The sequence below is a fragment of the Canis lupus genome, chromosome 17 (assembly GCF_048164855.1).
Source record: "Canis lupus baileyi chromosome 17, mCanLup2.hap1, whole genome shotgun sequence".
In the NCBI taxonomy this organism is placed as follows: domain Eukaryota; kingdom Metazoa; phylum Chordata; class Mammalia; order Carnivora; family Canidae; genus Canis; species Canis lupus.
Genome location: NC_132854.1, coordinates 58155904 through 58724689, shown reverse-complemented (window position 1 = coordinate 58724689; position 568786 = coordinate 58155904). Strand labels below are relative to the sequence as shown.

General features: G+C 41.6%; 6 protein-coding genes and 5 long non-coding RNA genes across 62 annotated transcripts; 6 read left to right on the top strand and 5 right to left on the bottom strand.

The window, feature by feature from the left end:
- Window positions 1–70697: 70697 nt before the first annotated feature.
- Window positions 70698–87009, top strand: LOC140608198 (uncharacterized). 25 transcript variants are annotated; one of them, XR_012010208.1, is made up of 7 exons: window positions 70700–71799; window positions 72452–72646; window positions 82152–82245; window positions 82939–83074; window positions 83185–83276; window positions 83766–83970; window positions 86633–87009. XR_012010208.1 is itself a non-coding variant. In XM_072783144.1 (6 exons), exons 1-6 carry the CDS (start codon window positions 71694–71696, stop codon window positions 83818–83820), a joined length of 678 nt encoding a protein of 225 aa, XP_072639245.1. In that variant the 5' UTR covers window positions 70700–71693; the 3' UTR covers window positions 83821–84054. The 25 variants fall into 25 exon arrangements, 8 of the variants coding, with proteins under 8 accessions (XP_072639251.1, XP_072639252.1, XP_072639245.1 ...); XM_072783144.1 differs by lacking the exon at window positions 86633–87009 and having other exon boundaries at window positions 83766–84054; XR_012010223.1 differs by lacking the exons at window positions 70700–71799; window positions 82939–83074; window positions 86633–87009 and adding exons at window positions 74450–74535; window positions 81372–81533 and having other exon boundaries at window positions 71841–72646; window positions 83226–83276; window positions 83766–84054.
- Window positions 87010–92085: 5076 nt separating this feature from the next.
- On the bottom strand, window positions 92086–98078 carry LOC140608437 (uncharacterized). Its single transcript, XR_012010474.1, has 2 exons — window positions 97867–98078; window positions 92086–93074 (listed from the first exon to the last, which is right to left on the bottom strand). It is a non-coding gene; the product is annotated as an uncharacterized lncRNA (long non-coding RNA).
- A 10636-nt stretch (window positions 98079–108714) lies between these two features.
- Window positions 108715–119447, top strand: LOC140608197 (uncharacterized). Its single transcript, XR_012010207.1, has 2 exons — window positions 108715–110170; window positions 119123–119447. It is a non-coding gene; the product is annotated as an uncharacterized lncRNA (long non-coding RNA).
- Window positions 119448–149625: 30178 nt separating this feature from the next.
- LOC140608196 (uncharacterized) lies at window positions 149626–162026 on the bottom strand. The gene is made up of 3 exons (XR_012010206.1): window positions 161831–162026; window positions 154409–154485; window positions 149626–151474 (listed from the first exon to the last, which is right to left on the bottom strand). It is a non-coding gene; the product is annotated as an uncharacterized lncRNA (long non-coding RNA).
- A 24876-nt stretch (window positions 162027–186902) lies between these two features.
- CYSLTR2 (cysteinyl leukotriene receptor 2) lies at window positions 186903–234541 on the bottom strand. Of its 7 annotated transcripts, XM_072783138.1 has the most exons (6): window positions 234080–234541; window positions 220063–220201; window positions 216913–216994; window positions 199893–200193; window positions 193536–193607; window positions 186903–190514 (listed from the first exon to the last, which is right to left on the bottom strand). In XM_072783138.1, exon 6 carries the CDS (start codon window positions 190472–190474, stop codon window positions 189476–189478), a length of 999 nt encoding a protein of 332 aa, XP_072639239.1. In that variant the 5' UTR covers window positions 190475–190514; window positions 193536–193607; window positions 199893–200193; window positions 216913–216994; window positions 220063–220201; window positions 234080–234541; the 3' UTR covers window positions 186903–189475. The 7 variants fall into 7 exon arrangements, with proteins under 7 accessions (XP_072639239.1, XP_072639237.1, XP_072639240.1 ...); XM_072783136.1 differs by lacking the exons at window positions 220063–220201; window positions 234080–234541 and adding an exon at window positions 217406–217703; XM_072783139.1 differs by lacking the exons at window positions 220063–220201; window positions 234080–234541 and adding an exon at window positions 199314–199358 and having other exon boundaries at window positions 216913–217170.
- Window positions 234542–290089: 55548 nt separating this feature from the next.
- On the top strand, window positions 290090–335770 carry RCBTB2 (RCC1 and BTB domain containing protein 2). 20 transcript variants are annotated; one of them, XM_072783115.1, is made up of 17 exons: window positions 290093–290224; window positions 301584–301682; window positions 305274–305338; window positions 311038–311193; window positions 311419–311569; window positions 313912–314078; window positions 314634–314792; window positions 314932–315039; window positions 316318–316460; window positions 322285–322475; window positions 323006–323132; window positions 323827–323966; window positions 326750–326880; window positions 329700–330525; window positions 332061–332193; window positions 332648–333156; window positions 333558–335770. In XM_072783115.1, the coding sequence occupies exons 3-14, from the start codon at window positions 305297–305299 to the stop codon at window positions 329838–329840; spliced, it is 1656 nt and encodes a 551-aa protein (XP_072639216.1). In that variant the 5' UTR covers window positions 290093–290224; window positions 301584–301682; window positions 305274–305296; the 3' UTR covers window positions 329841–330525; window positions 332061–332193; window positions 332648–333156; window positions 333558–335770. The 20 variants fall into 20 exon arrangements, with proteins under 20 accessions (XP_072639230.1, XP_072639216.1, XP_072639215.1 ...); XM_072783114.1 differs by having other exon boundaries at window positions 333552–335770; XM_072783121.1 differs by adding an exon at window positions 304831–304928 and having other exon boundaries at window positions 332648–335770.
- On the bottom strand, window positions 335041–480264 carry RB1 (RB transcriptional corepressor 1). Of its 3 annotated transcripts, XM_072783109.1 has the most exons (27): window positions 480143–480264; window positions 477570–477696; window positions 450439–450554; window positions 446805–446924; window positions 437417–437455; window positions 436383–436450; window positions 431960–432070; window positions 429401–429543; window positions 427168–427245; window positions 424635–424744; window positions 423640–423717; window positions 420483–420570; window positions 416159–416275; window positions 414820–414876; window positions 414701–414732; window positions 414542–414618; window positions 413235–413431; window positions 360182–360300; window positions 355990–356135; window positions 353467–353612; window positions 347836–347940; window positions 347249–347362; window positions 346986–347149; window positions 342623–342653; window positions 340189–340331; window positions 338909–338958; window positions 335041–336946 (listed from the first exon to the last, which is right to left on the bottom strand). In XM_072783109.1, the coding sequence occupies exons 1-27, from the start codon at window positions 480262–480264 to the stop codon at window positions 336873–336875; spliced, it is 2772 nt and encodes a 923-aa protein (XP_072639210.1). In that variant the 3' UTR covers window positions 335041–336872. The 3 variants fall into 3 exon arrangements, with proteins under 3 accessions (XP_072639210.1, XP_072639211.1, XP_072639212.1); XM_072783110.1 differs by lacking the exons at window positions 446805–446924; window positions 450439–450554; window positions 477570–477696; window positions 480143–480264 and adding an exon at window positions 442881–443077; XM_072783111.1 differs by lacking the exons at window positions 429401–429543; window positions 436383–436450; window positions 437417–437455; ... (2 more) ...; window positions 477570–477696; window positions 480143–480264.
- On the top strand, window positions 384125–386081 carry LPAR6 (lysophosphatidic acid receptor 6). The gene is made up of 2 exons (XM_072783134.1): window positions 384125–384323; window positions 384479–386081. Exon 2 carries the CDS (start codon window positions 384776–384778, stop codon window positions 385811–385813), a length of 1038 nt encoding a protein of 345 aa, XP_072639235.1. The 5' UTR covers window positions 384125–384323; window positions 384479–384775; the 3' UTR covers window positions 385814–386081.
- LOC140608194 (uncharacterized) lies at window positions 407065–528983 on the top strand. The gene is made up of 7 exons (XR_012010205.1): window positions 407065–407237; window positions 409705–409877; window positions 427153–427214; window positions 429464–429528; window positions 477882–477967; window positions 478417–478463; window positions 526585–528983. It is a non-coding gene; the product is annotated as an uncharacterized lncRNA (long non-coding RNA).
- LOC140608189 (uncharacterized) lies at window positions 480928–485109 on the top strand. The gene is made up of 3 exons (XR_012010204.1): window positions 480928–481158; window positions 481329–481431; window positions 481542–485109. It is a non-coding gene; the product is annotated as an uncharacterized lncRNA (long non-coding RNA).
- ITM2B (integral membrane protein 2B) lies at window positions 528247–556222 on the bottom strand. Its single transcript, XM_072783135.1, has 6 exons — window positions 555923–556222; window positions 534422–534550; window positions 532531–532737; window positions 530729–530839; window positions 530138–530288; window positions 528247–528993 (listed from the first exon to the last, which is right to left on the bottom strand). The coding sequence occupies exons 1-6, from the start codon at window positions 556037–556039 to the stop codon at window positions 528908–528910; spliced, it is 801 nt and encodes a 266-aa protein (XP_072639236.1). The 5' UTR covers window positions 556040–556222; the 3' UTR covers window positions 528247–528907.
- Between the last annotated feature and the right edge of the window lie 12564 nt (window positions 556223–568786).

Below are 568786 nucleotides of genomic sequence, written 5' to 3'. Positions count from 1 at the left end.
GAGAACAGCCACATTGAGAGTTATTGAACGTGGTGTGTTATTCTAGACGATCATTAAGAATCAGATACAAGAGTCAAGAGTGCTTGCTTTTTGTTATAAAAACAACATTGGGCTATATAGGTTTACAATTGTATTTGTTGGAATAAACCACATTTTATAGGCAACAGGTGTAGCTGACTTATATCCTAAATTGTGTGAGGCTATGCTGTCAGGCTGGCTCTAAAAGGATTTGGAAAGATTTATGAGATTGAATGACAGCCAAGGTGATTCTTGAAATTGACTTTTTAAGGTGTCATTTTGGGGAATGACAGGTTATAGGTACTAAAAAAAAATCCCCATAATAATAAGGAGTTTCTCTTTAAATGGCAGTGAGGCTATTTAGAGGGGGGAAAGCTTATTATTTAACTATAGACTGCTAAATTTTGGACACTCAGCGAATCTAATAGGCTCTGAGCATGTTGGAGGCCTGATACCTCCAACCATTCAGAATCACTTCTTTCCCCAACCAAAGGCCACAGATTCCTTTCAAACAGAGTTCTAATCTACTCACACTGAAACAGCGTTTGCTCTTAATCAGTGTTTTTTTATAACTATTGCAATTAATTTTAGGATAAAGATATCAGCTATGCTTCCAGGAAAGAGAGCGAGGAGGAAAACTATTCCATACTCTTGTCAGATGAGTTGTCCCTTCTTTCGTTGTTTCTTTGCCAGCCGTCCTGCCCAGGGGCCCCCATGCTAGCTCCTCTCACCGAGATAAATCATTTAATCTCTACCCTCCTCTCATGTTTCAGACCAGTCAGTGAGACTCGTAAAGGCTGTCAGCATCTGAATTTAGCATTTTCAGGTTGAATAAGAAGCATTTTTTCTTTCATTTTTATTTTCTGCTATGTACAATATTATAATAACGTTAAAGAAAAATTTGAGGAAAAAAGGCTTTGGCACCATTGTTTCTTTTGTGTATACTTTGACTATGTTGTTAGTTTACTTGTTTATTGGACAAATCCTTATGGAGAGGCTCCTGTGGCCCAAGTTCCATTCTAGATACTTGGGCCATAGCAAGAAACAAACAACCCTGCCCTCATGGGGTTTTCATCAGAAGGTGGCGAGAGGAAAAAAAAGAAATATTATGTCAGATGGTGTTAAGTCCTAAGGAGACAAATACAACAGGGTATGGGTTGGAAATGGGGGTTGGTGGGGGAGCTATTATTTTCTAACTTTTTCCAGCTGCCCATGTGTTCTTACTCTGTGCTCTGTAAGAACATGTATTCTTCTCCTTGAAAAATGCCAATTCACCATCAAAAAAACAAAACAAAACAAAACAAAACAAAACAAAAAAACCCATAAATAAATCTTTAATGATATGGTCTGAACTTTTTCACAGCATTCATACAACTCAGACTAACAGAAGGCTTCAGGCTAACTCTTAAATGGAAAAAAATCAGAGGAAATACGGAGATAAGAAATATCAAGTGAGAGAGGAAACTGGCAGGAGACAGAGGAGAAAAAATTCTAGTCATTAAAAGTTTGTACTCATGTATCAAACTGAGAATTTTTGGGGAGACCGGATTAGGGTAGAGAAATCCTGAGATGAAATTAGAAAGAAATCGGGTAAGATTAAAAGCATTTTCTTGTTTCAGATTGGACCGTCTTAGCCAACTTGTGTACCATTGACTGTTTCTGCTTTGCAAAATGCTCCTGCCTTCTCTCTTTCACTCTGTTGTCCTGGGAAACACTTAAAGATTCAAAAATGGAAAGTCTTGCCTACCCGGAGGTGTCAAGACTATTAGCAATAGGAGACTACAGAAACACCTTAATGGAAAAGTCTAAACCAGAAGGAATCAGGTTCTAATATGAGTTCTACTAGAAGTCTATTCCGAGTTGAAAATGAGTGGTCCACTTCTCCTTGCCCCCTTTAAAAGCAAGTACACTGTGAATAGCTAATTTTTAATGAAGATAACGGTTAGAATCATTATGTAGAAGATTCAAGAGCCCCATTTACTATGAGATCCCATTGGGCCAACAGAATGAGCTCAGCATTGCAATAGGCAGATTTGGATTTGAATTCTGGCTTTACCAGGTGCTCATTGACCTTAGGCAACTTGATTAATCTTCTTGGGTCTGTTTGCTAGCTGGTGGGGACATTTTTTTTTAAAGATTTTATTTATTTATTCATGAGAGAAAGAGAGAGAGAGAGAGAGAGAGAGGCAGAGACACAGGCAGATGGAGAAGCAGGCCCCATGCAGGGAGCCCAGCATGGGACTCAATCCCAGGTCTCCAGGATCACGCCCTGGGCTGAAGGCAGCGCTAAGCCCAGAGCCACTGGGGCTGCTCTGGTGGGGACATTTCTGTGCTGCAAATGATAAACATTCAGGGCCTTAGTTTTGAGTTAGTTTCATTCATGTGAAATCGCCATTTTGTATCTGAAGCCAAATGTCAGCAATTTTATGTGGTACAGATTGGTATATAGTGCATGTATCAGAATTTAATTCCTTTTCATGACTGCATAACGTTCCATCATGTAGGTACACCACATTTAGTTTAACTATTCGTCAGCTGATGCACATTTGGATTGTTTCCACTTTTTGGCTATCATGAGTAATGCTGCTATGAACATTTGTGTATAAGTTTTTGTGTAGAAATATATTTTTGATTCTCTTAGGAAGGAAATTGCTGTCATATGATAACCATATGTCTAACACTTGAAGCAACTGGCAAACTGTCTTCTTTATTTGAAATGGCTAAAAATCGGGCAATTCCAGCAGAGAAAACACAAGATGAACTTGGAGCATGTGTACTGTGAGAGAGCAGTGAAGTGCTAAAAATATAAAAGATGGGAGCCAATACAGGAGCTAACCCTAAAATAGCTACCAAGGACCAAACCTGGAACAATCTGAATAACAAAGAAAATGACATCATATTGGATTACAACCCAAATATAAAATAAATATGCATTAGTCCACACTGATATAAATGAATGATTGAATAAATGAATGAGGGTGGGGGAGAAGAGACAAATCTTCCTTATGGAAGATTTCCAAATAATGAAGCAGATACTGCCCCTCAAGTAGGTGGAGCTTATTTCCCTTGAGTGTGGACTGGATTGTGACTCACTGCCAAAAAGCAAGAGTATAGAGGAGGAAAGTAATAGCTTTACAGAGAAATCTGACAATGCTGGCTTAGCCAAATAATCAGGTGACATCACTAGCAGTAATTCACGTTTAGACTGTGTGCCCCGTGGTAGGAGGTGATGAGAAGGGCGGTTCACCTCTGTGGTAGTCTCCCTAAGATCCATAACCCTAATTTAATCATGGCAAAAAAATCATATAAATGCAACTGAAGGACATTCTCCAGAACGGCTGATCGATACTCTTCAAAACTGTCAAGGTTATGAAAGATAAGGTAAGTCCAGAAACTGTCACAGAACAGAGGTGACTGAATGCAGTGTGATGTCCCACTTGGGATTCTGGCCCAGAAAAAGGACATTAGTAGGAAAACTGGTGACATCCAAGTTAAGCCTAGGAGTGTAGTTCTTAGTCATGTACCAAAGCTGGTGTCCTAGTTTTGACAAAGGCACTGCTATTGTGTAAAACGTTAACACGAGGTCGCTGGGCGAAAGGTATATGGGAATTCTGTGCTATCTTTGTAACTTTTCTGGATGCTCAAGTTATTTAAAAAGTTTACTTAAAAAATAAATCCGGGGGCCCCTGGGGGGCTCAGCGGTGGTGCGTCTGCCTCTGGCCCCGGCTGTGACCCCAGGGGCCTGGGATTAAGTCCCGCCTCGGGCTCCCCACAGGGAGCCTGCTTCTGCCTCTGCCTGTGTCTCCACCTCTCTCTGTGTCTCTCATGAATAAGTAAATAAAATCTTTATGTGAAAACATAAACAATACATTTAATTGAAATATAACTGTATCTGCAAAAACAATGACAAATACTTAATGAAAAAAATGTAATGTGTGTAGCAGAAATGACTATTCATGAAATTCAGATAAAAGAATTGGCTACTGGTCAAGTGCGTTGAGATTGACCCAAACTGGTGGCTGCCTTGGACTGCGTTTGCAAGGAGGCGCTTAACCTTCGGTGGACGGTCTGGAGCTTCAGGGGTGGTGGCTGGAACAGCAGCGGCTCCTCAGCAGCTAAGGTCTCAGCCTTCGATTCCGGGCCCTGAGCACGAACGGCCCCGTTCTGAGGTCTCCTTCTGGGGATGAACTTCCCTGCCTTCTTAAGTAGTGTCAGCATTTAGCAAATGAGTGAGTTAGTGTCACACTGCAGAGGCTATTAGTTTCCCTTGGCCTCCCTTGCCCGGAGCTGCTGGAGTACACTTTACACATGGCTGCGGGTGTGGACATTGCTTGCTTGGGATTCAGCTCTCCTGGAAACAGTGCCAACTCCCACGTCTTCACCCCATGCTTCCCTCTTGAGTCAAAAGTCAAAAGTCAAAAAGTCAAACTCTTTCTCTGGGCAGAAACTCGCTGTCCTGCTGGTACACAATTGAAAAGATCCTAATGTCACACGCATTCTCCTGCCACCTTTTACGGCTCTTCCTCCACCTCGGGTCCCTTCCTGAAGGATCCTCAATCACTCAGGGCAAAAAGAAACCTGAGCATCTTCTGAGTGCCAAGGGGATCCTCGTGCAGACACTGGTCGCTTAACCTCATCCTTGGTTTTTAAGTCGTGGCCCAAACTCTCTGCTCGCTCACTGATTTCTGACCGTGATCCTGCACACCAGCAGGCTTTGCTCTTTGCTCCTTCCTCATACAATAACTAGAATTGGAGTCGCCAGTGTGGAAGTGACTGGTAAGCCCCTGCTTCTGTGGGGTGAGAGGGCAATCAGTTTGAGAAGAGTTTAATTTTATGCCATATACCTAAAAAAATCCTTTCCTCCTGTCATCCTTGAGAACATGACTTGTGCCCGGCATATTGTAGATTACAAGAACACACACTCACAGAATCTACTTCTAAATGTTTTTACGCTTTTGACGATGGAAATACACCATTCGTCCTCAATGTGTAAAGACTAAAGTAATCTCACATGATTAATGCTTTTGAATATAAATCTTTTTTTACATACATTTTTAGAAATGATTATTTTTATTTTATTTATTTATTTATTAAATATTTTATTTATTTATTCATGAGAGAGACAAAGAGAGAGAGAGAGAGGCAGAGACACAGGCAGAGGGAGAAGCAGGCTCCATGCAGGGAGCCCGACGTGGGACTTGATCCCAGGTCTTCAGGATCATGGACTGAAGGCTGGCGCTAAACCGCTGAGCCATCCGGGCTGCCCTAGAAATGATTTTTAAAAGAAAGAGCTGTTAGCATTCACTGAAAACCTTATCTTATACATTTTATTCATCATTCCTATGACCACATTTTTCAGTTAAAAAAGTACTAAGGAAGGAAATCTTGTTTTTTATCCTCCTTCTATTTCCATGCCCTATACTTCTGGGACATAGACTTGAAAGATTAACTACCTCAGAAACATCCTGGGGCTCAAATCACAGTAATGACTAAGAAAAGCCCATGACCCTGATACTTTTTATTCTAGGAATTCGGCTAGAGAGTTCTTGGAAAACATGAGGAGTGGATTCGTGTTACAGTCCAAGGTTTACGTGAGAGTTAAAACCAGAGACACTGAAAGAGGCCCGTGACCACTCATTTTGCCTTTTGATCAGTGGGAGTGAAGCCTGGCACTGACCATTTCACCTCATTAGTGGGGCTCTCTGACCACACCTCTCCTCTTAATTCTTTCCTGAGTGAATTTGTAATTTGCGTTTTTGGTTTCTGCTTTTAAAACAACAGATTGTGAAGGATCAAAGAGAAACTGGATAATGACAAGGAGGAAGTGGCAAGTTAGTGACATTGTTGTAGGAGTGGTACCTCTACACAGTGTGATTATTCAGAAGTAGTCTTCTGAGAAGTGACTACAGAATAAATTCCAGTACAACAAAGTCCAAGACTGGCCAAGTATTATTTATTCTTTAATTCTTGTTTGGCTGTTAACCGTTTATTGAGCATCTATTAAATGTAAGACTCACTAGAAAGAGAAATATAGAATAATGGATGAGATATGGAGCACTTAAATAGAACTGTATTTGAATCCCTGGTTTTACCATTTACTAACTGTAGTGGGTTGAATTGTGGCCCCCCAAAAGATATGTCCACTGGAAACCATAGAATGTGACTTATTTGAAATAAGTCTTTACAGATATAATTAAGGGAAGGCTCTTGAGATGAGATTATCCTCATTAGGGTGAACTCTAAATCTAATGACTAGTGTTCTTACAAGAGAAGACACAGAGCTGTACAAGAAGGGTGTGTGAAGGTAGAGGCAGAGATTGACGTTATGTAGCCCAAGTCAAAAAACATCCAAGATTGCAGGCAGCCACGAGCAGTTAGAAGAGAGGCATGGAATGGATTCTCCTTCAGAGCCTCCAGAAGGAACCAACTGTACAACAACTTGATGTTGGACTGCTAGCCCCTAGAGCTGTAGAAGACTAAATTTGTGTCTTAGGCCACCAACTTTGTGATAATTTGTTAACGATAGCCCTATGAAACTAATATACTAGCTGTGTGACATTGAGTTAACTGGTCTTCTCTATCTAAGTTTCTGTCTCTGCAAAATGAAGAGGGTAACATTACCTACTGAGAGAGTTATTGTGAAGATTCAATAAGATAATATATGTCAAGGGCTTAGCCAAAATCTGGGACACAGTAAGAGCTCAGTAAGTATTAACAAGTATTATCAAGGTATTTCTGGTTCAGATTGAGTTTCTAATTTTTCTCTTTTGTGATTACTTGCATAATAACATCCCTTGCCTTTTTTGCTTGAGAGGTCTTTCTACCTTTAAAAGGGGAAGAAGAAGGAAAGAGAAGGAATATCATGCAGATAAATTGCCCCTCCTCCTACTGGTGGTTGCAGAAACCATATGGAGCCCAGAACCTCTGCTCCTAGGACAAGAGTGTGGTATGCATTCCTCGAGGGGCTGCTGAAGATTTGGTGGTAAGACCAGTAGGACTTGTAAATATTGTTTATGGACGCTAATGCCCTTTTATCGAATTGGGTCATTATGTCTCTCCAAGTTTATGGGAATCCCAACAATCCTCCAGGGCAAAGATGTACAGGAGAAAAAAAAGACAAATAACCTTCACCATATCTAGTCTCAAAATTATGCTTGGGAAACTACTTCTTCCTTTGCTCAAGTCTTTTTTAATCATCCTAACAGCATGTTAAACATTTCACCATAAAGTTCTTACAGATTTACATTAGATTTATTCCCAAGTCTCTTATTCTTTGTTATTATAGTTCATGCCTATTTTTAGACTATGTTTTCTAGTTTGCTAAGTTTTTCTTAAATGAATGAATAATGAATTTTATGAAATTCTTTTACTGTGTCTATTAAAGTGACTATACGTGTGTTCTTCTGTAATCAGTTAATGTGGTGAAATACATTTAGCTTTGTTAAACAGCTCTTGTGTTCCTGGGGTACACCTATTTTGGTCTTTCATTCATTTAAAAAATAATACCGATGCCCATTCTAGGTTCTAGGTGGTGTTCAAGGTGTTGGGATATGGTAATGGGGAAAAAAGCAATCAGAGATTACTACCTGCATAGAGCTTATGTACTAGTGTTTTACACACAGCTGGATTGAGTTTGCTGAATGTCACTTATAATTTCTGCATCTATGCTTTTGAATAAAACTGGCCTATAATTTCACTTCCTTGTATTTCTCTTGTCTATGTGGTTGAAAGCTACAGTATGTGCCAGTTCATAAAGCCCAATTGGGAGGGTAGCCGGCTCGTCAGCCTGGACTGGGTTTAGAGCTTTTCTTGCCAGGGTCTGCACTCAAAATTGACAGTCTGATGAGTATTTTGTAAACAAATTGATGTTTTTCTTCTCAGAAGGGAGAGATATCTTGGCATGTTCTACATTATTGGAATCTAGAAACTTTGATGAGATGTTGGGTCCCTGAAATTTCAGGGGGTTTATCTCCTACCACCTCATTTGCATCCTCACATATTTTCTCTGGGTCTCTATCAATATGATTAGCAACCTTTGCATTTCTTTTGTTTTATAAGCCATCTTCCTCCCAAATCAGACTATGTACATTCCCTCTTTGAACAAGATGAGAGCAGATCTTCATTATGAACCTAGTAGTAATAAGGAACATTCAAGCTAAGTCTGCAGGAGAATGAGTGTCTCCTTGTAAGGCAACTGCCTCAGATGAGGTTATTACAGGATATTCAAGTGAGGAACACACAGTTTCCTTAAACATCCAGAGTGGCCTTTTTCCATTGGTGAGAGAATCTGAGTGATTTCGTGGTGGTGGTGGTAGTTGGCGGTTGGGGCTATTAAGATTCTTAATGTCTTCTGAACCCAAGTGGATGTCCCTATTCCAAGTTTCAAGTCTCATTCCTACCGAATCAATGCCTTATCTTTTATATGAGAGACTGAGGGAGGCTATGAAAACAATTTATATTGTGATTATGCAAACTGTTTCATTACATTTTGTGTTTGGTTTTCAATAATTTTTGCCCTGTGAATGCAAGAATAAAGAGATTATTTTTGAGATGCAATAGAAATTATCTGGTAATCTGTGACTTGAGTGTGTAAAGATCCCAGTTTGTGCTTTTCTTTCTGTAAGTGGTCCAGTGTGCTCACAAGAGTCCATTCAATGTCACAATCCTTGTAGTCAACATTACTTCATTAGCAGTAAAGTGAAGCAATCATTTGTTTAAGGACTTCTCCACAGTCCTTAATTCATTAAGAACTTCTTCATCATTATCAGCCGTAGGTATAATTTGATTAATTGTCATGCCAATACATGGATAATTGGTATCCCATATGCCATTGTTAAGGAGTTCTGCATCACATTTAAGCCCAAGGACACAACCAAACCAGTCCACCAAATCATATTTTTGAACATTTCCCCCCCTAAAATTATTCCTGGTATTAATTCATGTATAGTTTGTGTCCACTCAGGAGATAGAAATCATACCAGTTATTTTTATAGAGATAATTTAACATGAGGAATTATTAATGGAGTATTAAATTGCTAATTAGGTAACTGAAGAGGCAGAAAGAGAACATTAATACATCATGAAGATAACAACCGTGGAAACCGCTATCATCCTTATGGCTGGGAGATCCAAGAGTAGAAATTAGTTGGAATTATCAAAACTTAAAAGTTTGGAAAAGAGACCCCCAGAGCTGGAACTCAGATTTCTGCAAACGAGACACAGCTTGACTGTCTCTGTCATCTCTGAACTTGAAGGGGAAGCCTTGTGGGGCTGGGACTCAGGTCTCCACTGTGGGGACATAACCAATCGGTGCTGGGTCTCTGAGGAAGTATAATTATGTTCATCCTATAAGGGCTGGAAAAATTGCAAACCAGCTCCATGTGCTGCTACAAAGAAGAACTGCAGTTGTCAAGGTGTAGGGTGATACTTGCAGGAACAGAAGCGGACATGATGCAGAGGAAGCAAACAAGAGGTGAAAGCCTTTTTTAACCTCCAGCCTTGTAGTCTGCCTCTCCGCTGTCTTATCGCAAAGCCTGACATGGAGTCAGCTAAAAAAGCAGAAATGTGGTTGGCAGGGTCCTGGCATTAACATTGCAAAGCAGAGAATGGAAGGGTAAGTATGGATTTATGGGACAGTCCCACAGACTCCTGTGTAACTCTCTTTCCTCCACTTCTCTTAATACTCTATGAGAACACAAAGCAATGAAAGAATTAAAGAAACATTTATTTACAAACCATTAGAAACAATTTTGCTTGGGTGAGGGTAGTTATTTGCTCAGAAATCCAACATAAAAAAAAAAAGCCTTTAAAAGATTGGGTCTATTGTGTATAAGACTGGGATTCATATCCCAGTGATGGAAACACTGAAAACCAGAAAAGGGTAGGATTGAATGACTTAACTAGAAGGGAAAATAATCAAGAAAGATGCAGCTTGGAACTTAGTTTAAACATAAAATTTATGTGTGTCCTTATTCTACTTGGCATTCTATTGATTCCTTATAAGATCTTGACTCTTGTGAGGACACTGGTTTAAAAGGCAAAATTCAAATCTAATTGATACCTCACTAGTTAAAAGAAGCTCTCTCTTTTTAACTTCACATACATTTGTTCCGATTCAGTGATTCATAATAGATGCATGGCTGATGAAGTTGGCCTTAAAAATAAGGAACAAAATATGGAAACATTTTAGTTGGGATAAGTTTCCTACAGGGTCTAATTGCAAGGATTCTCTGTAATTAAACTGTTCTAAACATTGGCTTAAGTTTTAATAGGCTGATGTCTAACTTTCCCATGATTGTCCTCATTCAAAACAAACCAGACCTAAGAAAAATAATTTTTTTTCCTGAAACTGCAATGCATTTTGAAGGCAGACATGCTGAAAATGCATTCAAATAATCAAACGCAGTAGCGAATTTAGGCCTTAATGTGTTGAGTGTTTCCAAAGTAGACTAACAGCCTTTTTCTTTAGCATTGTCATAAATCATAACACAGATGGTGTTTCTTGGTATCTTTGAGTCAGATTTCAGTCCTGTGCCACAGAAGCATCTTCTATCAATATGGCTTTTGGGTACTTCAAAATGACTTCATTTTGTTGTTGACAAGGCTGATATAAACAAGTTGTGTAATTTACTCTACTACCAAATAAATCACATGTGAACATTTAAGTTTAGCTGTACTGGCCTGATGGTCTGGCAAGTATTTTCATCTGCATGGAGAATATTTGACATTTAAGCTCAACCCAGGAAAACAAAAACAAAGCCTGAGTTTATTCTCCTGTGTCTGAAGGTTTCTTGGGAACACAATGTGGTTTAGCTATGTCAAATAATGAGGAGGTTAAAAGAGGCATCCTTTCTAAGGGTCTTTCTGGACAAGCTGTTTTCAAAGAAATCCTGATAAAGTAAATGACATTACAGGTTGATTTTGATGTAAGCCAGACCCTATGACCAAAGCCTGAAAATGGTTGGTTTCATATTGGCAAAATTTATAAATTCCGAACTTCTCCTATTAGGAGAAGTTCAGCACCTTCTGGGTATAGGAAAGACACAGGGCAGGTATGCCCAGAGTCCCCTACATTGTTGGAGAGGAGATGCTCTAATTCCTTCATTTCTTTCAATTCCAAGGTGATGGTTGGGGGGATAAGTGGGTTGAAAAGATGCACACGAAGAGGTACTCAGTGTCTTTGGTCATTAGGTAAATGCAAACTCTAAACTATAACGAGATAATACTCCACACCAAGCCATGAAAAGGAAGGAAAATAACAAGTGTTGGTAAAAATGTAGAGAAATTGGAACCCTCATATATTGCTGGTAGGAGTGCAAAATGGTACAGACACTTTGGAACACTTTAGCAGTTCTTCAAAAAGTTAGGCGTATTTACCACATGACCCTAGGTGAACACCCAAGGGAAAGGGAACTGGAAACAAAGATCCATATGAAAACCCGTACATGAATGTTCATAGTAGCAAAAAGTGAATGTTCATAATAGGCAAAAAGTAGAAACAATGCAAATGTCCATTATCCATGAATGGAGAAACAAGAGGTACAGCCATACAATGGAACATTAATTAGCAATAAAGGGGAATGAAGTATTGATACATGCCACAACATGGATGAACCTTGAAAACATGCTAAGTGAAAGAAGCCAGACATCATGTCTGATTCCATTTACATAAAATGCCCGATTGGGCAAGTCCATAGAGACAGAAAACAGACTAGTGGTTGTCAGGGATGTGGGGATGGGTAGGCAGAAGGGAGTGACTGCTAACGAGAATGGGGTTTTCTTTTGGGTCAATAAAAATGCTCTGCAGTTAGTGGTGATGGAGGCACAACTCTGTGACTATACTAAAAATCAGAGCTCACACTTTTAAAGGATGAACTTTATAGTATGCAAATTGTATCTTATTTACTTATTTATTCATGAAAGACAGAGAGAGAGATAGAGGCAGAGACACAGGCAGAGGGAAAACCAGGCTCCCTGCAGGGAGCCCGATGTGGGATTCGATCCCAGGACCCTGGGATTGTGACCTGAGCCAAAGACAGATGCTCAACCACTGACCCACTCAGGTGCCCCCTCCAAATAATATCTTAAGAAAGATATTATTTACAAGAAAAATTTAAGGAGGCCTTCATTCTCAGGTGTGAACCCTGCACTTGCACAAACCTAAGGGTAAGGGTCTCATTAAAATTTGACTCCTGGTTCCTTGCTTGCCTCACTCTAGTTCAGACCTTATTAATGCATTGTGGTGGTTGCCCCTGGTTGGGTTTTATACTTCATTTGGGTCTCATACCTCATTTACTTACACGGCTTCATTTTTGTAATCCCAGTTCCCCGTATTGCTGTCTATTGATTGGCCCTACCCAAAAACTTGCATCCACCCATCCCTTTGCCAATTCTCATTGAAAGAGGAAGATGAGGTCTCGGTCTGTCTTGTTCTAAGGCAGCCATAGAATGCCTGGTATATAGTAGCTGCTCCAATATCTGTTGAATAGTTCTATTTTTATTTTCTCTTTTTTATTTTTAAAATATTTTATTTATTTATTCATAAGAGACTGAGAGAGAGAGGCAGAGACGCAGGCAGAGGGAGAAGCAGGCTCCCTGCGGGGAGCCCGATGTGGGACTTGATCCCAGGACCCCAGGATCACAGCCTGAGCCGAAGGCAGACTCTCAACTACTGGGCCACCCAGGCGTCCCTGACTTCCTTCTTGATAGATAATTTCACTGGGTCTTCAATTCCAGGATGGTAGTTATGTTCAATGAATTAGGGATAGTGGGAATTGGAGAGCTACAAATGCACATGAGTAGATATTCCTCAAGCTCAGCTGTCACCTTAAGTCAACAGACAAGGTGCCCTCTAGGTGGATTAAAGATATAAAAGATAAATCTACTAACTTAATAAAAGAACATGTAAGAAAATATGTTTGTGATATAAACATATGTAAGGCAAAAATCCAATAGATTTGACTATGCAAAAACTAAAGATTTTTATTTAACACAGGACCATGTTGATAGACTTAATAGACTGATGCCCAACCAAAAGAAGGCAATTTCAGTATCAAAAACCATCAATGAATTATTATTTGCTGATCAAAAAGAAAGACAATTGGAAAATGGACAAAGGATATGAACAGAAGCAGAAATGCAACTGGATGACAAGTATACAAAGAGGGGCTCAATCTCACTAATAATCACAAAAATACAAATTGAAACAACAATGAAATACCTTGTTTCATTTAATGTTTTAGCAAAACTTAAAAACAGGAGTAATGGCAAGTGTTAACAATGATATGGAGAAATGGGAACCAGTAAGCGGTCTTGGTGGTTGAACTGCGACAGCTCTTCTGGAGACCAACTTGACAGTTTTTAGTGAAATTGAGTATGCATAGATCTTATGACACTTCGGTTCCCTTCTCAGTATATAATCCAGAGAAATCTGTGTAGAAGTCTCTGAGGGATGGGTCGGGGACTATTTACGTCAGTTGAGGTAGTGAGGAGTCGGAGGGAAACTGTGTCCTACAAGGAATGATCCATGAGTGGCTGAATATCATGCAGCAATTAGAAGCGATGACCTAGGCGTAGTTTACAGCATTGCTGATAGGTCTTTAAAAGACATCGTTGAGTGAAAAAGTGCAAAGCAGGATAGAGCAAGTGCATAATGCTATTTGTGTAAATTACAAACATGTACACACACAAAATTACACTCCCAATTTTACAAGGATGCATATGTATTTAAGAGTAAATATCAAATCCCTCAAAGTGAATACTCATGAGGGAGAAGAATATAAGTGTAATTAATGCGGATAAGGGGGTAAAGCCAAACAAGAAAAGAGTTACAATTATTGTCTTACTGTTTTTCTTCCCTAACTAGGTGGTGAGAATTTTGAAGGTGGGAACTGGGTCTCACCCTTGTATTCTTAGCAACTAGCTCAATGCTTGGCGCATTAAATATTTGTTGAGTGAACAAGAATGAACTCATGAAGCAAGGGAGTCATGATAGAGAAAACTAGTTGAAATCAAGGAAAATAGACAAGGTCAGTAGCTAGAAAATGGGGGGAAAGAAGGTTACATGTTGGGGTTGCTGGGGGCAGATGGGAAGAAACTGGTTGGACTTGGTTGGGTGAAGAAAGAGGATCAAAGTATTTCCATCAGAGAGTCCTATCTATTCCTAGAGTGGGGAGAGAAGAGCCCAGCTTGAACTCCTATCAAGGCCAACCTATTAGCTGCAGAAAGCCCTCATCCCCTCAATCCTACTCTAGGATATTGCTCCAGAAATCTCCCCCTTCCCTCCCACATCATCAATTTTCCCCTTTCCACTAGATCATTCTCATCAACAAGCAAAGGAATTCGTGTCCTTCAACAAAATAATCCTCCTGCAACCTTCACACCCCCTCCACCTATCACTGCATTTCTCTGCTGCCATTTTCAGCAATTATTATTTGGCAGACTTGTCTCCACACACTATCTCCACTGCCCTCTCTTCCATTCTTTTTTGAATCCATTTCCGTTAAGCTTTTCTCTTCAAAGAAGCAAACAACATTGCAAAGACTGTTGAGGTCCTTCTGGATGCACTATCTAGGGAATCCTAGATCCTATCTAAGGAATCCCTGGTGCAAGCTTTTCCAGCCATGACCAGGGATTTGGAATCCAGCAAAAAGAATTAAGAGTATCAGGCCAAAAAGTAGTAGGCTGACTGAGTGGTAGTAAAATAAGTTAAAACTAAACCAGCCCAGTGGAAATCTGATGAACCTCACTCCAGCCTGTCTGTCCTGTGCAGTGTTGGGTGTGGCTTCTGAGAGTCCTTCCTGCAGAACCAGTGTTGCCCCTACCATGACCTAGGGGCTTTTTTGGTGTGTGTTTTTGTGGACTTGGGAGTACAGTGCAGGGGAAATGGAGTTGAGCTGGTCCCAAGCACAGTATTCCATATTCCTATGGTGATGAGATAAAAGACCAGCAAGGAGAGAGAGAGAAGGATAGTTCCTCCTTATCAAATAAATATGTTGAGCCATCTGTCTCTGTTTTTAAACATTTCAGTACCATATCTGGGTGCCTTTTAGGATGATGAAATGTTGTTATTTGATAGTTTAGGGCAATTAATATTTATTGAGTAGGGTAATTAGACTTCAACTGGATATTATGCAAGGAAGGATCCAATCAATCAAAATCAATAAATATCCTCTTGAACAAAGCAATATGATGAGTGTCTTTAAAGACTAAAACAGGACCTGGGTCATGGATTCATATGGTTATTGAGTGTCCACTGTGAGGCCACATCTCTGTTAGGCTGACTGTTGACTTTCTGTGTTCCTGGTACATACAGCCTTGAATATGATAGAAGCTCCACAACTATTTGCAAAATTTTTTTAGTGGGGTACTATGACCTAGACGTAGTTTACAGCATTGCTGTTAAGAAGGCTGTTAGATGTTGACGCGTATCTCTGTAGTGGAGAGTGGTTCTCTCTCTGGGGTTTTGTAATCTTGAGTAGATAAATCGTTACTCAAAAATTTCCTTGTTTCTTTCTAATTCTGTTAGGAATCTATCGACTTATCTTTTTGACCTATCTGTAACCATTTAATGTATTTTTCAGAGACATCAATAGGATTTCCAGAAATTTCACCAAGGTTTTTCTTTACTGAGGCTGTTAATAAATAATCAAAGTAACAACACAAACAAACCACATCTCTAGCTCATCCCATTCCCAGAGAGAGCTTTAAGGAACTATGGGATAGACGCAAATCTCATCTGGTGAGGCAAACAAAAAAAATGAGTATCCAAGCAGGGCAGTAGCTAGCTATCACCTGACTTCAAAACACATACGCCTCCTGGGTGAGCCAATTAGAAGAAAGGTACCCTTCCTCCAAGACTGACAGAGTTATCCCCAGAGCGCACAGCTGAGTGTGTGGAACCAGACCTGGATTTTGTACCCTTTTTTACCCATTCTGGGCTCTGTTGAGATTTTCTTGGCTGGGTGCCATCACGTGGTGCTGCAAAGTTTGAGTAGAGCTAGAGAAATCTCTGGATGGTAAGCAGATAATAAGTTGTAAGTTGAAGCTCCTTTGCCATTCTTCTCTCCTAGAGAACACTGGATCCAAAGTAGGGAAGCTTCACAAGTTTTAGGACCTCAGTGTGTCCAACACGTGGTACAGTGAATGAGGGAATAAAATGAGTGCTCTGTTCTCAACACTTGCCTTAAATTTTTATTTATTTATTTATGATAGTCACACATTGAGGGAGAGAGAGAGGCGGAGACACAGGCAGAGGGAGAAGCAGGCTCCATGCACCGGGAGCCCGACGTGGGATTCGATCCCGGGTCTCCAGGATCGCGCCCCGGGCCAAAGGCAGGCGCCAAACCACTGCGCCACGCAGGGATCCCTGCCTTTAATTTTTTTAAACTTAAATTCAATTAGCTGACATATAGTACATCATTAGTTTCAGTTGTAGAGGTCAGTACTTCATCAGTTGCATATACTACCCAGTGCTCATCACATCATGCCCTTCACCCGGTTACCCTATCCGCCCCCCCACCTCCCCTCCAGTAACCCTCAGTTTCTTTCCCATCATTAAGAGTCTCTCATGGTTTTTCTCAGTCTCTGATTTCTTTCTATTCCATTTTCCCCCATTTGCATCTAAATAAGGGTGTCAGCTACTCTCTCTTAATCTTTCTTACCATGTCTCTTTCTTTTCTTTTCGAGAGAGTGAGCAGGAGTGGGATGGAGGGACGGAGGAGAGGGAGAGAGAGAATCGGAAGCAGGCTCTGCTCTGAGTGAGCCACAGGTGGCACTCAATCTCATGACCTGAGCCAAAATCAAGAGTCAGACGCTTAGCCAACTGAGCCACCCAGGTGCCCCTCTTACTGTATCTTTCCATTAAACTCTCTTTCAAAGCCCCAACACATTGGTTAAATGTTATAGCTCCTGATTTTTATCCCCTCGGTTTCGTTATAGCTCTGAATAAGTGGATTTCAATTCATGAACGCATGGTTTACTGATGACTATATATGGGATGAGTGATAAGGATCCTCCCAACCCCATTCATAGGAACAGGCACCCCCAGTGTCTTAGAATATCACTATGTGTTTGACCTAACAGCTAGGGATCTTGATTTGAATTCAAGTCTCAGGTTTGCCCCTTACAGCGTGACCTTACAAAGTTGCTAAGTTAGGCATTTAGAGCCTCACTTTCTTCATCGTGAGGATTAAATAAGAGTGCAAGCAAAGTGCTTGTGCCCAAGGCCTACGGCACAGCAAGCCTTCAAACCTCAGAAGCTCTTGGTGGCGTCATCATTATTCTTAAAACTACCTTTTGCACAGCAGATCTTGCCAATCCTGGTATGCCTTGATGTGATTTATAATGAGAAATATGTATTTGGTCTTCCTCCCCATTTCTGGCACAGGACTCCTAAAATCCTTGGAATTTCCTATGTGATAAGACCAACAAACATGTCATTTGTTATGTTAATGAGGTGACTTTTGGACCCCACCTAAGGATGGGAGCTGGTGACCAGGAGAAGGAGCCATGTGATTAGAGGGTTGGAATTTTCAGTCCCATTCTCTGACCGCCAACCTTCTGGGAGGGGAAAGGAGCTGGAGACTGAGTTCAAACATCAAAGGCCAAGGATTGCCTCAACCAAGTCTATGCAGTGAAGTCTCCATAAACCCCCAAAAAGACAGGGTTTGAAGAGCTTCCAGGTTGGTGAACATATAAATGGAAGTGCTGGGACAGCAATTCATCCAGAGTGTGAAAGCTCCTCCCTTTTTTCCCAAGCCTTCCCTGTGCATCTGCTCCTTTGGGCTTTTCTGAGTTGTATCCTTTTATAATAAATTGGCTATCTAGTAAGTAAAATGTTTCTTGAGTTCTATGAGCTGCTCTGGTAAATTAATGGAACCTGAAGAGGGGGTCTTGGGAACCTCTAATCTGTAGTTGGCTGGTCAGAAGCACTGGTAGCAACCTGGCCTTGCAATTGGCATCTGAAGTACATGGGGGCAGGGCAGTTTTGTAGGACTGAGCCCTTAACCTGTGGAATCTAATGCCATCCCTGGGTAGACAGTATCAGGATTTGGTTGAATTGTATGTGTCTGGAGCATGGCTTGTTGGAGGTGTGGGGACCCCCTCCCCCACATCAAGTGGCAATGGGTCCAGAACTCAATTTATATACATTGCAGTGTAGCCTCAGAATACTTTCCAAAAGTGGGTTTTGAGCAGTCACCACTAGGTGGTTGGCTATGTCACATGACAGTGCCCATTGTCACCCCTTGCTTGAAAAGTTATCTGAACTTGTGCAGATTACAAGACATCTGATTGTGGGGACAGTGGGGTAGGGTGGGTCAAGCCAGGAGGGGTAGGGGCTAGAATCTCACTTAGGGACAAAGAGGTTTGTCGGAATGAGAGGAAGGAGATGAAATTGGTACAATCAATCAAGAGTATAAAGCCATGACTGGGGCCAAACCAGAGGAAACAAATCAAACAGTAATCTGAGAAGTTTAGAACTTTCAATGGCCAAGGGGATCCCGAGTGTTCAGAGTTGAATCCAGACCCAGGGGAAAAGGAGGGAAATGCCCATCTAGACAGAAGTCCAAGAATCTGCAGCTGTTGACTCAAAAGTGAAACCTTCTAACAGTACCTCAAATTATGACTTGACTTGAAGACTTGACTTGAAAATTATTAGCCCTCTGACCTGGTTTTTGAGCACCCTTTTTAGGACCAGATTAGTCTACAACAAAAGACAAGGCTATTCACATGATGATACTTATTTTTTAACCCGTTTCCTCATATATAAATGAAGATAGTGTTTGTTTAAGGTGAATCTTTCCTTATCTACCTGGATCTTCAGTTCCAAAAGTAATCTGTACACGGATGAAGCGATTCCATTGCAAGTTTTGTAGGAGATAGAGATGTGTTTTGGTGTGTTGAGCTGGATCGCAATGCATTTTCCTATAATCATTTGTTCTACTTAGAATTTGGGAGCAAATGTAATATTGGAACAAGGATCTTAAATTTAAAATTTTCAAGAACTGTATGATTTCAATATTTTGTCCCCTTGTCCTTGAGAATTCTTATATTTTGAATATTCTCGATTATTTTAAATCCTGAAGAGATGCAAAATTCCTCCGAAAGACCTCATGCTTTGGAAAATACAGTTATTGTAATTGATAGTTTTAAAGGGCTCTTGCATATTTATTTGGCAAATAAACCATTATATAATATGAAACCACGGGCAGCTGACTTTCAAAGAAGCACGATAAAGACAATCTGTACATTTAGAGAAGACAAACTGTTCATAGAAGTCCTCTCGTAGGCTGTAGAATTCCATTTGAGGCCAATTTATTGGAAAATGATGTTATGTCACAGGAGAAACTTCCAGTCTGTGTCCTTGTCTGTCTTCAGGAGAGTCTCTTCCCTTGCAAGCTATTTAGGGGGCTCATAGGGGCCGACCAGGACACATGGCTTGAGTGTGTCCTTGCCTGGCTTGTCTTTTTCTTCTCTGTCCTGCTCTGTATCACAGAGGCTGACCCCTGAAGGCCGCATCTCCCAGGCTTTCTTGTCCACTGGTTTATGACTGGATTTGGCTAATGGGAGGCAGTGGTGGGGGAGAAGAGCAAGAGGATGGAGAGCCCGGGATATATCTCCCTTCTCTATCTTGAAAATGTCTCCACAATGGTTGCATCTCTCCAGGCTCCACAGGACAGGCCTGGAGTGGTGGCAGTTCCCACTAGCTCCAGTTTCTGGGAACACTGTCCCTTCCCTTTGTCCCTCCAGGCTAGTGGTGGTGGCAGCTTCCCGTTGCTGCTAATTACTGGTTGCTTCACTGTTCCCTGGTTGAATGCCCAGCCTCCTTCATCACTTGTTAACCAATTTAATCCATTAAATGCCCTCTGTTTTAAATTCTGTTTCCTGGCTAGACTCTGACCGACATAGTGTTTTCTTCTTTCTTCTTCTTCTTCTTCTTCTTCTTCTTCTTCTTCTTCCTCTTCCTCTTCCTCTTCTTCTTCTTCTCTCTTTTTTGTTTTACCAATATAGATTAAGTGCTCAGGTGGTGCTGCCCAGGTGAGTCAAGAGTGTCATTTAAAGGCGTATGTCAAAATGTGAGAGGAGATTGTTGCAAATAAAAACAAAGGCAAAGCTGCCAAGTCAGCAGTTACTTTTGTTGTCCCCTGTCCCCCATCCTTTTCTTATATCTTTCTTCATTATATTCCTTCCCAGTTTCTCTGACCACCTGGACTTGTCTCTGTTCATTCACATCTCTCACTGCTGTCCTCACTCTTCCCTGACTCTGGCCTGTCTCATTTTTCAAAGTTACCCCCAGAACCTGGAACGTAAGGGAAAGGGACAAGGCTGTACTGTGGACTGACAGATTAGTCCAGAAGAGCCCCACCCTTTGACCTCTTTTCTTTGGTTTCCTGATCTTTCTTCAGATGTTTCACTGTGTGCCTTACTGTTTCATCTGAAGTTTTTCCATCATCTTAAGGGTAGCATTTTTTAAAAATATTTTTTAGTTTTTTTTAAGTTTTATTTATTTATATAAATAAGACAGAGAGAACAGGGGAAGAGGGAGAAGCAGACACCCCATGGAGCAAAGAGCCTTAAGGGGGGCTCGATCCCAGGACCCCAGAATCATGACCTGAGCTGAAGGCAGATGCTTAGCTGGCTAAGCCACCCAGGTGCCCCAAAGGTTAGCATTTTTAAAAAGAACCTTGCCTGCAGAACTGAACTTGGTGAATGGGTATTGGGCACCTACCACCACAAGGCAGTGTACAGTGTTTGAGGGGAGGTCGTAAAAGGAGGACTGGGTCAGACTAAGGAGAATACGCTGGAGGTGGGAGGGACCACTCCTCCCGCTTCCCACCACACTGTGCTTCTGTTCAACCAATTTTGTCATCATGAAAGTGCGCCATTTAAAATGGATTCTCAGTAAAACCTTCCGTTTGCAGACCATTTTCAGTTTAAAAGTTACTCATATTTTGAAATCTTGTCCTCCCCTCAAATCCTCTTTAGAAAAAAAACCAGAAGCATAAATACATATTCACCAGAGACCCCTATGGACCTGCTGCCTCTTGGAGTCCTGGAATGAAGTCAAGATGACAGTTTGTTAAGCTCACAGATCTGTAGGGGTGCATATTGGCCTCGTGGTTCCGATGCCATTATGGGAGCAACACTGTAATCAGCCCAGATCAAACAAGTGAAAATTTCCTTCTTCTAGGGCAATATTTTCATATTTTCCTCTTAGTTTCTTTTTCCTCCCCCGCCCTCTTCATTACCATAACAAATGTCAAAGGAAAATTCTGAGACAAAGCCATTTAAGGAGGAAATAAATTCACTTACAAAGGAACTCTCAAAGAGGGTTTTAAAAAAAAAAATCTGACCATTTAAAGGAAAGAAGCTACTTTATTATTACGATTATATATTTTACAGCGGGTCTGTTTCGAGTCGACAATGGGAAGATTTCTCTGGTGATTATCATAGCCACAAAGGTGGTGCTGTATCCTGGTGGTTGTGGAGGTATGCCGCTGAGATCTACCTGCAAGAGAGACCCAATTACGGAAAAAAACTAATTAGTGGAGGGCCTCTTGCGTGGCCACATCTTTGGGACCTGCTGCAGCATTCCTACCACCAAGGCTAGTGTCTCCCCGGCTTGCTCCCAGCCAATGACTAAGCACAGTTGGGGAACTAGAATCTGGTCATCGTACTTAAGAGAAGTCTTTTCTCTGGAGCTACCAGTTGGCCTGGCTGAGACTTTCCCAGAGCCTCACTGAAGCTAATGCTTTGGCCACACAACACACCCTCCTTCCTCCTCCCCTTTTTTACTACCTCCCAGCCTCCCCTTTGCTCCCTTGCCCGCTAAGCCTTCACAAGCATCTCCTCCAATAAATACTGGCATCTCTAATTCTGTCTTAACATCTGCTTCCCTAAAAACCCAAACTAAAACTGATGTCTTCAGATGTCAGCAAAATGTCAGAAATGAGATTTTTGCTGAGAAAAACAAAACGTTAACATCACCATTCTTTTTTTTTAAGAGAAAGGCTTAAGTTTTCATTTATTTGGTGGTTAGACCTAGATAATGTGATCCACTCTTTTATTCTGGGTTTATCTCAGGTCCCAGAGTGTTTTGTTTACTTTTCCTCTGACTATTGCTGTGTAGAGCACACTTGTGCATAAAGGCATGACGGACGGCACAGCGCAGGCTCAGTGCTGCTTTCACTAAGATTGCAAGGGGAGTTATGAGCAAATATTAGTGGAGAAAACCTGCTGGGTCAGTGCTATTTGTCCAGAAAGTCTTTGTGGTAGGCAGAAAAAAATAGCCCCTCAAAGATGTCCTGTCCTAATCCCCGAAACCTGTGAATCTTACCTTACGTGGTAAATGAGGCTTTATAGATAGATGTGAATAAGTCAAGGATCCTGGGCTGGGGAGATTATCTTGGATTATCCAGGTGGGTCAATGTAATTACCAAGATTTTATTAGAGAGAGGCAGGAAGATAAGTCAGAGAGAGAGAGAGAGAGAGAGATTTGAAGGTGCTATGCTGATGATTTGGGGGATGGATGTAAGGGCCACAGCCAAGGGATGCAGGGAGCCTCTAGAAGTAGAAAAAAGACAAGGAAATAGATTTTCCTCTAGATCCTTTAGGATGAATGCAGCCCTGCCAACACCTTGATTCCAGTATAATGGCAGTGATTCTTGACCTCTGACCTCCAGAAGCTTAAGATAATAAATTCGTGTTGTTTTAGCCACTAAGTTTGTGGCAATGTGTTACAGAGGCAACAGGAAACCAACACGGTCTCGTTCAGAATTGTAATTTTTCTTCTTTGACACATTCTGACATTCACTTCTACCCATGGACCCTGAAAATTTTCATACCAAAGATATTGGTTGGGTTCATCTCTGTCATCATTTCATTCATTGACTCAAAAATATCAGTGTACTGTAGCAAATAAGAACGAGACTCAAGAGCCAGGTTTGAACCTTGATGCTGCCATTTATCAGCTCTGTGATCTTGGGCAAGTTACTTAACCTCTGTGGGTTTCCATTTCCCATCTTCAAATTATGAAATGGGTCAGCAATCTATGGCATTTGGGCCAAATCCATCCTGCTGCCTGTTTTTAGAAGTCAAGTTTCATTGGAACACAGTCACGCCATTTGTTCACATATTATCTACACCATGACGGTCAGTACACTACAACAATACAGCAGCGTAATTACAGCCGGGACAAAGCCTAAAATATTTACTGTCTTATCCTAATAGGAAAAGTTTGCAAACCCCTGAGCCAGGATAATAAAATCTACTTCATGGATTTTTATAAGGATAAACAAAGTACTTAAAAGAGTTCTTGACTATAACAAATGCTAGCTAGTGCTATTATCATTAAGTAATTTATTATTATCGTTATTATTATTAATCCCTTGAGTACCAACTATATACTCAGTATGATGAGCCCCCACTATCTCGGCTGTCAGGAGACCCCTACCCTTTCTTGAGCCTGAACGATGGGGCTTCTAGAGCTCTCTTTGTCCATGTCAATGTCCGCATCCAGGTTTGGGGCTGTCCTGAATCCAGGCCAGAGGAGACGGGAAAGAGAATTTTCTTTTTCTTTCTTTCTTTCTTTTTTTTTTTTAAAGGAAGGAGAAATATCATCCATTTTCTGATGATGGATGATATTTTCAAATCTGTCTTCTTCACTTATCTGCCTTCTGCTATTTACTTTACAGAATCCTCAACTTGTGGCCCCATGCATGCCATAGCTGTATTTAGTGGGAAATGCAAGTAGGGTATGTTTATTCCATCTTCCCTGGAACTGGAACCTCTCGATACAGTTTAGTATTATAAATTTCCAGGCAGGATGCTTGGGAATTATAGGGATTATACCAGGGGATTATAAAAAAATATAATGTGACTTGGTCCCTGCTTTAAACAAGCCTGGTTGAATGTGGGCCAAAAGTAATCCCCCCCCCCCCCACCTCCAAGTTTGGTCTTTCTCTTCTATGTATACTTGGGGAAGGGCAAAGAGTAGACTGAGATCTCAGTCAAATGTATCTGGTGGGGAACAGGTTGAAGCAGGGACAAGAAAGTTTGGGGAACAGAAATGTCAAGGAGGTGGCCTTTAAAAGGGGGAGCACCGGAATTGTCCAGGTATGTCGAGGAAGGTTTAGGGGATCTAGTTCCAGGTCTGAAGGTGATGTCCTGAAATTATGGGTATGTCCTGGCACGGGAGAAATTCATGAAATGGTGGACTGCTTGGGAGACAAGCGGTCTACGTGCTGTGATTCAGGAAGATCTGCTTATAGGCCGCAGCATGTCAGACAGGGGCTAGGATCCAGTCCCCCAAGAGATCTGTGTTTTAATGCCATGCCTTCAACCTAGAATCAGGTAAAGTATAAGGCAGGGTGAGAAGGGGTACTAAAAAGGAGAAGGGTTTGGTTAGGAAATCTAGTCTTTTAGGCAAATTTACACTGGTGGTAGGGAGTACCACATGTTGGGAAGCTGCATAAAGAACAGGGACTATCCCAGACTGGTGAGCAAGAAGGAAGACGGGCTGGGGAGACCAGTACTGACTGGACCACCTGTTCTCAAGAAGTTGATTTAAATGTAAGCCCTACCAACAGAACTGTGATTCTCAAGGTTAATGCACATAACAGTCATTTGGGCATCTGTTTTTTAAAAATGTAGACTCCTGGGGGTGCCTGGGTGGCTCAGTTGGTGAAGCATCAGGCCCTGATTTCAGCTCAGGTCATGATCTCAGGGTCTTGGCATGGAGCCCCACATTGGACTCCCTGTTCAGCATGGAGTCTGCTTGAGATTCTCTCTCTGCCTCTCTCCTCACTTTCTCTCTCTCTTTCTCACTCACAAATAAATAGATAAATAAAATCTTTTTAAAAAGTGCAGACTCCTGGAATCTTCTATCCTGATTAGTCCTTTTGGGGTGAGGCCCAGAAATCTGCACTATTAGCAGATAATTCCCACTTGGTTGGGCCACAGACCATGCAGAGTTTTCCTTCTCCATTAGGACTGGCTAATGTATCTGCACTGTCAGTGAGGCCTGTCAGGGTGGTGATCTGTGATGAGCGAGTGACTGGAGGGCTGAGAAATGGGGCAGCACAGGGTGGTTATGTGTCTGTTCAAGGATATTGGGATTTGGAGCTTGCTTTTACCCACTCATCACACTTCTTCCCCAAGAGCCTGCATTGTCCGGGCAGTTGCCCAAAGAAAGACAAAGTACTACTTGCTAACAGAGGAATAAGCATCAAATACTCTCTAGAAAAGGGGTTTCCAGTAAAAAGCTGTATTTTGATTGTGCCTTAGGCTGGAAGCTCCAACAAAGCTTTTGACTCATGTCTCCTTGACAATAGAAAGGCAGGGTCTGTGGTTATCCAGAGTAGAACAGAACGGACCTGAAAGGTCCTGGAGAGGCTGCTCCAGAGGCCAGCCTCGCAGACTAGCTTGTGCCTCAGGAGCAGCAAGGGGAGAAACATGGTGCGGCTGTGTCTTTCCTGAGGCACAGCTAGCTTGCCCAGTAGTAAACCCCAGCCCAGTCAGTACGCAGTCTCCAATCAGATTGGAGGTGCTCCTTCCCTTTGGGGGGGAGCCTATAATGATTGCTTGGAGAGAAAAACAAGAAGTGTTATTGGACACTCCTTAGTCTATGGGGGAATGTGACCTCCCAAAGGGATGAAAGTGATTTTGTAGATGAGAATGGAGAAACTCCAAAGGATATGAACCCACGTTAATATTTCTTGGATCTATGGCAGTAAACACATAAGTGAATGTCCTTCAGGCAGCTTTGAACAGAGTCCAAAGCTTCATCTTTAATACGGTGCTTACTACAGGACATTTTTACAATGAATAAGAGAATGACAAAACACATCCTCTGATCAGTTTTCTCAAAAGCCCTTGGCTGGGGAGGGGGGGGTTAGATTTCCTCTGTAAGTCTCCGTAGAGACTTGTGAAACACTGGAGCCCTTCCGGAGTTCCCTGTGGTCAGATCTGAGACACTTGAAACAACAAAATAAATAATGACACCAACAGCCAAATGATAAATAATTAACCCGTAGCATAAAATAAATATCCGAGGGTCTATATGAATGCAAATAGACAACCGAAGAATAAATAACCAGCGCGAGAGAAAGGATTGTACTTCTTTACAACGGAATGCCAGTTTAAAAGTGCAGAATGAATGATGGAAATTGAAAACCCATTCTCTCTCTCTCTCTCTCTCTCTCGACTCCACTAGAACAGTTATTACAGGTGCCACCAAGAAATGCCAATATTAGTAGTTGAAGCTGTCATGAGAAACGGGCGTTTGCGTAGCTTGAAAATATATCTCCCTAAGACCGTCTTAATTATAAATGGAAAATAGTGACTTCATAGAGTAGAAACCTGGTAGACATTCCTGTGACCATGGGATCAAAATGTGCCTCATCCATGATAAAACGGATTGTCGTGTACCCCCTGCTGTGAGGCACTGAGCCGGGTGCACTTCTGCGGGGTTCTTGCCCCAAAATGCATAACTTCAGCTAATCATGAGAAAAAAAAATTAGGCCAATTCTAACTGAGAGCGTATCCTGCAAGGTAACCGGCCTCTACTGTTCAGGAAAGACTGAGTAGCTATTCCGAACTGAAGGGACAAAGAGGCGGGACAACCAGCTGATGCGGGATCCTGGACCAGAAAAGCAACAATAGTAGAACAACTGCTGAGATTAAAGTAAGATCTGCAGGGTCCTCAGTTTTATCACGTTAATGTTACTTTTCTGGTTTTAACAGTTTTGCTGTGGTTACATCACATCACAAGATCGGGAGAAACCGAGTGACCAGGATACAGGACCCCATGGGGTATTTTTGAGGCTTTTTGGTAAGTCTAAAATTATTTCAAAATAAAATGTAGAAAAGACAGAGCCCCTCTGCATTCCATGAAGGTACTCTTCCCCTTGTAGATTTATGCAATGAAATAAGGCAGGAATTATGCAGAAGGTAAAATTTGGTACATGGCATTAAATATTTTGTAGCATATACTAGGCATAGAATTCCTAAGTACAGTTTTTAGGTCTGTTTCATTTACTATTTACTTATTCTTTTAAAAGATTTTATTTATTTATTTTAGAGAGAGAGAGAGAGCATGAGCAGGGGAGGAGGAAGAAGGAGAGAGAAAGGGAGAAGCAGACTCCCTGTTGAGCAGGGAGCTAGATGCAGGGCTCGATCCCAGGACCCTGAGATCATGACCTGAGCTGAAGGCAGGCACCTAACAGACTGAGCCACACTAGGTGTTTTAATAAGTTAGACATTGAATGTTTGATTGGGAATTTATTTTTTTATTTTTTATTTTTTTAAAGATTTATTTATTTATTTATGATAGACATAGAGAGAGAGAGGCAGAGACACAGGAGGAGGGAGAAGCAGGCTCCATGCCCGGAGCCTGACGTGGGCCTCAATCCCGGGACTCCAGGATCGTGCCCCGGGCCAAAGGCAGGCGCTAAACCTCTGAGCCACCCAGGGATCCCCTGATTAGGAATTTAATACCCTAGTATGACTTTAAATCTGCGGAAAAATGATTTTCAGCTTATGTAATTTTGACTCATGGCACCTTTTCTAGAAAAGCCATCCTCCACAAAAGTGAATGAATGGTCCACAGACTAATCACATTTATCAAAGATGAAACAGATTGATAGGTTCTGACTTTCAGGGAGGTGTTCTTGCCATCTTGATATTTTTTTTCTTCTGATCACAAATTATCATTGATTGAAACAGATAAACTTATTTATTTATTTTGAAACGGATAAATTGACTGCGGCTAACATGTAGTCCTCATCCTGAAGCATTGTTTTCAGCATATGTCATTATTCAAGAAGGCAGTGAATAAAAATAATAGAAAAGAAAGAGAAAGGTCCAATTCAATTCTGGATTCTGAAAATAACTTTCAATCCCAAAGTCTCAGAATCAGGAGGGACATTCTTTGGGAAAACACATTATCTGAGAGGACATAGTCATTCATTCGGGAGCCTGTATTGCGGAGCCAAGGAAGATGTATGGGAACCCGCCTGAGTCTCCTAAAGGAAATGAAGTTGGGTGCAGAGGCGATTCCCGTCCAATCTGGGGGATGGATATGTTCCCACCTCCCAAGGCCAGTCTACCGATTTAGAGAGCTCGGCGATCACGGTGGTGGGAAACGGGAAGGGAAAGTGCTGTGATCCTCAGTGCGACGGTCAGCAGGTGTGGACGTGTGAGTCACCTGCCGGAACCGGGTAAATGTGCGGATCTTGCAAAAATACCGCGTACTCTTCTTTGGCAGCCCTGAGGATGGGTCGAAGCTGACATTTCTGTGGTGCTGGCTGTGTGCTGGGCTCTGCGCCACACCTCCCACGGCCACTCGTGTGATCCTCCCGGCGGCCCTGTGAGGTAGGTGCGGAGGGGAGTTCCCACCTGGCGGCTGGAGAGGCTGGAGAGGCTGCAGCACAGTGGCCAGTGCGGGTCAGGCCCGGGCCGTGCCTCTCACCACCCACCACAGCCCCGGCGGCTGCTTCCTTGCCTGTCCTGTGCCCCTTCCCCTCTGGCCCCGTGCTGGCCAGCCCCTATGGGTCTGGGTGTAAAGTAATCACAGGCCACATCGTATAAGCACTTTGTGTGCATTGAATCACTTCATCCCCGTAACAAAGGTGCAGATTTTAATATCTCCCTTTGCCCGCTGAGGTTCCAGCACAGTCCTCCAGCGGCCAGCGGAGTGGCCAGCACGTCGGGAGCACTGTCAGGAAGCCGCCGAGGCAGGGTCCCCAGCGGAGCTGGGCTGGGAGCAGGCCTCTGCGTGGACTTCGCTTCCAGACGCCCGTATAGCCACATGCGGGCCTGGAGGTGCAGGGTGACCAAGGACCCGGGAGCGGAGCGGACGCCTGCCGCCTCCATCCAACACTGCTTCCCAAGGGCTCCCCTTCTTCCCGAGGGGCAGAGCAGAGCCGCGAGGCCGGTGCACATGGGCCAGGCTGTGCTACCAAATTTTGTCTGATCCGGGACGAGTCGCTGGCTTTGACCAGCTCCTCCCTCCCGCCCCGCCTCCAGTCTCCCGATGGCAGGACCACTTCCATCCTGATTTTCCAAGTGTCACCCGTTGATCCAGGATCTGAGCATCTAGAGAACAGGCGTTGCCTAGAGATATGCTAGGTCCAATTGTTTGCCAACTGAAATAATGGTACTCGTTCAGCTGTTATTTTCCAACGATCTGTGTGACTTTTCTCCTGCATCGGTTAGAAACTATGTCATAGGCGGAGTGCTTCTTAATGATGCAACAGGAAGATGTTCTTGATAGTTTTAAGTGGAAAAAGTATCCTACAAAACCGGTTGTAAAGTGTGATCCCGGTTTTATTATAGCTTATCTCATTATGTTGAGTCATTATAGACTTTTATTTCCTCTTTTTTTTTTTTTTTTTTTTTTTTTTTACTTACCTGTATTTAGCACATGTTTCTTTAATGGGTTTGTATTATTTTTGTTTTTTTTAAAGATTTTTATTTATTCATGAGAGACACAGAGAGAGGCAGAGACACAGGCAGAGGGAGACTCAGGGTCCCTGGAGGGAGCCCGATGTAGGACTCAATCTCAGGACCCTGGGGTCACACCCTGAGCTGAAGGCAGATGCTCAACCGCTGAGCCACCCAGGCATCCCTGTATTATTTTTATTAAGAAATTGAAAAGTTGAAATAAAAGTGGAACATATATCATGTGTACACACGCATATACATGATACCTACACATACACATCAATAAAGGCTTCTCTAACAAAGAAAACTCCAGAATATAAGAAGAGAACTAAATGTGCAGCAGTTGCTCATGTAACAGCCCAGAGCGCAGATTCCAGGTTGGCGGGTAGGGGCTCTACTCCACGCAGCCATTCAGGGACTCACGCTTACAGAGGCTCCGCCATACTGAACAAGTGGCTTCCAAGTGGCTTGCAAGTCACCTTCCTCTCCATAGGTAGAAATGAAAGAAAGACACAGGGGAATGCGCACAGCAGGCTTTTTAGGGCCAGGCCTGGAAGGGGCGCACATTCTCCTTGTGTTCCATTCTAGAACTCTGTCTGGCCAATACCCACCTGCACACCATCATCATTAATTAACCTAGCAGGTAATGTCATCACTCCCGGCTATTCATGCAGGTTAAACAAATGATTGAGTATGAATTTTTATTGCACATACCTAGACTATTATTTTTTGGCTCAATCTTAGTGCTACCAAAAGAGGATTTATCAATTTTCCTGTCGAAGATTTCCTTTTCCCCACAAAGAGCAGGCAATGAGAATCTTCCTCTCCCCAAAGATTCACGACTTAGCCTGTTATTTTTATTTTTTTAGCTTTGTAACAATCGTATTGATTCACTTTGTTATTATGCTCTAACAAAGTTTCATTTCCAAGCGTGTGGCACCTATTATTTATAGGTCAGGAAAATAGTTGACATTCAGTTTTGTCTCTGGGGTGAAGCTAATGAATGGTAAGATTGGCTCATGGTGAATAAATTAGTTTTGAAACCATGGAATTCATAAGTTTGATATTTTCTTTCTTTAAATCCCAGATTGCTATCTGTGACTCCCTGCTGTTTGCTTTTTGATTTTATAGATCACACGAAATAAGCTCTTTGCAACTTCATCCCCACCCTATTCCTTTCTATCCTCTTCTCAAGCTAAGGCGTAAGTGGTTTTTTTTTTTTTTTTTTAAGGTTCTTAGATGTTATTTGCTTGGTTTTTTGTTTTGTTTTGTTTTGTTTTGTTTTTTAATAGAGTGCGTGAGTGTAGGGGGAGTGGCAGAAGGAGAAGGAAAGGGAATCTTAAGCAGGCTTCACAACCAACGCAGAGCCCAACATGAGGCTCCATCTCACCATCCAGAAATCATGACCTGGGTGGAAATCAAGTCTGATGCTTAGCAGACTAAGCCACCCAGGCACCCCAAAGGGGTAACCTGTTAAATACTGAGTACAGCCCAAAGAATTATGCAAGACTTATTTTCTTTGGTGAGGGTAACAACAAATTTCTTCTGATCAAGGATAAGCCACAAGTCCTTAAACAATTTCACCTTCTCACCCCATTCAAAACATTCTAAATACAGAAATGTTTCCTGCGGTCTGATCATATTATTCTGGTGATAAAGAGCGAGTGGGTTAAGGGACTTAGAACTCTGAGTCAGGAGAGTAGGAGTGAGGGATAAATAGCCTTGAAGCTTGAAGAGGTAAGGTTAGGAAAAATTAAAGATTATGAACAATGTTTTGAAAGTTAATTAACATCTCAAAGGACCGGCAAAAAAGGAACTAGACTCCCAAATGTAAGGTTTAAACAAATGGAAGTCACTAAGTGGGAAATCCAGTGTTCTGGAACCTATCGAATCAGGTACTTCTCAACATATTCCTCCCCATTATTAATGTGTTCTCTTTATTTCTTCTCTCTTCTCTGGCTTTCTTGCCCATTTCCCTTTCACGCCTATTTTTTTCCTGTTACTCTTCTGAGCTATTTACACATCTTCGTCACACCTTAAAATGGCTACGAAATGGAATAATCTAAAATACATACATTTATTCACAAACATTTTAAGCACTGAATCTCAGTGCTTGAAATAGATATTGAATGTCCAAAAAGACGAATAGTATATGCTTCCTGATTTCAAATAGCTCACAGTCTATTTGGTCAAATACTTCCACTCTTTGGTAATCTCAAAGGTAGAAAAGTTAATTTTGCCAAGGAGAATAAAAAAAAAAAAAAGACTTTTTTTTGGAGATATCCCCCCCCAAAAGGTGACTCTTGGGCTTGGGTCTTAAAAGATAGGTGGAATTTTGTCAGGTAGAAAAAAAAGAACTTTTCAGGCAGAGGGAGCAGCATGTACACTTTTTTTTTTCTTAAAAAAGATTTCCGTGTACTACCATGAACATCGTCAAGAGTTATCAAAGAAAGAATTTCCTTTCTCATTTATCATGAGATATGTTAACCTGGCTAATGATGTCAAAGTAAGCGCTTCCCACACAGATTCCGGTTAGCTTGGATTCCAGTCATCTGGACACCAAGAAGCAGTGAACAAAGGCCTCTGAGTAGCCAAAAATTGTGTTGCAAAGTTTCTCTGTTATTTTGAAGAGTCCCTCAGGCAGAGCTCCTTTCTGGGTATGATGGACATCCTTCTGACAAAGCAATAAGGGGCCGTCATATGGGATGGGAGTGGGGAGAGGCTCTGAAGTTCAGGGCTATTTCGGGCGGAGTTACTGGGGGTAGGAAGAGAGGGCTAGTACTCTGGAAGTATGGAAGGTGTCAGAAAAACCAGCAGTGAGCTCAGCAGCTGCAACCACAGCTGTCCAAGAGCCGTGAGTGAACATGCAGAGAGGTCGGCGAGCCTCGGTCAGCACTGCACAGTCCACTGCGCTGATGTTTGCAGTGATGATAACGGGTTATTTACAGAGGAGATTAAATTCAGTTCCTTGTGCTCCGTCTTAGAAAGCTGTTTATAATTAATTTTAGAAAGACTGCTACTTAAAGTCGTTGCACTTTTTTTTTTTTTTGCAAGGTGCTGCTGTAACCTCAAGTAGTCTGCTCTCCAGCTCCCTAATTCCTTGCAAAGTTTTATGGGTTTATTGAATATTACCGAAAATCATTACTACTTACATCCTGCCTTTTTAAAAAACAAGTTTTTAAAAAACTCTTTTAGCTGTCTTTACTTCTTACCCCGAGCAGTTAGCCCGCAGGACCCCGAGAGGTACAGGCCCCGGGCCTCGTTCCCGCCCACCTGAGCCATCTCCAAGCTTGGGGCTGTGGTGAGCTCATGGCCGAGCTGGGCTCTGCTGCTGGGAAGTGGGGTGACATTCGAGAGGAAGGATAGCATTAAGCCAGACAGTTCTATGTTTAGCTTCAACTGAAAATTTAAAGCATTTTCAAAGCCGTGTTTATATTCAACTACCATTTGTTTATATAAGAGAATCATTGTTAATGGGAAAGATACTGGCAAGTAACATCTTAATTAGAATGAATAATTGAAGCCTTGGCATGGCCACTTCTGAACATGTTGCTGAAAGCCAGAGCCTCCTTTACCACCTCTTTCTGGATTGTTCCGCAGTGCTCAGGCTCTCGCCTTCACTAACTTAATAGGCCACGCAACAGATACTGAGGACTCTACAAGAGAAGCGTGCAAGGAAATCAGGGGGAGGCAGAGATGAAGAATGCATTTCCTTGCTCCTCAAAGAGTTTGGTGGAGAGAGAAGGATGTTTGCAGAGAATTCAGGTCAAGGTTTAAGGTGAAGAGCGTGATGAATGCTACTGGAATAGTTGGAGTGAGGTTCTTTTCAGCCAGGCAGTCCAGGGCTTAGAGGCCCAGGGAAACTTTCATAAAGAGAGAGTATTGAAACTGGATTTTGAGTGTAGGTGTGATTTCAATGGGGCAAGATGGTGAGGACGGCTGTTTGGGGCAGAGAGGACAGCGAGCCTGAAAGCACAAGGTTAAGCAGACGCAGGACAGGTGTCAAGAGGCCGGTTTGGAGGTGTGCAAGGATATGGAGGGGTGCCATCGAGAGGAAGCAGGACAGATGGGCTGGGACCAGGTCACTGTGGCTCTTGGGTGCTATGTTTGGGGTTTCACGGGTGGGCAGTGGGGTGAGGGGGTGGAGCAACTTATTTTTCCTGAATCATACCCAGTGTTGCAGCGCAGAGCTGAAAAGCCTTTGCTCCACGCAGAGGACTGAAGGAAGGGGGAGCCGGGAGCTAGGGGCTCTGCAGCAAAGAAACTCTCTCCAGCCTTCCTCTCACCCGGGGGGCTGGGGGTCAGGGGTTAGGGTGACAAATGCTTGTGGCTGAAGCCCCAGTGGTCTGGGTGACCCAGCACGGCCTGTGTTCAGCTGGCATGGAAGCTTCTCCACTGTATCATCCCCTCCTTCACACAGAGTCACCTTCATTCTTGAGCCCCAGGGGCACCTCGACCATTCTGTGGAATGTTTCCCTAATGGACAAGTGGCTTCCAGCCCCTTCAGCCAGACTATAAATCCTGGGAGGCCTGAGCTAATTACTCAGGCTTCACAGTGACAGTTGCATAGTAGGCTTGCGAAACAGAAGGCCCTATAAATCATAGCGGCCCACGTTTTTCCTCACGAAATGGCTGAATGAAGAGCATTAAAACACAAGCTACCCCAGCAGATGAAATCGCCAAGCCTTTTGAAGATGCCCAAGAAGAAAGCTGTGAGTAGTCGAATAACAGAGATGTTTTCTTTAAATTAGCAAAATTGAAAAAAAAAAAAATAAATAAATTAGCATAATTGGTTACACGAGTGTTTTTAGCTGCTAGCGAGGTACAGAAATCTCCAAAATGCCCGTGGCTGCTTATACCCGCTTCTTGGCCAATATTTTACCAGGCCCTGAGTCATAGCTCTGAAATCAATCCTGCCCTTTGCTGCAAAATCGTTACAGGGCCAGGAAAGACGATCCTTGCTGTTTAGCCAGTGGGGGATCCTGGGCTGTGGGATCAGGGTCTGAATGAAGTCCACCCACCCCAAAGGTGAGGCTGCGGCCGAGCTCAATCCCACGCCCGGCCGGAGCCTGCTCGGGAGAAAGGAGGTACCCACTCGCTCTCGGTCGTTCACAGAAGTGCAGAATTTTTGCCCAATTTCTCACGGAGTCTCTCGAACCTTTCTTTCCGGATCAAAAGAGCATTCCAAAGCCAAAAGGTCTGTGACCTCAGAAGCTGAATCTAGATATAAAGTGTCAATATATCGCCAAATTTTTTGGTGTTATTCTCCCACTTTATTTTATTTATTTATTTAAAGATTTTATTTATATATTTATTCATGATAGACACAGAGAGAGAGGCAGAGACACAGACACTGGGAGAAGCAGGCTCCACGCAGGGACCCCGACGTGGGACTCGATCCCGGGTCTCCAGGATCATGCCCTGGGCTGAAGGTGGTGCTAAACCGCTGAGCCACCCAGGCTGCCCTATTCTCCCACTTAAAAAAAAAAAAAAAAAAAAAAAAAAAAAAAAAAACTGAGTTTCAGAAAATGATGGAGGAGAAGAAAGAGAGAATCTTTACCAGCAGGCAGCAAACGTGCGGGACGGAAGAGATTCTGGTAGGAAGACGTGGCTACTCGTCCCGCCAAGTAGGTGAAGCTGCGGCTCCCAGACAGAAGGCGATGCGAGAGCTGGGGGGGCGGAGGGGGGCCCTCTCTGCACCTGCTCCTGGAGATCCTCCAAAGTGGCATCTCTACTAGAGGCCATGGCCAGTGGGGTCGCTTCCTTGTCGTCCTCGTCAGGACTTGGTCACCAACTCTCAGATCTGGGGCCAGGGTGGAAGGGCCCCGTGATACCCGGTCCGGCAGTTCAAGAGAGGACCTGCCCTGGGGCTCTTTGTTAGGGCACAGTTTGGGGGCTGGTAGAAGCAGAACTTCTGGGCCCCTGGTAAGGCCGGGCTCCGTCGGGCCCCTGGGCTTTCTGTGCTGTCTTCATTGTGAACTACTGAGACCTACGCGTCCTTTACCACTGCTTTCTAGATTGTTCTCCATCGTTCAGCCCACTCCCTTGACTAATTTAGGGCCCCATGACCCATACTCATGGACTCCACGGGACACCCACGCTGAGGACATGGAGCTTGTCCATGAGGTGCACGAGGGAGAGACACGCAGGAGGGTGGCCAGGCGGCTGCTTTCCTTCCCCTCCTGGACTGTCACGTCCTAGTCTCGCTGCTCGTTATTGACCAGCTCTGCGGGCGGCGACCCACGATGGGTCTCAGTATAGCGGTTGCTAATAACAGTAACAACAACAACACCGACAGCCGTTAAATGAAAATTCACCGAGGGCCCAGAGTCTGCCTGCGTTAGCGTCAGTACCGTGCTACGCAGCTCTTTAAGGGACATACGAGTGTCTTCATCATTTTCCAGGTGAGTCTCCAGGAAGTCAGGCACCCAGTGGGGTCCCCGAAGGGCATGTCCTCATCGTCACCGACAAACCAAGGGCAGGCTTCAGATCATAAAAAAGCTTTTAGAAGATGTTCCTTCGTCCATGCACTCGTTTGGCGAAGCTTCGTGGAGCACCGACACCCGCGAAGGAGTCGAGCAGGTGTCATTCCCTCACCCTGACATGAGCCGGTCTCCGGGCCTAATGGGGAGGCCTCGAACCCAGCACCTGAATGCATTTGGGAGGCTAATCACGGGACTGTCGACAAAAGCATCTGGAAATGCTTTCGGACCGAAGGACACTGTAAGGCTCTACTGTGACAAGAGACGTTTGGGCTGTGGAATCCCCTAGGGTGACAGCCCCCCAGTTGCCGTGGGGTTCTTCAGAGTTTCTGGTTTAGAGAGAGCATTGGATGGAAACCCAGCAGCTGTCGCAACGCCTCCTAGTCACATTTTCCTCCTGTCCTCCGTCCAGCTACCTTCTCTTGGCGCCTTCACTCCCCGCAGATGCTTCGCAGCCAGCTCTGAGAGACGGCTTCCTTTTTAATTCGGATCCTGGCACCTCAAAAATAGAGCTCGGTCCAGGAAAGCGCTGGGTGCCTGCCCCCACCTCCAGCTGCCTCGGCGGCCCACGCACCGTGCTCCGCGCCGATCTTGGGCCCAAGAGTCCCCAAAGTGCTCCCACACCTCATTTTATTAACCCTCTTAATGACTCGGTGCAACAGGCCGGGAAGTATTCTTATGGCCGTTGGTACCAGTGTCACCCAGGCAGAGCGACACACGTGAAGGACAGCAAAAATCTCCAAGTGTCACCGACAGTTACAAAATTAGAAGCATGTCGAGTCGGCTGGTACATCCCCTGCCACCGCCACGGGCTCCCGGGGGTCTCTGGTGGCCAAGTCGTCTCTCACACCAGCCGCTTCAAGGCCTGCGATTCTGGGCTGTCGTGGATATGCCCCTCCCCCATCCTTATTGGAGACGGATGGGACGTCTGGGGGCCAGGTGTCTCCCTCCGGAACCACAACTGGGCCCGTGCCATTTCTAGGTCCTGACTCTTGGGAGCAGGGGTGAACGCCTGTCCCGGGACTGTCACATGGTGGAGTGGAAACTACGGCTCTGGTCCTCGGCCACCTGCTCACTGCTCTCTCCACCCCGCCTCCCTGTGCCACCCGCGTCTCCTTCCTACCCACCTCCATCCCAGTCCCACCCCACGTCCCTGTCCCACCCCACGTCTCCGTCCCACCCATGTCCCTGTCCTACCCTGCGTCCCCATCCCACTCCCTGTCCCTGTCCCACCCTGCATCTCCGTCCCACTCCCCGTCCCACCCCGCGTCTCCGTCCCAACCCGCGTCCCCATCCCACTCCCCGTCCCGTCCCACCCCGCGTCCCTGTCCCATTCCCCGTCCCATCCCACCCCTCGTTTCTGTCCCACCCCGCGTCCCTGTCCTACTCCCTGTCCCGTCCCACCTCGTGTCCCCATCCCATCCATGTCCCCGTCCCACCTCCTGGATGCCCTCAGTTGGTGTCAGTGGCATGGGATGCAGATGCGGCAGAGCCGGCGGTTGACAAGCCCCTTTGGGAGCACGTGCCTCAGTGGAGCCCGGTGTCAGGCCGGGGCGCCTGTACCCTCCCCAGCCCCCCACCCCCCAGCTCAGGACCAGCTCTCCTTCTCAGCTTTGGTTCTCACAGTCACGTCAGAGGTAAAATGATGTTGGAACGTCTGTGTTTTAAAATCTAGCGTCAGTCATTTTCGGGATGAGCTTTAGAATCAATTAGGTGACTGGGGGGAAGGAAGCACCTCTACACATTGCCTTACGGCCTGTGAACATCGCACTTACCCATGTTTCTAGTTTGACTACAATTTCTGAAACCGAGGGTGTGTGGATGCGGAAAAGACACATAAATTACTTTTGTCCACGGTGGAGCCAAAGCATGTGCCTCCCTTAACCTCCTTCACATCTACCCGTGTTTTCCCTCTTGTTGCCAGTTTTTGTACCATTATTTTTTTAAAAGTTGGAACATGGGGGCGCCTGGGGGGCTCAGCGGTTGACCATCTGCCTTCGGCTCAGGCCATGGTCCCGGGGTCCCGGGATCGAGTCCCACTTCGGGCTCCCTGCATGGAGCCTGCTTCTCCCTCTGCCTGTGTCTCTGCCTCTCTCTCTCTGTGTCTCATGAATAAATAAATAAAATCTTAGAGAAAAATAAAATAAAAGCTGGAACATGGAATTACAGCCTTTAGACCACACAGGACCTGTTTAACAAAGTGGCTTTAAATTTCTCACCTTCATTTTCAGAAGGCCGCAGTCAACATGAAAGAGGAAGAGGCCTGAAGTAGATTAGATTCCCTTCTAATCAGGAAATCTGAGGGCAGAGAAGAGCAGCTCCCTGGGTCCATGTACAATGGTCGCGGAGGGCCTGCTCCCACGTCCAAGCCCTCTTGGGAGAGAAGTGGAGAGAAAACGGTGTGTACGTAGGGCCGGAGGCCGGCATGAACCAAGCAGCAGAGCCATGCAGGGGTTAGGGAGCTCGGGAAGCTCCACGGAGGGAAAGTCCACGCCAAGTACCCCTGGTAACGGGGAAGGCTTTTTTTTTACGTTTATTCTCTGACAGCCCAAGGTAGCTGGCCGAGGAGGACACGCATGACACCTTACACCCGTTTGGTGGCTTGTGGGAGCGAGGAGGGGGGTTTTCAGAGGACGTGATTCCATTCTCGCACCTTCACAGAGATTCCTTGTAAATGTATCCACAGGATAAGCACGAGTACCTGGTTGCTTGTCAGTAGGCAGTTCGGGGGCTGCCCACGCTGAACGTCATGGCCACGCACACGAGATGTGTCTGTCTGTCCCCGTGTATTCTGGAAACGGACGCTAAAGAGTGTGGTTCTGCGCAAACCTTCCGTCCACGGTCCGCATCGAGCACGCACCTGCAGCTGTGAGTCTCCCCGTGAAGGAAGGGCACGATGGGCCCTGGGGAGGCAGGGCTGGACACCTGTGCTCCGCACCTTCGGGTAGGCCCTGGGCGTGCGGCTTCGCTTCTCTGGGTCTCAGATTCCTCACAGAGGAGAAGGAAGTAATATGCTGATGCCCATGATGCCCCGTCAGCCCCACTCTCTCTCCTGAGGTCCTACCTTTATGTTCAGCTGCTCTTGGACACTATAGAGGTGTTTTTTGTTTTGTTTTGTTTTGTTTTTGGACAACTCAACTTCATTTTGTCCAAAACCAAACTCATCTCCATGCCTACTGCCAATGAAACAAAACCCCAGTCTTCCCACCCTTCTCCTAGACTGGTCAACAGGTGCCCCTTTCAGCCACGCATGCCTGGAAGCTGGGGCTGCACCTTGACTTCACCACGTCCTGTGAATGCTGTCCTCTGTCTCCATCCTCACGGTCACCCTGCCACTGGCATCGTTCTGTCCGGGCCTCTCAGCTCCCGCCACTCGCCCTCTCATCTCTTATACCAAACCTCACCGAGCTGCTTTTAGGGCCTGAGAGGCCCCATGGACGAGCTTCCTGCTCGGCCTTTGCAGGGCAGGCCCCATACCCCATCCTTTACTGCTTCTTGCTTAAGTGTCCTTCCCCCTGGGAACCTCCCCTCCTTCCCACCCTCCTCTGAACTAGGCTCAGCAGCTCCCTGATTCCGCATCCTTGCCCACGGACGGCAGTCCTCCTGGGCCCTCCACGGGGAGACGACAGGAGTCAAGACCTCCCAGTGGACGCCTGACACGGCAGATAGTAGTGGACCCTAGATATGCTGGGGGGTTCCCTAGACAGACACACCTGTGCTAAAATTTAATTTATAAATTAGGCATAGTGAGAAATTAACGGCAACGACTAATAACAAAATAGAACGACTCTAACAGTACATTACAATGGGCACTGGTGACTATGGTCCCTTTTCCTCAAAATACCTTATTGTGCTGTACTCGCCCTTCTTCTCGTGGTGATGTGAGATGATCAAGTGCCTGCGAGCCGGCGGGAAGTGAGGTCATGACGTCAGCCCTGTGATAGTGTTAGGCTCCAACTGACCTGACGGGTTGTCAGGAGCATCTTGTGCTTCCTGCCGGAGCTCGACTGCCATAAACTGTGGGGACCTGAAACCACAGAGAGCAAGAGGCACTACTGGATAGCACTTATTTTGGAGACTTGTCTGATTGCTTATTTTCCTCCTATGCTCTCAGCTCCTTAAAACAGGGACTGTACCCATCTCGCTTATTCATATATCCCTGGCACCCAACAGAAATCCGTGGAGAGGAGAAAGGAAGATAGAAAAGAAATGAGCAAAGCAGGGATGGACTACAGATAGTCTAAGGAGGGTGTTTGGTAAAAGGGATCCATCATTATTGCTGTTTCAGGCACAAGAGGTTTCAGAAGGAGATTCTTGTAAATTAAGGCATCTTACCTGCCCTGGGAAGGGGGTCTGGGGGCAGAGCATTCCCTGAATTCAGGATGGAGCGGAGCGCTCCATGCTCACCCTATATGAGGACGAGTCTGTGTGGGAAGGAAGGGATTGCCCCCCATACCCCTGCCACCTCCATTGGCATGTGAAGGAGCTGCAAAAAGCCATTGACTATGCATTTTGGGGAAGTTGCTTAATTTCTTTGAGGCTGGTTTTGGTTTTGTATAATCTGAGGGGATTAGACAGGACCATGCCTAGGCTCTCTTCCAAGTTTGATTTTATCTTGTAATCTACTCCTTTTCTCCTTAAGACTTATGCATCCCATTTATTTCTTTCTTCCTCTCGTCTCCTCCAATCCCAACATTCTGAGTGTATCAGCTGGTGGTGAAAAAACAGGGTTTCATGAAAGGTTTGGGGCAAAGAAGAGTATACAGGTTATCTTTTCTATAATAACTTGGTCATCATTTTACTGTTTCTATTTCCATAGCTTTTATTGGATCTTCCAGATAGTCTAGAATATTTTTAGAATGGCCCCAATTAAGGCCTAGTTTTCAACTTGGAGGCATCAGTTCCAGCTACCCTATCTATTGGCAATTCCATTGATGTGGGTTTTTTTTTTTTGCCAGAAAGATTGGCTCTGGTCAACAACTTTAGCTAAATGTCCTCATGCAGATGAAACATCAATGGCACACAGGTCTCCAAACGAAATGTCAAAGACTTTAATGAATAGTGAATGACTTTAATGAATTCCATTGGAATGAGGCTGCCTGACGGTTCTGTCTTCCCAAGGTGCCATGACAGCTCATTTCTATAAAGGAATTCCTCTCTCAGTTCCTGAGACGGCTGATTCCTTCTCGTTGCTCATGCTCAGCTCAAATATCATCTCCTTGTAGAAGATAGTCAAGATGGTCAAGATGACTCTTGACCACCTCACTTTACCACAGTGCTGTGTTTCATTATTGTCGTAGCACTTATTGGTGTCTGAAATTGTGGTGCTCGTGGATTTGTTTATTCCATGTTTCTCCTTCTCAAAAAGAGAAGGTGGGACTCTATCTTGCTCACTGCTTATACCCAGCAGTTAGGACAGTGCATGCCCCAAACATATGCTTGAATAAATGCAACGGTAAGTGGATGAACCCCCAGAATGTGAAGGAGTTGACTCAATCGATTCTTCTGGGAGCCTCAGATCAGCACTCCCACGTGATGGCTGTGGAAAATGAGTGGCTTAACAATCCTAAGGTATTTCAAGGCCTTATGGGCATTTCAATCTGCTTTACTCTGCGTTCCAGTCACATTATATCCCTATTAGCTAGGGAATGCTATCTATATGGAAATTTTCTCTCTCTTTCTCTCTCTCCCTAAGTCTCTCTCTCGATATATAGACATATACATATTTATATACATGTGCCTCCTGTATATGCATATATACATATATGTGTGTATATTCATACATATATACATATTTATCTATCCTAAAATTCCTAATATCTGAAATAGCTGGGGAATCCTTTCTTCAAGTGAAAATCTTATGAGGAAGCCTAATATATATGAGAGAAAATGAAAATGAAATTCACCGGAAAAAGTAAGAATTAGGGGGAGGACGGAGGGAGTTAATAGCTCTGCCTACTGCCCAGAATAATGTTTTCTTTCTTAGGACTGCTCCTGGAATAGTTGAACCACTACTGGCTTATAATCATACTAAGTAATGTTTTTGAATACTGACATTGTACCAAGTATTTTAAATATATGTTTTTTAATTTAAAATTTTTAAAAATTTATTTTCTTAATTCAAGTCTAACTGTCATACAGTGTTATATTAGTTTTAGGTGCACAATACAGTGGTTCAGCAGGTCTATACGCTCACTACTCAGTGCTCATACCAAGTACTGTGCATGCATCGTCTCATCTAATTCTTACACAACCTTTTGAGAGGAGTGTCTTGTCTGTGGTAGGCAAATCAGAGACTAAGGCTTAAAAAGCATAAAAAACCTTGTCAGGGTTCTCTGCAGTAGTTCTTTTCCAAGATAACTGCCAGCAATCCTTACCTCCTGTTTGTGCCCTTGTGCAGTTCCTTCTCTCGTTGAGCCAGGGTTGACCAGTGTGACCGATGGAATGCAGCAGAGGAGATGGTATGTAACTTCCAAGGCAAGGTCATAAAGGCCTTGCAGCCTCTGCTTTGCTCTCTTGGATCACTTATTCTGGAGTAAGCCAGTTGTGATGTCATCAGGACATTCAAGGAGCTTGTAGAGTCCACATGGAAGGAAACCGAATATTCCTGCCAATAGGCTGCACCAACTCGCCATGTGAGTGAACTGCCTTGGAGGTAGATTCCTGAGCCCCAGTCTAGTCTGTTGCCAACTGCAACCTCATCGGAGAATTAGCCAAGCGCCTCCCAAATTTCTGACCTACAGAAACTGTGGAAGATAAAAGATGATTGTTGCTGTCACAATCCAGAAAGTTTTGGGGTGACTGGTTACACAGTGTTGGATAACTAGTATAATTTGTGGACAGTTCAATGGTGGAATTGGGATTTTGATTCCAGGTCTGACTCTAGAGCCTATGGTCTTTGCCACAAATGCTCTATTTTCTTACATACTAGTTTTTCTTTTAAATATGGAATGCTTCATGAATTTACAAGAAGCCAGCTAATCTTATTTCAATTTTAGTATATGTGCTGCCAAAGTGAGCACTCATACATTCATTTATTTTTTTTAAAAAAATGTTACCTATTTGAGAGAAAGGGAGAGAGAGCACGAGTAGGGGGAGAGAGAAGAAAACTCCCCACTGGGCAGGGAGCTGGATATAGGACTTGATCCCAGGATCCCAGGATCATGATCTGAGCTGAAGGCAGATGCTTAATCAACTGAGCCACTCAAGTGCCGTATTATTTAATTTTTAAAAATTGCTTTAAAATTTTTATATACTTTTTAAAAAAAATTTTTATTTATTTATGATAGTCACACACACAGAGAGAGAGAGAGAGAGGCAGAGACACAGGCAGAGGGAGAAGCAGGCTCCATGCACTGGGAGCCTGATGTGGGACTCGATCCCGGGTCTCCAGGATCACGCCCTGGGCCAAAGGCAGGCGCCAAACCACTGCGCCACCCAGGGATCCCCAAATTTTTATATACTTTTATATACTTACCTTATATACTCATTTCTAGCACAAAGTTAAAATAAAAGTTATGCAATTACCTTATGAACTCCATGTCAGAGATGAGAACTGAGGCCTAGAGAGGTTAAAAATTAATCAATGAATCCAGGATTTGAAGTCAAGTGGTCTAACTCCAAGACCTGTGGTCTTTGTCATCATGCTAAGCTGTTGTCATAATCCAAAAAATAAAACTTTTAGGAAAGTCAATCTGGAGTTGGAATGCCAGATGGAATGGAAAGGAAAGAGCTGAAGAGAATAGTTGTTTGAGGGAAATCAAGCCCTCTGCCACAGAGAGTAACTACTAAACTATTTCTCAAAATATCTTTGATACTACTATCAGCTACTGAAGGTTTGGATGGGCACCTCATTGGTCTATAACCATAAGGCATTTCTCATATTGCAATAATGTCTAGTCATCGGTCAATGTTCAGGAAGGAAATTAACCATGGCCATTTCCCAACGTGGCCTCGCGACTGGTGGGAGTTAGGCCGGTTGAAGTTTGCCTTCGGTATTCATTATGAAGTTTAGTCTCTGTTTTCCCGAAGCACTCACTTCTATATTTATTTTTATATGTACCACTGTTTTTTAAAAAGGGAAGGAGAGTGAACCAAGACTTTCTGCCTTTGAAGTAAGCTAACAAATGAGTGATAATTGAGACAAGAAATCCTAGTGTAGGAAGAGAGAACTGATTGTGCTCTGTCCTTGGTAGATTTTTGAGTCATTCATGCAGTATAGTGTCTGGAGAGTTCTAGTGAGTCATGCATTGCTAACTATGGAAGAAAAATGTATTTTCTAAAGCTGTCTGCTATTACTCATGTCTTTCACTCAGCATCAGCAGATGCTGGTACCCTATTGACTGGTGATCTAATAGAAAGTTTCTCAGAGGCAGACAGATCCAACACAATTTCCCCCTAACTCTGATAAATTTGGCACGAGTTCTTTTATTTGGCTTGCAAGATGTTTGCATTAACATTGTGACTTATTTTTGGCTTGGTGTTAAAAGGATTGTTTAGTAACAAAATGGAGCATTTGGATTTTGTGGCAGCCGGGAGGAATGCTCTTATTTTATAATGAAACAACTGAACAAATGTTCTTTACAGTGATTCATTCCTCACGTGGGAAACATTTCTTCTTATATATATTCTCTCTCTATTGGGTACATGAAGCCATTTTGCCTTCAATATTTAGGCAGAATTTCCAGCGAGCACTTTGGGAACAATATCCGTAAATTATAAAGATAGGTTCTGTTGCACAAGGAACAGGATCGAAACTATAGGATTGAATGTTAGGAACCACTTGGGTTCTATTCCTAACTGGGCCAGAGTTTGTGTATAACCTTGAGCTATTCACGTAATCTTTTTTTAAACTTAGATCCTCTGTCTGAAATAGAAAGAAAATTGCTTACCTATTTAGCTAAGGCAGAAACAATTTCCTGATAGGAAGGTGACTCAGCAGCCTGGGGAGGCTGGATAGCCTCTCGTCCTGGAAGTCTTCAGGGAGACAGAGGCGGCCAGCTGCCTGGATGGATTAAAGCGTGGTGCTTGAAGACTGGAGACCAGACCACACAAATGAGGGCCGACATTTAGAAACAGTAAAGAGATGGAGTCACGCAGGGCCTGTTATTTGCCAGGCACTGTGCTAGGCCCTGGGAGATAATGGTGAACCAGACACGCCCCAAGGTTTCCGCCCTTATGACATATACACTGTCGAGTCCACTTTGTGCACATTTGCGATAACTCAGAGACAGGTTCTATGATTTTACTATTTGGATACGAGTTTTTTTTTTTTTTTTTTAAGTCCGGGATCATGCAGGATCACTGCTCAGAAAGTATAATCATGAGAGTCTAATGAAAGAGGAGTCTGATATAGCACGGGGTATGGTTCAGACAGGCCTTGTTAGGACAGAGCTTGACTCACCAAGTTAGATGAAAGCAATAGATTCAGACCGGCATTGTCTACTCCTTGAGATGAAAATGTGGGGAAAGTTTCAAGATGTCTCGCATGGACTTTTGGGTGCAAATCACAGGCCCTCCTGTCCGCTGCTCCCAGAGGGGCGCCTCACCAATCCGATGGTGTCCAACTTGGATGATGATTGACGGGTCTGGACTCCGAACATGTGAGCTGCTCCTGATCTTCTGCAGACAGCAGCATGTCCGATGGGAGTGCTTAGGCAGTGAAAGGACATCCTTGGCCTTGCACCAACGTTTTGTTTTCAGCTCACATCCTTACAAAGCAATGGTTGCTCCTACCACGAAAAATTTGAACTGTCCCTCGTCTTGCCATTGCGAATATTGCTCTTGCAGGGGGAATGCACCTGCTGGTGCCAAGATGAGGGGCGGAGAGGGCGCTGCAGGATCACCTGGGGTGTCCTTTGAGCAGATGTCAACCCTCTGTGATTCCTCAAGTCCTTCAGTGTTATTAGTTCATCTGTTCCACTATAATTTTTAAATGAAAATGATTCAAGCTCCTATCTTATTTATGGGGCGGGGGTGTCCCAAGGAGCCTGGAAATATCTCTCATGATTCTTGTGGGTTTACATTTCTTCAAGTCATTTCTGAATCAAAGTTTCTCATTCAACTGAATTCTTCATTATTATTATTTCTTGAATTGAAGAATAAGTGATATACAAAATTGTATTCATTTCAGGTATACAACACCCTGATCTGATATTTATATACGGTACAAAATCTGTACAAAGTTGTATAATATTATTGGCAATACTCCCTATGCTGTACATTTAATCCCCATGTATCATTTATTTTATAACTGGAAGATTTTACATTTAATCTCCTTTACCTATTTCATCTATCTCCCTACCTCCTTTCTTCTGGTAACTATCAGTTCATTCTCTGTATCTGTGAGTCTGTGTCTGTTTTGTTTGTTTTTTAGATTCCACATGTAAGTGAAATTATATAGTATTTGTCTTTCTCTGTTTGACTTATTCCACTTAGCACAACACCCTCCATGTCCATCCATGTTGTCACAAATGGCAAGATTTCACTTTTTAACAGCTGAGTAAAATACCGTGGTATGTATGTCATGTCTTCTTTACCAATTCATCTATTGATAGAGGTTTAGGTCACTTCCATATCTTTGTTATTGTAAATAATGCTTCAATGAACATAAGGGTGCATATGCTTTTTTGAATGAGTGTTTCATTTTCTTTAGGTAAAATACTACCTAGAAGTGGATTTGCTGAATTGTAGAGTACTCCTATTTTTAATTCTTTGGAGTAACCTCCACAGTTTTCCTGCACCAATTTACATTCCCACCAATAGTTCACGAGGTTCCCTTTTGTTCTCGCTCTCATCAATATTTGTTATGTCTTGTCTTTTTGGTACTGCCCTTCTATCACAGGTGGGAGGTGATATCTAATTGTGGCTTTGATTTGCATTTCTCTAATATTTAGTGACACTGAGCATCTTTTCACATGCCTGTTGGCCATCTGCGTGTTATCAGAAAAATATCTGTTTAGATCCTCTGCCCATTTTTAATCAGATTACTTTTTTGATATTAAGTTGTATGAGTTCTTAGCAGATTTTGGATGTTAACCTCTTATTGGACATATTGTTTGTAACTATCTTCTCCCCTTCAGTAGGCTGCTGCTTTGTTTTGTCGATGATTTCCTTCTCTGTGCAAAGGTTTTTTAGTTTAATGTAGCTCCATTTGTTTATTTTTGCTTTTTTGGTCCTTGCCTAAGGAGCCAGATCTAAAAAATATTGCTAAGATCGATGTCAACGAGTTTACTAACCATATTTTCTTCCAGGAATTTTGGTTTCAGGTCTTACCTATAAGTCTTCAATCCATTTTGAATTTATTTTTGTGTGTGGTGTAGGAAAGTGGTCCGGTTTCATTCTTTGGCACATAGCTGTCCCATTTTCCCAAAACCATTTATTGCAGAGACTATGCTTTCCCCAGTGTATATTCTCGCCTCCTTTGCTGAAGAGTAACTGGCCGAATATGTGCAGGTTCACTTCTGGGCTCTATTCTGTTCTGTTGATCTGTGTGTCTATTTTATCATCACTCTTATTACTCTCTACACGTGTTACCTGCCTCCTCAGTGTTAGGCCATATTAGGAAAAGCTGGAGTCCTTCACACCCTGAAGAACCACTGATCCAAGGTGGGGAGGGACACTACCTCATAGCAAACAACTTAAAACTGGTATTACTCAAACCCGAACTTCAAGGTCCTTGAGTCGGTCCTGCTCAAGTACATTTCTTGGTGGTTCTGTCCTCCACAGGCTTCAAGTCTTCCCCACCTTGCTGAATTTTTTGTCCCTAAAGCTCAGCTTCCCTCTCACATTATTCTCCTAAGTAACTTGGTTCTTTCTGGCCCCCATCCCAACACTCAGTTCGGGGCCTCCTATCAGAGAGCTGGTAGAGAGCCAGTAGGCCACTCAGCCACACTCACCGGTGCCGGGACTCCCAACACTATGGCCGACTTCTCTTGAGGGAGATCAAGGGCTTCGGGGTGGCTTCCTTTCTCATGGGTCTCTGTCCAGGGGAGGAAGTAGGAAGGTGGGAACTGATCCTGCCTCTGGGATGATTATGCAACCTCAGTGCCTCTGGGAAAGCAGAGCGGGTTTTCATTTTCACTACCCCAGGACAAAGGCAGGCAGCCTTTTGTAAAGCACATTGACAGGAAACTAAGGAGTCCCCAGAAATCCACTGGCAAAGATTCAGACCTTAAAAAAAAGGGGTCATGGCCAATTTCACAAGCAAGGACAACAAATTCAGCATCATGATCTCTGAAAGAAAAAGCGGGCATCCTGGCAAGCAATGCAGGGCTCGGGACAAGATGGCGGGAGTGAGACTCACGCAGGAGATCCCTGGGGACCAGGGCAAGAGGGATCCAAATTGGACTAAAATCATTCCTTTGGCCATGCCCTGGGGAAGCTTGAGGTCAATATCAGGATCTTCTCACTAGTCTTTGTTATCCACAGACATCCACGTATAGGTATTTAGGGTGAACTCTACCTCATTGTCACTGTGCCTTCACTGTCAACAGGTACTCTGCTAGTCTTCAGAAAATTCCTTGTCTGCGGATAGGTCTCACCTGTCAAGAGGAGCAACGTCCTTTGCAGCAGGGTGGTATCATCCTTCCCAGAATGCTGTCTTAACTAGGCTTATTTATAAAGACATAACCCCATAAGAAGGTCTGAATGTTCTCTGCATTTAAAAACCAAACAAACATGTTTTCAGACTAGCCCTATACTCAGTGTTCCCTTTCCAGTGGTGTAGGAAGGCCTACACCTTTTCTGGTGTCATATAGAGTGGACACCTTTTCTGGTGTCATATAGAGTGGAAGTCCCGTGGAAGAATGCACGTGGATGAGAAATGAAGAGGTACGTCTGTTAGTGGTGGGGTATTCCACGGCCTCTCCGTGGGCCGCGGGCCCCGTGGCCGTTTGCTTTCAGGCCGGCAGAAGAGGATCTGTCCGCTACTTCACCTTCTGTTAGAAGGCTTGCAAGGATATTTTCTCTTTTAATTAGCTCGGTGCCAGCCGATTAGGAACGTAATCACGGTAGTGCTAACCCAACATGGTCACTGCTCCGCCCATGAGTGAGGGGAGGGGAATGCTTCAGATCTCTATGCCAGGGGGTAGGCATTTGAGGGACCATCTCGGAATCCTGCCTGCCACCAATGGTGACTTTCTTTTTTCAGAATGTGAAGATATGGCAACAGGAAAGAATAAAAGCTCATGTCAGGGATCAAATATCAAACTTGAACTAAGTCTTTATTCTGTCTTCCTGTTTGTTTTCCTGGCTTTGGTTCCCAGACAACAGAGCACTCTTCACTTGAATTTGGCTTTCCAGATACCACACAGAACATTTTCTGACCACTGGGGGTGGGAATTCTGGCGTTCTTGATGATTGTATTTCTCGGTGAGAAATAATACATATTCTAGTTTATGTATTATTATTTTGTAAATTTGATGGTTGTTAAAAAGCATCCTAGAGTCACCCTGTCTCTACACATACCAATGGAACCGACCCTCTAGCCATAAAGTTGAGGACTACGTTCTAAAGGTGATGACCAGGGACGCCTGGGTGGCTCAGGGATTGAGTGTCTGCCTTCGGCCCAGGGCGTGACCCCAGGGTCCCGGGATTGAGTCCCACATTGGGCTCCCTGCATGGAGCCTGCTTCTCCCTCTGCCTGTGTCTCTGCCTCTCTCTCTCTCTGTGTCTCTCATGAATAAATAAACTAAATCTTTAAAAAAAAATAAAGGTGATGACCAAGGGCATTGTCCTCCCCTGAGACCCCAAATGGCTCCCAGCCTGGACAACAGCTGTCCCAGCTTTCTCTTACTGCACCACGTTGGACTGATAACATGCTTTGAGAGAGCAGTGTGAGTGACCTTACTGCTCTGAGCCAGTATCGTCTGGTGGCACAGGCTGACACTAGGAATATGTTTTTCAGCTGAAATGAGCGAGCGGCTGCAGCAGTCACCACAGCAACGGTGTGGCTGGAACCCTTGGGAGCTTTCAGCCGAGGAGTAAGGGCAGCTGTGAGGACGGCTTCATTTGGAATTAATAGTGACTAACTTTTAGGATTAGCCTGCTGGGAATCCTTTATGTTTTTCCTAGTAAACAGGCACTGTGATTGTTCTTCAACATGAAACACTTCTCTTGACTCCTATGCCGTACTTCTACTCTTTTTCCTTTCCTGGGCTTTACAAAAACCGAGTAAATCTTCATAATAGCCCCCAAATATAACGAGTGGGTGGGGCTCATGGCTGGCTCAGTTAGTGGAGCCTGCGACTCCTGGGTGGGGCTGTGAGTTCGAGCCTCACGTTAGGTGTAGAGATTACCTTAAAAAATTGAAAAAAAATCTTAAAAAAATAAAGAATGGGAGAAAGAGGAAAGAGTGAAGAAGTTGTTTTAGGTTCGAGAAAAACAGGTTTTATCTAATGTTCCTTTCTGCATTCCAGAATTTTTCCCTTATTATCTATCTATCTATCTATCTATCTATCTATCTATCTATCTATCTATCTATCATCTATCTACCAGGCTGTACTTCTCTCCAGATTGAAAGAAAGGCAAAGTAAGATGCTAAGGGAAAAATAATAGTGAACTTTGAGTTGTTTTAATTGATTATAAAGTCAGTCCTTTTTATCCCCATTATTATTTCTTGCACTATGAATATACTAATGCAAAAGTCAAGATGATAAGTTCATGTTAGGAACCAAAGACTGTGAAAAAACAACCCTGTGGAGAATGTTTATCACACAATTTAGCCATAATGAGCCATAATGGCCCATTATTGAAAAAAAGGAGGATAAACAAGATAGGATTGTGAATTGGGAGTGGTGAATGCAGAATTACATAAAAATAAGTGACATACAAAACACTTTAATATGTATGAAGTAAATCAAAATCTAAATATTATTGGACGCAATAGAAAATAACTTTTTCCCCCCCGGTAGCTTTGTTGAGGTAAAATTAGCCAACGAAAACTGTATATATTTCAGCTGGATGGCGCACTGTTTTAATATCCATTGTGCAGTGATTGGCACAATCAAGCTGATCAACCTCCTCACCACTTCACACAGGCACCATTTTTTTGTGTGTTTGGGTTGGAACCCTCAAGATCTACTGTAGTCACCATGATATACATTAGAACTCTAGGAATGAAGTTGGAATCTTAACTGCTTGCTCATTGATTGCATTTAGAAGTCAGTCACAACGTTACCTCCTTGGTTGTGTGTGTGGGGGGGTTGATATTAGTTTTACTCTAGTAGACGTGAATCCAATATGCTTGGCTTCTCTAGGAGTTATTCAAATTTTCAAGACGATTTTTTTTTATTTTTTTTTATTTTTTATTTTTTATTTATGATAGGCACACAGTGAGAGAGAGAGAGAGGCAGAGACACAGGCAGAGGGAGAAGCAGGCTCCATGCACCGGAAGCCCGATGTGGGATTCGATCCCGGGTCTCCAGGATCGTGCCCTGGGCCAAAGGCAGGCGCCAAACCGCTGCGCCACCCAGGGATCCCCAAGACGATTTAAAGGAAGATGAGTTTGAAGTGAAAGGCAAGGTCTGTTGATGGTGTTTATCACGTGCAGATACAAGGCTGCAGCGAGGTGCCATCTTGGTGAAATGAACTACGGCCAAGAAAGTAGAGTCAAATGTGGTGCATGTCTTAAGGTACTTGGGATTTAAAGCAAATACTAGGATTTTCCTTGGGGTAATCAATCCAGTAAGCAGCTGTATTTTTTTTTTTTTTACAAATATGTACAAGTAATACTTCATTAAAGTTACACAGATTTCTTTGCATCAAACCTTCTCAGAGTCTTTACTACGTGTTGCAGAATGTGCCCCTCCCCCCCAATTCAGGTGCTGAAGCCCTAATTCCCAATATGATGGTATTTGTAGGTGAGACCTTTGGGAGGTTATTAGATTTAAATGAGATCATAGGCATAGGGACCCAGGAAGGGATCAGGGTCCCTATAAGAGAAGAGATCCTAGAGCTCCTTCTTTCTGCCGTGTGTGGACGCAGTGAGAAGGCGGCTCTCTGCCGGTCTGGTGGGCCAGGAAGAGAGCCCTTACGAGGGAACTGAATCAGCTGTATTTCTTGGACTTCTCAGCTTCTAGAACTCTGAGAAATAACTTACTGTTGTTCTAAGCCACCCGATCTCTTACGGCAACCTGACCTAAGACACTAATGTTTACTATGATCCTAATGTTTACTACACATTTCTAAGAGGAGTATGCAATATTTAGAGTTTTTCACTTATTAGAATATGGATTATTTTTTTCCCCCAGAGTATCTGGCAGAGGTGTGTGAAGAACTGTCCTTAGATGAGGCAAGAAAGGCCCCTTGACCTGCATCTATGCTTGAGAGGCCCCAGTATAGCCCTCCTCTGGCTGGGCCCCTTCCTGGAGGGATATGGGGATATTTGCACCTAGACTCACATGTCATCCCTATGCATCATGCTCTGGGCCTGTGTGCCTTTCCATTCTGGCTTGTCCTCCTGGTGGACTCCCCTTACACCCAAGCTGGGGGATGGCCAAGGAGCAGCTGTTTGCAGGGGCTTGTGGGCGAAGTTGTGACGTGTGGGCTACTGTATCCACACGTGATGCCTTTCTTGGTGTGACCTGGAGCCAAGGATGGAAAGAGAGGGGAGATGATGGGACCAATTTCACCCCTTGTGATTAAGTCCCAATGCAGGATGCTGTGGAGTCTAAGAATCTTAAGTTTGAACCTGACCTTCCAAATTGTTGCGAACATATATTTGCAAAGGTAGGAGGATACTTTATTTAATAGTTTGCTAGTTTGATCTGTAACTTAAAAATATTTAGATATATGGTAAGTGGGCCTCTAGGTGTATGTAGCTTCAAGCCTTGCAAAAGTTAGGAGACCCCAGGTTGGTGTGCCCTACGACACGAGTTTGAGAAGTTTGTTCTAAGCTTCACTCTGCTCTACTTCTCACCTGCTCTTCTATCTCCCTGTGGCAGCCAGAGTTACCCACACCAAGTACCACGCCAGAAAGGCTTTATAGCTTAAGGTGGGGGGAGGATTCTGAGGAGTAGACTGAGTGGCTGAGCACATTTAACACCATGTTTGGCATGCAGAAAGCTCACAACAAATGTACAGATATTTTCACTAGGTATTTTCGATTTCTTATGATCATTATTGATATGATCACCTTGCTTCAAAGTAGGACATTGCTGGCCATTAGGTAACAGTGGCTATTGTTTAAAAAGGCTTGTCTTCTTTGGCAGATGAGAAGCAGGTGAGCTGGAAACAGCAGCACCCCCTACCCCCTGGCTCCATCAGGCTGTCGCCACCTGAGGTCCAGGTGATTTACCTCTGAGACTCTGGGGAAACATCAGCCTACAGCTCTACCCTCCCAAGCAAAGGGGCCTGGAGTCTGTATAAGCGCAGGCCTCGCGTGGTGCTTGAGGTTCCAACAGACAGGAACGATGGGCTCGCTAGTCTCACTTCAAAGAGACAAAGGTGAATCTCCAACACCAGGGCCGGCAGAAATTCTCACCTACGTGTTGAAAGTTTGGACTTTAAAACACTATTAACTGAGAGAGAGCACCAACTTTTTTCTTTTCTTTTTTTTTTTTTTTAAAGATTTTATTTATCTATTCGTGAGAGACAGAGAGAGAGAGAGAGAGAGAGAGAGAGAGAGAGAGAGGCAGAGACACAGGCAAAGGGAGAAGCAGGCTCCATGCAGGGAGCCCAACGTGGGACTTGATCCTGGGACGCGGGGTCACGCCTGGGCCGAAGGTGGTGCTAAGCTGCTGAGCCACTCAGGATGCCCCAATTTTTCAACTATTTTTGTCCTCAACTAATATAAGCATTCATTTGTTTGTCTTAGCAGGGAGGAGAGTCCAGATGGAACTGGAGGAAGAAGGTTACGTTTCAAAGAAGGGAAGAGAAGGGGTATATTCCAGCAGGTATTCGCAGATGGCAGCATGCAACAGCATCACCTGGAGGCCTTCGGAGAACACAGGTTACTGGGTCCCCCACCCCCCAGCTCCCCACCCCAAGGTCCTGACTCAGTAGGCCTGGGATGAAGCCTGAGAACTTTCATTTCTAGCAAGTTCCCGGATGATGTTGATGCTGCTGCTTTGGTGACAACACTTTGAGAACCACTGATCTAGAGCGTTGGGTACTGTTTTTGAAAGGCCATACTTTTGTGAGTAAAGAGATAGTTTTGGGGCAGGAGAAAGGTGCTGTGCCTCAGGACCAGCGCTAACGCCGAAGGTGGCCCACTTCCGAGCTTAGCCTGGCAAAGTGGCTTTCAAGTCTCTTGTCTCCTTTACTGTTTGATTATTGCTGCTCTGGAGCAAAACCTCTCTTAGCTGCCAGCGCTTGATACATAGTGGGGGCTCAATCAACATTTGTTGGATCAAGTGTTGCTCAAACGGATTCCCAGAGATCAAGGCATTTGCGCAAATACAAAATGAACAGGCATATCTACCGAGGAGTGAATTCGTCTGGCATCTCCAGATAATGAGATGAGTGTCTCATTATAACTAAATAACTCAAGTCAGGGCCTTTTTAAAGGGTGAAAAGCCTTGGGCACCCAGTCACTGTGGGCTCCTAAAATGATCAGTCGTGCTTGAAAGAGGTCACCATCAACATCTTTCCAAGACCCTTGGGTTAACTTTATCCAGGAAGGAAATTTTAAAGTTGAATTTTAACAGTGTTCCAAAATAGGTGTGAAATGCAGCACCACCACGGACCCCAGGACAGCTGCGTCCCTTGTCCTACCTGAGGGAGGGATCTAACTGGAATTTACCCTTGGAAAGCTCCTTAAAATTTATGATTCTTGTCCCCGATCCATTGGATGTAATCTCGAAAATGTAGTGCAATGTCTCCTAGGGCTTGTTCCCAGTTAACCTGACTCTGAGGTTTTCTTAAAAATAAGCAGGACAAAAGTTCTGTGGTCAGAAAGTTTAGAAAACCACAGCGTGCTTTAGCACCCTAAGGGATGTGAAAAATTGCAAAGAAACTATTTTAATTTATTTTTTTAAGATTCTATGTATTTACTCAGGAGAGACACAGAGAGAGAGGCAGAGACACAGGCAGAGGGAGAAGCAGGCTCCCTTCGGGGAGCAGATGCGGGACTCGATCCCGGGACCCCGGGGTCACGACCTGAGCTGAAGGCAGACGCTCAACCCCTGAGGCACCCAGGTGCCCCTCCATTTCTTTTTCTTCCCGTAATCTCTTATAAAAATTCTCCATTTATTTTTACAAAAGTTCCAACATATCAAGCTTGCCTGAATATATTAAAAACAAACTTCTATTAATGGACAGCTTATTGCACATAGACAATAGGATTATACGCATTTAATATGATAAATATGATGACGGCAACGATATTACAATATATACTCATATGAAAATAACAGGATGGGGGGGAGGAGCAAGATGGCGGAAGAGTAGGGTCCCCAAATCACCTGTCTCCACCAAACTACCTAGAAAACCTTCAAATTATCCTGAAAATCTATGAATTCGGCCTGAGATTTAAAGAGAGACCAGCTGGAATGCTACAGTGAGGAGAGTTCGCGCTTCTATCAAGGTAGGAAGACGGGGAAAAAGAAATAAAGAAACAAAGGCCTCCAAGGGGGAGGGGCCCCGCGAGGAGCCGGGCTGAGGCCGGGGCGAGTGTCCCCAGGACAGGAGAGCCCCGTCCCGGAGACGCAGGAGCTGCACCGACCTTCCCAGGCGGAAAGGGGCTCGCGGGGAGGTGGAGCAGGACCCAGGAGGGCGGGGATGCCCTCGGGCTCCCGGGGACAGTAACAGCAACTGCGCGCCCAGGAGAGTGCGCCGAGCTCCCTAAGGGCTGCAGCGCGCACGGCGGGACCCGGCGGGACCCGGAGCAGCTCGGGGGGCTCGGGCGGCGGCTCCGCGGAGGGGGCTGCGCGGAGGGGGCTGCGCGGCCCCGGGAGCAGCTCGGCCGGGCTCGGGCAGAGGAAGAGGCTCCGTGCAGAGGGGCCTGCGCGGTTCCAGGAGCAGCTCGGAGGGGCTCGGGCGGCGGCTCCGCGGAGGGGGCTGCGGGGCGGGAGCAGCTCGGCCGGGCTCGGGCAGAGGAAGAGGCTCCGTGCGGAGGGGCCTGCGCGGTTCCAGGAGCAGCTCGGAGGGGCTCGGGCGGCGGCTCCGCGGAGGGGGTTGCGCGGCCCGGGAGCGCGAATCCACCAGCGCAGGCTCCGGAGCACAGGGCGCCGGGACACAGCCCAGGATCCCGCCTCCCCCGGGACAGGCAGAGGCCGGGAGGGCCCAGGACAGCAAGGATGCTCCTGCCCCAGCTGAGCAGATCAGCGGCCCCGCCCCGGAGCCTCCAGGCCCTGCAGACGGAGTTCCTGCCGGAGCTGAATCCAGGTTTCCAGAGCTGCCCCGCCACTGGGGCTGTTCCTCCTGCGGCCTCACGGGGTAAACAACCCCCACCGAGCCCTGCACCAGGCAGGGGCACAGCAGCTCCCCCAACTGCTAACACCTGAAAATCAGCACAACAGGCCCCTCCCCCAGAACACCCGCTGGACGGACTGACAACTTCCAGGGGAAGCCAAGGGACTTAAAGTACATAAAATCAGAATATACCCCCCCGTGGTTCTTTTTTTTTTCTTTTTTTTTTGTTTTGCTTTTTTATTTGTTTCCTTCCCCCGCCCCCCCTTTTTTCTCCTTTCTTTTTCTTTCTCTTTTTCTTCTTTTTTTTCCATTTTTTTTCTTCCTTTTTTTCTCTTTCTCTTTTCTTTCCTTCTTTCTCTCCTCTCTTTTTCTCCTTTTCCCAATACAACTTGCTTTTGGCCACTCTGCACTGAGCAAAATGACTAGAAGGAAAACCTCACCTCAAAAGAAAGAATCAGAAACAGTCCTTTCTCCCACAGAGTTACAAAATCTGGATTACAATTCAATGTCAGAAAGCCAATTCAGAAGCACTATTATACAGCTACTGGTGGCTCTAGAAAAAAGTATAAAGGACTCAAGAGACTTCATGACTGCAGAATTTAGAGCTAATCAGGCAGAAATTAAAAATCAATTGAATGAGATGCAATCCAAACTAGAAGTCCTAACGACGAGGGTTAACGAGGTGGAAGAACGAGTGAGTGACCTAGAAGACAAGTTGATAGCAAAGAGGGAAACTGAGGAAAAAAGAGACAAACAATTAAAAGACCATGAAGATAGATTAAGGGAAATAAACGACAGCCTGAGGAAGAAAAACCTACGTTTAATTGGGGTTCCCGAGGGCGCCGAAAGGGACAGAGGGCCAGAATATGTATTTGAACAAATTCTAGCTGAAAACTTTCCTAATCTGGGAAGGGAAACAGGCATTCAGATCCAGGAAATAGAGAGATCCCCCCCTAAAATCAATAAAAACCGTTCAACACCTCGACATTTAATTGTGAAGCTTGCAAATTCCAAAGATAAGGAGAAGATCCTTAAAGCAGCAAGAGACAAGAAATCCCTGACCTTTATGGGGAGGAGTATTAGGGTAACAGCAGACCTCTCCACAGAGACCTGGCAGGCCAGAAAGGGCTGGCAGGATATATTCAGGGTCCTAAATGAGAAGAACATGCAACCAAGAATACTTTATCCAGCAAGGCTCTCATTCAAAATGGAAGGAGAGATAAAGAGCTTCCAAGACAGGCAGCAACTGAAAGAGTATGTGACCTCCAAACCAGCTCTGCAAGAAATTTTAAGGGGGACTCTTAAAATTCCCCTTTAAGAAGAAGTTCAGTGGAACAGTCCACAAAAACAAAGACTGAATAGATATCATGATGACACTAAACTCATATCTCTCAATAGTAACTCTGAATGTAAACGGGCTTAATGACCCCATCAAAAGGCGCAGGGTTTCAGACTGGATAAAAAAGCAGGACCCATCTATTTGCTGTCTACAAGAGACTCATTTTAGACAGAAGGACACCTACAGCCTGAAAATAAAAGGTTGGAGAACCATTTACCATTCGAATGGTCCTCAAAAGAAAGCAGGGGTAGCCATCCTTATATCAGATAAACTAAAATTTACCCCAAAGACTGTAGTGAGAGATGAAGAGGGACACTATATCATACTTAAAGGATCTATTCAACAAGAGGACTTAACAATCCTCAATATATATGCTCCGAATGTGGGAGCTGCCAAATATATAAATCAATTATTAACCAAAGTGAAGAAATACTTAGATAATAATACACTTATACTTGGTGACTTCAATCTAGCTCTTTCTATACTCGATAGGTCTTCTAAGCAAAACATCTCCAAAGAAACGAGAGCTTTAAATGATACACTGGACCAGATGGATTTCACAGATATCTACAGAACTTTACATCCAAACTCAACCGAATACACATTCTTCTCAAGCGCACATGGAACTTTCTCCAGAATAGACCACATATTGGGTCACAAATCGGGTCTGAACCGATACCAAAAGATTGGGATTGTCCCCTGCATATTCTCGGACCATAATGCCTTGAAATTAGAACTAAATCACAACAAGAAGTTTGGAAGGACCTCAAACACATGGAGGTTAAGGACCATCCTGCTAAAAGATAAAAGGGTCAACCAGGAAATTAAGGAAGAATTAAAAAGATTCATGGAAACTAATGAGAATGAAGATACAACCGTTCAAAATCTTTGGGATGCAGCAAAAGCAGTCCTAAGGGGGAAATACATCGCAATACAAGCATCCATTCAAAAACTGGAAAGAACTCAAATACAAAAGCTAACCTTACACATAAAGGAGCTAGAGAAAAAACAGCAAATAGATCCTACACCCAAGAGAAGAAGGGAGTTAATAAAGATTCGAGCAGAACTCAACGAAATCGAGACCAGAAGAACTGTGGAACAGATCAACAGAACCAGGAGTTGGTTCTTTGAAAGAATTAATAAGATAGACAAACCATTAGCCAGCCTTATTAAAAAGAAGAGAGAGAAGACTCAAATTAATAAAATCATGAATGAGAAAGGAGAGATCACTACCAACACCAAGGAAATACAAACGATTTTAAAAACATATTATGAACAGCTATACGCCAATAAATTAGGCAATCTAGAAGAAATGGACGCATTCCTGGAAAGCCGCAAACTACCAAAACTGGAACAGGAAGAAATAGAAAACCTGAACAGGCCAATAACCAGGGAGGAAATTGAAGCAGTCATCAAAAACCTCCCAAGACACAAGAGTCCAGGGCCAGATGGCTTCCCAGGAGAATTTTATCAAACGTTTAAAGAAGAAATCATACCTATTCTCCTAAAGCTGTTTGGAAAGATAGAAAGAGATGGAGTACTTCCAAATTCGTTCTATGAAGCCAGCATCACCTTAATTCCAAAGCCAGACAAAGACCCCACCAAAAAGGAGAATTACAGACCAATATCCCTGATGAACATGGATGCAAAAATTCTCAACAAGATACTGGCCAATAGGATCCAACAGTACATTAAGAAAATTATTCACCATGACCAAGTAGGATTTATCCCTGGGACACAAGGCTGGTTCAACACCCGTAAAACAATCAATGTGATTCATCATATCAGCAAGAGAAAAACCAAGAACCATATGATCCTCTCATTGGATGCAGAGAAAGCATTTGACAAAATACAGCATCCATTCCTGATTAAAACTCTTCAGAGTGTAGGGATAGAGGGAACATTCCTCGACATCTTAAAAGCCATCTATGAAAAGCCCACAGCAAATATCATTCTCAATGGGGAAGCACTGGGAGCCTTTCCCCTAAGATCAGGAGCAAGACAGGGATGTCCACTCTCACCACTGCTATTCAACATAGTACTGGAAGTCCTAGCCTCAGCAATCAGACAACAAAAAGACATTAAAGGCATTCAAATTGGCAAAGAAGAAGTCAAACTCTCTCTCTTCGCCGATGACATGATACTCTACATAGAAAACCCAAAAGTCTCCACCCCAAAATTGCTAGAACTCATACAGCAATTCGGTAGCGTGGCAGGATACAAAATCAATGCCCAGAAGTCAGTGGCATTTCTATACACTAACAATGAGACTGAAGAAAGAGAAATTAAGGAGTCAATCCCATTTACAATTGCACCCAAAAGCATAAGATACCTAGGAATAAACCTCACCAAAGATGTAAAGGATCTATACCCTCAAAACTATAGAACACTTCTGAAAGAAATTGAGGAAGACACAAAGAGATGGAAAAATATTCCATGCTCATGGATTGGCAGAATTAATATTGTGAAAATGTCAATGTTACCCAGGGCAATATACACGTTTAATGCAATCCCTATCAAAATACCATGGACTTTCTTCAGAGAGTTAGAACAAATTATTTTAAGATTTGTGTGGAATCAGAAAAGACCCCGAATAGCCAGGGGAATTTTAAAAAAGAAAACCATATCTGGGGGCATCACAATGCCAGATTTCAGGTTGTACTACAAAGCTGTGGTCATCAAGACAGTGTGGTACTGGCACAAAAACAGACACATAGATCAATGGAACAGAATAGAGAACCCAGAAGTGGACCCTGAACTTTATGGGCAACTAATATTCGATAAAGGAGGAAAGACTATCCATTGGAAGAAAGACAGTCTCTTCAATAAATGGTGCTGGGAAAATTGGACATCCACATGCAGAAGAATGAAACTAGACCACTCTCTTTCACCATACACAAAGATAAACTCAAAATGGATGAAAGATCTAAATGTGAGACAAGATTCCATCAAAATCCTAGAGAAGAACACAGGCAACACCCTTTTTGAACTCGGCCATAGTAACTTCTTGCAAGATACATCCACAAAGGCAAAAGAAACAAAAGCAAAAATGAACTATTGGGACTTCATCAAGATAAGAAGCTTTTGCACAGCAAAGGATACAGTCAACAAAACTCAAAGACAACCTACAGAATGGGAGAAGATATTTGCAAATGACATATCAGATAAAGGGCTAGTTTCCAAGATCTATAAAGAACTTATTAAACTCAACACCAAAGAAACAAACAATCCAATCATGAAATGGGCAAAAGACATGAACAGAAATCTCACAGAGGAAGACATAGACATGGCCAACATGCATATGAGAAAATGCTCTGCATCACTTGCCATCAGGGAAATACAAATGAAAACTACAATGAGATACCACCTCACACCAGTGAGAATGGGGAAAATTAACAAGGCAGGAAACCACAAATGTTGGAGAGGATGCGGAGAAAAGGGAACCCTCTTACACTGTTGGTGGGAATGTGAACTGGTGCAGCCACTCTGGAAAACTGTGTGGAGGTTCCTCAAACAGTTAAAAATATACCTGCCCTACGACCCAGCAATTGCACTGTTGGGGATTTACCCCAAAGATACAAATGCAATGAAACGCCGGGACACCTGCACCCCGATGTTTCTAGCAGCAATGGCCACTATAGCCAAACTGTGGAAGGAGCCTCGGTGTCCAACGAAAGATGAATGGATAAAGAAGATGTGGTTTATGTATACAATGGAATATTACTCAGCTATTAGAAATGACAAATACCCACCATTTGCTTCAACGTGGATGGAACTGGAGGGTATTATGCTGAGTGAAGTAAGTCAGTCGGAGAAGGACAAACATTATATGTTCTCATTCATTTGGGGAATATAAATAATAGTGAAAGGGAAAATAAGGGAAGGGAGAAGAAATGTGTGGGAAATATCAGAAAGGGAGACAGAACGTAAAGACTGCTAACTCTGGGAAACGAACTAGGGGTGGTAGAAGGGGAGGAGGGCGGGGGGTGGGAGTGAATGGGTGACGGGCACTGGGTATTATTCTGTATGTTAGTAAATTGAACACCAATAAAAAAAAAAAAAAAGAAAATAACAGGATGTACCCGTTAAATTTGCACCATGTTAATGTCAGATTTATCCAGTTTCAAAAGCAAACTTCTAAGAGAGCCTCGCAATCACTGGGGACGTATTTCTTTTGTGTACATTAACGGGCTTAAGTCAATATAACTCGTAAACAACTATTTTCATTGTTCTTTTTTTTTCATTGTTCTGATGTTTCCTCCTTTGACTTCCCATTTCTTGCCTCTGTCTTACGAAGAAGCGTCCTGAGAAGCTGAAGCGAGTAATACTGTCCTCACCTGGTCAATAGATCCAGTTTCAACCCAGTAACACAGCGGTACTCAAGACACAAGTCGACCAACCTCACCCCCAACAGGTCTTGCCGTGGATTCTTCTGTAATTCCAATTTCCAAACAGGGAACACCTACAGCTGCTAGTTGCATTTTAACGACGGTGACTCTTTTTTATTCATTTCAGATTACTTAAAAGAACAGCTCTTGAAAATACACAGTCACTCGTTTCTGTTCTTCTGCATCTCTCCCAGCCGTGAGGCATGAAAATGAAATGTTTTGTGGGTGATGACTTGTACTTGTGTGCTTCCCTGGTATCTGGCCCAAGTTTTCTATCCATCACAGGGTCGATAAGCCAGCTTGGGGAAAAGAAGAAGTGAGCTGTGTTTGTTTTTGGTATTTAACAGTTCTTTGTTGGTTTGCATGATGAAGGATGTCTAACAACTGTTATATACTCATTAAAAAAAAAAATCTCTTAAGAGTTGGAGAAACCATCTGATCCCGGGGTGCAGAAGCCTGCTGGTACTCGCTGCTTGTGAGGAGGAACACATGCGTTCGCTCCCTACACGTTGCACTGCCTATGATTTAGGGGTCTCAGATGACAGGAAGAGAAAGAAAAACTTCTGTTCTTTTCTATCAGGTATTCTTAGAAATGCCGGTTCATTTTTCTGAAGTATATATAGCACAAGTTAACGAGAAAATGAGTCACTTCCAGCTCTGCGTGGGAACTGTGACACTGTAGTAACACAGCTTACTTACTGTATCTTGAAAGCAACATCCTCTGAGTTTTTTAGGTTATAATTGGATCACCGGCCTGAGAGAGCAAGCCTGTGAAGAGGGCCTGTACCTCCGCCGGCTTTAGGGTTGTCGTCAAGAGCTCATCAGACACCTGTTTAATGACAATATAGGATTGTAATTGTGCTGAGTGGTAATTAGGTATAAAAGGTGGTCGGTCCCCTATAGGAGTCTGTCTTGTCCTAGTCAAATCAAGCATTTCTGGAATTCTGGTGGGTATCAGATCCTTTAATCCCTGTCAAAGGGAGCTGGATACTCATTAAGCAGTGAAGATACATTTTTATTTGAAACAAACAAACAAACCCCAAACTATTGCAATAGGGGAAAAGAGACTCCAGTCCAGAACTCGCCTCCATGCTGAGGACAGCATGGGCAAGTGGGTGGGGACCTACAGCCAAGGAACAGGGTGGGGTCGGGGGTCGGGGCGGAGAATCACTAGGAAGAAGCCTCATTCTGGTCAGACCCACTCGGCCAGGTTCTCGTGCAAGGCCAGGGTGATTAGATACTGACGTCGAGGGGTGAGGAATTTGACCAGATATAGCTAAACGGACCCAGCAGGATTTTTGCTGAAACCGGAGTGATGCACAGATAGACACAGAAGTCCAACGGTTGGGGCCTAGCTGGGATGAAGGGCTGGGGAGCCTGACCAAGTTTGGTTCAGCAGACGGTCGTTGTTGCCACTCGCCACATCCCGGCATCACTCCCCGTCACAGTTGTCCTCTCCCCGAGCCCCTTAGCCCACACCTGCTGACAGTCCGCAGTCTCTACACCGCCCCGGCGCCAGGCAGGAGGAAGACTCAGGGGTGGCTACTGACTGCAGAGATGCGGGCCCACAGCTGGGTCTGGGCCTGGTACACGGCGCGCCATGGGACGCGAAAGAGCCCGCGGCCAGCTTGCCCTCCTCGGCCGGGATGTGATTCATGAAGCCTAAGGTTTGTATCATTCATGAAAACAGATGCCCGTGCCCACAGATGCCGGGGCTCCGGAAGGGGCCTGTGCAAGGGGGCGTCCTGGGTTCAGCTTCCTGGTGACTCTCCCACGGATCAAGTCACACACGTTCTCACTCGGAGCCAACACTCCAGATCTCAAGGGCCCATCGTTCTTGCAAAACGTTGTTAAAAATTTTATTTTATTTCTTAAAAACTTTGTATTTATTTTTAAATTCCAGTCCGATTAACCTGCAGTGTTGTATTAGTTTCAGGGGTTGAATATACTGACTCAACCACTCTCTGCATCGCTCGGTGCTCATCATGATGACTGGACTCCTCATCGCCTTCACCTATTTCATCCATTCCCCTCCCCACCTCTCCTCTCGCAATCTTCGGTTTCTTCTCTGAGTTTAAGAGCATGTTTGTCTCTTTTTTTCCTTGTTTGTTCCCTTTTCTTAAATTCCACGTATGAGTGAAATCATGGTATTCGCGACTACTCCAACTTTTCAATATTTTCCCCTTTATGGCTAGTGCTTCTTGTGCCCCACCTAGGAAACTTTTGCCCATCAAGACGAGATCTTTCTATATTTCTTGTAAAAGCTAAACTGTTTGACATTTAGATCTATAACTCACCTGGAATTGATTTTTTTTTTTGTATCGTGTGATACCACATAGTAGAGAGCAGCCAAGATTCTTTTTTTCTTTCTCAATATGGATATCCAATTATCCCAGTACTTTTTTTTTTTTTTAAATGAAATGCCCCTTTTGCACTGCAGTACAGAATCATCTTCATTTTATTAGGTAACCTATGTTTCTGGATTCTAATCTTCTTCTTCCATTGGTCTATTTGCCTATCCTTGGACCAACATGTCATGGTTTCACTTACTAGAATTTTAAAAATAAGTCTTGATATTTGTTAGCCTAAGTCCTCCCGCTTTTGTTCTTCTTTTTCAAGATTATCTTGGTGTTCTCATTTTTTTTTTTTTTTTTTTTTTTTTACATTTCTGTATCAGTTTCAGAATTGGCTTGTCAACTTATGGGTACGTGAGCGCACACACACACACACACAAACACACCACAGAGCACCTATGGGAATTGAGATTGGGATTATTTTAAATATACAGACCAGTTTGAGGGAAAGTTGGCCTAGTAATTTCAATTCGTAATTAAATTGAATTCAGTTCCATTTAATATCTCATATTTCCATAAGAGATCCTACCATTTTGACATAGGCCTTTTAAAATTTCTCTCAATAATGTTTTTTAGTTTCAGTCATACATATCATATACATCTTTGGATGAATTCCAAGTGTTTGATAAATATTTGATGCTACTGCAAAAAGTTTTAGGTTTTAATAATATTTTTCCTTTTTTTGGTTATACATAGAAATACAATTGGTTTTTACATACTAACTTTAAATATGTAACTGTTGAATTAACAGATTATTTCTAATATTTTGTGGATTCTTTGGGATTTTATAGTGCACATTCATGTCATCTAATAGTAATGCTGTATTTCTCTCTTTACAAAACTTTTGCCTTTTATTTATTTCGTAAAGATTTTATTTATTTATTTGAAGGAGAGAGAGGACGAGAGGGCAGTGTTGGGCAGAAAGAGAGGGAGAAGCAGACTCCCTGTTGAATGGGGACCCCAGTCTAGGGCTCGATCCCAGGACCCTGAAATCATGACCTGAGCTGAAGACAGATGCTGAACTGACTAACCCACCCAGGTACCCCTTATTTATTTATTTTTTTGTATTTTACTGGCTATGACCTCAAGAAAAGCATTGAATCATCTTTTTGTTCATTCCCAACTAAAGGAGGAAAATTTTCAATAATTTATTGTTTAATTTTATGTTTGATGTAGGATTTTTGTAGATATCCTCTATCAGAGAATAGAGAATAAAGTTTATTTTAAAAAAACTTAAATAACAACTTAAACTTAAATAACTTAATACTTAAATAAACTTAATAAAGTTTATTTTATTCCTCATTGGCTAACACTTTCATCTCAAACAGGCATTGATTGTATCAAATGTCTTTTCCACATCTATCAAGACGATTGTAATGTGTTTATTATAATCTGTAAATATTATGAACTACATTGATTAATTTAAAAATGTTAAGCAACCCCGGCATTCTAGGCATAAACTCTACCTGTTTGTGATATAGTTCCTTTTGTATCACTGGATTCTCTTAGCTAATTTTTTGTTTAGGATTTTTGGTCTATATTCATGGGAGTAAGTGATTTTTCAGTTCTATCAGGTTTCATTTTGTTTTTTTTAACGGTTTTTAAAGGTTTTATTTATTTGAAACAATGAGAGAGAGAGAGAGAGAGAGAGAGCATGAATGGTGGTGAGGAGCAGAGGGAGAGGGGGAAGCAGACTCCCCCTTGAGCAGGAATCCTGATGCAGGGCTCGATCCCCGGACCCGGATATCATGACCTGATAGAGGCTTAACTGACTGAGCCTCCCAAGACCCCAGTCTTGTCAGGCGTGAGAATCAAGTTATGCTGGCCTCATTAAAATGTCCTTTTCTATTTTCTAGAAAAGCTGGTGCAGAATTGGTGTTATTTCTTCCTAAAATGCTTAGAAGAATTAATAGGCAAAGCCATCTGGGCCTAGGGTTCTTTTTTTTTTTTTTTTAATTTTTAAATTGTTTTTAGGAAGGTATTTAAAAATTGAGTTAAGATTTTCTGCTTCTGTCAGTTTTGGTAACTTATGTCTTTAAAGGATTTTCTGCATGTCCCCAAATTGTCAAGTTAATTGGCAGTAAGTGTTTCATAATATATATAATGTATTTTTAATGCCTTGTGACATCTATCAAATCTATAATGATGTCCCTTTTTTCATTCTTGATTTTAGTAATTTGCATTTTTACTTTTTTTCCCTTCAGTTTGCTAGAAGTTCATTTACTTCATTAATCTTTTCAAAGAACTAATTTTGCGTGCTGCTTTTCTCTATTGCTCATTTGTTTCTATATCACTGATTTCTGTTATCGTTATTACTTTACCTCCTGCCTTCTCATTTGTTTGCATTTGATTAACGTGTTTTCCTGGCTCTTTGAGATAGAAGCAGAGAACATTGACTTTTATTCTTCTTTTCTAACACATGTGTGAAATGTATGTTAAACATGGCAATATATTTCCCTCTACCACTGCTTTACTTATATCACACAAGTTTTCATATGTTCAGAATGTCGCACAAGTTGTCATTCAGTTAAAATATTTTCCAACTTTTGGAATTCTAATTGGGATTTTTTGCTTGCTCTTATTTGTCTTACTTCCCAAGCAGTTGAGATTGTCTACTTCATTTTGTTATTAATTTTTATCTTCATTTGGCGTTAGTCACAGACTATGTGCGTCATGATTCTAATCCTTTGAAATTTGTTGAGGTTTCTTTGTGATCAATTTTTGACAAGATCTATGTGCACTTGGAATGAGTATGTATTCTATCATCACTGGATGAGGTCTTCTCTTTTTAAAAAAATTTTTAAAAGATTTTATTTATTTATTTATTCATGAGAGAGAGAGAGAGAGAGAGGCAGAGACACCGGCAGAGGGAGAAGCAGGCTCCATGCAGGGAGCCCGACGTGGGACTCGATGTAGGGAGCCCAATGTGGGACTTGATCCCGGGACCCCAGGATCACGCCCTGGGCTGAAGGCAGGTACTCAACCTCTGAGCCACCCGGGGATCCCCCTGAGGTGTTCTCTATATGGCAATTAGGTCAACACTTTTAATTGTGTTGTTTAGATCTCCTATATCCTTATTAATTGTTGTCTTAAAAAATTATCTAGCCATCGAGACAGGTATTTTAAAGTTTCTCTTTTAGTTTGGTTGATTTCTACTTTCTGTATTTTGCAGCTACATCATTGGGTGCATACAGTTGTGACATTGTGTTGTCTTTCTGGTGGACCGATCCTTTGATCAAGATAAAATATCCCTCTATAACTCTAGAATTGCTTCTTGTCATCATGTCTAAGTTTTCTGAAAAGTTCTCATGTGCCTAATGTACAGGGAACAAAAAGGACTGAATGATTAAAAAATACGTTAAACCTGGGTTATTCTGGGGGTCCTAGCTGTAGATGATTATTTCCTTCTATGACCATATTTTTAGTTTTCCCATTTCCTACAGTGAGCAAGGGTAACTTTTATCATTGCAAACAACATGGAAGGTACTTCAGAAAGCACAACAGCAGACAGTAGCTTCAAATTTCTACTGTACATAAGCGATCACGGGGCTGTTTGGGCAAGAGCACATACAGCAGGGATTCCTTGGTTTAAATCACAGCAACTCCAGTTCTGCTCCCCCAGGGAAAACTCTCCCTGTGTTTATTTCCTCTAGATGCTCCTATATGAAACGCTGACAGATATGAAGGGTGGGTGCGGGCACACACATACACCTCTTCCTGAAAATTTTAGCTTTTAGGCTTTTGGAGATGTTTAGGAAAGCCGACAATAAGATTTAAAATGTCATTAATTCTTTAACAACAGAATTCTGGCATCATTTGTATCATCTTTGGGAACCAATCCAAACAAAAATTCTCAAACACAACTCTCAATTATCCCATGCTTGAGAGAATATGGAATGAAAACTGATCATTGAAATATGCAAAATAATCTCATAATTTATATGATAGTTGCAACATGTTTCCCCTACTTAGCATTTATCAGGATTGTCATTTTCCAAAGGGGAAAAATCTTAATAACAATTAATACTTATTGAATACTTAAATTCCATGCCAGCCACAGTTATAAGCTCCTAGTTAATCTTCACAAAACCCTATGTTATCGGTAATATTTTTGCCCCCATTTTACAGATGGAGCAATTGAGGTATCCAGAATAAATAACTTGCCTGTGGTTAAATACCGTGTCAGTCACAGAGCCAGAATCCGAACTCAGGGAGTCTGTTGCAATCCTCTTTAATACCATGTGTTATACCACAGTGGACTAACAGGAAGAAGAAAATTAGAGTTTGAGAGTTGTAAATTCAGATCTCAGATTGCGCGTTCTGGGGAAGGAGACATGGCCTGAGACCCGAGTGAGGACTTCAGTCTGTGGCAAGAATCTGTAAGGGGTTATCGCTGAGTCAGAGAAGGGCTACTGTGTCCCAGAGGAGCTCAGGAAGTGTCTTGGTCTGTTCTGTGGGATAGTCAGGGCGACTGGGCAGCTTGGTAACGTTATTACTGCTCAGTGAGGAGACAACGACTTGTCTTGGGAACCACTACACGTTAGGGACCCAGCTTCGCTGCCTTCTAAAGAACACTGAGGCTCCACCCTCTTCTCCCAACCTGTGGCTCCCCAGCTCACCACAGATCCTTGACTTCTAGCTGGAATCTGCTAGACATGAATTGGGTAAAAATTCTGTTAATCCTCCATCACCTTTCTTCCTTTCCAATCTCCCTCCTCCTCTCCAACCCGAGTATCTCATCATCAACATCACCACCACCACCACCACCACCACCACCACCATCATCAACCTAATATATATTAAGCTCTTGCTATGCACCTGGAGAGGTATTAAGAACTTCTAATGCATTATCTCATTTAGCTCTCACCACCACCTTGAATGGCAGGTACCACTGCTATCATTTGCACTGGACTGTGGAAGCTACTGAGGCTTAGAACGATCAACAATTTGTTCAAGGTCATCTTGCTCAAGAGCTAGTCGGTGGCAAAGCCACATCATAAAGCCAGGCCTGTCTGACCCAAAGCCCAAGTTTCTCCATCTCCCATGTATTGTCAAAAGAATTAGTCTAGAGTTTTGGAGTTTAAAGCAGAGCTGAAAGGTGGAAGTGCTAAGTCTGAAGTCGTTTCTCAACCACTACGTTAGTGGCTGCTTCCTCATGAGACCACTTGACCACACTGGGAATTTAGAGAACTTTCCTACCTTGAATCTCAGGTATGGCTTACATCATTTTGTATTATAACTTCAGTTTGTGTCTGTCCTTTGTGATATATCTCAAGATCCTTGAAGGAAAGACCTACTTATTTCCCCCATCGGTATTATCTGGTAGAAAATAGGGCACCCCGTCAATAAAATTTTGTTGTAAGAAGGCTGTGTGGGAGTTTGCAAGTGTTGCAATCAGAACATCTGGCTTTGATATTTCATCTTGCTGCCCACAGGCTTTGTGATACTGGGCAAGGCCTTTAACCTTTCGGAGGGTCTATATCCCATTTCTGAAATACAGATGATGATTTCTTTATAGTGTTAGGCGATCTAAATGATCACAGGCATGTGGAGACCCTTTGAAATGTATAAAACTCACGGCCTCTGCGAAGTACATTGTGAGTTATCTCTACCGTCTCTGCTGTGAGCTCTGACTCAGCCTTGCAGCCTCCCGGGCCAGTTGACAGTTGCCTAAGCTCATTTGTCTCCTCGGCACCCAGGGGTGTTCCTGCAGGGTAGGAGGTGCTACTAATCAGTATTGCCCATGTCAAAAAGATAATCTGCTTCATTTAGAGTTGACTGTAACAAAATTGATGGATTTGAGGTTTATACTCTTTCATGTCTTCTGCCCACGTTTGCTCCAGATCCTAAGGAAAAGTTAAATGAGCATAAATCTGGGTAACTATTAGGAAGAGGAAGGAAAGTAAGGGTCTACACAGCTGAGGTTGCAGGTAATTGGCTCCCTAGCTCTTGAAGGTTAAGTATGGTGACTCATCAAAGCACAGTGTTCTTCCTAAGGATCTTTATCATCCGCATTTAACCTGGTTTGCTCAGTGCAGCAGAGAACATAAGAACCTCACGAAGCTGACATCTTAAAGAGCTTTTAGAAAGTAATGAATCAAAGATTCAAGAATCTCTTAAAGTTTAGCATTCACTTCAAATTCAACATTTTCTTGCTTTTATTTTTTTTCTTATTATCAAATTCCTCATTTTAGAGCAAGGTCACTCTTTTTTTTTTATTCCTATATACTTGATCTTCAGCCATAACAAATTCTCTCAAGATTTTCGGAAGCCAAAAAAAAAAAAAAAAAAAAAAAAAGATTTTCGGAAGCCTTTAAACACTTACCAGCCTACAAAGGTAGATATGATTTCCAGCTGTTTTCTTCTTCTTTTTCAAAGATTTATTCATTCAAGTCAAGGTGACAATTTTACCAAAAGTGTTTTAGCCATACAAAGCTATACAAAGCTAATAAAGACATATTTCATATAAATTCAACGTTTTCTTTCAGCCAACTATATAAAGAACTACTTAGAGTCATTCAATAGTATATAGGAAAAAAGGTTTTTTTTTTTCCCAAAGGTTATTTATTTATTTATTAATGAGAGATGCACACAGAGAGAGAGAGAGAGAGAGAGAGGCACAGACATAGGCAGAGGGAGAAGCAGGCTCCATGCAGGGAGCCCGACGTGGGACTCGATCCCGGGTCCCTGGGATCACACCCTGGGCTGAAGGTGGCACCAAACCGCTGAGCCACCCAGGCTACCCAGGAAAAAATGTTTTAAGATCTTTGAAAAGTTCTCTTGATCCAGTAATTCCTTTTCCAGTAAACAACCTGGGGTAAGTAATGGGAGAGATGGCGCTTCTTATTATAGTGAAAAACTGGGAAAAACTCAAAGTTCCAACTTTGGGGAGATGGTTAGATAAATTATTACTTGTTGAATAATTTGCAGCCGTTAAAGATGGTAATTTCAAAAAAATATATGGAAAAGTGCTGGCTAACATAATATTCATATACATATTTTGATGTCACAGCCATCCCACTTAGAAAATACATTCATATTTCTACAAAAGAGAAACCCACCAATGTATTAGCCAGGTTACCTTTGAGTGATGGAAATGCATGTAAGATTCATTTTTATTTTAGTCCTTTTATATTTTCCAAAAGTTCTGCAATGGAAACATTTAAATTTTATAATCAGAAAAAGTATTACTTTATGCCTAACACAACATTTACAGTTACTACTCTGCCAAATTTTTACATTCTAATAAAACATTGAAAGCATTATATTTCTAACGACTTCAAAGAATAAAAATAAAGGATTTGGGCAGCAGAGTTTAATGGTCTTTAACCCTCTACACATGTTTATTTCCTTGATTTTTGTAGGTCCATTTGACTGGCAGACAACAGAACTTTCTGGAACAGTTTCTGAAACCCTTCAGACCAGTAAAGCATTTTTGATGTTCTCCTTCCTCGGGTCCTGCTTAGTCACAAATACAACAGGCTGGGGTTGTGGGTGGGGAGGGCAGGAAGGACTAGTGACCCCGTTTAGTGCAAAGTTTAGTGCGATTATGGTTATGGGTAGGTCATGGGTTTTGAGCCCAGCCAGGTTTATCAGTAACTGCCACCTCCCTTCCATGGATTAACTGACTTTACTGAGGTTCGCCTGATGCCTGGCCCCACAGTTAGCACTCAGTAAAAGTTAGCTCTCACCGAACTTCAAAAGAAGGAGATCACTTTCATCAACTCTGCAGGCATAAGTTCGAACAATCTCAGCAGGTGCAGTCAACTGGCCGCCTCCTTGGTAGGAAGGAAGCAATTAACAGGCCGAGTCTTGTGTTTTGTTGCTGTTGGGGGTGGGGAGGAGGGGAGGATTCACAAGAGCCCCAAAAAGGGCTGTGTCAGGGAAACACAGAGTTGAAGGCAGATCAAGTCTGCTAGAGAGGGTTTCGTTTTGGAGGGGTCGGCTGGGGACACGAGTGGGGCGACCTGAGGTGTGTGAGAGCTGCTGGGGCTCCTGGACCTCCCAGACACCGCAGCCCGGGGGACCAGGAGAGGAGGCCACCACAGCTCCTGTCACCTGTTGCCTCCCCTCCAGCACAGTGCTCCATGCCTCCTTCCCTGAGCTTGCAACCCAGGGAGGGTGAGGAACAGATGGCTCTGGCCACCTCGAGGAACCGCCTGACGATCAGTACGACCAACAGTCAGTGCCCACCGTCTCCACCGGTCACCAGGGTGGAGTGTCAGGGGCCACCGGGGGAAGCGAGACCTCCTGCTCTCCTGACTCGTCCAGGTTTGGCTGCCAAGGGTGGTGGTGGAAACTATCGTATTGGTTCACGCAGGTGCTTGCACATGCTCGAGGGAAATGAAGCAGGGACACGTGCCCAGGGTGACAGAAAAATCAAGAATTTGACATCTGGGGCTTCCAGTGGCTTGGAAAGAAGTTAGTTCTGTGTGTGGTTTGTAAGAGAGGATTCCTGTAACACGTAACCTCCTGTCAGAGGAGGAAATTTGAATTAAAAAGAAGAGCAAGGTGCTTTGGTATCACAAGACTGGGGAGTGATTCCTAGAGAGAGCCAGACAGCATTTCCCTCTCAGAGAGGGGTCACCCCCCTGGTTCTTGTGGCCGAAACAGGCTGCCATCAGTTCCAATCCTCAGGCGCAGACTGGCAGCCCAGCCCGCGAGGAAAACGTTGGTCAGCTCAAAGCCACCCATGGCTTGGCCCTGTGGGGTGGGGGCCGCCTGGCCTCGCTTTAAATAGCCTCCCGTCCAGCTGCCAGGCCCTGATTCCTGCTGTCCCATCTGCGTTTAAGTGTAGTGTCTTTCTACTGGGAAATATGGATTGGTGTTTGTTTTCAGTAAGAGTCCAACACCCTGGACCAGGATTAGCACCCAGGCCTCTGTTGGAAATGACGGATAAATGGTAGAGGAGGATGCTTTACGTAGAGAAAACATCTCATTTCTCTGGCCTGTAAATTTTGAAACAGTCGTGGTCTCCCCACTCCTGCCCCCTGGCTCTCCTACTGGCCTTTCCTTTCATCTAGAACTCTCTCTCCAGATTATAATAGAATAGAAATTTGTGCGTTTGAAAAAAAAAAAATATCCTACTGGAGACTTCTTTGGGCTGTAAAGGTTTCTTCTTTCTTTCTTTCTTTCTTTCTTTCTTTCTTTCTTTCTTTCTTTCTTCTTTTTCTTTCTTTCTTTCTTTCTTTCTTTCTTTCTTTTAGGTTTTTGTTTTGTTTTGTTGTTTTTGTTTTTTGTTTTTAGTTTTAAGGTCCTCTATTAAAATGCAAACATTCAGGGAAGGAGTAAAATCTGCAGCGTTTTTCAGCATATACCTTACCACCATCCCTGTAGCAAGCATTTACTGAGCCCTTACAACTTATTTGCTTGCTTATTCATTTGTTCATTTGTCTATTTGAAGTTGGGTTGACTGAGGTACACTTTGCATATGGTCAAACTGATGCTCTTCAGGGTACAGTTCCGTGCCCTTGGGAAAAGCATGGCAGCCATGTAACCAACGTTACAATCAAGCTATAGGACATTTGTATCACACCCAAAAATGTGATATCACATTCATCACATACACAGAGTCCTTTACCCTCCAACCCTAGGCCTTGGCGACATTGGACTTCTTTTCTATCCCCATAGTTTTGCCTTTTCCAGACCATATTGTTGATAAATAAAACCCCCTTTCCTCAAAAAATGACCCCAAAGTGTACTCAGTCCTGTTTACTATCTAGTGTATTAACCATTTCCCTTGGAGAAGGCCTGTATAACCTTCAGACTCATTTCCAGTCTCGGCAGTCAGGCAAGCGCTCCATAACTGGGAAGCCAGCGAGCGAGCTGGGAAAAGAGGAAAGAGAATGGGCAGGATGGCCATTAGGGGGGTGTGTGTGGTGGGGAGCTTTGCCTCAAGAAGCCCTCACCTGGTTGCAAGCCCTGAACGTGGGCAGGTCCGAGAACACCTTTCGCCAGGGCTCCTGTTCGCCCGCTTTTCCAAAAATTAAATCCAGGTTAGAGGCAAACTGTAAACTCTGTGAGGATTGTTTCACAATTTTTTTTTTATCTCTACCTTCTCCTTTCCTCACTCAGTGTCATCTGCTTGGGGTGGCTGGTTGTGAAGAGTAAAGGACAGAGGAGACTGGAATTACTCCCACATTTCTGGCTTCAGCCACTGGGTAGGTGATGGTGCCAGTAACAAGGGAGAAAAATGAGAGGAAATGATATTTCTTGCACTTCTGTTATGTGCCAAGCAGACATGGTCTCATTTAGTCCCCTCAGTAGTCAGAGGAGCGTCTAAAGGAGAGACCCTGTGACAACTCCAGAGTCCTGTTCCTCAACCCCTGATACCCGGCATCCAATGACGATCTGAGTTTTTACCCTTTCACACCTCCCTAAGTCCCCCTCCCTTCCCTTCGCACTGCTTTGCCCTAAGCCAACGCCAGCATCTCTGGCCTGCATGTCTGCAACCGTCTATTAGGATTCTCTCCATTCCAATCTGGTTCTCATTTATCCCCCGTATGTCTACCAAAGTTATTTTTCTCAAATGCAAATTGGGTCATACTTGTCCCCTGCTTAAATTCCCTCTGTGACTTTCCATCATCCTCAGCACAGAAGGGCAACTGTAGCTCCTGATAAAAGAGGATCCCTGATCCAATGTAGGCTCCTCTCCCATCCTCCTCTGTTGGGCCCAGAAATCTGCTGGTGGCCCCAGGGGCCATGCTGGTTCATGCTGACCCTCTCTCGCCTACCCTCTCCTAGCCATGCCCTGGATGAGCAGCATCTCCTGTTTTGGACACAGCTCCAGTGTTACCCTCTCTGAGAAGTCTCTCCTGTTCCATCACCAAAGACAACCTTGACCTCTCCTTTCCTTGTTCTTCACTGTTTCCTGACATCGTTCTATCGCAGCCCCTTCCAGAGTTTACTGCACTCATGTGCTTATACCTCTGGCTGGTGAGCACTTTCCTTTGCCTCCCCATAGTGCGATTCTTAGTAAATGACAAAGTCCTATTTTTAATTCTTATTTTCTACAACATGACTAACTCAAAGAGCTGAAATTTGGACCTAGAAAATTGGCTGATACCCAAACCCATGCTATTTCTGCTGCACGTTTGGGAAGAAAGATTATTTTATTTTGGGATGTGTTATATTTGAGATTCCTGTGGTCGCTGAGGTGACTGTGTGCCATAGGCCGTTAGAGAGGAGGGTATGGAGCTCCAGAAGAAATTTTGGGTTGGATTTTCAGTAAATAATTCGGGTTGGTAGTCTCTGAGCACTCTTACTTTTAGAGGCTACTCTTCACATCATATAAAAATATATCAAAATATTTTGTGTGCAATATATTACTACATAGGTGATCATATGAGTTAAACTGCAGATGAGTATTTGAGTTGATCAAACATTTCATTTTCAGTTTTCCTATTTTTTATTCTTCTTCTTTCTCCTTTCCTTTCTTTCCCAAATGTTTCTTTGACCTTTGAAAAGATAGTGAGCTTTTAGCATCCCTTTAGTACTTGTTGGATAGTATAGGCCTCATGTCAGTGGCATTTGAAACCCTGATCCCAGAAGAGCAAAGGATGGCTAGAGGTGGGGAGATTAAGCCCTGCTAGAATCTACATCTGCACCCGACAAGCCATCCTGAATGGAGGCTGCAAATAAAAATAGCTAGCCTACTCTGTAAACTCAGCTTCAAGACCAATCTCCTAGCTCTCCCTGGGTAGATATTCTGAGTTTGGCTAAGTGATATTCCTTTCTCAAGTGAGAAGATGGCTGAGAAAACCCAATAGAACACTAACACTTGAGGTGTCCAGCAGAGGAACAGGAGCCCAGGGAGAGGGCCCAGATGGTAGGCTAAGGGGGGTAAGGGCTTTTAAAGGGTAGGCAGTCAATGGCTGGACTAAAACAGAAGATAGTCCATTGAAATAAGCAGTTCAGGGGCCATTGGTGGTGGAGTCAGCCTGTCTCAGGTTAAGTGAGAGGGAGCTAAGGAAAGAGAGCCAGTGTAGACAATGTCTTAAAGATACTAGATTGCTAAGGGAAGGAAGGAGAGACAGAGGGCACAGCCACATGCAATTGGGGTTTTTTAGTTTTATAATAGGGGAGCTGATCATGCTAAAGGAGTCGGAGGGGAAGGAGCCAGTGGGAAATGTGGGCCGTTGTCCATACTCCTGGTCAAAGTTAATTCCTTTACTTTCATCCAATCCTACCACTCTGTCTCCTCAAGGACATTGCTCCAGTAATTTTCTCTTTCTCTCTAACCTGATGAGTTTTTCCTTTTTACTAAGTCTTTTCTGTCAGCACACTGATTCACTAAAATGTCTCTGATCTTGAAATCAAAATACTAACGAAACAAAATCTTTGGAACTCATTTTCCCCATTCAAGCCATCGCCTGGTTTTCCCCTTCCATTCTCCACAAAACACCTTGAAAGAGATTTCTGTATTAGTTGCCTCTGATTTCTCATCTCTCATTTTCTCCTAGATTAATTCCTGCGAGGCATGGTGGAATGGAGGGCTATGCTCACTGTTCTGTTGAAAGTTCCTTGTCAAAGTCCTTAAAGACCTTAGATGGATAAAATCAATGGTCATTGAACAGTCTGCATTTTCTGTGACCCAAATGCAGCATTTTACACATGGGATCACTCCCATCTCTTGAAATAGTCTCCTCGCTTGCCCTTCAGTCATCAGTCCTCTTGTCTATCTATGGCTTGCACCCTAGCTCATGACTTGGACCTCTCCCCAGATCTACAGACTCTATATCCAACATCTCCACTTGGATGTCTACTTACCATTCAAAACCAAGCTCCTAATGTTCCACTCCAGTAACCAATCCTTCCCAAGTCTTCCTCATCCCAAAGAATAACAACGCCATGCTTATAGTTGCCGAGGCCCAGGGCTTCAGAATTATCTTTGACTCTTCTCTTGTTCTCTTATCCTACATCTGATTTCTTAGCAAGAACTGTTGGCTCCACTAATTTTTTAAAAAATATTTATTTAGTTATTAATGAAGGACACAGAGAGAGAGAGGCAGAGACACGGGCAGAGGGAGAAGCAGACTCCATGCAGGGAGCCCGATGTAAGGCTTGAGCCAAAGGCAGACGCTCAACCGCTGAGCCACTCAGGCGTCCCTCCACTTTCAAAATATATCCAGAATCTTCCTACCACCTCTACTGCTAACGCCCTAAAGACTAGGACCTTTCCGGACTGCCATCATCTTTTACCTGGATTTGCCACTTTAGCCTCCTAACTGGACTCTCTGCTTCTACCCCTGTGCCCTTTAATCTGATCTCAGAACAGCAGCCCAGATGCTGGATGTAAACCAGATTACATCCCTCCTCTGGTCACAATTCCCCAATGGCTTCCCAGCTCACCCAGAATAAAAGCCAGTTGCCATGACCTATAAGACCTCACTGATCTCCTTTTGTTGGCTCCTTGATATACTTTGAGGACACACATGCTGTTCCAAGCATGTCACACCTCAGGGCCTTTGCACTTGCTTTTTCTGCCTGGAATGCTCATCCCCTTGTCTCTTTCAAGGTTTTGTTTAAATGTCACTTTCTAAGGGTGACACCAACCATTCTGTTTAAAATTGCAGCATTTTCTGCTTGATGCATCACTTCTGATTTTGTGCCTTATCTCTTCTTGAGGCAAGGACTTTTATCTGCTTTTTTTTTTTGTATTTTTTTTTATTGGAGTTCAATTTGCCAACATATAGTATGACACTCAGTGCTCATCCCATCAAGTGCCCCTCTCAGTGCCCGTCACTCAGTCACCCCGTCCCCCCACCCACCTCCCCTTCCACTACCCCTTGTTTGTTTCCCAGAGTTAGGAGTCTTTCATATTTGTCTTCCTCTCTGATATTTCCCACTCAGGTTCCCTCCTTTCCCCTATAATCCTTTTCACTGTTTCTTATATTCCCCATATGAGTGAAACCATGTGATGATTATCCTTCTCCGACTGACTCACTTCACTCAGCGTCATACCCTCCAGTTCCATCCACGTCGAAGCACATGGTGGGTATTTATCATTTCTAATGGCTGAGGAATAATCCTTTTGTCTGTTTTACCTACTGTGATATCCCCAGTGTGTAGGACAGTGCTTGGCACTTAGGATATTGAATAAATAAGGTTGACGATACCGGAGAGCAGAGGGGTTATTGATGGATCAAGGTTTAGAAGGGAGCATGTGGAAAGTCAGATGCAAAAAATACTAAATTCTTATTTTTGGAAGCAGGGCAGAGGAGGGAACCAAGAGAGATCCTGATACCATCATTTGTATGTTGACCGAAGCAAATCAATACCAGTGTGTCACCTTTCCTACACATTTACATTTTCACAGCTTTTTATCTCTAATCATGGTAGGGGAAAATAAACTTTGTCCCCGTGTTAAAGGAATTGCCTGTGCTATTAAGAACATTGGTGAATATTTACTCAGAAAACACAGAAGCCTTTCTTGACCTTGAAATTGTCTTACACTTGAGATAATTATGCTTCACTGTTGAAGACATATGATTTCTTTATTTTTTTATTTTTTCATGAGAGACACACAGAGAGAGGCAGAGACACAGGCAGAGGGAGAAGCAGGCTCCATGCAGGGAGTCTGATGTGGGACTCGATCCTGGGTCTCCAAGATCACACCCTGGGCCGAGGGCAGGCGCTAAACTGCTGAGCCACCCGGGCTGCCCAAGACATACGATTTCTGAAGCACCAAATGAAATTATTATTAGTAGTAATTTTATGGTTAGCTGTAATAGTAGTAGTAGTAGTAGTATTAGCTTGCTTGGTTGTGATGCTTGACTCTGGTGCTTCTAAAGACTGGTCCCATTGCATCTTCTTCCATCCCTTGGACCCAACCTTCATCATCCCAAGTATCCAAAGCCAGTGTTGCTGAACTCTCTTCCGTGAAGGGGGGGAAGGATCCCTTTCTTCCACTTCAACATGAAAGTTGTTGATCCCACTGATCATCCCAGCAAATAATCCATCCCAGGCCCCAAATCACACATTTTCCTCAGCCTTACATCCTAAACACCTACCCTGGGGGCAAGTGGGCAATTACATGAACTGCTCAAGGACAAGTGTAGGGGTGGGGCGTGGCAAAGATGGAAGAAGAAAAGACCAGGGAGGAGACTGGCTACCTAGGGGAGTAGAAAGGAACATAGCTTGGCTATGCTGGGGGCAGGGGTGCTGGTCATAATGCTAGTTGTCAGATTAATTTTGTTCTGAGTTTTATCTAAGGGTAACATGAACCCTCTATAGGGACCACGTGTGCATGAGCCACATATGATACCTGGTTTCATTATTTTGGACCTCCTTCTTCATATTCTTGAATCTGCATGATTTTTGCAAGTAGAAAATGAAGAGGGAACATTTGCAGGCAAGCAAAGACAAGCATGGTTTTCCAGGGTTGCGAATTCATGAAGTTTGAGGGATCCGTGAAGTTCAAGACGGCCTCCTTAATTCATCAGTAGATTATTAGTTAGCAGGTTTCTGAGGTGAATGGCTTGTGTTGTGATTTAGGGCAGATTGTTCTGACTCCTTTATGTCTCGGTTTGTTCGAACACAGGACTAACAAATAAGGATGAAATGAATGTGACAAGGAGTGGCGGTGAAATAAAACGAGAGGTGCTTACAGGTGCCCAGGTTTAGATTGGAATCAGATAATGCAACATCAAAGTTCTACAACTTTCATTATGTTTAATTTATGCACCATAGGGATCTATATTAAGGGACTTTTCATAGACCTGATGTGGGGCCCGCTCTAGTAGTTTTTGAGGCCAGATAGATTGTGACCTTTGTTTTCAGCAAAGAAAATTCTTAGCAGAGGGAATGCCTTCGTCAGAAGAGGTTGCCTTCATAAGGGTCTTTAGATAAGACAATGCTGGTTACACAGAACTACTTGAGACCCAGTAATATCATCAGAGCACCCTACTATTTGCTACTTGCTTCTCTAAAATCTGCCTGGCGGACCTAAGAAGATTTTTCTACTGACAGTGGAATGTGGCTGTCTTAATTAAATCCATTAAAAATGTAGCAGGTCAGGATTTTTATGCCACCTATGATTTTATTACTGCCTCTCATGGAAAATGAGAAGTTTATTTTAAAAACTTCTCAGTATAAAGGATTTTACAACTTTTATATTTCAGTTTTAAAATTACTTAGATTTTAATCTGTAAGGATAGAAGCCAGAACAATGGTCTCACATCTGTAATTGTAGGACATGGAGACGTATTGAAGACTAATGTCTTCATGTCATTTGCCTGACAAATTGTGGTCCGTGTTTTATTTCTGACATTCTTTCGTATTTATGTGTGCTTGAAATATTAGAATTCGTTCGACAGCATGTAGGTGTAAGTCCCACGCATTCTACCTCCATGTAGCTGTTCTTGGTCCCTTCATACTTAGGTATAAGCTGTATTATTAATGCAAGGAGGGCATGGGGTCAAACACACATTTAATGTTGGACTTGGATCTTAGAGCCTTCATAGGATCTGAAATATGAAATTCAATCTTTTAGTATTCTATAAAGAAAAAAATACTGTTTTCAGTAAAAATACAGCCTGAATAAAATTTGAAACCTCAGCTTCCTACCATAAAGTTTCTTCCCTCCATTAAAACATAGTTTCTTATCAAAAGAAATAAACTTTGAGAAGTCTATTGGCTCTAGAGGAAACCTGCGGTTTCTTTATGTATGGTATATATGTTGAAGAAGGGCGCTTGTTGAAAGGTATTAGATCCAAAATAACCGAAGAGGAACAGAAGAGAATTTATTATTTCTGGTATTCTCTTTACTTTTTGCAGGAGTGGGAGGCAAGGGCAGTATCAAATCAGTGAGTTAGTTGGACATACTTGCTTTTTTCTTTTTTTTTTTTTTTTGAAGATTTCATTTATTTATGAGAGAGAGAGAGAGGGGAGAGGAGCATGAGCAGAGGGAGAAGTACAGGGAAAAGGAGACAGAATCTGAAGCAGACTCTGCAGTGAGGGCGGAGCCTGACCTAGGGCCCCATCTCTTGACCCCTAGGTCACGACCTGAGCTGAAACTAAGAGCCAGATCCTTCACCAACTGAGCCACCCAGGCGCCCACTTGCTCCTTTTAAAGTAGCCCAAAGTCTGCATTTTCCTGGAGAAATGTCCAAGTGATGATGTATCCCACGAATATGCTAGAATTCTTGAGACTTTTCAGGTAAAATAACCAGCAGATCGCCGTCTCATGGCTTCCGTCACATGAAACTTAGAAACAAGAATGAGCTGCTTCCTCTTGTCGCATTTTCCCAGTGGCTACATGAAGCCTTAAGAATCACTCTCTCCTTTTTATTACTGACGTATAGTCACCACACAACGTTATATTAGTTTCAGGTCCCAACATAGTGATTCCACAACTCCGTACCTTGCTCGATGCCCATCACCCTAACTCCTTGTCTGTCACCGTACAACATTATTACAATAATACTGATAAAGAAGAGGTGGTATAGATACACAATGGACTATTACTCAGCCATAAAAAAGGAATGAGATCTTGCCATTCACAACAACATGGAAGGACCTAGAGGGGATTTCGCGAAGTGGAATAAGTCAGACAGAGAAAACCAAATACTGTATGGTTTCACTTATGTGTGGAATCTAAGAACAAAACAAAACAAACAAACAAAAACCAAACAGACCCTTAAATACAGAGAACGAACTGGTGGTCACCAGAAGGGACATTGGATGGGGAGGATGGGTGGACTAAGATAAAGGGGACGAAAAGGTACAAATTTCTAGTTATAAAATAAGTGACGGTGGAAATCATCTCTATTCCCAGCTCATGCGCAGCTCCAGCATCGTTACTGCCACTCCCCTGAGCCTGGCCTCTCACTCCTAGGCTTGGTGCCTGACCCCAGAGGAGCCCTTGAGATGTGAGTAGTTATTGTAAAAGCAACGGACTTTCTAGTGAAAAGGAAACTTACCCTTACAAATGAATTTGGATTTTCCTTTTCTCTCCCCATCACTGACCGTTTAGAAATACGTTTAGTTTATTTGCAGAAACTTCACAGTTGCACTCCACTCATAACAACTTCCCCTTAGACTTGAGAAACGCTTCTGGGTCCCAAATTTTAGAGAAAAACTAGGATCTACCCTACGTCAACTTGGGCAGAAGGAGTCAGTGCTTTTCAGGGTTCTCAGACTCAAGGCCTCCCTTTACGTAACACATATTTGGAGGTGCTTCTTTTCCATTCTAGAATGAAATTTGCAGACAGCGTAACCTAACTATACATGTAGTAAAAAAAACAACGAATGTGAGATACAAACTGTAATAGAAAAGAGAAATAGAAGTAATATAACACGATACGCATTTCGATATGTAAATGGCTAAAGTGCAAGATAAACTGTACGAATTTCCAGAACATTTCACAGGGAAGGGAACTAACCCGGGGAGAAGTTCTCTCAGTGCCCTGCCCTGTCTGGCATTGTGGGGTGTAAAGGTGAGTTTGGGGTCAGCTCTCTGTGACTTAGAGCAAGTTCCCGATTTGGGCTGAGCCCGGGGCACCCTCGGTTAAGGAGGACACTGCTCCACGGGACTGCTCTTTGCTTTCATAACATATGACAAGCGAGGGACACCTGGAACCGTGTACAGCTCACAACAGGACCACGACGAAGGTCCACTCCTGTCCCTGCTTTCCCAGAGGAGGCAAGGGGACCGCAAGCCCAGGGCTTCTTCTTTGCCTGCCTGCAAGGTTTAGCCAGGTGGGCTTAGTGTCTTTTTTTCTGGGGGAAATGACAAATGGGGGCGGTTCAAAGATTGAGCTGTTAGAGAAACACTGACGTTTCCTGCTTTCTCCGCCTTGTTCAAGTAGATGGAAGGGGTCCCGGGCAAATTTCTTGTTCTTCTCAGCAGAGTCTCGCAGGCTAGTGGCTTTAGGCACATTCCAACTACCTGTCATCGCAGGTAAGGGCACTTTGCAAGCTGTTGCGAGGTGTGTGGAGGACCGGACTGGGACTTGGAAAGCAATCTGCACTCTGTTTTTCCAGGACAAGGGTTTATGAGGGGTAGCCTTTGACAGAGGGGGTGCGACTGGTGGTAAAGGGTCCCCGGCATCCTATGCTGTTTAGACTGTCAGCATTCTGGGCCAACCATGAAGCAGAGGCCAAAGGGATTCTCTTTGTAATCTCTAAAAATAATTTGCCGGTTTCTTTTCTGAGCCGGTGGCCTCCAGATAAAGTTCCCTGAGATATTTTGGAGAGAGAAAAATGCAACTCTTTTAAGAAAATGACTCAATCTAGACTGTCACTTGGCAGCGTGGGAAAGGATTTGGGGAGGGGGCGCATTGGGGGGAAACTTAAAAGATTCATTTGTCCGCCCCCCCCCCCCCCCGTCCATCTAGAAATCCTTGTGAGCAATGATGTTTTAACTCTCACGTTTTCATGCTTTTGACAGCATAGCACAAGGCAGACCTTCCGCCGCAGAGCAAAATAAGATCCTTCGAGAATGATCTGGAGCAGCAGAACGCCGTCCCCTGTTTTATACCCTCATAAACAAGCTCAATTGGGTGAAAAGCGCTTGTGGCAGCGCAGGCCTCTCTGGCAACCGCTCGTCTAGGTTTCCCTTCTCTGCTTGATTCTTCTTTTTGATAAGAGATCAGGTAACCATGACAACATGGCACAGTGGAAGTCCTTTCATTTCTGTGCTTTACATAATCCTGAAAATAAATCTGCTATCTGTTTGACATTTGCTTCCTTTTCTTACAAACCTTTCCCCACCCCCCCTCTAATCTTAGCACAGTATCTCCTAAAAGAAACTTGCCGCTTCAGAGGATTTGCTGCCACTGATGTGACTTCCTATTAGTAGCAGGGTTGACTCTGCAGCCTCTGAGGCTCGGATTCCCGCCGTGGATTCTCCCCACACACACTTCAAACTAAATTATAGCCCTATTATCCTGTTATTGAAGACTGGCGAGACTGAGGGTTCACTGGAGTCTTTTCTGACTTGAGGCTCCCCGGCCAAGTTCGTGTCATTCAAAATGGCAGCCATTGCCCTTGGGTGGGCCCCTGAGACAAGGCCTCACGGAGCTGACTTGATGCAGATAATTCTGGCGGGAAACTCTCTAACGCCCACGGTCGGTCTGGAGCACCAATTTTTATACTCAGCCAAATTTTCATGGCACGATAACCTTGATTTAATATTTCTTGAAAATTCAAGATCCTAGTCTAATCTAAGCTAATGAATCTTGACAATCTGTCTTCGAAATGAAAATGTGTATTGGACCTGCCTGGAAATGTTAGAATTCTGAGCCATACCAGATGACTAAGTTGTTGTTGTTGTTGTTGTTGTTGTTGTTGTTGTTGTTGTTGTTCTTCTTCTTCCTTTCATTGAAACAAAAAGTTTGATTCCCTGTTGTAATTTTTAGAGACTCAGTACCAAGGATTTCCCCTGCCACAGAGGTAATGACTCAGTTTTTTACGTTAGTGGCTACGTGGAGATGCAGACCAGCTGAATGCACCATAGTCTGTGGTTAGATGGAAGGAGAGGCATCATCAGGCCATTGTTTTGGAAGGAGACCTAGTTCTTATCTTTACCCCCTGGCTTGAATTGTGTTGAGACAAACTGTTATTGATTTGATTTATTTCCCTAATGCTTGTGTTCTGCACCCGCTCAGGAGCCCGGGTACGCAAGCCATGTGGCGCTTTCCCCCTGCGTGTCTGCCTATTAAGTGCGATTGGGTTTAATGGGTCTTTTCCAAAGCACCCAACTCCCCAGTCTTCATTCAGACCATCTCCTGGGAGTTAGAGCTCAGAAAGGGCTGCAGAGAGAAGCCTACTTATCCGTTGAATAACCTTGTATGTCCTTCTAAGGAAATGCTTGTCCTCCCTGGAAGATAGGAGAGTCCATGTGTAATCACATGAGTGTCATCATGTCACTGTCATTCAAAATGACCGGACATTCAAATGACCATCCTTCCGAATGACTGGGGCGAGCTCAGGGCTTCCGTGTAGACCGTGGAGGTTGTGCCCTGATGAGGGAGGTCCAGCAGAGCAAAAGTAAATTCAGGCAGTCCGTGTCAGCTCAGAGGAGGCTGCTCTGGCCAGTGGCGGCCTTGGGTAAGTTGTTGTCCATGTGTCACTAGCCACAGCGGCCCAGCTGGACGAACAGCCCCTCAGCATCAGGGTGCTCCCTGTTGGGCAGAAGAATAAGAAGATAGGAGGTGGAGGCAAAGGGGAAAATAAATGCACAGACATCTCAGGATCTTAACTGTTGTCCACTTGGCTTTGGATTCCAGGCTTAGTGTGACCTAGAGGGCAGGTGACTTATCTCTGTTTTGTCTCCTCATCTTAAAACCGTACCATCCTACCTCATAGAGCCGTCCTGTAGCTTCACCGAGATAATCTGCAGCGCCCAGCAAAATAGCAAGCGCTCAGTAAATATTAGCTCTGATCATTATGATCGTCACAGCCTCTTCTGATCAATCCCGGACTGTGACCCTTAGGGTTTACTTTCCCTGCCACCTTGTAGGAGCTGAAAATGAGGTCTGTGCCACGGAGAGGGAACGGGGGGGAGAGGGAGAAGGGAACCTGGGGTGCGAAGCATGGACAGTCCACATTGGGATGGGACTCAGAGCATCCAAGGCTACACGGACGTTTCATCAGCAGCACACATTGAACCAAGGACATTCTTTTAAAAATCAAACTAGACCGACTTAGGTTTTTATTTCACTTATTTCTGCATATCACATCTAGTGATTCTAAATAAAGATTAGTCTGAAGATGGTTGGGCAATGGCTTCCTGTAATTACTACTTTTGAACTCAAAAAGTAGAGGGCAGGTCATATTTTCTTCTCTGTCTCTGACTCACATCAAAGGAAAGCAAGTCTTTTGTCTCTTGTGTCCAGTGTGGTCATCTGATCCTCGCAGCCCCATGGGCACCCACCTTTAAATACTCCAGGGGGCAGGGTCTAGGCCCTCCGCATTGAAATGGGGCATATGCATTTTTCTCTTTTAAGAACTTTTAACTGGAAACCAGCCGGCTTTTCGAATAGACATTTAGCCTTAATGGTTTGCCATGAAGACTCTCTATGCTGTACTTATAATCTATTTAAGCTCTTTAGTGACAGGGAGAAATTCAAGGCTCAGAAAATATGCTTACTCGCTTTAAACAAAATGCCACAATGCCATCTTCAAAGCCTCTGAGATCCATTTGAAGCAAATGTGTCTAATTTGGTCATTCTTTGAACTTGCTGGATTGAAATACTGTATAGAAATCCCCAGTTTTAAGCCAACTTTTTCTTTTTTTTTTCCCTCTCCTGACAGCTGCGAGAATGATAGTAAGCACACCATGCCGGCCTGGGAGTTGTGGCCCTGGGCTGTGGAACGAGGGGAGCTGCTCTAACTGTGACCTTGGGCCCATCACACAACCTCTTCCGGCCTCAGTTTTGTCATACGTAAAATGGAGAGGTCGGACAGTTATTTTTCAGTTGGCTGGCTTCAGAATTTGTGAGGCCCAGTGTCAAATGAAAACGGGAACCCCCTAGTCCAAAGTGCAAGAAAAGAGCACTGCAAGGCGCTAGGACATAACAGGTGTTGCTCTCTTGCACCGTGCTTCAGCCTGTCGTGGGGTTTTTTAAAGTTTGCTGCTTGATTTAGTGCCATTCTAAGTAAAGAAGCATTAAAGTGTGAAATGATTGGCATGGATTTTACCTCTCATCTTTGTGTTTTGCAATGTCAGCTCTAAGGGCAAATGTAAGAGCGTTTACCTTGTGTGGAATCACTGAGGCACTGCTAGAATGTTCTGGCTCTCAGGTGTGTGTATTTCATTAGAATAGTGGGAACACCGTACACAACCCATCCCACCATTTTCATCTCACTTGCGGATACGCAGACAATCTGTGAACCCTCTTTCCCTTCCGTCTATTGATTGGTAAGAGAGGACTGCAAGGAAGAGGGACCAGGGGTTGCTCTGTCTTTCCCCTTCTCCAGCAGCAGTGTGCGTGGCCAGCACAGGGAAGAAACTAATGCAAGTCAGAAACGGTTCGACAGGGTTTCTGGGTTGTTCCCACTTCTTAGATGCTATTGCCTTCTTTCTGCTTTGGAAAGCAGGTTCTGTCTCAAACAGGCCTCGTGGGGGCTGCCGTTTCCCTTCCCTCCACCTACCAGCTGTAGGATAACATGCCTGCCTCCTTCTCCCCCGCAGCCTTGCTGACTGCCAGGCCTTGCAGTGGACTCTCACTCTGGCATTTTGCACTCACCGGCCGCCAGCAGTGCTTTGTGCTATATGCCAATGGAGGGGACGCGGGGGACAAGGAACTGCGGACACATGTTGCATGATGCACCTTCTCTGCTCACACACATGCCGCATTATCCCCTCCACTTACAGAACACAAGTTCAAAGATGAAATCATTGAGAGTTTCGAGATGCATGGCAACGCACAGCATTAACCCGAGGGCAGTGTCCATCTGAGGTCAGGGCCCTGTGGGACAGCGCTGGTCTTCCAGGCCTGCAAAGCCCACCCTGATCTTTAAATTTCCAAATCCCATGTCATGATCTAATTGTAGCAAGACACTATTCATTCTTGGGCTTTTTTTAAAAAAAGATTTTATTTACTTATTCATGAGAGACCCAGGGAGAGAGGCAGAGACACAGGCAGAGGGAGAAGCAGGCTCCCTGCAGGGAGCCCGATGTGGGACTCGATCCTGGGACCCTGAGGTCATGACCTGAGCCAAAGACAGATGCTCAACCACTGAGCCACCCAGGCTTCCTATTCTTAGCCTTCTTAAAAAAATCTTTATGGAGTGGCTTTTTAGAGTGACTCCAGCTTAAGAAATTTCCAATCAGATCACGACATTAAAAAAAAAAAATCAGCATTATTGAAGTACAATTTACACACATAAAGTTCACTCCCCACAAATGAACAGTTACTATTTTTACTAAATGTGTGATTGTGCACCCATCACCACAATCCAATTTTAGAACACTCCATCGCCCCTTAAAGTCACCTGGTACCCACCTGCAGTCTATTCACCTTCCCACTCCAGCCCAGGCCACCGTACTCGTCATGACATTTATGCAGCACCTCGTGCAGACAAAATGCACCGTGGCAGTTCCAGGTCTGTTAGACACAAGGGAGGAGTTCCAGGAACTCTGACTCTTTGGAGAAGGATTCCCAAAGCATGGGAACTAGCTGGAGAAGGATTGGCCCACGAAAGTGCCAATTTGTGTGGATTCTAAAAAGTGTGCCTCCTTCAGACAGAGCCTGCATTGCATTTCCATCTTCACTTTCTGTCACCACCCCCACCCCCAGCTTGGGGCTCCTTTGCAGACACAACCTGTAGAAATTTCCGAAGCACAGAAGTCTTAAGGAAGGGACTAGCAGGGATTGGGAAGGATGGCTTAGATCCACCCCTCGAGATGAGTTTGGACATATTACTAATTTCTCTGAGCCTCTGTTTCCACAACTACACAGTAGAGAATAGCAAGACTGACCTTGCAGAGTGGGCATGGGGTCGAAGTGTGGCATGAGGAATGGGACACTTAAAGCCTCTAGTGCACAGTGCTCCAAGATGTGGGCAGTTGTTGGCTGAGAAGTGTCGTTACTGCCATTCTTTTCAGCACCGTAGAGTAGCAGCAACACTCCCTCTTTAAATGCTTAAATGCTCACATATATTTAACTGAATCCATTGACAGACTACTCCCTCAACTCTATTTCCAATTTTAGAACAAAAATCAACAGGTACATAGAATTGCATTTAAAAATTTCACGCTACAGATGCTTTGCTGACACACAGCTATTCTGTGAGTCCTATCTTCCTTCTGTATTTTCACTCAACCAAAAAGCTCTTTATATGCGGGTAGGTATCTGCCCATAGCCACTTTTTTTCATTCTGGCTAATTTATGTGACTTCACTGGGTATCAATGTCATCATTTATTAAATGGAGAAGTTAGGTTACAGAGATCCTAAGGGTTCTTTCAGTTCTAAAGTGCAGCGATCAGAGGTTACCTCTGGGGAAAGAAGAAATACTCATTCAAAGAAGAGCCATTGTCTATTTAGAGAGAATTTCTTCTCGGTACTTCTTTCAATTCCTTTTTTAAAAATTTCCTTCTGAGTATTTGTAATAAAATTGGTAGGTATTATAACACACCCGATCCCAGCTGTGATGTCATAGCAGAGGGAAGCATCAAAAGTTGGGCCTTCCCCTCTCCTAGTCTTTGAAAATTGATGAGTAGCAACCTCCTGGCTCTATTTGGCTCCTGGGTGTTATCATGGAGTAGGACAGGTTTGCTGTGAAGCCAAGAGAAGAGGTGAGCAAGGAAAGGGCGAGTTCTGCACTGGGCGGATGATGCCCCCACATGCGTCCAGCCAGGTGGAAGTGCTGTAACCATTCTGTGTCCTTGACTCTGAATTATAATGGGATTCAACTGAATTTAGTCTTTTCTGGCTAAAAAATAGTTAATGAAAGCTTTGCCCTTTTAATGAATGGCACCCGTGCCTTTATTTTTGTCATGAGAAATGAGTGAAAAAGATGACTTGGTTTTACAGAAGTGAAAGGGACTTTGAAAAGGATAGGAGTCCAATTCTTCCTCTTTGAAACTTGTTACAGAGTACACAAAAGCAAGGAGAACACCATGATAAGGTCCCGTGGACGTACCCATCCCCCATATTCAGCGATGGTCACTCTGGCCCATCTGGTTTCCTCCGCAGTATCATCACTACTCACCACCACCCCACAGACTATTTTGTAATAAATTGCAGATATCCTACCCTTGCATTTGTAATGTTTTACGACGTATCTCTGAAATGTAAATACCTTTTAATAAAAACACAACCAGACTACAATGATCACACCTCAGAAAAAGAGAACAGTAATTCCCTAATATCAGCAGATAGCCAGCAGTCAATTTTTTAAAAGATTTTATTTATTCGTGAGAGACAGAGAGAGAGGCAGTGACACAGGCAGAGGGAGAAGCAGGTTCCCTGCGGAGAGCCTGTTGTGGGACTCGATCCTAGGACCCTGGGGTCATGACCTGAGCTGAAGGCAGACGCTCAACCACGGAGCCACCCAAGCGCCCCAGCAGGCAAATATTTTTGATTATCTAATTTTTTTTCACAGTTGGTTTAGGATTCAAATAAAGTCCATATATTGCAATTTGTAAATTTGTCTTGTCTCTAATCTAGTGATTCTCAAAGTATGGTCCGCAGACCAGCAGCATCACAATCAGCTGGAATCTTCTAAAAAATGCAATTTCTCGGGCATTAGCCAAGGCTCCTTGAATCAGAAAGCCTGGGGGTGGGACTTCACAAAGTGCCTTCGAGGCAATTCTGATATGTACTGTCTTTGAGAACCTGTGCTTCAATCTTTAGGATCTCTCTCTCTCTCTCTCTCTCTCTCCTTCTTAATATATTTATCTAAGAAATGGATCACATGTCCTGTATAGTTCCCCACAGATGGGATCTTGCTGATTAAATTCCTATAGTAATTTAACAATTCTTTTTAAAACAAAATGAGTGTACATATGCTTACTTCGTAGGAATCAATTTATTCAGATATTGGAAAATCAGTATTATGAGCTACTATCAATTGATGATATTGGTTGCCATTTGTCCTGTCAGTTTGAAAGTGTGACCTGTGTATATTTTAGAACTATTCTTTATTTTTGTTATTAAAATCAGAAATGTTGCATATTTGGACTTGATATCATCCCTGTTAAACCAAATTGCAGCCTTCTTAACACATTGTTAAAAAGCTAACATATCCAGTGGTATGATGGCAAGCCAGCAATGTGGGAGGACCCTCCTCATTATAGTATCTCTGTTACTAACAGAGAATTAGCATTCCCCATGGTTGACTTCAGGCGACCAATGTGATGTTGTCACCAAACTCTGACTTGGGAAGATGACAAGGGCATAATCAATAATCAAGAGCCAGTAGGCTTTTGACTATAGGGAACCAACGGAAGGTTGCTGGAGGGAAGGTGGGTAAAGAGGTAGGGTAACTGGGTGATGGGCACTAAGGAGGGCATGTGATGTAATGGGCCCTGGGTATTATTTGCAACTGGTGAGTCACTAAATTCTACCTCTGAAACGAATAATACAGTATATTAATTAAATTGAATTTAAATAAATTTTTTTTAAAAAAAGGAGCCAGTAGGAGGTGCCTCCAGCATACCAGTAGTATAGCTCATTTAGAATCTGTTCTTTACACCTGCAATAACTTAGGTAGTTTAGGCAAAACCCACTGTTTTCTTCTAGATCTGTGAAACTGAACTAAGGTACATGCAATGGTTAATTTTATGTGTCCACTTGTTTGGGCCACAGTGACCAGATGTTTGGTTCAACTTTATTCTAGGTGTTTTCAGTGAGAATATTTTTGGGTGAGATTAACATTTAAGTTGCTGGACTTTGAGTAAAGCAGACTGCCCTCCCCTTTGGGTAGGCCTCATCAAATCAGCTGAAGATTTTAACAGAATAAAGGAGGACTTTCTACCAGGAGAAGGAAATTCTGCTGGCGGTCTGCTTTTGGACTCAAACCACAGTATCAACTTTTCCCTGGATCTTCAGCCTGCCCACCATCCTGAAAATTTTGGACTTACCAAGCTTCCACAATCATGTGAGACAATTCCTTAAAATAAATCTATCTCTCCCCACACCTCTGTGTGTGTGTGTGCAGGTGTGTGCACGCATGCGCGCGCGCACACACACACCCTGTTGGTTCTATTTTCCATAAAGTGAAGTTACAAAAATAAATAAATAAATAAATACAATGAAGGTACAGTAAAAATTTAAAATTTTTTATTTAAAAAACTGTTGATCATAACCCTGATTTTATAACCCCCTAATACGTCGGGCTCTATAGTTGGACAAACACTACTATGAGGTCCCTTGCTGGCTTTTCTACAGCACTTGAAATTCCCATGTCACTCACATTAGGTAAGTCCTTGATGGCTCCTTTTAAAATACAGAGCAAAGCAACAATCAGGCCAGTGTCAGCTGTTAGCATCTCGGTGGGCTACATATGCCGATTTTCTGTCCAGTCAGCACAGAGAAATCTGTGCAGACAAGTTCTGGATATGTTCTCGGACCCCCTGGGCAGTTAAGGATCCTCATGAAGCTCTAAGTCGCAGGTGGGCCTCCATTGACTAATTTATGTGCTTAAATATATCCCTTCTAGCTCTGGAAGGATTTAGGATGGCTTACAAACAAATATATAGTACAGCAATGTCAAAGGGGTAAAAAAAAAAAAAAAAAAAAAAAAAGTGGCCAAAAGAAACTCATAGTAAGAGAATAGCCAGAGTCAGGAACAAGGTGAACGTGCAAATTACATTTCTTGAAATTCTGTGTGCTTATAGAGGTGAGCCATGTATTTGAATTAAAAACTTCTAGCGGCATGTTTGAAGTGGAATAAAATAGCCAAATAATATAGAAGATTAGCCAAGTCAATCCAATGCTCAGACAAGTCCAAGTACTTCTGTCATTGAGACCAGAGAGAGGTTTCTTCAGTAGGTCTTCCAAAAGAGATCATTGAATAATGTAAACAATAATGTCTTTGCAACATCTTTGAACTAAATGAGGTGAAAAGCTTCAAAGGAACCCTTTTAATAATGCTCTTTATTTAGCCAAGGGCATCATATTAAAGCACAATTCAGTAGAGGCACTTTTGCAGATACCCATAATGATGCATCCCAGGTGTGAAGCCACTGATGATCTGGTTTCATCGAGGGATAAGTTGTAAATTATCCATTTGTTCTCAGGTACCAGTCTGGCAGTCGGTGATGAAATTTCCATGGGTTCATGATGAAAATTAAAAACAGTGCAGTGATTAGTAAAGGTTTCATAGCACTAAATTACTATGAAACTTCAATTTAGAAGACCATCCTTTTGTTACATCCTTGCTTGGTAAAGGAAGTTAGCAACCTATGTCAGTCACCATCCTCGTATTTTTTAAAAGTGGTCTGTGAAATATAAAAATCTGGGAAACCATTGACCTAAGAGTACAGAAAGACACACAATCCGCTATGACTATTATTTTTCTCAGCAGGGCTTTTGATATCTTTATAACTACAGCAGTATGCTAGAAATTATATCCTCTGACAAATATCTGGAATGTAGTTCTCCAGTGTTAACAAGTCTAAGACAAAACCATATGTTTTAAGACTCGGTCAATCCGGGGGAAGAATTGATATACTATTATAAAAATTTAGGAACCAGACAAGAACTATGCCTAAATGGAAGCCACCCCACTGTCCCTCTGAGTTGAGCCAAGGGAGAGAAGGGCCAAGAGTATCCTCAGGAAGTTATTTTTGGATAACTCACTAACTGACAGATAATTGATGACAGAGATTGCCAAGTTTTATGCCATCAAGCATTGCCGCAATAATTCCAATGCAGTAGCACTGGAAAGTTGACATACCCAAGTGTTCATCTGGACCACTAAACAATAACCAAAAACTCTAAACAAAAACTACATAGTGATAATACCATACCTACAGAATGCTTAGCTTTGAGTAATTAGCCCTTTCAGATTTTTTGAAAATTTAACAACTACATATTGGGAATGGATGACATCATCTGGAGAAAGGAAATTTTTTTAAATTTTTATTTATTTATGATAGTCACACAGAGAGAAAGAGAGAGAGGCAGAGACACAGGCAGAGGGAGAAGCAGGCTCCATGCACCAGGAGCCCGACGTGGGATTCGATCCCGGGTTGGAGAAAGGAATTAGCAGCCCTATATAAATAGTTAATATTTTTTGAGCACTGTTCTAAGCGTTTTACATTCAATCCTACAACAACCTTATGAGATAATAATAATAATAACTACTGATAATAATTATATCCCCATTTTATGGGTGAATAAGCTGAGGCCCGGCGCTGTTACATAAATGCCATCCAACTACTCAGAGGTAGAACCAAGCTTCAGACTCTGGCAGAGAAACCTCAGAGACCACCCTTAGAATAAGATGCTTCACTGACTCCTTTCCTAGCTATAAGCCTGGAAGAACTTAGGAGATGGTTGCCAGGGACGGTGCCCTAATCTTAGACTAGTTACTTCGTGACCATTCCTTCTGCAAGTAACCAGATCACAAGGACAATTTTCTTGGAAGGCCACTTGTAGGCTGTAATAATGAAATAATATCATCTTCTTGTTAGATAAGAGGGTGCTTCTTGTTCTGTTCTCGAGGCCTTGGCCTCCAGCTCATCCGGGAGTGGCACCAAATTGTTTCAATTTGAGTGAAAAGCAAGGGGGATGGGGAGTGGGGTGTGATTCTGGTGCTCAGAACATATCCTTATTCTATACACAGAATTGTATTGGGTTGGCCCTGAATCCCCGGGTCATGGAAGGTACTAGGGAGTGATCTCTGCATGAACATAAATGTCTATGGTGTCTCTATTGATTTCTGGTGACTTGGCCCCCATCAAATTCTATTCCACTTAGTTGAAGACCTAAGGAAGATAAAAATAAACTGCAAACTACCTTTTTTTAGGCCTGCTGGCTTCCTTCTAAGAAAAGAGCCTAAGAATGGTCAATAGTAGATTAGCTATGCCTGAAGCTGGCCTTCTGACAGGGAGGTAGAACCAGCAGTCAGCTCATCATTAGCCTGTTCCCCAGAGCTTGGGGTCTCTCTGTTGTGCTTTCAGCCTAGAAACCCTCCAATCTCTCACATTGACCTCCAGCTCCACTTTGTGTCACTTTTCACAGTGAGCTGTCACCATGACAACACTCCATGCTTTTTGGGCCTCTGGCCTGCAGTAATATGGGCTCTCTAGCAGGTGAGTCAATAGAAGTTCAAAGTATTTACAAGTTAGGAAATCACAGGTGGCCAGAGCTGATAAGGGTCCAGTTTTTGAGACTATTCCCACCAGTTTCCCTGAGCCCAAATATTACACTTCTATCTCCAGCCTTCAGGGTAGAGCTTAATCTCTTGGTCAGAGGCCACTCAGGAAATCTATTCACCTTCTACTTCAGATACTTCTTTTTCAACTCAAACTCTTCTATACTTTTCTAGTCTTTCCTTCTTTCTAGCCTGTAGTCTGGAGTCTTTGTTCTTTTTGTTCTGCAAATCTTTTGAAGTCTCTGAGTTTCTTCTGGGGAAAACAACCTTGTTTATCAGTTATCTGTCTTGTCATTGACATATCTACGTGCAATAGACTATCTGCAAGAGGCCAGTACAGATAGTGGAGACATCTCACCACAGTGGGGGCAGAGATAGGGCTGCCGGGGCACATAGGACGAATTTGGCAGCATAATTTCCCCACTCTAAAAATTGCTACTTTTGATTTGACAGGAGAACATTAAATATTTATGCATAGACTCATTCAACAACTGTTTATTGATAAAGCACTGTGCTAAAGCCATTCATAGTTATGTGGGTCCTGCCTTTTAATGTTTTTTTTTTTTAAGCTGGTAGGAAAGCTGTGGCATGCGTGTCTTATATGATATAAAATATTACATTCTGGGCAAGGAATGTTACATCTATAAGAAAGGTATAAAGAAAGTGTTGCGGGAGTTCAGATAACTTGGTTATTGAAAAAACAGAAATGAATCAAAATAAAAGAAAGTAGGAACAAGAATTCACAGGAGGAGTAAATTAAAAGGTCAACTAGTCCATTTGATTTACTTTATAGATGAACCAAACAAATCTAAATGCATTCTTAAAAGTAAGTAAGAAGATATATAGCTTAATTGTGATAAAATTGGGTCTAGAACACAACTATCTGGATTTCTAACCTGGAGCTATTTTATCTCTACCAAATAGCCCTCCCCAATAACCCAAGAAAATGTGGACCACAAGTTGAATCTCAATTAGCAATAGCCAACAAAATTGTTTTTTGTTTTTGTTTTTGTTTTTTTAAATTAGGACAGTCATGTAACTTGTAGACTGTCTTCGAAAAGACAGGAAAGAACTCTTTGGTTATATTTGGCATTGATTCATGTCTTGTTACAAGAAACTACATCCAAAGGAGAGCTATGAAAATAAGGGAATAGGAAATGAGCCCATAGAAAGGTTATGGAGAGCAGAGTTATTTAGTCTGAAAAAAAAAAAAAAAAAAGAATGTTAATGGGGAATTCTTTGGCCTTCAGGGAATAGGAGGTCTCTAACCAGCTGTTCTCCATTTCTCCAGAAGGCAGAAAACCAGAAAAAATAGACTTGAATATCAAGCAGAAAAGATGAAGTTCAATGGAAGGAAAAGGCCCCTGAGCTGAAGATCTGATGCATACAGGCAAAGGATGCTGCAGTAGGCTGTGGATTGCCTTTCCCTTTCAGTTTTTATACCTGGAAACCAACACATCTCCTAGAAGTTCCGTAGATCTACCGGGAATGGAGTGAAAGACCTTTTCAGGATTCCTCCCACATTTGGAAGATTATTCAAACCTTAATACCCATGCTCTATTGATCTCATGAATTAGGAGAAAACAAAGAGATAAAAATAAAATGTGACATGATATTTCCTAGCAATTAGAGAATGGGATCAAGACATTTCCATAAGATGTGAGAACTTCAGAACTGAGAAAGCTAATAAAGTATATTGTTTGACAAATGGCCATTTTTCAGTTAAGGTTTAAAAAAAAGACATTAAGAAGGAAGCACCCATGTTCATGAGACTTTCTGTGGAATTTCCAGAGCCTTCCCATTCCTACTCTTTCCTTTTCCCTCTCCCAAGTTTTCGTCCCTTAAAACAGTTCTCAGGTGTTGATGAATCTCTAACTTATTAACTGAGAATGGCATAAGTTCCTGGTTCCAAAAACTGAATATAGAATAATCTGGAAAGTTGAAAACAAAATGGAAAAGCCCAGGTCCTATTTTAGAGATTCTGAGATAGTAGGGTAAAAGCAGGACCTAAGTAAAATGCCTAGATTTGAGGACAACTTGCTTGTGATATTTTTCTCTCCCACAGATATTTTCACTTTAACAGGAATCTTTTTAAGACCTCTGAATTTTTCAAATCACCAGAGAACCTGAGGTGGTAAAATTTCTTTAAAAAAAAAAAAAGATTTATTTATTCTGGTGGCAGGGAGGTAGGCAGCAGGAGAGGGAGAGAGAGAAACTCACGCAGACTCTCTGCTGAGTACACAGCCCACCTCGGGGCTCAATCCCACGACCCTGAGATCATGACCTGAGCTGAAAAGAAGAGTCTGTCACTTAACCCACTGGAGCCACCCAGACGGCCCAAGAGATGGTGAAATTTCTGATCCAGGTGGTCAGAGAAGGAATTTTGGGCATTTTGTCCTCTGAATTGTTCCGTATGGAATTCACCTACTCTGCAGACTTGATAGTGATCTTGGTTTTGCAAAAGGAGTTGTCACTACTGCCTGGGAGTAACCCTAAGGAAAGAAATAGAACCCCAAATACCTAGCATGCGTGGCTGCACCCTGAGGGAGAGACGGAGTGAAACAGGTAGACCAGCAGATCCATTTTCAGGGCTCTCTGGTTGGCTCTAAAACCTGCTCTTGACTGGGTGCCTTGCATCCTTTTATGAGATGGTCAGTCAGGTGCAGCCACAAGAAGCAGAGGAGAAGCTCAGGAAAAAAATAAAGTTTACTATACTCACAATGTCCACGAGGGTACAGCATGCCATGCAGCATGTCATTTCCATACATGGGAAAGTCACCAGGGTGGTTAGACAGCAAAAGGCAGAAATGGGGAAGACTTAGACCAGACCTTTTCTTGGGGTTTCCTTAGGAAGGACAAGGCAGGGCAGGATAAACAGTCTGGATTGGCTACTTTGAGTAGTTTCTGCAGGCTGTAGGGGTGGTCCTAGTTGCTTGGCCCCTGGCCTTGGGATGACTAAGGCAGAAGAATATTGCTCTCTGGGGTATTTGGCCAGATAGAGGAAGTAAGGCTCTGGATGTGTGAGTTTGCATATCAAGGGTATGTGTCTGGTTGGGTCCTTTTTTTTTTTTTTTTTTTTTAAGATAGTATTTATTTGAGAGCGAGGGAGCATGACCAGGTGACAGAGGTAGAGTGAGAGGGAGAAGCAGACTCTCTGCTGAGCAGGGAGCCCAATGTGAGTCTTGATCCCAAGATCCTGAGATCATGATCTGAGCTGAAGGCAGATGCTTAACTGACTGAACCACCCAGGTGCCCCAGGGGTCCTTTTTAGTATCTCCATGAATTGGCTATCCCAGAGAGGGACAGTCTTTCCCCAGCCAGAAACGTATGTTGTTGTTTCTTTTTAAAATGTCAAAACAGCATAAATACAGAAAATTTAAAATATTTACAATACAACTGGTTTCCTATCTGACGGGCATAATAATAATAATCATTAAAATTATTATTATAATTATTTACTCTCTCCTATGGGCTTGTCCCTCAGTGTTACACATTGCTGAGGCTGTGTAAAGTCTAGAAAATCTAGGAGATTTGCCAGGTTTTCTCCCTTCTTGAGCCATTTAAAAAAAAACAGCTAAGGAACCGAGGACAATAAAGAATGGGCCTGCAAGGAAATTGATGATGAATAGTTTACTGACCCTTAAAGCTCCTTCAGACTTGTTGCACTGATGCTCCAGCCCTTACAGATAATCAGAACTCTTCTGAGAAACTCCTTGCTTCATAAATTGGAGTACTTGAGTATCACATTGACAGGAACTCAATATTTTTCTTGGAAGGATTCGGTCAGTCTGAACTGGCTGTTCATTAGTAAATGGCAGTAATGCCTAAGCAGTGATTACCAATTAGTGTTTATCTCAACTATAATATAGCAGAGTCTTAGCTGTCCTCCCCAAATCTCTTCTTCCCTTCTTCTTAGGCACCTAACTGCCCACTTAGAGACGGGATTTCCAGTCTCACTTTGCAGTGAGGCATGGCCATGTGATTAGATTGTTCCCAGGGACATGTGGGCAAATTGATGTAGGTAACTTCAGCCTAAAGTAATTGGAAGGGAATTGCTTGACCAGAATCTCTTTTCTTGTGAAGTGGAAAGTACATGGACAAGGGAGCTAGCTGAAGCCACGTGAAAGAGGCTAATACCTCAGGGGAGCAGAGCAACGAGGTGGAAGGAAATTGGGACGAGGCATCTTGTGGAGTCAAGCCAACTTGGAATACTCACCTTGGGACTTTTTAAAAAAATGATTTATTTATTTATTTCAGTGAGAGAGAGAGAGAGAAAGAGAGAGAGCGAGCGAGCACAATGGGGTGAGGCAAAGGGAGAGGGAGAGAGAAACTCAAGCAGACTCCACATTAAATGCAGAGCTTGGCTCAGGGTTCGATCTCACAACCCTGAGATCAGACTTGAGCTGAAACCAAGAGTTGGACACTTAACTGACTGCGCCACCCAGGCACCCCTCACCTTGGGACTTGTACAAAAGAAATAAACCTCTACTCTATTTAAAGCATTGTATTGTGGATCTCTTTGTCATGGCTTCTGAGACTTTACCTCATTAAGATACACAATTACAGATGTGACTTTTTGTTGGTTTTTCTAAAAGAGATTGTGATTTTCATGGAAACAAAACACCTTAGAATGTAGAAAAAGTTAAAGGCCATCTTGTTCAACTTCCCTTCTATGCAGGAATCCCCTCTACAATGTCCCTTCAGAAGGTCACCCAGGCTCTGTACCAACACTTTTGTGCCGCTCACTAGGATGGCCAGACCATGGGCTCCTTTGTTTACACTTTTATACCGTCCCTCCTGTGGCCAACAATGTAGTATGCTACCACAAAACTAATCGGCCTATAAGGCATCTAACTCATCATCCCCAAAATATGGTCTACATAATACCCATTCTAGAAGATATTCTTCAGATAAAGCATTCTGGAACCACATAAACTTTGAAAACACTTATACTATACCTCCCCTCGAAGATTACATATACCATATATGTTAATATTTTAAGGTCTAGGAAAGTCTGAAATAAACTTGTTTAACTTGGCTTAATCCAGACTTTATTAATGGCTGTGAAAATTCCTAGATGCTCACTTTTTTTTCCTGAATAATATCTGTCAACGTCATGTAGAACTGGTATGTTCTATAAAACACATTTAGGAAATGTAGATTTAACCCATGACCTGGACTCAATTGGCACCATTTCCTAGACCACTGAGCCAGTCAACCATAGATACACAGGATGCAATTCCACATAGGATAGAAAAATGTTGGAATTTGTTTATATAGCTTGATTATTGGATGTTAGCCCAGTCTGTAATAAACAGGAAATGTTTTTATTTGAGAATATACCAAGAACTCCAGAGACAAAGGAAATACACACCCAAAATAAAATCTTTGCCCAACAAACCATAAACATGTAACTAAATTCTTCCTTCCCAGTACCATTTACAGGGCTTACTAACAGAGAAACTAGTTTTTACTGATAAGAAAACCTGATTTCTCTCTTATTTAGTCTCAGCCTATTTTAATAGAAAGATATAGGACTGGAGTTGAACAGATCTAGACTTGAATCCCACTTACTACCTGTATGATTTTTGGAAAGTTATTTGTTCTGAGTTTCAATTTCCTTTTTGATAAGATGGAGATAAAAATCAGCCATTATGTTTGCAGGGATTAAGTGAGATAATGCCAGCAAAGCTTCTAGCACATAGTAGGAGTTCAACAAATGGTAGAGTTATCTTAACGTCTCCACTCTCCCCTTTTTAAATGTTTACATCTATTTCAGACCTTACCATATATTTCATTACTATAGGATGCGTCCCATATTCCTCAGGCAGATCCAAGAAATTTACTTAACATCCATTTAAAAGAAAGGATATAATTTATTTATCTTGCTGCCCAGATAATGTCTTTCTCTTGTCAATCGTTGGTATAGAATATGAATTGCGAAGACTTCCTTCTCTTTTGCCCAACAAAAGTTTTGACTTCCATCACTCAGTGTGGTAGAGCGCCCCTTACAATAATGATAATATTGGAAAAACATCACAGCCGTGTTAACATTGTCCAACTGCATTGGTTTTTTTCCTTCTTGATGAAGACAAAATATTATGACTATAATTAAATTCCATTTATTTTCCTACAACTCTGTTTTAACAGAGGAGGGCACTAAATGACACTGTAAGGCTAAACTACGCTTTGGGGAACCAAAAACTTTTTTCAGGAACTGAAACAGGTCAAAAGGTTAACTAAAGGTTAGAAATTTGTTTGAAGTTTTGTTGGTTTATCCAATTTGTAAAAAGCAAAACTTTTGTTTGTGGCTATCCATGAGTGGCTTGTATCAGACGAACCCTCCCCTGAGAACAATTATAAAAGCTGAATAGTATTTTTTTTTTAAAAAGCATGCAGCTATTTGAAGATCTCAAATAACAACCAAGGGAGTCAAAATTTTAGGGACCAAGATTCCAGAGATAGCCTTTGATATAATAACCTGATAAGAATAAAACAAGAAAGGAATATTACAGACTAGTCACTCTTCTTAGCATAGTTGCAAAAACTATATATGAAATATTTACAGAATTCAGTATCATACATAAAATGAATAAGCCATTATGACCAAATTGAGTTTATTCCAGCAATGCATGGCTATTTAACATTAGAAACTCCAATCAATGTAATTTTCTACCTAACAGAATGAAGGGGGAAAATTATATGATCATCTCAATAGATGCAGGATAATTATTTGATAATGTTCGGTACCTTATGGAACTTGTGGAAAACTAGAAATAGAAGGAGGCTTCTTTAATCTAAAATTAAAAATGTTTTCAGAAAAAAGTTACAGCATACATTGGACTTAATAGGAAATATTAAAAGCTTTTCTCCTGAGAGCAGTATCAAGACATTGTATTGCAGGTACCAGACAATAAAATAGGCAATAAAATAAGGCAAAAAAAAAAAAAACCCACCCCCACAAAGAGATGTCATAAAAATTGGAAAGGAAAACATAAAACCATCATAATTTGTAGACCATATGATTGAGTACATGGAAACCCTATGAACTGTTAAAATTAAAAGGTGAATATAACAGGGTCTCTGGATACAAAGTCGATACACAAAATTCAGCTGTATATTTATATACTAGAAACAATCAACTAGAAATAAAATTTTATAATGATACTATTTATATTAGCATTGGCATTAAACAGTTATCTATTAAAATATGTGTAAGACCTCTACATTGAAAACAACAAAACATTATGGAGGGAAATTAAAGAAATTTAAAATAATGGAATAATATGCCTTTCTTATGGATAGGAAGACTCAGTATTGGAAACTTGCCAACCCCCCACCAATTGATTCATAAATTGAATGTGTTTCCAATTAAAATTCCCACAGAGTTTGTGTGTGTCTGTGTGTCTGTGTCTGTGTACATGCACATGTATAAATTGACAGGCTGCTTCTAAATTTTATATGGAACAACTATGGGCCAAGAATAATCAAGACAGGGATCCCTGGGTGGCTCAGCGGTTTAGCGCCTGCCTTCCGCCCAGGGCGTGATCCCAGGTCCCAGGATTGAGTCCCACATCAGGCTCCCTGCATGGAGCCTGCTTCTCCCTCTGCCTGTGTCTCTGCCTCTCTCTGTGTCTCTCATGAATAAATAAATAAAATCTTTAAAAATAAAAGAAAAAGAAAAAAAAAAAAGAAGAATCAAGACAATCTTGAAGAACAAACTTGGAGACTCACTCAGCTAGATATCAGGACTTGTATAATGCTAAGGTAATTAAGACAGTGTGATACTGTGCAGAGAGAGACAAATAGATCAATGAAGAAAAATAGAATCCAGAAATAGACCAACACATGTGATGTCATTTGATTCATGACAAAGATTACTCCTGCAAAGCAGTGGAAAAGCATAGTCTTTTTGATAAGTGACTTTGTCAGCTGGATATCCACACAGAAAAAAATATATTGACATCTACTTTGTGCCATTTGTTAAAATCAATTTCAAGTTAGTTGTGGACTTAAATGGGAAGATAACACAGAAATGTAACATTGGAATATGCAAAGATATCTTTCATGGGATACCACCAACATTAAACATAAAGAAAATATATCCAGGTATCAGATATATATGTATACATGGTAACTCCTATAAATCAGGCAAGAAGAAATAGGTATTACTCACCCTTCCCTCCCAAAAAATGGGCAAAAATTTTGAGCAGGCATTTCACCAAAGAGGATATAGAAATGGTCAATAGACGTATGAAGTCATGCTCAACCTTAGTAGTTACAAGATAAATGCAAAGTAAAATCATGGAAAGACAGCTCTATATACTAATTAAAGGGCTAAAATTTTAACAACTGATAATACCAAGTACTGATAAGGATGCAGAGCAATGGATTCACATACACTTCCCGTAAAAATATAATGTGATATGCCCCGTTAGAAAAGTCTTAAGCAGCATCTACCAAAATTAAACATATGTATACTCTTAACTTCAGCACGGGAATTAGCAATCCCACTACTGGCTATCTATCTAACAGAAATGCCTACATACAACCTTTAAGATGTTGGATATTGGTACAAAAATGTTCATTCAGAGATATTTACAGTAGACCCAAGCTGGAAACAGCCCCGGTGCTCTCAATAACGCAATGGACCAAAAATTTTGATATATTCATGAAACAAATACTACACAGCCATGAAAATAACAATTTCCTGCCACAGACAACATGGATAAATCTCAATAAAAACATAATGTCAAGCCACAAAAGCCAGAAATAAAAGGGTTAGGAGGAATTATGGATAACTGATGATATTTCTTTAAAATGGCAGATTTATTCAGGCTTCATATGTCTTCTATAAATTTTGATAATTTATGTTTCTTTAAAAATTATTTATATTTTCAACTTTATTGCGATAAGATTAATTATAGTAACCTCTTAAGGTTTTTTAAAGTTGCTATTACAGCTGAAATTTCCATCTGATTTTTCTCTTCCGTATAGAGAAAATTCCTGTGAGATTTTTTGAGCATCCAGATACTGTTTGTCAAGCAAATGCTTTCACAGGGCATGCTTGTTATTTCATTCAAACTCATATTGATGTGAAAGTAGTAAGCCCACATGTCAGCCATGTTTTCACTGTAAATGAAATTGAAGAAAAAAAAAGGGATTTATGGACCAAGTCCTAAAGCAAGCAACTAGCCAGTGGCAGGTACAGAAAAAGATGGAGATGAGTCAGTGTGACAAATGCAAAGAAGCCTAGGGCCTTCTCAGCAATCCTATAACCTCTGCATGAAAGTCAGAGAGCATTCTTTCACAGATACAGAGCCCTACCCATCTCAACAGCAGCACTGGATCATATTAACATGCACAAATGCCTTCAACATGCTGTAGAAAGAAATAATTTTCTATCTAGGGTTCTATACCCAGAAAAGCTATCAATCACCCTTAAGAGGACAATAAAAATATTTTAGACAGGCAAGGTCTCAAAAAATTTACTTCCCATGTACCTTTCCTTGGGTATTTACTAGAGCAAATGCTCTGCTAAAACCAGAAAGTAAACCCTGAAAGAGAAAGACATAGAATCCAGAAAACTGAAGATCTCACACAAGAGGGAGGTGAAGGGTGTTTGTGGCAAGATGGCCAATGGAGAGCACAAGTAGAGAGTGCTGTGTAGGAGGCCTGGAGAGCGACCGGTCCAGACTGAAGTAGATCAGAAAGTTCAGGGACATATGTCTTCAAGAACTTGAAGTTTGTACAATATCTAAGTGAGTTTTAAAATATAAGCTCGATGTAACTATGAGGGAGTTTGGGTTGAATTTGCGATTACTCGCAGAGAATTAAGCAAAATTAAAACATGATCATTATAAAATTCAGGGAAAAGAAAACAGAAAGGAAAGGTAATTATAACATGCATCATAGCTCAACTGAGAATAATGTTTATGTCATCAAATTAATACTGATCACTGATCTGAACAAAATTATGGTGTAACTACACAGGGAAAAGAGACGGATGAGAAATTTATATCTTGTGATCGAAGCAATACCTAAAGCTGCAACATATAATATTTAGAGATATTGAAGTAAATAACCAAAGCATTAGTTAAAAACATTTTTAAAGTAGCTGCCTTTGGGGAGTTGGGAAAAAAGGGTGTTAGGATGACTATTTTTTATAAGATTTTATTTATTTATTCATGAGAGACACAGAGAGAGAGGCAGAGACACAGGCAGAGGGAGAAGTAGGCTCCTAGGGGGGAGCCCAATATGGGACTCGATCTCAGGACCCCAGGGTCACGTCCTGAGCCGAAGGCAGACGCTCCACCGCTGAGCCACCCAGGCATCCCAGGATGACTATTTTTATGACAAGTCTTGTGGAACCACTTGACTGTACCAATAAGCATGTTAAATTATGATAAACATAGAAACTAAAAAGTCAACTATGAAAAAAATTTGAATTTTATGTGATCTTGGACAAAATAACTTAAACTTTTTGGACAAAATATGTAAAATAAAGGGATAGAATAGGTAATCTTTGGACAATCTTGGTCCCCAAAATCTAGGTGTGAAACTCTAGTTTGTTTTTTTTTTTTGAAACTCTAGTTTTATTTTATTTTATTTTATTTGAAACTCTAGTTTTAATTTCAAGGCTCAATCAGATCCCAGGAGATGGAGTCCAAATTTTAGAATTAGGAAGGGATAATAACTGAGTCTCTCAGTTTCCAAAGAGGAAATCCAGAGAAGCCAAGCGATGTGCTAACAGGGATCAGCTCATTAGGGGCTGAGAGCACCTTGGGATACGGGTGTCCAGCTCTTGATCCAAATATTCTTTTTATTTTCCCACAGTGCCAGCAAGAGAGGGCTTTGTGAAAGAGAGAGACAAAACCATCTAAATCTACATAAAACCAGTTCTGAGATATTATTTCTTGTGGTTAAGCCAAAAAAAAAAGTGGTTTGATTGAACTTCTCCCGCCCACCCCCACCCCACCCCTCCCACCTCTTTCTTGATGGGGTTGTGCACCTAACTGTAATTACAGCAAAGGTGACAGGCAAGGAAAGTACATCTCTGATGCAGAGGTGAGTCCCCTTCCCCATACAGAGATCGTGCCGGTGCCTATTTCACCGTGTGTCACCAAACCTTCCTTGTGGGCATCAGTAATTTTCCAGACTTACATCCACCCCGAGTGTGAGGTTGAATCCATGCTGGGGGGATTACAGAGCCGCGAAGTCCGCACGCAGTATCACAGGTGACACAGCCTGTGCCCTGAGCCTCCTTGCTCCCTCCCATCTGCCCGCTGGCCTGCAAGCAAATGCAAGGGGGAAATCTAAGACCAGTTACTAAGGAAACAAAACAGGTGCTCGCGTGAGTCATCCTCTCTTTGGAGGGAATCTGGGTAAATTTTCTAGGGTGGAAGCCTCGGTGGTGATTAATTCACTTTTGACATCCATTTCAATGCACAAGGGCTGAAGAATTAACTTCAGGTTAAACCTCCCTTTTCCCACGATACGGCGGGTGGGAGCAGAAAGTGACTGCCTGCAGCTGGGTGTGGGGTTGCAGGGGAACCCCTGCAGTCAGTCCTCGTGGGGAAGAGAGGAGAGAGGCCCGAGCTTCTGAATGAAGAGCCGGCTGCCTGTGGGCTGAGGAAAAGCGTGGGTGACACATCAATCGTTTGGCCCAGTAAGGGCTGGAAAAGGGGCCGGATGTTCAAGTGATACTGTCGTGTGCTAAACCCTATAGAAAACAGCGAGTCCCACCCAGGCAGTGAACCTTGATGAGATAAGGAGGAGACGAGAGGAAGGCAACTGAGCTTTGACCTGCACTGGGGAGGCAGCAGCATAATGGAAACAGCAGGGGGTGGCCCATCGCATGGGTGTTGATTGCAACCCCACCAACACCACCCAATCGCTCTGGGCCCTTCACCTTTGCAAACATCAATAATCCGCGAACAATGCCTCCCTCCCAAGGTTGTGGTGGGGACACACATGTAGCAAGCACTTAAGAGACGTTGGGATTTTCTGTTCCCTTATCCTATACCCTATAAACACAAGTTTAGGGAGAAGCAGGACCGGAAAGGAACTCGGGGTGTGCGAAGAAATCCCAGCCCCTCTAAAAGGAGTGCAAAGGTCTTCTTCCAGCTTGTGCTTGAACACCTCCAGTGACAGGGAATTTCCACCTCTAGGAGGGACTCCTCTTATCTTCTGATAAATATTTCAGTAAGTCCTTTACTGATGTTTCTTAGTTTGAGCCCCTTGAGCCCCACAGATGAACCAGGCTAATCGTGCCCACAGGAAACCCAGCACTCGTTTCCTTGTGATGTGTTGGGTTCCGAACACCGTACGCCACTTTCCTTCACCGTCCCGATGGCTGTTCCTCTAGGGGTTCATCGCAGAGACCATGAGCCGCCGCCCCAAGCCCATTCCGGGTGTCCTTGGCCACTACCAAGTGGCAGTTGAGCGAACGGGGTGTCTGGTGGGTGGCCTCTCCCAGCCTTTCATGCGGTTGGGTGGGGACAGGCCGGCTGAGAGCCGAAGTGACAGGAATGGGTGGCCCGTGCTTGGCCCACACCTGAGGACAGTGGACGTGTCTCTCGCGTGCCCCTTGTCTGTCCCCCCAACTGCAACCTGGTCAGAGTGGTGACCCTTTCCACCCTGTGGGAGATGATGACGCCCTGATGGAAGATGAGGGCCCCTGGTTCTGTGTACGACCACGTGGAACAATCCAGCTGGGACTGTGACGTGGGGGAGAAGCAAGCTGCTTTGTGGTTTTTAAGCCACACTCATTGCATCACAAGGCTGGGCTTACATGAACCAATACACGTGCTCTTTTTTTTTTTAACATTTTATTTGTTTATTCCTGAAAGACACAGAGAGAAAGGCAGAGACGTAGGCAGAGGGAGCAGCAGGCTCCAGGCAGGGAGCCCGATGCGGCACTAGATCCCAGGATCCCAGGATCACGCTCTGAGCCAGGGGCAGGTGCTCAACCGCTGAGCCTCCCAGGTGTCCCAACACAGGTGCTTCCTGAGAAACGGGTCCAGGGCTCAGGTTGTGTCGTGGTTTCACTAGCGCAGGACGCTTGCCCCTCTTGTATCAGATGTCACTGTAGGTTGTAAACGGAGCCTGACACTCATTAATTCTCATGTGGTCACATCATATCGATTACAATAAGCTAAGACCCTAAAACTTTCCCCCTGTGTTGCTGCCGACCCACCTGGCCTCCAACCCGTTCCTGCAGACTCCGTTTCTGGGTACAGGGGAGATTCTTGATACGTGTCCTTACTCACCATCAGCTTGGTGGATATAATCTATCATTCCAGGTGGCCAGGGTCCTTGCGCCTCCTGGTTTGTCATCCATCCTCTTGCTTCCATCTGTCAACGTCCACTGATCTGTATTTTTGAGCACCACCCCAGCTATAGCTTTAATGTGATACAATTTCTTATTTTGATACTGGCATTAGGGAAAAAAACCATCATATATATTTACATAAATTAATACATATACATTATATAATAACATGATATAAATATTCATATTTATGTAAATATAAACACCATATATATATATATATTTTTTTTTTTTTTTTCCTGAGGGCATGGTTGGCTGCCCCGAGTGCAGGACACACCTGCAGCTGCCCTCCGGCCAGGCGTTGCTGGAGTGCGAGACCTAGCACCACCACGCCAGGTGTCAAACCCTGTCCACCCACAGGCTCGTAGCGCTGGTCTCTAAACGGAAAAGGGGCCCCGCCGTTTGGCTTCTCAGAGCATGAGTTCCCCTGTTCCCTCTCAGGTGTGGACAGCCACCTGCACACAGGAACACGCAAACAGATGTGTCACCGTTTTGATTATCCGTCACCTGTAAGGGGATATGCAGACGTGCCGGACGGATGAAGGCTGAATGGGGCAACGTCATTCTGGAACGAAAAGCCCGGTTGTCGCTCCTGGTCACTGTTCAGGATCAGAACACACGGACTGGATACGAATAGTTGGACGCTGATTGGTTTTCGCGGGAGTGAGGGGGCTGGGGACACCTGCAGGATCAGAGCTGGCACCAGCTCTGCAGGATCAGAGCTGGCACCAGCTCTTGCTTTTCTGGATGTTTCTACTGCCAGAGGCAGGGGCAGGGCTGACGAACGCCTGGGCCTTGGACCGGGACCTGCTCAGCGGCCCGTCCTGGGCTCTGTGCGTCCGCGGCCTTCCTGGCTTCTGCTCCCCTTGGCTCCAGCATCACCTCGTGGACTCCGGGCTTATTAGGAAAGTTCCAGCTGGCTGTGCCCAGGGGTCCAGTGCCCCGTGGACCTCGGCCGGCGGCCTCGGGAAGGAGATCAAAAGCTTGCCGGGCCACCCACGACACCGTGGCCTGTGTCTTGAATCCCGTTTGCAGTGGATTCTGCATCACCAAAGTTGGGCATGACCGCCGGGGGTGCTGGAGGGACCTGGCAAGTTCCTGCGGAGCCAGGACGGAGTCAGCCGTGCCCGGAGGAGGGCCGGGGTCCCACAGGGCCTTGCCTCCAACGCCTGCTTTCCTGCTACAACCTCTCCTAGCTTCTTGGCCTTGCTTGGCCTCCGAGAAGGAACTTCTTAATTGACCAAGGGTGAACACTGGAAAGTTCTTTCCATCTTAGCACCTCTCCCGTGTTGACCTGCCGAGCTTCCGGATGCACGTTGTTCTGCAGCCTTACTAGCATCGGATGGAAAATAGCATCTCCCTGTGCCTTCCGTCGGAGCCGTGTCCTTGCTCATGGGCCCAGCTTCTCTGCCAGCCTGCTTCGCCACACGGTCCCCATCCGGTCCCCACCCGGTCCCCACATGCTTTCTCACGGGGCAGGACCACCACGGGCCCCGCAAACAGGGAGCAGAACGTGTCCTTTTGCAAAGTCTTCCTTCCTGATGATGTACATATTCAATCTGGTCCCCTTTTCGCCTTCCCTGTCTCAGGCCGAGGCACTCGCAGGGGCTTTTGCAGCTCACGGATGACTTCTCCAGCCACGGCCAGTCCCCTGAGAAGCCCGTCGGAGGCGCGCCCCCTTTCCGTGACGGTAGTTCTCTCTCTCTCTAGCGTTCCTTTTTGGTTCTTTGCACGAACATCAAGGTACCAAATGTCCATAGCTCTTCTGGGCTGTGCCTGTCTTTGCAAAGCTCTCCTAAATTCAGGTTTATTGTGCCGCTCACATACTGCATAAGTTGGTATTTGCAGCAGTGAGTTCCATCCCTTTTCTCCTGGTAGATTACCTTTAGATCCCTAGGGGGAAAAATCATTAGCATCTTCAAGCAACATATTTTAGCAACATCAAAACTATTTCTAGATATTCCTGGAAAGGTAAGAATGACAGGTTTATGAAAACACGATGGACAGAGTAGAAGAAACTGCTGTAAATAGGTCTTTAGGAAGGTGGTCGCGAGGCCCGGGCCAGGGCAAGCATTCTAGAGCCTGTGGTTAGGTCTCAGTCCCTCCGTGAGCCTATGCCTCTGGACCATGAGCTTTCCCAGCATTTCTCAGGGTTTCTTTTCTTTCTTTCTTTCTTTTTTTTTTCCTCCCTTCTTACGTGGGACAGGATGGCCAGAGTGACCTGGAGTCAGTTGTTTGCTTTCCTCCAGTCACTTGGGCTCTGCTAATAGACCCCAGCAGGGCAGGGGCTCCAGGTAACCGGTTCCCCAGGAAGGCAGGCCTACTCAAGAGGAGCCGTCATTCAAAATGGTTCCTTCTCCCCTCCTGCTGCCCAAAATACGAAGGGATTTTTTTTTTCTCTCCCTCTAACACTTGGGAACCTGGTTGAGCTCTTGGTGGTAAATCTCACACTCTTTGCAGGCCCGTGGTGATTGATGTAGGGAGGAGATTGCTCAGGACTGGGCCCCCCTGGCATTTTTAACTCTCAGAATTGTCACTGATGGGGGTCCAGCTTTTCCTACCCTGGCATCCTACCCTGCTCATGAATCTGTATTCTGTTTTCTGTTTCTTCGATCTTAAGGGTCGCAGTTTGCCCCATGTCTTCCCCTTTCTCTAGGGATCCAAGGAGAGCTGCTGATTTCTCCGTCTGTTCAGCTTAGTACTTGTTGTTAGCACTGAGGGATGACTCCCAAGCTCTTACATGCAGAACCAGAAACACAAAGTCCTCCTATTATGAGTTTTTAATGAGTTTGGGAGCCCAGCTAGTTGTGTGACTCATAAACCTAGAATCTCATCCCTGCATCAACTACTGGGCCTTGTTGACATTTATCTCCTAAGTATCCTGTGACCCTGTTCACTTTATCTCCCCTTATCTCCAGGCTGGCCCAAGCCTCCATCACCTCCCACCTCCTCCACTGTCCCCGACTGAGGGCCCCCTGTGACTGTTCCACACCCTGAATGAAATTTCAGAACAAAAATCTCCATATTACTAATCCTCTTTCGAAACCCTGTGGTCAACAAGAACCAGGCCTTTGCCACTGGAAAGCCCCTAAACAGACATAAACAGAAATTTCCCAGGTTCTGAAAAAAAAAAAAAAAAAAAGACACAGAAAATTCTTAAACACAGTCCAGCAAGAATTGCATCACTCCAAACTGGGATTTTAGGCCTGTGAGATGAGGGTGGCTGAGTGCGAAGAATCATTGCCTTACCATGGGTGGGCAAATAACTACTGGAAACCCCATGCTTCAGGCCTTTCACATTTAAAGGACTGGCCACTCTCACAAGCTGCCGGCCACAATTGACACCTTGAGACCCATGATGACCTGGGAGGTAGCTTTTGTCCATGCTGGGTTTTTTTCCCTTTTTTAAAAAATATTTTATTTATTTATTCATGAGAGACACAGAGAGAGAGGCAGAGACACAGGCAGAGGGAGAAGCAGGCTCCCTGTGGGGAGCCTGATGTGGGACTCGATCCCAGAACCCCGGGGTCACACCTTGAGCCGAAGACAGACACTCCACTGCTGAGCCACCCAGGTGTCCCTGTCCATGCTGTTCTTATACTCATTTTGATGCTTCAAAAAGCTTGTGAGCAGCACTGATTGGCGCCCACAGGTTTCATTTTCCCCGTCCTCAAGTCTGGGGTTGCTCTTCTGGTTCCAGGGTTTACCTTAACAGCGACTTCCCATAGTTCTTATAAGAAGACAGACTCCTTAGTGTGGCTCCTGTCCCGCTCTGTCTGGTTCTTTGGATTTGCCCCCAATACTCCCTCCTGCCTCAAAGCCGTTCCCTTAGCCTGGGATGCTCTTCCCAGCTTAGTCCCTTCCACTCATCTTTCAGACCTCAGCTCAAGCACTGTTTCTTCAGAGAAGACCTTCCTGACCCGTCTAGTGGATCATTCCCGTCCATACAGCATTTTGCATTTCTTCCCGACCCTGGCCATCATTGTAGTTTGGATTATCTGTGCAACTCTTTGATTACTATCTGTGGTCCACGAGAGCCGGGGCGATGTCTGGCTTTGCTTACGACTGCTCCCCCTGTACCTCGCCTGGTGCTCGGTTGTAGTAGGGACCTGGTAAATGTAATGAATGAACGAACGAAAGCTCTCATGTTTGATTATAAAGAGGAATCTTCATGCAACTGACATTTCTTCTCTTTCTGGATGGGCTTCGGCAGTTTGTCAACAAGTACTTGTCGAACTTGTGTGAGGCGGAGAGTACGGTTGTCTGTTTTTATATATTTTAATGGTCCCGTGGTATTAGGTATGTGAATGCTGTGTTGTGATCTCAAGGAAGAACACTAAGGCACAGCAGAGAGGGGCTGATCTTATTCATCTTCTTTATGAAACATGTTGAAGATAAGTAACCAGAGACCAACACCAAAGGGATGAAATCACCTCCGAAAATAACACAGAAGACAAGTAAGTGATGTAGCTCAGAATTCTGGAAGGAAAGTTATCAACCGCTTCCTCTTCCTTCGGTGACTTTTACATTTTTAAGGCTTTCTCTGTTCTAGACAAGCGCAGTCTGACCTGGTGACTCAGCACAGGTAGTTCCGAGTCAGCATCACGTAATAGATCGCAGGCAGCCAGCGGGAGCGGGGCGGGGGTAAGTGTCTGTCTCCGGGAGGAGGGGAGAGGAGCCCCGGGGAGGGCCAGCCTCTGCAGGCCTGTAGCATAAGGCAAACGAAGCAAGGGTCCCCCTCCTATTCTGCAGGCTGATGCTGCTCTAGACAGATGCCCCTGATTTCACCACTCATCTGTGTGGACTGCGTTTCATTTACTGAATGGTTGTGCAACAGGAAAAGTGATTCAAGGGGAATTAGGCAGCAGGCTTGTTTACCGAATGTTAACTTTGGTCCAAACACCGAATCACTGATGGGTGCCATGTGCAACAATGGGATCTCGGCTGGCACAGCAGGCATGGTGCGGATGGACCTCGAGGAGGGCTCCTGGGAAGGAGGTTTGGCCGGGACAGAAGAGCCAGGGGCCTTTCCTGATGGTCGCTGGAGCCATAGTGAATAAGAACTCGCTTTATAAGTATCTGACGGTTGTTGTATGGTATGTGCGTCTCACTGGAGAAATGTCATGCATCTTAAGAACATTTTTGTGGAGAACACACTGTTGTTTTGCCGACTGCTAAACCAGAAGGTTAAGAAGAAAAAAACACTGTTATTTATCCCAGATGTCCATGGGAAACCCAATGTACTAAACTGGGGAGCCTATTCAGTGCCTGGACAAGCAATGTCTCACTTGGACTTGCTCTACAGGGGATGGTAATAGGATGGGTCTTTACACTTCCCATTCATTAAATGTTTTGCCGATTGTGAAATTAATTTTAAAAATAGTGGGAAAAGAAAAACCAAACTCAAATCTGTCATCCATTCAAACCCTCGTGGGGGGCATGGAACCTGCTTAAAAACATTAAAAAAAAAAAACCCAAGTCATCAATGATTCAGCCTAAGATTAATGCCCTTTCAAAAGATGTGGATTAAAAGGTAGGCCAAGGAGAGTGGGGGGTTTGTGAGATACCATAGAAATGTGGGGTTGTGAGAATTTTAATATCAAAAGGATCCGTTGTAGATTCTGAAACACACAATAACAGGTAGAAAATGGTCCGTTGTTGCTTTTGGCCATCCACCATCGAGCCCTTTTGTAGCATTCCGGTTTCATAGGAGGAACTTGTCCTTCCCCGACGTGTGTCGTCCTGATGGCACAGGGAGCGTGTGCTTTTCTCTAAGGAAACTGAAAGGAATCCATCCTTGCCCCTGCGGGGTGGCACATGATTGGGGCTTAACCAATCGGACTCACTGCGTCAGGAGCTGGAATACTGGCAAGAGCTTAAAGAACTGGAGCACTGGGCCATTATTGTTGGTTGACCAGTAGTGCGGCTGTGGTTCTTACTGTATCCCATCTTCTGGGTTCCCTTGGTTCCTGTGGGTTTTAATGGTTTCATGCCTCCAGCCTCCTGTGGATCCTCTGAGCCCTCATGTCCTCCCAACAAATAAATGCCTTTGGCTTAAGGGAGCCAGAGCTGGTGACCACTACACAAAAGGTAAATTAATGTGGTGTGAAATGAGAAAGTACTCAAGGGCACAGCCTCGGGAAAAGGCAGGGCTTGGGAAATCCTGGGCCAGAGTCAGAGGATGTTTCTGGGGGCAGGATTCCAGGAGGCTGAGAGAAATGAGAGATGTGGGACTTTCCAGGTTCTGAGGTAGACTCGAGAATCAGAATCATTCCCTCCCCCTACTGCAGTGATGAAGGACATGGAGGAAAGCAGTACCACCATGGCAGCAATTCAGAAATGACTTCAGGTTTCTCATAGTGGAATTTTAATATGAAAGATCAGACACATGGTGTTGAGAAGAAAAAAGCGAGCAAGGGGAGTCGAGGCACCACGGAGACAGGCCAACACAGAAAGCACTACCTCACCCCTGGCTGGAGGGACGAAAGGAGGAGGTGGTACTTGGGGAGGGGGTTTCTGGCCCGCAGAGGGTAGGACCGGCGGGAGTAGGAATTGCAGAGGAGACCCAGTGACTCCTAGAGGTACAGAATCCGTGGCACAGAGAGGCTAAGACATACACTGGCTTCTCCATCCCTCCTGCCCTCCAGGCTCCTACTCCGCCCACAGGCTGGACCTCACTGGGGACTGGGTGATGGGAGTCTGGAAAAGGCAGGAGGAATACATATAAGAGCAAATGGGCAGTGACTCCACTGAGCCCACATGAGGCAACAGAGCCGGGAAAGACAGTATGATGGTCAAGGGCAAGATCTGAGGGGGAATCAGATGGCATGACCGTACCCACAGCTATCTGGACCAGATCTGTCCTATCAGGCACCTAATTTGTTGCTGTAACAAATGATCACATGTGTATTGGCTGAAAACAGCACAAATCTATTCTCTTCCAGTTCTGGGGGTCGGAGGTCTACAATCAGCTTCACTGGGCTAAAGGCAGGATGCCATGAAGGCTGGCTTGCTTTGGAGGCTTTGAGGGAGAACCCATTTCCTGGCCCTTTTCAGCTTGTAGAGGCCGCCTGCATTCATTGGCTTGTGGCCCCATCCTCAAAGCACTCCAGACTCTTGCTTCCATCATCATTTCTCTTCTGACTCTTCACCTCTGCCTCCTTGTTAGAGGGACTCCTTGTACTTACCTTGGGCCCATCTGGAGAATCTAGGATAATGTCTCCATGTCAAGACCCTTGATGTCATCATATCTGGCCAGTCTGTCTTTCCATATAAGGCAACATATTCACAAGTCCCAGGGACCAGGACATGGACATCTTCAGGGGCCACCGTTCAGCCTACGGCGTGGTGAATGCTCAGAGCTGAGTCAGGCTGCAAGGTGTTGCATGGGGCTGGGAGTGGGCAGGTCATTTACAGCTTGTGTCCCCAAATCCGATTTTCTCCTAGTAAAATCGGACATGTTGCACATTGCGTGTGTGCTGCGCTGCTGCGGAATTGGTATCACGGAACAGAAGGAAACTGGAATGGGACTCTCAGGGGGAGGTAGAAACATTCCCCCTGATGCCTGTAAACTGAGTCAACCTGTCCAGCATTGGTGACAAAATCCACATACGAGCCCACACCCTTTTCTGCGTTCCCTCTTGTCTCTAGAAGAGCTGGGAGTTGTCAAGACACAGCATGGACAAGGCGTGAGAGGAATGCAAAATCCAGCTGGATTTTACTGAAAATCCAGGAAGCATGGTGGTCTGCAGACATGAAGGATAATAAAAGAATCTAAAATTCAGTGAGGTACAAAATAAATAGCTTAGCCCGGATAAAGCGTTGAAAGCTTGAGATCCCAGGATGAAAGAATTACATAAAGCACAACCTTAAACCAGGAGCAACTCACCCTATCTGAAGGGTACGGGATTCGGGATTCTTTATTGTCATAGAGATTATCTCCAGAAGGCCCGGTCTGTCCTTCAGTGACTCAGAGAGAATCCCTTCGGATTTACTCATCGCCCAGGCCTGCATGCTGGCCTCAGATCTCTGATCAATAAGCAATCTCAGGCTGCCTGAGATAATGATCCTATTGTGGTCACTGTCAAGGCAATAACCTCGACTCGCCTCAGATAGGAAACTCCTAAGTAAGAAGAATCGAAGATGGAGATGATGAAGTATGACAAACGCGTAGGGCTAATGCGTGTGTGTTAAGGAGACACACATTTCGTGAGCACTTGATAGCAAAAATGTGTGTCATGTCTTAGAGAATTTAGTAGGTTAGAGACGCTGACAGATCAGTCTCATGCGTTCACTCTGAGATGTGCAATTGATTTCAGGCTTGTCATTGAAGCAAAAAAAAAAAAAAAGAAAGAAAGAAAGAAAAGCATAGGAAAAAAGGCTTAGCCTGTAAACGGTTTTATACTATTTACAAGAACTGAGAATTTTGATTTATGAGATTTTCCCAAGTACCTAAGTGCTTGAAGGAAGTCTTACTTCTTCTGGTTGTGAGACTGCCCACTCAGGCGTGTGGAGGCCTTAAAAAGACCTTGAATGCACTATTTTTATTAATGAAGTTTAAATGTTAGAAGGATCGGCTTAAGTTTGTAAATGGGATTCAGTGTTACAGACCCATAGCGGGTTCAATAGGAGCACATCAGAGAGCCGCCAAAGGCCTCCTTGTTTTTATTTCATAAGATGTCTCAGACCTAACAGCCTGGTACGATTTTTTCTTTTTTTTTTCTGGTACGATTTTTAAGTGAAACCTCAAGCCTTAACGCAAACAGTATCTCAAACTTGTTATGTAATCAACTAGTTTAATTTTAAACTCGATACCTATAATAAATAGTATTTTCTCCACCCCCCCACCCCCCCACCCCCCCACCCCCGGTCTGGCCCTACCAGATGGCAGAATACTGACATTGACAGCTCACAAACCTATACGTGTGGAAGCTCCAGGCTGGATTAGGCTGGAGCTGCCCCTGGCAGGAAGCAATTTAGTAGGATTACACGGGTGGAGGTTTGGAGAAGGCTGCCCAAAGCATGACTTTTCGTGTGGGAGATTTTTGACACGCTGCAATCATCTCTCTTGTACTCCTAAGCCCGTCCTTCATCCTTAGCGTGGTCACCGCCCCAGCAAGTTGTCCTGGAGCTGCCTCCCCAAACGATTTGCTTCACTGGTTTTCTGGCAGCTTCCAAACTTCATGCAGATCCCCGCCCCCCCAACATCATCACTTCCCCTTGGACCGACCTCATCATGCCTCCTCCCCTCTCTGTGGTTTAGGAATGGTTGCTTGTTTCGGTTTTCCCATGAAGACCCCGGTGTAGACATGGACTCACTTTCACATCTATTTCTTGAGTCTCGTAGCCTTGCTTCCTTGCGCTTGTTAAACAGTCAGGCCTTTTTGTCCCCAGCCTCCTGTCCGGGTCCTGACGTTTTGCTTTGTTTTCGGATCCGTCTCTTGGGAAGTACTTTCTGAGGTTGTGCGCTGATGACACGAGGGGGACGCGAACTGCAGATTGTGCTGCAGAGCTCTCGAGGATTGCATCCGCATGTAGGGGGGTGCCAGGGGAGCGGGCTTCAGGGACAGACTCTCTTCTAATTTTTGAGGCAGCAGGGAAACACAAATCTGGACTAAAATAGCAGAAGGGAGCTGAAAGGCATCCTATTACCTGAGCATTCGGGCAGCGAACCCATCAACCCCAGACAGTCCCGCCAACCCCATTTTCCAGGTCACCTGTCTCATCACTTCGCTGTGGGACTCAGGACAATTTATTGCCTGTCTGCAGTCGCTCTGTGTTTATGTTTTTCAGAGCGTGTGCTGAAAAGCTCTAATTCAGCTCATTTTGCTTAGTTCCTCATACGTGCATTTGTCTTACCTTCTCCCGCCTTGATTATTTTGCAGGAGAGAACCTCCTCTGACTTTAGAGTCCCGTGATAGGCACGTTGTAGCTGGCCACCTCACTCGAAATTGATACAAAATATGCAACTGGGGAAAGAATGATTAGGTCTTAAATGCATTTGCTTCATCCTACTTCTCCAGCTGGGGAAATTAATCCGCATCATTTCGATGCACTTGAGATACCCTCACGTATGTTCTAGTACATCCCCGAATGAACTGCTTTTTCAAAAAGAGAGTTTTTGTTTACCTATGGGACTTGCATAGTTCAAGAGCCAAACTAACAAAATGATCATGCCAAGTACCTAGGAGGATGTCTTCTTTGGGAAAGCCGTGTACTTCCTATATGAAATGTAAGCATTACAACCAGTAAATAATTTGCAGTCTTAAGAATAATTTGCAGACAATGAAGGGAATCTGTATTTTAAAATATTCTTCTCAAACCTAAGATTTTCCTCAACCTCAGATTATTAGATGTGGCAAAGACTGGGTAACTTTTCAATAAAATTCACGTTCTCTTCTTCCTTGGCTACATTTCCTAGTCCCTTTGTATCTAAGTGGGGTCACATGACTAGTGGCAATTGAGGGGCAATAATGCGTGTCACCCCCAGATAGGCGGTTAAGAGTTGGGTGTCTTTTTGGTAGAGCACGGGACTCTTGATTTCAGGGTTGTGAGTTTGAGCTCCATGTTGGAGGGAGAGTTGACTTAAAAAAAAAAAGAAGATTTGGGGTGTCTTTGCTATACACTCTCTTTTCTTCAACAGCAGGGTGATCATAGAGGATCCAGTGTAGACTCCGGAGCTCTCCCGAGATGCAGAAACACTAGCTTGGAGGAGCCTGGGTGCCTGAGTGACTGTGTGGAGCAGCACTTGCTGCTGACATTCGCTGGGTGTCATGTGAACAATGAAGACGTCTATTGCATTAAAGCCACCAAGATTTTGGGGTCATTACTGCAGTGAACCTACCCTTTAAGACATTGGATAGGCATGAACACCTGCTCAAAAAAATGATTTTTGAATGCTGATCAACTGGCTGCCAACTCTAGGCATCCCAGTGATAAAAACCAAAATAAAACAGAAAATAAATGTTGATGAGGATGTGGTGATATTGGAACCCTTGTGCAGTGTTGGTAGGAATGTAAAATGCTGCGGCCACTGTTGGTAGCCGTAGAGAGGCTCCTCAAAAAATTAAATATAGAAATACCATATGATCCATCAATTCCATTTCTGGGTATATACTCAAAAGAATTGAAAGCAGAGATTCAAACTGATAGTCGTGCACCGACGTTCATAACAGCATTTTTCACAATAGCCAAAAAGTGGAAATGATCCAACTGTCGCTCCGTGGATGAATGGACAAACAAAATGTGGAATATGCATACGGTGGAAGATTAGAAGGAAGGACATTCTGGCACATGCTACAAATGGGTGAATCTTGAAGTCATTATTCTAAGTGAAATAAGCCAGTCACAAAAGGACAAATATTGTATGATTCTGCTCATATGAGATAACTAGGATAGGGAAATTCATAGAGACAGAAGAAAATAGAATGGTCGCTGCTGGGTTGGGGGGGCGAAAGAATGGGAGGGGTAACTGATTGATGAGTACGGAGTTACAGGTTGTGAAGATAAGAAGAGTTATGGATGGTGGTGATGGCTGCACAGTAATGTGAATGTACTTAAGTACATTAATGCCCCTGAAATGTGTACTTAAAAATGATTAAAATGGTACATTTTGCCATGTAAAAAAAAATGTATCTTCCTAATACGCTCAAACCAAGTTGTTTTCTACTGAATATCAATCAATGGATCAGTGGGGGGCGAAAGAACCTAAGATCAATTTAATTTTTCTCTTTGATAGAGGATGAATCATGGGGGAAAACAGAATAGTAGGAGGCATTTACATTTATATTACTAAGACTTTTAGTTTCATATTAGTTGCCAAGAGTTGGCTTGATTGCACGTTTCTGGTTTTGATACAATGACATCATTTATCTGTTCAAAGTTCTCTCTGGTTTTATCTTCTTATCCTTTATCCCCTTTGGCCTTGACGCCCCACCTCTGTGTTTGGCATATGTACTTTAATAAGCATCTTTGAAATATATACATATGTACTGTGTGTATCTATAAGCACAAATATGTATCATGTATTTAATATGTATGTGTGCTTTCAGTTTATACAATTGGCTTTATGCTCTAACTCTTGTTCTGTTTAACTTATTTTTTACTCAACATTATTTTTTAAAAGCCCTATCCGTGTTCTTTTGTGTACCTCCGGTGTATTGGTTCTGACTCCTGTACAGTTTTCCAAAATGAGCTTCAATCATATCCTATTTGTTTATTCCCCTAGGAACGGGCAGCTACTTTGCCTCCCACCTCCCTCCGGCAATAAAATGCTGTGATGAGCTGCTTTGTTTCTGTGACCCTAGGATCTGTGGATACTTCTCTCTGGTTTTATACGCAGGAGTGAGTGTGCACATTCTGAATTCATTAGGTTCTGCCCAATTTTTCTCCACAATGGTTGCAATGGTCTGAGGCCTCCACTAGCGGTGCCTGAAAAAATCCATTTCCCCACCTTCTTACCAACACTGACTATTATCCAATTCTTAACTTTTTGCCTGCCAACCTATGCATAGGATAAAGGAGTATTTTATTTCAATTTGCATTCCTCTGATTACTAGTGAGGTTGAACATCTTATCCATATTCTGATTTTCCCTGTTACACATTGCTCATTCATATTATGTACACTTTTTTTTCTGTTAGGATCTTAATCTTTTTTCTTTTTTCTTATTAATTGGCAAAAATTTCTTGGAATACTAGTCTTCTGGCCTCTGACATTGCAAATATTTTCACCCAATGTTTTACTCAATTGTTAAGGTTTTCTATTGTGCTATTTCTTGAGCAGAAATCCTTAATTTTGATGTAGTCCAATGCATAATTTTTACCTTATGCTTAATACTTTTAAAGTCTTACATGGGAATCTATTCATACTCCAAGGTCACAGATGTGCAGCCTCTGACACTTTTTCTATTTATGTTTTTAAGCCATCTGGAGCGTTTCTTTGTGTAGGGGAGAGGCAAAGATCAACTCTATTTTTCTCCATATGTGAAAAAGGCCAGAATTTCCCATAGCATTTTCCATACAAGACTAATTACGTGAGACATTAAGTGGGTAATAGGAAAAAAAAAAGAGTTCTATGGTTAAAGAAATTTGGGATTAATCTGATTAAACATATTTCCACCCTACAGATCTTTTCAGAGTCTTTAACGTGCTAAGATACATTTTGAATCCTCAGGAAGGGTCCATAGGAGCCCATGGACCAAATGAGGCCCAAAGTCCGTTTTGGTACAGCCTGCAAGCTAAGGATATTCCTTACATTTTTTAAGGGTGGTGAAGAAGAAGGAGAAGAAGCAGAAGGAGAGGAGAAGGGGAAAGGGAAGAGGAGGAGGAGGAAATTGTGGAGAAGGAGTGACAGGGACCCCAGGTGGCCCACCAAGCCTAAAATATTTCCCATTTGGCCCTCTACAGAAAGAGTTTGCCAATCCCTAATGCACAGTGTGCAAAGTACCCAAAATACATGATCCCTGCACCCTCTGGTAGAGGCCGGCATCCGGGCCTCAGGATTCTCCCAACCGGTACTGGGAGGCCCTGGGCTGGGCCGATCAACACGGTACCGACACAAGCAAAAGCTCTGGCAACGTCCCAAGTAATGTAATGTTGTGGAGCCATAAAATTATAAAAGATCTGATTGATTTTATTGGTCATTCAGTCCCAACCTTCTACCCAATGTTGATCCAATCAAGAAAGATATCTGACTTTTTTCATTTGCGCTCCTACGGAGGGGAAACGCTCCAGAAGCGGCCCAGGATTGCATTTGTCCCTCCCTGCCGCCCCCCCCCCCCCCGACGCTGCACTGTATCCATGCTCCTGCCCCAGCCCACGCTCTTGAAACTCTAAATTCCACTTTTATTTTTCCATGGGCAGCAATGTTGCTGAAAATACTTCATTGATAATCTTTGTATTTCACAGCCTGGCTGTTGTGTTTTTGTTTTTGTTTTTAAAGATTTTTATTTATTTATTTATTCATGAGAGACACAGAGAGAGGCAGAGACCCAGGCAGAGGGAGAAGCAGGCTCCGTGCAAGGAGCCTGATGCGGGACTCGATCCAGGGACCCCGGGGTCACACCCTGAGCCAAAGGCAGACGCTCAACTGCTGAGCCACCCGGGTGCCTATTTTTATGTTTTTTCTGAAACTGTTTCTTAAAGGATCTAAGATCATTTCCTTTCTATTTTTAAGTACACTTTGAAAGAGGTTGAAGACATGGTTGCTATGTGCGTTTCTAATAGCTGCAGAGGAATGGGGGGGGGGGGACTAGGGTAAGGAGGATAAAAACCACCCACCAGTGTGTAACGTGCACAAGTTATAAAAATGTTTATCCTGTTGATGGAGTCCATATTAAAATATTAAATTCCTCTTTTTTTTAAGATTTTATTTATTTATTCATGACAGACACAGAGAGAGGCAGAGACACAGGCAGAGGGGAAGGCAGGTTCCCCTCAGGGAGCCCGATGTGGGACTTGATCCCAAACCTGGGATCAAGGCCTGAGCCAAAGGCAGGCTCTCAACTGCTGTGCCACCCAGGCGTCCCTATTAAAATCCTCTTAAGAGGGAAGTCTGGGAAGAGATACGGGGAATTTAGAAAGGTCTCCTCAAATCGTGGCCAAAATAATTAGGTGGCTCAAAGGGAGTGTGAGGGCACTTTGAGCATGAGCTACCCGTGTTTGCGCAGGGCGGGGCGTGCAAAGGGAGAGACAGAAACTTTACGGAGGAGAAAACTGGCCAGCGTTACCGTCACCAGGTGGTCGGGCTAACGATTCCTGGCCTGTCCTGTGGCTGTCCCCGCCCCGATTATGGTACACTGGGAAAGGTGCTTCGCCTCCGTGGCCCTCTTTCCACAGGTCTACAGCCACAGTTCATCATCAGAGAAGCAACAGACCCACTGGCCGGCGGGAAATGCTCCGAAATACCTGACCAGCATCTCTGGACACCGTCAAGGTCAAGGTGATGACAAACTAAAGACACACAGACACTGTCAGCGGAAGACTAGAAGGTACTAAAGAAGCAGAGAGAGGGCGCCTGGGTGAGGGGGTCCCCGCGGGACTTTCAGGGCTACTTCTGCGACTTCCCTGCAAACCCGAAATGGTTCTAAAGCAGAAAGTTTATCTAAAACGCGGGGCGCGGATGGGGGGCAGAGTCACCCGTGGCCAGGGAGTCGCGGGGTGCACAGGGGGTGCCCGGGAGGCCAGGCAGCAGGGACTAGGAAGGGAGCAGGTGCAAAGGGCCGCAGCGCTGGTGGGGAGCTGGGTGCCTGCAGGCGGGGAGCCCACAGTGAGCCCACGGGCTGCAGCCGGCGACCTCCCCGCGCGGGGTCAAGGCGGCTGAGCCCACACCGGTGGGGCTCCCGGGTGGGGCACCCCCGGGCTCGGTGGAAAAGGCAACGCCCTTCATCGGCCGGAGGACGGAGCTGCGGTTGGTCGCTCCCCGCGGCCGCCGGCTCCGCATCTGCAGGCGGGAGGTGCCCGCGTGGATGACAAGACGGGCCCACGCGCTGGGGCCAGCGCTCCTCTGCGGAGACCGGCTCAGGGTGGGCCTCGGGATGGAGGAGCCGGGGCGGCAACGGCCCCGAGCGCCCGCGTGGACCCCCTCGGAGGGCCCGCGTGAACCCCCTGCAACAGCCCTAGTGGACACCTTCAGAGGGCCCGCGTGGACCCCCTCCGAGAGCCTGCGTGGACTCCTCTGAGAGTCCACGTGAACCCCTCAGGGCTCCCGCGTGGACCCCCTGCAACAGCCCTAGTGGACCCCTCCGAGCGCCCGCGTGGACCCCCTGCAACAGCCCTAGTGGACCCCCTCCAAGGGCCCGCGTGGACTCCTCCGAGCACCCGCGTGGACCCCTCTGAGGGCCCACGTGGACCCCCTGCAACAGCCCTAGTGGACCCCCTCCAAGGGCCCGTGTGGACCCCCTCCGAGAGCCTGCGTGGACTCCTCCGAAGGCCCGAGAGGACCCGCTTGGACGCCCCGTGGACCACCTCCGAGGCCCTGCGTGGACCCACCTCCCTCCGAGGGCCCACGGGGACCCCCTCGGGGTGAAGGAAGGCCAGGCCAGGCCAGGCCCGGGGCTGCCAGCGGCCACCCCCTGTGGGATCACCCTCACTCCAGCTTCCTGAAGCCAGATCCATGGCTCTGTGGTTTGAAAAATGCTTTTGAAGCCCCGGGCTGTGGCTGCTTGTGAAAAATCAATGACCGTACAGGGCTTTCCCACTTAGCTCCTCATTTTTACATTCTTAGGTCAAGCTGGTGAATGTAACACTCGGAAAAATGATAGGCCTCCCTGCTCCGAGCCGTGAGAAATTCCGGGAGAAATACGGTGCCCGTTCCGCGTGGGGCTCGGGCCTGGCCTACGTACTCCCGCTCACCTGCTAAGGCTTTGCCGTCTGTTGACACAATCCAAGCCCAGTGATCCTGATTCTGAATGTATTCTTTTTTTTTTTTTTTAAATAAAGGTTTTATTTACTTATTCATGAGAGACACGGAGAGAGGCAGAGCCACAGGCAGAGGGAGAAGCAGGCTCCCTGTGGGGAGCTGGACGTGGGACTCGATCCCAGGACCCCGGGGTCATACCCCGGGGTCACACTCACCGCTGAGCCCCCCGGGGCCCTGAATGTGTTCTTGGGAAGAGGCACCCTGGGCTGTGTGCGGCCTGTCAGAGCAAGAGCCGGCTTTTAGAGGGGCAGAGAAGTGTCCATTTGCAACCTGGGTCATCCACTGAGTCTCCTGAGCTTCCTTTCCGTGGGGAAGGACGTCATTTCTAAATCACAGCCTTCTAGATCTGTTGGTGTTTGTCACACACAAGCAAGCATTGCTCTCATGGCTTTTTCCCCAGGGTACCCACGGAGGAGTGACTAGAAGCCACTGAGCATCTCAACTTAGTTAAGATTTCTGGTATAAACTGTTGCTGCTGAGGGTGCAAGATAGCTCTGGGCCCTATAGGTGGAGGAAGCCCAGGATGGGACTGGGCCTTCTGGGCAGGGCCAGAGGCATTTTTGCGGAATAGTCATATCAGACTGACAGGGCCTGTGGCTCTAAATGACGCAAGCTGACTGTGTCATCATCACCCTGAGCTCTCCCCTCCCGCCGGGACAGCATCTCCCGGCAGGTAACCCCGCTATTTTGTCCTTAGAGCGCTCTCCCACTGGCTCCCTGGGAAGCGAGGTCTATCTTTTAACGGCACCCAGGTTGTCCAGAGGGGGGCCTAGGGGGTGTAGATGGGGTGGGGGGACAGCAATCTGTGCCGCCTCCACACCCTCCAACTGGGAGGAGAGGTTCCAGGGGTTCCCCATTCCCCATGGCTTTTAATCAAATGAACAAAGCAGAATCTGAAATTACCACCCACCTGCCCTCATCCCGTGCATGATTCATAGAACCATTTTACGAGAGTGGCCTGAGAACAGCGTGTGCACATCACTCACGGGGACCGAAGGCAGCATTTCACCGACTTGTGTCATCTCCGGATTCTTCTCCACCCCACTCGCCACCCCCACTCCCACCCCCACTTGCAGATAATGCTCTTGCCCTTCTCTTACCACTGACACTCTCTAGACTGTGTTTAGATAATGCCCAATAAAGTAAGATAGACTCTCCATGAGAAAAGAGATGTTTTCAAGATGCACTTATAGACTTCAGAATCTTGAAATGAGCTTGGCAAAATCTCAACTCACTGTATTGACCACTGGACTCGGTGACCCCTTACCTTGCCAAGCCGGAGGCCACTGGTGGTCTTGCTGGGAGTAGTCTCAGTGGGGTGGTGGGAGGAGAATCCCCAGGGAACTGGTTCAAGGAGAGCAAGTAACAAAAAAAAAGGGGGGACTCTGACCGCACAAGTCTTGTAAGATGTTTTGCTGTGAAAGGGAGTGAGGTCAAGGGAGGGTTTCAGACAGAAGCCACCCCGAAAGTATATTTACAAGCTGGTAGTAATGGCGTTTGCTGATCCAGAAAAAAGAGAGAATTGACATAACCCATTCATCTCCTCTTGTTCCTAAAAGCAGAGTCCTCTGAGAATGATTCCATTTTGTTTTACAAAATGGAAGGCCACATCCTCTCCTACTAGCTTATAACTGCTTCAGGGCAGAAATCATGTCGGATTCATTCTTGCATTTCAAAAAAATGCCTCGAGGTAAGGTCCACAGGGACAGGGATCAGATGACCCTTATCCTTATTGAGTCCACACTGGTAGCACAGAACTTCCGAGTGTAACAGGTGTTTGGTAAGCTGCTTCTAGAAGGAATGCATGAGTGTATGAATGAACAAACCCGATTATCTACTTTTTTGGAGTGTTTGTTGGAAAATTTGAATCATGAGCTATCTTTCCTCCTCTGTTTTTTTCCAGCTCTAGAAATTTGCTCTTGAAACACAAACATAGGAAATGTCAAATTAAATATTCATCTAGAAGGACAGATAGTTGCAAAGGAACCTATCTACTTGTTTCACATTCTCAATAGTAATGACGGCGAGGGCGGGGCAGGGCGGCGGGTGGGTTGCCTCTATTTTGGAGTATCTTTTGGTTTTCTTTAGACATAAAGTGCTTCCCAACCTGTCTTCTCAGCCTTTTATCATTCTTGAAAGGAAGTGAGAAAAAAAATTATTATTTCCTTTTGAGAGGTATGGAAACAGAGGCCCAGAGGGGTCGATAGTTTATTCAAGGTCACATAGTTCATTGGTGCAGAGCAGGACTTTGACTTCAAATGTCCTTGCTGTCACTTCAGTGAATTAGTATTTAAGTTCTCAGTTTTGTAAGAGCTCTTTACCCACATCCTGTGACTCAGAGGATCCACTCCTGTTTTTATTCCATTTGTTTCATTTCTGTGCAAAGCAATAAAAATCTGTGTTTCTCAGGGCAGGATATGGTTCATTAAGCCTCTGCGAAGTTTTAACCTTTTCCAAGACTAGAGGCAGATGGAACAGGCCATAATGAGGTTGACTTTGCTGAGTGGGAATTGCTGGGTTGGACTGGATAAAGAGCATCCAGCCTGGAGGCTGAATCCTCCAGGGGCATTTTGGGTTTTGTGATATGCAGCCTCTGCAGCAGACAGGCAAGGGATGAAACATTACTGTTTACCAAATCAAAGCAAATACTCTACTCTTTGAAAGGTGAGATGGAGACTCCTCCCTCTTTGAAAAAGATTGTTGAAAATGAGTTGCACTTCAAAGTGTGTTGATCTGGGAAATGTTGGCTCTGGTCACATAGACCTTGTGACTATGATATGAGACAACCTTGACAAGCAGAGGAACGTGTTCCCAAATCAACAGTGGACACAAGAGCTTATTGTGTTTCCTGGTAAATGAAGTAAACATAAGAATAAACCGAGTACGGAATGCATATCCCAGATGTTAAGTTTAGATTTGCTCAGACACGTGTCTAGGATGTACTCTTGGTTGAGGGCTGAGTATTTGGCAGGGCTGCCCTATGAGCATAGCAAATTCAACTGCAGAAGTCACACAATATTTACAGACCCGCAGGTTAATTAAAAGACTCATATTGTCAACAACTGGGTTATAGTGCTGCCCTATATCAACTCCTAAGGGGATATGTGATAGAACAGATATGTTCTGTTTCTTTCTTTTTTTTTTTTTAAGATCTTTAAAATTTATTTGTTTATGAGACACACACACACAGAGGCAGAGACATATACAAGGGGGAAGCAGGCTCCCTGTGGGGAGCCCGATGCAGGACTGATCCCAGGACCCCGGGACCATGGCCTGAGCAGAAGGCAGATGCTCAACCACTGTGCCACCAGGCATCCCTGTTTCTTTTCTTTTTTAAAACAAATTCAGTTTTATTGAAGTATAAATGACAAATCAAATTGTAGGATAATTAAAGTGTACGTAGTGGTGATTTGGTATACATGTACGTTGTATTGTTTCTTAATCGTTACCTATTATAAAATAGAGTAAGCTTGAATACTTGACATTGTCAGGAATTGACTATTTCTGTGAAATAATGATACTGCCTTAGAGTGAATTAGAAAGATATACCTACATTTCTGTCTACACTTTATCATACTTATGAGGGAGTTTAATGGAGGAGCTGATAATTACTGAGTTTTGATGGACTTATTTCCTCCCTTCCTCCCCTCCTCGAGCTGCGTGAGCCTGCTCTAGATATTGGGAATATAATAGTGACTATTGCAGGGGCTGTTCTTGGCTTCAGGATGTTTATAGTTGAGATGGGTAGAGTGTGGTTGATGACATGATTTGAAATAGCAAACCATTCATTATGCAGGTGATTAACCCTAATGTTTATAAGTGCTGTACAGAAGTATCGGGTGATTGAGTATGGAAGACAGAGAGAAATGGATCTATGTAAGATATATTTAATAAGCTGAATCAATAGGCCTGGGATTTTTTGGAGGTGGGTGTGAGCAGTAGTGAGGGTGAGCAAGGAGTCAAGGACATGACCTGATAATTAGCTGGCTGGCTGGTAACCTGTCAGGGCAGGAAGATGGTGAAGGAACAGATTAGCGAGAGAAATCCAAGGGAAGCATCCGAGTGAAGATGTCATAAGTGGATCTCTCTCTCCTTCCCCATCTCTTTCTCCTCCGTCTCCCTGCTGTGTCTCCTTCCCCATCTCCCAAAGAAAAGAGATTTTCTGAAAGTCTTGCAGAAAGTTCCCTCAAAGAAAGTTATCATTTTATGAGTCATGCAGACAGGGCCAGAAAAAGTGTTGTGCGGGCTTTTCCACACATGGTTGTAAGGAATAATCTAATGTCACCGTCTTTAGGCAGCAGGATGGTGAACCACTTCAGCATTTCAGGGCCTTCCATTTGCATGCTTGTCTTTTCCTTGTTCTACGTTGTACTGTGAGCTTCCTGTGGGGGTACGGATAGGGGTGGGGGGTCGCAGCACTCGTCTTTTGTCTCCCTCAGTCTAACGTAGTGCATGACATTTAGTAGGCAACAGTAATTATTTGTGGGATTGGATTATAAGAAAGTGATATAATTGGGCTACAGTGAACTTGCGCTGTCATATTCTTGCCTAGACTTCACGAGGTCTTCTCCGGCAGTATTTATTTCTGTGGACAGCTCCTTTCAGGGAAGGGGTTGAGTCTGTCTTGCCAACCACAATATCTCCAATCCTTTTTTTTTTTTTTTTTAATATCTTCAATCCTGACACGTGGTTACATTTCAAAAATAACCATTCAGTTTTTATGAAAAGGAGAGCAATGTTATTCAAGATTTCGGAAAGCACTCAGCGTGTTACATTAGTAAGGGGGAAATTTTGCCACCAATAAGCCCGAAGAGCTTCGGAAAGTATTGCTGAGGCATGTTAATAAAATAGAACATTCTTACCCATGGGCTGATCACTCTTAGTTCAGCCAAGTTTGGTTCCGAGTCTTCGACCCTACGTTAGTTTTCACACTGGACCAAAATTGGACTAACCTGACACATTGATACTCAAACTTGAAAGGATCGTGACTTTTCTTCATTAGTTTTCAACGGGGTTCCAAGGAACCTTGGGGATTTCATGGAAATCTCCAGCAAGCCAACTGGATGGGTCTCCAAGCTGTCACCCTTGCCTTCATCCAGGGACCCTTGTTTGTATTTGATTTGTTTACAAGTCTGTAAAATTTCCTTTGAAGGACAAGCTCCATGGCTTAAAAGAAAAAAGAAAAGAACTTCAGAAATTAGTGTCACATAACAATCCGAATACTGTTCTCAAATAACTATGATATTCCTACACGCAAAATTCCTACCCGAGAGCCTGTGGTGGCACGCAAGCTGCCTTTGGGAAAGCATGAAACCTTTATCAGCTCAAACATCAGAAGGCTGCAGATCTGTTTGCAAAACACACAGCACATTTCTAATCATTGTAGTTATTCCTCTTTTAATTCAACTGCCTATTTTCTTATGTGCATTTGTCATCTACGTTGTGAACTTTTTAAGAGCAGTAACAATTATTTCTGTCTCTATTGAGTTTAGCACAATGCCTAGCTTGATAGAGTCATGCCAAATGAATAAATGGGTGAACGGATGGATGGATGGATTTGACTATTAGAAGAATGATTGACGTAACACTAAGACCTGAGACTTGGTAATTGTGTTCTAATCCTGTCTCAGCAATTCTGTTTTTGTAAGACCCTGAATAAATTAATTTTGTATCTCATTATGTTAAATATAAAATTAAAAAATAGAGTGTGTTTTGCAAATTAAGGATAATGAGTCACCACTGTTTCTTGGGACTAGAGGGTGCATGAGCAAATTAATTACAAAGGCTTATGTTATTATAATTATAATGTTAATTATAAGACATTGCTGCTGTTGATGAACCTAGACCAGAAAAGGAATGAAATATGAGCAGTTGGTTCAACTCTTGGGCCAATATTCTGGTGGACAAAACTATTACTCATTACTTAGAGGACTTGAGACCAAAGTTTGATGCAATATAGGGCGTGTTGGATTTCTGCAGATTTAGTCACAGCAATGACCTACTAGCCAAAGGAGACATTGAAAATCAAGGCAAATTTGAAGAGGAAAAGCAAATGCCACTGTAAAAGATAGAGGTTTCTAACCCCTCATCCTCTGCCCTGCAGGATGAATGTAGGTATGAAAAAATTCAGCAGAACTTACTAAGTTGCTTTTGTGTGCAAGCTCTGGAACTAAAGGCAATTAGAGATGGGTTACTGAACAGGGGAGACAGGGGCCATATCCATGTAACAAGAAAGCATCAAGGGCCACCAGAGAAATAGTGTCAAGTAGTATCGGGATTCATGAGGAGGAGAATAGCCTTCCCCTAAATATTGCTGATTGCTTGGGTTCCTTTTGCCTTGGCTTTCAAATGAAGTAAAACTTATCATCTTCTCAATAGAGCCTTTATCGGGATCCCTGGGTGGCGCAGCGGTTTGGCGCCTGCCTTTGGCCCAGGGCGTGATCCTGGAGACCTGGGATCGAATCCCACGTCGGGCTCCCGGTGCATGGAGCCTGCTTCTCCCGCTGCCTGTGTCTCTGCCTCTCTCTCTCTCTGTGTGTGTGACTATCATAAATAAATAAAAAAATTTAAAAAAAAAAACAAAAAAAAACAAATCTAGAGCCTTTATCATAAATAAATATGATGAGCGCTTCTGGCAAAGGTGTGCATTCCCTAAAGAAGGAAACCGTTTCCATAAACATAAACCTATCCTAGATTGTGGGCCATCAGCTGCATTTTGTTTCTATCCTGTGGCGTGAAGGCACTTGACGTTGCAGAGCTGTCTCTGACTCTTGGCCAAAGTTGAATCATTAGATGCAGACCTCACCACACCATGCGTTCTGTATTAAAATTGTGTGTGTGTGTGTGTGTGTGTGTGTATGTGTGTAGCAAATGAAAGTGAGGACTCCCCAGGCCCTATATTCTTTATTATTCCTACTTTTACCAATGTTTTCACAATACCTTGAAAACGATGTATTTCTAATATATTTAAAGTATCTCATTTTACACTAGAATAAGAACATAATCCAGAAAACTAAGTACACGGTTGGTGTGTATACCCACCTGAAAACAATAGTGACTTTTGACCTTCATATAAATCTTCAAATCTGAACTTATAAATACAGAGAACAAACTGAAGATTGCCAGAGAGAAAGGTGGGAAAACAAAATGGGTGAAGGGAAGTGGGAGTTAGAGGCTTCTAGTCATGGAGTGAATAAATCACAGGAATAAAAGGCACAGCATAGGGAAGATAGCTGGTGTCTCTGTAGGTCGCAGAGTGACACACGGTAGCTGCACTGGGGAGCACAGCGTAGTGTGGGGAGACGTTGAAGCACTACGTTGTACACTTGAACGTACAGGTGTATAATTGTGTTTCAACTGCAGCCAAATAAAATACTTCAAAATAAATAAAAATAAATCTTTAGGGCAGCCCAGGTGGCTCAGCGGTTAGCGCTGCCTTCAGCCCAGGGCCTGATCCTGGAGACCCGGGAACGAGTCCCACGTTGGGCTCCCTGCATGGGGCCTGCTTCTCTGCCTCTTTTTTTTTTTTTTCCTTTTTTTCCTATTTATTTATTTATTTATTTATTTATTTATTTATTTATTTATTTATTTTTGCTTCTCTGCCTCTGTGTGTGTGTGTCTCTCATGAATAAATAAATAAATAAATATTAAAGTTTGAATATGTTCATTCAATTTTCCTAAAAAAAGATAGATGATAGATCTAAAAGAAAGTTCAAAGAAAAAAGACATACATAATGTCATCCTAACTCAATACACAATGTTTTCTTCTCATATATTTCCTTCCAATTATTTTTGTATTCATGCTCTTAGCTTCTACTCATTCCAAACCCACGCTAGTCTGGGTTCTGTCCCCATCACGCCACTGAAATTGTTCTTGTTAAAGTCACCAAGGCACCCAGTGGATTCCTTTCAGTCCTTAGCCTGCCTGGCCCATTAGTGACACTCAGCACAGCTGAGGCCTCCTGATTCTTCTTGTTCCAGACACTCTGGACTTGACTCGTTTATTGTACACGCTGTTCTTTCCCTCCTTGGGCCTCTAGTATGTTCTGTACTTCCTCCTTGGAAGGCTCTTCCTCCCAGTTTCTCCTTCATCCAGTTAACCTCTTCTCTTCTTTCAGATCTCAACGTGAATGTCACAAAGTTAAATTAAATCGCTCAATTGCCACTTCAAAACAGTCATCAGGAACCATATAGGACCTGCCTCACATTTTCTACCACAGATTGTATCATGCTGCAGATAAAGGAAAATCTCCATATTTATAACACTTCTATCCCACTTCTATTTTTTGCTTTTAAAAAGTTATTTTTTGGGCACCTGGGTGGCTCAGTTAAACATCTGCCTTTGGCTCGGGTCATGATCCCAAGATCCTGGGATGGAACCCATTGGGCTTCCTGCTCAGCGGGGAGCCAGCTTCTCCCACTCCACTGCCTGTCACTCTGCCTACTTGTGCTCTCTCTCTCTGTCAAATAATAAAATTAAAAAAAAAAAAACAGTCATCAGACATGTAATTATAGGTTCCCCCATCCTCTCTCTCCCTCTAAATCCCTGGAAGGCAGAAGCCATAGTTCTCTTTGCCAACAAAACCTCAGTACTCATTGCCTGACACATAGTAGATGCTAAGAGTTTTTGTTGTGGTTGAACGGACTTAGAAATAGTTGCAGTTGTGATATACATGCAATTTTATACCCTGCTTTTTCAAGCCAAATCCATATCTCCAGGTTGTTGTGTTATAATTTTTACTTTCATCACACTTGTACATGCACACGTGTGTAAGAATGCTCAAACTGGAAATAACCCAAAGGTCCATCAATAGGAGAATAGATAAATAAATTATGGTGTTTTCATTAAATGGAATATTACACAGCAATATTGTACGTCTTGCTACATATAACAACATAGGTGAATCCTACCGATTAGAGAATGAAGCTAGAAACAAAAGGGCACACACATATAATTCCGTTTATACACATTTCAAAAGCAGGAAATACCAGTTTATGATGTCCTGAGTAACCATACTGGTTATCCTTGTAGGATAATGATTACTTTCATGTATTTTCTTCCAGTTAAAAAGTGCACTGCACTTAACGATTTGTATACTTTACTTACGTAATATTTGAACAAAATGTTTATTTAAAAATAAAAATTAATACATTTTACATGCAAATCTTTTAAAGAGTCAAATAGTTCTACAAGGTTTAAAAATAGCATTTTTTTTTTGCTTTCCACTCCCTCACCCTGCGATGCCCTTTTCCCCACAGATAACCCCTTTCAACTTTTTCTAATTGATTCTTCTGCTTTTGACCTCCCCGGATCTAAATAACAAGCCTGATTGTTTCAGTTTTAAGCATCATCTATTGATTCCCCAACATGGAAGATGAGGGTAGAGTTCTTTTTTTTTATCCTTTCTCGTGCATAGGTACGTCCTCCCCACATCCACGTCCTTCCAATGTGGGTGGTTTATAATTTTTTAAATTAATATTCGGTTAATATAATATTTTCTGTGTACGTTCTATCACAGCTGAGCCATGTAAAAAGTTACAATCACTTGTCTTTTGCTGCATTTCTTGTTTTCCCTGTTATCTTCACTTTGTTCACTTGTTAGTTTTCAGAGAATTTCAATCCCTAATCCTCTACCGATTGCTGAAATTTTCCTCTAAGACAATCAGACTTACTTGTTAAAATATCAATTTCATTTTGAAGAAATCTCTCCCAGATTCTGAAGATTGGCTCCACCTTGGGCTAGTTGCCCTCTACACCTGGTTTACAGCCCTTATCTTGAAATATGCCTTCAAAATCATTCTGGGAATTTACTTAACCCTCTTCTGTGTTGATCTTCTGTTTCTTGTATCCCATGTTGTCTTCCTTTTCTTGGTTTATATCTTTGATTTCAATTGAGAGTATCCTTCAGTTGCTTCTTGAGGAAAGCATATGTGGGATATAAAAATATTAAGGCCTTACACCTATGAAAATGATTTTCTTCTACTCTTATACTTGATTGATGATTTGGCTTTGTACAGAATTCTATGTTTAAAATTATTTTCTCCCAGAATTTTGAAGACATTGCTCCACGGATATAACTTTCTGTGCTAATGTTCAGAAGTCTATGGTCATTCTTCTTTTTTGTGTGTGTGTAGGTCTCCTGTTTTTCCTCTTTTGTAGGAGCTTCTCTTTGTACTTAACGATCTGAAATTTCCTCTTGCTGTATGTGGATGTAATTTCATCTCATATTCTGGTCACAGAGTGGACTCCTTTTTTTTTTTTTTTTTTTTAAGAGGCAGAGAGAGAGAGAATTGTAAGCAGGCTCCATGCGTGGAACCTGAAGAAAGGTTCGATCTCACAACCCTGAGATCATGACCGGAGTCAAAATCAAGAATCAGATGCTTAATCAACTGAGCCACCCAGGCGCCCCCCAGAGTGGACCCTTTTTCATCTGAAAATTCATATCTTTTTGTTGTGGGAAATGTTCTTGAATTATGTTGTTAATGATTCTTCTCTTCTTTGTTCTCTTTCTAGAATCCTACTATTAGATCTGCTGGATTAATTCCCTAATTTTCTTATGCTTAATTTCCAATTTACTCTTCCTTTTCATGCTTGGAATATTGTCTTATTTCTATAAGGATATCAATTTTTTTTCCCTCTCCATGCACAGTCTTTGTTTTCTCCAACTTATTTTTTTTTACCAGGTATTTATTTTTGTCCCAGTCTTCTAAGCTAATGACTGCTCAGATGTCTGGCGATCTAGATAATATTTTAGAAAGTTTGATCATAGCTGGGGGATTGGCAAGTCTGAACATGTGGGTGAGACTCACTGATTACAGTAACACAACCAATGACATTGGCTTGCTGGGGACTGCCCCAGTGTTAGCACTGAGAGTCCCATGTGCCAGGAAACTGCTCAGTTCTAGCTGAGGTCACTCTTGTTGAAACCATCTCGATGGGGTGAACTGTCTGGAAGTGTTCACTGGGAGTCCGATGTCATTAGTTCCTTTTCCTCACGCTGGCAGATACCCCAGTGAATGCAATTCCCATTTCCTGCATGGAGGTTAAAGCCTTGCTTGTGAACATTCTTGGGCTCGGGTTAGGGGAACGCAGCAGGGATTCTCAGCTTCCCGTATGAAAGCATCCTCCAACTCTCACTTGAGCTGCATCTGGTTTTTCCCACTCCCTATTTACTGAGTTCCCGTCATGTGTCAGGCACTGTGAAGCACTGGGTGAGCAGCAGTGAATAAAACATAAACATTTCTTCCTCAGTGATGCATGCATGTAGGAAAGCCGACAATCAATTGATTAATTAAAAAAATACAATTTGTCAAGAAAGTGATAAATACTATAAATAAAAACAAAATGGGAGAAAAAGAAAGACAAAGCTAGGGTAAACAGTCTATTTGAAGACAATTTTAAGTAGAGTGGTCCAGAGAAAACCTTATTAAAAAGAGCCAGTGAGCAGAGACCTGAAGAATATAGGGTAGCTAGTCAGGAAGAGTATTTCAAGCAAAGGGAACAGGCATAGTTCCTAAGGCAGGAATGTGCCTGATAACTCGGAAGGAGAGCAAAGGGTATGGCTGTAGCACAGTGAGCTAGTGAGCAGAGGGAAGAGTAGCCGTGCTAACGCTGTATGGAAACTACACTGCAGGGAGTTATGGGCAGAAGCGGGAAGTCCAGTTAGGAGTCTGTTGTACCAACCCAGTCAAGTCATGGCAGTGTCTGGGACCAGGGTGGTGGCTAGATTACAGATATGGTTTTTGGATTTACTAATTGGTTGGTTATGGGTGACAAAGAAAGAGAAGTGAGGTGATTCCAAGGCTCTTGGCCTGAACACCTGGAGGAATGGAATTGCCATTTGCTGAGATAGGGGAGATTGTGGGGAAGCAGGTTGGAGAAACATGATGAGTTTGATTTTGTACATGTTAAGCTTGAGACACCTACGGAACGTATTGCACAGTAGGTGGATATGTGAGTCTAGATTCAGGAAAGAGGTTGGAGATATTCATGAGAGACACACACACACACAGAGGCAGAGACTCAGGCAGAGGGAGAAGCAGGCTCCATGCAGGGAGCCCAATGTGGGACTCAATTCCAGGTCTCCGGGATCACGCCCTGAGCCAAAGGCAGACACTCAATGGCTAAGCCACCCCGGCGTCCCTTTCTTTTTCTTTTTTAAAGATCTTAGAGAGTCAATGGGGGCAGGATCAGAGATGGAGGGACCAGACGATCTCAAGAAGACTTCCTGCTGAGTGCAGAGCCTGATCCCAGGATCCCAAGATCATGCATGAGCATTTCTGTGGGTGAGACATGCCACAGAGAAACTGTCTTCTCCTCAGCCTCATTATTTATAGAGACATACGAAGGCTGGTAGACTTTGGTTGGTTCTATCACCAGCACTGGAAATCTGAGTCCAGGAGTTGTTCTGAAGGTAATGAGATTTTTAAAAAGATTTTATTTATTTATTCATGAGGGACAGAGAGAGAGAGAGAGAGAGAGAGAGAGAAGGAGGCAGAGACACAGGCAGAGGGAGAAGCAGGCTCCCTGCAGGGAGCCCGATGTGGGACTCGATCCTGGATCCTGGGATCATGCCCTGGGCTGAAGACAGAGCTCAACCAGGTGTCCCAAGGTCATGAGGTTGGATAAGCTTGCCTAGGGAGTATGTAAACTAAGAAGTGAATCAAGGACACTGCAGCACTTCACATGCAGAGGCCAAGGAGATGAGAAGGGGAGGCCAGTGAGGAAGATGGAGAATCAACGGAGAGAATTATCTGGAAGTCAACTAAAGTGATGTTTCAAGAGAGTGGTGAGTTGAGTTGGGTCAAGCACTGCTGAAAGAACACGGTGGTTCACAGGCCTTTTGACAATCTGGTCCAGAGAGCTTGTGTCACAACCTCCAAGAGCAAACCTGCCTTTGGCTGAAGTTGGAGGAGAGACGGTGTCCTGGTTGTGCAGAACAGGAGAGGAGATAATTGCTTCTTAGACATGTAGCCGCTCTGTCTTATTCTAGCACCCCCTTCCTTCACTCTGCTTTTAAATTGATGCCACCAATTTCTGAGCCTTTAAAGAATCCAGTGATATCAATTAAATTGATTCATATCTTTCCTCCACTGCCTGTTTCGAAACCAACCTTCTCAGATGTGCTAAGTCACTTACTACTGAATAATTTACTACTTTCAAGCCTTGCAAATAAAATTGCTAGTGTCTCCTCTTCTTTTACTCTACTCCTTGTGGATTTAAGCCTCTTAAAGAGATCCTTTCACTGTCATTTAGGGAAGGAGTAATAGTAGATGCATGTGTCCAATCCATCTTCTTTGCCTGGGAGTCATGACCACCATTTTTAATGGTGTGAAGTTGTCAACTATTCGGATATACATCATTGACTTAACTGTTTCACATTGTTTGGACATTTGGGCTGGTTCCAGTGACATATAATACTATGTTATAAATCTTCTTGCATATAACATTGTCCACGATTAGGGTTTTTTGCTCTGGATTGATTCCCGGTAATTTAATAACTGGGTTAAGAGATATTAGCATTTCATACAAAAAAACAGTATGGTGAGTGGTTCAGAGCAGTGCCTGGAGAATGAGTCAGAGGGCTTTCGTTTGGATCCCTGTTTTGCCATATGCCAGCTGTGTGACCTTGGACAAGTTTCTTAAACTCTCTGTGTTCCAGTTTCCCTATCTGTCAAATAGGGGTAATAATAGTATTATTACTGAGGGGGATGGGGTATATTAACACATGCAAATTACTTACACAGTGATTAATACACATTAATACAGTCAGTAAATACACTCATTACCATCATCATTATCTATCTGACTCTTGATAAGTTGCCAGGTTGCTTTTCAAAAGGGGATCAACTTCAAAGCCATCAGCCACAGACAAGGGTGCCATGTAAACACCTCTTTGCCAATCAAACTCAGTCACTTATTTTAAAAGGCTCTTGAACAACACTTTCATGAATTCTCTATCGTTTTTATAATAAAAACATGGATTATAGGACTCCACTGTTATTGTTCCAAGCTATAAAAGGCAGATTTTGCAAATTATTAGCAAATTCTGATATAAGGGTTTTAAAGTGGGTGAAGTCTTATCGTACATGAATTCAACTTGAGCAAATTCGGTTATACCCTCTAGAAGGTGAGAAGGGGAAGGAGGAGAGAAAGAGAGAAAAACTGTATTTAAGCCTACAGTGATTCTTTCTGACCATCCTACTTAATGAATGTGCATGAATTTGAGATGGACATTTGGACCCGCTTTTCCTGTCGGTCTGAATTTTAATGCCTCTTCTAATGTGAACATTTTGCTCCTGTGGATTGTGATTCTAGAGTTTTAGAGTGTTTTTCATACCTTGTACCTCCTAGACCCAAGATAACACTGTTAGCCATTTTGAGAATGTATCCGTATTCTTAGTGATGTTCACAGATAACTTTGAACGTGTGTGAGACTGTTTCCATATCCAAAAGTCCGTGGGCAAAAATGACATTATGTTTGGTCTGCAACTAAAATAAATGGCATTGTGCAGTGCTTTTTTTTTTTTTCTTTCTGCTTGAGGCTTTTGATTTTACTACTAACCAGGTGATTTTCACTGGTGGTATCCACACGGTTCCTTCTGATCAGGACACACTTCCCTTCTTTGTTTGCCTGATAAATTTAGACCCATCCTCCAAGGCAGCTCAAACCTAAAGCCTTCCTGGACTCCTGTCTGCATACCAGACCACTGTATCCAGGCCATTGTGTGTGGACCTCTCGGAAGGCAGTTATAGTTACTGAGTCGTAGTTTATATGTCTCTCTCCTGTTAGAGTGTGAGCTTCTCTACTATAAGAACTGGGTGTTATTCATTATTGTAACCCCAGTGCCTAGTAAAATGCCTGGCACTTATCAGACATTTAACAAACATTGTTGAGTGAGTGGAGAACTGTGGTGTAGAGTCATATTCAAGGAAAGAATATGAGAATGAAAATTGGTCCATAGGAGCAATAACTACCAGTTATCAAAGATCTGTATTCTGATAATTTTACATCCATTAGACTCTCCCTAAGAAATTCCTCTTGTATCACCTTACTTATTTTACAGATAAATGAAAATGGGCCTCTGAGAAGTCTAGTGGCCTGCCTGGAGTCCCATAACTAGCGAGGGAAGAGTAAGGATTTCAACCCAGTTTGTGCATTTGCACTATTGTCTCCTGTTTCTCCGGTTCGGTCCTGTCAGAGGTAGAAGAGAGATTAAGTAAGCTGATTAAAACCATCCACCGAATTTGACTATTAGGAGGTTATTGGGACCCTCACTGATTTCAAGGGTGCATCTGTATGTATCTAGCTGTATTTCTGAGCCTGGTAATAAAGTTCCCAATCACAAAGTACATTGTTAGAATATGTCTGTCATTAACAGAAGTGTGACTGAGTGTCCTTCAAGGAACCACTAGGTCCCCAAAAGGAAGCACAAGCTCACGGTGGAGAAGTGGGTTAAGATGTTGTTCAGGGGACTCAGGCCTGGCTTGGGACTCATTCTCAGGGATAATTAGGAGACATGTCCTTGCATCAAGCTGGATGTGAGACTCCAGAGCTGTGCTCCTAAACAGAACTTTCTGGAGGGGAGTGATGGGGCAAGGAATGTGTGCATTGGGGGAGGGACATGTGTCATCCTTGAGATGAACTTCCAAGATTGATGACAGCAGGAAAAGCTGATCTCTGAGCTAGAGAGAACTATTTACGTAGCACTGGGACAATGACTAAAGTCCACTTGCTTGCTGGATTAAAATATTATGCTGATGCAGTGCTAAATGGAGGCTTTCTAAGTGTGAGTCATGATGACAAACCACTGTAACAAGATATATTGAAACACTCACCCTCCCATCCTCAAAGTCACTGTTGGCTATGATGGTTCCAAAATTTAAAATCTCTGCAAATCCTTTACCTATAACTGTACTAAATCAAAGGTAGCAGGGGGATCTTGGCTATACTTATGTGGAAGGTGGACCTGGGAATACAGAGTGCCTCCCCCTAGACCCTCAGCCAGCTGTAATGTGATAGGGATGGAGACCTCCTTTTTATTGAAAGAAGAAAGGAGGGGCCAGGAGATGGGCAGGGATGTGGGAGACAGATGGAGAGAAGAGACCACAAGAGAAGAGTCGGGGTCCAGTTCTCAGCCCAGACCATGGGACCCTATGAAAGGGGGTCTGCAGGCAGAAACCGGAGACTTAGACAAAGGAATTCCATGAGACTTAGGGCCCAAGCACTTCTCCTTCAGAGGCCAGGTGACAAAGCACAACAGAGTAGGGAAGAGGGGCACCAATGCCTTGAAACTGTGATCTTCAAGCTCAATGCAGCCCGTGCCAGTGGGACAGTGTCTGAGGGGACGGGTGGCCGTGGGAACCACTGGGTGCTGCGTTCTATTGTTTCTGAGGGCCCTGCAGCTGTGACTGGGCAAAGGGGCCCCACCGTGGGCAGTAGACTCTGCCGAGCAGGCTGGGGTGGAAGAGCAGGGAGGTATTTGTTCTTGAGCATCAGGCTGGATGTGAGGAAGATACCCATGAGGAATCTCAAAGAGGTGAGAAGAGCGTGTTTTGGAGGGGGCGGGGGAGAGGAGGGCCCGCGGTTCCATAGTCAATGTTAACGTGCTTCCCTGTGGGCCCACAGGCTGGTGAGGTCCAGCAGCATGGAGGTGGCATCAGTATAGACAGGAGAGGGTTAAGAATATGTGCAGGCCTTCTGGTGGACACAGGAGCTGTGCTGATAGACGGCTATGATGAAAATAATGGTAACGAGACTATTTCTACAGTGTCCCCAATTTTAGAATGTACTCGCACATGCTTTCTCTTATTTGAGGTCTCCCACGAATTTACAAGAGGTAGATGGGACCCCCGTTGTGCAGATGGGGAAACCGAGGCAAGAGCCAAGGTGTCTAGGTCCGCCCAAGTTGCAAACCTCAGTGTGTACCCCTCCACATCCCGCGCTCTTTCCATTAGACGAAGCCACTGCCCTGCACAGCTGGAATGTGCCCTGCACAGCCCGTGGGCCCGAGCGAGGCAGCCCGGCCTCCAGGCTACCTGGTGCCTCGAGAACGCAACAACACTGCTGCTGCTGCCAGGACTTGGGCAAGATCTGGCCTGCACCAGGGATTTCATTACAAAGTCAACCCAGGAGGAAGACCCTCATCACTAAATAGTTGTGAAATCTTGCCGGTTTATAATCAGAAAATACTGAGAATATTTATGGAAATGGATGGTGAGGGTTCCAGGCCAAGGGGTGACTTTGGACTGGGCTCAGTTGATCCCCGTGCATCACTTAACAGAGACTCTGGATTCAGCCTCGTAGTTTAGGCAGCTGGGAGCGCTCTTCAAGGTTTGTTTCGTTTGTTGGCCAGACATCACCTTAGTGCTGGTCTTCACTTATTGAAGTGGAGAAGCCAGAAAGTCTCCAATAAAACATAGAGTAAGGCAGCCAAAAGCTTGTGAAATAAACATGTCGGAGGAGATTTGCAGCGCGTGACCGGCTCACGAACACCCTCGATATATTCGCCCCAAGAAGTCCCAGAAAATACTCACCGAGGCTTTGAGAAATGTATTGACTGGTGAGGAGAATGTCAGCACATTTGAAAAGTGCTGCAGGGACTATAAATTGCAGGCCACGAAGTCTAAGGAGAAATAGGGCCATTGAAATGAAATCCCTCTCTTCTGTGGGGATGCCGGGACACTGGAGTGGCGGGGACCAACCAACGCTGCTTAGCCAACAAAGGCCAAGTAAGTACGGCTATCACGACAGGCTTCAAAACCAGTGTTTTATCCTAAATCAGGATAAATAACTAGCAACAGTCTTTATATGTGACCACTTCACTGTTGTGTGTGTGTGTGTGTGTGTGTGTGTGTACCGAAATCACCTGGAAGGCTTATTAAACCACAGAGAAGTGGCTGGGCCCACCCCCAGTCTCTGATTTGGTAGGTGTTGATGGAATCCAACAATTTGCATTTCTAACTAATAACTTCCCAGGTTATATTGATGCTGCTGATCCAGGGACACTTTGAGAACCATTGATCTAATTGATCTTGAGTCCTGAGAACCAATATAGAAAAGCAGACCATAAAGATACTACTTAATTCACAACCCTCCCCTCCCCAACTCTAAGAGTTATGAGCAAAGGCCGTCCCTTCTGGGTTCCACACAAGGTTACTTGTCTTTCAACTGAGTAGAAGCAGAGTCCCCCAAAGTGGTATCTGTTTTCTATAAAATTAAAACACTTCCCCTGAGCATTTTCTTCTTCCTTAGTGGTGGTGGTGGTGGGGCTTGCAAGACACCACAACAAGCTTTTGGTTTTACGGTTATCCCAATGTGCCTCAGGCTACTGGACCCCTAAAACACTTCCTGAGATATGACGCCTCATATTTCCGTGGTGGTTATCTTCTGATATCTGGCGTACTCAGGGCCTAGCAATGCATACCACGTTCCAGCAACTTTTTGCTCCCAGGTGTTTGTCTCATGAGCACGCTCTTCTGTGAGATGATGAGATAATCAAGGTCCCTGCGTACTGTCTTGTGGCACAAGGACAGGTGTACACCTGAGGCAGGATATACTGAAGGTGTACTGCTCTCCCTACGAGGTGAAAGCAAGCTACTTCAGGCATTCTCTGTGTTAGGGGTTGATTATCTCATCATCTCACAGCTGAAAGACAAGCAGCTTTGTGTGGAACCTGGAAGATCATTGTCTCCAGCTGGTCAAAGCTGTAGTGATAGAGCAACAATACGCAAAGCACTCGTGACAGACTGGTGCCAAATAAAGACTCTAGAAAGTCCCAAAGGGGTTATCTAGGAGGTGATCCCTAAGGTTTTAGAGCATGTAAAGGAGCTATTCACCTTTGAATGATGTCTCTGGGCTTGCTAGTAGACCCTGTCGGAGACCAGTGGTGGGACAGCAGGAAACTGTCCAGCTCTTTGGGGTTCTCCTGTCTTCCATCCAGTATCATGTTCTTATTTTAACCATTTCTCCTCTTTTCTTTCTCCTCCCCCCGTTATTTTGTACAGAATGAGTTGGCAGTAGCTTCCTTTACAGTCAAACCTATAGGATATACAGATTATACAGAGTATCAATACAGTTATTTCTTTTCTAGAAATGAAAGAGGAATAAAACAAATAAAAAGAGGAAAGTCCTCCTTCGGATATCCAGGGCATGAGCAGAGTGCGGAACCTGGTGAGATTTGGTTTTGTTGTTACCTTTTTGAGGAAGGGGGTGAGAAATAATACAGCTGTAGAGGGGATGGCTTCATTTGGTAGGCAAGAGCATTCAGGGTGAAGAAGACTGTTCGTGTGGGACAAAGTGATGGATTGTGGTGGGCATTTGTTATTCCTACTAACGGTATCTCAGACTCCTTCATGCTTATCTGTGCAAACTACAGGCCCTAATATCCAGTGGCTGAAGCAGAGTGCCTTCACCCTTCCAGTTCTGAGGCATGACTCAGGGCCTGGCACTTGGTGCTGTACCCACACTTGATTCTATGGCCATTCAGGATTCCTAATGTTATCCCATGTAATTTTATAAATCCCTTTTCTACTGAAATCCACCATAATCATTTTCTACTGCACCTGAGACTCCTAAGCAATGCTCTCACTAAGACATCCTTCCAGTCACCATAGTAAAGAAAGATGATTCCTTAGGTAGTGGATAGAAGCATTCCTGTTACTATAAAGGAACATCCCCCGTTGTATATTTAATAATTGACGTTCCTATTTAAACATTGGTCTCTTGTAGGTTTGGTAGGCACGAGTCCATCTCTCTGAGCCTTGTCTCCTCCAGACACATTGAAAGGATCCAGTAACTTTGTAAGAGCCAACCATGACGTTCTGTCTTAGCGGTTACCATGCATCCCCTCTGATCCCTCTCTCTCTTTCCTCCCCTCAACTCAGAAAGTCTGCAGCTCTCCACCTCCTAGAGCTCACATCTCTATAGTATGTTCACATGCATTTCTTAATTTATTCCCCCTCAAGAGGGCAGGCATGCATTTTTATCTTTAGTTTAGGGGTTAAAAAAAAATAATGTTAAGGGAAACATTTAACCAGCTAGAGATTTAAAAAAAAAAAAAAAAAAAAAAAAAAACAACCCTAAAGTTAAGAGAAAATATATTCAACCAGCTAGTAAGAATCAAAACCCAGGTCTTTAGACTCCTAGACTAGCCTACTGAAGAGAGTGCTCTGCCCCAGGTACCTAATCCAGAGGAGCCACGGAGATAGAGGGACACCCTTGTAGCAGGTCGTGCCATCCACACCCATTGACAAAACCCACAGAGATCCTGAGAGAGACCCAAGGGAGTGTAATTCATTTCTAGGAGGCTTGTGCTTTCTGCTTGTTTTGTTTTATTTGTATGTTTGGGATTTTTCTTTCTTTTTCTTTCTTTCTTTCTTTTTTTTTTTTTTTTTTTTTTTTTTTTGAGATCCTAAGTTGTCTTGCTGTGGGGTCTGGTGTCTTTACCTCTCATTCTCCTATAACTTCATGATTCCCTTTCCTAAGATTCACAGACGTGTGAATGTAGTGTTCACCAGCAGCAGCCTGAGATCGTTGCACACGCTGAGCCTGTGTGTAATGTGGTGGGTTTCACTCTTTCCAGAAGGTAGGACGGGGAAGCACAGAGGCAAGCTGCTCCAAGGCGGTCTGTGTCAGAGGGTGGAGGACTTTCCAATCTCTTCACAGATAACTGAATGCCAAGAAGGTACTAGCACGATATGCGGACCACCACAGGAACAAAAATCTCATGAACCTTTCATGGAAAGGACCCTTTTCTGACATTGCAGAAAAGGGGCCACCTTCTAGGTATTCAGTTGCATGTTGCGCATATCCATGGTTTTATCTCTTTTAAGTTTGCTTTCAACTCCCACCATATGACTTTCTTCCAGGGCCCACCTTAGTCTTTTAAACTGAATTTAATTTACATTGCCCTGTCATCTGAGGTTTGCCAACAGATCCTACTGCTTACGTTACTCTTTCAGATACTTAGAAGCCCAAAAGATTTTTTTTCTTATTTTGTTCTTTGCATATCAAGTGAGAATCTAGGCTTTTCATGTTGTTGCAACCCCAAAACCAAAATAAATAGGCTTCTATGGTACATGAACTATTGTTCCTTCTCTAAAGAGGACAAATCAAGGTGTTCAAGCAGCTTTTCACCCTTACTGCTTCCTCTCCACAGCAATGCTATTCATTCATTCACATATTCAGTTAATTGGCATATATTAAACTTCTGATAAGGTTCAGCCCTTTATAAATATCATTAAATGCGTTTTAAAACTAGACAGAAGCCCCCGTTTTTTTTAAAGAGTTATTTTTTTATTTGAGAGAGAGCACAGCAGGATGGAGCAGAGGGAGAGAGAATCTCAAGCAGACTCCACTCTGAGTGTGGAGCCTGACATGGGGCTCGACTGACCTCACGACCCTGAGATCATGACCTGAGCCAAAATCAAGAATGGGACACTTAACCGAATGAGCCACCCAGGCACCCTGCCATGACCCCTTCTATTGAGGGGCTTACCACCCAGCTGGGTTGTGGAACACAACCAGAATATTTATACAGAATATCGTGTAATTATATAAACACGCCCATGTGTTCTGAGAAACACAAATCGTGCGGGCCGTTACATAATATAAAGGGTGCCCCCTTTCAATTTTTGAGAGAGATGCAGAATTTCCTCACTTGACAGTTCTTGAAGATCTAGAGCAGGCTCCCTTGTGTGACCCGCTGGCTAACTGCCAACAGCTGTTATGTGCTAGCCACAGGCTCTCTGTTCACGGGCCCGGGGGACCCAAGACTTCCTAACTCAGCCAGTCATTCCCCCCACACTTCTGCTAACTGCTCTGACTCTCTTCCTTTCCATCAGCACTTGGAGCAAACTCCCAGAAGATGACAGAAGGAGAGCGCCCCGTAGAACCTCATCTGCATTAAATGCTGCAAAACCACATGGTTGTCTTTTTTCCAATCCAAGGGGAGTAACTTTCTTCCTTCTAAAAAGGAAAGGACTCATCTTTGTAGGGGAACCCATTAAGAATCTGTTTTGGTGTCTCTTGCTCTCTCTCTGAAATGAATAAATAAGATTTTTTTTTTAAAAGAATCTTTCTTAAAAAAATAAATAAATAAAAGAATCTTTCTTTGGTATTTTCTGGATGAATTTCTTTTCTACATATATGTTAAATATTAGTGCTTCTCTTTAGCATGAAAGGTTCAGTCTGCTGTTTAGATAAACCTGCCTCTGGTACACGCTAATGCTTTGAGCTCTCTAAAATTGACATGGGTAGAAATGGAAAGATTATATATTCACATTTTAGGATTTTAACTACAAGCTTTAGATTAAAATAACTTACTAATAAGAGCCTTGAAGGGCCCTAAGATATTCTTCTCCAATATTACGGGTAATTATTACTTTTATTTCTGACCTCACCAACCCATCTTTTTCCTCTTCTCAAAGTTCAGGCCAAACCATGGGGTATGTAAATGGGCTGTGGTTTACCACTTGAGCTGTGTTTCTTTCCTAAGGTTGACTCATCTAACAAGACTACCTTGTTTCAGGTCTGGGGCTCGTTTTTTCATACAAGGAAATCTGTTCATTTTTATAGTCTCCCTAAAAATGCTGATCAAATTCAGATAGGGCCCTCCACTGTCAGGATTTTCTTGCAAATGACCTCATCTGTTAGAGGCTAGTATAGTCCACCTAGCGCATGCCACAGTCCCAGCAAAGTTGAAGGCTGTCTGTCTGTTACCTATCTACTTTTGTTTGTCTGTCCACTCCTCCATCCTCCACTCAAATAAGTACTGATCATTCACCAAGGCTTGCCAAGCACAGTGTTGGGCACAAAGCTACGTAGATTAGTAACATGAAAACAGACTAAAAGTGTCAAAGAGATAGACAGGTAAGCAGACTAATCACCGTACAGTGCAGGCATGTGTTTTCACCCTTATGTTTACAGCACTGAGAATGGTGCCTAGCATGGAGAAGGCACTCAAATAAATCTTCATTGACAAAACGGGATGAATAAATCACAGCATGAGTGAGTAGGCAAGCCGTAGATGAGGGTGGAGAGCATCCACGGTGGGTTCTGGGCAGCACAAACCCCTGTGAGCACACTGCTTTTACTTTGAGAAAGAGGAAGCCATAGAAGACTTTGGGCAGAGTAGGGGTCCCCAGGGGGCTAAGTGGGTTGAGCGTGGGACTCTTGGTTTCGGCTCAAGCTATGATCTCATGGGTTATGGGATCGAACCCCACCTTGAGCCCAGTCAGGCCCCACACTCAGTGGGGAATCTGCTTGGGGTTCTTTTCCTCTGCCCCTCCTCCTACTCACACTGTCTTTTTCTAAAATAAATAAGTCTTAAAAAAAAAAAGAAGAAGACGACGACGACTTTGGACAGAAGTATATCGTGATCTGACTTAAATTTGAGACGGATGCCTCTAACTGCTCTTGGAGAACAGAGTGCAGGGGCCACAGGCAGAAGTAGTAAGAACTATGGCAATAATCCAGGGGAGAGATGCTGAGGCTTGAGCCAGAGGAGGAGGCAGTCAGCAGTGGTCAAATCTGGAGGTATTTTGAAGGTAAGGCTGACAAGACTTGCTGATGGGTCTAATGTGGGCTGGGAAAGGAAGAAAGGAAAGAGGTACAGATGGTTCTGAGCTGCTTGGCCTGAGAAGCCAGAAAGATAATGTCCCACACTCCCAGCATCCACCAGGTAGCTCCTTACTTTCTTGAGGTTTCTGCTAAAGTATCCCTTTATCAGGGAGGCCTTCCCTGACCAGTGGAGCAATCACTGGGGCTATTCTCATATGTTTGGTTCTCTCTCCTCTCAGGAAGTTGGTAGGATGGGTCTTTCATGTCCTTTTAAAGTCAAGTGTGACTATGTGACTCATTTTAGGCAAAAAACATAAGAAGATAGAACTGGTGTCATTTTTTTCAGGTAAAACCCTTAACAGTCAGTGTATGTTTCTTCTCATTCTCTTCAGCCTCTACCAATGCAATTTGAAATGCTTGCTTGGGCCTATCTTCAGAGCGAGGAACATGAAGCTAAGCCTTAGCTGGTCTTCAGTGGTCATGTGGCATGAGCTAGAAGCAAATTGTATAGATCGATCAAATTTTAGGGGTATCTTTGTTATTGCAATATAACCTGTCCTGTCCTGACTGATACATCATCCTAAATAAAATGGCACGTGCCCCACCACCTGATCCCCAGGTCCCCACCCCCCTTACTTTTACCACCTCCTAACATAGCATACATCAACCTCTTCCTTTCGTCTATGATTCTCTCCTACCCAATTTGATTGAATACTCCATGAAGACAGAGACCTGCTCTGATGTGCTCGTGGCTGCATCCGGGTTCTAAGGAAACACTTGTTCTGTGAATGAACAAGTGCTGGGAATATCAGGGAGGACTTTATAGAACAGAGCATTGAGTGTCTATCTCAATAAAATGCACAGGAGTGTGCCAAAGGGAGGAAATGGCCCGTGAAAAGACCCAGCCTGTCCAGGGGGCTCCAAGAAGTTTACCATCATTAGAATGTAGGACAAGTAAAGGCAGCTGTGCAAGGACTTAGTGCTGGGGAGATGGAGTGATGGAGGGTGAGACTGAAGAGATAGGTTGGATCCCATTTATGAAGGACCTTTTATGCCCTGGTAATACTAATATGCTTGGACTTTATTTTTTTGAGCAAGAAAGAGCCAAGATAATATTTAAATCAGGGAGCAAAAAGATCAGTTTTTTTTAAAATTGTTTTATTTATTTATGATAGGCACACAGTGAGAGAGAGAGAGGCAGAGACACAGGCAGAGGGAGAAGCAGGCTCCATGCACCGGGAGCCCGACGTGGGATTCGATTCCGTGTCTCCAGGATCGCGTCCTGGGCCAAAGGCAGGCACCAAACCGCTGCGCCACTCAGGGATCCCAACAAGATCAGTTTTGATTGTGCTTGAACAAATTACTTTCAGGGAGCAATCTCTGCTTAACCAACATTCTCATTTCTTCTTCGCCACATTCATCCATTTCTTCCCCCAACAAATGTTTTCTACTTGGAATGAGCAATGTACCATGTAAGATGCATTGGAAAAAAAGAAAAAACAGAAAAGCAGAAGCAAAGATACTCCTTGCCTTAAAATGAGCTTCCCTCGTGTGGTGTTCATGAAGGATGACTAGTTACACAAGCCACTGGAGCAAATCCGGCACCGGGGTCTCTGGTTTCTAGGACTTTTCTTTCCATCAACATATTCACTCCTGTCCCACCTATCAACCTTAGATCCTCTAAAGTTCCTTCACCATTTCCCCCCACATTCTTCTAAGGGAAACTGTCATTGTCACCGTCACTGGTATTGTCCTCATCGTATCATCATCACAAAAGAGCGAACATCTCCACACTTTACAATTTACAAATCACTCTGGTATACTTGATCTCCTTCGATCCCTTCAGGAGCCCTGTAATGTATTATTGCCCCTACCTTATAGATGAAAAAGCAAAACCCAACAAAACACCGGGTTCTGAGTCATTTGCCCAAAGTCACTTGGAAAGGCCCTGGAATGCAGGTCACACTGCATCGGGCGAGGTAGGATTGCAGATTCTCTTGCAGATTTTCTAATTTGTAGTTTCCCACTTCGTTTGTTTCTCTCTCTGGACAGCAAATATTTTCCGGGCATCTGGGATGTTTCCGACACTGACTGGGGGCTTCAGACACAGCAGTGAAGGAAACGCCCAGTGTCTGCTTGCTTGGAACTTCGTAGAGTGCAGTGTGTACCCTTACAGTGCAGGGTACACCACGCCGGGAGGGCCCGGGCCTCCCCCTCCCCGGCACCACCACTGCTGATGGGCCGGCGAGGGAGGGAGGCCTTCCTCAGTGAACCCACGGCCAGAGTGGGCGCCTCGCATGGTCCCTCCACCCCCAAAGCAGCCCCCTCTCTCGCGGGTGTGCTGTCTGCTCCTGGTTGAGCACAAGCGTGTTGGTTTCCGCTGTCCCTGTCCTTGTCCTGCCCGACTAGCTACTAGACGGTAGCCCTCTCTTGCTGACATGACAGGGACATCGAACTGCCTGGCCCTCAGGTACCCTAAGTATTCCAGGCAACAGGCAGAGGCTCCTCGGAGTCTGCGTCCCTCGTTGCTTCGCTCACGCTCACATCCCTTCCCTCTGCGGCCAGGCGACCCCCAGGGCCGGGAAGCAGCCAGCCAAGGGTGGAGCTCAGTCAGGGCCTGGAAGCCCCACCTGAAGGCATCCTCCAGGCTTTCGTCCTCACAAATGTCTGCAAGCCTGGCTCACTGAGCTCACCCCCAGCGTCCCCCGGGCTGTCTCGCCCCTTCCCATGCCCGTCCTCCTGCCCTTTTATCCAGGGCTGGGCTGCCCAGATGGCACGCCATCCAATAGGTGCCAAATAACGGTCTGTATCCCTGATTTACCCTGATCCCCTTGGGGATGTGTGCAGGTGATGGCAGCCTGCAGGAGCCTTACTCCCCTGCTACCAGGATACTATCTAAACCCCAAACAGGAATACAGTTTCTCACCACCGACTGGACCTTGGATCAGAAAGGTTGAGTCAACGCTGGCCAACCAGGCCTGAATTAGCAGAATGCGGTGCATCCGGCCTAGTCACCTTAAATAACAAAAGAAGGGACTTGTAGGTGTCCTCAGTTGGGAGTGGGGTGGGCTGGGGGTTCTCGGTGTCCTCCCCACTCGCATCCTCTCACTTTCCATTCCATCTGTTTACTGACTTTCGGGCGGCCTCAAGCTGGGAACTGGGAACTCAGCTGGACAGCTGCCGGCAGGGACGGTGACACCGGTATCTGCGGGGCTCCGGTTGTGCCTCTGTCTAGTTTTGCCCCCGGTGTTCCCTCCCTCCACCCACCCATGGCCTTGAGCACCTGAAAATTCTACGTCCCTAAATCCGCTCCCAGTGGAAACAATGATTCCATATGGACCTAGAGCGCTCAGTGGAAACAGAGAAGGCAGAGTGTGAGTTTTTGTCTGGAAAACGAGCGTAGTGAAGAGATGAAACTGCCCGCGACAGGCAGCCAGGGTGGTGGAAGACGGAGATGATGAGAAAGGGAGGTTGGCTGTGTTTCTTTTCTTTAAAAATCCAAAATATTGCGTTTCTGATTGCAAAAGGGATGCGAACTCACCGTGGAGAATTTGGAAAATGTAGAAAGAAGCTACAAAGAAAATACCCATGGTAATTCAAGTTACATGGTAGGTAACTTGAAATGTCACTCTTGACTTTCTTCTCAGTCCATAAATACGTGAATTCCCCTCCTGTTGTTGAATATTTCAAGTATTTTAAAATTTACCGTCATAAATAACCTGGTGATGAACATCTTTGGCCTCGCACAGCTCCGTACATTATTTCTTACTGGTGCTTTGCTTCTTGACAGGGAACAAAAGCCCCGCAGGAGGAGGCAAGAGCTGCTGGCTTTCAGCAGGTGGGTGGAGAGGGCACCCTGGGGGGCTGCTGGAAATGGGGTTCACAGAGGTCACGATCCTTGCTTGGCCCAGCTTCTTTCCCTTGTGTGCTCACTGTACCGTGGTGGTTTCCGACTATATAGAGTTGACCTCGTGGAGTCAGAAATCGTCTAAAAATCCACGGGCTTCACACCCCCATCTCTGCTTCACACCTTTGGCCATGTGGCCGCAGCGCAGAGCCCACCGCCCCAAGCACCACCGTGGGTCCCGAGAGCCCGGCCTGCAGCCCGGCCCTTTCCTATCAGCGTGGGGAGGCCGGAAGCTAAAATCGACATCTGCCCTCCGTCCTAGCTGTCGGGCCTCAGGATGGGCTCAGAGACTGCCAACCAGCTGTGCTCGTGTGGACGGGGCTTCAGCACTGAGCCAGGAGGGAGAAGGGGAGGACAGGAGGAAGCGGGTGTCTAGTTGGCATTACCGGTGAGGCCCCGGTTCCGCGTCCACCTGCCCCGTCCCGGTGCTTCCCCACCCGGCCTCGGAGGGAAGTACTGTTGTCCCCTTGGCGTGTTTGCTTCCATCCCCCTTTCCATCTGTTTTCTGAATATACCTATAACCATATATTCTACTTTTGCTTTGTTTCTCCAGCTTTATTATGGTAGCAAAATACGTATACCATAAAACTTACCACTGTGGCCATTTTAAGCGTACGACTTAGGTACCTTCATGATGTGGGACAGCCGACACCACCAGCCACACATACAACTCTTTTCATCTTCCCCAACTGAAACCCCACACCTATTAAACGTTAACTCGCCTTCCCCACTCCCCACAGCCCCGTGGCCACCGCTGTTCTACTTCCTCCCTCCGTGAATTCGACTGCTCTTAGTACCTCGCGTACTCTACTTAGTACCTTAGTAGAGTCATATAGTGTTTGTCTTTTTGTGACTGGCTTCTTTTGTTTGGCACAATGTCCTCAAGGTTCATCTCTGTGGTAGCATGTGTCAGAACTTCCTTCCTTTCAAGGCTGAATAATATTCCATCATTTGCGTAGACCACATTTTGCTTAGCCCCTCATCCACCAATGGACACTCAGGTTGCTTCCACTTTCTAACAACTGTGAATAATGCTGCTCTGAACGTGGTTGTGCAAATATCTCTTCAAGATCCTCCTTGTAGAGTGTCTGTGAGCCTGTAGTACTTAGCACCGTCGCTGACACATTCGTGATGATGACGGGAAGCTCTTCCTACTATCCTGCCTCTCTAAGCTCATCTATAAGTGGTGTTATTCTATTACAGTCCTTGTGGGACTGAGGTCACTTGTTATTGCAGAATGTGTTTGCTTTTGAGAGGCGCTAACACACCCTGCTGTGTTTTCTGAACTTGTTTTTGAAAGAAACCCACCACGTTGTGAACCCCTATCTCATGAAACTACTTAATACTGTGAATTTAATATACCAAATATGTGTATGAGTCACACTCCCATTTTTCCTGAAAGAACTACTTCCTTGTGCGCTTGAGGATACCTACACTTTTTTGAAGGTTTTGCATACACGAGGCTAACACTGATATCTTTGGAATGATCTTTCAAATGAGGTGAATTGTGCTCATTAGCATGTTCTATTTAAGGAAAAGGAATATATGGTTCAATTTTAAAAGGGGGCTTTGAGGGTAACTCAGGCTCTCACGGGCAGAGAGTGGAGAGAGAATGTGACAGAGTCAGAGAGCCCCAGAGTCCACTTCCATCCCTGCCCCTTATCAGCAGTGAAAGATTCTTAATATTTCTGAACCCCAATATTCTTATATTTGTATTTACTTAGTAAGGAAGTAACAAATATTTACTTGTTAAGATGATTTGATGAGATAATGTAAGTGCTGGGTACATAGGACATCCTTAAATAACGTTAGTCCCGTCTACCCTTCTAGTGTCATTTCTGTAGAGTTCTGAACTCACCACCTGTGTACTGAGTACCAGTTATGTGTCAGCAGACACTTTTGCAGGCTGTAGGGTGAAGGGATGCATCAGAGAGACAGTCCTACCTTCAGAGGGTTTTTTAACTGGTGAGAAAAGCAGGCCATGGCTAAGTGGACTCAAGAGAAGAAGTACAATGATAACATTATGTCCAGGGTCCCCTTACCTTAGCATAGGAAACAAGAGAGAGACCTTCACAGAGTTGTCACTTGAGTTGGGTCTTCAAGGATGAGAAGGAGCTCACTAGGCAGCCAAGAAAAACAGGTTAAAAAGCAAAGACAATGAGCATGGAGTCTCTAAAACTGGGGAGCGTCTCTCTTTATTCTCTAGAATGCCCCACCCAGGAGTCTCACAGTCTCTACTTTGGCTGACAGACATGTCAAATCTCTGGGCCTTCCCATCAACAAAGAAACCAAGAACTATTAATGACCGTTGCATAAACGAGCCTAGGCCTACAAGTCTACCTGGAAAATGCTTGGCTGCTACCTTTCTCTGTTACCTTTTCGTGGGGACAACTAAGCACATCGCAGTGGGTGGTATCTGGCTCTAAATAGGTCCTGCCTATCACTGTTGATCATAAGAGATTTTTCTTTCTGGAATCAGATCATTTAACCTCATTTCTAACAACCATGCTCAGGTGCTGGGTGCCTGGGTGCTGCTAGTAACAACAGACGACCAATGATTTAAGAGCAAATACAGGAGTAAGTCACCTAGTGAGCAGAAAAGTCTGTTCCTTCATGTCCATTTAATGAAGAAAATTCTAGAGCACGAATCAGTGTGTTATTAAGGGCGGCTGTTCCCAGATATAGTTCTTATGTCTCCATACTCTTTTATAAACCACAGGCATCTGCCAGCTGCTGCTGCTGCTGCTAAGAGAAGAATGTTTGTATCCAGGCAGACGGACAGAAACATGGTAGAAAATGAACAGGCTGAAACCAGTAAGAAGAAATACCGGAAGAAAAAAAAATGCACAATCAACTTCTGCTGTGTATTTTAAGAGAGATTCCAGTCCAGTTGTAGCTGAGAGATGATTCATCCCGTCTACAGAAGCATCAAGAGCAATGAACAAAAACCGAGATTCTGTTTTACATAATTCTCATTTTCATGCAAAGAGCTATTCAAACAGCTCATGAAATTAGCCGGCAATTTAACTACCTTGCTATTTAGAGTGTCAGGCAAAGTGCACAGGATTTTTCCAGATAAGGATTATGACAGCTGGTCAGTAAGAAAACTGTCATAGACCCTGCCCTTCCCTCTAGAACATCAGCGAAGTGTCAGAGGGCCCCCGAGAGATGGAGAAGTGATATATATGGGTCCTCAGGCTGCAACAGGGATCCATTCAAATGCCTTCAGAAAAGGGGACCCAGGGAGGTATCCGTGATTTTCAAAGTTGACCACACACCCACCTTACCTGATGAGGTTTGAAGACTATGGAGAGTCTCCAGAGATTCTCATTGACTCAATCTAGGGTGCGACTCGCGAAATCAGGATTTTTTTTTGTCAACTCCCCAGGGAATTCTAATGTCCAGCAGAGTAGGAGAACCACTAATAGGGTCTGTAACAACTGGAAGGGGAACAGAGCGGTGCAGGGAGCGGAGCAATCAGGGCTACCTCCCTGCATGACTGCAGGAAGGGCAGATGGTTAGGCGTCCTGTGTGACTGGCGCCCCCTCGAGCACAACTCCAGACATGCAGTCCTGTGGCAGGATGGACAGTTGATGCTTCCCATCCCTTTCACCGCAGGACTCACAGATTATTATCACTCAAGTCCTGAACGCTGCCTCATGTCCTTTCATTACAGCTGCGTTCCTAATCTCCCAAGTCTCTCGATTTCCCAAGTTCAAATTCCTGAAATTTAGCATATCAGGCTCATCTTTTTGAGGCAGATGACAAGATCACCTGCTTCTGACCAGTCCATGGTTAAGGTCCACTTGAGCCAGGTGGCCACCTCAGTCCATCATGGGTGTGGAAACAGGTGGTGCTAGCCATTAAAAGGCTAGAGCTCTGGGCACAGGCACCTTTCCTCGGGAAGTGTGAGTAGGAAGGTAATTACTGCTCTCTCTCTCTCTCTCTCTTTTTAAATAATTGGTATCTTAAACACAAAGAGTTTGGCAGAAGCTGATAGGTTTCATTAACAAGGCTTGAACCTTGGATGGCCATAGAATTAACTGACCAAATGAGACATTTCTGAAAGTGAAAGGATGCTATTAATAATAACACTGGGACAGAAGGTGTAAACTAAGATGGTTTACACATATGGCCATCCTCATTTAGCAGAAGTTGTGATATAAGAGGTGAGTAAAAGGACCTAGATGAAATCTCAGGATATGGATCTGGAAAATAATCATGTCTTACAAATACATAGGGGAGCACCAGAGTGAAGAAGGGGCTGTGAAGAATACACTCCGGCAACTTCTCTCGTATAGGGCAGCAACTCTTGGAGATGTGGATCCCTCAGTCTGGCAGTCCTAGGTACACAGGTGGCCTGCCTAAGACAGGTGTACAAATTTCCTGGGGGCTATCATAATAAATCACCACAAACTTGATGGCTTAAAACAATAGAAGTGAATTCTGTGATAGCCTGGAAGCTAGAAATCCAAAAGTACAGTGTCCCTAGGCTCTAGTGTTGAAGACTGTAAGGGAGAGTCCTTCCTTGCCTCTTGCAGCCTCCAATGACTCCAGGCATTCCCTGGCTATGGATGCTCCAACGTTTGTCTCTGCCTTCACATGGCCTTTTTTTATGACCATGTCTTATCCTCTTCTGCTTCTTATAAGGACAGTTGTCCCAGGATTTAGGGCCCACCCAGATAATTCAATATATCTCATTTCGAGATAACTGAATATCTCATTAAGTCAGTATATCTCATTTTAAGTGTATCTCCTTAACTTAATTACATCTGCAAAGACCTTTTTTTCCAAACAAGGTGACATTCACAGGTTCCAGGTCGATATACCTTTTGGGGAGCCATCATTCAACGCACTATAGTAGGTAAGGAACTTAGAGTCAGCTTCACTTAGAACAGCATGGATGGAAGAAGAGGAGGTGTTTGAGAATCCATTTGAGGTACTATATGTTAGACTCTATGTTGCAAGTAGTGGAAAACCCATCTAAAACTGGCCTAAAGAGTAAAGCAAATTAATGGGTTCATGAAAGTCAAGATACAGGGCTACCTTCACATGAGGCTTGAACCAGTAATCCAGCATATTTTGTTTCAAGCCTCCACTTTGCCCTTCATAGAGTTGTTTCCTCATAAAGCTGCCTTCACTTGTGGTCCTACAAGGGCAGCATGTAGCTCCTGGGGGTGTAAATATTCTTGCTCAGGATCTTCAGGGAAGGAGAATCCATCTTTCAATGATGCAAACTAACCTTTTTTTGGGCTCTCATTGGCCTGACTTGGCTTAAGGCAATGGGATACCCTGATTGGTTTGAGTCAGTAGAAACTGACCTGAGGGTTGAAATAGAGTCAACCCAACCCAAACCACATGGCTGAGACTTAACATACTTATAAAAAGAAAGAAAATGATGAGGATGATGGAGACAGGGTCAGCAACACAGAACCACCACAGGCATCATCCACTAATGAAAATGAGAAACTCAAAACTAGCCGTAACATTTCCTGAGTATTCATCATGCACCATGCACTACATGTAAATTATATTTTATATTCACAACAGCTATAAGAGGTATTATAATTATCCCCATCTTACAGATTGGGAAACAGAGGCATGAGATGTTAAGTTGCTTACTCACGGTCACACAGGTAGTAATTAAGTATATTTTTTTCTGAAAGCAGTGAGGACCGCCATGATCAAATTTATTTTAGAAATATCATTCTGGCAGAGGCATGGAGAAAGGATTAGGAGAACACGAGTAGGGCTGCAGGGAGGTCGGAATCAAGATAAGCAGCAATGAGGACCTAAACCAGGGCATGGGCAGCAGGGAAGGGGAGTAGTAACTGGCATTGAGAAATATCAAGGAAGTAGAATCCGTGGCCTTGGTAATTGTGGGTGGAGGGACCATACAGGAATCAATGATGAGCCTCGGGTCTCCAATTTGAATGACTCAACTGATTCGCTGCCATTAACTGAAATTGTAATAATAGCTTACATTTATAGAAGTGCTTAGTTTGTACCAAGCGCTTCCAGGGACTTGCTCATTTAATCTTCACAATGTCCTAATAATGCTCCATGACCACAAAATCTCAGTAGCACTCGCCAATAAGCCTTTATTGAGCCAGTGTGAGACTGTGAGTGGGGATGGAGGTGAGCTAAGGCAAAACTAAGGAAATCTGACTCTGTCGCAGGTGTCTCTCCTCCTCATCTTGCAGCCAGCTGGTGATAGAGAACCTCCTAACCAGATAACAACACTTACTGCCAAGATGTACTTAGTCTAAGATAGTGTGATATTGATTAGTGTGGATCGAAAAACAAACCAATGGAATCTTTTCCAAAAAAGAGTTGGTGAAGGGATGAAGAAATGGAAACTATCTCATTGTTATTGGTCACATAAACCAATACGACCATCGTAAAGAGCAATTTGGCAATATCTATTATGGTTAAAGGTGTCTGTAACCTATGACCCACTGAGTCCACTCTTGAGTGGAAATCTATTTTTGTTTTAGTGTATGATGCAAACCTGATACACGAGGTGGCATTATGGATCACTGGGGAGAGGATGGACTCTTCAATAAATGGCACTAATACATTACACATAGAAAGTTGAAGTTAGATTTGCATCATACACTAAAACAAAAATAGATTTCAAGTGGATAAAAAATCTAAAATTATCTTTATCTTTATGAGAATGTCTTATGACATTGGGATGGAAAATGATTTATTAAGTCACAATTCATTAAAGGAAAGATAGATACATTTAAATATTAAAAACCTCTGACAGCGATGCCTGGGTGGCTCAGTGGTTGACCACCTGCCTTCGGCTCAGGGTGTAATCCCGGGGTCCTGGGATTGAGTCCCGCATTGGGCTCCCCACAGGGAGCCTGCTTTTCCCTCTGCCTGTGTCTCTGCCTCTCTCTGTGTCTCTCATGAATAAATAAATAAAATCTTTAAAAAAGAAAACAAACCAAAACCCTCTGACAACATAGGCCAGCCTCGTAGCTAACATTAACTTTAAGTGACAGTCATTGAGTATCCAGAATATATCTAGAACTTTTATAAAATATCTTTAAAAATGGTAAACAATTCAATACCGAAATGGGTAAAGAATATTAAGAAACAAATTTTAAAAAGATGTCTAAATTTCCATTATGCTTATGAAAAATTCCTCAATTTCACTAGGAATTAAGAAAAAGCAAACTAAAATCACAATGAGATGTTGTTTCACTCCCACCAATTTGGTAAAGAATAAGAAGTCTGATATTACGAAGAGTTGGCAAGGATAAAAAATGTCAATGTCATGAGATAAAAAAAAAAAAAGCCTGGAGAGTTTTTCTAATTAAAGAGGATTAAAGAAGACTCAAGATACATGACAATTTAATGCAATATTCAATCTCTGATTAGAGTTTGGACTGGGGGAAAATTTTTAAAGAGCATTATTATGTCAATGGGAAATTTGAATCTGGACAATATCACAGAATTATATCCATATTTGATTTCTTCATTGTAATAATTACACTATGTTATGTAGAGGAATGTCCTCATTCTAAGATATAATATATATATATATATATATATATATATATATATATATATATATAGAAACATGGAAAGCAAAAGGCCAAGAAATTTTGAAGTGAGAGAAAGGGAAAGCAAATTTAGCAAAATGTTAGCAAAATGTTGAATCAAGATGAAGTAGATACATGTGTTCATTGTATCATCTTGGCAACTTTTCTGTAAATTTGAAATTTTTCCCATAAAGAGGAGGCAAGGACATTAAAAAAAAAAAAGGAAACTTTGTCATTGTTATTGGCTGTATAAATTGATACAACCACTTTTAAAGTCTAGTAAAGTTAAAGATATCTCATCCTATGACCCATCAGTTCTACTCTGGAGATATTTTCTCAAATTGCACAAATAGAGGTGTGTAAGACAGTTCACTGGGGTATTGTTTTTATAGAAGAAAAATGGACAATAATAAATGCTCACCAACCACAGAATAGTTAAAGAAAGCATCTATTCCTATGATTCAGTAGAGTGAATGAACTTGTCCATGTGTATCTGTATTTTTTAAAAATCTCAAAAATAATATTGAGTGAATAAAGCAGTTTACAGAAGGAAGTGTGGTAGTGTATCATTTCCATACTGTTGAAATAGTTCAAGACAATACTAAATCTTATTTATGGATCCATACATATGTAGTCAATGATTAAAAATATTAGGGATGGATGATAAACATCAAAATGCAAGATAGGAGAGAGAGAGAGAGAGAGAGGAAATGTGATTGTGGATGCCCTCTCTCCCAAATGGGAATCTTCCACTACATCTGTGATTTACGTCTTAAAAAAATAATTTGGGGATAATACAGCAAAATGTTAACACGTCACAAATCTGGGTGGTAGAGAACAGACGTTTGTTGTATTACTCTTTCTTCTTTACTGTAAGCACAAAACATTCACAATGTATTTTTGAAATCTTTGGCAAGGCAGGACTGGAAAATAATGTGTTTTATTTTGCTTCTATAGCAGGCATGCTAGAAACTTGCTCAAAACTCAAGAGATGGAGCTCTCAGGAGTGGCTGATTTCGGAAATATTTCTTTCAAGGCAACAAGATTGCTGGGGTGCTTTTGTGCCGTGGAGGGCACTAAATTGATACTGTGAGCAATGAGTTGAAACTAAAATGCTACGTCTCTATAGTTTAAGAATGTGCGCGTGTGTATCTGCAAGAAACTAGGACAGTGGGTGCCAGCTACAGCCCTGCAGAACCACAGGGTTAAAGAAAGACAAATGACGGGATCCCTGGGTGGCGCAGCGGTTTAGCGCCTGCCTTTGGCCCAGGGCGCGATCCTGGAGACCCGGGATCGAATCCCACATCGGGCTCCTGGTGCATGGAGCCTGCTTCTCCCTCTGCCTGTGTCTCTGCCTCTCTCTCTCTCTCTCTCTCTGTATGACTATCATAAATAAATAAATAAATAAATAAATAAATAAATAAATAAATAAAAAAGAAAGACAAATGACTGAAAGTTAATTGTGAATAAAACAGACCTACTTCGAGCTGAGTTCCCCTCAGGAAGTACCTCTCACTATTACCAAGAATCAGAGGGGGCGTGAAGATGGGGGCCGGAGGGACTACCCCCAACACCTTGCTACACAGAGGGAGCTCCAGATCAAGCACCCACAGGCTCTTGAGGAAGCCCCGTGGGTGACGTACCCGATTTCCCTTTAAAAACCTCAGCAAGACCTAAATGTGAGACAGGAAACCATCAAAATCCTAGAGGAGAACACAGGCAGCAACCTCTTTGACCTCAGCTGTAGCAACTTCCTACTAGACATGTTGCCGGAGGCAAGGGAAACAAAAACAAACATGAACTATTGGGACATCATCAAGATAAAAAGCTCCTGCACAGTGAAGGAAATAGTCAACAAAACAAAAAGGCAACCTATGGAATGGGAGAAGATATTTGCGAATGACATACCTGATAAAGGCTTAGTATCCAAAACCTGTAAAGAACTTATCAAACTCAACATCCCCGGAATAATCCAGTTAAGAAATGGGCAGGAGACATGTGGATTGACACTTTTCCTAAGAAGACATCCAGATGGCCCACAGACACGAGATGTTCAACATCACTCATCATCGGGGACATGCAAATCAAAGCCATGATGAGACACGGCCTCACACCTGGCAGAATGGCTATAATTACCGATAGGAGAAACAACAGGGGTTGGCGAGGACGCAGAGAAAGGGGAACCGACCCTCTTACACTGCTGGTGGGAGCGCAAACAGGTGCAGCCCCTCTGGAGAACAGTGTGGAGGTTCCTCAAGAAGTTAAAAATAGACCCAGCAATCGTGCTACTGGGTAGTTGGCCAAAGGATACAAAAATACAGATTCAAAGGGGAACATACACCCCGATGTTTACTGCACCATTATCAACAAGGGCCAAACCATGGAGAGAGCCCACATGTCCCTGGACAGATGAATGGTAGAGAAGAGTGGTATCTACATACAATGGGATATTCCTCAGCCATCAAAAAGGATGAAGTCTTACCATTTGCAACAACATGGAAGGACCTAGAGTGTATCATGCTGAGTGAAATAAATCAGAGAGAGACACATACCGTATGATCTCACTCATAGGTGGAATTTAAGAAACAAAACAGATGAACACATGGAGATGGGGGAAAAGAGAGAGGGAAACAAACTATAAGGGACTCTTAAGGGCAGAGAACAAACTGAGGTTGATGGAGGGGGTGGGCGGAGGAGGGATGGGTGTTAAGGAGGCACTTGGGCCCAGCCCTGAATTCTACTCCTGAGACCAGTATTGCACTGCATGTTAACTAACTAGAATTTAAGTTAAAATTTTGAAAAATAATAATAAAGTAAGAGCCTCGGCCACATCCAGCGCACCCTACCTGGGAACGGATGCTGGAGCCAGGGCCGGGGATTGCTCGGGGCCCGTTCGTGCTTTCGAACACATGATCCAGTTTTACAGCTTCAGGTGTGCCAGTCTCTAACCGGGAGCAAATGGGGTACTTGAGAGCCATTCAGTCGGGGCAGCGGGCGCGGGGGACGCAGGGTCCGTCTGGGCAGGTGGCCGGCCGGGGAGCGAGCCAGCGGGGAGCTCCAGCCTCGCCCCAGGAGGACGGCGCGGCCAAGGGCGGCGGGAGGTGTCAACTCGGAGGCTTCCTTCGTGGACCCGTGGACGCCGGGGACACTGCACATCGAGGGCCTCATACATGGTCCTTGTCATTGTTTTTACGTTTCTGATGTCTTCAAAAACTTGCTGCCCTTGCAATGCTTTCCCATTCTGCCTTCTGCACAGGCCCACCCGTAGACTTCATCGAGCTTTCCTTCCGGATTTTTGTGTCACGAAAGCAGTAGACACGTCAGATGTTCTTTCTCAAACTACATCTGCCCCCCGACCCTGGGAAATCCTGACACCAGCTCCCCCGCTCCCCCCATCACTGGTTGAGAGACCCAGGGGGTCGCCGCAGGCTTTGAATCAGGGGAGGCTGTTTGCAATATTATTTGATTATCTTGGGATCGAACTTATGACACGAGGCTTGTGTCCAAGACAGTTTATGAGCCCCCAGGTCTTCATTGTTCCTCCACCTTCATTTCTCATTTCTGGGGAGATTGCGTTCAGGCCGGCCGTGTCCGTCGTCCCACTCTGGGCCCGAAGAGGTTCCGTTTTACACACCGTCCAGATGAGCCCTTGTCACTTTCCGGGCTGACACTCCACGGATGAGTCAGATCCTGGCCCGAAGCAGGCGGCCCCTGCAAACGGCGCTGCCTCCAAAGGTCAGGCCTCTCCTCGCTAAGGGACCCTGGCTCAGATGCCACCTAATGGCGAATTTTGTGAGTGAAAAACCAGCTCTTGAAAAGCACTTGAAAGGCGTCCTTGGAGAGGAGACCCTCCGCTGATGTGAGTCATCCTGGATGAGAGCGTGATACAGATTTACTCGTCTTTGTAAAAGAAGACTAAGAGTTTCTGGCCAATTGGAGCCCGGCTTTGGAAAACAATTCCATTCTGTTTTCTTCAAATATAAATTTCAGGGTTTTCTAAACGTAGGAATGGCTTTTCTTTTCAAAACCCACCCTGGCAGAGATAGGACCGGCCTGAGCCAGGGGAGGCAAGGGTGAGTTTGCTGAGATTTGTCAGGACTGTGGAATGTGCCAAGTTCTGTTGAAAGCACTAGGAATATCTCCCTCCATCCTTACTTCAATCCTGAAGTAGGCACTATAATAAAAGCAAGATCCATCCTTATGATTTGCTGCCGTTGTTGTGATTGTTATTTTGTGAATGAGGGAATCAAGGGTCAGGTAGTTCAATACCACTTAGCTAGTCAGTGGAGACACTGGTATCCTGGCCCAGGCCTGTCAGGCATCATTAACTGCATTCTTGCCCACTCCACTCTGGAATAATGCCTTCACTTCTCTACACCTGCTGGATTCCGACATTAGCTCATCCTGCAAATATCTGTCAGGGCCAAGAATGTGCACTCTGTTGAGTACTGGATGAGCCATGATACAGACACGGACCCTTCCTTCACAGAGCTTATAATCTATTGGGAGAGAAAGGAAAAGGAAATAAGAAATTGCACTATTGCTTGGCAAATGCTATAGTGAGCACGGGGCAGACAGGGCCATATATATAAGTGGTTTATGGCATAAACTTGGGGCAGTCAGGGTGGAATTTCCGGAGATGACCAAGGTAATTCCTATAAAATGGGTAGGAATTAGGCAGGTGGTAGGGAAGTTGGGGATTAGAGAAGGACATTTCAGGCAGAGTAAGCAATAGATGAGGAACCAGAGGTCCCAGGTGGGCACTGAGGAGTGGAAAACACTCTTATGATTGGGGAGTTTCAGGGAGGGACCAAAGAGTTGGCTCATTTGGAGGCTGACTTTTGTCTTCTGTGTCCAGCAAGGTGCTAGCTACCTCATTCAGAAAAGAACACTGCTTTGCAAAGGCTCTGAGGGAGGTAAGAGAAAGCTCCACTCTCCACCCTCCACCCTCCAACCCCCACCCCCACTGTGTGGCCTGAAGTGGATGTATAAGTGCTGTCCCGGGCTCTCTGGAAAGCTCTGAGAAGCCTGGTAATGATGCTCTGTTACAAATCTCCAGGCTCAGCCATGGTGGACCTGGTGGACTGGCCAACATCGTGTGGTCCAGACATCACAGCACCACATGTTATATATATCTTGGTGCAATCTCAAAGCCAAAATTGGGGAAGATGAATCTTGTTTTCTCATTAAACATGACTGCAGAGAAGAAGGAAATCACTTAATGGAACGGCCGAAGAGAATGCTCCCTGCTGTGTGCTGCTAGTACCTTCCACAGATGGTGTGGACGAAGCACGGGCTCTTCTCTAAAGGGTGAGACTTTGGGAAAGCCACCTTTCCCTTTGTTTCCCCGTAGGACTGCCCTCCTAATGGTATTCAGAACAACTCTGTTAGTTGGGTGCTTATTGGACAAAGCCATTTTACCAAATTGTTAGTAAGCCAGGAGGAAGGTTCCTTGCAGACATGCAGTGTATTTAGTCAACAGGGCTTGACTTCACACAATGACTGGGCTGTTGCCTGGTTATTTGGGTCTCTTCTGTTTGCTACCTGCCTAATTAGCTCACTTCACATGGGCCCTGGGAGACACTTTGGACTTTCTTTTTTCTTTTTTTTTAAATATTTATTTTTTTTATTTATTCGTGATAGACAGAGAGAGATAGAGAGAGAGGCAGAGACACAGGAGGAGGGAGAAGCAGGCTCCATGCCGGGAGCCCAACGTGGGACTCGATCCCGGGACTCCAGGATCCCACCCTGGGCCAAAGGCAGGCGCTAAACCGCTGAGCCACCCAGGGATCCCCACCCCCACTTTGGACTTTCTTGTTAGACCTTCCCAACTTCAATCTGGTTCAAGTTAAATGATGGTTTCATAGTCTTCTGAATCCTAGCCTGGTGTTGTTTTGTTTTTTATTTGTTTGTTTTTTGCCTTTTTCTGTGTCTCTTAACCCAATCTCCCTTCCCAGGTCCTTTCTTTCCTCATTGAGAAATTGTCTCTCAGAGATCACATTCCTTTTTTTTAAGTCTTTGTAGCAGCATGGGAGTCTTCCATCAGGGGCATGACAGGGGCCATGTTGCAGGTCCAAAACAGGGAGAATTGCTAAGACATCTGGCTATGGAATGTGGGAGGACCTGGCACCATTTTTCTCCTTCTGACTCATATTTAGCATCCTGCTAAACCGCTTTCACAGTGGGGTGGTTATCAACATGGACTCTAGCTCTGCAACTGTCTAACTCATTGAATAATCTTAGTGACTTAACCTCTTTGTGCCCCGGCTTCTTCATCTGCAAACTGGCATCTTAATGGCCCTTGGTTCATGGGGTTGTCCTGAAAACTAGTGAGCTCCAGCTGTACTGCTCTGAGATAGCGCCTGGCCCAGAGTCAGCACTGCTGAGTGTTTGCTGTCTTTTGGCCAGCTACCATTCTCTTGTCCGATTACTTCCTGTGGTCCCTCCAAACACAAACAAATCATCATTTATTTCCCCCATGTCTTATCAGATAACATTTGTCTACAAAAATGAGTTGCCAAGGGGTTCACAGTGTTTATTTGGGAAGTGGCGTTCCCTCACAGTGACTTCCCCAAGACTCAAGAAAGCTCAGAGACAGTAGGAAAGACCATGCGGGTGCCAGCTCCCCACTCCTTCCTCCTACTTGCCAGATTTACACTCTAGTTTCTCTAAGGCCACCTTCCAAAGGCCCAACCGAAGACATTTCTGGTTATTGTGCCCATTTCATCTTTAGTGTTAGTTCTGAACCCTCTCAAGTAATCTCGAATAGCAGATGTGACTGTATTATACAGCTTTCTATTAAAATTTGTAATTTATGCTCATGGAGACCAATATTCTAGTGTGCTATTTTACAGGTTTTGGTTCTGCAGTCTGCTGCATTCATTTGTGGGTTTCTGACTGGAATTGGGATAGATGTCTTGTGGAGGCTGAGCAAAATCAAGGCCATCCCACCCAAAGTTTAGCATTAGCACAAGTACAGCCATCTTAGGGCCCTGTGAATAAGAGCTGAACTTTATGGGAAAAACTGCAGAATGTCCTCAATGTCCTCGGCAGGTAATCCCATATCAGAAAGACAACAGAGCCCACGCCCGTGGTAGAAAGTCCCATATTAGAATGAGAACAGAGCTCAGTGCCCTTGAAAGCCCCATATCAGAATGTAAACAGAACCTGAGAAATTCCTCCACCCCTTCTGAAAATCCCCTAGACCAGCCTATAAAAAACCCAGCTGTAACCCACTTCAGGGTCCAAGTCCCTGCTACGCTGTGTCAGGTACACTTGGACCCAAGCTCGAGCTTGCTAATAAACCCTCGTGCGCTTGCATCGGTGTTGGCTCCTTGGTGGTTTCTCGGATTCGCAATCTTGGGCACAACAGTCTCTGTTGGTGTTTTCAACATAGTCCATAAACCTGAACAAAAACCTGACATAGCACTGCACACCCATTTCCTTCTCTTCAGAAATGGCTTTGTGCAATAATAAAATGCTATTGTTTCTTAGTGATTTATTTGTGACAAAAGAGCCAAAAAAAAAATTATATCCTGCTGGAGAAAGATCACATTTGCCTTTAAAAACAAGATTCTATTTCTTTCAGATTTAATATCGTTTGATTTGTCATTTTCTTTATGGATATTTGCATTTTCATCTTTGTTTTTCTGAATTCTGATATTCTGGTTCTCTCTGTTTATAGTGGAGATGAGACTTTAAGGCAAAAACTTTCAATACTTAAGCTCAGCTTTACTTTTATCTTTGCAAAAGTGGAAGAGATAAAATGGCTTTTCCAGTTGCTGGCTCCTCCGCCCTATAGAAGGGACCACCATAGACTCAACTGGAATCCATGTCCTGGTGATTCTGCAGGTAAGAAATGATAAGAGTAGGTAATGGCATCTTTGTTCACTGCCACAGCTGTTTGGCAACAAAGATAAATGCTCTGAGCTGTAAAGAGGAGTCCTTTAACACAGTGGATGTGACATCTGAATATAGTTTGCCCTAAACACGCTCTCTAGGATTGAGTCTCCTAGGCATTGGGTGGTTTCAAATTCATGACACTACTTTCTGTCATTGGATGGGAAACTAGGGATCTCATATAGGGCCTCTGTGGCAAAAGGTCTCAGAGGTCTCCTCCTAGTGATATTACAGACCTCTATGCCTCTGCTTGGGGTGGTGGTGGCCCTGGGTGCTCCTTGATAGCACTATGCAGTAGGTAGAAGCCATTCTTCTTCACATCCCTCTCAAGGGTCCTTCGTCCCAGTCTGGCCTCCCCTCAGTCCCTGTAGAGTTGGGGCTGTCCAGAGCTGTTTATTTTTGGGCCTCACCCTTGGCAGCTCTTACTTCTTTTTCTTCTTTCTTGCTGCCTTGGAGAGAAAAGATAAATATGGAACATTTGCTTTGACATTTAGTTCCATTTTAAAATCTCAGTACTTATCATCTACATCAATGATTTAAAAATTACTTTATTGATTTTTTCCAATAAAATAAAATATGCATAGGAATGCTGAAAATTAAAAAATACTAATGAATGAAATCAAACAATATTTAAACTAGTGGAAAGGCATATCACGTTCATGGATTAGAAGACTCAACATAATAAAGATGTCAGTTCTCCCCAGACTGATTGATGAACACAATTCCTATCAAAATCCGAGCAAGAATTATTTTTTGTAGATATAGACAAGTTTATTCTAAAATTTATATGGAAAAACTAGAATTAAAATGACTAGAACAATTTTGCAAAAGAATAAATTAGGAGTCACTCTACTCAAGTCTAAGACTTACCACATACTATAGTAATCAACACTGTGTGGTGTTGGTGAAAAGACAGAAAGATCAATAGAATAGAGAATCAAGAAAGAGACCTATACATATGCTCATCTGATTTTTTTTTTTTTTTTTTTACAAAGGATACAAAAGCAATTCAATGGAGGAAGGACAGTCTTTTCAACAAATGGTACTGGAGCAATCAGTTAAACATCTATAAGCAAAAAAAGAAAGAGAAGAAGAGAGGAAGGAAAGAAGGAGGGATTGAACCAAACATCATGCTTTAAATGAAAATTAACTCAAAATAGATCATAGATTTATATATGAAACATAAAACTATAGAACATTTAGAAGAAGACATAGGAGAAAATCTTCAGAACCTAGGGCTAGATATGAAGTTCTTAGACGTGATATCAAAAAGCACAATTCATAAAAAAAAAAGATCAATAAATTGAACTTCATCAAAATGAAAAACTTTTACTCTGCAAAAGACTCTATTAAAAGGATAAAAACAGAAGATCCAGTCTAGAAGGAAATATTTGCAAGCCACGTATCTGACAAAAGATTTACATGTAGAATAAATAATCTCAACACTGAAGAATACAAAAAATACATTAGAAAAATGAGCAAAAGACATGAACAGACATTTCACCAAAGAAGATATACAGATGGCAAATAAGAACATGAAAATCTGTTTGCTATAATTAGCCATTAGGGAAATGCAAATTAAGTATCACTACACACCTATTAGAACAGCTAAAAAGAAAAAAAATAGTGATATCAAATGTTGGCAAGGAGGCTTAGCAGCTGGATTACGTGAACATTGCTGGAGGAATGCAAATGATACAGTCACTCTGGAAAATAGTTTGATGGTTTTTTTTATAAAACCAAATATATACTTACCTTATAACCCAGGAACACAAACCTAAGGCATTTATCCCAGAAAAATGAAAAATTATGTCCACATAAAAATTTATACATAAGTGTTCGCAGAAACTTTATTTGTAATAGCCCCACATTGGAAACAACCCATATATCCTCAGGTGGGTGAATGGCCCAACAAACGGTGCTTTATTCATACCCACCAGGGACTACTACCCAGCAATAAAGAGGAATTAGCTAGTGCAACAGCTTGACTGAATCCCAAGGAAGTTATGCTGAACAACAACAAAAAGCCAAAAAAAGAAAAAAAAAAAAAAGCCAATCTCAAGAGGTTACATATCATATGGTTCCATTCATATCACATTCTGGAAATGACAAGATTATAGAACAGGAGAGGAGATTACTGGTTGCCCGGTCAGGCCGTGGGAGGATGGGCAGGAAATGGGTGTGGCTATAGAGGGGTAGCTGAGGGATCTTTGTGGTGATGGAACCACGGTGTATCTTGACTATGATGGTGACTACGCAAATCGACACACGTGATAAAATTGCGTAGAACTATACACACACACACACACACATGCACTTGCAAGTGCATATAAAACTAGTGAGAACTGAATACATGAATTGTGCCAATGTGCAGTTCCTGGGTTTGATATCATACTACCATTACGTCAGATATTACAATTGGGGGAAAGTAGATGAAGGGAACACGGGATTCTCTGTATTATTTTTTGCAACTTCTGATGAATCTGTAGTTATTTTCAAATAAGTATGAAAGGAAAAATACTGGCTCAGAATAACCATTCATACAACATACAAGTATCCCTTAAAACTGTGATAATTTCCTACCTCCTTTCAATTCCAGCCTGCAGAGAAGCCAGAGTCTACTGGGTAAAGCTTCCTTATCTTGTCTCTCAACACAAACAAAAATATATGGGTTTCTGTTTCTTTGGATGAAGGGGGCAGGTGGTTTTTGCTTGTTTTTGTTTTGTTTTGTTTTGTTTTCGCTTTTTGTCTGTTTACGAGCATACATACCACATGCATTATTCTGAAACTTGTTTCTACCCTTAAGAATATACCTTGGGCAGGGGCACCTGGATGGCTCAGGTGGTTAAGTGTCTGCCTTCAGCTCAGGTCATGATCCCGGGGTCCTGGGATGGAGCCCCGCATAGGGATCCCTGCTCAGCGGGGAACCTGCTTCTCTCTCTCCATCTGCCTCTCCCCCTCCTTGTGCTCTTTTGCTCTCTCTCTCTGGGTCAAATAAATAAATAAAATCTAAAAAAAAAAAAAAAAGAATACACCAGGGATGTTGGGTCAATGTACACACGCGGGTCTAGCTGATTATGTTTAATGGCTGCAGTGTTTCGGGCATAATAGCTATGTCACTGTTTATTCAATTGTTCTTTTAACAGTTAAATTTTTAGGTTGTCTCAAGATTCTTGTCTGTAGCAATAGTGATACCTCCGCTTTTATTTCTGGTAGGCCAGATCCCCTACCAGTGATTTTCAAACTCTGTTTTGGTAGTGGAACCTTCTTTTTAAGGTAAATCCTACCATAAAACTCAATAAATTAAACACAGACACCTGCTCTGGTTGAATGGGGGTGGGGAGCTAGGGAGCTAGGGGCCCCTGAAGCACCTTTGAACCAATAGGGTTTAGGAAACGAAAACAGAAAACCGTAGTCTTATACCTGGGCCGTCACCTGCTCTTCTCTGACCTGAATTCTGATCCTGTCTATATCCCCTACTTCTTTCTGGGGTCCTGTTTTCTCTTCTTATTACTACTTTTTTGCCTCTGAGGCTCAGATCCTTTGGGTTCAGCCTTCTGATTCCACAGGTCCTGCCTCCACCCAACCAGCTTGGACAACCCTCTATCATCGTCAGCCCGAGCCAGTCTTCCACTTGCCACGACTCTTGGGCCGCCCTTCTTGGGAGGCCAGCCTCACAGCCAAAAGAGTTCCGTAGCCTGCCTTTCTCGTCCCGACTTACTGCTGTCTCTCTGCCCACCCGCACCCCATCCTGGTGTGACGGGCCCAGCATGCCTTGCCGTGGAGCCCCCCTTTCCAAGGCTGGCACCCTGGCTCTGTTCTCTTCATCCCCTCCTGCGGGCTCTTCCTCGCTGCTCCTTCGATTGCTCTAGTCTCTATCTCCTCAGTCTTCTCTCCTGCCTTAAATCTCACGCAGGCACACACACAGCCTGGAGAAAAGCCAGCAAAACTGCCCCATCCCCTCCGTGCAAATGCCAAACAAGTCGCCTTTGTGGCCCAGAATTCATTCCCAATCCCTGTCTCTTATCTCCAGTAACTTGCTGGCCACTCTCACCTTGGCTTGCTGGCTGTGTCCCCAGACCTCAAATTTCACTTGTTTAAGCAGAGGACACTTCGCCTGCAGACGGGCTCCAATGTTCTGTCTTCACCCCGTGATGTCATTGCTTCTCCTGTCGTCTCTTTAAGTCCATAACTTTTTGTCCTCCAACTGGCATGCAACTTGTCCCTTACTCCTCTTTCCCTCCACGGGCCTCCTAGCTCAGGTTCTTAGGACTGTATACCAGCCCTGGCCACAGTCCTCAAATTACTCTCCAGCCCCCTGCCTCCTCCTTTGTTCCTTGATGACGCCCCTCCACACCTCGCTGCCAGTATCATTTTCCTAAAACACAGCTTTCAGCAAACCCTTAGTCTGCTTGAAAACTTGCAGCCACTTCACCCCCTAAAGGAATAAGCCGGACTTCCCAGCTTGGAGCTCCACCTCCCTTTCACTGACCCCAGTTGGCTTTTGCAAACTGGATCCCCACTCTTCTACAAGAAATGAAGCAGATACAGCGGCATGCCCCCCACACCCTCACATATGGGGCAAATTCTCACCCTGGTGCCCTCGCTTGAGCCTGTGTCCTCCACCTGGAGTCCTTCCCCATGTTGACCTTGGGTTCTTCAATTCTGGGAGATCCTTGAATACCCCTCACTTTATCCTCATTGCCAGATACCGTCCCTGACCCCATGCCTGTTTGGTGTGTCTCTCACTTCCCACAGTGCAAACACTGATGAGGTCTAGCTTCTCCGTTTCAGCCTGTCACACCCGTGTCCACACCCGTTACAGGTTCCTGAGGTCAGGAACCGCACCACGCAGGTTGCGGGTTGACCAGCTCGCCCAGCACGGCCCTCCACCCACAACCAGCGCTCAGGGCCTAGCTCTTGCTCACTTACGTGCCTGGACGGTGGCCACCACCTCAGGGCTGACTGCTTCGTCCTGGTTCAGGTCTCCTTACACGTGAGGCCAAAGTCACATGGACTTTAATGGAACCACGGAACATTGGACTTAAAGGGATTAACACTCGTGCTGATGAGGCTGCTTCCCAGAAGTTACTTACACCTGTTCTCCAGAAGCACGTGGCGCGGCCGGATGGGGAGCCCCATCTGCCCAGCCTGAGACGTGGCGCCCCAGCGTTCACCCGGCCTGTTACAGAAATCTGCTTAACGAAGATGTATGACTAAGGGCGGCACTTTGGGCAACCGAGTAAGACAAAGGCTAAGGAGTCAGCTTACCAGCTGTGAAGCAGGCCGTTGACATTTCAGCAGAGGCGAGGAGGGAAGACCCAACCCCAGACACGAGAGGGGCCCTAGGAGGTGGCAAAGGCCCACCCTAGGGGGGCCTCTATCTGGTCCCGTCCCCCAGTCCTGAGGGTAAACAGCACTTTGGTGTCAGAATCCAGGAGGGGTCACCACACCACAGTGTCTGAATGTTGCTCCCATCCATGCAGGTGGTTCTGGTCATCCCTGGCAGGTCCCTTTGTCATCGTCATTGGTTGTCCAGTCAGGGTGAAATATGTGGATAGGGTGGACCCAGGCGACTCTTCTAGAATGGCCAGCACCCAGTGAGGAGCCTCTCACACAGCCTTTCTGTGTCTGTTGCACTATGGCCCTAAATGTGGGTATGAGGTAGTGGGGGGGGGGGGTCCCGGGGAAGGAGAATCCCAAGCCGACCCCCTGTTGGATGGGGAGCCCCATGTGAGGCCTCCATCTCACGATCCTTATGGCCTGAGTCCGATCAAGAATCGACGCTCACCCAGCTGAGCCCCCGGGCGCCCCCGGGCACCTCTGTCTGGATATGCAGGACTTTCTGTGGGCCGTTCGCTGACTCACTTCACCATGGAAATAAGGGCCCTGAGGCCAACGGGGCTGTACCCCAGAAGAGAGCCCAGAGCTACCTCACGGAGGGTGACGAGGTCTGTAAACCCACGCAGGGGGCGACAGGCCTCAGGCCACGCAGCCCTCCGGAAGGCAGCGCCACAAAGCTGGGGGTCGTCACTGTGTCACCCCAGGGCTCGCTCAGAGACGGCAAGGGGAGCCTGGCCTCACCCGAAGGGAGTCAGAAGAGTAGTTGCCCCTTTGGCCCATTGCAACAGCCACCTGGCCGACAAGATCCAGTTGTTTGACCCCCATTTTCCGAGGAGGGAGGCAGAGTCCCCGTGTCAAGGCCGCAGGGCCGCTCAAGGGCAGGCCCACTCCACACAGGAGGCTGCCTCAGGGACTCAGGGTTGCCCTGCTATGGAGATGAAGATGCAACACCTGCCAGAAGAGCCCGCTCCCCGTCCCCCAGCTGTGGGACCTCGGGCCACCGGCCCACCTGCTTCCTGATGCTTGGATGGGTGGATGGGTTGGTGGATGGATGGGTGGGGGTGGGGGGGTGGATGGATGGGTGGATGGGTGGGTGGATGGATAGGTGGGGGGGTGGATGGATGGGTGGATGGGTGGGTGGATGGGTGGATGGATGGCTGGATGGGGGGTGAATGGGGGGTGAATGGGGGTGGATGGATGGGTGGATGGGTGGGTGGATGGGTGGGTGGATGGGGGGGTGAATGGGTGGATGGATGGATGGGTGGATGGGTGGGTGGATGGGTGGGGGGTGGATGGATGGGTGGATGAGTGGGTGGGTAGGTGGATGGATGGGTGATGAGGGGGTGGATGGGGGGGTGAATGGGTGGGTGGATGGATGGGTGGATGGGTGGGTGGATGGGTGGGGGGTGGATGGATGGGTGGATGAGTGGGTAGGTAGGTGGATGGATGGGTGGATGGGGGGGTGAATGGGTGGGTGGATGGATGGGTGGGTGGATGGGTGGGGGGTGGATGGGTGGGGGATGGATGGGTGGGTGGATGGGTGGGTGGATGGGGGGGTGGATGGGTGGATGGGTGGTTGGGTGGGTGGATGATTGGTTTGAAATAAGGAACAAGTCCTTTCATCCCATAACCAGACATGTCACAAAAGGCAAATGTGGAGACAGAGGCAGCAGCTTCCACTTGAACTGCACGGCCGTGGAGCCAAGCCCCCCGTCGAGGAGGAGCGCGGCCTTGGAGGCAGAGCAGGGACTGCACTGGGCCGCGGCTTCGGGGGGGTGCATCCCGCGGGGCAGGGACGCGTGACCCGAGTCAGCGGTGACCCCCCCCTTGGCTGGCGCGGCCTTCCGAGGTGTGGGAGCTTCTGGGACAACCAGCGGGTGTCATTCGCCGCAGGTGGGCACCGGGGACATCACTGACCGCCCGGCCACCAGGAGCTGCCGGGGTATCTGGCCTGCAATTCTCCGTGGGCCCATCAGTGCGTGTAAATCGACACACACGTCCTTGGGCAAGTGTGACACTAGGTCGCAGGACGATATGGCTCTAGCTCTGCATCCAGGCAAGCCAGCGGGCGGCTGGTCTTTTGTCCGGATGCACTTTCCAGCACCACCGTGGGCCCGTCTGGAGAAGCCTGCTGTGTCTGCAGATCACACAGCAGGACGCGGGGAGCGAGGTCCGGGGACCCCGAGGGAGCCCTGGGGTCGGGCTCGCGCCCAAGGCCTCGTCCCCCAAACAGGACAGCCCAACAGCCTCACCTGGAATGGAAGCACCCGGACAGGAGCCTCCTCTGTCACAGCGGGGAGGACACGTCTGGAAAGGCCATTTGCAAGGTGCCCCACAGAGAAAGACCCCGCAGCGCCAAAGGCACCTTTGAAGCCGTTGGCAGGTGCTGGGGGCTCCTTGCGAGTCCCCGGGGCGGGGCCCTGTCCCCCTCACCCCAGCCTTCGCTCCTCCGCCCTCTTCCATCAGCTAAGACGCGGCTCTTCCTGTACATCTGTGTGCCACACATTCCGGATCCGTGTTTTACTAGAGGGTTCTCTCCCCACCAGGCCGGCCTGGCCTGTGGAGCAGTGTCCCTCCAGGAGGCCCAAGTGCAGCCTTTTAGGGTGCAAGTCAACGGGGAGGAGAAAGGCAATTGCTTTCTGGAGCTATGGGCCCGGTGGATGAGGTTAGCAGCCAGCCGGCCCTGGAAGTATGAAAATTAATTAAATTCAACCTATTGAAGGCCAAGAGTCATTTCAGATAGGGCGTTATGGTAAATAACCCCTTACATACGTAAAGGAATTGGTTTAGTGCTACCGATGCCTTATTTTTGAGGATGGCTGAAATGCAAATTAATTAATTAATTAATTAATTAATTAAATAAAATAAAACAAAATAAAATAAAATAAAACAAACGAGTTTATGGTGTGAATGGTACTAAAGATAATAAAGTGCTGCCCCGAAGGCCCGGATCGGTGAGACTCCTGCTTCTCGTCGCCGGGTTTGTTCGCACAGTTCAGCCAGTTGGGGTGCTCTGACCCCCAGAGCTACACATGTCCCTGCCTACGCCGTCACTATTGCTGCTGTCACAAATGACCACAAACCCATTAACCACACCGACTGTTGCTCTCTTTTGCTTCTATACATCATAAGCCCCCGAAATGGGTCTCACTGGGCTAAAATCAAGGCAAGGCTGTGTCCCTTTTGGAGCCTCCAAGGGAGAATAATGTCCTTGCCTTTTTCAGCTTCTAGAAGCCATCGACATTTCTGGCTCATGGTCCCCGCCTCCTCCTTCCAAGCCAGCAGCATCACAGCTTCCAAGGTCTCTCTCATACTGACCCCTGCTTCCGGGGAAATTTCCAGCAGCCCAGGCCCGGGGTGGCTGAGTCCTTCTACAGTGTGACAGCTCCTCCTGCAGCCCAGCGGGGCTCCGGCAGCAGCAGGGCTCCTTCGGCCCGGGGTCGGGGACTTCGGGTACTCCTGGTTGTCCCCCGTCAGGCCCCAAATAACCTCACCAGGGAAAATATTAACATTTCCACTTTTAAAATGAGAAGGGTGGGGCCCAGAAAGGTCAAGTCATTTGACCTGAGCCACAGGTTGAAAAGCCCGGATTCTCAAACCCAGGTTGCTGTGGGCCCGAAGCTCATGCATGCCATGCTTCAAAGCAGAGAAGGGCAGTTCTTCGTGGATTTTTGAGGCTCAGAGGTGGGAAATGGAGCAGCAGGATGGGCCCCCAACCAGGAGAGGCCCAAGGGAGGGTTCCCCGTTGAAGGCCGCCTCGTGTGGTCACTGAAAAGTCTGCTGCCACCGGAGGAATCCCGACCCTGTGGGAGGGCAGCAGTGCCTGTGGGTCCTCCCCACGGAGGGGAGCGGGGCCCAGGCCTCCCGGCCAGGGAGAGGGACCCGCAGAGGTCATCCCTCAGGCCCCAACCGCCCCGAGCTAAGCCAGAGAAACGTCCTTCTGAGCTAAATTTGTTCCCTTCCCTTGACACAAAGAAACACAGAGAATATTTTTCAGAAAGCAGTGGAGAGTGGAGTTTGCCTCTTGCAAATCTACGAATTGTGGTTTTCTTTCTCTGACCTAAAATGTCTTTTTTTTTTTTTTTTTTTTTTGCTATAGCAGATGTCAGGAGGCCGTGCAGAAAAGTGAGCCTGTGCAGTCCCAGATCTGTCTCTGATTAGATGTGTGGGTTTTGGTTTTTTTCTGAAGCTCTTTTTGTTTGCTGTTTGCTGGAAATCAAACCCCTTATCGTAGGGGTCTGTCCTGAAGATTAACGACAGCGTACAGAAGAGGCAAGTCCGTGCTCTTTTGAGCTCTGCAATCATGTTGCTCTTACGATCCCCTGACCCTCCTACAAGGTGTTGAAGACTCAGAAAGCTCTCTTTATGCAGATTCTCTCAACCAGTATTTACCCCATTAAAAACTGTAATTTGCTTTTCAATGAAATTTCTCATTGAAATAGTCAATTCGTTAGAAAAAGATAGCAATAATAAGCCTGTCGCATGCTAATGTGAAAAACAGATTTTTATGACAAATAACTATATTTTCAAAATTAAAAAAAAAAGCCTGGAAGAGTGACAGTGTTTTCCATTTTTGCAAATCTCTTTAATATGTGACATTCACATGCAGGTCCTCATTCAGACTGTTGTGGTGTCGCATATCGTGTAGCATCTAGAAGACTCTTCTGCACAGCCGGGAAAGGACGAGAGTGAGAAATGCTGGTAATGTCTTAGTGTTCTACAGAAAGTTTCAACCTAGACCCTCAGTAAGGGATAGTGATTACACTCCTCCCTGAGTGAGTTCATCCCAAATTTCTGGGTAGCAACTCCGGCCTGTCATATGGGATGCTCTAGGAGGGAAACTGGTCCTTGGAGAAAGTTCTCCCAAGAGGGTTATGGGGATTATTACTCAGCATGTGAAGAACCTGATGAAAAGTGTATTAAAATATGAGATGAGGGGGATCCCTGGGTGGCTCAGCGGTTTGGTGCCTGCCTTTGGCCCAGGGCGCGGTCCTGGGATCCCGGGATCGAGTCCTGTGTCAGGCTCCCCGCATGGAGCCGGCTTCTCCCTCTGCCTGTGTCTCTGCCTCTCTCTCTCTCTCTCTGTCTATCATGAATAAATAAATAAAATCTTTAAAAAAATAAAATAAAATAAATAAAATAAAATAAATTATGAGATGAGTCTGACTTCGCACAGTAGGACAAGCCTGAGTTCAGGGGCCTCCTAGTGTATCCCAAGGTGTTGTCTGTCTTTTGGAGATTTTTAAAAATATTTTGTTTATCTATTCATGAGAGACACCCAGAGAGAGAGTCAGAGACACAGGCAGAGGGAGAAGCAGGCTTCCTGCAGGGAGCCCGAGGTGAGACTCGATTCCAGGACCCCGGGGTCACGCCCTGGGCCAAAGGCAGACCTCCACCGCTCAGCCCCCCGACCCCCCCACCCCATCTGTCTTGCACATACAAAATCAAGAAGTTCCTCAGAGAGCAACTAGTTAACCAAACCCTTTATTTCAAATTTACATAGTCTGTCTTCCAGTGACTTCCAAAATGTTTCTGTTTCCTTCCTGCTTTTGATGATGCGCCGCATGAACCTGTGTTTCCATCTCCTCCCCAGCAGGCATCTGAGCCTGATGAATCCTTGTTAATGAACTTGCGCCTCCTGCAGAGACCTGTGAGACTCCCCTGGGCTCTGATTGCCCCGCGGCTGCCCAGGGGTCCCCAGGCTTCCCCAGGTGCCCAGCCAGGGGTAGGGGTGGGGGGGGCACCAGCCAGCAGAGCCAGCGCTTCGGCAGTGGGCTTCCTCCTCCTCCTCCTCCTCGGCTGCCTCCTGGCTTCCTGACAAAGTCCCCTCTTCTCCTCTTCTCCGAGCCCTTGGAGGCTCAGATCTTTTATTTATTTATTAATTTTAAGATTTTATTTATTTATCCATGAGACACACACAGAGAGAGGCAGAGACCCAGGCTGAGGGAGAAGCAGGCTCCCTGCAGGGAGTGGATGCAGGCCTCGAACCCAGGACCCGGGGTCACGTCCTGGGCCAGGGGCAGGTCTCCACCGTGGAGCTGGCCCGCCCGCTGTGACCCTCAGTGCCCCGGGCTTCCTCACCCAAGTCACCAAGGTCAGGCCAGCGGCCCCGAGGGCTGGGCCTGAGGAAGGAAGAGCCAAGCGAGGGAGGCAGAAGCTAAGGTTAGGTGCCTCATTCTTTCGTAGTCATCCATTTGCAATATGCATTCAGGGGTCCCTTTGTTTCGGGGCCTTTCTTGGGTTGGGCCAAGCCACGAATGAAAGTAGTGAACCTGCCCTGCTGGAGTTTGCAGTATTTTGGGAAAGGCGAGCCACCAACAAATAAATACATATGCTGACACCAGTGATAGAAAGATACTGTAAAGGGGGGAGGGGAGCCGGATCTAGGGAGGGACCTGATGGAAGGGAGGAGCAGGGGCCATCTTAGGTAGTCCAGTCGGAGGAGAGCTTCCTGGGAGGGGCAGCCTTTACGTCAAATGATAAACGAAGGAAGAGAATGGTCCAAGCGAATACCTGAGGGAGAGATTTCCAGACAAAGGGAACAGCTGTTGCAAAGGCCCTGAGGTGGAAGTGTGCCTGTTGGTGTTGAGCAGAAGCAGCCAGCCAGCCAGAGAGGAGGGGATGGGGTGGGGGGTGGGGGAGCAGGAGCCTCCGTCACCAGGGAGCTCTTAGGCCATGATAAGCTGTGGGGATCTGAACCCAGGACTTCCGATTCCAGTCACGGTGCTCTTTAGGTTGCACCACACGGCTTCTTGAAAGAGTTCTCCTAAAAGATGGCCCAGTTTTGAAGGTCAGCAAAAGCGATGGTTTGGACTGTCTTGACATGCACTTCCCTTCAGTTCAGTGAAAGCCAACCAACGCTCGGAGGGAAGGTCACCTACGAGATCAAGAATACGAAGGACAAAGCTTCCTAACACCTCCCTGCTCTCCCCATCAGGGTCCCCCAGGTACCGAGTTCACGTAGCCCATGAGGAGGGAGGAATCTGCCGTGAGGAGAGCCCAGAAGCACCGGGCCAGGAGGGGCACGCTGCCCCAGATGTCTTGCTGGATTCTTCTATGGACTGACCCACGTCACCCCCAAAATTAATGTTGAGGCCCTAACCCCCAATGCGACTCTATTTGGAGATTGGGCCTTCAGGGAGGTAATTAAGGTCATAAGGGTAGGGCCCTAATCTGATAGAGGACTGGTATCCTCATAAGAAGAAGAAGGAGCACCAGAGAGAGTTCTGTCTCTGTCTCTCTGTCTCTGTCTGTCTGTCTGCCTTTCTGTACGTGCACACAGAGCAAAGGCCGTGTGCGGACACAGCAGGAAGGTAGCTCTCCACGAGCCTGGAAGAGAGGCTTCATCAGTAACCAACCCGATGGCGTCTTGATCTCGAACTTCTAGCCTCCAACAGTGCGAGAAAATAAAAATGTCTAGGTTTGGAGCTCCCCAGTCCGGGGTGTCTTCTGTGGGAGTCTGCGGACTCGTGAGCTCCTCCACGAGTCACTTCTGCTTCCTGTCGCATCACGGGCCCTCGGCAGGCCTGGCCACGGCCTACCTCCCCCTCATGCCGGAAGAGGAGCGTTCCCCCCGACGCCTGGCAAGGGCAGTGTTGCCCGCAGAAGACTCAGTGTGGAATCCAAGTGCCCGTGGCCCTATGTCGTCATCTGTGGACTGGAGATGATCACACCAGCCCCACGGGGGAAGACTTACGTATAAAGTACAATTGGGTAGATAGTTGCTGACATCATCTACACATCAGGGTTGCAGGGGCAAGGATATAAGGGTGTGCGTGGACGATCCCTCATGGGCCATTTTTCTCAATAACGTACGCACAGAAAAATGGTTGTGAAAGCATTTCTGGAATGTCGCATTTTTAAATGAGGAGGGTTTTCTTCCTGTGACGTTAATGACCTTGTGACCTGTCTGATGTAAATGCACTGATTTTTGTTAATCATTATCACCTCTTAAGTATCGTCTCTTGAGGTGTTAAAATATTTCCAAAACTCTAATACGTTTGTGAATGTAACTGAACATTTAGAAGCGTTGAATTAGGTTTGTGGTGCTTAAAAGTTTAGAAAGAATTACTTTATTAAATTTATATATTTGGACTCATTGGTTATGTACGTAGACTGAGGATATTTGGGAGGCCGTTGATTATCTAATGTTCCAAGAAATGATAATCATTGAATAAATGTGAGATTACCACATTTTGCACCACCCCTAACCCTAGCCTCTCGTCTAAGGTTGTGAATTTTAACCATCCCTACAGAACAGGTGGTCAGGACTGAGCTTAGCCAGGTGTGGGTTATTCTTGCTTTCTAGCACACATCTTAGATAGTCTGACCTATATCTTTTGAGATTATGCCTTGGTTCCCATATTTCTGGAAGTAATAACGTATATTTATGTAAGAAGCTGTTTGTAGACGGCTGCATTTGAGAGGTTAAGGAGACCCAGAGTCGCCTTGAGTCACATTGAATTTGGCTTCCACGACTTCGCTTCTTATGCAGAGAATTAAAGTCCTTTTTTCTGACAGCCTCTGGGGGGCCACCTGGAGCCGTTCCAGAATGCTTGCTTGTCCCTCCTCACAACGGCAGAAGCCGTCTTTTGGACTCCGTTCTGTCCAGCGCTGCATCATGCTCAGCATAATCACTTCATTCTCTTACGTAGGAACATGAGTATGTGTTTTCAGAACGCTCAAAATAGCACAATTCAACGTGAAGAACAAATGAGGGACAGACTCATAATTAACTCAAAGTAAATAATTAATGGAAACCCAGTTGACACAAAACATCTAGTAGCACATGATAGCTTGCACTTCTGTAGGGTTTTTATAGACTCCAAAAGGATTGACGTGTGTTTACATATCTTATTTTGTCCTTGTCACTACTTCGCAAGATGGGGCAAGTATGTCACTCGCATGTTACAGTTGAGAAAACTAAGGCAAAGATAGCTAAGTGCTTTGGCCGAGGTCACATAGCTGGGAAGTGTCGGGCCTGAGGCTGAGTCTCAGCTCATTGGACTCAGTGTCAAAACATTCTATCCTCTATAAGCATGCTTCTTTTTCAGATTTGTATTTTCCTTTGACATAGAACTCAGATACTCAAGAGCTATTTTGGCATATATTCAAATCTGAAATAGAAACCTGATCCGGAATAATGATTTGCTTCTTCCCAAAGAGAGCCGTTGGAGGTCTGCGACATTCTGAAGAGTATCTGAAAATTTACACCATCAGGAGCACTAGTGAAGCTTTTAACAAACGCAGATAATCAAGCATAACTATAAAAGTATCCAATAAGAATCTCCAGGTGTGGATTTGTTTGTGTGTGTGTGTGTGTGTGTGTGTGTGTGTGTCTGTGTGTGTGTTTGAAAAGCTAGAGAATTAACTCAGCCCAAACTAACAAGCACAAGTTCAGATGTGGCCAACCTTAGGCAATCTGAGGACTGGTGAAGAGAATCACCGATTTGCAGTGAATGGCTCCTGTGCTCAAAGACTTATGCCATTTTGGGGTGCCCTTGGGTGGCTTAATCTGGTAAGTGTCTGCCTTCCACGTGGGTCATAAAACAGGGTCTTGGAATTGAGCCCCATGTTGGGCTCCTTGCTCAGCAAGGAGTCTGCTTCTCCCTCTCCCTCTGCTTCCCTCCCCTGGCAACCTCCCCCCCCCCCCCATGCTGGCACGTAGGCTCTCTCTTTCTCCCTCTCAAATAAATAAATAAAATGTTTAAAAAAAAAAAAAAAAGACAAGCCATTTCCATGCCGGTAAACCTAACAAAATTAATCTGTACTTATCTCATCCAGCAGCGAAAACAGAATGAATCATACATGATTGAAGATAATCAAAAATAAATTCGGCCTGGCAGTAGGGCATTGTTCTAGATTTATATTGAAGATCTGGCCTACGTGTTCCTTATAGAGTCATGTTCCTCATACGCAGATGACTCTAGTCATTATATTGTCTTCCTCCGAAGTCTTCCGTGAGTCCCCAGTGCCTCTTGAATCATGTTCACAATCATCCAAGATACCACCCAATTTGCGTTTACAGCCCATATGCCCCACGAATCCCACTCTAGGAACCTGTCCACATCAGAGTGCTTTCCATTTCAAAAAACACTAGATTTCATTGGGTTGAGCCTTTATCTGTGTCCCTCAACTGAAATGTCCTTCCCCTTTTCCTTCCTCAATGTCTGTCTGCTAACACTCTGCCATTTCTTTGAGGGTTAAGATAAATAGCCCATTTTCTACAAAACCATCATTTGAACTAGAATTCTTTCTTCTCTGTGTTCTGTTGGTGGCTCACCCTGGCCTACAACATCCATCAGTTTCTGACTTATGTCTCGGAGTTAACGTGGTCTGAAAACAAAAATCAACTAGTGAATTTAACTTAATGTGGTCTCAGGATTGGAAAGCATCCAAAGACCTGGCAGAAAAAGCATAAAACCTCTCTGGAGGAAAGCCACATACGCCTCGAAAAGTTCCCACTCAAAACATTCCAAAGAACAGGGCCCCGGAGTCAAAAATCACAAAACATACCTCATCACCATGGATGAGAAGCAGCAAAAATGATATGCATCAAAGTAATATTTCAGAATACCAGAGACCGAGAGATCTCAAGACCAAGCAGAAAGAAAGTCAACTCACTTACGAAGCAGTATCACACTCCAGGTGAGTATGGTACGTGAGAAAACAAGGTGTAAGTGGCAAGTGTAATGGCTCAGAGCGTGCATCCTGGAAGTGCACTGGTTGGGTTTCAATACCGGTTTGGCCCTTTGCAAGTACATTTCGGCAAGTTGCTTCACCTCTCTGTGACTTAATTTTTTCATCCATAAAATATGATGAATAACATCTTCCACTTCTTATCCTACCAGAAAAATGTGCACATATTTCTTAGAAGAGTATCTAGCATTCATAATGGTAGCTATTATTATTAAAGCAATTAGGCAGCTGACTTCTCATTAGCAACAACAAAAAAGCAGAGGACAGTCAACCTAGCCGTCAACCTAGACTCTTGATATACCCATATATTTATCTATATCTTTGTTCACTATTCCTTCTTGTATTTCAGATTGTCTATCTGTTACCATTTTCCTTTTGACCAAAGTACAATCCTTTAAATTTCCTTCTGTGAGCACTTGTTGGTTGTTAACTCACTAAGTATAAATAATATATGAAAATCACAGTGAAATATGAACACCATACATACGGTGTATGTGTAGATAGATACATGGAAGTTCTCCTACACTGCTGTCTGGGGTTCAAATTGGAAATGCCAGTTTGGAAAAGAGTTGGATATCACGGGATGCCTGGGTGGTTCAGCCATAGAGCGTCTGAGCCAGGATCAGATTGTGACCCCGGGATCCTGGGATCAAGTCCCACATCAGGTTCCCCGCAAGGAGCCTGCTTCTCCCTCTGCCTGTGTCTCTGCCTCTCTGTGTGTCTCTCATGAATAAATAAATGAAATCTTAAAAAAAAAAAAAGTTGGACATCACATAAAATTGTTGATCATGAACACATTCCTAAATATATAATCCAGACAAGTTTTTACATGTGTGCAATAGAAGACGTGTATGCAAGTATTCGTAGAAGCATTGTTTCTAGTAATCAAAATCTGGCAATCATCTAATGTCTCTGTTAACAGAAGTATGGATAACTAAATATTATGCTCTTAAAATCATCAGGATAATGATTGAATTTCAAAAAGATAAAGCTGATTGGGGGAAAAAAAGATTGCCATATTATTCCATTTCTAGAAAGTGCAAAAACATGCAAAACTAAATTCAGTTGACCCTTGAACAGTGTATTGGGGGTGCTGACCTCTTGCACAGCTGAAAATCCGTGTATGATTTTTAACTCTTTTAACTGCCTCAAAACTTAACCAATACCCTACTGATAACCACACCACACTTGGAACACAAAGATCTTTGGGGACCAGGAAGCAGGAGAGGGGCCAGGAGTCCCTGAGCTTAGAATTTAGCTTCCTGGGCATATTCATGCAGCTAACAACCCTTCTGAGACCTTTCCAACTCGCCATGTAAATTAGCCTCCATTCCCAGCTGTGTATCTTTGAACTTTCTGTGGGTTCTTATGTCAGTGCCCTATTCTGTGCTTATTAGAGCTTTCAAATACGCACTAGCTTTTTAACAAGTTCTCTATTGTTAAAATTCTCCTTGTGGCCTTTATTAGCTTTGAGTAGCTGCCTCTATCTACTTGGGGACAAAATGTCTCAGAGGAAGGATCTCTTATCACCATATCTCCCACCTAAACCCCATCCTTCCCTAACAAGGTCTCTATTTTCAAGCCCTTTTCCAGGAAGAAAGCCATCTCCCTTGTCAGTCTCCCCTCCTACACCTGTTTTGGGCCTGTTTGACATCATCTTTGCCTCAGAATAAATTGTGGGTCATCTTAATTAAATTCAAAACAGAGAATTGGTCTTTCAAAATAGTTACAAAATTTACCAGCATTGCTTCTTAGGTCCCCACTGAAGAGGCATGGTTGTCGTACCATAATTCCACTAAAGCTGACACAACAAAAACCCTTTGTCCCAGTTGAACAATTTATGTACGTGTTCGAGGGGCTACTAGTCTCTCAAACAAAAAGAACTGTAACTAAAACTTCGGGACACTCTTGGCTTTCACTTCGGTAAATAGGGGGCTCCATTTTGTTTTCTTCCTCAAGGACAACATTCTTTACCAGATGAGATGTTTCACTCTGACTAGAGAAAGGGAAAGTCTTGGAAAAAGAAAAAGTAAGTCATTAAGCATGCTGTCTCTCTCACTCACACACACACACGCACCATAGGTTTAAAGACACCATAACCCACAATCGCTGCATTACTGTTCAGCCCGTGGATCTTGGTTGCTCGCACCTTTATCTGGGCTATCTTGCCCTTGGAGAGTTGTTGAGATTTCTAATCACCCTTGGAAAATCCCTATGACTTTACAATACAAACTCATACTTTAGCTTTCACCCTCCTTCTAACACATCATTCTCTCACACTCCTGAGCCGCTAAGGCTGCTGCATAGATACCAGCCATGATCGGTTTGGATGCCTGGCTGGCTGGCAGTTCTTCTCCATCTCACTTGAGTGCAAGATATGGGGCCTCTGCAAGTCCCATTTCACCCTTCTCGCAGCTGAGATGACAGTAGGTTTAACCCTACTGCAGGTGTAGACTCTGACCATCCTTGCTCCATCGAAGTAATCCCTTACTTGGTCTAGTTTAGGAGCCGGTGTGTGTAATCTGAGTAGGTCTAGCCAAAAGGCAGCCCAATGATCTTCGTTAAATGCTTTGAGGAGATACCCTGTTTCTTCTCCTGGGTGTAAGGAAGGAAGCATGTAGCCTCAGGCTGCTTGCAATCGGCTTGTTCCCATGCGGGGATTCAGCCATCAGACCAGCCAATACCTAGAGAAGACTCACAGGAGCCCCAGCTGAATGGGGTCTGAAGCCTTACTTCTCTCTGGATGTTACAGTTATGTGAGATAATGATCGTTTAAGCCGAGTTGGGTTTTCTGCTGCTCGTGACTAAAATATATCCTGATATACTAAATCATCTCTGATCCCAGGAAGTGACTCCCAACATCCCAAGAGGACCTCCCCTCTCACAGAAGGACTGGGTGGGCCTCCCTCAGTGGCCCAAAGTCTAGCCATTTCCTGCTTTCATTCCTCCTGCCAATGTTCAGTGCCCATTAATGGTGGCCTTTCTTTTCTGTCTCGTTTCTTAAAACAAACAAACAAACAAACAAACAAAACCCACAGAATTGATGCCATTTTTAAAATTTAATTTAAACTTAATTTTTATTTCAGCAATACATATTTACCAGTTAGATGGCTGAAAAGTCCTTAAAAGGAGAAGAGAAATCTCCACCTTATTGTCCCACCCCAAACTTTCCAGAGGCCATCCCTGTCCATCCTTTTCACCGTGTCTTCTGGATGGTAGCTCCTGTTGCTAAACAACATTTTGATATAGCTTTTATCATTCTCTAGCTTTAGTTGTTATGCATTTTCTGTGATGGAAGATGGAGACCTAGATGACTTACACCCCTCCCCCACATACATATCCTCTCATTTCCTAATAGAAATTATATCACAGTATTTTGTTTTTACGTTATTCCACATTATTCACAGGTGAGCCATGTAGTGTACTACGATTACATTTTTGTTCTTAAACAATAGTTTCTTTTTATGAGCATTCAATGAACGCTGTGTCTTTTCCTTTGTTTATTTTTCTATGTATTTTCACTAGTTAATCCCAAGTGCTTCAAAAAAACATATAAATCCCTCTAATGTGGCAAATCAATTAGTTTCTTGTTTTTCTGCTACCACCAACATCCTATGTTGTTCACTTTTCTCCTGTGTTGGATTCCTTGTTTCCTAGATGTCATGTTTTTCTCTATCTTGGCTTAATCACTTATTTTGGAGGAGCACATCCTCCAGTTGGTTTCCAATAAAAAGTGCAAGGGTAATAAAAGCGTTTACACCTTTCTTCCTGAAAACGTCTCTATCAACCCTGTCATTTATTTGTAGGTATTTTGTAGGTATGTTGTGGCCTTTGTCCACCCCACCCCACCCTCCACTGCCCCCAAAGTGGAGTGGTCATTGTGCATAATTAAGAGTGAGGCTCTAACAGGCTGACTAGATGCTCTCTGAATAGAAGGGATTGGTTGCGGTATGGACTTCTCTGCCAGGTAGATAATAGGGCAGGTGCCAGCTTTTGTGTTGGGAAATCCTCAACAGTCTGTATCTGTTAGTCTTTCCCTTGGATTGGGTTGTTTCCCCACAGGAGGATCCTGCAGGCTCCTGTTTTGACAAGATATGAGTCTGACAGCATTCTGACATCTGAGTAAGGGAAGCGTCCTGGGGCTCTTGTTTACTATAAGGATGTTCCCTTTCTCCCTAGCTTGAGAACACCACCTCCCTCCCACACCCCACTCTGCCTGAGGTCAATGACTCCAGAGAGAAAATGAGGAGGGGAAGGTGCCTGATGGGGAAAGGGAACTTTTATTCAAAGTTTCAGCCAATCTCCCAGAAGGTTCGTAGGGGGAGCAGTGGAGTCAGCACCCAGCTAACCTTTCTCCACAGATATCTTTTAAACTCCTACCACCTGTGTGAACTTGAACAAGTTTCTTAATTTCTCCAAGCTTCGGTTTCTTCATCGGTAAAGTAGAAACACAAGGCTTCAGTGTAAGGGTTAAATGGAGTTACTGAATATGAAGTGTCTGGCACAGTCTGCCCAGCATGGAGAGGCCATGCAATTGTTGGTGGTACAGTGGCCAGGGAGGTAGTAGTTGGTAGTCTCACTAGCTCTGCTTCAGTGGATGGAAAGGACCCCTTCCCACTATCCAGTTCTTTTCTATACTCCCTCAAAAGGAAAGCCACCCTATTCACGTGCCACCAAAATATTAGTAGAATTGCAGGGGTACAACCACCTTTGCAACTTGTCCTCTACCCCACCCTCTCTCTCAGTGCCCAACCAAACACTTAGAGCAACCTCCTCTGTTCTGGCTCCCATCCCAATAGATTAGCATGCACGATTGAGACCTTCAGTGAAGTCAGTCCCAACACAAATCACAAGAGTAAAATTGACCCTCTCCTTTCTACCACTTGACACGTAATCCCTCCACTCCCTAGACAAGGCCCTGGTTCTTCCTCCCACTCTTCCTATTCCTTCTAGCCCCCAGCAAGAGAGAGGCGAAGGGAATCTTCTTGCCTGCAGTGTGCTAGAGCCTCTCTCCCAGTGCAACATGAAATTTCTCTTTCTCCCTACTTTTTACCAGCTCTGTCTTGCCCCAGTCCTTCTCTCCCCTTTTCTCTCACTGTTCTTGTTTGGGACCTTGACTCTGCTTTGACAAAGGGCAGCCTTCCTCACAAAGTCTTTTCAGTGAATTCTTAGGATGTTTTTTTCTGGTCTGCTCTGGAACCTCCATTAGCTTTGTTAACTGGCTATGCAGCTTAGCCAGTTAGAAGAGGAGCTGGAGAAGCTGGGGAAGTTGAGTTTATCTTAAAGTTACTTTAGAATACCTGATGGGACCAAGATCTGGTACAGAAACTGATGAAAAGGAGCACACAATGTGCTGAGCATCTTTTCCCAGTCTGACATGTGAGGTTGCAAGACTAGTAGAGATTTTGTCTGCTATATTTCTCTTTTTGAGTCAATCACTGAAAACACATCTAATGCAATGTTTGAAGTAGGACTTATCAACAAAAGTCATGGTCAGTTAAATGTTAGGAGTGGACCTTTGTTGGAAACAGTTAAATCCATGGTCATTTGGAGACTATGTGATGAATGAAGGTGGGCACAAGGATGCAAGAACAGGTTCTACCTGGCAACCCCTTAAATTTGTGTTTCCCTCTTCAACCACATGCAGACAGGAAGGCTGTACTTTGTCTTCTGTGCCTTCCCTTTTCTGAGTATCAACCTCAGTCTGTCCTTAAAATTTTCCCCAGCAAAGTAATAGAGCAAAGGATTGAGGCAGGTATTGGCTGCTGCCAAGGCCAGTGTGACGACTACAGCTTTATGCAGGTCCTCTTTGCATGTATTCACTTTCCACTCCATCAAGTGGAGAGTTCTCAGTATGTGATAGGGCAGGAAACACAAGAGGAAGATGATCAAGGCAATGATGACGGTGATAAGTGCCTTCTTGTGAGAAACACGCAGCCCTGATTCTGGGACCTCTACTTTTAACAGGGCTCGAATGATCAGCAGGTAACAAATGCTGAGCATGCAGAATGGCAGCAGGAAGCCCATCACCAAGGCAATGTAGTTCATGGTCTTCAGTTTAACAATTTTATTGATATTCAGCTCTAAGCATAATACGGCACTGCCCTTCTGCTCAGAGCCATTTTTCAGAAGCATTACTGAGGAAGCCATGATAAGGATCCATATGATCCCACACAGAATCCAGGCACTCTTGATGCTGGTGACATGGAGAAGCCGGAAGGGGTGAACAGTTGCCAGGAAACGCACAATGCTCAGCACAGTCAGGAAATAAATGCTGCTGTACATGTTGACATACATAGAATAAGACATAATCCTGCAGGCCAAGTCCCCAAATATCCAATTGGAGCTTCTGATGTAATAGTCAGCTCTGAAGGGTAGTGTACTTGTGAACAAGAAATCTGAAATGGCCAGGTTTAGCATGAAAACATTCACAGAAGTGGACTTCTTATAAGATTGCAGGAAAACATATATGGAAAAGCCATTTCCCAAGGTTCCCCAGACAAATATTACCAGGTACACAATGGGGTAAAAATCCTTTTTGAAGTTTTCAATTGTGCAGCTCCCATTGCTGTTGCTACTATCAAAGGTGCCATTGGGTTCCATTTCTGGCATGGAGGTGAACCGAGGCAAGGACAGAAGTTTCTTCTCTATGCTGGATTAAAAAGAAACAGACACAAAAAGTTACTCCTCACTCACTACTTACATCTTTCCAGGTTTTAATGAAACAGGGAGAAATACTGGCTTATCTTTGCAACTTGAGTCCAAAAATATTAGCAAAGTTTTTACTATATCCTCCATTATATTTCATGATAAATTTCTAGAATGCAAAATAAACATTGATTTATTTCATTGAAACCGAAGCCTCAAACTTGGGAGACATTTGGTCCAGTGCTTGTGTTAATACTACAGTCTACACCTACCAGACAACAGATGTCTCATCAGAATATTTGGAAGAAGACAAAAGCACAACATTTTTAAGTGCTAAAACAAAAGTCTACCAACCCAAATTTCTATATCCAGCAAAAATACTTTTCAAATATGAAGGAGAAGTCAAGACGTTCTCAGATGATGGAGAACTAAGAGAATTTATTGTCTGCAGACCTACCCTAAATGAATGGCTAAAAGAAGGCCTCTAAACAGAAAGGAATCAATAAAAGAAGGACCCTAGGAACATTAGAAAAGAGGCAGAAAATGAAAAGCAAAAATATGGGTTAAGTACAATAGGATTGTCTTCTCTTTTTGAGTCTAAGTTACATCTGATTATTGAAACAAAAACTCTAACCTTGTCTGATGTGATTCAATATGATGCAGGGGAATTTTTAAAGATAATTTTATTGTAAATGGGGGAGGGTAAAGGGACACAAAGGAGGTAAGGTTTCCACAACTTCACTTGAGTTGGTAAAATGATGATGCCAATAGACTGTGGTAAATGATGTATGTGTAATGTAACACCTAGAGCAGCCATTAAAAAGCTATACAAAGAGATATGCTCAAAAACACTAGAGCCAAATCAAAATGGAATTCTGAAAAGTGGTTGAATAACCAACAGAAAGATAAGAGAAAGAAAATAGACAATACAAGCAGAAAAATACAATCAAATAGCAGGCTTATCCCTAACAAACCAATAATTACATTAAATATAAATAGTCTAAATATACCAATTAAAATACAGATTGGCAGACTGGAATTATATATATATATATATATATATATATATATATATATACATATATATATATAATATGCTGTATATAAGAAATTCACTTCAAATAACAGTACTGGCAGGTTGAAAGCAAGAGGATGAAAAATATTTATGTCATGGAAATGTAAATCAAAGAAAATCAGGAGTAGCTCTCAATATCAGATAAAGTAAACTTCAGAACAAAAAACAATATGAGAGAGGGACATTATATAATGATAAAAGAGTCTATCTATCAAAAAGACACACCAGTTCTAAATGCGTATGCCCCAAACAACCGAGTTGCAAACTATATGAAGGAAAAACTGATAGAATCAAGAGGAGAAATATACAAGTCCATGGTTACAGTCAGTAATTTCAAAATCCTGTCTCAATAACTGATAGAACAAATAGACAAAAACTCCGCAAGAATTGGATAAACTCAAGTACAACATCAACCAATGGGACCAACTGACTTACCTTTCACAAAAATTAACTAAAATGGATCATAGACTAAATGTAAAACTATAACGTTTTTAGGAAAATAAAAACCCAGGAGAAAGTCTCTGGGATTTAAGACTAGGCAGAGAGTTCTTGGACTTGACATCAAAAACATGATCCATGAAATGAAAAATTGATAAATTGGACTTCATCAAGGTAAAACAACTTTTCCTCTGCAAGAGGTTCTGTTGAGAGGATGAAAAGACAAAATATGGGCTGGGAGAAAATATTTGCAAACCACAGATTTGACAAAAGACTAGTGTCTAGAATACATAAAGAACTCTCGAAACTCAGCAGTAAAAATAAATAAATAAAACCCAACCAAACAAAACCAAACAATCCAATTAGGAAATAGGCAAAAGACACGAAGAGATATTTCAGGCGTGTGGGTAAAATACAAGCACATACAAAATTGTTCAATAGCACCAGCCACCAAGGAAATGCAAACTATAACTACAGTGGGATATATTTACACGCCTACTAGAATGGCTAAAATAAAAAATAATGACAACATCAAGACATTCTAGTTACCGGTCAGACTTGTAAATCTGGTAAATAGTAACCATTGCTTCCTAACTTTCTAACACCCATTCTATCACCTATTGTCTTGAGTGTTGTTTTTCTTTAGGAGGAAAAGTCCGTAAGGAAAAGACAAGGGGAGGCCGGTAAGTCTGTCCTCCAACCGCCCCAGGGACTGAGTGTTCAGAAGGACTGGCATTCTTTAGACAAACTCTGGATAAACTTTGTGTAAAGTCATCATTTCAAATATTGGAATGACTTCCTCTGTCATATTTTTGTGATTCCGAGGTCTGCTTTGTTTAGTTTTTTCAAACCTAATTTGAGGCAGGTGACCTTTGCCCAAATTTCACAGATGGAAGAGCAAATAAGCTCCGTCCTTACAGCACCCCAGCACTCGTGGGGTCCATCCAGCTTCGAACTGTACCTCTCCCAGGGCCACGAGGTGTCTTTCAGCTTTCCTCACTGTAGAGCGCCTATGCCACTGGCACAATTTCACCAGGGACCATGTGGAATTGCAGTGGCCACTTTGGGGAACTTGTGACATGAACAAGGTTGTTTGCTTGAGAGGCGCTCTAGGAGAAACAGTGAGGAAACCGTCAAGAGGACATTGTCTAAAATATTCTTTTTGTTGAATGTTGGTGATACCCCCTCCTTTCCTTCCATTCTTTGGGGATTAAAAAGTGCTAGCTCTTTTATCAGGTATTGACAAAATTGACAAGGCCTTAAACCAATTTTAAGGTCAATCCTTTTCAGGTATATATTCAAAATCTGTTTTTCTAGATATAAATGTTTTTCAGGTACATGTTCAAAATGTTTTTCTAGATATAAATATTTTTCTTCCTTTTCTTTTCGGAGGGAATATAATTGTCCTTTCTTAGTGTTGAAGTTATATTCATCTAAAGCAGTTTCCTCCTTCTTTTTTTTCTTCTCTCAATCCCTCTTTCTTTTTCCCTCTCTTGGAAAATGAATGATTACCTGCTCAAAAGAGTCCTTCACTTTTTATGTGCGCATTCTAGGAATGTACAGTCCAGATAAACAGGCAAATGTCTGAAATAAAGGAAGACAGAGTTATTAAGATGTATTTCATTTTGTGGATTTACGTAATAGCTTTTATTATTACTGTTGTAAGAAAAAAGAAAGGGCATTGTTTTCAAGTTAAAAGAAGATACCATTTTTGGCATGATTCAGAGTCTCCAAAAATTAATTTAATAAATTAATAATTTAATAAATTTAATGTCAGCATAATATTTTGATGAACAAGGCAGGGGTTAAATTTCATTTGATTAAACTGAATTTCCTGCATGGGTTTTACAAATATTTTTTGGGGGGGTTTACAATTTAAACAATATTCCACTACTCCATTACTTGTTTGAAGTTTTAAAATATACATATAAAATTGCATTTAACTAAAATAAGTGATAACAATGAATGCCTTTTTAAAAGTTTAATTTTATGACATTCTTACTTGGGACAAATCATAAGAATTTAATGTTTTAACTAAAATTTAAATTTCCTAATTCTTAACTAACTTAAAGACCTTAGACAAATAGTTAATAATCTTTGGATGCTTAAATGATTTCTGAATAAGGAAGAGATACAGAACAGTGGTTATTCAATATAAGGAATTGAATGAATACAATTTTTTACTTTATTTTTTACAAGGGTAATAGATGAATACAATATGCTTTTGAATTATATTTTTTAATTATATTATACTTTAAAATTATTTACAGTGTATGACAAATACTAGTAGACAGATAAATATCTAAATTCTTCTTTATTTTCTTACCTCTAACTGCTCTTATGCTTGATGAAAAGGAAGGGTGATTATTTTGGTCAAAGATGATAATTAATATAGACAGTTAATACAGAGAAATACAAATATGCATACAAGATAATGAACATGATTTTCTCATTTATTCAGAGAATAATTTAATACACACATTATTTTATTTACTAGATTTAATTTTAAAACTATAGTTCAGTACTTTAAATTCATTACTTTTTAGTTTATTTATATATTAGTGAATGTCTAAATGCATATATCTGAGGGCATATTACTAAATATTTTACTATAGATTATTAAACATGAATAACGTACAAAAAGAGTAAAATTAGAATTAGAGTCCTTTTAACATAAAATAATTAGGTTATTTTTTTACTCAGGAGTAAAGATATCTTTTTGTCAATAGAATATTCTGTTCAAATTGAACACCAATAAAAAATAAATTTAAAAAAAGCATATTCTGTTTAATTTCAGTGCTTTTGACATACTTTCAAATCCTTTTTTAAAAGCTTCCTTGCATTCAAAATAAAGTTTCTAATAATCTTTGTTAATTGCTGAGTGCTTTTACAATGTTGCCTATAATTATTTCTTGATTCTAGATACTTATGAGTTATATCTTGTCTCCTTAAACAACTATTCCTGATTCTTTCCTCCCCAAATTCAGGTCCCCAAATTAAATATAAGGTTATCAATACATCTTTTGTGCCTAAACCATCTTGGGGTTTTACTACAATGGACAAGGGGTAACACAAGCTTTGTTCCTTCATCCTACGAAAGGAAGGAAAAATGGGAATAATTAGATTTCTAAAAATCCTTTGAATTTTAATGAATCTAAAACCAGTATGAGGGTGTTTTTGTTTACCGAACAAGTAGTAAAAAAGCTGATAAATTAGTCCCCCAAAGTTGATTATACTTAGGTAAAATGTACTAATATAAATATCTTTCAAGGATTTGAAAGGATTTGATACTTTTTAGGTTTAAAAGAAGCATGTTCATGTTTAAATGCAAAGATTCCTGTAACTGATAGGAATAAAAAGATTTCTTTCCCGCAGGGTTCTAGGTTTACAAACCCTTTCTCTGGTGTGGTCATGACAACTGAACAAGCACTAGACTTTCTGACTCAGTTACATGGGAATCATCAGAGACCAACTTCTGATTTCACTCTTTCAGTAGACCTGGTAGCCACAGTATAACGGTCTTGTTTAGAGCGATAACAGCTCTGAGCAAGGCTGACAGAAGCCTTAAGTCAACTTAGTCAACGTAGTTCTATGTTCTCCACTAAATAGTCTCCCTGTTGGAGGCACCTGGCTGGCTCAGTAGGCGGGGCATGGGACCCCTGAACTCCTGAGTTCAAGCCCCACGTTGGGTGGAGGGACTACTTAAAATAAATAGTTTTCCTATTGTACAGACTTTCCTATTGATAGAAATGACTTGGGACTTTTCAGCCAATCACATAAGCTCCTATACAATTTTGTTGGTTTCCCTTAAAACATCCTTTGCTGTAACATTAAACCAAGCTACCTCCTTTCCTCATCTGTCAAAAAATAAAAAAGAAAGAAGAAAGAAAGAAAGAAAGAAAGAAAGAAAGAAAGAAAGAAGAAAGAAAGAAAGAAAGAAAGAAAGAAAGAAAGAAAGAAAGAAAGGAAAGAAAGAAAGAAAGAAAGAAAGAAAGAAAGAAAGAAAGAAAGAAAGAAAGAAAGAAAGAAAGAAAGAAAGAAAGAAAGAAAGAAAGAAAGAAAAAGAAAAAGAAGGCCATGATTGGTTATCTTAGTGACAGAGGTGTCCATACCTTGCACGGGCCTTCTAGATTCTCCTTTGGATATCCCTGATTTAATTCTCTTGGTTGGTTGGTTCATACTTAGAAAAACCTAAAATCGCCAAGCAGACTATGCTATCGCTGACTTGAATTTACCCTTGAAATATAACCTTTACTCTATATAAATAAATAAAATTAATTCAGACGACAAAGTTAATTGCCTTTCCCCGGACTTGCTGACAAAAGGATGAAAGAACAAATATTTGTACGTGGAATATGATTTTGGATTCATCCCTGAATTCAAAATACCTTAGAAATAGAGATTGCCTGACACTGTAAGACTCTCTATAAAGTAAATAATGAATCAAAGAACCCTGAGACATTTTGCTGTTACCCAAAGAAACGGCCGTAATAAAAGTAGAGTTTAGCCAGGCTCCTTCATGATACTACCTACAGTAGCAGAGATAAACTGGCAATGGTATTAAAACAACACTGGAATGGTCATTTGAAGGCTATTGCTAAGGCTGTTCCCACGCTTGCCCTACCTGCCATCAGCACGATTCTAGCAATCTGTAAGGGCAGAACATGGACAACCACAACCCCAAGGCTCCTTTGAAGATCTCCAGGTCTATGAATGTGTTCTGGTCATTGTTTCTACTCGGAGTGTTTTAAGGCTTTTCTTTGCTACAGAGCCCTGGCCGTACGGCAGGGGGAAAAATTGCTTAATTTGGAAATCCCCACTTTTCTCTTCCGTAAGAGACACACATTTCACTGATTCGGTCATCAAAGAACTGTAAAGCTTTACCTTTTATTTAGAAACATCACTGTCCTTATCCACAAACAACAGGGAAAGTAACAAGAACTAATGGAACCCTAAAACCCTCAAACTTCTAAGGATTGAAGTATTTCCATTGGCCTTGATTTCAGGCAATGAGATCAATCCCCCCCCTAGAACCCACAAATCATCTCCTCCTGAGTACGTAACAAGCTGCCTTGTGCCTTTGGGAATTACCTCCAATCCCTGATCCTATCTTATTGTGATCTAATGTGATGACTACAGGAAAGTCGTATTTCCAAAATATTCTCCAAAGCAGACTTTGTGTGGTCTTCTGGAAAAGACGTCAGGAAAAAACATCTCTTGACCCTAGGCGGAGAGGACCTTATTGCTGTCTTTAACAACTGACAGTGCATGAACACTCCAATACTTTAATTTTTGGACTCATGTCTCCCAACAAAAAAAACACATGAACTCCCTCCCAGCTACTGGAAGCCCATTTCTTGAAAGACTTCAAACTGAAGATTTTTAGAAATTCTCCAGAAGCTGTGGATTTACAGAAGGCCAGATTATTTTTTTTTTTAATTTTTTATTTATTTATGATAGTCACACACACACACAGAGAGAGAGGGGCAGAGACATAGGCAGAGGGAGAAGCAGGCTCCATGCCGGGAGCCTGACGTGGGATTCGATCCTGGGTCTCCAGGATCGCGCCCTGGTCCAAAGGCAGGCGCTAAACCGCTGTGCCACCCAGGATCCCCAGAAGGCCAGATTATTGACTCCCGAAGCAGACAGCTTTCACACAAGACAGAACAAAATTAGTTTTCTGATTCTTTAGCACTCTCTTCTTTCCCTTTACTACTCATTTTGTTCATTACCGTAATTTTACCCTATTAGCTGATATGATCTCTCTTATCTTCATCCTGTGACCCATTACTGTCTCTGCCACTTAAAAGAAAACAAAATTCTCTGGGTTGTTTTTTTCTTTTCTTTTCTTTTCTTTTCTTTTCTTTTCTTTTCTTTTCTTTTCTTTTCTTTTCTTTTCTTTTCTTTTTTCTTTTCTTTTTTTTTTTTTTAAGTAGGCTCCACACCCAGCATGGAGCCCAGTGTGGGTCTGGAACTCACAACACTGAGACCAAGATCTGAGCTGAGATCAAGTCAGATACTTAACTGACTGAGCCACCCAGGCTCCCCTCTGGGTTGTTTTTTCCTTAGATCATAGCTACTTTCCTGAATTTAACTGCTCACTGACAAAATTCAGTAGCTAAAAACAAGCACACCAAAAAACAAATAAATAAAAAATCACTTCAAGATGTAAATGTTCTCCTATATATCCCTTCTGATATTTAAGTTTCCCTCACATAATTAACTCCAATTTCAGTCTTATAAAAATTGTACATTGCCCCCTGTCAACAGAATGCTTCTGTTGAAGTCCTTACAACCCTATCAGCAAAACCTAACACTTTGGGAGTGAGAACAGAGATTTCCATTCAACCTGGATAGAAATCATTACCTTATTTTCTTCCACAACCTTCCAGCCTGCTTTGCAGGACCTATTTGACTCCACCAAAGAAATCTATCCACTTCAAGGGACTCTCCACCACAGATGCTCAAATAAAGAAAAAAGCTCATTCCTGTTGTGATAAATGATTCTTGAATTCCAAGTACCACTAGTCTACTTCTTTTGTGGACATCGGGCCTACATCCACCTGCCACACACTAACGTATCCTGTGTATTCAACAAGACCATCATTAGAGGATGTCAGATGTTTAAAATTATCACTCCCACAGGAATCATGTTTCCCTAAAAAAGAATACAGACAGAGACATCTGAAAGAGTCAGGCACAGGCTGATTGAAAGAACTCTCAGGAGAGATAACCGACCCTCTGGCACGCACACTGTGCAAGCAACAACTACCAGAGTGGGAATAATGCAACTGGAAAATATCACTCATAACTTGTCTCCGGCCCTCATAAGAGTCTCACTTATTTAAGGTGTACAGCTTCTGTTCTGGAAGCTGACAAGACTCTCTCCTTGATCAAACTCTAGGCAGGCTCCTCTGAGTCCTCTTCTTGACTAGGCTTCCACGTTGGCCTATAAAGACTTGAATAAAGGACTAACAGTTATTTAACAGCTCAGGGCCACATCTGTAGGATGCCATAACCTCCTCTTCTTATAGAGCCTGAAACAACTCGAGGCTACTGGAAGAATTTACTGTTTGTTCTAGCCAACACCTAAGGGTAGGGCTCCTGTCTCCCAGCCTCTCTGGAAGGGTAAGATCCTAAGCTTTAAAAGTGTCAGCAAACTGCACAATTCACATGGGCCAACCTCCCTTTTCATTTTTTATCATTTTTCACTTCCCTGACACTGCTGAGCTCCTGTTTACCCACCCACCCCACCCATTCCTTCCTTCTTCCTTAAAAATATGCACTCACCTCTGTAAAAATTGAAGTTGAGTTCAGTTCATGCCGGACTCTTTACTGCAACAGTATATTACTCATTAAAATCTGTCCTTCCTTTAACTAGTGCCTGGCTGTGTTTATCTTTGACAGAGCCCAGGTTTAGAAAATTTTATACTAAAGTAAACACTTATTACTGCACCTGAATAAATATTACATAACAGCCTCTGACTGGAGGTATGGGTGAAGGGAAGCTTCCTGGATGTTTAGAAAGGACAGGAGGATTTGGGGGACATGTTTCCATTATCTGAGTATGATAAAGTGGGTCCTTGTTTTTCAGGGTCTGCTATAAGAACTAATAACCATTTTTGTTCCTGTGAAGTCCTGCTTCCTTGATTCTTACCCCCAAATCATCTAATGCAAGCATCCTCTTTCTGAGATGTCCCATTTTCCCTTCGTGCGCATTCCCCCTTGACATGACAAGTCAACAGACCCAACTTTGTTCAACTACTGGTATATTCTCAATGGCCTTCGGCTAGAAGACAGTGACTCCCGAGAATCTGCATAACGATCTAAAGAATAAATCTATATGGTAAAACAGTTAAATGAACCTACCCAAAGAGATGGTTTGTAAATATATTTCTGATGCAGCAAGGATGTTTTTCAATTCTCCTTCAGGCACTTATGTGAAGCTGTAACTCAGAAAACACGGTTGACATGTAAATAATGTCAAAGAAAGAAAAGCTTTTTTTCTTTAATTCAGCACTTCCCAAAGTATCTTCCATGAAATATGAATTCCATAAGATGCTCTGTAAAAGACAAGGCTTCCATGTTTAAATCAGCTTGAGAAATACTGCAAGCTCTAGTGTTCCTCTCTTGGAGATTCGTAATGCACGTTAAAGGCTCTCTGAGGGTCCTGCAAGAAGATAGAACCAAAAAAAAAAAAAAAAAAAAGAAAAGAAAAGAAAAAAAAGGCTGATTTATACACAGCATCCTTCCTTTTTTTTTTTTTTGATCCTGAAAACTTTTGTGCACATTAACACATTCTGAGAACTATCAGAACCCTATCAGCAAAACCTAACACTTTGGGAGTGAGAACAGAGATTTCCATTCAACCTGGATAGAAATCATTACCTTATTTTCTTCCACAACCTTCCAGCCTGCTTTGCAGGACCTATTTGACTCCACCAAAGAAATCTATCCACTTCAAGGGACTCTCCACCACAGAGTCTTACTTGGGAAATGTTGATGTTATTATATAATTTTTCTGGAACAAGGTTTGGATAGAAGAGAAAGAGAACTCCCACCTAATGGGCCAGTTCGACTAGCAAGTGTTCTAGTGTTTGAGTCAGAGAGTTCTAAACACTCACTTTTGGATAAATTAGCATTTCTGAGCATCCATTACTTCATTTGTAAAATGGAGATTGTATTCATTTCCTCGGGCTGCCTTAACAAAGTTAAGAACTAGAGCCTTAAACAACAAACATTTATTCTCTCATGGTTCTGGAGGTTAGAAGTCTGAAATCTGGGTATCAGTAGGGCCAGGCTCTCTTAGAAGCCTCCAGGTATGAATTCTTCCTTCCTTTTCTAGCTTCTAGTGGTTACCCATGATATTTGGCATTCCTTGGCTTGTGGATGTCTTATTCCAACTTCTTAACTGTGCCAAGGTATTTTCTTTTGCGTCTTCACATCATCTTCCTACTACATATCCTGTGTTGCTGTGTCTTCTCCTCTTCTTACAAGAACACAAGTTATTCGGGTTAGGGCCCATCTTCATCCAGTATGACCTCATCTTAACTAATTATATCTACAAAGATCCCGTTTCCAAATAAGGTCTTATTTACAAATATCTGGGATTAGGATTTGGACATATCATTTTGGGGGACATAATTCAACCCACAACAAGGATATTATATAACATTGATTTCACGGGGTTGTTGTAAGCATTAAATGAGAAAGAGAGCGAGAAAGCATGCTTCACACAGTCCTTGGCAGTGGGTAAATGCTCCCCAGCTGTTCCACCCTCATGAATGAATGCAGGAATGACTTAGCTCCAACATCTGTCATCCCACTGACCATGAGGATGAGTTGATGACCTCAGTTCTCATGTTCATACGAAGTGTAACAAGTAGACTCCTCTTCGTATTTGCTAGAAAAGCATACTGTACAGAAATACTGATAACTCTTGGATTATTTTGACATGCTTATGATGAAAATCTCTCAAGACCATTTCCACTACTTTCTTTTGGTCTATTCCTACCAGGCAAGCTTCTAATAACTCATCTGCTTCATCAGGCCTCTCTGGGAAGGTGGACTTTGAATTGTGAACTGGAAGATTACAATAAAGGGAAAGTAGGATCTCCCATTATACGTGTTCAAACCAGAATAACCAGAATTCTGGGTTAAAAATTATTTCCCTATGAGTTTGACTTGTGTAAACTGATTTCTTTAGGCCTAGGAGTAGACTGACAAGATGAGAGTTCTCCAATGCAGAGCTGAGGGCCACTCCTTTTTGAGAGGACTATAGGGCCTTCGTTCTGATTGCATGAATAGTGGCTTTTGATCTGTCTCCACAGCAAGTCTCGGGTTTCTTGCTTGGATTATAGGGAGAATGGTGAGGCCGTTAGCTGGGATCAGGAGCACACACTCTAGAGCTCAGGAGACAGGTCAAGGCTACAGATACAGTTCAGAAAGATCATCACACAGAGGCTAAAAGTCTGTAGGCCTAACTTGGGAAAGGGAATACAGAAAAACAAGGAAATTGGAGATAGCGTGTTAACTCGATCTTATAGAGAATTAAAATTTCTACTGGTTGGCAGGGCTAGGGTAGAAGGACAAAGAGATGAGGCATGAGAAATAGGACAGGTATGTGACCAGCCAGAGGAATTCTCGTGGGTTTCATTACAAATGGCCTTTTTTTTTTTTGGATGGAGTCCTATCCGTATGGCCATATAGAACCTACTGTAGTCTTAAGGTCCCTGACTTTAGAGCCAGGATTCTGATAGAATCTTAGGGAAAGCTCATATCTAAGGCCAGGAAAGAATCTGGAAAAAGTAGAAATGGATCTAAAAGCAATCAAGTCCTTAGACTTTTTGGCCATGAAGACCACTTTTCCCATCTCAAGACCAACAGGGCTTGTGCATTGTGATGAGAAGGGCAGCCGGGGAAAGTTGGGAAGCAGCCTGTGCTCTGCCCTAGGGTGTGGCAAGCCTTCAGGGACACCAACAGCTATAGATGCTGAGGAAAATCTCTTATCATAGGTAGGCATGGAGTCCAGCAGGTACAACCACAGACAAGAAGTCACCAGAAAAGTTGGTAATAGGTGTTCCACTAGAGAGGGGTGTAGTGGGGACAAAAAATGGACCTTACAGCAGGGATTCCTTGAGCAACTGGGGAGCAAGGCAGGACTCATGGGGAAGTCCATCTGAAAGCTGCAAAACCATTTATGGTGAGGCCACCGTGGAAAGACAGGGTCAGTACAGACAGGCCCTGAATCCTGGAGTCCCTGAGTCCTAGGGAGTCCTGGGTCTTAGAGTCCCTGAGTCTGGAGGCCCTGGGTCCTAGAGGCTTTGGGTTTGGGAGGCTGTGATTCCTGGAGACCCTGAATAATAAAGGCTCTGAATCTTGGAACCCCTGAATCCTGAGATCCCTGAATCCTGGAGGCCTGGGTGTTGGAGGCCCTGAGTCCTAGAGGCCCTGGAGTTTGGAGGCCCTTAGTCCTGAAGGACCTGAATCCTGGAGTCTGGAGGCCCTGGGTTTTAGAGACCTTGAATCCTAGAGGCCCTGGGTTTTGGAAGTATTGAGTCCTGGAGGCTTTGAGTCCTTAGAGGCCCTGGGTCTTGGAGGTGTTGAGTCCTAGAGGCCCTGAGTCTGGAGGCCCTGGGTCTTGGAGAGCCTTTGGGCACAGAGACTTAGGCCAAGGATGCTAAGACAGGGGTCCACTTTCCTTAATGAGATGAAGACCAAATCTTAGGAAAAAGAGAGTTGTCCAAATTTAGAGTCAAGGCACAAAGTCAGGATCAGATCAACCCCCAGGGTGACCTGAGTTCCAGAGCTGCTTCCATTCCTCTGCCTGAGATTGGGATTGGTTCTGGGCCCTGCGGGGGCCTGGAGGGGTGTGAGGGTGGTCGGTGGCTGACAAATGGCCTCAGTTGCAGGGATAGAATACCCTAAGGAAGCTGGAGCTTTGATTCCAAGAGCACCTTAATCCCTGGAAAGCTTTAGAAAGAAAACACACGCTACCCTTCCTAGAAGCCTCATGTAGCTGACAGCCACAGGCTAACCGCAGGCCCAGCTCAGTTTCAAAATTCCATTTAGCTCAACACTTTCTCTTGAAAATCCTTTAAAACGTTTTGATTGCTCTTTCCGGCCCATATAAAATACAAAATACGTCCGACCACATCGCACTTCAACATTTCAGACTGTTTAAAAAAAGAAAGAAAGAAAAAGAAAAAGAAATCGCCTGCTATACGTGGTTTTAAAAATCAGCCAGACCAATTAAGTACGTGACAGGAAGCTGAGAAATACACGAAGAAGTAAATTCAGGGAAAACCAGGAAATAAATTGACAGCCTAATTTCCACCGTCTTGGCGGAAGAGGGGAAAGAGCACGTACACAGCTTCCTGTACTGAAAAGGGGCCAGGCACAAAGCAAGAATCAAGGCTTTGTCTCCTGTGGATTCCACGTTTCAGTTATGAAGAAAACCAAATATGTTGCGAGGCCGGTTAAAACCTGATGAGGATGAAGAGCTTCCCCTGATGCGTAGCATGTTTTCAAGGTCAGGGGCGCCTGGATGGCTCAGCAGTTGAGCGGCTGCCTTCGACTCAGGTCAGGATCCTGGGTCCCTGCCCCTCCCTCTGCCTGTGTCTCTGCCTCTCTCTTTCTCTGTGTCTCACATGAATAAATAAATAAAATCTTAAAAAAAACAAAAACAAAAAAAACAAAACATAGGGCAACTTAAAAAAAAAAGAGTGTTCTCATGATCAGAGCAAAGCCGTAAGCGTCTAGAACATCGCAGAGATTATTTTCATCTGAACTTAGATAAATACCTTTTCTTTTCTTTTTTTTATTAAAAGGTTTTATTTATTTATTCATGAGAGACACACAGAGAGAGGCAGAGACACAGGCAGAGGGAGAAGCAGGCTCCCTGCAGGAAGCCTGACGTGGGACTCGACCCCAGGACTCCAGGATCACACCCTGGGCCTAAGGCAGGCGCTAAACTGCTGAGCCACCCAGGGATACCCTCCCCCCCCCCCCCCGTTTTCTTTTTTTTTTAAAGAACAATGTATTTTTGGACAGAGCCTAGTGACCCCCGTCACCGAGGACCCCCCCAGCCCCGCCCCTGCCCCCATCCCATCAGCGCTCAGGTGTGCTTCCCCTTCGGGTGCCGAGATCTGGGCCGTGACCTGTCTCAGGACCTGCACACCCCGACACGACAGCCCCTGGGAGGGACAAGCGATGCGCCTTACACCACCAGGTGCTGTGGGGTTGCCATAAAGCCCTCAGGATCAGGGAATCTTCTGGATCGTCTTTACAAGGATTTCATGGTGGGCTTTTGCCCAGCACCCAGGCGGCCAGCACCGGGACAGGAGACTGCCACCAGGTGACATCCCGGGTCCTCCGCTGGGCCCCTGTCTCTGGGGCTCCTCACTCCCACGTGGAAAATCCTTCCAGCAAGCTCCCCTCAGTCCGCTGGCTGCCTGGCCTCAGGGGCTCCCCGCTTACCTGGCTTCCAGCTCCCCACCTTTGCCGGCCTGCCGGCCTGCTCCCCCGGGGTCACTCAGTCCCCAGGCAGCCCCAGGGAGGCCAAAGGGGCTACTTTGTAGAGGAGGAAACATGCAAAGCTATGGGATCCCGGGGGACCCAGCTCCCGGCTCCCTGGCTCAGGGCTCCCTGGCCTCCCCGGTCTCCCCGGCCTCCCCGGCCTCCCCGAGCCACAGAACTAGGGCCCGCGGGCCTGCCCGGGAAGAGAACACAACCTCAGACCTAGAGGAGCCCCCGGGTGGGGATGAACCAGACAACTCGAGATACGAGCAAGGTGAGGGGGCCCTCGGCACGAGATGCCACAGGGCGCGGCCCTGGGGACACGGGAGGCTGTGGGGTACCCGGGGGAGAGGCTGGCTGTGGGGAGGCCGGGGGCTCGGGCACAGAACAGGACGCAGAGCACAGGGCAAGCTCGGGGAGGCGAGAGATACAGTCCAGGTGAAGCACGAAAACGAGGATGAGGTGCCCCCGGTGGGTTGAGAGCGACCTCCCTCCACAAGGGACGCCAGGCCTATTCTGAGGGCGGTGAGAGCCCTGGGATCGCGGAGGCAGATGGTGTTTTAGAAGCAGGTGGCAGCAGGTGGAGGACAGTCGGGAAGGGGGCGAGCCTGGCTTCCGAGAGTCTGCAAGGGGCGCTCCTGTGATCGTTCAGGCGGAGACAGTGGTCACAGCTGGATGGGACTGAGAGGTATAGAGAAACATGAGAGGTGGCCCGAGTTGCGGATGGACCGGTTACGGAAGGTGCCCCAGTCAGGGCAAGGTGGCGGCGGGGAGTCTTCTAGGTGTTTTCTGGGACAACGTGCTTTGCACTAATAAAAAAGAACATAAGAGAGAGATGCTGTTGGGGAGGGGGGTTGAGGGGGAATGAGTTCAATTTGGGACACTTTGAATGTGAGGCTTTCGTGACACATGTAAATAGAACTGTGTCCTCGTGGTCCAGAGCTGGGGGGAGGCGTGGGGGGACCCTGATGAATTTCTGGGTCATCAGCACTTGAAGGTGACTGAAGCCAGAAAAGTTGGATGACTTCCCACAGGGGTGTGAGGACAGAGAAGAGAAGAGGGTCAAAGACAAGAGCCTGGGGTGGGGGGCACATGGACAATGAAGAGACGGGCAGAGAGCAGGAGCCTGGGAGGGACGGTTGACCAAGGCTGGCCAAACCATGAGAGACCATGAGTCAAACCACGAGTCAAGGATGCAATGTCAAGGAGGCCAGGAGAGAGACCAGCTGAAGGAGCAGGTGGTCAGCAGGGGGAAGAGTCTCAGGGGACCAGAGGGGTCGGGGGAAGCCCAAGGCCAGGAAACCGATAAGGGTGCAGCAGTGGAGAAGGGTGTGGTGCCGGAGGAAGATTTTGAGTCAGGGAGGGAAGATGCACGTCCTCCTTCCTCTGGAGACACCTTGACTGTTACTCTTAGCCAAACCCCCTCCAGTGACTCTTGTCCCTTCTGATCTTCGCTGCTCCTTCCCCTCCAAACTTCATCCACCTGGACCTCAAGACTAGCCTGTACCTTGTACCTGGAGTCCAGCAGACCTGGTCTGACTCCCAATCCACCACTTTCCAGCTGCTTGACCCTTCCTCTCTGGCCCTCACCTTCCTCACTCTCAAAATGAGGCTAAAAAAGATGGCCTGTGGGACTGTTTTGAGTTGTAAATGATAGAGTGTGCTCACACCACACAGCAGGGGGTCAACCAGACGCCAGTTTTCTCTTCTCCTACCTAATAATGTGACCCCATTGGAATTTTTGGTTTTGTGTGTCCTCTTGCACTTAACCCCCCACCCGAACCACTGGGTTCACTGTTGTCATTTCTGTCTCATCTTCCTCTTTTTAATTGACAGCCATCACCACGTCCCCGGTCCCCACCATCTCTCGAAAGCCCCCTCTGAATCAGGCAGGACTAGGATCAGGTCATCTGTTCCTGTCCAACAGGCAGTTCTACTGTTCTTTCTCAGACTTCCTTCTCAGTTACTCTAGAATTTGATCCTCAGATCTTATCAGGGAAACCTCCACTTCTCTGTCTCCTGTGGTTCCGAGGGCTTGCGGTTTTCCATTTCCTGGTTGTTCAGCCCTTCTGAATCCACTGTTAGCTCTTTACCTGAGTGTGGACCACAACTGGAGCCCCACTGTGGCCCTCAGCTCAGTGCTCTCTCTACTCCCGCAAGAACTCCCCCACCGTGGAGACTTGACTAGCCCACCTCTGGGCCTCCGCCTCCCAGATGTCTTTTATATGTGAAAATATCACATTTTCGCCTTATAACTTACAAAGGATTTTTTTTTCAGGTATCTCATTCGCTCCACTTGGCTATCTTTTGAGATAGGCTGAATTGGCATTTTTATCTCAATTCTACAAATAAAGGGAAAAAAAATCTCTGGGATCTAAAAAATTTAAGTTTGTTTTGTTTGTTTGTTTTTTCTGAATTCCAACCTAAGCTATACTCTTACATTTCTAGTTGTCTACAGGGAAGCCTTATTTGGAGCTTCTGTCTCCACCTCAAATCGTACGTGGGTCCATCCTCCCTCTCAAATCAATCCCACTCCGCTGGTGTGATGGACTGGATGTCTATGTGCCCCCCCAAGGTATATAGGGAAGTCCTGACCTCCAATATGACTGTATTTGGAGATAGGGCTTTTATAGAGACAAATAAGGTTAAATAAGGTGAAGTCAGGGTAGAGTTCTGATCCAATAGGACTAGCATCCTAGGAGAAGAAACACACTCTGCCATGTGAGGACACAGCCAGATGGTGGCCGCTTGTAGGCCAAGAGGAAGGGTCTCAGAATAAAATCCATCTTGTCAGCATCTTGATCTTGGACTTCCAGCCTCTAGAACTGGGTGAGAAATAAATTTCTGTTGTTAAACCACCCAGCCTGTGGTATTGTGTTATGGCAGCTGGAGCAGACCAATATAGCTGGTGACCATTTGAGGGATGTTTTCTTTAATTTTTCTCTCTCTTTAATATCTCCCATCCAAGCAATGGACAGAGTTATCTCCATTATTTTTATATGACGTGCCTTGAATTCCACGCCTACCCTCTACGTACAAAATCACCACTGTAACCTTGGATTTTGTCTAGAAACTTAGCATCTCCCGACCTTAGCGTACCATTGCGAGATTAAACCAGTTAACACATCACAGAACCATGGGATTTGATGGTTCAGGTGAATTCACAGCCCCATCAGACCCCTCCCTCTCGCCTTCACTTAGGTCTACATCCTCCCACCATGTCACTGTGGGTTTGAAGTTCTTCATGGCATGAGGCATCTGCTTTAATAACCACCCTGCAGGTCACAACTCCCCCCAACATAATGCTCTTTGTTTCCTCTGACAACTTTAGAGTATAACCTGGGTTTTCGCCCTCAGAGCTACGGAATACTATGAAATGGCAAATAGAACCTTCTTTTTATAGCTCATGGAACTATTCAGAGGAGGGAGTTGGGGTAAGGTCATGGAGTCAAATCTGCTACTTATAAGCTTGGGAATCCCATACAAGTGATTTCTCGTCTCTGGAACTCACTTGCCTTGTCTATTAATGGCATGATGAGTGGGAAATATTTCACCCGGTTTGGACACTCAATGATGTAACTATTATGATTTAACTTCAAGTTTGGGGCCTTGAGAAATTGATTTATTTTTTAAAGATTTTTAATTTATTTACTTGAGAGAGAGAGGAGGCGCAGGGAGGAGGAACAGAGAGAGAAGGAGAAGCAGACTCCCCGCTGAGCAGGGAGCCCAATGCAGGGCTCGATCCCAGGACCTGTGACCATGACCTGAGTAAAAGGCAGACCCTTAACCGACCGAGCCACTCAAGTGCCCTGAAAAATGATTTAAAAGGTGAAAAGGCTCTCAGGGCATTGGTAAAAATATCAAAACAAGGCTGAGAGATACTTAATCATATATATATATATATATATTTATGGCGTCTGTGTGGCAGGGAGGCAATGGCAGGGCAGCAGGTGAGGGCAGAGACTCCACACGTGAGCACTTGTTCTTTCACCAACTGGCGTTGTGACCCTGGGCCAGTAACTTTCTCTCCCTGGGCCTCCACTCCTCCTCCATCAAGTGGGGGGCAGTGATAATACCAGTCATTCCTTCCCAGGGTGCCTGTGAGGATGAAGGTGTGGATGCATGGACGGTGCATAGGCCAGGGCTGGCACGAGAGAGAGCACCACGTGGGAGTCGTTGTTAGGGCAAAGGATCTCCGACTAAGACCTGAATGTGTGCAGAGAACCAACCCTTTGGATCAGAAGGTTCTACAACATGTTTGTCCCTCGAAATCCCAGAGGCCCCACAGTACCCAACGGATCCATTCCTCGAAATAGGGAAGTATCATCGAGTCCCTGATTCTTGACCTGCAGGACTGCTCAGTCCTTCCTTGAAACTGGCCCCAAAAGTCGTGGCCGACACTTAAAGCCTCGTATATGTTCTGGCCTCCTCGCGATGGTCTGGTACTTTTCAGATTTTTTCCAAAGGGTTAAAGTAAATTAAGTTTTAGAGACGCAAATAGAAATACAGACAGAGGGGGGGTCCCCGGGTGGCTCAGCGGTTTAGCGCCTGCCTTCCGCCCAGGGCGTGACCCCGGGGTCCCGAGATCGAGTCCCGGGGTCCCGAGATCGAGTCCCACGTCGGGCTCCCTGCAGGGAGCCTGCTCCTCCCTCTGCCTGTGTCTCTGCCTCTCTCTCCAGGTCTCTCATGAATCAACAAATAAAATCTTAAAAAAAAGAAAAGAAAAGAAAAGAAATACAGACAGAACTGAGATTACCACATCTTTTGAATGAGGAACTGAGCTGCTCCCCAGGCTTCACCATAGATGGGGGGCAGGTGGGTGGCACCCACAGGGCCCCGATTCCATGGAGCCAGCACTTCGGAGCATTCTCTTGCTGCCATCCCTCCTCCGCCCTGTGCCCCCCCAAGGTGCCTCAAAGTGCAAGTCCCCAGAGGCACCTCCAGGCCAACGGGCCTTTGCCTCCCGAAGGCCCCTGGCTCCCCCTGGCCCGGGAGCTGAGAGGTCAGCGCCTAGGCCGATCTGCTGTAACCCGGGAAGGCTGATTAGCGTTTGCAGCTCTGGAAGCTCCCCGAGGGCAGACTCCCCGAGAGGAGGCTCCAAGCCGCTTAGTCTGCTCTGCGGAGTCTGCCTAACGGCCTGGGGCCGGGGGCTCTGGAGCCCAGTCCTGTGTAAGGCCCGGTGATGCACCCCACGGGTGATCGGAGCCTCCACTCCCGGAGCTTTGCTATTCAGGTTTCGCCCTCGGGTCAGGACTCCCAGATTTGGAAGTAGCGAAGCTTCCAGAACCCTGCCCTCCCGGATCCCACCCACCTGAGCCTCAGCGGGCAGGAAATTCAATGTGTTGCTCACCAGATGGCTGCGGGTGTCTGCGGTGGCCTGAAACCCCGAGCAAGAGCCCCTGGGCCAGCCCGGCTCCCAGCCCCGGGGTGGGCCGGCTCCTGCGGGCAGGTGTCGCGGGGCGCAGTGGGTCTCTGGCCTCGCTGGGCCCCCGGGCCCCCCTCATTGTCTGACCTGACTGGCTGCCTTTGTAACCACACCTGCAGCCCCCGTCGCCGTCTGTCCTCGGACTCCAGCAGCCCAGCAGGACCAGTAGGGAGGGTACGGCGGACTGGTCCCTCTCCCTGACTTGCCTGCTCCCTATATTCCAGAATGTTCTGAGGCAGTTCAAAAAACCCCAAAATAAATCCTGCATTTCGTTCATTTGGTTTCTTCTTTTAGCTCTAAAGACCTGACACCTTATCATATTAAAGTCTCCTAATTAGAACATTTTCTTAAAATCATAGCAGTTGGGTTGTCAGCTTTTCGCTAATTTGGCCCAGCTGCCGATCCTCATGTGCCCTTCAGTCTGCGTCTGCCTTCCTCTCCTTCTAGTACTTTCCCCGACTCCTGAGGGCTCAGGGAAGCCACCAGAGCCGTCCTGGCCAGGCCTCTGCCCAGAGCTGCTGGGCCTTCGTGAAACATGGACTGTCAGGCCCGGCTTGGGGATGGGGCTGGGCGGCAGCACCCACGACCGCCGCCTTCTTCCACGGAAAGGGGAACTTCGCTCAGACCTCAGGACGCAGGGAAAAACGACATCCACCACCACAAAGGCACACGGACAGACGGAAGAGGCACCTCAAGAAAATGTGTGTTGCCGGAGCCGACATTAATCAGGGCAAAGGTCTGCGTGGATGAAAAGCGACCATTTCAGAGGAGTCAGATGTCAGACATCAGCCCAAGACACGTAGATTAGCAAAAGTTGTCTTTTTTCTACCCTTTGCCTTTTCTCCATGGTTTGCTTGATTGCTTTTTTCCTCTTGTTTGTACGTTCTCCTGTGAAGCTCCTCTCTGCATGGTTTTCCTGTGCAAAAAGATGCCTATGGATTTTGAACACATTTGGAGATAGTTGCCCCTTAAAACTGGATTTTTTTCACAATTTTGAGGGTACAGATGCTTCCAGAGAACAGTGTATCTCCAGGAGCATAGCAAGAACTGAACCCTAGGAGAAGGTTGGCATCTGAGCATGTGAGGGGGCCTCTCTCTGCCCCCAAAAGTGAGATGCATGGCATTATCTCTGACCTCCTTCTTCCCACCTCTGTCTCTGCTTAATCTCCTTCTCTTGTCCTCCAAGGTTGTCCCAAAGCTAACTTTTCTTCCATGTTCTTTCTCACTAGGGACACTCAACCACTACAAGAGACGAAGACAAAATTGAACACAAAGACCTGAGTGTGTGAGGACTTCTCTGAGCCCCTTGAAGATATGACTTCATTTGTTTAAGGATTATTTTAACTCAGTGCTGGCTCTTCTAACTTCTTAGCTCTGGGTTGTTTTTGGTTTGTTCTTTTTTTTTTTTTTTTTTTTTTTTTAAGACTTCGGTTATTTATTCATGAGAGACACAGAGAGAGGCAGAGACACAGGCAGAGGGAGAAGCAGGGAGATAGATGCTCAACCACTGAGCCACGCAGGCGTCCCTTAGCTCTGGTTGCAGAGAACATATGAACCGACGTCACTGATTACGGATTGAATTTTATAAACTTATCTCAGCAATTTTTGGCCCCAGCGCACTTCACCAGTGTATCCAGGAAGATTGGCGGTGTCTGTGACTAACCCAGTCTCCGACCTCAGGAGGGCCAAGGGGCCACTCTACGTCTGTGTCTGATTGTCCAGCCTTCTCACTGCAAAGCCAGAAGGCCAGCAAGTGTCATTTCAGGAGCCGTCACCCAACAGAGCTCAATAATTTCTTAGAAGCGGTGTCAGCGTTCAGACTATCCTTGCCCACAAAGTGACTGCACATGACATGACCCAGAGGCTTGTGACTCAGGGGCTCAGCAAAGTGCCCTCATTCAGATGAAGACTCCGTCTCCTTCTCTTCCCTCCCACCAAGGCATTTCATATTCTGCTGTTGAATTCACGTCTTAGAGCCAAGAAATCATTTACGAAGGGGGCTTGTGAAGCATCCTTCGCATCTCGGGAGGACACAGAGGCGCCGTGGTATCACAGAAAAGCTTTAAACCACAAGAGGAGCCAAATCTCAGCTCTACCCCTCCTTGCTCACTGATTGAGCATTAACAAGTACTCACCCCCTTAGAGGTTTCCAGAAGCCCAAGGAGGGGACACCGGGGAAAGCCTCCCACCCAGCTGTGCGGACCTGGCACTCAGGCACATTATTGTGCTTGATGCCACCCTGCCTGATGCCAAGGGGAGAAGAGCCTGAGGACTTTTTAGTGTGCCAGGTGGAGGGTAGCTGTGTAGGGCACTGAGAAACAATAAGAAGAGGGTGCTTTGATGTGTCTGGGAAAACGGGAAGCCGGGGGAATTGTCCGGGAGGTTCCCCAGGAAGCTGCGCGGGGCACGGGGGCCACGGGCATGTGTGAGCTACAGAGGGGAGGGCACGGAGCAGCAGGAAGGCCCGGGCTCACCTCCCTGCCGGGCCTGCCCTGCTGCCCAGGGTCCCCCCACAACCCCGAAGCCCACCTGGCCTCAGTACCCCCCTCTCCCCGCCTCCCACCTCCTTTCATCACAGGGCCCAGTGGACGGTGGCCCCGGGACAGGTTGTCACCTTTCACCTGCACAAGGGACACAATCCCCTTAGTGGCTCCCTGCCACCGCTCTTGCTGTTCTCGGTCCCTTCTCTACCCAGTGGCCAGAGGGACCTTTCCAAACTGTGTATCTGACAACCCTACGCTTCGGCTTCAAACCCACTATCGCATCAGAATCAAGCGTGACTCCAGGCGGTCACAGTGCGGATCTTGTCACCCGGCGTATGTCTCCCACGAGTCCCCTGAGATCCACTCCAGCCCCATGGACCGGCCCTCCCCTGCGCATCCACCCGGGGCTCCGGATCATCTGGCCACCGCTGACACAGCCTCACGCTTCTTTCTAGACGCCACTTCTACGAAAAAGCCTGCCCCGACCCCATCGGGCCCTGGGCCGCCCCCCGCCCCCATGGCCTGTAGGCCCGCACCCCCGGGCACCCATCGCTCCTCTCCCCACCCACCCCCGGGTGGTTCGGCCCACGGCGGGGAGGCCCCCCGAAGGCTGCGGTGCCCTGGGCCTTAGCACAGCGCGAGCGGGTCAAGGGTCATTGGCGTCCCCCACTCCTGCCTCACACTAAATGTCCTCCAGGGAAAAAGACAAAAATTCCCAATGGTCTTTTGCAACAAAATAGTGTTTATTTTTCATCACGAACTGACTGTTTTTGAAATTCAAATCTAGGTTCTGGGGCAGGAGCACAGAGGCCGCGGCCGGGGTGGTGGGCAGCAGGAGAGGGCCCGCCGGTGCTCTGCCCCGAACTCGTGGACAGGGACACTCCGGGCACGAGGAGGGGTGGCAGCGGTTGTCCTTGCAAGTCCAAGCAGGTTCCCGGTAGGGATTTGTCTGCTGCAGGCAACAAGGACAGTGCCTTCCATTGTCTCCAACAATTGGTAAGAGAATAAAAAGTGTTGTCAATGCAAAATGAAAGGAAATCTACTTCCTTTAAGGAACATGCGACGCCCCAGTGCTTTGTGCACCTCATGGCTTGTGTGCGAGGCGAACCCGGCAAAGGCTGTCTCTACGGCCCCAGAGGGGGACACTGACGTGGGACACAGTCTTTTTTTATGATAAGAAATTGTTGTTTCTATAATGTACAATGAAAGGGGTGCCTGGGGGCTCAGTCGGTTAAGTGTCTGCCTTCAGCTCAGGTCAGGACCCCGGGGTCCCGGGATCGAGGCCCGCCTCGGGCTCCCTGCTCGGTGGGGAGCCTGCTTCTCCCTCTGCCTCTGCCTGCAGCTCCTCCTGCTTGTGCTCTCGCTCTCTCTCTCTCTCTCTCTGTCAAATAATGAACAAAATCTTTTTTTTCTTTTTTTTCTTTTTTTTCTTTTTTTTTAATAAACCTCTAAAGCAAATAGGCTCTGCTCCCCTCCCTCTCCCTCCACTTGCTTCTTTTCTCTGTCCCTTCCCTGGCCTGTCCTCCCTCCGGTCCTTTCTCCTTCCTTCTTGTTCTTCAAATCTGCTTCTCCCTGTCCTTGAAACCTCTCTTTGAAACATTAGAGATGCAAAAAGCTTTCTTTCCTGACCCTGGATCTTCCTAAGGACCCTTCCAATTTGGGGATTTCTTTGAGTCCAACTCAACGGCTCCAGCTTCCGTTATTTTCTTTATCAAACGCATCAGCCCATTCTACTGCCAGGTGATGGATCCGATGGAGTTTTCCTCTAAATACTGTCAGACGTTGTACCATTTGCTCCGTGGATGAGTTAATATAAAGAAGTTAATAGGTGCAGGGACACCTGGGCGGCTCAGTGGTTGAGCGTCTCCCCGCAGGGAGCCCGCTTCTCCCTCTGCCTGTGTCTCTGCCTCTCTCTGTGTCTCTCATGAGTAATTTTTTTTTAACGTTAGTTGATTCAACAGAGATAAACATGAGCCATTAACTAAATTCCACATTCATTGATAAATTAATTTATTTCTACTTTTCCATCTATTCTTAATGGAGCCCATGGACTAGGGTTTCTGCAAGGACTCCATCCTCAGGCATCTTGGACTAGGGTTTCTGCAAGGACTCCATCCTCAGGCATCTTGGTCTGTAGAAGGGTGGAGATGTGCACCTGAGTAACTCCAGTACGAAGAAGGCAGTGGTCAGTGCCCTGAGAAAAATCACGGATGCAGTGCTGGAGGTTCTCACATAAATTTGACAAGGCGCTATAGCAAAGCAAAGCAGAGCAACACAGACAAATGCTGGCCTTTCTCTGCACTATCCAGCTTGGCTGCTGCACTAAGCCGAGCCTACTGGTAACGGTACAAGCCCTTGTTAGGCTTTTATCTTCTAGGCTTAGTCTTGGAGGACTAGTGTGCCTCAGGTGTCTACTGTGTAAGACACACTTGAAAAATGGGAGTTCCTCAGTCTGGAAAACACATAGGGTACTAAGAATGCCCAATGTTGGGACACCTGGTTGGCTCAGCGCCTCCCTTTGGCTCAGGTTGTGATCCTGGAGTCCTGGGATGGAGTCTCGCATCCAGCTCCAGAAGCATGGAGCCTGCTTCTCCCTCTGCCTGTGTCTCTGCCTCTCTCTCAGTCTGTCTCTCATGAATAAATACATACATCTTTTAAAAAAAAATGCCCGATGTGATCCTGACACATAGCCATGAACACATTGCAAAAAGATGCTATTTTTCTTCCAGAACAGGTGTTGTTTGTGTGCTGTTGGACCCCTTATGACCTCAGGCCGACAGGAAGGGAGAATATTAACAGATGCTGGGCATAATTTTGATTCATTTGGAACATTCTGGAGCCTCAACCTCTCTAAACTTCTAACCAATGCACTGGAAACAAGTCCATCTCTTCAAAGCATTCGTAAATTGAAATTGGTAGGTAGGTTCTCAACACAAGAGTTTCTGTGGTTACGGTGGATGACAGAAATTCCTAGAGGTTTTGTTCATTTTATACTTCCCACAAATTACTTCTACAGTATTCAAAGGGAGATTTGGGTGGCTTGCCTGAAATGGTACCTGTCCTTCCCTTAATATGTATTAATCTCAGGTATGTGTCAGAGACAGGAAAATATTTCAGGTGACTTAGGTCAGCTATTATTATGCTGGCCACCGGTTGGAACAACCTGGACAATTTTTTGAACAAAACAAAAACTACTACAGTTGACTGGCTCATCTCCAAAAGCTAAGCTTCAGTTATTCTAGGGATACTTTTTGGTTTCCTCAGAATCAGGTAATCCTGGCTGAATATACAGCTAAACCACCGATTTGGGTCCCAAAAGGGGTAATAAACAGATGTGTACATATCACACACTCTCTCCCTCTCATTTCATCTCCGAGTAAAACCACTGACACCTACATTCTCAAATTTAACCTCCTCTCCCCCCCACCAAAACCTTCTCTCCCCTGAATGGGAAAAAAAAAATACATTTTACATAATAAAATGACCCGGTCTGTGAAAGATAGGAAAGATGCTATATGGTCAAAACCAGAGGAATGCTTGAGTGAGGTCTGGTAAATCTCCTCAATGCCACAGTATCCAGCAATTTACAATGATAATTATGAAGAATTTATAGCAATGTACAGTTTATGCTCTAATGGAAACAATGCACATCAAGTAATCGTACTGTATGGACACACGTGTGGAAATCAAACTAAATTATAAGCAGACATGCAAAAAAGAATGGAAAGAACTACCCCCCAAATATGTCAATAGACACTAGCTCAGTAGTGGTTTTTGCTTTCTTCTACTTTTTTTTGTACTTTCTCAATATCTTTCAAATGTCCACGTATCTGGTAGGAAAAAAATTTATAGTAGAACAAAATTAACTTGCTTTTCAGAAGGCGTTCTTCCGACCATGAAGTAATCAGCAAGGTCTGATCCTCAATAACAAATTAACAAAACAAAGATAAAAACAAACGCTCACCAGAGAATGTTTCTGGGCTTCGGCTGCTTGGTTTCTGTCTCCTCTATTCCTCCTGCCTTCCTCTTCCAAGTAATTCAGCTTGCTTATTTAAAAGAAAAGTGAAACAGCAAATTTGTTTTATGAAGAGTTTCAGCTAACAGCAAGAGAATAAGGAACTTTGGTCAGCTGGTCTGTCTGTGCTTTATAGAACTTGGTGTGGGTGTTGGTCTGGCTTCCTTCTCAAGGGAGAATTATTTCAGCTAGGGACCACATCTAAAAGGAAGAAGCCTGATTAACCCTGTCCCTCTAACAACTGTTTTTATCAGCATCTTTCACAACAGATCCTGGAAATGTGATGGGCTAGACTCAGGGGGGTATTAAGTGACTATTAGTTCTCCTAAATGGGTTTTGTTTCCATGACAACAGTAACAGCCATGCTGCCTTCGCTTTATAGGTATGGCATTTTAGAGCTGTTTAGAGCACTTCCCATCACCCACTTGCTTTTCCAACTTACTTGCGCATGGGCAGAGTCCTTCCCCATTCTGCTGCAAGTGCTCTGCTGGAGGTCACCTGTGACCACCTCATTGCTCACATAAAAGGTCCTTGCTCAGTCCTCATCTTCCTTCCCCAATTCATTGCACTATTAACCAATGCCACTTTCTTTAAACTGTCTTCGTTTTGTTTCTCCGGCTCTCCTCGTTCGTTTTCTACCCCTTGGGTTGCTTCTCGTCCTCTTTTCTGGTGCCTTTTCTTCTACTCCTTTTTCTAAATGTGAGTTTGCCCCAGAGGTCGGTCTTCTGACTTCTTGCTACCATATTCTCTTGCTTTTATATAAATTGTCCACATCCATTACCATATTTAATATGGCCCCTCCCAAGCATGTACTCACCCATCTACCCCATCTAATCAAATGGCACCACAATGATTCAGCCAGTTATTCTATCTCTAAGCTTAGAAGTCATTCTTAACTCCTCTCTTTCTCCCACAACCAAAATCCAAGGCAACCAATTCTGTTTCTTCTACCTGCAAAATTTGTCCTAAACCCAAGCATTTTTCACTTCCCCTACTCCCATTAAAATCTTCATCATTTCTTGGATAGAATGCTGGAGTAACATTTGGCTAGAACTAAAAGACATCCAAATTGGTAAGAAAGAAGTAAAGCCATGTCTGTTTGCAGGTGATGTAATCTTATATGTAGAAAACCCTAAAGATTCCACACAAAAAAGTTATTGGAACTAATAAATTCATCAAAATTGCAGGATGCAAAATTAACACAAAATTTTTTTCCATTTTTTTTAGCTTTGTAAATGTCAGATTTATTAAAGTATAATTTACATACAATAGAATACAATTGGATGAGTCTGAGAAGTGCATACAGTCTTGGAACCATCACCAGTCGTATAAGTTGCATCACTCCCAAAACTTCCATCAAGCCCCTTGGCAGCCAATGTCCTTCCCCACCCCCAGGCACACAGAAAGTCCTGTAACTAGAACTCAGTCCAGGTACTACAACAAAGAAACCTGTCATTTAAACCACCAGCACAAAATACATTTCTATACACTAACAATGGACAATTCAAAAGGAAAATTTTAAAAATTCTAATTATAACATCAAAAAGAATATATAAATACAATAATTAGGAATTAGCTAAGGAGATGAACGACTTGTACACTGAAAATTACAAAATACTGCTGAGAGATTAAAGAAGACATAAATAAATGGAAAGACATCCTATGTTCATGGATGGGAAGATTTAATATTATTAAATATTAAAATTAAAATATTAAAATACAATCCCTATCAAAATCCTAATGATATTTTTCTAAGACATAGAAAAATCTATTCTAAAATTCATATGGAATCTAAAGGGACTTCCAAATAGCCAAAATGATCTTGAAAAAGAACAAAGTTGGAGGACTGATATTTCCTGATTTCAAAACTTACTACAACACCACAGTAATCAAAACAGTGTAGTCTTGGCACAAAGAGATATTTAGCCTAATGAAGTAGAATAGAGACCCCAGAAATAAACTCTCACATATATGGTCTAAAAACTTTTAATAAGGATGACAAGACCATTTATGAGAAAAGACAATGTTTTCAACAAATAGTTCTGGGAAAACTGGATATTCACATGCAAAAGAATGAAGCTGGACCCTTACTTAATACCATACGCAAAAATGAATTCAAAATGGATCAAAGACCTAAACATAAGTGCTAAAAGTATAAAACTCTAGAAGAAAATATAAGGGAAAGCTTCATGGATTTTGCAATAATTTCCTGTATATCACACAGCCTTTAAAAGAAAAAATAACAGACACATCTGACTTTATCAAAATTATAAACTTTTGTATATTAAAGGGCACATAAACAGAGTAAAAAGGCAATCCACCAAATGATGAAAATATTTGCAAATCACACATCTGATAAGGGGTTAATATCCAGAATAAAAATAGAACTCCTACAACTCAACAACAACAAAAACTAACAACTCAATTGAAAAATAGGCAAAGACTTGACAAGATATTTCTCCAAAGAGAATATATAAATGGCCAAGAAGCACATGAAAAAATGCAAAGTTATATATCGTTACAGAAATGCAAACCACATAAGATACCACTTCCTATGCATTAGGACGACCACTGCCAAAAGAGAAAAAAAAAAAAAAGTGTTGACAAAGATGTGAAGATAATTGGACTCTTGGGCATTGCTGGTAGGATGTGTGTAGTTTCTCAAAAAATAAATAAAAATAGAATTATACTCCATATGATCTGGCAATTCCACTTCTGAGTATATACCCCAAAGAACTGAAAGCACCCATAGCATACCCAGGTACAGTTGAAGAGCTATTTGTACAGTCATGTTCTTAGTAGCATTATTCACAGTAACCAAAAGGTGGAAGCAACCCAAGTGTCCATTGATGGGTGAATGGATAAATGGATAAACAAAATATACTATGTACGTACGATGGAATATTATTCAGCCTTATAAAGGAAGGGAATTCTGATCCATGCTACAACATGGATCAACCTTGAAGACATTATACTAAGTGAAATAAGACCATCACAAAAAGATAAAAACTGTATGATTGCACTTATATTGAGGTATCTAAAGTAGTCAAATTCAGGAGCCCGGCCCAGCAAGATGACACCATTTGCATTGTTGCATACCTCCTCCAGGCTGGCAGCTCTGACTGGGCTCCCAAGTGGCTCTTCAGCATGATCAAGGTTCTGCATTCAGAAGTCACCACATGACCCACCTGTGGCTAAGAGCTGGATTGACCTTGGTCACCTCCATCTTCTGGCAGATCTATCTCATCAAATGACATAATGAAGATATTATAGAGTATTAAAGATGAACTGAGTTGGAATAAGCTATTGAAATACTAATGCTATTTGCTCCTTAGCATGATTAGAGTTCCTTCGGACTCACCAATCTGTTGTGTTGTAAATGTGAGAGAAAAAGTTATATGTGAATGTACGTCAAATCAGCATCTGTGTTTTGCATCATTGAATGAAAACAAAAAAAAAAAAACTGTATTCTTAAAAAATTTTAATTAAAAAAAAAAGTAGTCAAATTCATAGCGGCAGAAAGTAGAAGTGTTGCCAGAGGCTAAAGGAAGGGAGAACGAGGAGCTCTTTAACGGATATGGAGTTTCAGTCTTACAAGATGAAAAAAGTTTTGGAGATGGATCGTGATTGTGCAACAGTCCGAATGTACTTGATGCCACTGAACCGTACCCTGAAAAATGGTAAATTTTACATTATGCATATTTTACCACACTTTTTAAAAATAAATTTAATTTTTTTAAATAAATTGGAAAAGTCTTTAAAAAAATGTGTGCTGTATAACATCCTACTTGATTGTCTTCCCATTTCTACTCTTGTCATTCTACTGTCAAGTTTTTTTTAAGAGGAAACCAAATCATGTCAGTCTCCTGCTCAGAACTCTGAAATGACTTCCCAACAGTCTCAATAAAAATCCTTGCAATCAACAAGAAAAATATTCCTTAGAGTTGACAAGGGCCTGACCTATCAGCCTGTCCTGCATATCGCTATGACTTCTTCTCTATCCCTGAGGACTTTCCTGCTTCTGTTCCAGGCACCTGCACCACAATGTCCCTGCCCCAAAGTCCTCATGTCATTTGGGTCTCTGCTTCAATGCCACCACCCCGGTCTCCCTTTCTGAAAGAGCTCCCCCCACATGCTCTACCCCGTCTTCATCTGCTTTACTTCATTTTGTAGTGCTCGTCACCATCACTACTTCTTTAATATCGTATCTCTGTAAATTGTTGAACCCCCCTGTTTGTGTAGACTTCTCTGGCTCCTGGGGTTCTGGCCATCTCAGGTGTCTGCAGCTGCCCGTGTCCTGGGCCCACCCTTGGCTCCCTTGCACATTACCAGGAGCTCCTCACTTAGGGTTGTGGACGCTCCACCTTTCTGGTCCATATTCCTGCCCCTGCCACCCGTTGCCCTTGGCCACCACTAGGACAGGACGGCACCACAAACTCTATGCTCTGACACTTCTGGGGAAGTGGTCCCACAGCCTCTGGGGACATCCGGCTGCTGAATCCTCAAGTCCCCTGAGCACAGTCTAGGCAGCAGTGTAAGAGGAGTTTAGGTCTATGGACTCCCAGTGCCCTCAGGACAGGAAGGGCTGGAGGAGGACCAGAGAGGGTCCCCCAAAGCCTGGCACCAGGGCAGTGGCTCCTCGTGCCCATGAATGAGTGCTTTGCCTTCACGGACCCGCACCAGCCTCCCTTTCAGGTCACATTTCCTGTTCGTGACTCTCTTGCTCTCTTCCCGTGTGCCAAACTGAACTGTTTGTTTAAATCCCGAAATAAAAAGCACTATTTTAGGACCTGAGAGTAGCACAGAAATGATAAGGAATTTGGTTTTGTTGGACAGAAAACAGCAAATGGTTCCTTGAAAATAAACAAGGAAGGCTTAGTTTATTTCACATGTTTATAGTTTTTTGCTAGATCCGTAACTGACCTTATAAATCATGATTATTCTGAAGAAGCAGAGGCTCGGACTTGCTAAGGAACTGAGTCCTGGCACAGAGCTAGTGCTACATACAGCAGGCCCAGAAACGGGGCAGAGGCCTGAAAAGCTGCTAACAGCACCCAGGGCCTGCCCATCTGACCCTACTCCAACCCAAAGGCCACAGGAGAGACATGCTGGCTCTGGATGTACCCTCACCCTGGGTCTCCTCCAACCCTGGAAACCACTGATTCTAGCACCCTTCCCCACCCCTCCCAGCATTGACCCTGGCCTAGTGATAGGAGCTGGAATGGCAAGTCCTTCCTCAACCCAACCGTAGGTCCCATAGGTGACAAAATCTTGAAACTTGGAGGGAAAGAAAAAAAAGGTCTTCCTCAAAAGCTCTGGTCTGCTGCCGCTGTGAAGATGAAGAGGAAAGAGGCTTCTAGAACCACTGTATGAATGTCCCACAGCTCTCCAGCAACACTGTGGACCGGACGGCGTAGTGATGGGACCTTCATACCACAGAACCAGGAGTGAGTGTGGGGCCTTATCCGTGCTGCTTCTTTGTGGAGCCGTGGCTCTGCCCCGAGAACAAGATTTTTTCCCAGGCCTGCGACTCTGCTTCTAATATTTGACCCGTGTGGATATTAACAGTATACAAATATTACATTACTATGCTCAGAATAAATTACTATTCTTCAGGGGAAAAAAAGAGTTTGAGAAACAAAGTCTACAAGCAATCATACAGCTTTCCATTTGCCTCCCCCCCTAAATCTAACAAACAGACTTATGTCCAGCTCATTAAAATAAAAACAGTGAAAAAAATTTAACCCCTCATGCCCAGAACTAATGCTTCCATATCAGGTTTGCAAGGAACAGAATAAGACGCTCCTCCATGGTTAGAAAGATTGAGGAGGGAAACACCTCTTTTTTCCCCCTTTACCTCTGAATCTATAAACCTCTGGTACAGGCAAAAAATTTCATCAAGACTTTCTTTTATTTCTAAGAATTTCTAAGAATTCCAAAGGCAGGCAGTCACTTCACTGCAAAGGGACGGTGAGAAAGACCAACCACGAGAGACTCTGAAGTCTAGGGAAGGAGCTGAGGGTCGCTGGAGGGGAGGAGGTGGGGGACGGGGTCACCGGGTGCCGGGCGTGAAGGAGAGCAGGTAATGGATGGAGGGAGCCCTGGGTGTTAGGTAAGACTGAAGAGTCACTGCCCTCTACCTTGGGAACCAATAATACACTAGATGTTAATGAATTAACTAGATTTTATTTTTTTTAATTTTTTAAAAAAATTTACTTATTCATGAAAGGCAGAGACACAGGCAGAGGGAGAAGCAGGCTCCATGCAGGGAGCCTGATGTGGGACTTGATCCTGGGACTCCAGGAACACGCCCTGGGCTGAAGGCAGATGTTCAACCTCTGAGCCATCCAGGAGTCCCAGATTAACTAGATTTTAAAAAAATAAAATAAAAAGAAGGCTTGGGGTAAAGCTCCAGGCACCAAAAAGAGCTAGCTGCTCCCAATTAACTCCTCCAACATGCACATTTGCTCTTGTTCTGCCTATAATGGGCCTTCCTGCATAGTCCATGCTTGCTTCTCTATGAATATATATACTAATAATTTGCTCATATCTATTGGGCACTTGCCTGGCACTATGCTTAATATGGATTATCTCATTAATTCATAAATAAATATTATGTGTGTGTATAAAAAATAAAAATAAATAAAAAAGAAAGAAAGTCTATCTTTGTACCGCTCTGCATGATAACAAAGACAGGAAGCCTCCCTGTAATAGGAGATTTCCAGGATGGCCAACGAAGCCATTTGTTTAGCGTGGAGGCAGAAAAGATTTATGGCTTCAAGCAGAAAAATAAAACCCTGAGAGAGCCGAGAAATAGATGAACACATTTTTTTCTAATGTCTTGTTCCTGACAACCCTGAGAAACAACGACAGCAGAAGTCAGCCTGTGCGGTGTGCACCAAGCTTTATTCAGCACGCAGAGGGTTTCTCCGGAACCCCTGCTCCGTTGGTCCCGGGAACAGTGAATTAGGGAAAATCAGGGTCGGTTCCCTGCGGTCACACCAACGGGTCGGTCACAGAAGCTTTTACTTCGAGCTTTTCAGGCCCCAAGCTCGAATCTGACAGGTACGTTCTGTAAACACAAACCTGGGATTCCTCAAAAGTCAGCTACTTGATGGGATGAGCACTGGGTGTTATGCTTATGTTGGCAAATTGAGCTCCAATAAAAAATAAAAAATAAAAAAAATTGCAAATAGGATTTCTTCTTGAAAGACTCACAGCATTGGAAATAAATAATTATAATTTAAATTAAAAAAAAAAGTCAGCTATGATGCGAGGATGTCAGAGAAAGTAGCTTATTTTCCTAAGGTGAGATTAAACCCCGAGGGAGCAGGCCTGCATTCAGGTCACTAACGGGGGGGGGGGGGGGGGGGGGGGGGGCTCGAAACCTTGGGGGATTTAGAGAGCCACAGAGTTTATGGGAAGGCCCATTCTATGGTAGGACAGATAAAAAAAAAATTACCCAGTGTAGTGGGCTGACTGGGGGCACCAGAAATTGTCCACATCCTTTTTAAAAAAAAAAAGATTTTATTTATTTATTCGTGAGAGACACACAGAGAGAGGCAGAGACACAGGCAGAGGGAGAAGCAGGCTCCCTGCAGGGACCAGAGGCAGGAATCGATCCCAGGACCCCGGGGTCACACCCTGAGCCAAAGGCAGGTGCCCAACCCCTGAGCCCCCCAACCCCGTGCCCCAATATGTATCCTAATCCCCAAGTATCCTGGATCAGAGTAAATTGGGTTCACAGTGGCTCAACTGCTTACAAATCATCATCCTTGGATAGATGTTGACACAGTTCAGCAGTCCTGCCGCTTACTCCACGCGCACACGGATGAACAAGGCCTAAGTACACAGAAGGCAAAGCCGGCTTGGCTTCCTGGGGCCTGGAGGAAGGTGGGGGGATCCGGCCGGCAGCTGGCGGGGGACGAGTCCCCTGCACCTCGCCTCCCCTCTAGGGCCTTCTTCCTTCAGAGCCGCCACTGTGCAGGCATTGCTTGTTGGGGGACGAAGAAGAACCTCACTAGCTTCCCCTCGCGCCCCCTGATGATGACCGGCCTGCTCCCCAGCACCCAGGTTTCAAGGTTTACAACCTAGAAGACCACCTACAAGGCGCACTTGACCGTTGAAGTGCTTCCCCTCGGCAGGGGCCTCTGCGTGCCTGGAGGGGTGACCAAACCTTGCCGTCTAGGGCAGACTGTGACTCGGCCGAGAGCGTTGAGAGTCTCCTGGGTTACCCAGGTGGGGCCACGACCAGGTCGCAGCCCCGTTCGGGAGAGCGGGCCCCAGGACTCTGGACACAGGCACCCGGAGGAGGCGGCCTCGCCCAGTGGTGGCAGCGGAGCAGCCCGGGCCCCGGAGTCCCTGAAGCCCACCCAACGCTGGAAAAGGCCAGGAAGGGCCTCCCCGGAGCCCCCGATGGAGCACCTTGATTTCGGACCTCTGGTCTCCACACCTGCCAGAGGATGGATTTCTGTTGTTTCAGGCCACCAAGCTGGTAATCGTCCCTGCAGCCCCGGGAACTCCTACACCCAACCTTCCCTGACCCCGAAGACCTGCGACCCAGGGAGCAAGTGATGGGTCAACCGACGGGTCTAACTCATCCCTAGCGGATTATTAATTTTATTTCATTTTTCCTAACACAGCAATCCTTCCGTTTTAATGTTTTGATTTTTAACCTCGTACTGAATCCTCCCTTCCAAGAAACGACTTGGCTTCCCGAGCTGCGACGGCTCTCCAGAGAGGCAGCGGGGCTGGGGGAGTATTAAGGGCCACCCCAGGCCAGTTTCACTGGGGGGGCGAGGCGGGCCTGGAGATGGGGAGAAGCGGGCTGTAAGCGGGTCGCGTGGCCGCGTCCTCCAGCCCTCACCCTTCCCCTTGGCAAAGTGGTCTTTTGGTAAGGTGAGTGAATGGTTGGTGACGCTTGTTGCCGAGTCCCGACTTCCGACAGGAGCTGCCTCTCCCTTGCACGATTTGGGATTTGCATGAGAGCGAGAGCCTGGGGACTCCAGGTCTAGACTTTAGAGGCCCAGTCAGCAGCCTTGGGAAGGAGCCGGTCCCTTCCCCGTGGTACCACTGTTACAGTTGGGTCCAGCCTGAGCTTACTGGGGGGGGGGGGGGGGGGGACGGCGGGGCAAGGGCAGGGGTCAGACACGTGGAGAAGAAGGCCAAAGTTGCATTTCTGCTCTCCACCCCCCAGCAGACCCCTTCCTCTCCCTTTCGGGCCACCCCTCACCAAGACCCATTAAAATCCCTTGCTGCGAATCCTGGGCTCTTCACTGGAAACACACAGTCAAGGCACTTAGGATAAAGCAGGGCCTAACGGTGCAGCCGCTGAAACAGAGGACACAGAATTAGATGCTCAACAAAATGCACGGAAGAGACTTTCAGCTGGATCTCAGCGCTCTCCCCCTGCCCTCCGTGGCTTTGGCCCAGGCAGTGAGCGCCTTCTTAATTGCCGCCTTGGCCTGAGTGGCAGGTGGCCAGGTGACAGTCCTGGGGAGAGCCACGGGCTGCTCCGGTCCGATCTCGGCTGCGTAGTTGCAGGTCTTAGAAACCGACTGGACCCTCTCCAGGTGGATGGGGAGGCAAGGAGGACACACAGACGACTAATACAAGGAATTTCTGTCATGAACTCAGGTTCTTGGCCCCCAAATCCATCGTAGTGCCATCCCCTAAAAGACAACATTGTAGTGCTTTCCCTTCGAAGCATTTTTCTGTCCTGTCACTTGTCTGAGTGTTGTTTCCTTTGATGTAATTGCATCCTGCTCTCCTCCCCGACCACCTTAACACGTGTTCCCACTTGGGGATAATTTTTTTTTTTAAAGATTTTATTTATTCGTGACAGACACAGAGAGAGAGGCAGAGACACAAGCAGAGGGAGAAGCAGGCTCCATGCAGGGAGCCCGATGTGGGACTCGATCCCGGGTCTCCAGGATCACGCCCTGGGCCCAAGGCAGGCACCAAACCGCTGAGCCACCCGGGGATCCCGGGGATAAATATTTCAGTGATTTTGCTCTAGTCTGTCAACAGGAGGCACGACCGTTGGAGGAATAAACTGCTTTCAGGGTTCCGCCTGTTCCCCTGATGCGTAAAGCTCCTCCCAAATTCAGTGTGATCGACCACGGTGGACACTCTGGGTTAGTTGCCACAGCAGAACAGACAAGGCGGGGGGGGGGTCTGGGGGGGCCTTTGTAAACACGAGGCTTAACATGGTGGACGGTGGAAGACTTGAGAAAAATAGCAAACGTGCTACCAGAAAACCCTAAGGAAGGTTCTGTTCTTGCCTTCCCCGGGTCCAGCCTGAGTCTGAAGCCAGAGCCTTAAGAACCCATGTAGGGGGAGAGGGTGGGACTCTCCCGACCCCCTACCCCGGGTCCAGGCTCTGTGCCCCCCCCCCCCCCGCCCCGGGGCCTCCCTGAGAGAACCTTTGAGCAATTTCCCCCCAGTTCTGGGCCAAGCAGCAGAAGCGGGGGTGTCGCCGCGATGTCCCCTGTGCCTGGCCAGTGCAGGCATTTGGACCCCAGGCCCAGTGGCAGCAGGGCAGTGGCCTGGTGTCGCAGGGGCCTGTGTGTCTCCTCCCCTTCAGAGACATTCAGAGACAGGAGGATGACCCCGGTGAGCACCAAGCCTTCAGGATATTGGGGACGTGGTGGGGGCAGGGGACGGTCAGGGTCAAGGTCAGGAGGGGAGGAGTAGCTGGAAATAGGCTGTCACCGGCCGAAGACCTTGGAGCCAGAGCGCTGGCCTGGTCCCTTTAGCCCTGAGGGGCCCGGGCGCCCTGGGCAGTGGGGCCTGGGCTGGCCCACCCCAGCCCTGTTCTCCGCAGTGGGGTGGCAGGCTCCGCCTTTGGGGCACCCAGCTCCTGGCTGGATCTGGCCCAAGTGGCAAGTGGAGCGTGGGGGACAGAGCAGAACCGACGGTCACGTGAATTAGTGATGATGGTTGCACAACCTTGCATACGTACTAAAGGCTTCTGAATTTATGCTGACTCATTGAATCTAAATTTTAAAAAATAATAAAGGCCACTGAATTATATGTACTTCTAAGTGGTGAGCTTTATGGCGTATAGATGATACATTTTAATTATTTATATATATGTATCTTAAGATCTAATTTATTCATGAGACAGAGAGAAATGCAGAGACACAGGTAGAGGGAGAAGCAGGCTCCCTGAGGAGAGCCCGATGTGGAACTCGATCCCCAGGATCCCGGGGTCACGCCCTGAGCCAAAGGCAGATGCTCAGCCACCCAGGTGCCCCTTCTTTTTTTTTAATGCAAAAAAAGAAAATGCAATCAAGAAGTGAGTTCTCATGGGCTAGCCGTGGTGCAGAGTGCAGCCTCAAGGGGAGCAGCGTATGCAGCATTCCAACCACTCCCTTGAATTACCTGCACTGTGTGAGCAAGAACATCTCTAAGTGAGGGTTATATTTATAATCATAAGGATAGTAATATTAATACTGTTCTTTATTTTTTTCTTTTTGGCATATAAATATGCTTCTAGGTGATTTATCGTTCTTAAAACTCACTTGGCCATTATTTAAGAACCTGGAGGCGTAGCCCCTTTCAAAACCATATGTCAGAAACCACCATTTAGTATGTGCAGGGTCAAAGATGGCTAGTATGAAATGATACACTTCTGGCTGCCATAAAAAATAGAATAAAGCTCCCCATGTGTCAACTTCCTGGAGGAGCGCTGTAGACCGTCATTCATCAGGAGTTCAGTCTCAACCACCAAAGCCAGATCCTCTTCTTGTCGCCACCCTCTCAGCCGCATGCTCGGGCTACTTCTGGTTTCTCTTCCTGCTGCTGATACCTCTCCATGGTAGCACGTCTGTCCTTCAGGAGGCATTGAGTGGGAGGCACTCTCCTGGATGCTGTGGTAACCCACAAAAGAAGCCATCAGCAGCTCACACCCCAGAGTTACCTGCCTACTGTCGAGGAGATCCTCTGAAGGGGGAGAGGGTTACTCTGCAGAGAATGTGCTAGACCACATCTCACACCCACACAGAAGGCCTCATATGCTTGGGGTGTCTGCTCCTTTTCACTGAGAATTTCAGAAGAAAGTACAGCAGCACATAGGAGCCCCTTCCACCCCTGGGAAAACCAAGTGCAAAATCCCTCCCGAAGGAGAGCAAAGATTAGCCTGCCAAGCCTATGGCTACTTCTGAGCACACGCTCATAAAGTCTATTTTTGCCCGATTGAGAACAAACAGCACCTGGTCGGAAGACTATGTTCTTTAAAGATAAAAATCAGTCAACTCTGCAGCCCTTCACTTCCTAAAAATGAAAAGTAGGCACTAAAACCCCATTTTGAGTACTATTCTGGAGCAATCCGTGGAAGCCCAAGGTTTATCAAGTACACTAATCTTGGGTGATCTTCTGACCCGTGAGCAGTACTGTGGGTACCAGGAATAGTATATGGGAGGACCCACCACATTTGGAGGAAGCTTCCCACCAAAATAAATGAGTAGAAATAGATCTAGTTTACTACATCAGTCCCTCCCCTCGGTCCTCTGATGATGATGAACAGCTTGCTGCAGGAAGGGCAGTGGGAGTCAGCGTAGTCAGTTCAAAAGCATGAATATGGGAGATTCTGAGTGTGGTAACAAAGCAACAGACATAAGGGGCCAGTGAGTCAGTAATGTTTATATTAGAAATTGAATTCTCAGGATGTGTGGGCGGCTCAGTTGGTTAAGTGACTGACTTTTGATTTCAGCTCAGGTCATGATCTCAGGGTTATGGGATTGAGCCTGCATGGAGCCCCACGCTTGGCATGGAGTCGGCTTGACATTCTCTCTCTCCCTCTCTCACTGCTCCCCCCCTTCCTCCCTCTCTCTAATAAATAAATAAATCTTTGAAAAAAAGAAAAGAAAGAAATTGAATTTTTGGTCCAATGGGCCTAACAGGTGCCTCCTGAACTGAAGCCCTGAATCTGATCGCCAGGAAACATCAGCCAAATTCAAACTGGGGACAGTCTACAAACTCACTGGCTTCAACTTCCAAAAAAAAAATCGATGTCACCAAATCCAAAGACAGACTCAGGAACAGTTGTAGGTTAAAGGGAGACTAAAGAAATGTGAAAAACGCCTTGGATTTTCTTTTGATATTTTGAAGTATATATTATTGGGCCAGTTGACAAAATATTTATAAGGTTTGTAGATTAAATAATAATATTTTATCCATGTTAATTTCCTAGTTTTGATAATTGTCCTGTGGTTTTGTGGGAGAACTCCTTCAGTTGAGAAAATATACACTGAAATATTTAAGAATTAAGAGACACCTTGTATGTGTCTTATTCTTAAATGATCCAGAAAAATAATGAGAGAGAAAGAAAAAAGAGGAGGCTTACTTCATGAACAAAATCATGATTCTGCTAGCAGGGAAGATGGGGAAAATGGATGTTGGACCTCACAATAAGCACACAGAGCTTAATGAGGTGGGCTATTGTTGCTGAAAAATAACTTGGGGAAATTCTACCCTAAACTATTAAAACATGCAATTATATGGAAGCAAAAATTTTCCCATGTCCTAGAATCAACCAGAGGCATTAAGCACCCCTCATTCAGAGAGTTGCCATCAGTTGGGGTTATCTTTCCACCTCAGGGCCTATGAGAGGCACCAGTTCAGAGCCAACCATACTTTGCTGCCCCACCCCGCCCCACACCCAGTGACTATAAGAAAAAGTTTAAGACGTAAAGGGGTCTTCGGCTTTTTGACTAATACCGTGTTGATGAAAAGAAGCCATTTACTTCTGTTCTCTAAAACCAAAGATAAGACTCCAAGAGAAGCAGCTACAAAGGTTAAGGAAGACTACAGGAGGGGCAGGATTGTATTTTACTCCCTGGTTGAACATCCACTTACCTAATTGTGGTCTACTCTGCCTCTTTTAGTTGAGCAAGAAGAAGAGAAACTTCAGGATAATGGCAAGATGGAGAGGGCTCTCGCCAGTGGAATAGCTTGTACACCATTTGACAAGACAAAGATGTGTATGTTTCCAACAGGTCAAACAGACTCCAGTGAAAATAACTAGATTTGAGTCACATTTCTGATACCAGATCAAAGATAGTTAACCTGAAGGAGATAATAACTCCAGGATCAAGAGGTATGGGATGGAGCATCTTTGGTATGGACAGGGGCAGTGAGATGGGGGGAAGGAGAAGCTACGACAATTTACAAAACCACGTAGTCTGGAATTTTCCCTATTAAATCAAATCTGATCTTGTGAGGGGCATCAAACCTGTGCTCAATCACATTCATACAAACCACATTTAACCCCATAAGCCCTGAGAACCAAGACAGGTCTAGTTAGTACTAGGAAGACGAAGGAAAAAAAGCTTAGAACAACTTTTGAGGTAGAAGTTTGGAAATGAATATGAATGAGCTTAAATATCAAAATGAGACTGTTCTAAAACTAGATGCCTAATGAATTATAAAAATCGGTGGCTCAGTGGTTGAGTGTCTGCCTTTGGCTCAGATCATGATCCCGGGATCCTGGGATCGAGTCCCGCATTGGGCTTCCCGCAAGGAGCCTGCTTCTCCCTCTGCCTGTGTCTCTGACTCTCTCTCTCTGTTTCTCTCATGAATAAATAAAATCTTAAAAAAAACAGAATTATAAAATTCTACAAAGATATCAATAAAGAGTAAGCTACCCATTGGTAAAGTTTGACAAGGCTGGTTGGACAAAATTATTAGAAAAAAATTTTTTAACATTTTCTGTTTTAATCACATGAGTTTAGACTCTTAAATAAACTGGCTATATATAGAAACTAAAAAAAGATAAAACACTGGTCTTGAGTCATAATCTGTGCAGATGTACCTCACACCCTTCCCTTTCATCAGCCCTGTCCTTGCGGTTAACCAACCAGCAGACTCTTCCAGTTACTATGTTAACAGAAGGACAACCAACTTTCCTAGGAAATTTCAAGGGAATGAAGTCATAAAATCAACATCAAGAGGCCCCTGAAGATGTGTTCCTCAGGGTCTGTTACTGTCAAGTCTCTTACTGTTCAGCATTTGGTCAGTGAGCTGATGCCAAAGCTGACCTTCTGTCCACTGTGAGACATGATCCCTGTGACCCCACTTTCACTTTCCCCACTTTCAGGAAGCCACCATATTATTCCAAGTCTATTCTTGGGGGAAAGAAGAAAAGAAGGAAGGAAAAGAGAAGTTAAATATAGCAATAGTCAGAATATTATTTCATTTGCCTTGGGCCTCCTTTTCTAAATTTGGTGGGGTGGTTGACACAAGTCTTGATATATTTTCTGGTTACAATTCTAGTTACCATTATACTTATTATTTCCAAGGAAGACACCACATAGGACAGAGGATGGAAGGAAGGAGAGGGCCTAGGTTCGAAGGCCAGCAATCCCATCCATTAGCATTACGACCATGGGAAAATTACTTTTTCTGTGTTTCAATGGCCTTATCACAAAAAGGTTGTATATACCCCCACTGAATTGTCGTGAGGCTTCGAAGCATTGTCTTGTGTGAAACCCTGAGCACAGTGTCTGGCACATCATAAATACTTAATAAATTTTGGCTGTTGTTATCATAATAATTATAATTATTATCACCTTAAAAAGTATAGGGGCACAGAGTGGGAGTAGGAAGGAATGGAGGGAATGGAGGAACTGGCCACTATCTAGCCTCTCCACCAGAGGTCCTGGAGTTGATGGAGGGCAAAGACAAGGTCCAGCCTGCCCCACAACCAGGGCGTCAGGGGTGGGTAGACCAGAAGGTGCCTGATGAACTCTCATGCTGCATTTTATTGGCTCCGGAGAACACGGAGACATGCGCTAGGCCAAGAGACTCTGGCTTGGCCTGCAGTTCACACATTGGCTAGGAGGTTGTAGAAACACCTAGAGGACAGGCAGGCAGTGTGGGCAGGCTGGAGACTGCCACCCCTTTCTGGTTATCTGGGTCTGGGCAGCCATCATCGTCTCCAGCTGGAAGGGGATGAGCCTTGGTGTGACAGCTTAGTAACTGTCAGGACTCCTTTCTGGGCACAAAGTTATTTCACCTCACCCATGGGAAATTCTGACACACTGTCAGAAATGAGGGGTTGAAGGGCTCCTGACGGGCTCAGTCAGTAGAGCATACAACTCTCGGTATCAGGGTCATGAGTTCAAGCCTCATGTTGGGCATAGAGCTTACTTATTAAAAAAAAAAAGTAGAAATGAGGGATTAGGGGTAATCAAAAGTTAAGAATAGGAAATTGGAGGTAATTTGAGAAATGTATTTCAGAGAAGTGCTTTCCTTGGACGGCTCTACAAAAGGCACAGACGCTTGTGAGGTTAACTAACACGGTGCTCAACATCTCCAAATCCACTCTCGGGCAAACGTGGGTATGAATCTCTACCGTGCCCCTTGGAAGCTGGATACCTCGGAGCTATCTATCCACCTTAAAATTAGGTTTTCCCCATTGTAATAGAAACTGTGAACGGTACCAAGCAATCTCAAAGGGTTATTTTAAGTCATGAATGAAAGAACTTATAAAATAAATCTGGCATGTTGTTGGAGCTCAGTGTTACCTATTTTCGTAAGTGACCAAGTTTCTTTGTCATATCCCTTTCCTACAAAAGATAAGTGACTGAGGATTTTGCCAAGAAGCCTGGCAAATGCTTTACTCTTTCACAGACTTTTTCAGCTCAGGATAACCTCCAGGTTTCCAGCTAAAGCTTTCATGTAAATATTTTCCAAGTACAATGTCGACAGAATGGCCAAGATAAGGAGTTCACCACCCAGATGCCCGTGATTCCCAATTATATCTCCTGCATAGGCCTCTCCCTGAACTACCGTGGATTTTATTATTCAATTTCCCACTCAATATTTTTACTGGATGTCTGAAAGACGTCTTAAATTATACGTGCTCAAAATCAAACACCTGATCTTCATACAGAAGTCTGCTCTTCCCGCAGCCTTTGCCACTTCAATTAATGACATCTGTAATCTTCCAAGTGCTCATATGAAAAAGCTTGAGACATCCTTGATGCCTCGCCTTTTGATTTCCAATAGATCAGAAATAATGTTCACTCTGCTTTCAAAATACATCCCGAGACAGACCACCTCTCACTAGTCTTCTAATACAACTTAGATCCAAGCTAAAAATATCTCTTACCCGTGTTGCTGCCATTGCTCCTTAGCTGGACTTCTTGCTTCCACCCTTGATTCTTTTGGGAGTTGAACTGTGTCCCCAGAAAAGAGAAATTAAAGTCCTAACATCGGTATCTGTAAATGTGACCTTATTTGGATATAAGGTCTTTGCAAACAAATTCCTTCCTTGCTCCTTCCTAGCTCCTGGTGGCAGCATCCATCCTGACATTGTTGGCTTGAAGCTGAAATGCTCCAATCTCTGCCTCCATCTCCACACAGCCTCCTCCTGTGCATGGCTTTTTGTGTGTTAAATCTCCCTCTCCTTTCTCTTATTAGGATGCCAGTCATTGGGTTTGTGTCCCACCTTAAGTCTGGGCTGATGTCATCTCTAGATCTTTAACTTAATTACATCTGCAGAAACCCTATTTCCACATAAAGTCACATTGGCAGGTACCAGGGTTTAGGACGTGGACCTATCTTTTGGAGGATGACACCAGTCAACCTGCTACAGTCACTGAGAAGTGGAAAGGCCGGAACTCAAGCTCAATTCTGATGGCAGCATTCCAATTCCATATTGCCATCCCTAGTGATCCCAAAGGAATTCACATAAGCCACTCTAGACTTGTAACTGGCTTGAGAACAAGTGTCTCTTCAGTCATCTTCTTTTCCTAAGAGAAAAGTTTTATTTTAACTTTCCCACAATGTATCTGGAGTCAGATGGAATGTAGTCTCTGAATCTTTATGAGAGTTTCTTGGGAAATATGTGGAAGATTAGTCCAATGCTAAGCATCTTTGGCACCGTCTGTCTTCTTACTAGATGTTGGAGATGTTCTGAGACAGAGTCCCAGTGCGCACTACAACAGAGCTTCTAGCAACAGCACGTAGGCAAACATTACATTTGTAAAGATGCTCCTCCAAGAAGAGGGTGATTTAGACCTGTCTGTAATGTTTGAATTTTTTAACAATAAGAATGCATTTGGGTTCTGTGTAGCAAAGGATTATTTCAGCACATCTGGGTTGTCTAAACATGTATATTTCCCCAAAATATTTGGCCCTTATTCAAGTTCTAGGAGATAACCTCTAGGTCATTGGAATATCCTACTTAATAAAATTATCTTTGTTTACCTAGGTTTCTTGGGCTATACCAGACAGTTATGCTAACAATGTGACTTATTGAGGGCCTTGGGCCATATGGTATTCCCTTGATCTCTGGAGGGCCTGGGTTAGGTCAACAACATGCTCAGTCATCCATGCATATGTAATCGAACCCCAATAAAATCTCTGGACTCCAAGGCTCAATGAGCTTTCCTTGTTGGTAATACTTTGTGTGTATTGCCACACATCGCTGCCTGAAGAAGTAAGCACACCCCACTGGGATAGGACAACCGGAAGCTTGTGCTAGGTCCCTCCTAGACTTTACCCCAAACGCCTTTTTTCTGTTGTTGATTTTCATCTGTATCCTTTCATTACAATACACACCAAACACAGGAACCATTGCTTAATAAAACTCCATAATTTTTTAAACAGTGCATGGGTCCTTCGACATTCAGTTCTGGCAAACTCCTGTTGAATTATAAACTCCAACACAGTACAGATTGTGCCTTTCTACATTCATCTTTACTCCCACCTCCCCACAATACTCATATGGAGCTTTGCATGTACTAGGTGTTCAGCAGAACAAATGGGGATGACATTGAAGTCTGAGACCAGATTGAAAAATCTCCTATAATCGGAGCTGACTCATGGGCCGTTGGTGAGCTCTGCTATAAATTTTTCTGAATGGAATTCAATTCACACAATGACGATCACCCAAGGTTGAATGATGGGAGCCCTCATTTGATGGTTTTGAATGATAAACTCACCTAAGATGGCTTTCCTCCTTGAATCCTCCGTTCCCTGCCCCTGTGGCTTGGGAGACAATGCTTAAAGCTTGGGCAAGTCTGGCATGTTTGAACTGATCCCAAGGTGGTAGGGAACACACACTCCCTCTTCCCTTCTCTATCAACCAGGAATCTGTTTGCAATGCACAGTATTTGAGTTTCAGCTCCTACAATTTCTGACACATTTAACACTGCTATGCTATTATGATAAATGGGCGGTCTCCCTGAATTGGGAGGTTTGGTGGGAAGGCAATCCTGAGCCTGAGCAACTTCTTTCAACGGCAGCCTTGAAAAAGATGCCATGACTCCACAAGAAGAGCAGCAAGGTCCTCACAGGTTTATTCTACAATTAAAATTTTAGGGGACTCCCAGGTTGGCCAAAATCTTAGTCTCAGCAGAAATAAAGCTTGTTGAATTGCTGCAAATGTTAAGGTCTACTAAATTGTCTAGAACCAGCATCTCTTCAGAGGTCTCTGTTTTGTTTGCTTTGAGATAGAATAAAATATTCTCAACACATAATGTCAAGGAGCAAGTTCATGGGCAACCTGGCCAGTGTGCACTCAAACAGACAGTGGAAGGACTTAATGTAGGATTGAGGCTTTACTCCACTGCCATCCAGAAATAGCTGAATACTCTGCACTGCTTGCTTTTGTTCAATGCATCTGTTTGTTCATCTGTTTGTTTGTTTTTTGTTGCTTTTGTGTGTGTGTGTGTGTGTGTGTGTGTGTGTACCAAAATCTGCACCAGCAAAGTTTTTTGGGCAAAAATTTAAAACAAGCCAAAATGGGTAGACCAACTGATTTTTTTTACAAGGATGCCAAGGGAATTAAATGGGGGAAAGAAAAGTCTTTCTACCCAATTGTGCTGGGGCAACTGGATGCCCATAAGCAGAAAAATGGAGTTAGACCCTTATTTCACACCATCACTAGCAAAAACTACCTCAAATGATTAAAGGCCTAAATGTAAGCCTTAAAACTATGAAAGCTTTAGAGGGAAACATAGGATTAATCTTTGTGATCTCGGATTAGGCAGTGGTTTGTTAAATATGACACCAAAGTACACATGACAAAATAAAAATAGATTAAAAAACAAGATATAGTCAAAATTAAGACTTTTGTGCATCAAAGGACATCAAGTAAAAGTAAAAAGACAGCCTACAGAACGAGAAAAAAATATTTACAGATCATGTATCTGATAAGGGACTTGTATGTATAATACAAAAAGAACCCATACAACTCAAAAATAAAAAAATACATGAGCCAATTTTAAAATAGGAAAGAGACCCGAATAGGCATTTCTCCAAAGAAGATATCAAATGGCCGGTAAACACATGACATATTTTCAACATCATTAGCTATCAGAGAAATACAAATCAAAGCCATAATAAGACAGCACTTCGCATCCACTAGGATGGCTATATTCAACAAGTCAGATAATAAGTGCTAGTAAGTATACGGAGAAATTGGAGCCCTTGTACCCTGCTGATGGGGTGTAAAGTGGTGCGGCTGCTTTGGAAAATAGCCTGACAATTCCTCAAATGTTTAAATAGAGAGTTACCAATTACCTAACAATTCCATTCCTAGGTATATATCCAAGATACATGAAAACATACATCTTACGGTCAGTTTGGGCTGCTGTAACAAAAATACCATTGATTGGATGACTTAAACAACAGACATGTTTATTTCTCATGGTTCTAGAGGCTGGAAATCTGAGATCAGGATACCAGCATGTTTGGGTTCTAGTGAGAACTTCCTTCCTTGTGTTCAATTGGCACTTTCTTGTTATCTCTCCACTATGTGGAGAAAGAGAGACAGACAGACAGAGCCTGCACTGGAGTTTCTTCTTCTTATAAGGGCACTACTCCCATTCATTAGGGCTCTACCCTCATAACCTAATCACCTCCCAAAGGCCTCACCCCCTAACACCATCACATTGGGAGTTCAGGCCTCAACATATGACTGTAGAGGAACACAAACATTCAGCCCATAACAACGTACATCCACATAACAATTTGGACACAAATATTGATAGCAGCATCATTCATGATGGCCAAAAGGTTAAAAAAAAATTACCCAAATTCATCAATTTATAAATAAATAAAATGTGGTATATCCATACAATGGAATGTTATTTGGCAGTTAAAAAAAATGAAGTACTAATATATGCTATTCTACATAGATGGATTTCAAAAACATGCTGGTGAGAAAGGACCACATTCTGTAAGATACCATTTAATATGAAATGTCCAGAATAGGAAAATCGATAGGAATAGAAAATAGATTAGTGGTTTCCTAGGGCTGGGGACAATAAGGGGATAGTGGGAAGGGTGATGGCTAAAAGATGTATCATTTCTTTGTTAAGGTAATAAAAAATGTACAATTTGGGGAATACGCTAAAAGTTATTAAATGGTGTACTTTAGTTTTTTCAAGATTTTATTTATTTATTCATGAGAGACAGAGTGAGAGGCAGAGACACAGGCAGAGGAAGATGCAGATTTCCTGCGGGGAGCCCAAGGCGGGACTCGATCCCAGGACCTCGGGATCCTGACCTGAGCCGAAGGCAGATGCTCCACTGCTGAGTCCCCCAGGTGTCCCTAAATGGTGTCTTCTAACTGGATGAATGGTATGGTATGTGATTATATCACAAAAATATTTTTAAGACTTTTTCTCAAAAAAGGATAAAGATTGAGCAAATTTTTCTGAGAGACAATGACACACACACACACACAAATCACACATCGATCAGTCCCTCCCTCGTATGTCCCAGCACTTAGTGAGCATGTCTTTGGTGCTCGGCAATTCTCACTGGACACTAACTCTGAACGGACACTGATCCTAGTAGGCCCCAAACGTCACTGAGATCCATCAGTCGAGGCAGTGGCTTTCAGAGGTCAGATGAGCAACGACAGTTTGGTTCAGGTTTACCTCCCGGTGGGGCCGGTGGGGTCCGGGCGCATCCCGTGGCTCCTTCCCATTTCCAGAATGCATAACTGGGATAGGCACCCACGGCAGCTGGCAAAGCCCCACATGGGTGAGGTTCTGGACTGAAATCCGGGTGTATCTGCCTCCAGAGGCCTGGGTTCTCTGCACCATGCCAATGCCATGACTGCAAAAAATCAAATTACTGACAACAGGCAGCCCTCAAATTTATTCCCAGTTTCTGCGTAACGAAGTTAAGGCTGGTAATCTGGTTTCTCAGCACAGAGCTGATCAGAAGCAGCAAACTGGGAGGGAATACAAATTAAACAGAGACATCCTGATGCCAGCCGGGAGGAATGAACACGGACAACCCTGATGACAGAGCCTACAGGCGGGAGCAGGGAGCCCTCCTGCAGAGCGCGGCCCCCCGTGGGGAGGGGTGTCCCGGGTCCCGGCACCTGCTAGGATGAGGCCGCTGGGCATCAGAACGCCCGACTCCGCGTTGACTTTCAGGCTCAGTGGGTTGGGAGGGGGCGGGGGGGGGGGGGACCTGAGGATGCGGGTCTCTAACAAGCTGGGGGGGAGGTCCTGACGCTGCGGGTCCAGGGACACACTCCGAGAACCGCTGGCCTGTGTTCTAGCCCAGGGCCCTCCAGGTATTCCCAGGAATCGAATCCTCTCGTAAAAAGAAAAGATGCTGGGTGCCTGCGTTAGAAGGCAGAGGCGTTCGGCGCATTTAAAGTGATTTCAGTCACAGCTAAGTTAGGAAAAAGCTTATTTGGCGCTGAAAACGAGGTACGGTTTGGAAATTGGGGGAGCTGAACCCTAAGGAGCCCTGCGCACAGATCAGCCGGGGCGGTCAGCGGTCTTCCTAACCTTGCTTGTCCCCCTTGGGTGGCCTCCCCCACAAGGCCTAGTCCCCCGTCTCCAAACCTCGCTCTGTCCCATTCCGTGGCGCGCAACTGGATATCACGTTATCCTGTATTTATTTGTTGGTACGTTCGTTGTCTTTCTCCCCACAGAACGTAAGCCCCTTGGTGTCCTTTGTTCACCACCAAACGTCCAGAATCTAGAACAGGCCTGGTACTTCCTGGGGTCTTGATAAATCATTATTGAACGAGCAAATGCAAAAAAGTACCGTTTTGCTCTCATGGTGGTTAAAGGAATGCTGTGTGTATGCCTCTGTGTGTGTGTGTGTGTGCGCGCGCACACGTGTGTCCAGGGCACGTGTGTGTAGTGTATGGGGTATGTGCGGGTGTATGTAGGATGGGGGGGGCATGTGTGAATATGTGCAGGGCACCTGCACGCGTAGGGGGTGCATGTCCAGGGCACGTGGGTAGGGGGTATAGGTGTGTGTAGTGTGTACGTGGTGTGCAGGTGTGCGTGTGTGCGCCTGAAGACAGGAGGGCCCCTGTTGGGCGGCTACGACTCAAGGATAGAGACCGTCCTCCCTGCACCTCCTTTGAGAACACAGAACTTGAGGAGCACCGCGGCTGAGGTGCAGCCATTGCCTGTGAGAAGCTTCTTTCGGGGCAGCCGCGGGAGCGGTCCTGCCTGGTGGGGCGGGCAGAGGCGCGTGTGGGGGCCCGCGCTCCCTGGTGCCCGGCGCCCAGCCCTCCCTCCTGGGTGCCGCTGCGGAAGGGGGGCCGGCCCTGCCCCCCGACTCCCGTGGTCAGCCAGGCCCAGAGGAGGCAGCAAGAGCATCCTGCCCCCCTCCCCGTCTCCGCCAAACTACCCAGTGTTTCCAGCACACTCTCCAGAAGTTCCCACCTTTCTGACAGAAACGCCGCACCACAAAAGCCGGGAGCTCAGCTGGTCCAGCTTCTTGACCACAGGGCGGGTGAGGAAGCCCCAGGACGGAGGTCCCTCACACAGCTTCCCGGCAGATCCAGGCCTGGAATTCGGCCCTGCCCACAGGGGAGCCCCCCCCCCCCCAGCAGAGCCTGTGAACAGGCTCTGCTATGTGATCGGCCTCCAGAAGTACCAGAGCCCTGGATGGGTGAATAACTCACTCTCCTCTGTCCCTACACGTGCTCCGCGACGGGTAGCATGCTTACGGGTGACGCACGAGTATTTCCGTTGAGGTTAGAGAAGAAGACGTGAGAGGGAGGTGACAAAAGGAGGTTTAGGCCTGGGGTGTCTATGAACTTCACGGGGCCGGCCCTTTCCAGGGTCTAGGCATTAATGGTTTGAATCAGGGAACCCAACTCGATGGCGACTGTTGAGGACTACCTCAAGCTAACCTAAATCACGAGAGCACAAGGCAATGAGTTTTTAGGGTGCCAAAGGGACCGGCTATTTGAATCCGCGAATCAAGCAGTCCTGTCCTATGGGAAAAGCTAATTGGGAAGCCATACCTATGAACCGTGAGTCCCTAGAGGCCCAGCCTTGGCCCTTATCACCATCACTCCAACCCCTTACGGAGTGAATGGTCACTCAAGAAGCCATTTCTTCCTGGAAGCTACACTCCAGGAGGGCCGACACACTTGTCCTTCTTGTTCACTGCTGTATCCCAAGCACTCAATAAATATTTGTTGCGTGACTGGAGATGCCAACACTCGTACACGTGGTACCTCTTGATCTGATGCTCATCATAACCACCTGTCATAGGTACAGCAGATACGATAGTCATTTAACAGAGAAGGATTTGGTGGCGCAGAAGTTCGGTGGCGTGAACAAGGTGACAATGCTAATAAAAGCACAGAGCAGTGAGTGGACGCGGCCTGGATCTAACTGTTGGCTCCATGGTGGATATTTCCATAATGCTAGTAATGAAATTTCTCAGTGCCAATTGAATTTAAAAAATTCATGATAGTGGTAGCTGGGGGAGAGACGGGAAATAAGGCAGGGGATGTACAGCAGCTGCGCCTTCACCTGTCGGGACAGAACAACGGCTACCGTCTGACACTGGCGAGTCTGGAAACAGCAGCGCGTTTATATTCCTTAGAAATACGGGGTTTGAACTACCAGAAAAAATAGAAGGGGTTGAGAAGGGTCGAAGGTGATTGCCTTCAAGGAGCAGACGTCAGGAGGTGGGAAGACAGAAACGTGAAGCAGGGCACCGTTGATACTAGTTTTAATCTTTTAGCACCATTAGGCTGTGTGCGCGCGCGTGTGTGAATGTTTGTGTGTCTGTGCGTGGACAGCCCCCTGATGAAAGTCAACACTGCAAAGGCAAGGCCAGGGGATGTGGTGCATCATGAAGAGATGCCCTTTGCAAATCCTGGCATCAGCAACACCTCTGCAGGATCGAAGATGCAAGCTTAGCTATTTGAAGTGTCCCCATGTGACCCCTCCTTCATCCCAAACACTGAGTTCAGTGCAATGTGTCATACCCGCAGGCCTCCCTTCAGGCCCCTCCCTGGAGGGCCACCCGGGGAAACAGGGGCCATTCATTCTGCGTATTCAGGCAGTGAAGGTTCCCCCCAGAATGAGGTGCCTGTGCTTTTCGGGTGCTGATGAAAGGTGTCTCCGAAATCCCCACGGACAACGGATTTTGGTGGCTCGGCCCTTCTGGTGTTTGCCAAAGGCAGCTCCCGGCTGCCGACTCACAATCTGAAGCAAGTTCCAGAACCTTCAGGTTTACAGCATGATTTGCTGGCTCAAGTCTCTTTTGCCTTCAAAGTCTCTTCCTCCACAGGGCAGCCCGGGTGGCTCAGCGGTTTAGCGCCACCTGCAGCCCAGGGTGTGATCCTGGAGACCCAGGACTGAGTCCCACGTCGGGCTTCCTGCGTGGAGCCTGCTTCTCCCTCTGGCTGTGTCTCTGCCTCTCTCTCTCTCTAATAAATAAATAAAATCTTTAAAAACAACAACAACAACAACAAAAACAAAGTCCCTTCCTCCACACACACAAAAAAAAAATTAAGCATTTAATCTGATGACCACACTGGTATAAAGATGAATATCACGTCGCTGGATTCACTGTTCCACACTCATTAACACGTGGGCTTTTCCTCTTCTGCTTTGAAGAGAAATTGAAGTGTCGCCCGGGCCCCGGGGCCCCTGGCCCTGTGCCTGGAGCCGAGCCTGCAGGCCTAAGGCGGCGGGGGGGACCCCCCGAAGGGCTGTGCCACTCTCTGCAGGTCCTGAGAGAAAAGTGCCAAAAGCAAAGCAATGATAAAACCCAGACCAGACCGAGTACAGCCACCTATTAGCCGGTCTTTGTCAGGTGGGTGGCGGGGCCCCGGGGGTGGGGGTGCGGACACTTCCTGGGAGGCAAGCCTCTCAGCTCCATGACCTGGCAGCGGCCCCCAAGGTCGGGTGTTGTACTGAGTCCACCCAGCCATCGTGGCAGGGCCATGGGGCCATCAAGCCCGCTCTTTCTGCCTGCCCGTGGCCTGCTCTGGGTGCCCTACAGCCTCCCTCTGAGACCTCCCTCCTGTGGCCTCCCTCTGAGGCCTCCCTCCTGCAGCATCTCACTCTGCTTTGCCTGGAAAGGAAGCACCAGTGGCAGTGAGTGTGAAGCCAGCGTCTGAACATCCGTAGAGCTTGGTGGGTACAGGGTCCTTGTATCTACAAAGACCAGAACCGTGGAGACAGGTCTGCCTCATGGGGCCTGTGCTCCCATTCCAGCAGTATCGTGAGGCCACAGGCCAAACCTGCACCCCGGGTGGACGGTTACCCTCTGAGAGACCAAGCTCAGATGACGGCTGGCCAGCCAGTAATTCCACCTCACCTCCTTTTCCTCAGCCCTTATCTATTTCTATGCCTAAGAGGGACTCAGGTTGGGGGGCGGGGGACAATTTGTATTTATATAGACTCCCAGCTCTAAGTTAATTAATGAAAACACTAAGCTACCCTGACAAATCTGTCCGTGAAAGCCAGGAAGCTAAACCCTGGTGCACTGTGTCAGAAATAAATTATTTGGGCTGCGGGAAAATTCTCCCAACGGGCCTCCTAAACCTCATGACCTGAAGAAATTCTCCTCTGTAGGAAGACCCACTCATTTATCCCAACATGGTAAATTCTCCCTTCCGCTCTTCCTGCCCTTCCATCCACCGTCATACCCACGCCCTCTCCCCCCACCCAGCCAAGAAACACTCCTGGATTAAAAGAGAAAAATGTCCTCAGTAAAGGAGAGACTTTTCCCACAGTAAATGAGAGACCATGCAAGGATGGATACCCAAGCTGGCGAGACACCACCCCCCACACCCTTTGGGCTTCTAGAACAACATACTGGAAAGTTGAGAAGAAATCACCCAGTGAAGCAAAGGCAGGCCTGGGGCAGAAGTCGAGGAGAGACCAGAAAGCACCAAGAAATTCATGTCCACAATACGTACGGAGACCGGGCCCCACGCTGTTCATGAGTGGTGACCTCAGGGAGATAGAAAAGAAGTCAGAGACGGAGACACCTCCACTTGGTTTTCTTCTGGGGTTTTGCAATATTTGTCAAACAAAGAGCATGTATTTGTTTGAACACACACAGGATTATAGAGAATACCTTATTATATTCAGCTGCTGCATAAAGGAAATTAAATTACAGCCACGGGAAACCTCCAGGAGGGGAAAAAGAAAAAAAAAAAAAAATGATGAGAGCAGAGAAGCCAGAATCAAAAGATTTGAATCCTTGACTCAGCTTCCAATGCCTCAGATTCTTCATGTGAAAAATGGAGGAAATTGTAGTGTTTATCTGCCCTGGTCACCCCAGGAAGGTTAAGGGAGATGAGTAAACAAAAGTGCAGGAGTTTTTTTCTCCCCCGCTTTAGACCCCTCATCCCCAGGCCCTCTAACTTTATGCAATGATGGAAGCTTCAACGCCATGTCTCCAAACACAGTTTGTCAAGGGACTTGCCTTCAGGCTATGTCCCCGGTAGTGCCAGGCCACCCGCCCCAAGGAGCCGCCAGGCACACGTGAGAACCCTCCAACGGAAGTGTCAAGTCCCCACAGTAGTTAGGACAGAGACCCCCAGAAGTGAGCGGTGAAGATTTCAAGATTCTGGTTGTGGCTGATCCCTAGTCCACTTCCCCCATCCCCTACCCCCCGCCCCCAGATTACTGTGCTCATTTAAAAATCAAGACAAAAAGAAGAAAAAGGAAAGAAAAGAAAACAAAGTGTTTTTTCCAAGTGTTTAAACTGCAATGTGAGGGTCATCTTTACTTGGTGCAAGCGCTACTCAGAAACAGGAAGAGTAGGTACAGGGTGGCTATGCCATGATTGGACTCAGAGCTCGAGGGAGCACGAAACCATACCGCTAAAGGATTGGAGACCTGCTGTCCTTCACATTCTAGGGTGAAATAAAGGATTTTTCCTTTTTTTTTTTTTTTTTTTTAATTGAAGAAGGTGAGACAAATGGTGCCAGAGGTGGAAATGGAGAGGCAAAGACTGAAAGGAAATAGTCATCACATCAGAGAAGAGAATGGACAGCCCTCAGGACACTCATTAATGAAAAGTGCATGTATTATGTGTCATTCGTCTTTTCGGGAGGAGAGGGCAGGTTCTTTTTGGGTAACTAAAGGACTTCCTGGTTGTGCTGCATTATTTCCGGATATGAAGGATAAACCATAGAAACCATGGATGGATGTGAAAATTTGGACATCCGTATCCCTTTATGGGGTTGCCAACGAGATATCCCATTCTATTCGATCTCAAATAGATAAAGAATAATTTTTAGTATAAGTATGTCCCATGTGTTGCCTATTAAAAAAATCCTTTGTTTTGTTTTTTAATCTGAACTTCAAATTTAACCGGATTTCCTGTATCTTTATTTGCGAAATCTGACAACCCCACTATTGCAGAAAGAATAAAAACTCTCATCAAACTTGGCACGAGGATGGCATTTAGGACTTAAGAGAAAGGGCAGTGAGAGGTCATCCAGCGAGCACCACAAAGGGGTTTTATAGAGGATGTTGGAAAAACATGTGGTAACGCACCAGCTTCTCATTCTTATGAAAGGCTGGCATTGTTTCTTAGCAGGATGGAGGCTGCCCTCACTCACCCGGGTTTACAGCCAGGCTGGAAAACTCTCCCGGAATAGAACTGGTTTCTATGCCAACAATCTGCCAAACACTCAGGTGTGAGGTGTGCAGGGCCTAAAGTAGGTGCTCAATGAAGAAGAGCATGTTGGGTAAGAGATGTAGTAGATGGAATTCTCTAAACTTTAGCCATCCTAAAGAATGGGTAACCGTTCTAGAAGACTAATTAACAGGTCCTATCTGCACTCATGGGCCACTGTTCAATTTTTTTAAGTATGAAAATAGATCTTTGGGCAAAGTCACTCAGCTGGTTACCAGCGGATCTAATGAGAAGTTCCTGGGCAAGAAACTGTTGTGCTGCACCATAAGCCTTGGCACACATTTCCATTCCAGAATTTGCTCTCTTGCACTTGACAGCTGAGACTCTCATTATTACAGTCAAATAAAACCACAGTATTTTTCCACATCTTTGCATGCATTGTATGCACGACAATTTACATGGCCCTCATTTTCCAAATCTTTGGTTCATCTGAGTTGATTTGTTGTTTTTTTTTTTTTTTTTTGAGTTGATTTGTTATGGGAAATTACTCTACTGCAGAACCATGCCAGCCTCTCCGTTTATTTGCAGCTTATGAATATCCGAATGAGGTTGGTCCTTGCCTATTTAGATATGCTTGAGGTGGCGATTTTCATCCCTTGTCTTATTTCTCATTTATCCTGTCTCCATCAAGTGACGGTAGGACCATCAATTAAAACTTAGCCACAGATTGAAGGGGGGGGGGAGGCAATACACTTAGAGAGTTACCATGAAGTGTGAAGTCTGTTTATCTTGTCGTGTTTCTGTGTCTCTGATAACATTTGGAAGCATCCCCAAACTTGCATGTTTTAAAGCCTATCTCAATCCACAAATGAATCTGGGTCATGAGCAGAAGATCTCCTACCAGAGAGGGGGGATAAATGCATAAGCCCAGGCTGTGCTTCCCATTTTTCTTTCATGCACCACAGGTCATCACCGAGTACAGGTCTACTGACCTAGAAGCACTGTGAAGTGCTGTAGAAAGGCCACCCAAAGTGTGTCACCAACCATGACCAAATTCCTGATCACACTCATAATTTCCTCACTTGCATAGATGCAAAAAAAAAAAAAAAAAAAAAAAATTTGTGGGAACTCCAGGAGCTACGAAGTGTCGAAACTCAACCTGTCATTCATTAGATGTGTGATGAGAAGAAGGACATCCCCTGATCAGAGAACACGAATCTGTATTTACCTGGAAGGTACATTTTATAAACTCGCACAACCTGGGATGGAGCTGGGACCTGAAATACTTTCTGAGTAACCGCCCTATAGCAGATCTTGAACTAGACGACCGGGAAATGATGAATTTGCCTCTCTCTCTTTCTTCCAGTAGCCGTGAGGTGCAAAGTTCAATAACTATAGCACAAGGCCAAACATGGTACATGCCCTAAAATAGTACAGGATGTTATAGGATGAAGAGAAAGCAGAGAGGCTTGTCCTAGGGAATAATCAGGAAACAGTACGTGAGCCTGAAAGACTTCGACAGACCAAGACAAGGGTCAGAGCAAGTCAGGCACAGGGTGCGTGGGGACCCACTCCTTACCAGCCATTCAGGGCCCCAAGGCAGACACCCTCCCCCCGAAGCCTGTTAGGATTTCCTTCAGGGAGGAGAGAACACAGCCCCCCTGCTTTGCTCTCCTGCAACTCTTCCTCTGTTTCCTCGCAGCGCTGATGTGGGGACATGTCCTGGCACGAGGATGGGGCAGGGGGTCAAACGTGGGATCTGGTACGGGGTGCATGTGTGCTGGTGGCTGGAGAAGGGGCTGTGGGAGGCAGCCCAGGGACAGAGACGCCACAGGCCATTTCCTGGGGCAGCTGGTTTTAGGAACACAGAAGTCGCAGATGTGGAGAGTGGCCCAGGGACACAGCTCTGCAGGGCCTGGGGGCTGACCTCTGCCCCCCAGGAGCCCGAAGGGGCCACTCCCACCACGGCCGGATCGGGGACTTCTGCTCACCCCCCTGCTCTTGCTCTGGCCTTTGCCGGATGACAGCCGCGCGGTTGTCCCCAGGGTCACCTGCGACCCGACGGCGACATGCCCTGGCATGTTTCCTAAAGATCAGGCCTCCTGGAAGGGGACGCTTCCTTCTCTGTCTCCCTTGAGGTCCTGAGGGCGGGTCTTGGTGCCCCGCTCCTCAGCCAAGGCCAACACCAACCTCCAGCCGCTCCTGCTCCTTGTGACGAGTCAAGCGTGTGCCCGACGGAACCCGCCTCCGGCTCAGAGCAGGGTGCAACTCCTATGTCAATGTTCTAAAATGTGCAAGAGGACACATAATGGTTCGGGGTATTTGGGGGGTTCTGGGGGTTCTGACCCTGGAGTTGGAATTCTATGGGAATTCCCTCTGAGGGCCCTCAGAGCCTCTCCCAAGTCACGGAGCTGAGCTTTGCACACCCGGCGCCTTGAGGTTCCAGGCGTGCTCTGCAGAGGGCAGCATCGCTAAACGGTTGTGAGGCTGGAAGAAGAAGGGGGGAGCTCTCTTCTCCCAGCTCTTTGTAGGCGAACCTCCCTCTGGGGCCTTCAGACCTTCTTAATCAGAGTGACAAGCCTCGGTAGCTGCGCGACCTCCGCGGAACTGTGAAAGGCCTCTGTGGCAGGTCCGAGTTCTGGGGCTCACACAGGGTTATTTTTGCTTTTTTTGTTTGTTTGTTTTTTGTTTTTGTTTTTTGTGGAGTTTTTTATTTTGTTTTGTTGTTGTTTTTGCTTTTTACTAATTTCTGTATTTGCGGAGTCGCACAGTTCCCAGCCGCAGGTGGGCGCTCACAGAGGGTTTGGAGCAAGAACAGGGAGACGAGTCCCAGGTCCAGGGAAGCCCGGGCTGTACCCACAGGACAACCCCCGCGGGCGGGGAGGCTGGTGGGGTGCTCCCCGGGCCCTGAGCCCCGGCTCCCACTGTGCGGGGAGGGCCGGGCACACCTACCACTTGGAAGGACTCTGGACCAGGACGCACGTTGACCCAAATAGGACTTCAGCTGTTTACAAGTTCTCTCGGGGACTCCAGGCAACGATTTTCTGATGTGTTCCTCCAATAAAGGTCCTGTCATTTCCTTATTGTCAGTTAATTATTGCCAGGCCTTGAATAGATGGCCGAAAATTTGAATTTACAGCGGGGGGGGGGGGGGGGGGAGGGGGCGGACACAGAGACAAAGAATCCTTGATTTGGGTGGAGCCGAGAGGTGTCAGCAGGTGACAGCTTCTCTCAAAGAGGACGCGGAGACGGAGTTCAAAGAAGGATGACCTGTGCCTCTGCCTCGGAGGCTGTGCGGTCCCCTTTCTGACAAGCGCAGCCTCTCCCCGCAGATGCCTCTCCCCCATGGCTGGCCTCTCCCCGCGCCCCACCCTCGTGGCAGCCTCGCCGCCCCCCCCTCCCCGCGGCTGACCCTCCCCCGTGGCGGCCCCTCCCCCAGGCAGCCTCTTCCCCTGGCAGCCTCTCCCGTGGCGGCCTCTCCCGAGGCGGCCTCTCCCCCTGGCGGCCTCTCCCGTGGCGGCCTCTCCCCCTGGCGGCCTCTCCCGTGGCGGCCCCTCCCCTGGCGGCCTCTCCCGTGGCGGCCTCTCCCCCTGGCGGCCTCTCCCCTGGCTGCCCCTCCCTGGCGGCCTCGCCCCCTGGCGGCCTCTCCCCCTGGCGGCCTCTCCTCCTGGCGGCCTCTCCCCTGGCGGCCTCTCCCCCTGGCGGCCTCTCCCGAGGCGGCCTCTTCCCCTGGCGGCCTCTCCCCCTGGCGGCCTCTCCCCCTGGCGGCCTCTCCCCTGGCGGCCTCTCCCTGGCGGCCTCTCCCCTGGCGGCCTCTCCCCCTGGCGGCCTCTCCCCTGGCGGCCCCTCCCCTGGCGGCCCCTCCCCTGGCGGCCTCTCCCCCCTGGCGGCCTCTCCCGTGGCGGCCTCTCCCCCTGGCGGCCTCTCCCCTGGCGGCCCCTCCCCTGGCGGCCCCTCCCCTGGCGGCCCCTCCCCTGGCGGCCTCTCCCCCTGGCGGCCTCTCCCGTGGCGGCCTCTCCCCCTGGCGGCCTCTCCCCGTGGCGGCCCCTCCCCGCGGCGGCCTCTCCCTGCCCGGCCTCTCCCCCCCAGCCCCTCCCCGCAGCGGCCCCCCTCCCGCCCCAGCTGAAAGGCCTCGGCTTCTCTCTCTGCGGGAAAGCTGCCCTCGGACCAGGGGTCACACGCGGGTGCCGGTTGCGCCCAGGAGGGCGCGGGAATATCTGCTGAACTGGACTTGGAATGAAAGGTTGTGCTCCGGGAGGAGGAATTGCAGCTGGAGGGAGGGGAGGGCGTGGGCTCCGCAGCCTGGCTGACCCCCGACCCGGGGCAGGTGTGAGAGGAGACCGTGGCCACCCCTCGGCCCTTCCCCCGGCTGCCCTTCGCCTCCACTGCGCCCCCAAACACAGGGCCGGTTACAGGGCACCTGGTGCTTTCGAGGAACTGAAAATTACAAACGAAATATGTAACACAAGCCACAGGCTGCTTCCACCGCCCCCCAGGCCTCTTGATTTTTTTTTTTTTTTCTAAAATTGGGAGCGTCCCAAAGTACTTAGGTGCGTGTGTGTCTGCAGGTGTGGATGTACATGTGTATGTACGTGTACACGTCTGTATATGCCAGTGCGGTGCACATGCTCATATTATACACACGTGTGTGAGCACAGACGCTTAAGGATCCCCCTGACTGCGAGACTACACGGCCCACCGCGTTAGGAGCCGAATAACCTGCCAGAAAGACCCATCGTCACCACACCAAGGGCAGAGTGATTGATTCAGTGCCCGTATTCAGGCCACGTGTCCCCAAGCCAACAAGACAGCTGGCAGCTCTCGCGGGTTGGCCACGTGTAGTGAACAGCAGCCCTAGAGGGACAGGCAGAGGAGAAATGAGCCGTGAGGGCAGCGGACTCCATGCATGAAGACACCCTCCCTCTGGTTTGGAACCTACAAGACACAAGTGCACCCCCGCCCCCCCCCGCCCCCCCCACCCCCCCCACCCCCCCGCCTGGTATCCTGGGCCTGGCCGTGCCCTTTCTCCCTGTTCTCAAGGAGACTAGACTATGACGCCCACCCACTGCCAAGTGGCTTATCCAGGCCCTGGCTCACTCCAGACTAGACCCCCGGCTTCCTGCTTCCAGATGGCAACACCAGGCCCCTGGTATCCAGGGCAACGGGCTGAGTATTTATGTACCAGCCCCCCCTCCCCAACACACACACACACACATACAAACACACACACAATGCATATATTGACATTTTAATCCTTGATGCTGCTGTTAGGAGGAGGTGGGGCCTTTGGGAGATGTCACTTTTCCTATATGGTGGTGAGGGTGAAGCCCTCGTGAACGGGATTCACGGCCCTTATAAAAGAGACCCCAGGAAGCTCATTGCCCTTCCACCGTGTGAGCACAGTGAGAAGAGGGCCATCTGTTAGCTGGGAAGCATGCTCTCACCAGACACTGCACCCTGATCTTGGACTTGCAGCCTCCAGAACTGTGAGCAACGAACTTCTATCATTGAAAACACTCTGGTTGGGCAGCCCGGGTGGCTCAATGGTTTAGCCCACCTTCAGTCCAGGGCATGATCCTGGGGACCTGGGATCAAGTCCCACGTCCAGCTCTCTGCATGGAGCCTGCTTCTGTCTCTGCCTCTCTCTCTCTCTCTCTCTCCCCCCGTGTCTCTCACGAATAAATAAATAAAATCTTTTCAAAAAATAAATAATAATAAAACACTCTGGTCTACGATCCAGATCAAGCGGGTGTGCATTAGGTAGGGGCTTCAGGGTCCCAGAAACCAACGCCGTCACTCCAGGACTGAAGAAGAGGACCGGGACACCAGGAGCTTGCAGAAAAGCTTATTGTTAACTGGACGACTCAGCCATAGCCCACCTTGAAAACGGAGGCGTAGCCCACATGTTCTGGAAGTCAGGAGGGTGCGAGGGAGGAAAGGCAGAGAGGGCGACCACGCGTGTTCCAGGAGTTTCCTACCGGCCTAGCTTCATGCCCCGTAAGCAGAGGGTCAGCCCCAGAAGTGCCAGAGGGGTCTCCAGGGGGGACTCCGGAGGTTAAGACCCACATCCTAAGCCTCAGCAACAGCCAGGGCCTGCCCAGAATGACCTGTGCGCCCTCCGCCCCCCGCCCAGCAGCTTCCAGGAGGTAAGACTCAAGGAGGTTTGCTGACCCTGGGTTTCGAGGCTTCAAATTAGTGGAAGAGGGAAAAATGTTACCCCCAGACACCCTCTCTCCAGAGGAATTAAAACCTAGGAAGGAGCTCCAGAGTGTGCCATGCATAGCGAAGACCTGACATGGCACAGAGCTTCAGGTCAGCCTTCCGATTCGTGCTTTGTGTTTTTCAGCTGCCTGTGGTTTCTTCAGACCAGATGCTCAAAGGGAGCCTGAAGTTCAAAGAAACTCTTAAGTTAAAACTAACTTAATTTTACCACATTTAGGAAAATTAATGTGTGTCTTACACTATTCTCAGAAGGAGACAGAGAAGGGTGTTTCTTAACCCACCCTCCAAATTATAAAGGGATTGAATTCACCAAAGACCAGGAATCTCTCTCTCTTCTCTTCTCTCTCTTTCCCTCCCTCCCTGTCTCTCTCTCTCTCTCATACACACACACTATATGCTATTTCTGAACTACCTTTTCATATATATACATATATATGTATAGCGTGTATGTGTATAATATATATTTTTATGTACTTAAATATAATATATTTAATTTTTATTTTTAATTATAATTTAATATGATTTAAATAATTATTTTAATTTTAAATTATTTAATATAAGATAACATATAAAATATTTAATATAAAATGTTATATATAATTATATAATACACATAAAATCTGGAGAGAAAGGATGCTAATGAGCAGCACCCTCAGTTACTCCGACAGCCCATTTTGCATCATTATCTCCCCTAAACCTCATAGAAAATCACGTGAGGAATCCACAGCTTAGAGAGATGATGGGCTTGCCAAAGTAATAAGAGCAAGTGGGATCAAACCTAGATGTGCTGAGCCACAAGCTCATGATTTTAACTGACTCTGCTATGCCAGTTCCCTGGACTGGCTCATTAAGTGTTTGTTGAGGAAATTAAAAAAAAAAAAAAATCCATGAAGAGCTTCAAAAAGAGGAAAAAGACATTGTATCCTGTTGCCATCAGCCTCTGATAATAAATATCACTGGTAAACGCATGATCTGTGGCTATAGTTAATATACGATTTCCATATGCGTCTTTTTTTTTTTTTTTAAGATTTTACTTATTTATTCGTGAGAGACACACAGAGAGAGGCAGAGACACAGTCAGAGGGAGAAGCAGGCTCCCTGCGGGGAACCTGATGTAGGACTGGATCCTGGGACCCCAGGGTCACGGCCTGAGCCCAAGGCAGACGCTCCACCACCGACCCCCCAGGTGCCCCTCTTTCGGAGGGGGATGCGTTGTCCCTGCCAGTGGGTCAGGCACTGAGTCTCATGAAGGATGTGATCCCCCTTCGGGAAGGCTCTCGCCAGGGCGGATGTATGAAGCAGTTCACCACTCTGCAAACTTGAAGAGTCTGAGCGTTGGCCAGACCGCTACTGAGGAGCTTCCTCTTTCCTGATGGCCTGGCTGAGAGCCCTCCCTCCGGGGAGCCCAGCAGCCTGGCTTCCTGGCCAGATGTTCCTCCTCAACACCTGTAGACCTTAGGAAACCAAGGGTGACCTCAGTAGGTGCGGCCTTGACTTCCTTCCCAAATCCGCCCTTGAGATGTGGAAACTGAAAGAACAGCCACCCCAGGACCATCCACTTAACGAGCAGGTCAGGGAGGGGAACTTCCTCACCTTAGAGTCAGCAAGTCAGATCCCCTTTCTCCTGCCTCGTGGGAGAACTGTCTCTCAGCTTAAAGAACCAGAAAAACGTATGTTTCTCCTGAGTGTTAGTGTGTGTTTCTCTTCTGGGCACCATGAATCTTGTAGCTCATAGAATTGCCTTCTTTGCTTTGGATGCTGGGAAACTCAAAGCCAAATATTTTGCCCACGTCCAACCCCTTGTACGGCACCCTTGGGGCACGCGTTCTCTGTACATGCTCTGCTCTTGTGTTCATCCTATTTCCCTACCCTTGTTTCCCTTTTGCCCTAATTGCTTCATCTCTAAGTGATGTCCTTTATCCCTGTATCAGAGTAGGCCAGCTGCGGTCACAAATGACCCTAGATCTCAATACAGCAGAAGAGGGTGACTCCTCACTTACCTGAGGTCTAATATGGATGTTACCTGGTGGTTCCCTTCCAAGTGGGGAACACAGGGAACTAAATTCTTTAGCTCTGCCGTCTTCGCCATGTGGCCCTACGGCGGCTACCAGAGGTAGAAAGATGGGAAGCACATCAGACGCTTAACTCCTTCAGCCTGGAAATGACAACACACCATTTCCTCTCACGTTACATTGGCCAGAACTAGTCACCCAGACGCAAAGTGCTGGGAAAGATTGTTCCCCATCAGGCAACTACTTTCCTAAAACAACTCTACCTAGGAGGGAAGACAACTCCTCAGTGGTCAGCTACCATCTCTGACACTTTCCCTAACTTCCCTGTGGAAACGAGAAAATTAAACTAAGTCAGTAGACTTTAGAGAAAAAAAGGATTTATCTCTTTTCCCTGCCAAAGAATAGTACTATTCATCAAGAAATAACCACACCGTGAAGACCTGCGATTGGACTCTCTGCTGGGTGCTAGAGGTGGTGCAAAGCGTGAGCCACAGCTCTCATCTTCAAGTTGATTGTGAGGTCTCGTGCACACCGTCCACACTTCTGTTTTCATGGCTGGAGGTGTGGCAGCCCTCAAAATCATTCTGCGGGGGAGACATCACTCCCCCCGGTTGTCTTCGCTGCCCTCGCTGAACTCTGTAAAGAAGAGGGTGGGATGCAGCAAGGGGCTAGCTCTGTCTGTGGAATAAAAGAAGGCCATTCAGTAGCCACCTCTGAGGTGGCTGGGGATGGGGAGGGGTGAGGAAGGAGGCAGGGACTCTTCATTTCTAGTCTTCCCTCTCAGATGGCCTTGGTTAAGGGCTTAGTTTCCTCCAGCCTGGTTTCCTAGTTTGCAAGTGGGAGGTGATGATATTTGCCTTCCTTGCCTTCAGGATTAATTAGTGGTTGTGTGGCACTTTGAGCCTACAGATGAAAAGCTTTTATGTGGGCCCGGTGCACCATCATACCACAGTCGTCACCATCACCACCATTACCTCGTGTCCTAAGGATAAAGTGCTGGAATTCCCACACAAAGTTTCCGAGAGAGACTCGACTTTTCTAACTTTTTTGACCTCCTCTTCTATGCTTTTTTTTTTTTTAAGGATTAATTCACTTTTCCACTCTGTGATCCTGTTGTCAAGGACTGAGAAAGTGAGAGTGGACCATAATTTCTCAGAGAACCGTGTCTCACACACCCTAACTTGACGGTGCTTTCCTCCCAAAGCTAGGCTTTTCGGCTCTACCCCAAATCCAGATTGTAAGTGATGTCTCAGAAAGGAAGGAAGAGGACATTTGTAGATAAACTCTCTTTAAAAATCTCAGAACCAAAAAATAAATAAATAAATAAATAAATAAATAAATAAATAAAAAATAAAAATCTCAGAACTCCTTAAAAAATTGTTTTTTTTTCTCCCAGAATATCTCATAAATAAATTGACCTTTTCTGCTTGCTAGATGACATTGTAAAAAAAAAAAAAAAAGAAGAGAGAGAGAGAGAGTTATTTCCTTTCAGTTCAATACTCCGGGCTGATCCCATATCCTTGGGAGCTTCTTAGTCTCTGAACTCAACAGCAGTTCAAAGTCTGACCTCAGAACTAGTGTCTTTTCCTCGGGAGATGGGGGCGCTTTGAGTGACCTTCTACTACTGAAAATGGGAGCTGGGACCAGAGGTTGTGGGGGGTTTCCAAGTGATAGGAGCAGAGCCAGGGGAGTAGGTTCAGGTTATCACAGAAGAACTTTAAGTTTCCCCGGTACGTGGATTTTGTGTTCCAGATCCAAGACCAAGGGTGGTAAACTCAAATGGTGACCTTCCTATACGGTTCTAGCCCCCGGACCGAGTTCAACTGGAGCCTTGATACTTGTGGGAAGCCCTTAAAATGGACCCCTTTGCTAAGCCAGCGGAAGCCTCTTCTCTTACTGGTGCAGGTGCCACTTCCTTTCACATGAGCGCTGACATGGGAAAGCTGGTCAGGGTGGGAAGGGCTGGAGTGACTCGGCTACTCCCACGATTCTAGCCTCAGCTTATCTTCAAGTGAACAATGACACGTTGCACAAGGGGATCCAAGTTTTAATTTTGGATTCGTGGTGACTCACATGCTTAGTCAGGCAGTAATATTAATACCAAACATGTTTATGGCTCTTCCCGTGTGCTAGGTATTGTTCTAGTCCCTTTGTATGAAATCATTTAGTCCTCAGATGGCCTTAGGAAGCAACTTCTGCGACACCTTCTACTTTAGAGGTAAGGAAACTGAGGCAGGAAAGGTGTAAATGCCTTATCCAAGGTATCGTGACCGGAGGCAGAGCCAGGATGTGAACCTGTAACTGCAAGGACACAGGTTCCAGAAGGGCAGAGATTCTTGTCTCTTTAGAGCCCAGAAGTACTCTTGGCATAAAGTAGAGTTCTATAAAATATAGAACAAAATATTTAGGTGTTCCAGAAAGAAAAGGCAGACTCAAGGGAAAGGACGAGTTATAAAAAAAAAAAAAAAAAAAGGAAAAGAAAGGACAAGTTTATCAAGGAAATAATACAAGAATACTTTCCAGACCTGAAGCGCCTCCAGATACAGAAAAATGAAAGCGAAAAGGCCCAACAGGACATGTCACCGTGGAGCTTCAGAATACCGGCAATAAGGAAAAGATCCTGGAAGTTTTTAGAGAAAACTAAGAAACAATGGCACTGGATTTCTCAACAACACCAAAAGCTAGACGATAGGAAGAAAATGCCTTCGGAAGTTTGAGGGAAATTTTTTTTCCCAACCTAGAATTCTGTGTCTAGCTAAGCCATCAATCAAATAAGCGGGTAAAATAAAGTCATTTTTGGGCAAGCCACAGTTTTAAATTTTCCCTCCGCCAACTCTTTCTCAGGAGGTTCCTGAAGGACATGCCCTGCCCAAGCAAGAGATGAAATGGCAAAACAGGGAGACGCAGGGAAGCAGGGGCTCCAGCACAGGGCGTGGGCAGAGGGGAGTGCAGGCCGGCGTGGACTCAGCTCGGCGGCGGCGGATCCAGGCAGCCACCCGTCCAGCCTGGAGCAGCAAACAGGGGGGCTCTGCTCAAAACAACAGCAACAAAAGTCATAGATATGCACACTCGTGTAAACACCAAATATTGATTTAACCCCAATTTAAGAAATGCCCATACTGGGGGGTGGAGAACTAAAGTGAGAACTAAAGTGTCTCTTTCTACAGTAAACAAGTAAACAAGTCAACAGATGATGCTTATAATCAAAAAATTAATAAACTGCGAGGTGCCTGGGGGGCTCAGTTGGTGAAGTGGCTGCCTTGGGCTCAGGTCTTGAGCCCAGGATCCTGGGCTCCAACCCTACATGGGGCTCCCCACAACGTCACTTACAGATGGGGGAGCCTGAGGAAAGGGGAATCAGAGTATAAGAAGCAGGATCTTCACTGATTGTGGTTAAAATATGTCTTGTGGGATGCCTGGGTGGCTCAGTGGTTGAGCATCTGCTCAGGCCATGACCCCGGGGTCCTGGGATCGAGTCCCACTTCGGGCTCCCTGCGTGGAGCCTACTTCTCCCTCTGCCTGTGTCTCTGCCTCTCTCTGTGTCTCTCATGAATAAAATATATATATACAATCTTGCAAATTTAACAAAAAATTTTATGACCATGAAATCCTGTGTGTAGGGCCTTAGAAGGGCCAGTGCAAGGGAGGCACCCGGCAGCTGCAGCTTCATTCCCTCTGACTGGTGCTCAGGCAGAACACTGTGCTTCAGGCCTTCGGCCCTGACGTGTCACGCACTGACAACCTCTGCCCAGAGTGGGGAGGGGAGGAAGCAGGCCTGGGGAGGGGGAGGGGGAGCACTGGCACCTGTCTCCCCAGGGCTGACGGTGGCTTAAGGCATGTGATGTGAGCAAAACGCAAGGGAAAGAGCATTTCCTGGGAAGTGCCTTCTCTGCCAGCTGGCAGGGGAGGGGTGCGTGTGTATGTGTGTGTGTGTGTGTGTGTGTGTGTGTGTAGGTGTGGGGGGGAAGGGGGAACTACACCGGGTGTTGAAGGGAGTCAGGAAAGAAAGGAAACCAGTTCAACTCTTCGGGGCTCTCATACTTAACGCGTAGGCACCAGACAAGGTCTCTTCTTTACCAAAATCTTTGACCTCACCAGAAGGATCGATGAATTGGTTTCTTACCATTTCTTCTAAAACCAGTCGTCTCTCCCTTATCCCCAAGTGTTTTTGCATTCTGTGGATTGTAACCACAAGGGCTTGCGACACACTGTACTTTGGATCTGTCTCTTCCACTATCAGTGACACATGCAAAGGAAGTAGAGACTGACGTAACTGGTAGGCCCAGCAAAATACGATGAGAAAGATGATTCAAGGCAGAAAGATCACCGTACACTCCATAGCCAACACAGATTATTCTTGAACGTCTGTTTACTTCTGGGTCTTGAGGAAACAAACATTTATAGCGGCCTATCTTGTGCCTCTCGCATGATCTCCGTTTAGGGGGAGGCGTTATTATTCATATTTCACAGAAAAGGACACAAGCCCATAGTGGAGAGGTAACCCAAGGAGGTTGTGCAAGGCAACACACTAAGGGTTCCCGAGTCATTTTTTTTTTTTACCACCCCACACGGATAACTGAAAATCACCCATAGCATCAAGTCCCCCCGATGGCCAGCGTCCCCCGCCCCCGCCCCCGCAGGGCTTGGTCACACTTAGGGCATCTGCACCGGTGAAGGCCAAGAACCTAGCGCAGCATCGTTCTTGCCCTTTACAGGGCTCCTTGGTGCCTGCTGAGTGATCCAGACACCAGCTGACAGATATTATTTTCCAGATTTGCCATTACCTTTAGATGCAAACTCTAGAGCTGAGAAAGCAGGCCGCCAAACTTAGTTTATAAATACTGTAAACCTCCATTTTCCAACTGTACATTAGTGAGCACGGTAGGTTGATAGTGCTAAGTTGGATGAGTAAAAAATAAAGAAAGAAAGAAATCCTTTCATTTTTTTGAGCCACTGCGAACGTATAGGGGCATATTGTTCACACTGTACCCCAGGAAACAGTCAGCCAAACGCTTGCTTCCTGCCAGGTCATGTATCTGAAAGCTGATATTTCTCGCTTGCGTGCCTAGTTTCAAAATGAAACCGGAACATTCCTAGCCTTCGGGCAGCTCTGGTAGCCACAGCCAGCCGGAGATCCGACGATCACAGTAAAATAGGTTGAGAATCTCCCAGCAGCTACACACAAATATGGAGGGGGGGTGCATATACATATACATATTTATTTTATTTTATTTTTAATTTTTTTCCATGAGGCACAGAAGGAAGAGAACCACAGCTGCAGTGACCGAGTGAGCTGCCTTCTGGCCCTGAGACTGCAGTCAGGGCCCGCGGCTGGCTGGCAGTCGAGGCTGTGGCTGGAGGAGGGGGTCAGTGGCATGTGCCCTTTGAGTCTGTCAAAACTTTAGAGATGTTTCTGGAAGACTAAGCAGACCTCTTTATTCCCTTTAAAAAAAGAAGTATATAAAATATAGGGCAGGGGATAGACACTCCAGTAGGGACATCCGTATGGGTGCCCGGCTGCTGCTATGACAAATGAGCGTAGCTTTAGGTCACCACACACATTTTTTTTTAACCTTAAACACACATTTTTTTTTTTTTTTCAGTCTTACTGTTCTGGAGGTCAGAAGTCTGAAACAGGCATCACTGGGCTAAAATCAATCTAGAGAAGACTCTCCTTCCTTGCTGTTCCAGCTTCTAGAGGCAACACACGTTCCTTGTCTCGTGGGCCCCTTCTCTCTTCAAAATAGCAACAGCGATGGGGGCCCTCATATATCCACTCCAACCTTGGCTTCGGTCCTCACGCCTTCCGCTCTGACATGGACTCCTGCTGCCTGCAGAGACCCCTGTGCTTCCCCTGGGCCCACTAGACAAGCCAGCATAATCCCCCATCTCGCAGCCAGCCGCTTATAACCTCAACTCCATCTGCAACCTTCATTCCTCCACTGCCATCCAACATAACATGGTCACAAGCTCCAGGGTTAGGGGCACAGACATCTTTGGGGTGGAGGGAAGCCTTAATTTTGCCCACTCTGTGGCATAAGGGGCTATTACTGTGCCTGGCACGTAGTCAGCACCCAATAAAGGTTTGCTATTTTCGTGGTTGTCTGTGATGCTGAAGACACCCGCCTTCTTCTGTAGGAGCAGGGCAGTGGGCTGGGCTATATTCTTGTGAGGAAATGCCCAAGATATTTTCTATGGCAGTGTTCTCTAGTTTTGGCTTGTCTTACCCTCCACAGCCTGTGGGGGGACACATATCCCTGATTAGGAAGCTCCCTCACCCCTGGCAAGCCAGTCACAGTGACCCAGGGTCATCATTCCATGTCTAAAGCTTGAGAAACCTTCCTGTGTAAGCAATGCACGCCTTAGGGCCTCACGATGTAGTTACAGAGTCCTCTGACCCCAGTTATTGGAATTTTCTCCTGCAGACCACCTACCTTCTGGTGCATCCACTCAGGATATATATATATATATATATATATATATATATATATATAGGGGCATATTGTTCATATATATATATATATATATATATCCTTTTTTTGAGAGAGAGAGAGAAGGAGAGGGGGTAGGGAAAGGAAGAGAGAGTTTTGTTTTGTTTTTTTAAGATCTATTTATTCTCTGTGAGAGACACAGAGAGAGAGGCAGAGACACAGGCAGAGGGAGAAGCAGGCTCCATGCGGGGAGCCCAATGAGGGCCTTGATCCCAGGACCCCGGGGTCACGCCCTGGGCCGAAGGCAGGTGCTCAACCACTGAGCCTCCCGGGGTCCCCAGAAGAGAGAGACTCTTAAGCAGGCTCCACGCTCAGCATATAGCCCAGTGCTGGGCTTGATCTCGCAACTTTGAGGTCATGACCTGAGCTGAAATCAAGAGTCAGATTCTTGACCAACTGAGCCACCCAGGGCCCCTCATTCGGGAAATTCCGAACATGTATCGTGTGTGAGGTGCCAGAGACCCGAGGAGGCTGGGTGGCCCTACCCTCACCCCTCGGCGGAGCCCCGTCTCCCTGCAGAGGTGCCCTGGGAGCCGCCAAGAGCGTTCAGAGGGCAGCTGACTGACCCCGGGTCCTCCGAGCCTCGCTTCACCAGAACAGCTTCGGTTTTTCTGCCTTAAGATACGGGGGTGTGTGTACAATTCTGCTGCAAACCAGGATGGGCTTCCTGGAAGCGGGCCCATGGTGGACGCTCCTAAGTAAGGGAATCTCCGGTGTAAAGGCCACGGGCCTGGGGGTCAGGGGGGCCCTGGGGCCTCCTGAGTCCTAAGCGGGGAAGCCTCCGCTTCCTGGGCAGGCTCCTGGGCACAGAGGCTCCACTTCCCCTCCTTGTCCCACTTCGGGGCCACATGGGGCCCTCCCTGGTAGCGAAGCCCTTCATCGCCATGGCTCCCAGGGCCCCTGTGCCTTGCCGCCTTCTCCGGAAGGTGCCCGGCTCTGCCCCTTGCCCAAGCCCTACGCGGCCTCCCTTATGTGGAGCAACAGCGTGTCTGAGGCTCCCACGGCTCCGCTCGGGCCTGAGGCATTTGGAATTGCCCGAGCTGTCTCATCACGCACCCTCGACGACACCTAATGACCCCTTACATTTATGGTTCTTTAGAGTTCGCAAAGCTCTTTGACATGATCGCACTTAATTTGAGCCTCAGACGCCCTTATGAGGTAAGTGAGGCGGTGACTTTTATTCTGGTTCCGCAGAGGAGGAAAGCGACTGGGGACAAAGCCAGCAGCGCCTCGCCCAGGGCCGCAGGCCCCGAGTGGCCCGGCCGGCCTCCTCGAGGGGAGGGGAGGCCTCCGTCGAGCGCTGTGGCCTCCCTTCCCCACACCACGGAGAAGGCTGGGGCCGGCCTCCTTTCTGTTTCAGGAGTGGCCTCCACCAAGGAGCAAGGCGGCCCGGCTGACCCTGGCCACGGCTGTCAGAGACGTGCTGTGACCTCCTCGTGGAGCCGCACGTGGATGTTGGAGCCTCAAAGCCCAGTCGGGGAGGGTGACAGCGACGCCGAGACCTTGCCCTTCCTGGGGGTCCCCTTCTGTCTTCACCTAAAGGAAGAAGGGGGAAGCCTGTTGGTGTCCTTGGTGTCCTTGGTATCGTTGGTATCATTGGTGTCCTTGGTGTCATTGGTGTCATAGGTGTCCTTGGTGTTGTTGGTGTTCCAGGTGCTTTAACTTGAAAACAGAACCCGCTTTGTTGTGAAGAACAGTGGTCTTTCCATGAAATAGGGCCGCCGTTGGGAGCCCAGGGGAGATCGGAAGCTCAGCGACATTCCTCACGGCGCACACTTGACCCATGAGGGAACAGCATCTCATTTTTCTGGTAACAGAAATAAGCTCTCAGAGCCACTAAGATCACGAGGCAGTCAGCCCTGTCTTCTCTGTTGTCCCTTCTGCTCTCCCTGGAGAAGGCCGTGCAATATAGGTTGTCCTCAGGGCTTCGCAGGCGCGTGGGAAGTACTTAGGATTTGGGGAAAGTGGTGTTTGGGGGTTATTTGGGGGGGCTGTTGTTTTTGTTTTTTTAATTGGTACTAGAAGAAGAGACTGCTCCTTCAGAGCCAGGCAAAAGGAATGGAAACTGCAGGAAGGGAAAGTGGTCTCCACAAATGCCAACCTACCTTCAGATCAGCAGCTTTCCCTTTACTGGGTTACCCCCCACACCCTCCCAGGGACAGCCTGAGAAATAAACACTTTCAAACTTGAGTACCCAACAAGAAACACGCCTGACTGGGGCGGGGGCGGGGGGTGCGGGGGGGACACAGATTTGTGGTTGCGCGGTGTTGGATTAGGAAACAGAGGTCAGTGTGAATTGGCCATGATTTAAATAAACGTATATCCCAATGCCCCCCACCAAAAGGGCCTAGAAGCAAAGATCCCTAGGGCCTGGAAGCAATGGTCCCTAGGGCCTGGAAGCAATGGTCCCTTGTGGCGGCACATGGACACCTTTGCCTCGGTGCTGGTTTCTGAATCATCCGGTGGCTCCTTGAGAAAAAGGGACAGTTTCAGAGCTGAGGGAGGGAAAGCACAAACCGAGCCTGTGCTACACCGGTGGGCAGCAAACCCTCACAGCCGCGCGGGCACGTGGGAAAGAAGGTCATGCGAGGACATGGATTGAGCCTTCAATGCACATCGCTAAGTGAAAGAAGCCAGTCCGATTCCATTTATGTGACATTCTGGAAAAGGCGCAACTGTGGAGCCTGTAAACAGAGCAGTGGTTGCCAGGAATTTGGGGTTGGGGGGGAGGACGGAGCAGGTGAGAAGCAGAGGGGAATTTTAGGATGGGGACAGTGCTCTGCAAAGTAAAGCATCCTTCCATACTATGAAGAATCACCTGGAGGGTGATGTCTTTTCCAACTTCAGATTTTTATTTTGTACTGGAATTTTTTTAAAAGGGAAGAACATCCATCACACTTATGTGTCCGTGTTACAGAACAGAGGAGGAAGCAAAAGCGGTGTGTGGATGCATGAAGTCGGTAAGTGCACATAACAGGTAATCACTTTGATTGAAAAGAGTACAATAAAGCTCCACATTTTTAACACGAAAGTTCCTGTCTCCGTCACGCCTTGGCCCTGCTGCCACAGACTTCAAGCCTTGTGATGCCTACAGGACCCACATGGCACAGAACCTGAGGCACGTGAGGCCAGAGCATCCCCAGCAAGGCCTTCACTGTACTCCGAAATCTCAGGAACTCACCCACAGTCCCTCCGAGGAGGAAGACGTTTTGATTTAATGTGACCAAGCCAAACAGGCCACATTGAATCTTAAGAACCCACCGTCTGTGTTCCCGGTTGTCAGAATTACTGCAAAATATGGCAGTAAAGATGCCACTGGCCCTTGCAGTGGACGGAAATTAAAGCCTGATGCCTCCTGCAGGGTATGTGCACACGCTCACACTGACACACACATTTCCCCCTTTCTTTCCCATAATACTCAATTCTAAGATAAACTCTGCATTGCACAATTTGGGGTTTTTTTTTTTTCTTTTCTCTTTTTGCCTAAATAAGGAGCATGAGACCAAGTGTACGATAACTGCAGACTTAGGCAGAGTCAGTGTTTGTAAAAACCCCTCAAAGCGCCTCTTATCACTGTCAAAATAGATAGGTCAGCAGCCCGAAGAGGAAGTCAATCACAGACGAGGAAAGATGATCTTTTTACACTGGTGTAAACATCCTTTCTTTGCCAGGGCCTCTTATTATCATCACTTTTCCTTAGCTGTAATAATAAAAATACCTTTTTTTTTCATGAGCTGTTCTTGCTAATTACCCCCAGAGAAGAGATAGCATTTATCACTCTTTATTTCTACATTAAAAAAAAAAAAAGAGGATATTAAGGGCCCTTCTGCCTTTGTGGTCACAACCTCATTTTCCATCTCTTTTCAAGGTGCCGGTTGGCAACTGCACCTCATGTCTTCCCTTGGGCGCTCCCTTCACCAGCCCTCTAAAACGCTAGCAGGATCTTTGCTTTGTTTTCCTGATGACTCAAACAGCTTATTAAAAGTGCAGCGAAGTCAGCTCAAGCTTGCATGTGTCGACAGTGGACGAAACAGAGACAGGAAGTTTTTCTAACTAGATGAAGGCTCACATTAGCCTTGTGGCAGGGTTCCTTTGGCCACTGATTCTTATAGCTCAAATATTTACATTTAAATGTGATAATCATCTTTAAACAGTTCAAGCAGTTCAGGTTTGCATACAAAGCAACCAGAAAATGGGACTGATAATTGGAAACTTTATAATGAAAGAAAAGATGACCCTCTGCATACTCTGCAGGACTAGGAAGTGTTGGCAAGGGAGGCACTTCAGGGATCATGGAACTGAATCCTTTTGTCTTACAGATGAGGAAGCTGGAGCTGGGAGCTTGGGTGACACCTAAAAAAGGCAATACCGACATGGCCCTGGGTTATTCCATTAAACCATTGATTTAAATTATTTTGGGACATTTGGACAAGACAAAATACGTCTGTTAACTACGTTGCATCCTTATTAGGTTGTGGTGCTAAATATCACACACGATGTCCTAGAAGGAAGTTTGCAGGACAGAGCTCTGAGCAAAGAGCATATGAGTCTAGGGCTTAACAATGATTTCTGAGAATACATTTAGCCGTTCGGTGTACAACAGTTCGGTGAGGGACTCAGAAGAAGAGAACCAAGCTTAACGTTTTCTGATTTCATTGAAGAACAGATAGCAGTTTGGCCAACAGAGAATGCAATCAAGTATTGCTGGGAATACAATCTTTTCTGCCCGTTGCTCTTGGTTTCGGCAATCCTAGTTTTGTTTTTTTCTTTTCTTTTTGAGATGTATGTTTATATGTAATTAATGTATAAACATGCATTATATGTAATGTATGTTTATATATAAGATTGTACTAGTCCAAGGCATACAACGTGATTTGATGTATGTGTATCTTGCAAAATTATAACCACCCTAAGTTCAGAGAATATCAGCCACCTCACATAGTTATATTCTTTCCTATGATGAGAACTTTTAAGATCTACTCTCGCAGCAACTCTCAAATATGTACAGTACAGACTTGTTAACTATGTAGTCCCCACACATGACATTCCCAGGATTCATCTTAGAACCCAAAGTTTATACTTTTTTACCATCTTTACCCAATTTCCCACCTGTATCCCCAGCTTCTGGTAACCACCAGTCTGGTCTCTGTATCTTTGAATTTGGTGTCACTAGAATCCACCTATTAGTGAGATCATACGGTATTTATCTTTCTCTGACTTATTTCACTTAGTGTAATGCTCTCAAGATCTATCTGTGTTGTTGTAAATAGCAGAATTTCCTCCTTTTATGCCTGGATGAGAGTCTATTTGCGTGTGTGTGTGTGTGTGTGTGTGTGTACACACCATATTTTATCTCTTCATCTGTCGATGGATTAAGGTTGTTTCCATGTCTCGGCTATTATCAATAATGCTGCAAGGAGCAAGGGGTGCACCAGGTATCTTTCTAAGGTACTAATTTCATTTCCTTTAGATAAATGCCCAGAAGTGGAATTGCTGGATCATATGTTAGTTATGATTTTTTGAGGAACCTCCATACTTTTCTGTAGTGGCTGCATCAGCCTACATTCCCATCAACAGGGCACAAGGGTTCCTTTTTCTCCACATTCTTGCCAATACTTGGTATTTCTTGTGTTTTGGGTAATCGCCTTTCTAACAGGTGTGAAGTGATTTTTCATTATAGTTTTGACTTGCATTTCCATCATTAGTGATGTTCAGCACCTTTTAATGGACTTATTGGCCATTTGGATGTCTTTGGAAAAATATATGTTCAGCTTCTCTGCCCATTTTTCAATTGGATTGCTTGGGTTTTTGTTGTTGTTGTTGTTGTTTGTTTTGCTATTAAATTAGATTAGCTGGGTTCAGTAATCCTGAGTTGAGATACCACTGAGTAGGAGGTTTAATGGGAAGAATTTAAGGCAAAGAGACCCTTGTGGTTAACAGGCCTGTCATTCTAGATAGAAATGGAAAGTGGGACTTCCTAATATCAAAGCTACACTAGAGGATAGAAATAGTGGTCAAGGGCCCTCATCTGCATCTTCCATTAACCTAATTATCATTAAGTTCCTTTTCCCATTACTCTAGGTAACAAACCATTTAAAAATTTGTTCTCCCATACTTTTTCCAAGTTTGGCACATAGTAAAACCTTAATTTGTCATGCTCTAAGTTTGGCACGAATTACTTAGTTGGAGAAATTGTATCAAGTCTGAGTCTGCAGCTTGGGGCTACAAGGTTGACTACATGATGGAACAGAAACCCACACGCAGAACCTCCCAGGTTGTCCAAATGTGAAGCCACGCTCCTTGTGAACAACTGCTTCTGTGGCTCAGATCTCATCCTCACTGCCTCATACTGAATCTGCCTTGTGTGCATTTTCTCTTTCTCTTCCTCTGAGGTCAGTGGTACTTCCTGTAGATAAGGTACTAAATATCTCAAGTCGGAGTACATCACTTTTTCTATTAAGCAACATTAGGGAGGAAGACACTGGTCGACATAAATTCTATTTGCTTTAGATTTGTTGTCTGATTTATCAGCAGCAGCAGCATTACAGATTTGCTTTCAACAGCAGATTTGTGTGTACAAATTTATGTGTATAGACTTGCTGGAAAATCCATTTCAATGAGCACTCACTAAACACCTTCCTTAAGCTCACTATTCTGACAAGCACTGCAGAAAAGATGGTCTTTTCAAGTCGTGTGATTGTAATTTAGATGTGTTTTCTGTAAGTTTCTCAGGTTGTTTTGTGTCTCTCAGTCACTTACTTCCTTTTTCCAAAACATTGCAGCAATAAACGGTGCAATCACTGCTTAATTTTTTTATGCACTTCAGTCTTTGGCTGAAGAGCTTGTAAATTTACCAATTCAGATGCCAATCTGTTATGGATCTGTGTTATATAATAGAAATAAACCAGAAAATAGGGATATCAATAATTACCAATATTTAATTGACAAGTGCCAACCTTGTCCTGACTTTATATATTTTAAGAACTAAGTATCACTGTAAACAATGGAGTCATAAAAATTCCTGAGCATTTGGGGTTGGAAGTCTTAAAGGAAGGAAGCAGCCTGGGTTATCAGCACTAATCTTCCAAAAAATCAAGGTGCTCGGAGAAGAGCCAAAATTGTAATGAGCTTGAAGCAAATTATCAAATTAATCCTGGTTGATGCAACTGTCCTAACTTTTGAAGCCACCTGTCTCCATTTGAAGATGTCAACATCAAAAGTGGAACAGCATTTACTGAGTGCCCACAATGCCGCAGGCGGTGAAGAGAAAACCAAAATGAAAGAGCCTCATTCCAGTGATCTTATAATTATAGGAGAAGTAATAGGTAGGGTATTTTAAGGCATAAATAAATAGAAATAACAAGATAATCTTGAGCAAGAAGAAATTTTAGGATGAGCTCAGGAAAATAACTCCTATCAAATTTCTCAGTATAATCACTAGAGCCATTACACTATATCATGTTGTTGGGGCTATTAGTATTAATAATAGTCATCATCATTTATTATGAGTGTAGCATAGAGAACAATTCTGCAGTGGTAGGAAGATGGAACAGATAGACTTGAAGAGATTGGTCTTTTTAATTCTGGGATGCCATGCATAATGTGAACCCTAAGAACAGGAGGTCTTACGCACTTCATTATCAAATAAAGTACTGCCGGACCACATCCAAGGCAAGTGTCTTCTTACAGCTCTGCTCCTTTAATTAAAGAAGATGATGCTTAATATGACTGACTCAGTTGCAAAAACACTAGAACCAAGAATGATCTGTTGACTGTTTGTTAGTTGGGAATATGTTTATTCATCCTATTTTCTGTCCTCTTGCTCTTCTTGTCCTCTTCCTCTAGTTCTCTTGAAGAACTACTCTACAAAATAAAGTTTATCTTATAATTGTGTCCAATAAATAAGGCAAAGAATAAGGAATGGAAGGAACTCTAGTATAAAAGTTAAAGACATTTAGATTATTTAGTCAGGCACTTTTTAATAGAGTTTTTTTTTTCACCTACTTCTACCCAGTTCCTCCAAGGGTAACACTTTGTACCCATCTTACTCATATTTCCCCAGCTTTTGTACATATTTGTATTTAGATCTACGCAATTTTATCACATACATAGGTTCACATACCCATCAGCACCGTCAGCATATAGAACGTTCCACTACCACAGGATCTCTCCTGTTGCCCTTTTAAAACCACATTCCTTCCCCCCATTCTTAACTCTTGGCAACAATTACTCTGTTTTCCATTTCTAAAGTTTTGTCATTTGAAAAATATTTCATAGGTAAAGGCGTCATACAGCATGTCACCTTTTAAAATTGACTCCTGTCTCTTAGCATAATTCCCAGCATATTCATCAACATTATTATGTATGTCAATAATTGATCTTTTTTTGTTGCTAAGGAGTATTCCATGGTCTATATGAGTCACAGTTTATTTAATCATTTACCTGATGAAGGGCATTTAGGCTATTTCCAGCTTTTAACTATTACAGAACACTGCTATGAACATTTTGCAGGTTTTCACTTCATTTTCTCAAGAGTGTGATGATAATTGTGCTAGGTACCCTTCTAAGAAAATGCCACTGCTTTCAAAGCAGCTGTACCATTTTATAGACCCACCAACAATGTAGGAGTGATTCAAATTCTCTTCACCCTTGCTAGTGCCTGGTTTTGTCCTCATTTTTTTATTTTAGTCATTCTGATTGGTGTTCGGTGATATCTCATCATGGTCTTTACTTAAATTTCCCAAATGGCAAATGATGATGAACATCTTCTCATATACTTACTTGCCAACTGTATGACCTCTTCAGTAATATGTTTCTTCACAACTTTTGTTCATTTTTGTTTGTCTGTTTTTTAGTGTTGTGTCTTGAGAATTCTATGATGTAACTTGTAGTTTTTTAGAGATGCTCTTTACCAAGTTGGGGTTATTCCCCTTTATTCCCTTTTTTGTTGCTATTGTTGTTTCATTTTATTTTGTTTTAGAATTAATTGGTGTTGGATTTTCTCAAATGATTTTTCTGTAATGAATTGATTTCACACAATTTTTTTTTCTTTAACCTATTGATATGTCACCGATAGATATGTTCAACATTTTGAACCAAACTGTTTCCTGGAATAAGTCCCAGTTGGTCATGATGTATAATTCCTTTATGCACTATTGGATTTCAGTTTGCTTACATTTTGTTAAGGATTTTCATGTTTGAGTTTATGAGCAATGTTGGCCTATAAATTTTTTTCTTTCTTTCTTTTTAAATTACCGTCTTGACCAGGCTTTATTGTCAGGTAATACTGGTCTCATAAAATGAATTGGAGAGTATTTCCACTAATGTTTTCTGGAAGGAACTATATGAAATTGGCGTCAGTTCTTCGTTAGATGTTTTGTTGGAATTCTCCTGTAAAAACATCTGGGCCATGTGGCTTTTTCACATGGTCTTTCCATGTCGCTTTCCAGCAAGATAGCCAGACTCCTTACAAGTAAACTTCAGGGCTCCTGAGAGTATAAAAGTAGAAGCTATCAGACCTTTTTAAAATCTTAGATTGTGATCTAACATAGCATCGCCTCTGCCACATTCGGTTGGTTAAAGATAAGCCCAGACTCAAGGGATGGGCACTGCAAAAGAGCATAAATATCAAGAAGTATAGTTCAATCAAACAGATGGTCACAATTAACTTCAGAGTTTATTAGGTCAATTATGTGTGCTAAAAATTTAAGGTGATCAATGGAAGAATTAGAATTAAATGTCGAAGGACCAAGAAACCTCAGTAAATCCAATATTAGAGAAAAGTGATAGTAATAAGGGAATACAAAAGCAAAGCAAGGTAAATACAAAAAAAAAATAAGACAGCAGAAATACAACCAAATATGTCAGTACTTACAATACATGCAAATGATTTATTTATTTTTTTTTAATTTTTTTTTTTTTTAGATTTTTATTTATTTATGATAGTCACAGAGAGAGAAAGAGAGAGAGGCAGAGACATAGGCAGAGGGAGAAGCAGGCTCCATGCACCGGGAGCCCGATGTGGGATTCGATCCCGGGTCTCCAGGATCGCGCCCTGGGCCAAAGGCAGGCGCCAAACCGCTGCGCCACCCAGGGATCCCCCCATGCAAATGATTTAAACTAGTTTTTTTTTTTTAATATTTATTTATTTATTTATGAGATGGGGGGAGCCCATGAGCAGTGGGAGAGGGAGAGAGAGGGTCCTCAAACAGACTCCCCACGAAGCACAGAGCCCAGTGCAGGCTCAGTCCCAGGATCCTGAGATCATGACCTGAGGCAAAATCAAGTCAGATGCTTAATGGACTAAGCCACCCAGGTGCCCGTGAACTAGCTTCAGACAAGAGCTTCACTGAGAAGATGTTTAAGATCCAGTTCTATGTTTTTGTCAAATCATAAGGACACAGAAAAGTGGAATGTAAGAGGAAAGACAGACACACCAAGCAAATACTAAGCAAAGCAAAGGAGAGGTAGCTACAGCAACATTGGACAAAAGAGAGCTTAAGTCAAACTTTAGTTTTTTGGGGTTTTTTTTAAAGGTGGTGAGTAAATGGTTTCCTTTTTTTATTTTATTTTATTTTATTTTATTTTATTTTATTTTATTTTATTTAGTCATGAGAGACACAGAGAGAGAGGCAGAGACACAGGCAGAGGGAGAAGCAGGCTCCCTGAGGGAGCCCAATGCAGGACTCGATCCTGGGATCCAAGGTCACAGCCTGAGCTGAAGGTAGACGCTCAACTGCTGAGCCACCCAGGTGTCCCCAAACTTTAGTTTTAATGACAAAGAGGATTGGTACTTAATGATAGAAAGAAATAACTTATCATAAGAGATTACAATCTTGACTCTGTACACAATGAACAAGATAGCCTTAAAAGCATATCTTTTTAGAAGGAAAATTTGATAAAATAGCAGAATAGGTGAAAGAGAAGACAAAAGAAAAAATTAGAAAATGTGAACAATAATACACTTAATATAAGTGTATATGAGAAACTTCCCCCAACAATTACTGTTTGGAACACAGAGAATTTAGAAAAACCAAACACTCAGGCCACAGAGGAAGTCTTAAAAAAGTACAAATGTTCAATAGCGTATAGACCCATGTTGACCACAAAGCAATAAAATTAGAAACCAAAACTTAAAGGTAGCCTGAAAAGATTCATAATTAAATTTAAGATGTATTTATACCTGAATGATGTTATTGCATTTTAAAACCTGTGAGATATAACTAATAATACTTAAGGAAAATTAATAGTCTTAAATGTCTACATTTTTTAAAAAGATGGAAAATAAATGAGCTAAGTGTTAAATCAAAAGTTAGAAAAAAACAACAGAGTAAACCCCTCTAAGTTAGAACTATGTAAAGACTAGTAAGGTCTAAACAAACCTCTGGCAAAACTGATCAAGAAAAAAAGAAGGCACAAAGAAACTATATTAAAAATGAAAGAACTACTGCAAAGATTTTTAAAACTTAATCATATTTTTAAAAATTTAGATCCAATAGAGAGTTTTTTGGTTAAATGTAAGCCATCTAAATTGACCCAAGAAGAAATAAAAAAGCGGAGTAGGGCAGCCCGGGTGGCCCAGCGGTTTAGTGCCGCCTTCAGCCCAGGGCATGATCCTGGAGACCCAGGGTCGAATCCCTCGTCAGGCTCCCTGCACGGAGCCTGCTTCTCCCTCTGCCTGAGTCTCTGCCTCTTTCTCTCTGTGTCTCTAATAAATAAATAAAATCTTAAAAAAAAAAAAAAAGTGGAGTAGATCTATACTCAGAAATAATATTTTTAAATATTCAACAATTTGATATAGGACATGCAACAGTAAAACCAAAGGACAACTAATAAATCCAAACAGACAATTGCTGAAAATAACTGATACAGACTTACCGTGAATACTAAATTACTATCAATCCCATTCATATCTGTTGAGGAAATTAAATCAATAAATCAAAAATTTATATGCCAAGAAAGTCTCATGTCCAGAAGATCTTACAAACAAGTTTTACCAGCACTTTAAGAAGCAAGTAACTCTTTTCTAATACAAAATGTTTCAGATAATAGAAGAAGAATCATTTCCCAAATCAGAAATAGGCAAGAAGGTATTAAAAGGAAGATTTTGTGTAAGCTTAGTTATGAATATGGATGCAAATATCCCAAGTAAAATATTAGCAAACTGAATTCAGCAATGTGTATAAAAAATTATCATGACTAGGGGCTATTCCAGGAATATAAGGATGGTTTAAATCACGAAATCCTACTAATGTAATTTGCCACATTAATACATTTTTAAAAAGATGTGATAATCGGGGATCCCTGGGTGGCACAGCAGTTTAGCTCCTGCCTTTGGCCCAGGGCGCGATCCTGGAGACCCGGGATCGAATCCCACGTCGGGCTCCTGGTGCATGGAGCCTGCTTCTCCCTCTGCCTGTGTCTCTGCCTCTCTCTCTCTCTGTGACTATCATAAATAAATAAAAATTAAAAAAAAAAGATGTGATAATCGCATTATATGCTCCCCAGAATTAAATAAAATTCAACATTTATTAAGAATTTTTAACTAATCCAAAGAACACTTTAGAAATTAGGATGAGGGAAAAAAAAGAAATTAGGATGAGAAGGGAACTTTCTTCAATGATAAAAGGTACAACTGATAAAATGTACTACAAATATCATACCTGATGGTGAAACATTAGAGCATTTTGTTTCAAGCCAGAAACAAGACAGGATGTTACCATTACTATTTCCATTCAACTTAGCTCTAGAGGTCTGAGCCAGAGATAGAAATGAGAAAGATAAATGAAATGCAAGGGAAAAAATAATTTCCAGAGATTTGGGTTGTCTACACAGAATAACCAAGAGAATCTACAAAGAGTTTAGAAAGGAAATGTGTTACCTGAGCAATATTAAAAGTTCAATGGTGTCCTTGTACACTAGCAACAACCAATTAGAATGTAATTAAAAACCAATATTCTATTTACAAAAGCAACCTAAGAATACAACTAACAAGAAAGATATGAAAGATATTTATGAAAACATTATAAAGTATTACATAGTAACACTTAAGAAGGCCTAACTAAATGGGGAACTAAATGGGGATTCTCATGGTTGGGAAGACTCACGATGATACAGATGTCAGTTCTTCCCCCAAATAATCTACAAATTCAATAGAAATCCAAACAAATTTTCAAGAGACTATGACTTGGGATTTGACAAGCTGAGCCTAAAGTTCAAGTACATAGGCAAGGGCCAAGAATAGCTAAGAAAGTTTTGAAAGAAAAAAATATAGGAAAGGAAAAAAATACATAAAAAGATATCTTTCCAGATAGCAATACTTATTATAAAACTAAATAAAGTAAAACAATGTGGCATTGGCAAAGGGACAGAAAAACAGACCAACTAACCAGGAAGAAAAGGTCCAGAAAAAGAGCTTACAAGTGTGGAAATCTGGTACATCACAGAAGTGGCATTACAACTCAGTGTAATAAGATGTCTATTCAATAAACGATGTAGGGATGTTATGTTACCATATGGAGGGAAAAGTTTAGACCTTCATCTTGTACCATATGCAAGCTCAACTCCAGTGGATTAAAGGCTCAAATGTGAAGAGCAAAACTTCAAGACTTGAAGGAGATAATGTAGAAGAATGTCTTCATGACCCCGAGGTAGAATGAATTCCTATATGTGATTCAAAAAGCACAAATCACAAAGGAAATGTAATTAGTGTTTTCAAATTTAAAATCTCTGTTAAACAAAAGATCTTGAAAGATAGGCCAGAGATTTGGAGAAGATACTCACGATGCATACATTTAACAATGATTCAAAAAAAAAAAAAAGATTCAATAGTCCAATTATTTGAAGAATTTCTAGAAATCAAGATAAAAAAGTCAAATAACTGGGAGTGATATAAAGAGTAAATTCAAAGAAATAAAGACCTCACTGGCCACTTAATATAAATATAAAATATATATATAATATATAATATATAATATATAATATATAATATATAATATATAATATAAATGCAAACTCGTTGGTAATCAAGGAAATATCTTTTCGGGTCCATCAGACTGGCAAGATTGGTGATGATGCCAAATGGTCAGAATGAGAAAATTCTCATACAATGCTGGTAAGAGAAAATTGATGCAAATACTTTGAGAAGTAATTTTGCATTATCTGATAAAACAGAAGTTGTGCATACTCTAAGACCTAGCAATTCTACTTTTTCATAGATAGCCTAGAGAAGCTTTTGCACTTGTACTTGAGGAGATATATAATTGGATTTTCATTATATCATTGCTTGCAGTAATGAAATATTAAAAATAATAAATGTTCATTAATTGGGAAATAGATAATTGTGGTATTTGGTTGAACCATATGAAATTGCTGCTATTCAACCATTTCAATATGGTTCAATCTAATAAATGCATAAAAGTGAATATTATATAGGAGCTAAAATGAATGAACTAGATCAAAATGACTCACCATGGATAGATCTCAAAAAATATTGAGGGAAAAATCCATGCTGTAATATATATGGTATGATCACAAGCACACTCAGGCAAAAATCAACATCTTTAAGACAGAGTATCTACAAATAATAGCAACTAGAAGGATTTTAAAAATTAAGAAGTTTTTGATGATGACAGAAGAACTTGTTGAGGACTATATGCTTTTACACTTATATTGAAAGTGAAAGCCCCTCGACAGAAAACCACAGAGATATTAGAAACAGAGAATGAGCCCTGGCTAGCCAAAAATTACAAATGTCCATTGTACTATTTTAGTCCTCTACTTTTATTTCTTACTTACTAGTGATCTGTCACTGATTATTAATCCAAAGAAAAGAGAGTAAATACTTGTATGCAGAAGACCAGTAAATCTCCAGAGCTAGGGAAAAAAAAATAGATTAACTGAAATTTTTATTCCAACATTCTCCATTTCTTAGCAATTTCTATGCATATCATATCAATACTAAACTTGTTTTAAGTGAAGATTAAGATTGGCAAATTCATCTCTATTATTCCCTTTCTTTTCTTTGTTCATGTGGTTAATGATCTATACATGAAATTTTAAAAGTTGTGCTCTAGTTCTTAGTGATGTGAAGGGAAAATGCAAGAGTGCCATAAATGTGAATGAATTTTTCTTCATATCTAAAATCTATTATTTGTTCCTCATGATTTATATATAATTTACATATATTTATACATCTATCTATCTATCTATATCAAAGATCTAAATTTCATAGTACAGAGTTCAAAGCCTTCTTGATATCATCTCAATAAAGTTGGTGATTTCTCTTTTAGTACCAGCTAAAATAGGTTCAGCTACCATGTACAGAGGATTCATAAGACAGAGGCTGGTATGGCAACTCTACAATTATCAGAGACCCAGGTTCTTTCTAACTTCTTGCTTTGCCATCTTCAACATGTGACTTCAACCTGTGGCCCAATTACTCCAGATCTTGCAATCACATGTGTATGCTGACTAACAAGAAGGAGGAAAAGTGGAGGAGAAGGCATATACCCCATCTCTAAGGACACTGTCAGGACACCTGTCATCTTATGCTTACATTGCATTGTCTAGCACTTAGCTATATGCCACACATAGCTCCAAGGAAAGCTGGTAAATATAGTTTTATTCTAGGTGGCTAGAACCCATCTAAATTTGAGGGCTTTTATTACTGAGGGAAAAAAGCTGATTTTGTAGGGGCAATCAGTAGCTTTTGCCATACCATCTTCATCCTTTCTTCTTCTCCTCTAATTGAGGGAATACTAATTTGATTCCAGAATTAATCCTGGGTCATGATTACTCTTGGGCAGAACCACTGTGTAATAAAAGACTTCATGCATCGATGCACTGATGTAGCCCTTTCTTGGATGATCTACTCCATTTCTTCCTTGTATATAGCTGAGTTGGTAAACTGATCAAAGCTTGGCTTAAGGAATGACCCAAGCATCTGGTCTCTTTCTCTTCATTTCCAAATGTTTGAGCACTTTCACAGTTTTCATGGCAGCAACTGGCTGTGGTTTGCTTTGGGCACACATGGAGTATGAATCCTGCCTTAAGAATTATAGGAAGTCATGCCTTAAGAATTACAGTTTGAGGGGATCCCTGGGTGGCGCAGCGGTTTAGCGCCTGCCTTTGGCCCAGGGCGCGATCCTGGAGACCCAAGATCGAATCCCACGCTGGGCTCCCGGTGCATGGAGCCTGCTTCTCCCTCTGCCTATGTCTCTGCCTCTCTCTCTCTCACTATGTGCCTATCATAAATTTAAAAAAAAAATTTAGAAAAGAATTACAGTTTGAGACTAGCTAATATGGAAAATAAAATTGACACATTGGTTTTAGTTTTAAAGAAAAAAGTACTTGGAATAGAAATCAGAACTCCAAGAAAATACTGAAGTGATAAAAGATGGTAGCTAGATTGTTCTATGTAACAGAAGGAACCCACAAGAGCTGGACGTTGTGAGGTAGAAGAATTAGAAGGGAATGACCTCGATTAGGATTGGAGAGACAAAAAAATCCCTATGGCTGTTTGCTGGCTGTGTGCTGTGGGTATATCTTGTCAGTCTCCTCTTTCTTTCTCTTCTATGAAATATTTAGAAAACAACATTGTTCACAAGGGTTTGTATGAGCAGATTCATGATGGGCCTCAAGGATGAGACAATGATAGGTGGCAGTTTGGATTCACTTCCAAGTCCAGAAATCCAAAACAAGCTAAATAAAGGAAGAGAGAGAGAGACAGAAAGACTGAAGGAGAAAGTAAGTAACTAGGAAGTCCAGGGATGAATTTGGGTTTAGGCACAATAAGTACTTATTTCTCACTTCCTTCTCTTCACTGCCCCCTCATCTCTATCTTTTTTTTAATTTACATGTCTGCCTCTGCTTTCTTCTGTCTGTTGGTCTCTTTTCCTTTCTGCTAAAGACAGGCTTCCTCCATGCACCTAGGGAAGACATTTACTAACAGCACCAGATTCACATTTTCCTAGCACAGCAACCCCCAGCAGAAAAGCAATCGGCTCCTCACATTTGAGTATCAATCCAAAGGAAAACTATTTTTCTGCTGAATTGTGTGTCCATTCGTATAGCAAGCATATAATGGACCATGAGTGGGTCACATGACAACACAGCCAGAGAGTAATGGGCAGTGTGTGATAGTGGGATAGTCACATCCAGACCATATGGAATTGGGAAAGCATTCCCCAAGAGAAATGGAGTGCTGTGACCAAATGTGTTGTGCAGGCAAAAATGAAAAAAAAAAAAGAAAGAAAGAAAGAAAGAAAAGAAAAGTTCCAATCTGCTATACTATATCAGGTTTTCTATCTTTAAGATTTCTAGTTGCATATTAGTTGAAACCACCACTGCAGGACCGAACAATTCACACACTCCAATCACTGCCAAAGTGTTGAATGCATGGCCTGGAGAAATAGAAATTAACTAGCAAGAAGGTCTAAGAATATCACTTCTGAGTCAGAAGAAAATTATGGCAAGAACTGAGTGTAGCCTGATAGCTTTTATGCCAGTTCATAACAGAATAGGTTTCTAGATTTCTAGAAATAAGATTAATATGTCAACATTTGTTCATATTTAATGAACTATCAAAATTCAGGCTGCAATACAAAAAAGAGGTTCCAATGTGTGATCCCATCAACAATACATAAAAGTGCCTGTTTCCCCCATCTCAGTATTGGTTATTAGGGGATTGCAAATTAACCACAATGAGCTACTAGCACATATCTATTAGAATGTCTAAAACTTAAAAGAGTGACCATATTGAGTTTTGGAGAGGATGTGGGTAAAATAACATTCTCATATATTGCTCTTGGGAATGTTAAATGGTTCAGCTACTCTGGAAAAGATTTTAACAACTCTTATTCCTACCGTGTGATCCAGCCATTCCATGCCTAGGAATTTACTTAAGAGAAGAAGAAAAGTATAACTATACTAAAACTTATACATAAATGTTCACAGCAGTTTTATTTGTAAGAGCCCCAAACTAGAAACAATCCATTAACAGGTACATGGATAAAAAATTTATGTTGTATCTATGCAACAGAATACTAATGAGCAATAAAAAGGAATGAACTGGGATCCCTGGGTGGCGCAGCGGTTTGGCGCCTGCCTTTGGCCCAGGGCGCGATCCTGGAGACCCGGGATCGAATCCCACGTCAGGCTCCCGGTGCATGGAACCTGCTTCTCCCTCTGCCTATGTCTCTGCTTCTCTCTCTCTCTCTGTGCGACTATCATAAATAAAAAATAATAAAAAAAAAATTTAAAAAGGAATGAACTATTGATACATGCAGTAAAATGGATGAATCTCAAAATCATTATGCTAAATGAAAGAAGCCAGATTAAAAAAAAAAAAAGAGTACATGCTGTATAATATCACTTAAATTAACACCTGGAAGATAAAAATAAACAGGAAGTAGGAAGTTTTTTGGAGAAAGTAGGAAGTAGGTAGTTTTTTGGAGAAAGGTTAAAGTGAGAGATAGGGGCGGTGAGATTGTGAATAGGCATGAAGAAACCTTTGGGGGTAACACATGTTCCTTATCTTGATCGTGGTGAAAGTTGCCAGAGTTTATACACATGTCAACATTTAGCAAATTGTACACTTTAAATATGTGCAGTTTATTGTTTGTCAACTATACCTCTATAAAGCGGTACATACATATAAACACATGTATACCTACATATCATACATACATATGTATAATATCATACCTCAATAAAGTTGTAAATACAGCAATTGGTAGATTGATAGATTGAATGTTTATCATGTGCTAGGCACTGTTCTGGATGTTGAAAATTCAGTAATGTCAATCGAAGACCCTGCCTTCATGGAGCCTTCCTTCTAGCAGAAAGACATTACCCACCTGCCCCCCCAAAAAGTAAATAACTATATAAATAATAAAGAAATGGGCCACCTATTATTTTCCTTTATGGCTTTTCTCCTCCAACGAAGAACAACATAAATGAAAATGGCAAAATTCAGTGTAGCAATAAGATATTCACATTTTTCATATCAGAAACACCCTGCTATTTTAATTGTTAAGGTACTCAAGGAAAAACTATAACCAAAGGTTAAGTACTCCTTCCCTCAAAAAAAATCTAGTTGTCTAAACTTACTTCTAAATTCCTTCTGGGCTAAAGAGGACATGAGAATTGAAAGCCTACACTTCAGAAATGATGAAAATGAGAACATCCTGTGGGTTGTAGTCAAAATAACACTCAAAAGAGAACTCTTAGCCTTAAGCACACATGGTTAGGAGACAAATGATCTAAGCATTGACCCAAGAAGCTAGAACAACATAGATTCAAGGAAAGCTGAAGGAGCAGATCAATAAGAATAAAAGCGGAAAATAATAAAACAGGAAGAAAAGCAGAATTAGTCATCAGTACCAAAAGTTGATTATTTGAAAAGAGCAATAAAACAGACAAACCTATGAGAAGTCTAATAAAAAGTTGAGAGAGAAACAGGGAGAGAGAAAACTTGGTAGATCTTGGATTCAGACATGCCTCGACTTGAAACCCTGCTCATCTTGAGCAAGTTACTTGACCTCTTTAAGCTTAAGTTTCTCATTCACAAAATGAGGACAGTGACACGGTGCTTATTTCATGGGGTTGCTGTGAAAATTAAATTAGGTCATCTCTAAGGGCTTAGCCCAGTGCCTTGCACATGATGTGCATACGGTAAATACTATGATTATGATGAATTGCGCCTGGTGCCTGCACATTGCCAGTGCTCAGTAAATGCTAGTTTCTTTTCTCCTTGTTGCCATAGTTCCACACATCAAATCATTTTCTGTTGTTCATGACTTACCACTAACATTTCCTTTTTTTTAAAGATTATTTATTATTCATGAGACATGAGAGAGAGGCAGAGACACAGGCAGAGGGAGAAGCAGGCTCCCTGCGGGGAGCCCGATGTGGGACTCGATCCCAGGACGCCGGGATCACGATCTGAGCCAAAGGCAGACGCTCAACCCCTGAGCCCCCCCGGGCGTTCCTCACTAACTTATTTCTAAAGTCAAATCAGCTCAGGGCAAATGAGATGTGCTAAGACAGTAGCTTGGAGGACAATGCTGAAAACATCAATGTTTGTCTGAAAATAATTTTGATGCAAGGTTCCACACTCTTTGTGTGAACAGTAGAGAAATTCACGGCTCAGAGGTGTCGGCTTTCTGGCATTATTGCCAAAACACAATTCCCCATTCCGGGATGTATGCAGTCAGGGATCCCCCGTATCCTCCAAGGAGGGCTGGGAAGCACGTCCCTGGTATCAGAATAATCAATCATCAAGTCCCAAGCCCTAAAGACAAAATAGGGAATCAGTGAGCTTCCTGAGCATTGTCTCTTTGGGGGAGGGATCTCTCTGAGCTTTTAGGGAGATGAGGGAGACACATGTGAGCCATGAGCTAGTTTGAGTGGCCCCAGATGGAAAAGGAGTTGAGGCCGTGGGAACCAGGAAGACTGGTTAAACTACGCCCGGGACATTCTGATGCATGAAATAGGAGGCAGTCCTTAGTCACAGATGGAGATCACGAGAGGTAGAAGGGTTGGAAACAGGGTTTGTGGAGAGACAAAAAGGACACTGAATCACATTACTGAGCCAGAGAAGAGCTGCTGTCAAATCCTAACCATAGAGAAGTCCCAAAGAAAGCCCTGTCAAATCCTGTGGAAAGAGATTGCAAAAAGAAGTGAGGTGAGGTAAGAGACGAGTATAAGAGAACATAGAAGACCGCCACAGTCAGGCAGCACCTTGTCCCATCTTCTGGCTTCCTGATGGTGTACGTCCTGCCTATCTTGCAGCCCTGTTATAAACCATTGACTAATAATTGATTCCTAATTTGCCGAAAGTCCCACTCTTTAGTTTTCCTATATGCTGCTTGGGAAGTCCTCTGGGAGTAGGACTGATAGCCACTTGGGTGGTGATGTTGGGACAGGGGTTCCACACACAGTCCATACGCCAGGCTAGGTGGTTCTAGGGAAGACGGTCAGAACTATTCTACAGCCCTTTCTCCTAATTTTAATTTTAGGAACCCTGAAAGGTAGCCATACCTCAACTTACTACACAGGCAATTATTTCAATGTACAGAAAGAGTTAGAAATTTCATTTTGGGGCAGCCCCGGTGGCTCAGCACTTTAGCACCACCTTCGGCCCTGGGCCTGATCCTGGAGACCTGGGATCGAGTACCACATAGGGTTCCCTGCATGGAGCCTGCTTCTCTCTCTGTGTCTTTCATGAATAAATAAATAAGATCTTTTAAAAAAATTTCATTTTGTTCCTCATTTCACTGTGATATGCACGACATCGTCAGTTCAGACTACACTACTGAGTTTTAGAAACATTATACCAAGCCTTGCAAAATGAGACTGTGAATTGGTTTCCAAGTGTTCTCTGGTGACTTGGGTCTGAGACACGAAACCCTGGTTAGCAACTAGCACACGGATAGGAATCTCGGAGGGGGCAGGATTAAATAGACACCAGTTCTAAATAGCAGAATCTCAACAAAATTTCTCTTATACTTTCTCACTGACCCATGCTTTGTATTTTCACTGGTGGGCACAGCATTCTTGACCCAGAGCAGATCTATGATCCTGATTCTTGAACGGCTTGGCAGGGAGACAGGCCCAGCCTTTCCCTCAAGGTTGCAGATATGCTACAATATTTTCTCAGACCAACATTGGTTCAGGGTGGAGGGGCAACATGAGTTTTGAGTTCCTGTTGTTGCCGAAATGTCAGAGGCACATTTGTCTGACCTTTGACCAGGCTTTAAGACCATCTGTCCCCTCCAAGGCAACTTGAGTGAAGAGCCATTACCCAAGAAGGCTGCAAATGACCAGGTCCACTGCAGAAGTTACAATACTCCCAGCTAAGGGTGTGAGGACTATCACCTCACTGAAGACTCTGAGGTCAGAATAGGGAGAAAATATCAAGGCTATGATATGGCTTTGGGATTGACAGCCGACTCTATCTACACTGGGGTCAAGGCCACATCCCTACCTGTAGTGGGAGCTAAGTGCTACTGTCAATCATCAGGGGATGATGGATCTATCAGACCACACAACAAACCTGCAGATGACTTGGCACAGAGTTTCACCATTTCCATGCTGGCTGCCAGGAAGGAGTAAGCTCTTCCTCCTTCAGAGCTCTGAGCCCAGGGTGGGTGGAAGAAACCTTGTTCTCAGTTTCCCATATCCTAGCTGAGATACAGTGAACCTTGCTGAAGACTCCACTGATGTTAAGAGAGGACGAAAGGCTACTTACAGTATTTGCTTGCTCCCTCCTTTCTTCCCTCCTCTCCATCCCAAAATCACTGCTCAAATTCAAGCTTGCATTTTCTCTCCTCTCAACTCCTGCAGCCACTTCTCCATTTGTTTCCCTATATCCTTCTGTACCCCTCATGCCATCCTGGTGACTGTGTCTGATCTCTTTAAAATTCATCAATGTCCTCAAGGAATGGCCTTTCTAGACTCATCTCCAACCTTATCTTATGGTATGTCTTCTGGGCATTTCCACACAGTAGATGATGAGGTCCAGGAGAGCAAGATTATCTCCTTTGTTGAAGTTGCCCCAGCAACTAGGGTAACACAGGGTGTGCAGCATGTGAGCCTAGAGAGCTGTTGGTTCTATTTCCTTTAATTGCTGTTGTGGTTGGCATAGCTCTGGCTTCCTGTGCTCATGGGCTGACGGAGCCAGCCACATAAAAGGTAAGTGACAATAGGAAAAAAGGCCCTTTTCCACTTTTACTCTGGAGGCCTAGTTTTTTTTTTAATAAATTTATTTTTTATTGGTATTCAATTTACCAACATACAGAATAACACCCAGTGCTCATCCTGTCAAGTGCCCCCCTCAGTGCCCGTCACCCATTCACCCCCATCCCCCGCCCTCCTCCCCTTCCACCACCCCTAGTTTGTTTCCCAGAGTTAGGAGTCTTTATGTTCTGTCTCCCTTTCTGATATTTCCCACACATTTCTTCTCCCTTCCCTTATATTCCCTTTCACTATTATTTAAGGCCTAGATTTTTAAAAAATATCTTTTTGGTTTTAAGAATATGCAGTTTCTTGGGAGAATTAAATGTACCAAAGAAATTGAAACTTCTTAAGTGTAGGCTAAAGGGAGACTCATTATTATTTACACTACTAAGTGAAAATTGTGCCAATGGTATTTTCTTGGTGACTGGAAAAGGTCTCTAATAAGACTTGTGCTTTTCTGAAAGTTTTTTCTTCAACAGGATGATTATGTCCCACTGGGCTAGACAGTATTGTTAATTATAACAATAAGATCCACGAAGGAAAAAAATTGCAAAAATGTTCAGATCAGGAAATGCTTAAAATGTTTCCAAAAAATGTTTATCAGGAAATGTTATTCCAGAATCAAAACATTTCCTGCCTTACAATTACACTATGGAGAAAAATCATGTGATGTGATGCCAGTTATGGGATCTTATAAAAAAGAATTTTTGTGATGGGGTATATATTTTTTTTACAAGAATTCATTATAAGTAACATGAATGAAGTGAGAATTGCCCAGAATCATACTTTCCAAAAAGTTTATTATTTACATAAAAATGTATGAGCCTTATACCTTATAGAAAAATACAACAAAAAAAGTGGAAATTCACCAGTCTCTCATCAGTCAGAGATGAACACTCTTAATAGTTCAATGAACCTAATTCCAGGCAGGTCTTGGTGTAAATACATGCATTTGTGTTCAATCGTATGTGAATAATTTTAATGATATGTATATCAGCAATATAGAATAGATACCGTTCTCTATCAGTAAGTCTGGATCTGAAATATTAATATTCATAATCGTGCCTATGTATCTCATATATCCACTGAGACATTCCAAGCTTGAGTAGCAGCTCTCCAAACATCAAGTCCTTCTGTGGTATATGAAAAAAGCTGTGGCCAGAGGGATGGGAGAGAAAAAGGGGGGCACTTGAGTAGGTAGAGGGATCTGTCTTGGAAGTTATTTTCCTCATATGTGTCTACAGTCAGGACCAGTTATAAGCCCACCCTAGACACTGCCAAATGAGAACGAATTGATAAGATAGGGTCAGTCACGCTGGGATTTCTTCTCTGTGACTGATTGCATTACTTCCTAAACAAAAACAGGGTTCTGTGAGCAAGACAAAGGAGATGAAACACAAGAAGCAAGTTTAAATCCATGAATTCACAATGATACCAACATTTGGTTACTGTTGGAGCAGGCTGGTGAAACAACTCATTATTTTGAAAACTGGCAAGTTGAGAGTGTCATGTTTGTCCTGTATCACTGGGAAATCAAGTCATTGAGGAAAGTATTGCTCTTCTATAGAGGTACGTATTCCAGCTAACAAATGAAGAAGATATGATAAGAGTTAGGATTTCACCATTACTGAATGGTGAACATGGACTGAATTACATTAGTATCTACTTCAGCAGCCCATATTCAGTAGAGTGTGGATATGGGCATTGAGTATCAACAAATACTGACACCGCAGAAACAATCTAACATTCCATTCCTCCTGATGGAAGGATACAACACCATCTAAGAAGTCATCTTGCAAAAAAAGTAAAGAATAAAACCCGAATATAATCAAGGTTCTCAATTACTAATTTATGGGAAATATATGGGAACTGCCTTCTGGAAATTCCAGATTTTGGAAGATCTAGAGGACAAAGAACCTGGTGTCTCCAAAGGAAACAAAAGGTGCTGGAGAGTTAAAAGAAACTTAAAAGACACATCAACCAATTGCAATGTGTATACTTTGAATTCCAAGTCACTCAAACTGATAAACCAACCCATATATGGTACTTGCAAGGTAATTAAAAAGCTGAACTCTGAAAAGGATCCTTCGTGATCAAGGACTTAGTGTTAGTTTTTCAAAGTATGGTAATAGTATTTTGGGTGTTTTTTAAAAAGAGGCTCCTTATCTTTAGGAAACATCCATTGAAATATTTACAGATGAAATGATAAGATGCTTCAAAATAATATGGTGGTGGAGAGAAGTACTGATAAGACAAGATTGGCTGTGAATTGCTAATAGATGAAGCTGAATGACTGTTTTTGTATATGTTTGAAATTTTCCCTAAATAAAAAAAGTACAAAGATAAAGGAAAAGAGGAAGCAAGAGAAAGAAAGAAAGAAAGAAAGAAAGAAAGAAAGAAAGAAAGAAAGAAAGAGAGGGTAGCTTTTAGGTGGACTATCAACAGTATTTGCCATCCTTTAACCAGTTGGTTATAGTATATAGAAGTTTGTTTTCTGTTTTTCCCAATTATAAAAATGCTATACACCTTTCTGCGTTTATCTTTTCATATGAATAAATTCCTAAAGCTGGGATTATTGAGTCAAAGGACAAATTTAAAACCTCTCACTAGTTGTGTGACCCTAGGCAAGTTAGTTAAGTCTCTACTATTACATCTGTAAAACAGGGCCAAAATTAAGTTGTAGTTTATCGTAGAGACTAATTTAAGATAATGTGCTATGAAGAGGACAACTCAAGAAAGCACTCAAGGAATTATTGCGAGTTTCCTCCTCTGCCATCACTGTCCCCTCCACATATCCTTTGTGCTGCTTGTTGAGCAGCTCACAATCCTCAAGCACATCATATTCTTTCCAATGCTTCCTTTCCCTAGCATCCCCACTCCTAATGTCTGTTCTTTTCGCTAACTCGTGCACGTCCTTAAAACTTAGTGCCGAAGTCTTTTTCCTTTGGGAAGCCTTTCTCGACCTCCTCCTGGGAGTCTGTTGTTCTCTCATTATTGCCACAATAACATGTACATGTATCTTATCATCTTCATTGCTTTATATCCTGGTACCAGGCTGGGATACAGCTTGCCATATGCCGTGGTGAAGAGGAAGTGTCTGGAAACCACAGTATGACTGATCTGTCTCTAAAGCACGCAGAGCTGGGCAGTGCTGCTGCTGTGCCTTCCGCACCAGAGCGGCCCGGGCACACTCGCTCCACAACTGGGAGTAGCCAAGACCCCAAGGAGGGTCTCCTGTCCCCACTCAGGAGAGGCAAAGAAGGAGGATGCCACATGGTATCTACGGCATTACAGTATAACACTCCATCTTCCCCGCCCCCATGGGCTTCAAAGAGGGGCTAATATTCCTACAAGGTTTCCCTTAGATGGACTCAGAAAGTCTTTTCTTTCTTTTTCTTTTTCTTTTTTTTTTTTTTATAGTAACCTTGCTGTATTTCTCAGCTATGGACCTGCAGGAATCTAGGTTCTGATTGTAAGGACATTATCTGGAATATTTTTTTTTGGAATATTTTAAAAGAAATGATAAATGATGAAATAATAGACCAAAAGGAACACACACACACACACACACACACACACAAATGTCTGTCTGGTATAGAGGCTATCACTTCTGTCCTGACCAAGGAATGTGTTGTGTTTAATGGTCTCCTTCCCCCTTTCCCTTCCTCTCCCCCTTTTCTCTGGAACAGCTCCCCTCATTCAGACTCCTGGCCCCCAAACAGTCCTTTTCAACCTTCAGCTTCTGGCCCGTTAGTTTTCCCAGAGTTTGGTCAGCTGATTCAATCCAAGGCTTTGCTTTATCTTAGTGTTTGCAGTACATTATTATCTTAAACACAGTAAGGGAAGGTGGGGGCAGGTGCATCGGACCTCCCTATACTATTTTTGTGACTTCATGTGAATCTATAATTATCGTAAAGTAAAAAGTTAAAAAAGAATTTCTTCCTCTTAGAAATTCTATGAGAAATGCTTGCACCTTCTCATCTTGTGCAAGGCGTTGTTGTTATCATTCATTTGATGGATAATGAGATCTTGGTGTTTGTCCTATGAGTGAGATGATGCATTGGAAAAAGCACTGAAACTATGAATCCGAAGATTTGAGACAAATTACTTCATGATCTGGGCATCTATAAAATGAGGATTTACATTTAATCCCGCAGCTTTAGAATAATACAAAGAAACATTATAGAAGTCACCAACTCTGTTCTGGTCATTCTTGCTATAATCACATCTTAAGTTCTCCATTAGCAACATGTTTCATGGTAGAACCAGGAGAAAGTCTATGCTATAAAATGTCTTATTATTTTTTTTATCATTTAGGAATAATCTTAGGACCTTTAAAAAGTCCTAAGAACTTCAGGACTTTTAAAAATTATTTTATTTTTAAAGCCACTGCAATCTTAGAATACTAAGTTGTAAAGGAGCATCATACCTGCAGGGGAAGAATTATTATATAGGTTGATTTGTAAATTATGCATTACATTCTGTATGAAAGTTGTTTTCTATAATTTTGCTCTCTAAACAATGACTCAAAGTTCTTAAAATGCCTTAAGTATAAGATAGTCGGGATAAAGGAAAGAGGTGGCAGGAGAACTTGAGTGTTTGAATTAGAAAATTCCTGTTTAATGAACCAGCTCTAAACTTGTTTAATGATGAGTTTTAGCTTTGGTGGTGATCAAAGGAAAAACCTTTTCCTAAACAGAAAGATAACTCAGTGGATATATATATATTTTTTTTAATTAAGTGCAGACTCAGTGTTCTGCAGCTTTGCCACAAGGAGAGGAAGCCTGAGAGAGCTAACAGGGTATAAGAAAAGGTGACTTAGAGGCTTTTGGGATTAGGTTTCAACGACTCTTAAGGGGTCAACTTACCCAGGCAGTCAAGCCCAGGAGAACCGGCACCAACAATCCAAAATGAGCGTAAACCTTGGAGTAAGGCTCATGTTTAGTTCTCAGTGAAGTATGGAAGCAAATTTGAGGAACTTAAGGGCATGTAATCAATGTAATTTGATTCCACAAACATTTATAGGGATTTTATGGCACACAGAAATCAGGCATGATCTGTGCTCTCAAGAGTCTCACAATCTAGTGAGATCTAGAAATCACCAATAGTAAAAGGAAGGTAGGTTTCGTGATCATTCCACCGTTTCTTACTACTTTCCTTAGTCCCTCCACCTTCTCCCTGAGATACATACCGTGACAGGAGTTCTTCGGAATTAGCCTTTTCAAATAAAAAACACAAGCTGTTCTTTCAATTATGGTCACGTTGTTACCTTTTATACTAAGAGGCCAAAAGTGTAACTGATGGTTTCAGGGGAAAAGCTGGTTTTAGGCAATGCCATGGAGGTAAGATTCCTGCCCCGCTGGTGACTTACAAACTCAAGTAAATGCAAGCCTCCTCCTGAGTTTTAACCGACTATCCTGTGGTCACAGATGTGCCTGCCGACTATAGTAGCTGCAATAAAAACAGCGAGACACTGTGGAAGGATGTTTTCCCCAGTGAATGACAAAGGCCAGACCAAATACAACCGAAGTGGTCACTGTGGGGTGACATCTCAGTCTACCCGTCTGTGCTTTCTGGTCAATCATTTAAACCCTTGAACCCGTGTCCTCCTTTAAAAAAAAAAAACCAACGTAAAAGCATTCAGCTAACTGCACAGAACGGTTGGCAGTAGTAGCTGTGGAGCATTTTACCCAAACCCAACTCAGGTGAACGAGAGTGTAGTAAAGGGGAAGAAATTTCCACATATTTTAAAGCTCTGGTGCATTCTGCTAAAAGCTATGGAGACCAACAGCAGCGCAGGGTAACACAGGCACTGCTGAGTTAGTGCAGGGATAGTGTGGTCGGCCCAGAAGCCCTTGCCCCAGGGCAACTCCGGGCACCCCTCCAGACAGGTCACGCGTCATGTCAACATTCCGTAGTTATCAGAAGGGGCCAGGGCTGGGGCCCCACAGCAGGGGGTGAGGAGCGGGGGAACCCCCTGTGAAAACAGGGAGGGCCCCCAGGGACTGAGCGGGGAGGACCCCCAGGGATGGGGCAGGGAGGACTCCCGAGGACGGGGCTGGGAGGACCTTGGGTACAGAGGAGGGAGGACCCCCGAGGACGGAGCGGGGAGGACCCCCCCGAGGACGGAGCGGGGAGCACCCCGGGTACAGAGGAGGGAGGACCCCCGGGACACAGTGGGGAGGACCCCGGGGACAGAGTGGGGAGGACCCCCGGGACGCAGCCGGGAGGACCCCGGGTACAGAGGAGGGAGGACCCCCGGGACACAGTGGGCAGGACCCCGGGAACGGAGCGGGAAGGACCCCCGGGACACAGCCGGGAGGATCCCCCCCGAGGACGGAGCGGGGAGGACCCCCCCGAGGACGGAGCGGGGAGGACCCCGGGTACAGAGGAGGGAGGACCCCGGGGACGGAGCGGGGAGGAGCCCCCCGAGGACGAAGCGGGGAGGACCCCGGGTACAGAGGAGGGAGGACCCCCGGGACACAGTGGGCAGGACCCCGGGGACGGAGCGGGGAGGACCCCCCCCCCGAGGACGGAGCGGGGAGGACCCCGGGTACAGAGGAGGGAGGACCCCCGGGACACAGTGGGCAGGACCCCGGGGACGGAGCGGGGACCGGGCCGCAGGACACGATGCCCACGCGCGCCTCAGCCTCCCGGGCCGGGCACCTCCAAAGCGCCAAGCCCGCGGGGACGCCGCGCGGGGGGAGCGGGGCGGGCAGGGAGCTGCGCGGGAGGCGGCGGCGAGCAGGGCGGGGGCGGGGGGGGCGGGGGAGGGGCGAGGCTCCGTGCCGCCCCCTCCCCTGCCCGCCCCTGCCCGCCCCAGCCCCGCACCGGAGCGCGAGCCGCCGAGGCCGGGCCGTCGGGGGAGGCGCCAGGCGGTCGCCGCGCGGGCCCGGCGGAGCAGGAAGGGCGGCGGAGCAGGCGGGCGGCCGCGGCTCGGGCTGCGCGGAGGTAGGGCGACCCGGCGGCGGCGGCGGTCCGCAGGGGGCGCGGCGCTGGGAGCGGGCGGGCCCCGGTGCCCCCTCCCCCGGCCCGGGGCGCGGCGACCGCGGACGAGCCGCCCCCGCCCCCGCCCCCGCCCTGCGCCCCCGCCCGGGCCCGGGGCCGGGGCCGGGGCCGGGGCCGGGGCCGAGGCCGAGGCCGGGGCCGAGGCGTCGCCGCGCGTGCGCAAAGCCGCGGGCGGGGGCGGGGCGCGGGCTCTGAGCCCCTCCCCCGGCCGCGGGCCCGGCGGCGCTGCGCGTGCGCGGAAGGTGCGCGGGCCTCGGGGCGCAGCGGCCGCGGGGCCCGGGGCTCGTCCTGGCTGCGGCGGTGGCGCGGGCCTCGGGTGTCGCCTGCCCCGCCCCCGGCCTGCGCCCGCGTGGGGCACCTCCCGCGTTGGTCTCTGCCTCCGCGGCGTGGGCGCCCGGAAAGCCTTTCCCGCAGCCCCGGGTCCCGACCCCGCCCCCCCGACCCGGGTCCGCAGAGGAGGGACGGTCCCGCTCGCCGGGCGGGGCGGGGCGGGGCGGGGCGGAGCTGCCGAGCCGGTGCGAGGAGGCGCCCCGAGCCGCGTCCGAAGCCGGAAGGTCCTGCCCTGCTCGGCCCCGGAAACCGGAGGCTTCCAGACGCTGCAAACTTTGCAAGCGCGCCGCGCGGCCGCAGCTGGAAGGCGAGTTCGCCGCGGACTTGTTGTTTCCGTGCTCGGGGGAGTCGCACCCCGGGTCGGAGCGGAACGCGGCCGGGACAGTCCCGGGGCCGCCGGGGCCGCTCGGCGCGCGGTGCAGGCGGCAGGGGTCGCGCGGCCGGGGGGCGACGCGCCTCGCGGGCCCCCATCCCACCGCCCCTGTGCACGGCTCTCCGTGCTCCCGCCTTTGCATCTACCCAGACCCGGCCCGGTTTTAGGAGCCTCTGGGCTTTGCACCTTCCCGGCCCCGGCCCGGTTCTAGGAGCCTCCGGGCTTTGCACCTTCCCGGCCCCGGCCCGGTTCTAGGAGCCTCCGGGCTTTGCACCTTCCCGGACCCGGCCCGGTTCTAGGAGCCTCCGGGCTTTGCACCTCCCCGGACCCGGCCCGGTTCTAGGAGCCTCCGGGCTTTGCACCTTCCCGGCCCCGGCCCGGTTCTAGGAGCCTCCGGGCTTTGCACCTTCCCGGCCCCGGCCCGGTTCTAGGAGCCTCCGGGCTTTGCACCTTCCCGGCCCCGGCCCGGTTCTAGGAGCCTCCGGGCTTTGCACCTTCCCGGACCCGGCCCGGTTCTAGGAGCCTCCGGGCTTTGCACCTCCCCGGACCCGGCCCGGTTCTAGGAGCCTCCGGGCTTTGCACCTTCCCGGACCCGGCCCGGTTCTAGGAGCCTCCGGGCTTTGCACCTTCCCGGCCCCGGCCCGGTTCTAGGAGCCTCCGGGCTTTGCACCTTCCCGGACCCGGCCCGGTTCTAGGAGCCTCCGGGCTTTGCACCTTCCCGGACCCGGCCCGGTTCTAGGAGCCTCCGGGCTTTGCACCTCCCCGGACCCGGCCCGAGCCTGGCCTCGCCCCCTTCTGCTCCTTGGGCTAGTTTGGTGACTCCTGAGGCTGCTTGGAGCAGTTTTTGACCACGTCACTACGGTGCCTGGTCCTCTTACACGATGTGCTGATGCAGGCATTTGGGGGCTGGAGTACTCCAGGTGAGAGGTAATCTGTTGCCCGGGGCATTATTAGGCCGTGTGAGTGGATACATCAATGGATCCATACCTACAGGTTACTGAGTAGCAGGTAAAGGCAAATATGTATCCTACATTCTTGCTTACCCCAGTTCCACCAGGCCGGCCTCCTTGGGCTTACTGGGCTTATTACCACGTGGGCCTCCACCCTAGGGCGAGGCATTTGCTATTTTTTTTTCCATGCTCAAAGCCCATTTTCCCCCTCCACCCAAATATGTATGGCACCTGTCTTAATTCAAGGCTCAGAACAATTGCCATCACTTCAGAGAGGTGACTCAGTCATTTAAAACAGCCACTGCTCTCCTTCCGACCTCTTGCCCTGTTTGTTCCCTTTGGCTTTATAGCACTCGTCACTGTCCAATGGTATGTATTCGTGCGTGTAGGCTCTGTCTCCCCCATATTCAGAGCACAGGAGACATTTGTTAACTGCATAAATGAAGGTGAAATCTGACCGCAGATATAGTTTGTACTGAATTCTCATTGTGGATCCATTCATTCATTCAATAAATACTGAGTGACTGCTTTGCATCAGGTCCTGTCCAGGTATTTAAGATCTGTCAGTGAGGGCAGCCTGGGTGGCTCAGTGGTTTAGTGCTGCCTTCAGCCCAGGGCCTGATCCTGGAGACCAGGGATCAAGTCCCATGTCAGGCTCCCTGCATGGGGCCTGCTTCTTTCTCTCTCTGCCTCTCTCTCTCCCTCTCTCTGTGTTTCCCTCATGAATAAATAAAATCTTTAAAAATAAAAAAAAGATATGTCAGTGAACAAGAGAAACAAAGATCCCTTCCCTTTGGAGCTTACATTCTAGAAAAGAATGATTGACAGTAAACGTATGTGGTTACTTATCATTTAGAAAATTATAAGTGCTATGAAAAATGAAAAAGATGAGCAAAAAAAAAAAAGAGGCCTGAGGGTACAGGTGTGGGTTGCAATTTTATACAGCATGGTTATGGTGGATGTGAAGGATAAACTGAAGGCGATGGTCAAGACGGAGAACTAGTTTTTTGAATTATCTTTCTGGGATAAAATGCTCCTTGCTGTCCTTCACTATAAATTGGATGGGGGCCCGCAGCATGAACCTTGTGACAAATAAAACCCAATTTTATAGTATGTAAGTAAAAGATGTTTTTTTTTCCAAAGTGAGTTCAAATCATTCAGAATTGTCCAGTTTAACTGAGCACAGCATATGAAGAGACTGGGCTCTGGCGTGGAGGAGTCTAGCCAAACGGACACTGCGGATGCGCTGAGAAAAAGTGTATGATTTTCTGAACTTTGCAATTGCCCTTAATGTCTCTCTGTGATTGACTAGAGAAGTTGTTTTCTAAGTGTGGGCAGTTGCCTTTCTTGATTTGAAACTATGTTAAGGTTCACCTGGTATGATGTCATGTGATAAGGTATTAAATTATTGCCCTTAGAGATTTTTGAGTGAACCAGACAAGACTTCCAGAAAGCGGCTGGATAGTGAGGACCAGTTTTAGAAAGTAAAGTATGTGTTCTTTTGGGCCCTTTATTTAAGTAGATTACAAACAATATGTTTAAATATCAAAAATGATTAATCTGGAACTATACATGCGGGGTACCTGTGGGGTTCATCTAAGCCTTTAGGAGTTTGTATTTAATTTTGGCTTTATCACTTGTTAAAGTGAAATTAAAATGCCCGTAAGATACCACTACTTTTGAAGTTTACTGGAATTGAATTAGTATGAATCAAAATTTGACCAGACGAGAGGTTTGAGACCAGGGGTGGAATTATCAGGGTTGCAGAATGACATCAAAGACTCTTGTTTGGGGCTGAAAATAGAGGACTTCATGGGGATATTTACTTCAAAGGAGTAGCTAGTTTGCCTCTTTGAAAGGGATATTTATAGTGTCCTTCAGTGGAAGGCAGATACCCTTCTCACTTTCATTATCTAGGAGTACATGTCTAGTTCCCATGGTGATCCCATCTTAACAGTGTGAGAATCTTTCGGAAATTTAAGGCTTAATAGTTTTTTTCAGCATTTATCTGACACTAGAGTGTGTGCCTTAAGTGTCTTGCTAATCTGACCTTAGCTAACATCTATTATGTATATTCTCCATGGAAGACAGTTTGAGCTAACAAGTAGCAGTGGGTGACAGATAAAAAATCGTAAATAACGATTAAATCGTAAATAACGATATTATAGTATGTTCTGTATTGCCTTGAATGTATATGACACTGAACAAAAATCCCGAATGCAAACAAGCCAAGTCTAAGAAAGCCTACGATGCTGAAGGAATGTTTATGTTGTGGGACAAAGATCTTTCAGCTAGGATTCTATTTCATAGGCATGTTAGGATTTTTTTTTAATTGTACTAGATCTATAAGGACCTAAATTTCAAATGGATTTACAAATGTCTCCAGTACTAACTCATTTTAGCTAGTGGAACAACATAGAAACATTCATATTGTTTATGTTTTAAATATTTTTCATATTTGCAAAAAGGCACTTTTGCTGTATGTGGTTGAAAAGGCTCTGATGAGCTCAGTAATCTTTTCAGACTACATACAGTTTTGCTTAGAACTGAAGATCTGCCTCATTTCTAGGTGAAATTTGGAAACCTTTTTAAAAACATGATTAAAATAGCAGTGTTGTTTCTGTGTCCTAAGTCAGTTTGATTCTTATCATAAGCCTGACAATACCATTTCTTTTGAGGTTGTACCTTAGTTTTAGTTGTGCATTTCAGTTTGACCATCCTGTTTATAATTGTCCCACATTGGTTAGCAGATGTGTAGGTATTTTAATGGCATTTGTGGTAGGCTTATGACCTCTCATTCAAAGTAGAGGTAAATTATAGCTGTCATCCTTTTTTTGCAAGTGATAATTGGGATCATGTTTTCTTCTATTTTTCTCATTCATAACTTACAGAGGACATACCATTCTGTGGTTCAGTTAGCATATAATTGGGAACCATCATTACTGCATTGACATTTACTTGGTCTGGAGCTCATTAATACACCGGTGCTGTAAACTGTGCTGGCATCCTAAAAGACGTTAGTTTTCTTTAATGTCCTATTTCTTTGTTAATAAAAGCATCACCAACTGTGTGGCCCAGATGGGAGAATTTGTTTAAAGCATTGAGTTCTATATTGCAAGAAAACTTTTTTGTATATTGTATTTTTCAAGCATAGCTTTAGCAGTGATTTCATTAAGTTGGATTAAAAATATATATTTGTATACAGCATTGGGTTTTCGCTGCAGAAATTACTTTTTTTTTTCACTTTTTCTTCAGGGATTACTTCTAAAGAATGGATATTAGCATTTAGAAGCTCCTAGTTACTTGCAAAATACCAGTTTCCATGGAAAATGCTTGCTCTCATAGATACAATGTGTCTAGCTTATTAGCTTTTAGTGAAAACTAACAAGTGCTGTTGTGTTGGGGTAATGTTGACACAAGCACCTGGGAGGTGGATATCCTTTTGCTCCATGTTATTTTGTTTTTTCTTTTATGCAGATTTGCTTTCAGCTTAGTACCTACTGCAGGCACCAAATTAACATTTGTTGAATAAATTAGGCAAATGAATTAGGTATGTCCTCTAATCAGCTTAAGTCTTTATTTGGGTCAGAGGTATTACCAAGTAATATGACACATTGTCCTACTAGCAAACATGGTGATTAACGTTGATTACCAACACTAATATGTAGAGGCTGCTTACTATATACTTTGTGTAGGGAACTGAATTATTTGACCTGTTCTTTGGGAGGATTAAGAATTGCTATGTTTTTCATGTTCACTTATCAAAAGACTGTCTTCTTATCCACCAGTCTCCAGCTGCGTAGCTATTAAGAATGTAAGGAGGGATCCCTGGGTGGCGCAGTGGTTTGGCGCCTGCCTTTGGCCCGGGGCGCGATCCTGGAGACCTGGGATCGAATCCCACGTCGGGCTCCCGGTGCATGGAGCCTGCTTCTCCCTCTGCCTGTGTCTCTGCCTCTCTCTCTCTCTCTCTCTCTGTGACTATCATAAAAAAAAAAAAAAAAAAAAAAGAATGTAGGGAAAACTCTCAAAATATAATCTGTAAGAATAAGGAGTTCTCTGTTCCAAACAGGGATAACTTGGAAATAAGTTGTTGAACTGTACAAGTTTAAGAAAACAGATATAATAGGAAATGTTGAGGGGGGGTGGTCCAAGGTGTTGGTGTGGGAAGATCCTGAACTCCTCTCCTTCCACAGACATACCAGATCTACAGCTGCATATGGAAAAACTCCCTCTGAAAAAGACCTGAGAACTAGCTGAATAGCTGCTTCACACAAAACAGTAAAAGGGCCGCTATGGGTGGTCTCACCGAAAACCCCACTGCCAGAGTAACAACCCACAGCTGGGAAAAATCTCACAAATCTGGAGCTTCCTTAATGAATGAAGGGTTTGTACCCCACGTCAAGCACCCCTGGGACCTGCAGTGAAGGATGAACTCCCCAAACAGCTAGCTTAGAAAACCAATGGCTCTCACATCCAAGAGACTGAAAATGAAAAGGCTGTAGAGAACAGAGATATTTCTCTTAAAGGGTTTGCATGTAAACTCACTTGCCCTGGGAACCGGCACAAAAGCAGCAGTTTGAAGAGCACCTAGACTATGTGAAGATTTATTTTCTAACCTTAAAGCATCTGCTGGATGCCACAGGCAGGGGACTGTTGGGACTGTCTCTGTGGACAGGGGTGCTGGTGGGTGCCATTTTTGCATTGTTCCTCTACCTTGATACCATGGGTAGGCATGCTTGTGTGGCTGAGTTCCACAGGACTGTAATGAGTGGAGAGACAGTTCTCGGTAGGCTGTCACCCCCAGGGCACTGTTCAGACAACGGGCTGGAACACACTCCTAGTCTACTTGTGAAAAAAGTCTATTCACTTGTCCTGGCGCTTCAGCCCAAGGGGCAGACTTCAAGTCTACCACACATCTAGAGGCTACAGAGGTGCTCTCAGGGTACATAGGCTGGATGATACCATCTTTTTGTTTTCCCTCAGCCTCACTACAGTTTGCCAGAACCCCCCAGAAAAGGAGCTTACACACTGGTCTGAAGCCCCAGTTTTTGCAGCTGTCACTAGGGAACACTGCCAGATTGCCTGGTCTAGAGGTCAACAGGGTGTATGCTTGTGGTCTCAAAGTAATGGTCAAAAAGATGTTCACCAATCTTGAGAGAAGAGCGAATGAATACAGTGAGAACTGCAACAAAGAGAATATGTAAGAAAGTACCAACTGAAGTCACAGAGTTGAAGAATATAATAACTGAACTGAAAAATATACTAGAGGGGGTTCAATAACAGACTAGATGAAGCAGAAGAAATGACTAGTGGCCAAGAAGACAGGGCAGTAAAACTTACTCAAACACAGCAAGAATCTCTCAACAAAGTAGGTATGGAGGGAATGTATCTCAACATAATAAAGGCCATATATGACAAGCCCACAGCTTATGTTGTACTAAATGGTGAAAAGCGAAAGCTTTTTCTTTAAGATTAGGTACAAGGATGCCCATTTTTATTCAACATAGTGTTAGAAGTCCTAGAACAATTAGGCAAGAAAAAGAAGCAAAAGTATCCAAGTTGGAAAGGAAGATGTAAGCCTTTCATTATTAGTGACATAGTTTTATATATAGAAAACCCTAAAGACACCACCAAAAAACTTTTTTTTAAACCGTTTTTTTTTAATTCAGTAAAGAATAAATAAATGAATTCAGTGAAGTTGCAGGGTATAAAATCAACCTACAAAATCTGTTGCATTTCTATACACTAACAACAAACTATGAGAAAGAGAAATTAAGAAGATCTCACAATTGCATCAAAAATAATAAAATACTTAGGAATAAATTTAAGCAAGGAGGTGAAAGACTTATATGCTGAAAACTCTAAGATTGACGGAAGAAATCGAAGAAGACGCAAGTAAATGCAAAGATATCCCATGTTCATGGACTGAAAGAATTAATATTGCTAAAAAGTTCCTCTTACCCAAAGCCATGTATAGATTCAGTGCAATTCCCATCAAAGTCCCAATGGCATTTTTCACAGAAGTAGACGAAATAATCCTAAAATTTGTATGGAACCACAAAAGACTCTGGATAGCCAAAGCCATCTTGAGAAAGGACAAAGCTGGAAGTATGATGCGTCCTGATTTTGGACTATATTATGAAGCCTCAGTAATCAAAACAGTATGATTTTGGTATGAGAACAGGCACCTAGATCAATGGAAGAGACCAGAGAGCCCAGAAATAAACCTATGTATATATGTTCAATGAATTTACAACACAGGATGCAAGAGTATACAATGGGGGTGAGGACAGCCTCTTCAATAAATGGTGCTGGGAAAACTGGACAGCTACATGCAAAAGAATAAAACTAGATTACTTATCTTACACAACACAAAAATTAACTCAAAATGGATTAAAAACTGGAATGTAAGGCTTGAAACCGTAAAACTAGATGGAAACATAGGCTGTAAGCCTCTTGACAGTCTTGGCACTGCTTTTCGGATCTGATTTCTAAAAGCAAAAATAAACACGTGGGGCTACATCCAAAGAAAAAGCTTGTGCACCGCAAAGGAAAGCATCACCAAAATGAAAAGGCAGTCTACAGAATGGGAGAAAATATTTGCAAATCCTGTATCTCATGAGTTAGCATTCAAAAAATACAAAGAACTCCCTCAACTCAATAACATAATCCAATTAAAAATAGGCAGAGGATCTGAATAGATATTTTTCCAACTACAGATGGCCAACAGGCACAGGAAAAGATGCTCAGCATCATAAATCAGGGAAATGCAAGTCAAAACCACAGTGAAACGTCCCGTCACACCTGTTTGAATGGCTATTATCAGTATGCCAAGAAATAACAGGTGTTGGCAAAGTTGTGAAGAAAAGGGAACCCTTATGCATTATTGGTGGGAATGTCAACTGGTGCAGCCACTATGGACAACAAAGGTTTCTCAAAAAATTAAAATCACATATGATCCAGTAATTCCATCTCTGGGTATTTACTGAAAGGAAATAAAAACAGTAATTTGAAAAGATATATTCACCCCCATGCTCATTGCAGCATTATTTACTATAGCCATCATATAGAAACAACCAAAGTGTCCGCAGATGGATGAATGGATAAAGAAGTTGTGTGTGTGTGTGTGTACACACACACACACACACACACACACACAATGGGATATTACTCAGCCATAAAAAAGAATGCGATCTTTCCATTTGTGACAGCATGGATGGACTATGATAAGTGAAATAAATCAGAGAGGCAACTACTATACAATTTCACTTATATGTGGAATCTAAGAAACAAAATGAAAGTCATGGGTATGGAGAACAGAGTGGAGGTTGCCAAGGGTAAGGGCGGTGGGGGAAGGATGAAATGGGTGAAGGGGCATGGGAGGTACAGACTTCAAGGTATGAAATGAATAGGTCAAGGAGATGTGGTGTGCTGCACGCTGACTATAGTCCATAATATTGTAGGTGCCGTATTCGAGTGTTGGCAGCAGAGTAGATCTTGAACGTTCTCATCATAAAATAGAAAGAAAAAATTTCTTGTAACTTTTTATGGTGATAGGTGGTGACTAGATTTACTGTGTAGATAATTTCACAGTGTATACAGATTTGGAATCATTACATTGTACACCTGAAACTAATGTTGCGTGTCAGTTATATTTCAATAAAGTTAAAAAGAAAATAACAGAAATATTACCAGCATAGAACCAGTGTGACTCTGAAAACCAAATCAGATTTTGTCGCTTTTCAAAACCTCACCTCAGAACATTACACCACATAGACCTAGATAGATTTTGTTCTAGGTGTACTCAGCTCACTTCTTCATTTTCTTCAAGTCTTTCCTCGAAGATCATATACCTAGGGAGGCTCTCTGGCCACCCTGTTTAAAATCGAAAACCTTTAACATCAACCTTCAAGACTCTAACTACTCCTTATCCGGCTCCATTTTCAATTTTGTGTCACCATCACTTTCCAATATGCTATAAAATGTATCTATTATAATACGATTGTTGGCTTCCCACACTGGAATGAAAGTTGCACAAAAAGCAAAAAGAGAAAAACAAATTTCATACAAAAAATCACCTTGGTTGTATATTTGCTTTTGAAAATTCCTCTTGCAAAAACTTGAAACATTGGCCCCGTGAGTATACAATTTAGATTCACTAAAGGCAGCCTTAGACACTTTTTGTTATGAATTATTGGTTATGTGCCTGAGCCAAGTTGTAAGTCTGAAAACACATGTGAGGGGGGAAAAAAACCCAGTAAATTAAAACATAGTAAGTATTGAATGGAATGATCTTAAGCCGAGACACCATCACTGTGAAGATCTCCATACAGACGCCAGCCTCTGCTCTGGGTCTATAAGAAATATTGCCCTCCTGTCTTGATGGGATGAGCACTGGGTGATATACTATATGTTGCAAGTTGAACTCCAATTTAAAAAAAATAAAAATAAATACAATTAAAAAAAATATTGCCCTCCTGTGCAGAAAAGGAGGAAATCTATAAGCAGTTTTATTTTTTAAATTTCTGCCTTTTTCAAGTTTCTATTTAAATTCTAGTTAGTTATTATACATGGTAATATTAGTTTCAGGTGTAGAATTTAGGGATTCAGCACTTACACAGAACACCCGGTGCTCATCACAGTGCCTTCCTTAATACCCATCCCCTAATTCGCCCCATCCCACCGCCCACCTCCCCTCCAGCAGCCCTCAGTCTGGTCTCTATAGTTAAGAGTCTGTTTTCTGGTTTGCCTCCCCCCACCCCCCCGCCGCCCTTATGTTCATCTGCTTCATTTCTTCAAATCCATTATGAGTGAATCATATGGTATTTGTTTTTCTCTGACTGATTTTTGCTTAGCATAATACTCTGTAGCTCCATCCATATGGTTGCAAATGGCAAGATTTCATCCTTTTTATGGCTAAGTAATATTCCGTTGCATATATATACCTCCTCTTCTTTATCCATTCATCAGTCGATGGACATCTGGGCTCTCTCCATAGTTTGGCTATTGTTGACAATGCTGCCATAATCATTGGGGTGCACGTTTCCCTTCGAATAAGTATTTTTATATCCTTCAGGTAAATACCTAGTAGTTACATCAGTTATGTATGTTGAAAATACCTACTCCCATTCTGTGGCGTGTTTTCCTTTGTTCGTCTTTCAGTATGCTGTATTTTTGAAGTTTTGTGTAGTAAATTTCTCCAGGCTTTTCTTTGCGGTTTATGCTACTGTGTCTTATTTAAGAAATCGTTCCCTGCCCTGAGGTCACAAAGATGTTTTTTGTGCTTTCTTCCAAAAGTTTGAAAGTTTTGCTTTTTTCACATTCCAGATGGCTTCCCTTGTGTTTTCTGTGTTGACACGAATTAAAGTGTTCTTAGTATGTGGGGTTTTTTTTTTTCATGTGTGTTCAGTGTCCAAATTGTTAAGCATGGTCTCCAAGCTTACAAAGTATAATATCTAAAGGTTATATTTTACATTAGCTTTTTAATAATGGAGCATCTGTACTGCTGACTTTTTAATTAATAAAACTAATACAATATTTGAACTATCTGCTTCTCAGAGAAATAATGGCTTGTTAAAATTGCAAGATAGTATATTCTTTTCCTTCTCTCTTATTCTCTTAATAGAATTTATGTGTTTATGTTTTTCAGTCACATTGACTTTATTCTAGAAGACAACTTTACAAGGATCTAGAAGGAACAGAATTAAAGATGACTGAATACGGGGCTCCAGAAATTTAGGACAATCAGGTATAAAAATTTTTGGATGGAACATTCCCAACCAGTCAGTATAAAATAAAACTGGAACGTTCACAGGAGAACTTAAATACAGGGGAGGGTCTAAAAGAGAAGTTTTGAAATCAAATACTGTGGCTCTAACCCTGACTGGTTGGTGACGGTCAAGTTTTTGAAACATGTCCAAAAAATGGTGGCAATGTTTCTATCTGTTTCTTTTGGCCACTGTAAAGTTTAATGACATAATATAAGGCGCTTAATCGGTGGTACAGGGTAGCTGTTTATATTAACTGTTACTGTTGCTATTGTTATTTAGAATTCATGGATGTGGTATTCTGTATGTATATTGTGGATTTTTAGGAGGTATATATTGATATACTGCTATAACATTGATATTAATAACAGCCTGGTCAGGGGCGCCTGGGTGGCTCAGTCACTTAAGCATGTAACTCCTCATTTTGGCTCAGGTCACGATCTCAGGGCTGTGAGATCGAGCCCTGTGTCGGGCTCCGTGCTCAGCACATGGAGTCTGCTCAAGATTCTCTCCCTCTTCCTCTGCCCCTCCCCTTTTCCTTCTGCTCACACACTCTCTCTCTCTCTCAAAAAAAAAAAAATAATAATAATAGCCTGGTGAAATCATGTAGACAACACGATAACTATAATCCTTACATATATTCCATAAACTGCATTCCTCAAGTGGTGCAAATTAGAGAAGCTGGTTTTCTCTATTATGTTTGATCACATTGAGATAATTTTAGAAAAAAAAATCCAACTACTTTCCATAATGCTGGAGAAGTCAACAGTTTTTTCATAGTACTGTACAATAGTAATTATTCTTGAATAATTTTTAAATCTTCAGGAACATTTTGACCAATGAAGGTGAAATTATATTAATTTTATGTTTAGTCTTAATTGAATCGTACCAATGTTATTTCTTCAAATATGGTAATTTCAATATTCTATTCATGCAATTATGTCTTGATTTGATTAGTCGGACACAATAGCCTGTGTTCCACCATTCTAATTTTTAAAGAGTTACTGTACTTGAAGTTGATTTAAAGACACTAAAAAGAGCTATTTATTTTCCTCCTTAAAAAAAACAGGATTAAAAAAATAAAAAAACCGAGGATGATATTTAGTTGATTAAAATTTTAAAAAAATCTCTGTTAACTGATCAGGAGTGATTTTCAGGATATGTTGTTAAGTGAAGGGGAAAAAAAAGCAAATTACCAAAGAGAATATATAAAGTATGGTATTTTTGTATAAGGAGGAATTGGGAAATAAAATTACAGACACGTATCTGCTTATTTTTGCAAAAAGAAATAGGAAGAATAAACCAGAAACCAATAGAATTGGTTACCTACAATGGTAGAGGAATGGGGTGGGAAACAACAAGCCAGGATTACTGTTCCAGGATCTTAGTGTATTAGCAGGATTTCTCTTCTCCTGGCAACAAAAGTGGCCTACGGTACAGTAAAGGGCAGCAACATCTCTTCTTTGGTCCCCTTTCCTCCAATTTCCTTTTTTTTCTTGCCTTTGACTTCCCTTCCTCTACTTTTTTTCCTTTTTCCTTGTCCCCTCTTTTTATTTTTTATTCTAGTAAATGTGGGATAGATATGGGCAATGTCATTCCAGTTAGGATGAAATAAATTAAAAAAAAAAGAATCCTCAATGCCAGCAGTCTCCAATATGCAAAAAGCTGTATTCAAAAAGTGCTTTCAGCCAAATACATAATATTGTGTTCTTCTCTGAGCCATGTCCTATGGTGGTTATAGCCACGAACGAGCCATGGTTGCCTTTCTTAAAGAGCTTGCAAATTAACGGAGAAGACTGATCATGTAGGAATAACTGTCACATGAAATTATCTTTCCATATTGGCAACTAGATCAAGTTTTATAAATTGATTAGTGAGAAAAGTCTAATTGATTCTTTTAAAAACAAGTATATCTTTTGTATATGTGCTGCCGAAGCAAGCACCAAGTATATCTTTTGTAAGTATTAGAAGTAATGATTCGTGGGGCGCCCGGGTGGCTCAGTTGGTTAATTATCCAACTCTTGATTTTGGCTCAGGTCATGATCTCACGGTGGTGAGATAGAGCCCTAGGTTGCTCTCTGCACTCTGTGTGGAGTCTGCTCTGAGATCCTATCCCTTTCCCTCTACCCCTCTCCCTGCTCACAATAAATAAATAAATAAATAAATAAATAAATAAATAAATAAATAAATAGATTTTTTAAAAATGATTTGTATCAATCGCCATAGCTTGAGCTATAATTATTCTGAATATGTGACTATTCCTTATATTCTGAGACACCTTTTTATAGCCAAGGAAACAAAATTTTACTAATATTCTCAAGGGCATGTAAAGCATGGATCAGGAACACTGTTAAGACTTGATTTTATTTTGATTATTGTTTTTATCTATTACAAGGTTCTAATTGCTTGTAGATAATATCAGATAAAATGTCCTGACGTTAGCCCTTGAAATGTAGTGTATTTGAGTAAATAGAACCCAAACTAATAAATCAGAAATACCAAAATTTTTTTGTTTCACCTTTCTTTTTTTTATTTTTTAAAATTAATTAATTAATTGTTATTTTTTTAAATTTATTTTTTATTGGTGTTCAATTTGCCAACATATAGAATAACACCCAGTGCTCATCCCATCAAGTGCCCCCCTCAGTGCCCGTGACCCAGTCACCCCCACCTCCCTTTCAACCCCCCTAGTTCGTTTCCCAGAGTTAGGAGTCTCTCATGTTCTTTCTCCCTAAATACCAACATTATTAAATAGGATTTTGTTCAATTGCTTTTGGGGGAGAGAAAGAATATTTATTTATATTTATTTTTAGTGATGAGATGGTTCACTGTGTAATGATTGAACCATAGTCCAGACCTGCCCTGCAAGAAATATTAAAGGGGATCCTTTGAGCAAAAAGAGAGCCCATGTTGCATGTCTTTTGAAAGAGCTGCTTCTGCTGTTACTTCTATGTGGTAGAAAGTAGTCATTGTGGAAATGGTTAATTAAGGCAAGAAGATTGAATACTTTTGCTTCATATTTGATGGCTACTGTTGCAGATTTTTTATTACAGTTTACGATAAACAAAGCCATAGTCATTCTTCGTCCTTTCATTTTTTCATTCATTTCTCCTTCCCCTGTCCCCCAAGTTTAGCAAATCATATACTCTTCAGTGGAGCTGAGAACTGATAAGTCTGCTCTGCACGGTGATTTGGAGCTTTCCAATCCCAGGGAAAACTTGACTAAGGTCTAAAATTTATTTTTTCTTATCTATAGTAGGTCAACTGTAAAATGAAAATTTTCTACTTATTTCCTTATAGATTTAAGAATCTTCATTTATCCTGGGATTACTTTCCCAGACCTCTGCAGGAAGATTCCCATAAGAGACCATAGGATAGTTTCAGAACAGTTAAAAACACCTTTTGGGTTTTAAAGCTATTAACTCTCATGCCTAAACCTTAATTCCCTATCTTCCCTTCACCATATTGGAGTTTAGCTTATTTTCTCTGTTAATTGGAAGTAAAATAATTTTAACCTGCCTAGTATCATTCGACCTATGGGATCCTGATTTTACCACATACTTTTTCCTTAGGGACTGCACAGGACTGAATCCATATGGAAGAAGAGCTTTCCCTTTCCTATGGAGAAAGTGGCAAGGTTAGAAAAAAAAGATCATGTCTTTGGAACATGTGTTTTCTGTTGCATGAAGCATGTATCAAGCATCTACTGGTCACCGAATAGGAAAATCAGTGAGATAGTATCTATCTTTGAGGGGCTCACAGTGTAGTGACCCAGATGCAAACAGATAATTATTGTGGGTGTGTAGAATGCTAAAGGGGCCTGCAGAAAACCGTGAGTATTATCTGAGGGGTAGAGCTGGGTTCCCAGAGATGACGAGGTTGGTGCTGGACAAGGGGAGTACAGACCATCCCTACTGTCACAGATAACACTGTCCTGCAAGAGGGTCTGAGCTGAATGTCTACTTCATTCCCAGAGAATGAACAAAATTATAAAATACCTAGTCTTAGATGACATGTTCTTAATTCATCATAAAATATTCTTTATTCCTTTTCCATCACAGCTCAACATGACAGTCAACCAGCTTAAGTCCAATGTGTCCAAGTGATGTCAAAAGCTTCGCATTTTTCAGCATGCACATGGATTTCCAACTTGTGTTAATTTTATTAAACTGATACAATATCTGTTCTTCACTATTAACAGCTTAATATTAACTGCCACTCTTAATTTTCATTTTTCTGTTTTCTGCTGTTCTTAAAATATGGTTAAAATACCGTAAAAGATGTAAATAATTATATAGTCAAAATACAACAAAAGATGTAAATAATTATACAAAGCCAGCAGAGTGCATAAAGATGGCAAAACTTCTGAAACCAAACCATAGTGTTACCATGTGCCTGACCCCTGACATTGTTCATTTGTGAAAATACAAAATACAAAAATAGCTTACTTTTGTAAGACTGTATGGAACTTGAGAATCTTACAAAATGTTCATAGAAAAATTCCGGATTTTTCCCAGGAATAACAGACTGTGTAAAATAAAAAATAGACTAACAGAATTAGGAATGAAGTGACTGTTACATATAAAGTGCTGCATAGCCAAGAAGTCCTGAAAGGCAAGCTGTTGGTTGTTTTTTTTTTAAATAGTTTTTTTGGTAAGTCATGCCCAACAGGTAATTTTGGTTTTGTTTCTATATGGTGTGTTTTAAGTTTAATTGTGACAACTTAGTTGTCTAGATTGTTGACACAATCTGTCCGATTGTGCTTCTGTCTAGAGAAGCAGAATTATATAGGTAGCACGTACTCCAAGGAGTAATAAAATGTATCTTGGTCTCTAATTTTATGGAGCTGTGTTTCCTTAACTATATTTTCCTTGAGCTAATATTAAAATATCACCATTTTGCATTTCCCGAACAGGGGCCAGTGAAAGATGGGGCTGTGGGGCTGGATGTAGAGCAAAAGTAAAGGAAAGCTGGCCAGGGAATAGTTATTGCCGGTAGTAGTATTATGTGCAGGGCTACCTGGGCCAAATTAAGGTTGAATTCTAGGGACATGATCTTGATGACTCATCGTGTATACCGTCAAGCTCTCATTCCCTGGAAGTGCTTTTTCCCCGTACAGATTTTTCTGTTGCCTGACCTTGGCTCCTGCTAAGCCAGTCCCTTACTTAACAGTTGGGCACGAAGTTGATTGGGCGCCTTCTGCAGAGGTGGCTGCTGTCATGCAGGGTGGCTGCTTCTCTTGCAGGGCGCTGTATGTGAATCCTGCTTCCTACACTCTTAATATGTATATGGAGGATACATACACGTTCCATTCAGGCAGGTTTACGGTGTGCACAGTGTGTACAGCTATATACACCTATGAGGGTGTTGTAGAGAGCAATGTATTTTTCTTCTGAGAACAAAGATGCTACAGTTCCTTGAGACTAATACTAAATACCTCAGAAAAGCATAAATGTGTGCCTTTCATAAATTAAGTCATAAGTTCCCCCCCATGAAATAACTCCCCCACAAGACTTAGAAAAATGCATTTTTGATAACTGACCTCCAGGAGCCAGCCTTCTGACAGATGTTTAAAAGCAGTGTATTCACACCCCTATTGTACTCCGGTTATATTGTTAGGTATTTGTTTTCTATTAAATTGTGAGCTCCTTGAAGGAGCGATGATCTTTCATTTTTATATCTTTTTTTTTTTAAAGATTTTATTTATTTATTCATGAGAGACGGAGAGAGAGGCAGAGACACAGGCAGAGGGAGAAGCAGGCTCCATGCAGGAGCCTGATGTGGGACTTGATCCCCAACCCTGGGATCAGGCCCTGAGTCAAAGGCAGATGCTTAACCACTAAGCCACCCAGGCGTCCCAATTTTTATATCTTTAATATCTGGCACTCGGGACATGTTCAGTGATACTGTCACACCTGATGTTCTGTGGACCTGTGACATCCTTTAACAAATGTATGACTGCAGGCGATGCTACAACACACACACACACACACACACTGCAGGTGATGCTACAACACACACACACACACACACACACACACACACACACACACACACGAAGCCTGGCGGTTATAGAGTCACGGGGTGGGTACTAGAGGTTTTGTACAAGTGAGCCAGGAAGAAAGTTCAGAACCAATAATTTGTAGCCAGGTGTTTAGAAGCTTGTTGGATTTACAACCAGATTCTAGGCATCAAAGAAACCACTTGAGTTTTGTAGCAGGGCAGGTTGAAATCCAAAAAACCTGCCTGATGGGAAAAAATGAGGTAGGGATGCGTATTTTCTCTTTGTGTATTGCCGTCTGCTCTGTTCGTGGAAGGTAACCCACAGTGGGTCTTGGTGCCTGTTCATTAAGGACTGCGTGACAACAGCCAAAGCCCTGCAGCTGTAGGCCCGATCTGCCAGCGATAGAACTTTTTATGTGAGCTTTTTTCTCTGCAGCATGTGGTGTGTGGAAAGCAGTCTTTGGAAGCAGGTGATCTTGGAGGATTGCTTAGTCTTTCTGTGCCTCAGTTTCCCTGTATTTAAAATGAGGCTAGCAGTCTCTGTGCCCTATAGTAGTGAAGTTTAGGAATAATATATGAGTGCTTTTAATTAGCACATTAGCTCATCTATAAATATTTGATGCCACATCCCAAACATTGTTCTTTTTGAAATTTATAGACTTAAATAGGAAAAAAAAATTAAAATGAAGACCCCCCCAGAGAAAATAAAATGCCTTCATGATGTAAGGAGGTATGTAATTTACCTAAATTTTAGCCTAAAAGCTAACAGAACGAGAGTCTGTCCTTAGATCTGTAGTGGCCTTGGGTGCTGCCCAAAGATAACGGACGACTTCCCTCCCGAGACAGGGTCCTAGAACTTGAGTGGCACGGTGAGGGACAGTGGCTGGCTCTGGTGTCGGGGCCGTCATCCCGGTTCAGGCGCTGCCGTGGCCTCAGGATGATGCTGTTAGCCCTTACAGGCTGCTTACCCTCTGTATTCGTTTCCTGGGGCTGCCTTGATAAAGTACCGCAAACTGGATGGCTTAACACAATAGAAATGGATTCTTTGACAGTTCTGGAGACTAGAGGTCTGAAACTAAGGTGTCAGCAGGGCCATACTCTCTGAAGGCTCGAGGGAAGAAGCCATCCTTTCCTCCTCCCAGCTTCTGGTGGCTTCTGTCTGTCATTGGTGTTCCTGGACCTGCGGGCGGATTGCTTCAGCCTCTGCCTCCATGATCACATGGGATTCTTCGCGTGGTGTGGTATTAATTTTATGTGTCACCTTGAGTAGGCCACTGGTGCCCAGATGAGACATTGCTCCTGGGTGTGTCTGTGAGGGTGTCACCAGACGAGAAGAGCCTTTGAATTGGTGAACTCCGTAAATGGTTTGCTCTCCACAGGGTGGGTGGGCATCATCGAAACTCTTAAGGGACTGAACAGAACAAAAGGTGGAGGAAGGAGGAATTCATCCCTTTTTTCCTATTTCACTGGTTGATCTGGGTCATTTCGCTTCATCTTTTCCTGCCCTCAGACTGGGATGTGCATCACTGTCTCCCGTGGTTCTCAGGCCTTTGGACTCGTTACACTATTGCTTCCAGCTCTCCCAGGTCTCCAGCTTGCAGATGCAGATCATGGGACTTCTGAGTCTCCATAATCTTAGGAGCCAAGTCATCATAATATATACACACACACACACGTATACTCAGCTGACTCCTAAGTCCCTTCCAGGTCTGCAGAGAGTGAGTCGCTAGTCCCGTCAGCTTTGTACCAGAACTCTTCCCTGGTAAGGTTGACTTAATAGCAGTTGGGAAGGACAGGCCTCACAAGATCCCCTGCTCCTTGAAATTAAGCAGAAGCATGGCGATTAGGAGAGAGGGCCAGACCTGCCATTTGAAAACCTGTTGGCTGCTTCTGCATCTTACTGTAATCCCCAAATGTCTGAAAGCTAGAGAGCACACACCTGACAATGTTGCCAGGGGAGCAAATAAATGAAAGCTCTCTTTCAGAACAGCTTTATGGTGTCCACATTGCGTGCTCTAATGAGAACTCAGGTGCCTATGATCTTAACGTATACTGCTGTGGGTTTCATTGTGTTTCCCCCCAACCCCAATTGATATGTTGAGATCCTAAACCCCCAAAGGTGATGGGGTTAGAAGGTGGGGACTTTGGGAAGTGATGAAGTCACGGGGGTGGAACCCTCGAGAGTGGGATTAGTGCTTTATAAAAGGGCCTCCAGAGAGATCGCTAGCCCCTCCTACCCTGTGAGGACACAGAAGACAAGGGCTGTGAAGCAGGAAGGGGCCCCTCATCAGAACATGAGCATTTCGGTGCTTTGCTCTTGGACTTCGAGTCTGCGGAACTGCGAGAAGTCAATTCTTGCTGTTTATAAGCCTCCCGGTGACAGCAGCGCACTTACACGAGGACACCCCAGTACCTCAGACGGTGACCTTATTTGGAAATGGGGTCACTGCAGATGTGAGGAGTTAAGATGGGGTTATTCCGGTGAGCCCTAATCCAGGATGACTGGCGTCCTTCTGGAGAGGGGCGGCCTGGACCCAGAGGCCGACTTGCGTAGAGTGGAGATGATGTGAAGACACAGGGAGAAGGTGGCCTCACAAGCCAGGGAGAGGGCCTGGAACCTTCCCTCACAGCCCTCAGGAAGAACCAGACTAGCGTAGACCTTGATCTTGAGCTTCTAGCCTCCAGAACTGTGAGAAAATAGATTGCTTTGGTGTAAACCGCCCAGCCTGTGGCACTTTGCTGTGGCGGCCCTAGCGAACAAATACGCACTTTCTGAGCGTGTCTTCTCACCGGTCTTCAGACCCGAGTGAGGGGGATGCGGCCAAGCCACCAGCCGCCCAACTGGTGGTCAGAATGGACTCAAGAACCAGGACTCCGGGACCGGTGTCTTGGCGTCACCGTCAGCGTCGTTCTTTTCCAAGGACGCATTTCGTCAGGACGAAGTCACAGTGCGCCCTCTCCCCTCCAAACCTCAGTTTTTCCTGCCTTTCCAACCAGCCTAGCGTCCAGAGCTACGCTTAAGACCAGCCAGCCCTGAGGGTTCAGGGGTCAGCCGTGGGCGACTGCCGTGGCCCCGAGAAGATTGGCTCCGGCTCCGGCTCGCTGTGAGAGCAGGACTGAGGCGTGGGCTTGTGGAGGCCGTTCCCGTAGCTCGGGGGGCCCCTCAGGAGTTCCCTCCTTGAACCGGCGCTGGCCTCCACGGAAGTATAAGGGGAAGAAAAAAGAAAGTATTTTTTAATTAATAGTCTTAACCTGTGTGAATGTGTGCGTGTATATATGTGTGTGTGTGTTTCAAATTTTATTTATGTATATATTTATTTATTTCCTTTTCAGCCAGTACAGGCTACTCTGTCATCTTTGAAGATGTTAGATGTGGGAAAGTGGCCAATTTTCTCCCTTTGTTCCGAGGAGGAACTGCAGTTAATTCGTCAGGCCTGTGTCTTCGGCAGCGCCGGCAATGAAGTCTTATATACCACAGTAAACGATGAGGTAAAGGTCGAAGGAGACATTCAGCCCCTTACAGGAATGGATTTGCTAAGTTTAAGGTCTTGGGTGGGGCGGGGATGGGAGGAACGAAGGAATTGCGGTTGTAAGAAAAAAAGCATGGAGAGTAGATTCTTATTATATCATGTTAAACAGTGAAGCAGTAATTATGGGCTCTTCAGAAATACAAGTGCTTGGACTAACAGTGGTTTCCCCCCCCCCCCCCCATAGATTTTTGTGCTTGGCACAAACTGCTGTGGCTGTTTGGGATTAGGTGACGTCCAGAGTACCATTGAACCTCGGAGACTGGATGCTTTAAGTGGCAAAAAAATAGCCTGCCTCAGCTATGGGAGTGGCCCCCATATTGTCCTTGCGACCACAGGTAACCTAGGAGCACATGTAGAATTGGAGCCACTGCCTTGTTAGAAGCAGGACTTAGGACCACCCCTTAAACCGAGAATGTACTTTTTGATTGGGCAGGAGTTTCTGGCTCTGCCCTGTGAACTTGACTCTTGTCCATGCTTTGGACACCATGAAATATGAACATATCTGAATATGAGAGTAAGATAATGTAGAAGATGGAATCCAGCAAGCATTGGCACTTTGGACGTGAGAATGACAGTACTGTAAGCCCAGTGAACCCCTTTTGTTTATGCTTTTAGAAAGTTTAATTATTTTGCATTAAAATGCTGACCTCACTCTGGACTTTTTGAACTTGGGATCCCTGATCTATGAACTAATGAAGTCCAAGATGCCCTCTAACTCCTAGCACTGGGATTCTTATCATGAACGTGACTGATGGCTATAGGCTTTGATATTAGTAGGATAGAGAATTAAATACTCTCATGGCTATTTTATGAATTCACGCTAATAAGACATTTTAATTAAATCATACCGTAGAGGTTTTTTTTAAGCTGGGTATTCATTTTATTAGTATTCTTTTCGAATCCCACATCGGGCTCCCGGTGCATGGAGCCTGCTTCTCCCTCTGCCTGTGTCTCTGCCTCTCTCTCTCTCACTGTGTGCCTATCATAAATAAATAAATAAAAAAAATTTATTAGTATTCTTTGAACTGAAAATAAAGTTTATAAACATTCTTTTGGTTACTTATTTCACATAAATTTTAGGGAATTTTGGTTGCCGGGAATAGGCTGGATTTTTTTGGCCCATTTTCTTTGGCGGAAATTCTACATAAAGTATTTAAATTTTTTTTTTCATAGAGGCATCTAAGTGCTGACAAGGCAGAGGCAAATTATTGGATCATATTTAAGAGAAAGTGTGAAGTAAGGTTAAAGGGAACTTAAAGCTACTTTTGCCTTCAGGGCATCTACCTCTCCACTTAAATGGGGTTGTGGTTTGATGTACTCCTGAGGTGAAGGGATCGTGCATCAGACATCTAACATGTTATGCTGGGTCCACGAAGGGCTATAATGGGGGGGCAAGGATGGGCCGGCTCCTCCATCTCGAAGGCACTGAACAGAAAAATCGTTGGCTGTGAGCAAAGCAAGAAGGAAAAGAGAAAGAAAAGGAAGAAAACCTGTCCCTGAAGGGTTGTACTCATGCATTTGTATCCCAGTTCACATCAGACTGGGTGGGCCAAGAAATCCTAAGCGTGGGATCTATCAAAGAAGTACCTTTAAGGGCCTTCATGGCATGACAGAGGTTAATGCAGATGCTTTCTTGAAGAAGGCACCTTCACTTCATCGTAGGCCTGAGGAAATACATTGCCATTGAAAAATGAGTTTTCAGTGGCAGTTAGTAGCATATAGTCAAAGATAACCAGGGACACAGGGAAACAAGGCACCATGAATGAGAACCAAGCAGAAAAGGACAGCAAAAACTGACTACGAAGTATCAGATATTAGAATGATCAGATACCAGTTATAAGAGAGCTGTATTTATTGTGTTTGAAAAAATATCAGATGAGCTTGAAGCTATATCCTGCAGAGATGAGAAGATTTGAAAAAGAACCGAATAAACAATATAATCATCAAAAAGAAAAGCTCAGTGGGCAAGTTTTATAGCAGTTTGGACACATCAAAAGAAAATAAACTAGAAGATTAGAAGAAATTAGCTCTCTGGAATGTAGCACAAACAGATAATATAGTAGAAAATACAGACAAAGGAGTATATACTGTATGATTCCATTTATTGAAAGTTCAAGAATAGGAAAAACTGAATTCTCTTATTCAGGATTATATATGGTGAGCTTTTTGAGTGATCATCCAGTTATATTTCTTGATCTGAGTGGTAGTACGTGAGTGTATGCTTTGTCGTTATTTCTAAAACAGCATATATTCTGTGAACTTTTCTGAATGTGTATTATACTACACAATAAATAATAACAAAGATTTAAAAATTAACTTGATGATCATTTTATACATAAGAAAGTAGCCCCAGAGAAGGTAAATGATCTTACAGTCTTTTGACTTTCAATCTGATATTTCTTCCTGTTACTCTTGGTAACATTCCTCGGCTGTTTATTAAAAACTTATCTCCTAGTTATTATAATTTCATCCATTTCAATTCACCTTGTTGCTTTGAGATAGAATATAGTTTGTATTTCCAAATGTGTTCTTTTATGAATGAGTTTGGTGGAATAGGGAAGTTGATTAGTTTTTGCACATGCATTTTTAGTTTTCATCCATGAAGGTGTGCAAATATATATGTTCATATAATAAAGTAGAAGTTTTGAAAGCTGGTTGTATTTCTTTTTATTTTCAGAAGGAGAAGTCTTTACCTGGGGTCATAATGCTTATAGCCAGCTGGGCAATGGGACAACTAATCATGGTTTAGTGCCCTGTCATATTTCTACTAATTTGTCAAACAAACAAGTCACTGAAGTTGCCTGTGGGTCTTACCATTCTTTGGTGCTAACATCTGATGGAGAGGTGAGAATAGTTAGCATAAATCTCATTGATTTTTTTCAATAAGGTTACATAGATTCTTATAGCAGTCTTAGAAATATGATCATTTGATTTAAATAACCATTTTCCTCAAGTTCAATCTTATTCTTGTTGGCAATTCATAGTCATGGTGGGTATATCATGAAGTGTACCTTTATGTAGTAGGGATTTCTATTAAATTCCTAGCAAAATTTAAAAGGCTGTATTTTCCTTCTATATGGCTGTACTCGAGGGTTTTATTTGCTAAAAGAAAAAATTTCAAAATGCTGGAAAATATGGCTAAGGTATCTATAAGTAGATATTTTAATAATATGTGATATTTGAGAATAATTACTGCTATTTGTGTAGATAATACCAATAACCTAATTTTGTAACATACTGCATTTTGTAAGAATGAATTTCATAAAAACTTCTCTGCCTGTGGTGTGAGAATTGATGGATATCAGGCACTTTGAGAGCAAAGATGAGGCACTATGAGTACATATTTGCGTCCAACTGAGACACTTTATAAACGAGTGTGTTTCATTTTTCGATTCCCAGGTATTTGCTTGGGGCTATAATAACTCCGGACAGGTAGGATCTGGATCAACAGCCAATCAGCCGATCCCTCGAAGAGTCACAGGCTGCTTACAAAATAAAGTTGTTGTGAACATAGCATGTGGGCAGATGTGTTCGATGGCAGTAGTGAATACTGGGGAGGTAAGAAAGTTGTGTGATATGTTGTTTTAAAAAACGCATTTGCCTTGCTGGTGTCCTACTGACGCAGCACGTTTCTCTCCAGCAGAGAGCTTGCTTGCTTATGTTTTCCTTGGACATTGAGTCTCTGGTTTTCTCTCAGGTCTATGTCTGGGGTTACAATGGAAATGGGCAGCTTGGACTTGGCAGTAGCGGCAACCAGCCAACTCCCTGTAGAATAGCAGCTCTGCAAGGCATTCGCATCCAGCGGGTATGTCCACAATTGGTTTCCGTGTGCCTGCTTTTAAGTCTTTAGGGGCAAAGATACACAGTTTTCTTGGCAGATGAAGGGTTTAGCTGCTTGATGTTTTCTTCATTGAAGTGAAGGCTAAAGCTCTGTTTCCCTGAATTAATTTGTAGATGTTCATCAGGAATTTATGTTTCTAGGCCATTCTCATACTTAGCTATTGGAATGTAAATTGTCACAATCTTTTCCAAGGAAACTTTGGTAGTATATATATCAAGAGCCTTGAAAATACTCATAACCTTTGTTCTGTAATTTTATTCCTAGGTATTAGCCTAAGGAACCAAAATGAAAGACACTTACAGAATTAGTGGAGAAGATATAGCAAAAAAAGAAAGAGAGAGAGAGACAGAGAGAGAGAGAGAGAAAGAGAGAAAGAGAGAAAGAAAGAAAGAAAGAAAGAAAGAAAGAAAGAGAAAGAGTTAACTTCAATAAATAAATAATAGATGTAGGATAATTTAATCAAATAATGTTAATGATTAAATAAATTATACTAAATCTGTATGAATGGAAATGATGTTTACAAAGGGTTTTGAAGGATATGGAAATAGTGCTATGTGATGTCAAGTAAAAATAAAGATACAGACATGGTGCATGGAGACATGGTACATATCCATGTATCTATATATGAGTAGAAAAATAATCCTGATCTTGAGATTAGTTTCATATTTATACTTTTCTACATTTTTTCCACATTGAACATGTTTTAGTTTTACAAAAAAGGAAACAAATTCTTAAAAAGTAAAAGCAGAATCCCTGGGTGGCTCAGCGGTTTGGCAACTGCCTTTGGCCCAGGGTATGATCGTGGAGACCCGGGATCGAGTCCCACATCAGGCTTCCTGCATGGAGCCTGCTTCTCCTCTGTGTCTCTGCCTCTCTCTCTCTCTCTCTCTCTCTCTCTCTCTCCCTGTGTCTCTCATGAATAAATAAATAAAATATATATATTTTTTAAAAGTAAAAGCGTATTTCATATTCAGTCCACATCTTTGGTCTCTGTGAACATAATGAATGCCATATTTAAAGCTGAACAAACCAGATTCATGTTACTAAAGGACTCGTGTTGATCTTACTGCAGTTTTGGCCACACACAGGCTAAACCAGTTCTAGACATAACTGGTTACCTTGATGTTTTGCCTCTCTGAGCAGGCTGCCACTGTTTGGGGTTTTTTTTTCATCTTTGGTTCTTAACCTACCTTGTGAAAGCATATTTGCGGGCCTAAGTGGATTTGGGTTTTCTTTTTCTAGGTTGCCTGTGGCTATGCACACACATTAGTTTTAACAGATGAAGGCCAAGTGTATGCTTGGGGTGCAAATTCTTATGGTCAGTTGGGCACTGGCAATAAAAGTAACCAGTCCTATCCTGCGCCTGTCGTCGTGGAAAAGGACAGGTAATATGTGCATTTTCAAAGTAACTTGCATGTTCTTTGGTTTATTAAAACCACGTAGACATGATACAGAATTGTGGGCAACTTACTGCTAATGTTAGAATATTGTTTCATGAGAGCATTCATCCCTTTTTAAAATTGGCCTTTTGGGCGCACCTGAGTGGCTCAGTTGGCTGAGCAGCTGACTCATGTTTTCTGTTCAGGTCATGATCTCAGGGTTTTGGGTTCAGGCCCCTCATTGGGCTTTGTGCTTAGTGGGGAGTCTGCACAGGGGATTGTCTCTTCCTCTGCGCCTCCCCACACTCATGCTCTCTCTTTCTCTCTCTAAATAAATCTTTTAAAAATAAATTAAATAAAAATCGGCTTTTGAGCTGTTGGGGAGTTTGTATGTTACATATTCCCCTTTCACTTACCCATATTTCAGCTACTCTACACTAATGGCAAGGACGAAACCTCCAGCGGCTATCCTACTGTGTTCTCCGTCACAAATTACCTTTTCCTCCTTCTCATCGTTTTCTGTTTTATATTCTTAAGAGAAAGTTGTTAACGCTTGAGGTCAATCTTCTCTGCTTAGGAAAACGAAAGCACCTCAAATGAGGTATAAAGCTGTTCACTCAGCTACTTATAAAATGTAGTTGAAAGGATAGGACACTCATTATTTTAGTTCCCAAGCTATGAGGAAGTGTGAAATGGTTAGAAAATTAAGACTTCTCTTTGCCTACTTGTCTGCAAGGTTGTGTTAAGTAATTAGCATATGCAGAATTTCCTCCCAAATTATCCCACTATTTTTTTAAAAGCCTTTTGAGTGTCTCAGACATGGCATTATCACTGCCTTTTCATTCTACGTGTTTTGACACAGTGCTATTGAACAAAAACATTTCATTAGTGTTTCTGTTAAACTAGGGTTGTAATCACTGTGGGAATTAATATGGCTATTTTCATTTTTATTGTGCATATTAATTTTTGTTACATCTGATTTTAAAGTAAATATATGGACACATAGATTATCTTGCATTTGTATGCAGTTCTTTTACATTTTCCTGTTGGAGTATTTAACAATGAAAGTGAAGAACCAGATTGTCATTCTCAACCCCATTGATTTTCATTTGAGCATTATAAGCTGGTTAATTTTGTTTAACATATGTCAAATAGGTTAAAAAAAAAAAAGACCTGTTTTTGGTTTATTTCCCCCAAAATCTTAGGATAAGACCCTGGACCTCAAGGATTGGGGAGGAGGAGAGGGACTGGAGGTCAGGAGTGTGTGAGTGTGTGCTGGAGGCACACAGCCGTGCTCTTTGCATTTCCCTTAGATGTAGTCCCAGTCCCGAGCTACTCAGTGAAAAGAGAAGGGACAGTCTTGAGACTTTGGACAATCCCACAGATGCCTCAGTTGAGCAAAGCGAGTCAGTAGGGACATTTAGTATTTAGATACACGACAAAGAAGAGTTAAAGGATCAAATAAAGGTGCTGTGGAAATAAAAACAACATATTTATGTGGCACTTAACCATTTTTATGGTGCTGCCACACTTCACGTACTTTTTAACTCATTTGCCAAGTCCACTGCGCTCCGCTCATCAGCAGCTTGCCCCACATTTGCACCCTGGTCCCCAAGCGTCCCAGAGCGAGTCACGTAGAGCCAGGGAGCAGCATGGTGGAGGAAGCAGGAGAGGCAGAGAAGCCGGCATGGGAGTTACGTGAGTGCCAATGCCTTACCTGGTACTTGAGAGTATTGCTTTTTTAAATTGAGTAAAAACTCAATTAAAAAAAAAAAAAAAGCATTTTAAGCATTTTTGAAATTTTGAATTATAACTGTAAAAAAAAAAGTGGAAATAGCCACACACTTGCCTGCTCACTGTTGTCCACATAGTCACCATTTTGGCTACGACTATTGTGGATGAATGTCTTGAACGAGATCCTCCTGCTTTTCTGTTTTCCGTGCCTGAATTTGCCGTGGTAATCCCTGTTTGCAGGCCCCGCATCACACGAGCATTGCAAGGGAGGAATTTGTAAGTCTGCTGGGACTTGTTTTGCACGTACCCACCCCTTCTCAGCAACTGAAACGTGCAGATATGTTAGGACTTCTGTCTCAAGAACTCCCTTCTGAGTCTTGGGGCCCATTTCGGGGAAGTTGAACTACTTAGAAACAAAAGGATTGAATTTAGGGTGGGGTGGATCGTCAGGTCCTGGTTACCTGGTCACAGAACTGGAAGGTGAAAATCTGTCTACATTGGATCCTTTGCATAAATGACAACCCAGAGGAAACCTTTTAAGATTTTTCCCACAGAGGTCCGCTTCTGATGAAGACTGCTAATAACATTTGTTAGCAATTTATGTTCACATAAAAGTAATTTTAATGACTAAAGCCATTCTCTTCTCTCTAATCCAGTCATTCCCAATCTTTCTGAAGTCTCAATACTTTGATTTACCAGCATTTGTCTTTGTTCCTGAAGTTTCATAAAAGCATATTTTGAAGTTAAATTGAGTTAGAACTCACTTTGCCTTGCGTTTTCGTGAATTTTGTGACACCTTGCGATAATTGCAATGACGTTGGCCTCTTACAAAGCCAGGCTTGGGAATCACTGCTCTGGACCTTTTATGATCATCCTTTGTCCCCCACTCTTCTTCTCGCTCACAAATCACCTTTTTTCTCTCCTCCTCGTTTTCTGTTTTACATTCTTCCTCAGTCTCTGCGTTTTCATTTCTAGTACCACGGCCATTAAGCTGTGGTCCTTGGGGATCATTCCGTGGAGGGGACACAAAATTCCTTCATCATGAACATGTAGTACCTTCTCTTCATTACTCATGGCTGCAAAATAAAATGTCAGATATGCCAGACACCCTGACAAGTGGAGGTGAGCTCAGTCCACAGTCACTGTCTGTTATATATTAGACTGGAGAGTATGAGCTTCCAAATTGGCTCCTTGGTACGAATTGGATTTAAGAACAGATGACCTTAGGCAACTGCGGGATGCCTTGGCAGTTGGTTGGGTCCCACGATCAGCCTGAAGGCTCCCTCTAAACTGTCTCCACTCTTGTTCCTGTAGCGGCTGCTGACGTCAGCCCAGCCCGTGCCCCACCCTTGACTTCCCTCCCGCGCAGCTGCTGGGTGTTCAGGTAAACGTCCCCTGGCTCAGGGAGGCCAGCGCTCCAGTGCCTTCCGCACCCGGAGCCCTTTGCCACGTCTGTTCCACCCTTTCTCCACGAAGCAGCATTCCTGCCTCCTGTAAGGGCAGAGGCTACGCTCCCTTTTCCGTGGAGGCTGGTAAAGATATCCCAGAAGCCAATGTCAGAATTAAAGCATTTTGGTTTTCTGAAGTTGGGTGGAAGGACGCTGTTTCGTTCCCACCCGTTACATTTTTCATAGAACATTATCAGGGAAAAGAGGTGATTTTAAGCGGTCTCCCAGAGCTCCTGCCACCGCTGGTAAACACTTGAGTCTTCGGAGGAAGCTGGCTGTGAATGTGCACTGTGCTGGGGAGCTGGTTTCGTTGACCCTTCACCACAAGGCCGTGAGACGATTGCTATCTTGTCTTCTCTTCCCTCGCCTTTTTTTTTTTTTAAGAATAAAATGGATGATAAGAGTTTAGGTAACTCGGCCCCCACAGGCTGCCCTCTGACCCCCAGCCCGTGCCCTGGCCACCGCAGCAAGGTGTGCAAAATGAGATAGGTCTCTGCTCTCACATTTGATGTAACGGGTGAGGGTAGATGGTAACAGTAGATGCCCTTTCTTTGAATAAATGTATTTATTCTATTTCCTTCCCCTTTTTTCTTTATTTGTTGAAAAGAGAAGCCAAATAGGATTGGCCATCTTCCTGGTGTGGGCATGGAAGGTTCATTTGTAAAGTCCACGGCTGAGGTTTGGGCCCAGTCGCGGACTTAACCGTGCAGCCAGGAAAGGTCTCAGTGTCCTAATCGATCGTTGGAAATGTCCAGGCTCTGTATGAGGGAGGCTTTGCCGCCGAGAACACTTAGCAGGAATCCTGTCAAGAAAGCTCTGCTCCTGGCTGCTATTTGTACACCAGACACAGTGCGCGGTGTATTTGATCACTTCTCAGGTCCTCGCCTTGCATGTGATGAAACTGAGGCTTCGAGAGGCCCGGGGACGTTCCCACGGTCACCTGGCCTCATGGTAGAGCTCCGATGCGCCCCTGGGCCCGCCGGACTCCAGCGTCTAGGCTCTTCACCCTGGCACGCTGTGGCCTCTTTTCTAGTTAGTTCTCCTGTTGTCCAGAAAGCAGCCCTTGAATAAATCAGTGAAATTACTTGGGCCACACATAAAATCCGTGCACTGTAGCCTTCTGACGCAAGCCACCAGAGCGGTCTCCAGCCTGTGTGATGCCCGTCTTCCCTCCTTGGCTGGGAGGCATCCGGTTAGACATCCAGGGACGTCTCCATCCTCTCACGGCTAGCCGGTCATGGGGTCTTACCCACCCCTCAGTTGCTCTGGGTTGTTGAGTGTTTCCCATAAAATGACCTCTAAGTTGCTTAGTCAGACACCATGCTGGGGACAGAAACACACTTGGGGAGGAATAAGCCAGTGATTCAGGCTGCCAGGAACCTGCAACCCAGCTGGGTAGGTACGACCCAGGCCGTGCTTCCGGGGCGCAGGTGAACCAGAGGCCTCCTACTTCGGGGCTGTTTGAGCTGGGCCTTGAAAGATGGGCAGGATTTCTAAGGCAGAAAGGAAAGAGCATTCTCGAACAAGCTGCCTGAACTGTAAGAATATTGAGGGGCAGCAAGTACCTCTGTGTGTTGGCGCCCGGAGGACATAGGCAAGTGTGGTTCGAAAGGGGGCTGGATACAGACAGAGTTGTATCCAGTTAGGGCCTGGAGTTGTGTTAGGGCCTCGTGCCACGTGCCTTGATCCTATCTTGTGGGAAGCCACTGTGGCCCGAAGGCACTGATGGGGAGCAAGGTGTCTTCAGCCCTTGTACAACCGATTCAGAGGAGAGGGAGAGTCTGAGGCAGGGACACCGAGCAGGCTGTCCCTTGGTGCACGCACGTGGTGTGACTGACCTGGGGTGGAGGCGGATGGCAGGAGTCCGAGCAGCTCTGTCACCTGTCAGTGGCTATTCTGAGCGGGAAGGGGGAGGAAGTCCAAGCGGAGTCGGAAGCTCTGCGCCTCCTGCCTGAGGGTGCGGGCGCCCTGGGCGCTGGGGCAAAGGCAGGACACTGACCTGCCTGGGGGGAAAGCAGTTTACCCTCTTCTCTGAATCTGCGTGACGGCGTAGGCTCGGAGCAGAGTAACTAGTTCCAAATCACCAAAACCAGAGTTTTCCATTAGGAAGGAAGCCGAGAACTAGGTCCCTGGCAAAATCAGGGGGCTCTAACGTGTGTCGGTTTCGGGAACCTGCGCCCCTAGGCCCCGGAAGGTAGGAGGGGTGGGGCCCACGGCGAGTTCTGGCTGACGCTAAAATTGGTGAAATTTTGATGAAAATATTTCTTGATACTGGGTCAAGACCTGGGTTAAGTAAGTAGCCTGAGTCCTTTTTTTTTTAATCTACTTCATTAAGTCCTTTTTTAAGAAAAAAAAAAAAATTAGACCACGATTGGGTTAATCTGTTTGTTTGGGTCTCCATCCCCTTGGGAGGGTTCTTGCATCTCGCCATGGAGGCTACAGAAGCAGCCAGAAGTGCCCCCAAGCCCGTCTTCCTGAGCTGCGCCACCGAGGGACAGCTGGCCTGGAAACAAGTGGTGCCTGGAAATGGAGGCCACTAAGCCTCCTCCTGTTCTGTTTTGTTTTGAAAGCAGATAAAGCTAAGGGACGGGGGAGTCAGCTTGTCTCTTCTCCCGTTTGCCGTGTTCACCTGCTGTTTGTGGACTTAGGATCGTGGAGATCGCGGCCTGCCACTCGGCGCACACGTCGGCGGCCAAGACCCAGGGCGGGCACGTGTACATGTGGGGCCAGTGCCGGGGCCAGTCGGTGGTCCTGCCTCACCTCACCCACTTCTCCTGCACCGACGACGTGTTCGCCTGCTTCGCCACGCCTGCCGTCTCGTGGCGCCTCCTGTCCGTGGGTGAGCGGTCCTTCGTCCCCTCGGGGGACTGCCCGGTACTAGGGAGACGACTCTGGTGCTTTTAGGGTGCTAGTAACGACTTTTCCGGGCGCAGCGTCGCACTCAGTTCTCTCTTGTGGGCTCCTGTGGAAGGAAACTACTTTGATGGATTAATTTTTCTTGGAAGTATCAGAAACATCATGTACTAAATTCAAGGCAGTTGTAGTTGACTGCTTTTAATTTCCCTGGGAAAGTGCACCTTTGTCCTTAGCCAGCTTATTTACTGAAACATGCAAACATTTCACGGAGTGGAGCAGTTTGGGACTTTTTAGTTGTTTTGTCAGATTTACAAGCAGATGTGGGTGAGGCTCTTATCCTTCAATGATAGTAGAGCGGTGAAAATCTGTATTTTGGGGTGGGGGGTGGGGAACGTTGCCCTGTTGGTCACTTATCTTGGGTACTTTCGCGAGTGTCACCAGAGCAGTGCGAGAGGCTGCCTGCAGTTTTCTCCATCCTCCTTGACCCTAGAAACTTTGCTGTTCCTCCCGTAGAACCTGACGACCACCTTACAGTGGCCGAGTCGCTCAAGAGGGAATTTGACAACCCCAACACGGCGGACCTGAAATTCCTGGTGGATGGGAAGTACATTTACGCGCATAAAGTGCTGCTCAAAATTAGGTAAGGAATCCTTTCTTTTGAGAATTGAAATAAGTACCTTTATTAGGTCCCAGGCGGCCTATGCCCGTCAGTAGTTAGGGAAGAAGGGAGGCCGGTTTCGCCCTAGGAGTGGACAGCCCAGTCTGGGGATCAGGTGTCCCTGGGGGGAGACCCGGCTGGGCCTGCGGGGTTGTGTCCTTGTGTTTGGACGTGAATACCTGCGGGCAACACTGTCTCAAAGGTCTCCGTGTGCTCTGGTGAATTCCATGAATTGGGCATCCCATAAATTCTAATTAATATTCCTTATAGTTATTCAACCCCGTTGTTGTTGTTTTTTTTTTTTTTAAGATTGTATTTATTTATTCCTGAGAGACACAGAGAGGGAGGCAGAGACCCCAGCCGAGGGAGAGGCCCGAGTCGGGACCGATCCCGGGACCCGGGGTCACGCCCTGGGCCGCGGGCAGACGCTCAGCCGCTGAGCCCCGCAGACAAGCGCCCCGTTTTCACGAGGCCACAGTCACGCCCCGTGCCCGGGCTGCCCCGCCGTTACCCTGTAAAGAGCCTTGCTCCGAGGACCGCGTGTCCTGAGGTCGGGGCGCAGGCCAGCCCCGGGGAAGGAGGCCACGGCCGCGGGGTCCCGCAGTGGGGGGGGAGGGGGGGCAGGGCCACAGGTGGGGGGACCCGGGCGAGGCCTCGGCGCTTCTGTGCCCTGCAGGTGTGAGCACTTCCGCTCCTCCCTGGAGGACCACGAGGACGACACGGTGGAGATGAGCGAGTTCTCGTACCCGGTCTACCGCGCCTTCCTCGAGTTCCTGTACACCGACCGCGTCAGCCTGCCCCCCGAGGAGGCCGTAGGTGGGGGCCGGGGCTCCGCGGGGCTCCTGCGCCCCGGCAGCGGGGGGAGGGGGGAGGGCGGGAGCCGGGGGGAGGCCCTGGGAGTGGGGGGGGCCGGGAGCCGGGGGCCTCGGGAGCGGGGGTGCCCTGGGAGCAGGGGGCGGCCCGGGAGCGGGGAGACCCCGAGAGCGGGGGTGGGGGGAGGGGGGCGGGTGCTGAGCGGAGCTGGGGCGTCTTGGGAGCGGGGGATGGTGCCCCGGGAACGAGGGGACCCCGGGAGCGGGAGGCCCCGGGAGCAGGGGGGCCCGGGAGCGGGGGTAACCCGAGAGCGGGGGTGGGGGGCCCGGGAGCGGGGGTCCGGCTGCCCCCGGGGCATGTGCGGTGCGCAGGGAGTCCACGCCCGTGGCACGACCCCTGGGGCCTCCGGGCTCAGGTCCGGGAAGAGGCACGAGCGGACGTCGCCCTCGGGTGCCACCAGGGCCACGTGGGGGGGGGGGACCAAAGGCGGAGCTCTGCCCTCGAGTTTGGAAGTGACCCCAGGGGCCTCGTGGGCGGAGCAGCCTTCAGTTTGCGTGGGGGCCTTGTGAGGCCGCGTCCTGCCACCGCAGAGCCCTCCTTCCGGCAGACGTGGGCCGTCGGGGCACGTGCGCCCCGGAGCCGGGTCCTTGGGGCGAGGAGCCTGCAGCGCGATGCTGGGGCGCAGGTAGCGGTTGCCTGTTGGGGAGTGCACGCGGCTCCAGGGAGGCCCCCCTTCCGCTCCGCAGTGCTGTGTCCTGGGTTACCTGGAGCCACTCTGACCAGAGCTGGGGCCCCACTGCGGGGCAGCTCGTGTGTCTGTCAGACCCGCCGGGATGGTCCAGGTGCAAGGTGGCTGTGCCCCGGGTCAGGGCCGCGTAGCTGGAGCTGTCGACGTTGCTCCCGACAGCTGGTAACCAGAGGGCTGCCGGGGTTTGCTCCCAGGGGGGCACGCGTGTGAGCCAGAGAGGGAAGGCTCCCCGCTTTCGGGTGCTCGCCCCAGGAGCTGGGTTAATGGAGGGATCATCCGTTAAGCTGAGGACGATGACGGGAAAGGACAGGGTTTGCCCTAGAGTGTGACAAGTCAAAGGAGTTTGAGTCCGTCTTAGACTCCGCGTGGCAATTTTTCTGTAGCCCCCCCCCCAACATTTGCAGGGCCCTGGGTGAGAATCCAAATAAAGCCCCTTGTACCTTTGTCTAAAAATGCAAAGTTCTATGTTAAGCTAACAGATTTCAGATAAAATAGGTTCAATCCTCACTTTGAAAAATAGACCTTCGTTGAGAACTGAACGGCCAGGCTTGAGTTTTAGTTGCAGTTTAGAATTTTAGGGCTGTGGAGAGCTGCTTTCGGGAGCACACAGAGGGACAGACCCCAGGCGTTCAGCTGTGGCCTGCACTGGGGGGTGTACAAGCCCCCCCATCCTGGGCCGCACCTGCGGCTGGGCACCTGCACGTTGGCGGCCTGGTCTGGAGGGGAGGGAACGTCCACCTGCGGGGCGTCCGGGCTAGTTGGATTCCAGAGCCCCGGGTGCCGCAAGTGCAAGTGCGGTGTAGGAGCGGGTGCGTGGCTCCTGGGCCGCTGTGGTGAGGACTGTGCCTGGAGGGGTGCAGGCCCGGGCTGTGTTGAGCAGGGGCTCGGGGCCGGGTCTTCCCTGAGGGCGGCACCTGTGGGTGTGCACTGATGTGATCGCGAAGCTGGGGGCTGGGGCGGGGGGCGCGGTATGGATAGGAATTTGGGAGTTTCTAAGAACTGACCAGAAACAACGGAGCCGTCACAGCTCCCGGGATTAAGAAAGATTGCAGTTCCTCCGTTGGGCCGCGGGCCTTTCTTCTCTGATTTTAACAGTATTGGTCCCGTTCCCATGGACACGGGTTTCCCGCCCTGACCCCCCCCCCCCCCCTTAGTAGCAGAGAGACCGGGAAACAGTTGCTGTTGTCCGACGGGTGAAGTCGCGGCTCCCGGTGCTTCGCGTGGACCCGTGACCTGAGGTCGGCGCAGCCCGGGCGGGGGGTGGACCTAGCGAGTGTCGGTCCCCGCGTCCAGGGTCTCATCAGCGAGCCCTGAGCCCCCCGGGGGGGGGGGGGTCCGAGGCCCGCCGGTGTATGCGGCAGTCCGGTCCCGGGGCAGAGGTATGCGTGCGGGCGACGGGTCACACGGCGGGAGGCCGCAGTTAGGGTCGCAGTTGGGCTGGGCGTCCGGGCTACTGCCCGCCCCGCGGAGGTCGGCGGGCGGGGGTCGGGGCCTGGCGCCCTCCAACAGCGCGGGGGAGGGGGGCGCGTTAGGAAGAAGAAAGCGCGAGCCAGTCGGGTCTGGACGATGAGCGTGGGCAAGCTCAGCCCCGCAGCGAGGACGGTGAGCGGAAGCGCGCGTGGAGCCCTTGCGTCTGGGCCGGGTGGCCGCAGTGGCCGCGGGGGGGTGGGGGTGGGGGTGCGGAGCGTGCTCCCGGGGCCGCGGGGGCCGGGGGGGTGCAGAGTGTGCTCCTGGGGCCGTGGGGTGGGGGGTGCCGAGCATGCCCCCGGGGCCGCGGGGAGCAGGAGGGGTGCCGAGCATGGTCTCGGGGCCACGGGGCGGGGGGGGGGGGGGGTTGCGGCGCATGCTCCCGGGGCCATGGGGGACGGGGTGGGGGTGCGGAGCGTGCCCCCGGGGCCGCGGGGGAGTGATGGGGGCAGATGGGGTGTCGAGCGTGCCGCGGGGGCGGGAGGCGCAGGGCCCGGCAGGCCTGCCCTCGCCTTCCGGGCCGAGCCCTGCCTCCCGGCGCCCGGGCCTGAGCGGCGCCGTCCTCCCGCAGGCCTGCTGGACCTGGCGACCTTCTACCGCGAGAGCCGCCTGAAGAGGCTGTGCCAGCAGACGATCAAGCAGGGCATCTGCGAGGAGAACGCCATCGCCCTGCTGTCGGCCGCCGTGAAGTACGACGCCCAGGTCCGCAGCCCGCGGGGGGGGGGGGGGCGGGGCGGGGCGGGGTCCGGGGGGGGGGTAGGCGCGACGGGGGCTCCAGGGCGCCGGCCAGAGGACCGGACTGGCGGACGCGACTCCAGGGAGAGGATGCACGTGCGTCCGCCCAGGGAACGCGGGAAGGTGGAGGCGGGAAGCGGCTGCCCCGGCGTCCCCCCGCGCCACGCGGGGCCCTGAGGGAGCAGAAAGGAGCGCGAGCAGCCGGACGGGAAGACCCGGACCAAAGAACAAATGGGGTCATGAAGAAGTGGGAAATATGGATGAAAATAAGATACGACTGTCCGTGACACCGGGAAGCCTAGTCTTCGAGGCGCCGCAGGCTCAGGAGGGCGGGCGTCCTCCCCAGCTGCTGCCGGGCGGGCGTGGGAACGGGGCGGCCCTTGCGGGGGGGGGGTAGACGGGGGCGGGTGGACGGGGGGGGGCTTGCGGGGGGGAGGGGGGAGGGGTGTGGACGTGGGGGCAAGGGGGTGTGGACGGGGGAAGGGGGGTGGACAGGGGGTGGCCCTTGCGGGGGTGGGGGACGGGGGTGGTGGTGGGATGGACGGGGTGTGGATGGGGGTGTGTGGAGGGGGGAAGGGGGGTGGACAGGGGGTGGGGGTGTGGACGGGGGGAGGGGGGGTGGATAGGAGTGTGTGGATGGGGGAAGGGGGTTGGATAGCGGTGTGTGGACGGGGGAAGGGGGGTGGACAGGGGGTGGGGGTGTGGACGGGGGGGTGGATAGGGGTGTGTGGATGGGGGAAGGGGGGTGGACACGGGGTGGGGTTGTGGACGGGGGGAGGGGGGGTGGATAGGGTGTGTGGATGGGGGAAGGGGGGTGGATAGCGGTGTGTGGACGGGGGGAGGGGCGTGGACACGGGGTGGGGGTGTGGACGGGGGGAGGGTGGGTGGATAGGGGTGTGTGGATGGGGGAAGGGGGGTGGATAGCGGTGTGTGGACGGGGGGAAGGGGGTGGACACGGGGTGGGGGTTTGGACGGGGGGAGGGGGGTGGATAGCGGTGTGTGGACGGGGGAAGGGGGTGGACACGGGGTGGGGTTGTGGACGGGGGGAGGGAGGGTGGATAGGGGTGTGTGGATGGGGGAAGGGAGAGTGGATGAGGGGTGGCCCTTGCGGGTGGGGGGCGGTGGGGGCTTAGGGGGTGCACTTAAGGGATCGGCTTGTAGGAGTCTCTCGTAAGGAAGTGGCCCTGGGCCCGGGGACGCCGCTGCAGAGCCGTCGGCGGGCAGTGCTGAGGATTTCGAAGTCAGAGAGCCACTTGTCGTGAGCCCACGTAGCCGCCCGCAGTGCGTCGCTAGTCGAAAAAGGACGCCCCTACGTTTAAGTATGAGAAGCTGAATCTAAAGAGACTGAAATTCATGATCTACACAGAGAAAAAAAAGGCCGTCCCCGGTCGCCCGCGGATGGAGGCATCGTGGGTGACCCGCATTTCGGCCCCTGCTGGCTTTGGCGCGTGTGACAGAGGAGGGCGCGGCGCCGGCGGGGGGCGAGGCCTGCGGGGTCGGGCTTCCTTGCAGGGACGCCCCCTCCTGCGGTCGGAAACAGGAACCTGGTGGTGGCGGGGACAGGCTTCTGACTCTGCTTGTACAAATCAATCTGCTTATTGAAGAAAACTTGGGAAATATAAAAGTATGAGGAAGGAGGTGACTCATCCGCCAGAGAACACGGCCGTTTGCGCCCCCACCGCGCCTTCTGCTTTCCCTCGGTCACGGTCACGGGAGGCAGGTTGGCCGCACCCTCGGGTCTTTTCACCCGACGTCTGGGGAAAGCGCAGCCGCCCTGAGATCCGGACACGCGAGAGCAGCGCGCGCCCTGCCTCAGCCGCCGCCGTGCGGGCACTTCCACGTGCGGCCGCTCCCTGCTGCGGCGCCTGCCGGAGCCGCGAGGGGCCGGGGCGTCGGGCCGGCGTGGCGGGCGGGCAGGCTGCTTGGCGGCCCCTACTATGCGGATTCCGCGAGGGGTTGCCCCGGCCCTCGCTGTTCTAGAAGCAGCTGCCCGCCGACGCGCGCACGTGGGTGGGCGCAGAGCCCACGCGGAGCGCCCAGGGCGGTGCCTCACACCCACACACCCACACGCGGGTCACCCGAGGGCAGTGCCTCACACACTGACACACAGACACACGGCACTGTCCGCAGAAGTGAGGCAGGCAGTGCCCCCCCCATGGGTCACCAGAGGGCAATGCCTCACACGCGTGCACACACACCCACACCCACGGGTCACCAGAGGGCAGTGCCTCACACACTGACATGGCGCCGCCCACACAAGTGGGGCAGGCAGTGCCCCCCCCCACACCCACATGGGTCACCCGCGGGCAGTACCTCACACACACGGTGCTGCCCGTGCAAGTGGGGCAGGCAGTGCCTCACACGTACGCAAGCACACAGGTCACTCGCGGGCAGGGCCTCACACATACACACACACCCAGACACACACACACGGGTCACCTGAGGGCAGTGCCTCACACACCGACACACTCGACACCACCCACAGAAGTGGGGCAGACAGTGCCCCACACAGACCCACACACCCACATGGGTCCCCCGCAGGCAGTGCTTCACGCACGCGCACACGCACGCGCCTGCGGAAGCGGGGCAGGCTCGCCGGGGCCGACGGGACCGCGCTGCTGCCGTCGGGGGTGGCAGCGGAGGCGCAGGCCGCGGCCACACGGCACCTGCCCCCGCCAGGCCGCGGGTCGGGGGCTCCCCGGGCGCTCACGCGCCGTCTCCCCGCGTGTCAGGTGGGTGCCCCGCGGCGCCGCGGTCACACGCGGTCGGTGTCGTTGTCGTCCTAGGACCTAGAGGAGTTCTGCTTCAGGTTCTGCATAAACCACCTGACTGTGGTGACGCAGACGTCGGGCTTCGCGGAGATGGACCACGACCTGCTCAAGAACTTCATCAGCAGAGCCAGCCGGGTGGGGGCCTTCAAGAACTGAGCCGCCGGGCGTCGCCGCGACCCCGTCCTCCCCCGAGACGCCGGAGCCGGACGCCGCGCTGCTGACCCCCCCGCCCCCGTCCCGCCGCGCCCCCCCCGGCCCCAGCTGGCTCCAAGCAGCGGCGGGGACGGCCGGAGCCCCAAGGACCCACCTTGGCGTCCGTCCGCCGGAGCCCTTACGCTGTCACCAGGCGGCGGGACGGCCAGCAGGGCCCTTCCCTCGCCTTACGGGGTGGCCTCCGGCCGCCTCGGCCTCGTGCGCAGCGGCGCTGAGCCCCGGGCCCCAGGACGGGCCCCGCCCCGGGCCCCCCGCGCCCCGCCGGCCTCCCCAGGCCTCCCCAGGCCGAGGCGAGGCGGGGCAGGGCGGGGCACAGCAGGGCGGGCAACAGCGAGCGGCCCGGGGCCCCAGCCGTTCCGCGCTCTCATGCCCGGTCCACCAGGTCCCACGTGCAGACGCCCTTCGGGATTAGAAACCCGGGCCTGACGCCCAACTATTTGATAATAAAGCGCTTGTTTGCAGATAATAGGACGGACGCGTGTCGCCTCAGAAATTCCTGAGCAGCCGCAAAAGTCCATCGACCTTAGCGTCTCTTCGGTCCCGTCGATCCACCTGACGGCGGCTGTTTGCGAAGCAGCGCCCCGACCCGCAGGGCCCACCCTGGACCCCGGCGTCTAACCGAGTCGCGGTTCGTGTCCTTGCCCGCGGCTGCTCCTGACCGCGAGGCCCCGCGCAGCCCAGAGGCCGCCAGCCCACGTCACGGGCCGCCCCCCCGCGGGATCCTAGCGGGCCTCCTGCGCCACCCGCCACTGCTCTCGGGCCCGCGGCCCACTCGGGACTGGACGGCGGCGCCCGCGGGCCCACCACGGCGACTCCGGGCGGGGTCACGACAGCCGGCTGGCGCGGCTGGCTCCGCCCTCCTCCGCCCTCCCCCTCCCCCTCCTCCCCTGCGTGGCTGGCTCCGCCCTCCTCCTCCCTCCTCCTCCTCCCCTGCGCTGCTGGCCGCCCTCCTCCTCCCTCCTCCTTCCTCCTCCTCCCCCTCCCCCTCCTCCCCTGCGTGGCTGGCTCCGCCCTCCTCCTCCCTCCTCCTCCTCCCCTGCTGGCTCCGCCCTCCTCCCTCCTTCTCCTCCCCTGCGCTGCTGGCCGCCCTCCTCCTCCCTCCTCCTCCCTCCTCCTCCCCTGCTGGCTCCGCCCTCCTCCTCCTCCTCCTCCTCCTCCTCCTCCTCCTCCCCTGCGCGGCTGGCTCCGCCCTCCTCCCCCTCCCCCTCCTCCCCTGCACTGCTGGCTCCTCCCTCCTCCTCGTGCTGGCTGGTGCTCACCGGCGCCTTCGTGACGTCTCCCCAAACCACCTCTTCCTTTCCTGCCCATTTCTGCCGGCTCTTGAGAAGCTTCTAGATGCCTCTTTGTTCCGCGACATCCTCTCCTGTCGGAACACTGAAAGGAAACAGGCAGGGGAAACGGCCTGCCCGTCGCTGAACTGCGCGGGGGCCGGGGGGTAGCCCCGCTGCCAGAGGACGGATGTTGAGGGTTGGGTGGATTGTTTTAGATTTCCTCAGCTTCGCTAGTGCGGGTTTGCGCTGCTCCGTCTCGCTCCGTGGCATCTGGCCAGCAGCAGCACCTGTGCAACTCCCGCGGAAAACAGGTTTAAGGATTCGGATCCAAGACGTTTAGAAAGCTCCCCAGGGAACTGCGCTGTTTGGCCGAGTAGGGGAGTCGCGCTGTGACCCTCAAGGCCTGGGCGTCCCGGGGAGAAAGAGCTCCCGGGGTGGGGGGGGGCGCCCCTGAAGAGAACCGCTCGCACCCTCCTGGGGAGGGGTCACAACCCTAGCAGCGTTTGTAGAGTCCCGGCAGCCTCGCTGCTCCAAGTTAGGGACGTGGGGGCAGGTGCTCTAGCATCACGACCCTGCAGCGGACGGAGGAGGCCTTCGTCTCCCTCCAGGTCAGCGGGGATGCTGGTCCCCAAGTCCCTCCTGTGCTCACGGGCGGCCAGGGGCGCGGCCCCCTCCCCCCTCCCCCAGGGCGGCGTCAGGGCGGCACAGCCACGCCGGCTGCGGACAGGCTTGTGAGGGGGCACTTGGGGAAGGTGAACCCGTGTCCTCGGCTCGGCCTTCAAGGCCCTGCCAGGGCGTTACTCAGAGGCGGGGATCCCCGGCCCGGGCTAAGGAAGCGGGAACCGTGACAAACTGCACGGTCCTGTCTGGCGTTTGGCGTTTGTCTCATTAGCCCTCTTCATGCTGTTATTACAACGGACGGGGAAACAAACGGCAGAGCAAAAGGAGAACCCGTACCTGTTATTTCTGAGTCTTCGCCACGACGCAAAGACAGGAGCCATACCCATTCTGTCTCACTAATTCAGGTAAAATCACGTACTTTCTGCTGAGGAAATAAGCGATGTTGGTCTGTGGGATCAACTGACCTTTCACGCTCACCACCTCACCTGTCCATGCCCGTGCGGAGACTCTCCTAAAATAACGCGGAAAAAGGTTTCCAAGAGTATCCAGCCTCATGTTAAAAGAGGTTGTTTTCGGGGATCCCTGGGTGGCTCCGTGGTTGAGCATGTTTTTGGCTCGGGTCGTGACTCCAGGGTCTCGGGATCGAGTCCTGCATCGGGCTCCTCGCCGGGAGCCTGCTTCTCCCTCGGCCTGTGTCTCTGCCTCTCTCTCTATCATGAATAAATAAGTAAAATCTTTTTAAAAAATGCATTTAAAAATAAAAAGGTGGTTTTCACTGCGCTGGGACATTACACAGTATAACCAGGTTACATTTCTAGTAAGGTGCTCACTGGTGGTGGAAACTTGGTATTCCTACAGGCAGGGCTTCCTGCTGTCCTGCAGAATACACGTGTCCAAAGGAACATTCTACCGAATGAAGCCTTACTGACGCCGTGCACACTAGCCCACAAGTGAGGGACGACAATCTGCTTTGACGGGCGGGTCTCCCTGAAGTCACCCAGATAGTGACAGAGCCAGTCCGTGGGGTCTCCCTCCCCACCACCCGCACCTGAAAACTGTAAGGAGAAGAACGCGAATAAAGGAACCTGAACAGTTCTTCTGACTGTAAGAGCTTTGACCACCGGAATACGGAGTCTCTGGAAGTGGCCACTGTCACGCAGACTGACATCCTCCAGCGTCCCCAGGGCTGCTCGGTTCTGCCCCAAGGTCCCCATCCCACATGCACGCTGACCGCTGACGTCTGCCTTCTGCTTGTCCTGCTCCCAGCCCTTTGCCTTGCTTCCTTTAGGAATGAATATGCTGCTGTTTTAGGAGACGATTTCACTTTCCACCCTGTTGCTGAGCGATCGTTATTACCGAAGTTCAAGGTAATACCTTACCTGAAACCCTCGGTGCCAGATACACCACCTACTTTTTCTGGGGTTTAGCACACACGGTAGGTACGTATACCATAGGGTACCTCGGTTCCATCCCCAAAACCAATGTATTAATATTTTTGTAGGGAAACAATATTCCTACTAAATGGGATGCAGGTTGTAAATAGCGCAAGTCAGTTTAGATACACTCTAGATGCCACGTGACTTTTGTCACCAAACACACAGACCACTTGGGGTTTTAAGCCTTTGGGATTTCAGAATCGCAGATAAAAGACTGTGGACCTGTGAGATACGTGTATGTGTATCTCACATATTTCTCTATGTATATATATAGGATGCTTGGGAGGAAAAGCCTTTATCTTATTTTTTTTTTTTTTTTTTTTGAGGAAAAGCCTTTAATACAGACTCTGCATTAGATGAAGGGAGACTCTTGCTTCTCACGCTCCTGACGCCCTGTGGCTCCTGCAGCCCCTGCGGCCCCCGGCCCGTCGGGCTCTTCTGCTCTGCCCGCCGCCTCCCTCCATGGCTTGCCCTGCTTCCTTGCCTCTTTCCAGGCTTGGCTCAGAGACCCCTGGGAGCCCCTCCTGACCCCGGCGCACCTCCCGGGTCCTCGCCACGTCCCCTCGCCTGACGCCCTGTGGGCTCCTGGTTTCTTCCTTGCTTTCTTCCCTACGCGGCAGGCTCCGCAGAGATGGGGACCTTGGCCTCATCCAACCCCTGCTGCACCCCGACTTAGAACCGCGCCCGGCAGTGGGAGGCACTCAGTACAGGACAAATGAAAAGAGGAAGAGAATATGATTTTTGTCTCCATATACTTGGGAAAACACGCAAAGTCCACTCTGGTTTTGAAAACAGCCTCCTCCAGGTGCCAGAGCCGTGAGAGCAGCCAACTGACGCGCCCACCTGGGGAGGGAGGCTGGCAGAGGCCCGCCCTCCGCTCCTGAAGGAGAGTAGTGCCCGGGAAGGCCGGCGGCGTGTGGTCAAGGCAGGCCTCTGAGCGGATGGGCCCCGGGACGGGAAGGAACCAGCCAGGCAAAATTCCAGAAGAGCTCTCCAGACAGAAGGCGTCAGAGCAAGTTGAGAGCGGGAGGGGGGCCAGGCCTGGCAGGAGGGAGAGAGGGCAGTGGGCTGAAGCCCAGGGGGCAGGGGCAAGGAGCTGGGAGGGAAGGCGAGGCGCACAGGGCCCCTTCCCAGGCCCGCGAGGTGCCCCACACCCACCCCGAGGAGCAGTGGGGATCGATTTCTGTTTTGAAGGAATCATTCTTGCTTGTATGTTCAAAGGTGGGGAGGAAAGGGAGGGATCACGGAGACTAGTGAGGAGTCTAAACAGCGCTCTCAAGAAAAGCGGATAAATGGCTCTGAGGAGTTTGGCTTGACCAGTAAGTGTTTAGTAAAATGGGGAAAGACTGGGGTAGAAACAAGGTGCTTGGCCTGATTTTGGTTTCTATTTTGCGAATTCAGGGAGTGGGGGAAGGGAGTGAGAGTCAAGAGTTCTACTGGCTCTGAGGGCTTGGACCTCCATGAGGGAGGTCAGGATGGGGAAATCAATTTGGGGACCATCAGCATATGAAGCCAATTAAAGGCTAAGAATGGATGAGACGGGCCCCTGGGTGGCTCTTGGTTAGATGTCTGCCTTCGGCTCAGGTCAGGATCCCCGGGTCCTGGGATGGAGCCCCCACATCGGGCTCCCCGCTCAGTGGGGAGCCTGCATCTCCCTCTCCCCCTGCCTACAGCTCCCTCTGCTTGTGTGCTCTCTGTGTCAAATAAATAAAATCTTAAAAATAATAATAACAATAACAACGATGAAACACCAGGAGAGAACTTGGATACAGAAGAGAACATTAGTGCACTTGATACAAAGAATACATCAGACCATTAAGACTCTTAACAACTAATTTATTTTAAAATAGACAAACTATTAATTGTAGAAAATAGTAACATAGCAATTTTAAATGTACAGTTTTAACCAATACAAAAAGCAATAAAGCATTATCTGAAGATAATTATTTAAGAAATCTTAATACACAATCTCTGAAGTTCCTAAAATTCTGGCACTAACTCTAATATGAACTCTTATTAGCAAAAGATCCAGAAATATGGTAGCCCTTGACCTAAAAGCTAACTGATTTGTATGATATTCATGCAGAAATTAATGAGGAAATGGGAGAAAGCTTCCTAGTGCCTTTGTTATCAAGATAACTGCCAAAAATAAGTTTGAAACTTAACTGAGCGCAAAATAAAATTTCATTTTCTAACAAGTAAGACCAGATTTCTTTTTAAAAAGAACTCTGAGTTTAGACAAAGTGATTTTCCTAAAAGCTAGCTGATGCTACCTTAAATATCACCTATTTTAAATTATACCATCTCTAAATAAGTTAATCACACAAGATAGTTTAAATACACCTTTAGGTGTCGGGGTGGGGGGGAAGCGCCTCTTTTTCTAAAACAGCTGTTTTCACTTGAGGCTTTTGCAAAAAATCAGAAACATGAGTGCCTAACCCAAAGACCTTTGACTACTTGCAATTTTGGAATAGAAACGATGTGGCTTTGAATATGCCAGTGTTAGACCATACTGACTTAAAAAAAAAAAAAAAAAAAAAAACAATTGCCAGTTCCAGAGATACATGGAAGACATGTACAATTCCAGAGAAAACACATCCCTTCCCAAATTTAGGAGAGCAGAATAATTGCTGAGATGCAATTACACAAACCTCGAAGAGAAAAATTAAGGCTCCGATAGTTAACAGTCTGTTTGTGGAATAAAGTTATTTTATATCTTGATTCTTCAGGACCCAGAAATATTAGAAAGTGCACTTGGAATATACTGTCTGAGGGTCCTCTACAGCGCAGCTCTAACTGAACACCTGATTTTCCAGGTACTAGATGGGTACTTCATGAATTCAGTGATCTGAATGGCATAAAAGCCAAGAGTACTATTTTAAAGCATGAGTTGGATGGAGAAAAGGATCAATAAATTCTTACAAGTCCTGAGGTATGAAATCTGTATCAGTAGTATGACAACATCATTTGTTTACACTTTGTTTTTCTGCTTGTATTTAAAAACTAAAATTTATAAAACAAGCAACACAGTACATCAGATTCCGTTAGTAAACTAAAATCTAATGTGTAAAAATTAGTGATTTTTTTTTTCTAGTTTCTAATATCTGTTTTAGCAGAGAAGTTCGGGATCATTTGGGCAAAGGGGGAGTAGTCAGCCAAATTGCATTTGGAAGGCAGGACACATATTCTAAGGGCGTTCATGTTAAATTAAAAAATATATAAATATAAATTAATAAAAATAATAGCAAACATCACATATATGCCACAAGAAAAGACAAAGTACTCAAATAGGCCTGGGTTGTTCGGACTGCCATCCCAGGGCATCCTCCCCGTGTGTAGAGCAGAGCAATTATACTTTGGAAATGGAAACATTCACTACAACTTTTTAAATGGCGGTATTTACACAAGATTCTCAATCTTGTGCAATAACAATGTATATTCTACTTACTACAAGCCATTGCAAATGGCTTAGGAATCCCCTGCACGCACACCACACGCAAGCCCCTGGGCACACTTGACATCCGTCAGAAGAGCCGAAGACAGGTACTCAGTGTGGCCGTAAACAGAACTGGGAGAGTCGCACGGTGTGATCTGTGCGAGACCATGAGGCCAGAGGCGGACGCGGTGCCCACACAGGTCCGGGACCCTCATTTCTCTTCTCTGTTTGATGTATCCATGCTATCATTCAGTTTTTGCTTCTGCATTCGCGTTCGGGTGGATGCTGGAAGATGTTAGAGGAAAGAGGATGAAGAGAGGTTAGTAGCACTGATGGCGCTAGGTGCGGTGCGTAAGGGCTGCCATACACGTTACGCTCGTGCCAAGTCGATGGAGCTCAGGGCCTGCCAAAGCAGTGGCTTCCAAATTTTTTATCGTGTAATTTTTTTTCCCAAGCATGTACCACCTAATTATGCATGTATAAAGTATACCAGGTATGCTTGTGTAGAAATAATAAAACATGGTCAACCCAAACAAACATGAAAAAGGAGATAAAAACGGGGATTCTAATGTGTTCTTCTCTACGTAAAAGACGGCCTCGGACCCTCCGAGGTGTGCCCAGCTCTGCAGACATCAGGAGGCTGGGTCTGGCCCGGTGGCCGAGCAGAAGGCTCTTCACAAAGCAAGCAATCTTCCCTGGTGCTTGGGGACACACAGCTCATTTAATTTCGACATGAACATTTTAAAAGTACGGTATTAATTACAACACAGACAAACCCAGAGAACTTCCTTAAACTTATTTTAAAATCCTTAACTCGGTTTTAGTGGTGGGCAGAAGCTCTTCATTTCAAAGAAGCACCAAGTCACACTTGGAAGAGAAGGAAAATACTAAGTGTGCACCCCCCCCCGCCCCCCGCCCCGTGCCAGCTCGCCCGTGTGACGGTCTTTTCCATGTGACGGTCTTTTTTGGATTGCTAAGAATTCTCTGAGGGAACCTGAAAAGCTCCTAGCCTGGCATCGGGAACTCACCAGCATGCTGAGCGTGCCACTGCAGAATATGGGATGACGCAACTGAACTCTTCTCTAAGAAAATAGACATATTTTTTACAGCTTTCTGCTCCTTTGGAAATGCATATTTGTGAGCTTCAAATGCTTCCAAATGTTTTCAGAGCATCATTTTGGTCATAAGATTTGTGTCTATTTTCACGTACTGAGTGGAAATGCCAGAACTAATTTAAAATAAAGGGAGTCTATCAGCCAAGGTAAAATCCAAAACAAAGATTCGTTTATAACCAAGGAATTTAAACTCTTGGCATATTGAGTTTTAACTGTTCTCTTCAAAAGAACATACCTAGAAAGATAAGAGTCTTAAAAAAAATCAAAGCATTCTTTTAAAAACTTTATATTTGTATTTACAGGCACATGTTAGAGAAGCCCCCTTTTAAAAGTCACATATCAACTGATATGTCGTCCTAGGCCCTAGAAAACATAGTTTTAATACTTATTATCTCCGAAATATCTGTCTTCTTTCCCAGTACCAGCCATTCTTCCTGTCAGTGGGTCGGGAAGTGTCACCCGCACTACCACAGCTCCTTCCTTAGGGAAAACCCGGCCAGAACGTGTCTTCTTCATGTACTTTCCATCTATTAGACTTGGGTTGACCTTGTACAGTCTTGGAGGAGCTTAACATTTGCCTTAACATCCCAAACTTATGTCACTCTGCATAACGTGGAAAATGACCTGGTGCTCTTTGTCAAAATTCTGATTTCCAGTAATGGAAAACTTTTGTTTGACATGGTTTTAAAAACTGCAAATTAGAGAAGTTCAATAATGGAATAGAAATTATTCTTCAGATAAGGGTGACGAGGTTCCTATATGCTAATTTTATAAGACGTTTCCCAATCTCCAAGGAGTTCCTCTTACAGAACTCTTATGGGTTCCTCATTACAGTTTTGCTCTCCTGAGGTACTTCTAACCACAGCCGTTCACGTTGAAGATGTGGTTTTACTTCTTGGTATTCCTGCACTAAAGATTTTAGAAAGGGCAAACATCTTTATTTTGCATCACACATTTAACCCACAAAGGTCTATGGGAAAACAGTACATTCTTGATTGGATTACATTTTAAGTGCATAAGCAAGAGTGCTAATTTAGGGAATTACATGTACTTATTCCTTTAAAACATGGAAAGGCTTTTTGCAATATAAACAATAGTTTCATTTCCATAGGGTGAAATGATAAGTACTTACTCATTTCTGCCAGTTTCTGTTGAAATTTAGACTCCCCTGGGAGATGTTTACTGCAGATTTAAGAAAGGGAAAATATTTCATATGTATATGTATAAATGGAAAACTCAAATTTTCAGTAACTATGGTGGTTTTAATGACTTATACTCTTATTTTAGTAACTTTTTACTTTCAAAAGTTTATAGACCATCTAAAATATAAACCATCACAAATTTATAATCTTTTTTTAAAAAAATTTTTTTAAATTTATTTATGATAGGCACAGAGAGAGAGAGAGAGAGAGAGAGAGAGAGAGAGGCAGAGACACAGGCAGAGGGAGAAGCAGGCTCCATGCACCGGGAGCCCGACGTGGGATTCGATCCCGGGTCTCCAGGATCGCGCCCTGGGCCAAAGGCAGGCACTAAACCGCTGCACCACCCAGGGATCCCTAATCTTTTGTATCTTGTCAGTGATTCTAACAAAGTTAATATTTTTCAAGAGTAAGCATTTGAAAATCTCAGGTTAATCATAACAAAATTTTATCAATGGCTTTGTGAAAAAGATTATTGAAAGATCAGATTGTTAATATCTGATATATTCAATGAACTTCAGTAGATAATATATAATTTATATGGTTTTAACCTTGGGATTCATTCTATTTTTTGAGCAATCTTCACAATTTCCAAATAAAATTGGTATAAAAGGGTGAGCGAAGCTGGCACTCTGGGTTCGCCATATGACTGGCTCAGCTACTGAAAAGTGATGGGGGAACAGAGGACAAAGCGCAAGCCCGGGGCGGCACACTGACAAGTCCCTGAACCAGGCAGAGGGACCTTCCTCTTCGGACTCAACCGCCTCCATGTTCACACTTTGCTCAGGGCAGAAGGCAATCTTAGCCCGACCCCCAGGATCCCGTTGAGTCTACTTTAATGGATAAAAACTCCTCTAGAAATTTCCTTTATCTCTAAACCCTCAAAATATGTGTTGGCGATCATCGCCAAGACGAAGGCCCATGATACACATATGAAGGGTCTCGTGCCTCGGGTTTTATTAGATGGTAATCAGCGACATTTTCCCAACAAGAGCCCCTCCCAACTCCCAGGTATATAATCAGCCTCCCCTCCCAGGCCTGGGGCAGCGCACTTCCTGCCCACGGGTCCTGTCCCCAGGCTTTAATGAAACCACCATTCTGCACCAAAGATGTCTCAAGAATTCTTCCTTGGTCATCGGCTCCGGACCTCACCCCACCAAACCTCACCTAGATTCCAAAACTACGTCAAAAAATATTCTACAACTGTTCCTACCTTCCATCTGCTTCATCTGATCCTTCGATATCAAAGCGTAGTTTTTTCAATGGTTTAGGAGGGTTGCTGCCTTCAGCACTTCTTTTGAGCACACGGTCGCTGTTACACACCATCTGATTTATTTTCTGGAACTTCTCAGAAGTCTACGAATTACAGAATTCTTTATTTGAAATCCCTGAATGCCAGCAACCTTTTAATTTTAGTTAGCAACCTTTTAAAATTATTGGTTTAAGGGGTATCAAAAATCAGGCAGAGGTAATATCTGCATTTTAATTGCTTTATTGTACCAAATGAGATGAAAAAATCTTAGAATCAGTGTAACTACACCTAACTCTGCCCCAATTAAATATCCCCCAGACTCTCCCTATGAGGCTCCTCCACTTCCTCCAACAACTCTAATACTCTGAAAACCCTGGTTTCTTGTTTTTGGAACTCACCTACACACAAAACCAGGGCTGCTTCTCAGAAGCATGTAAAGTTGGATTGGCTTTCTGGAACACTGTAGGTTTTGTTTGGTTTTCTTTGTGGGCATAATCAGAGAGACTATCACAAGAATCTAATAGGAAGTGAAATGTCTAGGCAGTAATAATTTTGGACTCACTTTGGATATTATGTTGACAAGTCATATAGTTTATACATATACATATACATATATATATATATATTTAAGATTATTTATTTATTTATTCATGAGAGACACAGAGAGAGAAAGAGAGAGAGAGGCCAAGACACAGGCAGAGGGAGAAGTAGGCTTCACGCAGGGAGCCCGACATGGGACTCGATCCCGGGTCTCTAGGATCATGCCCCCGACTGAAGGCGGTGCTAAACCGCTGAGCCACATGGGCTGCCCTACTTTATATATTTTAAACCATTACTGATATAGTATTCATTTAAATGCTAATTCAAAGTTTTTTAAATAAAAAAGCAAATATCAAAAGACTCTGAGTCCATTCACTATTAATAGAGATGACCTGAGATCTGTACCTCTTGAGGGAGAACCTCGTCACAGCAGAGTAAAGAAAGCTTTCGTAATAAACACCAAAGAAGACATAATACCTTATTTTATCTAAGGGACAAACACATGGAAAAATGCTATTTCTTACTTGTCTACTTTAGAACTAGAGTGAGGGGATAACTTCAGGGATGTGTATGAACATGTTCATCTGAACTAAAAAATGAAGCCAGATTGTCAGTAGAAATTAAGTCTGATTTGACTGATTAAGCAGTGATATTTAGCTTTGCTAATTAAGCTTTCTTTTCTAAAATTAAATGATGTAATAATCTTTTTAAAAAATACTTTATTTATTTATTTTAGAGAGAAAATGTGTGCGCTCATGAGCAGTGGGAGGGGCAAAGAAGAGGGAGAGAGAAAAATCTCAAGCAGACTCTATGCTGAGTGCGGAGCCTGATGCAGGGCTTGATCTCAAAAACCTGCGATCAGGACCTGAGCAGAAATCCAGGGTCAAACGCTCAACTGACTGAGCTACCCAGGTGCCCCTAAATGACGTAACTTTCTAAAAATTAAATATGATAACAGGTTTTGATGAAAAATATATTTAGAGCACATAAATAATATGAAATTAAATCCTGTCTAGGTATTAAGTTTATAAAATTTTTCATTATCAGCTTTAAAATATGTAAGTTCATATGATATTTTCTCAATTCTTTTAGAGGTTATAGCATGCAGAAAAGTTTGAGGACCACTACTCTATATGTTTCCCAGATCCAACCCTACTTACATGGTCCCACATCTCCTTTGTGAAGCCTGATTCCTGCAGCCTATCTCGAGCTAAATGTCACAGGATTTACTATTTGTACATACATTTCAACACTCAGTCTTTCAGTGTACAAACTATTATCCCTCTCTAGCTATATTGGGGCAGTGAGGTAGGCAGACTCTAGAATGGCTCTCGCTAATCCTCACCTCCTAGGTTTTACACTCTCATAATCTTCCCTTCCCTGAATGTGTGGGGCTGGATCTAGTGTCACCTTGCTTCTGACAAAAATACGATAAAAGTGATGGAATATCACTTCCAATATTAGTTATAAAAAAGACTGTGACTTCTCTTTTGCTCTATACCTCTCTCTTCCCCTATTTCTCTTCTTGCTCTGAGGGAAGCAAGAGGCCATGTTGTGAATAATGAGTGTCCCCATGTAGAGGCTCTCAAGTGACAAGGAACTGATGGCTTGGAAAAAAAAAATGTAATGTATTATATAATCTCAAAGGATGTTTAGAAAACCACCTTGAAATTCACCAATTATAATTTGAAATCAAATCTGATTTGAAAATAAGTCTTCTCTGTCTTCTAAATTTTATGCAACACGCCTTGCTGAGATGTTTGAATAGCATTTGTCAATTCAAATTACAGAAATCTGTAATTTCTTTTATAGTTACAGTGCATGTCCTTTTATTTCATAAAACAAAAATACTCACCCCAAATGATTCACCAATTGACACTAAGATTCTGTCAAGATAAAATACAAGTTAGTAATGAAGATCATATATAACTGTGCAGAGATGAACATACATCATTCTGAGGAACCAGAAATACCAAGTCAAAGGTCTGCTCTACCCTAGTGCCAATCAAATCATACACTGAGCTGGTCTCTTAAGAGTTTTAAAGAACTACACGTCTGAGAGAACATACACTGCCACTGTCCACATTTAAGGAAGCTAAAGGAAAATTTTAAGTTTACTCATATTTAATTCTTCATAAATCAATGGGTAAATTATCAGTTAAAATTTCACATTTCCTCATTAAAAATTCACATAAAATTGGCAAAAACTTACAGTATTAATAATCAGAACTCTAAATTAAGATCTCTATTGATATATGGTATAAGTAAAGTCTACTTAGCATATATCCTAGAATTGGAAATGTATTAGTCTGCTTGTACTTGTTTGAACCATATAATTTATATTCATTTGTTTTTATCTGAGTACAGCTGACACACAGTATTACCTTAGTTTCAGGTGTACAACATAGTGATTCAACAAGCTTATACGTTACGCTGTGCTCGCCACGTACGCAACTACCATCTGCTACCGTACATCCCTAGTACAGCATCGCTATTATCACCGCTATCACTACCCATTATGCTGTACCTTTTATTGCCATGACTTATTCATTCTATAACGGGAAACCTCTCTCTCCCGCTCCCCTTCGCCATAGTGTCCATCCTTCCCTCCCCTCTGTCAACCATCAGTTCGTTCTTTGCATTTATAGGTCTGATTCTGATTTATTTTATTTATTTTAGATTTCACTTATGAGTGACATCCTATGTTATTTGTTTTTCTCTGACTTATTTCACTCAGCATTACATCCTCCAGGTCCATTCATGTTGTCTCAAATGGCATGATCTCATACTTTTTAATGCCTGCATAATATTTCCTTGTGCGTATTGTCCCTTGCACCCCTGGAAGAAATCCCACCTGCTTGCAGTGAATATTTTGGTATATTGTTGAAAGCAGTTTGCTAATATCTTGTCGAGGATCATGTTCATCAGGGATACTGGCCCGTAGTTTTTTTTTGTGGGGTCTTGGTTTTGGTATCAGGGTAATGCTGGCCTTATAAATGCATTTGGAAGCTTTCCTTCCTCTTCTGTTTTTTGGGATACTTTAAGGACAATAGATATTAATTCTTTAAACGTCTGGTAGAATTCAGCTGCAAATGCATCTGGTCTGGACATTTAGTTTTTGGTAGTCATTTGCATACTGATTCAATTTCACTACCAGAAATCGAAATTGATCTGTTCAGATTTTCTATTTCTTCCTGATTCAGTTTTGGAAAATTCAATGTTTCTAGGAATTCATCCATTTCTTCTAGGTTGTCCAATTTGTCAGTATACAATTTTTTGTAGTAGTTTCATATATTTTTTTCAATATTTTATTTACTTATTCATGAGAGACACACAGAGAGGCAGAAACAGTCAGTTGTCACTTCTCTTCCCTTTCTGATTTTTATTTATTTAGGTTCTTTCTTTTCTTGACAAGATAACTAAGGGATAATCAGTTTTGTTTATCTTTTCAAAGAACGAGCTCTTGGTTTCATTATTTTTTTTCTTTTTTTAGTCTTTATGTTTTTATTTCTGCTCTGATATTTAATTTCCTTTCTTCTACTCAACTTGGGCGTTGTTTTTCTTTTTCTGGTTCCTATAGGTGTAAGGTTATGTTGTTTATTTGAGCTTTTTCTTGTTTCTTGAGATGGGCCTGTATTGGTATATATTTCACTCTTAGAAATGCTTTCACTGCATCCCAAAGGTTTTGGACCATTTTGTTTTCACTTTCATTTCTCTCCATGAATTTTTTGTTTCTGATTGCTCTGCTGGCCCGTTGGTTGTTTAGTATCAGGTTATTTAATCTCCATATTTTTTTACAGGGTTTTTTTTTTTTTAAGATTTTATTTATTTATTCATGAGAGACAGACAGACAGAAGGCAGAGGGAGAAGCAGGCTCTGTGCAGGAAGCCTGACCTGGGACTCAATCCCGGGTCTCCAGGATCATGCCCAGGGCTGAAGGTGGTGCTAAACCACTGAGCCACCCAGGCTGCCCCTTTTCTACAGTTTTTTTCTTGTGATTTATTTCTAGTTTCGTACTGCTGTGATAAAAAAAAAAAAATGCATGGTATGATTTCAATCTTAAATTTACTGAAACTTGTTTTGTGGTCTCATGATCCTTTCTGGAGATGTCCCATGTGCACTTGAGAATAATGTGTATACTGCTGTTTTTGGATTGAATGTGCTATATATATATATATCTGTTATGTCCATCTGTTCCAAAGTGTCATTCAAAGACACTGTTTCCTTATTGATTTCCCGCCCGAATGATCTATCATTGATATAAGTAGGGTGTTAGGGTCCCTGACTATTATTGTATTACTACCAGTCTCTTTATGTCCATTAATATATGCCTTATGTATTCAGGTGCTCTAGATATTCACAAGTGTTAAGTCCTCTTGTTGGATTGCGCCTTTTATCATTATGTAATGCCCTTCTTTGTCTCTAGTTACAGTCCTTTCAAGTCTATTTTGTCTGATATAAGTGTTGCTACCCCGGCTTTTTTTTTCTTTTCTTCCACTTGCATGGTGTTTTTTCATCCTTTACTTTCAGTCTGTGTCTTTACATCTAAGGTGAGTCTCCTGTAGGCAGCATATAGAAAGGTTTTGTATTTTTATCCATTTCACCACCCTCTATCTTTTGACTGGAGCATTTAGGCCACTTACATTTAAAATTATTATTGATAGGTACTTAATCCCATTTATTCCTTGTTTTCAGGTTGTTTTTGTAGTTCTTCTCTGTTCCTTTCCTCTTTTCTCTTGCCTTTTTTTTGTGTGTGTGATTGATGAGTTTCTATAGAGCTATGTTCGGCTTTCTCTTTATTTTTTGTGTATATATCATAAGTTTTGAGTTTGTGGTTGCCATGAGTGAACCTTATAATTTGTTTTTAATAATAATGCTGAAAAAGCAGTAGCCTGACATAACAAAGATAGGATCATATGCACATGGAACTAGATGTTTTATTGTACTCCAATTCCTTGGTACGTGGCCATCATTCTATATACATATTTAATTAAGCAGAATACCTAAATATGCTGGATACATAGAGTGTTAAGATGCTCTCTTAATGCCTGACCAATGATTTATCAAGATTTTGAGAATGTGGCTTTTTCGCTAAAGAATCTCAACCCAGAAGTGATTTCACTAAGTTCAGCAAATAGCCATCATCATAAGCATAGTATGGATCAATTATCATTACCTAAGTACACATTTTCATGCGGACTGTGTAAATATGCATTGTATAGCATCTTAACCAACTTACAATGTAAGTTGTAGATACCATGCACAGATACTATAAGAACACCAAATAAAGGATGGAATGGGGATGCACAAGAGGATTTATATCACTTGCCAATTATTTTCTACTTTGTCTCTTCCTGTGATTTCAAATTTTTATCATGAGTGTGCATTACCTATATAATTAAACACGCCACACAAATGTTTTCTAAAAGGCTAATATATCTCCTTCTCCTTGTTTTTCTTGCCCATTAAGTACAACTCTATGAGCTGACAATTTGGGGAAATGAGACTACATTAACTGTGCTAGCTAATCTGCCTATCACTGTACAAATAAAGTCAGTTTCAAACAGTGTATGATACCATATAATAAGTCAATGGAAGCACTTCAAAGCCACAAATTGCTTGTGGTTGGATGTGGAAGATAATATAATGATTTGTAGTTGCACAAAACCTTTCATCTAAGAATTTAAAACAGCTTCATACTCATCATCTCCCTAATCCACAGCACCCTTCCGAAGTAGACAGGACACCTGCCCCAGGTAATCTAAGGAAGCAGCAGGCAAAATTAAGGACGGACTCTTAAAGACTTAATTTACAGTCATCTACATTTAATCAGTCATCTACATTTTTATAGCAAAGCAAGATGAACAGGTTCAGAGAGTTTACAGGACATTCAGTAAAACTACAGAATAAAAATTCTTAACCAAAACTAATCTACTTTGCTTAGCAGACTGGCTACTTAGAAAAATATGAAAGTGATTTTACAACTATTACAAAAGTTGTTCTTTGTTCACAGAACAACAGACCCAAGCAACCAGGAAAGTTGAGGACTAAATTTGCAAGCCCATTTAAGTAAAAAGATTGTCTTTCTTTCCTTGCCAAATTCCTTTCATGTCATTTAATGTTAAATAAGCAAATATTTTAAGTGAAGAAAGCTTTATATTTTTGTTTTTGGATCAAAATAATCCCCCCTTGATCTTCCCTAAAGAGAAAACACAAACCTTGATCTTGGAGTCATTTTTGTTGGCGTTGGCACACCTTCTGAAATTTTATATGGATTCTTCAGGGGTGATATGTAGATGTTCCCTCCAGGAATCCGCAAAGGTGAACTAGAAAACTTGTAAGGGCTTCGAGGAATGTGAGGTATTGGTGACAAGGTAGGGGGCTGAGGCAAAAATAAAAAGTAGATTTTAAAAAAATATTTTAGTAAGATCCATTACTTTATAATTAGATTTTTCCCAATCAAAGGATACTTCCAACGTACCCTGGTAGAAGCATACTGTAAAATATTTGTTTTCAGTCTCTGCATGAAGACCGAATTATAGAATACTATAATGGAATCATACTCCTCTTCTCTGATCAAAACACGTTTGAATGTCTGAGGAAGAAGAATAAAAATACCTGTTAAGTGAATTGGGAAATTTATCTCTTTAGATTTTCTTTTTTAATAATTCATAATATTTTTTAGCAGTAGGAATCACATACTGTATAGGAAAAAATAATCTGAAAAAGCCTTCTCAGGTTTGGAATACAGCTGTTTTACCAGAAGAGAAATGTCACAGATTTTTTTTAATGTAATATTATTACATGTAAAAGTTTATTACAAATATCCTATCTGTGGCAGGGATATAGTATTCCTTATTAACTTTGTAATATGAATGTGGATACTAAAGTGCCTTAACTTTCCAATTCTATTTTAGTTACAAATAATTAACCAGTAACATAAAGGTAAAAAATTGATATGTGAATTTATATAACAAGGTCAGAATGTATGATCTAATTAATGACTTATGTTATCCATATTATAGATATGGATATAACCAAAAAATCTTACCATGAAAGGTTACCTACCTCCTGAACAGCATGAGGAAGATCCTTATATGCTGTTACAATGATTTTGAATTTAAGGTCTATATTCTTCACTTTGCATATGCCATACATGGAACACATCATAATCTAGTAAATCAATACAATACAAAAATATCAGAATTTTGTTACCTAGTTGTGCTCTAAAAAGTACTGTTCTCTTTCTTTTAGTTTCAAAAAATGGACATTTAAGCTCCTACAGGATTATCTTTTCCTATCCTGAGCTGAGTCTGAAACTTGATGTGAAGTGTTTAGCCTAAATTATATTTAAAGAACAAAATGCAAATAATCAAATCTTGATTATTAGAACTGATCAGGGTTTGTAAATAACCCTAATTTTGACTCCTGTTCTTTAGATTTTTTTCCCAGAAAAGTTGAAAATGGAATCTGTTAACCATGTAACTAGCACTTAAAAAAAAAAAAAAAAGAAAAGAAAAGACAGTTGTTATCAAAGGTTCAAACTATCAGATAAAATACTGATGGTGGTAAGGAGTTTGGAAGGGGGCAGGAGAGAGTCTTTGTATTGTAGGTAATATTCTTGATTTGGATGCAGGTTATACAGATGAACTCAGCTGAATTTGCATTAAGATATATTCTTATGACATGGATGTTTCTATATGCATTACATTTCAATAGAGAGGATATTTTTAATATAAAAATAAGATTTGAAAGAATTCCTTACAAATTAAAAAAAACTTTCATTTGTATGAATTTTATTGTCAAATTTAAGTACTCCTATCTCTGCAAAATTCTTGCTCATATCTACTGTTGCCAAGAATACCTACTCATCATCATCCCTTGTTCAGCATCCTACTAATCCCAATTCTACTATTTTTCCTATTCAGAATGCCATCCAATCCTTCTTTGCTAATTCACATTTTTCTCCTACTTCGATTCTTTTCCTAAGTTACCTCTCAGCAAAAAATCTTGATTTCACATACTAATCTCTTTAGAAATCCTTAGCACTATTGTCTTACTATATTGTAGAAAAGTACAAGGCAATTGAGTGCCTACTTTCAAAAATCCAACATACCAGAATTTATACAATCAAATATACTCTTGTAAAATATACTATATTCTTGTAAAATATACAAATACACTCATATAAAATATACATATACCCTAATACACTAATCCACCATTTGCTGAAAATATCATTCTTATTGGGAACATTACTACTGACCTTACAGAAATAAAGGGATTATAAGGGAAGATTATGAACAATTACATACCAACAAAATAGATATTTAAGATGGAATGGAAAAATTTAAGAAAAGACACAAATCACTAAAACTTACTAAAGAAGAAACTGAAAATATTGAATTGAGCTTGAATTAATAATCAAAAACTATCTGCAAACAAAAGCCCCACTCAAGATGGCTTCACTGGTGAATTCTATCAAACATTTAGAAAAGAACCAATACCAATTCTTCATAAACTCTTCTGAAATTAGAAGAGGAGAGAACACTTCTCAACTAATTCTGTGAGGACAGTAGTACTCTAATATCAGAACCAGACATCAAAGGAAAATTACCATTATCTCTTATGATTATAGATGTAAACCTCTTTAACAAAAACAAGCTGAATACAGTAGCACATCAAATGTATTATATACTGTGACCAAGTGGGATTCATTCCAGAAATGCAAGGTTGGTTTAACATCTGAAAATCAATTAATGTAATATACAATAAAAGGGGAAAAACCCAAATAATTATCTCAATAGATACAGAAAAAGCATTTGACAAAATGCAATACACTTTTGCAATAAAAACAACTAGAAATAGATGGGAACTTCCTCTACTTAATAAAGGGCATATATAAAAACTCCATAGCCAACAATACATTTAATGGTGAAAGATGGAATGCTCTTCCCCTAACATCAGGCACAAGATAAAGCTGCCCTCCTCTCACTACTTTCATTCAACATTATATTGGAGGTTCTATGTCAGAACAATTTGACAAGTAAATGAAGTAACAGTCATCTAGATTGAAAAGGAAGAAATAAAGCTATCTCTATTTGAAGATAATATGAGCTTATATATTAAAAATCTTAGGAATCCACTAAAAACTATTAGAACTGATCAAAACTAGGCAAAACTGCAGGGTAACAAGATTAATATATGAAAATTAATTGTATTTCTATACACTTGTAATGAATAATACAAACAGGAAGTTAAAGAAATAATTCCATTTACAATAGTGTTAAAAGGAATAAATGAGGCATACGAATTTAATATAACAAGTTCAAAACTGTACTCTGAAAATCTCAAAACATAACTGAAAAAAATTAAAGAACACCTAAATAAAGGGAAAGGCATCACATCACATGTTCATGGACTGGAATATTTAATATTGTTAAGATGACAGAGCTCCTCAAATTGATCTATGATTCAGTACAATCTCTATCAAAATCCCAGTTGGCAGGCAGCCCAGGTGGCTCAGCGGTTTAGCACCACCTTCAGCCCAGGCTGTGATCCTGGAGACCCGGGATCAAGTCCCACGTGGGGCTCCCTGCATGGAGCCTGCTTCTCCCTCTGCCTGGGTCTCTGCCTCTCTCTCTCTCTCTGTCTCTCATAAATAAAAATAATAAAATCTTAAAAAAAAAAAAAAGAAGCTTTAAAAAAAAAATCCCAGTTGGCTTCTTGGCTGAAAATTAACAAGTTGATCCTAAAATTCATATGGAAATGCAAGCTTCAGAAGAGTACAACAAATCTTGAAAAAGAAGAGAAAATTCGTCCCTATTTCTTTAAAAAAAAAATAGATTGATTTATTTGTTTGTTATTTTAGGCAGAGAGAGAGAGCACACACGCATGTGCACAAGAGCCTGTGTGCAAGGCGGGGGGGGGGGGGGACAGAGACACTCAAGCAGACTCCCACTGAGTGTGGAGCCCCACATGGGGCTCTATCTCATGACCCTGAGATCATGACCTGCGCTGAAATCAAGAGTCAGATGCCTAACTGAGTGAATCACCCAGGCACCCCCACGTTTACCTATTTCAAAACTATTACTAAGCTACAGTAATCAAGACAGTATTGTACGGGCATAAGAGGAGACATAAAGATCAAGGGAGTACAATTAAGAGAACAGAAATGAACTTTTACACATATACAGTTAGTTGATTTTTGACAACTGTCAATAGAGAAAGAAAAGACTGTTTTTAAGAAATGGTGCTGGAACAAGTAGTACTCACATACAAAAGAGTGAAGTTAGACCCCTATCTCACACCATTCATAAAAATTAACTCAAGATGAATCAAAATGTAAATGTAAGAGCTAAAAGTATAAAACTCTTGGAGGAAAACAAAGATAAATCTGCATGATCTCTGACTTAGCAATGGTTTCTTAGATATGATATCAAAAGCACGAGCAACAAAAGAAAAAATAAACATGATCAAAATTAAAAACTTTTGTGCCTCAAAGGACACCACCAAGAAAGTGAAAAGACTACTCAAAGAACTGGAGAAAATATTTGCAAATCATATGAAATAAGGGACTTTTATATGGACTACATAAAGAACTCTCATAATTCAATAATAGGCAACTCAATTAAAAAATATTACAAATGATCTGAGTACATATTTCTCAGAAAAAGATATACGAATGGCCAAAAGGACATGAAAATCATCCTCAATTAACATCATTAACCATCAGGGAAATGCAAATCAAAACCATAAAGAGATACCACTCTATACATACTAGGATGATTATAATCAAAAAAGCATGGGGATGCCTGGGTGGCTCAGCCGTTGAGCATCTGCCTTTGGCTCAGGGCATGATCCTGGAGTCCTGGGATCGAGTCCCGCATCAGTCTCCCTGCGTGGAGCCTGCTCCCTCTCTGCTTATGTCTCTGCCTCTCCGTTTCTCTCATGAAAAAATAAATAAAATCTTAAAGGGGATCCCTGGGTGGCGCAACGGTTTGGCGCCTGCCTTTGGCCCAGGGCGCGATCCTGGACACCCGGGATCGAATCCCACGTCGGGCTCCCGGTGCATGGAGCCTGCTTCTTCCTCTGCCTGTGTCTCTGCCTCATTCTCTCTCTCTCTCTCTCTCTCTCTCTCTCTGTGACTATCATAATAAATAAAAAATAAATAAATAAATAAAATAAAATAAAATAAAATCTTAAAAAAAAAAAGCAAATAAAGGGTTGATGAGGATATGGAAAAATTGGAAACTCATACACTGCTGTTAGGAATATAGAATGAAGGACGCCTGGGTGGCTCAGCAGTTGAGCGTCTGCCTTCAGCTCAGGGCATGATCCCAGGATCCGGGATCGAGTTCTGGACCAGGCTCCCTGAGAGGAGCCTGCTTCTCCCTCTGCCTGTGTCTCTGCCTCTTTCTCTCTGTTTCTCTCATGAATAAATAAATAAATCTTTTAAAAAAAAGGGCGGGGGTAGGCAGCCCGGGTGGCTCAGTGGTTTAGCACCACCTTTGGCCCAGGGCATGATCCTGGAGACCTGAGACTGAGTCCCACGTCAGGCTCCCTGCATGGAACCTGCTTCTCCCTTTGCCTGTGTCTCTGCCTCTCTCTGTGTCTCGCAGGAATAAATAAATAAAATCTTTTTTTTTTTTTTCTTTAAAAAAAAAAGGACTACAGAATGGTGTGGATATGTTGGAAAAAGTCTGGCCAGTCCCTCCAAGGTTAAACACAGAATTATTACATGACCTCGCAATTCTACTTCTAGGTATATATCCAAGAGATTTAGAAACATATATTGACACAAATATTCATAGCAAGATTATTTACAATAGTCAGAAAGTAAAAGACACCAAATGATGAACAGATAATTATGATGTGGTGCATTCACACAATGGAATGTGATTTGGCAATAATAAGGATGAAGTACTGATAGAAGCTAGAAGACAGAAGAACAATGAAAACATTACACTGAGTAAAAGAAACCAGATGCAAAAGACAACAGATTATCGGATTCCATTTATATAACATGTCTCAAGTAGGCAAATCTATAAACATAGAAAGATCCGTGTTGCCTGGGTCTGGAGGGAGTGGGGGAACATGAAGTGAGTGCTGAAAGGTATGGCATTGCTTCTTGGCACAATAGAAATGTTTTAAAAATGATTTTGGTGATGGCTGCACACCTCTATGGATACACCAAAAATCACTCGACTGTACACTTTATATGGGTAATTTGTATGGTATATGAATTTTATCTCAATAAGCTGTTATAAAAAAAACATTATTCTGCCTACAGAAAAGAAAAAGGAAGCTATGAGAGATCATTCTCTGTAAATTAAGACATTCATCTGTTATTTCGTTCGTTCATTCATTCATTCATTCATTCATTCGGCACTGTTTTAGATTAACTTGTTAAGTCTTATGCTTTTTCCATACTAACATGAAATTTAGTTTACCCCAAGACAGAAAAATCCTCAACAGTTTCTTCAATGATTTCTGTAAAGATCTTTTATGACATTAAACAAGTTATTGAAATACTCCCAAGCTCTAGAGCTCTAAGGATTATAACAAAATTATTAAAGGTAGCCAACAAATGGATTATATTAAGTCTGCTAAATTGATCTAGCTTATTTGAATCTAATCTTTTAAGAAATCAGTACACAGTTAACAAACAAGTAGAAGAGAAGTGTATTATTTTCTTACCTGATCCAAATGCCTGTCTCTCATGAGTTCATACTCATTTTGCAGTGTGTGCTGAAAAAGGGTCCAGATGATGTGTTCTAGTTCTGGGTGGTCAGATAGGAGGCGTGCACACAGCGTATTTAGTCGAAGATAAGCTAGTCGGTACACTGCAGAGATAAGGGGAATGAGTCATGTTTATTATTCATTTTGAATTTCAAGGGTATTTTTCAAAACATTAAATTGCTGTAAGCACAGTGCTGTTAAACAGCATTTTCCCCCCAAGTTTATTTAAAGCCCAGTTAGTATACAGTGTAGTGTGGGTTTCGGGTGTAGAATTTAGTGATTCATCACTTCTATGTAACAATGTAACACCCAGTGCTCATCCCAAGTGCCCTCCTTAATCCCCATCACCTATTTCACACCTATTTCACCCATTCTCCCATCCATCTCCCCTCTGGTACCCAGAGGGGTAGTTTGTTCTCTACAGGTAAGAATCTGTTTCTCAGTTTTCCCTTTTTTCTTCCCCTATGTTCATCTGTTTTATTTCTTCAATTCCATATATGAGTGAGATCATATGGTATTTGACTCTGACTTATTTCACTTGGCATTATACACACTAGCTCCAACCACATCATTGCAAATGGCAAGATTTCATTCACTTTTATGGTTGAGTAATATTCCATTGCATATATATGCCACATCTTTCTTACCCATTTATCAGTCTGTTTCCAGAGTTTGGCTTTTGTAAATAATGCTGCTATAAACATTGGGGTGCGAGTATCTCTTCGAATTACTATTTTTGTATCCGTGGGGTAAATACATAGTAGTGCAATTGCTGGATTGTAGGGTGGTTTTATTATTAACTTTTTGAGGAACCTCCATATTCTCCAGAGTGACTGCACTAGTTTGCATTCCCACCAGTAATAAACAGCATTTTAACAGGAACCTCACTTCTACCACTATTTTTTTTTCTACCACTATTTTCCTAATGTATAAATAATTCCTACTCTTAGGCAAAATAATACTTGAATACTAACGTAAGATTTATTTAGAAAGTCTATAAAAAATACTACTGGAATATAGGTTTGGATAAAAGGAATCCACAAAATTTAATTACCCCCCCAACTACTTTAAATATAATGACTCTTGTTTTAAATGTACCTTTCAAAGATGTGCATAAAGTAATCAGCATTTTTTAGTTAATTGTCTCGGTGGTTCTCACTTCAGTGTGCATCAGACTAGTCTTGGAAGGCTTGTTAAAATAAAAAAAATTTTTTTTTCATTTCATCCTAGAGCTTCTGATTGAGTAGCTTGAAGATGGGGCCTAAACAAAGATTTTCCTTCCTACAACTTTCCAGGTAGAAAGTGGATTCTGCGGGATGGGGACCACACCCCGGAAACACTGCTCTAATTTAAGGATTATTTTAAAACATGCCCATGAAACTCTGTATATTTATGACTCAAATAAAATCAGAAAAAAGATTTATCACAGAGGAATCTGGCCTTTCATGTTCCTTCAGAGAACTTCAGTGGGTGTGCACAACCATATACAGCAGACTATCAAACAACATGGGTTTTTTTCTGATAAATACAAGACAGTACTAGTATTTTCCTTATGATTTTTTTAAAAAATTTTATTTATTTATCCGAGAGAGAGAGAGAGAGAGAGAGAGAGAGAGAGAGGGAGGGAGGGAGGCAGAGACACAGGCAGAGGGAGAAGCAGGCTCCATGCAGGGAGCCTGACGTGGGACTCGATCCCGGGACCCCGGGGTCACGCCCTGGGCTGAAGGCGGTACTAAACCGCTGAGCCACCCGGGCTGCCCCTCCTTATGATTATCTTAACAACGTGTTCATTTCTCTAGCTTACTTCATTGTAAGATGTACAGTATATAATACGTAAAAACATAAAATATGTGTTATTCAATTGTTTATGCTCAATTGGTAAGGCTTCTAGTCAACAGTAGGTTTATAGTAAAGTTTCTGGGGAGTCAAAAGCTATATGTGGATTTCTGACTGCATGGGGGGATCAGTGTCCCTAACCACCAACGTTCAAGGGTCGGCTGTATATACGCATGCACAGACACCCCTGCTCCACCTCATACACATAAAGTCAGAGAATGCCACACTAGCTAACTACCAGGAAATGTGCCTACACTAGACCATAGCACACTTACCATCTTAACTCTACAGCCACATCTGATAGCAAAAGTAATGTCAGGGGAAAATATTTCTAAACATAAACTTGAAAGTGTTACAGAAGCAGCAACAGCAACAATAACAACATCTAACACTTTGAGTGCTATGTGCCAGGTACTGTTTGAAGCATTTTATGTATTAATTCATTTAAACTCAAAAACCTTATGAGGGAGATTATTACAAAACATATTATTATTATCATTTCCACTTTACAGATGAAAAAATTGAGGCAGGGAGGTATTAAGTGACTTTGCCAAGGTCACACCTAGTAAGCAGAAGAGTCATGATTTGAACTTAGTCACAGCCGGGTTCCAGAGTCCTTCTTTTTGAAAGAAATCATCTACTAACCTTTTTTGTAAAAAAGTGAAAGGGAGGTAGATTTCAATGGCTTCTGAGTCTGGAAGGCTGAGGTTGCTTGTGCCTCTGTGTTTACAGTAGAATTTACACGTATAGTTGATCCTTTTTTCTTTGGGGATCTTACAGGAGAAAGATACCTAGACATATTCAAAGGAAAAGTCTTCATTTGACATTCTCGAAGAGTCTCTCTGTCCCTATCTACATTCCTCTGTCCCTTCTCTCTCACACTCACACAGAACTGTACACATACATCTGAACATATCTATTTAATCTTATTCTGTACCAAATTCCTTCTTTCAGCAAACTATTTTTTTAAACTCTTATTTAAATTCTAGTTAGTTAACATACAGTGCAGTATTGGTTTCAGGAGTAGAATTCTTTTATTTTTTATTTTTTATTTTTTTAATTTTTTTTATTGGAGTTCAATTTGCCAACATATAGCATAACACCCAGTGCTCATCCCGCCAAGTGCCTCCCTCAGTGCCCATCACCTCATTACCCCAACCCCCCACCCACCTCCCTTCCACCACCCCTTGTTCGTTTCTCAGAGTTAGGTGTCTCTCATGTTCTGTCTCCCTTTGATATTTCCCACTCATTTTCTCCCCTATCCCTTTTATTCCCTTTCACTAATTTTTATATTCCCAAAATGAATGAGACCATATTATGTTTGTCCTTCTCCGATTGACTTATTTCACTCAGCATCAAACCCTCCAGTTTCAGAAGTAGAATCCAATGATTTGTCACACACAACCCCTAGTGCTCATCATATCAAGTGCCCTCCTTAATACCCACCACACATCTAAGTCCATCCCCCACCCATCTCTCTGTCAACTCTCAGCCCTCAGTTTGTTCTCTATCTTTAAGAGTCTCTTACAGTGTTTCCCTCTTTTATTTTCCCCTTCCCCCATGTTTACCTGTTTTGTTTCTTAATTCCACATATGAGAGAAATCATATGGTACTTGTTTTTCTGACTTATTTCGCTTAGCATAATATACTTTAGCTCCATTCACCTTGTTGCAAATGACAAAATGTTTTTCTTTTTGATGGCTAAGTAATATTCCATTATACACACGCACATGCGCGCGCGCGCACACACACACACACACACACACACACACACAGGCACCACATTTTCTTTATCCATTCATCAGTTGACGCATTTGGACTCTCTCCATAATTTGGCTCTTGTTGATAATGCTGTTATAAAAATCAGGGTGCATGTGCCCCTTCAAAGCTGTATTTTTGTATCCTTTGGGTAAATACCTAGTAGTGTAATTGCTAGATCCTAGGGTAGTTCTATTTTTTACTTTCTGAGGAACCTCCATATGTTTTGATAGAGTAGCTGTACCAGTTCCAGCAAGCTATTTAAACACAGGCTGGAAAAGATACAGCCTAATAGGAAAGCTAAGCTGTCATTATCATTTCTATCTATTTTAATAAATAGCTTTTCCTGAGAGTTACTGCTTTATTGAAAAAAAGGTGCATATGCATATATATTCAATTTTAATAATTATAGTGAGTTTGAGATCATAAAATAACTCCAGGTCAAAAGAATAAGTTATTGATTCCAAAATAGTGTTATCATGTTTCTGATTCTCCTCTTAAAAAATGTTTCATTTTGGTTCATATAGATGATAAAACCTAAGTTACACAAACACCATCTAAATTACCTACTACAGAATTGTTTACGATACTTCAGATAACATTACCAAGGAAGATTTACACCTGTATACTAAATATGTTAGGCATAAATCAATCTAGAGATATTAGTAAGTATTCTCTCAATTTCTGACATTATACCACTCTTATATTGCCTTTTATAGGATAATCAAGATCTACATTCTAATTTTGTCTTAGTGGCTAAGAAATAATTCTGAGCAAGAAAGAGGATTTGTACCTTACTATATAGATAGATGTTTCTACTATGTGTAGTATGTCACCTAGTACATTAGGAAAAGGGAATCACTATCCTAATCTTAGTCTACTTCCAATCTTGGATTTCCCTTCAATTCATTAATTCACAATATTGTAGACAAACTTAACTTGGATAGGAGTTGGTCTCCCTGGAGTTCTAGATGCAAATATTCAACTACCTATAGAACATCACTACTTGAATCTCAAATTTAAGAAAGCCAAAGCTCTTGATTTCTTCCCTGTTTTTCCCATCTCAATAAATGGCTCCATATTACATCTAGTTTCTTAAATCTAAAACCTGGGAGTTATTTTTAATATCTCCCTTTTCTCAATTCCTTAAACCCAATGCAAAACCAAGTCTTATTAAATCTTCTTCTAAAATACACCCTAGGGATGCCTGGGGGGAGCTCAGTGGTTGAGTGTCTGCCTTTGGCTCAGGTCATGACCCCAGAGTCCAGGGATTGAGTTCCACATTGGGCTCCCCGTAGGGAGCCTGCTTCTCTCTCCGCCTATGTCTTTGCCTCTCTCTCTGTGTCTCTCATGAATAAATAAAATCTTAAAAAAAAAAATAAAACACATCCTAGATCTTTCCATTTCTTTCTATCTGACATATCTTAGACCAAGTCTCACTTGGTCCACTGAAACTGTCTCCAAACTGGTCTTCCTACTTCTTCCCTGTCCTTCTCCAAACCTACCTGGACTTCAAATAGCAGTCAGAAAATGGCCCTTTTAAAAATACAAATTATACCAAGCTGCACCCCTAATACTTTCCTATTACCCTTCTAAAATTCAACCCCTTCTTATGGCCCATGGGAACCTACAAGGTCTGGCCTCAGTTTGCCTCTTGTCTTATACCTCCAACCTCCTCTTGCTCATTTTACTCCAGCCACACTGGATTTCTTTCTGTTCATTGGAGCAGCTAAATTTGATCTGTCTTAGGGCCACTGCACTTGCTGTTTGCTGTGCCTGGAATGTACATGATGCAGATTTGTGCTTAGCCAGCATCCACTTGTCCTTGAGATCTCAGGTCAAATACCACTTTTCATAAGAAGCTTCCTTAAATGTTCCTACACTCTCAGTTTCTCTCACACCACTTTATTTCCAGTATAGTACTTAGTATACTCAATTTTTTAAAAGTAATCACTACTCCCAACATGGGGCTTGATCTCATAACCCCAAGATCAAGAGCAGCACGCTCTATTCACTGAGCCAGCCAGGTGCCCCAAATTTAGCATACTCTAAAAACACATCATGTATTAGTTTATTTCCCCCATAATGTAAGCGCTATGAGTGGAAGAACCTAGTCCATCTTATTCACCTTTTATTCCCTGTGCCTATAAAATGTCCTGGGACTTAGACAACTGCTTAAATTAAAGAAAAAGATAAGGCTTGACTTATTTATATTTGTATGTAATCTAGCAAACAAATGTTATGTGAAGGCTGAGGTACCATATGCTAGAAATACCTTGGATACAAGTTAGCATGGAAAGGACATCTTTGGAAAATAGTCCCTGAACTAATCACAGAACACTGTACTGTCAATTCCTAGACAGAACTAAATAGAAACAGTATTAGGCACATTTCTGTGAAAGGCAGAGTAGACAGACTGTTTAAGAGCATAAGCTTTGGGGCAGATTGCTTGGGTTTGATTTCTATTGACTTTTATTTCTCTAATTCCTATTTTACAGATAACTGAGGCTGATAGCAGTATCTACTACCTTATGGAGCTGTTATGAAGATTAAACGGGGAAAAGAAAATCTCAAGTACTTAGGCAGCTGTCCAGCACATAGTGAACCCTCAGTAAATATTAGCTTTCTTCTTCCATCATCATCATGATCATCATCATGTATTCATCAACTGATTTAGTCTCGTATCTTACCCTAATCTCTATCCTATACCTCACCCCTGAAAGTGTTTCCAGCTTTCCCGGTGTTACACTTTGAGATTTATGCCATTTCTGACTCTTGGAACACTTTGTGTCTCCTTCCTTCTCTCCAGAAATCCTATTTTCCAATTTTTAGGCCTAACTAAATTGCCATCTCTACCATGAAAACTATTCTCATTACATCAACCCTGAGTGATCTCAGTAGCACTCTGTACCACTATATATGATCTTTGAGTCATGTATCTTACATTCCTGCTTCTTCAAAGCAAGAACGTCTTATTCAAAATTCTATACCCTACAGTTTCAATATAGTATCTTGCATTATACCATGCTCAAAACCTATTTGCATATTGACTGAATAGCATAACATATGTTCTACTTACATATCTGCTGCAGTGTGATTACTCTGGAGAGGAAGGTTGAGAGTACAAGCAGATTCAAGGTGATCAGCTGGTCCTTCTCGGTCTTTTGCTTGTTTAATCAGATCAAATAAAGGTGAATCCTATATAAACAAGATGACATTAAAACCACATTGGTAGGTATGATTTTCCCATGTACTCATTAAAATCATATTGTCTGACATGGTGAGCACTACAAATTTAGTCACAATTGACAGCAGCAATTTAGAATCAGAGATCTTTCTTTCTACTTTGAAAAAACGGATTGCCAATTTTTGTTTTATATACATGAAATCGAAGAGATGTGCTTTGAATGCAAAATTTAAGGAGGATTCACTTGTATGTGCACTGACCCTCCTATGAAATCTGCCCTTTGGATACTGAACACCAAATTGATAATGAATGTCAGTTAATTTAAGATACACAGGCAAAACAGAATGATATGTCACTTTGATGGTTTGCTTAGACCCAAGAATTAAATAAAGCACTTTCACAGTTTACAAAGGTAATTCAAACGTATTATCTCATGTAATCCTCAAAATAAGTCTGTGGATTAAGTATTATTATTCATTTTATGGATCAGAAAACTTGGCTATTTTAGTAAATTGTGACTGAATACTATATTATGCAGTAAAATTATTTTCAGAGTGTAGGATAATAATGTGAGGTTTATAAATATAGAAATCAAAACTCTTTTAAGCTTTTAAAAAAATAATGAGTAGAATAGCTTCCTACAAGTATTAGAATATGACATATTAAAAACATTTTATTAATTTAGCTATTATTTTTCATCTTATCCAAAGGATTTACTGAAAAAGAAATCTATATTAACATCTGTTATTAACAATAATAGTTACCAATTAGTAAATGCTTACTGCATGTACACATTTAGTTTTCACAAAACCCTATGCTGTTGCGGTATACTATTCCCACTTGAGAGAGAGAGAAAATGAGGCTAACAAAAGGATTTGAACTTAGGCAGCCGGGCTCTAGAGTCTGAGCTCTTATAAAAAGAGCAGCAATAAAACAAGTCCATGAATTAACTTTACCGAGGCTAATCCTGTATTACACACTATTTAATAAAGTGAAGTGTTCCTGATAATCATTCTTCAAGCAGAAAACAACACGGTCATACTTACTTAATCAGAGAGGACTATCTACAACTACTACAATATTTGCTTAACCTAATTATACAATTTACCAAACAGTGAGAGCTTATATAAATTATTAGTTTCCTTTCCAGAGTAACTGTTTGATATAATAAATACCAAAACAATACAATGATGAACAATGAATCAAATTTTGATAATGCTGAACAATTTATATTATAACCAGTTTGAACAATGGTAGTTAGCATTGTTTTTGAAAAACACGCTTGTTAAATATTAGAAGTTATGCAAAAGAGGCCCAAAATTTGAACTAGATTTTCACTGAAAGTGATCATTTACAGCAATTTTTTAAAAAGTCTCTTAAAACAGCAATCCCTTTGTTAAACTGTAGACTAAAAGCAGATATTTTAAGAACTTGAAAACCTTAAATGTTATTACATCAATTATATACAACTTTACATATACAAATATTTCAAACAATTGTGTACCCTAAAATGTATTTTTTAAAGTGTTTTCTAAATTGATATCTTCATCAACTTTTTAAAAAACAATGAGAAGTATATATATCAACTTGGGTAGATCCTATTTTCTTTAATTCAAAGTAAGCTATTTTGTGGTATTGGGTATTATTTAAATCTTAAGTCATATTAAAAATGTTATATTTTGTATTTGCCGCATTAATTTTAAAATATTGTTTTAAGAAAGTAACTCCTAACTCAAAATTAGCCAAGAATTCTAAACCTGGGTCAGGGTTTACCTGAAGATGTTTGACATATCTGCTCTGGATAGGCAGCTCTAAGTGCAAAGGCAAAATTTATGCAATTAAACTAAGACAGCTGTTTTTCTAAATGAAATATTACAGGAGTCAAAAGTCCTCTCCCATCAGTACTAGCTTCAATGGCCACAGCAAGTATATCCAATGTGAGCTTCCTCTGTTTTAACAATTGTGATAAAATCATGTGGAAGAGTCATTATTTGTATCATTTACCCTAAAAGCTGTAGGAGTTACTGTTCCTAATCCAAAGAAGAGATCTTATTCTAACTGAAAGCATAAGAAAACCTATAATGAATATTTGCAAAATGAATAAAAATTCATACAGGAGAGTTCATATTATAAAGGGAACTAATACAGTAAGAGAGATGGACATTCAAAGAGGAATAGGGCATGAAAGCTTGTAAAAGGAAACTAGCATGTCTGAACATGATGAAAATCAAGAGTATTTTGTCACACTTGGAAGGAGTAGAGGATTATGACTGAACAGGAAAGGATAAGATGGGTGGATAAGAGTTCAAAGTTGAAGAATAAACATGCTTGCCATGCTGAAGTGAGGAATCACCAAATTACTGATGATAATGCTGATGAGAAGAATTTGTAAAAAAGTAAAAGAATGAAAACATATATCCTATGATTAAATAATCACAATAAAAGTCACCTTTCTCAAATAATTCCTGTTTTAACCAGGGCCTCTCTACCAGAGAATCAAAACCACCAGATTTTTACCTTTGAGATTCTAACTAGTATCCTTTACTTACCTACATACATTATTCCATGACAGCAAATACTGCAGCAGGTTTAACCTATTCATAGCACCAAGGTTTTGTGTCAAAAATTATTTCATGACTAGACATTGAATTGTTTTCAAGAAGATGAAACAAACTTAGAAACTTAAGCTAACATCAATGAGGGATTTCACTGGCCTGGGCTTTGCTGCTTCTACCTTTAGGTGGACATACTCCTGTGGTTCTCAAAATTTCATAATTCTTCAAGTTTCCAATCTGAAGCTGAACTAGTCAGCAGGAAAAGGTTAATTGGCTTGGGCTTAGGCTCCTTGCAATCAGTGTTTGTTGATATGCACATTTACTATTTCTGCACCTGTTCTGGCTTTGGAAACCCCTTGGCCATTCTTGTCCTAGGGCCTTAAAATAAGGGTTAGCCAAATATGGGCACAACAATAACTTGACATGTAAATGTAAAGGTAATATGAGGTTCTACTGGCACAGCTTAGTTTCAGCACATCAGTATAGTCATGCCAACTTAATGTTTGTACTTAATTAAATCTACAAAGTAACTATGAGATAGTAAAACTGTTAAATTATTACACTAAAATCTGTGCATTCAAACAAGCACTGTTAAATTGTGTGGTATTTTTTAAGTATAATAAGAGTTCATAATCTCTAATGATTAATTTCAGGTCTATACCATCAGTAGCCTAGGTCATCCCTAGAATGACTCTATATTTTATAAGGTTCATTCTTACTTTTTTGATATAGCTTACAACTTGCTGGAAAGCAGCCTATGTCAGAGTCTCCAAGGGAGCTTTATTAAACACACAGATTTCTCCTCAACCCCTAAAATTCTGATAATGCCAGGAAGGAGGAATATCTACATTTTAGGAAAGTTCCTCAGCAGAGTCTAATTCTCATGCAATCCCACCATTCTAGCGTCCTCCCACTGGATCCCTGCCATGTCTCCTTTACATTTATCTCTCCTCTGCCCACCCCCTCAAGAACTAACTTTAGTTTTCTAATCCTGATATAAATTTCTAAAAACTCTAAAATAGCATACAACTCGATTTCTTGCCTTCTTAGGTTTCAAAAGACATCCTTTCCACCATTCCCTAAATTCTATCTTCTAGAATACTAATAACCCAGGTAAATTTGAGATCAGTCAGATATAAAAGTACAGTCTCTTGTTGTGAAACTCAGAAATTCCTTAAATCCTAGTATAGTCCAATCACTGACAAGAAACTTCTGGTTCTCATATTCCCAACATGTGGGCTAAAGTGATGACAGGGTATGAAGACGGAATATTAGAAACATTGCATTAACTTTAGGAGAACTAATTTTTAATGCCAGACCCACAGCAAATATTTGGTGTTGTCTAGTGAGGATACCACGCTGTCAGGTATATTAACAACTGTGATCTTTCTTTCTACTATGTCTTATCTTGATAACTATAATTAATGATTCAAAGCCATTACCACATATTTCATAATAATATTTTACTTCCTTCACTACCAAAATTCTGTCTTCTTGATTCTCTCAATTTAAGAATACTCATTGAGCATCTACTACCGTATGCCAAGTTCTATGCGAAATATTTTACAGACATTTTAATCTCATATAATCCTCATAGTACATCTATAAAATACATACTGTTATTATCCCCAACTTATAGATAACCTGAAATATGGATATTAAGAAATCTGTCCCATGTCATATGGCTAATGAATGGTGGAGCAGGGAACTAAACTCAAGTCTGTTTTAAGAGCATGTGCTGTTAGCTCCTATACTATGATGTAAATCATGTTCGTTTATTCACTTTCTCTTCATTCTTTGTGCCTACTCTCATGCTTCTAGCTGTGTTGCCATGGTGGTGTTTCCCCCTACAATTAGCTCTATTCCCCACAATTCCATCTACCATTCATTTGCTCATTCTACAAATACTCACATTCCATGACAGGCACTATAGCAACTAAGAAGAATGTAATATTAATGGTGGTATCTAACCCAAAGGGTTGTTGTGAAAATTAAATAAACTACATAAAGGGTTTGATACAGTACATGGCACAAAATAAACACTCAGTAATTCTGCACTCCAAGAGTTTATTGATTTGCTGAATGCTAGGCATAGCACGAAGCACTTTATTTATATTATTTCATTCCCCCAACAAACTCTAGGAAGAAGGCACTATTTTTTTTATGTCATTTTACAACTGAAGAAAAGTAGGCTAAGATTAAGTTGCCCAAAGGCACAATTAGTAAGTGGTGGATCAAGGATTTGGCCCCAAGCTTTTTCATTCCAATGCCCTTGTTTTTAATCCTTATGCTACAGTCTCTAATGAAGGAAATAAATAAGTAAGTAAAAAACAGTAATATAGACCAGTAAGTCCCATAATCAAAGGATACACATGGTATATACTGGAAATCAAGAGAAGAACATCAAATCTAGATTAGGTACATTAGGGGGAAACATCTGGAAGAAGGTTAAGCCTGACTTGTGTTCTAAAGGTAAAAGTTATTTCAAGTAGAAAGCAGAATAGATGGTTCAGAAACAAGAGAAAATATGGCTCTAGAGAAACTTCCTGTAGCTCCCATAGAGTAAGGAAAATAATACTCCCTCACAGGGTTTGGTTGTTATAACAATTAAATGAGATAATAAGTATAAAGTACTCAGAATGGCACCAGAGACATAAATGCTTAAGACCGAGATGATTCACTCCAAAAAGCTAAAACACAGATTTTATAGCAAGGAAACAGCAAGGGATTAAACTAATTAAAGGATTTTAAGCAGTTGACTAACAGGGTCCAGATGGGACTTTTAGACAGTTCTAAAATAAAATCCCAGTGCCAAGCACATAATGGATACTCAAATATTTCTGGGTGAAATTAAGATACAGCAAATCACCAAGAAGAAATGCTTTCTAATTGACATTAAATATCAGCTGTAGCATACCGCTAGCAAGATCACTCCAATAACCCCTACCACTGGGTTATTTATACCCTTGTGAAGACCCCTCCTACACTGTACCAGGTTAGTCTGTCTGGTCAATGGCATATGGCACAAGTGATGGCATGTCACTTCTGAGCTAGCTTATAAAATATCTACAGTTTTAGGCTCCTGGAAGTCCCATGGAAAGAGGTCCACACGGCAACAAAGGGAGCCTCTGGCTAACAACCAGTGAAGAAGTAATGAAGCCTGCCAACAACCATGTGAGTGAACTAGGAAGCAGATTCTGCAAGCCTTAACCTGACTGCATCCTTAGTTGACAACTTGAGGGTCTCTCCTGAGAGAATAGGAGCCAAAACCACACAGCTGAGCCACTCCCAGATTTCTGACCTTCAGAAACTGTGACATAACAAACTTTAGTTATTTTAAGTTGCCACATCTTGGAGTAATTTCTTACACAGCAAATAGATAACTGATATAGCAACTGATTGTTTTAAAAGACTATAAAGAAAACAGTTAGTGAAATACTTAACTTATGAAAATTAGGTGCTTATATGGGTAGCACTGTATCCATGACTCAGAGAGCAGTTCTTCTCCTGGACTCAGGCAAGCTGTCTCATGTCATTATTTATCTACTTAAATTAACTGTCAGTTAATACTTCACTCTGCTTTGCCACTTAATCTTGGGAAAGAAACAAGACTCTACCAGCAAGATTAGTATAAATCCCAGTGAATAAATAATACACGTAGAAAAAATAGAAGCTACAAGTCTACTCTACATGATATTTCATAATTAACATACATTTTCTAAGCAAGCATGAACTTCTCCTGAGAGTCAAAGACTTAAAGGCTATCAAGTCAAGGTGTTCCTAAAAGAGATTATGATTATCCAAGTAAGTACAAGGTCTCTCTTTCTTGTAAAAAAATTAATAATAGGAGTGAAAGACGGGAATTGCTATTGTTTTCTGGGTATTTTAAGGAATATTATTGGAGCCACATTACAGGAAATGTTTTTGTACTATCCTAAGCCAAATCATTGTAAGATCATTTTACCCTGCAAAAGGAAACTCAAATATAAAATGGATAATCTAGGGAAGGCTCTGACTTTTCTAACAGTTCTTTCCCATTTTACTTTACTTCTTTTTTAATATTGATATTCCTCAGGATATTCTTGCTAATACATATACTCATTGAGCCACTATCATGGCTTTAATTATAGCTATATTACTCCCAAATCTACATTTCTAACTAAAGGTACTTGTTCAAGTTCCAGATCAAGTATTTCCTACTAGATATCTCAGACCTCTACATGGATATGTGGCAAAAATGCCAAATACTCACATGTTCAAACATTAACATGAACTCATTACTCTCATCACCAATCAGCTATGACTCCTTCAATAAATATCCTCTTTGGTTAACTGTGTTATCAACTACCTAACCACTGACAGTACAAATCTTGGCATTATCCTCAGTTTTACCCAGGATTCTAATCCTTAGAGATTCATGCTTTTACTGTTAATATATTTTTATATTTGAAACCAGTGTCTTGAATAGCACAGAGCTCGGTCTTTCCTTTTTACCTACTTTGACAATCTTTGCCCTTTAATTGGGGTGCTGAGACCATTTATATTTAATGCAATTACTGATAATGGTTAAATACTACACTTATTTGTTCCATCATCATCTTTGTTCCCTTCTTGCTAAAGGTGCAAAAGCAAATCAATCGAAAAAGGATAGATTTTACAACAAATATTGCTAGAAAAACTGAATATCCATAAGCCAAAATAAAAAAACCCTGACTTAAATCTCAAAACTTGTACAAACAAAACTAAAAACGGGGCTTCTGGCTAGCTCAGTTGGTGGAGCATGTGACTCTTGATCTCAGGGTTTTAAGTTCAAGTCCGATGTTGGGTGTAGAGATCACTTAAAAAATAAAATATTTTCAAAAGATTTTTAAAAATTAAACTAAAATGGATCATGCGCTTAAATATAAAATGTAAAGCTATAAAACTTAAAAAAGGCATGGGGAAAAAATCTTTGGGATCCTAGACCTGGACCCCACCAGCATGATCCATAAAAGAAAAACTGATAAACTGGATTTCATCACAATTTAACACTGTGGCTATGAGAAAGACCATTAGAAGAGGTGCAAAAAGAAGCTACAGAGTAAAAAAAAAAAAAAAGGCAGCTACAGAGTAGGAGAAATTATTTGCAAGCCATATATCCCCAATAAAGGACTAGTATCAAACATATAAAGAACTTGTAAAACTCAATGGTAGTAAAACAAACAATCTAATTAGAAAATGGGCAAAGATATGAGGAAACATTTCACCAAAGAGGAAATACAGATCACAAATAAACACAGAAAAAGATATTCAATATCATGAGCCATCATCCTAATGGGAAATGTAAACTATAATCTCAATGAGCTAATCCCTACACTGTCAGGTGGCTGTAATAAAAAATAGTGACAAAATCAAATGATGACAAGGATATAAAGAAACTGGAACCCCCATATATTGCTGGTGGGAACTCAAAATGGTACAACTACTCTAGAAAATACTAATTAAACAAAACACACAATACCCATACAATTCTGCAACTGTACTCTTTGGGTATTTATCCCAAAGTAATGAAAACTCAAGTTCATATAAAACCTGTGCACAAAGTTTACAGCAGCTTTACTTGTGATACTTAGAAACTGGAATGAGATATTCTTTTATTTTTCTTCAAGATTTTATTTATTCATTTGAGAGAAGGAGTGCGGGATTGAATGAGAGAGAAAGCACAAGCTAGGGGAAGAGCAGAGGGACAGGGAGAAGCAGATTCCCCACTAAACAGGGAGCCCTACTTGGGGATCGATCCCAGGCCCTGGGATCATGACCTGATGACCTGAACCAAAGGCAGACACTTAGCCAACTGAGCCACCCAGGTGACCTGAAATCAGATATTTTATAATACAAATACAGTTAAAGAAATTGTAGTACATTCATAGTATGAAATCTAGTCAGCAATAAAAAGGTAATGAACTAGTGATACATGCAATATCTTAAAAGTATCTCTAGAAAATTAGGCTAAGTGAAAAAAAGATAATCCTAAAAGATAATCATATTTGACTCCATTTATGTTACATTTCAAAGTAACAAAATTTTAGAAACAGAAGGCAGATTAATAGTGACCAGGTGTCAAGGACAGGCATGAGAGACTGGAGTGATGTGGATTTAGTTCCTTGTATGATACAACTGTTCAGTGTCTTAACTGTAGTGGGGGATATATGAACCTACACACATTGTCCCCAGGTCAGGGTGCCAGGTGTCTCTTAGTTGGGGCTGGGAGGACGGAAGGTGGAATCTCTTTACTGGTGTCCCGCTACAGTCCAGCTGCTCTAAAGCAAGGAAGGAAAAGTCTTGGCACAGGTGCCTATTGCGGCTGTGTCCTTTCTGCTGATTCTATTTGCTGCTCTAAGACTCCTGGTGGGGAAAGGGAATCTTAGGAGACTTGAGCTTATGGTAACAACAGCACCTGAAGCAAAAGGGTTAATACTATTTCAGACAGTGCTAACAGAGTAATAATAATAATAATGCAATAAAAGTATAATAATCTATTTTTAAAAATCTCCTTTTTTATTAAGACTGAATTCCAAAACAGATTCACTAAAGTACAGAACTAAACCTTTAAAGTTTCAATTTATAGTATGACCAAATGCAATGTATTATTATTAAAAAGATTATTCTTCTTTTTTCTTATTTATTTATTTATTTATTTATTTATTTATTTATTTATTTATTTATTTATTTATTTATTTATTTATTTATGATAGTCACAGAGAGAGAGAGGCAGAGACATAGGCAGAAGGAGAAGCAGGCTCCATGCACTGGGAGCCCGACGTGGGATTCGATCCCGGGTCTCCAGGATCGCACCCTGGGCCAAAGGCAGGCGCCAAACCACTGCGCCACCCAGGGATCCCTAAAAAGATTATTCTTCTAATTATCAATATTTTAAAAACATATTTTCAGGTCATCTTTAAATAAATACAGAGGTAACAGATAAAAGTTTTAAGATATGCTCCTTCTCAAGAAGAAACGAATTCAAAGGTGATGAATGAAACAAATCTATCCACTTCTCTAGTTAAGCTGAAAACTTTCTCAAAGCTATCAGTGTTTTGTAATGCAGAGCATAGCTACTATAAGGAAAAAACTGCATTTTCATTAATAGTAAAACAGTTTTATCAGATAAGAATTAAGCATTGTGTCTCTGACTCATAATTTTAAATGGTTTACTTTACATAAAGTCTGTCTTTGGTAGCATACTTATTTAAGGCTCATTTGGTGGCAGAAATTCTCAGACCAAAAATTTTTGCCAGATTCATCTCCAGCAGATACATTACTTTGAGGAAGCCCCTGAAAAGCCTTCGCTGTATTAGAGAGCAAGGAAGCAGAATTTCAACTCTCTCCTCCAGACAGTATATACCTTAGATAAGAATTTTATTGCTTCTGACCAACAACTGTTTTTAAATTTACAAAGCAGTAAATATAATATGACTTTAAATATTTTAAAACATCGAAGTTTTAAAACTTAAGTTTTTCTTATTTGTGAATTAACCTAAGTGTACTTTTATATACTTATTCACGAGAGACACAGAGAGAGAGAGAGGCAGAGACACAGGCAGAGGGAGAAGCAGGCTCCCTGCAGGGAGCCCGATGTGGAACTCAATCCCGGGACTCCAGGATCACGCCCCGGGCTGAAGACAGGCTCTAAACCACTGAGCCACCCAGCATTATAAACAGAAAAGCACACATACATTTTTTTTTAAAAGATCAAAGTCTAAAAAGTTACATTTCAGATATGTCATAATGGAAGATACCAAGGCTTTAGTAGTCTACATGCATGTTCATGTCAGAAATTAGTTTATTTTTCATATTGTTTAAAATGGATGGTGGCTAAAGTCATTTTTGAGAACTTTATGGTAAAACATAGTTTAAAAGATACAGTAGAAACTATTCTTATCAAGTAGAAAATGTTGTTACCTAATAGTACATAAGAAGCAAAAGCAGTGTTCCCTTCTACATCTTAAAGATACAGTTCCCTGATTACAGCTATGGAAGTATAACAGCAAAGACTTAAGTTAAACCTACATCTTGGAGCACCTGGCTGGCTCAGTCAGTGGAGCATGCGACTCTTGATCTCAGGGTTAGGAGTTCAAGTCCCACTTCGGGTGTAGAGATTACTTAAAAATAAAATCTTTAAAAAAGCCAAATAAACCTAGAGCCTAAGGTAGGTACATTGATGGAATGGATGAAGAAAATGGGCTGTATGCAGAATATTATTCAGATATAAAAAAAGAAGAAAATCTTGCCATTTGGAACAGTATGGATAGACCTTAGGGCATTATGCTATGTGAAGTAAGTCAGAGAAAATGAATACAGTACAATTTCACTTACATGTGGAATTTAAAAGAACCTAAACACTGAGCTCATAGATACAAAGAACAGACATGAATGCCAGAGAGGCGGGACGCTGGGAAAAATGGGTAAAGGGGCCAAGGTATAAAATTCCATTGTAAAATAAATAAATCATGGGGAAGTAATGTACATGGTGGCTACAGTTAATAATATTGTATTGTATATTTGAAAGTTGCTAAGATAGTAAATCTTAAAACTTCTCATCACAAGAAAAATTTTGTAATTATGTACGGTGATGAATGTTAACTATACTTTTTATGGTAATCATTTCACAATATATACAAATATTGAATCATTATGTTGTCCACCTAAAACTAATATAATGTTATATGTCAATTATATCTACTCCCTTTGTTCCATTATGGAATTTCAAATTCTTTCCACAAGCTTCACTGCTAATTCTTTTGGTTCTTCATCTCCACAAAGAATTTAAAGATAGAAGCTAGACACAAAAGGTCACATATTGTGACCCTGTAATGATTTGCAATGATTCCCATCCAAGAGACAGATATAAGATCTACACAACATGGGTGCATTTCAAAAACATGCTCCATGAAAGAAAAAAGACACAAAAGAGCCCATGTGGTGGAATGGAGTGGAAAGAGGTACTCAGCAAACCTGCTGGGATGAGGACGTTTCATGTCGTACTTAGGATGGCAGTAACCTGGATGTATAAATTCATCCAAAGACACTGAACTGTAATATTTTTTTAAAGATTTTTTTAATTTATCCATTAGTGAGAGAGAGAGAGAGAGGCAGAGACACAGGCAGAGGGAGAAGCAGGCTCCATGCCAGGAGCCCGACGTGGGACTCGATCCCGGGACTCCAGGATCATGCCCTGGGCCAAAGGCAGCGCTAAACCGCTGAGCCACCAGGGCTGCCCTGAACTGTAATATTATATTACCTACACCACACACACACTAAAACAATCATGTGACAGGATGGAGGTGTCAGCTAATGCCATGGCAGTAATCATTCCATAATATATAGATGTATCAAATCAATACACTGCATACCTTACACTTGCACAATGTTGTGTGACAACTATAATCTCAGTAAAGGTGGAGAAAAAAATCTTTTAATTATATCTGAGTAAAAATATACATATAATGGGAAAAAAAGAGAATGAAATCTTGTCACTTGCAATGACATGGATGGAGCTAGAGAGTATTACACTAAAGTGAAATCAGAGAAAGACAAATCCATCTGATTTCACTCATATGAGGAATTTAAGAAACAAAACAAATGAGCATAGGAGAAAAAAAGAGAGAGAGTGAGAGAGACAAGCCAAGAAACAGACTCTTGTGACAGACATGACAGTTACAAGAGGGGAGGTGGGTGAGGGATGAGTTAGATAGGTAATGGAGATTAAGAAGGACACTTGTAATAAGCACGGAGTAATGTATGGAAGTGCTGAATCAGTATGCCGTACACCTGAAAGTAATATTACACTGTATGTTAACTAACAAATTTAAATAAAACATTAGTATTTTTTTAAAACCTAGAAAATGATGGGCAGCTGAATTATTATGGTAGTAGAGTTATGATACTTTTTTTCCTAATTTTTTTCTATTCCTTATTATTAAGAACCTTAATAATATCTCTCCTACATTATAAACAATAAACTTTTTCTTAGGAAAAATTATTGAAAAACCAACCTCATGGAACGATGTCATATCTGCCCAGAAAGTCGTGGAGTTATGTCAGAGAAAAGTGAAATTACAGTTCCAAAAATGAAAAGGGCTAGGTAATAGTACTGTCAGAACACAAGAAAAAGGAAAGAGTTGGCTGCTTGAAGGACTGACACAGTGACAAGAATTTAAGTGTGGATCCAAAATTAGGATACCATGAGATGATGGAGAAAAGACAATTGTAACATATAAGTACCTTTAAAATCCCAGATGCTCATTCAAGCACATGTAGGACAGACAAGGAAGTCAACTGATGTAGGCTGTCAGATGTCACTGCTACCGGGGAAACTGAGCCCAGGAAAAAAATTCAGTCCCGAGTAAATAGGTAAATAGGGTGCTAGCCAAAGTGTCAAAGAGTAAAAGACGAACGTGATAACTGCACAGGGAGGCAGAAGTTAGGATGGGATTTGACTTGAAATGGAATTATTGACCTGGGGCTCCTTTTAATGAAAGACAGGTATTTTTCTAGAAGTATTTAGTTTCAAAAAAACTGTTGAGTAGCCAAAACCAAACCAACACAAAAAAAATTCCAGTTTATAAGGTGTCATGCAAAACAAAAATTGTAAATAGACACATGGAATTTTATCACATTGAAATGCTGTGTGGAAATTACCAATTGCCATGAAAATTTTGGGTTCATGAATCTGATGAGTAAAGTTATGGAAGATGAGGTTGGAAACACAAATCGGGGGAGGGTGTTTTTAAAGATTTTCAGTTAAAGGTTAGTCCCTGGGACATACATGATTGATTCCTTCACTTCTGTTCAGATGTTCCCATATCAGCAAGCCCTAGAACACTTTCCCTCTCCTCCTAAATGTATTTGTCATCAGAGACCTTAACACCATATGACCAATTATGTAACTACTTATTGATTGCCCGTTTTCCCCAAATAAAATATAAGTTCAGGAATTTTTTCCCCTGCTGTACATCCCCAGCAACTGGAAGAGGCCCTGGCACACAGCTGGTGCTCAGGAAATATTTTCTATTGAATAAACAAATATCAGCAGATCCAAGATCAAAGATAACATAAGAAGGAAAAAAATTTTAAATGTGTCTATCCTATTTCCCTATCTATATAACCAAGCCAATAACCCAGCAACTGTTTTTAGTCTGGCTGAAGCGATCTACTTTCAACTAAAAACAACAACAAAAAGCTGGGCTTTAAAAGGGGCCCTTTCTACATCAGTTCTTCCGGTCTTTTGTTTGTAATGTTTCTGAGGCAGCACTTGTGACATCTGGTATTGATAGGAAACCCTCAAGTTTTCCAAGAATGTGAAATCAGTTGATTAAAATAATCACACCAGCAAACCAATAAAAGAAGTGATCATGGAAATTTTGCTCTGGGAATGGGTTACCAGTGGTTTAGAATCTTGCTGATTAATTCTTCTATATACCTTGAGTAACAGTATCTGTTAAAAGAGCCTGTCTCTTTGAGTCCTAGTTAAGAGCAAAACATCTGCATGAAGGCTTAAATAAGTTTCTGCCGTTAAGTGTATTTGCAGTAGTGTTCACAGAACTAATCTTAAAAAATTGTCATTTGTAAAGGAAAAAGAAAGAAGGAATCTAACTTATGTATACTCATTTTTATTTTGAAGGCCAAAACTTTAAAAAATTAAAAATATTAATTTGGGTATCAAAAACTGCAAATCACTTTTAAGTTAAGTGAAAAAACAATATTCGCTTTTAGACCCTTTTCACATTTTTAAAAATGATTAATTTTCATTAGTTTTATTTTTTTTTATCATTAAGTAAACACTATGCCCAACATGGAGTGTGAACTCACCACCCTAAGACAGAGTCAGAGAATGCTCTACAGAATGACCCAGATGCTCATTAGTTTTATTCTTATATGAAGTGCAATATGATAAACTGATATCTTCTTTCTACTCCACATATTCTAGCAACAAAATTAAATTATTAGGTCAAATGTATCTTTTTCTTTAAAACTGTAGACTTCATATAAAACTTAGTCTTTACTACTCTGCTATTTTTAAGTACACTCAATTTTCCCCCGAAATTTTATGTAGTCGTTTTTTTAAATGGAGTCATTTTTTACATTTAAATTCTTGATCTAGTTGGCATTTATTTTGGTATAAAAAGTAAGGGTCCAGGGGAGCCTGGGTGACTCAGCTGATTAAGCATCTGACTTCAGCTCAGGTCATGACCTCAGGGTCCTGGGACACAGTGGAGCACCCTGATGAGTGAGGAGTCTGCTGCTTCTGCTCTCTCTGCCTCTCTCCCTACTTGTGCTCTCTCTCAAATAAATAAAACCAAAAAAAAAAAAAAAGTTCAAGTCCACTTCTTTCTCTTTAAAAAAAAAAAAAATGACCCATTAAGCATTTGCTGAACCACCCATATTTTTCTCTACTGATTTGAACGGCTAATATTGTATTTCCCCAGGTTCATAGTCTATTTCTGGGCTCAAATCCACTCATAACTAAAGAAATACAAATTAAATGAAATACAACTTTTGGCCTATTAATTGGGAAAGGTTTTAAAGGCTCATAATAAACTGGTTTAGAGGAGGGAATGAGAAAATAGGTATTACTGATAGGGATATGAATGGGAAAGAAAGACGAAATTTTTGGAAGTAAAATCACTAGGTTACACTATATATGTATATTACACTATATGTAATACAGAGTATATACACACCACATATATATAATATTACAGCATAATATACACACACCATTTTGTTCAGGACATTCGCTGAAAATCTACTGGGATTTTTAGTGGAATAGTAATAAACTTACAGATTTGTCCCAGTAAAACTGCATGTCAGATATTCAGGTATTCTTCTATGGCTTTCATTAAAGCTTTGGGTCTTTTGTTTTCCTCTAGATCCTATTCTTTCCATATTACATTTATTCTTAAGTTTTTCATACTATTTTCTGTTCTAAGTGGAATCTTTTTTCCACTACGTTTTCCAGTTGATTACTGATGATGCAGAAATTGTCTTATTTAAGGAGAGATACCAGTTAATCAAAACAACAAAAAACAAGGAATCATTTTTAAATGATATGTAATTTAAAATATTTTACTTGAATTTTCAAAAATATAGAATGTATATTCACTTAAAAATTCTCTTTAGGTAGGGTCAAGGTTCTTTTTTTTTTTTTTAAGATTCTTTTTTAAGTAGAGTGCCAAGTTGTTTTTCTCCTATGAACCACATCAACAATGTGTGTCTATGATTTTCACTATGTATAGAGTAAGAACATAAAGTCCCTTGCAAAGCAATCTGAGAATTAGAGAATCTTTCTAGTTTCTTATGGCATCCCCTATGAACCTTTACATATATACACGTGTGACTCAATGATGTATTTTCAGCAACTTGCCTCAGAGTCACTCCAAAGCACCAAACTTGGTTTCCCTAAAGCACAATTTCATTATTGGGAATAAAAGAACTCAGATGTATCAAAGAGCAGCTTACTGGCCACAAGCAGTTAGTTTTTCAGGAGCATCCTAAAAGAGCAATCCTTCCCTATCACCACACTCCAGTAATGGATAAAGTCAACAAATGCTTATTGAAATAAACTGAAGAGTACCTGGATTTCTGATAATAAACTCTGCTGGAAAATGTTAAATTTACTATTCATAGGAAACCCTTCTTCTAATTATTTGAAAGAAATAAATATTTCCTATCTATATAAAATTTGGTATATACCTTTATCCAATTCCAACCTCTTTTTAAAAAAATCAATATAAAGCTAAAAGTGAAAGACGGTTGCACTATGATCTTAATATACTCTAAAAGGTTAAGCTAAATTTGTCATAATTTTAGACTATATTGTTTCCCAAAAAAAGTCTACATAGCTTACACATATAAAAACAAAGTTCGGGGGATCCCTCGGTGGCGCAGCGGTTTGGCGTCTGCCTTTGGCCCAGGGCGTGACCCTGGAGACCCGGGATCGAAACCCACGTCGGGCTCCCGGTGCATGGAGCCTGCTTCCCCCTCTGCCTGTGTCTCTGCCTCTCTCTCTCTCTCTGTGTGTGAATATCATTAAAAAAAAAAAAAATTAAAAAAAAATATTTAAAAAAACAAAAAACAAAAAACAAAGTTCGGGCAGCCCGGGTGGCGCAGCAGTTTAGCACCACCTTCAGCCCAGGGTGTGATCCTGGAGACCCGGAATCGAGTCCCACATCGGGCTCCCTGCATGGAGCCTGCTTCTCCCTCTGCCTGTGTCTCTGCCTCTCTCTCTCTCTCTGTCTCTTATGAATAAATAAATAAAAATCTTTAAAAAAAAAAAAAGTTCTTCTCTGTTTAACATTCACCTCAACTATGAACCAAGGTTCCTATTTTGTGTAAGAAAAAATAAGGTTGGAATCCATCTGTTACAGCAGGAAAACATGACTAAACATCAAGGAACTAGACTACTAGTTCCAGTTCCCCATACACTCACTGAATTACATTCTGTAACTTAACAACAAAATACAAGGAACTGGGTTGGGTACTTATTAGTGAGGACCTGGTTTCTTGTTCTGGTTCATCATTTTCCATCATTTAATCACTTATATAATTCTAGACAAACTACAACTTCACAGAATTTCAGTGTCTTGGAGACAGTAATATATGTTCTTTGTATCATTTAAAATTAGTATGAAGATTGAATTAGAAAAGTAAGGTCTGAAAAAGATTCTAAAGATCTACTTCAATATTCTTCTTTTACAAATACATAATAGAGAAGTTAAATTATTTGCTTAATGTCACGTTATTTTTTAGTATCTGGGATTACAAAACTAGGTCTCTTAACACCTACATTGGCTCTTTTACACTATATCTTCCTGCTTCTAAAGTAGTAAAAGACTTTTTGAAAATCGCAACCAACCTATAACCTTCCTTGACTGGATTTTATGACCAAATTAAGCCCTTATGCCCCAAACCATATAGTGCATGTGATGAATTAACTTCTTTTCTAGAAATTTAGAGTGGAACTAATTATGTAGCATTCTTGAGAAAACTGAGAAAATTGTCTCTCAAATCATTTTATGTGTTTTTGGTTGCAAAAGACAACATGATTATACTAATGGTACTATACTAAGACATTATTAACTGGCATGGCTCCAGCCTTCAAGACTTAAAATTTGAAACTCTTATTCAACTTTAAAAGCTTGCCTTCTTTAAACTTTACCTTCTCTGAAAGCCCTTTAACTGACTTTGTTGACTTTCATCTCATTCTGTATAATCATCTATTGTTACATTCTGTATTGCAATTATTTGTCTTTTAATCTTAACCGAATTGCATGAATATGACTTAAAAGGAAGACAGACTAAGTACTATGGAGGTATAGAAAAAAACTGATGAAATTGAGAGGTCTCCATAAAAAATGTGATACATTTTAAAAGGCAAAGATGAAGGAGTAGGGAGTAGGCAGGGATAGGAAAAAAGGAAGAAAGGACAACTTATGTGTTGGCAGTGATAAATATATTTACTCAAGTTTTAAGTCTTAAACCACAACAACATTCCTGGTCCTCTTAATTTCCTTTACCCTCTTTGCTTGAACCTGCTTCAACCACCATTCCCTTTTACTTTGCTATAAATAATCATTCATCACCCTTTAAATCTTTCTTCTTCCACCCAACACTACAAGCTGGTTCAACCCTTTCAACTTGGGTAGGTGACTCATACTCTAGTAAAGAGTAACAAAAAGTGCTAAGTGTTTGCAATACTGATGGAAAGTTATATCAAGCAAAAGTTAAATATGAAACTTATTTAATCAAAAATCTTTTTATATAAAATATAGTCTGGGGACACCTGGGTGGCACAGCAGCTGGGCATCTGCCTCTGGCTTGGGGCATGATCCTGGAATCCCAGGATTTTGTCCCACATTGGGGTCCCTGAATGGAGCCTACTTCTCCCTCTGCCTGTGTCTCTGCCTCTCTCTCTCTCTTCTCTCATGAATAAATTAAATAAAAATACAATTTATTTTAAAAATGTAATCTATTGGCATAAATTACAAATGATCATTTCTCAAATTGAAAGTTTTGTTCATGTCTGAATTTAAATAAAAAATGTATCCTAATAGGTTTAAGATTCTAAAATTAAAAAACTGACTTTTTTAATAAGTATAAATTTGAGATGGAAGAGAACATTCAAGAGTCACATCTCATTACAACAAATATTTGCTGCATTCAAAACAAGCTGAGTATTTTTCTTAACATTTAAAATTTCACTGTTCCACACTTTATTTTTTTCCATACTTTTTCAAAAATTTAAACAACTTTATTTAAGTTTCACACTTTCCCATTCAATTGTTTTACAAATCTCATATTCCTGATGTTACTTTAGGTACAACTCCAATTATGGCCATCAAAATCTTTAATGAGAAATTACTTCAGAGTTTTAATTTTATAGTATAAACAAGGCATCCTATTTGTGCTTTGGAAAAAAATCTTTTACTTATTTATTTTAAAATATTTATTTATTTTAGAGAGAGAGTGAGCAAGTGCAGAGACAGAGGGAGAGAGAGAGAATCTCAAGCAGACTACCCACTGAAAGTGGAGCCTGAGGCCGAGCCCAATCTCAGGACTCTGAGATCATGACCTGAGCTGAAATCAAGCGTCAGAGGCTCTAGTGACTAAGCCACTACACGCCCCAGAAAAATCTTTTGAAGAAGAATATTACAGAAATACAAAGTATGTCTGTCTTTCATGAATAAATAAAATCTTAAAAAAAAAACACAAAATAAAGTCTTTTTTCAATGTTAGATCTTTATAGTATAACAAACTGTTAATAAAATTCTCCTTATGAGACTCTTGGCTTAAGCAAAGACTATTTCTTGTATATATTTCTTAAATAATCTGTTTTCAAAATTAGGAATCCTTAAACATAAAAAATGAAAAGTGATTTCTACTTTGTTATACCTGAGAACGAAAAAAAAAAAATCTAGCAGCTTAAACTAGATTCAAAATATTAAAATATTAAAAGAATTAAAGTATTAAAAGAATCAGAATCAGATACAGAAGCTGGAAGGGACATCTTAGCAGTCCAACCCCTCAATGAGAACCAAGGAGCCAGAATTTTAGGAAGGTCAAATGACTGCATAACATGCTTCCCTTAATTCTTTGCCTGTGCTCTTTACACAACACTTCCACGCTTCCTTATATCAAAATGAAAATTATAGATTTACATTTTATTGCCTACATACACAATTGTGTACATCATTCATAAGGAACCTGCACTAGCAACTAATAGTCTTTTTCCGTCTAGTCTATCCACAGAGAAAAACTTTCAAAGTATTTCAGAGATTTCCAGATATTTCAGAGAAGTAGACTACAAGACTTGCTAATCCCTCACTTCTTCAGATCCATGGTCTCTTACCCGTTTTTAGTCACAGAATCTCATCAAAGCCATGGACCCTGTCCTCAGGGGAATGAATAAAACAGGAGCTTCAGAGATGTCAAGGTCTTCAGGCAGAGATCCCTTGCACAGACGATCAAACTTGCCTCAACAATAACAAAATCGCCACATTTATTTGGATTATATTAATAATCTATCAATCTACGTTTCTCAGGACTATCATTTGACTTTGGGTACTCTTCAACTGACGGCCACCGAGAAGTGGCATATGTTCCGCCACTAGAAAACAACCTCCTGTGGTCGCTTAATGGTTCAAGTGTAAAGATTCACAATGTATTGCTGAGATAAAGATAAGTTTCTCCCTTGATACTCTGGAATGTTTTCTTTCATTAAATGAAAGCAACAACCCATCAGGTTTTCTTTTTCTGCCTTGTATCAAATGCAGCAGCTTCCCTTAGTCCAGATTTTTCTAACATCATTATTTCACATATTGTTCCCCTTCCCACCCTTCTCTCTTCCCTCTAGCACTTGGCTTTTATTCTTTTACTAATGTGTTATGAATTTGTGTTTTAAGATTTCTTTTGCCTTTTGCAAACTTTTACTGTGTTCAAAATGAATAATTTTTAGAATAATGAAAATGATTAATGTATAGAATTTCTCTCACATTTCTTACATTTAAACTTTTTAACTGTTCTATACTTTTTAAACTTCTAAATTTAGGTATCATTTACATAAAATAAAATGCTAATATCTTAAATGCTTGACTCCATCAGTTATGACAATTTTTTTTAAACATTTCATCTATTCATTTGAGAGAGAGAGCACAAATGAGCACAAGTGGGTGATGGAGGGAGGGGCAGAGGGAGAGGGAGAAGCAGATTCCCCACTGAGCAGAAAGTCCAACATGGGGCTGGATCCCAGAACCCTGGAATCATGACATGAGCTGAAGACAAACGCTTAACCGACTAAGCCACCCAGGTGCCCCAGTTACGACAGTTTTAAAATTATTGTCTGCTTTATATTCTTTTTGGAAGAAGGCTATAAATGAACAAAATAGTTGATTCATTCATGAGTCAATCTGTGACAGGTTGGCAGGGGTAAAATGGAAAAGGGTGGGATTAGAAATAAGACGACAAGATAAGGCATTACAACAATCATACAGGTAAGAGTGACAGGGTTAGCCCAGAAAGGTAGCAGTGAGAATTAAAAGGGGGCAAGATAAAAATGATATTGCTATCAAGGCTGGAAAACACTATGAAAATGAAGAGAAAATGAAGACTGAGGAGCACACTTTATACATTAATTGTTTATAGTGGGTGTCCACTAAGGATTTATTTATTCATTCAACAAACTACTATTTTGAATCAGGCATAAAAAAGTCAGATATCTTGCCTCAATATCATAGCTGCAGCTATGTAGAAATTTAGTCAAGAACTCAGAATCCTTAACCTTCTAATAGTTAACTAACAGAATATTCTCAATATGATAAAAAATGAATTACATAACTAAATACTATTATTATAGTGAATAAAGGATCCACTTTATAGGCTAGCTGGCTATTTACCTGGTTTCTTGATAAAATTAAAATTTGAAAAGTGATGACTTGCATAATGAGATTTACTAAATTTCAAATCAGTTGTACATGTTATTTCACACACGCACCCTCTCCCCGGAAAACCCCATTCAAGAAAAAAGTTGATTCACAAACTTAACTTTCAGATCGCGTATTAGAGTAATAGTTTGGTCTGAGGCTATCAAATACAAAGCACCTATTAAATATACTCTAATCCCTATACTTATTTAACTCTCTTTGTAAACAGTTACTATATATTTCTCAAATCTTAACCTAGGAATTTTCAAGGTATCTAATTTCACTTTGGTTTCTTCATTAGAAGTCAAATTAAATACCTTGAAAAATCTAGCATTAAATGGTCTTCTTTGAAGCCCCTCTACTATTGTTCTTTCCCTCAGCAGAAACCCCTTTCAACGAAAGTAGTTTAATGTTATGATTCATTCATTAGCAAACATTAGAGTATCTACTAAGGGTCAAACACTGTGTAAGAATTAGAAATATAAACACATACTGATTAATATACTACTAATAACAAAAAGCTTAATTCAACAAACAGTGATCTATAAGCACCAGTAACTCAAACATGAAAATCTAGAAATGAACAGTTAAGTGAATGAATAACAACATCAATATGCCGAAGAATAGTCCGACGTAGGATACGCTCTTAACACTTGGTTTGAGACAATGCCATATTCAAAATGAAAGCAGAAGTAAACAAGGTCAGGACATATGACTGCTTATTTTATTATTTAATGATGACTAAACAGACTGATGTAATAGATTACTAAGAAACTATACTAAAAATTTTTTCTCCAATAAGAATACAAGCTTATTTCATTACTCTTCACTACTTCATTAACTACTCCTTATTTCATTACTCTTCACCTGCCTTCTAATACAAACACTTACACATTCTACCTCTTTTCTATACCAGTGCAATACACAAAGAATTCAGCCCTTTAATGTTTAAGTTTGTTGATTATAAATAATACTCATTTTTGGTGTCATTTGATTATAAATTTCTCGGTCAAAACAATAAAAAAGGAATACAATTCAGGCATTCATTAATGAACAACAAAAGTTGTTAAACTTAATTTTATAATTAAAAAGGTATAAAATCAGCATAAAACATATTACTCTTAAGTTAGTTATGTAGGAAGGAAAAACAAATCACTCTTAAATGCTCTAAACTTTCCTAATTGATACTTCAAAAGACAGAGTTTTGGCCAAACTGAATCAAACTAGCAACCGTAAACCATAACTGGATCTAGCCTTTTCTGAAAAATGGTAATTCAGAACAAGAAAAACATGTATGTGTCCAGAGGTTGTGGCATCTTCAATCCTCAAGAAAGTAACACCCATATTCAATTACCACCATCCTGCACATATTTTATTCTTCCAAGTTCTTTGGACTTAAAAAAAAAAAAAAAAGAGAGTATCCCTTAAATATAAATATATTGCGAAATTACTCATAGAAGACAAAATGTGAACCATATATAGTTAATATTATATTAAGATGGGTAAGAGGCAGGCTGGGGGTAATGAACATAAAATTATGAAGTTAAAATTTAGCCAAGTAGTATAACTTTGATTCTCCAAAACGGATTTTAATCAATTTAGGGGGAAAGAAACATTTGTTTAAAAAGATGCAATTTAGTTCTGTGTGTAAATAAGATTAATAGCACACCAAACGTGAACATTATTGAATTTCTATGGTGAAAGTGAGTAATTTAAAAATTGGAAGTGCTCTAAAATATTAACTCAATTTTATAGGAAACAGGAAAGAATGTTAGAAAATTGCTTATCAAAAACTGAAGAGATGCAGGATTGGAGCCATTCACAATCATACCAATTAAATCTTGAGGAGCAATTATGGCAAACAAGCCAAAGAGGCAAAATTACCACTGGTCAGTCAAGTCTATTTTACGCCTAAAGCTTCTTCTTTTCATAAGTCATTAAACAGTTTTTTTTAAAAAATGCTATATAAAGATTCCACAATTTCCATTTATAAATACACTCTCAGCTACATTTTATTTCTTAAAAAGTCATATTCCAAACACAAAAGCAATCAAATAAAAGAAAAACAGGCTTAATACTGATTTCTTACTGCCAAATAGAAAGAAATAAAAGAAAGGAAAGGTGGTCAACATCCTAGAAGGCATTTCTGCATAAAAAGAGTTAAAGGGCAGAGGCTCAGCTGAATAGCCAGTGACCATTTGCAAGCCTCCTAGGTATATTCCCAGCAGACACATTATCAGATTAAAGGCACAGTAAACAAACGGGGCTGAAACCTTTCTTTGTCCAAGCCCAGCCTCTTCTTCCTGTGATGTCATACTACAAATCTAGCAAGCCTTTCTTTTCTACTTCAGAGAAAGCCCATCTCACAATACATCTGGCAACGGAGGAAAAGGCTTCAAGCCAGCAAGAGCTAACACGCCTAGGAATTTATTTCAGAAACTTTGAAAGACTCTTCTGCTTACCACCATCTGGAATCCACTGCTGGAATATCAAAAAGAAAAACTTCATTTAAAAGAAGAAGTAAGTGAGACCAAACTGGGAATGTTTAAGTCTCTGAAACTGCACTGAAAGCAAAAAAAGATTGCTACCTTTGGCTTAAATATTCTGGAGTGTAAAGAGACTTTTTTTTTTTCCAACTCAGAACCCAGCTTTTCTTTACATTTATAATCCAACAGGTTGGCTTCACGGACTATATTTTTCAAAAGTTGTTCGTCGGTTACCTAGACCCTGGATTCACGGATATTCTGGAGATTAGAAGAAAGGATTTGCCTGTTGAAGGGCCAAGTGGAAACTCTGTGACAACGAATTTCATGTTTCTTACCAAGATTTCAAAGAAAAAGGAAGTATTTCTAAAACCACCCAAAGATACAAAGAATCTGCAAATACTCTGGAGGTTATAAAGCCGGCACAATCGGAATACCAAAGGCTGCAGTGACCAAAGGACTTCCATACAGTAGAGCGGCCGTGCCTTTATGATGGTAAGCAGTAACAGCTCCAGCTGCTCCTATGACGACTCCTTTAAGTACACTTTGTATGGGTGCATGTTTAGTATGGTGTTTGTGCTTGGGTTAATATCCAACTGTGTTGCCATATACATTTTCATCTGCACCCTCAAAGTGCGAAACGAAACCACAACGTACATGATTAACTTGGCAATGTCAGACTTGCTTTTTGTTTTTACTTTACCCTTCAGGATTTTTTACTTTGCAACACAGAATTGGCCATTCGGAGATCCACTTTGTAAAATCTCAGTGATGCTCTTTTATACCAACATGTACGGAAGCATTCTGTTCTTAACCTGTATAAGTGTGGATAGGTTTCTGGCAATTGTCCACCCGTTTAAGTCAAAGACTCTGAGAACCAAACGAAATGCAAAACTCGTATGCATTGCTGTGTGGCTAACTGTGATAGGAGGAAGTGCGCCCGCAGTTTTTTTTCAGTCCACCCACATTCAGGAGAACAATTCCACAGCAGCCTGCTTTGAAAAATTTCCAGAAGCCACATGGAAAACATATCTCTCAAGGATTGTAATTTTCATTGAAATAGTGGGATTTTTTATTCCTCTAATTTTAAACGTAACTTGTTCTAGTATGGTGCTAAGAACTTTAAATAAACCTGTTACATTAAGTAGAAGCAAAATAAATAAAACTAAAGTTTTAAAAATGATTTTTGTACATTTGGCCATATTCTGCTTCTGTTTTGTGCCTTACAATATCAATCTTATTTTATATTCTCTAATGAGAACACAAACATTTGTTAATTGCTCAGCAGTGGCAGCAGTAAGGACAATGTACCCAATCACTCTTTGCATTGCTGTTTCAAACTGTTGCTTTGACCCTATAATTTACTACTTCACGTCGGACACAATTCAGAATTCAATAAAAATGAAAAACTGGTCTGCTAAAAGAAGTGACTTCAGATTCTCTGAAGTTCAGAGTACAGAGAACTTCATTCAACATAGTCTGCAGACCTTAAAATGTAAGATATCTGACAATGAATCTACAATATAAGCTGCCTGAAATAAAACCACTGGGACTTCACTGGGAACCTCTAAGTTCCTTCAACTGTGAACAGTTTTTTCTTGGACAACTATTTCTCCACCTCTGAAAGAAACACGTGGACATTTTAAAGTTATAGTATAAAAAATTGTATTTGATGTGTTAAGCATTAAAATGTATTCTATTCTTGTATACATACCATTTTATTTTTCTGAGCCATTTGGACTTGTACCTTCCTCTTCATTAAAAAACCCCTAAAAGACTTGTTCAAAGCTTTAAACTGACTATGATTTAAATCATGTTGCAACCATGTGTACTGTTTTTTAATTTCTTAGCAATTTTAAACTAAATGATTTATAACACTTTAAGTATTTAATATTTTTATTCAACATATATCTAATTTCTATTTCAACCTGAATTGAAACTAGTAATCACGTTTCTTGAGCTATAATGTAAATGAGGAAGGAGAATAACTTTAAATAACAAGTGTTTTGGAGTGTTTTTTGAAAAAACATCTAAAAATGTCTTCTGTAAATAACACAGTAACAGTATTTGGGGATCTCAAGCAGTTACACTTACAGATAATATTTAGGCTTTTGTCTTTGTAAGCAATTCTTAAGAATCATATGCTATATAACTATGTATACTTTAAAATTATTATTTTGATACATTTTCTGCATATAACAGCACTCAACTTCAAAATAATCTATGCCACCAAAATTGAGAGGGAAGAAACTAACAAAATGCTGTTTTGCTAGGTACATTAAAAAAAAATACTACTTGGACATACATTTTAAAGATATATTTTGTCACAATAAGTAACTTGTATATGTATTTTAAATCAGAAATACCACAGATAGTGAAATACAAGACTTGGCGCTTAGAAAGTGATCAATAAATATATTACTTCCCTTCTCTCTTTTGACCATTTAAAGGCAAATATTGAACAGCAGAAAATATTATTTTCCAGGAGGCAAAATGTTAATGTCTGTCAAAATAATTTATGAAGTAAAAATATAGTTCCTTATGTAAAAAGCAGCAAAACTACAGGGCCAAAAAAGCTCAGTACAACTACATTTTCATTTTCTTAAACACAGAGAAGGTACTGATTTAAGCTATAATTTAGTAGAAATTAAGTACCAACTACACTAAAATTTTTCATTTTCCAGCATATATATATACTTTCAAATTCAAGCAGTTCTCCAAAGTTAACTAAAAAAGAATGCTTTTTATTTGAGAAAAATGACATAGGATTAAATTTAGATTCAATATATTTGATTATTACAATCTAATTTTTCAAATCCTGAGCACAACTTTTGGCAAATACTCTTATGATTTAAATTTGATTTTTGCTGTTCTCTGGGTCTGGGCTATAATGATTTCAGACAAATCATAGTCATTTACTACATAAGCAATCCATTTCCAATAAAAATAACTAGGAGGTTTTCTTTAAGTAGCTATGGTATCCTTTAGATAAACCAAAAGCAAAATAAATATCCTTAATGTCTTCAACTGGCCCCTTCAGTATACCTTTATTTGATACTACTCTTTAGAAAATAAATATACCTAGCAGTCTTGAAAAGCAACTAACAATGCTGTGGAAAAAAAGGGGCTGAGAGTTTATAACAGATTTCTCAGAACTTTCCTTGGCTTCAAGATCTGTGAGCAAGATCTTAAGGCATGGCTATTACTTTAAAATACAAGCAAAACAGTCATTGGATATTTGTTATTACTGGAGACATTTTTGTTGCCCTCCCGTCAACAGAAAGATGAATCAAAAGTTTTGTAAGATTTTTCACAATGTGATACCTAACATAACAAATACTACTTTTCTAGAGCTTCAAATCCTGGGTAAAGCATAACTACATGGACAGAAAGTGTACTAAAGTTATTTTCCTTTGTTAGCATTGTACGTTATAGTAAATTACATACTTTAGAGTTTTCTTTCTTCTTTCCCCAGAAGACCTGTATGACTAGACTTAAGAATTTTACTTTTTATTACTTTAAAGTGACAGTACCAAGCCCTGCCTCCCAAAAATCCATGCCAACTGTTTTTAACATCTTTGTAAAAGAGTAGATGGTGTATTCTGTTCCACATTAATGCCCTTCAAAGGAACAGAAGATGAGAACATTTTTTAGGTGTGGAAAATAGCTCCCCAGGATCTTAATGATTGGTTCTAAACTCAGAAGTGACATTTTCTGGGATCCCTGGGTGGCGCAGCAGTTTGGCGCCTGCCTTTGGCCCAGGGCGCGATCCTGGAGACCTGGGATCGAATCCCACATCGGGCTCCCGGTGCTTGGAGCCTGCTTCTCCCTCTGCCTGTGTCTCTGCCTCTCTCTTTCTCTCCGTGTGACTATCATGAATAAATAAATTTAAAAAAAAAAAGAAAAAAAATTAAAAAAAAAAAAAAAAAAAAGAAGTGACATTTTCTGAGAAAAAAACAACTAAATAACTAATTTACCAAAAGGATATATGAAAATTATGTACTGTACATAAAATATGTACAAAACTTTAAAGAAACTGAAGACATTGCTTCAAGGAGTTCTAACTTTATATTGTACATTCAAAATACTGAAAGTAAATTTGAGGTATGAAACTTATAGATATTGGTATTTAAAGATTAGTCACTTAGTTGAGGAATACAAAATATAAAATGGATTTTCAGCAAACTTCTCATCCCCAACTGAGAAACATTTAATTCCTGACTCATATCTAAAGCAATTGCTTTTTGGTTCTGTAATTTTGGGCCCCTAATGAATGAACCACATACCTGATCTTTTGTAATATAGTAAGTTACTACTATTGCCTAGCAGAATCCTTACCACCTCCTAACACCCAGACATTTTAGTACTTACAGATCAATCCAACCCAAGATGCAAATAAGGGCTCTTAAGATCTTAAGATGTAACTTGGTGCTCTTGTGAATAAATACATAGAAAATTTCATAAACAGTGCTTAGTAGGCGCTTGGGTGGCTCAGTGGGTTAAGTGCCTGGCTTCAGCTCAGGTCATGATCCTGGGGTCCTGGGATGGAGCCCCCGCATGCATAGAGTTCCCTGCTCAGTGGGGAGTCTGTTTCTCCCTCAACTCTTCCCCCAACTTATACGCTCTTTCTCAAATAAACAAAATCTTTTAAAAAGAAAAAAAAAAAAACAGTGCTTACTACTAGATTAATCTTAGCATAATCCTAAGGTAAGAGGTTTTTAAAAAGCTCTTTTGGGCTGGTCTGGAAATCAAATTATCCATTTATAACATGATTTCCAAGAAATTAATCCTAAATTAAAAGGAACTAATGGACAAACTTAAGCACACAAAATATCTTTAAATAGACCAGAGTATTTAATGGTTGACAAGATTACTTAATTAGCAACATTTTCCAGAGATCAACATATACACTCTCCTAAAATCACTAATTCTTCATTACCTATTTAATCTTTCTTCAATTTTTTTACCTGATATCTGCTACCCATCTTCTGACAGTCAATTTTACAAAAATACAAAGAATGATCAATTAAACAGGGCAACAGATCAAGATAATAAAACAGTATGAAATTAACTCCAGACCAACTTCTCTATTAAGTCTTTCCCATTCCTCCTGCTCTCAAAAAAGATTTAGTCCAATAATTCCTTAAAAGGATACAAAATTATCCTCATCACACTGTGGTTAAAGTGCTAAAAGCAGTGACAAAAACAGAATCCAAGTCACAGGACCCCAGAAGCAGAGATAATTCATGAACTTAATAATCACTTTTCAAACTTCAATCTTATTTACTCATATACAGTCAACCCATCAAGTGATTTTTGGAAATAATTAAAATTTAAGTAAAACCTAAGAATGAGAAACAAGTGTGTTTCTTTACTTAAAGCCAAGTTATAGTTAAAGCCACAGGGTGAATATGCTGAGTTCTATTAACCTTCCCATCAAAATGACTTCTGGTAAATATACAATTTAAAACTGAAAGAGCCTATAGGTCTTCTTAACTGAAGAATTAAAAAACCAAGTAACTTGCATAAGGTCATATAACAAGTTAAGGTAGAGCCAGGATAAGAACTTGAGGTTGTTTGTTTTTGACTCATCTCTTTTTTTTAAGTATGGCAAGGGAGGTAGCACATGCAAAGACCCTTGAACGTGGAATGAGAATGTCGTACACTGAAAGAACTAAAAGCCAAAGTGGCTGGAGACATAGGGCTGAGACGTTACATGTACTCATAGGCCATAATAAGACCATGTTAAGATCCGAAGAGATGTGGAAAACACTGAAGGATTTCCAGTTAAGAGAGACAAGATCAGATTTGCATTTCAAAAAGATTCCTCTGATTACAGGGTAGAGATGCATTTGTCTTCATCAAAAGAAAACAATCATAATAAGAAATATATTTATTCAATTTAAACTTAAAGAGCTGTTCTGATCCTTTATGTTCTCTCTCATTCAAATGGCCTTTCTTTTTTGAAATGATGCTGATGAAAGCTGAAAGATATATTTTAATGTCATCACTTTGTAAAATTAAACCACTTCTCCCTTGTGGAGAAATTGGTACATTCATACACTGCTGATGGGAGCAGAAAATGGTATGATCCTCAAGGACAGGAATCTGGCAATCCCTCTCTCTCTCTCTCTCTCTCTCTCTCTCACACACACACACACACACACACACACACACGGACGCACACACATTCACTCTTTGAGCCAGGATTCTCATTTCTAGTTGTTTGCTTGGAAAACATAATTTTACTAATGTAAAAACATACATACAAGGTACAGCACTATTTGAAACTATAACTATTGGAAACTAGAAGTCCATGCAGAGGAGACTGGTTGAATACACTGCGGCACATATACAATGTAGTGGCATGAAGCCGTGATAAAGAATGAGAAAGAGAAAGAGCTCTATGAACTGATATGGAGAGATTTCCATAAGTGAAAAAAGTAGTGTAAGAGAATACGTTTGGTATGCTGTCTCTGGTATAACAAAAAGCAAAATAAAAAGGCAAATGTATATTTGCTTATTTTTACCAAAAGAAACATAAGATAAACCAAATAGCAAGGAATAGGAGTGAGGAACAACACAGAGAGGATACTGAAGGTTATGACACTTATCTGAGCGTGAGGCTTTGGGGAGCACGTTAATGTTGTACACCAGAAATCAGAAACCCTTTTCTTTAAGGGTCAGAGAGTGAGTATGTTAGGCCTGTTGCAACTTCTCAACTCTGCCTTACAGTACAAGAGCAACCACAGACAATACATAAGTGAGTGGGTGTGGCTGTGTTCCAATAAAACTTTACATAATCAGGTGGGTGGTCTGTGGCTGCATGTGCCACTTCTTGCTCCACATAGTCAACAAACTAAATCCAACAAAAATGAGAAAGAAAAAAAAAAAAAAAAAACCAACCTAGAACTACATCCACATTAGTACATAACACATAAGAGCTCTCGATCATCTGTTGAATGAATGACCCTTGGAGTTCTATTAAAAGATGGACATGAGTCTAGTGGGAGGGGGGGCTTTATCTCACGACCCAGTCAATAAAACTCACTCTGCCCCTCTTCTCTGATAAAAATCCTTTTCATCCTCCAAGGGCCAGTTCAACTTGTAAACAAAATCTTTGATGATGCTACTATCTGTACCCTTTTTTTTTTTTTTTACTGTTTTTTATTTTAAAGATTTTATGTATTCTTGAGAAACACACACACACAGAGAAGGCAGAGACTTAGGCAGAGGGAGAAGCAGGCTCAGTGAGGGGAGCCTGAGGCAGGACTCAATTCCTGAATTCCAGGATCACACCCTAAGCGGAAGACAGATGCTCAACCGCTGAGCCACCCAGGCGTCCGTCCCATTTTAGTTATCATTTTTATCTTCCTGACACATCAAGATCCTTGAGGAAAGGGATTATGTTCTGTACCTCTTTGTATTTTTTATAGTATCTAACATAGGTTGAACTAGAGGGGGTAGGGATTGGAAGGAAAGGGCTTAGAGTTAAGAACAAGTTAAATATGATTCGCCCACCAGACCAAATATTAATTTTTTTCCTTTTGACTATTTTTATTTTAATTCCAGTATCATTAACATACAGTGTTCTAACAGTTTCAGGTATACAATGCAGTGATTTGAAGCTTTTTAAAAAAGATTTATCAGAGAGAGACAGTGAGAGTGAACAGGGAGAGAGAGAGAATGTTCAAGTGACTCCCTGCTGAGTGTTGAGCCCCACGCAACACTTGATCCCAAAACCATGAGATTATGACCTGAGCCAAAATCAAGAGCTGGCCACTTAACTGACTGAGCCACCAGGTGTCCCTGAAGATTAATTTTTAATAACCAATACATATTTGCTTATACACTACTCACTCTGGGTATTTATCAATGTAGTTGCAATAAATGTCCTATTTTTACACGCAAAAATGTAAAGAAAATAAAGACTGCCTCTTTTATCATCAAACCTATGTATGGTTCTCCTCATTCTTCAAAAGCCCAAGGAAAGGAAGCAAATTTTCCTTTGTCAATACTACTCTGACACAAGAATTCAACTCCTGCAGTTATTACCTAAACTTGCTTTACTGAACCCCCACCTTTAGATGAGGTTATAGAGTTGTTAAAGGAAACCACCGCATTCAAGACATTCTTTACGCAACTATGGATTTCTCTTTTGGAGCAACTATTTTCTAGGCCTGTTGTATCCTAGAATTTTTCCCACTTTTTTCTCTCTGCAATCCTGTTTCACTCTTTCTTAGATACCATAATTTCTCCTTTCTTGGATTTCTTTTTTACTTTGCTAAATCAAATTCTCTAATAATTTTATTTCAAAAAGAATAGTTAAGAGATAAACCTTCTGAGTCCTTATATGTCTGAGAATTGTTTCATTTTACCCTCCTGTTTGACATGTAAGCTAGATTGAGAATTCTAAGTTATCAGACATCCACTACTCCTGCTAAGAACTTTGATGTTGATCTGGATCTTATTCCACTGTAAATAACTTCCTTTTTTCTTGCTGGAAATTTTATAATTTTCTCGTTACCTTTTGAATTCTGAATTTTTCATCAATATGTATCCACATTCATTTATCCTGCTTGGACCTATGAACCCTTTCCAATGGAAGTCTCTGAAAAAAAGGTTCTGAAAAAAAATTTTTTTTTAAATCTTGTATTTCTTTGGGGGATGGATATTAAACTGAGGTTATCCAAAAAATGCCAAAATTAGGGCAATATAAGCTTGCAACAAAGTGGTTTGATGCATTTTCTTCTTAAGCAGAAGTACTTTTCCTGTCCCATTTTTTTATTCAAATGTTACAGAAGTCTATAGATTTACCTTATTTATAGATTTACCTCATTTTCTGTCTGCTTTTCTTACAGACCAAGCAGGAAGCTATAGGTACTGTGTGTGTGTGTGTGTGTGTGTGTGTACAACAGTTGGGGTGGGGCCAGGCATGTACCTTATAGTTTGTGCACTGCATAAAAGCACAGGGCTTCAGCATAAATTCTTCATATAAATTCTGCTTCCAAGGGAAGCTGTATCCGGAGGGGCATCTTTTTCTAATTCATTAGTACAGAGGAATGCGCATTTTCCTGATTCCTATAGGACTGAGGTGGGGGACTGGCTGAAATACTTCACGGACCCGTGTTCTCAAAATGTAGCATCAGCATTGCATGGAAACCTGTTAGAAATATAAATTCTTCAAAAAAAAAAAAAAAAAAAAAAAAAAAAAGAAATATAAATTCTTGGACCCTACCCTAGAAACTTTGGGGTTGCACCCAGCAATCTGTAACCTGTGTTTTAACAAGCCCTCCAGGTGATATTTTGATGCATGCTCAAGTTCAAGAGCTACTGGCAGACAGCACTTTAAAAATCTCTCCTGATTACTGCCTTACTCTCTATATCTGCTACTTTGAGCTTAGAGACTGACTCCCACTTTCACCAGAGCCCTTCCCTGTCTGTGTGTATGGAGAGCTGTGGTTTTCTCTACTTTGTTGTATCTTTCAATACAGTCCTCATTTACTTTTTATCCTCAGAGCTGAATCAACCCCTCAACTTCCCTCCATAATTTTTCTCCTTTATTGTCTCAGTATTGCAGGATTTCACTCCCTCGTGTGTTTTTTATTTTTCTTTTCTGTACCTTCTAGAGAGGTTTTGAGGAAGGAAAGGAAGTAAAGGTGTGTGGTTAGCTTGCTAGTTTGAACCAGAAATATTCCCATTTTTCAAAAGCAATTGTACAATGTAAATTACACAAGAAAATGTTATACTACTTAAACTCTTTTACTGCTGCTGAAAAATAATATGCAAAGGGCTTTTTCATCAAAACAAAGCAAATCTTTCATTATGAATAACATAACTTTTCTTTAAACAATGATAATCTCTTAAACTATTTAATCATTGTTAGCTCATATTTTAACAGGTCATAAAAACCTATGAATCAATTTATTACAGTTCTTTATTTTAAAATAATTTTTATTTAATTACATGAATGTAAAATATTCACACTAGACTAAATTTAGGCTTTCTAGGGGAAAGGATTTTATGAATAGTACTCGATAAAAAAAGAAATAGTTTATTTAAATAAAAATGAGTATTAAAACAGCACTAAAAATTATACCTTTTGGGTCATATATCACATTTGTGATTTTTGCTGATGGCCAAAATAACTGGATTCAAAACTGTTGGGTAAAAATTGCTATATTTTGTGTTGTGGTCTTACAAGACTTATTTAGATTGAAACACAAATAATTTTGATATAAAAAGAAGGGAAAATAGGGACATGTATAAAAAATAGGAAGGGACAATTACAAATAGTTTGTCTGTAAAAGATCATAGAAAAAGTGGTTGTTGTTCCCACAGAAATAATTAAAAAGGTCAGGTATATCATTTTTGAATTATCATGGCAATCTCTATCCACCCAAGCCATTTATTCTTCCCTTGAAACTGGACTGTGGAAAGTTCATTTTCAGAAAACCTTGTTTCAATATGTGAGTTAGATCCTGGTTTAAGAGTACATACTACTGAAAGTGTCCAGTATGCCTAATTACAAAGATAATGCAAATGTTTGTATTTTTAAGAACAAGTTTATATTTCTAAGAGTTCAGTACTGGATTAGGGAATCCTATGTTCATTTTTGTTTAGGATTCATGTATTGGTAAAACAGGAATCATTTTACTTTTCCATCTTTCTCATTTTTACTGCTTAAAATAAAAAACCAAAATGACAAGACTTTAGTTATAATAGTGTTACTTAATATGCAAATTTAAAAATTTAATTATCTTAAAACATAGAAAGAATAAATATAATAATCAGATATTAATAAAAACAAACAAGTTTTTATTAATTTATTAAAGATAAAAATGACCAAATATTAAACTCCAAAAATGAACTTAAATAAAAGATAGCAAGACAGATTTCTGTTAGTCTTTAAGGAATTTTTTAAGAGCATAATCAAATCTTAAGGAAAAATTATGTTATATTTTAACAGAGGCAAGAAACACTGAAACTTAAGCAAGAAGAACAAAAGGTTTTTTTGAAAGAGAAATAAATCCAGCTGTTTCCTATTCTACATTTTCTTATCAGCTCTAAATCCACACTTACAGGAAGACATCTTAGATACTTTAGATATTTGGCTATTTCTGCCAATAGTAGAAAATATGAAGAACCAATCAGTAAAATAATAAAATCACACACCCAAGGGCCTCTGACATGCATTTTGAAACAGACTAGGTTGGGACAGTTCAGAGTTTTAAGAACATGACATAAATATTTGGGAAAGATAAATATCAAAAAGTTGGTTTTATTTTATTATGAAAAGAATTTGAACTTATTAAATGACTTAGGAACAACTGCTCTAGTGTTTCTAAAATTTTACTAAACTCATTAGTAATAGCCTTATTTTGCTAGAGGAATTTAGAAATTATATTGATTAAAATAAGTATCTCGAGGCACCCGTCAGTTAAGTATCATCTGCCTTCAGTTCAGGTCATGATCCTGGGGTCCTGGGATTGAGCCCTGCATGGGGCTCCCTGCTCGGTGGGGAGCATGCCTCTCCCTCTCCTTCTGCTACTCCCCTCACTTGTGCTTCAATTAATAAATGAAATCTTTAAACATTTTTTTCTTAAAATAGATATTTCATAAAATACCTCTACTTTTTGTTTCTTTCACATCTAGATTCCCGAACTGTTCCTCACTATTACAGTCAGGCCATAACTACAAACAAGTTCAGAGACTGAAATTCTAAGATTATGTTCAAGCAATTTCCTAACATCATGACCTTGCAGAAGACCCTCTGAACAGGAGTACAAATGCTTCCATTTCCACAAGTTAATAAGCAAAGAGGATCAAAAAAAATAAAAAAATAAAAAAATAAAAAAAAAATAACAAAGCAAAGAGGATCTTTCTGAGTTATTCTTCTACAATTGCTATCTCCCTTCTTGTTTGCACTTGAATAATGAACTAACACTGCCCTCAGGTAATTACTGACATGATTCATACCTAAAGCAATATAACAAATTCCAACTGCGATATTACAGTGAACACTGCCCACATTTAACAATGCTGGAGTTCAGTTACACCTTTTTCCCCCTGAATTTTTCCATTTTGAAAAGGCAATGGGGGAGGGGAGCGCCTCAGGAGAAAAGTTCTACATGCTTCTAGAAAGTGAGGATAAACAGATCCAATACTGTTTAACTGTATTCTCAGTTCTCTGTTCTTAAGAAATCATGCATAGTAGAAGAAAGGGAATGAAGGGAACTAACAATTGTTCTATTTTTAAAATGTACCATTCTCAGGGCGCCTGGGTGGCTCAGTTGGTTAAGAGTCTGCCTTTGGCTCAGGTCATGATCCCTGGGTTCTGAGCCCTGCGTGGACTCCCTGCTCAGCAGGGAGCCTGCTTCTCCTTCTCCCTCTGCCCCTCCCTCCAATCACCCTGCTTGTGGGTTGTGTGCTCTCTCTTAAGTAAATAAATCTTTAAAAATAAAATGCACCATTTTCATAAGTGTTCATTTATTCCTCACAGTGACTCTGAAGGTAAATACTATTAGCCTCATTTTACAGACAAGGAAACCTGATGCAGAGACATGACGGGTTCATAATCACACCAAAGCAAGTTACATAGTAAGTTACATAAGCTTTTCTTATCTGTAAAATAGGGATAGCATTATTTACCTTCTGTGAAAATTATTGAGATCTGGTCGTTCCAAAGCCCAGATTCCTCTTGTTGCAGCATAGTGACACAGACACACACACACACAAACACAGATAAAGCAAGAATAAAGAAACGAATCACAACACTGCATATATCCAACAGTAAACTATACCATGAGGCAGCACAGAGGTTAAGAACACTGTCTCTAGAACCACAGACAGCCCGAGTTAAAATTCTGGCTCGGCCATCAACTTAGTTTTGTGGATCTGCAGCATAACAAATTCTACCTGCAGTATAACAACAAACACGGTGCACATTTAATAATGCTGGAGTTCAGTTATACCTTATAAGGAAAAGGTTCTCAATTGCTCTGTGCCTGGGTTTCTTCACCTGTGAATTGGTGAAAATGACAGCATCTATTTCAGAGTTTGCAAAGTAAAGGAACTAACACCTTTCAGTACTTTTAACAGTGCCTGTAACAGCACACATATAAAAGTATTAACTATTATGATTTCTACACTGAAATGTTATCTGTGTAAGTGAGGATCATTTTGATGGAGGTCTGTATGATGATCAGGAAAGATTCCAAAGAATTAAGCCAGTGATGAGCTTTTTAAAAGCACTGCCTAAAGCTAGTTTCTTTGAGCTACACCTGGGGACATTTCTGAGTTGCTGATTTTTTTTTTTTTTTAATGTCCCTAGATTTCTTTAGTCCCTTGTGCCAATTCATGAGCGAGGAAAATGTATATAATATGGATGTTAAGAGAGTTGAGAAAGGAAGACATGAATGGGCAAGTCTCCTCCACAGTAATGCTACCATTACTCATGTATGTCAGAGTGTTCTAAAGATTAAAGAAGGAGGCAAATGCATAGAGAAAAGAATAGACCAAATAGTCAAACATGGGATACAAGACTAGAAGGCACTTGAGTGAAGGTTTAGATAAGGAAAAGGTTTTATGTTTAAAACCATAAATAGATCTGGATCAAGAACTCAAGGCTCACACCAGCATTTAGTACAGGAGAAGACTTGTATTAATTTATAATAGTCACACCTCAGTTACTTAGGGTTTTCCATTTATTGTTTTTTAACATATGAGAAGCCATATAAAAAAACATTTTAATGTCTCATTGATTCTCAACAATTATGAAGAAATGGAATTAATTTACTAAATTGAGCTTATATTCTTAGATCTTTTTAAATAATCATCTATTCATATTTCAGTGGATATTCATATAAACTAATTTACTAACCTTATTTTTGTTTGTGCTTTTTCTGAATATCTGTATTTTTAAATTTTTCTCTAAAATAGTCCACTAGCAGGAAACAAAGATACTATCAAAAATTTTATTCTACAATATTGCCTTTCTTTACTTTCCCTTTTCAGGCTCTACCTTTTTTCATTCTTATAGAAGACTTTAGGCATACTGGGATCGCTTATTAACTCCTGAGAGAAAACTCAGTTCTAACATTTCAGTCTATGAAAATAGACCTAGTGTTACAATTCATTTTTATCTCCAATCTCCTTGAGTTGTTGCTCCAAATACCTAATTTCATCAACCATACATTAATATGAATTCTAAAAATATATTATATTAAAATCTCATTTCTGAGAGTTGTGTGAAACAAACACATATGCACACTAGTACTTTCTTTTAAAGTAAAACTTGGTCTTTTTTTTTTTAATTTTTATTTATTTATGATAGTCACAGAGAGAGAGAGAGAGAGAGAGAGAGGCAGAGACACAGGCAGAGGGAGAAGCAGGCTCCATGCACTGGGAGCCCGATGTGGGATTCGATCCCGGGACTCCAGGATCGTGCCCTGGGCCAAAGGCAGGCGCCAAACCGCTGCGCCACCCAGGGATCCCGGTCTTTTTTTATAAAGTCTTTTTTAAATCTTTTCTTCCTAAAGGATTCAGTAGACCAATAAGGACAGTGCACTGAACAAAGGAACTGGTCCACAAATCCTACCTCCTCCCCTTCCTATAACGAACTAGCTTCTGGGCAAAACACTTAACCTTGTTACTCAAGGTAAAAAATATATATATAATTTTCTCACTTAAACTATTTATACTGTTGCCTTTTATAATGTCCCATATCCCTGACTACATGTTATAGTGGTAATAAAAACAGTGTGAATCAACAGAAATAATGCAACACAATGAGAGGAGCACTTTACTAGATGAACATGGAATTTGGAATCAAACCAATCTGGAGGTTCAAATGCCAAGTGGGTGATCTTAGACAAATTACTTAACTTTCCTAAGCCTGTTTCCACTTTTATAAAATGAAAATACTTTTAACAACTTCAAAGAATTTGTGAGAATTAAATTAGACAAATATTTTTGGTATACACACACCATTTTTAATTAGTGCATAAAATTAAATGGTACATTTACTTTCGTAGAGTATTTCATTTACTAATAGAACTAGCTTTCCATTTTTAACAAGATTAAAAACTCTTACTTAAAAAAAAAATCTCTAACTTTAAGACTAAATTAGTCTACAACTGCTCATCTACAATTGCTGAAGCTGGGCCATAATTTCCCCCACTGTGTCTAATTTCAAGTTTTCCTACTTCTGTGTCTTTCCACATTTCTACATTTGTTGCAAGTCTTTTCCCACCTACATATAATTACTCCCTCGTCTGATCCTCGTGGCCTATCTTATTTCATAATATATTACAGTAATTTACTTTTCCACTAGGTGCCAATCTCCTTTAAGGTGACTATTTTCCATGTCATTATATATCTCACAAAGACAAGTACAAGTCCTTTAAAATATCTGATGTACAGAATACCAGGTGTAGCCCAAAAAGAACTGGGGAAAACTGAGCTAAAGGAGAACAGGGAAATGAGACCTCTATGTAACCTTTTTATAAAGAATCTTTCTTCAATATTTTATAAATTGTGAAGCAATCTAAAGGAATATGGATCTACATTCAGTACTGGCGAATAATTCTTAACATTTAAATCATTTTGTAGAAACATAAAATATTTGAACTAGGAGAACCCAAATCTTTTGGTCTATCTCAGTTTACAAAGCAAGAAACTAAGACAAAAATACTAACTAGCACATGAAAGAGTCATGACCTAAAACCAGGTCTTCTGATTCCATATCCCACTTTAGGCAGCTGTATCTGTCACTGGATAAATGCGGTTTGCTCCACAGATGAAAGAACTCTCTAGCTATAGTGAGTGAGTGAGGAATAGTGAAGGGAGGTGGGGAAGGGCCAGATTCCACAACCAGAGAAAAGAGGTTAAACTTTTCTGAATGGCAACAGGGAGCTACTGGAGGTTTTTAAACAACAGCATGGCATGAATAAGCATTTAGAAATATTAACTGGGCACCAAAGCTTAAATGGAGAATAGTAGCAAAGCTGGGAGATCAAACAGGAGCCTAAATGTAAATGAAAATAAAATTTTTAAAACAATATAATAAAATAAATCTAAGAGACATGTATATATATATATATATATTTTTTTTTTTTTTTTAATTATAAGACTCTGTATCTAACCATAGAGAAAAAGAAGGAAAGAATACTCAGTATTTAAGCCTGGATCACTTGAAAAGTAATGTAAAAATATAGATATTGGTAAGCAAAGCTGTATTTAGAACAAAAATAATAATTTCAGTTTTGATTAATAAAACCAATTCTCCTTAATCTTAAGAAGCTACTAGTCATTTATGGGAATTAAGGGCAAGAAATTAGGAACACATTGGGTCAGAGTGAGAAAGGTTAAAGCCTTAGTTATACTTTCAGAAAGAATCAGACTTTTAAAATTCTAAAAAAAAAAAAAAAGATTTTCTCTTGCTGGCAAAAAAAATAAATAAATATAAAATAAATATATGGTTATTTTAAATAACTCATGAGGAGCTTTTAAAATTACCCAACATAGGAGATCCCTGGGTGGCTCAGCAGTTTAGTGTCTGCCTTTGGCCCAGGGTGACCCCAGGATTCTGGGATGGAGACCCACATTGGGCTCCCTTAGTGGAGCCTTCTCCCTCTGCCTATGTCTCTGCCTCTTTTTCTCTCTCTCTCTCTGTGTCTCTCATGAATAAATAAATAAAATCTTAGGAAAAATAAAATTACCCAACATAAAATATTTTCCATTATAAGAGCATGATTACTGTATAAATACAATATATGGCATTATATTATTTCATCATCCTTACCCATAGTCTCAGAAAAGTGTTTTACACGACTGACTTAATCGTTATCTTACAGTTCTCTCACCTTCCTGAGACAAAGCTCTCAGTAAAATGTAACTTAAAAAAAAAACAATGTCTAATGTAGATACTAAAACCTTTGTGTAAAGTGCACCAGAGGTTAATGACCTACCATACAAATATAGAACAGATATCCTTTTTGGCTTTTTCAGAGCCACAGGCTTTTCTGCCTTTTGTGTTCACTTCCTGTCAAGTTTGGCATTTCAAAAGAACACTGAAGAAGCTTAAAAAGTTTGTCATCAAATTGAGACTCTAAAAAAATATAAGCTATTTGTTGTAACTGTGCTGCTATGTAAAACAGACCTTCATTTAAAATTCGGAAAACTAATAAAAGAGAAATTTTTACATCTTTTCTATGTAAAAGTGGTTTGGCCAAATACACATGTAACTGAAGGAAGAAATCTGCAAATGTTTGGGGACTACAGGAAGTATTAAGACAGAATCCATTTTAACGAGTCAACTTTATTCAGCAACAAATTAAAGGATATTCAATTTTCTTGTGACTTATTAAAATTAAAACAATAGTTAATAACTACTACTTCTATGATCTCCATATAGTAAGTACTCCTCTGAAACAGTATTATTCAGAAGATATGATGCATTTAATACAGGAAAATAGAAATAAAGTATTTAGGGTATCCTAAATTGTCCTTAAATATACATATTTATAAAAATTTTATGAGTAAATACTATGTATAACTCTTTCAGCTATGATGATGAAGGAACAAATAGGATTTGTCTTAACTAAAAAAATTGAACAACATAAATCAAACAATAGATTTCTGCATTGAACAACAAGTAGCAAAGGACAGTAATCCCCGAGAGAAAGAAAACAAATGGTAAAGCCCAACCACTGCCTCAGTTTACTGCATGGAGAGAGCTGCCAGGCTACAAGGCAAAGAGAATAAATTTAAATAAACCCAATGTCTGTCTCCCTGGCAGAAAAAACAGAGTTCAGAATTCAAGGAAGCCAAGGTAGCTAAAATTAGTTGGATAGGACATCAGAGAGGAAAGAGTTCCATGGAAAGGAAAGAGTTGCAAAGAGAGAGCTTCAGGGACCTGCAGATGGTTAAGCTCAAGTCTACCGGAGCATAGAAACTACCCAGAGTCAAGGAAAAAAAAAACACTGGAAAGGCAGAATCATTCCAGAAGCTGACACTGGGCCAAGAAAAGTTCTGATTTCCACCAGGCAGAGTGGAAAAAGCTTTTACTGCATGGGACATCAGGTAGCCTACTCAGAAGGGTGTTGTAGATTAGGCACAGATTAAAGATTGTTCTGGCTTTATCTAAAAACAACAACAAAAGCCTTGAAAAGGATCAAATTATTTTCAAGAAACTAAACTGTGTACCAAAACACAATTGAAGCATACTGAAAAGAATATGAAAATATCTAGGACTCCAAAGGTAAAGCTCACAATGTCTGGCACCTGGTAAAAAAATTACAAAGCAAGAAGAGCAACATCCACAATAGCAAAACTATGGAAAGAACCCAGATATCCATCGACTAATGAATGAATAAAGGAGATGTGGTGTATATATATATATATACACACACAAAAGGATACTACTCAACCATCAAAAAAAAATCAAAATCCTGCCATTTGCAACAACATGGATGGAACTAGAGGATATTATGCTAAGTGAAATAAGTAAATTAGAGAAAGACAATTATCATATGATCTCACATCATATGTGGAATTTAAGAAACAAAACTGGACCATAGGGGAAGAGAGGAAAAAATAAAACAAGACAAAATCAAAGAGGGAGACAAATCATAAGAGATTCTTAATCATAGGAAAAAACTGAGGATCACTGGAAGGGAGGGGAGTGAGGGGATGGGGCAACCGGATGATAGATGACATTAAGGAGGGCTCATGATGGAATGAGCACTGGGTATTATATAAGACTGATGAATCACCGAACTCTACTTTTAATAATACATTATATGTTAATGTATAGAATTTAAATTTAAAAATTATAAAGCAGATCAAAAAAGGCAGAAAAATATTAAAAAGGAGAAGTACCAGTCAATATAAACAGACCTAAAAAGACAGACATGTTAGAATTCATAGACAAGAACTTTAAAAGTTATTATAACTATATTCCATATGTTCAAGAAGGTAAAGTCTAAACATATCTTTTTACCCGCATATGTTAATGAGAGATATAGAAGACATAAAAAAGATCCAAATAAAACTTCAAGGTGATAAATATAGTATCTAAGATTAAAAATGCAGTAGGTGGAAACAAAAGCAGATTAGACATTTCAGAGGAAAAAAATTAATGAACTTGAAGATATAGCTATAGAAACTATCTAAAATGAAAAAAAGAAAAACACCTGGGGAAAAGAACAAAAACAGAGCATCAATGAGCTGTGGGACAACCAAGTCACCTAATACATTCATGATTAGAATCCCTGAAGGGAGGGGGTGGGAGGAGTCAACTAAACTATTTTAAGAAAATAATAGACAAAAGTTTCCAAATTTGATGAAACCTATGAAGTCCACAAATCCAGAACTTTAGGAAAGTGAAACATGAAGAAAACTAAACCGAAGCACATATGGCTTACTTTAAGAAACAAGAAAAAGCTCATACAATCTAACCTTACACACCCAAAGGAACTAGAAAAGAACAAAGTCCCAGACAAATCAGAGCAGAAATAAATGACATAGAGACAAAGAAAGAAAAGAAAGAAAGAAAAGAAAAGAAAAGAAAAGAAAAGAAAAGAAAAGAAAAGAAAAGATCAGCGAAACCAAAAACTGGTTATTTTAAAAGATAAAAAAATTGATAAACCTTTAGCCAGACCCATCAAGAAAAACAGAAAAGACCCAAATAAAATCAGAAATGTAAGAGAAGTATCAACCAATGCCATATAAATACAAAGGCTTGTAAAAGACTACTACAAAAACTTAGAAGCCAACAAATTAGGCAACTTAGAAGAAATGGTTAAATTCCTAGAAGAAATAAGAAATCTGAGATCAATTACTAGTAATGAAACAGAACCAATAATCAAAAAACTACCAAAAAATAAAAGTCCAAGACAAGAGACATTCACAGATGAATTCCACCAAACATTTAAAGAAGAGTTAATGCCTATTCTTCTCAAACTATTCCAAAAAACAGAAGAGGAAGGAAAGCTTCCAAACACATTCTACTAGACTGGCATTTTCCTGATACCAAAACCAGACAAAGACACTACAAAAAAAGAAAACTATAGGCCAATATCCGTGATGAACACAGTTGAAAATCCTAAACAAAATATTAGCAAACCATATTCAACAATACATCAAAAGGATTATGCACCACAAATCAAGTGAGATTTATTCCACAGACGGAAAAGCAGTTCAACATTGATACAATCAACATGATATAACATATTAACACAAAAAAGGATAAAAAATCTTATGATCATCTAGATATATGCAGAAAAAGCATTTGACAAAATTCAACATTCATTCATGGATAAAAACTCTCAACAAAGTGGGATGAGAGTAACAGATCTCAATAAAAGATAAAAATGAAAAACTCGGAGATAACAGCATAACCCAATTGTGAAAAGCAGAGCTTTTCCTCTACTATCAGGAACAAGACAGGAATATACACTCTCACCAGTTCTATGCAACGTAGTACTGGAAGTCCTATCTGTAACAATCAGATAAGAAAAAGAAATGAGATATCCATATTGGTAAAGAAGAAGTTAAACTGTCACTACGTGCAATGACATGATCCTATATATACAAAATCCTAAAGACTCTACTAAAAGACTAGCAGAATAAATGAATTCAGTAAAGTGCAGGATACAAAATTAATACCAAGAAATTGAATGCATTTCCATACACTGATTAAAAAGCTGCAGAGAGGGCAGCCCCGGTGGCACAGCGGTTTAGCACCGCCTGCAGCCTGGGGTGTGATCCTGGAGACCCGGGATCGAGTCCCATGTCGGGCTCCCTGTATGGAGCCTGCTTCTCTCTCTGCCTGTGTCTCTGCCTCTCTTTCGCTCTCTCTGAATAAATAAATAAATAAATCTTAAAAAAAAAAAAAAAAGCTGCAGAGAGAGAAATTAAGAAAACAAGTCCATTTACAATCGGAACAAAAAGAATAAAATAGCTTGGTATAAAATTAGCCAAGGAGATGAAAGATCTGTACCTGAAAACTATAAAACATTCATGCTGCCTATAAGAAACCTACTTTAAGTATAAAGACACAAATAGGTTAAAAATAAAAGAAAGGAAAAATATATGCCAAAGTATTAGTAATGAAAAGAAAGCTGGAGTGGTTTTACTAATATCAGACCAAGCAGTTGTCTGCTTCAGAGGTCCAGAACCTCTTCAAGCATCGAAGCCTTTGGTCGGTCCCTCGTCCACATTCCTCCTCTCTCTCTACCTCCTGTCCTGAGGGACTTCCTCTCTCACTCAGCCTCTTGGTCCCTTGACCTCCTCATTTCCAATGGTCTTCATTTCCATTCCCAATCACTCACGTGCTCCCAAGCTTATTTCTCAGAATACAGTAAACTATCCAAAATGCTCTAGCTCTGGAATATAAAATTGAGTTCTCTTATTCTCTATTAAATTTCATTAAAAGCTGCTTTTTTTTTAAACCTCTACTTTGTCCTCCTATGCCCGCTATGCAACTGAAACTACAAACCTTATCACTTTAATCACTCTGACCAACTTCCTCACCTTATTTGCCAGATTATCACTACTGCATCTGTGTAGGCAAAGCCCAAGATCCTGAGTCAATCTAGCTGTTCATTTTTTTCTAATCTTCCATCTAGCTGTTAGATGATGCTGGAAAGAATAATGCCACCACAAAGAGTGGGTAGCACTACAAATTTAAAACTTCTACCTTCAAAATTTCTTCCAGTGCTGCTGGATAATCCTCTTGTCTTTCATCACTCAGTTCTATTATTCTCCTCAGCAACAATTCCAAATTGTGTCCACTATCCTCAAACTTCTGATTGTGCCACTTTGCACTCTCTACTCCACCCCATCAATCCATCCTCAGCAAATTAACTCAGCTCTATTTTATTAAAAATAAATAAAGGCCATTAGATGGAAAGCTCTTCATTTTCTGCCATGGCTCCCACATACAACCTTACTTGTAACTGCTTCCATTCTTTCCATTTTGCCACAAAATACTTCCCTTTCCACCTTACCTCTCCTCAAACAAGAGATAAGATCTATTCAAGGGGGCTCCTTGAATCTGGACAGGCCCTGTGACTGCTCTCACCAACAGAATACAGCTTCCAGCTACAGTCCTTTCAGAAGCTTTCTGGGACCCAGCTGTTATGTAAGAAGCATGACTATCCTAAAACCAAACCCCTCTCTTTCTAAAAAGGACAAAAAAAAAAAAAAAAAAAGGAAGCACCATGGATACAGTAAATCTTATCCCTGACACCACACAGTCAAGGAGGAACTGCCCAGTCAAGCTCTTCCCAAATCTCTGACCCACAGAATGAGCAAAATAAAATGGTTGTTTTAAGCCACTAACGTGTCATCCTGCAACACAGAACACTCCTAATGGCTCTTTTCCATCCACATTTAATCCTACCTTTCCCATGTTACAAAATCATCTTCCCGCCACCTCACATCCTTGACAGCTGTATCTTTATTTCCCTTCACAGACAAGACTCTAGGAAAAGCTACCCATAATCACTGTCTCCACTTTATTCCTCATTCACATGTTGTCCAAATTCCATTGCAATCTTCTCCTGCCTCCACCACTTCTATGAATAGTCCTTGCTACCATCAGCAGCGGCTTCCTTGTTGCTCAAATGAATACTTTTCAGTTCTTAGTGGCTGCTCCTACCGCATCTTAAACAGCAAGCATTCACTCAGACCTTATAATGCTTTCTCTTTATGACATCACTTCTGATTTTCCTATCTCTCTGGCAGTTCTATTTCAATCTCTTTTGTAGGTTTCTCATTTCTGTCTAGCTCTTAAATGTCAGAGCACCTCATGATTCTATCTTTAGGCACCTTCTCTTCTTATACAGGAGCCCCCCTTGATGGCAGTTTTGCTTTCTGTGGTTTCAGTTACCCATACTCAACTGCAGTATAGAAGCAGATGATACTTCTGCTGGATCATCGGAAGGTCAGTAGCAGCCTAACGCTGTGTCATTCACCTCATTGCATTTCATCATATAGGTATTTTGTCGTCTCACATCATTACAAGAAGGGTAACTATAGTACAATAAAATAATTTGCAAAGAGAGAGAGACCACATTCACATAACTTTCATTATAGGATATAGTTATAATTTTTCTATTTCATTAGTAGTTATTGTTATTAATCTCTTACAGTGCCTAATTTATAAATTAAACTTTATCACAGGTATGTATGTATAGGAAAAACAGTACATAAGGGGTTCAATACTATTCATGGTTTCAGGCATCCACTGGGGGTCTTGAAACACATCCGCCACAGAGAAAGATGGAACTACGGTATTACATTTTCCCCTTAGGTGATCTTATCCATTCCCCAAACTTTAGTTACTTGGTAAAAAACATAGAGATTAACCGTTTCAGAGCCAGATAGACCAGGATTCAAACCACAGCTCTGTCTTTTAGTTTCTGTGGTTTGGACAAGTTATTGAAGTTCTTTCTAAGCACTGATTTCCTCATCTAGAATACTACCTCAAAAATTATTATAAAAATTAAATGATATTAAAATAAGTACTCACCACAATGCATGCCATGAAATAAATTGTCAATAAGGGTGGTAACGTTTATTACTATATAGGTGCCAGCAGCTTCCAGGTTCATATTCCTACCCTATATTTCTTTCCTTAGCTCCAGACACACATATTCAACTGCCACTGGACATCTCTACTTGAATGACCTACAATCACCCCAAACTCAACATAATCAAATGAAATTCATCTTTCCAAGCAAATTTCATCTGATCCCATGTATTTTAATGAATGACACTACCTACATATCCTTCACTTCCACTTATTAACTACATTAGTAATTGCCAAATGCATAATATGCCAGATACTACTGAGTACTTTATTACATTAACTCAATTAACATGAGAGATGCACATGTAATAAAATATAAAGTTTATATTAAAGTTAGGTAGTATAAACAAACATTAAGGTTGTAAAGGAGGAAGAAAGACTATAGACTAGAATGGTCATGAAAAACAAAGTAGAAGTAGAACTGAAACTCTGGTAAATAAAAAAGGCAGGGGAAAGTATTTTAAGTGGGACCTATGAAGTGAACAAAGACTTAGGGACAAGCAAAAAACAAACATGGTTGTGTGAGTTATAGTGAAAGACAACTGAATGGAGAAGAGAATACAAGGCAGGCATTCTCAAACATTATGGACTCGTAACTTTTTCCACATTCTTTTTGTTGTTGTTGTTTTTTGTTTTTCCTTTTTACACATTCTTAAAATTATTTAGGGCCCAAAAGTTTTTGTTCATCTGAGTTATATCTAACAATATTTATTGTGTTAGTAATTTTTAAGTAAAATTAAGTTTAACTTAAATTAAAACAAAATTTCTAAGGGTGTAATAAGCAAAATAAACCAATTATATGTTAGCATAATCATATTTTTCAAAACAAAAAAAATTAGAACACTGGCACTGTTTTATAATCTCGTAAATCTAATAATATCTGGCTTAAAAGAAAGACCTGAATTCTCATATCTGTCTCTATGTTTACTCTGTTGCAATAACAACAAAATATTGGTAGCTTATATAAGAAAATCTAGCCTCACAATATGTAGTTGGAAAAAGGAATATTTCAATAGAGTTTTCAGGTAATAATGGATTTTTTTTTTTACACTACTCTAAAACTTGGCAAGTTATAGTTCCTTAAAGGTTAGGTGCAATGTGGAATTGGGAACAATATTAATGAAGAAAAAGAAACTTTTCATATTCTGAGACCTTAAAATCTGTTGGTCTTTCTTGAGCTTCATTTTTTATGGTATGAATATTTTTTTAAATTTTATTTGGGTCTACCTTAAATTTTGAATAAATTTCTTACATAACTTTATAACATGATGAATTGGTCTTTTGGAAATACTGATTCACTAAATTATGGAGATCTTACAAACATAGACAAATCTCTAGACTGTATCAAAAAGTCACATTTATTAATATACCACTGATCTCATCAGTAGTCTGAAGTACTGGGAAGCTGTCATGCTTACAGTGCATATAAGCTTAACCAAATTCTAATTTTCCCTTGTAAACTCAAAATTTGCTACTAATTTGCAAATTTGCAATAAACACTTGCAATGTTTATTGTCAGTTGTTTTCAATGACATGTGCTTGAGAATGGAGATTCAAGAAAATTAATACGTCTTACTGGTTCATCAATGGCATTCTTAAATGGAACTGATATGTTCTATATTTTATTTTAACGGGGAGTTTTTGGTGGTGAAGAATACAATGGCGACTAGCCAGCTTGATGCTACTGCTCTGATACCTGCAAAGGTGCTAACACTTACATCATCAGTATAAATGTCAACAGAGTAAAAAAGAGAAGTAACATTTTTTTTTTGAGAAGTAACATCTTAATAGCAATATAAAAATACTTTTTACCTTGCAGATTCCCTAAAATGGTTGTGGGGACACCAGGGAGTCTAAGACCACACTCTGAACTGCTGACAGAAGAAAGCAGGAGGAGACAAAGCTCCCAAAAGAGAGCCTTGGGACATCAACTAGTTGACCTCAAGTTCCCATTCTAAAAACCTGATTCCTCTGACCTTCTTCATATGTCGGGTAATTTTAGAATTGTATCTTAGACATCATAAATGTTAAGTTGTAAATATTCTGGATTCTGTTATGTTTTCCTCAAATAAACATTGTATTCTGTTATTTTTTTTCCTCAACTAAGCATTGTTTTTAAGCAGGCAATTATTTTTGCTGAACCTGAACTGTTTTTATTTGGGCAGCAACTAGCAACTCCTGGCTCAGTTCAGATCTTCCATTAGGTTGCTGCTAATCCACTACACTGCAGTAACTCAGGTCTCACACACAGAAGTGGGTAAGCAGGATCAGTCCACTCTCTTCAGCAGCTGGCCAGAAAGCCTGCAGTTTCCTTCTCACTGGCCCCCTCTCCCCATCCTATTACACGTCCTCGCCTAGGGCACCTTGCTCCAGGCTAAAAGCTTCCTGCCCAGGCTCAGAGCTTCTCCTCTCTCCGGAAGAGTGTGTCCTACTCCTCTGTCCAGAGATTTCGGGCAGTTGCTTTCCAAATTATGCAGAGGTTCTATAGCTGTCTTTGTTGAGGGGAATCATACGATAGAGTCTTCCTCCACCATTACCAGAGGCACAGGTTCCTCACAGAAGGTTTATGTTTGAGTTAGCATGATGAGATTTGCATTTTCAAAAAGACTTCTCCGGTTCCTGCCACAGAAATTGTCTTACGGCAGTTAGAGATGTGGGGAGATCAATAGGAGAGTCCACACTATCCTCAGAAAGAGACCGTTTAAAAAATAAAGTACCTGGTGTACCTTGGTTTATAAAGATTTTATTGAGAAAAATCTGAAGAATTTTGAATATACTAAAAATAAGATATCCAAATCTCACTTCATTATCTGCTGCCATTATAAACTGCTTAACAGATTTAAGAGGACTAAACATCTGGAAGTCATTTAATCTAACCTTGAGGTATAGTTTGCTCTAAATCACCTTAAATTCCCTTAAATTTCTGACAGAACAAGATTTCACCAAGTTTTCCAATATACTTATATATTTAGCATTTTATACTTATATATTATATAGTTTAGCAGTTTATACTTATATATTGCCCTTTAATCTCTCTGGGGTCAAAACAAAGAAAGGTGTGCTTTTCCCTTTAAGTTATTCTGTTCTTGATTTATTATTTCTTAATATGGTGAAGCAAAGATGCTGGAAACCTTCCCCGTGCAACCATTAAAAACATGATGATGTTCTTTCTTTTATTAAATTATTGTAAAGAAAAAGTAAGTAGTACCTCACTTGATGTTTCCCTAGGTAAACAATACTGTTTGAATCTACAGATTAATGAAAAATTCTTATTGTGATACAGAATCAAAATACTCTCATTCTTGACCTGGGTGCTGGTAACATGGGTGTGTTCAATTTGTGAAAAATTAATCAAACTATAAACTTGTAATACATACTTTTCTGTATATATGCCACACTTTGATTTTTAAAAAAAAAGTCTATGAAAGCTCAAATATATCTATGGTATGTACCTTCACTAAAATGTCAATTATTGGGATGCCTGGGTAGCTCAGTGGTTTAGCACTGCCTTCGGCCCAGGACGTGACCCTGGAGTCCTGGGATGGAGTCCCACATCAGGCTCCTACATGGGGCCTGCTTCTCCTGGAGGATTAAATCTGCCTGTGTCTCAGACTCTCTCTGTGTGTCTCTCATGAATAAATAAATAAATAGTCTTAAAAAAAATAAAATGTCAATTATTCTCATAGGAAAAATTCACAGTATTCTATTTGTATTGTATGACATCTTCACAGTTACCCTATTCCTTTAATGATTAAAAAAGTAAAAAAACTTTTTTAAAAGTTCAAACATTAAAAATATATGACCATAAAAATCACCTATAATTTTATCCCCTACAGATACCAACCACATTTAGAATTTAAGTTTAGAGGCTTATGACTTCCACATCTTATTAATAAATTATACACTTCTCCAGACTTTGGGCATGACATTTTTTATCCAAAAATTCTCAAAAATAAAGGGATAGTATTTAGAATCCTAGAATCCACTAATTGAACTAAACAGGCTCGAACACAGGCAATTTATAAACAGTAAATTTCTACCATTTCCTCCACAATTTTCAGAGTCCATGTCTTTTCTGTATTTTCACAATGTCTACCCCAATGCAAGCCATGCTGCAGATGTGTATTGAGGGAAAAAAAAAAAAAAACAATTCTCTAAAAGAAATGAAAATCGTCACTTTCATATGATACAGTTATGTCTTAAATCCAATCTCTAGAAGGAGAGGGAACATCAGCCTCTGAAAAGTACTTCTTATTTATTATATTTATTTATCTATTGATTCATTTTTGTCATTTAATCCCCCAGAAATCCCCTAGATTTCTCCTAACCACTCCTTTTCTTATAAAGTAGAAGCTTGTGCATAATAAGAGTTACTAAATTCAATTATAGCAATGCAATGGCTTTCTGTCGACTTCCTTTTCTTCTCTCCTATTTTATCTACTCTGTCCATACAGCAGTGCAAGAAAACACTAAGAAATAAGTTATCTTTTAGTCATTAAGTTTTTAAAACATCAAAAAATTAAAACTAAGGGTTACATGTACACATTAGAATTCTAGTGTAACTAAAATCCTAAATGTTTTCACTGTCACTTCTACATGAAAAGTTATAAGCTTAGCATGCAACACAGTTTCAAAAGAAACCAACTCTATATTAATCTGCAAATCTTATGAGTCACAAAGTATTACCCAACCATGCAGATTTAAAGAGCATAAGACAGAACTTCAAATAAGTATTTTACTATTACTCCACAGCAAATGCCATCTTTATGAACAAAAGCCTTATCAATAGCTTATATGCTATAGACAGAATACCTAGAGAATATGATTTGTGCTCTTATAATGCTATAAATAATAATTATAATTGAACAATAGTGTAGATTTTAGACTACTTTTAATGATAGAACAAAAAAATACAAATAAATTGAACCAGAAAATTATACTTTGTTAAATCATCTAAATAGTATAATCTCAGTTTTTACCATTTTGTTTGAATTCAACAGCATTTACATTTTCAAGCACAACACCTCTATTTTAAATATAGAGCTCAAATACTTTAAGGAATTCTTGTTTTCTTGTTTTAAAGTACCATGTTTTAAGTAAAGCTATTCCTAAATAAATCATTGTATCAGATGGTCTGGGGAGCCCAAATGAAAGAAAACTCCATTTAATATTCCACTTGGGCTATACACTGAAATTACAATATTCATTAAATTGCATATTTGCTGTTGAGGTAAATTTTAACAAATACCTCTCACTAACAGACAACTGTTATCTGTTGCATATTCATATCTTTAATTATTTTAATTTATTTTAGATAAATTATTATTTATCGTTATTTTAGTTACTTACAGAGAGCCATGCAAGTGATTCCATGATTCGATGTTCACATCGTTCTAAATGTTTTATCATTTCTCTGGTCAAGTTGGCTTCTGCTTTGATAAAACTTTCAATCACTTTGTAAAAATCAAAGGCTTTTAAATTAAGTACATTCAGAATCCATGGGAAGGACAAATCTGTTCCAGTATCAAGATTCTGAGATGTACTTCCTAAAAATGAAAGAAAAAATGTAACTTAGGTATGAAATGTTAAGCCTCGAATTACGTATTTTTAGGTTGGAAGGTTTTATCAAACAAAAATTTTAAAGCTAAAACAGCAGAAAAGCTAAACAAAAATTTTTATTTAGAGCAGATTTTTCTTTAATTTTGTTTTTTAAATTTATATTAAGTAGTCTCCATGCCCACCATGGACTTGAACTCATGATCATGAGATGGAAAGTTGTGTGCTCTACTAACTGAGCCAGTCAGGCACCCCAGGAGCAGAATTCTTTCCATAGACTCATAAGAAATAGTCTTCTAAATTTTGAGCATATTGCACATATGTTTTTCCTAAATAGAGGGCTCGTGCTTACATCAAATTTTCAAAAGTTTAAATACTCTAAATTTATATCAGGAACAGGTTTAACATCTAAAGATCAATGCATTAGCATATCCACTTTAATGTCTCATTAATCCCTGATGTGGGAAGGGAAGGATTCTTTAAGATTTTGCTAATTTGTTTAGAAAATGGTAACTTTTTAAAATGTGCGTTTTTTGGTTATTAATGAGGATTCATAGCTTTCCATATATCTCTTTTATTATATATTGGTATCCTTAGGTAAATTTTCTTTTGTTTGTGCAAACAAAATTCTTAATATTTGCAACATTTGCCAAACAATACATGTCTAAAATCATGTTTTCAAAAAACACCATGAGTGGCCTCTGTTCTGTATATCTGGTGGACTCTAGCTCTAACCTTTGGTTTCATGACCATAGAATCTATAGCAGATATACATTTCCATACAGATAAATGCTACTTGTTAGTACTCCTTTGAAAATTTAAATCTCCTTTCTTGGAAGAGATTTCCATAGGCACATTTCCTGGACTCAGCATAGCCCAGAATAAGAGCCTAGTGAAGTACTATTTCCAAGATTACCTGAAATAATGCAGATAATAACCCATTTAAATGATTTATGTGACCACTTACATTCTTCAGTATATACTGATCTAACATACACATATTGTCTCAACTCCACTCCTCCCCAAAAAACTCCACGTTAGATAAATTTTTTTAACTTTAAATTGAACAAAAATGTTTTTTTTACTAAAATTTAACTTACTGCTATATGTAGCCATTACAACCTCAAGAGCACATGCCAACAAAGACATATGAAAGATGTCGTCATTCAGGAGTTTGCTAAAGGAAAAGAAAAGAATGATTTTGAAACATTTACTTTTATAAAAAGAAGGAACTATTTTACTAAAACTAAAGAATTTACCTAAAATTTTGAATGGATAATCGTTCTTCTTCCTAAAACAGATAAAAAAAAAAAGTTTACCTGATGCCTTTTTTGTGTCAGCATTAAATTTTTTTTCTATTATGTTCTTTTTAACTTACTGATTTAAGCATGGATTCCATTACTCGATAATACAATCGGACTCCAAGTTTGTATCGCTACAAAAGAAAAAAATTAGATTCCACTAATTTAGAAAACCATAATTATTAATTTTTAAGAAGGCTTCTCCTGAAATACATTTCTGATACTTCTTAGGAATATGAACACTAAGAGATCACAAAAGCTACCTTGTCTAAAACTCAAGACTTCCATGTAATATGGTGGTTAACATTCCCAATAAATTATCAAGAAGGAAAGTCCAGTTCTTGGTTTTCCTTAATTTCACTTCGGTCTACATCATTCAGCAGAGACACACACATACACACGCGCACACACACACACACACACACACACACACACAGAGGATATGCTATACATCTGGTACTATTTTACCCATTTTACATACTAATGTAATACTTTGTGGCCTAGGACATGTATTTTCAGGATAACTCTCCCAAGACTGAGAATAGCCTGTCCATAAAACTGGCAAAGGCAAAAATCAGACCCAACTGATCTTATCAGCAAAAAGTTTTAATCAAATAAATAATTCTCATTAGTTCAAAGAATAACTAAATTTTAGATACATACAAACCATATTCCTTCATTCAAATCATAAGCATAAATTTCATATACAACCAAAAAAGACTTAAAAATATTTAAAACATATTATCAAAATCAAAATATAACTTCACTACACTGAAATAAAGTATCTAGATTAGTTTTCCAACACGTTTTTATATGTTACCTAATTCTACACAACAAAGCAGAGCAAATTTAGAAATTGAATCTCAGAGAAGTTAAATGAAGCTCATAAATGGTAGAACCAGATATAAACCCAAGGTTCTGATTCAGAGCCCATACTTTTATCCAATATATTAGTATTAGACTTTGTGAAATAAGAACAGTAATAATAAAACTAATTTCATTCAATAGTATCCCTGAAATAGCATGCATATGATCCCATTCATGTAAGTATATGCATCATAAATATTCATATATGTAGAAGCCAAAGAATATATACCAAAAATTTAATAGCATCAAAGATTTTAATTTTTTTGTACTGATATTTTTTAAATTTCTACATTTTTTTCTAAAACTGCCTACATGTTTACTTTTGGTTTCTGTAATGGTGTAAGGGGCATTTTTTGTAAAATAAAGTTTTCCATAAACAGCAGCATACACAGGCAGCCAAGATACAGAATCTACCAATATAGGACAAATACTATTATAATATTTTTTTACAATTTGGAAAGATATTTCATTCTAAATTATTTATCAAATAGTGACAGTAAAAAAAAAAAAAAAAAAATAGTGACAGTAATCAAACTGAACTCAAGTTACCTGTGATCCAATTTCCATACATCCCTGTCCCACAGCTTTAGCAAATTTCTCTTTAAAGATGTATCCAACATCCTTCACTCTTTTCAGGATACTTTCCTTTGGATTCACTGTGCAGTTCTTTAAAGAGGAAAAACATAAATCAATGTTGAGGATACCGTTTAATCAGAATTAACATTTTCTGTCCTATAAGATATAACTTTACGCTTTCAATTATACTGTGGAAACACCTCCACAAAAACTAGGTAAAAACAACTACTGAAAATAAGAGGAACATAAAGAATTCCATTTTAGGATGTTAGTGACTAAAAAATATTAAAGTACAAAAAAATCCCTTTTATCTAAATTTTCTGCTGCTAACTTAAAGAACAGATTTGTTAGCCCTTCCACCCACCAAAAAGAGCCTCATAGACATTACAAACTGATACCATGGAAATACAAAGGATTGTAAGTGACTACTATGAACAGCTATACACCAACAAACTGGAAAACCTAAAAAAAAAAGGATAAATTCTTAGGAGCATACTATCTACCAAATCTGAACCATGAAGAAATGGAAAAAATGAATGGATTGATGACTAGTAAGGAGACTGAGTGAATACTCAAAAATATCCCAAAAAACAAAAGTCAAGATCCAGACAGCTTCACTGATGAATTTACTAAACATTTAAAAAAATTAATACCAAAACTCAAACTCCTCCAAAAAATAGAAGAGGAGGGAGCACACTTCAACATAATAAAGGCTAAATATGATAAGCCCACAGCTAACATTGTACTCAACAGTGAAAAGCTGACAGGTTTTCCTTTAAAATCAGAAACAAGACAAAGATGCCCACTCTCCCCACTTTTATTCAACATAGTATTAAAAGTCCTAGCCAAAGCAATTTGGCAAGAAAACTAAGAGGCATCCGAATTGGAAAGGAAGAAGTAAAACTACGTCTACTAACTTATCACATGATATTATACATAGAAAACCCTAAAGACTCCATCAAAAAAACTGTTAGAATAAACAAATTCAGTAAAGTTGCAGGATACAAAATCAATATACAGAAATCAGGTGAGTTTCTATCCATAAATAATGAATTAACAGAAAGAGAAAATAAGAAAGCAATCCCATTTATAATCGCATCTAAAAGAATAAAATACCTAGGAATAAATTTAAGCAAGGAGGTGAAAAACCTATACATGGAAACCTATAAGACATTGATGAAAGAAACTGAAGAAGACAGAAATAAATGCAAAGATATCCCATGCTCATGGATTGGAAGGATTAATATTGTTAAAATGTCCATACTACCCAAAGCAATCTACAGATTCAATGCAATCCCTATCAAAATTCTAATGGCTTTTACACAGAAATAAAACAAACAATCCAAAAATTTGTATGCAACAAAAGATTCCCAATAGCCAAAGCAATCTTGAGAAAGGACAAAGCTGGAGGCATCATACGGCCTGATTTCAAACTATATTACAAAGCTACAGTAATGAAACAGTATGGTACTGGCACAAAACAGACACAAAGATTGGTGGAACAGAACAGAGAACCCAAAAATAAACTCATGTATATAGTCAATAAATTTGTGACAAAAAAGGCAAGAACATACAATGGGGAAAGGACAGTCTTTTCAGTAGACAGCCCTGGATAAAGTAGATAGCCACATGAAAAAGAATAAAACTTGACCACGATCTTACACAATACACAAAACATGACCCAAAGTGGATTAAAGACACTGAAACCATAAAACTCCTAGAAAAAAACAAAAGAGATAAGCTCCTTGACATCAGTCTTAAAGATCTGATATTCTGAATCTGACACCAAAAGTAAAAGCAACAAAAGCAAAAATAAACAATTGGGACTACATCAAAATAAAGAAGATTCTGCACAGTGACAAAAACCATCAACAATACAAAAAGGAACTACTAAAATGTTGTATGTCAATTATACTCAACAACAACAACAACAAAAAAAAACCTAAAAGTGAAACAATTATAATACCACTACTAAAATAAAAAGAATCTCATATTCTCGAGTAAAAATTATTTTCAATTAAGAGTTATATTGGGATGTACATTATCCTAAAATACAAATAATAAAGATAAAACTAAGATTTGAGTTTGGTAGCATTTCTTAATTTCAAACTCTGCTTTCAAAAAGTTAAGAATTATTAAATCATTTAGCTACCTCTTCAGAAACACATGATAAAGAAATGCTTACAAAAGAAGTTTCAATACATGAATCATATGGGGTGGGGCTATATGGTAATAACTAAAATATATCACAAGATTACTAAAACGCATATTATGATATATTAAAATACTTGTAATTGATACTATAATCTATTAAATAAATTAAAAACCTGATTCTCTTCAGCTACAACCAAAGGTTGACTTTATTTTTATAATATTTAGAGATCAAATACCTTCAAAATACTATTAACTTTGCAAAACTAAGAATAATTTTCTTTGAAATCTGAACACTGTCATTAAAAAATTTCACATCCTATAAAATCAATAATCCTATCTACCTAAAAGAAAACAGCACATGTATCATAGAAACAGTAACAAAAAAACACTCCCTTTCATAAGGTCATTGTTACCAAAACATCCATTTAAATGTTTAGAGCTTCTAAGATTTTACTTACAAAAAATAAAGACAGCATTTATTTAAAAAAACAAAACAAAACCCTGAACTAATAAAAAAGGAAACTCAAAGAAAAACTTACTGATCTTCAAGACATGCCCACTCTTGAGAGAAAGCAATCTGCAGTCTACGTGAAACTTCAGTTAAGCTGTTAAACTTCATTTAATGTTAAACTTTACATTAAGCTCCAGAGAATGCCTTGGAGGCAGAATTTCCTGCCAAACTAAAGTACTTCAAAATAAAAAAGAGCTCCTATATCCTCAAAATGTTGTAGGAAATATTCAAAGTTTATTTGAGAAGAGAGATTATGGGGATAGTGTTAGGGGTAGGGAGAGAGGGGGCAGGGGCGGGGTGGGTGGTGGGAAATAAACCATAAGAGACTCTTAGGGTATTAAAGAGGGCACTTGTTGTGAAGAGCACTGGGTGTCGGATGTAAGTGATGAGTCACTAAATTCTACTCCTGAAACCAATATTGCACTGTATGTTAACTAGAATTTAGTTGAAATCAAAACAAAACAAAATAAAACAAAAAGGGAGAGAGAGAGAAGAGAGAGATTATCATTCTTACAACTTCTATCATTTTCCCTTCTAAAAGTTCTAAGTTACTGAGTAGCCATGTTTGGGAAATATTCTTGTGCTCCAGATAATACATAAATAGAAGGAACTTGATGCAATTTGGACAAACAAAATCAGTTCTGAGCCAACACAATTATGAATACGATGACAGAAATTACTTTGCTAATTCCTGGGGGGCATATAAACAAGAAGAACAGAACATGACAAAACCACAGGCAGGTTATGATATCAAATAAAATGTTAACTACACAGTTATTGGAATAAGCCAAATTTTAATAATTCTCCTGGCCTTATCCAATTTCCATGGATAAGGATTTCATGAGTCCTAACTCTCATTTGAATTTAAATAAGGAGTGAAGAAGCAAGCAAGTAACACAGATGCTAGTTTTCATTATCTTTTCTCTCTCCCTTTTTTGTACAGCAGGGGCCCTTCAGATACCAACCACTCAGGTCTACAGACGTAGCAAACTGCAATGCACACAAGTCCAGGCAAGAAATGTAAATAAAAATGGGCTGAATATAAGAAAGACTGTAGAGATGTGACAAATGTTAAATCCTAATATCACATTCAAAGAAAAGATCTTAAAAGCAGAGAGAAAAGATACAAAACAAACCAACAGTTAGATTCACAGATTTCTTAAATAGCAACAAGGAGAACCAAGAATTGTATATTATCTACAAATATCTAAGAGAAAGAATCTAGAACTGAGATTCAGCTAATCTATCTTACAAAAAACAAGAGTAATACTTTAAGACAAAAAAACCCACAAAACAAAAACCTTGTAAGTTTACTCCAAACTAATCCTCACTAGAGGAATTATTAAAGTATGTAACTGAAGAAAGAAAATGAAATCAGAAATGAGGTCTAAGTTGCAAGAAAAAATGATGAGCAAGGCAAAAAGCAAACAAGAAAAAAATCTAAAAATAACACTACCAAAATAAAACAATAGTATCCATGATTAATCTGGAGGGTTCAAAAAAGCAAGAAGTAAGATGATAGACAAGGACATGTCCATTGGGAGATTTTTTTTTTAAATCTCAGTATTTTAACTTTACTTTCAAATTTCTTTGTGAAGATAACACAATAACAATGTTTCACTTATGGCTTACATTAAAATAGGAAATCAGATTTTCTGATGGTTGATCACTTGCTGAATTTAAGATCATCATTAATTGTTGGATAGTATTCATTACGGTCCTAGAGAAAAAAAAAGACAGGAAGAAATATTAAGCAGTGAAGGAAAACAAATAAACAAAATGTTTCTATTTCACAAGTTAAATGAATCTTTCAATCTCACTATTTCCTAATTATCTTTAAGAAGTTCTCTGAAATAAGACTTTACAAAACCCTTCATTTACTGTTGCTTACAAGGAATTTCATTTTATTTAAAGAACATGCTCCATAATCACTAAGTTCATAATTAAGGAACTGACACATTTATTTACTAATAAAACTACTTTAATAAAACATTAATTGGCCAAATTAATATTTTAAGAAGAAAACATATAAACTAGTATCAAAATGATAATTTTAAGAAAAGATTGCTACAACTAAATATTAAAGTTTTTCAAATAAAGACAGTAGGATATACCATAATTCAAATGAAGAAGCATGTGACTTTAACAGAGGTCTTCAGATGAAAGCATAATTTTAGAAGTCATCACTGTTAAAGCATAAAATAGGGTCAGTCCCTTAAGATTTATTTAATTCTGTAATTGTGTGTGTGTGTTGTAGAGTGAATTATAATGTTCAAATTTTGGAGTAGCAGTACATTGCTACGGTAGGTACTGTTTATTGATGCAAAGAACTATAGAATGTTTATGGCTGAAAGATTCTTGAAATATTGTTTACCAAACATGTTCAGTGAGTATTTTCTTTTTCTTTTTTGTGACTTCAGTAAAAGTTAGAACTGATGTCATTTGCTCAGTTTGAAAAAAGAACTTGTCTTTAAGTTTTCAACTTCTTTTGGTGAAAGTTTCCATTTAGGAAAAAAGATGACAAATATCCCTGATATTTTGGTATCTTCCTTATTATTAAACCAAACTATTATATCTCTCTCAACTGATATTTATACATTCTCACCTTTCAAATAGGATAGCTTCGATAACTTGTACGTCTCCTAATCCACTTAAGCCACAATGACTAAAGCCACAAATAACTGCTGACACCAAAAGATCTTTCTCACTTGTTCTGATACTTGATTTCCTCGAAGCATGTGACACTCAAACACCTGCACTTTCCTGGAAATTCCCTCCCTCGGTCTTTTTGGCTTCATTCTCTGGGCACCCCCCCTCATTCTCCCTAACTTCTCTCTAGCACTTAAATGCTAACACTCTTTAGGGCTCAGCCCTTAGGCAGCCATTCTTGCTACTATACTTTTACTTCAGGCAAACTCATATATTTTTATGGTTTTAACTTTCCCTGATTATTCTCAAATCTGTAAAATCCTTATGTCCTACTACTTAGTACTTCTTCATGTCCCATAATGCCTCACAAATAATATTCTAAATATGAATTCATCAAATATTTATCAAATCTATTCTTGTTCCCAGTTCAGATCTTCAGCATTTCTCAACTAAATCACTACAATAGAGCATTCCAAGGATTCTGACTATGTATATGGTAGTAGGGTCTAGCTAGGCATGTATAGTTTGGAAAAAAAACCACCTCCTTAGGTTACTCTAATTTGCGCCCTTGGTTGGTTAAGAACTATTGTGACAGACTGACAGGTCTATTTCTCACCATGTCCTCCTCAGTCCATCCCCTCACAAACTACTACCACATAAACTTTCAAAAATCAACTCTAATTTTATCCTTACTCCAATTTAACACCTGTGTATGGCGAAAGGCCAAATCGTGCACAAGCTGAAGTCCAAACTTATCAGCATGGCATATAAGTCCCCTTCAGGATCTAGTATTCACCTCCACTCCTGTCATTTCATCCTGCCATTGAGTGAGTTAGTACAGAGCTGCTAATCATTCCCCAGACACATCATTGTTTTATATTTCCATGCCTTTGCACATGCTATTCCTACTCCCTAAAATGCCAATCTCCTGTGTCTGTTTCAAAATTCAGTTCAATAAAGTCCTTCCTATGCCATCTCATTAGTTTGTCAAAAGTTTATTACTCTACTTTACACTTACACAGAATTGTATCTTTATGTCTGCATAATCATTTGAAAAATATTACTGATTGCCTACTATGAACCATGTATTACCCTAGGTACTATTAAATGTTGAACAAAAAAGTCATGGTCCACATGGTATCAACCTTAAAGGCTATTATGGGTACTGGCAAAAACAGGCAAACACACAAATTAATTTTTAATTACAAATTATGATATACACTATGAAGGACTAGAACAGTACACTATGAGAAAGAAGAATAAAGAAAAATACCTCAGAGAGAAATCTTTTAAAAAGGAATATTTGTGCTGAACCTAAAGGAAGAGTAGTTGTTGGTAATAACAGAAACAAAAAAAAGAAGGAAGAGTTTCAAGAAGAGGGAAAAGCAAGTGTGAAGGTCCTCAAGTACAAAAGAAGAGCTTCGAGCATTCAGGAAACTGGCCAGTACATAATGAGCAGGGAAACAAGATGAGGTTAGAGGCAACAGTAGCTCAGTCATATAAGGTCTTGTAGGCACTGTGAACCAGTGTGTATTTCAAATGCAAAAGGAAGCAGTCAAAAGTTTTAAAAGCAGGGTGAACATGATCTGACCTACATTTCTAGAAAATTATTCTGGGGCTCTATGGAGAATATATTTGGTGGTGAGGAGAGGGGAACAGCGAGGAGAGTAGATGTAGCAAGATCAGTTAGTAGGCTACTGCAAGAAATCCAAAACAAAGAGAAAGAGATTCTGGACAAATGTGGTGAAGAGTGCAAATGGAGGATAGGAGATGGACTAGAGGTATTTTAAAGGTAGATTCAATAAGACTTTATAAATGTGGAAAGTGAGGAAAAGGACATTAAAAGGGTTCCAATCCTTCTACGTTGCATGCAGAGCAAAGAGTGATGTATCTTTTCTTTTTTTATTTACTGAGATGGAGCACATTCCCATTCTAGGTTATATTCCTTAAGTACAGACAGAACTAGGTTTAACAATCATATCCTCAACAACTAGTAAAATATCTGGCAGACAAAGAGCACTCAATATATATTTGTTGCATGTACATACAAATATATAACAGAACAAATGAACAAACCCAAAGTACTATAAGGCATTGAATAAATAATTATAATGAAAATCAAAAGTAAGAAAATTCATACCTAACTGGAGTCTGTGGAAGAATCACATTTACCTCTTCATCAGAGTTACTTTTTTGTGGTGTTCTCTGCATTTCAAAACTATATAATGACAAGCAAAGTCATTCAGATTGAAAATGCACAATCTGAGCCAAAAAAGCAGTATATTTTACTTGTTGCCTCATACCATCATACAAAATCTTAAGTCAATTACACAGGTGATAGGAAAACAGATGATTCAAAAGCTGCTTAAATAAATAAATTTTACACTTTTCACCATTGTTTTTAAATTGGGTTTCTTCCACTAGGTTTATGAAAAACAGGTGCACCAATCATTAACAAATTTTTAAAAATGAAAGTTAGATGCTATCTCTAGATGTTAGATGGCATTACAAACCAAACTGTTCAGTATTTAGAAATATCAAAGCTTGAGGTGTTCAATCATTATGCCTTCCAAAAACTTTACTTTGACTTAAATAATAACATTTTAAAAACATTTTGTGTTTAACCAACAAATTGTATATATTTTCAGTTACAAATTAAAGGATTTTATGGTAAAGACATAAAATTAAATATACTTATAATCATTTGAATTTTTTGTAATTACTCTTAATCATTCCTACTTTATAATTATACATAATTCAAGAGAATACACTTTCATATTAACATTTAAAAAAAAAAACAAGAAAATAATAGTTTAAAAAAAAAAAGCGTGAGGCCAAAGAAAGAGACTACCACTTAAGTAAATTACTGCAACAATTTTCTTTTAGTATATGTTTTAAAATTATATTCAGCTTAATAAAAAAAAAGTTGCTATAGAGAACAATTCAGAGAAATTCTCTATTTATTAGTACATTATATGCTTAGAATACTGTTTACCTTATTATTAGCTTTACAGAAAGGCATGTGAAGTAACTTATTATAAATGAAATTTAAAGATGATGAAGTTAAACAAAAACCTATGTAATCTATCTATATTAAAATGAACCTATCGCCAGGGAAAAAAAAAGAAAAAGTACCTGTCTGTAGGATCAATCTGAAGAGTTTTATCATGATCCAGAAATAATCTTGCATCAAAATCTTTGTTTTTAAGGTAAATCTCTTCATATTGTCTAGAGAGACTTTCCACCTCAAAAAAAAACAAACTGATGATTAATTAATCTTTTTGTATCATTACATTTTCCAATCCACAGAAGTACAGATGTAAAGAAATCTTTGTACATACTTACTTTTATAATATACACAGTTCACATGCAATAAAAATAAAGCATATCTAAGTGACATTAAAACTTTCCTATTTTTTAACTCCAATTTAAAACAGATTTTATGCATGCACCTCATTCATTAGAATTTTATGTAGACAATGACCACCAATAACACAAAACAGTACTGAGATAGACTCTCAGTAAGACAAAAATAGGTGATATTATAACCACTTAATTGTCAAGATCCTCCAAACATCCTACACATCCCTCACTGTTAATCCTCCACTATGCTTATCAATCTAAAAATATTTTTGTTTTTTTTATTTTTTTTAATTATTTATTTATTTATTCATAAAGACAGAGAGAGAGAGAGAGAGAGAGAGGCATAGACACAGGCAGAGGGAGAAGCAGGCTCCATGCAGAGAGCCTGACATGGGACTTGATCCAAGGTCTCCAGGATCATGCCTTAGGCTGCAGGCGGCACTAAACCGCTGCGCCACCGGGGCTGCCCTAAAAATATTTTTCAAAAGTAACAAATCCTCTTGATTATATATTCTGCTTACCTTTTCTAAATCCTTTGATGCACTCTAACTTCCTTTAGTTAAGTATCTTGGGCAAGAGTATTAGCCCAATTAACACATTTGCACAATGTATTTCTAATCTCAGATACTTCTTCATTTGCTAGAATCTGTAATTCTATCACAAGTTCTGATTCATAATTTTCTAATCATAATTTTAAAACGAACGCCCAGTGGACAACTATATTTGGCAGACTTCTGCTATGACTTTTAAAGTCTGAGTGTTTCTAACCTTAGAGAACTCAAATTGTATTTCAAAACGAGTGGCAGGAAGAAATCTAGTTAAATGTAAATTTTTTGTCTATTTAAGGTTTTTAGGTAGAACAGTTATTCATGTTGATTAAGTTTAATCATTGTTCCTGCCTGATCTTAGTGAAGCACTAATTATCAATCACTTATTTGACTGGCAGCTATTAATGCTATATGAAAAGTGCTAGTGTAAATGTAAAGTTTATCTTAAGATTTCTAATAAAACTAATCCACTCTAAAAGAAGAAAAATTACAATGTGTCCCCAAGATTCTTTACAGTTGTGAACAGCCTATTTTTTTTTTTTTGGTACATCAGTAGATAAGAAAACTCCATAATACACTTGGCCTCTTTTCTTGTCTCTAGTTTATCTTACCAGTCTTCTGCCCTGCATCCCAATCTTAGTGAATTAGTTGGAGTTCACTGAAGAGACCACACTATCACATATCACTGTCCCTTTGAATCTATTAATTTCTAATACTAGAAATGTCATTTCTCATAAAGCTACTCAGCTGAGAAATTACACCTCCAAAGTTTTCCACAAAACTGATCTGCCCCACTTCGGATTAGATGGCCTCCTCTGAGATATCACAGCGATTTGTTCATACTTCTATCAGACTCGTGCAGACTCCTGTAGTGTCCCATTTCTGTGTCTTTCTCCCACTACCACCTTAATGACAGTGACTGAGTTAAATCTCTTATGAATAATATCTAGCACAATGCCTGGCATATATTAAGCACTCAATAAATAACTGTTGGATGAATAAGTTTATTAATTCAAGGACTAGCCACCAAATTGGGTCACAGAATCAGCAGACTAACCGACTTCATGTCTTTTGGTCTTGGTAACTAATGCCAGGTGCTTCTAAAACAGTGGTTTATCCCTGAGTACTTGTTCTTCATCATTTATCTAAGCATCCTTTTCTCCACATACTTCATCTTACCACAAAAAGTTCTCAGTTGTTCTGTTCTCATTGAAGAGCAAGACATTTGAGGCAAAATGTGAAAAGAGACAGATGGATGGCATACCACTAAGGTAAAACATTTCTGCAATATAATCACAGCTATTTCAACAGAATTTATCTTTAAGTAGTTTAAAATATTCAAAAGAGATGCTCCACAATACAGTAATGCCAATCATGTTGAGGGCATCAATCCATGGATCCTACCTATGCTTAAGGATGTGTACCAAACTAGAATCAAATTTGTGCATATTTTGTTATACTTAACTATAATGGCATTCAGAAATTCAAAAACCTACACTAAGATTTTTGAAAAATTTCAGTAGAAATCAATTCCTAGTGCAAATTACAAATGGTGCTTATTTATATATCTGAATATATATATATATATATATTCAAAAAGTTTTTCTATTACTTATATAAAGTTAGTTCACCAAAATTCTACTTAGGTTTCTTTTCTTGAGAAAAAAAAATTTAATAAAAAATAATTTTAAGAAATTAGCTACTTCTCCCTCCCAAAACGCATTAACTTTTTACTAATTAAGTTTCTTTCAGATTACCTCTGGAAGTCCATTAGAAGCTACAATTCCAAGAGAATTCATAAAAGGTATGAAATTTTTGAAATAAACATTTTTCACCTGAAAAAGATAAAGTTACAACATAGCCATTAAAATAAAAAAACTTAATCTGTCATTATTAACACTAAAATGAAAGTGTTAACTGACTACTGATCAATGACATACATTGAACCTAACGATGCTTGTTTATAACTCAATTATTTACTTTTTAATTATGTGAGGCAGATTTCAAGTCTTAGAATGGGAGTAGAGAATTGTTAATGAAATAGGATTTATAAGAAGAAAATCCATTGAAACCAACTTCAATATTCTATATTTAAAAGATGATGAAAAGATGGCTTGAAAAAATTAAGCAACTTGACCAAAGTTATACAGCTAGGAATGGGGAGAGCTAGAATTAAACCCAATTTATCATCACAGGCAAGACTCTTCTTTAGACTGTTTCCGATTTCTTCCTAAAGCATATTTTTAGGCCACTTCACACTCATCATCTGATAGCTAGCTTAGGAAATATCAAGTCAATTATTTTAGCATAAATTCAGGAGAATAACCTGTTTCACCAGAAAATAATTTCACACACTAAAGAATACCCAGTAATTCAATTCAAAATCAAATAACAATATTTTGTAGAATGATGCAGTTTCATACAAAAGCACCCTACATTTATTTAACACGGATAATAAAGGCTGTAATCAGGAAACCTGAGTCACATTCCTGGCTAAAAATTGCTATACTGGCAATGTGTTACAAAATTGTGTGTGTGTGTGTTACAAAATTTTAAACCACTTATTTTCACTTCCTTTTACAAATTTGAGGTCTACATTTATTAAGGTGGAAATAATATCAGTTTATATCTTCAACCTCATAAATATATTGCAAGAATTAGACTTCTGTAATACTAATTTTGTTTTCTGATTAACTCCCATTTAACTTGAGTATTTACAAAGTGGGTATTTCTACTTAACCATTTAGTGTTAACTAACCAATAATTATATAGCCATAAATGTAACTAACCAATAGTTATATAACTAAAAATGCTATATCTAAATAATCAAGTGTCAATTAATATCAAATACTACCAAAGTTTTTAATCAGCTGTACTTTAAAAATCATTCCTATATTCTAAATTACAAAAAGTTATTTAAAATGAAAAAATTTTAAATGGCTTAGGCCTGATTTTAGAAATGAAATTTAATAAGTAGTTTTGAAAGCCAGAGGATTAATAACCAGGAATTAGAAAACTGCATTTATATATATTCATTATCTTGAGGGAGTTAGCAATAGACTGGATTAAAAAAAATATTTCAACTACATTTTTCAGCTTATTAGCAAAGATTGTCATTATAGAAAAGTAAAAAAATAAATATAGAAGTATAAAGCTGATAAATCTATAACCATAGGTGTATAGCTATACCTTTATTAAAATAAACAAAAGGCACAGTGCTAACATTAAGATAGCCCGATAAACCACTCCAATACTTCTTAAACTAGATTTTGAGATCATACTCCATTCTTTCCCAGAGTTGACAGAAAAATTTCAAAGAAGCGACATCTCATACAACTATCTGGTGGTAGTGAACTGTGGGCAATATAACAACCTAGGAGAGAAACAGCATAGCAGACGGAAAGGAACAACTGGTAGCAGGTTTCCCAAAGTCTAGCCCTGTTAGTAATTAGCTATCAGTCTCTAGAAGCTCATTGACTCATTACTACAAGGAGGCTGAGTACATGATTCCTAGGATTCCTTCCAATTCCAACACTCCAGATTCTACGAACAAGATAAGCGATTCCAGGGTGTTCATGTGTATTTTCTACCAGCCTTTAACATCTACTGTAATATTTGGAAAGGGCGTGTAGGCTGAACAGAAATTTAACGTTGATATTACTTATCACTAAACCAAAACACCAGGGTTTTCTTAGCAGGGTATTTTAAAACATTAGGAATCATCAGTAACCACAGAGGAATCAAAGAACAAATTCATTTGAAAACTACTGCCATAATGATGTATCTTTCAGTGATTCCTGAGTAAGGGAGCTACCTCTCTTTAAAATCAAAGTAAGTGAATATGAAAAATAAATTTTTTTCTAAATATTTTGCTGCAAAAGAATTGGCACTAATTACAAAAGCAAGTTTGTCATGAAAGAAGTATATACTGATAGGAAGAACTTACATCTAAATCTACTTCATTTTAAAGAAATCATGAAGTTAAATTACCTCATCTATATTACATTCATGTTCTTTACAGAGAACTTCAATAATTCTTGTATCATTTTCTAGTTGTTTTGCTATCCGTGCACTCCTGTTCTGACCTCGCCTTGGTGTTCGAGGTGAACCATTAAAAGGTATTACAGCTGTTTCTGTAAAAATGGTAAATTAGATAAGAACAATTGTACATTCCACTGTATAAAATAATGAAGTATTCTAACTTGGGAGATCAGAAATAATCTTAGTAACATTCTGCTACTTTTATTTATTAGGCTTCATTAAAAGGCTAACAGTTTCATCTATTTATTGAATATCTATTTTAAGTTATGTACTGATAATAGTTTTTGGCATCCCTATTCTCTTCTACCCCCAACTAGTCCAAAAAAGAAACTATAAAATATTTAAAGCCTGATAGGCAAATATGGAGAAGGCAAGGGAAACAGCCAACTTAAAAACTAATTCTAAATGTATCCTATACTCAGTCTGTAAAGAGGAAAAAATCTTTTCTATCTTGAAGAGTCTTAAAAAGAATAAGTATTTATGGACTCAACTGCTAGACATAGTATAAAAATAAATAAATTTTTTAAAGTTTGAGCAAATACAATAAATAATGTTTTTTTAAAAAAAATGTACTTTTTAAAAAAAGTATGTAAATATTATAATATAATAAAGGGTGATTTAAAAAAATCTCCTGTATTACTTTGAGCATTCCCAGTTCAAACTGAAAGTGAATCCAGCTATTAAAGAGGTAACAGATGACTAGATATGAAAATCATTAACTGCCTCCAGGCCTGACCAACAATTTACAGAATACAGCAACACACTAAACTATATAAAAGGATGCAATCAGAAAAAATTAAACCACAAGAAACTCCACAGAATAAACTACCTAATTATTTAATAAATAAATTATAAGGAAAAAAAGAGAAAGATGAATGGAGAAGGAAGTTTTTTAAAAGTCTCCAAAGTATATCAACCAATCATAAGGTAAAGATCTTATTTAAATTCTGATTTAGCCAACCTATAAAAAAGTTTTAAAATCACTTTTATAAGACAATTGAAAATCTGGACACTAACTAGGTATATGGTAGTACTAAGTTAGGAAACACTATTAAGTGATTCTTAGGTGTGATAATGGTAGTTATTATGCTTTTTAAAAAGACTGTTTTTGAGGTACATACTAAAATTTATAAGGATGAAATGGTAGGCAAACATGTGCTTCAAAATAATATAGTTAATGCAACTGGACAGCAGATGGGGCTACAGACTGACCAAAGTTATATGCTGAAGGTGGTAATTAAGTACATGGGGGTTATTATACTATTGTCTACTCTTATATTCACTTGAAATTCTCCATAATAAAAAGTTAATTAAAAGTTTACCTTATTCAATTTATCACCTTATCCTGGTTTCTCTTTAAGACAGCACTTAGAGAATTAAAATGTACTTTCGAATAATCCGAAAGAACAAAGCCTGTCAACCTAAAATAATATCTGACATCAACTTACTAAATTTGTAACAATGAAAAAAAAAGTGAGAGAAAAAATATCATCTTGACAGACTCAGAAATTTTTAAAATATATTTGTTTTCTATTTTTTTTCTCCTGTTTTGTATGTGGTTTCTGCTACTGACCTTTTCCTGTCAAACCATATTCAACACATTTTCAAAATTCTGCTCCAGACTTCATTTTTTCATGAGGTTATTGTTCAAGAAGATTAATTAGGGTTCAGCTTTTCAGGCATTTCCAAAAACACTGAGACTTCATGTTTTGAATTGTCCTCTATTATTTTTAGTATTATTAATACTTTAATCATTTTAGGACCAACGGATCAGTTCAGCTTTACTTTTTACATTTCTCTGTAGTATAAGTGATTTTGAAATTCTACTGTTGATGCCACCAAAAGAAACAATGCCATTTTAAGAGGAATATACTCATCTTTCCTTAACGCTATCTATTCCAGCAACAGTTGTTTTTTTATTTTTTATGTTTCAGTTTTTTTAGTAACAGTTACTTTCATTTAAAAACACTTCCCACCTCATGACCCAATAAGGTAGATCAATTACAATTCACATGCAAAAAAAAAAAAATTTAGTCACATAATAATCGTAGCATCCAATAACACAAATTAGGTAATCTCCTCCTGCAGAATGAACTACTCTTTCTCATGAAGTTTCACTCCTATCTCTGTCTTACCTCTTAACTTCCTCTTTACTGAGAATATCCTACCACAACTTCCCCTAACACCCAAATGCTATCTACTCTTCAACACTCAGTTCAAATCCACCTCTTTTATATGATCTTCCGTGGTCTTCTCCAGCTAAAAATCTTCCACACTTCCTGAACTCTCATAGTATTAATGTACTTTGGCCCAGACTACTTACTGATGACTACCTTACTTGTTTTATCTCTACTATTATATCTCATACTACTTGAGGGCAGAGTCCATGTTTGATTTATTTTTTATCATCCCTTCAGCTCTAGAAGCATGTTTTGGTCCTAGTCAACATTAAATAAACAATTGTTGGGTGATGATGTAGGAGATGCATAAATTATGTACAATACTTACTGTATGGTTCTTTAAGCAATGCAGGAGGTGAGAGTTTAATAAAATAGTCAAGGACACAGAGCATTAACTGAAATGAGATGACGAGATCATCCTCCATTTGTAACACTTCCCCTGAAAATAAAAGAGGTTTATAATGTAAAGTAACAGATTAGAGATTGAGATTGAGATGTTTAAGTCAGGGAGAATTGTGGGTATGGGAATATGCACATACTGATTTGTTCCAGAATCGCTAGAGGCATGTTAAAGAACTTAAAATTTTTTTTTGTTTTGCAAGAACTCAGATTTGAAATATATAAAAATACACATACAGATATATGAACTTATGAAATTATAAATGAAGCATAAATCTACTATGAGAATTTTACATCTAGCTATTATTATTATTATTATTATAGTTCATGCCCTATGTCTACATTCATTTTGGTTTTTGCTTATTTTTATTTTTTCCTTAAGAAAAAATAAAAATAAGATTTTATTTATTTATTCATGAGAGACACAGAGAGAGGCAGAGACAAAGGCAGAGGGAGAAGCAGGTTTCATGCAGGGAGCCCTATGTGGGACCCGATTCTAGGACCCAAAGGTCACGACCTGAGCCGAAGGCAGATGTTCAACCGTTGAGTCACCCAGGCATCCCAGTTTTTGCTTTATTTTTTTTAATTTTTATTTTTTAAAATATTTTATTTTTATTTATTCATGAGAGACACACAGAGAGAGAGAGAAAGAGGCAGAGACACAGGCAGAGGGAGAAGCAGGCTCCATGCAGGGAGTCCAACGTGGGACTCGATCCCGGGACTTCAGGATCACAACCACTGAACCACCTCAACCACTGAACCACCAAGGCAGACCCTCAACCACTGAACCACCAAGGGATCCCCAGTCTTTGCTTTTTTTAAACTTATTTCCAGTTTTGGTAAGAGCTATGGAATTTATTATTTCTGAAAATAATTTTTTTAAAGATTTTATTTATTTATTCATGAGAGACAGAGAGAGAGGCAGAGGGAGAAGCAGGCTCCATGCAGGGAGCCCGGAATGGGACTCGATCCCAGGTCTCCAGGATCACGTCCTGGGGCTGAAGGCAGATGCTCAACCACTGAGCCACCTGGGCTGCCCCTGAAAATAATTTTTAAGTATGATACATGGTAAGCTTTAGTTCTATTTATTTATGAAGCTTCATATTTTTTATTTTAACCCCTTCCAAAATATTACAATAACCAAAGCCATAATGAGCTAACAATCAAAAAACAAAATTAGCATATAACTGAAAAGTCATCTATAAAGTAATTATTTAGCACAAAATCCTATAAAGTTAATACAATAAATACACAACTAGAAAGCTTAAGGAAATAATTGCCTATAATACCTGAGGAAAAAAATAGGGTAGGTATGCAAATCATGATCAAATACAGCGATGATATATTTACTTGTTGCTCTATGCTGTGTAATATTTTTATTTTATTTTTTTGTGTAATATATTTTTTTAAAGATTTATTTATTTATTCATTCAGAGAGAGAGAGAGAGACAGGCAGAGACACAGGCAGAGGGAGAAGCGGGCTCCATGCAGGGAACCCGACACGGGACTCGATCCTGGGTCTCCAGGATCACGCCCTAGGCTGCAGGTGGTGCTAAACCGCTGAACCACCGGGGCTGCCCCTGTGTAATATTTTTAAAAGAAGTTTAATTTGGCTCACTATTTTCTTGGTATCTAATTGCTCATCCATTAATAATCCAAACAAATACTGAAAGTATAGAAATTATGTGAGAAAACAGATAACCCTGCATCAGGTAGGTTTTTTAGGATCCATATGTATACTGCAAACATATTTGTAATAGACTTAGAAATTATTAAGAAATACCACAGAGGTAAAGAATGATTAAGGACTTGGGAGTTAAAAATAGTAGGGTAAAGTCATAGCAAAGAATTGTCCTCCAATACCCAATTAAATAAAATGAAAAAAATGTACTAAGTGACAGTAACAACATCAAATTTGAGAGCTATTGATTCAGAGTATCCTCACCTTCTCTTCTAACTTGGAGGGAGTAGAAATTGCTAATGATGGGATAAGGTAAAGCAGAAGAAATAAACAAAAGCTAACTTTCTGACAAACACAGAGATTCTAGTGTGCAATGCTGAACTGGGGACCAATCCAAATCCCAACACAATCCCACTATGGAAACAGGATGTAATTATCACTAGAAGTGTTCTATTTTAGAGTTCATTTTAACAAAAATCTTAGAACGACAGACTCATATCATTCCAGATGAATTCTCCACTTTCTCTCTCAACTTCTGACTAAAAGTATAATAAAAAGCCTGTACACGCAGGGGTGCCTGGGTCGCTCAGTCAGTTAAGCATCTGCCTTCAGCTCAGGTCATGATTCTGGGATCCTGGGATCGAGCCCCCCCTCCCTCGGGCTCCCTGCTCAGTGGGGAGTCTGCTTCTCCCTCTCCCTCCCCCCTGCTTGTGCTCTCTGTCAAATAAATATAATCTTAAAAAAAAAAAAAAAAGGCTGTACTCATTTTGTAGCTCTTTAGAAAACACAATCAGCCAAAGATAAAAATGCAAAGTGAGTGAAAAGAGATTTATTCACACTACATCAGAGAAAACAGAACATCACACACCAACCACAGTAGAGAAAGTAATCAGGTCAGGGCTGCCCACATAACATGGGGGGAGGGAGTAACATGGGGAGAAGGGAGTAGGCGAGAAGCACAGCGATTATGCAAACATACTACAGAAAAGAAAATATAGAGTCACAACATACAAAAGGAAAAAGTCAGAGAAAGAACGCAATCTAGAAGATAATCAGAAGAAAATGCCCTAGGACTCCTTGCACTAAGAAATAAAAAACGAACTGTATAAAAACAACAAAAAGCTAAGGAAAAACGGAGAACCAAGTAACACCATTAAAATATAGTTTAACTCAAAACAGAAGAAAGGCTTGAGACAGAAACAGTTCATAAATAAGAAAAAGACCAAAGAACAGAATAATAAGGGAAAAGAAAGTAAATATGGAGGACAAAAACAATCCAACATAAGATAGTTAAGTTCCTGAAACGTAACAGAATAATACCTAACTGAATAGAACAATATTTTAGGGGCAGCCCGGGTGGCTCAGCAGTTTAGCGTGGACTTCAGCCCACGGCCTGACCCTGGAGACCCGGGATCGAATCCCACGTCGGGCTCCCTGCATGGAGCCTACTTTTCCCTTGGCCTGTGTCTCTGCCTCTCTGTCTCTGTCTCTCTATGTGTCTCTCATGAATAAATAAATAAAATTTTTAAAAAAAGAACATATTTTAAAATGCAGTGTTAAGAGTTTTTTGAAATGAAGAGCAGAACCTGCAGTTTAAACAGAGGTACCGTGTTAGAAGAAAAATATGGAATAATAAAATCAAGAGCTATTCTAGTTAAGATACTGAGCCTCAAATTTAAAAAAAAATCAAGTACTCAGAAAGTGAGTGAGGTGGAAAATTAAAGCTAGTCTCCTATTTCTCAACAGCAATGTTCAATGCCATAAAACAGTGTCCTGAGGAAAACTCGTATGACACAAGAATAGCATAGACAGCCTAGTGGTCCTTCAAGTATAAAGACTACAGACATGATTCATAAACATGACAAATACAGGGAATATAGCGCCCAAAACCTTTTTTTGAAAAATTCCTTCTTGGTAAAAACCAGCCAGCTAAAGATGAATCAAAATAAAGAACTCAGAAATGGAGAAGTTATAATAGACGAGTGGTGATAAGCTTAGAATCCAATGATATACAGAAGTGAGACTAAACAGGTAATTATAATTATAGAATGGAATATAAATGTCATTATCATTGGTAATGTAATGATAATAAGCAAATCTGAAAGTGGGGGATGGAGAGGTAACAGGAAGAGTGGTAATACTGTACTAACAGTCTTTTTCTTCAAAGCAGATTAATATAAATTGCTTTATGTCAAAACATAAACCTAAATACAATAAAGATTCTAACCTTAATTTTTTTAGTAATGCTTTTTCATAATCCTAGAAAAATATTCTAGGAAATAATACTGTTTAAGTGACAAAACACTGATCTAAATTTAAGTAATTCCTCCCATTTCTCTTGTTATTTTCTTCTGTAAAGTTTGAGTAAAACTATATAAAATAATTTATTACTTGAATTATGTATCATGAATATGTATCATTTTAATAAGAAGAGTAACTTTTTTTAAAAAAAGGAAGAATAAAAGGATATTAAAAGCAGAAATAAAATTAGAAATTTCCAAAGTTGCTTACAGTGCCAGAATTACAAGAACTTATTAACAGGTAACAAGCCACACAGAGGATTGGGGGGTGTGGGGGAGTAACATTAAACTGAATAACAAATTTTGAACCTAGTCCAAAAGAATTTTTTTACATTTGAAACATTAACATGTAACAGACATAGTGACTTTACCTTTAGCTAGTAAAAATGTGATCCAAGAAACTTTTAGCACCAACACAGAGTTTATTTCAGTAGATATCCTAGTAAACAAATAGAAAGGAGAAAAAAAATTATTCTGACAGTTTTCCAACTATCTTTTTTCCTTTTTTTACATTATAGGCCTAAGTTGATTGCATAAGAAAATACAATCCATTTTAAATGCACAACTTCCACATTAACTCAAGTTGCCTCAATTTAGTGTTTTTACCAAGATATTTATATTTAGCCCATAAAGCAGCATATGTTTTATAAAAGAAATATTTAATATTTATATTCTAATCTAAAAAGATGCACAGGAAGTGGTATACTATGATGTACTTGGTTTCTAATTAATACTTTTCTGCTCTTTTCTAATTAAAATCAACACTTAAGCAGAAAAATACAGGTTTGGGTGACTCTAGTTTACCAATTTAACACTATGCCTTGATAACCTGTTGGTATTAACAACTGGAATAGATTAATATAATTAATAAACATATAATTTCCCTTTGTATCTATCATCTTCAATACTACTAGTTCAGTGAGGCAGAAAATCTCATATACTACTCATTCTGTTTCCAAAGAAAATCTCTAGAGCTCTTACTTGGGTATTCTATTGGAGTATATATCATACATTTAAATAAATAATTTGGAAATTTTAATATACACTTTCACATTTAGTCACACACAAAAACTATGCTCTCAGTCTTAATAAAGTACCAATAACAAACACTAAAAAAAGGTTAAGTCAGTGAATTTGCATGTTTCCCAGAACTGGTGATATGTTGCACTGAATCAACTTCCATCCTATTAGTTCTCCTTGTAGTAAAGGGCAGATATTTCATATCATTTTCTTTGTTTAGAAGATAAGTAATCTGCATAGGGTTTAAATCTACAACCTTAATTTATGAAGTAGAACGCTATAATCAATCAAACTAACCCTGGCATTATCAACACGTTTGTGATTTTTCCAGAAAAATCTTTTAAGAAACCAAAAAGATAAAAATAACATGCTCTGAACTACTTACAAACTGCTGGGTTGTGTCAAATATATAAGTTCACATGTCCTAAAAGGAAGAAATAATTATATTAACATTATGGCTTTTTTAAAAGTTACTTTTAAATTCTTTTCATAATTTAGGGATCAATTTTATCATGCTTTATTCATCTTATTTCAAGAAATCTACATTTTAGGTGCACCTGGGTGGCTCAGTCAGTTGAATGTCCAACTCGTGGTTTTGGCTCAGGTCCTAATCTCAGGGTTGATGGATGGAGCCCTGCGTTGGGTTCCAAGCTCAGCGGCAAGTCTGCTTGGGATTCTCTCCCTCTTCCTCTGCCCCTCCCCCTACTCATGCACACACTCTCCCCAAAATAAATAAATCTTTTTTAAAAAGTATACATTTTAAAGACCAAAAAAGTATAGCACCATTTAAAAAGTTAAGGTAGCTTTTTTCCAATACATGACATTTCACATATCATTGTAATATCTAATTACAAAAGGACTGGATTCCATATGTGCATTTGTAACTCAGAATACATTTTGTAATTAAATCTTCATCTAGTGAGAATCCCAGAACAGGTCATAAAAGCTTATTTAACTATTAGCCTTAATAAAATAACTGTTTAAAAGTATTATAAAGCCTTTGTTTAGGACAATGGCATAGTAAGAATCTCCATAGATCTGCTCCCCAGTGTAATAACTATAATTGGTTGAAATTACTTAAAAAATCATTTAAAGTCTCTAGAAATTCTAAGGGCATAAAGCAAAAAAAGGAAACATTTCTTCAAGAAAATCTACTAACTCTTGGCAAGTTCAAAAACAGTCTGTGAAATTCAAAGCAAAACTCACTTCCTCCACCCTTCCAGTTCAGCATCATGAAGCTCTACCTTGGGCAGGTGCAGCCAAGACACAGGACTCCCTCTCTCCCCAGCTATCAGCCTAGGACTATCACTCTGGGAAAGGAAAGTAATGAGCATTTCTATTTACTCCCAGCTTTGTGTTGCAGAAAGTCTATACCAGGCTAGAGGGCTCCCTTCCTCCACTTAGCCCCACTCATAGGGCAAAAGTTCTATCACAGGCACAGCAGATCAAAAATATGGAGGCCTTGACTTCTCTTACCCCAATTAGTTCACAAGACAGAGGTTTCAGACATGAAAGGCAATTTGCAAAGACCAAGGACTATTACCTCTTCCCAGTAACACTCTTAAAGCAAAAGTGACATTCCAAGAGAAGAGGACACTGTTCCCATTCTGATCTCCTGAGCAGTGACACAGAAAAGATACCTAGGGGAGAGGCAAGTCTTAACACACACACCCCTTCTTTTTTAAATTCAAGAGACATCAAGAATGTGGAGGGGAGGGAGAGTAGAGGAAGAAGAGAGGAGAGTTGAGCACGGAGCCCAACATGGGGCCCAATCCTAGGACCTCGAGATCATGACCTAAGCCAAAGTCAGACACTTAACTGAGCCACCAGGCACCCCAAGAAAAAAAGAGTTCTAAGCTCTCTCCAAGCTCTCTCCTTGGAGTTAATTCCTCCAAGGGAATTAACTTCATTTGGAACACAGTGTGGGGACTTTCAAGTCTAAGTGCTATTGAAAACAATGGAAATTTTGGTGATGAGCAAGTTAAGAGGAGGCTAGTAGTTCTATGAAAGCAACAAGCTAAATTCTAGACCACCTAGGAGAGAACCAGAGGAAGACTCAGCTAAGGAGAGCTCTCCTGGAAAAAAAACAAGCCTCAAGGCTGACGTCAAAGAGTATTCTTGCAAAGGAAGCCAAATTTAATTGGATCAGACTGTGAAGCAATTTGAGATGTAGGATATTGTCAAAAATAGCAAAACAATCAGTCACCAATTAGTGGAAGGTAACAGCTAGGTATTAACATGAGATCAGGAGAAAAGACTGTCAAAGAGAACCCCTTGAAAATGACTCACCCCAAAGTGGCTGCCACATGCCCAATGGCTACACTGAAGAGCACTATCAGAGGCTACACACTATGGGACAAATAGACTTCACTAAAATAATACAGCGAGGCCACTATAAACAAACAACCACAACAGAAAGCCCCAAGAGAAAGGAGAACCAGTACCTAGACTTACTATAGTGTTTTCAAAATGTTTTTAAAAATAAATGAAATATGCAAAGTTGGAAAGTATGAGGGAAAAAAACAGGCAAAAGAAACTGCATTCAAGAGAGCCCAGGTGCCAGACATAACAAAGACTTCAAAGGAGCTATTGTAAATATATCCAAAGAACTAAAAGTAACCAAAAAAAAAAAAAAAAAAAAAAGAACTAAAAGTAACCATGCTTAAGGAAGAAAGATATTCTGACATTGTTTCATCCAATAGAGAATATCAATAAAGAAAAATTATTTCAAAAGACCCAAATGGAAATTTGAGTTGAAAAGTACAGTAACCAAAATGAAAAATTCCCTAGATGAGCTCAACAGTAGATCTGAGCTGGCATAAGAAAGAAACACCAAATTTGAGGATAGGTCAAAAGAGATTATGTTGTCTGAAAAACAGGGGAGGGGGAGAGAAGAAAAATGAAGAGGTTTTCAGAAATGTGGGATGCCAAAAAAATACATCAACACATGTGTAATGTGAGTACCAGAAAGACAGCTGGGATGGGGGAAGTGTTGGGGGGCAGAAAGAGCAGGAAAAATATTTTTTTTAAGATTCTATCCATTCATTTATTTGACAGAGAATATGAGAGAGAGAGAGAGAGAGAGAGAGAGAGAGAGAGATGTGCACAAGCAGATGGAGTGGCAGAGTGAGAAGCAGGCTCCCACTGAGCAGAGAGCCTGATGCTGCCTTGATCCTAGGACCCCACAAGTGACCTGACTTGAAGGCAGCCGTTGACCGAGCCACGCAGGCATCCCTAGAAAAAATATTTAAAGAAATAGCTGAAAACATCTCAAATCTGATGAAAAACATTAATCTACACATCTAAAAAATATAAACTTCAAGTAGGATGAATGTAAAGAAATCCACACCCAGATATAACACAGTAAAATTGTTTAAAAATAAAGAGAAAATCAGGAAAGTAGCAAAAGAAAAATGATAGAGAATGTATAAAGGAACCCAATAACATTAACAACTGACTTCTCATGAAACAATGAAGATCAGAAGGCAGTAGGATTACGTATTCACAGGGCTGAAAGAAACAAAAGTTAACTTAAGAGTCATACCCAGAGAACTCTCTTTCAAAAGTGAAGATGAAATAAAAACATTCTCAAACAATAACAGAGAACTTTTTTGAGAATTTGTTGATAACAGACTCACTTTCCAAGAAATACTAAAAGAAGTTCTTCAGGCTGAAAACAAGTAACCCAAGACAGTAATTCATATCCACATGAAAAAACAAAGAGCCCTGGAAAAGGTAATTATGTTATTATAAAAGATGGTATAATTGAATACTTCTCCTTTCTTCTCCTAATTGACGTAAAAAGCAATTGTATAACATGGTATGAATATAATTGTGATGTTTGCCTATAACATATAGAATGTGATGTATTTGACAGTAACAGCACAAAGGAGACAGGGGAGATCAAAGATGTATTGGAGTAAACAAATGACACTAGATGGTAAACAAATGGATGAGAACAAATCCATGGGAACAAACGAAGAGAACAGAAATGGTAATAAGACAATTAATGTAGCAAGCTGTAAAATATACACTCACTTTCCTCTGTACTCTCAACTATTTCAAAAGACATACAACACAAATGTCTATAAACCAATGAATGGATAAGCAAAATGTGGTAAACCATACAATGGAATATTACTCTGTAATAAATAGTAACAAAGTATTGAAACATGCTACAATGTGGATGACCCATGAAAACATGCTAAGCAAAAGAAGCCAGTCACAAATTCGTAAATAAAAAATTTGTTAGAAAATTACTATCTTATAATAAAAAGCAGATAGTAGTCAAGAAAGAGTTTTTATAATTATAGAAAAGACGTTGAATGCTTGATGCACTGTTCTATGTTATTTTGTAACTTATCATAACTCAGAATAAAATGCTATCATACAGTAAAAGATAATTACATTCAATATTAACCCGTGCTAATTAAAAGATGGCCATAAGCACTTGCAGCTACTGAACACCTGAAATGTGGCTAGTGCAAATGAAGCTGTGCTGTAAGTGTAAATGACACACCAAAGTATTCAAAAATACTTAATATGAGAAAGAGAATGTGAAATATTTCATTAATAACTTTTATATTAGTTTCATGTTTTCTTATTAAAATATAACTCATATAACATAAAATATGTTAGAGTATATAAATTCGGTAATTTTTAGTATATTTACTTTGTTTTGCAAACATCACTATCTAATTCCAGATATTTCCGTCATCCCCATAACAAACCCCATACCTATCAGCAGTTCCCCACAACTGACAGTCACTAATTTACATTCTGCCTCTATGGATACACCCCTTTGGACATTTCATACAATGGACTATATGGCCTTTTATGTCTGGCTTCTCTCACTTAGCTTAATGCTTTCAAGGTTCATCCATGTTATAGTATATATTAGTACTTTATTTCCTTTGATGGCTGAACAATAACCCACTTTTTGACTATTATAAATAACAATCCTGCTATGAACATTAGTGCACAAATCTGTGTGAATGATACATGTTGAAATGAGGGATCTGGGGACTTATAGGTAAAATAAAATGTTAAAAATTAATTTCACTTCTTTTAACTTTTTGTAATTTAGCTACCAGAATATTTAAAATTCATGGCTCATATTATATTTCTCTGTGACCGTATTAATGAAGCTAGAAATAACTTTAAAAGCTACTGTTTATCAGCCATCAAAAAGAATAAAATCTTGCCAATCGCAATGACATGGATGGAGCTAGAAAGTACTATGCTAAGTGAAATATGTCCATCAGAGAAAGACAAATACCATATGATTTCACTCATATGTGGAATTTAAGAAACAAAACAGATAAACATAGGGAAAAGGAAGGAAAAATAAAATAAGATAGAAACAGAGAGGGAGACAAACCTTAAGAGACTCTTGAGTACAGGGAACAAACTGAGGGTTGCTGGAGGGGAGGTGGGTGGGAGATGGGCTACATGGGTGACGGGCATTAAGGAGGGCATCTGTTGTGATGAGAGAACTCAGTGTCAGATGTAGGTGATCAATCACAAAATTCTACTCCTAAAACCAATATTACACTATGTGTTATTAACTGGAATTTAAATAAAAACTTTTTAAAAACCTACCATTTATTATGCACTTAATATATACTGGAAGGTGAACTAACCAGTAACATTTTCTTACTTAATTCTCACAATTATCCTACAAGGAAAGTATTACTGGCTGTATTTTAGATTGAAATTGAGGTTTAGAGAAGTAACTTTTCCTAGCTCACACAGTCAGTAAATGATTAAATTAATATTCATACATAGATCTGTTTAGCTTTTTTAAAGTGACTATAATCACTATGGTATGTTGCCATATATATACTCACATACGGTCTGTTCTGAAATAAACAGGCTTTGATATAGCAGTTAATCTTCCTAATTGCTCTTCAGTAAAAGGTAAAAAATAAGATATAATAATCTCTGCCAGGGACGCCTGGGTGGCTTCGCGGTGGAGCGTCTGCCTTCGGCTCAGAGCGTGACCCCTGGGTCCTGGGATCGAGTACCACATCGGGCTCCCCACAGGGAGCCTGCTTCTCCCTCTGCCTGGGTCTCTGCCTGTGTCTCTCATGAATAAATACGTAAAATCTTTAAAAAGAAAGAAATAAAGAAAAGACTCTGCCAATCCACTTTAAGGCCAGTAAACACTAAATTATTTCATATAACTAGTTAGTAAAAATTCTAAATCCCTTTTTACAAAGGCCTGAGCGATCTTTTCAGGCCAGATCTGACTGTCATTCCCAGCTTAAAATCATGCAATGACTCCATCAGCTGCTGGGCAAAATCCAAGCTCCCTATTGGTCTGATCTCCTCCTACCTTTCAGCCATCCGCAACATCAAGGTACATCATTCTACTGGTTTGCCTTTGGACACATGCTAATCACTCTGCTGGGGAAGCTCAGTTCTAGTTCCTACACATTTTGCTTGGTGAATTTATCTGTAAATCTGTTCAGACATTGCCTTCTCCTATAGTTTTTACTTGATCAAAAAGCACCCCACAATCACCATTCTGGCCTTAACCATACACAGTATTTTGCCCACTATATAATTTCTACTTCTCAAATATAATACTCTACAATAGAGCATCACATGCATTATTGCACTTATTTTTATTAAAAAATATAATTTATTTGGGGATCCCTGGATGGCTCAGTAGTTTACCGCCTGCCTTTGGCCCCTGGCATGATCCTGGAGTCCCAGGATCGAGTCCTGCTTCGGGCTCCCTCCATGGAGCCTGTCTCTCTCTCTCTCTCTCTCTCATGAATAAATAAAATATTTAATATATATGTATAATATATATGTTAATATATATGTGTATATATAATTTACTATAAGTTTCTTGATGATCATAGTGTCTAATATTAGATTTTGTATCCCCAGCACCTAACATATAGCCAAGCACTAACAGCCACTTCATTAATACTTGTTGTGTTTCTTCTTTTATTTGCAAAACAGCTGATAGCCAGCCTAAAGTTTCTTAAAATATATTTTACAAAACACTATTTCCAGAAGTTAACTGATGTTAAACACATATAAACATATATTAGTAGTCTAATAATTTAGTAAATGATACACTCAACAGATTCAACATATTTTATCATACAGGACTTTTAAGAACCCTGGCTTGCCAATGTACAGTCTGACTCTCTAAGGTGGTGTAGGTGTAGTCTGTAAATTTTCCCAAACTGGGTCAGAAATTTTTTTGTTTTAAAAATATTCTTGAAAGAATATCTGGCTATTTCAGTCAGTAGAACATGTGGTTTGAACTCATAGCCCCATGCTGGGTATAGTACTTACTTGAGAAAAACAAAACAATAAAAAAACTTTTGTGGAAAGTTTACTATGTTTATTACAGGCACTGGACTCAGCACCGTCTGCATTATCTCATTTAGTACATTAAAACACTAAACAGTGTAGGCACCATTATCAACTCAGTTTTCACATCAGAAAACTAAGCTCTAAAGTCCGGTAACTCACTTGTCCAAGATTGCACAGTACATGTTGAAGCCCAGAGTGGAATACAAATCTGACTCAAAAGATTCCATTCTCTTCAACTTTAAGCTTTACGAGAGCCTCTTTTTTTGGTAGGGCATCACACCCAACTACTGTTGTAGAGCAAATTGTTGTGAATTCTGATCTTAGCCCTACTTACTAATCTGAAATAGCCCTACTTACTAATCTGAAATAGCCTTTTTCTAAAGGAAAAACATAGGGCATGGAAGGTAGGAAGAACTCAAATACTTCAGAATTATACATACAATATTCCACTTTCTAACTTTCCTTTCGCCTCCACAAGAATCAGAAATACAATGTATACTAGAAGATATGAAGGGTAAAGGAAAGAGGTAATAAATATCCAAGCACATTTCTGATCTCAGACAATGAAGCAAAAAACCTAGAAGTATCTAATTAAAATTATTATAGCAGGAAAAAAATCAAGACTGTACTCCAAATAATTCTCACTAAAATTCTGTATCTAGAAATAACCTGATAATTATAGATTTTGAGGGATTAGTTTTTACAGAATAGATTTTTCTCAAATATTGGCTTAAGAAGGTTTTGCTTAATTTATTATACTAGTAACACATCCTCTTTAGAAATGTAAGTTACTCATACAAAATCTTGGTTAACATTTTGGTACTTCTTTCCCAGTTACTTCATTCAATATATCAGTGTCAATACATTGCTTCATTCAATACATATGACTTCCTTCTGTAGTTTTAATTACATTATATCCTGCTTTATTTATTTAACATTAGAAGTATTTTTCTCATTTCGTTTTTTTCTCATCAAATTTTATATTTAAAATTAGAAGCATTTCCCCATATTGTTATTATTCCTCATCAAATTTTATTTTATATTTATAATACTTAGTGTTTAGAGCGTATTTGTATCTTACTCTTTATTTTGGTCATGCATAAATAGGTTGTTTCTAGTTTTTCGTTGGTTTAAATAATATTGTGATAAAAATCTCTAAAGCTCTTCTGTGTTTAAGATAACATCCTTAGGACAAGCTCCAAGATATGAGTTAAAAGGCATAAACAACTTTAAAGGACAGAAAAGCATATAGGAAAATCCTAGTTAGGTTAAAAAAAAAAATTATATATGCCATATAATTAACATAAAACAATCTCCAAAAGAAAAATATTCAAATATGAAAACTGGTTACCTCCAATATCAAAATTTAGGGTGATTCATATTTTATTTATGATCTTCTGTTTTCTAAGTACTTTATAATTAGTCTACATTCCTTGTACAAATTAATTTTTATTATAATAAAAAAATCCCCTTTTTTCTGTGCAAAGAGATTTTACTCCACCCAAGAAAAGACAAAAGAAAATAATGATGGCCAATGTGACTTTATTACAATTTAAAACGGGGAGCAAGAAAAATTCCTTCAAATGCCTTAGGCCAATCTTGATTTTTCTCTCCACTTTTCTTATCCTCTAGCATATCTCTAAAGTGTTAGTGACATGCCAATCAAAAAGAAGGAAAAGGAAAATAGAGACATCCTTCTAGAAGATGCTTCTTTCCAGCTCTATCTCCATACACATTCTCCCTAGAATATTTAAGGACTTGCCTCTTCTTACACATTCTCCCTAGAATATTTAAGGACTTGCCTCTTCTTCCCCCTCCCTTTACAACTATTTGTTTAGCTAAAATATTAACTTTCATATATTCTCACCAAAGTGAAATGAGCCCCCAAATGAACACAGTAATAGGCACATGTCAGATTTGGCATTGTACCAGTGGCAGTGGCGACGTGGCTGGAAAATGTATTAAAAAACAACTCAAGTTTATCTGAATTTCATCTTTCTCCCAGTTAAACAGTAATGAAAAGTCTCCTAAACCACCAATGAGAATACAAACTATAGCTTGGTAGTATAGGTCACGTACATCTTCTACTGCCAGTATGTTTTTCTCTTTCTAAATTAAATAACACCTTTAGGAAGAAGTTTAAATTTAGGTCACTCTTCCACTGATAATTGGAAGTCTTGGCAAAGAAGATTAAGGTCTTTGTTAAAACAGATGAGAAATATGAAAGGATAGTATAACAGTTTTAGATGAAACATTCAGAATGCATTCTACTGGATTAAAAAAGAATGCTAAGAACCAATTTAAGAAATTAGTAACAAAGGGAATAAATCTAAGGGGTGATACCCAATAACTTTACTAAATACAGTTCTCAGAATCTAATCATCAACAGTAACATGAAAAACTGGGTTACAGTCCTAATAAAATTTTAACTATACCTTTCTAATTTGCTGTAGAGTGCACACAATACATCGTACTTCTTCAATAGTCTTGACATAGCATTATCAACTTTGGTACTGGTATCAATTTCTTTCAGTAAATCAAAGAATCTGTAGACACTACAAAGAAAGGAATAGAAAAAAGTGAATCTGTAATTGAAAAAATCATTTTATTTCACTTTCAAAGCATAGTCATTTCAACTCAAAAGTTTATTCACTCTACACCAAATCACGACTCTATCCTTTGGAAGGAACTACTTTTTGCATTTTACTAGTTTGAAGAGTAAAAATCAACTAGCTTCAACCTATACCCCTATATCTGTATACCTACTACGCCTACAACAATTTGTATTAAAAAAAAGGTTGTTATGATAGGCATACACATTTATTTCTACACCTACATGTTTTGAAAATCTTAAGTTCACATCCATTTATCCAATTCCAACATAAAACCACATGGTTTATTCTAGTGTTTCCCTTTCCATATTTATCACTCTTCTTTGACAGTGAGAAAGCTGCGATCCATTTATCTTTATTTACTCAGTCAATTCCTCTCTATATAACTAACTACCTTCTGTCTCCAAAGCTACCGACTCTCCCACATGGGTACTGTCCTCTCCTGCTCAGACTGACTCTCCATCCTAGACTGCCCTCACCATTCCACATGGAAATTTTCCTCACCGTAGTAGGGTTCTGACTCCCCAGCCCAGACTGCACTCACTTCACTTCACATGTGGTCTCGCTGCCCACACACTTTGCTTGGTCTCTGACACTGCATACCAAGCAGGCCATATCAGGCCCCTCACCCTCAAGCACATCCATATTAATCCCCTTCTCATCCCACTTGGGCTCTAAGATTCTTCTCTGGACTCCATACTTTCCCCTACCATAGATGCACATACCTACTTTCTTCACCCATCAATGGTTTTATGACTAAATTGTTGGGGAAGGGAAAAGAGAAACTGATAAAAATTTTTAGGTTCTTTAAATAATGGCTTTAAATCATTCTTTATTGTTTTCTATAAAAAATTAATCTATTTGAAATATTAATACATTTTCCACTAATGAAAAATAGGGCACTAAAGATAGCAATCATCAGCTTCATCTCACACATTCATTTCTAATCAAGTTTGTCTAAGGAATTATACCAAAGCAGCTAAATGAATGCATGGGTAGTCAGTCACCAGGCCCACCCATATGCCCTCAAGCAACTAATGAGTTATGGGCTTCGTTCTAAAAAAAATGAGCTGAACCACTCAGACATTTATCTCGAGAACTGCAAAAATAAAAACTTCAGCTAATCAGTAGAGAACAAAGAACCCAAAAAGGTTATTAAAGTACTTGTGACACATAGGGGACTGGGGCAGCCATAACAAACTACATGAACAGCAAATAAAGAAGTAGAAATGATACGAAGTAGATGATCACGATGCTGCTCACAAGAGAAAAGAGAATGGAGTAAATGTGTAAGTACCTTCAATAAAATTAATCAACCCCAGAATAGCATGTATTCACGAAGCACTCTCAGTTCCAGTTTTTATGACATATATGGCAATATCTATGGAGCATCATGGAAACTGAACTGTTACTACAAAGCCTCTTTTTTCTAGGGGTAACTTAAGTGAGTCTCTCTTCTTTCTCAGCCCTCCTCTGAAGGAAAGAAGAGAAGAGGGGAGGCTCCAGAGAGGAAAAGTGAGCATAAAAAGCTATAATTAAGACACACAGATCTAAAATAATTACTTACTCCAAAGCAATGCTTCATGGACTGATAGAGTTTGTTATCTGTCTACAACTAAATAAGTACAGAAATTGAGAGTAAACATATAAAAACTTTTAAGGCAATTAACACTAATTTTATGCCTGCTGAATATAATAATAGTCTGGTCCTGTGGTTAGTATAATTTTCTCCATTTTTCTAAATAATTAATTTATATTGTATATTTTTTAAATGTCAGTCCATGACATATTGAAAAAAAGTTTTTTGCCAAAGCACAGGTAAGCAGCAGTGGTCTAGATACCATTCCTGGATAGTTGTTGGAACAAAGAGATGCCCTAAGAAAAAGTTGTAACAAATCTATGACTATATTTATTGTAGGGAGATTATTTATGACATGCCCAATTATAAAAGGTTGCTCCATTCAGGAAAAAAGTTCAGGAAAAGCTGTGCCAGGAAAATTCTTCCATCTTAGAGATAAAAAATGTGATAGCCTTTCTGCCATATTTATTTAGTGGCCTATAAACAGCTACATAACACTATACTACAGCCCTCTGTTTAATTTTCTCTTCCCCTTTGGACTGAGTTTCTTGAAGTCAGAGATTATTTCTCACCTCTATATCATCAGAACCCAGCACAATATCACAGAGCCTAACAACTATTTGGGTTATTTTTTGTTTTTCTTTCTTTTTTTTTTTTTGCATGGGAAAGGCATGAACACAGGTCTACAGAAGGAAAGATATCAGGATCTCATCAGTACCTATGGTTAAGTTACAAGCACTGACTCTAGGAACCACTTACCTTTCTAATCACTGTAGGTTACTTAATTCTCATAATCCTATAAAATAGCTAACAATTTTCATTTCATAGATGAGGAAAATTAAACTTAATAAAGCTAAGTAATCTGCTCTAGGTCACACAGCTTGTAAAACAACAGAGACCCACTAAACTGACACATCCATATCCTTTTCTATCCTCTAGGCCACTGAAACATCTACTGCATGAATGTATAAATTAATGTAGAAATTTACTTATATAGACTATTTTTCAGCTATATAGAAACTATTTTGATTTAGTGATTTTATGAATAAAGTAAAACTGAAATCTCTGAGAGTAAACCAATTCTAATTCAATAGATTAAAATATGAACATACATGGTCTTTTTTTCCCACATTTAGAAGTAGTAAAAAAAAAAAAAAAAAGGGTTACTGAAAAATCCAGCAATCTATCTCATTTAAATAAAATATTACTTCTGTTTAATTCTAGACTATTTTATCCAAGAAGAAACATACACTACTACCTTTCTGGTAGAGTTATTTACTATTACATTTTCTAAATATGCTGCAAATGAAATGACTGGAAATCCTAAAAAGCTGCTCCAAGATAAAGTTCAGGAATTAATGAAAACAAATTAGTAAATTCTTCTTATAAATATAAGGCTTATAAATAAGCTCAATAACAAACAATTATTGGAGCAATTAAGGAAACTCAGCTGAATATACAGTCTTAAAAAGTATTAATTATGCATGTATTCTATTAAGCAATGTTAAACATTAATAAATGTTAACTAAATTCCTTTAAGATAGACTCACACTACTTTACAAAAATTATAATCTAATAAGCCTACTTTACAACCCTTGCTCTTTTTGTCTACTTTATCAACAGCTACAATTGAAAAGTTCTAGAAAGTGAGAGACCTGATAAAATTTCCCAGGACACAAACTGTTACATTCCTGAGAAACTGTAACATAAATACACATCCACTAAGGCTCCATTAGAGAACATTTCACTGGCTAATCTAAGTCCTTTAAAAGTTTTACTTAATTTTAGTATTTCTCACTAGATCTCTCAAGTGTATTAAAAGGAAAGTTCAGAAATATTTTTGATGGCAGGGGCCTATATTGATATAAGAAATTTTACCTGATTTCTATGGTTTTTTGTAGCTCGGTAAAAGTGAATGGCATCTCATCTAGGTCAACTGCTGCAATAAAGATACAGATTCCCCATAGCTCCTTTTTCCTTTGAACATAACCTTCCTGGGTACAAAAAAAAAAAAAAAAAAAAAAAATTTTCATTAATCATTCACACACTGAATATCATATTAAAATTGTATTACATGATAATTCTTATTCAATATACACTTGTTTTTAAATCTTTATGATGGCATATACTTTAGAACATTTAATTTTACACTAATAAAAAACACTAATTTTATATTGTAAGGCAAAACAAATTACTAAAAAGACTGAAAAGTTAAATTGCAACTTACTGTGAAAAATTTAGGGGTCAGTCAATTCTTTGAAGTAAATATTTTCATTTTTAAATAATCCAATGTCATCAGAGCCAACTTAAAAGATTTTCGAGTCCGTAACATAAACTGTTTTTAAAAAAAACAAGGGGGCAGCCCCGGTGGCGCAGCGGTTTAGCGCCGCCTGCAGCCCGGGACGTGATCCTGGAGACCTGGGATCGAGTCCCACATCGGGCTCCCTGCATGGGGCCTGCTTCTCCCCTGGCCTGGGTCTCTGCCTCTCTCTCTCTCTCTCTCTCTCTCTCTCTCTCGCTCGCTCTGTGTCTCTCATGAATAAATAAAAAAAATTAAATCTTTAAAAAATAAAAATAAAAAAACAAGGCTACTTTCTTACATGATTATCCTCCTTTTGCTTTGATTCACTCATTTTTTAAAAAGACTTATTCATTTAGAGAGAGCATGCACATGAGCAGGGGGAAGGGAAGAGGAAGAGAGAGATTCCTCAAGCAGCCTCCCAGCTGAGCACAGAGCCTGACAGGGCTTAATCCTAGGATCCTGAGATCATAACTTTTGAGCAAAATCAAGAGTAGGACACTTAAACTTACTGAGCCACCCACCCAAGTGCTCTTGATTCATTCATTTTTTTAATCAATCTATGGACTCAAGTATTTGTGAAATTCATATCCCTCAGTGCAATAATTACCTTCTTTGTGAAATGAAAATAATACATATCTCACTTGGTAAATGCGATTATACATATAAGGCCCTAACCATAATGCCTGGCATATAATTAGTACTTGATGAGTGATGGCTATGATTATTATTAGAATACTCTTTCATTATCATTATAATACCTCTTCCCCTAAAAATATGTATTACTTTCTAAATATGTAAGTTTTATAGATAAAATTTGATTCCATTAAATTGAAAACAAAAGAAATACAAAATTATCTGATATTCTATTACAAAATTGGAACTATTTGGTTACTCTTAATTGGAGGTTACATACAATAGAGCTGAAAAGTATGTGATGCAAATTTACATTGTTTTGAAATTTCAATTATATATAAGGTTTAAGAAAATAATTATTCTGGGGCTTCTGGGTGGCTCAATTAAGCAGCCGACTCTTGGTTTCAGTTCAGGTCATGATCTCAGGGTCCTGGAATCAAGCCCTGTGCCTGGCTCTGAGTGCAGCAGGATTGTCTCTCTCCCTCTCCCTCTGCTCTCCTCCCCCACTAGCTCACAGTCTCTCTCTCTCTCTAAAATAAACATATAAATTTTTTAAAAATTTATTCTAGATTATCAAATTTTACTAATAAAAAGTTTATCATTATCCAACTCTAAACTTTTCCTTAATTTTAGCTACTTGGAAAATATTTTTTAAGTTTTTATTTTAATTCCAGTATAGCTAACATACAAAGTTATATTTATATTACTTTCAAGTATACAATATAGAGATTCAAAACTTCCATACATACCCTGTGTTCATCACAAGCACACTCCTTAATCTACATCACCTATTTCTCCCCCTCCCTCTACTCCCCACCTCTCTGGCAACCATCAGTTTGTTCTCTATAGTTAAGAGTCTGTTTCTTGGTTGTCTCTCTTTTTTTCTTTGCCTGTTTGTTTTGTTTCTTAAATTCCACAATATGCAGAAATCTGTTGCATTTCTCTACAAATCTTTTAAGACTTACAACTATACACCCACTAAAATGATTTAATTAAAAAGAGTGACAATACCAAACGTTAATGAGGATGTAGAGCAAGAAATAAACATTGCTGGTGAAAGTGTAAAATGTGGTACAAACAGTATGAAAAACAAGATTGGCATCTTACAAAGTTAAGTATATACTTTCTGTAACACTTAGCAATACCACTCCCAGATATTTATACCCAAGAGAAATGGAAACTTCGTACATGAATCTTAACAGCAGGTTCAATCATACAAACCAAAACCTAGAAAAAACCCAATATCCAAAACCAAGTAAACAGATAAACTGTGGTATATCCATATAATGGAACATTATTAACAATAAAAAAGAAAAGTACTAATAAACACAACATAGATAAATCTCAAAATTATTACATGAAGAAAAAGAAGCCAGAGAAAACAGGGTACATCCTATAATACTGTTTCGTTTTGTACAAAATTCTTAAAAAGGCAAAATTAATCTTTAATGGCAAAAAGTAGATCAGTGGCTGCCTATAAACAGGAATGGAGGTGTTTGGGGAATGATTACAAAGGAGAAGGAGCAAACTTTCTGGAGTAATAAAAATTTTATGTCTTACTTACTGGTAGTCATTACATGGTTAAATGCATTTGTCAAAACTTATTGAACTATTCACTCAAAACTGGGTGACTTTAGTGTCTGTAAATTATGCTTCAATACATTTGATTCTTGAAACCATATTACATAATGTACTACTTCTGAAAATGAACAAAGTATACATAGCTTGACTGTTACAATGACTAGTAAATATATTTTAATAAAATGAATACCAACTTTTGTATATGTGTTTAATACGGTCAATTTTTCAGAAACTACTAAGATGCAAAAAGTTGTTTGTCATAATAAGTTACCCCACACTACATTACTTCTTAAATTTTGTGCTTATGTTTTTGGCTTGCTTCTTTGCTCTGAAGCAGCTACCTGCTCTCAATACGTCTACTTTCAGCCATTGTAGTATTTTTTTACCTGTTTAAAAAGTTGAGAAATTAAGTAACTAAAGTTGTTAAAATGGAGAACATTGCTTATTTTTTAAAAACAACAGATTTTACTAGGACATAGCCAACACACGATTCAACACAAGCTCATGTGAAATGATAAAATGCCTAAATGAAATGTTGTATAAATAAGTTCTGATTTTTAAGGATCTAAGGAACTTTAGAACTTTCCTATGAGCAAAATGTATGACCTTTATTTCAGATGACTTATAAAGCTTGCTGTTGTTGCTGTTGTTGTTCTAGCTGCATTCCAATTAACTCGTTTTGGATAAAGTATTGTTTCTTCTTGATACAAATTTATCTATGGAAGAAAAATAAATGTTCCTTCTAAACTTCAGACTATTAAATATTAAATATTTCCCTGGGCCAAAGGCAAGCGCTCAACCACTGGGCCACCCAGGGATCCCCCCAGAATAGGATTTTGTAGTTGATTCTAATCTTTCTGGGTTTGTAAATTTTTTGCATCTTGGTAGCATCCAGGTATAGATAGATAAGTGTTTTACAAAAATTTTCACCTGGTCTGGGACTTGTATTTTCATTTTCTCAAACAATATTATTTCAAAAAGTGTAAGTTATTAATTTTAATGAGCTCAATTTATTATTTTTTTTATGGATCATGCTTTCAGTGCTATTATCTTTGAAATTTCTGACTAATCAAAGGTCAAAGATTACCTATGTCATCTCCTACAAGTTTAGGTCTCTAATTCAAGTTAACTTTTATAAGTGGTACAAGGTAGGGATTAAAGTTAATTTTTTATATACGGATAACCAGTTGCTCCAACATCACTTTATGAGAGGAATATCCTTCCTACTCTGGTTTACCTTCAAACCTCTGCATACAAAGACTGATGAGCATATATGTGTGGACCCCATTTCCGGATTCTCTGATCTGTTCTACTGACCTGCTTATCTTTCTTTCCACCAAGGCTGTATACAATCTCTTGATTTTTTTTTTAAAGATTTTATTTATTCATGAGACACGGAGAGAGAGAGAGAGAGAGAGAGAGAGAGAAAGAGAGAGAGAGAGAGAAAGGGGCAGAGACCCAGGCAGAGGGAGAAGAGGCTCCATGCAGGGAGCCCGACGTGGGACTCGATCCCGGGTCTCCAGGATCATGCCCTGGGCTGAAGGCGGCACTAAACCGCTGAGCCACTGGGGCTGCCCTACAATCTCTTGATTAATGTAGTTTTATATATTTTGTTCTCTTTTAGTTTGGTTCAAGATTTTTCCATCTGAAAAGGTCACCTGACTCACCTTTCATTGTGCAGATTAAGAAATTAAAGACTAGAGCTGGGACTTGTGCAACCCAGTCAATGCCACAGACCTAAAACCCAAGTTTCCTGACACTCAGTTTAGTATTGCTCCATTTCTTTGAGAGTATTTTCTTATTAGATTTCAACATTAATGTTCTTAACATTTTCATTACTGAAATCCTTAATCTTAGCACTGCACCTGGGTTCTGTATTCTTAACTATTTTTTTATTATATATTCTTGATTTCTATTTTATTGAGACGGTTAAAGAATCATAATACCTAAAGCCTCAACATTCTTTTCCACATTAAATACTTTCTAATTCCATATCTCCAGTCTCCTTCAAAATGTCTCTGCATCTTCATCTCTAAATTCCTCTTCTCTTCTGATTTTTACAAATGGACACTCTCCTCCAATCTCAAATGAACAACTCTAATGCCTTCCTACCTCCTACTTTTGATCGCACTGGCTCTCATCTCCTTTAAGACCTCACTTATCCATCACTCCCTCTACCTTTTATAATTTCTCTAACAGTTTTGCTTCCAAAAGCTTCTTTCCCTTTGGTTACTTAAATAAGCCCATATCGGGATCCCTGGGTGGCGCAGCGGTTTGGCGCCTGCCTTTGGCCCAGGGCACGATCCTGGAGACCCGGGATCGAATCCCACGTCGGGCTCCCGGTGCATGGAGCCTGCTTCTCCCTCTGCCTATGTCTCTGCCTCTCTCTCTCTCTCTCTCTCTCTCTCTGACTGTCATAAATAAATTAAAAAATTAAGCAAAGATGGAGCTGCTTTAAAAATGAATGAATAAATAAATAAATAAATAAATAAATAAATAAATAAATAAGCAAGCCCGTATCACCTTAGAACAAAAAAATAACCCATCTATCACTGGACCTTATCAAGTTACTGTCCTCTTTCCACATGTAAACCTCTCACTTTCTCACTATTCACACACACAGTTACCACACACACTCGCACAGGACACGCATAGTACATCCACTGAACACATACTTTAACTAGCCTCTGCTAAGGTTATTCTCTAAGTCTTCAAAGATCTCTGTCTTTCCAAACTAAATAGTCTTTGTTAGGTTTCTTCCACAAAGACCTCTATGTAACATCTGATACTGCTGCAATGAAACTTTTTCCCTTAGCTTTTAAAACATTCTAACATCCTCATTCTCCTTTTTTCTCTCTCAGAATTTTTTCAGTATTTCCTAACTCCAAAGACTTTTTTCCACCACATTCTATTTTTCTCAGCAATCTCATTTACTTCCATAGCAACCCCTATGACTTCCATACAAATGATTAGTGATCTTACTTTGCCTTCCAGCCCTGATTGCTTTCTCAAGATCCACCGCTTATTTTTCAATGGTAATTTACAACCTAAAATCTGTAACCAATGTGTTTTCTTGAAAATTTAGTTGAGAATTATGAAAAGAGCTTAGAACAGGATCTTAAAAATGGTTAAAACAGAGAAGAACTCTTACCCAGTCAAAAGAATTACCAAAAAGAAATACTAAAACATGAAGAGAATAAATGGGCAAGGACAAGAAGTCTGCAAAAGAAAAAGTGGCACTTTCCAACAATCATATTTTGAAATGACTGAACCTCAAAATAGTAACAACTGAAAGACATTTTGATAATATCCATCAAGATTCTTAAGAGTTGGGGATCCCTGGGTGGCTCAGTGCTTTAGCGCCTGCCTTTGGCCCAGGGCGCGATCCTGGAGTCCCGGGATCGAGTCCCATGTCAGGCTCCCGGCATGGAGCCTGCTTCTCCCTCTGTCTGTGTCTCTGCCTCTCTCTCTCTCTCTCTCTCTCTCTCTGTGTGTGTGTGTGTCTATCATGAATAAATAAATAAATAAATATTAAAAAAAAAGATTCTTAAGAGTTCAGTTTTAATCTAAGAATTTATCCAACGAAAATACCTGGAGAACTGAATCAAGATTTAGTGTAACACAACACAGGAGTCAAGGGAAACAAGTAAAACTTAACTACTGAGACTTCATAAAGATAAAACATAGCACACAGCACTGGAAACAATCAACAAAACTAAAAGGAAGCCTCTGGAATAAGAGAAGACATTTGCAAATGACATATCTGATGAAGAGTTAGTGCCCATAATCTATAAAGAACTTATCAAACTCAACACCCATAAAATAAATAATCCAGTTGAAGAATGGACAGAAAACACGTGACTACTTTCCAAAGAAGACATCCAGATGGCTTACAGGCACACAAAAAGATGTTCAACATCACTCATCATCAGGGAAAATACAAACCAAAGCTACGATGAAATACACACCTGTCAGGATGGCTAAAATCAACAACACAAGGAACAACAGGTGTTGGCAAAGATGCAGAGAAAGAGGAACTCTCTTGCAATGTTTGTGAGAATATAAACTGGTGCAGCCACTGTGAAAAACAGCATGGAAGTTCCTCAAAAAATAAAAAATGTAACTACCCTACGAGCCAGTAATTGCACTACTAGGTATTTACCCAAAAGACACAAAAATACAGATTCCAAGGGGTATACACACCCTGATGGCAGCATAGCCAAACTATGGTGAAAGCCCAAATGTCCATCAACTGATGAATGAATAAAGAAAGAAAGAAGATGTGGTATATACACACACACACGAATATTATTCAGCCATCAAACAATGAAATTTGCCATTTACAACAACATAGAGCTAGAGTGTATTTGCTAAGCAAAATAAGTCAGAAAAGACAAACACCACATGATCACACTCATATGTGGAATTTAATAAAGAAAACAGATGAACATGGGGGGGGAAGGAGAGAGGAAAACAAACCATAAGAGACTCTTAATAACAATAGAAAACTGAGGGTTGATGGAGGGAGGTGGGTGAAGGATGAGCTAGATGGGTGATGGGTATTAAAGAGGGCACATGGTGTTGTATGTTAAGTAATGAATCAATAAATTCTACTCCCGAAAGCAATAGTGCACTGTATGTTAAATAACTAAAATATAAATAAAAACCAGAAAAAGATTTAGTGTAATAGAGGTTTAAAAATTATTTATAAGGGCAGCCCCAGTGGCTCAGCGGTTTGGTGTGGCCTTCAGTCTGGGGCCTGATCCTGGAGACCAGGAATTGAGTCCAACGTCAGGGTCCCTGCACGGAGCCTGCTTCTCCCTCTGCCTGGGTCTCTGCCTCTCTCAGTCAGTCTCTCTCTCTCTCTCTTTCTCTCTCTCTCTCCTCTCATGAATTAATAAATAAAATAAAATAAATAAAATCTTTAAAAAATTATTTATAATAGCAAAAAGAATGGGGAAAACCTAAACATCTTAAAATAGGATATTTAAATGAGTTATGATGGACCTATATTACACAATGATACAAAACCCTTAATGCATTTTAAAGATTATAAGGACATGGGAAAATATCAAAGATATGTTAAGAGAAAAAAAAGACACCAAAACACAAAATTCTGAGTATATTTTAACTCAATTTTGTGAAAACTTTTAAAAAGGAAAAGCAAAAATATATCAAAATGTTAATTATTATCTCTATATGTCAGGATTACAAATGGTTTTCATTTTCTTTATTAATCCTAGATACATTTTCTAAATTGCCTATAATTATAATAGGAAAAGTCAATCAACTAAAAAGCACTACATTAATGCAAAGCAATAAAGGGAAAATTAGGAATAATGAGAAAAATCTTAAAGATACTAAAACCTTAATCACATATATTATAGTTTAAATCAAAACCTACAATCAATACTTGAAGAAGCTACCTATTAAGGTAGCATTTAGTTTCACTCACTTGAATACCCTAATGATAACCCCCAGTTGATGACATTACTTGATACCTTAAAATGCACTAACTTACAAAAGAGCTCCACCATGTGGTAACACAAATCATCTTGGAGGCATCAGAAAATTCTCTTACTATTCATGTTATCATAACTTAGCATGAATTTAAATTCAATTTTAAAAGTTAAAAATACTAGCCATGACCAAGATGAAAATAAACCACAAGAAATATGCTTTCAGGGCACCTGGGTGGCTCAGTTGGTTAAGCATCTAACTTTGGCTCAGGTCGTGATCTCAGGTTCCTGAGATCAGGAGAGTCAGGCTCCACACTCAGTGGGGAGTCGCTTCTTCCTCTCCCTCTGCCCCTCTCCCTACTTGTGCGCACACACACATGTACGCTATCTCAAATAAATAAGAATCTTAAAAAATATATGCTTTCTAACTCAGGGTCAAAAGGACACATGCTTACTCTTGACTCACAGGATTGTAAAGAGTGATTAGTAGTAAGGTTACAAAGTAAATATATTACAGAAATATATTAGAGGAATAGAGGGGATAAGTTGTTTTTATCTTCTACTCTTGGATTTCCTCCTCACCAAGGTTATATGTGGGAACCAAAGGGATAACAGACTAAAATGTCAGAAAATCCCACTTCCCTCACTTGTGTAATATTGGCTGACAGCAGTTAAAGTACATTCTTTGGTGTACTCAGAAACAGTAAAAGTCAAGAGTGGCATAACCAAGAAGAGGAATGCGAAAACTACCTTTACTTGTACTCAATCATATTTTTGATACAACCCACAGGAGTAAACAACAGGCAAATCAGCCATACAGTTACCCAATGGCCTTGTGAGGAGAAAGCAGACTCTACTACCAGAAAAATAAGTACCTAGCAAGTTCAGATTTACCTGGCCCACTGCCCATGAGATGAGGCTCCCTCCCTTAAGAACTTCTACAGAGGGATCCCTGGGTGGCGCAGCGGTTTGGCGCCTGCCTTTGGCCCAGGGAGACCTGGGATTGGATCCCACATCCGGCTCCCGGTGCATGGAGCCTGCTTCTCCCTCTGCCTGTGTCTCTGCCTCTCTCTCTCTATCTGTGACTATTAAATAAATAAAAATTAAAAAAAAAAAAAACTTTTACAGAGCTCAGCGGATAAGAATATCTGAACACTTAATGGAACTGTGATTTATGTATTTATCCATTTCTTAATTAGTCCATAAACATCTGGAGTGCAAAACAATTATACCTAATTCACTGCTGTACCCCCAAGAGCTTAGTAACTAACTTAGCACTAACTTGGTGTTAAATGCGTATTTTTTTTTAAAAAAGCAGTATTAATAGCCATACTCCAATATAAAACAATAGCTTTTTTGTCTTCATCTCTTTTTTTCCTTTAGTATACTCAAAAAAAAAAAAAAAAAAAAAGCAGCAACTCAATAAGGGAAGACAACTGGTTCTACTATAGTTTCTTCAACTTCCACTCACACATTGATAACTAATGAGTATTAGCAAGAGTAATGCATGGAAAGAAATAATACTACAAACTTATGTTCTAAACAGGTGATACATAACTGAAGTGGAACTTAGTTTCTGGTCAAGCTTTCTGCTTTGTTTATTGAATCAAAGGCCCAAAGATGATCCACCCAAGAAGATACAACCACATAAGAAAGAAAACTGCTACCAAACTCAAACAGCCACTAATTAACTGGCTTTTCTGTAAAAGATCTATGAAACTGGTATCTACCATTCTTCTTTTTTTTTTTTTTTTTTTTTTTAGTTTTTTATTTATTTATTCATGATAGTCACACACACACAGAGAGAGAGGCAGAGACACAGGCAGAGGGAGAAGCAGGCTCCATGCACCGGGAGCCCGACGTGGGATTCGATCCCGGGTCTCCAGGATCGCGCCCTGGGCCAAAGGCAGGCGCTAAACCGCTGCGCCACCCAGGGATCCCCGGTATCTACCATTCTTAGAAACAAGGTTGAAAAACACTGAGGAGACAGGTCATTCCTACAACTCAGATTGAATTTTATCTATAGATAAAAGGTATCTTTCAAAGTTTGCATGCCAATTCCTTCTACCAATATTACAGATATTACTTGAAAAAAGGGGAAACATCAATAATGAGTAAATGAGTTGGCAATAAAATAAAAGAATCCCAAGTCGGAAGGGAACTGAAAGAGATCATTGATCATCAAAGTCCTGTGGTCTGGGAATTTTTAGGGTTCCAAGTCATAAATGATAATCTTTGGCAAATTTTCCAATATTTAAAAAAATTAAGAAAACCCATATGTTTACTTTCAACAAAGCCTCAGTTAATAAAATAGCCATCCAGTTACATAATGCCCTTGTGAGGAGGGCCCTTGGTAGAATGGGCATTTGTCACTTTTGTTAGAATTCAATGCAGCATAGTAATACAATTCACCATTATGTTGATAAAAAGCATTGACTGCCAGCTTTTATGTCTTGAATAAAACCAGGAAAAATAAACTTAATAAAAAAAGTTTGGTAGGCTTTCTGAAACAGAGGGGAAGCTAAGAATGAATGGTAGTTTTGAATGCAATATAATTCTGATTCAACTACTCTTAAAAAAATAGTATATGATGAGAAAATCAAGGCATATATAAAAGAGAAATTAAAACAGGAATAGGATTAAGAATGTTTGATAAAATAATTCACTTCAAAACTCTCCTAAATACCTAGGTCTTATAGAAATTTGGTTGTCTGTTTATAGTATATATAGAACAAATAGAAAAAACTACCAATCTAACATCAGTAATTATGAATATTACGGCTTTAAAATTATGATACATATAAATAAAGAAAAATATAAATTCACTGATACATTATTTAACCATTTATTTCCATTTTAGTATATGTGCTGCCAAAGTGAGCATTTAACCATTTATTTCAAAGCAACACCTGATAACCTAGCACACTTGGAAGGCCATAACAATCTCAACGGTCATTTCAATCCTATGGAAGATTATTTTATGTTGCTGGTATCTATTCCTAATAGGTGGGATGAAATTCAGATCTGGTTCTCTGTTGGGGGGGGTGGTAATTTTTTTTGAAGATTTGTTTATTCATTTGAAAGAGCGAGCACCCAAGTGGGAGGAGCTGAAGGAGAGGGGGAGAGAATCTGAAGCAGACTCTGAGCTGAGTGCAGAGCCCCAAGCAGGGCGTGATCTCGCAACCGAGATTACCACCCCAGTCAAAACCAAGAGTCAGTGGCTTAACTGACTGCGCCACCCAGGCACCCTGTGCTTTGGGGGTAACTTTCTAAAAGTAAATACATTACGGTTGGTTTGCAGTAATTTGTATCCCAAAATATACTAGAAAGGATTTTTTTCTTAAAGCTTAACAAAATTATATGTAATAAAAATAAGGGAAAAAATCCAAAATATATGGCTAAGGAACTTGGACATTTTGGGAAGTGTAAATCTGGACATTATTCTCTAATCCATTTAATTAATTCAATAAATATTTATTAAATGCCTACTAAGCAATAAGGATTTTAACTGCATCAGTAAATAACATAAGCATTCTTATTTCCTGGAGCTAACATTTTAGGGGGAGGAGAAAGACAATAAATAAAAATCAGAATAAATAAGTAAATTATACATTATGTTATAAAAAGTGGATAGAAAATTTCAGGGAGAAGTGTGGGCAGATTACAGTATTAAACAGGATAGTAGATCTCATTAGAAGAGTGAGATTTAGCGAAGACTTTTATTCTATGAACAAAGATATAATCTATTAAATTTTGACCCAGTGGTTCCACTTCTACAGTCTACACTACAGAAATCTTACTTATGCATTAAATGTAAATATGAGGATATTCACTGCAGTGGTTTGTAGTATCAAATACTAAAAAATTAAACTAAATCTTTACCAACAGGGGAGTACGTAAGTAAATTCTATGTCCATACGATGGAAAATACATCCACCAAAAATGTCAAGCTAAATACAGAGAGTGAGGTGCTTTTCAACATACATTGCTACATGACAAAAGCAAAGTACAGAACAATGCAAAAACCAGAAACCTTTATTGGTTGCTTCTGGAGGGAAAAAGTATGTAGCTGAGGGATAGGAATGAGAGAAACTTTTCACTGTTTAACTTTTTTTTTTTAAGATTTATTTATTTATTCATGAGAGACACACAGAGAGAGAGAGAGAGAGGCAGACACAGGCAGAGGGAGAAGCAGACTCCCTGTAGGGAGCCTGATGTGGGATTCGATCCCAGACCCCAGGGTCACGGCCTGAGCTAAAGGCAAGCACTAAACCGCTGAGCCACCCAGGGATCCCCATCACTGTTTAACTTTTATTTCTCTTGACTCACGAACTATATGAATCTATTTCCTATTCCTATAATAATAAATAGTAATTATTTATTTACACTTCTAAAACAATTCATAAGACCTCAATTAGGTAAAATAAAAATCCTTATGTGTATGTGGTGAGGTGGGAGGAGGAAGGAGTAGAGGTACAGAATGAATAAAAACTTATTGTTATTTCTAGAGTGGTAGAAATAGAAGGCAATGGATATTCATGCTTATTACTATAAAATGTGATTTCCTGAAGTTTATTTGACTTTTGAATACATACATTTTCTCTGATAGTTTTTTTTTAATTTTATTTATTTATTCATAGAGACCGAGAGAGAGAGAGAGAGAGAGAGAGAGAGGGGCAGAGACACAGGCAGAGGGAAAAGCAGGCTCCATGCAGGGACCCCGACGTGGGACTCGATCCAGGGTCTCCAGGATCACACCCCGGACCGAAGGCAGCGCTAAACCGCTGAGCCACTGGGGCTGCCCTCTCTGAGAGTTTAACAGCAAAATATACAAATGATGATTTAAAAATAAAAGGAAAGGGACGCCTGGGTGGCTCAGCCGTTGAGCGTCTGCCTTTGGCTCAGGGCGTGATCCTGGAGTCCCAGGATCAAGTCCCACATCAGGCTCCTTGCATGGAACTTGCTTCTCCTCCTTCTGCCTGTGACTCTGCCTCTCTTTCTGTGTCTCTCACGAATAAATAAATAAAATCTTTAAAAAATAAAAAATAGGGGATCCCTGGATGGCTCAGGGGTTTAGTGCCTGCCTTCGGCCCAGGGCATAGGCATAGTCCTGGAGTCCCAGGATCAAGTCCCACATCAGGCTCCCTGCATGGAGCCTGCTTCTCCCTCTGCCTGTGTCTCCGCGCTTCTCTCTCTCTCTCTGTCTCTCATGAATAAATAAATAAAATCTTTAAAAATAAAAAAATAAAAATAAAAAATAAAAGGAAAAATGTTAGTATCTGAAAAACTACCTGCTATATAATGCAGATGTTAGCATCCAAAATAGTAAATAATCAGAAGATTCATAGTGACCACAAAATTAAATAAATTAATTCTCAGACGAGCCTAGCTGCATTCTAAGATGAAGGTTAAATTCCTTGCATCAGTCCGCAGGAAGAAGAAAAAACACTGCTGTAAACAGTACTGGCCAACAGTGAAAATTTTTATGAAGGAAAAGAAATTTAAAAGCAGGTAGCCCAATTATATATTATTATAATAATTATACTATATATAATTATATATTAGACCTATCTGAGTATTTCATGATGAAAGTTCATGACGAACTTTAATAATTGGTATCTGATATACATATCAAGTATAAAGAATTAAGTGGTAGAAAACAAAGAAACAAAGAGTTTAGGAAAGAGAACAGAAAAGTGGAGAAAAATCAATGAAACCAAAAACTTTTTTAAGAGATCACCAAAAGAGAGAAACTTTTAGTTAGACTGACCAAGACAAAAGAAAGAAGGCTTAAATTACCAAAATTATGAATGAAATAAGGACATGAAGACCAACCTTACTGAAGTAAAAAAAATTATAACATGAATGCTTATTAACAACTGCATGCCAACAAACTAGGTAACAGATGAAATGGACAAATTCTATAGCAAGAGACTGAGTATCTCTTAGAACCTCCCACAGAGAAAAGTCTAGGCGCAGATGGCTTCACTGGTGAATTCTACTAAACATTTAAAAAGGAATTAATATCAATTCATCAAATGACTCAAAAAAAAGTCTTAGGAGGGGAAATTTCCCAACTCATTCTGTGAGAGGCCAATATTACCCTGATACTAAAATCAAAGACATTACAAGGAAAGAAAACAGAGATAAAATCTCTTATGAGTATATGCCAAAAATCCTCAACAAAATACTAGCAAACTAAATTCACAAAAATATAAAAAAGATTATACACCACGTTCAAGTAAGACTTATCCTAGAAATGCAATCCTGGTTTAAGATCTGAAAATCAATTAATGTAATATCAACAAGAGGGGGAAAAAAGAACATCATTATATTAAGAGGCACAGAAAATCATCTGGCAAAATCCAAAATCATCTGATAAAACATTTAATGTAAGAGGAAGAAAAGGGAACTTCCTCAACCTGATGAAAGGCATCCAAAAAAAGATCAGGAAAGACAACAATGCCCCCTCTTGCTATTCTATTCACCAAGGTATTGATTCTAGCCAGGGCAGTTAGGGAAGAAAAAGAAATAAAAAGTATTAAGAAAAGAAAGAAGTGATCTCTATCTGCAGACAATGTGATCTTATATATAGAAAAGCCTAAGGAACACACTAAAAAACTATTTAAACCAATAAATTCAGCAAGGTTGCAGGGTACAAAATCAACACACAAAAATAAACTATTTCTATATAACAGCAATGAATAAACTAAATATGAAATTGAGAAAACAATTCCATTTATAAGAGCATTGACAAGAATAAAATACTTAGGAATAGGGCGCCTGGGTGGTTCAGTTGGTTAAGCATCTGCCTTCAGCTCAGGTTATGATCCCAGGGCCCAGGGATGGATGGAGTTCTACATCGGACTGGCTGCCTGTTCACCAGGGAGTCTATTTCTCCCACAGCCCTTCTTCCCTGCTTGTATGCTCTCTCTCTCAAGTAAATAAATAAAATATTTTTAAAAATACTCAGGATAATTTTTTTTAATTTTTATTTATTTATGATAGTAACACACACAGAGAGAGAGAGAGAGAGAGGCAGAGACATAGGCAGAGAGAGAAGCAGGCTCCATGCACCGGGAGCCCGACGTGGGATTCGATCCTGGGTGTCCAGGATCACGCCCTGGGCCAAAGGCAGGCGCCAAACTGCTGCGCCACCCAGGGATCCCCAGGAATAATGTTTCTAAGTGTAAGACTTACACTGTAAAACTCAAAAATTTTGTTGAAAGAAATTTAAAAAGATCTAGGGGTGCCTGGGTGGCTCAGTCCGTTAAGTGTCTGGGTCTTGGTTTTGGTTCAGAGACTGAGCCCCATGTAGGGCTCCACACCCAGCAAAGAGTTTGCCTCCCCTCTCCTGTACCTCCCCCCACTAGCACCTGAGTTCTCTCTCTCCCTCTAAAAGTAAATAAATAAATGAACCACTTGGATAGTATTAAATACTCGCTAGGGAGAAAGAGAAGATAATAAAATACAACATTCTACATACAGAGAAACAAATTTGGATAGTAGCAGACTTCTCTTTGGAAACAGTGTAAGCTAGAACATAGTAGGACTTGGGGGAAAAGCCTAGCTAGAATTTTCTAACAAAAATATCCTTTAAAAACTAAGGCAAAATAAATACTTTTTCAGTTGTACAAATGCTCACAGAAATCATCATCAGACCTGCACTATAGAAAATGTTAAGGAAAATCCTTCAAGCAGAAGGAAACTGATGCCAGATGGAAATCTGGACCTTATAAAAGAATGAAGAGCACTGGAAATGATAACTACATGACTAATATAAAGATTTTTTAATTATTATTTAGATTTCTTTAAAAAATAATTGTCTAAAGCAAAAATAGTTAACACCATATTATGGGCTTTATATCACATGTACAAGTAAAACATATGACAATAGGACAAAGGCTATGAGGGAAAAATGAAAGTACAGTGACACAGTTTTTATATTGTACATTCAGTAATATAATATCATTTGAAAATAAGACTCTGAAAAGTTTCAAACATATGCTATAATATAAACCCTGAAATAATGACTAAAATAACACAAGAGTGTTATTTATCTCAGGGTTGTTAATTGAGCCCATAGTAGTGGTACTGTGCTCTGCACTGGGCTTGGAGCCTGCCTGCTTAAGATATTCTCTCTCCCTCCTCTCTCTGCACCTCATATCTCTCTAGAAAGAAAAGAAAAGAAGAAAAGAAAAGAAAAGAAAAGAAAAGAGAAAAGAAAAGAAAAAAGAAAAGAAAAGAAAAGAAAAGAAAAGAAAAGAAAAGAAAAGAAAATCTGTATATAATTTGCCTCCCCTCAAATTTTAACGACTAATAGCCTACTGTTGACCAGAAGCATTATCAATAATACACACAGTTGATAAACACATATTTTGTATGTTACATGTATTATATACTCTATTCTTACAATAAAGTATGCTAGAAAAATGAAAATGTTACTAAGAAAATTGTAAGGAACAGAAAATACATTTACAGTCTATACTGTAGTGACTGAAAAAAAAATCCATGTATAGTGGACCCACCCACTTCAAACCCATGTTGTGCAAGGGTCAACTGAATAAAGATACAAAAAGATTAAAAGTAAAAGGATTTTTTTTAAAAAGGTAAATGATATAAATACTCATCTAAAGAAAGCTTAAGTGTCTATATTAATCTAATATTAGGAAAAGATTTCAGAACAAAAAACATGAGGTATAAAGAGGATCATTTCATCATGCATTATATTAATAATATGACACATAGCATGTAATTACAATAGCGAAGTTTATTAAAATAATACTAAGGGGGACACCTGGGTGGCTCAGTGGTCAAGCATCTGCCTTTGGCTCAGGGCGTGATCCCAGGGTCCCACAACAGGCTCCTCACAGGGAGCCTACTTCTCCCACTGCCTGTATCTCTGCCTCTCTCTGTGTCTCTCATGAATAAGTAAATAAAATATTTAAAAATAATAATAAGCTATGATAAAGTATAATAATAAAATAACATTTTAAACAATTTTACAGCAATTCAACAAGCTAATAGGCACATTCCTTGAAAAACACACACTGCCCAAGCTCACTAAAAAAGTCAGAAAACTGAATTCCGCATATCTATTAAAGAAATTGAATCTGTAGTTAAAAACTTTCCTGCAAAAAACACCCCATGAGGCCCATATGGCTTTACCAAACATTTCAAAGAAATAATACTAATTTTACACAAACTCTACAAAAAAAAAATAAAGAGAACAATATATTTCCCAATTCATTCTATAAGGCCAGCATTATTCTGTTATAAAATCTTACAAAAATTGTAGGAAAAAAAAAAAAAAACACTAGGAAAAAACCCCGTAACCAAAAAGAGGAAACTACAGACCTACTACCCCTCATGAATCTAGGTGCAAAAACTCTTACCAAACGTTTAAGTCCAACAATATAGGAAAGGAATAGTGTATCATGATCAAGTGGAATTTATGCAGGAAAGTTGCTTTAACAATCAATAATACTCACCACATCAACGGTCTAAAAAAGGAAAAATATAATCACAATAGATGCAGAGAAAGCATTTCACAAAATCCAACATTTATTTCTGATACAATAAAAAAAAATCTCTGCAAACTGGAAATAGAATAGATTCCTCAATCTGATAAAGGACATCTAAGAAAAATCTACTCCTAACATTATACTTAATGGTAAAAGACAGAATCTTTTCTCCCTAAGAGCAGAAATTCTTACCACTTCTATTCGACATCATATTGAAATCTTAGCCACTGAAACAGGCAAGGGAAAAAAAGTAAAAGGTTATAAAGGAAGAAATAAAGCTGTCATTATTCATATAAGACATAACTGTTATATGGGAAACCTATGGAAACTCAAAATGGGCAGAAAACATAAAAGACAACACACTGATGATGATAAATGGCAAACAAGCACATTTAGAAGACCTTCAGCAACTATGGACTTAGGGTGATAATAATGTGTCAGAGTAGCTTCATCGACTATAACAAATGTAGCACTCTTATGGGGATGTTGATAATGGAAAAGGTTAATTAAGCATGTGTGGGGGCAGAGGGGTATATGAGAAATCTCTGTACCTTCTGCTCAATTTTGCTGGGAACCTAAACTATTCAAAAAAAGAAGTCTATTTTAAAAATATTCTGTATCATTAGCTATCAGAAAAATGTACATTAAAACCACAGAGATATTACTACATCCCAAGAAGAATGGCTAATATAAAAAATAGTACCACCACCAAATGCTGGCAAAGAAGCAGGGAAACTGAATCACCCATATGTTGATGGTAGGAATATAAAATGGTACAGAGACTCAGGAACAAAGATTGGCAGCTCTTACATAATTAAACATATATGCCCATATCATATGACCAGTAATTGTACTCACCCAGAAAAATGAAAACTGATATCTACACAAAAACCTATACACAAATGTTCACAGCAGCTGTATTCATAACAGCTAAAACCTACCGCCAAGGCAGACATCTTTCAAGGGGTGAATGGTTAAACGGTGGTCCAGTCACGAATACTACTGAATAACAACAAATCGCAGTGGGCTGACTTGTGCCCCCTGCCCAACTCCTGAACACTCATATGTTCAAGTCCTAACCCTAAGTACCCAAGAATGTGACTGTTTTTGAAGACAGGGCCCCAGAGAGGTACAGTAAATTAAAATGAGGACATGTGGCAAGCCCTAATCCAACCTGATTAGTCTTCTTATAAGAATAGGAAATGTGGACACAAAAACCACACCAGGAGTGTGTGCACATAGGAAAACCATTCCAGAATGCAAGGAGAAGGCAGCTGTCTGTAAACCAGAGAGGTCTCAGAAGAAACTAAGCCTGCTGACATCGTAACTTAGACTTGAAGTCTCCAGAAACATGACAAAATCTATTTCTGTTGTTTAGGCCACCCAGTCTGTAGTATTTTATTATGGCAACCCTATCAAACTAAAATATTTAATATATAACTTCAATGATTCTCCAGGGAATTATGCTGACTTAAAAAAGCGAATCCTAAAGGTTAAGTACTGTATGATCCCACTTATATAACGTTCTTGAAATTACAAAATATGTCACATTATTACTGAGTACAGATCTTATTAAATATCTGTGTATAGCTAAACTGGTCTACTGGTATTGTTGACATAATATTTGGAAAGATGATTACTATCACTGGTCATCTTTGGAGGATCTTACAAAACAAATATGTTAATTTAAAAACTAGTCAATAAAAGCAAAGCATAAAGCACTTATCCTTACTTTCCTGAATGAACCGTCTTTAGAATAAGAACAGTTAATAGAGAAAAATTTCTCTTTGCAGAATTACAACTAACAATTGGAAGAGAAATAATAAAGTCATCAGATTACCATTTAGCAACCCCTATGGATCCAGTCAACGGTCATCCAAAATCGCTTATAACAAAAAAAAAGAGACCTAACAAGATATATGCCTCCCAATGGGCATTCACAAAAATATTTTGTGAGTATTTCTTCCAGAAAATATCAAGCCAGGATCTGATTAGGCCTAAAGGCCTGTATTTCCAGGAAATATAGAGAATTAGACAAAATATGTTAAACAATGAAGGAGATGTAACCTGCAAAATACCCACTGTAGGAAATATAGAGAATTAGACAAATATGTTAAACAATGAAGGAGATGTAACCTGCAAAATACCCACTGTAGGAAAGATAAACCACTTTCTTCAACAAATAAATTTTAAGAAAAGAAATGGATGGGGAAAAGAAGTAGAAGGTAAAATCTATAGATTAAGAGATTTAAGACACAAGTCAACCAATCACAATATATGAACCTTATTTGAATCCTGATTAGAACATGCGAAAAAGGGACGCCTGGATGGCTCAGTGGTTAAGCTCTGCTTTCGTCTCAGGGTGTGATCCTGGAGGTTCAGGGATCGAGTCCCACATAGGGCTCCCTGTGTGGAACCTGCTTCTCCCTCTGCCTGTGTCTCTGCCTCTCTCTCCTCTCTCTCTCTGTCTCTAATGAATAAATAAATAAAATCTTTTTAAAAATGTGAAAAAAATTTATGATATAATTGAAAATTTTTGAGCATTGGATAGTTGACAATAAAAAATTGTCACTTGGGGGCACTTGGGTGGCTCAGTCAGTTAAGAATCTGACTCTTGATTTTGTCTCAGGTCCTGATCTCAGGGGTCATGAGATAGAGCCCTGCAGCAGGCTCTGCACTGAGCCTGGAACCTGCTTAAGATTTTTTTTCTTTTCTTTTCTTTTCCTTTTTTTCCTCTCTCTCTCTCTCTCCCCCTGCCTCTCAAGAATAAATAAATAAAATCTTTTTAAAAAGAAAAAGAAAAGGATTCTCTCGCTCCCTCTTTCTTTGCCCCTCCCCTCCACATGCATGTGCACATTCTCTCTCAAAAAAAAAAAAAAAAAAAAAAACCTAATAAAATAGAATATTCTGGTTTTTCAGGTTATTAAAAAGAACCTTTTGCAAAGAAGTTATCTGCAAAAGAAGGACTTCAACCCTGCATGAAGAACCCTTCAGGAAGAGGTTTCACATCCTTAGTACTGTGTAATTTACACGGAATGCCTAGTGTTACTCTAGTTCCAAACTATTCCTTTCAACTATGGTTCTAAATATAATGACCCACATCAGGAGGAAAAAAATCTTTTATCAAGAGCAATATTTTTTCAAAGCTCTTGAATATATACACACATAAAACCCTAAGAGGTTGACATTCAGACATCATTTCTGCTTTACAGATGAGCAACCTGAGACTCAGAGAAATAACCAACTTACCTAAAATCCTATAGCTACAATGCAACTACTATCCTGCCTCTAGATCCAAGGCCTTTTCCATTCTACTATGCAGTCATTTAAGATGCAGAAACAAAATCAAAATTCTAACAACTGATTCACTGTAAGTCACAACTTGAACGGCACTCCTGGACAATTTCTTCATGGAATATTCCTTATTTATATGCCATATGCAGTATGAACACAATCTAATCTAATGACAACAATCACATATTATACACACCTATCAAATGTTTATATAAAAAGGAAAAAAATACTTTTCTAGACAAAATACCACAAATCTTCCTTAAATTTTAGCTAAAGTACCACATCAGTATCATTACACATGCATTTATAAATTCAACTATTTTCAAGGTTGTTTTGGTTATTTGGGGTATTTTGTGGTTCCATACAAATTTAAGGACTGTTCTAAGCTCTGTGAAAAATGCTGTTGGTATTTTTATAAGAATTGCATTAAAAATAAAAAAGAATTGCATTAAATGTGTAGACTGTTTTGGGTAAGTATAGACATTTTAACAATGTATGTTCTTCCAACCATGAGACTGGATGTCTTTTCATTTCTTGGGGTCATCTACAATTTCTTTCATCAGTGTTTTATAGTTTTTAGAACACAGGACTTCATCTCTTTGATTAGGTTTACTCTCAGGTATTTTACTGTTTTTGGTGCAACTGTAAATGGAACTGATTCCTTAATTTATTTCTGTTGTTTCATTATTGCTGTATAGAAATGCAACAGATTTGTTTGTTGATTTTGTACCCTGAGACCTTACTGAATCTGTGTATTAATTCTAACAGTTTTTTGGCAATCTTTTGGGTTTTCTATACAAAGTATCATGTCATCTGAAAAAAGTGAAAGTTTTACTTCTTCCTTGCTAATTTAGATGCTTTTTATTTCTTTTTGTTGTCTGACTGCTGTGGCTAGGACTTCCAGTACTATGTTAAATAATTGTAGAGGAAAATCTCTGTTTTTTCCCCACTGAGGATGATATCGGCTATGGGTTTTTCATATATGGCCTATATTATGTCGAGGTTATGTTCCTTCTAACCTTAATTTGTTGAGGATTTTTATCTATGAATGGATGCTGTACTTCGCAAAATTTTTTCTGCATCTATTGAAATGATCATATGATTCTTATCCTGTATTAAGAAGCAAAGCTGATGAAAAAAAAAAAGAAGAAGAAGCAAAGCTGGAGGCATAACAATTCCAGATTTTAAGTTATATTACCAAGCCGTACTGATCAAAACAGTACCAGCACAGTATGGTACCAGCACAAAAACACACAGATCAAGGAACAGAATATCCAGAAATGAACCCACAACTATACAGTCAACTATAGAGTCAATTAATCTTCAACAAAGGAGGAAAGAATATCCAATGAGAAAAAGTCTCTTTAACAAATGGCCTTGGGAAAACTGGACCACTTTCTTACACTAAACACAAAAATCAATTCAAAATGGATTAGAGACCTAAATGTGACACCTGAAACCATAAAATCCTAGAAGAGAACACAGTGATCTCTTTGACACTGGCCATAGCAACTTCTTTCTGGATATGTCTCCCAAGGCAATGGAAACAAAAGCAAAAATAAACTATTGGGACTTGATCAAAATAAAGAGTTTCTATACAGCAAAGAAAGCAACCAATAAAACTAAAAGGCAACCTACAGAATGGGAGAAGGTATTTGCAAATGACATACTGGATAAAGAGTTAGTATCCAAAACATATGAAGAACTTACAAAACTCAACACCCCCAAAAACGAGTAACCCAATTAAAAAATGGGCTGAAGACTTGAATAGACATCTTTCCAAAGAAGGCATACAGATGGCCAACAGACATATGAAAAGATGCTCAACATCATTCATCATCAAGGAAATACATATCAAAACTACAGTAAGATAATCACCTCACATCTGTTAGAATGGCTAAAATCAACAACACAAGAAACAACAGGTGTTGGCAAGGATGTGGAGAAAGGGGAACCCTATCATACTGTTGGTGGGAATGCCAACTGGTACATCTACTCTGGAAATCAGTATGGGGTTCCTTAAAAAGTTAAAAACGGAACTACCCTATGATCCAGTAATTGTACTACTAGGTATTTACCCAAAGAATACAAAAATATAGCACCATTATCTGTAATAATCAAATTATGGAAATACCCCAGGTGTCCACTGACTGATGAACAGATAAAGATGATGTAGTATACATACTATAGAATATTATTCAGTCATAAAAAAGAATGAAATCTTGCCATTTGCAATGACATGGATGGAGCTACAGAGTATTATGCTATGCGAAATAAGTCAGAGAAAGACAAATGCCATATAATCTTAAGCATTGTGGAATTTAAGGGAAAAAAATGATCATTGGGGAAAAAAAAAAAAGAGAGGCAAACCAAGAAACATAGTCTTAACTATAGAGAACAAACTGATGGTTGCCAGAGGCGTGGTAGGTGGGGGGCGGGGGGGGGGCGGAGAAGTGATGGGGATTAAGGAGTGCACTTGCTGTGATGAGCACTGGGTGATGTATGGAAGTGTTGAATCACTAAACTGTACACACAAAACTAATATTACATTGTATATTAACTAACCAGAATTTAAATAACTTTTAAAAATTCAAGTATTTTAACTGATTCTTAAGTTGTCTTAAAAATTATATTAATATAAAATTTTCTGGGGTAATTCTTAAGTCAAATTATTCTGGCTGCACAATCTAATATAGGCATTCATTTACACTAATAAGTGCTTTATGTGCGTGACATCATTTAATCCACACAGTTAACTCCAAGATCCAGAAATTACTGTTAGTCCTTTTTACAAATAACAAAACTGAGGCTTGGAGATTTTTAGGTAACTTGTTCAAGATCGTGGAGGTAGTAAATAGTAGAACTGAGACTTGAGTCAGTCTAGTCTGATGACAAATCCTTGCTCTTAATCCACCCTCTATTCCAATAAACATCATCTACTTTCAGTTGCCAGAAAGATTCCCTTAGTTATTGTATTCCTCTTCTTGTTTCAAAGACAGCCAACTGCTATCTGAAATAGCTAGAATGGAACAGGTGCATCAGAAACAGGTTCATTTTGTCGTAACATTCAGTTCTCTGCACGCACTGTCACATTCTCCCTTAGAAATTATTGTATGAAGAGGGTAAATCCTCAGGCCAACCCTCAAAAACTTAACTATCACTTAAAAGAATATTTCCAGGGAAACATCTGGAAACTGTAACAGAACAATACCACCTCCTCTTCTGTCATACACCCCTGCAAAAAATAGGTACCAAATATCCCAAAGATAACATGAAATTCCTTCCTTGTCTTCCTCCAGCATACAACCAAGAATGATTTCGTATCTCCTAGTCCCATCACGACCTTCATTAGGAAATGAGATTTAAACTGTGCCAGCTCCCATGGAAGGCAGGGACAAAGCCAGGATAGAAGAATAGGATACCCAAGTTGTAACATGTATTCATACTTATAATCAGGTCTGAAGCCTAAAAGGACCTCTATAGTGAAAACTCTTACTGTTATAGTTCAGTACAAAAACAGTTTTGTGTGAACTGGCCTGGAAACCTAACTACTATGTTGTACTTACAAAGAGATTGGAAACATAACCCACTCCTAAATTGGAAACTACCTATATTCACCGATACTCTCTATAATCTGCTACTCCTTCCCAACTTTCTGAAAACTAAAAGCCTAGCATCTGCGAGCAAGAGGTGAAGAAGCTATGACTCCCTATAACTGCATATGCACCAGAAAAACCCTTTGTACATGAAGTATCCAAATCAGTGGAAGTACACACTAGATGCTTTGGTAAGATAATACCAAAGTCATTCACCCAAGATACTTTAGTATTCCTCCTTTTTTAGTAAGGAGTTCCAGATTACGTTCAGGTCTTTGAAACTGGATTCATTTTCTCTTTTTTCATTACCAAATAATAATGCACTAAATGCTTATGTCCCCCAAAATCCATATGCTTAAAGCCTAATGCCCAATGTAAACGCATTAGGAGTTGTAGCTTTTGGGAAGTCATCAAGTCATGAGGGCTATGCCCTCATGAATGGGCCAGTGTCCTTATAAAAGAAGCCTGAGAAAGCTCCCACCCCTTCCGACTTGTGAAGCCAGTGACAAGGCGCTGTCCACGAAGCAGGAAGCGGGCCCTCACACAGACACAGAATCGGCCACACCACCACCTCGGGCTTCCCAGCCTCCTGAACTGTAGGAAATAAACTTCTATTGTTTATAAGCTACCCAGTCCGCAGTATTTTGTTAAAACAGCCCAAATGGACTAAGATACCAGAATTTTTTAACAGTTTTAAACACTTTTATGGAATGTATATTAACATATTTTGCTGTGTTAATAAAAAAAGACACATACATTAATACAAGGCTGTAAGAAAGAAAATTCATGGGTGCCTGCGTGGCTCAGTTGGTTAAGTGTCTGCCTTCAGCTCAGGTCCTAATTCCAGGGTCCAGGGATCGATTCCCTTATTGGACTCCCTGCTCAGCTATCTCTCTCTCTCTAATAAGTAAATAAAATTAAAAAAAAAATAAAGTAAATTCATTTAAAGGGTCTGAAATGCAATTTAACAATAATTACCAAAAGATTTATAAACGTTCATAGCTACTGACTCAGTAATTCAACTTGTAAAAATGTATTCTAATAATCAGATTCATTCATTAATTTAACGAACCACTGAGGACTTACTTTGTGCCAGGCATTATTCTTGTGAGTAAAGATATTCATCACATCATTTTATAGAGCCAAAAAGTTATGGGGAAAAAATATCAAATAATATTTTAAGAGTTAGGAAATTAAAAAATATCTAATATATAAAACATTATACATTAGAAACTATATTATCAAATACCCAAAAATATTTAATAACACAGTAAAATGCTCATGATGTTGAGAAAAAAAATTTATTTTCCTTTTTTTAAGATTTTATTTTTTTGACAAAGAGAGAGACAGCACAAGCAGGAGGAGTGGCAGGCAGCAGGAGAGGGAGAAACAGTCTCCCCATGGAGCAGGAGCCCCAAGCAGGGCTCAATCCCAGGACCCCGGGGATCATGACCTGAGCCAAAGGCAGATGCTTAATCAACTAAGCCATCTAGGTACCCCAAGAAAAAAATTTTAAAATAAGATATAAAACTATTATATGTAACTACATATACCTATATGTATGATTCCGAATGTTTTATTTTTTTTATTTTTTTTTAAACTTATTTATTTATTCATGAGAGACACAGAGAGAGAGAGAGGCAGAGACACAGGCAGAGGGAGAAGCAGGCTCCACGCAGGGAGCCCGACGTGGGACTCGATCCCGGGACTCCAGGATCACACCCTGGGCCAAAGGCAGACGCTAAACCGCTGAGCCACCCAGGGATCCCCCAAATCTGTGTTTTAAATGACCAAGTCAGGAACCTTGGTCAAGTTACTTAATCTCATTCTATTTCAGTATCTTTTTCTATAAAATCAAGATTTTACATTTTACATATGAAATAAAGACTTTTTGTCATACCCTCAATGGATTGTTGAGGGAGTTATTTTTTAAATGCATGGAATATTCCCCCAGTACATATACAGCACTATTGAGTCATATTACATATACATACATATACTTATGCAAAAAAATGGAATATATCAAACGCTATCAAAGACTGTAAATTCTAGCAAAACTAATTCTAATTCTAAAACAATCAAATTTTGAACACTACATATTGTAAGATATTAAAAATTATAAGGTATGGCTTTGTTTTTAAAAAATTTTTGCATCTGAGTGAAGTACGTATGCATATGATATCTAAGATTTGCTTCAAAGTACTTTGGGGGAAAAATACTTTGGGGGGTTACGTGGGGATATTTTTAACACTATCAGAGTTATTTACCTCTGGGTAACAAAATTATTACTAGCTTTTCTTTTCTTTATATTTTTCTATTTTCCAAGTTATCTATAGTAATTCAAAATCATTTTTTAATTGAGAAAATTGGGGGGCACTTGAGTGGCTCAGTCAGTTGAGCATTTGACTCTTGGTTTTGGCTCAGGTCATATCTCAGGGTCCTCAGATCGAGCCCTACATGGGGCTCTGTGCTCAGCAGAGAATCTCCTTGAGATTCTCTGTCTTCCTTTCCCTCTACCCCTCCCCATGTTCAGGCTCTCTTTCTGTTTATCAAATACATAAAATCTTTTTTAAAAAATAATGAGAAAGTTTTCTTCAAAAAATGTTAAAGAAATCCTTACCAATACTCCATCCACAGATGAAACTTTCTCCCAAGTTAACCAAGCTCTTTCTCTGACATGATCTGGTATCTTTAATTTCTGACATAATGCAGTAAAATCGGGTTCTTCGGTTTCTTCAAACACAAGCCTACCAGATAAAAACAGACATATAATGGGGATATATTTAGAAATCAAACTAAAAGTAAACATTTGCTTCAATGGTTTGCATATAACAAACATCATTATTCTGAAAAAAGGCATTACTAAGTACTTTAAAATCTTATTTATCTTTGAAAAAAAATTACAGAATTTAAATGTTTATTTTTTTCATAGTCCTTCCAACAAATATACAACACAGTGAAAGATGTTTGTTGGCCTGAATCACATACACACCAGAACAGCAAAATAGCTTTGGAAAAGTAAGTAAGTATGATAGCTAACGCTGTATGGGAAAAGCGGGATGACAATAAGAGCAAAAAGAAGAAAGCCCATTTATGATATTGCAGAATCAATTTAGTATCAGCAATTTTGCTAAAATGCAGTCTACGCTTATCAACGTCTCATATAATCTCTCTACCTATAAGCATTTCTCACGTAATAAGAAACTTAACATGAATTCCTGCTATTCTTATTTCAGCCTTTTCTCTTCGATCTTCCTTACCCAAGATAGGTAGTCAATAGTTTCTTGTTGGCTAGCTCCCTTTCATTCTCTTAATGTCTATTTGACACCTAATAATAATATAAGGAATAGCTAATAATTTTTGAGTATTTACTCTGAGCCTGTGTGAATAAAGTATCTTAAATGTATAGTTTCAGTGGAATCCACACATGGGCCTACTAGATAAGTACTCTTATCCTTGTTTTACAGACAAGTACCAAATAAGAAGTTAAAGGACTCACTTGAGGACATGGCCAGTAAGTGGGAAACCCAAGTCTAACTCCATGATCCATGCCCTTGACCACTATGCCAGACTGGTAAACCTCCTTCAGAGCGTAATTAACTTTGATCATGTCAACAAGGAGGGTGCACTCTTGCTCCTAGTGAAGGTTTCCCTTCCAACATTCCCACTTAGGCCAGATATAATGCAACAGAGAGAAGATCTCAGCTTCAAGGTACAGACAGATTCCATCACTGAAAATGCAGGTGGAGCGGGCCCTGAATCCATCCCTAAGCAGGACGCTTGGCTTTGGATTGCCAGGCACTAGTTTCACCCTTGCTAAGCAGCTAGTCTACACAGTTCAACTGCCCGTACTAGCAAAACCTTTCGGGGGGTATGGTTAATCAAGAGTGGAGTGTATCCTGTATGGTTTTACTTACAGGAAAATTTTTTATAGTTCCATCATTTAAAAGTAAATAATGCAATGTTGGGGTGGGGAAGAAAGGCCTTCTTTTCCCAGGTGGGGGCCCTAATTTGAATATTTCTGGTTACCCTACAATAATCCAGAGGACGCTTCCAAAGCTCCGTGGTAAACATGGAACTCTTTATAGAGTAGATTTACTGCTTTTTCCAAATGAAAACGTTCAAGTACTGGACACAACAGAGCTTAATCAGAAATTAAATTTGCTTTCAGAACAGCTTGACTGTTTTTCCCCCCAATTAGCGAGTGTGATTTTTAACTGACCTGTAAGACAACCCATTTCAACATATGTATTTTTAACAGCTTTTCACAGGCCATCCCAGAAGCCCATTCCAATCGTTCACAATCTATCTGAACCCTGTTAGTGTCTAGCAAGTTCAAAGAATAGGGCTTAGTAATGGACTAGAACAGGTGAGGAAGCGGTGAGGAAAAGAAAGCAATCCCATTCTCAAACAAAACAAAACAAAACAAAACAAAAAACAGGTACTCTCAGAGTGGTGGAACCAGGACTGGCAAAAATAATGGCAATCATAGTCTTTCAGTCTTAGGTTCTTAACCATAAAGTACCACGATCGTGAAAAATAGGATGCTGCAACAGAATAAGTCCTCCCTGTCACGTTCTACTGTATTATCACAGTAGTCGCCTAAATTTAGAGACCACTTGGTGGTGCTGGTGCTGGTGGTGGCGCTGGTGGTGGTGCGGGTGGTGCTGGTGCTGGTGCTGGTGGTGCTGGTGCTGGTGCTGGTGGCGGTGCTGGTGTTGGGGTGGGGGGCGGGGGGAGGAAGAAGTGTGCTGTGAGCACGGGCAGCTCACGAACTCTGCAGCCCAAGCGAAACAAAACAAGAGCAGGCGCGAGGATGTGTCCGGACTGGAAGGCAAAATGGAAGAAGCGCTGCAAAGCGCCGAAGACGGATACCGAGGCTGTGCAGGGGGACCACGGAGAGGGAGCGGAGGCAGGCAGCGGCGCTCCAGCGGGGCGCGTCGCGGGGCTTGCCCGGTGCCGAGGCCTGGAGCCGCGTCGCCGCCGCCGTGTCCGCGGGAGGCCGCCCGTCCCCCGCCGCGTCGGCCGCCGGCTCCGTGTCCGCGGGCGCGGCGGCGGCACCTGTCACCGGGCGCGGGCGCCCGACCCCCCCCCCGCCCGACACCTGTCAAGCCGGCGCCCGGCCCCCGCCGACACCGCGCCCGCCCCGGCCCCCGCCCGCGCCCGCGCCCGCCCCCGCCGCTCTGGGCTCACCCGGGCAGAGGCGGGTCGTCGGGGCCGCTGTCCTGCGCCGGGTCCTCCTCGGGCGGCGGCGGCGGCGGCGGCGGGGCTTCGGCGGCGGCGGCGGCGGCCCTCCGGGGGGCTTTGGGCGGCATGGCTGTCCGCGGGCCGGCGGCGGGGCGGGGCGCGGCGCGGCGCGGCGCGGCGGGGCGGGGCGGGGGGCGCACCTCGGGGCCGCCCCGCTGCGCGCAGACCCGGGGAGCGGCGCCCGGCGGAGCCCACGAGCCCTCCTCCCGCCGCCCACCGAGCGCCGGGCCAGCCGCGCGAAAACGTCACTTCCGCCCGCGGCGTCACGTCCGCGAGCTCCGGGGCCGCCGGCGGCGGGACGGACGGGGCGCTCCGGGGGCGCGGGGCGGCGGCGGGCGCGCGGCGGGCGGGGCCTGCACCCCCGCGGCCCCCGGGACGCGCTCGCCTCTCCCGGCGCGGGCCCGACCCCCGCCGCCCTGGGCCCCGCTCCGGCGGCGGGCGGCGGCGGCGCCGTATCTAGCGAGCGCACCCCGGGGGCACGCCCCGCCGCGCCCCCCCGCCCCGCGACACCCCGCCGCGCGCCGCGCCCTCCCGCCGCCTCCGCCCCGCCCCGCCGCGCCCCCTCCCCTCCCCGCCCCTCCCCGCCCCCTCCGCGCCGCCCCCCCGCGACCCGCGTCCGCGCCCTCCCACCGCCCCGCGACCTCCGGCTCGCCCCCGCCGAGCCTCCCCCGCGTCCCCGCCCCCTCCGCGCTGCGACCCCCTCTCCCCTTCTCCCCGTCTCCCCGTCCCCCCGTCCCCGACCGCCCTCCGCTCCCCGCCCCGCCCCCTCGCCCCTCCCCGCCCCGCCCCCGCTCCCGCTCCCGCCCAATCCGCCCCGCCGGATCCGCCAAAACAAAAACAACCGTCTGCGGAGCCCCCCGGGCCGCGAACGCTGGCGACGCCGGGAGACGGCGGGACGCGCGGGGCGAAGCACGGCCGCCCTCCGGGACCTGCGCGCGCAGACGGGGCCGGGGGCAGAGCCGGTGAGGACCTGAGCGCCCGCCCGCCGCGGCCCCCGGTGCCCCCCGCAGGCGCCGCCCGCCGTCCCGCGTCCGAGCATCGCCCTCTCCGGGTGTCCCTCGGGAGTAAATGAACTTTCATCTTTTTTTAAGTCAGGATTGTATTTAATATTTTATTTATTTATTCATGAGAGACACACAGAGAGAGAGACGCAGAGACCCAGGCAGAGGGAGAAGCAGGCTCCACGCGGGGACCCGACGCGGGACTCGAACCCGGGACCCCGGGGTCACGCGCTGGTGAGCCACCCCCCACCCCCGCCCGGGCTGCCCCGTAAACGAAGTTTTAAAAACCGCGCGCGCGCGCACAGAACCGGGAGGGGCCGGCAAACTGTAAGGGGCATTTTCAGAGAAAAAGCGGCAGCTGAATGAATGCAAGCCCGCCCGGCCCGCCCGGCCCGGCCCGGCCCACGCGGGACGAGCGCCCACTGTGTGCCCGGCGCGTGCTGGGCCTCAACCAGTGATCGCCAGCCTCAGAACAACCCTTTGAAATCGGTGCTTTGGTCTTCCCCAGATGGGTGAATCCGCCCAGCGTTAGGGAGCGGATGGGGGGGTCAGAGGATTTGAAAATAAATAAATAAGCAAACAAACAAACAAATAAATAAATCCTTATACACACGATTCAGGAACAATCGGGTCAAAGTTTTAAATCCCCCCACACGGCTTTCTGTTGCACAACCAAAGAAACATAAGAAATTCTGCAGATTCTTAAAAGAAGCCTTTCCTGATCTTTCCCCAACAGTGAAACCAGTCTTTTCAAAAGTTGCCCCCGTCCTGGTTGTCAGTTCAATGACTTCTTTCTGATCTTCTCTCTACTTGGCCTTTCTTGCAGTTAACGCAGTTAAACCACTTCCTCTTGCGTAAAGCTTCGCTAGTCTTCCACAAATCCAGGGTCCCCTTTTCCTCCCCCTCCCTCCTGTTCCTTTGTAAACTCCTCCCCTGGTTCTACTTTCCCTTGTCTTCAGTGCAGGTCCCCTCCCCGACAGCAGCATGACCCAAAGTGTGCTCCTTGGGCGCACGCTGCGCAGTTGGCGGATACCCACAAAGAAGTAAGCACAGGGATCGAGAGCGAGTGCTTAGCAGCCCTTAGAGCGATTTAATATTTCAGCTACATCCGAGCACATGATCGTCGGACACCTCTCATTAAACAGAACATGGAACAGGTCAGGTGTTCCCTAACTTGTGGGGTTGCGGGTGTCCCTGTCATGTGCAGTAGGGCCACATTATAGGGAGTGAAATGCCAAGGCTAGTATCGTTACCTGTAACCCAAAAGTGAATACAAATCTGTGAAAATGTAAATATTTATTTACTTTTTTAACTTGTTACAGTTTTAGTCATTTTAATTTTTAATCCAGCCTATTTTTTTTTGAGATTCATAGCAAAATTAGGGAAGTAAAGTTTGTGTCATTTGTTTTTCACCCTAAATTATAGATGGTGATGTAAGCCTTCCTGTCCTGTTTTGTCAGGAAAAGACACATGTCAGTAGTATGTCCGTAATAATAGTAGTAAACCAATGACCAGAGGAGTGATTATAAAGAATTAAAGATTATTTTTACTAGTTTTACTCAGAAGTGTCATCTTCCTTCTATTGAGTTCATAGCCAAAACTCATAGTAAATATTAAAACCGTAACTGACTATTGAAGCAATAAGGCCATCAAACTTCAGTAGCATTCACATATAAAATATAAAGAAACTAATTATGAGTTTGACAAAACATTTGGAATTTTTATTTTCCATGAAAATAATCTCCACACATAGGGAATTCATGGATCCAGAATCCATTTCTTTAACTGAAGGGTACTCTAAATGTAACTATCATTTAGTAGGACAAAGTTTTGGAACTTATAATGAACTGACACTATTACTGATGAGATGAATCTTGAAAATAAAGCGTTATTTGCTCCATTTTGTATAAAAAACAAAAGTGAATATCCTGAGCTTGATGAAATAGTCTTAAAATCACTTGCATTCCATTAAACGTATCTCTGAGAGACTAATTTCTCTACAGTGAGGGTTACTGAATAAAACCTAGAAACAGTTTAGATATACAATATCTCAGCCATGCAACCTAGCTTAGATCATTTAACAGACCCAAGAAACACATTCATCTGTGAAAAATGTACAACTACTGACAAATTTAAAATATTAAATACAGCGTTTAATATGGGAGATTGCTCCTTCACTCCCAACCTTGTGATTGTCACAACTATGGAATGATAAAAAACTGACCATATATTCACAGTTCGTCATATTAATCGCCTATTTGCACGCTTTCAGTGAAAGTAGCTTTTGTAGTTTCTTCTTTTATGCGATGTAACTTTTTGTTCTATGTTTTTTGAAATGTAATTTTATATCTGTTTAAAATACTAAAAAAAATGTGAGTTTGTCATTTTTTTGTTTTCATTTTTCAAATTATTTAAATTTTTTTTGTTTTCCAGAAGTATCAATTCACAAAGTTTAAAACAAAGGAAAGGTCCTTCACAGATAGTGTGACATAACGCTGGCCTAAAAGATCCCCACCTCTCCTCTCCATTTGCTTTATTTCATTTCCATGATTCAACTCATCTCCATTAGAGTCTTTCAGGTTTCAAGAAAAACAGAGATCTACTATTTTACTTTAATTATTCAGGATTATGGATGAGTTTAAGTGAGAAAAGTGAAAGAGACAAAAAACTAAAAAATAAGAGTCCCTTCTGCTGCAGTCATGTGCCCTGTCATCCATCCAACAGCTGACTCCCATCTTTCCTGCCTCTGTGAACACTGCTCATCTTCCTCTCTTTATAATTTTCTCCTGCCACAATGACTCCCTCTCTGTATCACTAATTCACATTTCGCAGGAGAGAGAATAACACTGGTTCCCCTACTAAACTGGAATTTACATTAGCAGGACCAGATAACATAATTTGCGGGACCCGGAGCAAAATGAAAATGCAAGGCCCCTTATTCACAAATTATTGAGATTTTCCGGATGGTGAGTGTGGAACATTAAACCAAGCACAGTGCCTTTCTAAATGGACTGTTAGAGAACTGCATAGCTCACCCGCCCACAAAGCCAGCCACATCCAGGAGAGTGCATCTATACTTGTTCTGCTAACGAGGGTGTCCCCATGCCTCACCTGTGCCCATGACACTGAGCAATCAATTGGGCGTGATACCAAGTGGTGCTAGTTTGGTACGATTTCATTTGTATTGGTTTCCTCTCCTCCCCCGTCCACTCCCCTTTGCCTTCACTCCTATTTCTTTCAAACTGCACTCAGTCTCTACTTTCTAGAGAACCCAAGCTAAAAGACTTGTCTCCCAAGTGTCCTGGAGACACTCAGGATGGGATATTAGAGGTGGGTTAACCACTGGTCTTAGGACAATAAAGACCGAGGCGTGGTTTGTGGGTCGTAGGTGAGGCCACACAGGGGGATCATAATTACTAAGACTTCCCACCTGTGGCCAGTCGGATGCAGTGCACCTGAAAGTGAGACATTGGACTGTGTAGTGGCAGTGATGCCCGAGCAGCATGAGGACAATATTGTAGAGATTGGGACGGATTCTGTTACTGGAATTGCATACTTTGTACAAGAAAACGATACATCAGGGCAGTCAGCTCTCACCTTAAGGTATATTAAGAAAGGCTTAATATGGAAAGGCTTCCGTTGGACATATTTTTTTTTAAAGATTGAAATAAATAAATAAATAAATAAATAAATAAATAAAGATTGTGATTTTGGTGTAAATTATTTTTGTTGCTTTTATCTTTCTCACCTACGGAGACACATCTAGAAAAATGTTGCTAAGGCCAGCATCCAAGAGATTACTACCTGTTTTCATCTCGGAGTTTGATGGTTTCAGGTCTTACATTTAGGTTTTACTCCATTTCGAGTTTATTTTTGAGTATAGTTTAATAAAAATGGTTCAGTTCAACTGTGTTTTTGTTTTTGTTTTTTTGATATAGTTGTCAAACATTTAAAGGATGCAGACTTCATGGTTTCTATTATATCCCTATTCAACCAATTCTCCTGTCTGACCCTTACAAAAATGGGATCATGGCACATGACAGTGGACCACCATAAATCTAGCCAGGTGATTGCCCCAGTAGAAGCTGCCATACTACATGTGGTGTCTTTACTAGAGGAGATCAACATAGATTTGGCATTTGGTACATAGGTATTAATTGGTAAATGAGCTTTCCTTAATTTCCATCATGAGAAAGAATCAAAAACACTTTGCCTTCATAGAGAGAGAATAGGAGTACACATTTACTTTCTTGTGTCAGGGCTATTTTAACTCTTCTGTTTTCTGTCTTGGTGAGCACAAAGCGGCAAGTACTACTACTCAGTGTTTCTCATAGTGAAGGACTACTTTGTTTGTTTGTTTGTTTGTTTGTTTGTTTTTTCCAATCTGTCTTGGAGCCATACTTTTGGAAATCACTGAATTTGACCAGCACATACCTTGCTGCACGTGTGAATTATCACAAGTTTGACAATAACCAAAATGATCAATAGCTTAATGAGATGAGGCTTCTGATCATATACTTGGATGTCACAGCAATGTCAGATTGCTATAAAAATGTTCTAAACATAGATTTTCAATTTCAGAATTTATCCTGTGGGATGCCTGGGTGGCTCAGCAGTTAAGCATCTGCCTTCCAGCTCAGGGCGTGATCCTGGAGTCCCAGGATCGAGGCCCACATTGGGTTCTCTGCATGGAGCCTGCTTCTCCCTCTGCCTGTGTCTCTGCCTCTGTGTGTGTGTGTCTCTCTCTCATGAATAAATAAATAAAATCTTAAAAGAAAGAATTTATCTTGCAAGAACCAGTAACCAAGAGTTCACCAACCAGCAACAGTCTGTAGACTCCGCTTTCAATATTAATCTGAATGGCCCTTGTAAAACACGCGCATGCTGAAGAATGGAAGAGAGACCTCTGAGACAATCCAAGGGCTTGCCACATCAATAAACTTTTTAGGATTCCAAAATTCTGGGGATGCAGGAAGTATCACCTTTAATGTAAAGAACAACTTGTACCTCTCACCTCCTGCCACTAGGAGAGAGACTCATCACTTAGTGGACCTCTTTGGATTTTGAAGGCATATACTGTCTTTGGGAATATATCCCCAACCCACTTATCAGGTGACTTAGAAAGCTTTCATTTGCAAGCAGTTACCAAAATAAGAGACATCTCTAAATCCAAGCTGCAATGCAAACCGCTCTACTGCTTGAGTTGTATAATCCAGCAGATCCAATGGTATGAGAGGTATTTGTGGTGAATAAGTGATATAGAGTCTCCAGCGAGCCCCAATAGGAGGGGGTATACCTCTAGTGCAGGGCAACCTTCTGCAGCAGAGAGTTAGACTCTATTTGAAAAATCAGCTATATGTGCATGGAGACAGCGTGCCTGAGCAATAGGGGTAGCCCATCATGCACTGATTATTATTCTCTAAGCGATAAAAATCTGTCCACGCCAATCCATTATACAATGGATACGGTACATTAGGGATCAAGCATGCAGGGACTAGGAAGTCATGAGTAAATGGGAACAAATGGTCTAAACTCTTATATCCCCAACCTCTCTTGTGCTACTTCTCTCCCAGTTCAGTCCTTTTGGCCTGAGGGTTTTCTCTAAGAGCAATGATGTAGAAGGAAAGACCTTGGACCTAGTTTACATATGGGGCGGTACAAGATGGAAGTACCATAAAAAATGCACTGCTGATGCCCACAGTACAGTGATGGTGGGGAATCCTCCCTTGGGAAGATTTGTGAGCAATGCACATGTTGTTTTATCTCTTAGGAGCAAGAAGTGGCCTGAGATAGGGATGTGGATATGCAAGAATTTCTAGGCAGAGATGAAGGGCTTGGCTAATTGATTCAGGACCTGGAAAAAAAAAAAAAAAAAACCATGATCGGAATATTGGGGACAGATTGGCCTGGAATACAAAATTTGAATGGATGTATAGGAGTGAGAATATCTCTGTGTCTCATATTAATTCCCAAAGAGAATATTCTCAGGCATCAGGTGAATGAGATGTCTTGTGCCATCAGCGCAAAGATCCTGTGAATAGAGAGGTCATGGTGGAAGTCATGAAAGTATTGCATGGGCCAGAAAATACAGACTCCTACTAATTCTGATCCAGCTAGATCAATGGCCATTGCTGTATTTCCAGCTGGCCACTTGCAGATACTAAAACTGAGCCTTTCATCTGCCATTACTCTTTGAGAAGACCAGTCAGCCCCTTGATGGCAGGCGGGTTACTTTGGACCAGTTCTACCTTGGAGGAGGCAGCGACGCATCCTTATCAAATGGGCACCTACTTTAGTCATGAATTTGCCTTCCTTGTCCTCAGTGCCTCTGCCAGCACCGATATTCAAAAAGTTATAGGAGCCCGTTAACATTGACGTGGTTTCTCTCGCAATAACTACCCAGCCCAAAGAATATATTTTATGACAAAAGAGGGGAAACAACAAACACGTGGCTATGGGCCCCTGTAGCCTTAACCATGTAATCCATCCATGTTAGCTAGATCTTGTTGTGTAACAAAATACTTGAGGCAGTGCAGAGCTGGGGACTGCCCTCTAACATTCGGTATATGCACTGAACCAGCAGCTAATATATAGAACTGCATCCCCCAATTACTAGAGTATAAGGGGGCAAGAAATAAAGAGTGGAGGTAGGATGAACCCCTTGTAGTCGACGGATGCCGTTGGTGCTTTGCATAAATCTCCTTTACCTACTCGCACACTCACTCATCCCCTAGCTGCTGTGAGAATTCACTGAGAATTATCCTTAGCCAAATGAGACCTGCCTCATCTACGACAGGTACCCCCTGCCTTCTCCACTGCTGACAGACAGTGGCCAGTGGTAGACTGACATGAGAGTACAAAAGAGTAGAGGAGAAAGAGATGAATATTATCAACTATGGCCTTAAGATTATCTTCATCAGCAGGGACTTGACTTTGTTCCATTAACCTACTTGCCTTAAGTGTTTTCAGAGAAGGCGGCTGGATATCATCTTGAACAGGACTCTGTGATGAGATGAACGGATTCTTTCCCCCTCGAGGAAGAAGTGATGGAATGATCTACTCACAAAAATTGATGCTTCTATTGTAGTATAGGGGTGAATATAATGGGAAGCACGAATGAAAGTGAGTGGTGAAAAAGGTGCATTCCATACTCAGATGCTTTTGGCTTCACCAGCTTCAGGGCCATTAGCCACTTGTTTTGTCCCAGCCAACACTGTGACAGCCAACACCTTTGAGCAACAGACTTCACATTAGCACAACTTGATGGTTAGCTCACCTTATAACCAAACAATATCACATCTTGCCTTCTGTCCTGGAGTTTTCTCATAAAAGACAAATGAGATGCTGCAGGATCTATTGCGCCTATACACGAACAGCCCTGAAATGTGTGGATTCAATGTCCATGAGGAAAATTTTTGACAAGAAGATCTAGCAGATAAATTCTCTGTCTTCTTCTCAGAAGTCTGTTCTGGGATTAGGGTCATTTATATTACCTCTTAAAGATGCTCCCATGAGACTGAGCAATTAATTGCATTCCATATTGAGTGATGGCAAGTTCATAGAAGAAGCAGTAAAGTGAATATACCTATAAAAAAATGGTCACAGGGACGCCTGGGTGGCTCAGTGGTTGAGCATCTGCCTTTGGCTCAAGGCGTGATCCCGGGGTCTGGGGATCAAGTCCCACATCGGGCTTCCTGCATGCAGCCTGCTTCTCCCTCTGCCTATGTCTCTGCCTCTCTCCCTATGTGTCTCTCATGAGTAAATAGATAAAATCTTTAAAAATAAATAAATAAATAAATGAACGAATAAATAAGTAAATAAATAAATAAAGGTTGCAAAGGATGAATAACAACACAAAGATTGTTTCTCCTCATTAATTTTATTTTTACACAATAAATCTAGGTTTGTACAATTGTTACTATGTATGGTGCTTAATAATAAGAAAAAAGGATATTATTTGTAATTTAAAAATGTATACAATCACAGTTGTGAAGTCCTTACATTATAAATAAAGTTGCATATCAATTCATCAGAGATGCATAGTATAATCACTATAGCAGCCAACCTTCAAAAGAATGAAAGAAGATATAACTGAAAAGCAAATATGCTAATTAAAAGGCAGTACGAGTTGGCTGGATAAAAAAAGCAAAACATAATGATATGCTATTGACAAGAGATTTACTTTAAATACAAAGGCACGACTAAGTCAAAGTCATGGACATAAATATGTTAAATAACCAGTACTATGTTAAATAACAGTGGTGAGAGTGGACATCCCTGCCTTGTTCCTGACCGTAGAGGAAAAGCTCTCAGTTTTTTCCCCATTTAGGAGGATATTAGCTGTGAGTTTTTTGTGTTTGGCTTTAGGTTGAGATATATTCCCTCTAAATCTACTTTGTTGAGGGTTTTTATCATGAATGGATATTGTACTTTGTCAAATGCTTTTTTTTTTTTTGCATTTTTTGAAAGGATCATATGGTTCTTATCCTTTCTTTGATTAATGTGTATCAAGTTGACTGATTTGTGAATATTGAACTACCCTTGAAGCCCAGGAATAAATCCCACTTGGTCATGGTGAATGATTCTTTTAATGTACTGTTGGATTCAGTTTGCTGGTATTTTACTGAGAATTTTTATATCTCAGGGATGTGTTCATCAGGGATATGGACCTGTAGTTCTCTTTTTTAGTGGAGTCTTTATTTGCTTTTGGCATCAGGGTAATGCTGACCTCATAGAATGAATTTGGAAGGTTTCCCTCCATTTCCGTTTTTTGGAATAGTTTGAGAAGAATAGGTATTAACTCTTCCTTAAATGTTTGGTAGAATTCACCTGTGAAGCCATATGGCCCTGGATTTTTGCATGTTGAGAGGATTTTTTTATTATTGATTCAATTTCTTTGCTGGTTATTGGTCTAAGTTTTTATTTCTTCCTTGAATTGTAAAAACTCTTTATGTGTTGTATATACAAGTCCCTTATCAGATATATGATTTGCAAACATTTTTCCCATTTTATAAGTTGTCTTTCCACTCTCTTGATTGTTTCTTAAAGCACAAAAGTTTAATTTTTATCAAGCCCAATTAATCTATTTTTTGTTCTGTAGCTTGGTTTGTGGTGGCATAGGTAAGAAACCAATCAACGCCTAATGCAAGATCATAGTTTTATCCTGGTTTCCTCTGAGAATTTTGTAGTTTAGCTCTTACCCTTAGGTCTTTGATTCATACTGAGCTAATTTTTGTATATAATGTGAGGTAGGGATCCAACTTCATTCTTTTGTATGTGGACACCAGCTGTCAACAGCACCATTTGTGGAAAAGCATGCTTTTTCTTTTCTGTATTGAATTGTCTTGGTACCCTTGTTGAAAATCAACTGAACAGAAATAAAAGAGTTCATTTCAGGACTCTCAATACTGTTCCACTGATCTGTATGTTTATCCTGTGTCAGTACCACACTATCTTGATTACTGTAGTTCTATAATAAGTTTAAAGAAGGAAAGTGTGAGTGTTCCAATTTTGTTCTTTTTTTCAAGAATTCTTTGGTGATTCTGAAACTTCATTTACATATGGATAATATTAGATTTACTTGTCAATTTCTGCAAAAAAAGACAGTTGAGACATTAAGGGATTGTTTTGAAATATAGGTCAATTGGGGAAATATTTCCATCTTAACTTTGCCATAGTAAGTCATATGATACAAAGACATGAAATGTCTCTCCATTTAATGAGACATCTTTATTTTCTTTCTTTTTTTTTTTTTTTGGCTTCTTTATTTTCTTTAAGCAATGTCTTATAGTTTTCAAATCATAAGTATTACACTTATTTAGGTAAATCTGTTTATGAGTATTTTATTCTTTTTTGGTACTATTGCAAATGGACTTGTTTTCCTTATTTTATTTTTAGATCGTTCATTGTTTTTAATGAATTTCCTAGAACTTTTTTTTTTTAATATACAAGATCATATCATTTTACTTCTTCCTTTCCAATCTGAATGCCTTTTATTTTATTTTCTTGCCTAACTTCCCAGGTTAGAGCCTTCCATACAATGTTGAATAGAAGTGGTGAGAACAGGGCAGCCAGGGTGGCTCAGTGGTTTAGCGCCAGCTTCTGCCCAGAGTGTGGTCCTGGAGACCCGGGATTGAGTCCCACGTCGGGCTCCCTGCATGGAGCCTGCTTCTCCCTCTGCCTGTGTCTTTGCCTGTCTCTGTGTCTCTTATTAATAAATAAATAAAATCTTAAAAAAAAGAAAAAAAAAAGAAGTGGTGAAGTGATGAGAACAAACACCATTGTCTTGTTTCTGTTCCTTAGCAGAACACATTCAGTGTTTTACCGATATGTATCATGTTCTCTGGGGGGACTTTCATAGAAGTATTTATCAGGTTGAGGAATTTTCCTTCTATTCCTAATTTGTTGAGCACTTTTGTCATGAAAGGGTAATAGATTTTAGTCAAATGCTTTTTCTGTATCTTTTGAGATAACAGTGTGATAACAGTGTGGTCGTTGTCCTCTATGCTAGTGTGACACAGTATATTATATCAATGAATTTTTAACTGATTTAAAGTTCTATCTTACTAATTTTTTTCATTGATTTTTTTTCTTGATCAGTCCAAGAAGAGCTTTATTGCCTCAATTGTTCTTTTATAAGAACAAAATTTTGGTCACGCTGATTTTTCCTGAATTAATTGGTTGATTCATTTTCTATTTTATTGATTTTCCCTAAATTTATTGTTTCCTTTTAAAAACTTCCTTGGATTAATTTACTCTTATTTATTTCCTTTTGCTTTGTAAGGTGGAAGCTTCAGTAAGTTATTTTTTTAAAGATTTTATTTATTTATTTATTTATTTATTCGACACACAGAAAGAGAGAGCACAAATGAGGAGGGGCAGGCAGAGGGAGCAGGAGAAGCAGGCTCCCTGCCGAGCAGAGAGCCTGATGTGGGGCTCTACCCCAGGATCCTGGGATCATGACCTGAGCTGAAGGCAAATGCTTAACCAACTAAGCCACTTAGGGCACCCTAAATAATTTATTTTAAGCTGTAAGCATGTTAGACTACAAATTCCATTCTAGGCACTGATTCAGCTCTGTATCTCACAAATATGGGATGGTTTAATATGTATTTTTATTAACATTCAGTTCAAAATATTTTATTTCCCTTGTTCTTTCTCCTTTGGGTCATGGTTTATTTTTAAATGTACTATTTACTCGTTTTACCAATTACTAATAGAGGAATATTCTTACCAGAACAGCACTAAACATCACAGAAAAATCGGTGAATCAGACTTCATCTAAGTTAAAATTATCTGCTCATCAAAGGACACTGCTAAGAAAAAACCTAGGCAATACGTAGACAGAGAGAAAATATTTGTAATGCATATATCTATCGAAAGATCTTTATCCAAAATACATAAGGAACTCCTTCAACTCAATAGTAAAAAGACAAACAACACAACCTTTTAAATGGGCAAAATACAAGGAAAAGGCATCCCCTGAAAGAAGATATATGATTGGCCAATAAGCTCATAGAGAAATACTTAGCATCGTTAGACATTAGAGGTACAAATTAAAACCACAATGGGAGTAAAAGGTACAGCATAGGGAAGTAGCCAATGATATTGTAATAGGGTTGTAGGTGACAGATGGTAGTTACTTTTGTAGTGAGCATGGTGTAACACACAAACTTGTCAAATCATATGTTGTATGCCTTAAACTAACTGAACATTGCGTGCCAACTATACTCACAAAATAAAATAACAATAAATCACAGTGGCATATTCTACAACAACTGGAATGGCTAAAATTAAATAAATGGCAACACCGAATGTTGGCAAAGATGTGAAGCAACCATTCATTTACGGTAGGAGTGTGTGGTGTACATACTCTTACACTGGCCCCTTTAATCCCCACCTTCTGGTATTCATTCCCTGTGTGATCCCTCCCCTTGAGTGTGAGTGGGACTTACATTAAAATACGGCAAAGGTAATGGGATGTATATGATTAAATATATTTGATTACATGATTACATTTTATGAGATTGCTGCATTCACCTTGCTGGATGGAATCTCTTGCTCCTTCACTGGCTTTGAGGAAGCAACTGCCCATGTTAAAGAACCCCACATGGTAGGGAACTGTTGGCAGCCTCTCTAGCAGCTGAGGGCGGCCACCAGCTCGCAGCCAGCAAGAAATTGAAGTTCTCGATCACACAACACAAGGAAGTGAATTCTGCCAAAAACCACATGAGTCTGGAATCATGTCCTTCCCCAGTTAAAGCAGGAGAACCCAGTTTGGGTCAGCACTCAATCGCAGCCTTGCAAAGGATTATCTAAGCTATGCCCAGCCTCCTGATCCAAACTGGGAGAAAAAAAAAGTATATTGCTTTTTGCTGTTAAATTTGTGGTAATATTGTCATGCAGCGGTAGATAACTAACACAGAGTATAAAATGTTACAACCTCTCTGGGAAATGGTTTGACGTTTTCTTATGACATTAAACACGCTCCAGAAACTCCACCCTCAAGAGAAACAGAAGTCCACAAAAAGGACATAAACAAGAATATTCACAACAACTTCATTCAAAATAGCCCCCAAAAATCGGGAAAAAAAGCAAATTTTTATCAATATAAAAGTAGATAAAGAAGTTGTGGTATAAAAAAAAAAAGAAGTTGTGGTATATTAATACAATACAATGAATACTACTCAGCAATAAAATAGAATAAACTTTTGATAGACACAAAACATGAACAAATCTCAAAAACATTATGTTAAACTAAAGATGCCCAGACACAAAAGAGTACAAACTGCATGATCCCATTTGATGAAGTCCTAGGACAAGCCAACTTAATCTATGGTAAAGAAATTGAACCATTGGTTGCCTCTGGGAATTAAGGGCAGGCACTTATTTGGAAAAGGCATGAGATCATTTTCTATAGTGATGAACATGTTCTCTGTCTGATGAGATGTGGCTTACATCTGTCAAAACATTTGTCAAAACACCTAACTATGCACATAAGATCTGTGCTTATCACTACATGTAAATTATATTTTGATTTAAAAAAATTTAAAAGACAAGAGAAATACTTCCTTGGCAAAGGATAGCAGCATATGTCTCAAGCAAAATTACCCCGAGATTCTTGCAAAGATGATGAGAAAAGCATAAAACATCTGTCATGTATCATCTGTTACAACACAAGTTTCCAGAGGAAAAGGCACCTTCTGTATGGTTCTCTCTCAGTTGATCTTTATGCCTGGAGCTTCATTGACTCAATCCACCCAAAGAAGACTATGCCAGTCAATGAATCCTGTGAACTCGATAGCCCATATTTAATCAATGAGTAGTTATAAAATGACCAAAACCAAACACAACTGCTAAAATAACTTTATCATCCTTATCATGCAGCTACTTCAAACAGGATTTGATTTTCACCAATTGTCTGACATTTTATTTAATTGGAAACAATACTTTTTGTGGTGCTTTGCCGGGCAACGTAGGGAGATTAAATTATCGAAAAACCTATGAGTTCGAAACCATCGAGGACATCAAAAACAAGAAAAGTCTGAGAAACTGTTACAGTCTAAGGAGCCTAAGGAGAAATAACAACTAAATGAAATTTTGATTCCTGGACGGGATCTTGGAACAGAAAGGACTCTAGGTTAAAAACTATGGAAATCTGAATTAAGTATGGATTCCATTAATCATAATTTGTGAATACTGGTGCATCAGTTGTAACTAATATTCTCTACTAATGTAAGATGTTGATAGTGGAAATTGTGTGCAGAGGTAAAGAGGATATATAGGAACTCTGTACTATTTTCTCAATTTTTCTGTAAATATAAAACTGCTCTCAAAATAGATCTATTTTTTAAAAAGAGACCTATGAGAGCAAGCTGAATGTACATGGTAGGATCTGGGAAAACTACTAACAACTAAGAGAGGACAGATTTAAAACATGAGAGGTAAGAAAAGGGGCAACACCCTAGGAACAGACTAGGTGGTTTTCAATCTGTCTCTGCTACTTACTGCCTCTACAAAGCTCCTCTCCTCCAAATCATTGACGCAAATGGAATCCGCGTCAACCAATCTCTCTTCTGGCAGCTGCTATTATTTCCATTTTCACTCCCTGCCAATCTGGACATGGGACATCTATAATTTCCCCCACAGAATTCATTGGCAAAAAACGTTGATGAGAAATGTGGTTGCTTTTGATGACTTTGTGGGGAAAATGGAAAAGGCATTTATGTTGAACACAGCAAACAATTTTAAAATCCCCTTTAAATTGGAGATTTATAAGGATATTTTTGGGACAATGGGGAAATTTGAATATGCACTAAATGTTAGATATTGTATTTTAGCAAGCTTAAGTTCCTGAGTGGGACAATTGCATCCTGGTTATATAGGAGCAATGGCCTTGTTCTGAAGGCCATACTGAAGCACTTAGTGGTGAAGCTGCATGATGTCTACCAACAACCTTCATATGGTTCAGAAAAAAAAAAAAAAATATATATATATATATATATACACACACATTTCTCTCTGTATCAACTTTCTTATCTGCCTATCTATATACAAAATGTCAATACACATGTTAATAAAAGTGCACTCTCTGTCCCTCTGTATACATTTATATGTACACATAAGGGATACACCAGTGTTTAATGTACGATTCTTATAACTTTTCTGAAGTTTTGGTATTTTTCAAAATAAACATTTGTGGGAATCCCCCTTAACATATCTGTTCTTTGACTTCCACCCTTGGCTCGCCAGTACCAGAGATCTCTCTTGAATACTCCTCCTCTAATACTGCTTCCCCTTTGATGGCTCTGGAGTGTGCCACAAGATTTCTCTTTCTTTCCCACTTCTAATATATTTCTTCTCTATTTATACTAAGCATTTACCTCTTCTTGGCTTCTACCTTCAAGTTCACAGACGTAAACCCATCAAAATTCTCAGTGAAACTCAGAGGGCTCTAGCTGATTGCACTTACACTCCCGAGAAGATAGCCTAGTGACCACGTGCAACCAGCCTGTGTTTTTGAGATACCGTCCCCACCCCAGGTAGCATAACAAAATATTCCTACCAAACACTACTTCAAACAAATTCTGGGGAATAGAATTTTCATCTCATTTCACAACTAAAGGATTCCAACACTCTACTAAATCAGAAAGATTGCTGCTATTTCAGACTTTTCTGCATGTCATCTGAAGCTAGATTTAAAACCTACTTCCCAACGCCCACCTTTCAAAGGGTAACGACAAAGATTTTCACAGCGACGTGCAAAACTTCCAGAGATGTCAAAAAAAAAAAAAAAAAAAAAAAAGAACAGGGATCCCTGGGTGGCCCAGCGGTTTGGCGCCTGCCTTTGGCCCAGGGCGTGATCCTGGAGACCGAGGATCGAATCCCACGTCGGGCTCCCAGCGTATGGAGCCTGCTTCTCCCTCTGCCTGTGTCTCTGCCTCTCTCTCTCTCTCTCTGTGTGTGTGTGTGTGTGACTATCATAAATAAATAAAATTAAAAAAAAAAAGAACGACTGGTTGAACTAATAATATCCAGGGTCTTTCATGGGCAATAGCTAAGAAGGATTTCTAGCAGTTGAAAGATTAACGATTGGTTCCTTAAGCCTCAATTACTGTGATTTCCCTTTCTCTGTTTCTTTTTTTAAAAAAACTGAAGTGTGGTTGACACACAATGTGGCGTTAGTTTCAGGTGGACAACATCGTGATTGGACAAGTGTGAAGATATGCTGTGCTCACCACAAGTGTAGTTACCATGTCACCATGCAATGCTTTTACAATCTCATAGACTATATTCCCTGTACCTTTTATCCCCGTGACTTATTTATTCCATAACTGAAAGCCTGTATCTCGTACTCTCCTTCACCCATTTTGTTCATCCGCCTCATCCTCCTCCCAATTTCTATTAATTTCTTATATTGAAGGCATGAGAAGTGATTGTCCTGTTCTGGAACTACAAGTACAGGGCAGTGTACCTTATGCTAATTCTAAGTAGATCTCGAGGGTAAATAAGCAAGAGATTCTACAGCTAAGCATAAGTAAACAGAGTTTGATGTTGGAGTGACTAAAACGTCCAGCCAGGATATCTGGGCTTGTCTTTGATGCCCATATAACAACTTTCCTTCTTTTTCTCTTCTGGACCACTTTAGTCTAGTGAAGCCCAGTGTCCTCGCGTCAAACTGTTTGTTCAAAGACCCCGGAAATACACCCTTCATCCCATATGCCTTCTCCATGTGTGTTATCTCTTCCCATTATCTCCTCCACCACAAAATGTGCCCTACATGGTGCAACGTTTTTGTTTTTGGTTTTGGTTTTTGTCACTTACAAATCTCTTTCATGTGCACTGACTCAATCATGAGTGCACTGAGAGTCAGTGATTCAATAGGATGTATTTAATTGAAACCCTTTTACAGTTGAAGAAACCAAAACTCAAATAGGTCAAGGTATCCTCCAAAGTCACACATATATTAAATGGCAAAGCCAGAAACTAAACTTGGGTGGTGATATTAAGCCCCGCTTAATATTAAGCTTAAGAACAGGAAGATGTTGGATATTTGTTTGCTTTTTTCTCTCTTTTTGTCTTCATTCTCTCCTCCTTTTCCTCCCATTAGAAAGAGAACCCTTACACAACGACCCTCCTACCTCCTCTCTTCTTCCGCCAAACACCCTATGTTCTCCTGCTAGTTCAAAACTAGGTGAAGGGATGCTATGAATCAAAAAACATTTGGTTCTCCTAACAATATGTGAATTCAGGAAATTAGCATTTCAAAAGAGGTTTGTATTTTGGTTTCACATTCAGTTCACCAACCCAGCTATATAAACAGTAAGTTTATTTTCCTCCAACTTTTCTTTTTAGAGCCCCTGCCCTTTCAGTGGTAAAAACGTATATTTAGTTAATATATACCAAAGGGACCCATTTAATTCTGGGGGTGCTTGTGGAGTGTTAAAGCACTGGAAGACGTGGTGTCTGGTCCTTGACTGTTCTCATCTCGGCTTTCATTTAGACACTCACCATCCTGCTTCATATTTGTTTACTGGACATACAGGTGACTGTTGCACCATCCCCTTGATCCTATTAAAAGGGCCCCAACAGGTTTGACAACTACCATTTTAACTTCTATACAGACTCTGAGGTACATAAAAATCCATCCCACTGCCAGCCCGAGTCTTAGAAACTGGGGTGCACTCAGGCCATAGAACCACGTCTGCTCCCAGGCCACATTGTGACACATGGGACTCTGAAAGCTGTCCCAGGGTCATACCTGCCACACAGCCCTTTAGTCTCTGAGATCTTGGGTTTCCTTGAGATTTTATCTAAGAGCACATCTGGATTGGCACCCAGGTGGCTCAGTGGGTTAAGCATCTGCCTTCAGCTTAGGTCATGATATCAGGATCCTGGAATCTCATGATCTCAGGAAACCCTATGTCTGGGTTTCTCACTCAGCAGAAAGCCTGCTTCTCCCTCTCCCTCTGCCACTTCCCTTACTTGTGCTGTCTCAAATAAAAAAATAAAATCTTTAAAAAGGGGGACGGGGGACACCTAGGTGGCTCAATGGTTGAATGTCTGCCTTCGGCTCAGGGCATCATCCTGGAGTCCTGGGATGGAGTCCCACATTGGGCTTCCTGCATGGAGCCTGCGTCTCCCTCTGCCTGTGTCTCTGCCTCTCTCTGTGTCTGCCTCTGTCTTTCATGAATAAATAAATAACATCTTTTTTTTAAATAATAAATATAAAATATTTTTTTTTTAATTAAAAGAACACATCTGGATTGTTTCTCCCCTCGGTTCCCACAATCTTACCTGGTGCTTCTGTTAGTTTGTTCCTCCTCAGTGCGGCAAGATCAGTGCCCTCTTCAGTGATCCATGAGGATAGGTTCTCCTCTTGTCTATTTGCCATCTGGATTTGCCCTTTCCTCTCAACCCAGAGAATCTTTAGTCTGAAATCAGGAAGCTTTTCTCTGATTCATATTACCTTCTTCTACATGATTGCTTCCGCTCTAAGTCCTCCTCACAGGGTTTATGAAATTCAGGGAGATCATTAAAAAAGTGTTAATCAGATACGAGTTAAAGTTGGCCATAATAGAATGTTTAAACCACAAGAACTTTTTAATCCAAAGCAGTTTGTGAAAATAACTTTCCATTAAAATGATAATTTCTGAATATATATTCTTTCTGGCTATGAACAGTAACTTACTTTCACAGGTATTTTTATTTCAACTAGCTAGAGAACAGGTTTACCTCTTTGCCTACAGTCTTCATTTTCCTTTGTCATAGGACATGAAATATAATTACAGAATGTATAATTTTGTAATAACTTCTTCTAAGGATTAGTTCATTTTCTTTTCCTTTTCAATTTAACTTCCCTTTCTGAAAACAATTGGGAGAAATGTGTTAAGCACTTGCTATGCACCAATATGGGTTGGGGAGAATATAATGCAGAAGGCCCATAAACTCTCTCCTCAAGTAGCTTATGATCTTTTTATTGTATTTTTTTAGAGATTTTATTGATATCTTTCAGAAAGAGTGCATAAGTGCACAAGCAGGGGGCAGAAGGAGCCGAGGGAGAGGGAGAAGAAGCAGGCTCCCTGCTGAGCAAGGGAGCCTGATGCTGCTGATTCCAGGACCCTGGGGTCATGACCTGGGCCCAAGGAAGATGCTAAACCAAACCGACTGAGCCACCCAGGAGGCCGCTTACCATCTTTTTAGAAAACAAAATCTAGACATAAATGAAAAGTTCAATGGCCAGAAAAGAGTTTGAGTAAAAAAATGTGCTGTGTAAGATAATAATTCCAAGTGGTATGAAATTTTTCCTAAGATCTCTAGGAAATGAGACTTTTGAGCAATTTGTGAATCTTAAAGAAGGATCATGTAATTTTCTGACTAGTATTATTTTTTTTAACAGAACAAAGCTAACTAACATCTCACTGAATAAAGAAGGTGGAAAATTTTTTTTGTAGAATTCAAGAAATAAGTTCTAAACCCACCTTTGCCAGCTAGATGTTGTGTGAAAGTTGTTTATGCATATATGCATGCCTGTGCGTGTGTGTATGTGTGTGTGTGTGTGTGTATCCCCACACTTGTCTGGTGAGTATTTTAGGTGAGGCAGAGGAGAGAAGAGAGAGACTGAGGGAGAAGAACCTGGAGGAAAATCCAGGTGCTCACTCCTACAGCTGTCATATAGAATATCTTCATGTCACACAGAAGGAAAAAATTCTTAGCTATCCCACATGTGACGGAACTACTGAGAGTGCATGAAGTTACTGAACTACACCTGTACTCACCGGCTGGTGGAGCCTATGATAGTAACATTCCATGTTTATTTTCATTAATTTATTCATTTAGTAAATATTCATCAGGCCCCTACCATGTGGGTACTCAGGATCTGGGAGAAACCTTTATAGATACAGAGTCTGCCTTCATGAAGCTCATAAAATGATGAGGAGAGGAAAACATTAAAGATTACTCAGACTTACAATTACAAGCTAGGAAGGAATGGGATGTAGAGCTATAAAGGCAGTAACGGGAGAGTGCATCTGCTTTGGGGTTTCCAGGACAGCTTCCCTGAGGAAGTGACATTTGAACTGAGCTTGGAAAGATGAGTGGGAATTAATAAGTGAAGAGCCAAAGAGAACAGCAGATGGAAAAGCTCAAGGCAGGAAGGAGCATGGCATTTGAGGAACTAAAAGAAAATTGGAGCATGGCATAGGAGGAAGGGGGCATGTGGTGGGAGTGAAGAGACTGGCAAGGGGAAGGACATACAGGTGAGGCAAGAAAGAGCTTTATTATTTTATTTATTTTTTTCACAGAAAGAGAGAGAGAAAGAGGCAGAGACACAGGCAGAGGGAGAAGCAGGCTCCACGCAGGGAGCCCGATGTGGGACTCGATCCAGGGACTCCAGGATCACACCCTGGGCTGAAGGCGGCGCTAAACCGCTGAGCCACCCAGGCTGCCCGGAAAGGGCTTTAAATAAAGGAAAGACACAATGAGATTTCCTGACCGCCATGTGGAAAACTGAAAAGAGGAAAACATGGACAGGAGAGGCCCACTTGGGAGGCCATTGCATTTTGCCTGATGTGAAAAGAACATCCTCATGTTCTCTTATCTGGACTTCCAAGGTATGGAGTATGGACCTCACCAGGATAAAGCTCTTCAGAAGACCCCCCCACCCCTGCCACCAGGTCAGTCCTTCTACTCACTAGCAGGCAGTCTTTCAGGACAACCAAATGGCACACCCAAATCTCTGATGAACTACGTGGAATGTGAGAATTCTCTTATGGATTGTAGGGAACGCCGTGCTTAAGATTGAATGGCTAGAAATAAGCCCAGGACCCCTGCAAGTGGAGCTGAGACCATTTGATAGACAGAGCTGGGCCTCCTCTGGGAAATAGTGTTGGGCTGTACTGATTCGCTCCTGGGTGTCAGGTTTAGGGCTAGAATCCTTGGAGATGGAGGGGTAGTCCTGAACACTTGAGATCCCTATATGAAGGAAACTTGAAATGATAGCAAACTTTCACTCTAGCTAGTTTCATTAAGTTGGGGGAGCTATTGCCATTGCTGTGGATGAGGTCCACAAATTAGTCATATCGTAAAGTTTGCACCAACCACTGTTAGGGTGCAGATGAAAGTCATAGAATCTGGTGAATGGAACTGTGGACTGTTTATCCATTCTGGTGGATCACTGAACTCCTGAGAAATCCAAATAAAGTGCTCCATCAGGAGCTGTAGTTATGTTCATAGGGAGCCAACAATCTTCCTTTCACTCCAACAGAAGATTGATTGTATGTGAGGCTTTGGCCACAGCTGCAGGATACAGGGCCACCTGTTAGCTAAATTAAGGAATTTGAGAGAATCCAACTGCTCAGGACTTTCCATAGGGTTTTAGCTGTTAGTAGATCAGCCAGGAAGCCTTGTGTCAAAACTATGGAGCCTGAGGACAAGTCTTTCCTTTGTGCCAAAGAGATTTTCCAGCATGTAGGGTACCTAGATATGTGATTAAGGTTCCAGGAGAAACCTAGGAGTCAGCAAATAACCTAAGTCCTAGCAAGAGGCAGGAGCTCACAGCATGGAAAGCAGGTATTATACACAGAAGCAAGTGGCAAGTGCAGTCTGTTGTCCAAGAAGAGGAGAGACAAGTACTACAGAACGTGCTGAGCAAAGGGTCAATAATTAACACAAAACTATTTCAATTCTCCATAGTCTATCCTCTAGATTCAAATGAATTAACCACTTTAAAACCAGGTGTTTTGAAAAATAAAGGAGATCTACTTAGGGTTCTTTCGAGGTTCTTTAGTATCCCCTACTATGTGGTAGGTTTGAATCAGTTTGTATATTTATGTATTTAAATGGCCTTTCTACCCCTTAGGTCAATGCTAAATTTTAAGAATCTCTGTAATTGCTTTTTTTTTTTTTTTTTTTTGGCAAATGTCTAGCCTGCAAAATTTTAGTTAGAGGCTAGAGGGAGATAAAGGACCTTTAAATTTTCCCTTCCACAAAGACCATAAATTGATTTGTAGTTATAGGACTCCTGATTCAACAATTGTCTGGCAAATAGTATAAATGGGTATATGCATAATAGTAAGAAATATCAATTGATTGTATATTTCTATGTTCGATTTTAAGATTATACATCTGTTATTTAAAATAAATCTTAGTAGCATTAAAGTAATAGCACATGCTCTATTATTTTTTAATTTGATAAAAGTTACCCAATTTTTCCTGAGTCTTCAAAGCTATATGACAGTGGTTCTCAAAGTCTAGTCCTGGACCAGCAGCATCAGCACTACTTGGGAATTATTAGAAATGAAAAATCTCAGGTCCCACACCAGACCTATTGAATCAGAATCTCTGGTGGTCCGTGTTTTAACAAGTTTTCCAGGATGATAAATCTAAATAGAATAAATGCAAAGAGACCCACACATCCAGACACATCAAAATGCTGAAAGCCAAAAACAGAGAAAATCTTGAAGGCAGCAAGAAAAAACGACTCATCACATTCAAGAGAATCTCAATAAGATTAATGGCTGAAAGCCAGAGGGTAGTGGATGACATATTCAAAGTGCTGGAAGAAAAAAATGTGAACCGAGGATCTTATATCCAGCAAAATTATCTTTCAAATATGGGGATGAATTAATCACCTTTCTAGATAAATAGAGAATTCCTTGCTGAACAGATCACCATACAAAAAATACTAACAAATGTCTTCAAGCTGAAAGCAAGTGACAACAAACAGTAATTAAAATTCACACAGAAAAACAAGGACGCCTAGGTGGCTCAGTGTTGAGTGTCTGCCTTCAGCCCAGAGTGTGATCCTGGGGTTCTGGGATCGAGTTCCACATCGGGCTTCCTGCAAGGAGCCAGTTTCTCCCTCTGCTTGTATCTCTCTCTCTCTCTCTCTCTCTCTCTCTCTCTGTGTCTCTCATGAATAAATAAATAAAATCTTTTAAAAATTAAATAAAATTCACACAGGAAAACAAAAAGCACCAGTAAACATAATTATCTCTTTTCCCTTTCTCTCTTAACTGTAAAAAACTGTAAAAAGTAATTTCATAAAACATCAGGTGTATTCATATATTATTGAGTCTATAACATATAAAAATATACACTTGACAGCAACATCACAGAGGAGGTGGGTAGGAGCAAAGCTGTATGGGAGTTAAGAAATGACAACAGCTGGAATTGAATCCACAAGAACAAATGAAAAGAACCAGAAACAGTAAATGAGAGCTACTCTAAAAGACATAAAACTATACAAAGTAATGATTATAACAACGTACCATTGAATTTATAGCATGCATAATAAATATTTAATAATAATAGCACAAATGGGAGAACAAATAAAATTTTATAGGAGCAATGTCTTATATCTTTATATGTTTTATAGAACTAGAATTAAGCTAGCGTATATTTGGGGGTTTTTTAAAGATTTTATTTATTTATTTACTCATGAGAGATAGAGAGAGAGAGGCAGAGACACAGGCAGAGGGAGAAGTAGGCTCCATGCAGGGAGCCTGATGCAGAACTCGATCCCGGGACTCCAGCATCACATCCTGGGCCAAAAGCAGTGCTAAACTGCTGAGCCACACAGGGATCCCCCACTAGCATATATCTGAAGTAGATTCTAGCAAGATATATAAACACTAGAGCTACTATTGAGAAAATAACTCAAAAAAGACAGTGAAAAAAATGAAAGGAATTAAAGTGTTACACTAGAAAATATACATTAAACGCAAAAGAAAGCAGTAAAAGAGGAACAGAAGAAGAAAAAAGACATGAGACATATGGAAAACGAAAATAAAATGGCAGCTGTAAATCCAACTATATTGATAATGATACTAAATGTGAATAGATTAAACTACGCTAGTCAAGGGCTGAGACTATCAGATCAGATAAAAATCAAAATTCAACTATACTCTGTCCACAAGACGCTTTCAATTCAAGATACAAATAGGCTGAAAGTAAAAGGATGGAAAAAGATTTATCATACAAACAATAACCACAGGAAAGCTGGAGTGGTTATTTTAGTATCAGACAAAAGAGACTTTAAGGGGTCCCTGGGTGGTTCAGTCCATTAAGCATCTGCCTTCAGCTCAGATCATGATCCCAGGGTTCCAGGATGGAGCCCTGAGATGGAGCCTACTCCTCCCTCTGCCCTTCACACCCCCCTTATGCTCTCTCTCTCTCTCTCTCTCAAATAAATAAATGAAATCTTTTTTTAAAAGAGAGAGAGAGGGGATCCCTGGGTGGCGCAGCGGTTTAGCGCCTGCCTTTGGCCCAGGGCGCGATCCTGGAGACCCGGGATCGAATCCCACGTCGGGCTCCCGGTGCATGGAGCCTGCTTCTCCCTCTGCCTGTGTCTCTGCCTCTCTCTCTCTCTGTGTGACTATCACAAATAAATAAAAAAAAAAATAAAAGAGAGAGAGAGGGCAGCCCAGTAGCTCAGCCATTTAGCGCCGCCTTCAGCCCAGGGCATGATCCTGGAGACCTGGGATCGAGTCCCACGTTGGGCTCCCTGCATGGAGCGAGCCTGCTTCTCCCTCTGATTGTATCTGTGCCTCTCTCTGTGTGTGTGTGTCTCTCATGAATAAATAAATAAAATCTTTAAAGAGAGAGAGAGAGAGAAACTTTAGCCAAAATCATTTACTATTAATAAAAAGGACAATTTTGTAATGATAAAAGGGTCATCAATCTATTAGGAAGATTTAGTAATTATAAACCTGTATGCTCTTAATAGCAGAGCCCCAAAATTCATGAAGCAAAAACTGACAGAATTATAGGGAGAAATGGTCAATTCAACAATAATAGTTGGGGTCTTCCAACTATTCCCCATTATACCCCACTTTCAGTATAAATAAAACAACTAGATAGAGGTTCAGCATGGAAATACAGACTTGGAGAATGCTATAAACCAACTAGTTCTACAGACATCTATAGAACACTCCACCCCAACAATAGAATACATACTCTTCTCAGAAACACGGAACATTCTTCAGAACGAATCATACTCGAGGCCATAATACAAACTCATTAAATTTAGAATGATTGAAATCACGTAAACTGAAATCACAGTTGCATGTTCTCCGACCACGATGGAAAGAAAATAGAAATCAGTACAGAAAGAAATTGAAGATGTTAAAATTAAACAACAGCCATCAAAGAAGAAAAAATCACACACACACACACACACACACACACACACACACACACACACATATATATAACCAAAGAAGAAATCATAAGAAAAACAAGAAAATACCTTAAAATGAATGAAAATGAAACCATATCATATGAGAATTTAAGAGATGCAGGAAAAGCTGTGATTAGAGGGAAATGCATAGTTTTACATGCCTATATTTTAAAAAGAAGAAGAAAAACCTGAAACCAAAAATCTGAATTTCCAAAAATCTGAATTTCCACCTTCAGATATTGGAAAAAGAGAGCAAATGAAACCTAAGCATGCATGAGCCACAAGGGAAAATCAAAGCCACATTAAGATACCACTAAGCTGGCTATAATCAAAAAGATATAACAAACGTTAGGGAGGACGTGGAGAAATGGGAACCCTTGTGCAATGCTGGTGAAACATAAAATGGTACAGCTGCTCTGGATGACAGTCTGGCAATTCTTCAGAAAGTTAAACCATAGGTACCCTATGGCCCAGAAATTCAACTTCTAGGGATATATCCTAGGGAAATGAGGACATGTGTTTATGTAAAACCTTATACACAAATGCTCATAGAAGGATTATTCATAAAAGGCAAAAGTGGAACAACCCAAATGTCCATGATGAATAAATACATAAAATCTGGTAAAAACCACAATGGAATCTTACTGAGTCATAAAAAGGAATGAAGTATGGATAGATACAACATGGATGAACTTTGAAAACATCATGCTAAATAAAAGAAGCCGAACACAAAACAACACATATTATAGGATTCCACTTATGTAAAATATACAGTTTAGGCAAATCCATAGAGACGGAGAGTAGATTAGTGTTTAGCAGAGCTAGGAGGGCGGTCGGGAGAAAATGAGAACTCATTGCTAATGGGTACAAGGTTTCTTTTTGGCATAATGAAAATGTCCTAAAATTGATTGTTTTGCTACAATGGTCACACAACTGTGAATATGCTAAAAACTGCTGAATTTTATGATGTGTGTGAATTGTATACTATATGAATTATATCTCAACAAAGCTGTTACTTAAAAGTTAGACAAGTTTAGCAATTTAATTGTACATTCCTATCAAGATATACCTCAAGGACAAGGGAACTAAGAAAATATTTTGTAAACTGTTTTCAATAATCATATTGTTGATAGTCGTGTTGCTATCGTCATGCTGAGGTTTGTGTGCTTTGTGACAATAAAGTATGGGAGAAAGGACTACAGATGTAAGATCAGTTATATTAAATAAAACTCCTGTATTGGCAGTATCAAAATGAATTAATGTTTTATCATCTTTTATTTTATATTGATATATATACATGTTTATGAATATATATATATATATATATATATATAATGTAAAATGGTATGCCCATAAGAAAAATGGTGTGGTAGTTCCTTAAAAAAAAGGAAAATAAAAATACAATTATTATATGATCCAGTAATTCCACCTCTGGGTATACATCCAGAAGAACTGAAAGCAGGTATCAAAAATATATTTGTACATCCACGTTCATAGAAGCATTAAACAACAACCAAGAGGTGTAAGTAACCCAAGGATCCAACAAAATGACTAGGTAACCAAAATGTGGTATATACTTCCAATAGAATATTATTCAAACCTTAGGAAGGAATGAAATCCTGACACATACTATGTGGATCAACTTAACACGGATAAACTTTGAGAACATAACACTGAGCGCAATAAGCCAGTCACAAAAGGATATATACAGTATGATTGCACTAATATGAGGTACCCAGGGTGATTAAATTCACGGGGTAATCAGATTCACGGAAACGGAAAGTAAAATGATCATTGCTAAGGGGCGAAGGAATGGGGGCATGGGGAATTGTTTAGTCGACTTAAATTTTCAGTTTTGCAAACTACAAAGAGTTCTGGAGATGGACGGCAGTGAAGATTGCACCACAGTGTGAAGGTACTTAACACTTCTGAACTATACGTGCAAAGATGGTTAAGACAGTAAACTTTATATTATGTGTATTTTACCACAATTAAACTTTAAAAATTTCTTTAGTTTAAAAAAAGATGTAATAAACAGCCAGTTGCAATGTATGGATACTGGTTCACACTGATTCAAACATACAAACTTAAAAATAAGAGAACAAAAACATTTATGAGACACAAGGAAATTCTAATCGTAACTGTGTGTTTGATGAAATAATATTTTGTGTCCATTTTTCAGATATGATATGGCTGTGTGGTTGTCTTTTTTTTTTTTTAAAAAAAGAGTCCATGTCTTTTAGAGATAAAATACTAAAATACTTGTGGATAAAATAATTTAATGTCTGGAATTTGCTTTAATATGATCAGGGCTGGGGACAAAAGAGACTGGTTATCAGTTGATAATTATGAATTTAATTGATGGGTCCATCAGAGCTCCTTTTCCTCCACGATTTCTTTGGCTTGAATGTGGTGTCTGATATTATTCTTTACTAGTGGCTATGCATATAGGAAGGATACTACATTTATGCCAATTTATTCTCAGCCCACAATGTCTTGCTTGTTTTCGACCTTGTCTAGCAAATCTGTTCCCTTCTGTCAAGTATCAGGGAACTAAGTTCCCCCACATTCCAATTGCTTAGAAGCCAGAATAAATAGCCATATACCACATGGCACCATCCGTCCCCGTATGCAGTCCAGAAATATCATCAGAAAATGGATGACTAATGCACATGTCTGTCTGCTAAAGGATATCCTGTAAGCCACAAAGTGTCAAAAACCTGGGGACTGATTATTGCCCTACAAACAGGACAGCCCTGGAGACACTAAGACTGATTTTTAGGTTATATTTATCCGTGAAGGAAACAGAGAGGCAATGTTTATACAAAATGGTAGGAAACTGAATACTAAACACATCATCTAGCTGCTTCAAACCATTGTCCCAAGGGCTTATTATTCAGTGAACAATGAGCTCTTTCCTGCCATTTATTTCTAACTTTTATGTGTGCTTTTTAAGTTAGTACGGTGAGAGATTTTGCTTCATAGTTCCTAACGAGTTTCACATGTTTGTACTTTTCTATATGCAGTATCTACACTTAAAAAAAAAAAAAAACCTGATCAGTAATATTACAAACAAGCTTATTATTCTTCTACCTTTATTTTGGAATTAAACTACTCAGTGGTCTGAAAGACACGTTTATTTAAACTTTTCCTGCAGAGGATTAAAGAAATTCTAGAAAATACGATCATAGCCTTATTTCAAATATGTCTTCTCTCCCTGCCTGAAGTCCCTCTTCGTATCACAGCCCTTAGGTTTCACAATAGTAGGAAACCATTCTTGGCCCACATTTTATGACTGTAGGATGTGCTTCTGAGTCTGGTAAAATCAGTACCCACCCTAAGTGTAGTGAAAAGATTGTTTAAATATTTCCTTCTGCTCATATAGGGAAAATTTCTCAAAATCGTTTAAACTCACATGATGGCAATATATAACTGAAGGTCAAAGATGTCGAGTTCAACTCATGCCTTGATATCAAAGTAGCTGAGTTAGCTGAGGAAAGGCACTGAATTCATTAGGCCTTTGGACTTTTCATTACATATTGAGAATGTTCCAGAGATGATCTTTAAAACACCTGCCAGTTCTAAAATTCTGTGCTTCTTTGAATTAACTCATGCAAATAAGAATCGATATGACACAGGATTTACAGATGACCCAAAACCCTAGCTCCTCCATCACAGATTTTTAAAGATTTTATTTATTTATTCTTGACAGACACACAGAGAGAGAGAGAGGCAGAGACACAGGCAGAGGGAGAAGCAGGCTCCCTAGAGGGAGCCCAAATCAGGACTCGATCCCAGAACCCCGGGATCACGACCCGAGCCGAAGGCAGATGCTCAGCCCCTGAGCCACCCAGGCTTCTCTGTCCTTCGGAGACTTTTGTCCTCTTTATTCCTTTACCTACCTGAAATTAAAGACTCTAACTGCCAGCACCAGTTAAACAGTAAAAGATAAACAGTAAAGATGAAGCAGAACATGCAAAACTACTTTTTAATCTCTGGAAAATGAAGAACTTTCCATACATTATATGCCTAAATGAGTTTCTTTTACTATCAGATAAAGTCTCTCAAACTTTTAAGCAACTGTGGAGTTTTTTCATCAAGTACAGTCTTAATCGATTAGATAGAATGGTCCTATTTGATCACAAAATTCAGGAAGAAAACCAATGTTACGGTTTCGGATTTGAAATCAAAAGACTTCAAGACTCTTTGGGCTCAAAGTTGAAGACTCCAAGAGGTAAGAATCTCAATTCCCTCTTTCATGAAATGGGAAGATAATACCTCTCTGATACGGTCATTGTAAAGATAAACAAAAACTAATGTAAAAGAAACTGCTATATAGCAGATGCTCAGATGGCCCCCTTTCTCTTTCCTTCCCTTCTTTCTAGTATCACAAAAATACAACAGGCACCCCAAAATATTCGTTAACTAAACAACTTCCTTGATGGCATTTTAAAAGACAGTTTAAGTCCAATAGGGGAAAGGAGAAAGTTTCAAAATTAATCAACCGAAACAAGAAACCAGAAAAGACATATACCAAATGTGAACAGTAGTCTTCTTTGGAAGGTAGGAATACTTTTGCTTTTTATTTTCTTCTTGGTTGCTCACTGTATTTTTTAATTTTTCTACAGTGAATGTTATATTCATAATTAAGAATTTTCAATAAGACTATATGAATCTAGCTGAACTCATTCATCAAGCTTAATGTCACTTTCTATGAATGTGATGCAATAGGAAGGTCAAAGCACATCCAATGAGTACTGTTGCCAAATCAATCAATTATCAATCAATCAATCACCTAAATTGAATTCTTCCTCCAGTTTACAAAAAATACAGGGGATACAGGAAAAATTTTAAATGACATCATGGAAACTCAATCAGAAAAATCCAAAATTTGGGAAATTCTACAAGACACATGACCCAACTTTTCAGTTAATGGTAGAAGGATGGAGATGAACTCATAAATTAAACTCATAAATTAAAATAGATTTAAGGGAGGCACCTGGGTGGCTCAAGCGGTTGAGCATCTGCCTTGGGCTCAGGTCATGATCCCGGGGTTCTGGGATCGAGTCCCACATCGGGCTCCCAGCAGAGAGCCTGCTTCTCCCCCCGTTTCTCTGCCCCTCTCTCTGTGTCCCTCGTGAATAAATAAATAAAATCTTAAAATAAAATAAAGTAGACTTAAGGGATATAGCAACCAAATGCAAAGTGTGTATGTTGCTTGAATCCTAATTCAAACAAACCAACTATATAAACAGCCATTCTGAGCCAACTGAGGAAGTCTAAACATGGATTCAGAGGTCTAGGTAATAAAGGAATTAATTAATTAGGCAATAAAAGGAAATAATGTTAATTCTGCTGAGGATGAGGATAACAGTATTAGGATTTTATTTTTTTTTAAAGGACACATGAATTGCATGAATTAAGGGTGAAATGATAGGTTTGAGAGCTGCTTTAAAATACTCCAGCAGAAATAAAAATAAAATTCCAGAGATCTGGGATTTTTAACAGTCATTCTAGGAAGGCCATGGCTTCTGGTAAGGTATAATTCACAGAAAGTGACCTTACATTTTTTGTCTGAGGATTGGTTATGAGAAACAGATAAACAGAATATACCCACCTTGTCTTAGACTGTTTTAGATGAAAGGTACTGACAAGAGTCATCTGTGATCAACTAGAGCTGGCTTTCCTTATCCTTGGCCAAACCCCTTCTACCTAAAGTTGACCTAAACCAAACTTCTTTATTTTATTTTTATGTTTTAATTTATTTAAATTCAAGTCTTAACATGTAGTGTAATATTAGTTTCAGAGGCAGAGTTCAGTGATTCATCAGTTGTGTATGACGCCCAGTGCTCATGACATCTCATGCCCTCCTTAATGCCCATCACCCAGTTACCCCAAACCCCCTCCCTTCCAACAACCCTCAGTTTGTTTCCTATGATTAAGAGTCTCTTATGGTTTGTCTCCCTCTCTGATTTTGTCTTGTTTTGTTTTCCTTCTCTTCTCCTATGCTCCTTTTGTTTTGTTTCTTAAGTTTCACATATGAGTAAAATTACATGATAATGTTTTCACTGATTGACTTCTTTCACTTAGCATAATATCCTCTAGCTCCATCCATGTTTGTTGCAAATGACAAGATTTCATTTTTTATGGCTGAGTAATATCCCATATACCACATCTTTTTTGTCCATTCATCTATCGATGGACATCTGGGCTCTCTCCGTAATTTGGCTATTGTTGATAATGCTGCTATAAACATTGGGGTACAGATGCCCCTTTGGATAATGACATCTGTATCTTTGGGGTAAATATCTAGTAGTGCAATTGCTGGGTCATAGGGTAGCTCTAGTTTTAACTTTTTGAGGAACCTCCACACTTTCCAAATGGCTCTATCAGCTTACATTCCCACCAACAGTGCAAGAGGGTTTCCCTTTCTCTGCATCCTTGCCAACATGTCATTCCGAGGGGTTAATTTTAGCCATTCTGACCAGTGTGAGGTGGTATCTCATTGTGGCTTTGATATATATTTCTCTGATGCTGAGTGATGTGGAGCATTTTTTCATGTGTCTGTTGGCCATGTCTGTCTTCTTTGGAGAAATGTCTGTTCATGTCTTCTGCCCATTTCTTGATTGGATTATTTGTTCTTTGTGTGTTGAGTTTGATAAGTTCTTTATAGGTTTTGGATACTAAACCCTTTATCTGATAAAACATTGGCAAATATCCTCTCCCATTCTGTAGGTTGTTTTTTGGTTTTATCAACTATTTCTTTTGCTGCACAAATGCTTTTTATCTTGATGCAGTCCCAATAGCTCATTTTTGCCTTTGTCTCCCTTGCTTTTGCAGTTGTATCTAGCCAGAAGCTGTTGTGGCAAGGTCAAAGAGGTTGCTGCCTGTGTTCTCCTCCAGGGTTTTGATGGATTCCTGTCTCACATTCAGGTCTTTCATTCATTTTGAGTCTATTTCTGCGTATGATGTAAGAAAGTGGTCCAGTTTCATTCTTCGGCATGTGGCCATCCAATTTTCCCAACACCATCTGTTGAAGAGACTTTTTTTTTCCATTGGCCATTCTTTCTGGCTTTGTTGAAGATGAATTGACCATAGAGTTGAGGGTCCATTTCTGGGTTCTCTATTCTGTTCCGTTGATCTATGTATCTGTTTTTGTGCCAGTACCACCCTGTCTTGATGATCACAGCTTTGTAATAGAGCTTGAAGTCTGGCATTGTGATGCCCCCCACTTTGGTTTCCTTTTTTCAACTATTCAGGGTCTTTTCTGGTTCCATACAAATTTTAGGATTATTTGTTCCAGCTCTGTGAAAGATGTTTATGATACTTTCATAGGGATTGCTTTGAATGTATAGATCTCTCTAGGTAGCATAGACATTTTCACAATACTTATTCTTCCAATCCATGAGTATGGAATGTTTTCGTTTCTTTGTATCTTCCTCAATTTCTTTCATGAGTATTCTATAATTTTCAGAGTATAGATCCTTGGCTTCTTTGGTTAGGTTTATTCCTAGGTATTTTATGATTTTTGGTGCAATCATAAATGGATTGATTCCTTAATTTCTCTTTCTTCGGCCTCATTGTTCGTGTATAGAAATGCCACTGATTTCTGTGCATTGATTTTATATCCTGCCACATTGCTGAATTCCTGTATGATTTTTAGCAATTTTGGAGCGGAGTCTTTGGGGTTTTCCATGTGGAGTATCATGTCATATGTGAAGAGTAAGAGTCTGACTTTTTTGCCAATTCAGATGCATTCTATTTCTTGTTGTTGTCTGATTGCTGAGGCTAGGACTTCTAGTACTATGTTGAACAACAGTGGTGGGAGTGGACATCCCTGTCGTGTTCCTGATCTTAGGGTGAAAGGTCTGTTTTTCTCTGTTGAGAATGCTATTCACTGTGAGCTTTTCAGAGATGACTTTTATGGAATTGAAGTATGTTCCTTCTATCCCTACACTGTGAGGTGTTTTAATCACGAAAGGATACTGTACTTTATCAAATGCTTTTTCTGAATTTATTGAGAGGATCATATGGCTCTTGTCCTTTCTTTTATTAATGTAGTTTATCACATTGATTGAGGTGCAAATGCTGAACCACCCTTGCAGCCCAGGAATAAATCCCACTTGGTTGTGAATAATCCTTTTAATGTACTGTTGGATCCTCCTGGCTAGTATCTTGGTGAGAATTTTTACATCCACGTTCATCAGGGATATTGGTCTGCTATTTGCCTTTGTGGCAGGGTCTTTGGTTGGTTTGGGGATCCAGGTAATGCTGGCCTCATAGAAAAAGTTTGTAAGTTTTCCTTCCATTTCTATTTTCTTTTACAGCTTCAGAAGAATAGGTATTAATTCTTTAAATGTTTGGTAGAATTCCCCTGCGGGGCCATCCAGCCCTGGACTCGTTGAAAGATTTTGGATTACTGCTTCAATTCTCTTGCTGGTTAGGGGTCTGTTTGGGCTGTTTCTTCCTGTTTCAGTTTTGGTAGTTTATAGGTTTCTAGGAATGCATCCATTTCTTTCAGATTGCCTAATTTATTGGCTCATAATATGTTCTTATAATTGTTTGTATTTCTTTGGTGTTGATTGTGATGTCTTCTCTTCCAATTCATGATTTTACTAATTTGGGTCCTTTCTCTTTTTGATAAATCTGGCTAGGGGTTTATCAATTTTATTTATTCTTTCAAAGAACCAGCTCCTAGTTCATTGATCTGTTCTACTGTTCTTTTGGTTTCTATTTCATTGATTTCTACTTTAATCGCTATTAATTCTCTTCTCTTACTGGGTTTAGGCTATATTTGTTGTTCCTTCTCCAGCTCTTGTAGGTGTAAAGTTAGGTTGTATATTTGAGACCTTTGTTTTTGAGAAAGGCTGGTATTGCTATATACATCCCTCTTGAACCACCTTTACTGCATCCCAAAGGTTTTGTACAGTTGTGTTTTCATTTTCATTTGCTCCTGTTAATTTTTTAAATGCTTCCTTAATTTCCTGGTTGACCCATGTTTTTTAATCTCCAATATTTAAGCTCCTTCTAAATAGTCTCTTGTGATTGAGTTCAAAACATTGTGGTATGAAAATACACAGGGAATGATCCCAATATATTGGTGCTCGTTGAGACGGGATTTGTGACCCAGTACGTGGTCTATTCTGTAGGATGTTCCATGTACACTCAAGAACAATGTGTATTCTATTGCTTTAGGATGGAATGCTCTGTATATATCAGTGAAGACCATCTAGTCCGGTGTCATTCAAAGCCTTTGCTTCCTTGTTGAACTACTGCTTAAATGATCTGTCCGTTGCTATGAGTGGGGTATTAAAGTCCCCTACTATTATTGTATTATTATTAATGTGTTCCTTTAATTTTGTTATTAGTTGGTTGATATAACTGGCTGCTCCCAAGTTAGGAGCATAAATAATTATTGTTAGATCTTCTTTAGTAGACTCTTAAAGTATGATATAGTGTCCCTCTTGATCCCTTACTAGTCTTTGGCTTAAAATCTAATTTGTCTAATATAAGGATTGCTACCTCAGCTTTCTTTTAATGTCTATTCGCATGATAAATGATTCTCCACCCCCTCACTTACAATCTGGAGGGGTCTTTGGGTCTAAAATGAGTCTCTTGTAGACAGCATATGGATGGGTTTTGCATTTTTATCCAATCTGATACGTTGTGTCTTTTGATTGGGGCATTTAGCCCATTTACATTCAGAGTAGCTATTTGAAGACATGAATTTAGTGCCATTGTATTACCTGTAAAGTCGCTGTTTCTGTAGATTTTCTGTTTCTTCCTGGTCTATGTTACTTTTGGGCTCTCTCTTCACTTAAAGGATACTCTTTAATATTTCTTGGAGGGCTGGTTTAGTGGTCACAAATTCTTTTAGTTTATTTGTCCTGGAGGCTTTTTATCTCTCCTTCTACTCTGAATGATGGCCTTGCTCAATAAAGTCTTCCTGGACACTTGCATAGTTCTCTTATTTGGCACCTTGAACATATCATGCCAGTCCTTTCTGGCTTGCCAGGTCTCTATGGATAGGTCTGCTGCGTCTTTTGTTTCTACCCTTGTTGGTTGTGGACCTCTTGTTGTGAGCTGCTTTCAGGATTTTCTCTGTCTCTGAAATTTGCAAGCTTCACCGTTATATATCAAGGCCTTGACCTATTTTTGCTTTTGAGAGGGGCTCTCTGGCCCCCTGCACTAGAATACCTCTTTCATACCCCAGACTAGGGAAGTTCAGTTATAATTTGCTCAAATATACCTCCTGCCCCTCTCTTTCCTCTTCCTCTGGGACCCTAGTTATTCTAATATCATTTGCTTTATGGTATTGCTCATCTCTCAAATCCTCTCCTCAACTACGATCAGTAGTTGTTTCTTTTCCTGTTTCTTTATTCTCCGTAATTTTATCCTCTATATCACCAATTCTCTCTTCTGCCTCATTTATCCTAGCAATATGTCTCCATTTTTTAATTGCATCTCATTAATAGCCTTTTTTATTAATAGCCTTATTTTGATCTGATTAGATTTTAGTTCTTTTATTTCTCCAGAAAGGGGTTCTCTTGTGTCTTCTCTGCTTTTCTCAAGCCCAGCTAGTACAGGCTATGAAGATTTGAATTCCAGGGACCAGGGGATCCCTGGGTGGCTCAGCGGTTTAGCACCTGCCTTCAGCCCGGGGCATGATCCTGGAGTCCTGGGATCGAGTCCCACATTGGGCTCCCTGCATGAAGCCTGCTTCTCCCTATGCCTGTGTCTCTGCCTCTCTCTCTCTCTCTCTCATGAATAAATAAAATCTAAAAAAAAAAAAAAAAAAAAAAAAAATTCCAGGGACCAGACAAACCAGGGTCCCAGGGTCCCCTACTCTTCCACCATCTTCCCCTCTACCTTTAGAGAGAAGCAACTGCTGATGATAAAGCTGGCTTTCTCACAGAATGTCCACAGAGATGCCAAGCTAGGAGTTACCTAATACAAAGATGAATCAACAGCCAGATGAAGAGATGTGTAGAGCCAGGTCTGGGGAAAGGGTGCAGAGTTTCCATGCCCTCTCCAGGGAAGCCACTGTCCCAACTCCTCCACATGTTTACCAACTACGGAGCTCCTAAGCCTAGCCCTAAACCAAACTTCTTTAATTTAGTCATGCACAGGAACCACCTGAATTTTTGACTTTGCAGATTGTTTCTATGTATATATGTCTTCTTTAAAAGCTGATTATTATGTTTCCCATAGTTACTATTTCTGTCCACAATTTGGTGTGGAATGCCTTTGTTCTTGGAATAGCCATAGTAGCCATCTTCCTGACCATGGTCTTTGAGTGTTTGTGGAGGATGATGCAAGATTCACAACCCTCCCAGGCACAAGTCTCACTCTCCACTATAAACCAAGCTGACATACTGATACTCAGTTTGATATTATGTTAGTATCAAATATTCTCTCAAAATTTGCAAAACAAATTTTAGTTGTTTCCATATTACAAAAAGAGATGATCTTATAAAAGTCAACATCCTTTCTTCTACAGTAAGCACTGAGACAAAAGAGTCAAGCTTATTTATTATTCTCCTTTCAACCAATACACTTGGGCAGACAGAAATCACAAACTCCTTTAGGGTAGAGCTTAATGCTGTTACCTGCACATATGGTCACTTGTTGAATATTTCTTATTGACCACCAGGGAGTTGGATTTTCTGGATCATCCAATAGAAAATATTTACTATGGAAACAATGTTGACTTTTTGAAAGAATAGATCACAATTAGGATTACATATTTGAGGTATCTGATATTCTAAACACTTGATAAAATTATTTCTATTTCAAGTCTCTGTACCATTCACATGATCCAGACCCCAAAACATGCAGATTTTCAACAAGCAGGACCTTACTCAGAATGTTATTTCCAAGATGTCTTTACTTGTGAATCAATCTGAATTTCAATCCAGTCTTTGCCATCTTTTATTCTCCAGGGATTCAGCATTAGCACATTCAAGGGATCCCTATAGTAGAGGGAATTTGGACCTCAGATACTAAAATAATAGATTTTTCTTTCTACTCCAGTCACTGAAGACACAACTCCCAGGTCCCTTTAATATGGGGAAAAAAAACTAGTACCAAACCTGAGGTGCATGCAACTTGCATTCCGTGGCAATTCCAACCCCTAAATAAGATTCTGAAACTAAAAGGAAAAAGCAAAAAGGGAAGGTTTGGTTTGGTTTGACATTAGCAGCCACTGAAATCTATACAATGATGCCAATTTTTTAGGAGACTACCTAAAGCCATGTTAAATACATTGAACAAAATTAACTCAGTAAATATCTACTAAGTAGTATGTGTCAGGTGCTATTCTATTAACAAAAAGTCTGTGCTCTCAGGGAACTTAATGTTTTACTTGGAAAGACAAAAACAAATACAAAAATTAAATATGTAATAGGTCAGATGATGATAAGCACCATGAAGAAAATAAGGCATGGTGGTAGGTTATGGCCAGGAGGGTGCAGAAGTGGGCAGATTGCAAGTCTTAGACCCTACTGGAGTGCAGGCATAGATCATGGAAGATTGTCAAAGCCGCAAGGACACTGGGCTCCAAGGCCTTGTTGTTCAGGGTTACTATGAGGCAGAATAAGAGATCACAGGTGGTTTCTGGTTGTTGAATGGCTACAAGGGAGTGAAGGGATGAGACAGAGACCACAGTTTTATGCTTCTCTACCCTAGTGGACATCTCACTTCACGTGGGGACTGTGGAGACCAAACCCCAGAGAGGCCTCCATGAGAAAACAAGGGAGTCTATGAGAAAGTGTCCCCAATCACTTTGTTATTCTTTGCATTGAGGAGTAGCTGTTTCAGGAACTTTGAGCCAAGTTCTAATCATTTCAGCCCATCCTCAAACTTGAAAAGTCTGCAAGGTCTGGCTTGGGTGGGCCTAAGAATACAATACAGATAGCTTTGGGGGTGAAAGTGGGACCCATATTACAAAGGGAAGACCTATAGAATAAAGTGACGGTGAGCACAGACAAGAATAGAGTAAGGCAGTGTGCCTTGAGATATATGTGGGGGCTACAGAGAGCCGGATTACTGACTGAGATACAAGTGCAATGCCTAAGACAGGATTGTTCTTGGTCAGTACAAAGCAAAGTGAGGCAGCTGTGTGACTGGAGAGGAGCAGAGAAGGGCCAGATGGTCAGAGAAGATGTGAGGAAAAGATTCCGAGAGGCTGTATGACTCACGGCCTTACTGATCATTTTAAGAACTTTGGTTTTTATTCCAAATAGGAATGTTGGATTTTGAGCAGGGTGACCTGATGGGACTGAGACTGAGAAAGGATCACACTCCAGCTATTTAGAATAAGCTCTAGGTGCCAAAGATGGGAGTAGGAAGACCACTTAGGAGGTTTTGGCACCAATCCAAACAAGAGATGATAGTAGCTTTTACTAGTGTTACTAGCATTAGGAGGAGTAAAAAGTAGCTGAATCCCTAATAATCTGCATTTTGAAGGCAGAGTGCACCAGATTTGCTGATGGATTCCATGGGATGTTTATGAAAAAGGGAAGAATCAAGGATGAATCCACATTTTTAGTCTCAGCAACTGAAAGTTGAGATGAAGCCAAGGGATAGCTAGCTTTAGGGAAGAAAATTAGGTTTGGCTTTGAATGTGGTGTCTGGTATGACTACTAGCCAAGGAAAATGGGGATTTAAAAAGATAGCAACCTATACTTTAGAAGGGATTTAAATGAGAAGTTATCCAAATTGCAGAAGTTTATTTGAAGGAGTAATATATTTGGCTTGGCCTTCAATTCTAAAAAAAAAAAAAAAGGGAGACTATTTGTAAGTTGTTTTTAGTGTTTTAAGTTAATGGCTATAAATCTAATCATAGGGGACTGCTATGTTTTCATATTACTTATCCTTTACCCACTTCTCCTCTCATAAAGATGAAGTTTACAATGAAGATGCTTTCACAGTAATATCATTAAACATCCTTTCCAACATGAGCTGTCCACCAAGAGTTGCACATAAATGTTCAAAGCAACTTTATTCTTAACAGGCAAATATTGGAAATAACTGAAATATCCACATGCAGGAGAAATAATAACCAAATTGATGTATGTTTAAAAGTGAAATGCTAGGGGATCCCTGGGTGGTGCAGTGGTTTAGCGCCTGCCTTTGGCCCAGGGCATGATCCTGGAGACCTGGGATCGAGTCCGTCGGGCTTCCGGTGCATGGAGCCTGCTTCTCCCTCTGCCTATGTCTCTGCCTCTCTCTCTCTCTCTGTGACTATCATAAATAAATAAATAAATAAATAAATAAATAAATAAATAAATAAATAAATAAATAAAATTATTTTTAAAAAAAAGTGAAATACTAGGCAGCCCCAGTGGCCCAGCGGTTTAGTGCCACCTTCAGCCTGGGGTGTGATCCTGGAGACCCTGGATTGAGTCCCATGTCAGGATCTCTGCATGGAGCCTGCTTCTCCCTCTGTCTGTGTCTCTGCCTCTCTGTCATGAATAAATAAAATAAAAAATAAAAGTGAAATACTCAGTAATTAAAAAGAACTACTGATTCAAGCAATAGCACAGAACGTCAAAAATGTTGAGTGGAAAAAGTCAGACTAAAGATGTTATATACTCTATGATTCAAGTAAAGTTCAAGAACAGCCAAAAACTGACCTATGATCATAGAAACCAGAAAGTAGTTGCAACAGGAGTGAATATTGAGGGATCCCTGGGTGGTGCAGCGGTTTAGCACCTGCCTTTGGTCCAAGGCATGATCCTGGAGACCCCGGATCGAATCCCACGTTGGGCTCCTGGTGCATGGAGCCTGTTTCTCCCTATGCCTGTGTCTCTGCCTCTCTCTCTCTCTGTGTGTGACTATCATAAATAAATTAAAAAATTAAAAAAAAAAAAAGGAGTGAATATTGAGTGAAAAGGCACAGAAAGCAAACCTTCTGGGGTGATGAAAATGTTCTGATCATGGTTAACAGACATATAAAATTGTTAAAACTCACTGGACATGTGCATTGTACTGCATGCAAATTGTATCTAAAATATGCAACAAAACATGAGCCAACTACTGAAAAGGTGATATACAGAAAAACCTTGGCTGAAATTAATTAATCTAATTAAGCACAAAGTTTTGTTTTGGGTTTTCCAGCCACCAAGGCAAAAGGGAAACAAACTGCTTTAGCTCTATTATCTAATATTAATGTACATCAGAAGAGAAAAACTTTTTTCCTATCACCAAATTTAAGAATAGTTAGATAAAAAGCACTAGATGCTACTAACACTATGTAATACTTTCACTAGGACTTTTATAAAAAGCAGAACCATTTCTGTTTTTTTTCATTTTTATCAGTCCTCAGAAAAGTCAGGAGGAAGATACTAAATCATGTTTCTATGAAGGCATTTCTATGGGGAGTTAAATGAAGATATTCACAGTAGTTTTCTAGAAGTCCTTAGCTGTAGCGATCGAATCTGGACTCATTCCCTGGGAGTAGAGGATTCTCAGTTCGCCCAGGCTCACCTCCCTGTGTGTCTCAGCTGGGTTTGTGACAGGAGTTGGATATCAGATAATTAGGGGTTGACTAGAGTGTAATATTCTCTAGAGCTGATTAAAACTAGATACATGGAGTTTAGCTACCAAACTCATACTTGGCTAATTATATGCTTTGTTACTAAAAAATGTTCTAAGAAAACACCATATTCCTGCCCAAACGGAAAACCATGCTTGGCTTTACCGAATCAGGGACATAATGGATGCCTGTATCCCTGGTATTCAAGAAACTCTACTGAATCTCCTTCCACGCTTCCCAGCAGAGGTATAACTGACAAATTAGGCAATATTCTGTGTGTACTTCTCCCTACTTTTAATTCATTTAGCACCTGCAGCCATACCTAAAAAATACAAATAGCGTATCTTGTCCTGTGACAACTGAGTTGTCTATTTTAACTTGTATTTATTTATTTACTTTTTGGCCTGTATTTTAAAACTTAGTTCTAGGGGGGACCCCTGGGTGGCGCAACGGTTTAGCGCCTGCCTTTGGCCCACGGCACGATTCTGGAGACCCGGGATCGAATCCCACATCGGGCTCCCGGTGCATAGAGCCTGCTTCTCTGCCTCTCTGTGTGTGTGTGTGTGACTATCATAAATAAATAAAAATTTTAAAAAATAAAAATAAAAATAAAACTTAGTTCTACCTCCTTCTGGTTATCACTGGACCTAAAAGAATGCTGGTATCCTTTTGAAGATGGAAGAGCATCTGGCCCCAAATTCCACGCTATGATACAGCATGGAAAAATACAATCTTTTCTTGGTTTGAAACATTTGAGGATAAACAGTATCAGTTATCACTTCCGTCCTATAAAAAACCTTAAAATGGTTCCCATGGTACATTTTATTTAGAACAAGGCTGCGTCTTTGCAGTCAGCTGGCCAGGGTGAAGTATCCTCCAAGTAAGACCCTCATCGGCTGAACGAATTGATCCACAAAATGTAGCTCGTTCATTATTAATTCAATGGCCCATTCAAATGCTGAAGATTGTCTACTAAAAAATATTTTGGCTCTATTGAAGTTGATATTGAACTGTTGTTTTTCTTTTAGCTACAGCTGACCAAGAAAGTATTCTTTAATTCAATGTTAAGACCTCTTATGTGCCAGGCGGAGAGGACACAATGGTGCATAAGCTTTCTGATAAGTCTAATGAAAGGTTTCGGGAGTCAGATAAAATAAAGTAACATGGATGTTAAATAAAGAGAAGTATGGTGGCCTCTCTAAGGAAATGTTTAATCTGAGATCTGAAAGATGAGTGGGAGTTAATGAAATGTTTTGTTTGTGGGAGAAGGGGTGGGGACAGGCAGAAAGAAAACTGTTTCAGGCCGGGCCATCACTTCCCATGGAAGCCAGAACAGAAAGAGGTTAGGATCAAAACAATGAAGTGGTAAATAGAAGTCAAGCAAGGGCAGAATTTTGGTCTTGGAAAGAGTTTTTTTCCCCGAGTGCAGAATAAACATTTATTTTAAAAAACCACAATCAGATTTATAGTTAAGTCAACTCACTCAGATCCAGAGTGAATAGATTTGAGGAGAAAGCCAGCAAAGATTTTGGAAGAGACATTTCCATTTTCAACTGGTTGGGAAATGCTATACTATCCAGAATAAAGCTGACAGCAGGCAAGATGAGGGTGGTCTAGGAAGGAGTCACTAACTCAATAAATAATGGAAAGCTCTAACTATGTGCCAGTCAAACTATATATATTGAGGAGTCCAGTCCGGGAAATATATTGATCAAATGAGCAAGAATGACAAAAATGTAAAAAACAGAACCTCTTCTGATGCTTCAAGAAAGGTTTCTCTCAAGGGAGGCACAGCTGAGCTAAGTTCTGAAAGTTGACTAGAAGCCAACTGAAGGGCACAGTGGGGAGTGGATGAGAATAAATTTCAAGGGAGGGAAAACTGCATTTATCAAGAAACTAATGTAGCCAGTACAGTAAAATACAAAGAACAAAAAGCGAGTGCTATTAAAGTGAGGCTGGAGAAGTGGGTTGGAACTAGATCACGCAAATTTGTAATTTGGTCTTTATCCTAAGAGCCAGGGGATGCCACGAAAGTGCTTTATGCATGAGATATGATAGAGAAAACAGCAAATTTGTGTTTTGAAAACTGGTGACTACAGAGTAAAGAATGGATTGTAGGGGGCTCGAAGTGGATGTGGTGAAGTGATTTAGACCATGACTCACTCAGACCAACCAGAAGAGTTGGGAGTTGGATGACTTGGAGGCTGTGCAGAGTATGGAGTTCTGGCCTGGGCTTCTCACACAGTTCATGACCTGTAAGACCACATCATCTGAACAGAGGAAGGCATCTTCTTACTCGCTAGGGTATGAATCAGGTCATTTAAAAATTATGTTCCACATTAAACTATTCACAATGGTCTCCATTGGAAAATGGCACCAGAGAGGAAGATGGTAGAAAGAGGGGGGCATTCATTTTTTACCATCAATACTTTTGTGTGATTTTTTTTTTACAATGAAAATACAAGTACAAATAGAAGTTTAAAAAATGAATATTAAAATCCCACCAAATTATTTACAAATGTAAACAGGAAAGAGCTAGGACGATCTTGTTTTATGCTATTTAGGAATGGATTCTGAGCTCTCAAGAGCCATCCATTCTGCTTCTCAGGACTAATCTACAATAGAGAGTTGAAATAGAATTAAGTGTAGGATCTTAATAATTTTTAAATCTTAAATTGTGATTAATACTTTCTCAATAAGATACAGTCTAACAATGATCAACAGTCAGAAAATGGAGACTAAACCATGCTTCTTCCTCAGGTAATATATTAATGAGACAGATCCAGAGAGGAAAAAGCTAGTATTGACTTTGGATGAGACAATGGAATCCTAGAAAATGTTCAACAGAAGGCAGAAGTGTGAAAGACAAAAATAGGAACAAAGAACAAGAGCTACAAATAGGAAATAGAAATGAAAATGGCAGGTATTAATCCAATTATATCAATCATCATTTTGAGTGTCAATGGTCAAAAAAACACCACCTAACTATATGTTGTCTACAAGAAACCCACTTCAAACACAAAGACACAGAGATGAAAGAAAAGTAGATGGTTAGAGAAAAATGGATACCAGGGTAACATAATTCAAAAGAAAACAGGAAGAGCAATATTAATTTCAGAGAGTTGAAAGTAAAGAATTTATCACTGACAAAGGAGTGAATTACATAATGATACAGGGGACAGTTATCTAAGACATAATGATTCTTAAGGTGTATGCAGCTAACAACAGAACATCAAACTACACAAGGCACAAACTGATAGAACTGCAAGGAGAAAGAGAGGACTCCACTATCACAGCTGGAAGCCAGTCAACAACCCTTTCAAAGACAACAACCTAACATGCAGAAAATCAGTGAAGACATAGTTAAATTCAACAACACCCATCAAACTGTAAACTGCTGCAATAACAGCAGAACACATTTTTCTCAAGCTCCCATGGAACATTCACCAATACAAACCACATTCTCGATGATAAAACACAACAGATTTTAAAGAATTAAAAAAAAATTAAAATAACAGAAATCAATGTCTGCTGTCAAACCACAATGTCCATTATTTAGGTTGAATTAAATGGAAACACAACTTGTCAAAACATGTGATGCAGCAAAGCAGTGCTTAGAGGTAAATTTATGCACTGAATGCATATATTAGAAAGAAGATCTAAAAGAGATCATCTAAGACTCGACCTTAGGAAACTAGAAAAAGAAAAAATTAAATCCAAAATAAGCCGAAGAAAAGAAACAGTAAGCAGAGCAGAAATCAATGAAATTTAAAACAGGAATCAACAGAGAAAACTCAACAAAACCAAAAGCTGGCTCTGAAAAAGATTAATTAAATCAGTGAGTGTCTGACCTGGCTAAGAAAAAAAGAGAGATGACACAGATTACTAGTATCAGAAATAAAAGAGGAGATATCATTATAAATCCCATGGAAATTAAAAGGATAATAAGGAAAACTCTGATCAAGTAAGTCTGTCCTCATATTTGATAACCTAGAAGAAATGGACCAATTCCTTCAAAGACACAATCTACCAAAATCCACACAAGAATGTGATGATCTCAATGGGCCTGTATCTATTAAAGAAATAGAATCAATAATTAACCTCTGGAACACAAAGCACCATGCCCAGATGAGTTCACTGGTAAATTCTACCAAACATTTAAGGAAGAAACTATACCAATCCTCTACAGTCTCTTTTAGTGGATAGCAGCAGAGGGAGTGCTTTCTGTCTACAAAAATCCTACAGCTAACATCACACTTAATGGTAAGAAATCATTATCAAGTACAGGGCAAAGGTGTTGCCTCTTAGCACCTCTTTTCAACATCATATTGGAAGTCCTTATTAATACAAGGCGGCAAGAATAGGAAATAAAAAGTATAAAATGGGAAAGAAAACTTTAAAAATAGCATTATAAATATGAGGTGAAAAATAAGGATAAGTATCAGAATTAATAGTTGAGAGAGTCTCCTCTGGGCATAAGGAAGGAGACAGGAGACTGCCTTTATTTGGTAAAGTTCCCTTTTATAGTACTTGATTTCTATTTGCATCTATTACTTGGATAATTTTTTGAAAAGCAAATGCAAAAGTAAAAATTGCAAGAACAGATGGAAATAATCATGGGTATGTATATAAAAGCTTTTTTGGGGAATAAAAGCTTATTAAAATGAACACATCTCAGTGTTTTTAATGGCAAAAAGGTCTTAAAATTCAAAATGTCTAATAAGAGAACTCATTAAAAATTATGGTACATTGACAATAAATATAATGCAGCCTTTAAAATGTAGGATTTTCAATGATATGGAAAAGTGCTTATGATATAGAAGTAGAGGGAAAAAGACTCTAAAACAGTAAAGACATATAAGAAGTCAAATGTACACACCAAAATAACTGAAACAACAGTAAGTCCTCAATAGGAAATATACAACTTCTATTTTCCTTGTGTTTTTATCTATTTTCCAAATCCACCAAGAACATGGCACTATTATGGTAAGAGAACACAGATTTTAAACACAAACATTCAAAATTTTGTTATGATTATTTTTGTGTGATGGAACTGCAGATGATCTTTGCTTTTTTTTTTCATCCCTTTGTTCATCCAAACTGTCTATTGGTGGTAAAGACAATGCTGTATGTTCAGCAAATCATTATGGTTCTCTTTATTTACACACAGGACAACTACAGTTCCCCATCTTCCTTACCATTGGGTCATATGGCTGCACTCCGGTCAGTGGAAAAGGAGAAATGATGTACACCTGTCAGGCCCAGCCATAAAATCCTGCAGGATCTACCACTCTATTCCTTGCCTTCCACAGATTTGAGGAGTCAACGTTGACCCTGTTACAAGTTGGAGAAATCTGGGTCCTTGGAGCCTTCCTGCCACAATGGTGTGTGATAAAGTAGATAACACTCCTACTATTTGAAGCCATTTGAAGCTATTTGGGGGTTGTTACAAGCCGTACATCTATCGTAATAGAGCATTACTATTATCCATGGGAAAACAAACTAAAACGCTCCTTCCAAAATACAAACCTTCAACAGCAGCTCATGATCTTTTGAATGAAGTCCTCAAGATGGCATACAAGGTCCTTCATGCCTGGCTCCATGCGCTTCACATCCCAAATTATCTCATTGTCCCCCCTGAATGCTCCCAAAGTTCCTGGACCTGTTCTTCCCCATTACATTATCAATCACAACTATACTGTAAGTAGCTATTCACCAGTTCTTCTCCCTAGATTTTGAGTCTCCTCTAAGGCAGAGGTGTTTCTTCTTCACGGATGTATCTTCAACACCTAATGCTACGTGCTGGGCATATTAAGGATGCTATGAAGTATCTGCTGAATAAATAATGTTTTCTTAAATGTTCATTGCCCCCTAAACAAACATGAAATTTTAGAGCCTGGAAAGTGGGAAAAAACAATTTTCATTTTATCAGAATATATTTTCTTCTAAAATAAATTCTTAATCTCTGAATATCTGACTAGCCTAAAGCTCTTACAACATTACTAAAATTAAAGCATGAGCCAGGAATTAAGTATATTTTTGGACTAGAACTAGTTCCTAGACCGAACTGTTTATAGGTTTGTGAAACTAAAAATTCTGACTTCCTAAATTCAGAATTGAAATATTTTTTACCTTAGGAATTTATAGTGAAATTACTCTAAGAATATGTATTTTTTTAAAGATTTATTTATTTATTTTACAGAGAGTGCACAAGTAGAGGGAGGCACAGAGGAAGAGAGAGAGAGAGGGAGGGAGGGAAGGAGGTAAAGAAGCAGACTCCACGCTGAGCATGGAGCCCAACTTGGGGCCCAATCCCACAACCTTGTTATCACAACTTGAGCCAAAAATTAAGGAGTCAGGCACCCAACTGACTGAGCCACCCAGGTACCCTGAAATTCGTTTTAAGATATTTTAAATGGTGGTGAATTCTAAATTATTTCAGATAGAAGTAACCTTGGAAATATCAGAATCACCACTGTTAACTTGAAATGCTCCATTCATGAAGGAGACATTCACAGAAAAGCAATATATGTTGTGCTCCTTGGAAACTTTAAGGGTCAACAATAGCCCCTCCATTAACTACAAAAACATTAGTTTATAGGGTTTTACACAGCATCTGTCAAGGCTGAGTCTTAGATGTTACTTCAGTAGTATCCATGAAGAATCTAACTTATTTTAAAAGTTTTTTATTCTTAAAAAATCTACAATTTTACCCACTGTTTATAGCAAACTGAATTTTTAAGAAATACTTTTTTTTACATGGATTATCTTAAGATATAAAGAACCAAATAACTCTTTGGTTTTGTTATATGGGAAAAACAACACACAGTCCTTTAGTCAAACAACTTCGTGATATTTATATTCCATTGCACAGATACGGGTTATACAAATTAGTAACACAAGTTATTCCTTAAATTCCAAACATTTTCTAAAATATTATTACAGCAGATGTCTAGGATATTAAAACATCGAGGTGGAAATCATACTCTAAATAGTTAAATATGACACTGAAAATACTGCACATTTTAATTAGGTAAAATTAAAATGTGTGCTCAAATGCTCTAACAAACTAAGTAGCAGGGCAGCTAACAACTACTAATAAGTCACTGTGGTCCATTTTTACGTATGCATATATATGATTATTCTTGAGATAACCCCTCTTCTGGAAAATGCATAATTCAAACATAAAAATCTGGATAAATGAATTAAAGAAATTTAAGTTCTTCCTAACACATAAGATCTATGGTGAAGTGTATTATTATCTATGACTTCATACAACTACTAATTCAAGATAAAAGACACCACACTTAGAAAGAAGAAAAGATTTTTAAAAGGTAATGGTTTTAATTGAATTAATGAGATGAAAAGAGAGTGAAGCCCTGTTTGCTACTTACATGAAAGAAGATCTTAAAAAATAATCACTGCACAAAATACAAAGGGTGGGGTTATGCTGCGATATTAGATTTTCTTCCCATAATATTTTTCTTGACTGTTCAAGGACAAATTACAGTTTCCACAGCAAATTTGTTCTCAAAATGCCGAATTGTAACACAATTGCTGACTTCACGTTTCTGAATACCTGTTTGGGAGGAAAAAAATTTTTAATTTCTGGTTCTTTAGTAACTCATACCCATCTTTATAGTTATATAAAGTTATATATATATAGAAATTTTTTACTCTATATTCCATGAACTTCTATAGTTTGATTTTTTAACACTAGAAAAAATAATTTTCCTCTCTTGTCTAAACAAGTATCTTAAGAGATCTTAGTAACCAATAATAATGCCATATATAAATTTATGACCTTGAAGATATTGGAAATATTCTCTATCCTGACTGTGATGGTAATCTGTCGAAACTCAGAACTGCACACTAAAGAGGGTAAATTTCATTATATTTATGTCTGGCTTATTAAAAAGAAATGATCAACTATAAAGATAATTTTTAAATGTAAGAAATCAACCAGTAGGTTTCAAGTGACTCATTAGCCTGAGAGGAGAGAACATTTAATAAGTGCTAACTTTAATAAGTGCTAACAAAAAGCCAGTAAAGCAATTTCACTAGGTCCCACAATTCCAAAACTCACACCACATTGTATTCAAGTGGCACTTCTTACTTCCTACAGCTTTGTCACATGTACTTTCATTTTATTTTTTACAAAGATCTTGAAAGGAAATGGGGAGATACTGTCATTCTTGTTTTTCAGGTTTAAGAACAAAAAGGTTAAATGATTTGGCGAAGCTACATTACTTGTGTCAGTGCTCTTAATTAATTCTTCAGTCAAATTCCCTTCTAATTAACCTGACTGTGATTATCTTAATATGATCTGAAAGGCAAACTCTCTGTTTAGAATCCAGATCCTTGAGCACACACCTGCAGAGCTTCTCTAGACACCGTCTGGACAAGAACTCTTGCATGGTGTGATTGAACCAAAGTAGTGAGATGCAAGGCTGGACTGGGTGACTGCATGAAAAGTGAGGTAACAGCATCTTAAGGCACTGACACTTCACATTCACCTAATTCTCTCTATCTGAAAAGAGTGGATTGAGAACTTAGAGGATTCTCCGGAAATCTAGAAATACTATATAATGATACAGTATAGTTTTGCTTTCTCACTTGTGGCAAGCATACAGACAATACCGGCTTACATCTAAATCTAGTTCAACACAATGAAGTGAAACAACAAACTTTTCTGCCAGAACTTTAAAGGTAGAAAACGTTACCTCTGATGGTTTCTCTGCGTTGCAGTTTATAAGTTTCCTTGTCATGGCACAGTCGGTAAATAAAGAAACCCAGGTGATCGATATTTTCAATGCGATCGGTGATAACCATGTGCTCGTGAATCAGGTATGACTGAGGCAAATAGGTTCCAGCCTACATTTGGAAAATATATTATGTGAATACCTCCAAACATACATTGAACAGACGAGATAATGCATGGAATGGAGGCTGGCAAACTACTGCCCACCATTTGTTTTTATGAATAAAATTTTACTGCAGTACAGTAATGCCCATTTGTTTACATACTGTCCATGAGTTGAATAGTTTGCAACACTGATATTATTTCTTGAAAGCCTATTATTTATTATCAGGCCCATTAGGAGAACTTAGATAATAATTTAAGAAATTGTATTTCAAAATATAAAATAATAAAAGGAAAAAACTCAAAACTGCAAGTGTTAATTCCTCTTTACAAAGCTCTTGGTTATATTTCCAGAAGATGGGCACTTAGAGGGCTAAAATCTCAACTGGGAATTCTAACACGCTATAACTATAACAGCATTATTAATAAGAAATATTCGAACATCTTATACCTTTATGTTAATAAGTAACTCCAATAGGTTTCTGGGAGGCATAACAATGGAAGTGTTCAATGGAATCACATAGCACTTATCCAGATTAAGATCTAAATAGGCTGTGAGTTTCTGGAAAGACAAAGATACATTTTCATTAGATTAATATTTATAACACAGGCAGCAGCACCTAGAGTTTTAAGAATAATTTGTATCATTAAAATGGGTTGGCTTTAGAATATTTAAATCACTTGCATTTCAACAAGTGAAGTATTTGGTGGGACAGGAACAGAAGATAGTAATGAGAGGAAAAATTATTGCTACCAATAAACACAATCTTTTTTAAGATTGCAGAGAGGGCAGGTACACACGCATGTGTACACAAGCAGGGGGACGAGCAGAGGGAGTGGGAGAAGCAGATTCCTCGCTGAGCAGGGAGCCCTACGGATGCAGGGCTCAATCCCAGGACTCTGGGATCATGACCTGAGCTGAAGGCAGACGCTTAACCAACTGAGCCACCCAGGTGCCCCAGTAAACAAAATCCTTATCAGGGGTTTGCTTCTGTAAGTGATTAACTTTAAACTATTAAAATTAACTGCAAATACCTTATCACCTGATAAGAGATAGAGTCAGTTCTCTCACTTATAAGATCTAACACCCTCCAAGGTACCCATCTATTACATGTAAAAATCAACTTCTCTCCTATGCATCCAGAATGGTACTAGTTACTATCATTCCTAGGGAAACTGAAATAAGTCAATTAAGTCATTTTCTGTGTTCTTGTGGTTCAGATGGACAATTATGGTTGAGAAAGACTGCTTCACAGGATGGTTTTGAGGATTAAAATGAGTTAAACCATGTTAACACTTAGATTTCTAAGAGCTCAGTGTTAGTCATTCTTTATTTGTTTTGGTAGGTTTATTATCTTGAAATACATAATTTTTCAAACTATTAACATTCATCAAATGCATTTTATCAGGCATGAAGTATTTGCAAAGCTAACTTCAATGATATGCCTGAATATTCAAACTGGCAAACTTCTATACAGATGCAAAATCCACAGGTAATATGTGAACTTCTGAATTTCAGAATCCCAGCTTAAGAAAACAGAACATTCTTGGGACAAAAATTATTGGGGCAATTTAAATATCAACTAAATATTAAATAATACTATATTGTCATGTTTGTTTTCTTAGATGTGACAAAGATGTCAGAGATGACATACAGTGTTGTAGAAGAGACAACAGCTCAAGTATCTTAAGGGGTCAAGTGTCAAATATGAGAAAAAGAAATTAAGAAAAATGGTAAAATTCTGGAACCAGGTGGAGGATTTGGAATATTCACTGTTTTCTCACTTCATCTTTTCTGCAACCTGTAACAATATTCAAAATACTATGGGGAAATGGAGAATGAGAACTTAAAAACTGATAAATGAAATATGCAGAACTAAAAATCACTAATTTCTGAAAATCCTACATAGATATAGGAACATGCATCACCTCTTATCCAAGCAAACAGGGGCATATAAGAAACAGTAGCAATTACTAGCAAAGGAGAAGCAGCCAGGAGGTGGGCTTTCAAGTAGACAAGGCAAAGGGAACCAAAGTTATGATGGAGAAAAGGTCACTGAGGATCTGCTTCTGATAAGGAGCTCATCAAATTTGGACAGTTTATCTTGTCAGGCAGAAGAAACCCAAGGCCATTTTTCTTCCAGTAACAAGTAAACTCTAAATAGAATAAATTAGCAAACGCTGAAATTAAAACTGTAGAAGCATCAATTCAAGAACGTGCCTTCTTCTTCCAGTTCCAGACACCTGGCTCACCTTGTTGAAGTCATGAACAATGTTGGCAGGATCACTGTCTGCAAATTCGGGGACAGGCACACTGATAAATTCAACCTCATCCTCCTCAAAGATCTTAATATTTTCCTCGATTGTCTGGTAGCGGGCGGCTGGGGCATCTGCAGAAGGCTCGTTTAAGAGGACGTCATCTTTGATATACTTGATTCCACAGTAGTACACGTCATCTGGCTACAGAGGGTTTAAACACTATTTCAGCAATTCAGTGGGAGACAGGTTTTTAAATGTAAGCATTACTTAAGCTGCCACCGCTATCTAAATAGCATTTTGCTGGCAAACTCTTACTTTTAGATGACAAGTCAGACAGTTTAATTACAGAGTTAACATACTCTTTAAGATGGGGTTTTGAAGCATTGTTTTTAAAAAAAATGGTTTCAGAAGGAGAAAAGTAGCTGATTTTTCCTTTACTTTTTGCAGTTGACAAAAATAGAATTTAAAGCCATTATTCATCTGGTGACAAGTAAATCTGAAGAAATACATCAGCCTATTCCCACCTGTAGGCAGTCTTTTTATAAGAGAATATATTCAGAAATGAATCATGTTTTTTTCCTAACAGAATATACTTTTAAGACTTTTTGATGTGATTCATTGATTGATTTTTCTCTTATTAGCCAAAAGAGACTTTTCCTGCAATTTTTTTTTTCAATTTTTTTTTTTTATTTATTTATGATAGTCACAGAGAGAGAGAGAGAGGCAGAGACACAGGCCGAGGGAGAAGCAGGCTCCATGCACCGGGAGCCCGATGTGGGATTCGATCCCGGGTCCCCAGGATCGCGCCCTGGGCCAAAGGCAGGCGCCAAACCGCTGCGCCACCCAGGGATCCCTTCCTGCAATTTTTATAGGAATATAGACAGTTGTGATTTTTTCCTTCATATACATTATAATTGAGAAATATCAGATTACAGCAATCATTATAAAGACTGTTTTTTAAAAAGAAAACAAAGGCTAGGAGTATATAACAAAATATTAAGACAAAAATACTATTTCTGGGGGGTGGAATTACAAATAGTTTTTTTTCTATGTCAACTATATTTCTTGTAAAAAAAATTGCATTAAAAAATATCACTAGTTAAAAAAAAAAAAAAGACGACCAGTATTTCAGTAATGTCTATCAACATCCAACTGAGCATAAACTATATACATCCCCTGGCAGAATGTTTCATTATTTTAATGACAGTTATTTATCAAGAGTTTCTCCAAATTTTAAGATGTAAAAAAAAATAAACCTACTAAATTATTGTCAAGAGAAATATATCACAAAACAGATCATAAATCATGATTATCATCAGAAGAAAAATCTGTCTTAACCCACTGGGATTACTATTAAACACTCAGTTATAGAACAACATTCAGCCCAAATTACTTCAACATCATTTCCGAAGTCACACAATGTTTACGGGGTGAACCAATGGCTGGGAAAGAGGCAGAGGGACGTGGTGCCAGTGAACTCAGTATCCAGGAGTAAAGGCTACTGTAGGGGAGTCCAAACTGGCTGACAAGTTAGAGTGTATCAATATGATAACATTTGATGTTGTCCGATGTATTGACTCAATTGGCAATTAATAATACTATACCTTAGCTACTAGAGTGGGAAAATGAAGGTTAATTTTGAAAAAAATCATACAATAATCTGTACTCTTTAGTCAGCAATGTGTCAAAAAATCATTATTCTGCTTTTAGTGACTGCCCAATAGACTCAGCAAACCCATGTTCAGATTTTTAACCACAACTGAAACATAGGACTACCAAATGGCAAAGGCCACAAATAAAAAAATGAAGGCTTAGAACAAACTTGGGCCAATTTTTTAATATGCATGAAGAAAAGGCAAAGAAGTCCTTAGCATTTTCCACTTACTTGAAGTGCAAAATATTTGTAAAGGTATGCTCCTCCTAGAATGACACCCGCAAGCATAAATGCTAGTCCAAAGCACATGCACCAACACCAGGCTCTTCTTTGGCCAACTGGTACCACTTCATCAGGGTCCTAAAATATGAAAAAGACCAACAATGGTTAATATTTTGTCTCCAGTCAGAATCACAGAAAGCTCAGGATTCAAAGAAGCCTAAAAAGCCTAAAAAGGATTATCATTTTATAAACAAAGTTATAAAGACCAAAGGACTCGGGTCTCCAATCAAAATCAACCCAGGAATTACTAGGTGGTGGTGCCAGGACTCACCGCAACGCCTCCTGAGCGGAGGCATCAGTCTCTTGGGAGAGTTCTGCTTTCAAACTCTCAACACCTCTGCTATTCCTACCTCTAGAACAGTAACATACCTTATAATTTCTATTTTCTGTGCACAACTTTTGGTGATTAAAATGTCTTCTAACACTTAAAAATTCAGAAGAGTCTACAATACAACTTTGTCATGAAATATTGTGCTAAGCCTAACCTACTACAACTTCTGTGTATATCACATTGAATTATAAAACTATGTATTAGCTTGCTATAGGGTAGTTCATATTTCACAGCATGTATAAAACCATTCCTAACAATATACAACAAAAAGTAACAGGAAAATAAAGGACAGAACAAATAATATGAAATAAATTATTTAAACAATTAAAGTCTTAAAAAATAGGACATACTTATCTAAAAATAATCCTATAATCTTACAGCCCTATCCTAAAATCAATCAATCAATCAATCAATCCCAGTTTTACAAAGGTCTTTATTTTTAAGATAGATGCAGCAGAAAAATGAGAAAATATTCAACAGAAAAAAACTTAAAAAGCCAAGAGATACATAATTAGTAAGTATTTTGATTCTGATCCACTCAAGTAAATAAATTAGCCTTAGAATGTCAAATGGGGTAACAATATTCAGTCCTTTCAATACTCCCTCTGTCCTTCTAATTCAGTTACATTACTCCATCACTTCAGTTTTGCAGCTAATTTCTTTTTTTTTTTTAATTTTTTTTTATTTATTTATGATAGTCACAGAGAGAGAGAGAGAGGCAGAGACACAGGCAGAGGGAGAAGCAGGCTCCATGCACCGGGAGCCTGACGTGGGATTCGATCCCGGGTCTCCAGGATCGCGCCCTGGGCCAAACGCAGGCGCCAAACCGCTGTGCCACCCAGGGATCCCTGCAGCTAATTTCTGATTTGTACCCAGGTTCGTGTCAAATAGCTGACAAATGAGATTAGCTGCTAGTGTTACCTAACTCATGGTTCTAGATATATCATAGAGACAGCAAAAGAAAAACTGCAAATGACTTGAAAACAACATAATAAAAGATGTTCTAGTAATATATATATGTGTGTGTGTACATATATATGTACACACACACACACACACACACACACACAGCCTCTCAAGTATATGACTGATCTTTGCTTGGAAAACAATATAGGATGGAGTAAGGGAGAAAGGAGACTTGACCCACACCTCTACCAATAAATAGGATATAAAAAGAAGAAAAATTGTTATCAACAAGGCAAGATACGGTTGAGGCAAGAATACAGTAAGAAAGAATGAAAGCAGGGGGGTGGGGGGGGCAGGGAAAGAAAGAAAGAAAGCTGAAGTCCTGTTTTCAATGCTAAGATGAGGAATTTCGACTTGATACTACTGAGATGTCCCAAGCAACCAAGAACACTTTAGGGCTGGATGGTGTGCAACTAGATTAACTGAGGTTTTAAACACAGAATTTATTAACACTCTAAGAACAAATGCCTTTTAACTTAAGGACAAGATCAAACAGTGCAGGAGCATTACACTTTGCTGCAGGTGAACTTGCCAATGTACTGTACATGGACATAAGACAAGTGCACTACAGGGGATCCCTGAGTGGCCCAGCAGTTTAGCACCTGCCTTTGGCCCAGGTTGTGATCCTGGAGTCCTGGGATCAAGTCCCACATCGGGCTCCCTGCATGGAGTCTGCTTCTCCCTCTGCCTGTGTCTCTGCCTTTCTCTCTCTCTCTCTCTCTCTGTGTCTCCCATGAATAAATAAAACTTAAAAAAAAAAAAAAAAAAGGCCAAGTGCACTACAAAGTAGTATGTAAAAAGAATAAGCCTAGACTACCTTATTAAGCCACGTAAGATACTCCATCTGTGAACAGAAAGTTACGAGAACTTTGTAAGGAATTATGAAACTTGAATGATAAAGTCTAGTATTTTGTTTGAGCCCTTGTCTGATATAAATACCTAAGGAGATAAGAAACAGTTCCTAGCATAAATAATTTTAGGGTGGAGGCAGGGCGGGGGCATGAAAATGACAGATGGAAACAGTCACTTCCAAACATTTGGTATCAGCTGCTGAAACAGTCAACTGTGCTTACAACACCCACCCTATTTGGCAGACTCCCTTCTCTAGTAGCACACAAACGAATGTATCCAAAGACCATGAGCAGACGCTTATAAAAAAATATGCAGCCCCAATGGTCAAATTGATGACAAGTTTCCAGACCTTTTAATATATCATTTTTAACTGGTGAGCAAATTTCAAGAACAAATTATAAATGTCTACCACTGGCAAAGAGCTGTGCTAGGCACTGGTATAGAGCCCCCGCCAAGAAAGAGATCATTTAGATCAGCTTGGAAAGTAAATACAAAGGGAACATAAACATGGTAATGGACAGAAGAATGTAGAGCACAGAAAAATGGATAGTGTTTGGAGTAGAATTCCCAGGGGAGAAAATACTAGAGGGGAATGTTGAAGAACAAATGCTCATTATCCACACAGAGGACAGAGTTAAAGGGCATTATATTTAGGGCAAAGAATGAATAAAATCAAGGAACCAGAAAGCACATCTCCAAAGGCCACATGTGCTATGGCTGGAGCATCCGATATGATGGGGAGGGTACAAGAAATAAGAATGGAGAGGTAACTGGGGCAGATCACAAAGGGCCTTTATGCATCATGCTATGGTGTTTGAATTCTCATGTTCATTCAAAAATCACATTTCTGGACCATGACAGTTAAAAAAATTAAATTTCTCTAGGAATTTAATTTATAAAATGTTTCACTTACCTACAGGTCATTTATTCGGCACTTCAACAATATGAACCATGGCTTAAGAATCAGAAACTAAGTCTCTGAATTGCCACATTATAGACCCAAATCCATGCACCACAGTCATGTACTTCCTAAAAGAGCTATCAGGTCCTCAAACTCCAGCTAATTTCTTTTTTTTCCTCCTCTTAATTTCTAGTGATCATTTTCCACCCTTCATTAGAGTAATTCACACATGAATCTTCTCTCTCCCTACTAGGCTATAAAGGTTCTTCTGACTATCCATTCATATTTATTTTGCATTACTGGTAGCTCCAAGCCAAGCTCAATACTTGGTTGGCACTCAACAAATATTTGATGAGTGAATTAAATTTCGATTTGTTTTTCAAAGCTTGTTTATTTCTTTAATGACCAATAAAAGTTACATCAACAGTCAGCATGATAATGAGGGGTGGAGGCAACATCAAAATTCATGACACACAACAGATAGTGGCTATTTAGCAAAGAACAGGCCTAAGTACTTATTAGCCCAGTTCAACATTTATTGGGACCTATTACTTGCAATATACTGTGCAAGATCCTATGGGAAATCCAAATGTGATTAAGACATGGCTCATGTCTTAAGCAATTTACAGTCAAAATTAACATTATTCATGAGAGATAAATGACACAGTATTACAATCTGAGTCATGGACAAAGCATTAAAATATACTGAAAACAGAAAAGGTTTTAATTATTATCAAAGTATATTTTAAATGATTAACACTTGATAAAGTAAGCTTAAAGAAAAGGCCACATAAATTAAGATTTAAGAAGAAAAGTCCCATGACCATCCCAAAACGTGTCAAAAATGCATCTGACAAACTCCCATTTATAATAAAAATCTCTTTGCTAACTGGAAAGAGGTGAAACTTCGGACTTAGACCATTAACCTTTCAAGTCAGAAATTATGAGCGCTGCCCACTAAAACTGATTGTTTCCATCCAACATTATACTAAAGAGCCTAGCTAGTACATAATCAACAAGCACAAGAACAGATATAAAGATTACAAAAAAGAACGCAAAACTATCATTATATGTAAATAATATCACTGTCTAGAAAATCTGAGAAAGTAAAATGATTCAAACTAAAGTTCAGCAAGATTGCTGAAGATCAGTAATTAAAAACCAATTGAGACAAAGATTTATATGTGATTAGTCATACCACTGTTATTCATAACTCCAAACTAGAAACCACTAGTTTCTAAATATCCACTAAATGATGAATGGATAAACTGTGCTATCCACTAAGTGATAAATGAATAAACTGTGCTATATTCATACTGAATCAAAAATATGCTAACTGAAACAAATCCAACATAAAAGATTACTTACTGCATGATTCCATTTTTATGAAATTCCAGATAAGGCAAATATAATGACAAAAAGAAGCTCAATGGTTGCCATAATCAAGAGCTGATGAAGGGATTAAAGACATATAAGGAAATTTTTTAGGATAATGAAATGTTTCCTATCTTCTTTTTTTTTAAATGTTTCCTATCTTGATGGTGGGGGATATACAGCTTTATACAATTACCATAAATTCAATCAAGTCATATAGATAGAATGGGCGAATTTTCTTGTGTGTAAATTATATTTCGATACAGGAAGTGATGGGGGAAGGGAATCAACTGAGTGCCAATGTACCAGGCAATAAGAGAAAGTCTAACAACATGAAGTGCCAGGAAAAGTGTGGAGCAATGGTAATTAAAGTTGGCAGGAGTTGGTATAATTGCTTGGAGACTTCCTGGGATCCCTGGGTGGCGCAGCGGTTTGGCGCCTGCCTTTGGCCCAGGGCTCGATCCTGGAGACCCAGGATCGAATCCCACATCGGGCTCCCGGTGCATGGAGCCTGCTTCTCCCTCTGCCTGTGTCTCTGCTTCTCTCTCTCTCTCTGTGACTATCATAAAAAAAAAAAAAAAAAAAAAAAGAAAGTTAAAAAAATAATTGCTTGGAGAAAAATCTGGTGGTATCTAATAAAATTAAAGACACACATACAGTTTTCATTCCTAGGAATATGGCCCTAGATAAAGTTTTATACGTGTACATAAAGAAAAAGGTCCAATAATGATTACTGCAGAATGGTCAATAAAAAAATTAGAAATAACCTACATGTCCATCAAGTAGAGAAGTATTATAGGTTCACATAATAATAGTTAAAATCAATTAGCATAGTTGATTTGAAGCTCTCACACACATAATGCCAAGGATTTTTTTTTTTTTTTAAGGCAAGTTGGGTATTACCAGTATATGATATTTTAGACTTTAAAAACATATCAAATGGTACTACAAATTCTCTGGTCTTATATGCCTGAGTTATTTCATAAATCAAGGACAACAACAAAACTCAACAACCAAAAAAAAAAGGGAAATCACTCATAATAAACAGGGCTTCTTTGCCAGGGTATAGGAGTTTACCTAGCCTAATTTAAAACAAGTCACAGAGACACTTCCTCCCCTTGTACTACAATAAAACTGGTACACCTTAAATTATGCTGATAAGGTAAAAGAACTCCCACAGGTGCTGTACAATTATCATCTCATTAATCTTCCAATAAAACCTCAAGTTTTTATCCCAGTTTATAAATGAAGACACTGAAGCAACACGCTGGCCTATAATCACCCCTCTACAGTACTATGAAAAGACACAGGTTTTGGAAGCATTCTTGCTTTCTCACTGCACTAATTTCTGGTTCAAATAAATTTTATCATCATATGATAAAGTAAAATTACTTAACCAATTTATTTTAAGCAAAATGAAGGGTAAATTCTGTTCTGGTACTTCAATTAGTTAAGAATTAGGTCACCTCAGTCAGTTCCCTAAGAGGCTTCAGTAAATGTGCTTCCATTTAAACTTAACTCAGACAAAACACAAGGGTTTTCATATAATTTTGATTTTGTTCCTATACTAACAAATCACTTCACATCTTCAGGCACTTCTATTTGAGCCTTCTTTATAGAATGAATGAAGACACATTTTTTCCAAAGCTCTCAAATATACTATTATGCGATTATTATAGCCAAATGCAATCACAAAGCTATAGGAACCAGAATACAGAAGAAAATCTCTCTTAGGGTTAAAAATTATATTAGCATAGAAAGAAAAGAGAAGAGAGAGAAAGAAGAGAAGAGAAGAGAAGAGAAGAGAAAGGAGGGAGGGAAGGAAGAAGGAGGGAAAGAGAGGTAGCATAAAAATGCTTTAAGCATAAAAACGAGACAGAAATACAAAAATATCAATACAATTTATTCAACTCAAAGCAGCATGAACTACTTACTGAACCTTCAGAAATAGAAGTTATTTAGAAACATGTACACTTTTAAAATACATTTGGCAATATGGATAATTATGGAGATGCACAGGCAGCTGCCCATGGACATGGCTGGTCAATATACTATTTTCCAAAATACAGAATTTGCTGCCAACGCTAAAAAAAAAATCTGATTCAAATGTTTACAAATCAATGTTTTAGTTTTCTCAACTCATAATTTTTTCCCCCAGTTTAAGACTCAACATACTAAATTCTTTTCTACTCTGTTGCTTCGTTTTGAACCTTGATCTTCATTTTCTGCTGTGACTGGGTAATACGTCCTTCTATGAACCTGACTTTATAAAACCACCAGTTTAAATCATTGCCCATATTAAGGATTTTGACTTCTGAGTTTCAGACTGGATTAACATTCTGAATAAAGAACCTTAATATTTTAAATGACACAACAGGCATTTTCTTACAAACATCAAATCCAAATTCGGAAGGCATCAGCAGACCAAAATGGTGACAGATAAGAGGTGGAATGGAATGAGCCCAGAGAAAATCAAGGGTGGAGAGCTACAGGAATCCAAGATCTTTTCCAGACAACTTCTAGTTCCCAGAAAAGATTTTAAAAAGTGAGAACGACAGAAGGCCATTTGGTTGTAATACCATCTAGGGCCCCTGGGTGGCTCAGTGGTTGAGCGTCTGCCTTTGGCTCAGGTCCTAGGATGGAGTCCTGCAAGTCTTCATTGGGCTCCCCACGGGGAGCCTGCTTTTCCCTCTGCCTGTTTCTCTGCCTCTTTCTGTGTCTCTCATGAATAAATAAATCTTTAAAAAACCTAAGAACCTAAGAAAAACCTAAAAAACCTAAGAAAAAACCTAAGAACAATAGCAGTTTTTTCCTAAGACCCAAGTAAATGATCCTAAAGAAGCTGGAAAGGACAGAAGACAAAACTGAAAAGATGGACAGCAGATGAAAAATATCAGAATCCTGGAGGAAGGGAAAGAGTTGCACAAGTTTAATTTATGTCTTAATTATGCCATCCTAAACATGGATTAATAATAGCACCTATCTCACAGGGTTGTTGTAAGGAAAGGAAACGTGAAATATTTACATCATTGCTTGGTACACAGTAAACAGTAAGTGCTCAATAGATAGCTATTACTATCCCACCACCATCTGATTTAGCTGAGAAAGGTTAAGCTGAAGTATCCACTGGCGTTGAAGCCAATAAAAAGCAATCTACAACAGAATCCTGAAAAGGCCAAATGGAAAAAGATTTACAGTACTTAAGGGCAAAATTAAATCACTTCCCATTCCAGTAAGAATTTTAAAACAACAAACAAATCCTGGTTATCATTTAAGATCTACTTAAAAATTTTCCAAAATGCTTTCCTAGCTATATCCTTAGATCCACAAAAGTTATGTAGGTAACGGCTCCAACAGATTAGTATTACGGAGAATACCAGTGCCCTTCATTTACCATTGGTACATGTTCTGGTACATGTTCTATTCACCTTACACATTAGCTTTCTTTCCCAAGGATGGAGGCATCAAAAAGACGTGATGGAGTGATCTGTTCATTATTAATAGCACTGATTATCAAATATATATTCTGCTATATTAACACAAGATCTATGGCTAAAAAGCTAAAATCTATAAAGACATCAACATCTGTCGACGTTTTGTCTGGTTCATTTAAATTAGTAACTGAATTATGCTTTCTCATTTTACTTTTCAAATAAGACTGCTACTATCTCAACTAAGGTGAAAAAGTCCATGTGACAAATGTTGTGTCTGGCACACAAAAAGGAAGTCATTTTCCAAGTGCTCAGAATCATATGGATAATAGAGTTATTTTACACTTGGACTAAAGAGGTTTAAAACTGAGAAACTGGGGTGCCTGGTGTGCAACTCTTGATCTTGGGGTTGTAGGTTCAAGCCCCACATTGGGTATAAAGATTACTTAAAATAATAATAATAAATAATAAAAATATAAAGTGAGAAATCAACAGAAAATACAATGTCTATAAAACAAATTTTTCATTAATGTCCTTTTTTTGTGAACAAATCCTACAATACACAGCTGCAATACAGAAAAAAAAGAAATGAGATTTTTAAACCATTGCATAATATTTAAACTATTGTGAAATATTATGAAACCTGAAAAAAAATATTGGCATTATATAAAATTGGCACAGGCTTAGGGTAAAAAAATAGGTCAGAACTAGCAAAAAAAAAAACACCTAAAATGCTTTTAGTGCTGGATCACAACTTAATTACTTTATATCATTAGGGACAAGTAGAGTATCTGACACAAAGCAGAATGTTAATACAGGAATATCTTAACCATTCTCTATTCCTTTTTCTACATTTTTTAAAGACAGCCATTATTCTTCAAGGTGTTTATTCATCTACACTGAAGAGAACTTTCTATTTTAGGAAGTAAAATTTCAGGAGACTTTCTTCCTGCTTTTTTTTTAAGTAGAGCCTACTTAAGGCTCCATACCCAATGTGGGGCTTGAACTCAGAACCCTGAGATCAAGAGTCCCATGCATCACTGACTAAGCCAGCCAGGTGCCCCAGATTTTCAAATTCATATTGGTGAGATCTAAAGATATGTAGTCAACAGCATTATATAGAACTGTTACTTATTGTTAATCATAGCTTTTACTAAAGATAAAGTGCTCAAGATAGGTTTTTTTCTGCCATCAGCTAAATTATGAGTTCCTATTGTTCCTAATAAGAATATCAACTCTTATTTTCTTAAAACTTGAAGTGTGATAGGAATGTTCTATTCCCTATAATTCATTATAAAATTAAGTGTCAAGATTAGAGAGCGGAAAAAAGCAAACTTGTTCTGGAATCATTTTTGTATAAATCTTGGATTTTAATATCATTCAATGAGATAATTACACATTCATATTCAAATATGAGTAATTCCATTTAAAGTGCAGAACCATTTTTTTTTTTTTAAGATTTTTATTTATTTATTCATGAGAGACCCACAGAGAGAGGCAGAGACACAGGCAGAGGGAGAAGCAGGCTCCATGCAGGAAGCCCAACACGGGACTCAATCCCAGGACTCCAGGATCAGGTCCTGGGCTGAAGGCGGCACTAAACCGCTGAGCCACCTGGGCCGCACAAAAGTGCAGAACTCTTCATAAAAGAAAATCTAAGTATATTCTTCTAAAAGTGTAAAAAATTTAAATGTGGAAAGTGACATTTTCTGTCCAAGTTTATTTTAAAGTTAGACAAAATGACTACTGGAAAAAAATTCCAGTTCTTGAGATCAGAGATATTTGTCTATCGTGAACATGTAAAAATTACTTTGAACCTATGCCCAGCACCAAGTACATGTACAATACACAATCAGTAGTTACTAGATCTTGCTCCCTTATTCCACCACTCTCCAGGCTCTTAGATCCAGGGGTGTTGTTTTCTTGTGACTTGTAACATTTAAGTAGGCTGTGATTAATTTGGCCTACCGGTTGGTCTCTCTCAGCTATACTAGGTGCTACTTAAAAACTGGGATGCTTAGTAATTTTTAAATTCATAATATAGTGTCTGGCCATGAAGTAAGGTGCCTCTGAATATGTGATCAGTGTAGTTTTCAGGAAAAAAAAAAAAAAAAGATCAACTATGGAAGGACCATGAAAGGACATTTAGTGCAACACATCATTTTACAGATAAATATAATGAGGCCCAAAGTAGTTAAGTAAAATTATTTGTGTAGCATCTCAAATTAATAAGGCCTGAATGTCCTCTACATGTACATCTTAGGGAAGGAAAAGCATGAAGCTATTATATCAACTATTTGACTAAATAATAGCTTATGCAAATTAATAGTAAGTGAAGTGACACCATGTCACAATAGGATAATGCTCATATCCAATCAGAAATGACTTAGCCTCAGCTTCCACAGAATTCTGCTATCATGAACTTACCTAAATTGAGCTACACTCATAATAAGCACCATGTATTAACTATACAACAGTAGTGTTATTATGTTGAAAAAATTAATAGGATTTTTCTCTGTTCATCAAATTACAATGGGCAGTAACAGGAATATTAAAATCATATGCACGTGAAACAAAAACAAAGTAAACTAACTCCGGCTTACAAGCATATAAGCATTTGAAAGTAAATAGAAAAGGCAAGATATTAATTACAATAATGAAACTTAAGTAGAATAACAAAGTCATGAAGCAAAATCACAAAATTGGTAGTAAGTGGTCACTAAAATAACTCATGAGGGAGACAGCCTTGGAACTGTAAAGAGAGACACCAAAAGATGCTTCATGTACTTTGTAGGCCATCCTGTCTGACCTTACAACTAGTGCTAATATGGGGTGCCTGGCTGGCTCAGATGGAAGAGGCATGTGACTCTTTATCTTGGGGGTCATGAGTTTGAGCCCCACATTGGGTGTAGAGATTACTTAAATAAGTAAATAAATGTAAAAACAAACAACTAGGGCTAATAATAATAATGTAGACAAAAATGGTTTCCATTTGTATCTATTATGAAAAGTCTACTTTCAATGTTAAAGGAAATATTCTACTAAATCTTTAAAAAGATAGCAAGACAGCAGTTAGCAGTCCTATGACTGATTTCCAGTTAAATGATAATGTTTACCTCTTCCTGAAAGCTCGACAGAGTAAATAATAAAGGGATAAACAAATAAATCAATAAATCTTAAGCCAGAGAATGGAAATGAATGACCTCAAACAAACTACATCAATAAAAATTTCAAAAGCCAGAAGCATAAAGAAAAAAAAATCTCAAGCTTCTGGAGGGAAAGAAAAAAAAAAACCCAAAAATAAATTGGTCATGTACAAATAACCAGGAATCAGAATGACATCAGACCAGAAGATAATGAAGTAATGCCATCAAATTGCTGAAAGAAAATTATGCTAACATAGAATTTTATACCCAAATCAATTACCAATTAACTGTGAGGACAGATTAGATTCCCAGATATGTTAAGTTTTTTAAAAAATTAATCTGATGGGATCCCTGGGTGGCTCAGCAGTTTAGCGGCTGCCTTCCGCCCAGAGCCTGATCCTGGGGTCCCGGGATCGAGTCCCGCATGGAGTCTGCTTCTCCCTCTGCCTGTGTCTCTCATGAATAAATAAATAAAATCTTTTTAAAAATAATTTAATCTGATACTTTTTCTCAGATTCATAAAACTGCAGATCCAACACAGGATAAATACAAAGCCAATTCAATTCCAGGATGGTAATTACTCTCAGGCGTCTGGATAGCAATATGCCTAGATTACAACCAGTCTGGATGGTAGACCGAAGAATGACAAATGAAATACCGCCAAGAAAAATACAAAACTCAATAAGTTACCTAATAACTTATTGAGTTTTGTATTTTTCTTGGCGGTATTTCCTAATAAGTTTGTAAATACACAAAGGCAATTAATTATACTGCTGTCAAAGTCTGAGGATGAAGTAGCAAAAAGTACACAGAAAATTAAAGCAATCCTTTTGACCAATTAATAAATCCAGGGAAAATAAAGAGATTTGGAAAGATATAGAACCAAGTTATACTACATTACCCAGGTTTAATAATGTTTATATCAATTACAATAAAAGCATGGAATATCAATAAAACCAGAAACCACAACTATACCTTAAGATGGAATGTTTTTAGTATGTTAATTGATAAGAGGTAAAATATTCACTTTCCATATTAGGAAGCCAGTAGGTGATATCTAAAATTGCAAAAACAAAAACCAACAACAGCAGCATAAGCAAATATATAGAGTATGTGTTTTCCAAATGTAGTCCAGGGACACCCTTCTAGGAGTTTCACAAGGTCAAAACTATTCTCCTAACAAAAATAAAAATAATAAAACTAAATAAAATAAAATAAAAATAAGACACTTTTTTTTTCATTCTCACTTTCTGACTAGTGTAAAGTTTTCCCAGAAGCTGAATGTATGATAGCACAATAGGCTGACCACAGAATCTGATGTGTGAATCTGCTATTATTAATAGTCTTCTACTTGCTATTCAGTAGAGTTGCATAAATGCAAAAGTGTTACCTTTACTCTTCTTAAAAATTTCTGGTTATTTGGAAAATTTTAATATTCATAAAAATGTTACATGTTTATGGTAACTTACGGTAATGTGATATAGGTATTCTATTGCTATTTTAAATTAAAGTTTTAATTTCTAATATAGTAAATATCAATAGATATAACCTACACAAATCAAAACCTCTATGAGATCCTCAACAATTTTTAAGAGTACAAAGGGGGGTTTGAGACCAAAAAGTTTGAGAACCACTGATCTATAGAAATAAGAAGCTAGGATCATTATATGGCTGGGCAGACTGTCCTGCGTACGAGGAAATCAACAGAGCCAGAATCCAGTTTGTACTCTGCTCACCAAAACCACAGAGGGCACCCTTTTTCTATTTTGCATAAAGCCTAGAAGCTGGAGTGAACCCAATTGCCTTAAATTAATCTTCAAAGATAGAAATTAGATTAGTGGTTGCCTCTAAGGGGAGAGGACAGAGTCTAAAAGGACATGAGCACTTTCTGATTTGAAAGCAATGTTCTATCTTGCCTGGGTTGTTATTCAGGTGCATATATTTAAAATTATGTAACTGTACACTCAATCAGCATTGTACTGTATATAACTACAGTGTAATTTTCAAAAGTGGGTTCCTCGGTGATAGGGCAGGACTATTTGTATTTTAAAACTAAGTATTGGGACGCCTGGGGGACTCAGAGGTTGAGTGTCTGCCTTCAGCTCAGCGTGTGAGCCTGGGGTCCCAGGATCCAGTCGCGCACTGGGCTCCCCACAGGGATCCTGCTTCTCCTTCTGCCTGTGTCTCTGCCTCTCTCCGTGTCTCTCATGAATAAATTAAATCTAAATAAAAACAAAACAAAACAACAACAACAACAACAAAACTAAGTATTATTTGGTAAAACCCAAAATTAAATTTACAGAATTCTATCAACATCCTTTATGTAATGGAGAAAGAAATACCCACTTTTAAGTGAAAATGGATACAACTACTAAGGGTCTTCCATTACAGGAAGGACTCTTCAGCAGAATACCTTGGAGAGGGTGATTTAACAATACTGTTATGTAAACTGACATGTGACATAGGGATAAACAGAAGTAAACCCCAAAACAAGAATGGGGGAGGGGGGAGTGGGACTTTATTCTAATAGATGGGAATGGAGGAAATGCATTAATATTTAACTAGTTTCTATGTAGCAGGCATTGTGAATATCATCCCAACAACACTCTAGGGCTGGTGCCACCAGTCGATTTTGCAAATGAGGGAACAGAGATGTGGGGAAGTCTCCTGACTTGTCCAAGTTACTAGATCCAGGTTACAACATGAACTTTTGCCAGTAGGATCTCACCCTATCTGAAAGTGGCTTTAAGTTTGTGGCATGGGTCTATTAAAAAGCAAAACAGAAATTAGTAACTGCTCTGCTTCATGAATTTTATGTCTATCTTATTATCTTCACTTCTAGAAATCTTTTTAAGTTTACTTAAAACAAGTGACATCTGCAAAGCTGAATCAAAGCCAACAGGAAAACTAGACAGATGCTGCATTTACTCTCGCATCACACGGCTGTTTAACAATCTGAGGAATGCCAAATCCTGTGACACTTGTAGTAGTTGTAAGTAATAGTAATGGTAGGAGTAATAACTGCAGCTAATGTCCACTGAGTCTTTTTTTTTTTTTTTAAATGGGAGAAAGGAGGTGGGGAAGGGCAGAGGGAGAGAGAATCTTAAGCAGATTCCATGGGCCAGCACAAGGAGCACGAAACAGGCTCGATCTCAACCCTGAGATCATGACCCAAGCTAAAATCAAGAATCAGCGGCTTCTGGGGGTGAGCCACCCAGGTACCCTAATGTCTACTGGGTCTTACTCTCACCCTATTGTAGGCATGGTGAGGAACTTTTTACAGTTCATGATATTCCTCATTTTGCTGAAGGAGAAACTGAGACAGAGCTGAAGTCACTTACCCCATTGTGTCACAGTTAAGTGGCAGAGACGGGATTTAAACCGTAAAGTAGAATTGCATAGTCTGAGTTTCAGTAAGTTGACAATACCGCTTCTTGAACTGTACCTCTTTACTGAGCAAGGGGATTGGGGCAAAAGGGAGAAATTGGTTGATGCTCCCCCCCTCCAGCCATTTAAAAATGTAAAAATAACTCTTAGCTCATGGACCCTACAAAAACAAGCAGCAGGCCACATCTGGACATGTGGGCCATAATTTGCCAGCTGGGCTTTCCACTGTTAGGGAGATTCAAACAGTGGCCCACGTCAGGCCGTATTTTTACCTGAAATTCCTGTGTAAGTCAGATGTGAATACTCAAGTTTCAAGTAAAAACCCCATTTCTAGCTTGCCCTTTAAAGACTGGAGAACCAAACAATACTGGATCCTCCTTTTTTCTTTTTAATGAAAAATAAATATTTAAATCGTGGGGATCCCTGGGTGGCTCAGCAGTTTAGCACCTGCTTTCAGCCCAGGGCATGATCCTGGAGTTCTGGGATCGAGTCCCACATCGGGCTCCCTGCCTGGAGCCTGCTTCTCCCTCTGCCTGTGTCTCTGCCTCTCTCTGTGTCTCTCAGGAATAAATAAATAAAAATCTTTAAAATACATATATATTTAAATCAGCTTCACTGATTCTGCTTGGGCCCCAGGGGCCTTGAGTTTGCCATCTCTGCTTAACAGTCTAGCACTGCCCTGGCTAACGCTGAGAGCTTGCTTGGGAAGCAAGGAAAAAATGAACTGAAGGAGAAAGCTATAAATTGAAAGGTAAGAACTGGCAGAGTAGGGTATACAGCAGAACAGAAATGCTACAAAGGTTGGCTGAGAATTTTAAGAAATGCTGATGCAGACAGACTGATTCTGGGAATCAGCTTTCCCAGCACTAAAGCTCGGTCTTCTTTTGGATGCTGCAGTGATTCAAGTAATCACCTAACTATGCAACTTACCTTTTTGGGTTTTATATGAAATAATTTTAAACATGCTAATCACACTTAAAGCAGAGAAAACAACTCAAGATTTAAGCTTTATTCTTCATACATTCTGGAAAATAGACAAACTTTTAAAAATTTTGGCATTAAAACAAATCTCCAAATATACAGAAGTCCATCAAAACCGTTTCTTAAAGTATGAAATTCAACTGTCAATAAGTTTATGCAAATATTTTAAAATCTCCAAGTACTGATTGATATCTAACACCATAATTCATGTCTATTTCCCAAATAAATTCCCTAGATATCTAACTCAAAAATGTATTTATAAGTTAGGCAAATTTTATTTATATTCATTTCTGATACATTACATATATATATACATTTGCTCTAAGTCATACAATTACTGCTGGAAGCTTGTTAATACTAAAAGATAAGACATTAAATGAAAAATTAAAGTATCCCTCTATTATAAAAATAAGAGTAAGTTCTTCATTTCTATAACTCAAGATTAAGGTTCTTCTGCTTAAGAATAAAGTCTATGTTCATTCTTACGGATTTTTCCCCAAATGGTAGAATTATAGAAATAGTTCATAAAGTTCCTTCCTCCCCTCAAATCAATTAAAGAGCTTTATAGAAATCTTTAATTGTTGAAAATAATTTTGTTCATTCAATTGTTGGTAACATATGAAAGAGGATTATAACATTATAGCTATCTTTAGCCATCAAGAATATGTATCATAAACACTAATTAAAGGGGATAATCACAATTAAATGATTTTTTAATGATGTTCTTAGGTCATATCTGCAATAAAATTTCTAATTTTCAACTTTCAGCCATCTACCCTGTAAAAGACATTCACTGTTGTGCAAAGAAAATGGGAGCCAGGAAATAACTTTATACATAAGCTTCTTGAAGAACTAGCTCCACTGTCACTATCTTCTGTATCATTTGGACAAAAACCACCTCATTGAGAAATTCAGAATTGTCAAATCCTTTAACAGGCAGCAGTTATGACCTGAAAGTTCTTTGATGGCAAAGTCCTTAACTCCTCCAGTCTGCGTTCTAATAAAAATTTCCAAGTTAACCTAAGCGTTTAGGAGGATGAATTCATCAATATTGTATTTGTAAAGACCTAAATATCGTCTGGATCTTCCTCTACTGGCACTATGATATACATAGCAATCCAAATAACTTTAGTTACAATACGAAATCAGAAAGTATTTCTTCTTGGAAAAAAAAAAGACACCCCAGATATTTAAATTATGGATATAGAACAAGAGAAATAAAATGTCCCAGAATGACTTACTACTTTGGATGAACATTTAAGGCAAGTCAAGCTTTAGTGATAATACATAATCAAAACTTTATAAGTTAAATACTCCATCAACTTAAATAAGCCTGTGCCATGTGTTCTAAGAGATACTTCTGTTTAAAAAAAAAAAAAACTTACATTCACTTAAACCTCTTATATAGCAGAGCTAAATTCCATAACATCTTACGGGGTTATGATTTTGCTAATAATATACTCAATTCTGTTTAGTCCAGACAAAATATGTTTAAGGTGACATTGTGAAGCCCAAGCAGGTAACTTGTCCTCCAAATGTGCAATACGCAAGCTCGTCCAACCTTTGTCCACCCTCCGCAGCAGCAGCAGCAGCAGCAGCAGCAGGAACCCGTGAGGGACGCACATGCAGGGTCAGGGGCACCCAGCCTGCCAACTCACGTGCTATGCACAGGAGCAATAAATTTATCTCCCAGGATGGAGCTCTCACACATCAGCTATCAATACTCTCAGGGAGAACCAAAATGTAAGGACTCTAAGTTTCTACTGGCAACTGTTTACAAACACTAAATTACACAACTAGGTAATGATATGTACTTCCTTTAAAAAGAACCAAGCTCCCAATCTCTTCTCTAAAGGTCAACACATTTCAGTAAATGTCATCATATATTGTTCCTTCTTATCCCCAATCCCCCACCCCCCAAAAAACAAAACAAAACAAAAAACGCACAGACACCAAAAAGCTAAATTACTAAGCCCATCATTCCTATGTATGTATGCATACAGGAAATACCAGAAAGTGTAAGGAACTAGGGTCCAAAGAGCCTTGTTGTAATGGGTAACTCAAAACTTAACTGGGTTAGTAGTCCTGTACTTTTTTTCTCCCACTTCCATGTGGCCCCATCTTCTCTCCTACACAAGCACTTTCTTTTTCTCTCCCTTTAACCTGTACAATTACAATGCAAGGTAGAGGAGCAGCAACACTGTATTTCCGCAGTAAGGCTTGCAGGGATACCTATGAAGCAAATTTAAGCTTTCTGGGTCTTGATATGGGGAAAGGTGTTTCATAATCAGGCATTACAAAAAAAAAAAAAAAAAGAGCTGTTGACAACTACTGCTCTCAAGTAAGGTAACCCGAAATAAAAATTTGGTTTATTACATACTACCTTGGTCCATTTATTTTCTCTTTGACCCACTGCTACTTAGTATGAAGAAGGAATGTAACATGCCAAACACAGGGAAGACGAAAGCAAACAGTCTGGTTAGGATGAGGAGGTAGTTGTTATTTCTCCACAATTAAAACAATTTAATTCCTGCCAAATATAGTTATGTAATCCTAACATCTTCATAGAATTTTAAAACTGGAAGAGTATTTACAGACTATGTGGTCCTACCTTCTCGTTTTACAGATAAGGAAAGTGAAAACTTAAGTCTAAGATCAAGCAGTTATGCAATGACAAAACTGGGACTTCTGACTCAGTACATTAAGCATTTTCTTTGATATTTGCAAAGATATAACAGCTTGCCAAAGCTCAAAGTTATAGACACAAACATGAAAGAACTGCCGCCTGTAACATAAAACATGCATGTAATTTCAAATTTGCCTGTTACAAAAAAAAAACCAGAGATCATACTCTGCTATTTCCGTTATCTCTGAGCTTTGTGTGCCAGTAGGGACAGGCAGAGAGAGGAAGGGGAAAAATTAAGGGGAAATTGTAGGAAACGAATAGTAAATAGCAATCTAGTTGAGATCATCAATAGACAGGACAGTTGGAGTTGACAGCCACCAAGAGACAAGACTGAAACACAGGGCTATGGAACTGCTTTCAGAGGGTTCTCCACCTGCAATGAGAAAAGAGCTAAAGAAAGAGCGAAAGACAGGAGCAACACTGAAGTACCGGAATGTGTGTTACATAAGACAGCTGACTGGCGTGATCAGAATTCTTGGTGGTAGAGAGACCAGAATTCTTTGGTAGATTCTAAGGTAGCAGACTCTGCATTTTAAAACCAGAATCCAAGAGGACACCAGGGCAGGTGACCCCTAAGTGTACATTTTGAGAAACAAATAGCTTCTAGATATTGTGGTCTAGGAGCCCTTTAAATGTACTAAAAACTTCTTGTTGGGGAGTTCTGGTCCATAACTAGCTTCACTTTGATTCTCTGAACCAACCGGGCAGGCAAGGAAATGCCCCAGGGCAAGCACATGGAAGGCTGATTCTGTGCAGAATCCGGGCAAACTCGGGGTTGCCATAAAGTCACCCCGAGGAGCTAGAGCACATTATGTAATCACAGCCCAAGCTCAGACGAAGGGATCGGAAGTTCCTTCACAAGGTCTGTTGTGAAGCAAAGTTTTCATGTACCGTTAAGTGACTGACGATTAGGATTCTACACTTCAGGTAGAGCAATATTTTGTCACTCACTGAAGAAAAGGCGGCTTTGAGCTTTATAGCTAGAAAAACAATCCGTCCTTTTTTTCTCTGCCTATTCATCCGTGACGGCTGCGTGGTTACAAAGGAATACGCTGGCCCTCACAGCTCAGTGCCAGTATTTTTATTTGGATACGGGATCTAAGAAGATCAAAATAGAAAATAATGCACAGAGCTACCAACGGCTATTTTTCACAGCGGCTGTGACCACAAAATTTGAGTATGGTGAAACTGAGTGTCTAAAAACAGGGTTAACATTTCAGAAATGACAGAAAACATCAAAAGTCAGAATGTAAAGCTGTCTAGCAAATTAATTCTGACTTTTATCCCGAGTTCCAAATCTCCTTCAATACGGAGAAAAGAGAAAAGCCCTCTGGAGTGACATCATCCGATGCTTTCTCCCTCTCTCTCTCTCTCTTTTTTTTAAAGGGGAAGAATTATATTTATTTACAGGATTTAAAAAAGATATATAATAAGATTAAAATCTCTATTATGTATCTGTGACTGTTATGACAGGGCACTTGACAATCTATTTTAGGTCCAATGAATGTTAGATAAACATAGAGCTAAGATAATAATTTGCTACTGGAATTATCCCTCTGTGCATTCCAAACATTTTCTTTTAAAACTGAGACTGTTTGCAATGGATTCGGAAAAACAGTACCAGTACCAAAACTCTTAATCTTTTTAGGGAATCAGCTCACTCAATCAGTTCCTATTTCTTTTCTTTTTTTTATTTTTTAATTTTTTTTCACTGTTCCTATTTCAAGGAAAGGCAGTCATTTAAAAATCAACCCCTGACGTTTTTAAGAACATCCCCCCCCCCCCCCAAAAAAAAGTACAGGCACATCCAGGGTAACATCACCATCTCAAATTTTTTAATAGAATATTACTGTCACATCTTTCAACAGGTAATTTTCATTAAACTGTATTTTTAAAAAATTACACTTCTTACTCCCACCTGCACACGACTACTGGGTTTTTTTGAAGCTAAAGCTAAGTTCACCCTACCGATTAACAGGTCTTGAGAAACACTAAGGAAAAAACAAAGTCGTGCAACCTAAATAACTCCCACAGTTAATTTCTACAGGGTTGAATTTGCGCGGCCTCCAGAAGATCTCGTGGAAAATAGGCTGTGGGGCTTTCCTTTCTAACTCCTGAGCCCATCACAAGCTTGTTCTAAATAAATCATTGCAGGAATCCGCTGAAAGTTAGCACCGTTCTAGCTCTGCTCCTGATTTTTCATTAGGGCTAAAAGGGGGAGTCTTGTTAAGTAACTAAATAAATTAGGACAGAAGGGGGAATCTTGTTAAAGAAGAAGGAAGGACTAAAAAGGGGATTTTGTAAAATAAATAAGGACTAAAAGAGGGATTTTGTAAAATAAATAAATGAAAGTAAAATAAAATAATAGAGGATTTATAATAATAAAGGAGGATTTTATAATAAAGGAGAACTTTTAATAATAAAGGATTTTATAATTAATAAAGAATTTTATAATAATGATGGAGAATTTTATAATAATAGTAATAAAGGAGGATTTATAATAATTAACAAAGGAGGATTTTATGATAATAAAAAATCTTAAAAAGGATGTTATAATAATAAAGGGGGGTTTATAATAATAAAGGAGGATTTTATAATAAAAATTTTAAAAAGAAAAAAAATTTTAAAAAGGATGTTATAATAATAAAGGATTTTATAATAATAATAATAAAGGAAGATTTTATAATAATAGTAGTAAAGGAGGGTTTTATAATATTAATAAAGGAAGATTTTATAATAACAGTAGTAAAGGAGGGTTTTATAATAATAAAGGAGGATTTTATAAGAATTTTAAAAAGAATTTTATAATAATAATAAAGGAAGATTTGATAATAAAGGAGGACTTTATAATAACAAAGGATTTAGCAATAATAATCATAAGGGACTTAATGATGCTGATGCTAATACTAACACTAACACTAACAGCAACGGCAAGGGAGGCCCCCGGGCGCCGCGGGCTCTGCGGCCCGTCCCCGGCAGCCCCGGGACCGCGCTCGCGCCGCCCCTCCCGGCAGGTCCCTCCCGGCAGGTCCCGCCCGCCGCCCCCGGGGCCGCCGGGACGCAGGTGGAGGAGTCGGCGCCGCCCCCGCCCGGGACGAGGGCAGGCGGCGGCCCGGGTGACGTCAGCCGCCCCAGGCCGCGGGGTCGGCGCCGCGGGCGGGGGCGCGTCCAGGCGGAACGAGGCCCCGCGGGCGCACACGCGCCTCCCGCCGCAGCCGACGGCGCCGCGGCCCCGCGGAGGAGGGGGAGGGAGGAGGGGGAGGGAGGAGGGGGAGGGAGGAGGGGGAGGGGGGAGGGAGGAGGGGGAGGGGGGAGGGGGAGGAGGAGGAGGGGGAGAAGGGGGAGGAGCGGCGCCCGGCCCCCCGCCCCCGCCCCCGCCCGGCCCGGCCCCGGACCTTGCAGTCCACCGCGACGGCGTCGGGGGGGATGATGAGCGCCTCCTCGCCGCACTTGGGCTCGTCCTTCTTGGCCTCCTTCTGGGCCAGAGCCGAGTTGAACGTCACCTTCACCATGGCGCGGCCTGGGGCGCCCTCGGCGGGCGGCGGGCGCGGGCGCGGGGCGCGGGGCGCGGGGCGCGGGCGGCGGGCTCCGGCGGCAGCCTCCTCGGCCGGGCTCCGGCGGCGGCTCGGGACGGACGAGCGGCTCCGCGGCGGCTGAGGCGGCGACTGCGGCACCGCTCCCGCAGCCTCGCAGCTCCCGGGCGAGGGCGGGGACGGCTCGCACCCCGGGGGCGGGGCCGCGGAGGGGCGGGGCCGGCGAGCGGAGGGGGCGGGGCCGCGGAGGGGGCGGGGCCGGGCCGCAGGAGGGACGGGGTTGGCGGGCGGGGCCGCGGAGGGGGCGGGGCCGCGGGGAGGGAGCGAGGTCGACGTGCGGAGGGGCGGGGCCTCGGGAGGGGCGGGGCCGGCGGGCGGAGAGCCGTGGGGGGTCCGGGACCCGGCGCCGCGCGGGACTGCGCCCCGCCCCAGGGTCCCACGCAGGGTCGCGCCGGGGCAGGCCGGGCCCTACTCGGGTGCGGGCCTGGATTTTCTGGTTCTGAGTTCGCTTCCAGCCAGTTGCACCTGGGGGCTCAGTGTTGCAAGTTTCTAACAAAATCAGGTGAAGTTTGCTGGGTTTGCGGCGCGCGGCGGGTGAGGCCGGCCCTCCCTGCTTGCCGCCCCCAACGCAAGCCAGAAGACTGGAATCTGTGGGCGTCCACACTTCCGTTTCCTTTCCGTGTTGTGGAACCGGCCCAGTGGAGCGCAGAAATGTTTAAAATGTTCTGTCCTTGTGGACGCCTGCGGGGCTCGGGTTGAGCATCTGCCTTGGGCCCAGGTCGTCACCCTGGAGACCCGGGATCGAGTCCCACGTCGGGCTCCCTGCAAGCAGCCTGCTCCTCCCTTGCCCTGCGTCTCTGCCTCTTTCTCTCTCTCTCTGTGTATCTCATGAGTAAATAAAGTCTCTTAAAGATTGTTTTTTTAAAAACAGCTCTATCTTTGTTATCAGACTTATTTTATCTTCCTGGGACCTCACCCAAGGGCGTTACCTCGCTCAGACTAGCCTGTCTGCTCGCCTTCCTTCAGAAGGTCCATACCTTCCCTGCCTACTCCCAGAGCAGTTTGGAGGCAGGCTTTTAGCAGATTTGTGTTTTGCACATCCCACATTCCTAAACCAAAATGTTCCCCTCTTGTGCAGATTTGAGCAAAACCTCATGTGCACACCGGGCTGATGTGTGATTCAAAGGCAAGGTACTCTATGATGAATCTTTAGTTGTTTTATGCAAAATTAAAAATGAAGGATTAAGCAAAATCATGTTTTGAAAAGATTTTACTTAACCTTACTGTGAGAGAGGATACTGGCCTGCGCTCTCACCGGGTTAATGATTGTGGAGCCCTTTGGACAGATGGTTGATCTTGTACCCTTCCACCCCACTCTGTCCTGGTTCAACCGGAGATACGGATATATCTAGAATGTTTCATCTGTGTCAACTCCGACCAGGGTCAATTGTGAAGAAAGTAGGTTGAGGCTGAGGTCCTTGGAAATGTGTCTCAGCTCAGGGAAGAGGTTCAGTCTTAGACTCGGTAGAATCAGACCTGAAATGCCTGTGAGATTGTTCAAGATCTTCATATCTTTACGATCATGTTTCCAAAGGCCATCCTGGGCTGAGAGGGAAACCTGATCCAGACCTAGGCATTCTGAAATTTCAGTGAAAGTTAAGTGTTCAATTGAGAATGGCAAAAGTTGAATTCCAGTTCCAGTGAGTTCCCACCCCAGCTAGCCATATGTCTTGCAGCAACTTCTTAAAAGTCCCTGGGCCTCACTTGTCCTGGGGGATCAACTCTGTGAGGTTTACTTTGTGAACCGGCATAGTTTCATACATTTCCCGAGACACTACACTTGAGAACTAAGGAATTCTGAAAACAAGATCTGGAGAATTATAAGTGATTATACATATATCCTTCCTGCTTCTCCTTTTGTTATGATGGAAATATATCCAAGGCATTTGCAGTACATGGAATTAGGGAAGAAAACAACGTTTTGGACACTATTAAACAAATCAGGAAACTAAGGCAGAGGAAGAATGAAGACATTTGACGGAATCATTTCTAGTCTACAAGACTTGGGGATAAAAGACCATTCATTATTTTGCATACCAGTATCCAGCAACAGTTTAAAATCAGTTGGCAAACAGTCTGGGAATAGTCTCCTGGTTTTGTTTCCCCATTTTATCTGGTGTGTCTACAAAACAGTGTAGTGTACCACAACAGCTCAGATAATAAAGAAGCTGGATCAAGACCAAACATAGCAAATGCATGTCCCGTGATTTAATAAAAGGTTGCCTGTTGACCCTGGAAGGAGTGGGGGAGGAGTAGAGTTGATGACTCAACAAAAGAAAGTTAAAAACATACTGATAGGTTACCATTAACTACTGAATGCACTGGGGTTCTACAGGGCCTTTTTTTTCTTTTTCACAGTGATTTTGGAAGAGTAAGGAAACTATTTTAAAAGTGATCCCTTGCTTTACGTACGTTTCACCTTGATGTCGGCGTGTCTTCTTCTGTTTAACCAAGAGGGAAGACAAAACGGAATCAGAGAATTCAAGTCAAGAATCTTAGATCAAAAAAAAAAAAAAAGAATCTTAGATCACTTAGATTTGTATAATGTGCTTGAAGGTGGATTTTTTTTTTAAGGTTGTTTGCATCTCCATACTTTGAATTCATTCTCTTTCAGATTTAGCGGGAGGATTGGAATTTTTGCAAATTTGGGGCCCTCGGCAAAACAACATCACTCAATATGCCCTTTGAAATGTGCTCTTGATACTTATCTCTTAACCCAATGTTTGGCTGTGGCTAGGCATCTTGTAGCTGTCTCAGCTTTTATTTAAGAAGTATTTATTCCAGGCAATGGTGAAGGCTTCACCTTGCCTCTCTTCAGATTTAAGCAAGCATTGTTCTTCTCTCCATGACTTTGAATATGTTTATTGTTTCTAAATTTCTTATCCCTCAAATTTAGCTTAGTATCTGGGATGGAGATGTTGATAATGATAATGACTTTGTCGAATTGGAGAATGATGATCGCAGGGGATGATGATGATGATGGCCAAGAGAGAGACAAGGAGAAGAAAACCCCACTTAGGGCTTGCTTTAAAGCACAACTGAGGGATGCCTGGGTGGCTCAGTGGTTGAGCGTCTGCCTTGGGCTCAGTTCCTGATCCCAGAGTCCTGGGATCGAGTTCTGCATTGGGATCCCCACAGGGATCCTGCTTCTCCCTCTGCCTGTTCTCTGCCTCTCTCTCTGTCTCTCATGAATAAATAAATGAATTTTTTTTAAAAAAAAAGCACAACTGAAATCGTTTAACTGCCTCCCTACCTCAATACCATATATGTTTTTCAACTAATTTATTTTACACCATATCATTATTTTCCTTGATCAACTGGCTTAATTAGTTTTTCAGGGTTTGGGGTTCTTTTCCTCTCAGAATCTCAGGTTGTAATATGCCTTTGGGAATTGTCTTAATAATAAATGCAGTTCTCTTGATTTGATTGATTGTGGCATTTGGGATTTTTGTTTTGTTTCAATTTGATGGTGGAAAGACTAGATACACTCCACCATCTTCCAGTTGCTATTAGCTTGCCTCCTCCAAAGCATGGCTCTCCAAGTACAACCATGCTTGAGATATGTCTCTTCACATTTCAAAGAGATGGAGAAAAAAAGAAAAGATGAGAAAAACAAGTCCAAAAAGGGGGGGGGGGGGGAATGGCAGAAAGATTCAGAGACGGTACAATGAGCAGAATCCCCTCAAAGGACCTGAACCCTAGTCTTGCTTAAGCTTCACCATGCCTCATATTTACCAGTAATACTCAAATAAGCCAACTGTTCATAATATGACATTGAAGTCTAGAATGACCTGGAGTGGCCTGGTGACGTTTCATAGAGGAGACAGGATTTTAGTTGGAGAGATGGAAAAGATTTGGCTCCAGAGAAAGGGAGAGGGAGAACAGCCTGAGTGAAGGATAAAGCATGAGCAAGGACACCAAGACCCACAGAGAGGCCTGGGCCAAGGGCCTCCAGCAGATGGTACATGCTGAGTAGCGTGGGGCCTAACAACGACATGGGGAGGATGGAGACATAAATCTCTAAGTTCTGTTACAATGAGTAGTGTGGAATTTTTTTTCTGAGGGAATAGCTGAAAGTTTCTGCAAATAGCCTGTTCAAACAAAACAAAACAAAACCAAAAAGATTGCACTGTAGGGATGCCTGGGTGGCTTGTGATTGAGCGTCTGCCTTCAGCTCAGGGCATGAGCCCGGGGTCCCGGGATTGAGTCCCACATCGGGCTCCCCACACGGAGCGTGCTTCTCCTTCTGCCTGTGTCTCCGCCTGTGTGAGTATCTCATGAATCACTCAATCAATCAATCAATCAATCAATCAATCATATTGCACTGTAAAGATTGGCGCTCTGAGTGAATGAGAAAGAAGGAAACACCAGACAGAAGTTTGCAGGCCATGGAAACAGCTTCCCTCTTTAAATTTTCTTTTTAATGAGGATAAATTAGATACATTTCTAGTACTCATATGATAGAAGGGAGACTGTACAAACCAACATCACTAAGAACATATAATAGAGAATTTGTGTGGGTCTAAGTCAAGTAAGGTAAAAGAAATATGCACAAAGGCTGGTTAAATATCATAAAAAATCTGCCCTATTCCAGTGAAATCTTACCAAGTGTCATACTGGGCTCCGTCCAGGAAGGCTAGGACTTCCAGGCGAATGGCATAGGAACGCTGCTGTGATCATAATCACTATTTTGGCAACATGCATTGCAGGAAGAGGCACTGACATTTCTGTCATGACTGCACATATGATCTACAACCCTCCCCCCCCACACCCCCCACCGCTGCCACGCTCACACTGCGTGTATGTGTATAATCTAAACTTCAAGGCCCTCTGTCACCAAGCCAGACTTACGTCCCCAGTGCTCTCTCCACCCCATTCTGACCGGCATTCAGTATAGAAATTTGCCCTCCTTCTATCTTTACCAAAATTACTATTTTAATTAATACAGAGAAAACAGTACTTTGCCATTTTTAATCCCATTTTGTTATAACAGAAGAGGAATATGAAGTTAATACTAAGAAATTTCTTTTAGTGGGTTTCTTAAATGCTTGATTAAATTTCTAGACCATTAATTCCATTTTTTTGGTGCACTTTTCTAAAATGAGATAAACCTGACACATATAGTAGACCACATAGAAAAAGCACCTGAAGGCAGACTCCATTTAACACTGATTTAAAACAACAACAACAGGGGATCCCAGGGTGGCTCAGCAGTTTGGCGCCTGCCTTAAGCCCAGGGCACATCGTTGAGTCCTGTGTCTCTGCCCCTCTCTCTGTATCTCTGCTGTGTCTCTCATGGATAAATAAATAAAATCTTAAAAAAAAAAAGTATCTGTTACTCCAGGATCTAATTAAAAGTCTCTATGAGATCCCTAAAATTGTTTTCCTTATTTTTTAATCTTTTCCCCACAGCAGAGACAAAAACAATGCTAACTTTATGTGGATTCTGGTGAATTATTTAACTTTGTGACGCTTTAATGAAATAAAGAAAATACCACAAACAAGACCACAGAGAGGGAGACAAACCATAAAAGACTCTTAATCATAGGAAACAAACTGAGGGTTGTTGGAGTAAGTGGATGAGGTAACTGGGAAATGGGCATTAAGGAGGAAGGCACATGATGGCTTGAGCCCTGGATGCTAAATAAGATTGATCAATCACTGACCTGTGCAACCAATAATACACTGTATGTTAATTAATTGAATTTAAATTCAAAAACAAAAAGGGAAAATAATATCACTTAATCCTAACTCTCAAAATACTGTTTATAAAGTGTAGCTGCATTCAATAGTAGAACATATGGCAAAATACGTGGTCTCCCAGAAATATTTTGTAAACTTAACTGCTAAATAATTTTTTAAAATTATTTTGTCTAGAACCTTTATGATAATGAGTGAGATAGTCTAATCAGAGTTTGATATTCCACATCTCTAAATATATTTGTATATTATACCTTATATTTTATCATACTCATAACATCTAAGACATATGTGCAATTTTTTAAAAATATATGTGGAATTTAAGTCTAAGTCAAAATAGAAAAAAAAAATAGTGCCGGGAAGGAAATCAAAAAACAAATGTGGCTGGCTTGGGACACTTAGATTTCTGAAAGCTATAAATGTGAAGTCTCATGTTTTCAGCCTTAATAGCCAGAGGACTTTGCCTTGTGTTCAAACAATGTTCTAGCTAATAGAATCACAGTCGTGGAAAAAGACTTCAAGAAGTTCTGATAGTTCTTTTTCTGCCTCGTCCAAGAACAGATCGCAATTCAGTCTAATGGGAAGGTCATGCTCATTTAGACAGACTAATTTTTAAAGGCCACTATGAAATTATTTTCTTTATGATCATTAAACAAAAATATTCGAAAATCAAAGAAAAAGCTGAATGATTCTGGTCTCCTGCAGGACTGTGGGCTGTGGAACTGTGGTCAAAGATCACTACAGTGACCTTTCCACCTTAGAACCCCAAGATACACTGCATCTGGCAATAGTTACTAAACAAGAAAATCATTCATAAAGCAGCATAATTAGCAGCCCAGAAACAGTAAGGGCTTATTTTTTCCACACTGAGTCTTTGTCACTTCTAGGTGGCTCCCAGTGTAGATGATTTTCAAGCGGTAGATATTGATGAGGAGGCTGTTTCCTCTATTACTCAGAGATAAGTCCTAGAGCAACATGACAGTCTATGCCTATCTAAAGCTGTCCTCTGTAGTCCTCACCCTTAGTAGACACAAAGACCTGGGAAAGGCCTCACGGCAAGTTATTGACAAAGCAACCCTCAGAACTGACTGACACAGTTAACCTGTGTCACCTGGATCAGACTTGATGCCACTGCACTCCTAGGGCAAGCAGGGGTAGGGCCCGGACTTGAGAGCTATGTTTCTTCAATTTGGTAATAATTGCAAGATCATTGGGCTGGTGAAATGAGCTGGTTTCTTCTTCTGCCCCAGTAGGCTCTATTTAAAAAAAAAAAAAAAAAAAATTAAGATGATTTTGATGCCGAAGAAAAGACTATTGAAAATATCTCTTCAGTGAGGTGATTATGTATGGTAAAGGACATCAGGAACTTAGAACCAAGGGAGCTCTAGGTGAGATAAAAGTGTGAGGAGTACATTGTGCTGGGTGACCCACACCAGGGACAAAAAGAGGCCTTAACGAAATGTGTTTAGGAGCCTCCCTGTTAGAAGCCTGGGTGGCTGAGTGGTTGAGCATCTGCCTTGGGCTCAGGTGATCCCGAGGTGTCAGGATAGAGTCCCACATCGGACTCCCCGCAGGGAGCCTGCTTCTCCCTCAGCCTATGTCTCTGCCTCTGTGTGTCTCTCATGAATAAATAAAGAAATCTTCCAAAAATTAAAAATAAAAAAAGAAGCTCCCTGTTATAGACTGCTCCCTACAAAGCACTCAGATGCAAAAGGAATTATTTATACCCCAATCTATACTGGACAAATCAGCCTGGGTCCCAGACTTTAACTGGCTTGAAAAAAAAAAAAAAAATATATATATATATATATGAAATGCAAATAAGCCCACCATAGCTGGAGAAATCTAGTTGGATTTTTACTTCGTATTTGGTATAATCCACTTTCTTCTGTTATGCTTTGAATCATTGCATAACAGAGAGGACTTATACCCAAGAGAAAAATTGTTTGTACTCTGAGGCAGACAGCATCTAAAGAGACGGTTTCTGTGTAATCTTTCATCTAGTTTTCCTCTGGCTTATTTTAAGCAAAGGGGGAGAAAGGTTTGATTTATTAAAACTCCAGAGAACTAAGATCCAAATATTTATGTAAAAACCTCTTTTTTTATGTTTGTAATTTCCCTTAAAGGATGTTTCAGACAGATAAAATAAGAGCTGATTCAGGACATACATTTCGAAGGCCAGGGGAAATTCAGGCATCTTAGGTATACTAAACACAGAAGTTTCTCCTTAGGATATTCTTTGGGGCTGGTTGATCACACTGCATAAAAGGCCTAGAAAATCCATCGTGAGAAACTACCTGACCTGAGCCAGAAATAGTTTAACTGACATTTGCGCTAAGAGACCACAAGGAGAGAAAAAACATTATAAAAGAAAATCTGATAAGATGCTAAAAGACATACCAAGGAAGTGGTCTGCCTCTGGTTTCCTCAGTGAAAACAGTAAAGAAATAAAAAAAAGACCATCTCTTCCCCTTTCTAAGTACTCAGTCAGGGGCAGTTTTTAGGCATAGAAGAACTGCAGGAACAAATGTAGGTAGACGTTCCCTGAAAAGACAAAACCATATAGAGCTGCAGATAAACCTCCAGGCAATAGAAAAGGAACAAAAATTTCTAGTCACTCTAGAAATACTCATACATTTAGGAACTTTCCTAAAGCAGTCTCAGTTAAAGGTCCTTAAGTCACCAAAGGTGGGGAGGGGTGATCAGAGCACCAGGCTGGTTCAGTAGTAGAGCATTGAGCTCTTCATCTCAGGGTCTTGGGTTCAGGCCCCTGTTTTGGACATGGAGCCTACTTAAAAAAAAAAAGGAAAAGGATAAAAGGAAGGGAGATACCTCCATGTGGCTATGTACTACCCAGATGGGGACCATTTGTTCTTCGAGACTCTCTCAGTGCCTCATCTTTCAGCGCCGTGGGTCAAACTACCCATGGAATATGCTTCTCCAGAAACACCACAACCAGTTTTTCCTTTCTTTGCATTAGTCAATTTCTAAACTTTAAACCTCATTTCTTTCTGTAAGTGAATTAATTATATCCTGACAAGAGAACGATGATACTTTGGAGGCATAAGACCACATTGCATTATCATCATTATCAAGAGAGAACATGACCATCATTCTAAGAGATCGGAGTTAATTTTATGAAGGATTAGAGGACATGTAACAGAAGCAAACACTTCTGCAGGCAAGGAGCCTAAATGGCATTTATCGACTCAGTTCAATTCAGTTTTTTTGAAAAACCTCTTGCCACAGTTCCTATACACTTTATAAAAGTCACATCCAAAATAATGGGGGTGAGAGGGATCCCTGGGTGGCGCAGCGGTTTGGCGCCTGCCTTTGGCCCAGGGCGCGATCCTGGAGACCCCGGATCGAATCCCACATTGGGCTCCCGGTGCATGGAGCCTGCTTCTCCCTCTGCCTGTGTCTCTGCACCTCTCTCTCTCTCTCTGTGACTATCATAAATAAATAACAAATTTAAAAAAAATCAAAATAATGGGGGTGAGAAAAGTCCCTAAGCAATAGCAAGTAGGTGGGTGGTTGCAGGAAGACTGTGTGCAAAGACCTACAAATAAAGGGAGAGAGTATGAACAAAGGGGGTGTAGGAAATGAGAAGTGGAAAGGACACATGTCATTAAGAACATGCAGTTCTGGTAGGCAAGAGTTTGAACGCATAAACCCTGTGGTCTTATGGAATGCACCCAAAAAAAGAAAGGAAACAACTCAGTTGGTTGAAGACAGATTTCCAAGGAGTTGTTCTTATGGAGTTCCCCAGGAAAGCCAGTATTTCAGAAGCACTGGGATCCATGATCCATAATTATTCTCAAACAAACAAGGAGGAAGTGAAGACTAATCCACGTGAAGTCCTGACATGGTGAAGAAGACGACGCAGCGGAGAATCACTGCTCAGCTGCAGTGAAGCCCAGGCCCACAGGCACAGAACAGACCAGGTTATGTCCCTAAGGTGACGCTGCTCTCACTGGGGGAACAGTCCCCTCCCAGGCCAACCAGAAGGATGTCACTTATAGCAGGCTCCCTCTGGGAGGAACCTGAGGAAAGTCGCATGAAAAGAGGAGAGGAAACCCAAAGAGCGTATTTAGTCTCACACATCCTGTGCCTTTTTCAGCTGCTATTTTGAAGGATAAACATTACGTTTGTGGTTGCCTTTTTTCCTAGGTTAAAGAAAAACAAGACAAAACAATATGGTTGTGAAAAGAAGAGACAGGAGAGGAGCTAATGGCCTTGGAAGGGCAGGCTACTTTCCTGGTTTCAAAAACAAAACAAAACCAAGAAAGGAACTTTAAAACAAAAAACAAAACAAAACAAAACAAAAAAACAGTGATGGAGAAACCATGAAGTCCTTGCGTCTCCAGTGCCGGGGGGGGGGGGGGGGGGGCGGGCAGCTGGTTCTAAAGTAACCTATACACAAAGATACCCTGTCAAATGGGAATCTCTGTGAGCAGAGAAATGACACACCTTACCTGTACAGCGGCATTCCATGTGTAGGCCTCATTCCCTTGGCATTTTAGAGGGAGGGTGTTTTGTTCAGCTCAGTTTTACTGAAACTAGAGTGTTCTCATATTCTTCTTAACTAGATAATTAAAGCCAACTTGATTTAGGGACAATCTTTTTTTTTTTTTCTTTTCTTTTTTTTAGGGACAATCTTAAGATCTTAGCAGAATCCTCTTCTGGGTCTGAAGGCAACTCACTTTCCCACCGTCGGGGCCCTTCCAGAACAGCCTTCTGGTTTTATAGTAGATACCAGGGTTGGCTTCTACTACTACATCTGGGAACCCCACTGTCATCACACAGGACCCCGCAAAGCTATCGTCTTCTGATAGGTCAGAGAGTTTGAGAAATGGCCAGATCCTTAGAGATCAACCTATACGGAACTTTCGGGGCAGTGAGTGGAAATGCCTGCTGGCCTCCATAATATTGAGACTTCTTGAGAAATTACTCAATGTGACTGATAACGTAGGCATTAAAGGATATTGGGTGGTGGTTTTCTTTACATCGTCTACAGTGTGATGACTCGTAATGGTGCCACGAGGTCAGGTTTGGAAGAAGAAAAGAGCTCCAGGTGCCCCCAAGATGTATGGTTCTAAAATGATAACTGAGGGATCTCTGGGTGGCGCAGCGGTTTGGCGCCTGCCTTTGGCCCAGGGCGCGATCCTGGAGACCCGGGATCGAATCCCACATTAGGCTCCCGGTGCATGGAGCCTGCTTCTCCCTCTGCCTGTGTCTCTGCCTCTCTCTCTCTCTCTCTCTCTCTCTCTGTGACTATCATAAATAAATAAAAATTAAAAATAATAAAAATAAAAATAAAAAAATGATAACTGAAAGTGTATTCTTTTTTTTTTTTTAAGATTTTATTTATTTATTCATGAGAGACAGAAAGAGAGGCAGAGACACAGGCAGAGGGAGAAGCAGGCTCCATGCAGGGAGCCCGATACGGGGACTTGATCCTGGGTCCTCAGGATCACACCCTGGGCCAAAGGCAGCGCTAAACTGCTGAGCCACCCCGGGCTGCCCTGAAAGTGTATTCTTGACTGGCATTGGATTCATTTCCTCTGGCTGCTCTAACAAATTATCAGAAACCTGATGGTTTAAAATGACAGAAATAGATTCCATCAGAAATCTGAGGCCAGAATTCCAAAACCAATATCACTGGATGAAAGCAAGGTGTTTACATGGCCTTGTTTCCTCCCAGGGGCTTTGGGGAGAATCTATCCACTGCCTCTTCCAGCTTCTGGCAGCTGCTGACATTCCTTGGCTTGTGGCGTCATCACTCAAATCTTCAAGGCCAACATCTTCAAATCTTCCTCTGCTCCTTCTTTCCCCTCCTTCTCCTCCTCCTCCTCCTCCTCCTCCTCCTTCTTCTTCCTCTTTTTCTCTCAGCTTCCTCACTGTGTGTGTGTGGGCGAGGGGAGACCAAGACAGAGATCGCCCTCTGCCTAACTCATATAAGGATACTTGTGATGACATTTAGTCCCCGCAGGATAATCTCCCTGTCTCAAGATCCTTAACCAAATTACATCTGCAAAGACAATTTTTCAAAATAAGGTAATATTTATAGGGTCTAGGACCTGATATCTTTAGAGTCTTTTTTCAGCCCGCTAGAGACACATGTTCCATTCTTTCTCACATACACAGTCATGTGACTACACTATTCTAGTAGTCATCACTAGGCTGCTTGGAGAACAATTTATTCATTTATTTTTTTAAAGATTGTATTTATTTATTCATGAGAGACACACACAGAAAGAGGCAGAGACACAGGCAGAAGCAGAAGCAGGCTCCATGCAGGGAGCCTGATGCAGGACTCGATCCCAGGACCCCCGGGATCACACCCTAAGCCTAAGGCAGAAGCTCAACCACTGAGCTACCAAGATGCCCCTTGGAGAACAATTTAAAAGCCTGCAAATGTTCAGACATAATCCATATGTTTTTCACTATTTGGGGGAATTCTATAAAAAATTACTTGGAATGCCTTCAAAATACTATTTTTTTTTAATTTTTATTTATTTATGATAGCCACAGAGAGAGAGAGAGTGAGAGAGAGGGGCAGAGACACAGGCAGAGGGAGAAGCAGGCTCCATGCACCGGGAGCCCGACGTGGGATTCAATCCTGGGTCTCCAGGATCGCGCCCTGGGCCAAAGGCAGGCGCCAAACCGCTGCGCCACCCAGGGATCCTTCGAAATATTATTGAATACAAGAATGGATGATAAAAATAACCTTTGTGGCATTATTGACTTTGGCAAAAGGTTGAAGTAGTAGTATCCTTATATCTAACTAATCACCTTCATTATCAGAAAATATGGTACTAACTATAATGACGTTGATGGTACTCCATAATGAAGTACAAATCAGTTCGTAAAAGATGAGTTTATTTAAAAATGCAAATCAGGGGCTCTTGGTTCCCAAAGTTCCAGGAAATTAGAATAGACATAAAAAAATATAATCAATGGGTA

What these genes read in the sequence shown, in the direction of transcription:
- LOC140608198 (XM_072783144.1), top strand. Translation starts at nt 71,694, where the DNA reads ATGGTCTTTAACCCTCTACACATGTTTATTTCCTTGATTTTTGTAGGT. An exon ending in TGCTCTCCTGACTCGTCCAG is followed by an intron (nt 72,647 to 82,151) that starts GTTTGGCTGCCA and finishes CTCTATTCCCAG; the next exon opens with CTCATGCGCAGCTCCAGCAT. An exon ending in CCCAGAGGAGCCCTTGAGAT is followed by an intron (nt 82,246 to 82,938) that starts GTGAGTAGTTAT and finishes ACATATGACAAG; the next exon opens with CGAGGGACACCTGGAACCGT.
- CYSLTR2 (XM_072783138.1), bottom strand. Translation starts at nt 190,474, where the DNA reads ATGCCAGAAATGGAACCCAATGGCACCTTTGATAGTAGCAACAGCAAT.
- RCBTB2 (XM_072783116.1), top strand. Translation starts at nt 305,297, where the DNA reads ATGGAAGAAGAGCTTTCCCTTTCCTATGGAGAAAGTGGCAAG. An exon ending in CAGTAGTGAATACTGGGGAG is followed by an intron (nt 314,793 to 314,931) that starts GTAAGAAAGTTG and finishes GTTTTCTCTCAG; the next exon opens with GTCTATGTCTGGGGTTACAA. An exon ending in CCGTGAAGTACGACGCCCAG is followed by an intron (nt 326,881 to 329,699) that starts GTCCGCAGCCCG and finishes TTGTCGTCCTAG; the next exon opens with GACCTAGAGGAGTTCTGCTT.
- LPAR6 (XM_072783134.1), top strand. Translation starts at nt 384,776, where the DNA reads ATGATGGTAAGCAGTAACAGCTCCAGCTGCTCCTATGACGACTCCTTT.
- RB1 (XM_072783109.1), bottom strand. Translation starts at nt 480,264, where the DNA reads ATGCCGCCCAAAGCCCCCCGGAGGGCCGCCGCCGCCGCCGCCGAAGCC. An exon ending in GACGACCCGCCTCTGCCCGG is followed by an intron (nt 477,697 to 480,142) that starts GTGAGCCCAGAG and finishes TTTATCTGGTAG; the next exon opens with GCTTGTGTTTGAAGAAACCG. An exon ending in ATCTGATTTCCTATTTTAAT is followed by an intron (nt 416,276 to 420,482) that starts GTAAGCCATAAG and finishes TCCTCTTTAAAG; the next exon opens with AACTGCACAGTGAATCCAAA.
- ITM2B (XM_072783135.1), bottom strand. Translation starts at nt 556,039, where the DNA reads ATGGTGAAGGTGACGTTCAACTCGGCTCTGGCCCAGAAGGAGGCCAAG. An exon ending in CCGTCGCGGTGGACTGCAAG is followed by an intron (nt 534,551 to 555,922) that starts GTCCGGGGCCGG and finishes TTCATATTTTAG; the next exon opens with GACCCTGATGAAGTGGTACC. An exon ending in AGTTACTTATTAACATAAAG is followed by an intron (nt 530,289 to 530,728) that starts GTATAAGATGTT and finishes TTCCAAATGTAG; the next exon opens with GCTGGAACCTATTTGCCTCA.